At 40.3% G+C, this 576,716-nt stretch overlaps 30 protein-coding genes across 32 annotated transcripts; 6 read left to right on the top strand and 24 right to left on the bottom strand.

Annotated features, from left to right (window-relative positions):
• Positions 1-84,333: 84,333 nt before the first annotated feature.
• LOC121439467 lies at positions 84,334-85,008 on the bottom strand (the record flags this gene model as incomplete). Its single annotated transcript, XM_041639963.1, has 1 exon — positions 84,334-85,008. A coding segment is annotated over one exon (675 nt), but the record flags the coding sequence as incomplete, so codon positions are not given.
• Positions 85,009-116,390: 31,382 nt separating this feature from the next.
• On the bottom strand, positions 116,391-118,332 carry LOC121439466. Its single transcript, XM_041639962.1, has 2 exons — positions 118,304-118,332; positions 116,391-117,063 (listed from the first exon to the last, which is right to left on the bottom strand). The coding sequence occupies exons 1-2, from the start codon at positions 118,330-118,332 to the stop codon at positions 116,391-116,393; spliced, it is 702 nt and encodes a 233-aa protein (XP_041495896.1).
• Positions 118,333-133,011: 14,679 nt separating this feature from the next.
• LOC121439465 lies at positions 133,012-134,953 on the bottom strand. Its single transcript, XM_041639961.1, has 2 exons — positions 134,925-134,953; positions 133,012-133,684 (listed from the first exon to the last, which is right to left on the bottom strand). Exons 1-2 carry the CDS (start codon positions 134,951-134,953, stop codon positions 133,012-133,014), a joined length of 702 nt encoding a protein of 233 aa, XP_041495895.1.
• A 1,310-nt stretch (positions 134,954-136,263) lies between these two features.
• Positions 136,264-136,725, bottom strand: LOC121439391 (transcription factor BTF3-like). Its single transcript, XM_041639897.1, has one exon. It carries the CDS (start codon positions 136,723-136,725, stop codon positions 136,264-136,266), a length of 462 nt encoding a protein of 153 aa, XP_041495831.1.
• A 23,284-nt stretch (positions 136,726-160,009) lies between these two features.
• LOC121439396 (transcription factor BTF3-like) lies at positions 160,010-160,471 on the bottom strand. Its single transcript, XM_041639901.1, has one exon. The coding sequence runs from the start codon at positions 160,469-160,471 to the stop codon at positions 160,010-160,012; it is 462 nt and encodes a 153-aa protein (XP_041495835.1).
• A 4,605-nt stretch (positions 160,472-165,076) lies between these two features.
• LOC121439464 lies at positions 165,077-165,751 on the bottom strand (the record flags this gene model as incomplete). The annotated part of the gene is made up of 1 exon (XM_041639960.1): positions 165,077-165,751. A coding segment is annotated over one exon (675 nt), but the record flags the coding sequence as incomplete, so codon positions are not given.
• A 2,577-nt stretch (positions 165,752-168,328) lies between these two features.
• On the bottom strand, positions 168,329-168,790 carry LOC121439397 (transcription factor BTF3-like). Its single transcript, XM_041639902.1, has one exon. It carries the CDS (start codon positions 168,788-168,790, stop codon positions 168,329-168,331), a length of 462 nt encoding a protein of 153 aa, XP_041495836.1.
• A 4,617-nt stretch (positions 168,791-173,407) lies between these two features.
• LOC121439463 lies at positions 173,408-174,082 on the bottom strand (the record flags this gene model as incomplete). Its single annotated transcript, XM_041639959.1, has 1 exon — positions 173,408-174,082. A coding segment is annotated over one exon (675 nt), but the record flags the coding sequence as incomplete, so codon positions are not given.
• A 2,577-nt stretch (positions 174,083-176,659) lies between these two features.
• On the bottom strand, positions 176,660-177,121 carry LOC121439398 (transcription factor BTF3-like). Its single transcript, XM_041639904.1, has one exon. It carries the CDS (start codon positions 177,119-177,121, stop codon positions 176,660-176,662), a length of 462 nt encoding a protein of 153 aa, XP_041495838.1.
• A 4,613-nt stretch (positions 177,122-181,734) lies between these two features.
• On the bottom strand, positions 181,735-183,676 carry LOC121439462. The gene is made up of 2 exons (XM_041639957.1): positions 183,648-183,676; positions 181,735-182,407 (listed from the first exon to the last, which is right to left on the bottom strand). The coding sequence occupies exons 1-2, from the start codon at positions 183,674-183,676 to the stop codon at positions 181,735-181,737; spliced, it is 702 nt and encodes a 233-aa protein (XP_041495891.1).
• Positions 183,677-184,986: 1,310 nt separating this feature from the next.
• Positions 184,987-185,448, bottom strand: LOC121439390 (transcription factor BTF3-like). Its single transcript, XM_041639896.1, has one exon. The coding sequence runs from the start codon at positions 185,446-185,448 to the stop codon at positions 184,987-184,989; it is 462 nt and encodes a 153-aa protein (XP_041495830.1).
• A 4,616-nt stretch (positions 185,449-190,064) lies between these two features.
• Positions 190,065-192,006, bottom strand: LOC121439461. The gene is made up of 2 exons (XM_041639956.1): positions 191,978-192,006; positions 190,065-190,737 (listed from the first exon to the last, which is right to left on the bottom strand). Exons 1-2 carry the CDS (start codon positions 192,004-192,006, stop codon positions 190,065-190,067), a joined length of 702 nt encoding a protein of 233 aa, XP_041495890.1.
• Positions 192,007-193,316: 1,310 nt separating this feature from the next.
• On the bottom strand, positions 193,317-193,778 carry LOC121439387 (transcription factor BTF3-like). Its single transcript, XM_041639893.1, has one exon. The coding sequence runs from the start codon at positions 193,776-193,778 to the stop codon at positions 193,317-193,319; it is 462 nt and encodes a 153-aa protein (XP_041495827.1).
• A 4,617-nt stretch (positions 193,779-198,395) lies between these two features.
• LOC121439460 lies at positions 198,396-200,337 on the bottom strand. Its single transcript, XM_041639955.1, has 2 exons — positions 200,309-200,337; positions 198,396-199,068 (listed from the first exon to the last, which is right to left on the bottom strand). The coding sequence occupies exons 1-2, from the start codon at positions 200,335-200,337 to the stop codon at positions 198,396-198,398; spliced, it is 702 nt and encodes a 233-aa protein (XP_041495889.1).
• Positions 200,338-201,647: 1,310 nt separating this feature from the next.
• On the bottom strand, positions 201,648-202,109 carry LOC121439392 (transcription factor BTF3-like). The gene has a single exon (XM_041639898.1). The coding sequence runs from the start codon at positions 202,107-202,109 to the stop codon at positions 201,648-201,650; it is 462 nt and encodes a 153-aa protein (XP_041495832.1).
• A 4,603-nt stretch (positions 202,110-206,712) lies between these two features.
• Positions 206,713-208,654, bottom strand: LOC121439458. The gene is made up of 2 exons (XM_041639954.1): positions 208,626-208,654; positions 206,713-207,385 (listed from the first exon to the last, which is right to left on the bottom strand). Exons 1-2 carry the CDS (start codon positions 208,652-208,654, stop codon positions 206,713-206,715), a joined length of 702 nt encoding a protein of 233 aa, XP_041495888.1.
• Positions 208,655-209,964: 1,310 nt separating this feature from the next.
• On the bottom strand, positions 209,965-210,426 carry LOC121439393 (transcription factor BTF3-like). Its single transcript, XM_041639899.1, has one exon. The coding sequence runs from the start codon at positions 210,424-210,426 to the stop codon at positions 209,965-209,967; it is 462 nt and encodes a 153-aa protein (XP_041495833.1).
• A 4,603-nt stretch (positions 210,427-215,029) lies between these two features.
• LOC121439457 lies at positions 215,030-216,971 on the bottom strand. The gene is made up of 2 exons (XM_041639953.1): positions 216,943-216,971; positions 215,030-215,702 (listed from the first exon to the last, which is right to left on the bottom strand). Exons 1-2 carry the CDS (start codon positions 216,969-216,971, stop codon positions 215,030-215,032), a joined length of 702 nt encoding a protein of 233 aa, XP_041495887.1.
• A 1,310-nt stretch (positions 216,972-218,281) lies between these two features.
• On the bottom strand, positions 218,282-218,743 carry LOC121439395 (transcription factor BTF3-like). Its single transcript, XM_041639900.1, has one exon. It carries the CDS (start codon positions 218,741-218,743, stop codon positions 218,282-218,284), a length of 462 nt encoding a protein of 153 aa, XP_041495834.1.
• Positions 218,744-223,346: 4,603 nt separating this feature from the next.
• Positions 223,347-225,288, bottom strand: LOC121439456. Its single transcript, XM_041639952.1, has 2 exons — positions 225,260-225,288; positions 223,347-224,019 (listed from the first exon to the last, which is right to left on the bottom strand). The coding sequence occupies exons 1-2, from the start codon at positions 225,286-225,288 to the stop codon at positions 223,347-223,349; spliced, it is 702 nt and encodes a 233-aa protein (XP_041495886.1).
• Positions 225,289-226,598: 1,310 nt separating this feature from the next.
• On the bottom strand, positions 226,599-227,060 carry LOC121439528 (transcription factor BTF3-like). The gene has a single exon (XM_041640036.1). The coding sequence runs from the start codon at positions 227,058-227,060 to the stop codon at positions 226,599-226,601; it is 462 nt and encodes a 153-aa protein (XP_041495970.1).
• A 4,617-nt stretch (positions 227,061-231,677) lies between these two features.
• LOC121439455 lies at positions 231,678-233,604 on the bottom strand. The gene is made up of 2 exons (XM_041639951.1): positions 233,576-233,604; positions 231,678-232,350 (listed from the first exon to the last, which is right to left on the bottom strand). The coding sequence occupies exons 1-2, from the start codon at positions 233,602-233,604 to the stop codon at positions 231,678-231,680; spliced, it is 702 nt and encodes a 233-aa protein (XP_041495885.1).
• A 1,310-nt stretch (positions 233,605-234,914) lies between these two features.
• On the bottom strand, positions 234,915-235,376 carry LOC121439518 (transcription factor BTF3-like). Its single transcript, XM_041640029.1, has one exon. It carries the CDS (start codon positions 235,374-235,376, stop codon positions 234,915-234,917), a length of 462 nt encoding a protein of 153 aa, XP_041495963.1.
• A 4,602-nt stretch (positions 235,377-239,978) lies between these two features.
• LOC121439454 lies at positions 239,979-241,905 on the bottom strand. Its single transcript, XM_041639950.1, has 2 exons — positions 241,877-241,905; positions 239,979-240,651 (listed from the first exon to the last, which is right to left on the bottom strand). The coding sequence occupies exons 1-2, from the start codon at positions 241,903-241,905 to the stop codon at positions 239,979-239,981; spliced, it is 702 nt and encodes a 233-aa protein (XP_041495884.1).
• Positions 241,906-245,205: 3,300 nt separating this feature from the next.
• Positions 245,206-245,667, top strand: LOC121439514 (transcription factor BTF3-like). Of its 2 annotated transcripts, XM_041640025.1 has the most exons (2): positions 245,206-245,575; positions 245,636-245,667. In XM_041640025.1, exons 1-2 carry the CDS (start codon positions 245,206-245,208, stop codon positions 245,665-245,667), a joined length of 402 nt encoding a protein of 133 aa, XP_041495959.1. The 2 variants fall into 2 exon arrangements, with proteins under 2 accessions (XP_041495959.1, XP_041495958.1); XM_041640024.1 differs by having other exon boundaries at positions 245,206-245,667.
• A 1,310-nt stretch (positions 245,668-246,977) lies between these two features.
• LOC121439453 lies at positions 246,978-248,919 on the top strand. Its single transcript, XM_041639949.1, has 2 exons — positions 246,978-247,006; positions 248,247-248,919. The coding sequence occupies exons 1-2, from the start codon at positions 246,978-246,980 to the stop codon at positions 248,917-248,919; spliced, it is 702 nt and encodes a 233-aa protein (XP_041495883.1).
• Positions 248,920-253,522: 4,603 nt separating this feature from the next.
• On the top strand, positions 253,523-253,984 carry LOC121439513 (transcription factor BTF3-like). 2 transcript variants are annotated; one of them, XM_041640022.1, is made up of 2 exons: positions 253,523-253,892; positions 253,953-253,984. In XM_041640022.1, exons 1-2 carry the CDS (start codon positions 253,523-253,525, stop codon positions 253,982-253,984), a joined length of 402 nt encoding a protein of 133 aa, XP_041495956.1. The 2 variants fall into 2 exon arrangements, with proteins under 2 accessions (XP_041495956.1, XP_041495955.1); XM_041640021.1 differs by having other exon boundaries at positions 253,523-253,984.
• Positions 253,985-261,821: 7,837 nt separating this feature from the next.
• On the top strand, positions 261,822-262,283 carry LOC121439531 (transcription factor BTF3-like). The gene has a single exon (XM_041640037.1). The coding sequence runs from the start codon at positions 261,822-261,824 to the stop codon at positions 262,281-262,283; it is 462 nt and encodes a 153-aa protein (XP_041495971.1).
• A 1,310-nt stretch (positions 262,284-263,593) lies between these two features.
• LOC121439452 lies at positions 263,594-265,535 on the top strand. The gene is made up of 2 exons (XM_041639948.1): positions 263,594-263,622; positions 264,863-265,535. The coding sequence occupies exons 1-2, from the start codon at positions 263,594-263,596 to the stop codon at positions 265,533-265,535; spliced, it is 702 nt and encodes a 233-aa protein (XP_041495882.1).
• Positions 265,536-310,371: 44,836 nt separating this feature from the next.
• Frmpd4 (FERM and PDZ domain containing 4) lies at positions 310,372-561,411 on the top strand. The gene is given in 18 exon segments (XM_041639946.1): positions 310,372-310,439; positions 311,051-311,167; positions 424,744-424,904; positions 429,554-429,656; positions 509,734-509,779; positions 518,721-518,825; positions 522,622-522,729; positions 526,791-526,931; positions 528,979-529,098; positions 535,975-536,111; positions 540,691-540,817; positions 543,894-543,983; positions 544,543-544,725; positions 548,484-548,622; positions 555,680-556,738; positions 557,153-558,442; positions 560,017-560,228; positions 560,230-561,411. Coding segments are annotated over 18 exon segments (5,316 nt in total). The 3' UTR covers positions 561,340-561,411.
• Positions 561,412-576,716: the final 15,305 nt, after the last annotated feature.

Genomic DNA, 576,716 nt, shown 5'->3' with positions numbered 1-576,716 from the left:
CCTCCTCTTAGGCAGGCAGACGTTTATTTTTGTCCACTCACTGACACCAGCCTTGCAGTCTATTCTGTGCCTCCCCGATTTCATGTCTTTTATTCCCCACAGATTGAGAAGCCAGATAAGCATGCTTGTTAGGAGCATGAATTAAATAGCAGGACTTTGATTCATCTACTGCTGCTACCCATTCTTGTAAATGAAAGTGGAAATCTCCCTTTTAGGCCATATTTTATTTAACTTGATTTATCATTTCTCCAAAGAAGTGCTTTCTCTGGAAGTCCTGAAGGGAAAAGAAACCTTGTAAGGATATAACAAGACAGCTTCTACGAAATAATCTTTCGTAGCGGAGTCTGTTGTCTTCTAAACTGAGGCAATAACAGCTTTTAGAATGATAAATTGGTGCTAGAGATAAGATTTCTTCTGAAATCGGTGTCTTGTAAATTCTATTGCTAAATGAAACTGGTTGATTCTGTCCCAAATTGGCAAGTAGATGTATTTCTCTTGAGGGGCTACAATTTGGGTGATCTCAAGTTCGTTTTATATAATAGCTGTGATAGTTAATCTCAGCTATCAACTTGATGAGATCGAGAATCACCTGGGAGACGGGTCTCTGGACATGCCTATAGGGAATTATCTTGGTTTCATTAATTGATGCGGGAAGACCTGGCTTAATTGTGGGCAGAGGATTTTGGATTGTAGAGAAGGCAAGCCAAGCAGCAACATGCATTCATGCCCATTTCCTAATTGGGAAAGAGTTATGGCCAGCTGCTTCAAGCTCCTGCTGCCTTGACCTTCCCACCGTGATGGACTATGTAGCAGTTTGAATGAAAATGGCTCCCCAAAGGCTCATATATTCAAATGTTCAATGTAGTAGAAAATTTAGAAGAGCCATTGTACCTGGCATTTACTCCAGAGTGGTGGCAGCCGGGCAGCGCATAGTCAGACATGGTGCTGGAGAGATAACTGAGAGTTCTACATCTGGATCAGCAAGCAACGGGGGGGGGGGGGAGGGGGGCTGGGCTTAGATTGAGCATTTGAAACTGCTAAGCACATCCCTAGTGACGTACTTCCTCAATAAAGCCACACCCACTCCAACAAGACCTCATCTCCTAATCCCTCTCAAGTAGTGCCACTCCTAAAGGAGTAATCATCAAATTTCTGAGCCTACAGCGGCCATTCCTGTTCAAAAGACCACACATAGTTTGGATTTGGGTTCTGGATGTTTGCAGAGCTGCCCAGAAATGCAACTGTTTTAGTTAGGGTTTTATGGCTATAAAGAGACATCATGAGCATGGCAAATCTTAGAAAGGAAGCTGTTTAATTGGGGCTGGCTTACAATTTCCAAGGTTTAGTCCATTATCATCATAGCAAGATGCATGACAGAGGGGAGGCAGACATGGTGCTGGAGAAGGAGCTGGGAATTCTAAATCCAGGTCAGCACGCAGCAGAAAGTGAACTGGCTTGAGCTTCTGAGACTCACCGCCAGTGACACTCTTCCTCCAACAAAGCCCCACCTACTCCTACAAAGACACATGTTATAATAGTACCACACCCTATGAACCAAGTATTCAAACACATGAATGTATGGGGGCCATTCCTATTCAAACCACCGCAGCAACCAAATAAGAATCCTGGGGTGTCAGACTCTAAGTGCCACTCTGTCTCAGGAATGGAGCCAGTGTACCTATGGGTAGCTTCAAATAAGGCTTCCTCAGTGAGGAGAGAATCAACACCCACAAATTGTCCTCTGTGTCCACACGTGCTGTGGTATACACACACACACACACACAAACACACACTCACATACACACACACACACACACACAATGTTAAAAACGCACATACCTGGAGAGCTTGGGGGAACGGGACAGTTGGGATGGAGGCAGGGTGGATATGGGAGTAGGGAAGTATATATCTTAATTAAGGGAGCCATTTTAGGGTTGGTGAGAGACTTGACTTTAGAGGTGTTCCCAGGTGTCCATGCAGATGCCCCCAGCTAGATCCTTGGGCAGCTGAGGAGAGGGAGCCTGAAATGGCCCTATCCTATAGCCATACTGATGAATATCCTGCATATCACCAAAGAAACTTCATCTGGCAATGGATGAAGCTAGAGACAGAGACCCACATTGGAACACTGGACTGAGCTCCTAAGGTCCAAATGAAGAGCAGAAAGAGGGAGTACATGAGCAAGGAAGTTAGGACCGTGAGGGGTGCGCCCACCCACTGAGACGGTGGGGCTGATCTAATGGGAGCTCACCAAGGCCAGCTGGATGATGGAGCATGTGATCAAACTGGACTCCCTGAACGTGGCTGACAAGGAGGGCTGACTGAGAAGCCAAGGACAATGGTACTGGGTTTTGATCCCACTGCATGTAATGACTTTGTGGGAGTCAAGTCTGTTTGGATGCTCACCTTCCTAGTCCTGGATGGAGCAGGGGAGGACCTTGGACTTCCCACAGGGCAGGGAATCCCGACTGCTCTTTGGACTGGAGAGGGAGGGGAAGGGGGATGGGGGAGTGGAAGGGAAATGGGAGGAGGGGAGGAGGTGGAAATTTTTAATTAAATAATAAAAATAAATGTGGATTGTGGTGGCAGTTACACAATCTGGTTTAAATATAATATTTAATTAAAAACACACATCACTTTATATATTTATTTCTTCATGGGAAGATTTTTAAAAATCTCTTTTTTTCCAAAGGTGTTTTTTTTTTACATTTGTTTACTTATGAAGAGAACGGGTGTGTGCATGTGTACCACTGCTCATGTGTAGAGGAGGTGGTTCTTTCCTTCTATTTTTACATAAGTCCCAAGGATTAAATTCAGATTGCCAGGCTTGAGGGGAAATATCTTTATTCACTGAGCAATCTTGTCAACCTTAAAATCTCTTTTAGAAATGAAGAAATGTTTATAATTACCTGGAAGCCTACAAGCCTCTCCAGCAGGTAGGCTAACTCAGATCTTCGCACCTTCCTCCACTCCTCCAAATCCTGTGCCCCAGTCTTATCTCATCTGCGCAGTCAAACATCTGTTGCAGACTCCCCTACAGGGAAATGAGAAGCTGAGACAGGAGAATCGCCAGAGGCTAGAGGGCCAGCTAGCTTGGCACAAGCAGGAACAAAGGGATCCTGTGTCAAATCATGTGGAAGAGGACACTCAAATATTGTCCTGTGAGCTCCAAATGAGCACACTGGAAAACATGGACTTGTCCCCACAATTGAACAAGTATACACACAAGCAAGCACACACACACACACACACACACACACACACACACACGGTATTATAAGTGCATATGGTGGCACATACCTGAAATACTAGCACTAGCTCTAACACGGAAAAAGCATATGGGCACATGTGGAAATATGGATGATATATATGTGTGCATGCAATTTGATAATGTATTTTTCTAGCACTTATTCATTCATAAGAAGATAGCATCCTAAAGAAGCTTGCTTCTTCCCCAGTTGATTCTGGGTAGAGTGAAATATTACATTTTTCTTTCTTATCATCCTCCAAACAGATAATGCATAATTTGACAAAGTATGGGAGAATACTAATTCTCCACAAGAAATTTGAAAACTTTCTATCATATACTGGGTATTCAAGTACTGACTAGACACTGTCTCCCATGATTTCTGTGTGCTCTGTGGCCTAGATTTTAATGTGTATCTTGTATTCTGTCGCTTGTAATTTATATCCCTTTGGGAAGGTAGATATTGGCTCTAAGTATATTATTAGCATGACTTGAAAGCATCTGTTTTGTAAACATCCCATCAATTTTGCTTCCAAGGTATGTTTATTGTCATGTTGGAAGATGCCAGAAGAGACCAGGAAAGAGGGAATAAGTATGTTACAGCTTTCTAATACTCTGACTGGTGTTAATTGAAAATGAAAGAATTATTATTCCCCTTGTCATTTTGATGTATCTCTGAAGCTTTGTAAACAGATTTTCTTTTAAGCTTCAGAGACTACAAGCTACACGCTATTCCACCTCAGCTACAATAATTGATTAGCCACATCGTCCATTCTAACAGCTCGCAGATAGGGAGAAATATAATAGATTAGAGTTGCAGTCTTCTAAACTGAACTTTAGTCTGTCGAGTTTCAGTTTGGGACAAAAGAATTGAGTGTCTAAGTTTCTCTTTGACACAAAATTTGCCAGTGTGACACATTTTGAGAGAGAGAGAGGGAGGGACAGAGACAGACAGACAATGGAAGGGAGAGGAAGAGAGATGAGGAAGGGACGAGGGAGGAAGGGAGAGAGGAGTATTTTACTCTGCAAAGCTGTGGTACTTGTGTTTGGCTACACACAAAAACTGGTTCTTTTACTCAGATAATTAGGAGACTGAACTATGACCTCTTTTTATTTTATTTCTATTTTTGAGGCAGGGTCTCATGTAGTGAAAGCTGGTCTTGAATTTCCACCATAGCTGAAGGTGACTTTGAACTCCTAATCCTCCTACCCCACTTCTTGAGAGCTAAGATTGCAGATGTGTATGACTATGGTCAGATCGTATACAGTGCTGGGGTTGAACCTAGTGTTTTGTGCATACTAGGCAAGAACTCTGAGCCACACGCTTAGCCCTCGAGGCTTTCTTATTTTTAGAAAATACGTTATTTCAGAGTCAAAAATATATGTATATATGAAAGAAAACATTTTTCTCAGGTAATTGAGAAGCTTGCCATTTTCCTGATTTATGCTTTCATTTATAAAAATATGTTAGGATCTCATAAGTCTCAGCATGTGTGTTTATGTGTAATCATAGCATTTTACAGAAAATTCCCATTCATGCTTATACTTCAAAATACCAAGATGAAAAATATGATTTTAATGCATCAAAATTCCATTATGACCTGTCTGCCTAAAGTTGTAAGGAAAGAAATTGTTACCTATGTTTATAAAATCCAAAGAGCCACTTTATAAATTTGGGGAAATGTGGACCTGTTAATTTCTGAGTTCTTTAAATGTTTATGTTTCTTATCACTGTGGTTCTACTGAGTATCATTTCTCAATCTCTCTGAGGAGTACTCATAACCTTTGTTAATGAATTGATGGTGTTAGAAGCCTAGCTCAACTAGGATGTACCTCAGCAAGAGAATGCTTGCCTGGAATGGATGGGGCCCTGAGTTTTATTCTCAGTACTACAGAAAGCATGGGAGGGAGAGGAAAAAGATGGACTGGCCTTGGTCAGTGACAGCTTAGTATGTGCACTGAGGGATGGAAGTTGTAATGTGGAAAGGGATGCTGGAAATCATATGATCCTTTCATGTTCAAGCCAAAGCTGAGTTCTATCGCTTAGGGTTTTACCTTTAAAACAACAGGCACAACATCTTAGAAGTAGGCAATGCAAGGTTCAGGTAAGTATAAGACTGGAAATCTGAGACCAGGCAAATTGGAGGAACCATTTTAACAATGGCTTTCTGAAGCTGAATGTGGCAGCATATACCTGTAAACTCAGCGCTTGGGAGAGACTGAGGCATACTGATCACTTGATTTTAAGAGCAACGTGATCTACATAGTGAGTTCTAGGCCAGCCAGGGCTACACAGTGAGATCCTGTCAAACAAACAAATAGACAAGCAAACACCTATTTGAACATTCTCACATTGTTCTCCTATTCCATATCAAGAACTTAAGCCCTCATTCTAGAAAAGGGACTGAAGATTGGAGAATAGAGAACCTCTGCATGTCATAGGAAGGCTTGTTAGGGTTAGATGCAAGGGAGCCATAGAGCTAGCAATATTTTAGAGGCATGTTGACGGAGGGTACTTGTTCATTCCGGCTTGAAATAATTACACAGAAAGTATATCATTTAAATCACTGCTTGGCCAATTACCTAAGTTTATTGCTAGCTAGCTCTTATATCATAAATTAATGCATTTCTATTATTTTATATTTTACCACGAGGTTTATGGCCTACTGGCAAGGTTCTGGCTGGCAGTTCGCATCTTTCTCTTCTAGAGGCTTCAGGGATTCTCCCCAACTCTGCCTACTCTCTCTCTATATCTTTTCCAGCCTGGATATATTCTGTTAAGCCATTGGCCAAAAGCAGTTTCGTTATTCATTAACCAATAAAAACAACACAACTGCGGAAGCAGTTCCCACACTAGAGGAGGACCATCTATGAAGTCCCACAGTAACCTACTGTAAGTAAGCCAGCTTTCAGGAGGCAGTACAGGAGGAGAAGCCAGGAAGTGTGGGGCCTGAGAAATTCCTAGGAGTGTGAGTTCCTGAAACAGATAGGTAGGCTGTTAAGGATACAGTTTGCCTTCCTTCTGTCAAGGATGCTCTTTGCCTTTCCTCATGACATCTTAGACCTGGGTATGATCCATGCTATGACAGGCTACAGAAACATAGTGTGAAATCTCAGTTTTTTGTTATTATATTATACCTCTTTAGTAGAAGGTAAATAGTCATAGTCATGGCTGTGGAAATAGCTCAGTTGTTAAGTTCTTGCCTTGCAGGGATAAAGAAATGAATTAGGGCTCCAGAGCCTGGCAGGGAGTGAAGGGTGGGGAAATGGTAGTGTCTGTGATGCCCAGCTTGGGAAGGCAGAGGCAGGCAAATTCCTGGGGCTTGTTGAAAAGCCAGCCAGCTGTCCTGCAATATTTCAGGCCACAGAGGGACTCTGTCTCAAAATCAAAAGCAAAGCAAAACAAAAAAGGGTGGGTAGTGCCCAATGAAACACACCCAAAGTTGCCACTTTTTTATGGCCCATGTTGTTTGATTCCAGTCGCTGCTTGCAGCAAGGTGAAGATTTTTGGTTCTTTGATTTCCTCAGTGAATTTTACAGTTTTGGGTTTTGTGATGAGGGCTATGATCCTATGGGAGAAATTCTTCTTTGCTCTTTATACAAAAAAATTTGTCAAGGACAGGAAAAACAATTTGTAAAATACAACAGCTCTTTGTGAAAGCAATGACATGCAAAACACATGTCCTAAAAACGAGTTATTCATAGAGGCCCATTAGATCACAGCCCCGTATTAGTCAGCCAGTGATTTAGAAAACGGGCTGCCTTTCATTCTGTTCCGAGAGCTCGCTGGTGAATGTGCAGCTCGCTTTTGTAATAATCTAGCAAAGACTATCTGGCAGGATGTGGCTTTGCTAACAAAAGGATGTGCAGGTTTCCACATGCATCTCTTCCTCGCAGATGCATCTCCTCATTTGGAATTATTTCTGGTCAATGGTGTATTGTCTCCAGAAATAGTTCCGGCTTGGGAAACCTCTTTCCTCAGCTTCTATGCAGAACAGCTCATCAGCCCTTTTCTGAGTGGCACATGGCAAACTCTACCAGAGGTGCTGAGCAGGGGTCTTCAGTGGCAGCAAGGGCAGCTGTGACAGATCACCTCCCTCTTTAGGGCCAAGCAGGAACTGTTGGCAAGCTGTTTGCATATGAAAATCCCTATCAGCATCAAAGGTTTAGGATGCATTTCTGTTACCCAGGGTAGTACACATAGCATACCATGGAAACATCCTTTTTAAATTTTATATTGTTTATTGTTTCAGTTATTATCTCATGTAACCTAGGTTGGCCTTTAACTAGACGTGTACCTGAAGATGACCTTGAATTTCTGATCTGCCTGCATCCACCTCCCAAGTGCTGGGATTACAGGTGTATTATCCTATCTAATTTATGTCATACTGGGAATCAAACCTAGGTCTTCTTGCATGCTAAACAAGCACTTAACCAACTAACTATCTCGATCATTATATATAATTTTTATACTGACTTCTTAATCAATATATATATATATATAGCTATCTGCTGGGATTCTCCCAGAGAAACTGAACGAATGAGATATCTGTGGGTATATTTGAGTGAAGGCAGATTTATTTCACAGATGTGGCTCACATGATTGGGGTGTTAGGTTGCAAACCCCCTAGATTCCACTTCTCTCCCATAAATCCAGCCAGGTCTCTCTGTAGCCTCTCTGCAGGCAGAGAGCTGATAAGCAGCACGTGCTTTCTCCCTCTGTGTTTGAAATGTGTAGTATAGGCTGGGAGGCCAGAAGCTCAGGCAGGGTTTTTATGGTAAAGTCTTGAGGCAAAATTTGCTCATCAGGCTTGTCTGGTGCCTCACATCTGTAATCCCAGTCCTTAGGGAGTAGAAGCATGAGGATCACAAGTTCAAGGTCATCCCTAACTACCTAAGGAGCCAGAGGCCAGTCGTTGCTTCATCAAACCTTCTTTTTACAATACTTTGTTTCTGGAAAACTTCACTTCCTGTTCTTATAATAGGCCTCTTGGATGAGGCCCATTCAATTCTGCAAAGCCTTGTGAGCTTTTTTATGTATTAATTGACTTTACTGAAATACAATTTACATAAACACATTCAGCCACTTAATGCTACAATTTGGACACAGAATGCTTCTTTTACCCTCAAACTACTCTGACCTCTTTGGAAAAATTTGGTAGTGCCAGGAAAGCTGAGCCTGCTCAAAGGGTAGGCACATCTATAAAATATCAATCTCTACATGATGGTTGACCCGTACTCTAGAAAAATTTCTACACAAATTGAATGTAGCATATAGGTTAGTTTACATTAGTAGGTCATTTAGAGCCAATATCTTATAGTAAATGACAGGCTCTTTGTCGGTGCACATGGCGGCAGCATTTGTGGTGGTTGTTGCGGAATATATGATCACACTGTGAACCCTGAGTTTGTGTTTGCATTAATTAAATAAAATCAACCTTGGGTCAGGAGGCAGAGCTAGCAACTAGTAATCATAGAGAGCCAGAGGGAGTCTGGAAAATGCACAGAGAGATGCACAGGAAGTATTGGGAAGGACATTGATCTTGGTGGTCTCTTTTGGTTTGGAGCAATGGGAAAGATGGTCAGCTAGTTGCTCCTCAGTCTCTCTGAGAGAGCAGGTTTTCACCGCAGCCTCTGACTCCCCAGTCTTCCTCAGTCTCTCTGAGAGAGCAGGTTTTCACCCCAGCCTCTGACTCCCCAGTCTTTATTGATAAATAGAACAATAGAGATTTACTTAAAAATAACATTTTGTGGCAGGAGCATGAGGCAGATCTACTTTCTGAGAAGCTGGCTAGGAACTGCAAAACCAACCGCAGTTATTGGCTGACACAGGAGGAGATTTAGGTGCAGTTGCTGTGCTGGTAGAAAAATAGCATCAGATAGTGGTGGTGATGGTGTGTGTGTGTCTATATGTGAATTTATGTGTTTATGTGTTTGAGTATGTACACATACGTATACCTGTGTGGGGCAACCAAAAGTCAACACCGAGTGCTTTCCTGTCACTCTCTACCTTATTTTGGGGGATGGGGTCTCTCACTGAACCTAGCATTCACCAATTGGCTGGACTTGTAGGTTCTCCAGCCCCAGGTATCCTCCTATTTCTGCCTCCCATTGTGATGATAGGCATATGCTTCAATGCCCAAGCTTCTAAACTGGGGGGGGAGGGGCTGAGGATTAGCACTCTGGTACTCATGTTAGCACAGAAAATATTTATTAATAGAACTCTTAAAGTTCTGCTTTTCAAATAAATAGAAATGCTTTGCATACTGCAAATCTTAGGGCTACTTTGAGGTAAGCGATGTCTAGCAAAGGCACAAAGTTGTTGATTTATTTCTGTAAAAGTAATAATGAGTGGAGTACTTTTTCTTACTTCTGACAAGAATGAAAACTGTTAATATTGAGTTTCTGGGTGTAACAGAGCTTTTTCTGATGTGCTCAGTTTTGTGGCTAGGGTCCTAAAAGTTGTGCCAAGCCTCTGACTTTCAGATTCTTTTCTCTGGAATTTGAAAGAATAAAATTTACAATTCAAGGGTGAATTTTAGAGAGAAGTTTGCTATAGAGTTATAGGTAGGTGGTTAAGAGGGAGATACAGCAAGAACCTCCAGAATGCCTGTGTAGTAGGGGGGGTCCCAAGAAATAGGGTACTTTTAAACTGATAGTCTACTGGGGTAAGGTATGAGGAGAGATATCAGCTCATTTAGTGGAAGGGGTCACAAAGAAACAAGAACCCGAATTCTTCTGGAATTCCTGCTCCAGCAAAGACATTCTTGGAGCTGCTGCTTTGGAGTCCTTACTCTAACAGATCATATATATATATATATATATATATATATATATATATATATATATATAGAGAGAGAGAGAGAGAGAGAGAGAGACATGAATTTGAAAGAGAGCATGGGAGGGTTTGAAGGCAGAAAATGGAAGAAATGTTGTAATTATAATGTCAAAAATAAAATAATTAAATAATATTTCTCCTTTAAGAAAATTACCAAGAGCTCAAGACTACATATGTTGATACCAGTTTCCTGAATCAGAGCTGAGTTCATTGTCTCATGATTTCAAAGAATGATGACAGCAGACATAAAAGAAGGGCAACAAAATTTATTGAGAAGTAAAGAACCGGCTCCCTATAGCCAGAAGTGATCTTTAAAATGAGTTGTCTAATTAAGGGCCTCATTGAATAAATGGGACCTCCTGAGACTGAGAAGCTTCTGTAAAGCAAAGGACACTGTCACTAAGACAAAAAGGCAACCCACTCACTGGGAGAAGATCTTCACCAACCCCGCAATTGACAAAGGTCTGATCTCCAAAATATATAAAGAACTCAAGAAACTAGACCGTAAAAGGCTAATCAACCAAATTATAAAATGGGGCACTGAGCTGAATAGAGAATTCTCAACAGAAGAAGTTCAAATGGCCAAAAGACACTTAAGGTCATGCTCAACTTCCTTAGCGATCAGGGAAATGCAAATCAAGACAACTTTAAGATACCATCTTACACCTGTCAGAATGGCTAAAATCAAAAACACCAATGATAGCCTTTGCTGGAAAGGTTGTGGAGAAAGGGGCACACTCATCCATTGCTGGTGGGAATGCAAACTTGTGCAACCACTTTGGAAAGCAGTGTGGTGGTTTCTCAGGAAATTCAGGATCAACCTACCCCTGGACCCAGCAATACCACTCTTGGGAATATACCCAAGAGAGGCCCTATCATACAACAAAAGTATATGCTCTACTATGTTCATAGCAGCATTGTTTGTAATAGCCAGAACCTGGAAACAACCTAGATGCCTTTCAATGGAAGAATGGATGAAGAAAGTATGGAATATATACATATTAGAATATTACTCAGCAGTAAAAAACAAGGACTTCTTGAATTTTGCATACAAATGGATGGAAATAGAAAACACTATCCGGAGTGAGGTAAGCCAGACCCAAAAAGAGGAACATGGAATGTACTCACTCATATTTGGTTTCTAGCCATAAATAATGGACATTGAGCTTATAATTCGCGATCCTAGAGAAGCTAAATAAGAAGGTGAATCTAAAGACAAACATATAGGCATCCTCCTGAATATTAACCTTCATCAGGCGATGCAAGGAGACAGAGACAGAGACCCACATTGGAGAACCGGACAGAAATCTCAAGGTCCAAATCAGGAGCAGAAGGAGAGAGAGTACGAGCAAGGAACTCAGGACCACGAGGGGTACACCCACACACTGAGACAATGGGGATGTTCTATCGGGAACCCACTAAGGCCAGCTGGCCTGGGTCTGAAAAAGCATGGGATAAAACAGGACTTGCTGGACATAGCGGACAATGAGGACTGCTGAGAACTCAAGAACAATGGCAATGGGTTTTTGATCCTACTGCACGTGCTGGCTTTGGGGGAGCCTAGGCTATTTGGATGCTCACCTTACTAGACCTGGATGGAAGTGGGTGGTCCTTGGACTTCCCACAGGTCAGGGAACCCTGATTGCTCTTCGAGCTGATGAGGGAGGGGGACTTGATCAGGGGAGGGGGAGGGAAATGGGAGGCCGTGGCTGGGAGGAGGCAGAAATCTTTAATAAATAAATAAATAAAACAAAAAAACAAAAAAAAAATGAGTTGTCTATGCGGCCATTAAGATGGCTCAGGAGATAAAGGTGCCTTATTGTCTAGCCTGAGTTCAATCCTTGGGATCCACATGACGGAAGGAAAGAATTGACTCCCACAAATTGTCCTTTGACTGCCACAATGTATGTGTGTCCCCCTCAAAAACACACACTTACAAACACATGCATAAATTCAATAAAAAGTTTTAAGAATTAAGAAAATAAGTTGTCAAGTAGCAGTCTGGATTTGAAGTTCTTTTTTATACTGCACTGATGTCAGCTGGACATCTATTTGGGATGAAGCAGGTTGGTTAATTTGAACATATGTGGGGAATTCTGACTGGTTGATGGGTGAGGTGAAAATTCAGGCTCCAAGAAGTCTTCCAGCAGGGAAAAAGCCTACCCAAAAGTTCCAAGTGAAAGGAAGAACCAACCAGGAAGGAAGAATAAAGGCTGGTGGCTAGCCCACATCTGGATGAGTCAGGACTCTTTGGATTTTGACCCACTGTTTAGATGTGATACTGTAACATTCCTAGAGCTATTTGTCAGTTCCACCAGGACATTAGGCATTTTGTTTTTCTTGAACCTACAACTCTGACTAACTGCCTAAAAAGGGGGTGCTGCCTTGCTTCTAATTCCTATCAGGGTGATTCAGTCTGAAAAGACCAAATTAAGCAAATCTGTAACAGGAGAGCAGGGCCCTTTGTTCATCCCGGCCGGCTAGCTCACACCCAAAATAATCACACAGAAACTATATTCATTTAAACACTGCCTAGCCCATTATCTCTAGCCTCTTATTGGCTAATTCTCACATCTTGATTTAACCCATTTTTAATAATCTGTGTTCACCACGAGGTCATGGCTTACCGGGAAAGATTCTAACTTGTGTCCATCTCAGGCAGAAGACTCATGGTGTCTCGACTCTGCCCTTCTTCCTCCTAGCATTCAGTTCTGTCTACTCCGAGGGAATCGGCAGGAACCAGAGATCTTGGCGGGGCCAGGTTTGAGTCTGGGACCTCAGAGAGAGGAGGCCTGAGCCAGGCCCTCTGTGGGTCCTGGCATTGGTCTGGGACATCAAAGGGAATAGGCAGGAACCTGGAACTTCTGTGGGTCTGTGCGTGAGTCTGGGACCTCTGAGGGTGTAAGCAGGTCCTCTGTGGGTTGGGGTGCACCTGAGTCTGGGACCTCCAAGGCAGTAGAAACCTTTCCATGTCCAATTCCAACCAAGGGACTTCTGTAGGAGGGAATCCAGACCAGGATTTATAGACACAGGTCAAAGCCAGTAACCTAGGCCAAAGTTGCCCTGAGGCAAGGAACTCCACCTTGAGCAACAAATTCCACAGGAGTGGGACTGAACTACCCACCTAGGACTGAGAGAGCCTGAGGAAACAAGCTTTACTGGGAGCAGAAGCCAGGAACAAATCCAATCCTGGGAGCCAACCCAGTCCCAGAACACTGGCGGATCAGGATTGAGCCAGTGACCATATCCAGAGTCAGTGATCTCCACCAGAACAGGTCCAACTACAAGCTAGGGACTTCTGCAGGAGGGGATCCAGACCAGGATTTACAGAAACAGATCAAAGCCAGCAACCGAGGCCAAAGTAGGCCTGAAACAGCAAACTCCAAGGGAGTGGAGCAAAACACAGGAGCGCAGAGCTATCTCCAGGAACACAGTGTAACCAACGAGGTAACTAGAACTGTGACACTACCTGTACCATGAGGAACAACCATCTGAGCTTTGGATTCACTGGCACCTAGAAGATTATTCAACAGAATCTCAGACAGCCCCACCACAACTATTAGAGGAAAAGATGAGTAAAAAAGGTAAGATCACACACTACACCACAAAGAGCAACACAACACCAGAAAAACCTAAAGACCATACAACAGCAAGACCTGAACAACCAAATCTGGATGAACCAGAAGAAAATGACCTAAAAAATAACTTCAAGAGGAGGTTTGAAATCCTTAAAGATGAAATGAAAAATTCCCTTAAAGAAATTGAGGAAAAGAGAAACAAAAAAATTGGAAGACATCAGGAAATCACTTAAAGAAAATCAAGAAAAAGAAATCAAACATATAAAAGAAACTATTCAGGACTTGAAAAGGGAAATAGAAACAATAAAGAAAACATAAACTGAGGGAATCATAGATACAGAAATCATGAGAAAAAGATAAGGAATCACAAATGCAAGCATGAACGGCAGAAAACAAGAGATGGAAGAGAGACTCTCAAATGCTGAAGATACAATAGAGGAAATAGACTCATCAGTTAAAGAAAACATTAAATCTAACAAAAGCTTAACCCAAAATATTAAGGAAATATGGGACACCATGAAAAGGCCAAATCTTAGAATAATAGGTATAGAAGAAGGAGAAGTTCAACTCAAAGGCACAGAAAATTTATTTAACAAACTCAAAGAAGAAAACTTTCCCAACCTAAAGAAAGATTTGTCTATGAAGATACAAGACGCTAATAGAACACTAAATAGACTGGATCCAAAAATAGTCCTCTTGCCACATAATAATCAAAACACTAAGCATACAGAGTAAAGAAAGAATATTACGAGCTGCAAAGGAAAAAGGCCAAGTAACATATAAAGGTAGACCTATCAGAATTACACCTGACTTCTCATTGGACACAATGAAAGCCAGAAGGTCGTGGTCAAGCATTATGCAGACATTAAGAGAATGGATAAGGAAAATATGGTACATTTACACTATGGAGTACTACACAGCAGAAAAAAATAACGACATCTTGAATTTTGCAGAAAAATGGATGGTACTAGAAAACATTATTTTGAGTGAGGTAATCCAGACACAGAAAGACAATTATCATATGTACTCACTCATAGGTGGTTTTTAAACATAAAACAAAGAAAACCAGCCTACAAACCACAATCTTAGAGAATTTAGACAACATGAGAACACTAAGAGAGACTTACATAGATCTAATCTACATGGGAAATAGAAAAAGGCAAAAGATCTCCTGAGTAAATTGGGAGCATGCGGACCTTGGGACAGGGGTGTGAAGAGGCAGCGAAAGGAGCAGAGAAAAATTAAAAGCTCAATAAAAATCAGTAAAACAATAAATCATCTTCTGTTATCCTCTTATTCCTCTCCAACTAAACTTCAGGTTCTTCCCAAAATGCTCCTCTTGCTTTCATGCCCCCACTGCATTTATGCGGGGGAGGATTATTTACTTGAGCCTGGGCATCTTGCCAGTGGCTACACTATTGGGGTTTGGCAGTGATAATTTGTCTTATCAGGCAAATAGGAGGACCTTTCTTACAATGATTCCCACCTCTATCTTATTAGGATTTTGCATGTGTGAATTCATTCTTGGTGATCATTTTCACAGTACCTAGTGCTGGATAATTTCCAAGACTTGTTTTAAATTAAATTAAATTAAATTAAAGGTTGGAATGCTAGCCAAAAGAACAGCCAGACTTTTTCATTCTGTCTCTGTTCAAGCTTGTTCTCCCCTTGCATCTACCCCCGCCCCAGAGTTCCTCAAGTTTCTCTTTTTATTGTGAAATCACAAAATCATCCTTAAAAAAGAAATGTCTCTAAAAATAACTACCACTCTGTGGGATTGCTAGAGACAGGAGGGCTCTGTCCTGAATGCCTTTATCTGCACTTACTCTCTAGGGATATCACTCATGCCCAAAGTTTCATCTCCTGTCTACATGCTGATGACTTGTAAATTTGTGATTCCCATACAGACTTTTCACCAGCCTGGCAGCTCAAATTTGTAATATGAGATTGCTATTTGATTATTTAAGGGATTTTCAAACTTAATATACCTAAAAGAAAATTATCAGAATTTTGCTTTAAACTTCTTCTAGCAAAGGTTTCTTTAGTCAAGAAAACAGTATCTACAGTCACCTGGTCGCTGAGGCAAATGTCCAGACATTATCCCTAATTACATTTTCCCATCCTGTGATGTGGTTAATAATGATTGCCAACTTGACTGAATCTAGAATCACCTATGAGACAAACTCTGGGCATGTTTGTGAGTATGCTGGTTAGTTTTAATGGTGTCACACAGCCTAGATTCAACTGGGATGAGAGTCTTAATGAGTAGTTATGAAAACCAGGTTGGCCTGTAGGCTTATCTTTTTTTTGGGTGGAGGTGTCTTGATTGTAACAGATGTAGGAAGACCCAGCGCTTTGTGAACAGCACCATTTCCTAAGCAGGGGTTCTGAACAGTATATATACCTGAGAGCAAACAACCAAGAATCCATGCATTATTCTCTCTCGGCTCTTGACTCTGAATGTGATGCTTTAAGTTTCTGCCTTAATTTCCTTACAATAATAGGATGTAATCTGGAATTGTAAACTAAATAAACTCTAAGTTGCTTTTGCTGGTATATTTTACCAGAACAACAGAAATGAAATTAGAATAGCAAGGAAGCTCCACTTTAAATGTGGGCAGCACCATCTCATGTCCTGGTGTACTGAACTGAATAAAAGGAAGAAAACAAGCTGAGCACCAACACTCATTTCATTCTGCTTCCTAACTGCGGATGCAGTGTGATCAGCTGCCTCAAGCTTTTGCTGTGCTGGATGAAATCTCTGTGATGATGGACTGTCCCTTCAATATTTGGGCCCAAATAGGCTTCCCACACTTAAGTTGCTTTTATTGGTTATTTAGTCACAGCAATGAGAAAAATAATATTCCTCCTCTGTTGTTTTCCTGTTACTATGATAAGACACTATGATCAAGGGAACTTATAAAAGGAAGGGTATATTTAAACTTGTAGTTCCAAAGGGATATAAGTCCATGATGGCAGAGTGGAGAGATGGAAACTGGATCAGAAAGCTAAGGGCTCACATTTTCAAACTGTAAGCCCAGTAGAAAGACTAGAAATGGAGTTAGTCCTTACACTCTCAAAGCTTGCCCCAGTGTTATACTTTCTTCAGTGAGGCCATATCCCTTAAGCCTTCTCAAACAGTACCATCAACTAGGGACCAATGATTCCAATGCGTGAGACTGTGGGGGACACTTCATTCAAACCACTACACCTTCCAATCTAGGAAATCTTCCATTAAGTCCTGTCTCTATTTCTTTAGCAACATACTCTAATCTGTTTCCATTTTAGCTCCAATTAACAACACTCTGGCCCTATCTACTAGCAAGTGTCACCTGAACTATTGAAATTCAATCCTGGCTTGTTTTCCTCCTTCTGTTAGCTTTGTGAGGGCTTGTTGGAAGAGGTGTGTCACAGGGGTGGACTTTGAGGTTTCTAAACCTCAAGCCAAGCCCAACGACTCACTTTCTTCCATTTGCCTGCTGATCTAAATATAGAACACTCAGCTAACTCTCCAGCACAGTGTTTGCCTGTGTGTTGTTATCCTTCCCTTTATGATGATAATGGACCAAACCCCTGAACCTGTAAATCACCAAATCAAATGTTTTCCTTTATAAGAATTGCCATGGTCATGGTGTCTCTTTGCAGCAATAGAAACCCTAACTAAGACAAGTAGAATTTCCAAAACAGAGTAATTTATAATCAAATTAAGTTAATCAGATCATAGTTCTGGAAATTAAGTCCAAGATCAAGGAGGCAGCACCTGACAAGGGCTTTTCTTCATGCATTGATTTATGGTGTAATGACAATAAGCGAGTGAGAGAGACTAAACAATTGAAGTCTCGAGGAACTTTATGATTAATATTAATGCATTCATGAAGGTGAAGCTCTCACGATCTAAAACACTTTCCATTAGACTTTGCCTGCAAACATTGTCACACCAGACATTAAGTTTCCAAGATAAGCTTAAAGGGTACACATTCAAGTCATAGCACTCCAACAATCTGTTTTCTAGTTCCTTGCTAATTTAATATGACAGGACTGTGAATTTCCTAGATAGCAAGGCTATAAAAAGACCACAGAGCCTACTTGAGTTTCTAGGATTAGAGCAGGAAGAGGTCACTCTCTTTACAAGCCGGACAACTTAAAAATTTTACCTTCGACATTTGGAGAAAGGTCCAGACTTCCCTTAGAAGACTCAAGAATCACATTTCATTGAGCTGAGGTGTGAGACCACTATCCTCAGAAATCATTAGTGTGTTGGCTAAAAAGATAGCTTATGTGTCCCTTCAGGATTGTGTACAAGAATCTGATAGGGGTGAAAGAGTCGCATGTAAAAGAATTTGACCCGTTAAAATAACTGATCAGTTCAAAATGAGTGTGCATGTGTATGTGCGTGTATGTGTATGGGGGGGTGTTGCATGTAGCTTTGGCTGGCCCTGAACCTGTTGTGTAGATTAGGATTGTATTGAACTAATAATATTGCCTTCTCCTCCCAGAGTGCTGAGATTACAAATGTGCATGCACCACTATGCTCAGTTTTCTGCCGGGCTGGGAAACTAGAACTTGGTGTACATTGGGCAGATGCTACATTCTGAGAGTTCAAACTGTATATTTGACTTGCTGATTAAAATTTATCATTTTCACTTGAAGTGTTATGAACTCAATCAACAATATAAGGACATTTAGTGACTCTTAAGTTTAACAACAATTTGCTAATTCAATGTCTTAAATTTGTAAATACTACTTAAATACTTGAGGAAGATTTATTACATAATTGAAACCTATAAAAAAAAGAAATAGAATCTATTAAATTTTTTGAATGATGTTTAGTATACCAGAGAGTCTAATCAACTACACTGGTGATGGGAACAAATATTAATTAAAGATCCCTCAAGAGTGATTATAAAAATTTTGTGGAATTATAAATACAATATGATCAGTGATTTGAATTTAGAAGCTTTCAAAGAACTAATTTCAGAGTAGTAAGTTTTTATGAAATTTTACTTTTTAAATAGTGAAAGTAAAGTCGATTTTTTATTTTTTGGTTTTTTGAGACAGAGTTTCTCTGTGTAACAGCCCTAGCTGTCCTGGAACTAGCTGTTGTAGGCCAGGCTGGCCTCGAACTCACAAAGATCCACCTGTCCTGCCTCCCGAGTGCTGGGATTAAAGGTGTGTGCCACCACTGCCCGGCTGGGGAAGTCGATTTTTTAAAGTGTAAAAACTGATAACAAAAGAGACAGAAAGTACCCAGTGACATTTAATATCAAGTCTTATTGTTTTTGAACATTCAGGAGCTGCCCCCAAAGATAATTAGACTCTCTGTACAGCATAATTAAGTGGCAGGACAATAACTACATCAGTCAGGAAATCCAATCTCTCAAATTCAGTTACAGTTTCAATCATCAAATATTCAAACTTCAGAGAGTGCATGATCAAGTGTCCTGCTACCCTCCCTGCCCTTCTTCATCACCTCTTTCTCCCCTCTAGTGATCTGCTGTCTAGTATCACAGTCTATAGGGTAAGTTACTAAAGTAACTAAACTAAAGGCAGGGGAAAAGAAGGTGGAGTCAGGCAGCCACCATGTAGCTGCTGAAGGAGAAAGATGCCACTGGAAACTTTTCAGTAAGCCACAGCCTTGTAGTGATACACAGATTAATAGAAATGGGTTAATTTAAGATATAAGAGCTAGCTAGGAATACACCAAACAGTGTTGCAATTTCTGTGTGATAATTCAGGTCTGGGCAGCCAGGAAACAAATGAGCAGTCTCCACTTACAGAGTGGAAAGGTACGAAGGGGTCAAGAAAATGAGAAGGCTGAAGAAAGAGAATCAACAAAAAACAAATTTTGTTTGAAAGTGCCACAATTAAACCTAATCTTGTATATGCTAATTTTCAAATATTATCGTATCAAGAAATATAGTCATGTCTGCTGTGATAATGTACACTTTTAATCCCAGCAGTTGAGACACAAGAGTATGTAGATTACTGTGAGTTCAAAGTCAGACCTGTCTACAAAGCAATTCCAAGACACCTAGGACTAAATAGTGAGACTCTGTCTCAAAGAATGAAACAAATTTTAAAAGGGGAAAAATGTTTCCACTATAATCCCTGTACTCAGGAAACAGGAGAATTTATGCAGATTTTAGGCTAATATAATGAGTATAACATAACATTGTATTAGACCAACTAGGACTATATACCAAGATCTTATTTCAAGACAATCAACAACAGCAACAAAAAAAAAACAAGAAAAAGGAAGAGAGAGGGAAAAAGAAAGGAAGAAAAAAGAAAGAAAGAAAGAAAGAAAGAAAGAAAGAATGGAAGAAAGTAAAAAAGAAGAAGAGAGAAATAAAAATTTTGTGTGCTTTTGGGGAAGACCATTAAAACACTCAGTCCTAAGTAGGTTGTCTACATCAAATCTCTCCCCTCACCACTCAGAGAACCCTGTGGAAAAGGTGGAAAGAGTGAAAGAGTAGATGGAGAATATCAGGAGAACAAAGCCTTCTAAACACAGCAGGACTGATATGCATAGGAGCTCATATGGACTATGGCAACATGCATAGGCTAGGTGGGAGACCCAGCATTGAGAAGAGAAGAAGACACATCCTCCCATCCCTAACCCAGAATAAGGTATTTCTAATTGACAACTGTTTGCAAAAAAATTAATTTTTTCTAATAAAGCCTCACTGGGGAAACCAAACACACTTAAGGACGGACCCCATGCCCAGCTGTAGATGGTCAACAGGAAATGAACTCAACGGTATTTTGGGAAGATTTTTGTCTTACACTGCTTTGTCTGGACATTTTTTACCCTTACAGGTCCTTTATTTATGTATTATGGGTTCTAAAATTATGTTTCTATAGTATTTGTGTGTGCAAATGTGTGTATCTGCCTCTGTATGTGTTTTTTATGCAATTTCATTTGCTGTTTTTTTTTTCTATTTATCGGTTTGTTTTGTCCTACTCCGGTTTTGTGGTATTTGTTTGTCTTGTTTTGTTTTTAGATGCTTGTGTGTTTTCTAATGAGAGAGAAAGAAAGGGGGGTAGACTTGGGTGGGTGGGGAGGATCTGGGAGGAGTTGGAGGAGGGGAGACTGATCAGAATATATTGTATGAAAAAAATCTATTTTCAGTTTAAAAAAGAAGTAATTTTCTAATGGAGACATGCTTGTAATTCTTGTCCCTTATCTCTGATGAATGACCTTCTCTTCCCAACTTATCATTATTAGTGTGTGTGTGATGAGTGTGCAGGCCAAGCGTACCACGGTGCAAGTGTTGAGGTCAGAGAACAGCTTGCAGGAAGCGCTTCTCCTTTTCTACAATTTCTTGGGCCCCAGGGCTCAAACTTTTGTTGCCAGACTTATGCAGGCAAATGATGAGAAATGGGACCTACAAAATGATCAGGCAGACTTAGGGTGGAGACCCAGAGAGTAGCGCTTCTAGACATGTTCAGTTTGGGGGCCAGGAACATTAAAAGGGAGCTCTGGTTTCTTAACTCCTATACCTTCAGTGTTAAAATATAACAGTCTTCAAGAAAGAGGCAGATAGAAATGTGGGGACAAGTGTTCCTAAAGTCAAATTTTATCATTTGGCTTTTTTTTTCTGAGACTGTTGCAGCCAGCTCAGAAGGCCTATTCCTGGATTCCTTGGCAGTTGTCAAAGTGGAAAAGGTTTGTGCTGCTACCGGTTTCTCTAAAGTGGCATGCTTGTCTTTGCCTCTTCTCTCTAGCCTTACATGATGGTTTAAAAAACTGTCCACAAGTTCTGATACTGTTCAAAAACACCGATCATGTTTCTCTCTGTGAGTGTAGGCCATACCGCATGTGGCAGTTTGAATGTAATTGCCCCCCTCCCAAAAAAAATTCATAAGGGAATGGCCCTATTGGGGGGTGTGGCTTTCTTGAAGTAGGTATGACCTTCCTGGAGGAAGGGTGTCACTGTGGAGGCAGGCTTTGAGGTCTCATATATGCTCAAGCTACACCCAGTATCTAAGACCACTTCCTGTTGCCTGCATATCAAGATGTAAAACTCTCAGCTACTTCTTCAGCACCGTGTCTGCCTGCATACTGCATGTTGCACCACAATGATAATGGACTAAATATCTGAAATTGTAAGCCACTCCAATTAAATGTGTTCCTTGGTAAAAGTTGCCATGATCATGGTGTCTCTTAAGGCCAATATGAATGCCTTGATTCTAATAAGTACATTATGTAGAAGTAATGATACACTGCTTCTGAGACTGTCTCACAAAGATCTTGTGGCTGCCTCCTTGCTTACCCTCAGATGGCTCACTTTGGAAGAAGGCAGATACCATATTCTATGGGCAGCCAGGAAAAAGGTCCAGGTAGCAATGAATCCTGGCCTTCTATCAATAGCCAGCATCATGTTGTCAGCCACATAATTATTCTTGGTAGCACAGCTGGCCACAGTCGAGCAACTAATGACGGTTGCCCAGAAAAATCTCCTGAGATCCTGGGCTAGCCTCACTCCGTCAAGCAGCTTCCAGTTTGTAGCTCACTAGACCTATAAAATAATGTTTCAACTGCTAACTTTCAAGGATATTTGGATTTTTTTTTAGACAGGGCTTTCTATATATCCCTGACTGTCCTGAAACTCACTAGGTAGACCAGGCTGGTTTAAAATTCAGAGAGCTGCCTCTCTTGCTTCCAAAGTGCTGGGATTAAAGGTTTGCACCACCATGCCTAGACTTCAAGGATATTTATATTAATAGGTACCTAATAAATCTTTCTTGGTTGAATCCACGTTGTGCATTTTTACAAACCAACTAACAATAGTGTCCCAAGAATATGTTTGGATTTTTATTATCCCCTTTGTGCTTCAAAGCAAAAAAAAAAATCCAGTCCTTCAAGGACATCAGGACCTACAAAGACAGGGCTGCACACAGGGTGGAAAAATAACAGCCTATCAGTACAAGGCACCTTGACTGAAGCCTCATTTGCCTATTCTTTGTCTCTCTGAGACCATTCACCCAGCCAATGTGTCTGTGAGTCCGGTCAGGAAGTCACTAATTACCCCATTGTGCAGGTCACATATCAATTATTCTTATGAAGCAGAACCTTCCCCTTCCCCCCACCCCATCCTTTCTGCAGAAATGGTGTCTAGCAGGATTTAAGACACTGTCTTCAGGGTCATCATGCTAGACTGCCTATCAGTGGGATTAACAGGGCTTTTGCCTGAAGGACAATTTGACCAATGCCTTTCTTTTGAACATACTCCTTCCTCTCCAAATTTAACACTTTGAACATCTCAAATTTTCAGTGTTTTAGATTAATCATTGTAAATCCTGTATTTCCTTTTGCTGTCAAAACTTTACACAATGAAGCATATTGTTGAAAATTTGACTCTCTAGAAAGGAATTTTTATCCTTTTAGGACTAGTTTTTCGAATGTTATTATTATTATTTTACATCCTGATTATAGCTTCTCCTCCCTCCTCTCCTCCTAGTCCCTCCCTCCCCTCCCCTCTGCTCCCTCATCCACTATCCTTACAGTTTCCTACATCTCCCCTTTGTCTAACCCCCATTCACTCCTCATTTATTTCTATTCAGAAAAGGGCAGGCCTCCCATGGATATCAACAGAACATGGCATATCAAGTTGCAGTAATACTAGGCACCTGCCCTCATATAAAGGCTAGGCAAGGCAACCCAGTATGTGGAATAGGGTCCCAAAGGGTAGCAAAAGAGTCAGAGATAGCCTCTACTCCTGCTGTTAGGAGTCTCACAAGAAGACCAAGCTTCATATATATTACAACTGTAACATACATGTTACAACTGTAACATATATGAAGAGGGCCTAGATTAGTCCCACGCAGCCTCCCTGGTTGTTGGTTCAGTCTCTGTGAGCCCATATCAGCCCGGCTTAGTTGATTCTGTGGGATTTCTTGTGGAGTTCTTAACTCTTCTTGCTCCTATAATCCTTCCCCCACCCTCTTCCTCATGGTTCCCTTTTATGACTAGTTTTAACATACTATACCTATTCTACATTGTCCTTCTGAAAGTTCTTAAAGACACAAGGTCCTTCTGATAAATCCATTTGGGCATGGAGAAGGCACATCCTTCTGCTCTGTGGCCTATTAATAGCCTAGACAGAAAATCAACCTAGAGAACTGTTAAAGATTGTGATAAGGATGCTGAAGTATATCTCTCTACAATTGATGGCTTCTGGTAGGGGTGTAGGTGGTGAAGGACTCAGTTTTCTTTAAGGAACTGGCCACTGGAGTTTGACCATGCTCCACTCCAGGGATTATATGGGCAACACAATTTCTTCTTCTTCTTCTTCTTCTTCTTCTTCTTCTTCTTCTTCTTCTTCTTCTTCTTCTTCTCCTTCTCCTTCTCCTTCTCCTTCTTTTCTTCTTCTTTCTTCTCTCCTCTTTCCTCTTCCTCCTTCATCTTCCTCCTCTTGCTTATCTTTGTCTTCATCTTCATCTTCTTTGTTTTCTTCTTTTGGGGAATCACAAGGGTTGGGGTGGATCTGGGAGGACTGAGAAGTGTGATATGGGTTCATGATGTGAAATTCCCAAATAATCAATAAAATCATTATGTTGGGGAAAAAAGAGAAATACGATTTGATACATTATATTCTAACTCTAAAATTTAAATTGGTAGGGAGCTGAATGACTCAGCATTTTGTCTCACAGTCTTGAGGACTGGAGTTTGGATTCTCAGAAACCCATGTAAATGCTGGGTGGGTGTGGTGACACATCTGTAATGCCAACCCTAGAAAGAGGAGGGGTCGAACCTGCCTCAATTTAATGTGCCAGGCTTTGTTGACTCCCCATGGGAGATCTTACCCTTTGGGAGGAGAGGATGGGGGTTGGGCTGGGAGGGAAGGCAAGAAGGGGTGGGAGAAATCTTGGAAGGGAATACTGTGGTTGGAACATAAAATGAATAATAAATAAATGCATTTAGGAAGGCCTGCATGTACCGGCATTTATCAGCTCATTGTCCAGGGAAAGGCTAAGGGCCACTCCTCTGGATACCATCCACAAGGAAAGCACTTCAGTATCTGTTACAAGGAAAGCATGGTGCCGGTCATTCTGCAGTTTAGCTCTGCATATGCTACAGTTGCTTCATTTTTTTTTTTTGGACTCGTTTTCTAGACTACAGCGTTGCTTTGACACCTTGGCTAAAATACTATAGAACCTTCAAAATCCTGGATCCTCTTTCTCTCTCACCCATGAATCTAGTAAAATTGTCTCAGGGTGCTTTCAGGACACCAGAATTTTGAAAAGCACCCTCTTGCTGATTTTCAACGTGATATCAAGATTGAACACTAGTAAACAGATCATTGCTAAGCATCTTGCCAGATCTGTTCTTGTTTTGAATACTTGTGATTTGAGTTGACACAAACCATGCTATTAACATATTTTTCAATCACAGGGAGAAATAATTCTTAAGCGGCACAATTGACACTTGACACAGATGGATCATTATTCTTGAGTTCTTTGAAGTCATTTACTGAAAGGAACCCTTGGATTGGGAGGGTTAAAATTGTAATGCTTAACTTTTTCTTTAAGTTAGGAGGACAGGAAGGGTAACAGAACAATGAGAAGGGTAAGTCCTCTGACAGCTAGTTTTATGGATCATATATGAATATAGACATCTCACTACATTTTTCTGAAACTTGACATTGACTACAATTTTTTCATAGCTGCCTTTCTAATGGCCTGATTGTCTTGATGCTGTACCGTATAACATCATTTTAAAATGTGATTCCCTTGATAATATGATTGAGAAGTAACTGTCTGTGTAACTAGCCTTTCTGGAAGCAATAATGAAATGATGCTCTGATGTGGTTTGTTTCTTCACAAATATCTAGTTCAAGATGTTTAAATTCACATTTCAACAAAAGGTGCTTGGGGTAAGGCGATCTTTGATGTGGGAGTGTCATCTGTCTATCTGTTGCTTTCATTGGATACTAAAGAAACTGCCTTGGCCTTTAATAGGACAGAAAATTAGGTAGGCGGAGTAAACAGAACAATGCTGGGAAAAAGAAGCTGAGTCAGGCAGTCGCCATGATTCTCCCACCTGACACAGATGCAGGTTAAGATCTTTCCTGGTAAGCCACACCTCATGGTGTTACATAGATCATTAAATATGGATTAAAACAAGATGTGAGAATTAGCTAATAAGAGACTGGAAATAATGGGCCAGTCAGTGTTTAAAAGAATACAGTTTCCATGTAATTATTTTGGGGCATAAGCTAGCCATGCGGGCAGCCAGGCCCCAAAACATAGCCTGCTGCTCTTACTACAGACCTTTTGTTGTCTTCCCAGTAGAATGTGGTGAAAGTGCTCATTAGGGTTAGATTACAAAAGTATTATCTGTGGGGGTGGAGAGGTTGCTTGGCTGTTAAGGGCACTTGCTAGCCTTGCAGATGACCTGGCTTCTGTTCCTATCCACATAGTAGCTCACAACTCTCTGTAACTCCAAATCTAAAGTATCTAACACCTTCTTTTGGTCTCTACATCATCCATGTGGTGCACAGACATCCATACAGGCAAAATCTCCATACAGAGAAAACAAAAATAAATAACTTTTTAAAAGTTATTATTAAGTATTCATTTTCTTTCTGAGTTACCCTACAACTATCTCAGCAAAGCAGACTAGAGAAGCCAGAAGGGCAAGAAATTGAATATGGCCTCTTGGCAGCTGCCAGTCAGGACCTCAGTCACAGAGTCTTTGAAAAAGTAGAAATTGCTAATGATTGCTGCCTGAACGTGGAAGTGGATCATTCCTCATAAGCCGCCAAATGACACTTACCTTTGATCTCAGTCTCCTATGTAACTAATATATACAAGCAGAACGAGATAGCGGCTACAAAGAGCAGATAAAGAAAATGGCTGGAGGAAGTGTTGGTGATGCTCCCTTTGAGACTCCAAGCTCAGTGTAACTGAGGCCATTCTTATTTCCAGCGTGGCTCATCCACACAAAGATTTATCACAAGCATCTTTTTGCTTTGATCTCTTATGGGATGGAGGAGACCCTAGGAGGAAATTCTAGTTGCCTAATGATTCTGGAGAAATGGTTTGCCACAACAGTCTAGCTTTATTCCTCTGAGTGTGAATGAATGCTCATTCAGATATGTCTCTAACTAGGGGAGTGAGACTTCTGGGAAAGCAAGACGAGACGAAAGTAAATCGATACAAGTTTTCTATGTGTTAATCTATGCTGAGCACTTGACTGATGTGTCAGTCATAAATGAAAGGCCACTATAAATTTCCCATTTCATGGAGGAGGAAGCAGCCTCATTCAGTGAAGGCACTTGTTGGTCTCCTAAGTTACGTTTTCTGAGACACAATTCTACTCCATGACTCATTGTTGTGCTATGGATGGGTTATTATTCCCACTTACAACTCTTAGTGCCAAGTATAAAACTTTATCCCCCAACACACACCAAGTAAGTTTGGCAAAATCATTTGTCATTGTCATCATCATCATTATTATTTCCACAGAAAGACCAGTAAGTGATGCAGAATGGTTTTTTTGGCTCCTGTCTTGGTTGCAAATAGGTTTCATTTCTGTTGCCAATGGTAATTGATTGGTAGTGGTTTCTGGAACTGAATATTAAAAAGAAGGATAAGGCCAAACCTAGGCTTAGTTTGGAAAAGGTTGTGATTAAAAAGAGCTTAGTCTGGAATAGAGTAAGTTGACTATGTTCCCTGTTGTTTTCACTAATAAATGTTCATTCTGTTATAGCCAGGTTCCTGTGTGAGACAATCAGCTCATTCTACCTTAATCTGGAACATTCCTGAAAACTGACACATACCCTTCCAACCTCAGGCAAGCCGCAAATGTTGGTTATTCTATACAAGGGCAGCTGGGAGCAGGTAGACTATTATCACTTTGATACTCAAATGTCATCACAAAGCAGCAGAAGCAGCAGTAGCAGCAGCAGCAGCTGCCACCGCTGCTGCCACCGCCCTGAAAGCCTCTTTAAAATGTAGAATCCCTGACCATGCCTTAGATCTACTGAATTGAAAGCTTCCCTACCCACAAGATGCCCAGGTGATTGATTTGCCCATATCAAAGCTGGAGAAGCTGCTGGAGAAGCAAGTTGGATCAGTAGCTCCCAACTCTTTCTGAGTTGGAGTATCCATGATTGATTAATAGTTCACATGTGACATGATCCTACAGATACACCTCAAAACTGTGCAGAGGTCTTTAGGTGAAGGCGTGTCTTGCCTCCCTTCCTTTCTTGCTGTAAAAATCATATTAAGGAATTATGGGAGTTAGCTCGGCATGTAAAGTGTGTGTGATAGAAGAAGGCAGACTTGAGTTCAATCCCTGGAATCCATGTAGAAAGCCAGGAGTGATAACACCCACTTACAAGCCCAGTTCTGGTGTGACTGAGACAAGATTGCAGAGAACGGCCAGTCATTCTAGACTATTTGGTAAGCCCCAGGCCAGCGGCAGACTCTAGCGCATAAAATGAGGTGGCTGGCGCATGGGAAATGGCAGCGAAGTCTCCCCTCTGACTTCCACATGCATACACACATATTACACTGGGGACGCAGCCCCGCCGCCCCTATTACTACAGTTGGCGCCCCACGTGATGGACTAAACCCACTTAAAAAACCTGAGAATGCTTAAAAATAAGGGAGAGAGAGTTTAACACAGATTTTTGCTGTTTGTTGGTGGCGTGCTGTAGAGAGATTTCCTGATTCGGCAACAGTAGCAGAAAAAACGCTGTGTCATTTTAAAGCGCGACTTCCTGGGGCTGTGAAGCCATTGCGATCTCTGTCTGGCTCCTGCGGGAGACAGAGCTTTTGAATGGAGCATTTGGAGTAAAGTGCTACGATTTGTTTGATTGCAACTAGACTCGCTGTGTTCTCGGGTCTGCTCTGCTTGTTAGAGGCAAGCATGCGCTTTCTTCTAAGAGAAGCTTCCTGACTCAGCTTTAGCTGCAAAGCCTGCAGCTCATTAAGAGGTCCTGCCACGAAACACTTAAACAGTGTTGACGAAAAGCTGAATGCATGCTTTTCGGTTTTCAGCCATAGCAGGAAAAAAGCTGTGCAGTTTAAAAATGCCGGCTTTCTGGGCCATCCTGCCAGGGCAAACTCTGACTGTTTGAGGCAGGAGAGCCGGCTACCGAGAGAGGACTTGAGTGTTGTCTGTTGTAGCTCACTTGCTGGCAGGGACCTTGAAATGCCATACAGTTGTTGCAGTAAACATGGCTACAGCCTGTATATCCGCCATGAGGCTGGAAAGCTAAGGAAGGGACTGGATCTAGCTGGCAAAGCCACGCCTTTAGTCCTACTGAGATTGCTTGGTAAATTAAAGATTCATGTGGTCAGAAAAAGAGAGATATACAGTAAAGAGAGATTCAAAGACAGAGAAAATTTCTGAATGGTTTAAAGTGTGTTAAAAATATATGCAGACTAAAAGTTGAAGTTCTTAAAGTAAAAAAACAAAAAAAGGAAGAGAGTTGTTGTGTGTGGTAGCACACGCCTTTAATCCCAGTGCCTAGAAGGCAGAGACAAACAGATCTCTGTGAGTTGAAGGTGTAGTAGCTTACACCTTTAATCCCAATGCCTGGGAGGCAGAGACAGGCAGATCTGTGAGAGTTCAAAGACAGCCTGGTCTACAGAGTTACTTCAGGTCAAAGATACAGAGAACCTGTCTCAAAAAGCAAAGAGTTAAAAGTAAAAATAAACTAAATAGAGGTTAAAACAAAGCTGCACAAAGATGGAAAATACACAGAGAATTTTGATACTGTATGCTATTATGCTCTCTTTGAATTGTTTGAATGCTGAGGAAGGAGCAACAGCTGCTAAAAGATATTTACTTATAAATGCTGCTAAACTAATCCAACATAGATATTTTGAATTTGGATCTAAGGATATGATACTTTGGAAAGGAGTTTCTTATTTTGTTTTCACAGAGGATGAGACACTGTTCATTTCTTCTATTCCGATTTGGTATGATGGACCACGCCCTCCTGAAGGGTTGCAGTGAACATCTTCAGAAAATTGCTTCGCTCAACTGCCAACTGAGATGAAACTAGCACACAGGTTATATCATGAAAGACCTAATTAACGACACCCCCATTCAGCAGGAAGCAGTTTGGAGAGAAATAACTGCGCCCATATTCCCAAAAAATGTTTATAAATGTTCTTTTACATTTTAAGGGGGATATGTTATAGATATGAATAATTTACATTAGTATAGATTTTGCTTTATTGATAGAGATTTAAGGTCAATTTTGTTATATATATAAGTGTTTCTGATTTTGATTAAGGTATTGTGATTGTGTAGTTCATTTAAATATGTACTGTATAATTAAGAAATATAGGTTGTTAATGGATAATCATCAATAATAGTAAAGCTTGTAGTCATGTTAGTTAGATTTTTTAGATATATAGAGATATATTTTAGATAGACATTCTTCATGTCTTTCAAAGATTACAGAATAGGACATTTAATGTTTTAATAACTGAGGACTTTTCATGACAATGAGACACTCTGCTTCTGGCAGCACCAATGTACTTCAAGAGGAAGATGGGCATCGAAGAGACACCTTATGGAGTTTGATAGGCATTTGGGCAAGAAACTGCTCTTGCCTGGACTATTGCATAAACTGGACACAGAGAACCCGTAGAGAGAGGACTACTGAACTTGCCTAAGGTGAGATGATCTTTCGGGGTTCCTGATTCATGAAAGAGTCTCGACAGTTCTTCTCTCGGGAGCAGACACCTGAGAGAGACGCCATGCCCTGCTCCCGGGATGAAGCTCCGACCCAGGATGGACATAGGCTAGAATCTTCCCGGTAAGCACACCTTGGGGTGCTACACACAGATGATTAGAAATGGGCTAAATTAATATGTGAGAATTAGCCTAGAAGAGAATGGGCCAAGCAGTGTTTAAAAGAATACAGTGTCCGTGTAATTATTTCGGGGCATAAGCTAAGCTAGCTGGGTGGGCGGCTGGGGTGCTGGGGACGCAGCCCCACCACCCCTATTACTACACCCCCCCCACAAACATGAATTGCACGACAGCCAGAGGAAGAAGAGTGAGACTAATCAATAACCTCGAATCTGCTCTCATATTTGTCAACTTGAAGCATCTGAGGCTTTGGCATCTCAGTTGCTTTCCTCATGGTAGTAAAGAAGGATGCTATGAAGAGATCTTCTGGGAAAAGAAACTCTAGCTCCCGCCATACGTATCTTTCTTGCTACATGTTTACCTTCTGCTCATGGGCCCAGTGAGAATCTATCCTGGGTTGCATTAAGTCAATGTTCTGCTTCGAGATGCTGTGCAGGGGATAGGTGGTGGGGAATAGGATCTATAGACAAGCCTCAAAGACCTCTCTAGGTGCTCTAAACTTTGAGCATCAGGCTCACCAAAAGAGTTTGTAAGAAAACAGATTCAAGATCCCACTCCCATGGTTCTCTATTCTGTAGGTAGGAGGTGTGACACAAATATTTGCAAGTTCTCATTTGATCTATGCTGCTCTGCGAATGGCCAGCAACAGTCCAGCAACAGCATCTCCTGGTGATTGCTAAAAATGTTGACCTTCAAAGATTTTTAGGCCTGTCACAGCCTGCATTCAAACATGATGCTATGTGATAGGAAATGCATTGTGGGTATGTAGCTCACAAGCTGTGAGAAACATGAGTTAGACACACAGGAGACGTTTGTTTATTTTATAGGGTTTCTTGTAGCCCAGGCTGTTCTGGAACTCACTGTGGAGCCAACGATAATGTTGAATCTTTATCCTCCTGCTTCCACCTCCCAAGAACTGTGATTGTGCTACCATGCCCCACCATACAGAGTTCTGGGGACTGAATTCAGGTTTGCTCCATGCTAGGCAAGCGTTCTATGAACTGAGTCAAAACGCCATCGCTGAGACATTTTTTTTTTTGTAATTTGTTGGAATAGATGGCTACCTTTAAAGCTAGCTTCCCCCCTGGCCTTCTGCTTTGTCCCTCATTGTGCCTGCCAGTCCTCGGCCTTTGCTTTGCTTTCCCACTTGCTCTTGACCACACATCTGTACACCCCAAAGGAAAATTCTACTAAGCTGTACTTTGGAATATTGTTTTCTTTTGTGTGTGTGACAGGGCTTCTTGTAGAGCCTTGACCCTATTTTTAAGACAAGGTCTTGCTATGTAGCCTTCATTGGCCTAAAAACTCTCTATGTAGACCAGAGTGGCCTCCAAACTCACAGAAATCCACCTGCTTCTTCTTCACTGGTGCTAGGATTAAGCGTGTGTGCCACCACACCAGGCCCTGAACTTGTTTTAAAAATTATTTGTATATTTATTTGTGTGTGTGTGTGTGTATACATGACATGCATGTGTTTGCTCACACTCAGCACCGTTGCAGGGGGGCTGTAGGTATGTAACTAAATGGCGGGAGCAGCGAGCGATTGTGATGTGCCCTGCCAGACAGGTTTGAGGACTGTTTGACAATAACTGGGTCAGTATGGCACCTAAGGGTTCTTAGGCTAAGGAGGATCTGAAAATGTTCAAGAAAGAAAAAAAAACCCATCAGGAATGCTAGGAATGCAGGAGAACTTCACCTGCTAAGCCAGCACTGAGAGGCTGAAATTTAGAAACTCTTTCTTCTGTTTGTCCATCTGTCACCAGTCTTTTTTTCATCTGATGGCGAAAATAATATCGAATGATGAAAGAGTTGGAAAATAGAATGCAGCACTTGTTCACCAATAGACTATGCTAGATATAACTTTCATTGTTTATTTGTTTGTTTATTTTGTTGGTGTCGGCAGTAATGTGATCGGTGTGTATGTGTAGACCATCCTGTGATTTTCATGTCCCGGTGTCCTGAGAACTGGAATGTCAGGGATGCGCTTCCACATTCATCTCTATCTACGGTTTGGCTTTTATTTTTTTTCCCATCTGTGCTCCTTAAAGATGGCAATGGCCTAGTCCTCAAAAGCTGGGAAAGTTTCATGAAAATGTGAAAATTAAGATTGTAGTTGGAACGAAGCCTTTTTACCCACGGGCTTCATCTGAGGGAGACCATGCTGGACTACCAGGGTGTGGAATGCTAATGGCATGGCACAATACCTGGCAAAAGAAACTTAAGCATTTGTTTTCAGTGGCAATTTGAGGGCAAAGTCCATCATTGTTGGGGGAGGGGAAGGCACGGTGGCAGGAGCTTGAGGCAGCAGGTCACATGACATCCACAGTCGGGAGATAAATGTCAGTGCTCAGCTCACTTTCCTCTTTTTATTCAGTCTGGGACTCCAGCCCGTGGGACGGTGACAGCCACAATCAGGGTGTGTCTTTCCACCTCATATTAACTGAACTTAGAAAATCTCTTAAAACCATACCCAGAGATTTGTCTACTGAGTGATTTGGAATTCTGTCAAGTTAGTTATCACACTGGTAAACTCAATGTATACAGAAGGGTCCTTAAAAATGGAAAGGGGTGGGGAGCAAGAAACGGAAAGGGAAAAGATGACTATAGAGGGAGGTCAGTTTAGAAGTCCGCCGGAAGTTGTTGGAGGAAAGGGCCAACAACCAAGGAGTGGGGGCTCCCCCTAGAGGATGAAAAGAGCATCGAAAGTCATTTTAGGGCCTCCAAAAGTGTTCCTTGGTTTGAGCCCAATGAGACCAGAGTTGTAAGATAATACATTTCTGTTATTGAAGAAGTTAAGTTTGTAGTAATTTGTTATAACATACCTTATACCGTTTTTTATGTTCATGTAGTTTTCACTGTTATTTTTAAAAAATTATTTGGCCACATAGGATTGTATTAATCTATGGAGTTGAAGTTCTGGCTTTGCCTTAATTATACCTTTTAAGTGTGTGCATATCTTTCTACCTTTTATTTTTATATACATTTGATTATTTCCAGAGACAATGTAACAGAACCGAAATTTGGGCTTTGAGTTTCATTCATTTCTTTTTCTATATTCATTGTAAGGAAGAATGTTCAGGCCTCCCAGAATGTGACTTGATGTATGACATAAGGTGAGAATGTACTTTTTAAAAACTTAGTTTCTTCATCAACAGCATATGCTAAATGACCTTCCGCATCTTTTCTGTTTCTTTCCTTATTAAATATTCAGTTTTGTTCAAAAACAAGCTCATTTTCCCAGCCATCGATTCTCTTCCATTAATTGATTTTTGTTTGTTCTTGAACCAGTAAGTCATTTTTGAATTCCTGCAATATGATACATATACATATATATATATACACATATATATGATCTAGTTTTTTCTCTAATTATATTTTTGTTAAAATTTTAAAATTGATTCTTCTCATCTACATTTTAAAAATATTCCTTTCCGCTCCCAGGAAAATTCCATTGAGAGTGCCCAGTACTGAATGTCCTGACAAATACTTGGGAAACCCTTAGCTTGGCACATGAAAGCTCTCGATCATAGGATCCTATTTTTTTTCTATTCCAGTTTGTGATAACCCTCACTATAGTTTTAGGGTACATATTGGCTGCTTTCCATATGAACAATATTCTTTTTTAATAAATATTTTTCTTATTTCTTTAATCCATAATTCTTAATTCGTACAATGTATTTTAATTGCGTTCATCCCCAACTCCTCCTTTTAACTCCTTCCCCTATCCACCTCTACCTCCCTACCCACCAAGGTTCGATTCTACTGTAGGCATGGGCATGCATCCACTGGTCAGCTTACTATATTCCGTTTTATGCATTTTGTTCATTCTTTTCCCAGTCCAGACTGTACCATTACATTTATTTGTCTTTCAAGCTTTTTAGAATGAATTTTTGTTGTTTCTCACTGCCACGTGGCCTTGAATTCCTCACCTTCCCTGAGGGCCACTTTCGTGCTTAAGGTAGAGTCATCTGTAACTTCCTTGCAGAGTTGTCAACTGGACAATGGTTAATTTAAAGGAAGAATCTAGCAAGAGCCCCTCCACTTAGCATAAAAAAACAATGAATGCCACTGTCCATCTCATTACTATATTATTCTACACTCATTAAGCCATAAACTCTTTCAAAGTAAAGCTATGTTATTCTTGATATATGTTCTATTAAGCCTAGGGTATAATAGTGCTCAAGTCCAGGGTGCAGCAGTGTTACGTTCATTTGAATATGAGGTCTTTTATTTATTCTTTGAGAGTTTCATACATGCATATGGTGTATTTTCATCATATTCATTCCCTACTCAACCCCAGCTCCTCCAGTGTCCTCCCCCAACACATCTCCCTCCTAACTTCATGCTCTCTCTTCCTTTTCCTTTTCTTTTTTAAATAACCAACTGAGTCCAATTAGTGCTGGTTGGGTATAGGGCATCCACTGGAGCATGGTCAACCTATGAAGTGACTGCATCCTTAGAGAAAATGGACTTGTGCTTGAACCCTCAGCACACATACAAAAAAATGGAGTGATCCCGAGAAAATTAGCATGACATGGACCCTGCACGAGGATGACATGCAAATTCCATATTTAGACATAAATTCTAGATGACAAACATTCCATATTTATTTTTAAAAAGAAAAAAAAGAAAAGAAAACTGGCTCTTCCTTCCTTAGCAGCCATTAACAGTCTAGCTCCTCAGCTGGGTGGGGGAGGCTCATATCATGCTCATTTTTGAAATAAACAAATGAGGAAATACAACATCATATTTAAAAATGTGGACATTAAACAGTGGAGTGAAGACTTTGATACCTACTTCCTTGCCCCCACATTATGACTCCGGAGTGAAATCTCCAACGCTGTCCACACAGTGCCTTTGCTCTCCCTTTCTTATTCATGCCTGGCCCCTCCTTCCAGAAGAGCCCACAACCTCCTCCCATGAACATCCTCACATCCCTCTCAAACTGCAGATGTTGATTTGGCCCAAGCTCTAGACAGACCCAAGAACCAGGAGTCAATATCCCTAGAAATACGGTTGACAGTGATGGGTGAGTGTTATTGGCTAAATGCCCTAGCCTTCTCAACTGCTAAGGGGAACCTAGAGCTTTGATCAGTGAGTATGGATGAATGGGATCAAGGTCTCAATCCATCTGACATGTGTTACGTGGAGAATTCCAGAGATGGTATTTAGAACCTTCTAACAACTGAATTGAATGATTTAGTGTCTTTTGTTCTAATTATTTTAAGAAGATTTTTTTATATGTCCTTTTGTCAACTGGCACATAAAACATTTTTATTATGGGATACCATGTGGTGTGTTGATATATGTACTGTGTTATGTTAAGTTCATGGTAAGCATATTCACCGCCTAAAGCATCCATGATTTCTTTGTAATACTCAAAATCCTTTCTTGTAGTTTTTTTAAGTATATAGCAAAAAATAAAACTAAAAAATAAAGAGAAGAAAAACCCAGACTTATTATCAGTATATATTCACGCTGCTGTGGTATAGAATATACTATAATTGGGCTGGGAGTGCAGCTTTGCTTAACTATCTGCCTAGTGTACATGAGGCTCTGGATTTGTTTCCCAACAGAGGAAACAAACCAATAATGGAAGAACCGAAACACCAGAGCATCTCGCTCCCATCTAACTTCAACTTAGTACCTATTAACCAGACACTTCCCTTCCATGTCTTCCTCATTCTTCCCAGCCGCTGGTAAGGACCACTCTATTCTCAACTTCTAGTAGACTGACTGTATTACATTCTCTATACGAGTGAGATAATTTTGCATTTATACTTCTGTGTCTGGCTTATTTCCCTTAGCAGAATGAACCTTGGTTCCATCCATGCTGTTGTAGATGGTTGCATTTTTGTCATTTTTTTTTGTGGTTGTATGGTGTTCTCTTGATCTATTCTTCAGTTGGTGGACACTAGGTTGTTTCCACTTCTTGCCTAGTGTGAACAGAGCTGTAAAAATTATGGGGGTAGGGGCGGGAGAGATGGCTCAGAGGTTAAGAGCATTGCGTGCACTTCCAAAGGTCCTGAGTTCATTTCCCAGCAACCACATGGTGGCTCACAACCATCTGTAATGGGGTCTGGTGCCCTCTTCTGGCCTGCAGGCATACACACAGACAGAATATTGTATACATAATAAATAAATAAATAAGTAAATAAATAAATATTTAAAAAAGAAAGATTATATTAAAAAAATTATGGGGGTACAGATGTGTCTTCCGAGTACAAATTTCGTTTTTACGTGTCTTCCTTCCTCTCTCTTTCCCTTACAATTTCCTCCTCTCTTGAGAAAGGATCTCAGTCTGGAGCCCAGACCAGCCACCTGCAATTCATTGTGTAGCCCATGCTGACGTCTACTTGTGGTAATGAAGAAGGCTTCAGCCTTTCAAGTACTAAGAGTACATGTGTAGCCTCCATATGGAGCTTGGTAGTTTCACGCTTAGGTTTTGCTTTGTGCTCCAAAAGTTTCATAGTGTTGTCCATAACGGCCAGAGTTACATTGCCACTGCCGTGAGCATGAGTCCCTTTTGTCTACTTCTATGGGCATATTTATTTATTTTATTTTAATGGTGTTTTGCCTGATTGTATGCCTGTAGACCATGGGTGCGATGGTGTCCGTGGAGGCCAAAGGAGGAATTGGAGTTAATGATGGCTGTGAGCCACCATGTGAGTGCTGGATATTTAATCTGGGTCCTCTGGAGGAGCTGCCATGGCTCTGAAGCCCCGAGTCAAGTCTCCAGCACTGTATGACTGTTTCACGTGTCTTTTTTCTGCTACTTGACATTTGCTATATTGACAAAGTCTTATTGGAGGTGAATTCGATCCTTTTTAAAGATTTGTCTTTATGTATATGTAAATATGTCCGTGTGACTGAATGTCACATGAGTACAGATGCCATCCCTTGTAGGCCAGAAGTTATCATGGAGTTTCAGTTATAGTGATTGTGAATGGCTGGAGGCAGATGCTGGGAACTTAATTTGGTCCATTTGGAAGATCAGCAAGTGTTCTTGCACACTGAACCATCTCTCCAGCCCTGAGGACATTTAAAAAAAACGTTTTCAAATTTTATTAAATGAATTCAAGTACTTTTACAACGCTTTACTAGAGGTTGGCTCACAACTGAGCTGTCATTTCTGGTGAGGAGGAAACTGTGGCTTCAGGTACATTGCTTATGTTTGGCCATATACCACCACAAATGCTCCAATGTCTTCAGGGACCAAAAGTTCAGCATGGGGACACCTGACCAAACGTTCTTAGAAAAATTTAAGTTTTCATGGAGGGCCCTTCTTAACATCAGTCCCAAGTTCAGTATTGCCACCATTGGCGTACAGCAGAATCACCTCAGAGCTGCCCCGCTATGGCTCCTGCACTCACAGCTCTGGGGGCTTCAGCCGAAGCACCTGGCTCAGGGCAGCTGCGTGGTATCCATTGATGTGTCAGGTCCCCATGTGCGCAGTGACCGTGGTCATGCTTGCTAGTGCCTCCCGGTTCCACAATCTCTCTCTCTCTCTCTCTCTCTCTCTCTCTCTCTCTCGTTTTTTTTTTTTTTTTTTTTTTTTTATCACAAACGACTGGGCCAGCTTCAGCCCTCTGCTTCTTCCAGTCAGGGGCCATGGAGCCATCCTGAAGGTGGCCGAGGAAATGTGGAGATTGGGCATTGGTGCGATACGATGGAGACACAACCCCTAAGGGACAAATCAGCTGCCCAGAACCACAGCTCTCAAGTACCAGGACAATTTTTTTAAAAAAAAAAACTGTTTTTCCCCCACTAGGACTACTATGGCTGTGGCTCAGTTGGTAGAATGCTTGTCTAGAACGCACAAAGGCCTGGGTTCCATCCCTTGCACGATGCAAAACCAGGTATGGAGATACACACCTGTAAATCCAGCACTCATGAGGTAGAGGGGGTGTGCTGATTTGAATAAGTGTTTCCTCCTACATTCACACTTTTGAATAATTGGCCACCAGTTAGGGTGAGAAGATGAGAAGTTAAAGAATCTTCTCAGCTACATAATAAGTTTGAGGCCAGCCTCAAACAATAAATAAATAATAACTAATGAACTCACTAAAAAAATAAGTAGGCTCTTCTCAGCAGGAGATTGAAAAACTATTATATAGGAATAGTTGACAACTCCTAGGCCTTGTACAATTTGCCTGGTTTTCTATGCATTTGATTGGAGCACAGCTATGTTCATTTGTGTCACTACTGGCTGATCTTTATGGTGACAGAAATGAGTTGGGTGACAGAGACTGGCTACCCTGCAATGGTGAAGGTATGTACAGGGAAGCTTTCTAAGGACAAAGATTGTCCAGACATGATCTATTCTGTCTCCCTAGGTCCCCAGCTGGATTGAGCTGAAATAACCCTTAGTGTTAATTTGTTCTGTGACAAACTTTCCCCTGCCTTCTGTTTCTTCCCTCTTGCTCTCACTTCTTGTCAGAGTTCCCAGGTTTTTGACAGATCAAAGACCTGTGCTCGCATTCTTGACCCAAGATTGGTTTCCACCTCACACCCTTGTCTGCCCTGGTCCTGGTCCTACCACTCACTACATGGGTCAGCAAGTCAATTCTACTGTTAGCCCTCGTCCTTCCCTCTCTTTTCTGAGGCCTTATGTGAAAGTTCCACTTTATGAGTGTGAATTTTTCTGAGTCATCTCTTCTCTTGCTAAATACTACCTCACACACAAAAGAAAACCCATCTTGCATCTTGCTTTACATTTGATCATTCAAAACAACAACAACAACAACAACAACAAAACACCAAAAACCAACTGACCAAACAAATAGCTTGTGGGAAGCTGTATCCAGCCCCGATGTAGCTAAGCACCCGAGTCTGAGCCAGCTGTTTTTCAGCTGTCTTTTGTCCTTTACAGATTCACCTGTCATGGCTAGGTCATTGCCCGTCTCAACCTTATTGCCGCTGCTTCCATTTCTTTCTTTCTATCCTTTCCTAATTACTTGGGTCACTTCAGACTTTAATTCTGTTTCTAAAATATAACACAGCTGTAATTAGGCCATATGTTAATTAGCAGGATGACACCTTGTGCCTTGTCACTCGTGATGGATGTGGACCATCCCAGAAAGTGCCTCAGACAGGGGAGCTCAGAGGGAAAAGGAAACCTATAGTGGCTGGGAGTGACTCTTTGCACAGCAGAATTTGCTTTAGAGATCAAGAGAAAATGGTTGTATGCAAGCGGACGAAAGGATGGGGTCATACCAAGAAAAAGAGCTAAAGTTGACCTCTTTTCCACTCCAGGAAGGAGCTGGAAGAGAGAAGGCAAGCCCGAATCTGAGGATCCACTAGGGATGGCAGAATCTCTTGAAGGATCAGAGTCGGTGGTCAGGGCTGAGGTCAAGGTCCCGAAGAAAAGCACAGGGAAGGTAAGTGTGAGGCATGCCCTTATGCCCTTATTTCCTAGCCTTGAAATTTGAAAGAGGCCAAGCATACATCCAAACATTGCCCTCTGCCTCTCTGAACACTGGGAGTACCCTCCAGGGACTCTGAAAGACAGGGGTTCTGGTAGCTTGGGCTGTTAGCATGCCACCATCATGTTCACTCCCCTCCCACTTCCTGTTAACAAAAATGTATTTTTTGATATTCTTGGTACCCGACAGTTGAGCAGAAGATCAGGTTGACCATGACTGTTTCTCACTTCAGATTTTGTCACCTGTGTCACTGAAGAGAGAGTTTTTCAGGAAACTACTTTACTAGGGGAATTTATGATTAGGTGGGATGACACTAACCTCTCTCCTACTTTTTATCTGCCCATAATGTGAGAGAAAAGTGTTCAATCATCACCACACTAATGGCCAAAATGGACTAGACAGTCATTTCAAATTCGGAGTTACGGAAAGGGGCACTGCACGTAGACACTCTTAAAGTATACCTGAGCTCGCGCTCGTAATAGGTATTGGTGCACTACTGCTGCTAAGGTGTACTGAGTTCCTGCTATAGCATAGACACTTATTGGCTTTCTTCTTGTCTGCCTAACAATTTTTTTTAGGAAAATACTATCACTTCCATTTAACTAGAAGCTTACAGACGTGGGATCACACACAAAGACTATACTGCTAACCGAAAGAACACTTAAATGTGTCTTTCTGAATTCCTTTTCTTTTGATGAGATTGGTGATGATTTGGGTGTTGAGGGTTGAATCTGGATCTTTGCACATGCTAAGTATATTCTCCACCTCTGAAAATATATCTACAGTCCTTTTGCTTTTACTTTTTTATTTCCCTTGTTTTTAATACAGGGTCTCATATATCCATGTCTATCTTTGACCTAACTATAAACTCAGGGCTGTCCTGAACCTTCCTCTCCTCCTGCCTTTGCAAGTACAGGAGCGTACCACCACACCCAATTTATGTGGTGTTAGCGAATGAACCCGGATTTCCTGCGTGCTAGGCAAGCATTCCACCAACCGAGCAACATCACTAGCTCATTTGATCTTTTTTGAGACAGGGTCTCGTTACGTAACACTGAATGATCAGGAACTCACAATCCTCCTACCCCTGTTTCGAAATGCTAAGGAACAAACCTATCACATGTCTCCTGAGTCCTTTTCTTTCCTTTAATATTTATTATTATTTTCTATGTATGAGTGCTCTGTCTGTGTGCATGTATGTGCACGTCATACATGCCCGGTATTCTCAAAAGCCAGAAGAAGGATTGGATTCCCTGGCACTGGAGTTATGGACAATTGTGAGCTACTACACGGCTACTAAGAACAGGATCCGGAGTCTCTGTGAGAGCAGTCAGGTGCTCTTAATCACTAAGCCATCTCTCCAGACTTCAGTTCCTTTTCTTTCAACCTCGAAGCGTGTATGCAACAACTACTAAAGGGTCTGCTATTGTCTAGGGCAGGGCAAGACAATACCTGGACAAATGAATGTGACTGTTGCTGATGCAACTTAATTTACAGATACTGAAGGCCAGATTGATTACAATTTCTATGAGTCGTGAATTATTTGCTTCCCACCAATTATTTAGCAATTGTGAAATCATTCTGCTAATAGGGCATATCTAAACAGATGACAGCTTGTGTTTGACCCACAGGCTTTAGTTTGTTGCTACCAGCACTGTCTCAAACGGCCTTTATTACAGAAATTTAGTAAAACTGTGAGTTGAAGGCAACTGTGATACAGGTTTTACCCAAGGGAGCCATGACATCTGTGGGAAAGTTGCTGTCCAAGAATCAGCATGAGACCAGAGTTCTCATGCTTGGGCTACTATCACAGGTCAGAGTAAATGAGCAAATTTAGTCTTATACTATGAACTTTTTGGTCTTGGTGCTATCCTCGCTTCCCAGATGAAGTTTCTAACAGTTCAACTATTGTTTAATTCAAATCATTATAACATTTCCATGATACAGCTTCCGTAAAACTGAAATGTAAATCTAAGATGCTCACTGGGGGCTAGGGAGATGGTTTGCTCTCTGTGGTGCTTGCCCTGCACGCATGGAAACGTGAGTTCTTATCCTCAGCATCCTGAAATTCCCATGCTGGGGAAGTGGAAGCAAGTTGTCCTAGTTGGGGTTGCTATTGCCGTGCTAAAACCCCATGACCAAAAGCAACGTCGGGAGGAAAAGGTTTATTTCACCCACAGTTCTATTTAACAGTTCACCATGAAAAGCAGTGAGGGCAGAAACTCAACCAAGGGAAGAAACTGGAGGCAGGAGCTGAGGCAGAGGCTATGGACAGTGCTGCTTACTGCCTTGCTCTTCATGGCTTGCTCAGCCTGCTTTCCTATAGAACCCAAGACCACCAGAGAGAAATAGAGCTAATTGCATGGTATTATCTGTCATAGGCTAGAGACTGATTTATGGATTATGGTGACTGGTTTATGGATAATGCGAAGAGTTGAATTGTGACAGTTAAAGTTTGAAACATCTAATATACCTAAGTATAGGAATGTGAAATTGGGCAAGAAGACTAGACTACAGAATACAGTTTAGGACTCATGAGAATATACTCTGAATATTTGTATGCCACGAGTTGAATAAAATCTTTTAGGCCAAGATTTCCTAATTTTAGCATTATTGCCATTTGGGAAGGTATAATTCTTTATTGTGGAGAATGCAATTTAGAGTATTTAGCAGTGATCTTGATCTCTACCCACGAGAAACCAGTATTGTCTTCCTCTAATTGTAATGACCAAACAGGTCTCCCAATATTGTCAGGTTTTCCCTGCAGTGAAATTACCCTCTGTTGAAAAGAAAATCACTCTTTTAGGAGAAAGACCAAAGAAGGCCTTCAATGATTCCAACACAGGAAGTCAGAAAGAGAAGAAAGTGGGGAGAAACTGAAGAGATGAGGGCAAAACGAAAGAGTGCCTTATAGACTAATGCTGAAGGTTTAGATCAGTCTTGGTTTGATATTTGCTGAAAGGGAAATAAGGAGACAAGACAAGAATCAATGCCTCAACATTCAGGACTGTGCCCCACTGAACGCTCACATGTTTCCTTTGTGGAGTCTCCAGTGGTGACCAAGGGGAGGGGCACATGAAGAGCTACTCAAATATAAGGTCCTTTCTAGCTGCATGGGACCTCCAGGTGGTGCGTTGGACAGAGTTTTTCCTAGTAGGGAGTGATGTTTAAAATAAAGAGGTTAAAAATAACATTTAGAAATCAAAGATAGAGACCTTGATGTCTTTCTGATTTTATTTTTAGAAATACTCCTCAGAGGATAAAACGGTTACAGTCTGGGTGTAGGAGGGAAAAAAAAAACGAGAACGGAAATAGAGTGGCAGTTTTGAGGACCAGCAGACAGAACTGAGTCTTTGCCAACTAGGAGTTGCAACATAGACCCTTACTAGTTTATTTTTGTTGTTGTTGTTGTTGGGTTTTATTAATCTACTCATTAACTTCTCTATTAATAAACAACTGGCTTTACTTAATACTTACACTTTAAAAGCATAGTGAGAGGCTAGAGAGATGGTGCTACAGTGGGTATGAACACTTGCTAATCTCAAGGAAAATCCAGGTTTGGTGGCGAGCATTCAGCTCACAACTGTCTGTAACTCCAGTACCTGGGGATCCAACACCCTCTTCTGGCCTCACTGAGCAGGAAAAGAAACCTCACATACATAATATAAAAATAAATAAATTTTTAAAAATTAGATGTTGTGGATTATCTTTATATACTTTCAAATTGAAGAGTTAAGGTTTGATAAACACCCAACATTAAGATTTAAAAAATGTAATCCTTCATATTGAAATTATTATTACTAGACCAGTATACCCCTTAGTCTCATACATAGTAATAAACGAGCAGATGAAGAGGAAGTGTGTGCTGTGTCCTCTTTATTTAAGCCTTCTGGTCCCCAAGCGAAGATAATAAACTTACTTCGACAGCTTTTCACGTGGAGATGCCCTTGTTGTAGCAGTTACTTCTCTCATTGCTCTACCCAATATGTGACAAAAGCAGCTTAAAGAAGGAAGTATCTATTTTTGACTTACAGTTTGAGAGGAAACAGTTCATCTTGGCAGGGAAGGCATAGCAGCAGGAGCCTGAAGCAGATGGTCACATTGCCTCTGTAGTGAGCTCATCTGGATTTTTCTTCTCCCCAAATTTTATTCAGTTTGGGACACTAACTCATGGAGTGGGGCAGTCTGTACTTAGGGTTGGTCTCACCCTTCAGCTAAGCCTCACTGAAATTACCCTCACAGACATATCTAAAGCTGTGGCTCATAAAGACCATGGGTATTTGTGTGTGTGTGTGTGTGTGTGTGTGTGTGTGTGTGTGTGTGGTCTTCTATGTACATGTTGGTGTGCTATGCATGAATGTGTGTTGGCAAGAATTTGATTTAGGGAGTGTTTCTCAGTCTTTACCTTACTTTTTGGGGCAGGGTCTCCAACTGAACCTGAAACTCACCAATTAGGCTCTACTAGATAGCAAGCAATCCACAGGGATCCTCCTGTCTTTCCTTACACCCCTATCCCTGCCCAGTCTTAGGACTACAATTGAACACCACCATGTTGGACAGGTACATGGGTGCTGGGGATCTGAACTCACATTCTTATTCTTGCAATAAACACGTTACCACTGATCTATCTCCCCATTACCATTAGGCAGTTCTTAATCCAATAGAGTTGATAATTGAAATGAATATAACACTAGTGGTGTCTAGTGTATAGCTGGAATTCCATAAATGCTTAAAACAGATTACTTTTCTGGGATGATTGTTACACAAGTCTAAGCAAGTAGTGGAACACGAGGGGCCTGCTTGTTGGGGTTTCTGTCCTGCCCAGTACCCACCAGCCAGTAAGCCCCAAAGAAAATCACATAGAGATTTCCATAAGATTATAAACTGATTGGACCATTAGCTCAGTTTTCTTATTAGCTCACCATTATTCTTATCTATGTGAGCCATGTGGCTTGGTACCTTTCAGCCGGGGAGGTTACATCTTGCTTCTCTGTGGTCTGGGCTGGAATGGGAGGAATGGGCTTCCTCCTTCCTAGCATTCTCCTGTTCTTATTGCCCGCCTCTACTTCCTATCTGGCTGACCTGCCTAAACTTCCTGCCTGGCCAATCAGCGTTTTATTAAAATACATGATTGACAGAATACAGACAATTCTCCCACACCAAAGTAGGAAAAAATTCACAGGACTATATCCTGTATCCCATGCCCCACCCCACAAAACATGCAGAAAAAGTGAAATCCAAGCAGATTATTATTTGAATTAGCATTATTGTATCAACACAGTAGTTATAAAAAATGTTCTCACTGGGCAGCTAGGTAAGGACTACTCAGAATTGTTATTGTCTCAGTTCTTCTGAGGAACTATTTTTGTTTTATTTTAAGGTAGGGTCTCATGAATCCTAGGCTTTCTTGGTACATACTAACTATGAAGTTGATGAACTTGAAGTTCTGATCCTCTTGCCTTTACCTCCTGAATGCATGTGCCATCATACCAATTTTATGTGCCACTGGAAATCAAACCCAGGATATTCTACATGCTCGGGCAACACTCTCCCAACTGAATTATATCCTCAACATTGTAAAGAAATATTTTGAGTAAAATGTACAATCATGGTTGTATAATCATTATATTTGGTGTTGTAGTAAACTTCGTCTTCATTTTTATCTAATTAGACAGCTATATCATAATATCTAACCATAATCACAGGTTTGATTTATAAGTAACATAGAGAATCTTTTCTATTTATGTTTAAGCTAATACAATAGGTTATAATCCAGATCATGAACCAGAGTCACTCTTTTTTTATTTATTAAAATTTTTTATTAAAAATTTCTGCCTCCTCCCCGCCTCACTTTTCCCTCCCCCTCCCCCCGCTCCCCATGCCCCACTCCCCACCCCCTCCCTCTCCAGTCCAAAGAGCAGTCAGGGTTCCCTGCCAGGTGGGCAGTCCAAGGTCCTCCCCCCTCCATCCAGGTCTAGAAAGTGAGTATCCAAACCGGCTAGGCTCCCACAAAGCCAGTACATGCAGTAGGATCAAAACTCAGTGCCATTGTCCTTGGCTTCTCAGCAGCCCTTATTGTCTATCATATTCAGAGAGTCCAGTTTTATCCCATGCATTTTCAGTTCCAGTCCATCTGGCCTTGGTGTTCTCCCAATAGATCAGCCCCACTGTCTCAGTGGGTGGGTGCCCCCCTCACGGTCTTGACTTCCTTGCTCATGTTCTCCCTCCTTCTGTCCCTCATTTGGACCTTGGGAGCTCAGTCCATTGCTCCTATGTGGGTCAGAGTCACTCTTAATAAAAATATAGTCAAGAGTGCCTTGCCGTGCGGTGGTGGTGCTTGCTTTTAATCCCAGACCTGAGGAGGCAGAGGCAGGCGGCTATCTGTGAGTTCAAGGCCAGCCTGGTCTACAAGAGCTAGTTCCAGGACAGGCTCCAAAGCTACTAACCCTGTCTCTAAAAACCAAAAAAAAAGAGTGCCTTGAGAGATGGCTCAGTGGTTAAGAGCACTTATGGGTCTTGCAGAGGACCATGGTTCGGTTTCCAGCAACCATATGGTGGCTCATAGTCATTTGTAACTTCAGTTCCAGGAGATACGACGTCCTCTTCTGACCTCTATGGGCACAAGACATGTACATAATACATGCACAATGCATGTATACAACTACATGCAGATGAATACATAACATATTTTAAACCTTTAAAAAATCTAGTCATGAAGTCTAATGGTAGTTGAAAGTTTGACACTAAATAGGACTACCATTTACTCTTGGGCTTTAAATAACTGGAGTAGTCCAGAACTCAACTAAATTTGCCAAAGATTGTGATTTTCACAGAACCCATCTTTAAATTCCTGGAGAAGTAGAACTCGGAAGTGGTTTGTCTGTCTACGTTTTTTAAGGTGAGAATTTCTACTTCAGCAGACTTTGGGTAGGGCAAGCTGCCTCGATCTTGCTGATATGCCTAAGATGTGGTCTATTTATATTACAAAACATATGCAGAGCCTGGCAAGCCCCTCTGAGAATGAGCTCATCAGCTCTTCCCTAAAGTGGGAGATTGGAGGGGGGCGTGGAGACACTAGGGCCTTTCACAGCCATTATGCCTCTTGGTGCTGATTAAAAAGGAAGGCTAAACAAAAATCTATGATTTCTGACAGGAAGGATAAATAATGAATACCTGCCAAGGAGAACTCAATGTTCTTTTTGGTTTTCTTCACAGGCCGTCAAAGTCGACTTGAGTACTTTTAATGGATTTTTCCCTTTTTGTGTATTGTGCAATTTCTAAGTACAGGGTATTTCAGCTCTGTCTTGCTGATGAGTCTCCTTCAAAGTGCGATGAGCTTTATTTTAGAGCTTTATTCAAATCAAATAGTGTTTGTAGTGTTATTTATCCAGTGTTAAGTAATTAGATGTATCTGTAAGGAAAGAGACAATAGCAGTTGCTGACCTCAGAAACCTCCTAGACAAAGCAAAAAGGGACAGGAAATAGAATTGTATTTCCAAATGCCAAGTACCTGGAGAGAGGCATAAACACAGCTCAGAGAAATATGTAGAGGTGAAGGAGGAGTGCCATTAACTATTTAGGACAGAACAACTTTTGTAAGAGGAGATATTCTTGGCAGGTATTGAGCTCGCCACAAAAATTTTAAATTCATATGCTTTCATTAGATGTGGTGGCTCACACATGTCACCCCAACACTCTGGAGGCTGAAACAGGAGCAGAGTCTTGCAAGTTTGAGGGACAGTTAGGCTACAAAGTGAGTTTCAAGCCAGCCTGTGCTACACAAAACTTGCTTTTTTATTTATAGGGAAACTAGGTGTGTAAGTGTGTGTGTATGTGTGTCCTCAATCATATTAAGGAGCCTATGTCTTGTTGGATACTCATTGCCACATGATTTTAGTGCATCTGTAGAAAGTGTGTGTGTATGTGTGTCCTCAATCATATTAAGGAGCCTATGTCTTGTTGGATACTCATTGCCACATGATTTTAGTGCATCTGTAGAAGGTCTAATGAGTGTTTGATTTTAATCTTAAAAGATTATTATTATTATTATTATTATTATTATTATTATTATTATTGTTACTCTTAGACAGGGTCTGACATAGCCCAGATTGACCTTTAACTTTCTTTTTTTTTTGCTTTTTTTTAAAATTGATTTTTATTGAGCTCTACATTTTTCTCTGCTTCCCTCCCTGCCTCTCCCCTTCCCTCTCCCAAGGTCCCCATGCTCCCAATTTACTCAGGAGATCTTAGCTTTTTCTATGTCCCATGTAAATTGGGTTTATGTATGACCTCTAACTTTCTAAGTAACTGAGGATGACCTTGAATTTTTTTACCCCTGTCTCTACCTTCCAACTGCGATTACAGGCTTTCTCTATTGTTCCCACCCCATTTGGTGCTGGGTATTGAGCCCAGCGTTTTGTACAAGCTAGACAAACACTCACCTATCGAGCTACATATTACATCTTTAATGAAGAATTGATTTTAACTTATGCTCACAAATGAGTGAGATAAACATCTGTTACTAGAATAATACCCTTGTGTTTTCTGTACCTTTTAGGGAACCAGAAACTTATGACTTGTGACAAATGTTTTCTTCTATTCTATGCCATGAGTAATGTAGTAGCAAATTTTAAACTTGATTGAGTAATGTCAGTATAGCAACAGATACATTGACCCTCAATCACTTAGAGCTTGTAGTCAACTGCAGGTAGCAAAAGCCCAGCCTTGAAGTATAACTTTATTTAGTTTACAGTGGGTAGTTCAGAATTGTCAGTGTGCTTACATGAGTGGGCACTTCTGCTCCTTTTGGTTCTGTTTTTTTTTTTTTTTGTCACCATTTGGGTCTGAGCTAATTCTGTCTGTTCTCAAAGTTCTTGTTAGAGTACTGGTCATCATATTTGCCCTCTCTCCCTCCCTCCCCACCTCTCTGTCCTTCCCTCCCTTCCTTCCTTCCTCCCTCCCTCCCTTCCTTCCTTCCTTCCTTCTTTCTTTCCTTTTTGAGAGATGGAGTCCTATAGTAAAGCTTGTCTTGAACTCACTATATAGTTGGAGATTAACTTCTGATACCCCTGACTCTACCCGATGAATGCTGAGAAACCTGATTACAAGTTCTCATCACCATGGCCAGTATGATGGTTAATATTGGCTATCAGTTTGACAGGATCTTGAGTCACCTAGTAGATCAACCTCTGGGTATGTCTGTGAAGGGGTTTCTAGATTAGGTTAACTGAGATGGGAAGACTCACCATAAATGTGGGTGGCTCCATCCCGTAGGCAGGGGTCCTGTACTGAATATAAAGAAGAAAGTGATCCAAAGACTAGCTTCTTGACTGTGGATGCAAGGTGACCAGCTGCCTCAAGCTCCTGCCATCATGCCTTTTCCCCCTCCTCAGCATGCTGGACTGTACCTTTAAACTGTGAGCCAAGCAAGCTAGATCCTTTCCTTAAGCTGCTTCTGTCAGATATTTTGTCACAGTAATGAAACAAGTAACTGATGTACTTGACTTAATGTGATGCTGACAATGGAGCCCCAGGCTTCATATGTGCTAGGCAAGCACTGTTCCAACAGAACTTTATCTCCAGCCCTGACCATCATATTTTCATTCCAGATGTGAAGAAGGGGAAAAGCAAAGGGAAAGAAACTTGTTTACTGTGCTACCCACCCTCCAACTGCCTTCCTGAAAGTCCTCTTCTTTGGTGTGCACACTTGGTGTGTGTGTGTGTGTGTGTGTGTGTGTGTGTGTGCGTGCATTAGAGAGAGAGAGAGAGAGAGAGATTTGAAGGAAGCATTGCTTGTTGTCCCAGCTTCCTGGCTAGCTTAGACCTGAAATAATCACACAGAAACTGTATTAAGTCACTGCTTGGCCCATTAGCTCTAACTTCTTATTGATTAACTCTTACGTATTAATTTAATCCATTTCTATTAATCTGCATATCACCATGAGGTCGTGGCCTACCAGCAAAGTTTCAACACATCTGTTTCCAGCAGCGGCTCCATGGGGTCTGTATGACTCTGCCTCCTTTCTCCTAGCATTCAGTTTTGTTTTTCCCACCTACCTAAGTTCTGCCCTATCAACAGGCCAAGGCAGTTTTTTTATTCATTAAACAATAAAAGCAGCACATAGACAGAAGAACCACCCCCCCCCACACACACAGAGAGAAAGAGAGAGAGAGAGAGAGAGAGAGAGAGAGAGAGAGGAGAGACTTGAGACAGGGTCTTACTGGGTATCCCTCCTGGCTGGCCTGAAACTTACTATATAGACCAGGCTGGTCTCATATATGTTGTGATCTTCTTCTCTTTCTCTATGTAATACCTGGATTACATGTTTGTAACACCATTCCTGGCTCCCTTCTGAGACTTTTACTAACATCTCAGTGGCCAATAGTATCCCAAGTGCTCCCACTTGTGAGAGAGACATGACATTTTATTTGGAACTTAGAATCTCATGTTTAAATTTTACAGAAAAGAGAAGACAGCTATTTGATAGAAATCTAGTAGTCTCTGTAACATTGGGGTATCAATGAGAATTTGATGAAACTTTAGCACCTACCTAATTCCATATTTTTTTATGTTTGAGAAAGAGGAACTACTGTTTGTTAAAGATAATACCAAAATCTTGACTATTTACTGTTAAACAGAATCCTGTATCAGACAAAGTAGAGGTACACTATATTGCTAAATATGAATTGATTCATTGACAAGGCAGTAGAAACTTTAATATATTCAGAAGTGAATAGGTCATATGAGTGGTGCTGGCTGGGGACAAGAGTACTGGCACAATGACAAGTATGTACTCTTTCAAAGTGGACAAGTGGAGGCTAGAAAGATGGGTCAGTGGTTAAGACACATATTGTTCTTCAGAGGGCCCCAATTTTGATTCCAGCATCCAGAGCAGGCATTGCAAGCTACAATTGTTTATAATATCTTTTCCAGGAGGCTGCAGTGTCTCTGTCCTTCAGCCATATGGACAACTGCATTCATGGGCTCGTTCCCACTCCAAAGCACACACACGCACATGCACGCACACACTCGCACACACACATACTTTAAAATAAGAAAAAAACCTTTAAAAAGTGGGCTGGCGGGTGGCTAACTGAAAGGAAAAAAGGTTTTCCTGTACAGTTGCTAGCCCACTGTTATAAGCCACAAAAATTTCAGGCAATGAGAAGACTGTGTCTTTATTCCATATAGAATAGTCCAACCATTCTTATCATATCATATTGCAGATAAGAAGAAAAACATCCCATTGTTTTTTAAAACATAATTAATAAAATAAGTCACACAATATGTGACTATTTATCTTTATTTTATTTAAAAAACTGTAGGGCTGGGCATGGTGGGGCACACCTTTAATATTACCTCTTGGGAAGGAGAAGTAGGAGAATCTCTGTGAGTCCAAGACCAACCTGATCTACATAGTGAGTTCAATGACAGTTAGGACTAGATAGAGAGACCCTGTCTCAAAAAAGCAAACAATAACAAGAGAACATTTGGGCTGTTGATGTAGCTTGCCTGCTTGCCTAGTATGTTTCAAATTGCACCAGTGTGGTAAAATAGACACAGAGACACATAAATACACATACATACATGGATATATATATTCAACACTCAGGTGATGGAGACAAGAAGATCAAAAGTTCAAGGTCATCCTGGGCTATAGGATGGAGACCAACCTGGATTACATGGAACCCTGTCTCAAAAAGAAGCAAAGGTTTTAAGATTAGCCTATATAAAATACATAATAATTTTATTCTTTTTTATAACCTGATTAATACTTCCTTATGTTATTACATTTTATTTTCTTTATTCTTTCATACCCTGGAACTTTTGTCAACAATACTCTTACACACATCTCCTCACAAGGCTTTGTGTAAACATGTTTTACTTTCATGAAATATATATCCAGGAGTAGAACTGTTAGATTCTCTGAGAACTCTCTTTAGATTTCTGAGGAGCAGGGCCAATGTTTCCCAAAGTCAGCAAACTACTTTCCATTTCTATCAATAGGGCCTGAAGACTGTGACTTTACCAGTCTTGTTATTATTGCTAGACTATTTACAGTGCTTGGAATTAGGCCTATGTCTGTGCTTATTCTAGACTGGTATTCTACCAATGAGCTATGTCTCCAACCCCTTTTTTTTTCTTTTGATTTTAGGTTAGTGGCTGTAAAGTAGTATTTCATTGGGTTTCACTATTTGTTGGCCATTTGCATATAAATTTTTGAGAGCTTGGGATGCTTTTTTTTATTGTTGAGTTGTTTATGTACTTAAAAGTTTCTCTCTTCTTATACATTTATTTATTTATTTATTTATTTGTATGTGTGTGGGGTGCATTGTGAAAATCAAAGGACAAATTTCAGAGGTCAGTTCAACCCTTCTACCATGTAGTTCCACAGGAATTAAAATTAGGTCATCAGAGGTTGGGAATTTACTAGATTGGTAGACCACTTGCCTGCCTCCGCTCCAAAAGAAAAAGAAAAAAATGACAAAATTACAAACTCTGGTCATTAGCTATAAAAACAAGTACTTTTACCCACTGAGCCACCTCAGTTGCCCATGTTGTATGTTTAATTTTTTTATGTATCTTGAAGCATATGATTGCCATTTTTGCAGTTCACAAATGTTTAAAATTGGCAAGGAATATAGTTCCCACTAACATACAAACACCCAGCTTCCTTCTGCCTTCCTCCCTTAGGAGAGGACTGAGTTTGTAGTGTGAGGTAGCTTCATCTCCAAGTCCTGCATCTTTGGTGTTCTCTCCAATTTGTCCATCTTCCTCTCTTTCATCCGGCACAGTCTGTAGAGGAAATGTGAAAACCCACATGCCCACCTCATCTCTTGCTTCATGCCCTCCACTGTAAACTGTTAGATCAAAAGACAGTGTACGAATGGCTTGGTGGTGCACTCCTGTAAATCCAGTACTCAGGAAGCAAAGGGAGGTAAATCTGTGTGATTTCAAGGCCAGCCTAGTCCACAAAGTTAGCTCCAGGCCAGTCAGAAAGCTCAAAGAAAGACTCTGATTCAAAAACAAAACAAAACAACAACAAAGATCATAGGGAGGCTGGAGAGAGGCTCAGTAGTTGAGAGCACTGGCTACCCTCTATGTTCCATTCCCCAGTACTCACACAGTGGCTACAACCTGGAACTTGGGTTCCAGTGTGGCTTAGTGTTCTACTACTGGAAAAAGACAAGCCTAGTCAACTTGACCCAAAATTAGCTACTATAAAAGGCTTGCTTTAGTTTCTCTTTTAAGTATAAAAACATATAACATTCAATATGAAACACATTTAATAGTGAAAGGAGACACTGGGTGGATCAGATGTATGGGGTTCTTTAGAGATTAAATGTGGCTGAATAACAATCTAGTACATAATGCTTATGTGCCATAGTACCTAGCTGGCAAAGGTATACGGGCTATTGTTGGGCTATTGTAGAACTCCCAAATTCCTAAATCTTGGCTTTTGGGGAAGCTCAAGAGGAACATAGAAGTCATCTTGAGAACCTTTTCTCATCAAAATAGAGAGTTTTGGAGTGAAGAAATGGTTTAACAGTTAAAAGCACTAGCAGTTTTTCTAGAGGGTAAGGGTTCAATTCCTAGAACACACATGGTAGTCTGCAAGCATGTGTAACCCCAGTTCTAGGGGATCTGATACCCTCTCTTGCCTCTGCAGACACCATGAACAAACATGGTTACAGACATACATGCAGGCAACACATACACACATGAAGGCGTAAGTCACAAACAATGATAGGGTGGTATTTATTTAAAGGGGAAAAAACTTACAGATCACCATCCCAGGCAACAGCCCTCTGCGCAACCAGGAAGGGAGTCTAGTCGCCTGCGGAGCAGGAAGTGAAGAGAGAGAGGAGAGGGAAGTGGTCGCTTTTTTAAAGGGAGAGAGACCACGCCCCAATGGGCTGGTACCTCAGCAGCTATAGGCTGGAGGAGTGGGAGGACCTCCCGCAACACACACACACACACACACACACACACACACACACAAACCATTTAAAAATATAGCTAGTTTTGAAATATTCATGTCCTGCTTATAAGTCTTTTTTAATAAAAACAAATAATGAATATTCCCTTAGATGATTTAATTGTTTTATTTTATTTTATTTTATTTCTGACAAAACCTCACTATGTAGCCCTGGCTGGAATGCACTATACAAACCAAGCAGGCCTTGAAATCATAGTGATCCCCCTGCCTCTGTCTCCTAAGTGCTGGGATTAAAGGTATGGACAACTATGTTCTGATCTTATATTCTGTTTTCCCTGTAATGATTTCTAGTCTCTCCAGAAAGTTGAGTGACTGAACATTCTGGAGCAAAGGTAAATCATAGAGAAACTGAAAGAGTAAAACACAATTAAAATGTTGAGGAAGCAAAATCTTGAGGCTGGAGTATAGTATGAGGCCACTTGTTCATTTCCAGGCCACTCAGACTCCCAAATAATCATGCAGAAACTATGTTATTTGCAATATTGTTTGGCCAATAGCTTAAGCATTTTTCTAACTTGCTCTTATATCCTAGACTAACCCATCTCCATTAATCTGTGAATCACCACGAGGTCGTAGCCTACCAGCAAAGTTTTGGTACTCTCCAGAGGAGGCATCTGTCCCAGGTGGCAGCCATATGGCTTCTCTCTGACTCTGCCTTTTTCCTCCCAGCATTCAGTTTAGTTTTCCCCATCTTGCTCTATTCTGCCCTAACACAGGCCAAAGTAGCTTCTTTGTTAATTAACAAATAAAAGCAACACATATACAGAAGGACTTCCCACACCACTGGAGAGCTGGCTCAGCAGTTAAGAGCATATTCCAGCCTTGCAAAGGACCTGAGTTTTGTTTCTAGCACCCACACCAGACAGGTCACAACTGCCTATAACTCCAGTTCCAAAGAGATATGATGCCTCTGGCCTCCTGAGGCATCTGTACTCATATGTGCTCGCCCACACACAGACACAGGTGCATACACATGATGAAAAATAAAATATGTTCTTAAAACATAAAAAATCTTATTAGAGGTGAACATTATTAAAAATAAAGAGAAAGTAACTGAATTTAAAAATTTGTGTTAAATCATACCAAATAAATCTGTAACATTTTTCATGTTTTATGACCCTGATTGAAAAAAATCTGAGACAAGTTTAATTCTCTGTTCTGTTGTTGTGACAAAGGCCAAGAGAAACAATTTGAAAAGGAGGAATAATGGGTCAGATGTGGTGGTTCATGCCTGTAATCCCAGCCCTCAGCACAGAAGCAGGAGGATAAAGCAGGGTAGATCACAGTAAATTTGAGGTCAGCCTAGCCTACATGCTGAGTTTCAATACTGTAACATCCTTTCTATTGAGCTACCAACCAGCTCCCAAATTATGACATGGAGACTTCTTATTAGTTATGAATTCTCGGCCTCATCTTGTGCTTATCCTACTAGTTCTTATTATTTATATTAATCTCTTTCTCTTTATCTATGTTTTGCCTCTGGGCTTTTTACCTTTATTTCCTTCTGTATATCTTACTTCCACTGCTTCTCATGTCTGTTTGTCTGGTGGCTGCCTGGCTTCTGACCCTGCATATGTCCCTTTCTTCCTCCCTTATTTTCCTCTCCCTCCTTCTCTCCCTCCCCCTCTCTGTCACTTGCCTAGATTTCTCCTTCTACTTATTCTTTCTACCTGCCATCCCCACCTATTCCTCTCCTGCCTAGATATTGGGCCTTTAAGCTTTTTGTTAGACCAATCAGTTGCAAAGTGAAACAAACGCAACACATCCTTGCATAATTAAACAAATGCAGCTAAACAAATGTAACAATATTTATGTCATTAACAAAGGCAACATAAAAATGTAACACACCTTTACATAGTTAAAGCAATATTCCACAGCATAAACAAATGTAACACATCATTACCTAGTTAAAGAAATATTCCACAACACAGGAATATTCCACAGTATGGACAAATGTAATACATCTTTACCTAGTTAAAGTAGTACTCTACAACACAGGACAACCAGGGCTCCAAACTATACCATGTCCTTCCTTCCTTTATTTATTTATATTTATTTATTTTGGTTTCTCGAGACAGGGTTTCTCTGTATATCAGTTCTAGCTCTCCCGGAACTAGCTCTTGTAGACCAGGCTGGGCTCAAACTCACAGAGATCCACCTGTCCCTCTGCCTTCTGAGTGCTGGGGTTAAAGGCATGACTACCACCACAAACTGCCAACGTAGGTAGAACTGTCTTTGAAATTTCCTGCTTCATGGAAAAGCCTGCTGGATACTATGGGCCTCTAGGCTGAAGTTGGATGTCCCAGTGGTACAGAAGAACTCTGGGTGACTGTCCAGGCCACGAGAAGTCTCTTTTAATCCTAGAATTTTGGCAGTTGCTTACAATGCACTTCTCATTTACTTAAGTAATATTATATTCTTCTGGAGTCTTTGATGGAGTTGACGAATAAATAGTTATTATTTTCTTTAGTTATGATAAAAGATAAAGTAGATATAAATATTGTAATGGTAATTCTTGCTTGATGCCTGTTTTGTTGTATGTAATTTTACTATGCTAAAGTTAAATCCTTCCTTTTTATTTAAACAGAAAAGGGGAAATGGTATGGGAGGTCCTTCTGTATTTGTGTTGCTTTTATTGGTTAATGAATAAAGAAACTGACTTGGCCTCTTGATAGGGCAGAGTACAACTAGGCAGGAAAAACTTTACTGAATGCTGGGGAAAAGAAGGTAGAGTCAGGGAAAAGCCATGTAGCCCTGCCAGAGACAGATGCTGAAACATTACCCAGTAAGCCACAGCGTCATGGCAATACACAGATTAATGGAAATGGGTTAATTTAAGGTATGAGTTAGCCAGAAATACTCTTAAGCTATTGGACAAATAGTATTGCAAATAATATGTTTTCTGTGTAATTACTTTGGGTCTGAGTGGCCGAGAACGAACAAGCAACCTCCTACTACATGTGAGAGCACACAGGTGTGCACACCCACAAATAAAATATAGAATCCCATTTTTTAAAAAAGGAAGGGTTTATTTCATGTCACAGTTCTAAAGGGTTCAGTCTGTTGCCAGGCTGTTCTATTTTTATGGGTCTGCAGTGAAGTAAGGCACCATAGTGGAAGGAGTGAGTGGCCAAGAAGTAAAAAAGTAAGCCAGTGAAGAGCTGGGACAAACTATGCCTCCAAGAGCACAGCCACATGACCTGTTGTCTCAAACTGGACCCCATACCTTAAAGAATCTGCAGATTCCCAAAATGGTACTCCCAGCTGGCCAGCTAGCCTTCTACTTGTTTGAGCCTGTGGAAGACATTTTTATACTGATATCCTCGCAGTTATAGAATCAGGCTAATTGGGACTGGGAGAGATGGGGTGAGGGAAAATAATTAATTACTCCTCCTTCCCCTTACAAAATGGAGGGCAAGAGACATTGCCTATTTCAGGCAGAACACAAAATAGATCAGCAGAATTGTTCTTAGAATGCTGAGGAATACTGGTAGTAGAAGGCTAGATTGACTAAGATCTTGGGCTGGAAAAATGAGCAGAATATATGCCTGAGTATACGTGGCCCTGGAATAAAAATCAGATGATAATTTTGTTAAATTTGAAGGTCAAAAATATCTTTCCATTTTTTCAACTTGAGAAGACATAAATTAGGACAAGATTTGCAATGGCCAAATGTCTACCTTTAATATTTTAACTTAAACTTTAGTGAGAGCACATGGTATGTAAACTGCACTGTTACACAAACTGCTTGGTTTTGCTCTTATATTTCATGCTGCCACTTGTTTCAAATGACACACATACATTTTGACATTCAGTTCTCCTAAAACTGCTGCAAAACATGGTGCCATATTCCCTTCCTTGATGGCAGTGCCCTTTGAATCTAAGTACAATGGCAACATTAGAAGTTGGACCTTGATTCTCATCTTCCTATTCCCAGTGAGGAGCATCACAATATAAGTGCTTATATGCTTATTATATTTATTTGTCAGATGGGTTGTGCTATGGTGTATGTGTGGCACTCCCAGCACTACTTGCAAACTTCTGTGAATCTGTCAAGTTGTTACTGATACCTGCCTCGTTTCTTCCAGTCTCCACAACTCTAACTAGGCCTTCAGGTTTAGTGGTGGGACTCTGTTGAACAGACAACAGACTTAACTAAAGATACCTTTGTCTTTTTCATTACTATGGTTCTAGCTAATAGGAAGGAGCTATGGAGACACAGATGGTTCAATGAGGGTATATGTTTCAGATGAAGTTATTTAAGCAGGCTTTGAAGTAGCTAATGAAAGCGACAGTGGGTGTATTTTCTTTGAAGTGCAGATAACCTTTCAGTGATTGCTCTGCAGAGAAATAATCAATCCATTAGTTGACCCTTAAAATCCCTTCCTGACCTAAGAACCAGTGGTTTTCAGATACCCAATGGAGTCGAGAAATCAGGAATAGCAGGGCGATAAGGAACTTTAAGAAGTCATTTGCTTTGCTTCCTGACAAAGAAATACCTTTTCTACCACCTTATTGAAAAGGAACATTGCCAGAGTCTTTTTATTATTGTTGTTGTTAAGAAAGTTTGCTTTTGGAGACATTTTAGGTTTCTAGCAATAGTGGGTGGAAAGTGCAGAATTCCCTTACACCCGTGACCCATACACTCAGGCCTCGCTTCCTCCACAGTCAACACTCCATGCTTGAGTGGTTCAGTCATCATAATAAGTGAACCTACATTGACACATCATTATCTCCCAGGGTCCATAATTTAAAGTAGGGTTTCACTCTTGCTGCTGTATACTCCATGGATTTTAAACAAATGGATAATGACATATATCCACCATTATAGAATAGTTTTGTTACAGAATAGTTCAATGCCTTAAAAATCCTATGAGCTCTGCCTGTTCATCCCTTATTCCTCATTATTACCTAGCAATCAGTAGTACTTTTACGGTCTTCATATTTTTGCCTATTTTCAGAATGTCGAATAGAATCATACAGTATGCAGCCTTTGCAAGTAGGCTTCTTAGATTGGATAACACCCATATCAAGATATCTCACTTCTTTTTAGTGTTAGGTAATATTTTCTTGTCTGGATAAACTGCAGTGTCTTTTCTATTCACCAGCTGAAGGATATATTGATTGATTACAATTTTTGGCAACTACGAATAAAGCATTCTGAGAAATACACATGTGCATGTTTCTTTTTGGACATAAGTTGTCTTGTTTTGGTTCTTTATTTTATTTTTTGATTAGGTCTCATGCACTCCAGGCTGATCCTGAACTCATTGTGTAGCTAGGGATGACTCTTGCCTCCATGCCTTTAGCCCCCCACCCCCACCCCAGTGCTGGGATTATAGGAATGTACTGTCACTTCTGCTATGAGGGTTTGAATGAGAAATTCTCTACCCATAGGTTCCAATTTTTAACACTTAGTTCCCAGTTGGTAGCACTGTTTGAGGCAGGTTGTGCATCCTTGCTGGAGGAAGTCTTTTGAGAGCATATAGTCTTGCCCCACTTCCAGTTTGCCTTTTAGGCTTGGTACTTCTGGTTGAGAATGTGAGCTCTCAGCTGCCTGCCCTAGCCATCATGTTTTCTGCTTGCTGCCATGTGTCCACACTATGATGGATTCTTATCCCTCTGGAGCCATAAGTCACCAAAACTTCTTCCATATGTTGCTTTTGGTCACAGCGTTTTATTACAACAGGGGGAAAGTAACTAACACAGGTCCCTCCATGCTGTTTAGAGGTGTGAACCCAGAACGTTGTGCATATTAAGCAAGTATTCTAGCAACTGAGCTACAGACTCGGTCCAGGAAAAAGTTGTCAGTTCTTTTGAGTAAATAAAAGAGAGCATTATTGCTAGATCATATCGTGGGAAGATGTTTGATTTGGTTAGAAGCTGCCAAACTGTCTCTCAAAATGTACATCTTGCATTTCCTTTAGCAATGAAGGAAAGGGATTTGTGTTTTACATCTTTGTCATCACTTGTTTTGTTTCTGCTCTTTGGATACTGGCCATTCCTAGATTCTTTTCAAGTGATCAAACTCTGATAATTCATCATGTCAGCAATTCAGTGCATATTTCATGGCTGAGGAAAAGAGGACCTTATAGGGAATTAAGGGATAAGGAGTAATAGACGCTCCTCTACTCAGATGCAGAGTTCTGTCTGGCTCTGAGCGCACACTTTCCTGTCAGCCCATGGAATTCTCATTTCCTCTAGTCCAGTACCAACCTCCCTTATAGGTAGGCTGGGGGCTTATTATTATTATTTTTTTTACTAGAAATCGTGGTTGCCTTTCCTGGGTTCTCAGTCTTGTAGATAAAATTGTTTTAAAATGGACTCAAAAGGAAGCTTGAAGATTGTTTTATTAGATTTTGACAGAAAAACAATAAGGCAGACAAACTTATATGCTGGTAGCTGCTGGGAGGAGGTGATAGAAAAGAGAAAGTCTTGTTTTTTCAGATAGAATCCCAGAAAGCAGTCAGGCTCATTGACGAAGGTCTGCAAGCAGCGATGTAGGGCTGGGGGTCTTCAGAGAGAGGAAGAATGCCCAGTGTGTTAGAGCAAGCAAGCTTAGAATTTTGGTCAATATCAAAACAAAGAAAGAGGAGAAAGAAAAGTTCCAGTTTTTCAGTTAGAATTCAAAAAAGAAGGCAAGGCTTAGTGGTAAAGGTCTGTAAGCAACAGAGGGACTTCTGGAGTCTCCACATACCGATCTCATTAAGGAGCTAGTTAGCCCTTCCATCTCATGTGTTTTGGCCTATCAGTTTCCCTGAGGGTTGGTTTACAGGCTAGGTGTATTAATATGCACATTATAGCCTGTATTAGTCGGAGCAGGGGTGAAGGTAGGGGAACAGGGACAGCTGGTGACACTAGAGCACTGGTTCTCAACTTTTGGGTCTCAACCCCTTTGAAGACATAGGGTGAAGCTTCCTTCTTTCATATCCTTTATATAGACTGCCAACAGAAGGTGTATCTTCCCACTTCAAAAGATCCAAATTAAAAGTAAAATTTCCTGGAGACAGAGAGATGATTCGGGGATTAAGAGCACTGACTGGCTGTTCTTTCAGGGCACCTGGTTTCAATTCCCAGCACCTACTTGGCAGCTCACAACTGTCTGTAACTCCAGTTCCATGGGACCCGACACCCTCATACAGATATACATGCAGGTGAAACACCAATTCACATAAATAATGTTAAAAAGAGATCAACAAAGCGAACCTTCCCACTTCAAATAATCTAAAAAAAATTTCCCTCCTGGGTGTGCCCAGCTTCTTGGGTTCTAATAAACTCCAGATGTAGTCAAGTTCACAACCAAGAATAGCCATCATATAGTTCCAGTTGGATCTTCTCTTAAGAAAGCAGACAGTAGATGGTTGGAAAGTGGACTCAGAACTTAAATCACTTGATGCTCTTGTAGAGGACTTGGGTTTGGTTCTCTGCACCCACGGGGTAGCTCATAATTGTTTTGAACATTATTTCTGGGAGATTTGACAACCTCTTCTCACATCTCTGGGTACCAGGCATGTTTGAGTTGGACATGCATATGTAAAGGCAAAAACACTCATACACATAAAACAAAACCAAATAAATATTTTAAAAAAACAATAAAGAGAGGGGCAAAAAGGTGTCTAGAAAACTGTCATTTGCCAAAAAGAAATGATTTTCCCTTTGGGGCCTCCACAAAGACTCCTTTTATATACTTTAAAATTTTTGAAAAGTTATTTTTTTGTGAATGGAAGTTTTGCCTACATGTCCCGTGTAGCACACTAATGCCTGGTCCCTGAGGAGGGCAGAAGAAAATGGAGGAAGCTCTGAAACTGGAGTTACAGATGAATGTGAGCCAACATAAGAGTGCTGGAAATTGAGTCTGAGTCCTGTGGAGGAGCAGTCAGTGCTTGTAAACACTGAGCTGTCCCTAAACATCTTCATATGGTACTTTAAGTTGTGAGGAGGGGCACTTGTGATACTTCTCTTTATTGAAATTGGTGTTACCATGTGTGCTAGTTTGAACGTAATTGGCCCCCATAAACTCATAGGGAGTGGCACTGTTAGGAGGTGTGGCTTTGTTAGAGTATGTCTGGCCTTGTTGGAGGAAGTGTGTCACTGTAGGGGTGAACTTTGAGGTCTCGTAGATGCTCAAATTATGCCCAGTGAGTCAGACTACTTCCTGTGGCCTGAGGGTCAATGCAGAACTCTCAGCTTCTCCAGCACCATGTCTGCCTACCATGATGTCTACCTACCATGGTCAGCTTCTCCAGCAACATGTGGCACCATGATGATAAGGGACCAAACTTCTGAAAATGTAAGTGAGCCACCACATTTAAATGTTTTCATTTCTAAGAGTCGCTGTGTCTCTTTATAGCAATAGGAACACTAATGAAGACACCACAGAAGCTTGAGGTGGGGGTCTAAGAATGATCACAAAGGGAATGTTCCATCCTTAATGGCCTCCAAGACTGTCTAGCTACCTATCCTTGTGACTGAGTTCTGGTCAATAGAAATACAAACCGGGAAACCTCACTGTAGGTCTGAGACACTCAAGGTTCTATGTGCTTCTTCCTTTTCCTGTTTCACCTTGGAGCACCCTGTAGTCTACATGAAGCCTCACTACCCTCACCTGCCTCCTTTTTATATGTTTTTAGATTTCTAAATTTTTGTATTATTTATTTTATATGTATGGGTGTTAGAAAAAGGCGATGGAGAGGGTGAGGAGGGGAAATAGCAAAATAGCCCTTTAATAATGAGCTAATAAGAGAGAAACTTGTAGCTGTAGGGGGCTATGGATGGGGCTTGAGGTGGGAGAGCATTATGAGAGAAAATAAATCATTTTAGTGGCAACATGACAGGGCCTTAGAAGAAAAGAGAGATGTCCCTTTAAAACACAGAGAGGGGCCTTATTAAGGGGAATAGTTTGAAATAAGAGTAAACCATGTAACCATGGTGCAAAAGAAAATAATCTGACTTTTTGTTTGGTTTTGGTTTTTCGAGACAGGGTTTCTTTGTAGCTTTGGTTCCTGTCCTAAAACTAGCTCTTGTAGACCAGGCTGGCCTCGAACTCACAGAGATCTGCCTGCCTTTGCCTCCTGAGTGCTGGGATTAAAGGTGTGCGCCACCACCACATGGCTTAATCTGACTTTTTAATTAAAGTTTTGTGACTGGTATGAGATTTTGAACCATATGATTTAATTCCACATAGCATGCATGACAAAAGCCAGGTACTGGCTAGGACTGAATGTTTGGCCTCTGCACACCATGGCTTCTTAATTCAGATAAATAGATGGATAGATAGATAGATAGATAGATAGATAGATAGATAGATAGAGACGCACACACAGAGTATAAGTGCTTGAGCTACAAGATTGGGGGGGGTGTCCTGATTTCTTTAGACTGTGAGATCTGGCCTTTTAAATCTAGGAACATATTAAAGGGACAGGTTCATGATCTAACAAGTTGAATTCCAGGATGACAGCGTGTAATGGAAAGAGGTCAGAGTAGGCAGGCAGTCAAAGTAGTCCATGCCCACAGAAGGGTACTGAGATGAGCTCAAGTCAAAGCTCCAGGGATAGTTGGATAGTCCTTTGATTGTGGTTTCTTGATGCACATAAAAGCTAACAGATATATTGGTGGGGGGCAATGACATCACAATGTTAAGTGTCCCTCACTAGTTTTGGTGTCCAGTGAGAGTCAAATTCTTACTTTGGTAGGGCATTTTCAATAAATTCTTGAGCCTGGTTTACCATCATATGATTTTAATACACCCATTGTACCCCCACAGTTTCAACTCACCCCGCTTAATGTTTCCAGGACTAAGTCATGTATCAGTCTGTGCTAAATGGTGGTGCCTGACAGATGGTGTGGTTTGTGTGTCCACTGAGAGGTTGCAGTCATCTTCCCTCAAAAGGAAGTCAAAATCTGCTTTAAAATGAAGTCTCCTAGGACAGTGCACAGCCAGACAAACCAGTGTTTTACACAGTCCAGAGTAAAGTAGAGTATAGCCTGGCCATGACCTTTGGTCTCATTCTCATGTAGTTCAGGTTGGTCTGGAACACCTACTAAAGCAGAGGCTAGTGTGTCAGCACATCTGGTTTCTGTTTCATAGGTTCATGTATAATTGGCTTTAGTTCCTCATTTATGAACAGCCTGAAAAACACTGCTTTATACAATATGGAATAACCTAGAATGTGGCATAGTCGGATCTCAACAGGTTGTAGTACTGCTTTCTCCCCTGTGTATGATGTGATTGTCTCATTGCCACCTTGGAGTAGAGATTACCTTGATCTCACAGCCAGGGCACTGAAATACACAAAATAACATGGAGATAGCTAGGTCTATGGCAATGCCAATGGAGCTATTAACTGTCTCTAGAAGGAAAACAGTGTGGGTTTTAGGATACGTCCCTTGGGTCATGACCATTATTCCCTCCTGCTTCCTTCTCCCATCCTGATGATCTTGAGAAATGCTAGTCTATAGGAAGTAGAGAGACAATTAAAAATAGGACTCTATTGTGCAACTTTATGAGGTTGCCATTCATGCTGGGGATGGCATAGGCCTTTTGTCACTCAGCTATTGTGGGATCTCTTTAATTCCTGTAACTAACCCCTTACTCCAGTTCCTGTAATTAAACCCAATCAAGTCATTGGTTTGCCAAGCTAGACTTGGTGGAATCTTTGCTTTATTTGCCCTATCTGTGATGAGGAAATGTTTAGTTTCCATACTCAATGGAAGTTAACATAACTTCATGTAAGGAAGCCCATATTTGTTTTAGAAGGATCTGATTGATACATTTTTCTCTTAAGTGAACTTAATGAGCAGAATGAAAATGATCTAATATTTATTTGGTCGGTTTTTGTTTTCTAGATCTGTGGAAATATATTTCTCTTCTTTTATTGGGTAGATTTTCAGGTAATTGAAAATAGAAAACTATCATTTTTTTTCCCAAATTGCTTTGGACTTAGGCCATATATAGGTTGATGGTAAGAAAATAGAGCAATGGAAGGATACAAATTTTATTATACAAAATTATGGATAATATTGTGCACTTATCCTAAGAGGAATGAACTTATTTAACTGACCGCAAGCCATGCATACAGTATATGATTAGATCTATAAATCCATCTGCTTTTTATACAACTTTTAGTTTTCTTGCTCTGCTTTCACTTGGGGTTGAATCTTGGCAAAGCCTTAGTCTGACAGCAGTTTTTAAAATACAGCATGTGTGAAAAGGAGAAAAGGAGCTGCCATGTTTCTCAATTACAAGAGAACAGGGCAGAGAACAGCTCTGTTATCTTCCTTTTCTTTCCATGAGCCTGGAATGTCAACAGGGGTAGGGTTGGAAGAATACACACCTTTTGGTTAAAAAATAAATAAACCTTGCTCAAGATAGCAAAATGAGAGAATTAACCAGTGACCTCCCAGAAATCAAAGAGGCTGTTATAATTTAAAGATAGTCCCAGAAGGCCTCTTTTCACCATGGTATTCCCCGCAATGTCTGTTGTCTTTGAAATACAACAGCCAAAGTTGTATTTCTTTCAAATTTCAGAGGGGCTGTGTGAGCCTGTTCTGCCATCTGCTTTGGACGCCACTTAATCTTTATCCCTCTAGGACTTTCCCTCTGTCTTGTTTCACATTTTTATGTATCAAGCAGTCAGACAGCACCAAGACACCAGGACCAAAGGGCCAACTCGCTGGAGCCGACAGAGCTGAGATCCAGGAGGGAGCTTAAGGACTGGGAAAAGCGAAGTGTCCTAGTCAAGTCCAGCTAGCCTATGTGGAAGTAGCAAATGAATCCTGGCATCTGTGGTTGTGGTGGTGGAGGTGTGTGGTGCTGGTAAAGAGACAGTCTCTGAGAGCTTGAAAACTAGGCATCCAGCACTGCGCATGTGTAGAGGGGTCTGCAGTGATGGAACTGGACTGGTTACTTTTGTATCGTTGTGACAGAAAACCTGAGAAAAACAGCTTAAAGATAGAAGGGCTTCTTTCACCTTAAAAGTTTGGGGATGTAGTCCAACCTAACTGATTCTATTACACTTGCATTCAGTCAGCCCAGAAAGACAAGACAAATGCTTCTCTCTCCCTCTCTCTCAGTTTTGCTCCCTTCTTCCCCTCTTCTCCCTCCTTCTCATTCCTTCCCCCTCCTTATTTATTCATGCAGTGATCTCAGTTCATAGGATGTTGGCTCCCATATTTAGGATGGTGGTGTTCCCCTTGTTAGTTACACCTTTCCAAATATCCCAGTCCCATCCCACCCTCCACACATAGACACTCCCAGAGGCATGTCTTCCAGGTGTTTCAATATAGCTAGATTGGAAAGATCATCACAGGCGAGTGTGTGGTAAAGGTGCTGTAGGGTCAGGTGGCCTCGGGTCTGAGAAGCCGGGTTTGATGACAGGTTCAACCAGATCATTGCTTATTCCTGTGTGTGCTGCACCTCTGTCTTCTCGGTCTTCCCTCCTCTTCTTTCCTCTCAGCCATTTCCCTTTACCTCAATTAAGTAGTTATATAATTATTTAATTAATCATATAACTAACTAATTATTATTAATCCTCTTCTCTGTAACTTCTGCTGTCTTCCAATTGTTGGATTGGGGAAAAAAGTGTTACACAGAGCGGGCCCAATACAGTTAGCTTAAAAAAAAAAGACCCCTTTTCCATATTGGTGTTTGCTGCATCTCTGAGGTTGTTTCTGAACTAACCTCTAAATGGTAGGTGGTTTGTCTACCTGGGGTACTATACCTTTGCTTGCTTTCAGGGAGCAAAACTACGGGGAATTGTGCTTGGTCATTGTGCCTGCTTGGCAGAAGCCACAAGGCTCTGGACTCCCAATCTCAAGTAGGAGTCAGTGGAAGAAAGAGTCTACACACATAGCTTAAGAGGCAGATGTGGGTAAGTGAACATGGCTTCCTCTAGGCTCCTCTTAGTGTGCTTTCTTCTAGGTGACTGTTGTCATAAGCAATGACCCTGGATACAGTTGCTAGCCACTGTATGTGTGGGTGGTACTAGACATGAGAGAAAATGATAAATGAAACGTAGGAGTTAAGTAACAGAGATGTATAAGGAGGAAACAAACTAACCTAGTTTCTCCATGCTGGTGAAATCATAAGATAAGCATAGGTCTTCAGAGCTGTGGGTTTGAGACTGTAAGCACTGTGCTGCAAAGTTTCTGCTTTTTCTTCTTAACGTCCATTATTGCTGTACTTCCCTACCAAAGGGATTACACATGAAAGAAGCCAAAACTTCTATTCTGTTCTCAAATAATTCTTACTAGGTTTGGAAATATAAATGAGGTATATGTTCACAGTTCAAAAAAATGCATTGTAAAAAGCAAAAATCAACACGGCTTTTCTTTTTCTTTTTTAAAGATTTATTTATTTATTGTGCATACAGTATTCTTCCTACATGCATGCCTAAAGGCCAGAAGAGGGCACCAGATCTCATTACAGATGGTTGTAAGCCACCATGTGGTTGCTGGGAATTGAACTCAGGACCTTTAGACGAGCAGGTGGTGCTCTTAACCACTGAGCCATCTCTTCAACCCCCTCGACACGACTTTTCTTCAAGATTTTCCCCCATTCTGTTCTCCAGTATGAATTGCTTGCCTAGTTTCTTATCTTTCCCTCACTCCCTAATACTAGGAATTAACCAATAAAACGATATGAGCTCAGCATTACCTAAACTTAATCCTTAATTATTTTCCTTATGGTCTTACTATGCAGAGACTAAACATAACTGTGGTCATGGAGAACTACAATTTGCCTTTCTAGCTATGACTTTTATTTTAGTTTGCACTTAAACTATTGCAGTATGTTTCCTCTATTTTTTATTATTGTTGTTGTTATTGTTTTTATTATGTGTGTGAGAGATGTGCGATGTGTAAGGAGGAAGTGCATTGTGAATATGAAAACCAGAGGACTACTTGATAGAGTCTGTTTTTTGCTCCTCTGCTATTTCCTGGGTCAAATGGTGAGCTCAGGTCATTGGGCTTTCGTTTTACCTGTGCACTACTTGCCCACCATCTGCTGAGCATGCTCTCCTCACGTTTCTTTCTCAGTTTTGGAAAAGCATTGCTGATCAGCTTGTTGAGTTAGGAGTCACAAATAATTATGCCATTGGACTTTCAGGAAAAAAATGATTTTAGAATGTACTTGGATAGATGTTTTTGGAAGCTGATATTTTATAGTTCTGCTCCCGTTAATTGGAAAGTCTTGTTTTCCCAAGGATGTAGGAAAAGGAGAGCGCAACAAGAAAAGATTTTCACAGCAGCCCACACCGAGTAATTAATGAGTTGAAAAGCCATCAAGCTGGAGAGAAGAAAGTAGTTCAGGCTTAACAACTTTGTTCCAATGAATCTAAATCCGAGAAGTTCTGTTGAGATGAAATCATCACGAATGTAGCACAGTGCTGGCGAATTGGCTCAGCAGGGAAAAGTGCTTGCCACCAAATCTGATGACCTGAGTTTGTTCTCCAGGACTCAAACAGTAGAATAAGAGGATTGATGCCTGAAAATTGTTCTCTGACCTCCATATGTACACCATGGCATACATAAACACACACACACACTAAATAAAAAATAAATATAATTTTATAAATTTAAAGGACTCTAGCACATATTCTTGACCTGTATTCCAAGGTTTTCTTCATACCATGGAAAATAGAACCCCCTTCTTTAACACACACATGAAAAATTAGAAGGAAATATGAGACACAGGCAAAGGTGCTATGGAGATATTTAGATATGCTTTGTGCTGAAGAAAGGAGTTATGGAGTTTTCTTATAAGAGATTGGGCTTCTCTGGGTAGCCCTGGCTGTCTGGCACTCACTCTGTAGATCACGCTCGCCTCGAACGCAGAGATCCAATTGCCTTTGCCGCTGCCTCCCAAGTGCTGGCCTCATATACTTCCCACAGCTGTAAATTTGCTATTCAGAAATGTCAGACCCATAAAGGGCTGGAGAGATGGCTCAGTGTTTAAAAGCATTTGCCGCTCTTGTAGAGGATCTGGTTCGATTCTCAGCTCCCACCGTTGCGGCTCACAACAATCTGCAACTCCCGTTTCAGGGGATCTGACATCTTCTTATAACCTTCAGAGCACCACGGATGCATGTAGTTTACATACATACATGTAGGCATATATACACAAAATAAATAAATCTAAAAGGAATTTCAAGAATGTCATATACATATACTGATAAAATACAAAGAAAAACATTTAATTAGGGCTGACTTATAGATTCAGAGGTTAAAGCATATAACTGAGGCTTGCTTACAGTTTCAGATGATTATTGTTATGATGTCGGGAAGCATGGTGGCATGCAGACAGACATCTTGATGCTGGGGAAGTTGAGAGTTCTACATCTGACACTGGGCCTGGACTGATTATTTGAAAACACAAAGCCCACCCCCAGTGCAAAGTCATACCCACTTTAACAAGGTCACACCTCCTCATGGTATGGCCTATAGAGGTCAAGTACCACCATTCTCTAATGACCAAGCTCTCAAATATATGAGCCTATAGGGGTCATTGCTAGCACCACATTCCACTCTTAGGCCCCCATAAGCTTATCATATAAAGCAAAAATACATTCAGTTCAACTTCAAAAGTTGCCATCCGTAGTCTAACATACTTTAAAATCCAAAGTTCAAAATCTCTTCTGAGACTCATGGCAATTTCTCTTTCTTTCTTTCTTTCTTTCTTTCTTTCTTTCCTTCCTTCATTCCTTCCTTCCTTTCTGTTTGTTTTTCAAGACAGGATTTCTCTATCAATAGATCTGGCTGTCCTGGAACTCACTCTGTAGACCAGGCTGGCCACAAACTTACAGAGATCCACCTGTCTCTGCCTCCCAAGTGCTGGGATTAAAGGCCTGTGTTACTACCACCTGGCCTTCATGGCAGTATCTTAACTGAAATCCCCTGTAAAATGAAGCTCAAAACGCAGATCACATATTTCCAACACTCAATGGCACAGAATATACATTACCATTCCAAAAGGAAGGAAAGAGAGTATAGCGAGGAAGTACTGGTCCAAAGCAAGACCAAAAAGCAGCTGGGCCAACTCCAAACTCTGCATCTCCATGTCTGATGTCAGAATTCTTCAGATCTCCAATTTCTTCCAGGTTTGTTGACTGCAACATACATCTTTTGTTTTGGCTGGTTCCCCTCCCTGTTAGCAACTCTCCTTGGCAGGTATCCTTTCCATGGCTCTGGCATCTCCAACATCTTGGGGTCTTGGGGAAAATCCAGGCTTCACCTTCACAGCTTCACATAATGGCTTATCTGGACCTCCATATGGGGACACATCTGACACATCCCTGACATCAGTGGCTTTTCTTAGTCATGGAAGGAGATTCCATATCCCCTTTCTTTTTTTTATTTTTTTTTCTTCCCTCCCATATCCCCTTTCTTATATCCTGGATGCTAAAGTCAAAATCACATGGCTGAAGCTGCCATGATCTGCTACTTGTTAGGGCTGCAACACGGCCCCCTCTTTAAATTACATCTTCATCGTTTTCGGTTTTAGATGGTACATGCTCATACTTTTCTTTAATTCCCTTTTACAAGTTGGAAGCTTTTCTGAATAAGGTCTTGTCCTGAGGTTACCACTCCTTTATCCCATTTAGTGTCAGGCTTTTCTTTAATCTGTTTATTTCTTTGAGCACAAGACTTAGCTCTATTATACTTTCTGTTACTTCTTTTCTTTTTAAACTATACATTTTGCATTTTTCCTTCCTTAACCTGCTCCTTTTCATTACAGATCTACATAAGAGTAATCACTAATAAGCAAGCAATACTAGGTATCTTGAAATCTCCCCTATCAATGCTGTTAATCCAAAACTCTCCAGTTTAGCCTCAGGCAGAGTTTTTGGACAGGAGCAGAAAACATACACATTCTTCACCAAAATAACACAAGAATAGTCCCTAACACATTTGCTAATATTCTTCTCCTCTGAAACCTCTTGAGCTGGTTTGCCACAATCTGCATTGCTCTCAGCATGACTGTCTTCAATTCTCCTACTAGTATTGTTCATTAAGTCCTGCTTAAAATGTTCAACCACTTTCTTAATCTGAAGTCCCAAAGTCCACATCCTATGAACAAGCAGCATGGCCAGGTCTATCACAGCAATGCCCCACTTCCTGGCAATCAACTTCTGTCTTAGTCAGTGTTCTTTTCCTGTGAAGAGTTATGATGATCATTGGCAACTCTTATAAAGGAAAGTATTGAAGACAAACATCATAGTACTGGAGAAGTTGAGAGTTCTACATCCCCATCTGAAAGTAGCAGGAAGAGAAGGACACTGAGACTAGATTGAGCTTTTGAAACTCCAAAGCCCATCTCCAATAACACATTTCCTCCAGCAAGGCTTTATCCACTCCATCAAGGCCACACCTCCTAACTCCTGTCAATTAACACCACTTCCTAATGACTAAGCATTCAAATATTGAGCCTATGGGGGCCATTTCTTTTAAACCACCACAGTATGTGTGCTTTTTTAAAAAAGATAATGGCCCCCATAGGGAGTGGCACTCTTAGTGTGATCTCCTTGTGTAGTAGATGTGGCCTTGTTGGAGGAAGTGTGTCACTGTGAGGGTGGGCTTTGAGGACTCATATGTGTTTTAGTCATGCCCAGTTGTCGCACACCATGGCCCAGGTCTGCGCTCTATGCGCTAGACCCCAGTTTGTGAGCTTCAGGCAAGGGGCTGGAAGTTGAGAACACAGACGCAGAGACAGACTGACACACAGACCTTTTTAACACTGATACCAAAGCCCCCTTTATTAGCACCATGTAGGGTTAAATACACTGCAGTCAGTGGCCAACAGGTGAAAACCCCATCCTCTGATCCTCTAAGCTAGGCACAGCTTCTAGTAACTTTAATTAGAAGGTTCTAGGAGGGAAGAGCAGCTGCAGGCCAGGACTCATTAATACCAATATCCAGCTGAAGGCCAAGACTCATTAGTCCCAACACCCAGTGACACGGTTGCTTCTGCTGTCTGTGGATCGAGATGTAGAACTCCCAGTTCCTTCTCTAGCACTAGCCCTCACCAAGATTTGCTATTTCTTTCTCATTGTACACTGTTCTCAGTAGTGGTATCTCATTGTTGTTTATTGGTATGTCCTGTAATTCTTTCTAATTGTTAAATGATTATTAAATGTCTCACCTATTTGTATTAGTCAAGATTCTCTTGAGTAACAGATATTAGAGAATATATATATATATATATATATATACATATATATATATATATATATATATATATATATAGAGAGAGAGAGAGAGAGAGAGAGAGAATTTATTAGAATGATTTGCTGAGGTCTGGATAATCCAACAACTGGCTGTGAACAGCAAGTGTCTCAGTCCACAAAGCTGGATGTAACAGCTGGTCTTCAGTAGACACTGGAATCTGGAAGAAGTACGCTCTAATGCCACTGAAGGAATGAACTTGCTATCAAAGTAAGAACAAGCAGGCAAAGAGCAAAGTCTTGTTTTGTCCATATCTTTATATAGGCTTCTATCAGAAGGCATGGCTCAGATTAGAGGTGTGTGTCTTCCCACCTCAAGATCCAGATTAAAGATGTATCTTCCTCTTTCAAAGATCCGAATTAGAAGTGGATTGATCTACTTCAAGTTGAGCAAAAAATCCTCCCATTTTTTTTTTGGTGTGTGTGTATGTGTGTGGTTTTTCTATTTTATTTTAAATTTATTTTTGTTGAGCTCTACATTTTTCTCTGATCCTCTCCCTTCCTCTCCCCTCCTCTTCAACCCTCTCCCAAGGTCCCCATGCTCCCAATGTTGTGGTTTTCAAGACAGGGTTTTTCTGTATAAGAGCCCTGGCTGTCCTGGAACTAGTTCTTTAGACCAGGCTGGCCTTGAACTCTCAGAGATCCACCTGTCTCTGCCTCCCAAGTGCTAAAATTAAAGGTGTGCACCACCACTGCCCGGCACTTTTTCTTTTTTTGTGCCTTCCATTTTTAGATTTTAGTTAATTCCAGATATGGTGAAGTTGAGAACTAAAACTTCCACCCTATCACTAAAAAAATTTGGTAGTTTTTTTCTTACTGAATTTTAACAGTTGTTTCTATCTTCACATATATTATTTTTAGTATTTTATTCTAGTCTGTGGTTTATCTTTTAAATTTCTTTTTCTCTTCTTTCAGAGACAGAGTTTCTCTGTTTAACAGTCCTGGCTGTCCTGGAACTTACTTTGTAGACCAGGCTGGCCCCGAACTCACAGAGATCTGTCTGCCTCTGCCTTCTAATTGCTGTGGTTAAAAGTGTTGGCTACCATCACCTAGTTCTTTTAATTTTCTTAATCACTTCTATTGAAGTAAAAAATTAATTTTAATAAAATTCAGACTTCTAAAACTGAAGTCATGAAGAATTTTTTTCTATTTTGTTCTAGTATTAACCCTTCCATTATAGTCTAAGGTAAATTATAAATTAATTTTCATATGCAGTATGAAGTAAGCATTTAACTAGTGTCTTTTCCTTTTGCAAGTGTTTTTCTACTTGTCCCAGAACCATGTAGTGGAAAAGCTGTTCATTTTCTCACTGAATCATTGTGGTACTTTTGTTGAAAGTAAATTGACCATAAATGAAAGGATTTATTCCTGGCCTCTCATTGATCTCACATTGTTGAATTTCTGTAGCTTTACAGTAAATATTGTAAACCCTCCAATGTTTGCTGGAAAGTACTTTTAGGGACCTCTTCCATGTCTTTTGCATTTATGTACAAATTTTAAAATCAATTTATCAATTTGTGCAAATTATTCTGCTTGGATTTTTGTAGAGTTTATGATGAATTATTATATAGATCAGTTTGGAAGAGAAATTCCACTTTAAAAGCACTGAGCCTTTTACACTTTATGATTATGGAATGTTCCTTATTTTGTAGATTTCTGCCCCACTCCCCATTTTTCTCAGCAATATTTTATTAGTTTTCAATATATAAGATACTAGACTTTTTTGTTAAATTTATTCTTGAACAATATATTCTTTTAGGTGATATAGGAGATAGATTTTTAATTTTAAGTTTCAATTTGTTAAGTGTTAATAGACAGTATAACAAGGTATTATTTTTTAATATATAGTAAAACAAGAGCATGCTGCCTGTCACTATGAACTCAATACATAGGAATGGGAGTTGATCTTCAAATTTCAATTTAGTAAGAGAGCCAGCAATCTCAGAAGATAACATCCTAATGTTCTGTCTTACATTTTCAGCCAGCAGATAAAATAAGAAGTGGAAAATAAGACACTCTGGTTAGGTGGTCATGTTTCTAGGTTTATGGGGCATGGGCACACATGCCAACATTGTTGAGGCTCGGCTTTCTCCCAAGTCACCGTTTGGATTACATCTACGGTAAAGATGAACTGTGACCAAAAAGCAAATAGCAGTGTGTATATGCTGGTTTATTTACAACATGTGCATACAGACTTCTTTCAACAACAGGAGGTACAAACGTGTATTAGCTAACGGGTCTCACTGTTGTGACAAATAGGTGACAAAATCCACTAAAGGAGGGAAGGGTTGATTTTGGCTCACAGTTGGCACACACAGTCCATCATGGCAGAGAGGTAAGAGCAGGAGACAGCAGGTTCCATTGCAGCAGCAGTCAGGAAGCAGAGGGTGAAGGATGCTGGTCCTCAGCTCCCTTTCTCCTTTTGATTCCATCCCAGCCCATGGCATAGTGCTGCCCACATCCAGGGTGCTTCTTCCCACCCCAGTCAATGTAGTCTATAATTTCCCTTAAAGAAATGCCCAGATATTTGTTTCCATAGTTGGTTCTAATTCTTATTAAATTGACAATCAAGGCCAACTCCCACAGGCCCCAACTCATTGCTTTCATCCCCTTCACTAGTGATGACAGAATGTAGAAAGTTGATGGAGAAGGGAAAGAAGTTGAAAAACAAGAATTCCAGAACAATTAGCATTTTCTGGGAAGACTGGAGATAATGAATTGATAACACTCCCTTCATAGGTAGATATTTATATTAGAATAGTAACAAGCCAGCCTTAAGGCTTTAATGCATATGGCCTCATCTTCTCCAGGATATTCTCTTAGAGTTCCAAAAAAGACTGCTGGTTTTGTTTACCATGAAGATACCCTAGCTTGTTGCATCGCTCTGACCTTACATTTAGTGTATGAACGATAACCCTTTCAGGAAACCCACACCCATTCTCTCAGGTAGGTCTTATTTCCAGAGAGCCTCTCTTTATCTCAGCTGTCAAACTTAAAAGCCATACTAAAATAGGCTTTAAAAACTCCAACACTGCTCTGAACTTTCTAGTCCTGAAGTTTATTTTTCCTGTTTTAAAGTCAAGGATCTTGTTTTAGCTGTGTCATGGTTCCTAAAAGATTTACGGTGCTAGGGGTGGGGGTGACAGCATACAGCATCTTTGCTACTGACAGTAATTCAGTTGATTTTTCTAAATTGATCTTTATCTTATGTTGAATTAACAAGGGTTGAAAAATACCATGCTAACTACAAGATAGATCAATTATATTTTTCTTTATTATAAGAAAACTCATGAAACAGAAACGAGAAGTCCAAGCTCAGCTGTGTAGAGCCGAAACCACAGAGAGAGCAAACTCTGGGCTGCCTGGCATTTTTCTCCATGTACTCAAAAGGTTGCGTCCTAACCTGGTCTCATCTCTTAAAGATCATTGGCTAACAAAGATTTCCCATCAATCTTATGTTTTGCAAAATTTGCTAAACTTATTTACTAGTTCTAATAGTTTGCGGTGTGTATAATTATGTGTGCGTGTGTGGTGTGTTTGTGTGTGTGTGCTGTGTATGCATCTGTGTATTCCTATATGTGTGCCCATCTAGGTGCATGCAGAGGATAGAGGATATCTTCCACTATTGCTCATCTTATTTTGTGAGCTGATCTCTTACTTAAATTTAAACTTGACATTTTAGCTAGGCTGACTGGCCAGTGAGCTACTGGAATCCACCTGTCTCCACTTCCCAATTTACAATTTACAGTGCCCAGATATGTGAGATGTGAGTGCTAAGATTTGAACTCAGATCCTCTTGCTTGCACACAAAGCAATCTTAGCCACTAAGTTGTCTCCATAGCCTCTCACCTTTACTTATATAAGAAAATTGTTACAGTCAATTATTTGTTTGTTTGTGTGTGTATGTGTGTATATATATGTATATATGTGTATATATATGTATATATATGTGTATATATATATATATATGTGTATATATATATATATATATATATATATATATATATATATGAGAGAGAGAGAGAGAGAGAGAGAGAGAGAGAGAGAACGCATGGGTTTTCAGGATGACCTTGAAACTAAGTGTATAGTTAAAAATGTCTTTTAGGCCAGCTGGCCTAGGTCTGAAAAAGCATGGGATAAATCCGGACTAGCTGAACATAGCGGACAATGAGGAATACTGAGAATTCAAGAACAATCGCAGTGGGTTTTTGATCCTACTGCACGTACTGGCTTTGTGGGAGCCTAGGCAGTTTGGATGCTCACCTTACGAGACCTGGATAGAGGTGGGCAGTCCTTGGGCTTCCCACAGGTCAGGGAACCCTGATTGCTCTTCGAGCAGATGAGGGAGGGGGACTTGTTCGGGGGAGGGGGAGGGAAATGGGAAGCAGTTGCGGGGACGAGGCAGAAATCCTTAATAAATAAATAAATTTAAAAAAATAAAAAAAATGTCTTTTAGGGCTGGAGAGATGGCTCAGAGGTTAAGAGCACTGCCTGCTCATCTACAGGTCCTGAGTTCTAATCCCAGCAACCACATGGTAGCTCACAACCATCTGTAATGAGATCTGGTCAGTTGTCCTCATCAACTTAGACCATGAAACCAAATATGGACAAGTTCAGCAGTACCACCATATACGGGCTGCCCATGCATGGATTCAGCATTGACAGGGCATAAATTCATTTTTTTTCAAATTACATTCCTGGTTTTGGTGCAGGACAATTGTCTATATTCTGTCAATTATGTTTCAAATAAATGCTGATTGACCAGTAGCCAGGTAGGAAGTATAGGCAGGACAACTAGACAGGAAGTAGAGGTGGGTCAAGGAGAACCGGAGAATTCTGGGAAGGAGGAAGCCCATTCCTCTGCAGTCGTGCCCCAACCACAGAAGAAGGAAGATGTGATTGCCCCACGGAAAAAGGTACTGAGCCATGTGGATAACATATACTAGAATAATGGGCTAATATAAGTTACAAAGTTAATAAAAAGCCTGAGCTAATGGGTCAATCAGTTTATCATTAATGTAGACCTCTGTGAGATTTCTTTGGGACTAAATGGCTGGTAGGAGGACAGAAAACAGGCAGGATCGAAACCTCCGACAGCATGGTTTATCTGATGCTGACCATTGAACTCAGGGCTTCCAGAATGGCAGACAAACAGTTCACCAACTGAGCTATCATGCCAACCCCCACCTTTTTAGTTTTCAGTTTCAAATTGATCATTTTGGAATAGACTCTTAAGATACAAGGAGTGTTTTCCAGGATAATAGAAATAAATGGAAGAAGTATGCTAGAGCTGTAGAATTCCTCCATTCCTACACAACAGAAAGCCTTTCCCCCAAATGTGGTGTTTTTACCTTTCATGTTCTAGAAAGCAGATAATTAGGGTTGCTTTGTTTGGCAATTTTCTCCCTTGCCTGTTTAAAGAAAATCATCCTTTGGGTGGGGTGGCCAGGCATGTGCCTCACAGCACAGATGTAGACACAAGAGGACAACTCATGGGAGTTGGTTTTCATCGAGCTTGAACTAAAGTCATCAGGCTTGGTGGCAAGTGTCTTTACCCACTGAGACATCTACCTTGCCCAGGAATGTCTACTGCCTTAACAATAAAACAGCCCCAGGCTGGTGGTGTGTGATGTGAATCCCAGCACTTAAGAGTCAGAGGCAAGGGTTATCTCTGTCAGTTCAAGACAAGCCTGGCCTATATAGTGAGCTCTAGGACAGCCAGAGCTATATACAGAGACACTATTTTAAAAGAAAAAAATAAAGCACTGAAGTTCAAAGAAGGAATCATGGAACTGCCCCCCCCATACAATGTAGGTGTTTGCTTTTTGAATTATCTGTATGATCCTGCTTCTCTCTCTCCAGTTAAATTAACTGATTTCCCGTAAGGTTGACCTGAAAGACATCTCATAGCTCCCCCTTACTTGTCCCCACCCCCATTTTGGCTGCTATTGCCACTTCACAGGCACTTTTTTCTTCTCTTCCCCATTTGGGTCATTCTCTCTGAAGTTATCTTTGTGTAAACTGCTGATTTAACAGCTCCATGATATGGTTAAGGGGAAGGTTTTTTATTATAGATGTGAAAGAGGGAATGGACTGGAGGAGTCTGGAAGAGTCTAGAACAGTGAGAAAAAGAGGTAGACTGAACATGGCTAGCAGACTAGACATGACCAGGGCCATCTCAAAGAGAGGGGAGAATAACAGCAGATCGAGAATATATATATATATATATATATATATATATATATATATATATATTCTTCCCATTACTGGTTACCCCTGTCCTTCCTTGTGAGCTTTGTTCAACTGTCACTTTTACCAACTTTACTCAACTTTTCATCACGGGCTGCAAATTCTCAAGCATGGTGGTTGGCCCAGAGAAGCTGAAGTATTGTGCTAGCTGCCTTTGTTTTGTTTGTTTCTGTCAATTTGACACAAGCTAGCATTATTTGTGAGGAAGAATGGCAAAACATGAAAATGCCTTCACCAGATTGCCTGTAGGGAAGTTTGTAGGTCATTTTATTAATTTCTGATTGATGTGGGTGGTCCCAGACTACTGAAGGTGGTGCTACCCCAGGGGAGGTACAAAGTAGTAAAAAGCACCCCTCCATGGCCTCTGTATCAGCTCCTGCCTCCAGGTTCCTGCCCTGTTTCAGTTCCTGCCCGGACTTCCTTTAGAAATATAGAAATGTAAGCCAAATAAACCTTTTCCTCCCCAAGTCACTTTTGGTCATGGCATTTATCACAGCATCAAGACAAGTATCCCTGAGGGTTCTTGGGACAGTATCCCCAATTCATGATACGTTTGCTACAATGGTTGTACTAGATGAAGTGAAGAAGAGATTTAATAAAGAATAATTTTTTCAGATATTGTTTCCCCCAAATTGTTTACTGTGTTTCCTGGTTATCTTGGTCCAAACACATTAATTGCATATAGTCACAATTTTGGGGAGGAGCCATCACCTTTGTGAGTGATGCCCAAGCTTAGTAGCAGCTTGCTAGAGGAATTTCTGTGAGATGTTGGCCTTAAGTTTAGCTGCTTCCAGGGTGCATCTGTGCTATGTGATGACTAAGGTGACATTTGCAGTCCTGATTTATCCCATGCCAAGAAGAATGGTACTGCTGAAAAAATTTCTATTGGTTCTCATCAACACTGCCTTCGCCTGGATAGCCTGTTTTTCTAGGCAATGAAGTTGCCAACTTAGAGCCAGTTGGCACCTGTTTCCCTATTAGTGTCATGTGCTTCTCCCTCTGGGTGTCAGCTCCTCTGGCACAGGGCCCTGTGCCAATCACACTTTAATGATATTTGAAGGGAACGAATTGTCTTGAGGAAAAATGTTTCCGCCTTGGAAGCAATTTATGAAGTTCTTGAAACCCGATTTATAAATGAACTCAGGAATGAGACAAAAGTTTTCAAAGCCAGTTTGGATTTTTCTTACCTGAAACTAGGCCTAGATGGTTGCTTCACTGCTGAAATCGATGTGTGGTGTGTTTTAAGGGCTTTCTGGAAGAGCCAAATTCTGTCTTATGGCGGGATATAAAGCTTGCTTACTTTTCATTTACCACTGACTTTTCTTTTATTGAAAAGTTGACAAGATTTTTCTGTTCACCTAAGAATAGAATTGATTTTGCAACTCGCTTTTGAGTGTAGCCTCTTAAATTTAGTTGAAATTTGCTTGTGAAGCATTTGAATAAATGGGCTGAGCTGAGCGGCAGTGAGGCACGCCTTGAATCCCAGCGCTCCAGAGGCAGAGGCTGATTAGTAGAGCCCCAACCATAAAGAAGTAAATATCCAAGTAAATAAATAGATAGCTAGATAAACAAATGTGCTGGAGAGATGGCTCAGTGGTTAAGAGCATGCACTACTCTTGCAGGATCCAAGTTCAATTCCCAGCACACAGATTAATCACAACTGCCTGTGTCTCCAGCCCCCACCATTTCCAGAATATAAAAATAAATCCTACCTAAAAATAAAAATGTTACTGTCTGTAATGGGACTCAAATAACTTAAAGGCATTTTGTATGAGTCTTTATTTATATCTAATACAGTGGTCAAGGGTGACCAAGAGTCAAATAAATGCTCTCATAAGAAGTTCCCCCTAAGATCTGAGATAAGTGATATCTGAGAAACAGCAAAAAGAGAGCCAGAAAGTTATTATTAGGACTTAATGTTTAAATCCCTCTAAAAATAGTCATTTATTGGGTCAGTTTGCTGTGTCAGCTAATTATACTGTGTAACATTCTCTGTGACTTCAGCACTGACGAGGTCTCTTCCCCCGTCTATTTTTCTTTTCTTTTTTTTCTGGAATGTTACATTCTTTATTATTTTGGATTTGATAGTTCATGTTAATCTCATGAAAAAAAAATCAGTACAAAGACAAAGATAAACAAATCAGAAGTAAGTGTTTACTTCTAGTTCCTAGTCTATAGTGTGCTCCAGGCCTGGGTCTGGTCTGGGTTTGCTATGGCAATAAACTTGTTACTGGAATGGGCATCCCTTGATTCTTTATTGACACAGAGAACATTTTAGCAAGACACACCAACTCAGCAAGCAGAAGTTATTAGGGTAAAGCATAGGAGAATCTATACCCAGGACTGGAGAGATGGCTCAGTGGTTAAGAACACTTACTACTTTTGCAGAGGATCTGGCTTTTGTTCCCAACATCCACATGGCAGCTCACAACCATCTTTTCCATTCAGTTCTAAAGGATCCTGAAGAGCTGCATTACACAAACGCATACAGCCAGGCAAACACTAATACACTTAAACCTAATGTATACATCCTATCTGCATTTGAAGATTTCACTGACCTGCCAAGCTCGCAATCACAGTGTACTAATAATACCTGCTTCACGCCCCGCCGATGGGCTCCATAAATACCCAAAACAGACTTTCTAAGGTAAAGAGCAGTTGTCCGGAGGGAACAGCAGCTGCTACCTTCTGGAGGCACTGGGACCATGCTCCCATCCCCCTAAACCTCAGCCACCAATGACTCAGCAGAGTGGTGATGCCAAGGTGTAACTTACCAGGAGACAGACTCTCCTGGTTTACCTTTGATTCGAGAGCTTTTCGGGACAGCCCTTAGACAGAAAGGTAATCTGGGATGCCGCCACCTAAGGGAAAGTGGCCTTTTCAGCTCACTTAGTCTTGTCTACTCCATCTTTACTTAATTTTACACAGATAGTTCTTTCATTATTTAAAAGAGTCCCTGCACATTTACTCTCATTATGATGTTTGTGTCTTAGTGGACCAGGACTCAGCAAGCAGTTTTAATGAGTGAGTTCCTTCTTTTTCTCGCGGTATGAGCAAATTTCTGAGAAGCAGCAGCTTAAGAGAGCAAGGGCTTTATTGTGGCTCCCCTTGTGAAGGCACAGTTGATGGTGGCAGCACGAATTCCCGGCAGTGGGATCCTGGGGCTGGTCGCTTTGCTTTTGCAGTCATGAAGCAGCTTGAAATGAATGCGCATGCTCGGCTTGCTTTATCTTTTTAAAAATCTATTCCATCTGCTCCTGATTTGGACCTGATGGAATAGATTTTCAAAAAGAGAAAGCAAGGTCCAAATCAGGAGCAGAAGGAAAGAGAGCACAGGCAAGGAACTCAGGACAGCGAGGGGTGCACCCCCACACTGAGACAATGGGGATGTTCTATCGAGAACTCACCAAGGCCAGCTGGACCGGGTCTGAAAAAGCCTGGGATAAAACCGGACTCGCTGAACATAGCAGACAATGAGGACTGCTGAGAAGTCAAGAACAATGGCAATGGGTTTTGATCCTACTGCACGTACTGGCTTTGTGGGAGCCTAGGCTGTTTGGATGCTCACCTTACTAGACCTGGAAGGAGGTGGGAGGTCCTTGGACTCCCCACCGGGCAGGGGACCCTGACTGCTCTTTGGGTTTATGAGAGAGAAGGATTTGGGGGAGGGGGAGGGGGAGGGAAATGGGAGGCGGTGGCGGGGAGGAGACAGATATCTTTAATAAATAAACAAACAAACAAGCAAACAAACAAACATGCCCAGTTAATCATTTTCTAAATATTTTGTCTTTTTCATGTGTAGAATATTTTCACCTACTATATTCCTATGCTCATATTTATCATATATTTTCAAGTACCATTATAAACACGTTCTTCCTGTTGCTTTTGAAGCAATAGGCCCTTAAGTCCACAGAACATAACATATTGTTTCATTGGCACAAGCTGCTTAATCTCTTCTGATCAATTGACATATGTTGTTATTTGATTATTGCTTTAATTATTAAACCTGAACTATAATGAAATAAAGGATTAAAAAGAAGAGTAAGATATGGTCAAAAGCAACAGGGAATTCCAATGTATAATATACTCATCCACAGTCAGGACTTGAGGATTGCAGATTATTCTGGTAGGCCTGGCTTTAATGGGATTAAGCAGGGAATCCATATAGTAGCAGAGATGCAGGAAATAGGTCTTTGTGGTTAGACATTGCCCTGGTGAATAAAGATATGTAAATCTAACAAGGAAAAACAGAAACCCTAGGCCTTCTGTGTACGTATGTGTGTGTGTGTGTTTGTTTGTGTGTGTGTGTGTGTGTATGTGTGTGAGTTACAGCCATGTAGATTGGTCTTCTTGTGGGACTCCTAACAATGGCAACAGGGGCTATCTCTGATGCTGTTGCCTACTTTGGGGACCCTTTCTGCCTACCAGATTACCTCATCCAGCCTAAATAAAACAGGAGATGCCTAGTCTCACTGCAACTTGATATTCCGTGATTGACTGAAATCCATGGGAGGCCCACCCTTTTCTGAAGAGAAACAGAGGAGGAAGAGTGGATGGAGTTCAAGGCATGATGGAGCGGAATGGGTTACCTCATAGATTGCTGGGAATTTCCATTTTCCTAGGTTTATAGCTCAACCCAGAGATGTCCCAGAAGCCAGTTGTCTCTCTCAGTACTCTCTCCCCATTTTCCCTTCACCTGATCCATCCTGTTCTCATTCCTTGCCCCCATCTAGACCCCTCTCCCATCCATCAGTGATGTCTATTCTATTACCCTTTCACAGTGAGATTCTCAAGCCCCATCATGACCCCTTGTTAATTAGCTTCTCTCTGAGCCTGTGATTGTAGCATGGTTATCCTCTCTGGGCCTGTGATTGCATCATGGTTACCTTACAGCTAATATTCACTTATATGTGAGTACATACAATAATTGTCTTTCTGGGGGGCTGGAGAGATGGCTCAGTGCTTAAGAGCATTGTCTGCTCTTCCAAAGGTCCTGAGTTCGATTCCCAGCAACCACATGGTGGCTCACAACCATCTGTAATGGGGTCTGGTGCCCTCTTCTGGCCTGCAGGCATACACACAGATGGAGTACTGTATACATAATAAATATTTAAAAAAAATAATTGTTTTTCTGGGTCTGGGTTACCTCACTCAGGATGACCTTTTCTAGTTCTACCCATTTGCAAGCAAATTTCTTTTACTTTATAAAATGGTCTACATTCTATGGATGCCAAGCATGGGATATCCTTATGTGAAGTGGGGGTATATTTGAAGTTAGTGAGATTGCCCAGTGGCTATGTAAGCTTGCCACCAAGCTTAATGTGGGTTTGAACCCAGTGTTTCTGAAGGTAAAAACAAGAAAAACAACTCGGACAAGCAGCCCTATGATCTTTACACCATATTTTCTATCAGAGCACATAGGGAATGCTCGGCAATTTGTGATACTCACAAACAGAAAGATATGCATGACTGTCCAGTGTACAGCATAGTCTTCCTACTACATGACAAGGGAACACACTATCTGCAGAGCTATCACTATGAAGTCCAGCTCTGCCTTCAGGAGACCTGAGTTTCAGAGTGTCTCCAGACAGAATTGTGTTTACTTTTCTGTTTATGTGTCAGCTTCCTTACAAACCTTCTTTCACTTGATATTTATCCTGTGATAAATATCTTTGCAACATGCATTTCACCATTACTTTTCCCTGCTACTGCCTGTCGGAAATACCTGAACGCATGATCATGGCCTTCAGAGATTAGGATACAAAAATACCCAAAGAAAGAGACAGGTTAGACAGAGGAGGAAGTCATTTAGACAGACCAAGAAAATAAAGGTGATGCTTTATTTAGAACTAGTTGAGAACTACAAGAGTTTTTAAATGAGTAGGAACTTTCTTCTAGGAATCTTCTGACAGATGTTGCAAATGTAGTTCTCACTTCATATCTCTTGATCTGCCACTATGGAAGCACACTTGGCCTTCACCTGATTCTTTAGTTTCAAAGAGTTTTTCTCAAAGAGAAAGAAGGTAACACCAAAGAGTGACATGGTGGCAATCAGTACTCCTATTGGGAACACAACAGTATAGTGTTTGCTTATTAAGGCTTCTTTTTTAACTGGAAAGTCAGGTGGAAAGTCAAGAGTGGTTTGGCCACAATGATCTACAAAGTGGTTCCAGCTCACAGAAACAAATGTGAAGATGCTGCTAACACACAAAACTAAGGCAGCAACCTTGTAGCAAAATAACTGCATCTCAATAAATGGGTCTTTCATGCAGCCAATATTAATGGCGATTGCACTGAAAATCAGAACTACAGGCTTCATCGTAACAGCCCACATTATCAGTGTTTGTGCATACTGAAATTCAGGTGAAATGGTCCAAGTGGAACTGATAGGGGTGTGCACCAGAATCTTGGTTACAGTGCCTGAAGCATTAAATTCTTGAGGGTAGCAAGCTTCCCAAAGTCCAAAAGACACGAATTGCACAAGCTTGTCATTGAATTCCCAGAGGCGCCAGGATTGGCTGCTTGCGATGACAATCTCAAACACCAAGGCCGATAGGCTGCAGAGGAGGCCACTGAACTTGAAGAGGCACTCCTTCACATTGGCAAGTCTAAAGATGAAATTGAACAGGTATATAGTCAAGTCAGGAACACAAGGGACAGTGGAAAACAAAATGAGTTATGGTTTACAGAGCAATAAGTTCTCATACCTGGTCCTTGCTGTCACAAAAAGTTGTATTTAAGTAATATACCTATGGCCAAAGTTCCCTCTATATGAGGTTTTGATTAGCAATTTCACTATATCTATCAAATGCTGAAATGTGCAAATTTGTTAACTAAACATGTTAATGCTTGGAATTAATACTCAATAATTTACAACACATGTTAAATGATGTTTAATTAAGCAGTATTTACAATACATAAATAAGATAAATAGCTTAAATGAGAGGTATAAGCAGAAGAATGCACAAATATCTATAAATTATGGTAGTGAATTTACACAAATTTAATTCACCTATATTGTCTGCTATATTTCTACATGTGTATGCTAGTGTATGTGTTATCGGAAAACATATTGGAAAACCTGAATTATTATTATGTGACCAAAATTAAAATCTGTATGTGAAACATGAGCCCTCATGAATATTTCAATCATTTCCCATGACTTACTCAAACATACACATTAGAAAATTACCTTCATTTCATTGCTGAATATGAAGTATCCCAACTGTCTTGTGTGAGAAACTATCTTCTCCAGCACCAAATTAATACTATACATTTACTGTATGCTCCAACTTATTTAGATCACTTATTGGTTCATAAGTAGGGTTAATGGATGTGGGGTTAATGTTCATGAATAACTATGCCCTGAAGGATGTCACTGTGTTCTTGAGCATAAATAAAGTTCAGGCATGTACATGATAACATTGCCACCTCCAATGCAGAAGGTTTGAGTACTCCTTGCCACAAAAATTTCTCTACCAGCTTCCCACTATTCCACATTCTCTGTGGAATGTACTTCCTAACAGGGTGAAGGCAGTAGCTCTACTAAATTGGGAAGTCATATCAGCAAGGTGACTTTAAAATCTAGTATGAATTGAGTAACACCCTACCCATGCCCTCTTCCTTGTTAAGGCAGATCTGAGCCTTTTGATGTCAGAATCAGTGAGTTTTGAAGCACAACCAGAATCAGGGTGGAAAATTCTCTTGTGTAAGACAAATGAGCTAGCATGGCAAGATTTAGTTTTGCCCATGTCTGTAACCCATGGAGGAGGTGCTTATGCTTCATAAAGATCCAATCTGAAACCTTCCATGAAGCTCATCTTAAGCTTTTACCTTTGTTTATCCAGGAGGAAGAGATCCATTTGAGAAATGTCTAGATCATAAATATCTTCCAAATAGCAGGAAATGTTGGACAGACACGAAGTCGCACAAGAGTTGAATCACCTTCAGTAAAAGAAGTTCTGTTAGGCAGATATTTCAGCTCAGAATGGTGTCTCACCATCAACCCCTGGTTCACACAAACCAACCCCTTCCTCTGCTTTGCTTAGTTGAAGCCTCATTTATACTCTTCAGGGATATTAGCCCATCTGATAGTCCTGACCCTCCAATGAGATTCACGCAATCATTACCCCATTAAATAAACAGAAAAAACCACAGAAAGTCTAATTCACATACTCAGTTTCAGGAAACTACAAATGTATAAAGCTCAATACAGACTACAGAGCCTTCACAGCTACACAGGGATTCCCAGTACTTATATTCAGTAGGATTTACTGACATAGACATGATATCAACAAAGAGTTGAATCTTAGGTCATTGACTTCTTTGACCTTCTATGTCTCCTGAAATTGAAAGCTTTTAACAGAAACCATGTAGAAAACATAAAATACTTGCCTCTCTTCCCTTCTATGAAGGCCAAATGCTAGTGACTGCCCAGTATGAGAGTGACTTTAAAAATTCTTGTTTCCGTAGCTACCAGAGATGAATGTCACATTATGAGCAAAGAACCAGAGTCAAGACATATAGTCTTAAAGGGCCAGAGTGGTTAATGTCCCTCTCATATGTACAAACCTTTAGAGATATAATTAATCTATTAAGGATTTAAATTAATCTAGAATTAATTTGAAAAAATTCTCATAAAATAAATTTATCATGATTTCTCCCTTCATCAACGTTTTCTACTCCCTTTGTTTCCCACATCTCTACCTGCCCACTTGTTCAGTCTTTGCTTTCTCTATCTCTGAAAAAAATCTTAATACAAGAAAGACGAAAATACTAAATGAACACATGGCATAAGGTTTGCATTGGCCAGCTACTGCTAGTTATGAAGCCTACACTGGAATGTATTGAGTATTCCCAGTTATATTCCATTGAACAAAACTGATTTTCTTTTTATTTTTTTCTAGGCAAAGAATTTTATTAACCCTTTTCCAAACTTTATCCCCAGGCTTCTTCAGCGTAATTCGCTGCAAAGACTGAATTGTGTTTAAGCAAAAACTGAAAAGAGCTGCAGTGTCCAAGGGGCTTGGGCTTAAAAATATTAGCGATCTAGATTTGATCAGATCCATAAACAAAAGACCCTTTAAAAGCAGCCATGATGTAAAATAGCAGCTCCTGTAACTTCTGCAAGTGTCAGTTCTTCAGAAGTCGCCTCCGTTCAGTTTGCCTCATTCTAAGACGCCTCATCAAAATTCTCCACCAGATCTGGGACTTCATCATCATCATCATCCTCTCCAGTAGCAAGGGGTGCTTCTCCATCCACAGATTGTTTGGGCAGAGCTTCAGCCAGTCTCCTTGAACTAGTCAGACTGTCTGCCCCAAGCTGGTTTAGAATGCTGGGAAGCATTTCTGTCAGTTGCTTTGTCTCAACGTGGCCTGTAACGGTGAAGGTGTTTGCTACCAGAGACGCCTGAACTTTAGGGTTGTTAAAATGGATCACTGTTCCTTGGTTTGTGAACATGTTCACCTCTTCAATACCAGAGAACTTCTTTAAGGAGAACTGCAGTTTTTTATCATCTGCTGTGGCTGTTCTGTGAACCACCTTCTTCTTTCTGCGAGCAGTTCCTTTCCCACCAATGCACACTTGTGCCTGCAGCTTGGCCAGTTTTTCCTGGTTCATGATGGTTTCTTTCATCTTGTCGGAGTGGAAATGGGTTCGTGCGGGGGACTAGGGTTTGTGCTCAGGGGGTCTCGGGCGGACCAGCTGAGGTAATGCGCACACATGCGGGGACGCAGGGTGGCAGCTCTGATCTTCTTTCTCCAGCAAGTATCAATTGCAAATATCTTCTTGGTTAGTGGAGATTTTTTGTGTCTGCTACACAGTTAATAATACTGGCATATGGTCTGGTTTGAATGGGTATGGGTCTTGTTTGTCCTTTCAAAGTCTCCTTCAGTTCTCATGTGGTATCCGTCTTTTGTCCCGAGGCAATCATGTGTTAGATTCCTGCAAACAAGGCGTCAAACTGAAGTGTAGAGATGGATCAGATGAATTTGGATTTGATGAAATCTGATGTAGTACTTGCATGACTACTGGTTGGGTTAGAAGTGTGGTTTTGAGGCTGTGAAGTGTTATTCTTGGAAAATTCCCATGCAAAGCCAATGTACAGTTGGCTAGTCCAGAGATAGCAGAGGATAAGTTGAGTGTCATGAGGAAAACTGATGACTGATTCTGCATTCAGGTCTAGGGCTTTGTATTTGTTGATAAAGGAGGTGTATATGGAATAGGGGCACTCACAAGGCAAGGCAGTTACATAATTGTGTGATCAGAAGTGGGACTGGGGACATGGGGATAACTCTGACAGCTGAGGTTTTGCTGTAGGAAAATGGCTAAACAATGTGTGTATTGAGAAGTAGGTATCATATCAAGGCAGCGGAGCAAGATCTGTTCTTATGGTACATGGCAGAGAGAGCCAGTGAATGAACTTGTGTTACCAGAGCAAAGCCAAGGAGTATGGAAATGGCACAGAGCAGAAGAGGTTATGGGGAAAATCATCATGGAAATTAGTGCTTAATCTGTGTTCCCACAGATAGGACTTGGGACTATGAAGAGGACAAGAACATGAGTTTATGTCTTATGGATCCATCAGGGAAAGCTGGTATAGAAACTATATGATGAGAACTACTATTAAGAGCATTAGGATTAAACAGAAGATTCACGAAGTCATTGCTTTTTACTGCTGAGTAGTACTCTAATACGTATATATTCCATACACTCTTCATCCATTCTTCCATTGAAGGGCATCTAGGTTGTTTCCAGGTTCTGGCTATTACAAACAATGCTGCTATGAATATAGTTGAGCATATACGTTTGTTGTATGATAGGGCATCTCTTGGGTATATTCCCAAGAGTGGTATTGCTGGGTCCAGGGGTAGGTTGATCCCGAATTTCCTGAGAAACCGCCACACTGCTTTCCAAAGTGGTTGCACAAGTTTGCATTCCCATCAGCAATGGATGAGTGTGCCCCTTTCTCCACAACCTCTTCAGCTAAGGCTATCATTGGTGTTTTTGATTTTAGCCATTCTGACAGGTGTAAGATGGTATCTTAAAGTTGCCTTAATTTGCATTTCCCTGATCACTAAAGAAGTTGAGCATGACCTTAAGTGTCTTTTGGCCATTTGAACTTCTTCTGTTGAGAATTCTCTGTTCAGCTCAGTGCCCCATTTTATAATTGGGTTGATTAGCCTTTTACAGTCTAGTTTCTTGAGTTCTTTATATATTTTGGAGATCAGACCTTTGTCAGTTGCGGGGTTGGTGAAGATCTTCTCCCAGTCAGTGGGTTACCTTTTTGTCTTAGTGACAGTGTCCATTGCTTTACAGAAGCTTCTCAGTCTCTGGAGGTCCCATTTATTCAATGATGCCCTTAATGTCTATGCTGCTGGGGTTATATGTCGGAAGCGGTCTCCTGATGTACTCACTCATAATTGGTTTCTAGCCATAAATAAAGGACATTGAGCCTATAATTCGTGATCCTAGAGAAGCTAAATAAGAAGGTGAACCCAAAGAAAAACATATAGTCATCCTCCTGTATATTAACATTCATCAGGCGATGAAAGGAGACAGAGACAGAGTTCCACATTGGAGCACCGGACTGAAATCCCAAGGTCCAAATCAGGAGCAGAAGGAGAAGAGAGCACAGGCGAGGAACTCACGACAGCGAGGGGTGCACCCCCACACTGAGACAATGGGGATGTTCTATCGAGAACTCACCAAGGCCAGCTGGACCGGGTCTGAAAAAGCCTGGGATAAAACCGGACTCGCTGAACATAGCAGACAATGAGGACTGCTGAGAAGTCAAGAACAATGGCAATGGGTTTTGATCCTACTGCACGTACTGGCTTTGTGGGAGCCTAGGCTGTTTGGATGCTCACCTTACTAGACCTGGAAGGAGGTGGGAGGTCCTTGGACTCCCCACCGGGCAGGGGACCCTGACTGCTCTTTGGGTTTATGAGAGAGAAGGATTTGGGGGAGGGGGAGGGGGAGGGAAATGGGAGGCGGTGGCGGGGAGGAGACAGATATCTTTAATAAATAAACAAACAAACAAGCAAACAAACAAACATGCCCAGTTAATCATTTTCTAAATATTTTGTCTTTTTCATGTGTAGAATATTTTCACCTACTATATTCCTATGCTCATATTTATCTTTTATTTTCAAGTACCATTATAAACACGTTCTTCCTGTTGCTTTTGAAGCAATAGGCCCTTAAGTCCACAGAACATAACATACTGTTTCATTGGCACAAGCTGCTTAACCTCTTCTGATCATTTGACATATGTTGTTATTTGATTATTGCTTTAATTATTAAACCTGAACTATAATGAAATAAAGGATTAAAAAGAAGAGTAAGATATGGTCAAAAGCAACAGGGAATTCCAATGTATAATATACTCATCCACAGTCAGGACTTGAGGATTGCAGATTATTCTGGTAGGCCTGGCTTTAATGGGATTAAGCAGGGAATCCATATAGTAGCAGAGATGCAGGAAATAGGTCTTTGTGGTTAGACATTGCCCTGGTGAATAAAGATATGTAAATCTAACAAGGAAAAACAGAAACCCTAGGCCTTCTGTGTACGTATGTGTGTGTGTGTGTGTGTTTGTGTGTGTGTGTGTGTGTGTGTGTGTATGTGTGTGAGTTACAGCCATGTAGATTGGTCTTCTTGTGGGACTCCTAACAATGGCAACAGGGGCTATCTCTGATGCTGTTGCCTACTTTGGGGACCCTTTCTGCCTACCAGATTACCTCATTCAGCCTAAATAAAACAGGAGATGCCTCGTCTCACTGCAACTTGATATTCCGTGATTGACTGAAATCCATGGGAGGCCCACCCTTTTCTGAAGAGAAACAGAGGAGGAAGAGTGGATGGAGTTCAAGGCATGATGGAGCGGAATGGGTTACCTCATAGATTGCTGGGAATTTCCATTTTCCTAGGTTTATAGCTCAACCCAGAGATGTCCCAGAAGCCAGTTGTCTCTCTCAGTACTCTCTCCCCATTTTCCCTTCACCTGATCCATCCTGTTCTCATTCCTTGCCCCCGTCTAGACCCCTCTCCCATCCATCAGTGATGTCTATTCTATTACCCTTTCACAGTGAGATTCTCAAGCCCCATCATGACCCCTTGTTAATTAGCTTCTCTCTGAGCCTGTGATTGTAGCATGGTTATCCTCTCTGGGCCTGTGATTGCATCATGGTTACCTTACAGCTAATATTCACTTATATGTGAGTACATACAATAATTGTCTTTCTGGGGGGCTGGAGAGATGGCTCAGTGCTTAAGAGCATTGTCTGCTCTTCCAAAGGTCCTGAGTTCGATTCCCAGCAACCACATGGTGGCTCACAACCATCTGTAATGGGGTCTGGTGCCCTCTTCTGGCCTGCAGGCATACACACAGATGGAGTACTGTATACATAATAAATATTTAAAAAAAATAATTGTTTTTCTGGGTCTGGGTTACCTCACTCAGGATGACCTTTTCTAGTTCTACCCATTTGCAAGCAAATTTCTTTTACTTTATAAAATGGTCTACATTCTATGGATGCCAAGCATGGGATATCCTTATGTGAAGTGGGGGTATATTTGAAGTTAGTGAGATTGCCCAGTGGCTATGTAAGCTTGCCACCAAGCTTAATGTGGGTTTGAACCCAGTGTTTCTGAAGGTAAAAACAAGAAAAACAACTCGGACAAGCAGCCCTATGATCTTTACACCATATTTTCTATCAGAGCACATAGGGAATGCTCGGCAATTTGTGATACTCACAAACAGAAAGATATGCATGACTGTCCAGTGTACAGCATAGTCTTCCTACTACATGACAAGGGAACACACTATCTGCAGAGCTATCACTATGAAGTCCAGCTCTGCCTTCAGGAGACCTGAGTTTCAGAGTGTCTCCAGACAGAATTGTGTTTACTTTTCTGTTTATGTGTCAGCTTCCTTACAAACCTTCTTTCACTTGATATTTATCCTGTGATAAATATCTTTGCAACATGCATTTCACCATTACTTTTCCCTGCTACTGCCTGTCGGAAATACCTGAACGCATGATCATGGCCTTCAGAGATTAGGATACAAAAATACCCAAAGAAAGAGACAGGTTAGACAGAGGAGGAAGTCATTTAGACAGACCAAGAAAATAAAGGTGATGCTTTATTTAGAACTAGTTGAGAACTACAAGAGTTTTTAAATGAGTAGGAACTTTCTTCTAGGAATCTTCTGACAGATGTTGCAAATGTAGTTCTCACTTCATATCTCTTGATCTGCCACTATGGAAGCACACTTGGCCTTCACCTGATTCTTTAGTTTCAAAGAGTTTTTCTCAAAGAGAAAGAAGGTAACACCAAAGAGTGACATGGTGGCAATCAGTACTCCTATTGGGAACACAACAGTATAGTGTTTGCTTATTAAGGCTTCTTTTTTAACTGGAAAGTCAGGTGGAAAGTCAAGAGTGGTTTGGCCACAATGATCTACAAAGTGGTTCCAGCTCACAGAAACAAATGTGAAGATGCTGCTAACACACAAAACTAAGGCAGCAACCTTGTAGCAAAATAACTGCATCTCGGGGGCGAGTTTCTGGCCCACGGTGCCAGCCTGGGACGGGGATCTCGTGGGTTTCTTGGCCCCCTGTCCTGCTTGGGCTCTCTGCTGCCTCTTTCTTCCTGGCCCACCCAGCTTCCGTCCAGACCCCTCCCCACTTCGCCCCCACTGCCCTCTTTTGGCGCATAGCATCGCCCAGTGCAGCCTATCTGGGCGCTGGGTCCGAGTACCCGGGGCTCCCGGGCGGGCAGCAGTTCCTTTGTTTCTGTGGCCTGCCTGCACCAAGCGGGGTAGGCGCTTTGTCTGCGGGCTGACCAACCAGCACGGAGGCCTGATCTTTCGGCGCCAGGAGACCCAGCATTGGGGTGAGTTTCTGGCCCAAGGCGCCAGCCTGGGACGGGGAGCTCGGGGGTTTCTTGGCCCCCTGTCCTGCTTGGGCTCTCTGCTGCCTCTTTCTTCCTGGCCCACCCAGCTTCTGTCCAGACCCCTCCCCACTTCGCCCCCACTGCCCTCTTTTGGCGCATAGCATCGCCCAGCGCAGCCTATCTGGGCGCTGGGTCCGAGTAGCCGGGGCTCCGGGGGGGCAGCAGTTCCTTTGTTTCTGTGGCCTGCCTGCACCAAGCGGGGTAGGCGCTTTGTCTGCGGGCTGCCCAACCAGCACGGAGGCCTGATCTTTCGGCGCCAGGAGACCCAGCATTGGGGTGAGTTTCTGGCCCACGGCGCCAGCCTGGGACGGGGAGCTCGGGGGTTTCTTGGCCCCCTGTCCTGCTTGGGCTCTCTGCAGGGCCTCTACTCCCCGGGTGCTGCCTCTTTCTTCCTGGCCCACCCAGCTTCCGTCCAGAGCCCTCCCCACTTCGCCCCCACTGCCCTCTTTTGGCGCGTGGCATCGCCCAGCCCAGCCTATCTGGGCGCTGAGTCCGAGTAGCCGGGGCTCCCGGGGGGCAGCAGTTCCTTTGTTTCTGTGGCCTGCCTGCACCAAGCGGGGTAGGCGCTTTGTCTGCGAGCTGCCCAACCAGCACGGAGGCCTGATCTTTCGGCGCCAGGAGACCCAGCATTGGGGAGACCCAGCATTGGGAGAGCCAACATTGGGGAGAGACAGCGTTTGGTAGGCAAGGAGACCTAATCCGGTAAAAGAAGATCCATAGGGAGCATTTGGAAGAAGAGATGGGCCGACGTCAAGGCAAGAATTCGCCCAACAAGCTGAAAAGCAACATGAAGCTACCAGAAACAAGCGACCTCACAACGGGAGGACAAGAACCCCTTAATCAAGAGGAAGGAGAAAAGATTGACTTCATGAAAGTGATTGACACCCTTAAACAGCATGTAAAAAACGCCCTTATAGAAATGGATGAGAAATATAACAGAAAGTTTGAAGAATTGAATAAATCAGTGAATGATACCCTAGAAAACCAAGGAAAAACAATCAAACAGATAATGGAAACAGTTCAAGACCTGAAAACTGAAATGGAGGCAAAGAAGAAAACACAAACAGAGGGCCGTCTGGACATGGAAAATCTAGGTAAACGAATAGAGACTACAGAAACAAGCATAACCAGCAGAATACAAGAGATAGAAGAAAGACTCTCGGATTCTGAAGATACCATAGAGAAAATAAACACACTGATCAAAGAAAACAGCAAGTCCAACAAACTCTCATCACAAAACATTCAGGAAATATGGGACACAATAAAAAGACCAAACCTAAGAATAATAGGAGTAGAAGAAGGAGAAGAAGGGCAGCTCAATGGTCCAGAAAATATATTTAATAAAATTATAGAAGAAAACTTTCCCAACCTAAGGAAAGATTTTCCTATGAAGGTGCAAGAAGCATACAGAACACCGAATAGGCTGGATCAAAAAAAAACATCCCCTCGCCATATAATTATCAAAACACATAGCATACAAAATAAGGAAAGAATATTAAGAGCTGCAAAGGAAAAAGGCCAAATTACTTATAAAGGTAAACCTATCAGACTTACACCTGACTTCTCCATGGAAACCATGAAAGCCAGAAGGTCCTGGTTAGATGTACTGCAGAAACTGAGAGACCATGGGTGCAAGCCCAGATTACTATACCCAGCCAAGCTTTCATTCACTATAAATGGAGAAAATAAAATTTTCCAGGATAAAAACAAATTTAAACAATACGCAGCCACAAATCCAGCCTTACAGAAAGTAATTGAAGGAAAATCACTAACCAAGGAGTCCAACAATGACCACAATACCTCAGACATCTAGAGACCCTTCACCAACACAAAACAAAGAAGGGAAACTCACAAACTCTACGACTAAAAAAACAAATGACCGGAGTTAACAACCACTGGTCATTAATATCACTTAATGTCAATGGACTCAACTCACCTATAAAAAGGCACAGGCTAAGAGATTGGATAAGAAAACAGGATCCAACATTCTGCTGTTTACAAGAAACACACCTCAACCACAAAGACAGGCACCTACTCAGAGTAAAGGGCTGGGAAAAGGCCTATCAAGCAAATGGTCCTAAGAAACAGGCATGTGTGGCCATACTAATCTCTAACAAAATTGACTTTAAACTTAAATCAATCAGAAGAGATGGAGAGGGGCATTTTATACTCATAACAGGAACAGTTCATCAGGATGAAGTCTCAATCCTGAACATCTATGCCCCTAATATAAAAGCACCCACGTACATAAAAGAAACATTGCTAAAATTCAAGGCAGCCATCAAACCGCACACACTAATAGTAGGAGACTTCAACACTCCTCTCTCACCAATGGACAGGTCAATCAGACAGGAACCTAACAGAGAAATAAGAGAATTAGTGGAGGTAATGAATCAAATGGACTTAACAGACATCTATAGAACATTCCATCCAAATAGGAAAGAATATACCTTCTTCTCTGCAGCTCATGGAACCTTCTCGAAAATCGACCACATAGTCGGTAACAAAGCAAACATCCACAGTTACAAAAAAATATTAGTAACCACCTGTGTCTTATCAGATCACCATGGATTAAAGTTAGAATTCAACAATAATGCTACCCCCAGAAAGCATACAAAGTCATGGAAACTGAACAGTCAACTATTGAACCATAGCTGGATTAAGGAAGAAATAAAGAAAGAAATTAAAGTCTTCCTGGAATTCAATGAAAATAAAGAAACAACATACTCAAACTTATGGGACACTATGAAAGCAGTCCTAAGAGGAAAGTTCATAGCACTAAGTGCCCACTTAAAGAAAACAGAGAAAGCTCACATTGGAGACTTAACAGCCCACCTGAAAGCTCTAGAAAAAAAAGAAGCAGACTCACCTAGGAGGAGTAGAAGACTGGAAATAATCAAAATGAGGGCTGAAATCAACAAAATAGAAACACAGAAAACAATACAAAAAATCAATGAAACAAAAAGCTGGTTCCTGGAGAAAATCAACAAGATTGACAAACCACTATCCAAGCTAATCAAACGGCAGAGAGAGAATTTGCAAATTAATAAGATCAGAAATGAAAAGGGGGACATAACCACAGACACAGAGGAAATTCAGAGAATCATTAGATCTTACTACAAAAGCCTATATGCCACAAAATTGGAAAATGTAAAGGAAATGGATACTTTTTTGATAAATATCATATACCAAAGTTAAATCAGGACCTGGTGAACAATCTAAATAGACCTGTTAGTTGCGAAGAATTAGAAGAGGTTATCAAAAACCTCCCTACCAAAAAAAGCCCAGGACCAGATGGTTTCAATGCGGAATTCTACCAGATCTTCCAAGAAGATCTAATACCTATACTCCTTAATGTATTCCACAAGATAGAAACAGAAGGGTCATTACCAAACTCCTTTTATGAAGCCACAATTACTCTGATACCAAAACCACTCAAAGACTCAACCAGGAAAGAGAACTACAGGCCAATCTCACTCATGAATATCGACGCAAAAATCCTCAACAAAATACTGGCAAATCGAATCCAAGAACACATCCGAAAAATTATCCATTATGATCAAGTAGGCTTCATTCCTGAGATGCAGGGCTGGTTCAACATACGAAAATCTATCAATGTAATCCAGCATATAAATAAACTGAAAGAAAAAAACCATATGATCATTTCATTAGATGCTGAAAAAGCATTTGACAAAATTCAACATCCATTTATGTTAAAAGTCTTGGAGAGATTAGGGATACAAGGGTCATACCTAAATATAATAAAAGCTATATACAGCAAGCCGACAGCTAACATCAAATTAAACGGAGAGAAACTCAAAGCCATCCCACTTAACTCAGGAACACGACAAGGCTGTCCACTCTCCCCATACCTCTTCAATATAGTGCTTGAAGTTCTAGCAATAGCAATAAGACAACATAATGGAATCAAGGGGATTCGAATTGGAAAGGAAGAAGTTAAACTTTCGTTATTTGCAAATGATATGATAGTGTACATAAGCGACCCCAAAAACTCCACCAAAGAACTCCTACAGCTGATAAACAGCTTTAGTAATGTGGCAGGATACAAGATCAACTCCAAAAAATCAGTCGCCCTCTTATACACAAAGGATATGGAAGCAGAGAGGGAAATCAGAGAAGCTTCACCATTCACAATAGCCAAAAACAGCATAAAATATCTTGGGGTACATCTAACCAAGGAAGTGAAAGATCTATTTGACAAGAACTTTAAGGCATTGAAGAAAGAAATTGAAGAGGATACCAAAAAATGGATGGACCTCCCTTGCTCTTGGATTGGGAGGATCAACATAGTAAAAATGGCAATTCTACCAAAGGCTATTTATAGATTCAATGCAATCCCCATCAAGATCCCATCAAAATTCTTCACAGATCTGGAGAGGACAATAATCAACTTTATATGGAAAAACAAAAAACCCAGGATAGCCAAAACAATCCTATACAATAAAGGATCTTCTGGAGGCATTACCATCCCTGACTTCAAACTCTATTACAGAGCTACAGTAATGAAAACAGTGTGGTACTGGCATAAAAACAGAGAAGTCGACCAATGGAATCGTATAGAAGACCCGAATTTTATCCCACAAACCTATGAACACCTGATTTTCGATAAAGGAGCTAAAAGTATAAAATGGAAGAAAGAAAGCATCTTCAACAAATGGTGCTGGCACAACTGGATGTCATCTTGTAGAAGAATGAAAATAGACCCTTATCTATCACCGTGCACAAAACTCAAGTCCAAATGGATTAAAGACCTCAATATCAGCACGAACACACTGAACCTGATAGAAGAGAAAGTGGGAAGTACCCTACAGGAGCTGGGCACAGGAGATCGCTTCCTATGTATAACCCCAGAAGCACAGACATTAAGGGCAACATTGAATAAATGGGACCTACTTAAACTGAGAAGCTTCTGTAAAGCAAAGGACATAGTCAATAAGACACAAAGGCAACCTACTGATTGGGAGAAGATCTTCACCAACCCCACAACAGACAAAGGTCTGATCTCCAAAATATATAGAGAACTCAAGAAACTAGACTTTAAAATGCTAATTAACCCAATTAAAAAATGGGGCACTGAACTGAACAGAGAATTCTCAGCAGAGGAAGTTCAAATGGCCAAAAGACACTTAAAGTCGTGCTCAACTTCCTTAGCAATCAGGGAAATGCAAATCAAAACAACTTTGAGATATCATCTTACACCTGTCAGAATGGCTAAAGTCAAAAACACCAAGGATAACCTTTGCTGGAGAGGCTGTGGAGGAACGGGTACCCTCATCCATTGCTGGTGGGAATGCCATCTTGTGCAACCACTGTGGAAGTCAGTGTTTCGGTTTCTCAGGAAATTCGGGATCAACTTACCCCTGGACCCAGCAATACCACTCCTGGGAATATACCCAAGAGATGCTCTATCATATGACAAAAGCATTTGTTCAACTATGTTCATAGCAGTATTATTTGTAATAGCCAGAACCTGGAAACAACCTAGATGCCCTTCAATGGAAGAATGGATGAAGAAAGTATGGAATATATACACGCTAGAGTACTACGCTGCGGTAAAAAACAATGACTTCTCGAATTTTGCAGGCAAATGGATGGAAATAGAAAACACTATCCTGAGTGAGGTGTCCCAGACCCAAAAAGATGAACATGGGATGTACTCGCTCATAATTGGTTTCTAGCCATAAATTAGGGCCACGGAGTCTACAATAGGTGAACCTAAAGAAGCTAAGTAAGAAGGTGAACCCAAGGAAAAACATATAGTTATCCTCTTGGCTAAGGGAAGTAGACCCAATTGCCGGGGAGAAAATTAGGATTTTGGGGGTGGGGTGGGATGGGGGTAAGGGGAGATGGGGAGAGAAAAGGTAGAAGGGAAGGAGGGGGGACTTGGGGAAACAGGAGAATTGGGATAAAGGAAAGGTGGATAGGGGAGCACGGAACCACAATTCTTAGTTAAGGGAACCACTTTAGGGTGAGCAAGAGATTTGACCCTAGAGGGGCTCCCAAGTGCCCAACATGAGGTTCCCAGTTAGTTCCTTGGGTAGCTGAGGACTGGGAACCTGAAATGACCCTATTCGAGAGCAATACTGACGAATATCTTGCATATCATCATAGAACCTTCATCTGGTGATGGATGGAGACAGAGACAGAGACCCACACTGGAGCACTGGACTGAGCTCCCAAGGTCCCAATGAGGAGCAGAAGGAGGGAGAACATGAGCAAAGAAGTCGGGACCACGAGGCGTGCACCCACCCACTGAGACAGTGGAGCTGATCTACTGGGAGCTCACCAAGGCCAGCTGGACTGTGACTGAAAAAGCATGGGATAAAGCCAGACTCTCTGAACATGGCGAACAATGAGGGCTGATGAGACGCCAAGGACAATGGCACGGGGTTTTGATCCTACTTAATGTGCTGGCTTTGTGGAAGCCTAGCCAGTTTGGATGTTCACCTTCCTAGATATGGACGGAGGGGGGAGGACCTAGGACTTGCCACAGGGCAGGGAACCTGGACTGCTCTGTGGACTGGAGAGGGAGGGGGAGAGGAGTGGGGGGAGGGGTAGAAGGTGGGAGGAGGGGGAGAAGGGTGGGAGGAGGGGGAGGGAGATGGGAGGCTGGGAGGAGGTGGAAACTTGTTTTTTGTTTATGTTTTTTTTCTTCTTTTCTTAATAAAAAAATTATTAAAAAAAAAATAACTGCATCTCAATAAATGGGTCTTTCATGCAGCCAATATTAATGGCGATTGCACTGAAAATCAGAACTACAGGCTTCATCGTAACAGCCCACATTATCAGTGTTTGTGCATACTGAAATTCAGGTGAAATGGTCCAAGTGGAACTGATAGGGGTGTGCACCAGAATCTTGGTTACAGTGCCTGAAGCATTAAATTCTTGAGGGTAGCAAGCTTCCCAAAGTCCAAAAGACACGAATTGCACAAGCTTGTCATTGAATTCCCAGAGGCGCCAGGATTGGCTGCTTGCGATGACAATCTCAAACACCAAGGCCGATAGGCTGCAGAGGAGGCCACTGAACTTGAAGAGGCACTCCTTCACATTGGCAAGTCTAAAGATGAAATTGAACAGGTATATAGTCAAGTCAGGAACACAAGGGACAGTGGAAAACAAAATGAGTTATGGTTTACAGAGCAATAAGTTCTCATACCTGGTCCTTGCTGTCACAAAAAGTTGTATTTAAGTAATATACCTATGGCCAAAGTTCCCTCTATATGAGGTTTTGATTAGCAATTTCACTATATCTATCAAATGCTGAAATGTGCAAATTTGTTAACTAAACATGTTAATGCTTGGAATTAATACTCAATAATTTACAACACATGTTAAATGATGTTTAATTAAGCAGTATTTACAATACATAAATAAGATAAATAGCTTAAATGAGAGGTATAAGCAGAAGAATGCACAAATATCTATAAATTATGGTAGTGAATTTACACAAATTTAATTCACCTATATTGTCTGCTATATTTCTACATGTGTATGCTAGTGTATGTGTTATCGGAAAACATATTGGAAAACCTGAATTATTATTATGTGACCAAAATTAAAATCTGTATGTGAAACATGAGCCCTCATGAATATTTCAATCATTTCCCATGACTTACTCAAACATACACATTAGAAAATTACCTTCATTTCATTGCTGAATATGAAGTATCCCAACTGTCTTGTGTGAGAAACTATCTTCTCCAGCACCAAATTAATACTATACATTTACTGTATGCTCCAACTTATTTAGATCACTTATTGGTTCATAAGTAGGGTTAATGGATGTGGGGTTAATGTTCATGAATAACTATGCCCCGAAGGATGTCACTGTGTTCTTGAGCATAAATAAAGTTCAGGCATGTACATGATAACATTGCCACCTCCAATGCAGAAGGTCTAAGTGCACTACAAACTGTACCTCCTTGCCACAAAAATTTCTCTACCAGCTTCCCACTATTCCACATTCTCTGTGGAATGTACTTCCTAACAGGGTGAAGGCAGTAGCTCTACTAAATTGGGAAGTCATAACAGCAAGGTGACTTTAAAATCTAGTATGAATTGAGTAACACCCTACCCATGCCCTCTTCCTTGTTAAGGCAGATCTGAGCCTTTTGATGTCAGAATCAGTGAGTTTTGAAGCACAACCAGAATCAGGGTGGAAAATTCTCTTGTGTAAGACAAATGAGCTAGCATGGCAAGATTTAGTTTTGCCCATGTCTGTAACCCATGGAGGAGGTGCTTATGCTTCATAAAGATCCAATCTGAAACCTTCCATGAAGCTCATCTTAAGCTTTTACCTTTGTTTATCCAGGAGGAAGAGATCCATTTGAGAAATGTCTAGATCATAAATATCTTCCAAATAGCAGGAAATGTTGGACAGACACGAAGTCGCACAAGAGTTGAATCACCTTCAGTAAAAGAAGTTCTGTTAGGCAGATATTTCAGCTCAGAATGGTGTCTCACCATCAACCCCTGGTTCACACAAACCAACCCCTTCCTCTGCTTTGCTTAGTTGAAGCCTCATTTATACTCTTCAGGGATATTAGCCCATCTGATAGTCCTGACCCTCCAATGAGATTCACGCAATCATTACCCCATTAAATAAACAGAAAAAACCACAGAAAGTCTAATTCACATACTCAGTTTCAGGAAACTACAAATGTATAAAGCTCAATACAGGCTACAGAGCCTTCACAGCTACACAGGGATTCCCAGTACTTATATTCAGTAGGATTTACTGACATAGACATGATATCAACAAAGAGTTGAATCTTAGGTCATTGACTTCTTTGACCTTCTATGTCTCCTGAAATTGAAAGCTTTTAACAGAAACCATGTAGAAAACATAAAATACTTGCCTCTCTTCCCTTCTATGAAGGCCAAATGCTAGTGACTGCCCAGTATGAGAGTGACTTTAAAAATTCTTGTTTCCGTAGCTACCAGAGATGAATGTCACATTATGAGCAAAGAACCAGAGTCAAGACATATAGTCTTAAAGGGCCAGAGTGGTTAATGTCCCTCTCATATGTACAAACCTTTAGAGATATAATTAATCTATTAAGGATTTAAATTAATCTAGAATTAATTTGAAAAAATTCTCATAAAATAAATTTATCATGATTTCTCCCTTCATCAACGTTTTCTACTCCCTTTGTTTCCCACATCTCTACCTGCCCACTTGTTCAGTCTTTGCTTTCTCTATCTCTGAAAAAAATCTTAATACAAGAAAGACGAAAATACTAAATGAACACATGGCATAAGGTTTGCATTGGCCAGCTACTGCTAGTTATGAAGCCTACACTGGAATGTATTGAGTATTCCCAGTTATATTCCATTGAACAAAACTGATTTTCTTTTTATTTTTTTCTAGGCAAAGAATTTTATTAACCCTTTTCCAAACTTTATCCCCAGGCTTCTTCAGCGTAATTCGCTGCAAAGACTGAATTGTGTTTAAGCAAAAACTGAAAAGAGCTGCAGTGTCCAAGGGGCTTGGGCTTAAAAATATTAGCGATCTAGATTTGATCAGATCCATAAACAAAAGACCCTTTAAAAGCAGCCATGATGTAAAATAGCAGCTCCTGTAACTTCTGCAAGTGTCAGTTCTTCAGAAGTCACCTCCGTTCAGTTTGCCTCATTCTAAGACGCCTCATCAAAATTCTCCACCAGATCTGGGACTTCATCATCATCATCATCCTCTCCAGTAGCAAGGGGTGCTTCTCCATCCACAGATTGTTTGGGCAGAGCTTCAGCCAGTCTCCTTGAACTAGTCAGACTGTCTGCCCCAAGCTGGTTTAGAATGCTGGGAAGCATTTCTGTCAGTTGCTTTGTCTCAACGTGGCCTGTAAGGGTGAAGGTGTTTGCTACCAGAGACGCCTGAACTTCAGGGTTGTTAAAATGGATCACTGTTCCTTGGTTTGTGAACATGTTCACCTCTTCAATACCAGAGAACTTCTTTAAGGAGAACTGCAGTTTTTTATCATCTGCTGTGGCTGTTCTGTGAACCACCTTCTTCTTTCTGCGAGCAGTTCCTTTCCCACCAATGCACACTTGTGCCTGCAGCTTGGCCAGTTTTTCCTGGTTCATGATGGTTTCTTTCATCTTGTCGGAGTGGAAATGGGTTCGTGCGGGGGACTAGGGTTTGCGCTCAGGGGGTCTCGGGCGGACCAGCTGAGGTAATGCGCACACATGCGGGGACGCAGGGTGGCAGCTCTGATCTTCTTTCTCCAGCAAGTATCAATTGCAAATATCTTCTTGGTTAGTGGAGATTTTTTGTGTCTGCTACACAGTTAATAATACTGGCATATGGTCTGGTTTGAATGGGTATGGGTCTTGTTTGTCCTTTCAAAGTCTCCTTCAGTTCTCATGTGGTATCCGTCTTTTGTCCCGAGGCAATCATGTGTTAGATTCCTGCAAACAGGGCGTCGAACTGAAGTGTAGAGATGGATCAGATGAATTTGGATTTGATGAAATCTGATGTAGTACTTGCATGACTACTGGTTGGGTTAGAAGTGTGGTTTTGAGGCTGTGAAGTGTTATTCTTGGAAAATTCCCATGCAAAGCCAATGTACAGTTGGCTAGTCCAGAGATAGCAGAGGATAAGTTGAGTGTCATGAGGAAAACTGATGACTGATTCTGCATTCAGGTCTAGGGCTTTGTATTTGTTGATAAAGGAGGTGTATATGGAATAGGGGCACTCACAAGGCAAGGCAGTTACATAATTGTGTGATCAGAAGTGGGACTGGGGACATGGGGATAACTCTGACAGCTGAGGTTTTGCAGTAGGAAAATGGCTAAACAATGTGTGTATTGAGAAGTAGGTATCATATCAAGGCAGTGGAGCAAGATCTGTTCTTATGGTACATGGCAGAGAGAGCCAGTGAATGAACTTGTGTTACCAGAGCAAAGCCAAGGAGTATGGAAATGGCACAGAGCAGAAGAGGTTATGGGGAAAATCATCATGGAAATTAGTGCTTAATCTGTGTTCCCACAGATAGGACTTGGGACTATGAAGAGGACAAGAACATGAGTTTATGTCTTATGGATCCATCAGGGAAAGCTGGTATAGAAACTATATGATGAGAACTACTATTAAGAGCATTAGGATTAAACAGAAGATTCACGAAGTCATTGCTTTTTACTGCTGAGTAGTACTCTAATACGTATATATTCCATACACTCTTCATCCATTCTTCCATTGAAGGGCATCTAGGTTGTTTCCAGGTTCTGGCTATTACAAACAATGCTGCTATGAATATAGTTGAGCATATACGTTTGTTGTATGATAGGGCATCTCTTGGGTATATTCCCAAGAGTGATATTGCTGGGTCCAGGGGTAGGTTGATCCCGAATTTCCTGAGAAACCGCCACACTGCTTTCCAAAGTGGTTGCACAAGTTTGCATTCCCATCAGCAATGGATGAGTGTGCCCCTTTCTCCACAACCTCTTCAGCTAAGGCTATCATTGGTGTTTTTGATTTTAGCCATTCTGACAGGTGTAAGATGGTATCTTAAAGTTGTCTTAATTTGCATTTCCCTGATCACTAAAGAAGTTGAGCATGACCTTAAGTGTCTTTTGGCCATTTGAACTTCTTCTGTTGAGAATTCTCTGTTCAGCTCAGTGCCCCATTTTATAATTGGGTTGATTAGCCTTTTACAGTCTAGTTTCTTGAGTTCTTTATATATTTTGGAGATCAGACCTTTGTCAGTTGCGGGGTTGGTGAAGATCTTCTCCCAGTCAGTGGGTTACCTTTTTGTCTTAGTGACAGTGTCCATTGCTTTACAGAAGCTTCTCAGTCTCTGGAGGTCCCATTTATTCAATGATGCCCTTAATGTCTATGCTGCTGGGGTTATATGTCGGAAGCGGTCTCCTGATGTACTCACTCATAATTGGTTTCTAGCCATAAATAAAGGACATTGAGCCTATAATTCGTGATCCTAGAGAAGCTAAATAAGAAGGTGAACCCAAAGAAAAACATATAGTCATCCTCCTGTATATTAACATTCATCAGGCGATGAAAGGAGACAGAGACAGAGTTCCACATTGGAGCACCAGACTGAAATCCCAAGGTCCAAATCAGGAGCAGAAGGAGAAGAGAGCACAGGCGAGGAACTCACGACAGCGAGGGGTGCACCCACACACTGAGACAATGGGGATGTTCTATCGAGAACTCACCAAGGCCAGCTGGACCGGGTCTGAAAAAGCCTGGGATAAAACCGGACTAGCTGAACATAGCAGACAATGAGGACTGCTGAGAAGTCAAGAACAATGGCAATGGGTTTTGATCCTACTGCACGTACTGGCTTTGTGGGAGCCTAGGCTGTTTGGATGCTCACCTTACTAGACCTGGAAGGAGGTGGGAGGTCCTTGGACTCCCCACCGGGCAGGGGACCCTGACTGCTCTTTGGGTTTATGAGAGAGAAGGATTTGGGGGAGGGGGAGGGGGAGGGAAATGGGAGGCGGTGGCGGGGAGGAGACAGATATCTTTAATAAATAAACAAACAAACAAGCAAACAAACAAACATGCCCAGTTAATCATTTTCTAAATATTTTGTCTTTTTCATGTGTAGAATATTTTCACCTACTATATTCCTATGCTCATATTTATCATTTATTTTCAAGTACCATTATAAACACGTTCTTCCTGTTGCTTTTGAAGCAATAGGCCCTTAAGTCCACAGAACATAACATACTGTTTCATTGGCACAAGCTGCTTAACCTCTTCTGATCATTTGACATATGTTGTTATTTGATTATTGCTTTAATTATTAAACCTGAACTATAATGAAATAAAGGATTAAAAAGAAGAGTAAGATATGGTCAAAAGCAACAGGGAATTCCAATGTATAATATACTCATCCACAGTCAGGACTTGAGGATTGCAGATTATTCTGGTAGGCCTGGCTTTAATGGGATTAAGCAGGGAATCCATATAGTAGCAGAGATGCAGGAAATAGGTCTTTGTGGTTAGACATTGCCCTGGTGAATAAAGATGTGTAAATCTAACAAGGAAAAACAGAAACCCTAGGCCTTCTGTGTACGTATGTGTGTGTGTGTGTTTGTGTGTGTGTGTGTGTGTATGTGTGTGAGTTACAGCCATGTAGATTGGTCTTCTTGTGGGACTCCTAACAATGGCAACAGGGGCTATCTCTGATGCTGTTGCCTACTTTGGGGACCCTTTCTGCCTACCAGATTACCTCATCCAGCCTAAATAAAACAGGAGATGCCTCGTCTCACTGCAACTTGATATTCCGTGATTGACTGAAATCCATGGGAGGCCCACCCTTTTCTGAAGAGAAACAGAGGAGGAAGAGTGGATGGAGTTCAAGGCATGATGGAGCGGAATGGGTTACCTCATAGATTGCTGGGAATTTCCATTTTCCTAGGTTTATAGCTCAACCCAGAGATGTCCCAGAAGCCAGTTGTCTCTCTCAGTACTCTCTCCCCATTTTCCCTTCACCTGATCCATCCTGTTCTCATTCCTTGCCCCCGTCTAGACCCCTCTCCCATCCATCAGTGATGTCTATTCTATTACCCTTTCACAGTGAGATTCTCAAGCCCCATCATGACCCCTTGTTAATTAGCTTCTCTCTGAGCCTGTGATTGTAGCATGGTTATCCTCTCTGGGCCTGTGATTGCATCATGGTTACCTTACAGCTAATATTCACTTATATGTGAGTACATACAATAATTGTCTTTCTGGGGGGCTGGAGAGATGGCTCAGTGCTTAAGAGCATTGTCTGCTCTTCCAAAGGTCCTGAGTTCGATTCCCAGCAACCACATGGTGGCTCACAACCATCTGTAATGGGGTCTGGTGCCCTCTTCTGGCCTGCAGGCATACACACAGATGGAGTACTGTATACATAATAAATATTTAAAAAAAATAATTGTTTTTCTGGGTCTGGGTTACCTCACTCAGGATGACCTTTTCTAGTTCTACCCATTTGCAAGCAAATTTCTTTTACTTTATAAAATGGTCTACATTCTATGGATGCCAAGCATGGGATATCCTTATGTGAAGTGGGGGTATATTTGAAGTTAGTGAGATTGCCCAGTGGCTATGTAAGCTTGCCACCAAGCTTAATGTGGGTTTGAACCCAGTGTTTCTGAAGGTAAAAACAAGAAAAACAACTCGGACAAGCAGCCCTATGATCTTTACACCATATTTTCTATCAGAGCACATAGGGAATGCTCGGCAATTTGTGATACTCACAAACAGAAAGATATGCATGACTGTCCAGTGTACAGCATAGTCTTCCTACTACATGACAAGGGAACACACTATCTGCAGAGCTATCACTATGAAGTCCAGCTCTGCCTTCAGGAGACCTGAGTTTCAGAGTGTCTCCAGACAGAATTGTGTTTACTTTTCTGTTTATGTGTCAGCTTCCTTACAAACCTTCTTTCACTTGATATTTATCCTGTGATAAATATCTTTGCAACATGCATTTCACCATTACTTTTCCCTGCTACTGCCTGTCGGAAATACCTGAACGCATGATCATGGCCTTCAGAGATTAGGATACAAAAATACCCAAAGAAAGAGACAGGTTAGACAGAGGAGGAAGTCATTTAGACAGACCAAGAAAATAAAGGTGATGCTTTATTTAGAACTAGTTGAGAACTACAAGAGTTTTTAAATGAGTAGGAACTTTCTTCTAGGAATCTTCTGACAGATGTTGCAAATGTAGTTCTCACTTCATATCTCTTGATCTGCCACTATGGAAGCACACTTGGCCTTCACCTGATTCTTTAGTTTCAAAGAGTTTTTCTCAAAGAGAAAGAAGGTAACACCAAAGAGTGACATGGTGGCAATCAGTACTCCTATTGGGAACACAACAGTATAGTGTTTGCTTATTAAGGCTTCTTTTTTAACTGGAAAGGCAGGTGGAAAGTCAAGAGTGGTTTGGCCACAATGATCTACAAAGTGGTTCCAGCTCACAGAAACAAATGTGAAGATGCTGCTAACACACAAAACTAAGGCAGCAACCTTGTAGCAAAATAACTGCATCTCAATAAATGGGTCTTTCATGCAGCCAATATTAATGGCGATTGCACTGAAAATCAGAACTACAGGCTTCATCGTAACAGCCCACATTATCAGTGTTTGTGCATACTGAAATTCAGGTGAAATGGTCCAAGTGGAACTGATAGGGGTGTGCACCAGAATCTTGGTTACAGTGCCTGAAGCATTAAATTCTTGAGGGTAGCAAGCTTCCCAAAGTCCAAAAGACACGAATTGCACAAGCTTGTCATTGAATTCCCAGAGGCGCCAGGATTGGCTGCTTGCGATGACAATCTCAAACACCAAGGCCGATAGGCTGCAGAGGAGGCCACTGAACTTGAAGAGGCACTCCTTCACATTGGCAAGTCTAAAGATGAAATTGAACAGGTATATAGTCAAGTCAGGAACACAAGGGACAGTGGAAAACAAAATGAGTTATGGTTTACAGAGCAATAAGTTCTCATACCTGGTCCTTGCTGTCACAAAAAGTTGTATTTAAGTAATATACCTATGGCCAAAGTTCCCTCTATATGAGGTTTTGATTAGCAATTTCACTATATCTATCAAATGCTGAAATGTGCAAATTTGTTAACTAAACATGTTAATGCTTGGAATTAATACTCAATAATTTACAACACATGTTAAATGATGTTTAATTAAGCAGTATTTACAATACATAAATAAGATAAATAGCTTAAATGAGAGGTATAAGCAGAAGAATGCACAAATATCTATAAATTATGGTAGTGAATTTACACAAATTTAATTCACCTATATTGTCTGCTATATTTCTACATGTGTATGCTAGTGTATGTGTTATCGGAAAACATATTGGAAAACCTGAATTATTATTATGTGACCAAAATTAAAATCTGTATGTGAAACATGAGCCCTCATGAATATTTCAATCATTTCCCATGACTTACTCAAACATACACATTAGAAAATTACCTTCATTTCATTGCTGAATATGAAGTATCCCAACTGTCTTGTGTGAGAAACTATCTTCTCCAGCACCAAATTAATACTATACATTTACTGTATGCACCAACTTATTTAGATCACTTATTGGTTCATAAGTAGGGTTAATGGATGTGGGGTTAATGGTCATGAATAACTATGCCCTGAAGGATGTCACTGTGTTCTTGAGCATAAATAAAGTTCAGGCATGTACATGATAACATTGCCACCTCCAATGCAGAAGGTCTGAGTGCACTACAAACTGTACCTCCTTGCCACAAAAATTTCTCTACCAGCTTCCCACTATTCCACATTCTCTGTGGAATGTACTTCCTAACAGGGTGAAGGCAGTAGCTCTACTAAATTGGGAAGTCATATCAGCAAGGTGACTTTAAAATCTAGTATGAATTGAGTAACACCCTACCCATGCCCTCTTCCTTGTTAAGGCAGATCTGAGCCTTTTGATGTCAGAATCAGTGAGTTTTGAAGCACAACCAGAATCAGGGTGGAAAATTCTCTTGTGTAAGACAAATGAGCTAGCATGGAAAGATTTAGTTTTGCCCATGTCTGAAACCCATGGAGGAGGTGCTTATGCTTCATAAAGATCCAATCTGAAACCTTCCATGAAGCTCATCTTAAGCTTTTACCTTTGTTTATCCAGGAGGAAGAGATCCATTTGAGAAATGTCTAGATCATAAATATCTTCCAAATAGCAGGAAATGTTGGACAGACACGAAGTCGCACAAGAGTTGAATCACCTTCAGTAAAAGAAGTTCTGTTAGGCAGATATTTCAGCTCAGAATGGTGTCTCACCATCAACCCCTGGTTCACACAAACCAACCCCTTCCTCTGCTTTGCTTAGTTGAAGCCTCATTTATACTCTTCAGGGATATTAGCCCATCTGATAGTCCTGACCCTCCAATGAGATTCACGCAATCATTACCCCATTAAATAAACAGAAAAAACCACAGAAAGTCTAATTCACATACTCAGTTTCAGGAAACTACAAATGTATAAAGCTCAATACAGGCTACAGAGCCTTCACAGCTACACAGGGATTCCCAGTACTTATATTCAGTAGGATTTACTGACATAGACATGATATCAACAAAGAGTTGAATCTTAGGTCATTGACTTCTTTGACCTTCTATGTCTCCTGAAATTGAAAGCTTTTAACAGAAACCATGTAGAAAACATAAAATACTTGCCTCTCTTCCCTTCTATGAAGGCCAAATGCTAGTGACTGCCCAGTATGAGAGTGACTTTAAAAATTCTTGTTTCCGTAGCTACCAGAGATGAATGTCACATTATGAGCAAAGAACCAGAGTCAAGACATATAGTCTTAAAGGGCCAGAGTGGTTAATGTCCCTCTCATATGTACAAACCTTTAGAGATATAATTAATCTATTAAGGATTTAAATTAATCTAGAATTAATTTGAAAAAATTCTCATAAAATAAATTTATCATGATTTCTCCCTTCATCAACGTTTTCTACTCCCTTTGTTTCCCACATCTCTACCTGCCCACTTGTTCAGTCTTTGCTTTCTCTATCTCTGAAAAAAATCTTAATACAAGAAAGACGAAAATACTAAATGAACACATGGCATAAGGTTTGCATTGGCCAGCTACTGCTAGTTATGAAGCCTACACTGGAATGTATTGAGTATTCCCAGTTATATTCCATTGAACAAAACTGATTTTCTTTTTATTTTTTTCTAGGCAAAGAATTTTATTAACCCTTTTCCAAACTTTATCCCCAGGCTTCTTCAGCGTAATTCGCTGCAAAGACTGAATTGTGTTTAAGCAAAAACTGAAAAGAGCTGCAGTGTCCAAGGGGCTTGGGCTTAAAAATATTAGCGATCTAGATTTGATCAGATCCATAAACAAAAGACCCTTTAAAAGCAGCCATGATGTAAAATAGCAGCTCCTGTAACTTCTGCAAGTGTCAGTTCTTCAGAAGTCGCCTCCGTTCAGTTTGCCTCATTCTAAGACGCCTCATCAAAATTCTCCACCAGATCTGGGACTTCATCATCATCATCATCCTCTCCAGTAGCAAGGGGTGCTTCTCCATCCACAGATTGTTTGGGCAGAGCTTCAGCCAGTCTCCTTGAACTAGTCAGACTGTCTGCCCCAAGCTGGTTTAGAATGCTGGGAAGCATTTCTGTCAGTTGCTTTGTCTCAACGTGGCCTGTAACGGTGAAGGTGTTTGCTACCAGAGACGCCTGAACTTCAGGGTTGTTAAAATGGATCACTGTTCCTTGGTTTGTGAACATGTTCACCTCTTCAATACCAGAGAACTTCTTTAAGGAGAACTGCAGTTTTTTATCATCTGCTGTGGCTGTTCTGTGAACCACCTTCTTCTTTCTGCGAGCAGTTCCTTTCCCACCAATGCACACTTGTGCCTGCAGCTTGGCCAGTTTTTCCTGGTTCATGATGGTTTCTTTCATCTTGTCGGAGTGGAAATGGGTTCGTGCGGGGGACTAGGGTTTGCGCTCAGGGGGTCTCGGGCGGACCAGCTGAGGTAATGCGCACACATGCGGGGACACAGGGTGGCAGCTCTGATCTTCTTTCTCCAGCAAGTATCAATTGCAAATATCTTCTTGGTTAGTGGAGATTTTTTGTGTCTGCTACACAGTTAATAATACTGGCATATGGTCTGGTTTGAATGGGTATGGGTCTTGTTTGTCCTTTCAAAGTCTCCTTCAGTTCTCATGTGGTATCCGTCTTTTGTCCCGAGGCAATCATGTGTTAGATTCCTGCAAACAGGGCGTCGAACTGAAGTGTAGAGATGGATCAGATGAATTTGGATTTGATGAAATCTGATGTAGTACTTGCATGACTACTGGTTGGGTTAGAAGTGTGGTTTTGAGGCTGTGAAGTGTTATTCTTGGAAAATTCCCATGCAAAGCCAATGTACAGTTGGCTAGTCCAGAGATAGCAGAGGATAAGTTGAGTGTCATGAGGAAAACTGATGACTGATTCTGCATTCAGGTCTAGGGCTTTGTATTTGTTGATAAAGGAGGTGTATATGGAATAGGGGCACTCACAAGGCAAGGCAGTTACATAATTGTGTGATCAGAAGTGGGACTGGGGACATGGGGATAACTCTGACAGCTGAGGTTTTGCAGTAGGAAAATGGCTAAACAATGTGTGTATTGAGAAGTAGGTATCATATCAAGGCAGCGGAGCAAGATCTGTTCTTATGGTACATGGCAGAGAGAGCCAGTGAATGAACTTGTGTTACCAGAGCAAAGCCAAGGAGTATGGAAATGGCACAGAGCAGAAGAGGTTATGGGGAAAATCATCATGGAAATTAGTGCTTAATCTGTGTTCCCACAGATAGGACTTGGGACTATGAAGAGGACAAGAACATGAGTTTATGTCTTATGGATCCATCAGGGAAAGCTGGTATAGAAACTATATGATGAGAACTACTATTAAGAGCATTAGGATTAAACAGAAGATTCACGAAGTCATTGCTTTTTACTGCTGAGTAGTACTCTAATACGTATATATTCCATACACTCTTCATCCATTCTTCCATTGAAGGGCATCTAGGTTGTTTCCAGGTTCTGGCTATTACAAACAATGCTGCTATGAATATAGTTGAGCATATACGTTTGTTGTATGATAGGGCATCTCTTGGGTATATTCCCAAGAGTGGTATTGCTGGGTCCAGGGGTAGGTTGATCCCGAATTTCCTGAGAAACCGCCACACTGCTTTCCAAAGTGGTTGCACAAGTTTGCATTCCCATCAGCAATGGATGAGTGTGCCCCTTTCTCCACAACCTCTTCAGCTAAGGCTATCATTGGTGTTTTTGATTTTAGCCATTCTGACAGGTGTAAGATGGTATCTTAAAGTTGTCTTAATTTGCATTTCCCTGATCACTAAAGAAGTTGAGCATGACCTTAAGTGTCTTTTGGCCATTTGAACTTCTTCTGTTGAGAATTCTCTGTTCAGCTCAGTGCCCCATTTTATAATTGGGTTGATTAGCCTTTTACAGTCTAGTTTCTTGAGTTCTTTATATATTTTGGAGATCAGACCTTTGTCAGTTGCGGGGTTGGTGAAGATCTTCTCCCAGTCAGTGGGTTACCTTTTTGTCTTAGTGACAGTGTCCATTGCTTTACAGAAGCTTCTCAGTCTCTGGAGGTCCCATTTATTCAATGATGCCCTTAATGTCTATGCTGCTGGGGTTATATGTCGGAAGCGGTCTCCTGATGTACTCACACATAATTGGTTTCTAGCCATAAATAAAGGACAGTGAGCCTATAATTCGTGATCCTAGAGAAGCTAAATAAGAAGGTGAACCCAAAGAAATACATATAGTCATCCTCCTGTATATTAACATTCATCAGGCGATGAAAGGAGACAGAGACAGAGTTCCACATTGGAGCACCGGACTGAAATCCCAAGGTCCAAATCAGGAGCAGAAGGAGAAGAGAGCACAGGCGAGGAACTCACGACAGCGAGGGGTGCACCCCCACACTGAGACAATGGGGATGTTCTATCGAGAACTCACCAAGGCCAGCTGGACCGGGTCTGAAAAAGCCTGGGATAAAACCGGACTCGCTGAACATAGCAGACAATGAGGACTGCTGAGAAGTCAAGAACAATGGCAATGGGTTTTGATCCTACTGCACGTACTGGCTTTGTGGGAGCCTAGGCTGTTTGGATGCTCACCTTACTAGACCTGGAAGGAGGTGGGAGGTCCTTGGACTCCCCACCGGGCAGGGGACCCTGACTGCTCTTTGGGTTTATGAGAGAGAAGGATTTGGGGGAGGGGGAGGGGGAGGGAAATGGGAGGCGGTGGCGGGGAGGAGACAGATATCTTTAATAAATAAACAAACAAACAAGCAAACAAACAAACATGCCCAGTTAATCATTTTCTAAATATTTTGTCTTTTTCATGTGTAGAATATTTTCACCTACTATATTCCTATGCTCATATTTATCATTTATTTTCAAGTACCATTATAAACACGTTCTTCCTGTTGCTTTTGAAGCAATAGGCCCTTAAGTCCACAGAACATAACATACTGTTTCATTGGCACAAGCTGCTTAACCTCTTCTGATCATTTGACATATGTTGTTATTTGATTATTGCTTTAATTATTAAACCTGAACTATAATGAAATAAAGGATTAAAAAGAAGAGTAAGATATGGTCAAAAGCAACAGGGAATTCCAATGTATAATATACTCATCCACAGTCAGGACTTGAGGATTGCAGATTATTCTGGTAGGCCTGGCTTTAATGGGATTAAGCAGGGAATCCATATAGTAGCAGAGATGCAGGAAATAGGTCTTTGTGGTTAGACATTGCCCTGGTGAATAAAGATATGTAAATCTAACAAGGAAAAACAGAAACCCTAGGCCTTCTGTGTACGTATGTGTGTGTGTGTGTTTGTGTGTGTGTGTGTGTGTGTGTGTATGTGTGTGAGTTACAGCCATGTAGATTGGTCTTCTTGTGGGACTCCTAACAATGGCAACAGGGGCTATCTCTGATGCTGTTGCCTACTTTGGGGACCCTTTCTGCCTACCAGATTACCTCATTCAGCCTAAATAAAACAGGAGATGCCTCGTCTCACTGCAACTTGATATTCCGTGATTGACTGAAATCCATGGGAGGCCCACCCTTTTCTGAAGAGAAACAGAGGAGGAAGAGTGGATGGAGTTCAAGGCATGATGGAGCGGAATGGGTTACCTCATAGATTGCTGGGAATTTCCATTTTCCTAGGTTTATAGCTCAACCCAGAGATGTCCCAGAAGCCAGTTGTCTCTCTCAGTACTCTCTCCCCATTTTCCCTTCACCTGATCCATCCTGTTCTCATTCCTTGCCCCCGTCTAGACCCCTCTCCCATCCATCAGTGATGTCTATTCTATTACCCTTTCACAGTGAGATTCTCAAGCCCCATCATGATCCCTTGTTAATTAGCTTCTCTCTGAGCCTGTGATTGTAGCATGGTTATCCTCTCTGGGCCTGTGATTGCATCATGGTTACCTTACAGCTAATATTCACTTATATGTGAGTACATACAATAATTGTCTTTCTGGGGGGCTGGAGAGATGGCTCAGTGCTTAAGAGCATTGTCTGCTCTTCCAAAGGTCCTGAGTTCGATTCCCAGCAACCACATGGTGGCTCACAACCATCTGTAATGGGGTCTGGTGCCCTCTTCTGGCCTGCAGGCATACACACAGATGGAGTACTGTATACATAATAAATATTTAAAAAAAATAATTGTTTTTCTGGGTCTGGGTTACCTCACTCAGGATGACCTTTTCTAGTTCTACCCATTTGCAAGCAAATTTCTTTTACTTTATAAAATGGTCTACATTCTATGGATGCCAAGCATGGGATATCCTTATGTGAAGTGGGGGTATATTTGAAGTTAGTGAGATTGCCCAGTGGCTATGTAAGCTTGCCACCAAGCTTAATGTGGGTTTGAACCCAGTGTTTCTGAAGGTAAAAACAAGAAAAACAACTCGGACAAGCAGCCCTATGATCTTTACACCATATTTTCTATCAGAGCACATAGGGAATGCTCGGCAATTTGTGATACTCACAAACAGAAAGATATGCATGACTGTCCAGTGTACAGCATAGTCTTCCTACTACATGACAAGGGAACACACTATCTGCAGAGCTATCACTATGAAGTCCAGCTCTGCCTTCAGGAGACCTGAGTTTCAGAGTGTCTCCAGACAGAATTGTGTTTACTTTTCTGTTTATGTGTCAGCTTCCTTACAAACCTTCTTTCACTTGATATTTATCCTGTGATAAATATCTTTGCAACATGCATTTCACCATTACTTTTCCCTGCTACTGCCTGTCGGAAATACCTGAACGCATGATCATGGCCTTCAGAGATTAGGATACAAAAATACCCAAAGAAAGAGACAGGTTAGACAGAGGAGGAAGTCATTTAGACAGACCAAGAAAATAAAGGTGATGCTTTATTTAGAACTAGTTGAGAACTACAAGAGTTTTTAAATGAGTAGGAACTTTCTTCTAGGAATCTTCTGACAGATGTTGCAAATGTAGTTCTCACTTCATATCTCTTGATCTGCCACTATGGAAGCACACTTGGCCTTCACCTGATTCTTTAGTTTCAAAGAGTTTATCTCAAAGAGAAAGAAGGTAACACCAAAGAGTGACATGGTGGCAATCAGTACTCCTATTGGGAACACAACAGTATAGTGTTTGCTTATTAAGGCTTCTTTTTTAACTGGAAAGTCAGGTGGAAAGTCAAGAGTGGTTTGGCCATAATGATCTACAAAGTGGTTCCAGCTCACAGAAACAAATGTGAAGATGCTGCTAACACACAAAACTAAGGCAGCAACCTTGTAGCAAAATAACTGCATCTCAATAAATGGGTCTTTCATGCAGCCAATATTAATGGCGATTGCACTGAAAATCAGAACTACAGGCTTCATCGTAACAGCCCACATTATCAGTGTTTGTGCATACTGAAATTCAGGTGAAATGGTCCAAGTGGAACTGATAGGGGTGTGCACCAGAATCTTGGTTACAGTGCCTGAAGCATTAAATTCTTGAGGGTAGCAAGCTTCCCAAAGTCCAAAAGACACGAATTGCACAAGCTTGTCATTGAATTCCCAGAGGCGCCAGGATTGGCTGCTTGCGATGACAATCTCAAACACCAAGGCCGATAGGCTGCAGAGGAGGCCACTGAACTTGAAGAGGCACTCCTTCACATTGGCAAGTCTAAAGATGAAATTGAACAGGTATATAGTCAAGTCAGGAACACAAGGGACAGTGGAAAACAAAATGAGTTATGGTTTACAGAGCAATAAGTTCTCATACCTGGTCCTTGCTGTCACAAAAAGTTGTATTTAAGTAATATACCTATGGCCAAAGTTCCCTCTATATGAGGTTTTGATTAGCAATTTCACTATATCTATCAAATGCTGAAATGTGCAAATTTGTTAACTAAACATGTTAATGCTTGGAATTAATACTCAATAATTTACAACACATGTTAAATGATGTTTAATTAAGCAGTATTTACAATACATAAATAAGATAAATAGCTTAAATGAGAGGTATAAGCAGAAGAATGCACAAATATCTATAAATTATGGTAGTGAATTTACACAAATTTAATTCACCTATATTGTCTGCTATATTTCTACATGTGTATGCTAGTGTATGTGTTATCGGAAAACATATTGGAAAACCTGAATTATTATTATGTGACCAAAATTAAAATCTGTATGTGAAACATGAGCCCTCATGAATATTTCAATCATTTCCCATGACTTACTCAAACATACACATTAGAAAATTACCTTCATTTCATTGCTGAATATGAAGTATCCCAACTGTCTTGTGTGAGAAACTATCTTCTCCAGCACCAAATTAATACTATACATTTACTGTATGCACCAACTTATTTAGATCACTTATTGGTTCATAAGTAGGGTTAATGGATGTGGGGTTAATGGTCATGAATAACTATGCCCTGAAGGATATCACTGTGTTCTTGAGCATAAATAAAGTTCAGGCATGTACATGATAACATTGCCACCTCCAATGCAGAAGGTCTGAGTGCACTACAAACTGTACCTCCTTGCCACAAAAATTTCTCTACCAGCTTCCCACTATTCCACATTCTCTGTGGAATGTACTTCCTAACAGGGTGAAGGCAGTAGCTCTACTAAATTGGGAAGTCATATCAGCAAGGTGACTTTAAAATCTAGTATGAATTGAGTAACACCCTACCCATGCCCTCTTCCTTGTTAAGGCAGATCTGAGCCTTTTGATGTCAGAATCAGTGAGTTTTGAAGCACAACCAGAATCAGGGTGGAAAATTCTCTTGTGTAAGACAAATGAGCTAGCATGGAAAGATTTAGTTTTGCCCATGTCTGAAACCCATGGAGGAGGTGCTTATGCTTCATAAAGATCCAATCTGAAACCTTCCATGAAGCTCATCTTAAGCTTTTACCTTTGTTTATCCAGGAGGAAGAGATCCATTTGAGAAATGTCTAGATCATAAATATCTTCCAAATAGCAGGAAATGTTGGACAGACACGAAGTCGCACAAGAGTTGAATCACCTTCAGTAAAAGAAGTTCTGTTAGGCAGATATTTCAGCTCAGAATGGTGTCTCACCATCAACCCCTGGTTCACACAAACCAACCCCTTCCTCTGCTTTGCTTAGTTGAAGCCTCATTTATACTCTTCAGGGATATTAGCCCATCTGATAGTCCTGACCCTCCAATGAGATTCACGCAATCATTACCCCATTAAATAAACAGAAAAAACCACAGAAAGTCTAATTCACATACTCAGTTTCAGGAAACTACAAATGTATAAAGCTCAATACAGGCTACAGAGCCTTCACAGCTACACAGGGATTCCCAGTACTTATATTCAGTAGGATTTACTGACATAGACATGATATCAACAAAGAGTTGAATCTTAGGTCATTGACTTCTTTGACCTTCTATGTCTCCTGAAATTGAAAGCTTTTAACAGAAACCATGTAGAAAACATAAAATACTTGCCTCTCTTCCCTTCTATGAAGGCCAAATGCTAGTGACTGCCCAGTATGAGAGTGACTTTAAAAATTCTTGTTTCTGTAGCTACCAGAGATGAATGTCACATTATGAGCAAAGAACCAGAGTCAAGACATATAGTCTTAAAGGGCCAGAGTGGTTAATGTCCCTCTCATATGTACAAACCTTTAGAGATATAATTAATCTATTAAGGATTTAAATTAATCTAGAATTAATTTGAAAAAATTCTCATAAAATAAATTTATCATGATTTCTCCCTTCATCAACGTTTTCTACTCCCTTTGTTTCCCACATCTCTACCTGCCCACTTGTTCAGTCTTTGCTTTCTCTATCTCTGAAAAAAATCTTAATACAAGAAAGACGAAAATACTAAATGAACACATGGCATAAGGTTTGCATTGGCCAGCTACTGCTAGTTATGAAGCCTACACTGGAATGTATTGAGTATTCCCAGTTATATTCCATTGAACAAAACTGATTTTCTTTTTATTTTTTTCTAGGCAAAGAATTTTATTAACCCTTTTCCAAACTTTATCCCCAGGCTTCTTCAGCGTAATTCGCTGCAAAGACTGAATTGTGTTTAAGCAAAAACTGAAAAGAGCTGCAGTGTCCAAGGGGCTTGGGCTTAAAAATATTAGCGATCTAGATTTGATCAGATCCATAAACAAAAGACCCTTTAAAAGCAGCCATGATGTAAAATAGCAGCTCCTGTAACTTCTGCAAGTGTCAGTTCTTCAGAAGTCGCCTCCGTTCAGTTTGCCTCATTCTAAGACGCCTCATCAAAATTCTCCACCAGATCTGGGACTTCATCATCATCATCATCCTCTCCAGTAGCAAGGGGTGCTTCTCCATCCACAGATTGTTTGGGCAGAGCTTCAGCCAGTCTCCTTGAACTAGTCAGACTGTCTGCCCCAAGCTGGTTTAGAATGCTGGGAAGCATTTCTGTCAGTTGCTTTGTCTCAACGTGGCCTGTAACGGTGAAGGTGTTTGCTACCAGAGACGCCTGAACTTTAGGGTTGTTAAAATGGATCACTGTTCCTTGGTTTGTGAACATGTTCACCTCTTCAATACCAGAGAACTTCTTTAAGGAGAACTGCAGTTTTTTATCATCTGCTGTGGCTGTTCTGTGAACCACCTTCTTCTTTCTGCGAGCAGTTCCTTTCCCACCAATGCACACTTGTGCCTGCAGCTTGGCCAGTTTTTCCTGGTTCATGATGGTTTCTTTCATCTTGTCGGAGTGGAAATGGGTTCGTGCGGGGGACTAGGGTTTGCGCTCAGGGGGTCTCGGGCGGACCAGCTGAGGTAATGCGCACACATGCGGGGACACAGGGTGGCAGCTCTGATCTTCTTTCTCCAGCAAGTATCAATTGCAAATATCTTCTTGGTTAGTGGAGATTTTTTGTGTCTGCTACACAGTTAATAATACTGGCATATGGTCTGGTTTGAATGGGTATGGGTCTTGTTTGTCCTTTCAAAGTCTCCTTCAGTTCTCATGTGGTATCCGTCTTTTGTCCCGAGGCAATCATGTGTTAGATTCCTGCAAACAGGGCGTCGAACTGAAGTGTAGAGATGGATCAGATGAATTTGGATTTGATGAAATCTGATGTAGTACTTGCATGACTACTGGTTGGGTTAGAAGTGTGGTTTTGAGGCTGTGAAGTGTTATTCTTGGAAAATTCCCATGCAAAGCCAATGTACAGTTGGCTAGTCCAGAGATAGCAGAGGATAAGTTGAGTGTCATGAGGAAAACTGATGACTGATTCTGCATTCAGGTCTAGGGCTTTGTATTTGTTGATAAAGGAGGTGTATATGGAATAGGGGCACTCACAAGGCAAGGCAGTTACATAATTGTGTGATCAGAAGTGGGACTGGGGACATGGGGATAACTCTGACAGCTGAGGTTTTGCAGTAGGAAAATGGCTAAACAATGTGTGTATTGAGAAGTAGGTATCATATCAAGGCAGCGGAGCAAGATCTGTTCTTATGGTACATGGCAGAGAGAGCCAGTGAATGAACTTGTGTTACCAGAGCAAAGCCAAGGAGTATGGAAATGGCACAGAGCAGAAGAGGTTATGGGGAAAATCATCATGGAAATTAGTGCTTAATCTGTGTTCCCACAGATAGGACTTGGGACTATGAAGAGGACAAGAACATGAGTTTATGTCTTATGGATCCATCAGGGAAAGCTGGTATAGAAACTATATGATGAGAACTACTATTAAGAGCATTAGGATTAAACAGAAGATTCACGAAGTCATTGCTTTTTACTGCTGAGTAGTACTCTAATACGTATATATTCCATACACTCTTCATCCATTCTTCCATTGAAGGGCATCTAGGTTGTTTCCAGGTTCTGGCTATTACAAACAATGCTGCTATGAATATAGTTGAGCATATACGTTTGTTGTATGATAGGGCATCTCTTGGGTATATTCCCAAGAGTGGTATTGCTGGGTCCAGGGGTAGGTTGATCCCGAATTTCCTGAGAAACCGCCACACTGCTTTCCAAAGTGGTTGCACAAGTTTGCATTCCCATCAGCAATGGATGAGTGTGCCCCTTTCTCCACAACCTCTTCAGCTAAGGCTATCATTGGTGTTTTTGATTTTAGCCATTCTGACAGGTGTAAGATGGTATCTTAGAGTTGTCTTGATTTGCATTTCCCTGATCACTAAAGAAGTTGAGCATGACCTTAAGTGTCTTTTGGCCATTTGAACTTCTTCTGTTGAGAATTCTCTGTTCAGCTCAGTGCCCCATTTTATAATTGGGTTGATTAGCCTTTTACAGTCTAGTTTCTTGAGTTCTTTATATATTTTGGAGATCAGACCTTTGTCAGTTGCGGGGTTGGTGAAGATCTTCTCCCAGTCAGTGGGTTACCTTTTTGTCTTAGTGACAGTGTCCATTGCTTTACAGAAGCTTCTCAGTCTCTGGAGGTCCCATTTATTCAATGATGCCCTTAATGTCTATGCTGCTGGGGTTATATGTCGGAAGCGGTCTCCTGATGTACTCACTCATAATTGGTTTCTAGCCATAAATAAAGGACAGTGAGCCTATAATTCGTGATCCTAGAGAAGCTAAATAAGAAGGTGAACCCAAAGAAAAACATATAGTCATCCTCCTGTATATTAACATTCATCAGGCGATGAAAGGAGACAGAGACAGAGTTCCACATTGGAGCACCGGACTGAAATCCCAAGGTCCAAATCAGGAGCAGAAGGAGAAGAGAGCACAGGCGAGGAACTCACGACAGCGAGGGGTGCACCCCCACACTGAGACAATGGGGATGTTCTATCGAGAACTCACCAAGGCCAGCTGGACCGGGTCTGAAAAAGCCTGGGATAAAACCGGACTCGCTGAACATAGCAGACAATGAGGACTGCTGAGAAGTCAAGAACAATGGCAATGGGTTTTGATCCTACTGCACGTACTGGCTTTGTGGGAGCCTAGGCTGTTTGGATGCTCACCTTACTAGACCTGGAAGGAGGTGGGAGGTCCTTGGACTCCCCACCGGGCAGGGGACCCTGACTGCTCTTTGGGTTTATGAGAGAGAAGGATTTGGGGGAGGGGGAGGGGGAGGGAAATGGGAGGCGGTGGCGGGGAGGAGACAGATATCTTTAATAAATAAACAAACAAACAAGCAAACAAACAAACATGCCCAGTTAATCATTTTCTAAATATTTTGTCTTTTTCATGTGTAGAATATTTTCACCTACTATATTCCTATGCTCATATTTATCATTTATTTTCAAGTACCATTATAAACACGTTCTTCCTGTTGCTTTTGAAGCAATAGGCCCTTAAGTCCACAGAACATAACATACTGTTTCATTGGCACAAGCTGCTTAACCTCTTCTGATCATTTGACATATGTTGTTATTTGATTATTGCTTTAATTATTAAACCTGAACTATAATGAAATAAAGGATTAAAAAGAAGAGTAAGATATGGTCAAAAGCAACAGGGAATTCCAATGTATAATATACTCATCCACAGTCAGGACTTGAGGATTGCAGATTATTCTGGTAGGCCTGGCTTTAATGGGATTAAGCAGGGAATCCATATAGTAGCAGAGATGCAGGAAATAGGTCTTTGTGGTTAGACATTGCCCTGGTGAATAAAGATATGTAAATCTAACAAGGAAAAACAGAAACCCTAGGCCTTCTGTGTACGTATGTGTGTGTGTGTGTTTGTGTGTGTGTGTGTGTGTGTGTGTGTGTGTATGTGTGTGAGTTACAGCCATGTAGATTGGTCTTCTTGTGGGACTCCTAACAATGGCAACAGGGGCTATCTCTGATGCTGTTGCCTACTTTGGGGACCCTTTCTGCCTACCAGATTACCTCATCCAGCCTAAATAAAACAGGAGATGCCTAGTCTCACTGCAACTTGATATTCCGTGATTGACTGAAATCCATGGGAGGCCCACCCTTTTCTGAAGAGAAACAGAGGAGGAAGAGTGGATGGAGTTCAAGGCATGATGGAGCGAAATGGGTTACCTCATAGATTGCTGGGAATTTCCATTTTCCGAGGTTTATAGCTCAACCCAGAGATGTCCCAGAAGCCAGTTGTCTCTCTCAGTACTCTCTCCCCATTTTCCCTTCACCTGATCCATCCTGTTCTCATTCCTTGCCCCCGTCTAGACCCCTCTCCCATCCATCAGTGATGTCTATTCTATTACCCTTTCACAGTGAGATTCTCAAGCCCCATCATGACCCCTTGTTAATTAGCTTCTCTCTGAGCCTGTGATTGTAGCATGGTTATCCTCTCTGGGCCTGTGATTGCATCATGGTTACCTTACAGCTAATATTCACTTATATGTGAGTACATACAATAATTGTCTTTCTGGGGGGCTGGAGAGATGGCTCAGTGCTTAAGAGCATTGTCTGCTCTTCCAAAGGTCCTGAGTTCGATTCCCAGCAACCACATGGTGGCTCACAACCATCTGTAATGGGGTCTGGTGCCCTCTTCTGGCCTGCAGGCATACACACAGATGGAGTACTGTATACATAATAAATATTTAAAAAAAATAATTGTTTTTCTGGGTCTGGGTTACCTCACTCAGGATGACCTTTTCTAGTTCTACCCATTTGCAAGCAAATTTCTTTTACTTTATAAAATGGTCTACATTCTATGGATGCCAAGCATGGGATATCCTTATGTGAAGTGGGGGTATATTTGAAGTTAGTGAGATTGCCCAGTGGCTATGTAAGCTTGCCACCAAGCTTAATGTGGGTTTGAACCCAGTGTTTCTGAAGGTAAAAACAAGAAAAACAACTCGGACAAGCAGCCCTATGATCTTTACACCATATTTTCTATCAGAGCACATAGGGAATGCTCGGCAATTTGTGATACTCACAAACAGAAAGATATGCATGACTGTCCAGTGTACAGCATAGTCTTCCTACTACATGACAAGGGAACACACTATCTGCAGAGCTATCACTATGAAGTCCAGCTCTGCCTTCAGGAGACCTGAGTTTCAGAGTGTCTCCAGACAGAATTGTGTTTATGTGTCAGCTTCCTTACAAACCTTCTTTCACTTGATATTTATCCTGTGATAAATATCTTTGCAACATGCATTTCACCATTACTTTTCCCTGCTACTGCCTGTCGGAAATACCTGAACGCATGATCATGGCCTTCAGAGATTAGGATACAAAAATACCCAAAGAAAGAGACAGGTTAGACAGAGGAGGAAGTCATTTAGACAGACCAAGAAAATAAAGGTGATGCTTTATTTAGAACTAGTTGAGAACTACAAGAGTTTTTAAATGAGTAGGAACTTTCTTCTAGGAATCTTCTGACAGATGTTGCAAATGTAGTTCTCACTTCATATCTCTTGATCTGCCACTATGGAAGCACACTTGGCCTTCACCTGATTCTTTAGTTTCAAAGAGTTTATCTCAAAGAGAAAGAAGGTAACACCAAAGAGTGACATGGTGGCAATCAGTACTCCTATTGGGAACACAACAGTATAGTGTTTGCTTATTAAGGCTTCTTTTTTAACTGGAAAGGCAGGTGGAAAGTCAAGAGTGGTTTGGCCACAATGATCTACAAAGTGGTTCCAGCTCACAGAAACAAATGTGAAGATGCTGCTAACACACAAAACTAAGGCAGCAACCTTGTAGCAAAATAACTGCATCTCAATAAATGGGTCTTTCATGCAGCCAATATTAATGGCGATTGCACTGAAAATCAGAACTACAGGCTTCATCGTAACAGCCCACATTATCAGTGTTTGTGCATACTGAAATTCAGGTGAAATGGTCCAAGTGGAACTGATAGGGGTGTGCACCAGAATCTTGGTTACAGTGCCTGAAGCATTAAATTCTTGAGGGTAGCAAGCTTCCCAAAGTCCAAAAGACACGAATTGCACAAGCTTGTCATTGAATACCCAGAGGCGCCAGGATTGGCTGCTTGCGATGACAATCTCAAACACCAAGGCCGATAGGCTGCAGAGGAGGCCACTGAACTTGAAGAGGCACTCCTTCACATTGGCAAGTCTAAAGATGAAATTGAACAGGTATATAGTCAAGTCAGGAACACAAGGGACAGTGGAAAACAAAATGAGTTATGGTTTACAGAGCAATAAGTTCTCATACCTGGTCCTTGCTGTCACAAAAAGTTGTATTTAAGTAATATACCTATGGCCAAAGTTCCCTCTATATGAGGTTTTGATTAGCAATTTCACTATATCTATCAAATGCTGAAATGTGCAAATTTGTTAACTAAACATGTTAATGCTTGGAATTAATACTCAATAATTTACAACACATGTTAAATGATGTTTAATTAAGCAGTATTTACAATACATAAATAAGATAAATAGCTTAAATGAGAGGTATAAGCAGAAGAATGCACAAATATCTATAAATTATGGTAGTGAATTTACACAAATTTAATTCACCTATATTGTCTGCTATATTTCTACATGTGCATGCTAGTGTATGTGTTATCGGAAAACATATTGGAAAACCTGAATTATTATTATGTGACCAAAATTAAAATCTGTATGTGAAACATGAGCCCTCATGAATATTTCAATCATTTCCCATGACTTACTCAAACATACACATTAGAAAATTACCTTCATTTCATTGCTGAATATGAAGTATCCCAACTGTCTTGTGTGAGAAACTATCTTCTCCAGCACCAAATTAATACTATACATTTACTGTATGCTCCAACTTATTTAGATCACTTATTGGTTCATAAGTAGGGTTAATGGATGTGGGGTTAATGTTCATGAATAACTATGCCCTGAAGGATGTCACTGTGTTCTTGAGCATAAATAAAGTTCAGGCATGTACATGATAACATTGCCACCTCCAATGCAGAAGGTTTGAGTACTCCTTGCCACAAAAATTTCTCTACCAGCTTCCCACTATTCCACATTCTCTGTGGAATGTACTTCCTAACAGGGTGAAGACAGTAGCTCTACTAAATTGGGAAGTCATATCAGCAAGGTGACTTTAAAATCTAGTATGAATTGAGTAACACCCTACCCATGCCCTCTTCCTTGTTAAGGCAGATCTGAGCCTTTTGATGTCAGAATCAGTGAGTTTTGAAGCACAACCAGAATCAGGGTGGAAAATTCTCTTGTGTAAGACAAATGAGCTAGCATGGAAAGATTTAGTTTTGCCCATGTCTGAAACCCATGGAGGAGGTGCTTATGCTTCATAAAGATCCAATCTGAAACCTTCCATGAAGCTCATCTTAAGCTTTTACCTTTGTTTATCCAGGAGGAAGAGATCCATTTGAGAAATGTCTAGATCATAAATATCTTCCAAATAGCAGGAAATGTTGGACAGACACGAAGTCGCACAAGAGTTGAATCACCTTCAGTAAAAGAAGTTCTGTTAGGCAGATATTTCAGCTCAGAATGGTGTCTCACCATCAACCCCTGGTTCACACAAACCAACCCCTTCCTCTGCTTTGCTTAGTTGAAGCCTCATTTATACTCTTCAGGGATATTAGCCCATCTGATAGTCCTGACCCTCCAATGAGATTCACGCAATCATTACCCCATTAAATAAACAGAAAAAACCACAGAAAGTCTAATTCACATACTCAGTTTCAGGAAACTACAAATGTATAAAGCTCAATACAGGCTACAGAGCCTTCACAGCTACACAGGGATTCCCAGTACTTATATTCAGTAGGATTTACTGACATAGACATGATATCAACAAAGAGTTGAATCTTAGGTCATTGACTTCTTTGACCTTCTATGTCTCCTGAAATTGAAAGCTTTTAACAGAAACCATGTAGAAAACATAAAATACTTGCCTCTCTTCCCTTCTATGAAGGCCAAATGCTAGTGACTGCCCAGTATGAGAGTGACTTTAAAAATTCTTGTTTCCGTAGCTACCAGAGATGAATGTCACATTATGAGCAAAGAACCAGAGTCAAGACATATAGTCTTAAAGGGCCAGAGTGGTTAATGTCCCTCTCATATGTACAAACCTTTAGAGATATAATTAATCGATTAAGGATTTAAATTAATCTAGAATTAATTTGAAAAAATTCTCATAAAATAAATTTATCATGATTTCTCCCTTCATCAACGTTTTCTACTCCCTTTGTTTCCCACATCTCTACCTGCCCACTTGTTCAGTCTTTGCTTTCTCTATCTCTGAAAAAAATCTTAATACAAGAAAGACGAAAATACTAAATGAACACATGGCATAAGGTTTGCATTGGCCAGCTACTGCTAGTTATGAAGCCTACACTGGAATGTATTGAGTATTCCCAGTTATATTCCATTGAACAAAACTGATTTTCTTTTTATTTTTTTCTAGGCAAAGAATTTTATTAACCCTTTTCCAAACTTTATCCCCAGGCTTCTTCAGCGTAATTCGCTGCAAAGACTGAATTGTGTTTAAGCAAAAACTGAAAAGAGCTGCAGTGTCCAAGGGGCTTGGGCTTAAAAATATTAGCGATCTAGATTTGATCAGATCCATAAACAAAAGACCCTTTAAAAGCAGCCATGATGTAAAATAGCAGCTCCTGTAACTTCTGCAAGTGTCAGTTCTTCAGAAGTCGCCTCCGTTCAGTTTGCCTCATTCTAAGACGCCTCATCAAAATTCTCCACCAGATCTGGGACTTCATCATCATCATCATCCTCTCCAGTAGCAAGGGGTGCTTCTCCATCCACAGATTGTTTGGGCAGAGCTTCAGCCAGTCTCCTTGAACTAGTCAGACTGTCTGCCCCAAGCTGGTTTAGAATGCTGGGAAGCATTTCTGTCAGTTGCTTTGTCTCAACGTGGCCTGTAACGGTGAAGGTGTTTGCTACCAGAGACGCCTGAACTTTAGGGTTGTTAAAATGGATCACTGTTCCTTGGTTTGTGAACATGTTCACCTCTTCAATACCAGAGAACTTCTTTAAGGAGAACTGCAGTTTTTTATCATCTGCTGTGGCTGTTCTGTGAACCACCTTCTTCTTTCTGCGAGCAGTTCCTTTCCCACCAATGCACACTTGTGCCTGCAGCTTGGCCAGTTTTTCCTGGTTCATGATGGTTTCTTTCATCTTGTCGGAGTGGAAATGGGTTCGTGCGGGGGACTAGGGTTTGCGCTCAGGGGGTCTCGGGCGGACCAGCTGAGGTAATGCGCACACATGCGGGGACACAGGGTGGCAGCTCTGATCTTCTTTCTCCAGCAAGTATCAATTGCAAATATCTTCTTGGTTAGTGGAGATTTTTTGTGTCTGCTACACAGTTAATAATACTGGCATATGGTCTGGTTTGAATGGGTATGGGTCTTGTTTGTCCTTTCAAAGTCTCCTTCAGTTCTCATGTGGTATCCGTCTTTTGTCCCGAGGCAATCATGTGTTAGATTCCTGCAAACAGGGCGTCGAACTGAAGTGTAGAGATGGATCAGATGAATTTGGATTTGATGAAATCTGATGTAGTACTTGCATGACTACTGGTTGGGTTAGAAGTGTGGTTTTGAGGCTGTGAAGTGTTATTCTTGGAAAATTCCCATGCAAAGCCAATGTACAGTTGGCTAGTCCAGAGATAGCAGAGGATAAGTTGAGTGTCATGAGGAAAACTGATGACTGATTCTGCATTCAGGTCTAGGGCTTTGTATTTGTTGATAAAGGAGGTGTATATGGAATAGGGGCACTCACAAGGCAAGGCAGTTACATAATTGTGTGATCAGAAGTGGGACTGGGGACATGGGGATAACTCTGACAGCTGAGGTTTTGCAGTAGGAAAATGGCTAAACAATGTGTGTATTGAGAAGTAGGTATCATATCAAGGCAGCGGAGCAAGATCTGTTCTTATGGTACATGGCAGAGAGAGCCAGTGAATGAACTTGTGTTACCAGAGCAAAGCCAAGGAGTATGGAAATGGCACAGAGCAGAAGAGGTTATGGGGAAAATCATCATGGAAATTAGTGCTTAATCTGTGTTCCCACAGATAGGACTTGGGACTATGAAGAGGACAAGAACATGAGTTTATGTCTTATGGATCCATCAGGGAAAGCTGGTATAGAAACTATATGATGAGAACTACTATTAAGAGCATTAGGATTAAACAGAAGATTCACGAAGTCATTGCTTTTTACTGCTGAGTAGTACTCTAATACGTATATATTCCATACACTCTTCATCCATTCTTCCATTGAAGGGCATCTAGGTTGTTTCCAGGTTCTGGCTATTACAAACAATGCTGCTATGAATATAGTTGAGCATATACGTTTGTTGTATGATAGGGCATCTCTTGGGTATATTCCCAAGAGTGGTATTGCTGGGTCCAGGGGTAGGTTGATCCCGAATTTCCTGAGAAACCGCCACACTGCTTTCCAAAGTGGTTGCACAAGTTTGCATTCCCATCAGCAATGGATGAGTGTGCCCCTTTCTCCACAACCTCTTCAGCTAAGGCTATCATTGGTGTTTTTGATTTTAGCCATTCTGACAGGTGTAAGATGGTATCTTAGAGTTGTCTTGATTTGCATTTCCCTGATCACTAAAGAAGTTGAGCATGACCTTAAGTGTCTTTTGGCCATTTGAACTTCTTCTGTTGAGAATTCTCTGTTCAGCTCAGTGCCCCATTTTATAATTGGGTTGATTAGCCTTTTACAGTCTAGTTTCTTGAGTTCTTTATATATTTTGGAGATCAGACCTTTGTCAGTTGCGGGGTTGGTGAAGATCTTCTCCCAGTCAGTGGGTTACCTTTTTGTCTTAGTGACAGTGTCCATTGCTTTACAGAAGCTTCTCAGTCTCTGGAGGTCCCATTTATTCAATGATGCCCTTAATGTCTATGCTGCTGGGGTTATATGTCGGAAGCGGTCTCCTGATGTACTCACTCATAATTGGTTTCTAGCCATAAATAAAGGACAGTGAGCCTATAATTCGTGATCCTAGAGAAGCTAAATAAGAAGGTGAACCCAAAGAAAAACATATAGTCATCCTCCTGTATATTAACATTCATCAGGCGATGAAAGGAGACAGAGACAGAGTTCCACATTGGAGCACCGGACTGAAATCCCAAGGTCCAAATCAGGAGCAGAAGGAGAAGAGAGCACAGGCGAGGAACTCACGACAGCGAGGGGTGCACCCACACACTGAGACAATGGGGATGTTCTATCGAGAACTCACCAAGGCCAGCTGGACCGGGTCTGAAAAAGCCTGGGATAAAACCGGACTCGCTGAACATAGCAGACAATGAGGACTGCTGAGAAGTCAAGAACAATGGCAATGGGTTTTGATCCTACTGCACGTACTGGCTTTGTGGGAGCCTAGGCTGTTTGGATGCTCACCTTACTAGACCTGGAAGGAGGTGGGAGGTCCTTGGACTCCCCACCGGGCAGGGGACCCTGACTGCTCTTTGGGTTTATGAGAGAGAAGGATTTGGGGGAGGGGGAGGGGGAGGGAAATGGGAGGCGGTGGCGGGGAGGAGACAGATATCTTTAATAAATAAACAAACAAACAAGCAAACAAACAAACATGCCCAGTTAATCATTTTCTAAATATTTTGTCTTTTTCATGTGTAGAATATTTTCACCTACTATATTCCTATGCTCATATTTATCATTTATTTTCAAGTACCATTATAAACACGTTCTTCCTGTTGCTTTTGAAGCAATAGGCCCTTAAGTCCACAGAACATAACATACTGTTTCATTGGCACAAGCTGCTTAACCTCTTCTGATCATTTGACATATGTTGTTATTTGATTATTGCTTTAATTATTAAACCTGAACTATAATGAAATAAAGGATTAAAAAGAAGAGTAAGATATGGTCAAAAGCAACAGGGAATTCCAATGTATAATATACTCATCCACAGTCAGGACTTGAGGATTGCAGATTATTCTGGTAGGCCTGGCTTTAATGGGATTAAGCAGGGAATCCATATAGTAGCAGAGATGCAGGAAATAGGTCTTTGTGGTTAGACATTGCCCTGGTGAATAAAGATATGTAAATCTAACAAGGAAAAACAGAAACCCTAGGCCTTCTGTGTACGTATGTGTGTGTGTGTGTTTGTGTGTGTGTGTGTGTGTGTGTGTGTGTGTGTATGTGTGTGAGTTACAGCCATGTAGATTGGTCTTCTTGTGGGACTCCTAACAATGGCAACAGGGGCTATCTCTGATGCTGTTGCCTACTTTGGGGACCCTTTCTGCCTACCAGATTACCTCATCCAGCCTAAATAAAACAGGAGATGCCTAGTCTCACTGCAACTTGATATTCCGTGATTGACTGAAATCCATGGGAGGCCCACCCTTTTCTGAAGAGAAACAGAGGAGGAAGAGTGGATGGAGTTCAAGGCATGATGGAGCGAAATGGGTTACCTCATAGATTGCTGGGAATTTCCATTTTCCGAGGTTTATAGCTCAACCCAGAGATGTCCCAGAAGCCAGTTGTCTCTCTCAGTACTCTCTCCCCATTTTCCCTTCACCTGATCCATCCTGTTCTCATTCCTTGCCCCCGTCTAGACCCCTCTCCCATCCATCAGTGATGTCTATTCTATTACCCTTTCACAGTGAGATTCTCAAGCCCCATCATGACCCCTTGTTAATTAGCTTCTCTCTGAGCCTGTGATTGTAGCATGGTTATCCTCTCTGGGCCTGTGATTGCATCATGGTTACCTTACAGCTAATATTCACTTATATGTGAGTACATACAATAATTGTCTTTCTGGGGGGCTGGAGAGATGGCTCAGTGCTTAAGAGCATTGTCTGCTCTTCCAAAGGTCCTGAGTTCGATTCCCAGCAACCACATGGTGGCTCACAACCATCTGTAATGGGGTCTGGTGCCCTCTTCTGGCCTGCAGGCATACACACAGATGGAGTACTGTATACATAATAAATATTTAAAAAAAATAATTGTTTTTCTGGGTCTGGGTTACCTCACTCAGGATGACCTTTTCTAGTTCTACCCATTTGCAAGCAAATTTCTTTTACTTTATAAAATGGTCTACATTCTATGGATGCCAAGCATGGGATATCCTTATGTGAAGTGGGGGTATATTTGAAGTTAGTGAGATTGCCCAGTGGCTATGTAAGCTTGCCACCAAGCTTAATGTGGGTTTGAACCCAGTGTTTCTGAAGGTAAAAACAAGAAAAACAACTCGGACAAGCAGCCCTATGATCTTTACACCATATTTTCTATCAGAGCACATAGGGAATGCTCGGCAATTTGTGATACTCACAAACAGAAAGATATGCATGACTGTCCAGTGTACAGCATAGTCTTCCTACTACATGACAAGGGAACACACTATCTGCAGAGCTATCACTATGAAGTCCAGCTCTGCCTTCAGGAGACCTGAGTTTCAGAGTGTCTCCAGACAGAATTGTGTTTACTTTTCTGTTTATGTGTCAGCTTCCTTACAAACCTTCTTTCACTTGATATTTATCCTGTGATAAATATCTTTGCAACATGCATTTCACCATTACTTTTCCCTGCTACTGCCTGTCGGAAATACCTGAACGCATGATCATGGCCTTCAGAGATTAGGATACAAAAATACCCAAAGAAAGAGACAGGTTAGACAGAGGAGGAAGTCATTTAGACAGACCAAGAAAATAAAGGTGATGCTTTATTTAGAACTAGTTGAGAACTACAAGAGTTTTTAAATGAGTAGGAACTTTCTTCTAGGAATCTTCTGACAGATGTTGCAAATGTAGTTCTCACTTCATATCTCTTGATCTGCCACTATGGAAGCACACTTGGCCTTCACCTGATTCTTTAGTTTCAAAGAGTTTATCTCAAAGAGAAAGAAGGTAACACCAAAGAGTGACATGGTGGCAATCAGTACTCCTATTGGGAACACAACAGTATAGTGTTTGCTTATTAAGGCTTCTTTTTTAACTGGAAAGGCAGGTGGAAAGTCAAGAGTGGTTTGGCCACAATGATCTACAAAGTGGTTCCAGCTCACAGAAACAAATGTGAAGATGCTGCTAACACACAAAACTAAGGCAGCAACCTTGTAGCAAAATAACTGCATCTCAATAAATGGGTCTTTCATGCAGCCAATATTAATGGCGATTGCACTGAAAATCAGAACTACAGGCTTCATCGTAACAGCCCACATTATCAGTGTTTGTGCATACTGAAATTCAGGTGAAATGGTCCAAGTGGAACTGATAGGGGTGTGCACCAGAATCTTGGTTACAGTGCCTGAAGCATTAAATTCTTGAGGGTAGCAAGCTTCCCAAAGTCCAAAAGACACGAATTGCACAAGCTTGTCATTGAATTCCCAGAGGCGCCAGGATTGGCTGCTTGCGATGACAATCTCAAACACCAAGGCCGATAGGCTGCAGAGGAGGCCACTGAACTTGAAGAGGCACTCCTTCACATTGGCAAGTCTAAAGATGAAATTGAACAGGTATATAGTCAAGTCAGGAACACAAGGGACAGTGGAAAACAAAATGAGTTATGGTTTACAGAGCAATAAGTTCTCATACCTGGTCCTTGCTGTCACAAAAAGTTGTATTTAAGTAATATACCTATGGCCAAAGTTCCCTCTATATGAGGTTTTGATTAGCAATTTCACTATATCTATCAAATGCTGAAATGTGCAAATTTGTTAACTAAACATGTTAATGCTTGGAATTAATACTCAATAATTTACAACACATGTTAAATGATGTTTAATTAAGCAGTATTTACAATACATAAATAAGATAAATAGCTTAAATGAGAGGTATAAGCAGAAGAATGCACAAATATCTATAAATTATGGTAGTGAATTTACACAAATTTAATTCACCTATATTGTCTGCTATATTTCTACATGTGTATGCTAGTGTATGTGTTATCGGAAAACATATTGGAAAACCTGAATTATTATTATGTGACCAAAATTAAAATCTGTATGTGAAACATGAGCCCTCATGAATATTTCAATCATTTCCCATGACTTACTCAAACATACACATTAGAAAATTACCTTCATTTCATTGCTGAATATGAAGTATCCCAACTGTCTTGTGTGAGAAACTATCTTCTCCAGCACCAAATTAATACTATACATTTACTGTATGCTCCAACTTATTTAGATCACTTATTGGTTCATAAGTAGGGTTAATGGATGTGGGGTTAATGTTCATGAATAACTATGCCCTGAAGGATGTCACTGTGTTCTTGAGCATAAATAAAGTTCAGGCATGTACATGATAACATTGCCACCTCCAATGCAGAAGGTTTGAGTGCACTACAAACTGTACCTCCTTGCCACAAAAATTTCTCTACCAGCTTCCCACTATTCCACATTCTCTGTGGAATGTACTTCCTAACAGGGTGAAGGCAGTAGCTCTACTAAATTGGGAAGTCATATCAGCAAGGTGACTTTAAAATCTAGTATGAATTGAGTAACACCCTACCCATGCCCTCTTCCTTGTTAAGGCAGATCTGAGCCTTTTGATGTCAGAATCAGTGAGTTTTGAAGCACAACCAGAATCAGGGTGGAAAATTCTCTTGTGTAAGACAAATGAGCTAGCATGGCAAGATTTAGTTTTGCCCATGTCTGAAACCCATGGAGGAGGTGCTTATGCTTCATAAAGATCCAATCTGAAACCTTCCATGAAGCTCATCTTAAGCTTTTACCTTTGTTTATCCAGGAGGAAGAGATCCATTTGAGAAATGTCTAGATCATAAATATCTTCCAAATAGCAGGAAATGTTGGACAGACACGAAGTCGCACAAGAGTTGAATCACCTTCAGTAAAAGAAGTTCTGTTAGGCAGATATTTCAGCTCAGAATGGTGTCTCACCATCAACCCCTGGTTCACACAAACCAACCCCTTCCTCTGCTTTGCTTAGTTGAAGCCTCATTTATACTCTTCAGGGATATTAGCCCATCTGATAGTCCTGACCCTCCAATGAGATTCACGCAATCATTACCCCATTAAATAAACAGAAAAAACCACAGAAAGTCTAATTCACATACTCAGTTTCAGGAAACTACAAATGTATAAAGCTCAATACAGGCTACAGAGCCTTCACAGCTACACAGGGATTCCCAGTACTTATATTCAGTAGGATTTACTGACATAGACATGATATCAACAAAGAGTTGAATCTTAGGTCATTGACTTCTTTGACCTTCTATGTCTCCTGAAATTGAAAGCTTTTAACAGAAACCATGTAGAAAACATAAAATACTTGCCTCTCTTCCCTTCTATGAAGGCCAAATGCTAGTGACTGCCCAGTATGAGAGTGACTTTAAAAATTCTTGTTTCCGTAGCTACCAGAGATGAATGTCACATTATGAGCAAAGAACCAGAGTCAAGACATATAGTCTTAAAGGGCCAGAGTGGTTAATGTCCCTCTCATATGTACAAACCTTTAGAGATATAATTAATCTATTAAGGATTTAAATTAATCTAGAATTAATTTGAAAAAATTCTCATAAAATAAATTTATCATGATTTCTCCCTTCATCAACGTTTTCTACTCCCTTTGTTTCCCACATCTCTACCTGCCCACTTGTTCAGTCTTTGCTTTCTCTATCTCTGAAAAAAATCTTAATACAAGAAAGACGAAAATACTAAATGAACACATGGCATAAGGTTTGCATTGGCCAGCTACTGCTAGTTATGAAGCCTACACTGGAATGTATTGAGTATTCCCAGTTATATTCCATTGAACAAAACTGATTTTCTTTTTATTTTTTTCTAGGCAAAGAATTTTATTAACCCTTTTCCAAACTTTATCCCCAGGCTTCTTCAGCGTAATTCGCTGCAAAGACTGAATTGTGTTTAAGCAAAAACTGAAAAGAGCTGCAGTGTCCAAGGGGCTTGGGCTTAAAAATATTAGCGATCTAGATTTGATCAGATCCATAAACAAAAGACCCTTTAAAAGCAGCCATGATGTAAAATAGCAGCTCCTGTAACTTCTGCAAGTGTCAGTTCTTCAGAAGTCGCCTCCGTTCAGTTTGCCTCATTCTAAGACGCCTCATCAAAATTCTCCACCAGATCTGGGACTTCATCATCATCATCATCCTCTCCAGTAGCAAGGGGTGCTTCTCCATCCACAGATTGTTTGGGCAGAGCTTCAGCCAGTCTCCTTGAACTAGTCAGACTGTCTGCCCCAAGCTGGTTTAGAATGCTGGGAAGCATTTCTGTCAGTTGCTTTGTCTCAACGTGGCCTGTAACGGTGAAGGTGTTTGCTACCAGAGACGCCTGAACTTTAGGGTTGTTAAAATGGATCACTGTTCCTTGGTTTGTGAACATGTTCACCTCTTCAATACCAGAGAACTTCTTTAAGGAGAACTGCAGTTTTTTATCATCTGCTGTGGCTGTTCTGTGAACCACCTTCTTCTTTCTGCGAGCAGTTCCTTTCCCACCAATGCACACTTGTGCCTGCAGCTTGGCCAGTTTTTCCTGGTTCATGATGGTTTCTTTCATCTTGTCGGAGTGGAAATGGGTTCGTGCGGGGGACTAGGGTTTGCGCTCAGGGGGTCTCGGGCGGACCAGCTGAGGTAATGCGCACACATGCGGGGACACAGGGTGGCAGCTCTGATCTTCTTTCTCCAGCAAGTATCAATTGCAAATATCTTCTTGGTTAGTGGAGATTTTTTGTGTCTGCTACACAGTTAATAATACTGGCATATGGTCTGGTTTGAATGGGTATGGGTCTTGTTTGTCCTTTCAAAGTCTCCTTCAGTTCTCATGTGGTATCCGTCTTTTGTCCCGAGGCAATCATGTGTTAGATTCCTGCAAACAGGGCGTCGAACTGAAGTGTAGAGATGGATCAGATGAATTTGGATTTGATGAAATCTGATGTAGTACTTGCATGACTACTGGTTGGGTTAGAAGTGTGGTTTTGAGGCTGTGAAGTGTTATTCTTGGAAAATTCCCATGCAAAGCCAATGTACAGTTGGCTAGTCCAGAGATAGCAGAGGATAAGTTGAGTGTCATGAGGAAAACTGATGACTGATTCTGCATTCAGGTCTAGGGCTTTGTATTTGTTGATAAAGGAGGTGTATATGGAATAGGGGCACTCACAAGGCAAGGCAGTTACATAATTGTGTGATCAGAAGTGGGAATGGGGACATGGGGATAACTCTGACAGCTGAGGTTTTGCAGTAGGAAAATGGCTAAACAATGTGTGTATTGAGAAGTAGGTATCATATCAAGGCAGCGGAGCAAGATCTGTTCTTATGGTACATGGCAGAGAGAGCCAGTGAATGAACTTGTGTTACCAGAGCAAAGCCAAGGAGTATGGAAATGGCACAGAGCAGAAGAGGTTATGGGGAAAATCATCATGGAAATTAGTGCTTAATCTGTGTTCCCACAGATAGGACTTGGGACTATGAAGAGGACAAGAACATGAGTTTATGTCTTATGGATCCATCAGGGAAAGCTGGTATAGAAACTATATGATGAGAACTACTATTAAGAGCATTAGGATTAAACAGAAGATTCACGAAGTCATTGCTTTTTACTGCTGAGTAGTACTCTAATACGTATATATTCCATACACTCTTCATCCATTCTTCCATTGAAGGGCATCTAGGTTGTTTCCAGGTTCTGGCTATTACAAACAATGCTGCTATGAATATAGTTGAGCATATACGTTTGTTGTATGATAGGGCATCTCTTGGGTATATTCCCAAGAGTGGTATTGCTGGGTCCAGGGGTAGGTTGATCCCGAATTTCCTGAGAAACCGCCACACTGCTTTCCAAAGTGGTTGCACAAGTTTGCATTCCCATCAGCAATGGATGAGTGTGCCCCTTTCTCCACAACCTCTTCAGCTAAGGCTATCATTGGTGTTTTTGATTTTAGCCATTCTGACAGGTGTAAGATGGTATCTTAGAGTTGTCTTGATTTGCATTTCCCTGATCACTAAAGAAGTTGAGCATGACCTTAAGTGTCTTTTGGCCATTTGAACTTCTTCTGTTGAGAATTCTCTGTTCAGCTCAGTGCCCCATTTTATAATTGGGTTGATTAGCCTTTTACAGTCTAGTTTCTTGAGTTCTTTATATATTTTGGAGATCAGACCTTTGTCAGTTGCGGGGTTGGTGAAGATCTTCTCCCAGTCAGTGGGTTACCGTTTTGTCTTAGTGACAGTGTCCATTGCTTTACAGAAGCTTCTCAGTCTCTGGAGGTCCCATTTATTCAATGATGCCCTTAATGTCTATGCTGCTGGGGTTATATGTCGGAAGCGGTCTCCTGATGTACTCACTCATAATTGGTTTCTAGCCATAAATAAAGGACAGTGAGCCTATAATTCGTGATCCTAGAGAAGCTAAATAAGAAGGTGAACCCAAAGAAAAACATATAGTCATCCTCCTGTATATTAACATTCATCAGGCGATGAAAGGAGACAGAGACAGAGTTCCACATTGGAGCACCGGACTGAAATCCCAAGGTCCAAATCAGGAGCAGAAGGAGAAGAGAGCACAGGCGAGGAACTCACGACAGCGAGGGGTGCACCCACACACTGAGACAATGGGGATGTTCTATCGAGAACTCACCAAGGCCAGCTGGACCGGGTCTGAAAAAGCCTGGGATAAAACCGGACTCGCTGAACATAGCAGACAATGAGGACTGCTGAGAAGTCAAGAACAATGGCAATGGGTTTTGATCCTACTGCACGTACTGGCTTTGTGGGAGCCTAGGCTGTTTGGATGCTCACCTTACTAGACCTGGAAGGAGGTGGGAGGTCCTTGGACTCCCCACCGGGCAGGGGACCCTGACTGCTCTTTGGGTTTATGAGAGAGAAGGATTTGGGGGAGGGGGAGGGGGAGGGAAATGGGAGGCGGTGGCGGGGAGGAGACAGATATCTTTAATAAATAAACAAACAAACAAGCAAACAAACAAACATGCCCAGTTAATCATTTTCTAAATATTTTGTCTTTTTCATGTGTAGAATATTTTCACCTACTATATTCCTATGCTCATATTTATCATTTATTTTCAAGTACCATTATAAACACGTTCTTCCTGTTGCTTTTGAAGCAATAGGCCCTTAAGTCCACAGAACATAACATACTGTTTCATTGGCACAAGCTGCTTAACCTCTTCTGATCATTTGACATATGTTGTTATTTGATTATTGCTTTAATTATTAAACCTGAACTATAATGAAATAAAGGATTAAAAAGAAGAGTAAGATATGGTCAAAAGCAACAGGGAATTCCAATGTATAATATACTCATCCACAGTCAGGACTTGAGGATTGCAGATTATTCTGGTAGGCCTGGCTTTAATGGGATTAAGCAGGGAATCCATATAGTAGCAGAGATGCAGGAAATAGGTCTTTGTGGTTAGACATTGCCCTGGTGAATAAAGATATGTAAATCTAACAAGGAAAAACAGAAACCCTAGGCCTTCTGTGTACGTATGTGTGTGTGTGTGTTTGTGTGTGTGTGTGTGTGTGTGTGTGTGTGTATGTGTGTGAGTTACAGCCATGTAGATTGGTCTTCTTGTGGGACTCCTAACAATGGCAACAGGGGCTATCTCTGATGCTGTTGCCTACTTTGGGGACCCTTTCTGCCTACCAGATTACCTCATCCAGCCTAAATAAAACAGGAGATGCCTAGTCTCACTGCAACTTGATATTCCGTGATTGACTGAAATCCATGGGAGGCCCACCCTTTTCTGAAGAGAAACAGAGGAGGAAGAGTGGATGGAGTTCAAGGCATGATGGAGCGAAATGGGTTACCTCATAGATTGCTGGGAATTTCCATTTTCCGAGGTTTATAGCTCAACCCAGAGATGTCCCAGAAGCCAGTTGTCTCTCTCAGTACTCTCTCCCCATTTTCCCTTCACCTGATCCATCCTGTTCTCATTCCTTGCCCCCGTCTAGACCCCTCTCCCATCCATCAGTGATGTCTATTCTATTACCCTTTCACAGTGAGATTCTCAAGCCCCATCATGACCCCTTGTTAATTAGCTTCTCTCTGAGCCTGTGATTGTAGCATGGTTATCCTCTCTGGGCCTGTGATTGCATCATGGTTACCTTACAGCTAATATTCACTTATATGTGAGTACATACAATAATTGTCTTTCTGGGGGGCTGGAGAGATGGCTCAGTGCTTAAGAGCATTGTCTGCTCTTCCAAAGGTCCTGAGTTCGATTCCCAGCAACCACATGGTGGCTCACAACCATCTGTAATGGGGTCTGGTGCCCTCTTCTGGCCTGCAGGCATACACACAGATGGAGTACTGTATACATAATAAATATTTAAAAAAAATAATTGTTTTTCTGGGTCTGGGTTACCTCACTCAGGATGACCTTTTCTAGTTCTACCCATTTGCAAGCAAATTTCTTTTACTTTATAAAATGGTCTACATTCTATGGATGCCAAGCATGGGATATCCTTATGTGAAGTGGGGGTATATTTGAAGTTAGTGAGATTGCCCAGTGGCTATGTAAGCTTGCCACCAAGCTTAATGTGGGTTTGAACCCAGTGTTTCTGAAGGTAAAAACAAGAAAAACAACTCGGACAAGCAGCCCTATGATCTTTACACCATATTTTCTATCAGAGCACATAGGGAATGCTCGGCAATTTGTGATACTCACAAACAGAAAGATATGCATGACTGTCCAGTGTACAGCATAGTCTTCCTACTACATGACAAGGGAACACACTATCTGCAGAGCTATCACTATGAAGTCCAGCTCTGCCTTCAGGAGACCTGAGTTTCAGAGTGTCTCCAGACAGAATTGTGTTTATGTGTCAGCTTCCTTACAAACCTTCTTTCACTTGATATTTATCCTGTGATAAATATCTTTGCAACATGCATTTCACCATTACTTTTCCCTGCTACTGCCTGTCGGAAATACCTGAACGCATGATCATGGCCTTCAGAGATTAGGATACAAAAATACCCAAAGAAAGAGACAGGTTAGACAGAGGAGGAAGTCATTTAGACAGACCAAGAAAATAAAGGTGATGCTTTATTTAGAACTAGTTGAGAACTACAAGAGTTTTTAAATGAGTAGGAACTTTCTTCTAGGAATCTTCTGACAGATGTTGCAAATGTAGTTCTCACTTCATATCTCTTGATCTGCCACTATGGAAGCACACTTGGCCTTCACCTGATTCTTTAGTTTCAAAGAGTTTTTCTCAAAGAGAAAGAAGGTAACACCAAAGAGTGACATGGTGGCAATCAGTACTCCTATTGGGAACACAACAGTATAGTGTTTGCTTATTAAGGCTTCTTTTTTAACTGGAAAGGCAGGTGGAAAGTCAAGAGTGGTTTGGCCACAATGATCTACAAAGTGGTTCCAGCTCACAGAAACAAATGTGAAGATGCTGCTAACACACAAAACTAAGGCAGCAACCTTGTAGCAAAATAACTGCATCTCAATAAATGGGTCTTTCATGCAGCCAATATTAATGGCGATTGCACTGAAAATCAGAACTACAGGCTTCATCGTAACAGCCCACATTATCAGTGTTTGTGCATACTGAAATTCAGGTGAAATGGTCCAAGTGGAACTGATAGGGGTGTGCACCAGAATCTTGGTTACAGTGCCTGAAGCATTAAATTCTTGAGGGTAGCAAGCTTCCCAAAGTCCAAAAGACACGAATTGCACAAGCTTGTCATTGAATACCCAGAGGCGCCAGGATTGGCTGCTTGCGATGACAATCTCAAACACCAAGGCCGATAGGCTGCAGAGGAGGCCACTGAACTTGAAGAGGCACTCCTTCACATTGGCAAGTCTAAAGATGAAATTGAACAGGTATATAGTCAAGTCAGGAACACAAGGGACAGTGGAAAACAAAATGAGTTATGGTTTACAGAGCAATAAGTTCTCATACCTGGTCCTTGCTGTCACAAAAAGTTGTATTTAAGTAATATACCTATGGCCAAAGTTCCCTCTATATGAGGTTTTGATTAGCAATTTCACTATATCTATCAAATGCTGAAATGTGCAAATTTGTTAACTAAACATGTTAATGCTTGGAATTAATACTCAATAATTTACAACACATGTTAAATGATGTTTAATTAAGCAGTATTTACAATACATAAATAAGATAAATAGCTTAAATGAGAGGTATAAGCAGAAGAATGCACAAATATCTATAAATTATGGTAGTGAATTTACACAAATTTAATTCACCTATATTGTCTGCTATATTTCTACATGTGCATGCTAGTGTATGTGTTATCGGAAAACATATTGGAAAACCTGAATTATTATTATGTGACCAAAATTAAAATCTGTATGTGAAACATGAGCCCTCATGAATATTTCAATCATTTCCCATGACTTACTCAAACATACACATTAGAAAATTACCTTCATTTCATTGCTGAATATGAAGTATCCCAACTGTCTTGTGTGAGAAACTATCTTCTCCAGCACCAAATTAATACTATACATTTACTGTATGCTCCAACTTATTTAGATCACTTATTGGTTCATAAGTAGGGTTAATGGATGTGGGGTTAATGTTCATGAATAACTATGCCCTGAAGGATGTCACTGTGTTCTTGAGCATAAATAAAGTTCAGGCATGTACATGATAACATTGCCACCTCCAATGCAGAAGGTTTGAGTACTCCTTGCCACAAAAATTTCTCTACCAGCTTCCCACTATTCCACATTCTCTGTGGAATGTACTTCCTAACAGGGTGAAGACAGTAGCTCTACTAAATTGGGAAGTCATATCAGCAAGGTGACTTTAAAATCTAGTATGAATTGAGTAACACCCTACCCATGCCCTCTTCCTTGTTAAGGCAGATCTGAGCCTTTTGATGTCAGAATCAGTGAGTTTTGAAGCACAACCAGAATCAGGGTGGAAAATTCTCTTGTGTAAGACAAATGAGCTAGCATGGAAAGATTTAGTTTTGCCCATGTCTGAAACCCATGGAGGAGGTGCTTATGCTTCATAAAGATCCAATCTGAAACCTTCCATGAAGCTCATCTTAAGCTTTTACCTTTGTTTATCCAGGAGGAAGAGATCCATTTGAGAAATGTCTAGATCATAAATATCTTCCAAATAGCAGGAAATGTTGGACAGACACGAAGTCGCACAAGAGTTGAATCACCTTCAGTAAAAGAAGTTCTGTTAGGCAGATATTTCAGCTCAGAATGGTGTCTCACCATCAACCCCTGGTTCACACAAACCAACCCCTTCCTCTGCTTTGCTTAGTTGAAGCCTCATTTATACTCTTCAGGGATATTAGCCCATCTGATAGTCCTGACCCTCCAATGAGATTCACGCAATCATTACCCCATTAAATAAACAGAAAAAACCACAGAAAGTCTAATTCACATACTCAGTTTCAGGAAACTACAAATGTATAAAGCTCAATACAGGCTACAGAGCCTTCACAGCTACACAGGGATTCCCAGTACTTATATTCAGTAGGATTTACTGACATAGACATGATATCAACAAAGAGTTGAATCTTAGGTCATTGACTTCTTTGACCTTCTATGTCTCCTGAAATTGAAAGCTTTTAACAGAAACCATGTAGAAAACATAAAATACTTGCCTCTCTTCCCTTCTATGAAGGCCAAATGCTAGTGACTGCCCAGTATGAGAGTGACTTTAAAAATTCTTGTTTCCGTAGCTACCAGAGATGAATGTCACATTATGAGCAAAGAACCAGAGTCAAGACATATAGTCTTAAAGGGCCAGAGTGGTTAATGTCCCTCTCATATGTACAAACCTTTAGAGATATAATTAATCTATTAAGGATTTAAATTAATCTAGAATTAATTTGAAAAAATTCTCATAAAATAAATTTATCATGATTTCTCCCTTCATCAACGTTTTCTACTCCCTTTGTTTCCCACATCTCTACCTGCCCACTTGTTCAGTCTTTGCTTTCTCTATCTCTGAAAAAAATCTTAATACAAGAAAGACGAAAATACTAAATGAACACATGGCATAAGGTTTGCATTGGCCAGCTACTGCTAGTTATGAAGCCTACACTGGAATGTATTGAGTATTCCCAGTTATATTCCATTGAACAAAACTGATTTTCTTTTTATTTTTTTCTAGGCAAAGAATTTTATTAACCCTTTTCCAAACTTTATCCCCAGGCTTCTTCAGCGTAATTCGCTGCAAAGACTGAATTGTGTTTAAGCAAAAACTGAAAAGAGCTGCAGTGTCCAAGGGGCTTGGGCTTAAAAATATTAGCGATCTAGATTTGATCAGATCCATAAACAAAAGACCCTTTAAAAGCAGCCATGATGTAAAATAGCAGCTCCTGTAACTTCTGCAAGTGTCAGTTCTTCAGAAGTCGCCTCCGTTCAGTTTGCCTCATTCTAAGACGCCTCATCAAAATTCTCCACCAGATCTGGGACTTCATCATCATCATCATCCTCTCCAGTAGCAAGGGGTGCTTCTCCATCCACAGATTGTTTGGGCAGAGCTTCAGCCAGTCTCCTTGAACTAGTCAGACTGTCTGCCCCAAGCTGGTTTAGAATGCTGGGAAGCATTTCTGTCAGTTGCTTTGTCTCAACGTGGCCTGTAACGGTGAAGGTGTTTGCTACCAGAGACGCCTGAACTTTAGGGTTGTTAAAATGGATCACTGTTCCTTGGTTTGTGAACATGTTCACCTCTTCAATACCAGAGAACTTCTTTAAGGAGAACTGCAGTTTTTTATCATCTGCTGTGGCTGTTCTGTGAACCACCTTCTTCTTTCTGCGAGCAGTTCCTTTCCCACCAATGCACACTTGTGCCTGCAGCTTGGCCAGTTTTTCCTGGTTCATGATGGTTTCTTTCATCTTGTCGGAGTGGAAATGGGTTCGTGCGGGGGACTAGGGTTTGCGCTCAGGGGGTCTCGGGCGGACCAGCTGAGGTAATGCGCACACATGCGGGGACGCAGGGTGGCAGCTCTGATCTTCTTTCTCCAGCAAGTATCAATTGCAAATATCTTCTTGGTTAGTGGAGATTTTTTGTGTCTGCTACACAGTTAATAATACTGGCATATGGTCTGGTTTGAATGGGTATGGGTCTTGTTTGTCCTTTCAAAGTCTCCTTCAGTTCTCATGTGGTATCCGTCTTTTGTCCCGAGGCAATCATGTGTTAGATTCCTGCAAACAGGGCGTCAAACTGAAGTGTAGAGATGGATCAGATGAATTTGGATTTGATGAAATCTGATGTAGTACTTGCATGACTACTGGTTGTGTTAGAAGTGTGGTTTTGAGGCTGTGAAGTGTTATTCTTGGAAAATTCCCATGCAAAGCCAATGTACAGTTGGCTAGTCCAGAGATAGCAGAGGATAAGTTGAGTGTCATGAGGAAAACTGATGACTGATTCTGCATTCAGGTCTAGGGCTTTGTATTTGTTGATAAAGGAGGTGTATATGGAATAGGGGCACTCACAAGGCAAGGCAGTTACATAATTGTGTGATCAGAAGTGGGACTGGGGACATGGGGATAACTCTGACTGCTGAGGTTTTGCTGTAGGAAAATGGCTAAACAATGTGTGTATTGAGAAGTAGGTATCATATCAAGGCAGCGGAGCAAGATCTGTTCTTATGGTACATGGCAGAGAGAGCCAGTGAATGAACTTGTGTTACCAGAGCAAAGCCAAGGAGTATGGAAATGGCACAGAGCAGAAGAGGTTATGGGGAAAATCATCATGGAAATTAGTGCTTAATCTGTGTTCCCACAGATAGGACTTGGGACTATGAAGAGGACAAGAACATGAGTTTATGTCTTATGGATCCATCAGGGAAAGCTGGTATAGAAACTATATGATGAGAACTACTATTAAGAGCATTAGGATTAAACAGAAGATTCACGAAGTCATTGCTTTTTACTGCTGAGTAGTACTCTAATACGTATATATTCCATACACTCTTCATCCATTCTTCCATTGAAGGGCATCTAGGTTGTTTCCAGGTTCTGGCTATTACAAACAATGCTGCTATGAATATAGTTGAGCATATACGTTTGTTGTATGATAGGGCATCTCTTGGGTATATTCCCAAGAGTGGTATTGCTGGGTCCAGGGGTAGGTTGATCCCGAATTTCCTGAGAAACCGCCACACTGCTTTCCAAAGTGGTTGCACAAGTTTGCATTCCCATCAGCAATGGATGAGTGTGCCCCTTTCTCCACAACCTCTTCAGCTAAGGCTATCATTGGTGTTTTTGATTTTAGCCATTCTGACAGGTGTAAGATGGTATCTTAAAGTTGCCTTAATTTGCATTTCCCTGATCACTAAAGAAGTTGAGCATGACCTTAAGTGTCTTTTGGCCATTTGAACTTCTTCTGTTGAGAATTCTCTGTTCAGCTCAGTGCCCCATTTTATAATTGGGTTGATTAGCCTTTTACAGTCTAGTTTCTTGAGTTCTTTATATATTTTGGAGATCAGACCTTTGTCAGTTGCGGGGTTGGTGAAGATCTTCTCCCAGTCAGTGGGTTACCTTTTTGTCTTAGTGACAGTGTCCATTGCTTTACAGAAGCTTCTCAGTCTCTGGAGGTCCCATTTATTCAATGATGCCCTTAATGTCTATGCTGCTGGGGTTATATGTCGGAAGCGGTCTCCTGATGTACTCACTCATAATTGGTTTCTAGCCATAAATAAAGGACAGTGAGCCTATAATTCGTGATCCTAGAGAAGCTAAATAAGAAGGTGAACCCAAAGAAAAACATATAGTCATCCTCCTGTATATTAACATTCATCAGGCGATGAAAGGAGACAGAGACAGAGTTCCACATTGGAGCACCGGACTGAAATCCCAAGGTCCAAATCAGGAGCAGAAGGAGAAGAGAGCACAGGCGAGGAACTCACGACAGCGAGGGGTGCACCCCCACACTGAGACAATGGGGATGTTCTATCGAGAACTCACCAAGGCCAGCTGGACCGGGTCTGAAAAAGCCTGGGATAAAACCGGACTCGCTGAACATAGCAGACAATGAGGACTGCTGAGAAGTCAAGAACAATGGCAATGGGTTTTGATCCTACTGCACGTACTGGCTTTGTGGGAGCCTAGGCTGTTTGGATGCTCACCTTACTAGACCTGGAAGGAGGTGGGAGGTCCTTGGACTCCCCACCGGGCAGGGGACCCTGACTGCTCTTTGGGTTTATGAGAGAGAAGGATTTGGGGGAGGGGGAGGGGGAGGGAAATGGGAGGCGGTGGCGGGGAGGAGACAGATATCTTTAATAAATAAACAAACAAACAAGCAAACAAACAAACATGCCCAGTTAATCATTTTCTAAATATTTTGTCTTTTTCATGTGTAGAATATTTTCACCTACTATATTCCTATGCTCATATTTATCTTTTATTTTCAAGTACCATTATAAACACGTTCTTCCTGTTGCTTTTGAAGCAATAGGCCCTTAAGTCCACAGAACATAACATACTGTTTCATTGGCACAAGCTGCTTAACCTCTTCTGATCATTTGACATATGTTGTTATTTGATTATTGCTTTAATTATTAAACCTGAACTATAATGAAATAAAGGATTAAAAAGAAGAGTAAGATATGGTCAAAAGCAACAGGGAATTCCAATGTATAATATACTCATCCACAGTCAGGACTTGAGGATTGCAGATTATTCTGGTAGGCCTGGCTTTAATGGGATTAAGCAGGGAATCCATATAGTAGCAGAGATGCAGGAAATAGGTCTTTGTGGTTAGACATTGCCCTGGTGAATAAAGATATGTAAATCTAACAAGGAAAAACAGAAACCCTAGGCCTTCTGTGTACGTATGTGTGTGTGTGTGTGTGTTTGTGTGTGTGTGTGTGTGTGTGTGTGTGTGTGTATGTGTGTGAGTTACAGCCATGTAGATTGGTCTTCTTGTGGGACTCCTAACAATGGCAACAGGGGCTATCTCTGATGCTGTTGCCTACTTTGGGGACCCTTTCTGCCTACCAGATTACCTCATTCAGCCTAAATAAAACAGGAGATGCCTCGTCTCACTGCAACTTGATATTCCGTGATTGACTGAAATCCATGGGAGGCCCACCCTTTTCTGAAGAGAAACAGAGGAGGAAGAGTGGATGGAGTTCAAGGCATGATGGAGCGGAATGGGTTACCTCATAGATTGCTGGGAATTTCCATTTTCCTAGGTTTATAGCTCAACCCAGAGATGTCCCAGAAGCCAGTTGTCTCTCTCAGTACTCTCTCCCCATTTTCCCTTCACCTGATCCATCCTGTTCTCATTCCTTGCCCCCGTCTAGACCCCTCTCCCATCCATCAGTGATGTCTATTCTATTACCCTTTCACAGTGAGATTCTCAAGCCCCATCATGACCCCTTGTTAATTAGCTTCTCTCTGAGCCTGTGATTGTAGCATGGTTATCCTCTCTGGGCCTGTGATTGCATCATGGTTACCTTACAGCTAATATTCACTTATATGTGAGTACATACAATAATTGTCTTTCTGGGGGGCTGGAGAGATGGCTCAGTGCTTAAGAGCATTGTCTGCTCTTCCAAAGGTCCTGAGTTCGATTCCCAGCAACCACATGGTGGCTCACAACCATCTGTAATGGGGTCTGGTGCCCTCTTCTGGCCTGCAGGCATACACACAGATGGAGTACTGTATACATAATAAATATTTAAAAAAAATAATTGTTTTTCTGGGTCTGGGTTACCTCACTCAGGATGACCTTTTCTAGTTCTACCCATTTGCAAGCAAATTTCTTTTACTTTATAAAATGGTCTACATTCTATGGATGCCAAGCATGGGATATCCTTATGTGAAGTGGGGGTATATTTGAAGTTAGTGAGATTGCCCAGTGGCTATGTAAGCTTGCCACCAAGCTTAATGTGGGTTTGAACCCAGTGTTTCTGAAGGTAAAAACAAGAAAAACAACTCGGACAAGCAGCCCTATGATCTTTACACCATATTTTCTATCAGAGCACATAGGGAATGCTCGGCAATTTGTGATACTCACAAACAGAAAGATATGCATGACTGTCCAGTGTACAGCATAGTCTTCCTACTACATGACAAGGGAACACACTATCTGCAGAGCTATCACTATGAAGTCCAGCTCTGCCTTCAGGAGACCTGAGTTTCAGAGTGTCTCCAGACAGAATTGTGTTTACTTTTCTGTTTATGTGTCAGCTTCCTTACAAACCTTCTTTCACTTGATATTTATCCTGTGATAAATATCTTTGCAACATGCATTTCACCATTACTTTTCCCTGCTACTGCCTGTCGGAAATACCTGAACGCATGATCATGGCCTTCAGAGATTAGGATACAAAAATACCCAAAGAAAGAGACAGGTTAGACAGAGGAGGAAGTCATTTAGACAGACCAAGAAAATAAAGGTGATGCTTTATTTAGAACTAGTTGAGAACTACAAGAGTTTTTAAATGAGTAGGAACTTTCTTCTAGGAATCTTCTGACAGATGTTGCAAATGTAGTTCTCACTTCATATCTCTTGATCTGCCACTATGGAAGCACACTTGGCCTTCACCTGATTCTTTAGTTTCAAAGAGTTTTTCTCAAAGAGAAAGAAGGTAACACCAAAGAGTGACATGGTGGCAATCAGTACTCCTATTGGGAACACAACAGTATAGTGTTTGCTTATTAAGGCTTCTTTTTTAACTGGAAAGTCAGGTGGAAAGTCAAGAGTGGTTTGGCCACAATGATCTACAAAGTGGTTCCAGCTCACAGAAACAAATGTGAAGATGCTGCTAACACACAAAACTAAGGCAGCAACCTTGTAGCAAAATAACTGCATCTCGGTGGCGAGTTTCTGGCCCACGGTGCCAGCCTGGGACGGGGATCTCGTGGGTTTCTTGGCCCCCTGTCCTGCTTGGGCTCTCTGCTGCCTCTTTCTTCCTGGCCCACCCAGCTTCCGTCCAGACCCCTCCCCACTTCGCCCCCACTGCCCTCTTTTGGCGCATAGCATCGCCCAGTGCAGCCTATCTGGGCGCTGGGTCCGAGTACCCGGGGCTCCCGGGCGGGCAGCAGTTCCTTTGTTTCTGTGGCCTGCCTGCACCAAGCGGGGTAGGCGCTTTGTCTGCGGGCTGACCAACCAGCACGGAGGCCTGATCTTTCGGCGCCAGGAGACCCAGCATTGGGGTGAGTTTCTGGCCCAAGGCGCCAGCCTGGGACGGGGAGCTCGGGGGTTTCTTGGCCCCCTGTCCTGCTTGGGCTCTTTGCTGCCTCTTTCTTCCTGGCCCACCCAGCTTCTGTCCAGACCCCTCCCCACTTCGCCCCCACTGCCCTCTTTTGGCGCATAGCATCGCCCAGCGCAGCCTATCTGGGCGCTGGGTCCGAGTAGCCGGGGCTCCCGGGGGGCAGCAGTTCCTTTGTTTCTGTGGCCTGCCTGCACCAAGCGGGGTAGGCGCTTTGTCTGCGGGCTGCCCAACCAGCACGGAGGCCTGATCTTTCGGCGCCAGGAGACCCAGCATTGGGGTGAGTTTCTGGCCCACGGCGCCAGCCTGGGACGGGGAGCTCGGGGGTTTCTTGGCCCCCTGTCCTGCTTGGGCTCTCTGCAGGGCCTCTACTCCCCGGGTGCTGCCTCTTTCTTCCTGGCCCACCCAGCTTCCGTCCAGAGCCCTCCCCACTTCGCCCCCACTGCCCTCTTTTGGCGCGTGGCATCGCCCAGCCCAGCCTATCTGGGCGCTGAGTCCGAGTAGCCGGGGCTCCCGGGGGGCAGCAGTTCCTTTGTTTCTGTGGCCTGCCTGCACCAAGCGGGGTAGGCGCTTTGTCTGCGAGCTGCCCAACCAGCACGGAGGCCTGATCTTTCGGCGCCAGGAGACCCAGCATTGGGGAGACCCAGCATTGGGAGAGCCAACATTGGGGAGAGACAGCGTTTGGTAGGCAAGGAGACCTAATCCGGTAAAAGAAGATCCATAGGGAGCATTTGGAAGAAGAGATGGGCCGACGTCAAGGCAAGAATTCGCCCAACAAGCTGAAAAGCAACATGAAGCTACCAGAAACAAGCGACCTCACAACGGGAGGACAAGAACCCCTTAATCAAGAGGAAGGAGAAAAGATTGACTTCATGAAAGTGATTGACACCCTTAAACAGCATGTAAAAAACGCCCTTATAGAAATGGATGAGAAATATAACAGAAAGTTTGAAGAATTGAATAAATCAGTGAATGATACCCTAGAAAACCAAGGAAAAACAATCAAACAGATAATGGAAACAGTTCAAGACCTGAAAACTGAAATGGAGGCAAAGAAGAAAACACAAACAGAGGGCCGTCTGGACATGGAAAATCTAGGTAAACGAATAGAGACTACAGAAACAAGCATAACCAGCAGAATACAAGAGATAGAAGAAAGACTCTCGGATTCTGAAGATACCATAGAGAAAATAAACACACTGATCAAAGAAAACAGCAAGTCCAACAAACTCTCATCACAAAACATTCAGGAAATATGGGACACAATAAAAAGACCAAACCTAAGAATAATAGGAGTAGAAGAAGGAGAAGAAGGGCAGCTCAATGGTCCAGAAAATATATTTAATAAAATTATAGAAGAAAACTTTCCCAACCTAAGGAAAGATTTTCCTATGAAGGTGCAAGAAGCATACAGAACACCGAATAGGCTGGATCAAAAAAAAACATCCCCTCGCCATATAATTATCAAAACACATAGCATACAAAATAAGGAAAGAATATTAAGAGCTGCAAAGGAAAAAGGCCAAATTACTTATAAAGGTAAACCTATCAGACTTACACCTGACTTCTCCATGGAAACCATGAAAGCCAGAAGGTCCTGGTTAGATGTACTGCAGAAACTGAGAGACCATGGGTGCAAGCCCAGATTACTATACCCAGCCAAGCTTTCATTCACTATAAATGGAGAAAATAAAATTTTCCAGGATAAAAACAAATTTAAACAATACGCAGCCACAAATCCAGCCTTACAGAAAGTAATTGAAGGAAAATCACTAACCAAGGAGTCCAACAATGACCACAATACCTCAGACATCTAGAGACCCTTCACCAACACAAAACAAAGAAGGGAAACTCACAAACTCTACGACTAAAAAAACAAATGACCGGAGTTAACAACCACTGGTCATTAATATCACTTAATGTCAATGGACTCAACTCACCTATAAAAAGGCACAGGCTAAGAGATTGGATAAGAAAACAGGATCCAACATTCTGCTGTTTACAAGAAACACACCTCAACCACAAAGACAGGCACCTACTCAGAGTAAAGGGCTGGGAAAAGGCCTATCAAGCAAATGGTCCTAAGAAACAGGCATGTGTGGCCATACTAATCTCTAACAAAATTGACTTTAAACTTAAATCAATCAGAAGAGATGGAGAGGGGCATTTTATACTCATAACAGGAACAGTTCATCAGGATGAAGTCTCAATCCTGAACATCTATGCCCCTAATATAAAAGCACCCACGTACATAAAAGAAACATTGCTAAAATTCAAGGCAGCCATCAAACCGCACACACTAATAGTAGGAGACTTCAACACTCCTCTCTCACCAATGGACAGGTCAATCAGACAGGAACCTAACAGAGAAATAAGAGAATTAGTGGAGGTAATGAATCAAATGGACTTAACAGACATCTATAGAACATTCCATCCAAATAGGAAAGAATATACCTTCTTCTCTGCAGCTCATGGAACCTTCTCGAAAATCGACCACATAGTCGGTAACAAAGCAAACATCCACAGTTACAAAAAAATATTAGTAACCACCTGTGTCTTATCAGATCACCATGGATTAAAGTTAGAATTCAACAATAATGCTACCCCCAGAAAGCATACAAAGTCATGGAAACTGAACAGTCAACTATTGAACCATAGCTGGATTAAGGAAGAAATAAAGAAAGAAATTAAAGTCTTCCTGGAATTCAATGAAAATAAAGAAACAACATACTCAAACTTATGGGACACTATGAAAGCAGTCCTAAGAGGAAAGTTCATAGCACTAAGTGCCCACTTAAAGAAAACAGAGAAAGCTCACATTGGAGACTTAACAGCCCACCTGAAAGCTCTAGAAAAAAAAGAAGCAGACTCACCTAGGAGGAGTAGAAGACTGGAAATAATCAAAATGAGGGCTGAAATCAACAAAATAGAAACACAGAAAACAATACAAAAAATCAATGAAACAAAAAGCTGGTTCCTGGAGAAAATCAACAAGATTGACAAACCACTATCCAAGCTAATCAAACGGCAGAGAGAGAATTTGCAAATTAATAAGATCAGAAATGAAAAGGGGGACATAACCACAGACACAGAGGAAATTCAGAGAATCATTAGATCTTACTACAAAAGCCTATATGCCACAAAATTGGAAAATGTAAAGGAAATGGATACTTTTTTGATAAATATCATATACCAAAGTTAAATCAGGACCTGGTGAACAATCTAAATAGACCTGTTAGTTGCGAAGAATTAGAAGAGGTTATCAAAAACCTCCCTACCAAAAAAAGCCCAGGACCAGATGGTTTCAATGCGGAATTCTACCAGATCTTCCAAGAAGATCTAATACCTATACTCCTTAATGTATTCCACAAGATAGAAACAGAAGGGTCATTACCAAACTCCTTTTATGAAGCCACAATTACTCTGATACCAAAACCACTCAAAGACTCAACCAGGAAAGAGAACTACAGGCCAATCTCACTCATGAATATCGACGCAAAAATCCTCAACAAAATACTGGCAAATCGAATCCAAGAACACATCCGAAAAATTATCCATTATGATCAAGTAGGCTTCATTCCTGAGATGCAGGGCTGGTTCAACATACGAAAATCTATCAATGTAATCCAGCATATAAATAAACTGAAAGAAAAAAACCATATGATCATTTCATTAGATGCTGAAAAAGCATTTGACAAAATTCAACATCCATTTATGTTAAAAGTCTTGGAGAGATTAGGGATACAAGGGTCATACCTAAATATAATAAAAGCTATATACAGCAAGCCGACAGCTAACATCAAATTAAACGGAGAGAAACTCAAAGCCATCCCACTTAACTCAGGAACACGACAAGGCTGTCCACTCTCCCCATACCTCTTCAATATAGTGCTTGAAGTTCTAGCAATAGCAATAAGACAACATAATGGAATCAAGGGGATTCGAATTGGAAAGGAAGAAGTTAAACTTTCGTTATTTGCAGATGATATGATAGTGTACATAAGCGACCCCAAAAACTCCACCAAAGAACTCCTACAGCTGATAAACAGCTTTAGTAATGTGGCAGGATACAAGATCAACTCCAAAAAATCAGTCGCCCTCTTATACACAAAGGATATGGAAGCAGAGAGGGAAATCAGAGAAGCTTCACCATTCACAATAGCCAAAAACAGCATAAAATATCTTGGGGTACATCTAACCAAGGAAGTGAAAGATCTATTTGACAAGAACTTTAAGGCATTGAAGAAAGAAATTGAAGAGGATACCAAAAAATGGATGGACCTCCCTTGCTCTTGGATTGGGAGGATCAACATAGTAAAAATGGCAATTCTACCAAAGGCTATTTATAGATTCAATGCAATCCCCATCAAGATCCCATCAAAATTCTTCACAGATCTGGAGAGGACAATAATCAACTTTATATGGAAAAACAAAAAACCCAGGATAGCCAAAACAATCCTATACAATAAAGGATCTTCTGGAGGCATTACCATCCCTGACTTCAAACTCTATTACAGAGCTACAGTAATGAAAACAGTGTGGTACTGGCATAAAAACAGAGAAGTCGACCAATGGAATCGTATAGAAGACCCGAATTTTATCCCACAAACCTATGAACACCCGATTTTCGATAAAGGAGCTAAAAGTATAAAATGGAAGAAAGAAAGCATCTTCAACAAATGGTGCTGGCACAACTGGATGTCATCTTGTAGAAGAATGAAAATAGACCCTTATCTATCACCGTGCACAAAACTCAAGTCCAAATGGATTAAAGACCTCAATATCAGCACGAACACACTGAACCTGATAGAAGAGAAAGTGGGAAGTACCCTACAGGAGCTGGGCACAGGAGATCGCTTCCTATGTATAACCCCAGAAGCACAGACATTAAGGGCAACATTGAATAAATGGGACCTACTTAAACTGAGAAGCTTCTGTAAAGCAAAGGACATAGTCAATAAGACACAAAGGCAACCTACTGATTGGGAGAAGATCTTCACCAACCCCACAACAGACAAAGGTCTGATCTCCAAAATATATAGAGAACTCAAGAAACTAGACTTTAAAATGCTAATTAACCCAATTAAAAAATGGGGCACTGAACTGAACAGAGAATTCTCAGCAGAGGAAGTTCAAATGGCCAAAAGACACTTAAAGTCGTGCTCAACTTCCTTAGCAATCAGGGAAATGCAAATCAAAACAACTTTGAGATATCATCTTACACCTGTCAGAATGGCTAAAGTCAAAAACACCAAGGATAACCTTTGCTGGAGAGGCTGTGGAGGAACGGGTACCCTCATCCATTGCTGGTGGGAATGCCATCTTGTGCAACCACTGTGGAAGTCAGTGTTTCGGTTTCTCAGGAAATTCGGGATCAACTTACCCCTGGACCCAGCAATACCACTCCTGGGAATATACCCAAGAGATGCTCTATCATATGACAAAAGCATTTGTTCAACTATGTTCATAGCAGTATTATTTGTAATAGCCAGAACCTGGAAACAACCTAGATGCCCTTCAATGGAAGAATGGATGAAGAAAGTATGGAATATATACACGCTAGAGTACTACGCTGCGGTAAAAAACAATGACTTCTCGAATTTTGCAGGCAAATGGATGGAAATAGAAAACACTATCCTGAGTGAGGTGTCCCAGACCCAAAAAGATGAACATGGGATGTACTCGCTCATAATTGGTTTCTAGCCATAAATTAGGGCCACGGAGTCTACAATAGGTGAACCTAAAGAAGCTAAGTAAGAAGGTGAACCCAAGGAAAAACATATAGTTATCCTCTTGGCTAAGGGAAGTAGACCCAATTGCCGGGGAGAAAATTAGGATTTTGGGGGTGGGGTGGGATGGGGGTAAGGGGAGATGGGGAGAGAAAAGGTAGAAGGGAAGGAGGGGGGACTTGGGGAAACAGGAGAATTGGGATAAAGGAAAGGTGGATAGGGGAGCACGGAACCACAATTCTTAGTTAAGGGAACCACTTTAGGGTGAGCAAGAGATTTGACCCTAGAGGGGCTCCCAAGTGCCCAACATGAGGTTCCCAGTTAGTTCCTTGGGTAGCTGAGGACTGGGAACCTGAAATGACCCTATTCGAGAGCAATACTGACGAATATCTTGCATATCATCATAGAACCTTCATCTGGTGATGGATGGAGACAGAGACAGAGACCCACACTGGAGCACTGGACTGAGCTCCCAAGGTCCCAATGAGGAGCAGAAGGAGGGAGAACATGAGCAAAGAAGTCGGGACCACGAGGCGTGCACCCACCCACTGAGACAGTGGAGCTGATCTACTGGGAGCTCACCAAGGCCAGCTGGACTGTGACTGAAAAAGCATGGGATAAAGCCAGACTCTCTGAACATGGCGAACAATGAGGGCTGATGAGACGCCAAGGACAATGGCACGGGGTTTTGATCCTACTTAATGTGCTGGCTTTGTGGAAGCCTAGCCAGTTTGGATGTTCACCTTCCTAGATATGGACGGAGGGGGGAGGACCTAGGACTTGCCACAGGGCAGGGAACCTGGACTGCTCTGTGGACTGGAGAGGGAGGGGGAGAGGAGTGGGGGGAGGGGTAGAAGGTGGGAGGAGGGGGAGAAGGGTGGGAGGAGGGGGAGGGAGATGGGAGGCTGGGAGGAGGTGGAAACTTGTTTTTTGTTTATGTTTTTTTTCTTCTTTTCTTAATAAAAAAATTATTAAAAAAAAAATAACTGCATCTCAATAAATGGGTCTTTCATGCAGCCAATATTAATGGCGATTGCACTGAAAATCAGAACTACAGGCTTCATCGTAACAGCCCACATTATCAGTGTTTGTGCATACTGAAATTCAGGTGAAATGGTCCAAGTGGAACTGATAGGGGTGTGCACCAGAATCTTGGTTACAGTGCCTGAAGCATTAAATTCTTGAGGGTAGCAAGCTTCCCAAAGTCCAAAAGACACGAATTGCACAAGCTTGTCATTGAATTCCCAGAGGCGCCAGGATTGGCTGCTTGCGATGACAATCTCAAACACCAAGGCCGATAGGCTGCAGAGGAGGCCACTGAACTTGAAGAGGCACTCCTTCACATTGGCAAGTCTAAAGATGAAATTGAACAGGTATATAGTCAAGTCAGGAACACAAGGGACAGTGGAAAACAAAATGAGTTATGGTTTACAGAGCAATAAGTTCTCATACCTGGTCCTTGCTGTCACAAAAAGTTGTATTTAAGTAATATACCTATGGCCAAAGTTCCCTCTATATGAGGTTTTGATTAGCAATTTCACTATATCTATCAAATGCTGAAATGTGCAAATTTGTTAACTAAACATGTTAATGCTTGGAATTAATACTCAATAATTTACAACACATGTTAAATGATGTTTAATTAAGCAGTATTTACAATACATAAATAAGATAAATAGCTTAAATGAGAGGTATAAGCAGAAGAATGCACAAATATCTATAAATTATGGTAGTGAATTTACACAAATTTAATTCACCTATATTGTCTGCTATATTTCTACATGTGTATGCTAGTGTATGTGTTATCGGAAAACATATTGGAAAACCTGAATTATTATTATGTGACCAAAATTAAAATCTGTATGTGAAACATGAGCCCTCATGAATATTTCAATCATTTCCCATGACTTACTCAAACATACACATTAGAAAATTACCTTCATTTCATTGCTGAATATGAAGTATCCCAACTGTCTTGTGTGAGAAACTATCTTCTCCAGCACCAAATTAATACTATACATTTACTGTATGCACCAACTTATTTAGATCACTTATTGGTTCATAAGTAGGGTTAATGGATGTGGGGTTAATGTTCATGAATAACTATGCCCTGAAGGATGTCACTGTGTTCTTGAGCATAAATAAAGTTCAGGCATGTACATGATAACATTGCCACCTCCAATGCAGAAGGTTTGAGTGCACTACAAACTGTACCTCCTTGCCACAAAAATTTCTCTACCAGCTTCCCACTATTCCACATTCTCTGTGGAATGTACTTCCTAACAGGGTGAAGGCAGTAGCTCTACTAAATTGGGAAGTCATATCAGCAAGGTGACTTTAAAATCTAGTATGAATTGAGTAACACCCTACCCATGCCCTCTTCCTTGTTAAGGCAGATCTGAGCCTTTTGATGTCAGAATCAGTGAGTTTTGAAGCACAACCAGAATCAGGGTGGAAAATTCTCTTGTGTAAGACAAATGAGCTAGCATGGCAAGATTTAGTTTTGCCCATGTCTGAAACCCATGGAGGAGGTGCTTATGCTTCATAAAGATCCAATCTGAAACCTTCCATGAAGCTCATCTTAAGCTTTTACCTTTGTTTATCCAGGAGGAAGAGATCCATTTGAGAAATGTCTAGATCATAAATATCTTCCAAATAGCAGGAAATGTTGGACAGACACGAAGTCGCACAAGAGTTGAATCACCTTCAGTAAAAGAAGTTCTGTTAGGCAGATATTTCAGCTCAGAATGGTGTCTCACCATCAACCCCTGGTTCACACAAACCAACCCCTTCCTCTGCTTTGCTTAGTTGAAGCCTCATTTATACTCTTCAGGGATATTAGCCCATCTGATAGTCCTGACCCTCCAATGAGATTCACGCAATCATTACCCCATTAAATAAACAGAAAAAACCACAGAAAGTCTAATTCACATACTCAGTTTCAGGAAACTACAAATGTATAAAGCTCAATACAGGCTACAGAGCCTTCACAGCTACACAGGGATTCCCAGTACTTATATTCAGTAGGATTTACTGACATAGACATGATATCAACAAAGAGTTGAATCTTAGGTCATTGACTTCTTTGACCTTCTATGTCTCCTGAAATTGAAAGCTTTTAACAGAAACCATGTAGAAAACATAAAATACTTGCCTCTCTTCCCTTCTATGAAGGCCAAATGCTAGTGACTGCCCAGTATGAGAGTGACTTTAAAAATTCTTGTTTCCGTAGCTACCAGAGATGAATGTCACATTATGAGCAAAGAACCAGAGTCAAGACATATAGTCTTAAAGGGCCAGAGTGGTTAATGTCCCTCTCATATGTACAAACCTTTAGAGATATAATTAATCTATTAAGGATTTAAATTAATCTAGAATTAATTTGAAAAAATTCTCATAAAATAAATTTATCATGATTTCTCCCTTCATCAACGTTTTCTACTCCCTTTGTTTCCCACATCTCTACCTGCCCACTTGTTCAGTCTTTGCTTTCTCTATCTCTGAAAAAAATCTTAATACAAGAAAGACGAAAATACTAAATGAACACATGGCATAAGGTTTGCATTGGCCAGCTACTGCTAGTTATGAAGCCTACACTGGAATGTATTGAGTATTCCCAGTTATATTCCATTGAACAAAACTGATTTTCTTTTTATTTTTTTCTAGGCAAAGAATTTTATTAACCCTTTTCCAAACTTTATCCCCAGGCTTCTTCAGCGTAATTCGCTGCAAAGACTGAATTGTGTTTAAGCAAAAACTGAAAAGAGCTGCAGTGTCCAAGGGGCTTGGGCTTAAAAATATTAGCGATCTAGATTTGATCAGATCCATAAACAAAAGACCCTTTAAAAGCAGCCATGATGTAAAATAGCAGCTCCTGTAACTTCTGCAAGTGTCAGTTCTTCAGAAGTCGCCTCCGTTCAGTTTGCCTCATTCTAAGACGCCTCATCAAAATTCTCCACCAGATCTGGGACTTCATCATCATCATCATCCTCTCCAGTAGCAAGGGGTGCTTCTCCATCCACAGATTGTTTGGGCAGAGCTTCAGCCAGTCTCCTTGAACTAGTCAGACTGTCTGCCCCAAGCTGGTTTAGAATGCTGGGAAGCATTTCTGTCAGTTGCTTTGTCTCAACGTGGCCTGTAACGGTGAAGGTGTTTGCTACCAGAGACGCCTGAACTTTAGGGTTGTTAAAATGGATCACTGTTCCTTGGTTTGTGAACATGTTCACCTCTTCAATACCAGAGAACTTCTTTAAGGAGAACTGCAGTTTTTTATCATCTGCTGTGGCTGTTCTGTGAACCACCTTCTTCTTTCTGCGAGCAGTTCCTTTCCCACCAATGCACACTTGTGCCTGCAGCTTGGCCAGTTTTTCCTGGTTCATGATGGTTTCTTTCATCTTGTCGGAGTGGAAATGGGTTCGTGCGGGGGACTAGGGTTTGCGCTCAGGGGGTCTCGGGCGGACCAGCTGAGGTAATGCGCACACATGCGGGGACGCAGGGTGGCAGCTCTGATCTTCTTTCTCCAGCAAGTATCAATTGCAAATATCTTCTTGGTTAGTGGAGATTTTTTGTGTCTGCTACACAGTTAATAATACTGGCATATGGTCTGGTTTGAATGGGTATGGGTCTTGTTTGTCCTTTCAAAGTCTCCTTCAGTTCTCATGTGGTATCCGTCTTTTGTCCCGAGGCAATCATGTGTTAGATTCCTGCAAACAGGGCGTCAAACTGAAGTGTAGAGATGGATCAGATGAATTTGGATTTGATGAAATCTGATGTAGTACTTGCATGACTACTGGTTGTGTTAGAAGTGTGGTTTTGAGGCTGTGAAGTGTTATTCTTGGAAAATTCCCATGCAAAGCCAATGTACAGTTGGCTAGTCCAGAGATAGCAGAGGATAAGTTGAGTGTCATGAGGAAAACTGATGACTGATTCTGCATTCAGGTCTAGGGCTTTGTATTTGTTGATAAAGGAGGTGTATATGGAATAGGGGCACTCACAAGGCAAGGCAGTTACATAATTGTGTGATCAGAAGTGGGACTGGGGACATGGGGATAACTCTGACAGCTGAGGTTTTGCTGTAGGAAAATGGCTAAACAATGTGTGTATTGAGAAGTAGGTATCATATCAAGGCAGCGGAGCAAGATCTGTTCTTATGGTACATGGCAGAGAGAGCCAGTGAATGAACTTGTGTTACCAGAGCAAAGCCAAGGAGTATGGAAATGGCACAGAGCAGAAGAGGTTATGGGGAAAATCATCATGGAAATTAGTGCTTAATCTGTGTTCCCACAGATAGGACTTGGGACTATGAAGAGGACAAGAACATGAGTTTATGTCTTATGGATCCATCAGGGAAAGCTGGTATAGAAACTATATGATGAGAACTACTATTAAGAGCATTAGGATTAAACAGAAGATTCACGAAGTCATTGCTTTTTACTGCTGAGTAGTACTCTAATACGTATATATTCCATACACTCTTCATCCATTCTTCCATTGAAGGGCATCTAGGTTGTTTCCAGGTTCTGGCTATTACAAACAATGCTGCTATGAATATAGTTGAGCATATACGTTTGTTGTATGATAGGGCATCTCTTGGGTATATTCCCAAGAGTGGTATTGCTGGGTCCAGGGGTAGGTTGATCCCGAATTTCCTGAGAAACCGCCACACTGCTTTCCAAAGTGGTTGCACAAGTTTGCATTCCCATCAGCAATGGATGAGTGTGCCCCTTTCTCCACAACCTCTTCAGCTAAGGCTATCATTGGTGTTTTTGATTTTAGCCATTCTGACAGGTGTAAGATGGTATCTTAAAGTTGCCTTAATTTGCATTTCCCTGATCACTAAAGAAGTTGAGCATGACCTTAAGTGTCTTTTGGCCATTTGAACTTCTTCTGTTGAGAATTCTCTGTTCAGCTCAGTGCCCCATTTTATAATTGGGTTGATTAGCCTTTTACAGTCTAGTTTCTTGAGTTCTTTATATATTTTGGAGATCAGACCTTTGTCAGTTGCGGGGTTGGTGAAGATCTTCTCCCAGTCAGTGGGTTACCTTTTTGTCTTAGTGACAGTGTCCATTGCTTTACAGAAGCTTCTCAGTCTCTGGAGGTCCCATTTATTCAATGATGCCCTTAATGTCTATGCTGCTGGGGTTATATGTCGGAAGCGGTCTCCTGATGTACTCACTCATAATTGGTTTCTAGCCATAAATAAAGGACAGTGAGCCTATAATTCGTGATCCTAGAGAAGCTAAATAAGAAGGTGAACCCAAAGAAAAACATATAGTCATCCTCCTGTATATTAACATTCATCAGGCGATGAAAGGAGACAGAGACAGAGTTCCACATTGGAGCACCGGACTGAAATCCCAAGGTCCAAATCAGGAGCAGAAGGAGAAGAGAGCACAGGCGAGGAACTCACGACAGCGAGGGGTGCACCCCCACACTGAGACAATGGGGATGTTCTATCGAGAACTCACCAAGGCCAGCTGGACCGGGTCTGAAAAAGCCTGGGATAAAACCGGACTCGCTGAACATAGCAGACAATGAGGACTGCTGAGAAGTCAAGAACAATGGCAATGGGTTTTGATCCTACTGCACGTACTGGCTTTGTGGGAGCCTAGGCTGTTTGGATGCTCACCTTACTAGACCTGGAAGGAGGTGGGAGGTCCTTGGACTCCCCACCGGGCAGGGGACCCTGACTGCTCTTTGGGTTTATGAGAGAGAAGGATTTGGGGGAGGGGGAGGGGGAGGGAAATGGGAGGCGGTGGCGGGGAGGAGACAGATATCTTTAATAAATAAACAAACAAACAAGCAAACAAACAAACATGCCCAGTTAATCATTTTCTAAATATTTTGTCTTTTTCATGTGTAGAATATTTTCACCTACTATATTCCTATGCTCATATTTATCTTTTATTTTCAAGTACCATTATAAACACGTTCTTCCTGTTGCTTTTGAAGCAATAGGCCCTTAAGTCCACAGAACATAACATACTGTTTCATTGGCACAAGCTGCTTAACCTCTTCTGATCATTTGACATATGTTGTTATTTGATTATTGCTTTAATTATTAAACCTGAACTATAATGAAATAAAGGATTAAAAAGAAGAGTAAGATATGGTCAAAAGCAACAGGGAATTCCAATGTATAATATACTCATCCACAGTCAGGACTTGAGGATTGCAGATTATTCTGGTAGGCCTGGCTTTAATGGGATTAAGCAGGGAATCCATATAGTAGCAGAGATGCAGGAAATAGGTCTTTGTGGTTAGACATTGCCCTGGTGAATAAAGATATGTAAATCTAACAAGGAAAAACAGAAACCCTAGGCCTTCTGTGTACATATGTGTGTGTGTGTTTGTTTGTGTGTGTGTGTGTGTGTGTGTGTATGTGTGTGAGTTACAGCCATGTAGATTGGTCTTCTTGTGGGACTCCTAACAATGGCAACAGGGGCTATCTCTGATGCTGTTGCCTACTTTGGGGACCCTTTCTGCCTACCAGATTACCTCATTCAGCCTAAATAAAACAGGAGATGCCTCGTCTCACTGCAACTTGATATTCCGTGATTGACTGAAATCCATGGGAGGCCCACCCTTTTCTGAAGAGAAACAGAGGAGGAAGAGTGGATGGAGTTCAAGGCATGATGGAGCGGAATGGGTTACCTCATAGATTGCTGGGAATTTCCATTTTCCTAGGTTTATAGCTCAACCCAGAGATGTCCCAGAAGCCAGTTGTCTCTCTCAGTACTCTCTCCCCATTTTCCCTTCACCTGATCCATCCTGTTCTCATTCCTTGCCCCCGTCTAGACCCCTCTCCCATCCATCAGTGATGTCTATTCTATTACCCTTTCACAGTGAGATTCTCAAGCCCCATCATGACCCCTTGTTAATTAGCTTCTCTCTGAGCCTGTGATTGTAGCATGGTTATCCTCTCTGGGCCTGTGATTGCATCATGGTTACCTTACAGCTAATATTCACTTATATGTGAGTACATACAATAATTGTCTTTCTGGGGGGCTGGAGAGATGGCTCAGTGCTTAAGAGCATTGTCTGCTCTTCCAAAGGTCCTGAGTTCGATTCCCAGCAACCACATGGTGGCTCACAACCATCTGTAATGGGGTCTGGTGCCCTCTTCTGGCCTGCAGGCATACACACAGATGGAGTACTGTATACATAATAAATATTTAAAAAAAATAATTGTTTTTCTGGGTCTGGGTTACCTCACTCAGGATGACCTTTTCTAGTTCTACCCATTTGCAAGCAAATTTCTTTTACTTTATAAAATGGTCTACATTCTATGGATGCCAAGCATGGGATATCCTTATGTGAAGTGGGGGTATATTTGAAGTTAGTGAGATTGCCCAGTGGCTATGTAAGCTTGCCACCAAGCTTAATGTGGGTTTGAACCCAGTGTTTCTGAAGGTAAAAACAAGAAAAACAACTCGGACAAGCAGCCCTATGATCTTTACACCATATTTTCTATCAGAGCACATAGGGAATGCTCGGCAATTTGTGATACTCACAAACAGAAAGATATGCATGACTGTCCAGTGTACAGCATAGTCTTCCTACTACATGACAAGGGAACACACTATCTGCAGAGCTATCACTATGAAGTCCAGCTCTGCCTTCAGGAGACCTGAGTTTCAGAGTGTCTCCAGACAGAATTGTGTTTACTTTTCTGTTTATGTGTCAGCTTCCTTACAAACCTTCTTTCACTTGATATTTATCCTGTGATAAATATCTTTGCAACATGCATTTCACCATTACTTTTCCCTGCTACTGCCTGTCGGAAATACCTGAACGCATGATCATGGCCTTCAGAGATTAGGATACAAAAATACCCAAAGAAAGAGACAGGTTAGACAGAGGAGGAAGTCATTTAGACAGACCAAGAAAATAAAGGTGATGCTTTATTTAGAACTAGTTGAGAACTACAAGAGTTTTTAAATGAGTAGGAACTTTCTTCTAGGAATCTTCTGACAGATGTTGCAAATGTAGTTCTCACTTCATATCTCTTGATCTGCCACTATGGAAGCACACTTGGCCTTCACCTGATTCTTTAGTTTCAAAGAGTTTTTCTCAAAGAGAAAGAAGGTAACACCAAAGAGTGACATGGTGGCAATCAGTACTCCTATTGGGAACACAACAGTATAGTGTTTGCTTATTAAGGCTTCTTTTTTAACTGGAAAGTCAGGTGGAAAGTCAAGAGTGGTTTGGCCACAATGATCTACAAAGTGGTTCCAGCTCACAGAAACAAATGTGAAGATGCTGCTAACACACAAAACTAAGGCAGCAACCTTGTAGCAAAATAACTGCATCTCAATAAATGGGTCTTTCATGCAGCCAATATTAATGGCGATTGCACTGAAAATCAGAACTACAGGCTTCATCGTAACAGCCCACATTATCAGTGTTTGTGCATACTGAAATTCAGGTGAAATGGTCCAAGTGGAACTGATAGGGGTGTGCACCAGAATCTTGGTTACAGTGCCTGAAGCATTAAATTCTTGAGGGTAGCAAGCTTCCCAAAGTCCAAAAGACACGAATTGCACAAGCTTGTCATTGAATTCCCAGAGGCGCCAGGATTGGCTGCTTGCGATGACAATCTCAAACACCAAGGCCGATAGGCTGCAGAGGAGGCCACTGAACTTGAAGAGGCACTCCTTCACATTGGCAAGTCTAAAGATGAAATTGAACAGGTATATAGTCAAGTCAGGAACACAAGGGACAGTGGAAAACAAAATGAGTTATGGTTTACAGAGCAATAAGTTCTCATACCTGGTCCTTGCTGTCACAAAAAGTTGTATTTAAGTAATATACCTATGGCCAAAGTTCCCTCTATATGAGGTTTTGATTAGCAATTTCACTATATCTATCAAATGCTGAAATGTGCAAATTTGTTAACTAAACATGTTAATGCTTGGAATTAATACTCAATAATTTACAACACATGTTAAATGATGTTTAATTAAGCAGTATTTACAATACATAAATAAGATAAATAGCTTAAATGAGAGGTATAAGCAGAAGAATGCACAAATATCTATAAATTATGGTAGTGAATTTACACAAATTTAATTCACCTATATTGTCTGCTATATTTCTACATGTGTATGCTAGTGTATGTGTTATCGGAAAACATATTGGAAAACCTGAATTATTATTATGTGACCAAAATTAAAATCTGTATGTGAAACATGAGCCCTCATGAATATTTCAATCATTTCCCATGACTTACTCAAACATACACATTAGAAAATTACCTTCATTTCATTGCTGAATATGAAGTATCCCAACTGTCTTGTGTGAGAAACTATCTTCTCCAGCACCAAATTAATACTATACATTTACTGTATGCTCCAACTTATTTAGATCACTTATTGGTTCATAAGTAGGGTTAATGGATGTGGGGTTAATGTTCATGAATAACTATGCCCTGAAGGATGTCACTGTGTTCTTGAGCATAAATAAAGTTCAGGCATGTACATGATAACATTGCCACCTCCAATGCAGAAGGTTTGAGTGCACTACAAACTGTACCTCCTTGCCACAAAAATTTCTCTACCAGCTTCCCACTATTCCACATTCTCTGTGGAATGTACTTCCTAACAGGGTGAAGGCAGTAGCTCTACTAAATTGGGAAGTCATATCAGCAAGGTGACTTTAAAATCTAGTATGAATTGAGTAACACCCTACCCATGCCCTCTTCCTTGTTAAGGCAGATCTGAGCCTTTTGATGTCAGAATCAGTGAGTTTTGAAGCACAACCAGAATCAGGGTGGAAAATTCTCTTGTGTAAGACAAATGAGCTAGCATGGCAAGATTTAGTTTTGCCCATGTCTGAAACCCATGGAGGAGGTGCTTATGCTTCATAAAGATCCAATCTGAAACCTTCCATGAAGCTCATCTTAAGCTTTTACCTTTGTTTATCCAGGAGGAAGAGATCCATTTGAGAAATGTCTAGATCATAAATATCTTCCAAATAGCAGGAAATGTTGGACAGACACGAAGTCGCACAAGAGTTGAATCACCTTCAGTAAAAGAAGTTCTGTTAGGCAGATATTTCAGCTCAGAATGGTGTCTCACCATCAACCCCTGGTTCACACAAACCAACCCCTTCCTCTGCTTTGCTTAGTTGAAGCCTCATTTATACTCTTCAGGGATATTAGCCCATCTGATAGTCCTGACCCTCCAATGAGATTCACGCAATCATTACCCCATTAAATAAACAGAAAAAACCACAGAAAGTCTAATTCACATACTCAGTTTCAGGAAACTACAAATGTATAAAGCTCAATACAGGCTACAGAGCCTTCACAGCTACACAGGGATTCCCAGTACTTATATTCAGTAGGATTTACTGACATAGACATGATATCAACAAAGAGTTGAATCTTAGGTCATTGACTTCTTTGACCTTCTATGTCTCCTGAAATTGAAAGCTTTTAACAGAAACCATGTAGAAAACATAAAATACTTGCCTCTCTTCCCTTCTATGAAGGCCAAATGCTAGTGACTGCCCAGTATGAGAGTGACTTTAAAAATTCTTGTTTCCGTAGCTACCAGAGATGAATGTCACATTATGAGCAAAGAACCAGAGTCAAGACATATAGTCTTAAAGGGCCAGAGTGGTTAATGTCCCTCTCATATGTACAAACCTTTAGAGATATAATTAATCTATTAAGGATTTAAATTAATCTAGAATTAATTTGAAAAAATTCTCATAAAATAAATTTATCATGATTTCTCCCTTCATCAACGTTTTCTACTCCCTTTGTTTCCCACATCTCTACCTGCCCACTTGTTCAGTCTTTGCTTTCTCTATCTCTGAAAAAAATCTTAATACAAGAAAGACGAAAATACTAAATGAACACATGGCATAAGGTTTGCATTGGCCAGCTACTGCTAGTTATGAAGCCTACACTGGAATGTATTGAGTATTCCCAGTTATATTCCATTGAACAAAACTGATTTTCTTTTTATTTTTTTCTAGGCAAAGAATTTTATTAACCCTTTTCCAAACTTTATCCCCAGGCTTCTTCAGCGTAATTCGCTGCAAAGACTGAATTGTGTTTAAGCAAAAACTGAAAAGAGCTGCAGTGTCCAAGGGGCTTGGGCTTAAAAATATTAGCGATCTAGATTTGATCAGATCCATAAACAAAAGACCCTTTAAAAGCAGCCATGATGTAAAATAGCAGCTCCTGTAACTTCTGCAAGTGTCAGTTCTTCAGAAGTCGCCTCCGTTCAGTTTGCCTCATTCTAAGACGCCTCATCAAAATTCTCCACCAGATCTGGGACTTCATCATCATCATCATCCTCTCCAGTAGCAAGGGGTGCTTCTCCATCCACAGATTGTTTGGGCAGAGCTTCAGCCAGTCTCCTTGAACTAGTCAGACTGTCTGCCCCAAGCTGGTTTAGAATGCTGGGAAGCATTTCTGTCAGTTGCTTTGTCTCAATGTGGCCTGTAACGGTGAAGGTGTTTGCTACCAGAGACGCCTGAACTTTAGGGTTGTTAAAATGGATCACTGTTCCTTGGTTTGTGAACATGTTCACCTCTTCAATACCAGAGAACTTCTTTAAGGAGAACTGCAGTTTTTTATCATCTGCTGTGGCTGTTCTGTGAACCACCTTCTTCTTTCTGCGAGCAGTTCCTTTCCCACCAATGCACACTTGTGCCTGCAGCTTGGCCAGTTTTTCCTGGTTCATGATGGTTTCTTTCATCTTGTCGGAGTGGAAATGGGTTCGTGCGGGGGACTAGGGTTTGCGCTCAGGGGGTCTCGGGTGGACCAGCTGAGGTAATGCGCACACATGCGGGGACGCAGGGTGGCAGCTCTGATCTTCTTTCTCCAGCAAGTATCAATTGCAAATATCTTCTTGGTTAGTGGAGATTTTTTGTGTCTGCTACACAGTTAATAATACTGGCATATGGTCTGGTTTGAATGGGTATGGGTCTTGTTTGTCCTTTCAAAGTCTCCTTCAGTTCTCATGTGGTATCCGTCTTTTGTCCCGAGGCAATCATGTGTTAGATTCCTGCAAACAGGGCGTCGAACTGAAGTGTAGAGATGGATCAGATGAATTTGGATTTGATGAAATCTGATGTAGTACTTGCATGACTACTGGTTGGGTTAGAAGTGTGGTTTTGAGGCTGTGAAGTGTTATTCTTGGAAAATTCCCATGCAAAGCCAATGTACAGTTGGCTAGTCCAGAGATAGCAGAGGATAAGTTGAGTGTCATGAGGAAAACTGATGACTGATTCTGCATTCAGGTCTAGGGCTTTGTATTTGTTGATAAAGGAGGTGTATATGGAATAGGGGCACTCACAAGGCAAGGCAGTTACATAATTGTGTGATCAGAAGTGGGACTGGGGACATGGGGATAACTCTGACAGCTGAGGTTTTGCAGTAGGAAAATGGCTAAACAATGTGTGTATTGAGAAGTAGGTATCATATCAAGGCAGCGGAGCAAGATCTGTTCTTATGGTACATGGCAGAAAGAGCCAGTGAATGAACTTGTGTTACCAGAGCAAAGCCAAGGAGTATGGAAATGGCACAGAGCAGAAGAGGTTATGGGGAAAATCATCATGGAAATTAGTGCTTAATCTGTGTTCCCACAGATAGGACTTGGGACTATGAAGAGGACAAGAACATGAGTTTATGTCTTATGGATCCATCAGGGAAAGCTGGTATAGAAACTATATGATGAGAACTACTATTAAGAGCATTAGGATTAAACAGAAGATTCACGAAGTCATTGCTTTTTACTGCTGAGTAGTACTCTAATACGTATATATTCCATACACTCTTCATCCATTCTTCCATTGAAGGGCATCTAGGTTGTTTCCAGGTTCTGGCTATTACAAACAATGCTGCTATGAATATAGTTGAGCATATACGTTTGTTGTATGATAGGGCATCTCTTGGGTATATTCCCAAGAGTGGTATTGCTGGGTCCAGGGGTAGGTTGATCCCGAATTTCCTGAGAAACCGCCACACTGCTTTCCAAAGTGGTTGCACAAGTTTGCATTCCCATCAGCAATGGATGAGTGTGCCCCTTTCTCCACAACCTCTTCAGCTAAGGCTATCATTGGTGTTTTTGATTTTAGCCATTCTGACAGGTGTAAGATGGTATCTTAAAGTTGTCTTAATTTGCATTTCCCTGATCACTAAAGAAGTTGAGCATGACCTTAAGTGTCTTTTGGCCATTTGAACTTCTTCTGTTGAGAATTCTCTGTTCAGCTCAGTGCCCCATTTTATAATTGGGTTGATTAGCCTTTTACAGTCTAGTTTCTTGAGTTCTTTATATATTTTGGAGATCAGACCTTTGTCAGTTGCGGGGTTGGTGAAGATCTTCTCCCAGTCAGTGGGTTACCTTTTTGTCTTAGTGACAGTGTCCATTGCTTTACAGAAGCTTCTCAGTCTCTGGAGGTCCCATTTATTCAATGATGCCCTTAATGTCTATGCTGCTGGGGTTATATGTCGGAAGCGGTCTCCTGATGTACTCACACATAATTGGTTTCTAGCCATAAATAAAGGACAGTGAGCCTATAATTCGTGATCCTAGAGAAGCTAAATAAGAAGGTGAACCCAAAGAAAAACATATAGTCATCCTCCTGTATATTAACATTCATCAGGCGATGAAAGGAGACAGAGACAGAGTTCCACATTGGAGCACCGGACTGAAATCCCAAGGTCCAAATCAGGAGCAGAAGGAGAAGAGAGCACAGGCGAGGAACTCACGACAGCGAGGGGTGCACCCCCACACTGAGACAATGGGGATGTTCTATCGAGAACTCACCAAGGCCAGCTGGACCGGGTCTGAAAAAGCCTGGGATAAAACCGGACTCGCTGAACATAGCAGACAATGAGGACTGCTGAGAAGTCAAGAACAATGGCAATGGGTTTTGATCCTACTGCACGTACTGGCTTTGTGGGAGCCTAGGCTGTTTGGATGCTCACCTTACTAGACCTGGAAGGAGGTGGGAGGTCCTTGGACTCCCCACCGGGCAGGGGACCCTGACTGCTCTTTGGGTTTATGAGAGAGAAGGATTTGGGGGAGGGGGAGGGGGAGGGAAATGGGAGGCGGTGGCGGGGAGGAGACAGATATCTTTAATAAATAAACAAACAAACAAGCAAACAAACAAACATGCCCAGTTAATCATTTTCTAAATATTTTGTCTTTTTCATGTGTAGAATATTTTCACCTACTATATTCCTATGCTCATATTTATCTTTTATTTTCAAGTACCATTATAAACACGTTCTTCCTGTTGCTTTTGAAGCAATAGGCCCTTAAGTCCACAGAACATAACATACTGTTTCATTGGCACAAGCTGCTTAACCTCTTCTGATCATTTGACATATGTTGTTATTTGATTATTGCTTTAATTATTAAACCTGAACTATAATGAAATAAAGGATTAAAAAGAAGAGTAAGATATGGTCAAAAGCAACAGGGAATTCCAATGTATAATATACTCATCCACAGTCAGGACTTGAGGATTGCAGATTATTCTGGTAGGCCTGGCTTTAATGGGATTAAGCAGGGAATCCATATAGTAGCAGAGATGCAGGAAATAGGTCTTTGTGGTTAGACATTGCCCTGGTGAATAAAGATATGTAAATCTAACAAGGAAAAACAGAAACCCTAGGCCTTCTGTGTACGTATGTGTGTGTGTGTGTTTGTTTGTGTGTGTGTGTGTGTGTGTGTGTGTGTGTGTGTATGTGTGTGAGTTACAGCCATGTAGATTGGTCTTCTTGTGGGACTCCTAACAATGGCAACAGGGGCTATCTCTGATGCTGTTGCCTACTTTGGGGACCCTTTCTGCCTACCAGATTACCTCATTCAGCCTAAATAAAACAGGAGATGCCTCGTCTCACTGCAACTTGATATTCCGTGATTGACTGAAATCCATGGGAGGCCCACCCTTTTCTGAAGAGAAACAGAGGAGGAAGAGTGGATGGAGTTCAAGGCATGATGGAGCGGAATGGGTTACCTCATAGATTGCTGGGAATTTCCATTTTCCTAGGTTTATAGCTCAACCCAGAGATGTCCCAGAAGCCAGTTGTCTCTCTCAGTACTCTCTCCCCATTTTCCCTTCACCTGATCCATCCTGTTCTCATTCCTTGCCCCCATCTAGACCCCTCTCCCATCCATCAGTGATGTCTATTCTATTACCCTTTCACAGTGAGATTCTCAAGCCCCATCATGACCCCTTGTTAATTAGCTTCTCTCTGAGCCTGTGATTGTAGCATGGTTATCCTCTCTGGGCCTGTGATTGCATCATGGTTACCTTACAGCTAATATTCACTTATATGTGAGTACATACAATAATTGTCTTTCTGGGGGGCTGGAGAGATGGCTCAGTGCTTAAGAGCATTGTCTGCTCTTCCAAAGGTCCTGAGTTCGATTCCCAGCAACCACATGGTGGCTCACAACCATCTGTAATGGGGTCTGGTGCCCTCTTCTGGCCTGCAGGCATACACACAGATGGAGTACTGTATACATAATAAATATTTAAAAAAAATAATTGTTTTTCTGGGTCTGGGTTACCTCACTCAGGATGACCTTTTCTAGTTCTACCCATTTGCAAGCAAATTTCTTTTACTTTATAAAATGGTCTACATTCTATGGATGCCAAGCATGGGATATCCTTATGTGAAGTGGGGGTATATTTGAAGTTAGTGAGATTGCCCAGTGGCTATGTAAGCTTGCCACCAAGCTTAATGTGGGTTTGAACCCAGTGTTTCTGAAGGTAAAAACAAGAAAAACAACTCGGACAAGCAGCCCTATGATCTTTACACCATATTTTCTATCAGAGCACATAGGGAATGCTCGGCAATTTGTGATACTCACAAACAGAAAGATATGCATGACTGTCCAGTGTACAGCATAGTCTTCCTACTACATGACAAGGGAACACACTATCTGCAGAGCTATCACTATGAAGTCCAGCTCTGCCTTCAGGAGACCTGAGTTTCAGAGTGTCTCCAGACAGAATTGTGTTTACTTTTCTGTTTATGTGTCAGCTTCCTTACAAACCTTCTTTCACTTGATATTTATCCTGTGATAAATATCTTTGCAACATGCATTTCACCATTACTTTTCCCTGCTACTGCCTGTCGGAAATACCTGAACGCATGATCATGGCCTTCAGAGATTAGGATACAAAAATACCCAAAGAAAGAGACAGGTTAGACAGAGGAGGAAGTCATTTAGACAGACCAAGAAAATAAAGGTGATGCTTTATTTAGAACTAGTTGAGAACTACAAGAGTTTTTAAATGAGTAGGAACTTTCTTCTAGGAATCTTCTGACAGATGTTGCAAATGTAGTTCTCACTTCATATCTCTTGATCTGCCACTATGGAAGCACACTTGGCCTTCACCTGATTCTTTAGTTTCAAAGAGTTTTTCTCAAAGAGAAAGAAGGTAACACCAAAGAGTGACATGGTGGCAATCAGTACTCCTATTGGGAACACAACAGTATAGTGTTTGCTTATTAAGGCTTCTTTTTTAACTGGAAAGTCAGGTGGAAAGTCAAGAGTGGTTTGGCCACAATGATCTACAAAGTGGTTCCAGCTCACAGAAACAAATGTGAAGATGCTGCTAACACACAAAACTAAGGCAGCAACCTTGTAGCAAAATAACTGCATCTCAATAAATGGGTCTTTCATGCAGCCAATATTAATGGCGATTGCACTGAAAATCAGAACTACAGGCTTCATCGTAACAGCCCACATTATCAGTGTTTGTGCATACTGAAATTCAGGTGAAATGGTCCAAGTGGAACTGATAGGGGTGTGCACCAGAATCTTGGTTACAGTGCCTGAAGCATTAAATTCTTGAGGGTAGCAAGCTTCCCAAAGTCCAAAAGACACGAATTGCACAAGCTTGTCATTGAATTCCCAGAGGCGCCAGGATTGGCTGCTTGCGATGACAATCTCAAACACCAAGGCCGATAGGCTGCAGAGGAGGCCACTGAACTTGAAGAGGCACTCCTTCACATTGGCAAGTCTAAAGATGAAATTGAACAGGTATATAGTCAAGTCAGGAACACAAGGGACAGTGGAAAACAAAATGAGTTATGGTTTACAGAGCAATAAGTTCTCATACCTGGTCCTTGCTGTCACAAAAAGTTGTATTTAAGTAATATACCTATGGCCAAAGTTCCCTCTATATGAGGTTTTGATTAGCAATTTCACTATATCTATCAAATGCTGAAATGTGCAAATTTGTTAACTAAACATGTTAATGCTTGGAATTAATACTCAATAATTTACAACACATGTTAAATGATGTTTAATTAAGCAGTATTTACAATACATAAATAAGATAAATAGCTTAAATGAGAGGTATAAGCAGAAGAATGCACAAATATCTATAAATTATGGTAGTGAATTTACACAAATTTAATTCACCTATATTGTCTGCTATATTTCTACATGTGTATGCTAGTGTATGTGTTATCGGAAAACATATTGGAAAACCTGAATTATTATTATGTGACCAAAATTAAAATCTGTATGTGAAACATGAGCCCTCATGAATATTTCAATCATTTCCCATGACTTACTCAAACATACACATTAGAAAATTACCTTCATTTCATTGCTGAATATGAAGTATCCCAACTGTCTTGTGTGAGAAACTATCTTCTCCAGCACCAAATTAATACTATACATTTACTGTATGCACCAACTTATTTAGATCACTTATTGGTTCATAAGTAGGGTTAATGGATGTGGGGCTAATGGTCATGAATAACTATGCCCTGAAGGATGTCACTGTGTTCTTGAGCATAAATAAAGTTCAGGCATGTACATGATAACATTGCCACCTCCAATGCAGAAGGTCTGAGTGCACTACAAACTGTACCTCCTTGCCACAAAAATTTCTCTACCAGCTTCCCACTATTCCACATTCTCTGTGGAATGTACTTCCTAACAGAGTGAAGGCAGTAGCTCTACTAAATTGGGAAGTCATATCAGCAAGGTGACTTTAAAATCTAGTATGAATTGAGTAACACCCTACCCATGCCCTCTTCCTTGTTAAGGCAGATCTGAGCCTTTTGATGTCAGAATCAGTGAGTTTTGAAGCACAACCAGAATCAGGGTGGAAAATTCTCTTGTGTAAGACAAATGAGCTAGCATGGCAAGATTTAGTTTTGCCCATGTCTGAAACCCATGGAGGAGGTGCTTATGCTTCATAAAGATCCAATCTGAAACCTTCCATGAAGCTCATCTTAAGCTTTTACCTTTGTTTATCCAGGAGGAAGAGATCCATTTGAGAAATGTCTAGATCATAAATATCTTCCAAATAGCAGGAAATGTTGGACAGACACGAAGTCGCACAAGAGTTGAATCACCTTCAGTAAAAGAAGTTCTGTTAGGCAGATATTTCAGCTCAGAATGGTGTCTCACCATCAACCCCTGGTTCACACAAACCAACCCCTTCCTCTGCTTTGCTTAGTTGAAGCCTCATTTATACTCTTCAGGGATATTAGCCCATCTGATAGTCCTGACCCTCCAATGAGATTCACGCAATCATTACCCCATTAAATAAACAGAAAAAACCACAGAAAGTCTAATTCACATACTCAGTTTCAGGAAACTACAAATGTATAAAGCTCAATACAGGCTACAGAGCCTTCACAGCTACACAGGGATTCCCAGTACTTATATTCAGTAGGATTTACTGACATAGACATGATATCAACAAAGAGTTGAATCTTAGGTCATTGACTTCTTTGACCTTCTATGTCTCCTGAAATTGAAAGCTTTTAACAGAAACCATGTAGAAAACATAAAATACTTGCCTCTCTTCCCTTCTATGAAGGCCAAATGCTAGTGACTGCCCAGTATGAGAGTGACTTTAAAAATTCTTGTTTCCGTAGCTACCAGAGATGAATGTCACATTATGAGCAAAGAACCAGAGTCAAGACATATAGTCTTAAAGGGCCAGAGTGGTTAATGTCCCTCTCATATGTACAAACCTTTAGAGATATAATTAATCTATTAAGGATTTAAATTAATCTAGAATTAATTTGAAAAAATTCTCATAAAATAAATTTATCATGATTTCTCCCTTCATCAACGTTTTCTACTCCCTTTGTTTCCCACATCTCTACCTGCCCACTTGTTCAGTCTTTGCTTTCTCTATCTCTGAAAAAAATCTTAATACAAGAAAGACGAAAATACTAAATGAACACATGGCATAAGGTTTGCATTGGCCAGCTACTGCTAGTTATGAAGCCTACACTGGAATGTATTGAGTATTCCCAGTTATATTCCATTGAACAAAACTGATTTTCTTTTTATTTTTTTCTAGGCAAAGAATTTTATTAACCCTTTTCCAAACTTTATCCCCAGGCTTCTTCAGCGTAATTCGCTGCAAAGACTGAATTGTGTTTAAGCAAAAACTGAAAAGAGCTGCAGTGTCCAAGGGGCTTGGGCTTAAAAATATTAGCGATCTAGATTTGATCAGATCCATAAACAAAAGACCCTTTAAAAGCAGCCATGATGTAAAATAGCAGCTCCTGTAACTTCTGCAAGTGTCAGTTCTTCAGAAGTCGCCTCCGTTCAGTTTGCCTCATTCTAAGACGCCTCATCAAAATTCTCCACCAGATCTGGGACTTCATCATCATCATCATCCTCTCCAGTAGCAAGGGGTGCTTCTCCATCCACAGATTGTTTGGGCAGAGCTTCAGCCAGTCTCCTTGAACTAGTCAGACTGTCTGCCCCAAGCTGGTTTAGAATGCTGGGAAGCATTTCTGTCAGTTGCTTTGTCTCAATGTGGCCTGTAACGGTGAAGGTGTTTGCTACCAGAGACGCCTGAACTTTAGGGTTGTTAAAATGGATCACTGTTCCTTGGTTTGTGAACATGTTCACCTCTTCAATACCAGAGAACTTCTTTAAGGAGAACTGCAGTTTTTTATCATCTGCTGTGGCTGTTCTGTGAACCACCTTCTTCTTTCTGCGAGCAGTTCCTTTCCCACCAATGCACACTTGTGCCTGCAGCTTGGCCAGTTTTTCCTGGTTCATGATGGTTTCTTTCATCTTGTCGGAGTGGAAATGGGTTCGTGCGGGGGACTAGGGTTTGCGCTCAGGGGGTCTCGGGTGGACCAGCTGAGGTAATGCGCACACATGCGGGGACGCAGGGTGGCAGCTCTGATCTTCTTTCTCCAGCAAGTATCAATTGCAAATATCTTCTTGGTTAGTGGAGATTTTTTGTGTCTGCTACACAGTTAATAATACTGGCATATGGTCTGGTTTGAATGGGTATGGGTCTTGTTTGTCCTTTCAAAGTCTCCTTCAGTTCTCATGTGGTATCCGTCTTTTGTCCCGAGGCAATCATGTGTTAGATTCCTGCAAACAGGGCGTCGAACTGAAGTGTAGAGATGGATCAGATGAATTTGGATTTGATGAAATCTGATGTAGTACTTGCATGACTACTGGTTGGGTTAGAAGTGTGGTTTTGAGGCTGTGAAGTGTTATTCTTGGAAAATTCCCATGCAAAGCCAATGTACAGTTGGCTAGTCCAGAGATAGCAGAGGATAAGTTGAGTGTCATGAGGAAAACTGATGACTGATTCTGCATTCAGGTCTAGGGCTTTGTATTTGTTGATAAAGGAGGTGTATATGGAATAGGGGCACTCACAAGGCAAGGCAGTTACATAATTGTGTGATCAGAAGTGGGACTGGGGACATGGGGATAACTCTGACAGCTGAGGTTTTGCAGTAGGAAAATGGCTAAACAATGTGTGTATTGAGAAGTAGGTATCATATCAAGGCAGCGGAGCAAGATCTGTTCTTATGGTACATGGCAGAAAGAGCCAGTGAATGAACTTGTGTTACCAGAGCAAAGCCAAGGAGTATGGAAATGGCACAGAGCAGAAGAGGTTATGGGGAAAATCATCATGGAAATTAGTGCTTAATCTGTGTTCCCACAGATAGGACTTGGGACTATGAAGAGGACAAGAACATGAGTTTATGTCTTATGGATCCATCAGGGAAAGCTGGTATAGAAACTATATGATGAGAACTACTATTAAGAGCATTAGGATTAAACAGAAGATTCACGAAGTCATTGCTTTTTACTGCTGAGTAGTACTCTAATACGTATATATTCCATACACTCTTCATCCATTCTTCCATTGAAGGGCATCTAGGTTGTTTCCAGGTTCTGGCTATTACAAACAATGCTGCTATGAATATAGTTGAGCATATACGTTTGTTGTATGATAGGGCATCTCTTGGGTATATTCCCAAGAGTGGTATTGCTGGGTCCAGGGGTAGGTTGATCCCGAATTTCCTGAGAAACCGCCACACTGCTTTCCAAAGTGGTTGCACAAGTTTGCATTCCCATCAGCAATGGATGAGTGTGCCCCTTTCTCCACAACCTCTTCAGCTAAGGCTATCATTGGTGTTTTTGATTTTAGCCATTCTGACAGGTGTAAGATGGTATCTTAAAGTTGTCTTAATTTGCATTTCCCTGATCACTAAAGAAGTTGAGCATGACCTTAAGTGTCTTTTGGCCATTTGAACTTCTTCTGTTGAGAATTCTCTGTTCAGCTCAGTGCCCCATTTTATAATTGGGTTGATTAGCCTTTTACAGTCTAGTTTCTTGAGTTCTTTATATATTTTGGAGATCAGACCTTTGTCAGTTGCGGGGTTGGTGAAGATCTTCTCCCAGTCAGTGGGTTACCTTTTTGTCTTAGTGACAGTGTCCATTGCTTTACAGAAGCTTCTCAGTCTCTGGAGGTCCCATTTATTCAATGATGCCCTTAATGTCTATGCTGCTGGGGTTATATGTCGGAAGCGGTCTCCTGATGTACTCACACATAATTGGTTTCTAGCCATAAATAAAGGACAGTGAGCCTATAATTCGTGATCCTAGAGAAGCTAAATAAGAAGGTGAACCCAAAGAAAAACATATAGTCATCCTCCTGTATATTAACATTCATCAGGCGATGAAAGGAGACAGAGACAGAGTTCCACATTGGAGCACCGGACTGAAATCCCAAGGTCCAAATCAGGAGCAGAAGGAGAAGAGAGCACAGGCGAGGAACTCACGACAGCGAGGGGTGCACCCCCACACTGAGACAATGGGGATGTTCTATCGAGAACTCACCAAGGCCAGCTGGACCGGGTCTGAAAAAGCCTGGGATAAAACCGGACTCGCTGAACATAGCAGACAATGAGGACTGCTGAGAAGTCAAGAACAATGGCAATGGGTTTTGATCCTACTGCACGTACTGGCTTTGTGGGAGCCTAGGCTGTTTGGATGCTCACCTTACTAGACCTGGAAGGAGGTGGGAGGTCCTTGGACTCCCCACCGGGCAGGGGACCCTGACTGCTCTTTGGGTTTATGAGAGAGAAGGATTTGGGGGAGGGGGAGGGGGAGGGAAATGGGAGGCGGTGGCGGGGAGGAGACAGATATCTTTAATAAATAAACAAACAAACAAGCAAACAAACAAACATGCCCAGTTAATCATTTTCTAAATATTTTGTCTTTTTCATGTGTAGAATATTTTCACCTACTATATTCCTATGCTCATATTTATCTTTTATTTTCAAGTACCATTATAAACACGTTCTTCCTGTTGCTTTTGAAGCAATAGGCCCTTAAGTCCACAGAACATAACATACTGTTTCATTGGCACAAGCTGCTTAACCTCTTCTGATCATTTGACATATGTTGTTATTTGATTATTGCTTTAATTATTAAACCTGAACTATAATGAAATAAAGGATTAAAAAGAAGAGTAAGATATGGTCAAAAGCAACAGGGAATTCCAATGTATAATATACTCATCCACAGTCAGGACTTGAGGATTGCAGATTATTCTGGTAGGCCTGGCTTTAATGGGATTAAGCAGGGAATCCATATAGTAGCAGAGATGCAGGAAATAGGTCTTTGTGGTTAGACATTGCCCTGGTGAATAAAGATATGTAAATCTAACAAGGAAAAACAGAAACCCTAGGCCTTCTGTGTACGTATGTGTGTGTGTGTGTTTGTTTGTGTGTGTGTGTGTGTGTGTGTGTGTGTGTATGTGTGTGAGTTACAGCCATGTAGATTGGTCTTCTTGTGGGACTCCTAACAATGGCAACAGGGGCTATCTCTGATGCTGTTGCCTACTTTGGGGACCCTTTCTGCCTACCAGATTACCTCATTCAGCCTAAATAAAACAGGAGATGCCTCGTCTCACTGCAACTTGATATTCCGTGATTGACTGAAATCCATGGGAGGCCCACCCTTTTCTGAAGAGAAACAGAGGAGGAAGAGTGGATGGAGTTCAAGGCATGATGGAGCGGAATGGGTTACCTCATAGATTGCTGGGAATTTCCATTTTCCTAGGTTTATAGCTCAACCCAGAGATGTCCCAGAAGCCAGTTGTCTCTCTCAGTACTCTCTCCCCATTTTCCCTTCACCTGATCCATCCTGTTCTCATTCCTTGCCCCCATCTAGACCCCTCTCCCATCCATCAGTGATGTCTATTCTATTACCCTTTCACAGTGAGATTCTCAAGCCCCATCATGACCCCTTGTTAATTAGCTTCTCTCTGAGCCTGTGATTGTAGCATGGTTATCCTCTCTGGGCCTGTGATTGCATCATGGTTACCTTACAGCTAATATTCACTTATATGTGAGTACATACAATAATTGTCTTTCTGGGGGGCTGGAGAGATGGCTCAGTGCTTAAGAGCATTGTCTGCTCTTCCAAAGGTCCTGAGTTCGATTCCCAGCAACCACATGGTGGCTCACAACCATCTATAATGGGGTCTGGTGCCCTCTTCTGGCCTGCAGGCATACACACAGATGGAGTACTGTATACATAATAAATATTTAAAAAAAATAATTGTTTTTCTGGGTCTGGGTTACCTCACTCAGGATGACCTTTTCTAGTTCTACCCATTTGCAAGCAAATTTCTTTTACTTTATAAAATGGTCTACATTCTATGGATGCCAAGCATGGGATATCCTTATGTGAAGTGGGGGTATATTTGAAGTTAGTGAGATTGCCCAGTGGCTATGTAAGCTTGCCACCAAGCTTAATGTGGGTTTGAACCCAGTGTTTCTGAAGGTAAAAACAAGAAAAACAACTCGGACAAGCAGCCCTATGATCTTTACACCATATTTTCTATCAGAGCACATAGGGAATGCTCGGCAATTTGTGATACTCACAAACAGAAAGATATGCATGACTGTCCAGTGTACAGCATAGTCTTCCTACTACATGACAAGGGAACACACTATCTGCAGAGCTATCACTATGAAGTCCAGCTCTGCCTTCAGGAGACCTGAGTTTCAGAGTGTCTCCAGACAGAATTGTGTTTACTTTTCTGTTTATGTGTCAGCTTCCTTACAAACCTTCTTTCACTTGATATTTATCCTGTGATAAATATCTTTGCAACATGCATTTCACCATTACTTTTCCCTGCTACTGCCTGTCGGAAATACCTGAACGCATGATCATGGCCTTCAGAGATTAGGATACAAAAATACCCAAAGAAAGAGACAGGTTAGACAGAGGAGGAAGTCATTTAGACAGACCAAGAAAATAAAGGTGATGCTTTATTTAGAACTAGTTGAGAACTACAAGAGTTTTTAAATGAGTAGGAACTTTCTTCTAGGAATCTTCTGACAGATGTTGCAAATGTAGTTCTCACTTCATATCTCTTGATCTGCCACTATGGAAGCACACTTGGCCTTCACCTGATTCTTTAGTTTCAAAGAGTTTATCTCAAAGAGAAAGAAGGTAACACCAAAGAGTGACATGGTGGCAATCAGTACTCCTATTGGGAACACAACAGTATAGTGTTTGCTTATTAAGGCTTCTTTTTTAACTGGAAAGTCAGGTGGAAAGTCAAGAGTGGTTTGGCCACAATGATCTACAAAGTGGTTCCAGCTCACAGAAACAAATGTGAAGATGCTGCTAACACACAAAACTAAGGCAGCAACCTTGTAGCAAAATAACTGCATCTCAATAAATGGGTCTTTCATGCAGCCAATATTAATGGCGATTGCACTGAAAATCAGAACTACAGGCTTCATCGTAACAGCCCACATTATCAGTGTTTGTGCATACTGAAATTCAGGTGAAATGGTCCAAGTGGAACTGATAGGGGTGTGCACCAGAATCTTGGTTACAGTGCCTGAAGCATTAAATTCTTGAGGGTAGCAAGCTTCCCAAAGTCCAAAAGACACGAATTGCACAAGCTTGTCATTGAATTCCCAGAGGCGCCAGGATTGGCTGCTTGCGATGACAATCTCAAACACCAAGGCCGATAGGCTGCAGAGGAGGCCACTGAACTTGAAGAGGCACTCCTTCACATTGGCAAGTCTAAAGATGAAATTGAACAGGTATATAGTCAAGTCAGGAACACAAGGGACAGTGGAAAACAAAATGAGTTATGGTTTACAGAGCAATAAGTTCTCATACCTGGTCCTTGCTGTCACAAAAAGTTGTATTTAAGTAATATACCTATGGCCAAAGTTCCCTCTATATGAGGTTTTGATTAGCAATTTCACTATATCTATCAAATGCTGAAATGTGCAAATTTGTTAACTAAACATGTTAATGCTTGGAATTAATACTCAATAATTTACAACACATGTTAAATGATGTTTAATTAAGCAGTATTTACAATACATAAATAAGATAAATAGCTTAAATGAGAGGTATAAGCAGAAGAATGCACAAATATCTATAAATTATGGTAGTGAATTTACACAAATTTAATTCACCTATATTGTCTGCTATATTTCTACATGTGTATGCTAGTGTATGTGTTATCGGAAAACATATTGGAAAACCTGAATTATTATTATGTGACCAAAATTAAAATCTGTATGTGAAACATGAGCCCTCATGAATATTTCAATCATTTCCCATGACTTACTCAAACATACACATTAGAAAATTACCTTCATTTCATTGCTGAATATGAAGTATCCCAACTGTCTTGTGTGAGAAACTATCTTCTCCAGCACCAAATTAATACTATACATTTACTGTATGCACCAACTTATTTAGATCACTTATTGGTTCATAAGTAGGGTTAATGGATGTGGGGTTAATGTTCATGAATAACTATGCCCTGAAGGATGTCACTGTGTTCTTGAGCATAAATAAAGTTCAGGCATGTACATGATAACATTGCCACCTCCAATGCAGAAGGTTTGAGTGCACTACAAACTGTACCTCCTTGCCACAAAAATTTCTCTACCAGCTTCCCACTATTCCACATTCTCTGTGGAATGTACTTCCTAACAGGGTGAAGGCAGTAGCTCTACTAAATTGGGAAGTCATATCAGCAAGGTGACTTTAAAATCTAGTATGAATTGAGTAACACCCTACCCATGCCCTCTTCCTTGTTAAGGCAGATCTGAGCCTTTTGATGTCAGAATCAGTGAGTTTTGAAGCACAACCAGAATCAGGGTGGAAAATTCTCTTGTGTAAGACAAATGAGCTAGCATGGCAAGATTTAGTTTTGCCCATGTCTGAAACCCATGGAGGAGGTGCTTATGCTTCATAAAGATCCAATCTGAAACCTTCCATGAAGCTCATCTTAAGCTTTTACCTTTGTTTATCCAGGAGGAAGAGATCCATTTGAGAAATGTCTAGATCATAAATATCTTCCAAATAGCAGGAAATGTTGGACAGACACGAAGTCGCACAAGAGTTGAATCACCTTCAGTAAAAGAAGTTCTGTTAGGCAGATATTTCAGCTCAGAATGGTGTCTCACCATCAACCCCTGGTTCACACAAACCAACCCCTTCCTCTGCTTTGCTTAGTTGAAGCCTCATTTATACTCTTCAGGGATATTAGCCCATCTGATAGTCCTGACCCTCCAATGAGATTCACGCAATCATTACCCCATTAAATAAACAGAAAAAACCACAGAAAGTCTAATTCACATACTCAGTTTCAGGAAACTACAAATGTATAAAGCTCAATACAGGCTACAGAGCCTTCACAGCTACACAGGGATTCCCAGTACTTATATTCAGTAGGATTTACTGACATAGACATGATATCAACAAAGAGTTGAATCTTAGGTCATTGACTTCTTTGACCTTCTATGTCTCCTGAAATTGAAAGCTTTTAACAGAAACCATGTAGAAAACATAAAATACTTGCCTCTCTTCCCTTCTATGAAGGCCAAATGCTAGTGACTGCCCAGTATGAGAGTGACTTTAAAAATTCTTGTTTCCGTAGCTACCAGAGATGAATGTCACATTATGAGCAAAGAACCAGAGTCAAGACATATAGTCTTAAAGGGCCAGAGTGGTTAATGTCCCTCTCATATGTACAAACCTTTAGAGATATAATTAATCGATTAAGGATTTAAATTAATCTAGAATTAATTTGAAAAAATTCTCATAAAATAAATTTATCATGATTTCTCCCTTCATCAACGTTTTCTACTCCCTTTGTTTCCCACATCTCTACCTGCCCACTTGTTCAGTCTTTGCTTTCTCTATCTCTGAAAAAAATCTTAATACAAGAAAGACGAAAATACTAAATGAACACATGGCATAAGGTTTGCATTGGCCAGCTACTGCTAGTTATGAAGCCTACACTGGAATGTATTGAGTATTCCCAGTTATATTCCATTGAACAAAACTGATTTTCTTTTTATTTTTTTCTAGGCAAAGAATTTTATTAACCCTTTTCCAAACTTTATCCCCAGGCTTCTTCAGCGTAATTCGCTGCAAAGACTGAATTGTGTTTAAGCAAAAACTGAAAAGAGCTGCAGTGTCCAAGGGGCTTGGGCTTAAAAATATTAGCGATCTAGATTTGATCAGATCCATAAACAAAAGACCCTTTAAAAGCAGCCATGATGTAAAATAGCAGCTCCTGTAACTTCTGCAAGTGTCAGTTCTTCAGAAGTCGCCTCCGTTCAGTTTGCCTCATTCTAAGACGCCTCATCAAAATTCTCCACCAGATCTGGGACTTCATCATCATCATCATCCTCTCCAGTAGCAAGGGGTGCTTCTCCATCCACAGATTGTTTGGGCAGAGCTTCAGCCAGTCTCCTTGAACTAGTCAGACTGTCTGCCCCAAGCTGGTTTAGAATGCTGGGAAGCATTTCTGTCAGTTGCTTTGTCTCAACGTGGCCTGTAACGGTGAAGGTGTTTGCTACCAGAGACGCCTGAACTTTAGGGTTGTTAAAATGGATCACTGTTCCTTGGTTTGTGAACATGTTCACCTCTTCAATACCAGAGAACTTCTTTAAGGAGAACTGCAGTTTTTTATCATCTGCTGTGGCTGTTCTGTGAACCACCTTCTTCTTTCTGCGAGCAGTTCCTTTCCCACCAATGCACACTTGTGCCTGCAGCTTGGCCAGTTTTTCCTGGTTCATGATGGTTTCTTTCATCTTGTCGGAGTGGAAATGGGTTCGTGCGGGGGACTAGGGTTTGCGCTCAGGGGGTCTCGGGCGGACCAGCTGAGGTAATGCGCACACATGCGGGGACGCAGGGTGGCAGCTCTGATCTTCTTTCTCCAGCAAGTATCAATTGCAAATATCTTCTTGGTTAGTGGAGATTTTTTGTGTCTGCTACACAGTTAATAATACTGGCATATGGTCTGGTTTGAATGGGTATGGGTCTTGTTTGTCCTTTCAAAGTCTCCTTCAGTTCTCATGTGGTATCCGTCTTTTGTCCCGAGGCAATCATGTGTTAGATTCCTGCAAACAGGGCGTCGAACTGAAGTGTAGAGATGGATCAGATGAATTTGGATTTGATGAAATCTGATGTAGTACTTGCATGACTACTGGTTGGGTTAGAAGTGTGGTTTTGAGGCTGTGAAGTGTTATTCTTGGAAAATTCCCATGCAAAGCCAATGTACAGTTGGCTAGTCCAGAGAGAGCAGAGGATAAGTTGAGTGTCATGAGGAAAACTGATGACTGATTCTGCATTCAGGTCTAGGGCTTTGTATTTGTTGATAAAGGAGGTGTATATGGAATAGGGGCACTCACAAGGCAAGGCAGTTACATAATTGTGTGATCAGAAGTGGGACTGGGGACATGGGGATAACTCTGACAGCTGAGGTTTTGCAGTAGGAAAATGGCTAAACAATGTGTGTATTGAGAAGTAGGTATCATATCAAGGCAGCGGAGCAAGATCTGTTCTTATGGTACATGGCAGAAAGAGCCAGTGAATGAACTTGTGTTACCAGAGCAAAGCCAAGGAGTATGGAAATGGCACAGAGCAGAAGAGGTTATGGGGAAAATCATCATGGAAATTAGTGCTTAATCTGTGTTCCCACAGATAGGACTTGGGACTATGAAGAGGACAAGAACATGAGTTTATGTCTTATGGATCCATCAGGGAAAGCTGGTATAGAAACTATATGATGAGAACTACTATTAAGAGCATTAGGATTAAACAGAAGATTCACGAAGTCATTGCTTTTTACTGCTGAGTAGTACTCTAATACGTATATATTCCATACACTCTTCATCCATTCTTCCATTGAAGGGCATCTAGGTTGTTTCCAGGTTCTGGCTATTACAAACAATGCTGCTATGAATATAGTTGAGCATATACGTTTGTTGTATGATAGGGCATCTCTTGGGTATATTCCCAAGAGTGGTATTGCTGGGTCCAGGGGTAGGTTGATCCCGAATTTCCTGAGAAACCGCCACACTGCTTTCCAAAGTGGTTGCACAAGTTTGCATTCCCATCAGCAATGGATGAGTGTGCCCCTTTCTCCACAACCTCTTCAGCTAAGGCTATCATTGGTGTTTTTGATTTTAGCCATTCTGACAGGTGTAAGATGGTATCTTAAAGTTGTCTTAATTTGCATTTCCCTGATCACTAAAGAAGTTGAGCATGACCTTAAGTGTCTTTTGGCCATTTGAACTTCTTCTGTTGAGAATTCTCTGTTCAGCTCAGTGCCCCATTTTATAATTGGGTTGATTAGCCTTTTACAGTCTAGTTTCTTGAGTTCTTTATATATTTTGGAGATCAGACCTTTGTCAGTTGCGGGGTTGGTGAAGATCTTCTCCCAGTCAGTGGGTTACCTTTTTGTCTTAGTGACAGTGTCCATTGCTTTACAGAAGCTTCTCAGTCTCTGGAGGTCCCATTTATTCAATGATGCCCTTAATGTCTATGCTGCTGGGGTTATATGTCGGAAGCGGTCTCCTGATGTACTCACACATAATTGGTTTCTAGCCATAAATAAAGGACAGTGAGCCTATAATTCGTGATCCTAGAGAAGCTAAATAAGAAGGTGAACCCAAAGAAAAACATATAGTCATCCTCCTGTATATTAACATTCATCAGGCGATGAAAGGAGACAGAGACAGAGTTCCACATTGGAGCACCGGACTGAAATCCCAAGGTCCAAATCAGGAGCAGAAGGAGAAGAGAGCACAGGCGAGGAACTCACGACAGCGAGGGGTGCACCCCCACACTGAGACAATGGGGATGTTCTATCGAGAACTCACCAAGGCCAGCTGGACCGGGTCTGAAAAAGCCTGGGATAAAACCGGACTCGCTGAACATAGCAGACAATGAGGACTGCTGAGAAGTCAAGAACAATGGCAATGGGTTTTGATCCTACTGCACGTACTGGCTTTGTGGGAGCCTAGGCTGTTTGGATGCTCACCTTACTAGACCTGGAAGGAGGTGGGAGGTCCTTGGACTCCCCACCGGGCAGGGGACCCTGACTGCTCTTTGGGTTTATGAGAGAGAAGGATTTGGGGGAGGGGGAGGGGGAGGGAAATGGGAGGCGGTGGCGGGGAGGAGACAGATATCTTTAATAAATAAACAAACAAACAAGCAAACAAACAAACATGCCCAGTTAATCATTTTCTAAATATTTTGTCTTTTTCATGTGTAGAATATTTTCACCTACTATATTCCTATGCTCATATTTATCTTTTATTTTCAAGTACCATTATAAACACGTTCTTCCTGTTGCTTTTGAAGCAATAGGCTCTTAAGTCCACAGAACATAACATACTGTTTCATTGGCACAAGCTGCTTAACCTCTTCTGATCATTTGACATATGTTGTTATTTGATTATTGCTTTAATTATTAAACCTGAACTATAATGAAATAAAGGATTAAAAAGAAGAGTAAGATATGGTCAAAAGCAACAGGGAATTCCAATGTATAATATACTCATCCACAGTCAGGACTTGAGGATTGCAGATTATTCTGGTAGGCCTGGCTTTAATGGGATTAAGCAGGGAATCCATATAGTAGCAGAGATGCAGGAAATAGGTCTTTGTGGTTAGACATTGCCCTGGTGAATAAAGATATGTAAATCTAACAAGGAAAAACAGAAACCCTAGGCCTTCTGTGTACGTATGTGTGTGTGTGTGTTTGTTTGTGTGTGTGTGTGTGTGTGTGTGTGTGTGTGTATGTGTGTGAGTTACAGCCATGTAGATTGGTCTTCTTGTGGGACTCCTAACAATGGCAACAGGGGCTATCTCTGATGCTGTTGCCTACTTTGGGGACCCTTTCTGCCTACCAGATTACCTCATTCAGCCTAAATAAAACAGGAGATGCCTCGTCTCACTGCAACTTGATATTCCGTGATTGACTGAAATCCATGGGAGGCCCACCCTTTTCTGAAGAGAAACAGAGGAGGAAGAGTGGATGGAGTTCAAGGCATGATGGAGCGGAATGGGTTACCTCATAGATTGCTGGGAATTTCCATTTTCCTAGGTTTATAGCTCAACCCAGAGATGTCCCAGAAGCCAGTTGTCTCTCTCAGTACTCTCTCCCCATTTTCCCTTCACCTGATCCATCCTGTTCTCATTCCTTGCCCCCATCTAGACCCCTCTCCCATCCATCAGTGATGTCTATTCTATTACCCTTTCACAGTGAGATTCTCAAGCCCCATCATGACCCCTTGTTAATTAGCTTCTCTCTGAGCCTGTGATTGTAGCATGGTTATCCTCTCTGGGCCTGTGATTGCATCATGGTTACCTTACAGCTAATATTCACTTATATGTGAGTACATACAATAATTGTCTTTCTGGGGGGCTGGAGAGATGGCTCAGTGCTTAAGAGCATTGTCTGCTCTTCCAAAGGTCCTGAGTTCGATTCCCAGCAACCACATGGTGGCTCACAACCATCTGTAATGGGGTCTGGTGCCCTCTTCTGGCCTGCAGGCATACACACAGATGGAGTACTGTATACATAATAAATATTTAAAAAAAAATAATTGTTTTTCTGGGTCTGGGTTACCTCACTCAGGATGACCTTTTCTAGTTCTACCCATTTGCAAGCAAATTTCTTTTACTTTATAAAATGGTCTACATTCTATGGATGCCAAGCATGGGATATCCTTATGTGAAGTGGGGGTATATTTGAAGTTAGTGAGATTGCCCAGTGGCTATGTAAGCTTGCCACCAAGCTTAATGTGGGTTTGAACCCAGTGTTTCTGAAGGTAAAAACAAGAAAAACAACTCGGACAAGCAGCCCTATGATCTTTACACCATATTTTCTATCAGAGCACATAGGGAATGCTCGGCAATTTGTGATACTCACAAACAGAAAGATATGCATGACTGTCCAGTGTACAGCATAGTCTTCCTACTACATGACAAGGGAACACACTATCTGCAGAGCTATCACTATGAAGTCCAGCTCTGCCTTCAGGAGACCTGAGTTTCAGAGTGTCTCCAGACAGAATTGTGTTTACTTTTCTGTTTATGTGTCAGCTTCCTTACAAACCTTCTTTCACTTGATATTTATCCTGTGATAAATATCTTTGCAACATGCATTTCACCATTACTTTTCCCTGCTACTGCCTGTCGGAAATACCTGAACGCATGATCATGGCCTTCAGAGATTAGGATACAAAAATACCCAAAGAAAGAGACAGGTTAGACAGAGGAGGAAGTCATTTAGACAGACCAAGAAAATAAAGGTGATGCTTTATTTAGAACTAGTTGAGAACTACAAGAGTTTTTAAATGAGTAGGAACTTTCTTCTAGGAATCTTCTGACAGATGTTGCAAATGTAGTTCTCACTTCATATCTCTTGATCTGCCACTATGGAAGCACACTTGGCCTTCACCTGATTCTTTAGTTTCAAAGAGTTTATCTCAAAGAGAAAGAAGGTAACACCAAAGAGTGACATGGTGGCAATCAGTACTCCTATTGGGAACACAACAGTATAGTGTTTGCTTATTAAGGCTTCTTTTTTAACTGGAAAGTCAGGTGGAAAGTCAAGAGTGGTTTGGCCACAATGATCTACAAAGTGGTTCCAGCTCACAGAAACAAATGTGAAGATGCTGCTAACACACAAAACTAAGGCAGCAACCTTGTAGCAAAATAACTGCATCTCAATAAATGGGTCTTTCATGCAGCCAATATTAATGGCGATTGCACTGAAAATCAGAACTACAGGCTTCATCGTAACAGCCCACATTATCAGTGTTTGTGCATACTGAAATTCAGGTGAAATGGTCCAAGTGGAACTGATAGGGGTGTGCACCAGAATCTTGGTTACAGTGCCTGAAGCATTAAATTCTTGAGGGTAGCAAGCTTCCCAAAGTCCAAAAGACACGAATTGCACAAGCTTGTCATTGAATTCCCAGAGGCGCCAGGATTGGCTGCTTGCGATGACAATCTCAAACACCAAGGCCGATAGGCTGCAGAGGAGGCCACTGAACTTGAAGAGGCACTCCTTCACATTGGCAAGTCTAAAGATGAAATTGAACAGGTATATAGTCAAGTCAGGAACACAAGGGACAGTGGAAAACAAAATGAGTTATGGTTTACAGAGCAATAAGTTCTCATACCTGGTCCTTGCTGTCACAAAAAGTTGTATTTAAGTAATATACCTATGGCCAAAGTTCCCTCTATATGAGGTTTTGATTAGCAATTTCACTATATCTATCAAATGCTGAAATGTGCAAATTTGTTAACTAAACATGTTAATGCTTGGAATTAATACTCAATAATTTACAACACATGTTAAATGATGTTTAATTAAGCAGTATTTACAATACATAAATAAGATAAATAGCTTAAATGAGAGGTATAAGCAGAAGAATGCACAAATATCTATAAATTATGGTAGTGAATTTACACAAATTTAATTCACCTATATTGTCTGCTATATTTCTACATGTGTATGCTAGTGTATGTGTTATCGGAAAACATATTGGAAAACCTGAATTATTATTATGTGACCAAAATTAAAATCTGTATGTGAAACATGAGCCCTCATGAATATTTCAATCATTTCCCATGACTTACTCAAACATACACATTAGAAAATTACCTTCATTTCATTGCTGAATATGAAGTATCCCAACTGTCTTGTGTGAGAAACTATCTTCTCCAGCACCAAATTAATACTATACATTTACTGTATGCACCAACTTATTTAGATCACTTATTGGTTCATAAGTAGGGTTAATGGATGTGGGGTTAATGTTCATGAATAACTATGCCCTGAAGGATGTCACTGTGTTCTTGAGCATAAATAAAGTTCAGGCATGTACATGATAACATTGCCACCTCCAATGCAGAAGGTTTGAGTGCACTACAAACTGTACCTCCTTGCCACAAAAATTTCTCTACCAGCTTCCCACTATTCCACATTCTCTGTGGAATGTACTTCCTAACAGGGTGAAGGCAGTAGCTCTACTAAATTGGGAAGTCATATCAGCAAGGTGACTTTAAAATCTAGTATGAATTGAGTAACACCCTACCCATGCCCTCTTCCTTGTTAAGGCAGATCTGAGCCTTTTGATGTCAGAATCAGTGAGTTTTGAAGCACAACCAGAATCAGGGTGGAAAATTCTCTTGTGTAAGACAAATGAGCTAGCATGGCAAGATTTAGTTTTGCCCATGTCTGAAACCCATGGAGGAGGTGCTTATGCTTCATAAAGATCCAATCTGAAACCTTCCATGAAGCTCATCTTAAGCTTTTACCTTTGTTTATCCAGGAGGAAGAGATCCATTTGAGAAATGTCTAGATCATAAATATCTTCCAAATAGCAGGAAATGTTGGACAGACACGAAGTCGCACAAGAGTTGAATCACCTTCAGTAAAAGAAGTTCTGTTAGGCAGATATTTCAGCTCAGAATGGTGTCTCACCATCAACCCCTGGTTCACACAAACCAACCCCTTCCTCTGCTTTGCTTAGTTGAAGCCTCATTTATACTCTTCAGGGATATTAGCCCATCTGATAGTCCTGACCCTCCAATGAGATTCACGCAATCATTACCCCATTAAATAAACAGAAAAAACCACAGAAAGTCTAATTCACATACTCAGTTTCAGGAAACTACAAATGTATAAAGCTCAATACAGGCTACAGAGCCTTCACAGCTACACAGGGATTCCCAGTACTTATATTCAGTAGGATTTACTGACATAGACATGATATCAACAAAGAGTTGAATCTTAGGTCATTGACTTCTTTGACCTTCTATGTCTCCTGAAATTGAAAGCTTTTAACAGAAACCATGTAGAAAACATAAAATACTTGCCTCTCTTCCCTTCTATGAAGGCCAAATGCTAGTGACTGCCCAGTATGAGAGTGACTTTAAAAATTCTTGTTTCCGTAGCTACCAGAGATGAATGTCACATTATGAGCAAAGAACCAGAGTCAAGACATATAGTCTTAAAGGGCCAGAGTGGTTAATGTCCCTCTCATATGTACAAACCTTTAGAGATATAATTAATCTATTAAGGATTTAAATTAATCTAGAATTAATTTGAAAAAATTCTCATAAAATAAATTTATCATGATTTCTCCCTTCATCAACGTTTTCTACTCCCTTTGTTTCCCACATCTCTACCTGCCCACTTGTTCAGTCTTTGCTTTCTCTATCTCTGAAAAAAATCTTAATACAAGAAAGACGAAAATACTAAATGAACACATGGCATAAGGTTTGCATTGGCCAGCTACTGCTAGTTATGAAGCCTACACTGGAATGTATTGAGTATTCCCAGTTATATTCCATTGAACAAAACTGATTTTCTTTTTATTTTTTTCTAGGCAAAGAATTTTATTAACCCTTTTCCAAACTTTATCCCCAGGCTTCTTCAGCGTAATTCGCTGCAAAGACTGAATTGTGTTTAAGCAAAAACTGAAAAGAGCTGCAGTGTCCAAGGGGCTTGGGCTTAAAAATATTAGCGATCTAGATTTGATCAGATCCATAAACAAAAGACCCTTTAAAAGCAGCCATGATGTAAAATAGCAGCTCCTGTAACTTCTGCAAGTGTCAGTTCTTCAGAAGTCGCCTCCGTTCAGTTTGCCTCATTCTAAGACGCCTCATCAAAATTCTCCACCAGATCTGGGACTTCATCATCATCATCATCCTCTCCAGTAGCAAGGGGTGCTTCTCCATCCACAGATTGTTTGGGCAGAGCTTCAGCCAGTCTCCTTGAACTAGTCAGACTGTCTGCCCCAAGCTGGTTTAGAATGCTGGGAAGCATTTCTGTCAGTTGCTTTGTCTCAACGTGGCCTGTAACGGTGAAGGTGTTTGCTACCAGAGACGCCTGAACTTTAGGGTTGTTAAAATGGATCACTGTTCCTTGGTTTGTGAACATGTTCACCTCTTCAATACCAGAGAACTTCTTTAAGGAGAACTGCAGTTTTTTATCATCTGCTGTGGCTGTTCTGTGAACCACCTTCTTCTTTCTGCGAGCAGTTCCTTTCCCACCAATGCACACTTGTGCCTGCAGCTTGGCCAGTTTTTCCTGGTTCATGATGGTTTCTTTCATCTTGTCGGAGTGGAAATGGGTTCGTGCGGGGGACTAGGGTTTGCGCTCAGGGGGTCTCGGGCGGACCAGCTGAGGTAATGCGCACACATGCGGGGACGCAGGGTGGCAGCTCTGATCTTCTTTCTCCAGCAAGTATCAATTGCAAATATCTTCTTGGTTAGTGGAGATTTTTTGTGTCTGCTACACAGTTAATAATACTGGCATATGGTCTGGTTTGAATGGGTATGGGTCTTGTTTGTCCTTTCAAAGTCTCCTTCAGTTCTCATGTGGTATCCGTCTTTTGTCCCGAGGCAATCATGTGTTAGATTCCTGCAAACAGGGCGTCGAACTGAAGTGTAGAGATGGATCAGATGAATTTGGATTTGATGAAATCTGATGTAGTACCTGCATGACTACTGGTTGGGTTAGAAGTGTGGTTTTGAGGCTGTGAAGTGTTATTCTTGGAAAATTCCCATGCAAAGCCAATGTACAGTTGGCTAGTCCAGAGAGAGCAGAGGATAAGTTGAGTGTCATGAGGAAAACTGATGACTGATTCTGCATTCAGGTCTAGGGCTTTGTATTTGTTGATAAAGGAGGTGTATATGGAATAGGGGCACTCACAAGGCAAGGCAGTTACATAATTGTGTGATCAGAAGTGGGACTGGGGACATGGGGATAACTCTGACAGCTGAGGTTTTGCAGTAGGAAAATGGCTAAACAATGTGTGTATTGAGAAGTAGGTATCATATCAAGGCAGCGGAGCAAGATCTGTTCTTATGGTACATGGCAGAAAGAGCCAGTGAATGAACTTGTGTTACCAGAGCAAAGCCAAGGAGTATGGAAATGGCACAGAGCAGAAGAGGTTATGGGGAAAATCATCATGGAAATTAGTGCTTAATCTGTGTTCCCACAGATAGGACTTGGGACTATGAAGAGGACAAGAACATGAGTTTATGTCTTATGGATCCATCAGGGAAAGCTGGTATAGAAACTATATGATGAGAACTACTATTAAGAGCATTAGGATTAAACAGAAGATTCACGAAGTCATTGCTTTTTACTGCTGAGTAGTACTCTAATACGTATATATTCCATACACTCTTCATCCATTCTTCCATTGAAGGGCATCTAGGTTGTTTCCAGGTTCTGGCTATTACAAACAATGCTGCTATGAATATAGTTGAGCATATACGTTTGTTGTATGATAGGGCATCTCTTGGGTATATTCCCAAGAGTGGTATTGCTGGGTCCAGGGGTAGGTTGATCCCGAATTTCCTGAGAAACCGCCACACTGCTTTCCAAAGTGGTTGCACAAGTTTGCATTCCCATCAGCAATGGATGAGTGTGCCCCTTTCTCCACAACCTCTTCAGCTAAGGCTATCATTGGTGTTTTTGATTTTAGCCATTCTGACAGGTGTAAGATGGTATCTTAAAGTTGTCTTAATTTGCATTTCCCTGATCACTAAAGAAGTTGAGCATGACCTTAAGTGTCTTTTGGCCATTTGAACTTCTTCTGTTGAGAATTCTCTGTTCAGCTCAGTGCCCCATTTTATAATTGGGTTGATTAGCCTTTTACAGTCTAGTTTCTTGAGTTCTTTATATATTTTGGAGATCAGACCTTTGTCAGTTGCGGGGTTGGTGAAGATCTTCTCCCAGTCAGTGGGTTACCTTTTTGTCTTAGTGACAGTGTCCATTGCTTTACAGAAGCTTCTCAGTCTCTGGAGGTCCCATTTATTCAATGATGCCCTTAATGTCTATGCTGCTGGGGTTATATGTCGGAAGCGGTCTCCTGATGTACTCACACATAATTGGTTTCTAGCCATAAATAAAGGACAGTGAGCCTATAATTCGTGATCCTAGAGAAGCTAAATAAGAAGGTGAACCCAAAGAAAAACATATAGTCATCCTCCTGTATATTAACATTCATCAGGCGATGAAAGGAGACAGAGACAGAGTTCCACATTGGAGCACCGGACTGAAATCCCAAGGTCCAAATCAGGAGCAGAAGGAGAAGAGAGCACAGGCGAGGAACTCACGACAGCGAGGGGTGCACCCCCACACTGAGACAATGGGGATGTTCTATCGAGAACTCACCAAGGCCAGCTGGACCGGGTCTGAAAAAGCCTGGGATAAAACCGGACTCGCTGAACATAGCAGACAATGAGGACTGCTGAGAAGTCAAGAACAATGGCAATGGGTTTTGATCCTACTGCACGTACTGGCTTTGTGGGAGCCTAGGCTGTTTGGATGCTCACCTTACTAGACCTGGAAGGAGGTGGGAGGTCCTTGGACTCCCCACCGGGCAGGGGACCCTGACTGCTCTTTGGGTTTATGAGAGAGAAGGATTTGGGGGAGGGGGAGGGGGAGGGAAATGGGAGGCGGTGGCGGGGAGGAGACAGATATCTTTAATAAATAAACAAACAAACAAGCAAACAAACAAACATGCCCAGTTAATCATTTTCTAAATATTTTGTCTTTTTCATGTGTAGAATATTTTCACCTACTATATTCCTATGCTCATATTTATCATTTATTTTCAAGTACCATTATAAACACGTTCTTCCTGTTGCTTTTGAAGCAATAGGCCCTTAAGTCCACAGAACATAACATACTGTTTCATTGGCACAAGCTGCTTAACCTCTTCTGATCATTTGACATACGTTGTTATTTGATTATTGCTTTAATTATTAAACCTGAACTATAATGAAATAAAGGATTAAAAAGAAGAGTAAGATATGGTCAAAAGCAACAGGGAATTCCAATGTATAATATACTCATCCACAGTCAGGACTTGAGGATTGCAGATTATTCTGGTAGGCCTGGCTTTAATGGGATTAAGCAGGGAATCCATATAATAGCAGAGATGCAGGAAATAGGTCTTTGTGGTTAGACATTGCCCTGGTGAATAAAGATATGTAAATCTAACAAGGAAAAACAGAAACCCTAGGCCTTCTGTGTACGTATGTGTGTGTGTGTGTGTTTGTGTGTGTGTGTGTGTGTGTGTGTGTGTGTGTGTGTGTGTGTGTGAGTTACAGCCATGTAGATTGGTCTTCTTGTGGGACTCCTAACAATGGCAACAGGGGCTATCTCTGATGCTGTTGCCTACTTTGGGGACCCTTTCTGCCTACCAGATTACCTCATTCAGCCTAAATAAAACAGGAGATGCCTCGTCTCACTGCAACTTGATATTCCGTGATTGACTGAAATCCATGGGAGGCCCACCCTTTTCTGAAGAGAAACAGAGGAGGAAGAGTGGATGGAGTTCAAGGCATGATGGAGGGAAATGGGTTACCTCATAGATTGCTGGGAATTTCCATTTTCCTAGGTTTATAGCTCAACCCAGAGATGTCCCAGAAGCCAGTTGTCTCTCTCAGTACTCTCTCCCCATTTTCCCTTCACCTGATCCATCCTGTTCTCATTCCTTGCCCCCATCTAGACCCCTCTCCCATCCATCAGTGATGTCTATTCTATTACCCTTTCACAGTGAGATTCTCAAGCCCCATCATGACCCCTTGTTAATTAGCTTCTCTCTGAGCCTGTGATTGTAGCATGGTTATCCTCTCTGGGCCTGTGATTGCATCATGGTTACCTTACAGCTAATATTCACTTATATGTGAGTACATACAATAATTGTCTTTCTGGGGGGCTGGAGAGATGGCTCAGTGCTTAAGAGCATTGTCTGCTCTTCCAAAGGTCCTGAGTTCGATTCCCAGCAACCACATGGTGGCTCACAACCATCTGTAATGGGGTCTGGTGCCCTCTTCTGGCCTGCAGGCATACACACAGATGGAGTACTGTATACATAATAAATATTTAAAAAAAATAATTGTTTTTCTGGGTCTGGGTTACCTCACTCAGGATGACCTTTTCTAGTTCTACCCATTTGCAAGCAAATTTCTTTTACTTTATAAAATGGTCTACATTCTATGGATGCCAAGCATGGGATATCCTTATGTGAAGTGGGGGTATATTTGAAGTTAGTGAGATTGCCCAGTGGCTATGTAAGCTTGCCACCAAGCTTAATGTGGGTTTGAACCCAGTGTTTCTGAAGGTAAAAACAAGAAAAACAACTCGGACAAGCAGCCCTATGATCTTTACACCATATTTTCTATCAGAGCACATAGGGAATGCTCGGCAATTTGTGATACTCACAAACAGAAAGATATGCATGACTGTCCAGTGTACAGCATAGTCTTCCTACTACATGACAAGGGAACACACTATCTGCAGAGCTATCACTATGAAGTCCAGCTCTGCCTTCAGGAGACCTGAGTTTCAGAGTGTCTCCAGACAGAATTGTGTTTACTTTTCTGTTTATGTGTCAGCTTCCTTACAAACCTTCTTTCACTTGATATTTATCCTGTGATAAATATCTTTGCAACATGCATTTCACCATTACTTTTCCCTGCTACTGCCTGTCGGAAATACCTGAACGCATGATCATGGCCTTCAGAGATTAGGATACAAAAATACCCAAAGAAAGAGACAGGTTAGACAGAGGAGGAAGTCATTTAGACAGACCAAGAAAATAAAGGTGATGCTTTATTTAGAACTAGTTGAGAACTACAAGAGTTTTTAAATGAGTAGGAACTTTCTTCTAGGAATCTTCTGACAGATGTTGCAAATGTAGTTCTCACTTCATATCTCTTGATCTGCCACTATGGAAGCACACTTGGCCTTCACCTGATTCTTTAGTTTCAAAGAGTTTATCTCAAAGAGAAAGAAGGTAACACCAAAGAGTGACATGGTGGCAATCAGTACTCCTATTGGGAACACAACAGTATAGTGTTTGCTTATTAAGGCTTCTTTTTTAACTGGAAAGTCAGGTGGAAAGTCAAGAGTGGTTTGGCCATAATGATCTACAAAGTGGTTCCAGCTCACAGAAACAAATGTGAAGATGCTGCTAACACACAAAACTAAGGCAGCAACCTTGTAGCAAAATAACTGCATCTCAATAAATGGGTCTTTCATGCAGCCAATATTAATGGCGATTGCACTGAAAATCAGAACTACAGGCTTCATCGTAACAGCCCACATTATCAGTGTTTGTGCATACTGAAATTCAGGTGAAATGGTCCAAGTGGAACTGATAGGGGTGTGCACCAGAATCTTGGTTACAGTGCCTGAAGCATTAAATTCTTGAGGGTAGCAAGCTTCCCAAAGTCCAAAAGACACGAATTGCACAAGCTTGTCATTGAATTCCCAGAGGCGCCAGGATTGGCTGCTTGCGATGACAATCTCAAACACCAAGGCCGATAGGCTGCAGAGGAGGCCACTGAACTTGAAGAGGCACTCCTTCACATTGGCAAGTCTAAAGATGAAATTGAACAGGTATATAGTCAAGTCAGGAACACAAGGGACAGTGGAAAACAAAATGAGTTATGGTTTACAGAGCAATAAGTTCTCATACCTGGTCCTTGCTGTCACAAAAAGTTGTATTTAAGTAATATACCTATGGCCAAAGTTCCCTCTATATGAGGTTTTGATTAGCAATTTCACTATATCTATCAAATGCTGAAATGTGCAAATTTGTTAACTAAACATGTTAATGCTTGGAATTAATACTCAATAATTTACAACACATGTTAAATGATGTTTAATTAAGCAGTATTTACAATACATAAATAAGATAAATAGCTTAAATGAGAGGTATAAGCAGAAGAATGCACAAATATCTATAAATTATGGTAGTGAATTTACACAAATTTAATTCACCTATATTGTCTGCTATATTTCTACATGTGTATGCTAGTGTATGTGTTATCGGAAAACATATTGGAAAACCTGAATTATTATTATGTGACCAAAATTAAAATCTGTATGTGAAACATGAGCCCTCATGAATATTTCAATCATTTCCCATGACTTACTCAAACATACACATTAGAAAATTACCTTCATTTCATTGCTGAATATGAAGTATCCCAACTGTCTTGTGTGAGAAACTATCTTCTCCAGCACCAAATTAATACTATACATTTACTGTATGCACCAACTTATTTAGATCACTTATTGGTTCATAAGTAGGGTTAATGGATGTGGGGCTAATGGTCATGAATAACTATGCCCTGAAGGATGTCACTGTGTTCTTGAGCATAAATAAAGTTCAGGCATGTACATGATAACATTGCCACCTCCAATGCAGAAGGTCTGAGTGCACTACAAACTGTACCTCCTTGCCACAAAAATTTCTCTACCAGCTTCCCACTATTCCACATTCTCTGTGGAATGTACTTCCTAACAGGGTGAAGGCAGTAGCTCTACTAAATTGGGAAGTCATATCAGCAAGGTGACTTTAAAATCTAGTATGAATTGAGTAACACCCTACCCATGCCCTCTTCCTTGTTAAGGCAGATCTGAGCCTTTTGATGTCAGAATCAGTGAGTTTTGAAGCACAACCAGAATCAGGGTGGAAAATTCTCTTGTGTAAGACAAATGAGCTAGCATGGCAAGATTTAGTTTTGCCCATGTCTGAAACCCATGGAGGAGGTGCTTATGCTTCATAAAGATCCAATCTGAAACCTTCCATGAAGCTCATCTTAAGCTTTTACCTTTGTTTATCCAGGAGGAAGAGATCCATTTGAGAAATGTCTAGATCATAAATATCTTCCAAATAGCAGGAAATGTTGGACAGACACGAAGTCGCACAAGAGTTGAATCACCTTCAGTAAAAGAAGTTCTGTTAGGCAGATATTTCAGCTCAGAATGGTGTCTCACCATCAACCCCTGGTTCACACAAACCAACCCCTTCCTCTGCTTTGCTTAGTTGAAGCCTCATTTATACTCTTCAGGGATATTAGCCCATCTGATAGTCCTGACCCTCCAATGAGATTCACGCAATCATTACCCCATTAAATAAACAGAAAAAACCACAGAAAGTCTAATTCACATACTCAGTTTCAGGAAACTACAAATGTATAAAGCTCAATACAGGCTACAGAGCCTTCACAGCTACACAGGGATTCCCAGTACTTATATTCAGTAGGATTTACTGACATAGACATGATATCAACAAAGAGTTGAATCTTAGGTCATTGACTTCTTTGACCTTCTATGTCTCCTGAAATTGAAAGCTTTTAACAGAAACCATGTAGAAAACATAAAATACTTGCCTCTCTTCCCTTCTATGAAGGCCAAATGCTAGTGACTGCCCAGTATGAGAGTGACTTTAAAAATTCTTGTTTCCGTAGCTACCAGAGATGAATGTCACATTATGAGCAAAGAACCAGAGTCAAGACATATAGTCTTAAAGGGCCAGAGTGGTTAATGTCCCTCTCATATGTACAAACCTTTAGAGATATAATTAATCTATTAAGGATTTAAATTAATCTAGAATTAATTTGAAAAAATTCTCATAAAATAAATTTATCATGATTTCTCCCTTCATCAACGTTTTCTACTCCCTTTGTTTCCCACATCTCTACCTGCCCACTTGTTCAGTCTTTGCTTTCTCTATCTCTGAAAAAAATCTTAATACAAGAAAGACGAAAATACTAAATGAACACATGGCATAAGGTTTGCATTGGCCAGCTACTGCTAGTTATGAAGCCTACACTGGAATGTATTGAGTATTCCCAGTTATATTCCATTGAACAAAACTGATTTTCTTTTTATTTTTTTCTAGGCAAAGAATTTTATTAACCCTTTTCCAAACTTTATCCCCAGGCTTCTTCAGCGTAATTCGCTGCAAAGACTGAATTGTGTTTAAGCAAAAACTGAAAAGAGCTGCAGTGTCCAAGGGGCTTGGGCTTAAAAATATTAGCGATCTAGATTTGATCAGATCCATAAACAAAAGACCTTTTAAAAGCAGCCATGATGTAAAATAGCAGCTCCTGTAACTTCTGCAAGTGTCAGTTCTTCAGAAGTCGCCTCCGTTCAGTTTGCCTCATTCTAAGACGCCTCATCAAAATTCTCCACCAGATCTGGGACTTCATCATCATCATCATCCTCTCCAGTAGCAAGGGGTGCTTCTCCATCCACAGATTGTTTGGGCAGAACTTCAGCCAGTCTCCTTGAACTAGTCAGACTGTCTGCCCCAAGCTGGTTTAGAATGCTGGGAAGCATTTCTGTCAGTTGCTTTGTCTCAACGTGGCCTGTAACGGTGAAGGTGTTTGCTACCAGAGACGCCTGAACTTTAGGGTTGTTAAAATGGATCACTGTTCCTTGGTTTGTGAACATGTTCACCTCTTCAATACCAGAGAACTTCTTTAAGGAGAACTGCAGTTTTTTATCATCTGCTGTGGCTGTTCTGTGAACCACCTTCTTCTTTCTGCGAGCAGTTCCTTTCCCACCAATGCACACTTGTGCCTGCAGCTTGGCCAGTTTTTCCTGGTTCATGATGGTTTCTTTCATCTTGTCGGAGTGGAAATGGGTTCGTGCGGGGGACTAGGGTTTGCGCTCAGGGGGTCTCGGGCGGACCAGCTGAGGTAATGCGCACACATGCGGGGACGCAGGGTGGCAGCTCTGATCTTCTTTCTCCAGCAAGTATCAATTGCAAATATCTTCTTGGTTAGTGGAGATTTTTTGTGTCTGCTACACAGTTAATAATACTGGCATATGGTCTGGTTTGAATGGGTATGGGTCTTGTTTGTCCTTTCAAAGTCTCCTTCAGTTCTCATGTGGTATCCGTCTTTTGTCCCGAGGCAATCATGTGTTAGATTCCTGCAAACAGGGCGTCGAACTGAAGTGTAGAGATGGATCAGATGAATTTGGATTTGATGAAATCTGATGTAGTACTTGCATGACTACTGGTTGGGTTAGAAGTGTGGTTTTGAGGCTGTGAAGTGTTATTCTTGGAAAATTCCCATGCAAAGCCAATGTACAGTTGGCTAGTCCAGAGAGAGCAGAGGATAAGTTGAGTGTCATGAGGAAAACTGATGACTGATTCTGCATTCAGGTCTAGGGCTTTGTATTTGTTGATAAAGGAGGTGTATATGGAATAGGGGCACTCACAAGGCAAGGCAGTTACATAATTGTGTGATCAGAAGTGGGACTGGGGACATGGGGATAACTCTGACAGCTGAGGTTTTGCAGTAGGAAAATGGCTAAACAATGTGTGTATTGAGAAGTAGGTATCATATCAAGGCAGCGGAGCAAGATCTGTTCTTATGGTACATGGCAGAAAGAGCCAGTGAATGAACTTGTGTTACCAGAGCAAAGCCAAGGAGTATGGAAATGGCACAGAGCAGAAGAGGTTATGGGGAAAATCATCATGGAAATTAGTGCTTAATCTGTGTTCCCACAGATAGGACTTGGGACTATGAAGAGGACAAGAACATGAGTTTATGTCTTATGGATCCATCAGGGAAAGCTGGTATAGAAACTATATGATGAGAACTACTATTAAGAGCATTAGGATTAAACAGAAGATTCACGAAGTCATTGCTTTTTACTGCTGAGTAGTACTCTAATACGTATATATTCCATACACTCTTCATCCATTCTTCCATTGAAGGGCATCTAGGTTGTTTCCAGGTTCTGGCTATTACAAAGAATGCTGCTATGAATATAGTTGAGCATATACGTTTGTTGTATGATAGGGCATCTCTTGGGTATATTCCCAAGAGTGGTATTGCTGGGTCCAGGGGTAGGTTGATCCCGAATTTCCTGAGAAACCGCCACACTGCTTTCCAAAGTGGTTGCACAAGTTTGCATTCCCATCAGCAATGGATGAGTGTGCCCCTTTCTCCACAACCTCTTCAGGTAAGGCTATCATTGGTGTTTTTGATTTTAGCCATTCTGACAGGTGTAAGATGGTATCTTAAAGTTGCCTTAATTTGCATTTCCCTGATCACTAAAGAAGTTGAGCATGACCTTAAGTGTCTTTTGGCCATTTGAACTTCTTCTGTTGAGAATTCTCTGTTCAGCTCAGTGCCCCATTTTATAATTGGGTTGATTAGCCTTTTACAGTCTAGTTTCTTGAGTTCTTTATATATTTTGGAGATCAGACCTTTGTCAGTTGCGGGGTTGGTGAAGATCTTCTCCCAGTCAGTGGGTTACCTTTTTGTCTTAGTGACAGTGTCCATTGCTTTACAGAAGCTTCTCAGTCTCTGGAGGTCCCATTTATTCAATGATGCCCTTAATGTCTATGCTGCTGGGGTTATATGTCGGAAGCGGTCTCCTGATGTACTCACTCATAATTGGTTTCTAGCCATAAATAAAGGACATTGAGCCTATAATTCGTGATCCTAGAGAAGCTAAATAAGAAGGTGAACCCAAAGAAAAACATATAGTCATCCTCCTGTATATTAACATTCATCAGGCGATGAAAGGAGACAGAGACAGAGTTCCACATTGGAGCACCGGACTGAAATCCCAAGGTCCAAATCAGGAGCAGAAGGAGAAGAGAGCACAGGCGAGGAACTCACGACAGCGAGGGGTGCACCCCCACACTGAGACAATGGGGATGTTCTATCGAGAACTCACCAAGGCCAGCTGGACCGGGTCTGAAAAAGCCTGGGATAAAACCGGACTCGCTGAACATAGCAGACAATGAGGACTGCTGAGAAGTCAAGAACAATGGCAATGGGTTTTGATCCTACTGCACGTACTGGCTTTGTGGGAGCCTAGGCTGTTTGGATGCTCACCTTACTAGACCTGGAAGGAGGTGGGAGGTCCTTGGACTCCCCACCGGGCAGGGGACCCTGACTGCTCTTTGGGTTTATGAGAGAGAAGGATTTGGGGGAGGGGGAGGGGGAGGGAAATGGGAGGCGGTGGCGGGGAGGAGACAGATATCTTTAATAAATAAACAAACAAACAAGCAAACAAACAAACATGCCCAGTTAATCATTTTCTAAATATTTTGTCTTTTTCATGTGTAGAATATTTTCACCTACTATATTCCTATGCTCATATTTATCATTTATTTTCAAGTACCATTATAAACACGTTCTTCCTGTTGCTTTTGAAGCAATAGGCCCTTAAGTCCACAGAACATAACATACTGTTTCATTGGCACAAGCTGCTTAACCTCTTCTGATCATTTGACCTATGTTGTTATTTGATTATTGCTTTAATTATTAAACCTGAACTATAATGAAATAAAGGATTAAAAAGAAGAGTAAGATATGGTCAAAAGCAACAGGGAATTCCAATGTATAATATACTCATCCACAGTCAGGACTTGAGGATTGCAGATTATTCTGGTAGGCCTGGCTTTAATGGGATTAAGCAGGGAATCCATATAATAGCAGAGATGCAGGAAATAGGTCTTTGTGGTTAGACATTGCCCTGGTGAATAAAGATATGTAAATCTAACAAGGAAAAACAGAAACCCTAGGCCTTCTGTGTACGTATGTGTGTGTGTGTGTGTTTGTGTGTGTGTGTGTGTGTGTGTATGTGTGTGAGTTACAGCCATGTAGATTGGTCTTCTTGTGGGACTCCTAACAATGGCAACAGGGGCTATCTCTGATGCTGTTGCCTACTTTGGGGACCCTTTCTGCCTACCAGATTACCTCATCCAGCCTAAATAAAACAGGAGATGCCTAGTCTCACTGCAACTTGATATTCCGTGATTGACTGAAATCCATGGGAGGCCCACCCTTTTCTGAAGAGAAACAGAGGAGGAAGGGTGGATGGAGTTCAAGGCATGATGGAGGGAAATGGGTTACCTCATAGATTGCTGGGAATTTCCATTTTCCTAGGTTTATAGCTCAACCCAGAGATGTCCCAGAAGCCAGTTGTCTCTCTCAGTACTCTCTCCCCATTTTCCCTTCACCTGATCCATCCTGTTCTCATTCCTTGCCCCCATCTAGACCCCTCTCCCATCCATCAGTGATGTCTATTCTATTACCCTTTCACAGTGAGATTCTCAAGCCCCATCATGACCCCTTGTTAATTAGCTTCTCTCTGAGCCTGTGATTGTAGCATGGTTATCCTCTCTGGGCCTGTGATTGCATCATGGTTACCTTACAGCTAATATTCACTTATATGTGAGTACATACAATAATTGTCTTTCTGGGGGGCTGGAGAGATGGCTCAGTGCTTAAGAGCATTGTCTGCTCTTCCAAAGGTCCTGAGTTCGATTCCCAGCAACCACATGGTGGCTCACAACCATCTGTAATGGGGTCTGGTGCCCTCTTCTGGCCTGCAGGCATACACACAGATGGAGTACTGTATACATAATAAATATTTAAAAAAAATAATTGTTTTTCTGGGTCTGGGTTACCTCACTCAGGATGACCTTTTCTAGTTCTACCCATTTGCAAGCAAATTTCTTTTACTTTATAAAATGGTCTACATTCTATGGATGCCAAGCATGGGATATCCTTATGTGAAGTGGGGGTATATTTGAAGTTAGTGAGATTGCCCAGTGGCTATGTAAGCTTGCCACCAAGCTTAATGTGGGTTTGAACCCAGTGTTTCTGAAGGTAAAAACAAGAAAAACAACTCGGACAAGCAGCCCTATGATCTTTACACCATATTTTCTATCAGAGCACATAGGGAATGCTCGGCAATTTGTGATACTCACAAACAGAAAGATATGCATGACTGTCCAGTGTACAGCATAGTCTTCCTACTACATGACAAGGGAACACACTATCTGCAGAGCTATCACTATGAAGTCCAGCTCTGCCTTCAGGAGACCTGAGTTTCAGAGTGTCTCCAGACAGAATTGTGTTTACTTTTCTGTTTATGTGTCAGCTTCCTTACAAACCTTCTTTCACTTGATATTTATCCTGTGATAAATATCTTTGCAACATGCATTTCACCATTACTTTTCCCTGCTACTGCCTGTCGGAAATACCTGAACGCATGATCATGGCCTTCAGAGATTAGGATACAAAAATACCCAAAGAAAGAGACAGGTTAGACAGAGGAGGAAGTCATTTAGACAGACCAAGAAAATAAAGGTGATGCTTTATTTAGAACTAGTTGAGAACTACAAGAGTTTTTAAATGAGTAGGAACTTTCTTCTAGGAATCTTCTGACAGATGTTGCAAATGTAGTTCTCACTTCATATCTCTTGATCTGCCACTATGGAAGCACACTTGGCCTTCACCTGATTCTTTAGTTTCAAAGAGTTTATCTCAAAGAGAAAGAAGGTAACACCAAAGAGTGACATGGTGGCAATCAGTACTCCTATTGGGAACACAACAGTATAGTGTTTGCTTATTAAGGCTTCTTTTTTAACTGGAAAGTCAGGTGGAAAGTCAAGAGTGGTTTGGCCATAATGATCTACAAAGTGGTTCCAGCTCACAGAAACAAATGTGAAGATGCTGCTAACACACAAAACTAAGGCAGCAACCTTGTAGCAAAATAACTGCATCTCAATAAATGGGTCTTTCATGCAGCCAATATTAATGGCGATTGCACTGAAAATCAGAACTACAGGCTTCATCGTAACAGCCCACATTATCAGTGTTTGTGCATACTGAAATTCAGGTGAAATGGTCCAAGTGGAACTGATAGGGGTGTGCACCAGAATCTTGGTTACAGTGCCTGAAGCATTAAATTCTTGAGGGTAGCAAGCTTCCCAAAGTCCAAAAGACACGAATTGCACAAGCTTGTCATTGAATTCCCAGAGGCGCCAGGATTGGCTGCTTGCGATGACAATCTCAAACACCAAGGCCGATAGGCTGCAGAGGAGGCCACTGAACTTGAAGAGGCACTCCTTCACATTGGCAAGTCTAAAGATGAAATTGAACAGGTATATAGTCAAGTCAGGAACACAAGGGACAGTGGAAAACAAAATGAGTTATGGTTTACAGAGCAATAAGTTCTCATACCTGGTCCTTGCTGTCACAAAAAGTTGTATTTAAGTAATATACCTATGGCCAAAGTTCCCTCTATATGAGGTTTTGATTAGCAATTTCACTATATCTATCAAATGCTGAAATGTGCAAATTTGTTAACTAAACATGTTAATGCTTGGAATTAATACTCAATAATTTACAACACATGTTAAATGATGTTTAATTAAGCAGTATTTACAATACATAAATAAGATAAATAGCTTAAATGAGAGGTATAAGCAGAAGAATGCACAAATATCTATAAATTATGGTAGTGAATTTACACAAATTTAATTCACCTATATTGTCTGCTATATTTCTACATGTGTATGCTAGTGTATGTGTTATCGGAAAACATATTGGAAAACCTGAATTATTATTATGTGACCAAAATTAAAATCTGTATGTGAAACATGAGCCCTCATGAATATTTCAATCATTTCCCATGACTTACTCAAACATACACATTAGAAAATTACCTTCATTTCATTGCTGAATATGAAGTATCCCAACTGTCTTGTGTGAGAAACTATCTTCTCCAGCACCAAATTAATACTATACATTTACTGTATGCACCAACTTATTTAGATCACTTATTGGTTCATAAGTAGGGTTAATGGATGTGGGGCTAATGGTCATGAATAACTATGCCCTGAAGGATGTCACTGTGTTCTTGAGCATAAATAAAGTTCAGGCATGTACATGATAACATTGCCACCTCCAATGCAGAAGGTCTGAGTGCACTACAAACTGTACCTCCTTGCCACAAAAATTTCTCTACCAGCTTCCCACTATTCCACATTCTCTGTGGAATGTACTTCCTAACAGGGTGAAGGCAGTAGCTCTACTAAATTGGGAAGTCATATCAGCAAGGTGACTTTAAAATCTAGTATGAATTGAGTAACACCCTACCCATGCCCTCTTCCTTGTTAAGGCAGATCTGAGCCTTTTGATGTCAGAATCAGTGAGTTTTGAAGCACAACCAGAATCAGGGTGGAAAATTCTCTTGTGTAAGACAAATGAGCTAGCATGGCAAGATTTAGTTTTGCCCATGTCTGAAACCCATGGAGGAGGTGCTTATGCTTCATAAAGATCCAATCTGAAACCTTCCATGAAGCTCATCTTAAGCTTTTACCTTTGTTTATCCAGGAGGAAGAGATCCATTTGAGAAATGTCTAGATCATAAATATCTTCCAAATAGCAGGAAATGTTGGACAGACACGAAGTCGCACAAGAGTTGAATCACCTTCAGTAAAAGAAGTTCTGTTAGGCAGATATTTCAGCTCAGAATGGTGTCTCACCATCAACCCCTGGTTCACACAAACCAACCCCTTCCTCTGCTTTGCTTAGTTGAAGCCTCATTTATACTCTTCAGGGATATTAGCCCATCTGATAGTCCTGACCCTCCAATGAGATTCACGCAATCATTACCCCATTAAATAAACAGAAAAAACCACAGAAAGTCTAATTCACATACTCAGTTTCAGGAAACTACAAATGTATAAAGCTCAATACAGGCTACAGAGCCTTCACAGCTACACAGGGATTCCCAGTACTTATATTCAGTAGGATTTACTGACATAGACATGATATCAACAAAGAGTTGAATCTTAGGTCATTGACTTCTTTGACCTTCTATGTCTCCTGAAATTGAAAGCTTTTAACAGAAACCATGTAGAAAACATAAAATACTTGCCTCTCTTCCCTTCTATGAAGGCCAAATGCTAGTGACTGCCCAGTATGAGAGTGACTTTAAAAATTCTTGTTTCCGTAGCTACCAGAGATGAATGTCACATTATGAGCAAAGAACCAGAGTCAAGACATATAGTCTTAAAGGGCCAGAGTGGTTAATGTCCCTCTCATATGTACAAACCTTTAGAGATATAATTAATCTATTAAGGATTTAAATTAATCTAGAATTAATTTGAAAAAATTCTCATAAAATAAATTTATCATGATTTCTCCCTTCATCAACGTTTTCTACTCCCTTTGTTTCCCACATCTCTACCTGCCCACTTGTTCAGTCTTTGCTTTCTCTATCTCTGAAAAAAATCTTAATACAAGAAAGACGAAAATACTAAATGAACACATGGCATAAGGTTTGCATTGGCCAGCTACTGCTAGTTATGAAGCCTACACTGGAATGTATTGAGTATTCCCAGTTATATTCCATTGAACAAAACTGATTTTCTTTTTATTTTTTTCTAGGCAAAGAATTTTATTAACCCTTTTCCAAACTTTATCCCCAGGCTTCTTCAGCGTAATTCGCTGCAAAGACTGAATTGTGTTTAAGCAAAAACTGAAAAGAGCTGCAGTGTCCAAGGGGCTTGGGCTTAAAAATATTAGCGATCTAGATTTGATCAGATCCATAAACAAAAGACCTTTTAAAAGCAGCCATGATGTAAAATAGCAGCTCCTGTAACTTCTGCAAGTGTCAGTTCTTCAGAAGTCGCCTCCGTTCAGTTTGCCTCATTCTAAGACGCCTCATCAAAATTCTCCACCAGATCTGGGACTTCATCATCATCATCATCCTCTCCAGTAGCAAGGGGTGCTTCTCCATCCACAGATTGTTTGGGCAGAACTTCAGCCAGTCTCCTTGAACTAGTCAGACTGTCTGCCCCAAGCTGGTTTAGAATGCTGGGAAGCATTTCTGTCAGTTGCTTTGTCTCAACGTGGCCTGTAACGGTGAAGGTGTTTGCTACCAGAGACGCCTGAACTTTAGGGTTGTTAAAATGGATCACTGTTCCTTGGTTTGTGAACATGTTCACCTCTTCAATACCAGAGAACTTCTTTAAGGAGAACTGCAGTTTTTTATCATCTGCTGTGGCTGTTCTGTGAACCACCTTCTTCTTTCTGCGAGCAGTTCCTTTCCCACCAATGCACACTTGTGCCTGCAGCTTGGCCAGTTTTTCCTGGTTCATGATGGTTTCTTTCATCTTGTCGGAGTGGAAATGGGTTCGTGCGGGGGACTAGGGTTTGCGCTCAGGGGGTCTCGGGCGGACCAGCTGAGGTAATGCGCACACATGCGGGGACGCAGGGTGGCAGCTCTGATCTTCTTTCTCCAGCAAGTATCAATTGCAAATATCTTCTTGGTTAGTGGAGATTTTTTGTGTCTGCTACACAGTTAATAATACTGGCATATGGTCTGGTTTGAATGGGTATGGGTCTTGTTTGTCCTTTCAAAGTCTCCTTCAGTTCTCATGTGGTATCCGTCTTTTGTCCCGAGGCAATCATGTGTTAGATTCCTGCAAACAGGGCGTCGAACTGAAGTGTAGAGATGGATCAGATGAATTTGGATTTGATGAAATCTGATGTAGTACTTGCATGACTACTGGTTGGGTTAGAAGTGTGGTTTTGAGGCTGTGAAGTGTTATTCTTGGAAAATTCCCATGCAAAGCCAATGTACAGTTGGCTAGTCCAGAGATAGCAGAGGATAAGTTGAGTGTCATGAGGAAAACTGATGACTGATTCTGCATTCAGGTCTAGGGCTTTGTATTTGTTGATAAAGGAGGTGTATATGGAATAGGGGCACTCACAAGGCAAGGCAGTTACATAATTGTGTGATCAGAAGTGGGACTGGGGACATGGGGATAACTCTGACAGCTGAGGTTTTGCAGTAGGAAAATGGCTAAACAATGTGTGTATTGAGAAGTAGGTATCATATCAAGGCAGTGGAGCAAGATCTGTTCTTATGGTACATGGCAGAGAGAGCCAGTGAATGAACTTGTGTTACCAGAGCAAAGCCAAGGAGTATGGAAATGGCACAGAGCAGAAGAGGTTATGGGGAAAATCATCATGGAAATTAGTGCTTAATCTGTGTTCCCACAGATAGGACTTGGGACTATGAAGAGGACAAGAACATGAGTTTATGTCTTATGGATCCATCAGGGAAAGCTGGTATAGAAACTATATGATGAGAACTACTATTAAGAGCATTAGGATTAAACAGAAGATTCACGAAGTCATTGCTTTTTACTGCTGAGTAGTACTCTAATACGTATATATTCCATACACTCTTCATCCATTCTTCCATTGAAGGGCATCTAGGTTGTTTCCAGGTTCTGGCTATTACAAACAATGCTGCTATGAATATAGTTGAGCATATACGTTTGTTGTATGATAGGGCATCTCTTGGGTATATTCCCAAGAGTGGTATTGCTGGGTCCAGGGGTAGGTTGATCCCGAATTTCCTGAGAAACCGCCACACTGCTTTCCAAAGTGGTTGCACAAGTTTGCATTCCCATCAGCAATGGATGAGTGTGCCCCTTTCTCCACAACCTCTTCAGGTAAGGCTATCATTGGTGTTTTTGATTTTAGCCATTCTGACAGGTGTAAGATGGTATCTTAAAGTTGTCTTAATTTGCATTTCCCTGATCACTAAAGAAGTTGAGCATGACCTTAAGTGTCTTTTGGCCATTTGAACTTCTTCTGTTGAGAATTCTCTGTTCAGCTCAGTGCCCCATTTTATAATTGGGTTGATTAGCCTTTTACAGTCTAGTTTCTTGAGTTCTTTATATATTTTGGAGATCAGACCTTTGTCAGTTGCGGGGTTGGTGAAGATCTTCTCCCAGTCAGTGGGTTACCTTTTGGTCTTAGTGACAGTGTCCATTGCTTTACAGAAGCTTCTCAGTCTCTGGAGGTCCCATTTATTCAATGATGCCCTTAATGTCTATGCTGCTGGGGTTATATGTCGGAAGCGGTCTCCTGATGTACTCACTCATAATTGGTTTCTAGCCATAAATAAAGGACATTGAGCCTATAATTCGTGATCCTAGAGAAGCTAAATAAGAAGGTGAACCCAAAGAAAAACATATAGTCATCCTCCTGTATATTAACATTCATCAGGCGATGAAAGGAGACAGAGACAGAGTTCCACATTGGAGCACCGGACTGAAATCCCAAGGTCCAAATCAGGAGCAGAAGGAGAAGAGAGCACAGGCGAGGAACTCACGACAGCGAGGGGTGCACCCCCACACTGAGACAATGGGGATGTTCTATCGAGAACTCACCAAGGCCAGCTGGACCGGGTCTGAAAAAGCCTGGGATAAAACCGGACTCGCTGAACATAGCAGACAATGAGGACTGCTGAGAAGTCAAGAACAATGGCAATGGGTTTTGATCCTACTGCACGTACTGGCTTTGTGGGAGCCTAGGCTGTTTGGATGCTCACCTTACTAGACCTGGAAGGAGGTGGGAGGTCCTTGGACTCCCCACCGGGCAGGGGACCCTGACTGCTCTTTGGGTTTATGAGAGAGAAGGATTTGGGGGAGGGGGAGGGGGAGGGAAATGGGAGGCGGTGGCGGGGAGGAGACAGATATCTTTAATAAATAAACAAACAAACAAGCAAACAAACAAACATGCCCAGTTAATCATTTTCTAAATATTTTGTCTTTTTCATGTGTAGAATATTTTCACCTACTATATTCCTATGCTCATATTTATCATTTATTTTCAAGTACCATTATAAACACGTTCTTCCTGTTGCTTTTGAAGCAATAGGCCCTTAAGTCCACAGAACATAACATACTGTTTCATTGGCACAAGCTGCTTAACCTCTTCTGATCATTTGACATATGTTGTTATTTGATTATTGCTTTAATTATTAAACCTGAACTATAATGAAATAAAGGATTAAAAAGAAGAGTAAGATATGGTCAAAAGCAACAGGGAATTCCAATGTATAATATACTCATCCACAGTCAGGACTTGAGGATTGCAGATTATTCTGGTAGGCCTGGCTTTAATGGGATTAAGCAGGGAATCCATATAATAGCAGAGATGCAGGAAATAGGTCTTTGTGGTTAGACATTGCCCTGGTGAATAAAGATATGTAAATCTAACAAGGAAAAACAGAAACCCTAGGCCTTCTGTGTACGTATGTGTGTGTGTGTGTGTGTTTGTGTGTGTGTGTGTGTGTGTATGTGTGTGAGTTACAGCCATGTAGATTGGTCTTCTTGTGGGACTCCTAACAATGGCAACAGGGGCTATCTCTGATGCTGTTGCCTACTTTGGGGACCCTTTCTGCCTACCAGATTACCTCATCCAGCCTAAATAAAACAGGAGATGCCTAGTCTCACTGCAACTTGATATTCCGTGATTGACTGAAATCCATGGGAGGCCCACCCTTTTCTGAAGAGAAACAGAGGAGGAAGGGTGGATGGAGTTCAAGGCATGATGGAGGGAAATGGGTTACCTCATAGATTGCTGGGAATTTCCATTTTCCTAGGTTTATAGCTCAACCCAGAGATGTCCCAGAAGCCAGTTGTCTCTCTCAGTACTCTCTCCCCATTTTCCCTTCACCTGATCCATCCTGTTCTCATTCCTTGCCCCCATCTAGACCCCTCTCCCATCCATCAGTGATGTCTATTCTATTACCCTTTCACAGTGAGATTCTCAAGCCCCATCATGACCCCTTGTTAATTAGCTTCTCTCTGAGCCTGTGATTGTAGCATGGTTATCCTCTCTGGGCCTGTGATTGCATCATGGTTACCTTACAGCTAATATTCACTTATATGTGAGTACATACAATAATTGTCTTTCTGGGGGGCTGGAGAGATGGCTCAGTGCTTAAGAGCATTGTCTGCTCTTCCAAAGGTCCTGAGTTCGATTCCCAGCAACCACATGGTGGCTCACAACCATCTGTAATGGGGTCTGGTGCCCTCTTCTGGCCTGCAGGCATACACACAGATGGAGTACTGTATATATAATAAATATTTTAAAAAAATAATTGTTTTTCTGGGTCTGGGTTACCTCACTCAGGATGACCTTTTCTAGTTCTACCCATTTGCAAGCAAATTTCTTTTACTTTATAAAATGGTCTACATTCTATGGATGCCAAGCATGGGATATCCTTATGTGAAGTGGGGGTATATTTGAAGTTAGTGAGATTGCCCAGTGGCTATGTAAGCTTGCCACCAAGCTTAATGTGGGTTTGAACCCAGTGTTTCTGAAGGTAAAAACAAGAAAAACAACTCGGACAAGCAGCCCTATGATCTTTACACCATATTTTCTATCAGAGCACATAGGGAATGCTCGGCAATTTGTGATACTCACAAACAGAAAGATATGCATGACTGTCCAGTGTACAGCATAGTCTTCCTACTACATGACAAGGGAACACACTATCTGCAGAGCTATCACTATGAAGTCCAGCTCTGCCTTCAGGAGACCTGAGTTTCAGAGTGTCTCCAGACAGAATTGTGTTTACTTTTCTGTTTATGTGTCAGCTTCCTTACAAACCTTCTTTCACTTGATATTTATCCTGTGATAAATATCTTTGCAACATGCATTTCACCATTACTTTTCCCTGCTACTGCCTGTCGGAAATACCTGAACGCATGATCATGGCCTTCAGAGATTAGGATACAAAAATACCCAAAGAAAGAGACAGGTTAGACAGAGGAGGAAGTCATTTAGACAGACCAAGAAAATAAAGGTGATGCTTTATTTAGAACTAGTTGAGAACTACAAGAGTTTTTAAATGAGTAGGAACTTTCTTCTAGGAATCTTCTGACAGATGTTGCAAATGTAGTTCTCACTTCATATCTCTTGATCTGCCACTATGGAAGCACACTTGGCCTTCACCTGATTCTTTAGTTTCAAAGAGTTTATCTCAAAGAGAAAGAAGGTAACACCAAAGAGTGACATGGTGGCAATCAGTACTCCTATTGGGAACACAACAGTATAGTGTTTGCTTATTAAGGCTTCTTTTTTAACTGGAAAGTCAGGTGGAAAGTCAAGAGTGGTTTGGCCATAATGATCTACAAAGTGGTTCCAGCTCACAGAAACAAATGTGAAGATGCTGCTAACACACAAAACTAAGGCAGCAACCTTGTAGCAAAATAACTGCATCTCAATAAATGGGTCTTTCATGCAGCCAATATTAATGGCGATTGCACTGAAAATCAGAACTACAGGCTTCATCGTAACAGCCCACATTATCAGTGTTTGTGCATACTGAAATTCAGGTGAAATGGTCCAAGTGGAACTGATAGGGGTGTGCACCAGAATCTTGGTTACAGTGCCTGAAGCATTAAATTCTTGAGGGTAGCAAGCTTCCCAAAGTCCAAAAGACACGAATTGCACAAGCTTGTCATTGAATTCCCAGAGGCGCCAGGATTGGCTGCTTGCGATGACAATCTCAAACACCAAGGCCGATAGGCTGCAGAGGAGGCCACTGAACTTGAAGAGGCACTCCTTCACATTGGCAAGTCTAAAGATGAAATTGAACAGGTATATAGTCAAGTCAGGAACACAAGGGACAGTGGAAAACAAAATGAGTTATGGTTTACAGAGCAATAAGTTCTCATACCTGGTCCTTGCTGTCACAAAAAGTTGTATTTAAGTAATATACCTATGGCCAAAGTTCCCTCTATATGAGGTTTTGATTAGCAATTTCACTATATCTATCAAATGCTGAAATGTGCAAATTTGTTAACTAAACATGTTAATGCTTGGAATTAATACTCAATAATTTACAACACATGTTAAATGATGTTTAATTAAGCAGTATTTACAATACATAAATAAGATAAATAGCTTAAATGAGAGGTATAAGCAGAAGAATGCACAAATATCTATAAATTATGGTAGTGAATTTACACAAATTTAATTCACCTATATTGTCTGCTATATTTCTACATGTGTATGCTAGTGTATGTGTTATCGGAAAACATATTGGAAAACCTGAATTATTATTATGTGACCAAAATTAAAATCTGTATGTGAAACATGAGCCCTCATGAATATTTCAATCATTTCCCATGACTTACTCAAACATACACATTAGAAAATTACCTTCATTTCATTGCTGAATATGAAGTATCCCAACTGTCTTGTGTGAGAAACTATCTTCTCCAGCACCAAATTAATACTATACATTTACTGTATGCACCAACTTATTTAGATCACTTATTGGTTCATAAGTAGGGTTAATGGATGTGGGGCTAATGGTCATGAATAACTATGCCCTGAAGGATGTCACTGTGTTCTTGAGCATAAATAAAGTTCAGGCATGTACATGATAACATTGCCACCTCCAATGCAGAAGGTCTGAGTGCACTACAAACTGTACCTCCTTGCCACAAAAATTTCTCTACCAGCTTCCCACTATTCCACATTCTCTGTGGAATGTACTTCCTAACAGGGTGAAGGCAGTAGCTCTACTAAATTGGGAAGTCATATCAGCAAGGTGACTTTAAAATCTAGTATGAATTGAGTAACACCCTACCCATGCCCTCTTCCTTGTTAAGGCAGATCTGAGCCTTTTGATGTCAGAATCAGTGAGTTTTGAAGCACAACCAGAATCAGGGTGGAAAATTCTCTTGTGTAAGACAAATGAGCTAGCATGGCAAGATTTAGTTTTGCCCATGTCTGAAACCCATGGAGGAGGTGCTTATGCTTCATAAAGATCCAATCTGAAACCTTCCATGAAGCTCATCTTAAGCTTTTACCTTTGTTTATCCAGGAGGAAGAGATCCATTTGAGAAATGTCTAGATCATAAATATCTTCCAAATAGCAGGAAATGTTGGACAGACACGAAGTCGCACAAGAGTTGAATCACCTTCAGTAAAAGAAGTTCTGTTAGGCAGATATTTCAGCTCAGAATGGTGTCTCACCATCAACCCCTGGTTCACACAAACCAACCCCTTCCTCTGCTTTGCTTAGTTGAAGCCTCATTTATACTCTTCAGGGATATTAGCCCATCTGATAGTCCTGACCCTCCAATGAGATTCACGCAATCATTACCCCATTAAATAAACAGAAAAAACCACAGAAAGTCTAATTCACATACTCAGTTTCAGGAAACTACAAATGTATAAAGCTCAATACAGGCTACAGAGCCTTCACAGCTACACAGGGATTCCCAGTACTTATATTCAGTAGGATTTACTGACATAGACATGATATCAACAAAGAGTTGAATCTTAGGTCATTGACTTCTTTGACCTTCTATGTCTCCTGAAATTGAAAGCTTTTAACAGAAACCATGTAGAAAACATAAAATACTTGCCTCTCTTCCCTTCTATGAAGGCCAAATGCTAGTGACTGCCCAGTATGAGAGTGACTTTAAAAATTCTTGTTTCCGTAGCTACCAGAGATGAATGTCACATTATGAGCAAAGAACCAGAGTCAAGACATATAGTCTTAAAGGGCCAGAGTGGTTAATGTCCCTCTCATATGTACAAACCTTTAGAGATATAATTAATCTATTAAGGATTTAAATTAATCTAGAATTAATTTGAAAAAATTCTCATAAAATAAATTTATCATGATTTCTCCCTTCATCAACGTTTTCTACTCCCTTTGTTTCCCACATCTCTACCTGCCCACTTGTTCAGTCTTTGCTTTCTCTATCTCTGAAAAAAATCTTAATACAAGAAAGACGAAAATACTAAATGAACACATGGCATAAGGTTTGCATTGGCCAGCTACTGCTAGTTATGAAGCCTACACTGGAATGTATTGAGTATTCCCAGTTATATTCCATTGAACAAAACTGATTTTCTTTTTATTTTTTTCTAGGCAAAGAATTTTATTAACCCTTTTCCAAACTTTATCCCCAGGCTTCTTCAGCGTAATTCGCTGCAAAGACTGAATTGTGTTTAAGCAAAAACTGAAAAGAGCTGCAGTGTCCAAGGGGCTTGGGCTTAAAAATATTAGCGATCTAGATTTGATCAGATCCATAAACAAAAGACCTTTTAAAAGCAGCCATGATGTAAAATAGCAGCTCCTGTAACTTCTGCAAGTGTCAGTTCTTCAGAAGTCGCCTCCGTTCAGTTTGCCTCATTCTAAGACGCCTCATCAAAATTCTCCACCAGATCTGGGACTTCATCATCATCATCATCCTCTCCAGTAGCAAGGGGTGCTTCTCCATCCACAGATTGTTTGGGCAGAACTTCAGCCAGTCTCCTTGAACTAGTCAGACTGTCTGCCCCAAGCTGGTTTAGAATGCTGGGAAGCATTTCTGTCAGTTGCTTTGTCTCAACGTGGCCTGTAACGGTGAAGGTGTTTGCTACCAGAGACGCCTGAACTTTAGGGTTGTTAAAATGGATCACTGTTCCTTGGTTTGTGAACATGTTCACCTCTTCAATACCAGAGAACTTCTTTAAGGAGAACTGCAGTTTTTTATCATCTGCTGTGGCTGTTCTGTGAACCACCTTCTTCTTTCTGCGAGCAGTTCCTTTCCCACCAATGCACACTTGTGCCTGCAGCTTGGCCAGTTTTTCCTGGTTCATGATGGTTTCTTTCATCTTGTCGGAGTGGAAATGGGTTCGTGCGGGGGACTAGGGTTTGCGCTCAGGGGGTCTCGGGTGGACCAGCTGAGGTAATGCGCACACATGCGGGGACGCAGGGTGGCAGCTCTGATCTTCTTTCTCCAGCAAGTATCAATTGCAAATATCTTCTTGGTTAGTGGAGATTTTTTGTGTCTGCTACACAGTTAATAATACTGGCATATGGTCTGGTTTGAATGGGTATGGGTCTTGTTTGTCCTTTCAAAGTCTCCTTCAGTTCTCATGTGGTATCCGTCTTTTGTCCCGAGGCAATCATGTGTTAGATTCCTGCAAACAGGGCGTCGAACTGAAGTGTAGAGATGGATCAGATGAATTTGGATTTGATGAAATCTGATGTAGTACTTGCATGACTACTGGTTGGGTTAGAAGTGTGGTTTTGAGGCTGTGAAGTGTTATTCTTGGAAAATTCCCATGCAAAGCCAATGTACAGTTGGCTAGTCCAGAGATAGCAGAGGATAAGTTGAGTGTCATGAGGAAAACTGATGACTGATTCTGCATTCAGGTCTAGGGCTTTGTATTTGTTGATAAAGGAGGTGTATATGGAATAGGGGCACTCACAAGGCAAGGCAGTTACATAATTGTGTGATCAGAAGTGGGACTGGGGACATGGGGATAACTCTGACAGCTGAGGTTTTGCAGTAGGAAAATGGCTAAACAATGTGTGTATTGAGAAGTAGGTATCATATCAAGGCAGCGGAGCAAGATCTGTTCTTATGGTACATGGCAGAGAGAGCCAGTGAATGAACTTGTGTTACCAGAGCAAAGCCAAGGAGTATGGAAATGGCACAGAGCAGAAGAGGTTATGGGGAAAATCATCATGGAAATTAGTGCTTAATCTGTGTTCCCACAGATAGGACTTGGGACTATGAAGAGGACAAGAACATGAGTTTATGTCTTATGGATCCATCAGGGAAAGCTGGTATAGAAACTATATGATGAGAACTACTATTAAGAGCATTAGGATTAAACAGAAGATTCACGAAGTCATTGCTTTTTACTGCTGAGTAGTACTCTAATACGTATATATTCCATACACTCTTCATCCATTCTTCCATTGAAGGGCATCTAGGTTGTTTCCAGGTTCTGGCTATTACAAAGAATGCTGCTATGAATATAGTTGAGCATATACGTTTGTTGTATGATAGGGCATCTCTTGGGTATATTCCCAAGAGTGGTATTGCTGGGTCCAGGGGTAGGTTGATCCCGAATTTCCTGAGAAACCGCCACACTGCTTTCCAAAGTGGTTGCACAAGTTTGCATTCCCATCAGCAATGGATGAGTGTGCCCCTTTCTCCACAACCTCTTCAGGTAAGGCTATCATTGGTGTTTTTGATTTTAGCCATTCTGACAGGTGTAAGATGGTATCTTAAAGTTGCCTTAATTTGCATTTCCCTGATCACTAAAGAAGTTGAGCATGACCTTAAGTGTCTTTTGGCCATTTGAACTTCTTCTGTTGAGAATTCTCTGTTCAGCTCAGTGCCCCATTTTATAATTGGGTTGATTAGCCTTTTACAGTCTAGTTTCTTGAGTTCTTTATATATTTTGGAGATCAGACCTTTGTCAGTTGCGGGGTTGGTGAAGATCTTCTCCCAGTCAGTGGGTTACCTTTTTGTCTTAGTGACAGTGTCCATTGCTTTACAGAAGCTTCTCAGTCTCTGGAGGTCCCATTTATTCAATGATGCCCTTAATGTCTATGCTGCTGGGGTTATATGTCGGAAGCGGTCTCCTGATGTACTCACTCATAATTGGTTTCTAGCCATAAATAAAGGACATTGAGCCTATAATTCGTGATCCTAGAGAAGCTAAATAAGAAGGTGAACCCAAAGAAAAACATATAGTCATCCTCCTGTATATTAACATTCATCAGGCGATGAAAGGAGACAGAGACAGAGTTCCACATTGGAGCACCGGACTGAAATCCCAAGGTCCAAATCAGGAGCAGAAGGAGAAGAGAGCACAGGCGAGGAACTCACGACAGCGAGGGGTGCACCCACACACTGAGACAATGGGGATGTTCTATCGAGAACTCACCAAGGCCAGCTGGACCGGGTCTGAAAAAGCCTGGGATAAAACCGGACTCGCTGAACATAGCAGACAATGAGGACTGCTGAGAAGTCAAGAACAATGGCAATGGGTTTTGATCCTACTGCACGTACTGGCTTTGTGGGAGCCTAGGCTGTTTGGATGCTCACCTTACTAGACCTGGAAGGAGGTGGGAGGTCCTTGGACTCCCCACCGGGCAGGGGACCCTGACTGCTCTTTGGGTTTATGAGAGAGAAGGATTTGGGGGAGGGGGAGGGGGAGGGAAATGGGAGGCGGTGGCGGGGAGGAGACAGATATCTTTAATAAATAAACAAACAAACAAGCAAACAAACAAACATGCCCAGTTAATCATTTTCTAAATATTTTGTCTTTTTCATGTGTAGAATATTTTCACCTACTATATTCCTATGCTCATATTTATCATTTATTTTCAAGTACCATTATAAACACGTTCTTCCTGTTGCTTTTGAAGCAATAGGCCCTTAAGTCCACAGAACATAACATACTGTTTCATTGGCACAAGCTGCTTAACCTCTTCTGATCATTTGACATATGTTGTTATTTGATTATTGCTTTAATTATTAAACCTGAACTATAATGAAATAAAGGATTAAAAAGAAGAGTAAGATATGGTCAAAAGCAACAGGGAATTCCAATGTATAATATACTCATCCACAGTCAGGACTTGAGGATTGCAGATTATTCTGGTAGGCCTGGCTTTAATGGGATTAAGCAGGGAATCCATATAATAGCAGAGATGCAGGAAATAGGTCTTTGTGGTTAGACATTGCCCTGGTGAATAAAGATATGTAAATCTAACAAGGAAAAACAGAAACCCTAGGCCTTCTGTGTACGTATGTGTGTGTGTGTGTGTGTTTGTGTGTGTGTGTGTGTGTGTATGTGTGTGAGTTACAGCCATGTAGATTGGTCTTCTTGTGGGACTCCTAACAATGGCAACAGGGGCTATCTCTGATGCTGTTGCCTACTTTGGGGACCCTTTCTGCCTACCAGATTACCTCATCCAGCCTAAATAAAACAGGAGATGCCTAGTCTCACTGCAACTTGATATTCCGTGATTGACTGAAATCCATGGGAGGCCCACCCTTTTCTGAAGAGAAACAGAGGAGGAAGGGTGGATGGAGTTCAAGGCATGATGGAGGGAAATGGGTTACCTCATAGATTGCTGGGAATTTCCATTTTCCTAGGTTTATAGCTCAACCCAGAGATGTCCCAGAAGCCAGTTGTCTCTCTCAGTACTCTCTCCCCATTTTCCCTTCACCTGATCCATCCTGTTCTCATTCCTTGCCCCCATCTAGACCCCTCTCCCATCCATCAGTGATGTCTATTCTATTACCCTTTCACAGTGAGATTCTCAAGCCCCATCATGACCCCTTGTTAATTAGCTTCTCTCTGAGCCTGTGATTGTAGCATGGTTATCCTCTCTGGGCCTGTGATTGCATCATGGTTACCTTACAGCTAATATTCACTTATATGTGAGTACATACAATAATTGTCTTTCTGGGGGGCTGGAGAGATGGCTCAGTGCTTAAGAGCATTGTCTGCTCTTCCAAAGGTCCTGAGTTCGATTCCCAGCAACCACATGGTGGCTCACAACCATCTGTAATGGGGTCTGGTGCCCTCTTCTGGCCTGCAGGCATACACACAGATGGAGTACTGTATACATAATAAATATTTAAAAAAAATAATTGTTTTTCTGGGTCTGGGTTACCTCACTCAGGATGACCTTTTCTAGTTCTACCCATTTGCAAGCAAATTTCTTTTACTTTATAAAATGGTCTACATTCTATGGATGCCAAGCATGGGATATCCTTATGTGAAGTGGGGGTATATTTGAAGTTAGTGAGATTGCCCAGTGGCTATGTAAGCTTGCCACCAAGCTTAATATGGGTTTGAACCCAGTGTTTCTGAAGGTAAAAACAAGAAAAACAACTCGGACAAGCAGCCCTATGATCTTTACACCATATTTTCTATCAGAGCACATAGGGAATGCTTGGCAATTTGTGATACTCACAAACAGAAAGATATGCATGACTGTCCAGTGTACAGCATAGTCTTCCTACTACATGACAAGGGAACACACTATCTGCAGAGCTATCACTATGAAGTCCAGCTCTGCCTTCAGGAGACCTGAGTTTCAGAGTGTCTCCAGACAGAATTGTGTTTACTTTTCTGTTTATGTGTCAGCTTCCTTACAAACCTTCTTTCACTTGATATTTATCCTGTGATAAATATCTTTGCAACATGCATTTCACCATTACTTTTCCCTGCTACTGCCTGTCGGAAATACCTGAACGCATGATCATGGCCTTCAGAGATTAGGATACAAAAATACCCAAAGAAAGAGACAGGTTAGACAGAGGAGGAAGTCATTTAGACAGACCAAGAAAATAAAGGTGATGCTTTATTTAGAACTAGTTGAGAACTACAAGAGTTTTTAAATGAGTAGGAACTTTCTTCTAGGAATCTTCTGACAGATGTTGCAAATGTAGTTCTCACTTCATATCTCTTGATCTGCCACTATGGAAGCACACTTGGCCTTCACCTGATTCTTTAGTTTCAAAGAGTTTATCTCAAAGAGAAAGAAGGTAACACCAAAGAGTGACATGGTGGCAATCAGTACTCCTATTGGGAACACAACAGTATAGTGTTTGCTTATTAAGGCTTCTTTTTTAACTGGAAAGTCAGGTGGAAAGTCAAGAGTGGTTTGGCCATAATGATCTACAAAGTGGTTCCAGCTCACAGAAACAAATGTGAAGATGCTGCTAACACACAAAACTAAGGCAGCAACCTTGTAGCAAAATAACTGCATCTCAATAAATGGGTCTTTCATGCAGCCAATATTAATGGCGATTGCACTGAAAATCAGAACTACAGGCTTCATCGTAACAGCCCACATTATCAGTGTTTGTGCATACTGAAATTCAGGTGAAATGGTCCAAGTGGAACTGATAGGGGTGTGCACCAGAATCTTGGTTACAGTGCCTGAAGCATTAAATTCTTGAGGGTAGCAAGCTTCCCAAAGTCCAAAAGACACGAATTGCACAAGCTTGTCATTGAATTCCCAGAGGCGCCAGGATTGGCTGCTTGCGATGACAATCTCAAACACCAAGGCCGATAGGCTGCAGAGGAGGCCACTGAACTTGAAGAGGCACTCCTTCACATTGGCAAGTCTAAAGATGAAATTGAACAGGTATATAGTCAAGTCAGGAACACAAGGGACAGTGGAAAACAAAATGAGTTATGGTTTACAGAGCAATAAGTTCTCATACCTGGTCCTTGCTGTCACAAAAAGTTGTATTTAAGTAATATACCTATGGCCAAAGTTCCCTCTATATGAGGTTTTGATTAGCAATTTCACTATATCTATCAAATGCTGAAATGTGCAAATTTGTTAACTAAACATGTTAATGCTTGGAATTAATACTCAATAATTTACAACACATGTTAAATGATGTTTAATTAAGCAGTATTTACAATACATAAATAAGATAAATAGCTTAAATGAGAGGTATAAGCAGAAGAATGCACAAATATCTATAAATTATGGTAGTGAATTTACACAAATTTAATTCACCTATATTGTCTGCTATATTTCTACATGTGTATGCTAGTGTATGTGTTATCGGAAAACATATTGGAAAACCTGAATTATTATTATGTGACCAAAATTAAAATCTGTATGTGAAACATGAGCCCTCATGAATATTTCAATCATTTCCCATGACTTACTCAAACATACACATTAGAAAATTACCTTCATTTCATTGCTGAATATGAAGTATCCCAACTGTCTTGTGTGAGAAACTATCTTCTCCAGCACCAAATTAATACTATACATTTACTGTATGCACCAACTTATTTAGATCACTTATTGGTTCATAAGTAGGGTTAATGGATGTGGGGCTAATGGTCATGAATAACTATGCCCTGAAGGATGTCACTGTGTTCTTGAGCATAAATAAAGTTCAGGCATGTACATGATAACATTGCCACCTCCAATGCAGAAGGTCTGAGTGCACTACAAACTGTACCTCCTTGCCACAAAAATTTCTCTACCAGCTTCCCACTATTCCACATTCTCTGTGGAATGTACTTCCTAACAGGGTGAAGGCAGTAGCTCTACTAAATTGGGAAGTCATATCAGCAAGGTGACTTTAAAATCTAGTATGAATTGAGTAACACCCTACCCATGCCCTCTTCCTTGTTAAGGCAGATCTGAGCCTTTTGATGTCAGAATCAGTGAGTTTTGAAGCACAACCAGAATCAGGGTGGAAAATTCTCTTGTGTAAGACAAATGAGCTAGCATGGCAAGATTTAGTTTTGCCCATGTCTGAAACCCATGGAGGAGGTGCTTATGCTTCATAAAGATCCAATCTGAAACCTTCCATGAAGCTCATCTTAAGCTTTTACCTTTGTTTATCCAGGAGGAAGAGATCCATTTGAGAAATGTCTAGATCATAAATATCTTCCAAATAGCAGGAAATGTTGGACAGACACGAAGTCGCACAAGAGTTGAATCACCTTCAGTAAAAGAAGTTCTGTTAGGCAGATATTTCAGCTCAGAATGGTGTCTCACCATCAACCCCTGGTTCACACAAACCAACCCCTTCCTCTGCTTTGCTTAGTTGAAGCCTCATTTATACTCTTCAGGGATATTAGCCCATCTGATAGTCCTGACCCTCCAATGAGATTCACGCAATCATTACCCCATTAAATAAACAGAAAAAACCACAGAAAGTCTAATTCACATACTCAGTTTCAGGAAACTACAAATGTATAAAGCTCAATACAGGCTACAGAGCCTTCACAGCTACACAGGGATTCCCAGTACTTATATTCAGTAGGATTTACTGACATAGACATGATATCAACAAAGAGTTGAATCTTAGGTCATTGACTTCTTTGACCTTCTATGTCTCCTGAAATTGAAAGCTTTTAACAGAAACCATGTAGAAAACATAAAATACTTGCCTCTCTTCCCTTCTATGAAGGCCAAATGCTAGTGACTGCCCAGTATGAGAGTGACTTTAAAAATTCTTGTTTCCGTAGCTACCAGAGATGAATGTCACATTATGAGCAAAGAACCAGAGTCAAGACATATAGTCTTAAAGGGCCAGAGTGGTTAATGTCCCTCTCATATGTACAAACCTTTAGAGATATAATTAATCTATTAAGGATTTAAATTAATCTAGAATTAATTTGAAAAAATTCTCATAAAATAAATTTATCATGATTTCTCCCTTCATCAACGTTTTCTACTCCCTTTGTTTCCCACATCTCTACCTGCCCACTTGTTCAGTCTTTGCTTTCTCTATCTCTGAAAAAAATCTTAATACAAGAAAGACGAAAATACTAAATGAACACATGGCATAAGGTTTGCATTGGCCAGCTACTGCTAGTTATGAAGCCTACACTGGAATGTATTGAGTATTCCCAGTTATATTCCATTGAACAAAACTGATTTTCTTTTTATTTTTTTCTAGGCAAAGAATTTTATTAACCCTTTTCCAAACTTTATCCCCAGGCTTCTTCAGCGTAATTCGCTGCAAAGACTGAATTGTGTTTAAGCAAAAACTGAAAAGAGCTGCAGTGTCCAAGGGGCTTGGGCTTAAAAATATTAGCGATCTAGATTTGATCAGATCCATAAACAAAAGACCTTTTAAAAGCAGCCATGATGTAAAATAGCAGCTCCTGTAACTTCTGCAAGTGTCAGTTCTTCAGAAGTCGCCTCCGTTCAGTTTGCCTCATTCTAAGACGCCTCATCAAAATTCTCCACCAGATCTGGGACTTCATCATCATCATCATCCTCTCCAGTAGCAAGGGGTGCTTCTCCATCCACAGATTGTTTGGGCAGAGCTTCAGCCAGTCTCCTTGAACTAGTCAGACTGTCTGCCCCAAGCTGGTTTAGAATGCTGGGAAGCATTTCTGTCAGTTGCTTTGTCTCAACGTGGCCTGTAACGGTGAAGGTGTTTGCTACCAGAGACGCCTGAACTTTAGGGTTGTTAAAATGGATCACTGTTCCTTGGTTTGTGAACATGTTCACCTCTTCAATACCAGAGAACTTCTTTAAGGAGAACTGCAGTTTTTTATCATCTGCTGTGGCTGTTCTGTGAACCACCTTCTTCTTTCTGCGAGCAGTTCCTTTCCCACCAATGCACACTTGTGCCTGCAGCTTGGCCAGTTTTTCCTGGTTCATGATGGTTTCTTTCATCTTGTCGGAGTGGAAATGGGTTCGTGCGGGGGACTAGGGTTTGCGCTCAGGGGGTCTCGGGCGGACCAGCTGAGGTAATGCGCACACATGCGGGGACGCAGGGTGGCAGCTCTGATCTTCTTTCTCCAGCAAGTATCAATGGCAAATATCTTCTTGGTTAGTGGAGATTTTTTGTGTCTGCTACACAGTTAATAATACTGGCATATGGTCTGGTTTGAATGGGTATGGGTCTTGTTTGTCCTTTCAAAGTCTCCTTCAGTTCTCATGTGGTATCCGTCTTTTGTCCCGAGGCAATCATGTGTTAGATTCCTGCAAACAGGGCGTCGAACTGAAGTGTAGAGATGGATCAGATGAATTTGGATTTGATGAAATCTGATGTAGTACTTGCATGACTACTGGTTGGGTTAGAAGTGTGGTTTTGAGGCTGTGAAGTGTTATTCTTGGAAAATTCCCATGCAAAGCCAATGTACAGTTGGCTAGTCCAGAGATAGCAGAGGATAAGTTGAGTGTCATGAGGAAAACTGATGACTGATTCTGCATTCAGGTCTAGGGCTTTGTATTTGTTGATAAAGGAGGTGTATATGGAATAGGGGCACTCACAAGGCAAGGCAGTTACATAATTGTGTGATCAGAAGTGGGACTGGGGACATGGGGATAACTCTGACAGCTGAGGTTTTGCAGTAGGAAAATGGCTAAACAATGTGTGTATTGAGAAGTAGGTATCATATCAAGGCAGCGGAGCAAGATCTGTTCTTATGGTACATGGCAGAGAGAGCCAGTGAATGAACTTGTGTTACCAGAGCAAAGCCAAGGAGTATGGAAATGGCACAGAGCAGAAGAGGTTATGGGGAAAATCATCATGGAAATTAGTGCTTAATCTGTGTTCCCACAGATAGGACTTGGGACTATGAAGAGGACAAGAACATGAGTTTATGTCTTATGGATCCATCAGGGAAAGCTGGTATAGAAACTATATGATGAGAACTACTATTAAGAGCATTAGGATTAAACAGAAGATTCACGAAGTCATTGCTTTTTACTGCTGAGTAGTACTCTAATACGTATATATTCCATACACTCTTCATCCATTCTTCCATTGAAGGGCATCTAGGTTGTTTCCAGGTTCTGGCTATTACAAACAATGCTGCTATGAATATAGTTGAGCATATACGTTTGTTGTATGATAGGGCATCTCTTGGGTATATTCCCAAGAGTGGTATTGCTGGGTCCAGGGGTAGGTTGATCCCGAATTTCCTGAGAAACCGCCACACTGCTTTCCAAAGTGGTTGCACAAGTTTGCATTCCCATCAGCAATGGATGAGTGTGCCCCTTTCTCCACAACCTCTTCAGGTAAGGCTATCATTGGTGTTTTTGATTTTAGCCATTCTGACAGGTGTAAGATGGTATCTTAAAGTTGTCTTAATTTGCATTTCCCTGATCACTAAAGAAGTTGAGCATGACCTTAAGTGTCTTTTGGCCATTTGAACTTCTTCTGTTGAGAATTCTCTGTTCAGCTCAGTGCCCCATTTTATAATTGGGTTGATTAGCCTTTTACAGTCTAGTTTCTTGAGTTCTTTATATATTTTGGAGATCAGACCTTTGTCAGTTGCGGGGTTGGTGAAGATCTTCTCCCAGTCAGTGGGTTACCTTTTTGTCTTAGTGACAGTGTCCATTGCTTTACAGAAGCTTCTCAGTCTCTGGAGGTCCCATTTATTCAATGATGCCCTTAATGTCTATGCTGCTGGGGTTATATGTCGGAAGCGGTCTCCTGATGTACTCACTCATAATTGGTTTCTAGCCATAAATAAAGGACATTGAGCCTATAATTCGTGATCCTAGAGAAGCTAAATAAGAAGGTGAACCCAAAGAAAAACATATAGTCATCCTCCTGTATATTAACATTCATCAGGCGATGAAAGGAGACAGAGACAGAGTTCCACATTGGAGCACCGGACTGAAATCCCAAGGTCCAAATCAGGAGCAGAAGGAGAAGAGAGCACAGGCGAGGAACTCACGACAGCGAGGGGTGCACCCACACACTGAGACAATGGGGATGTTCTATCGAGAACTCACCAAGGCCAGCTGGACCGGGTCTGAAAAAGCCTGGGATAAAACCGGACTCGCTGAACATAGCAGACAATGAGGACTGCTGAGAAGTCAAGAACAATGGCAATGGGTTTTGATCCTACTGCACGTACTGGCTTTGTGGGAGCCTAGGCTGTTTGGATGCTCACCTTACTAGACCTGGAAGGAGGTGGGAGGTCCTTGGACTCCCCACCGGGCAGGGGACCCTGACTGCTCTTTGGGTTTATGAGAGAGAAGGATTTGGGGGAGGGGGAGGGGGAGGGAAATGGGAGGCGGTGGCGGGGAGGAGACAGATATCTTTAATAAATAAACAAACAAACAAGCAAACAAACAAACATGCCCAGTTAATCATTTTCTAAATATTTTGTCTTTTTCATGTGTAGAATATTTTCACCTACTATATTCCTATGCTCATATTTATCTTTTATTTTCAAGTACCATTATAAACACGTTCTTCCTGTTGCTTTTGAAGCAATAGGCCCTTAAGTCCACAGAACATAACATATTGTTTCATTGGCACAAGCTGCTTAACCTCTTCTGATCATTTGACATATGTTGTTATTTGATTATTGCTTTAATTATTAAACCTGAACTATAATGAAATAAAGGATTAAAAAGAAGAGTAAGATATGGTCAAAAGCAACAGGGAATTCCAATGTATAATATACTCATCCACAGTCAGGACTTGAGGATTGCAGATTATTCTGGTAGGCCTGGCTTTAATGGGATTAAGCAGGGAATCCATATAGTAGCAGAGATGCAGGAAATAGGTCTTTGTGGTTAGACATTGCCCTGGTGAATAAAGATATGTAAATCTAACAAGGAAAAACAGAAACCCTAGGCCTTCTGTGTACGTATGTGTGTGTGTGTGTGTGTTTGTGTGTGTGTGTGTGTGTGTGTGTGTGTGTGTGTATGTGTGTGAGTTACAGCCATGTAGATTGGTCTTCTTGTGGGACTCCTAACAATGGCAACAGGGGCTATCTCTGATGCTGTTGCCTACTTTAGGGACCCTTTCTGCCTACCAGATTACCTCATTCAGCCTAAATAAAACAGGAGATGCCTCGTCTCACTGCAACTTGATATTCCGTGATTGACTGAAATCCATGGGAGGCCCACCCTTTTCTGAAGAGAAACAGAGGAGGAAGAGTGGATGGAGTTCAAGGCATGATGGAGCGGAATGGGTTACCTCATAGATTGCTGGGAATTTCCATTTTCCTAGGTTTATAGCTCAACCCAGAGATGTCCCAGAAGCCAGTTGTCTCTCTCAGTACTCTCTCCCCATTTTCCCTTCACCTGATCCATCCTGTTCTCATTCCTTGCCCCCGTCTAGACCCCTCTCCCATCCATCAGTGATGTCTATTCTATTACCCTTTCACAGTGAGATTCTCAAGCCCCATCATGACCCCTTGTTAATTAGCTTCTCTCTGAGCCTGTGATTGTAGCATGGTTATCCTCTCTGGGCCTGTGATTGCATCATGGTTACCTTACAGCTAATATTCACTTATATGTGAGTACATACAATAATTGTCTTTCTGGGGGGCTGGAGAGATGGCTCAGTGCTTAAGAGCATTGTCTGCTCTTCCAAAGGTCCTGAGTTCGATTCCCAGCAACCACATGGTGGCTCACAACCATCTGTAATGGGGTCTGGTGCCCTCTTCTGGCCTGCAGGCATACACACAGATGGAGTACTGTATACATAATAAATATTTAAAAAAAATAATTGTTTTTCTGGGTCTGGGTTACCTCACTCAGGATGACCTTTTCTAGTTCTACCCATTTGCAAGCAAATTTCTTTTACTTTATAAAATGGTCTACATTCTATGGATGCCAAGCATGGGATATCCTTATGTGAAGTGGGGGTATATTTGAAGTTAGTGAGATTGCCCAGTGGCTATGTAAGCTTGCCACCAAGCTTAATGTGGGTTTGAACCCAGTGTTTCTGAAGGTAAAAACAAGAAAAACAACTCGGACAAGCAGCCCTATGATCTTTACACCATATTTTCTATCAGAGCACATAGGGAATGCTCGGCAATTTGTGATACTCACAAACAGAAAGATATGCATGACTGTCCAGTGTACAGCATAGTCTTCCTACTACATGACAAGGGAACACACTATCTGCAGAGCTATCACTATGAAGTCCAGCTCTGCCTTCAGGAGACCTGAGTTTCAGAGTGTCTCCAGACAGAATTGTGTTTACTTTTCTGTTTATGTGTCAGCTTCCTTACAAACCTTCTTTCACTTGATATTTATCCTGTGATAAATATCTTTGCAACATGCATTTCACCATTACTTTTCCCTGCTACTGCCTGTCGGAAATACCTGAACGCATGATCATGGCCTTCAGAGATTAGGATACAAAAATACCCAAAGAAAGAGACAGGTTAGACAGAGGAGGAAGTCATTTAGACAGACCAAGAAAATAAAGGTGATGCTTTATTTAGAACTAGTTGAGAACTACAAGAGTTTTTAAATGAGTAGGAACTTTCTTCTAGGAATCTTCTGACAGATGTTGCAAATGTAGTTCTCATTTCATATCTCTTGATCTGCCACTATGGAAGCACACTTGGCCTTCACCTGATTCTTTAGTTTCAAAGAGTTTATCTCAAAGAGAAAGAAGGTAACACCAAAGAGTGACATGGTGGCAATCAGTACTCCTATTGGGAACACAACAGTATAGTGTTTGCTTATTAAGGCTTCTTTTTTAACTGGAAAGTCAGGTGGAAAGTCAAGAGTGGTTTGGCCATAATGATCTACAAAGTGGTTCCAGCTCACAGAAACAAATGTGAAGATGCTGCTAACACACAAAACTAAGGCAGCAACCTTGTAGCAAAATAACTGCATCTCAATAAATGGGTCTTTCATGCAGCCAATATTAATGGCGATTGCACTGAAAATCAGAACTACAGGCTTCATCGTAACAGCCCACATTATCAGTGTTTGTGCATACTGAAATTCAGGTGAAATGGTCCAAGTGGAACTGATAGGGGTGTGCACCAGAATCTTGGTTACAGTGCCTGAAGCATTAAATTCTTGAGGGTAGCAAGCTTCCCAAAGTCCAAAAGACACGAATTGCACAAGCTTGTCATTGAATACCCAGAGGCGCCAGGATTGGCTGCTTGCGATGACAATCTCAAACACCAAGGCCGATAGGCTGCAGAGGAGGCCACTGAACTTGAAGAGGCACTCCTTCACATTGGCAAGTCTAAAGATGAAATTGAACAGGTATATAGTCAAGTCAGGAACACAAGGGACAGTGGAAAACAAAATGAGTTATGGTTTACAGAGCAATAAGTTCTCATACCTGGTCCTTGCTGTCACAAAAAGTTGTATTTAAGTAATATACCTATGGCCAAAGTTCCCTCTATATGAGGTTTTGATTAGCAATTTCACTATATCTATCAAATGCTGAAATGTGCAAATTTGTTAACTAAACATGTTAATGCTTGGAATTAATACTCAATAATTTACAACACATGTTAAATGATGTTTAATTAAGCAGTATTTACAATACATAAATAAGATCAATAGCTTAAATGAGAGGTATAAGCAGAAGAATGCACAAATATCTATAAATTATGGTAGTGAATTTACACAAATTTAATTCACCTATATTGTCTGCTATATTTCTACATGTGCATGCTAGTGTATGTGTTATCGGAAAACATATTGGAAAACCTGAATTATTATTATGTGACCAAAATTAAAATCTGTATGTGAAACATGAGCCCTCATGAATATTTCAATCATTTCCCATGACTTACTCAAACATACACATTAGAAAATTACCTTCATTTCATTGCTGAATATGAAGTATCCCAACTGTCTTGTGTGAGAAACTATCTTCTCCAGCACCAAATTAATACTATACATTTACTGTATGCTCCAACTTATTTAGATCACTTATTGGTTCATAAGTAGGGTTAATGGATGTGGGGTTAATGTTCATGAATAACTATGCCCTGAAGGATGTCACTGTGTTCTTGAGCATAAATAAAGTTCAGGCATGTACATGATAACATTGCCACCTCCAATGCAGAAGGTTTGAGTACTCCTTGCCACAAAAATTTCTCTACCAGCTTCCCACTATTCCACATTCTCTGTGGAATGTACTTCCTAACAGGGTGAAGACAGTAGCTCTACTAAATTGGGAAGTCATATCAGCAAGGTGACTTTAAAATCTAGTATGAATTGAGTAACACCCTACCCATGCCCTCTTCCTTGTTAAGGCAGATCTGAGCCTTTTGATGTCAGAATCAGTGAGTTTTGAAGCACAACCAGAATCAGGGTGGAAAATTCTCTTGTGTAAGACAAATGAGCTAGCATGGAAAGATTTAGTTTTGCCCATGTCTGAAACCCATGGAGGAGGTGCTTATGCTTCATAAAGATCCAATCTGAAACCTTCCATGAAGCTCATCTTAAGCTTTTACCTTTGTTTATCCAGGAGGAAGAGATCCATTTGAGAAATGTCTAGATCATAAATATCTTCCAAATAGCAGGAAATGTTGGACAGACACGAAGTCGCACAAGAGTTGAATCACCTTCAGTAAAAGAAGTTCTGTTAGGCAGATATTTCAGCTCAGAATGGTGTCTCACCATCAACCCCTGGTTCACACAAACCAACCCCTTCCTCTGCTTTGCTTAGTTGAAGCCTCATTTATACTCTTCAGGGATATTAGCCCATCTGATAGTCCTGACCCTCCAATGAGATTCACGCAATCATTACCCCATTAAATAAACAGAAAAAACCACAGAAAGTCTAATTCACATACTCAGTTTCAGGAAACTACAAATGTATAAAGCTCAATACAGGCTACAGAGCCTTCACAGCTACACAGGGATTCCCAGTACTTATATTCAGTAGGATTTACTGACATAGACATGATATCAACAAAGAGTTGAATCTTAGGTCATTGACTTCTTTGACCTTCTATGTCTCCTGAAATTGAAAGCTTTTAACAGAAACCATGTAGAAAACATAAAATACTTGCCTCTCTTCCCTTCTATGAAGGCCAAATGCTAGTGACTGCCCAGTATGAGAGTGACTTTAAAAATTCTTGTTTCCGTAGCTACCAGAGATGAATGTCACATTATGAGCAAAGAACCAGAGTCAAGACATATAGTCTTAAAGGGCCAGAGTGGTTAATGTCCCTCTCATATGTACAAACCTTTAGAGATATAATTAATCGATTAAGGATTTAAATTAATCTAGAATTAATTTGAAAAAATTCTCATAAAATAAATTTATCATGATTTCTCCCTTCATCAACGTTTTCTACTCCCTTTGTTTCCCACATCTCTACCTGCCCACTTGTTCAGTCTTTGCTTTCTCTATCTCTGAAAAAAATCTTAATACAAGAAAGACGAAAATACTAAATGAACACATGGCATAAGGTTTGCATTGGCCAGCTACTGCTAGTTATGAAGCCTACACTGGAATGTATTGAGTATTCCCAGTTATATTCCATTGAACAAAACTGATTTTCTTTTTATTTTTTTCTAGGCAAAGAATTTTATTAACCCTTTTCCAAACTTTATCCCCAGGCTTCTTCAGCGTAATTCGCTGCAAAGACTGAATTGTGTTTAAGCAAAAACTGAAAAGAGCTGCAGTGTCCAAGGGGCTTGGGCTTAAAAATATTAGCGATCTAGATTTGATCAGATCCATAAACAAAAGACCTTTTAAAAGCAGCCATGATGTAAAATAGCAGCTCCTGTAACTTCTGCAAGTGTCAGTTCTTCAGAAGTCGCCTCCGTTCAGTTTGCCTCATTCTAAGACGCCTCATCAAAATTCTCCACCAGATCTGGGACTTCATCATCATCATCATCCTCTCCAGTAGCAAGGGGTGCTTCTCCATCCACAGATTGTTTGGGCAGAGCTTCAGCCAGTCTCCTTGAACTAGTCAGACTGTCTGCCCCAAGCTGGTTTAGAATGCTGGGAAGCATTTCTGTCAGTTGCTTTGTCTCAACGTGGCCTGTAACGGTGAAGGTGTTTGCTACCAGAGACGCCTGAACTTTAGGGTTGTTAAAATGGATCACTGTTCCTTGGTTTGTGAACATGTTCACCTCTTCAATACCAGAGAACTTCTTTAAGGAGAACTGCAGTTTTTTATCATCTGCTGTGGCTGTTCTGTGAACCACCTTCTTCTTTCTGCGAGCAGTTCCTTTCCCACCAATGCACACTTGTGCCTGCAGCTTGGCCAGTTTTTCCTGGTTCATGATGGTTTCTTTCATCTTGTCGGAGTGGAAATGGGTTCGTGCGGGGGACTAGGGTTTGCGCTCAGGGGGTCTCGGGCGGACCAGCTGAGGTAATGCGCACACATGCGGGGACGCAGGGTGGCAGCTCTGATCTTCTTTCTCCAGCAAGTATCAATTGCAAATATCTTCTTGGTTAGTGGAGATTTTTTGTGTCTGCTACACAGTTAATAATACTGGCATATGGTCTGGTTTGAATGGGTATGGGTCTTGTTTGTCCTTTCAAAGTCTCCTTCAGTTCTCATGTGGTATCCGTCTTTTGTCCCGAGGCAATCATGTGTTAGATTCCTGCAAACAGGGCGTCAAACTGAAGTGTAGAGATGGATCAGATGAATTTGGATTTGATGAAATCTGATGTAGTACTTGCATGACTACTGGTTGGGTTAGAAGTGTGGTTTTGAGGCTGTGAAGTGTTATTCTTGGAAAATTCCCATGCAAAGCCAATGTACAGTTGGCTAGTCCAGAGATAGCAGAGGATAAGTTGAGTGTCATGAGGAAAACTGATGACTGATTCTGCATTCAGGTCTAGGGCTTTGTATTTGTTGATAAAGGAGGTGTATATGGAATAGGGGCACTCACAAGGCAAGGCAGTTACATAATTGTGTGATCAGAAGTGGGACTGGGGACATGGGGATAACTCTGACAGCTGAGGTTTTGCTGTAGGAAAATGGCTAAACAATGTGTGTATTGAGAAGTAGGTATCATATCAAGGCAGCGGAGCAAGATCTGTTCTTATGGTACATGGCAGAGAGAGCCAGTGAATGAACTTGTGTTACCAGAGCAAAGCCAAGGAGTATGGAAATGGCACAGAGCAGAAGAGGTTATGGGGAAAATCATCATGGAAATTAGTGCTTAATCTGTGTTCCCACAGATAGGACTTGGGACTATGAAGAGGACAAGAACATGAGTTTATGTCTTATGGATCCATCAGGGAAAGCTGGTATAGAAACTATATGATGAGAACTACTATTAAGAGCATTAGGATTAAACAGAAGATTCACGAAGTCATTGCTTTTTACTGCTGAGTAGTACTCTAATACGTATATATTCCATACACTCTTCATCCATTCTTCCATTGAAGGGCATCTAGGTTGTTTCCAGGTTCTGGCTATTACAAACAATGCTGCTATGAATATAGTTGAGCATATACGTTTTTTGTATGATAGGGCATCTCTTGGGTATATTCCCAAGAGTGGTATTGCTGGGTCCAGGGGTAGGTTGATCCCGAATTTCCTGAGAAACCGCCACACTGCTTTCCAAAGTGGTTGCACAAGTTTGCATTCCCATCAGCAATGGATGAGTGTGCCCCTTTCTCCACAACCTCTTCAGCTAAGGCTATCATTGGTGTTTTTGATTTTAGCCATTCTGACAGGTGTAAGATGGTATCTTAAAGTTGCCTTAATTTGCATTTCCCTGATCACTAAAGAAGTTGAGCATGACCTTAAGTGTCTTTTGGCCATTTGAACTTATTCTGTTGAGAATTCTCTGTTCAGCTCAGTGCCCCATTTTATAATTGGGTTGATTAGCCTTTTACAGTCTAGTTTCTTGAGTTCTTTATATATTTTGGAGATCAGACCTTTGTCAGTTGCGGGGTTGGTGAAGATCTTCTCCCAGTCAGTGGGTTACCTTTTTGTCTTAGTGACAGTGTCCATTGCTTTACAGAAGCTTCTCAGTCTCTGGAGGTCCCATTTATTCAATGATGCCCTTAATGTCTATGCTGCTGGGGTTATATGTCGGAAGCGGTCTCCTGATGTACTCACTCATAATTGGTTTCTAGCCATAAATAAAGGACATTGAGCCTATAATTCGTGATCCTAGAGAAGCTAAATAAGAAGGTGAACCCAAAGAAAAACATATAGTCATCCTCCTGTATATTAACATTCATCAGGCGATGAAAGGAGACAGAGACAGAGTTCCACATTGGAGCACCGGACTGAAATCCCAAGGTCCAAATCAGGAGCAGAAGGAGAAGAGAGCACAGGCGAGGAACTCACGACAGCGAGGGGTGCACCCACACACTGAGACAATGGGGATGTTCTATCGAGAACTCACCAAGGCCAGCTGGACCGGGTCTGAAAAAGCCTGGGATAAAACCGGACTCGCTGAACATAGCAGACAATGAGGACTGCTGAGAAGTCAAGAACAATGGCAATGGGTTTTGATCCTACTGCACGTACTGGCTTTGTGGGAGCCTAGGCTGTTTGGATGCTCACCTTACTAGACCTGGAAGGAGGTGGGAGGTCCTTGGACTCCCCACCGGGCAGGGGACCCTGACTGCTCTTTGGGTTTATGAGAGAGAAGGATTTGGGGGAGGGGGAGGGGGAGGGAAATGGGAGGCGGTGGCGGGTAGGAGACAGATATCTTTAATAAATAAACAAACAAACAAGCAAACAAACAAACATGCCCAGTTAATCATTTTCTAAATATTTTGTCTTTTTCATGTGTAGAATATTTTCACCTACTATATTCCTATGCTCATATTTATCATTTATTTTCAAGTACCATTATAAACACGTTCTTCCTGTTGCTTTTGAAGCAATAGGCCCTTAAGTCCACAGAACATAACATACTGTTTCATTGGCACAAGCTGCTTAACCTCTTCTGATCATTTGACATATGTTGTTATTTGATTATTGCTTTAATTATTAAACCTGAACTATAATGAAATAAAGGATTAAAAAGAAGAGTAAGATATGGTCAAAAGCAACAGGGAATTCCAATGTATAATATACTCATCCACAGTCAGGACTTGAGGATTGCAGATTATTCTGGTAGGCCTGGCTTTAATGGGATTAAGCAGGGAATCCATATAGTAGCAGAGATGCAGGAAATAGGTCTTTGTGGTTAGACATTGCCCTGGTGAATAAAGATATGTAAATCTAACAAGGAAAAACAGAAACCCTAGGCCTTCTGTGTACGTATGTGTGTGTGTGTGTTTGTGTGTGTGTGTGTGTGTGTGTGTATGTGTGTGAGTTACAGCCATGTAGATTGGTCTTCTTGTGGGACTCCTAACAATGGCAACAGGGGCTATCTCTGATGCTGTTGCCTACTTTGGGGACCCTTTCTGCCTACCAGATTACCTCATTCAGCCTAAATAAAACAGGAGATGCCTCGTCTCACTGCAACTTGATATTCCGTGATTGACTGAAATCCATGGGAGGCCCACCCTTTTCTGAAGAGAAACAGAGGAGGAAGAGTGGATGGAGTTCAAGGCATGATGGAGCGGAATGGGTTACCTCATAGATTGCTGGGAATTTCCATTTTCCTAGGTTTATAGCTCAACCCAGAGATGTCCCAGAAGCCAGTTGTCTCTCTCAGTACTCTCTCCCCATTTTCCCTTCACCTGATCCATCCTGTTCTCATTCCTTGCCCCCGTCTAGACCCCTCTCCCATCCATCAGTGATGTCTATTCTATTACCCTTTCACAGTGAGATTCTCAAGCCCCATCATGACCCCTTGTTAATTAGCTTCTCTCTGAGCCTGTGATTGTAGCATGGTTATCCTCTCTGGGCCTGTGATTGCATCATGGTTACCTTACAGCTAATATTCACTTATATGTGAGTACATACAATAATTGTCTTTCTGGCGGGCTGGAGAGATGGCTCAGTGCTTAAGAGCATTGTCTGCTCTTCCAAAGGTCCTGAGTTCGATTCCCAGCAACCACATGGTGGCTCACAACCATCTGTAATGGGATCTGGTGCCCTCTTCTGGCCTGCAGGCATACACACAGATGGAGTACTGTATACATAATAAATATTTAAAAAAAATAATTGTTTTTCTGGGTCTGGGTTACCTCACTCAGGATGACCTTTTCTAGTTCTACCCATTTGCAAGCAAATTTCTTTTACTTTATAAAATGGTCTACATTCTATGGATGCCAAGCATGGGATATCCTTATGTGAAGTGGGGGTATATTTGAAGTTAGTGAGATTGCCCAGTGGCTATGTAAGCTTGCCACCAAGCTTAATGTGGGTTTGAACCCAGTGTTTCTGAAGGTAAAAACAAGAAAAACAACTCGGACAAGCAGCCCTATGATCTTTACACCATATTTTCTATCAGAGCACATAGGGAATGCTCGGCAATTTGTGATACTCACAAACAGAAAGATATGCATGACTGTCCAGTGTACAGCATAGTCTTCCTACTACATGACAAGGGAACACACTATCTGCAGAGCTATCACTATGAAGTCCAGCTCTGCCTTCAGGAGACCTGAGTTTCAGAGTGTCTCCAGACAGAATTGTGTTTACTTTTCTGTTTATGTGTCAGCTTCCTTACAAACCTTCTTTCACTTTTATTTATCCTGTGATAAATATCTTTGCAACATGCATTTCACCATTACTTTTCCCTGCTACTGCCTGTCGGAAATACCTGAACGCATGATCATGGCCTTCAGAGATTAGGATACAAAAATACCCAAAGAAAGAGACAGGTTAGACAGAGGAGGAAGTCATTTAGACAGACCAAGAAAATAAAGGTGATGCTTTATTTAGAACTAGTTGAGAACTACAAGAGTTTTTAAATGAGTAGGAACTTTCTTCTAGGAATCTTCTGACAGATGTTGCAAATGTAGTTCTCACTTCATATCTCTTGATCTGCCACTATGGAAGCACACTTGGCCTTCACCTGATTCTTTAGTTTCAAAGAGTTTATCTCAAAGAGAAAGAAGGTAACACCAAAGAGTGACATGGTGGCAATCAGTACTCCTATTGGGAACACAACAGTATAGTGTTTGCTTATTAAGGCTTCTTTTTTAACTGGAAAGTCAGGTGGAAAGTCAAGAGTGGTTTGGCCATAATGATCTACAAAGTGGTTCCAGCTCACAGAAACAAATGTGAAGATGCTGCTAACACACAAAACTAAGGCAGCAACCTTGTAGCAAAATAACTGCATCTCAATAAATGGGTCTTTCATGCAGCCAATATTAATGGCGATTGCACTGAAAATCAGAACTACAGGCTTCATCGTAACAGCCCACATTATCAGTGTTTGTGCATACTGAAATTCAGGTGAAATGGTCCAAGTGGAACTGATAGGGGTGTGCACCAGAATCTTGGTTACAGTGCCTGAAGCATTAAATTCTTGAGGGTAGCAAGCTTCCCAAAGTCCAAAAGACACGAATTGCACAAGCTTGTCATTGAATTCCCAGAGGCGCCAGGATTGGCTGCTTGCGATGACAATCTCAAACACCAAGGCCGATAGGCTGCAGAGGAGGCCACTGAACTTGAAGAGGCACTCCTTCACATTGGCAAGTCTAAAGATGAAATTGAACAGGTATATAGTCAAGTCAGGAACACAAGGGACAGTGGAAAACAAAATGAGTTATGGTTTACAGAGCAATAAGTTCTCATACCTGGTCCTTGCTGTCACAAAAAGTTGTATTTAAGTAATATACCTATGGCCAAAGTTCCCTCTATATGAGGTTTTGATTAGCAATTTCACTATATCTATCAAATGCTGAAATGTGCAAATTTGTTAACTAAACATGTTAATGCTTGGAATTAATACTCAATAATTTACAACACATGTTAAATGATGTTTAATTAAGCAGTATTTACAATACATAAATAAGATCAATAGCTTAAATGAGAGGTATAAGCAGAAGAATGCACAAATATCTATAAATTATGGTAGTGAATTTACACAAATTTAATTCACCTATATTGTCTGCTATATTTCTACATGTGTATGCTAGTGTATGTGTTATCGGAAAACATATTGGAAAACCTGAATTATTATTATGTGACCAAAATTAAAATCTGTATGTGAAACATGAGCCCTCATGAATATTTCAATCATTTCCCATGACTTACTCAAACATACACATTAGAAAATTACCTTCATTTCATTGCTGAATATGAAGTATCCCAACTGTCTTGTGTGAGAAACTATCTTCTCCAGCACCAAATTAATACTATACATTTACTGTATGCTCCAACTTATTTAGATCACTTATTGGTTCATAAGTAGGGTTAATGGATGTGGGGTTAATGTTCATGAATAACTATGCCCTGAAGGATGTCACTGTGTTCTTGAGCATAAATAAAGTTCAGGCATGTACATGATAACATTGCCACCTCCAATGCAGAAGGTTTGAGTACTCCTTGCCACAAAAATTTCTCTACCAGCTTCCCACTATTCCACATTCTCTGTGGAATGTACTTCCTAACAGGGTGAAGGCAGTAGCTCTACTAAATTGGGAAGTCATATCAGCAAGGTGACTTTAAAATCTAGTATGAATTGAGTAACACCCTACCCATGCCCTCTTCCTTGTTAAGGCAGATCTGAGCCTTTTGATGTCAGAATCAGTGAGTTTTGAAGCACAACCAGAATCAGGGTGGAAAATTCTCTTGTGTAAGACAAATGAGCTAGCATGGCAAGATTTAGTTTTGCCCATGTCTGAAACCCATGGAGGAGGTGCTTATGCTTCATAAAGATCCAATCTGAAACCTTCCATGAAGCTCATCTTAAGCTTTTACCTTTGTTTATCCAGGAGGAAGAGATCCATTTGAGAAATGTCTAGATCATAAATATCTTCCAAATAGCAGGAAATGTTGGACAGACACGAAGTCGCACAAGAGTTGAATCACCTTCAGTAAAAGAAGTTCTGTTAGGCAGATATTTCAGCTCAGAATGGTGTCTCACCATCAACCCCTGGTTCACACAAACCAACCCCTTCCTCTGCTTTGCTTAGCTGAAGCCTCATTTATACTCTTCAGGGATATTAGCCCATCTGATAGTCCTGACCCTCCAATGAGATTCACGCAATCATTACCCCATTAAATAAACAGAAAAAACCACAGAAAGTCTAATTCACATACTCAGTTTCAGGAAACTACAAATGTATAAAGCTCAATACAGGCTACAGAGCCTTCACAGCTACACAGGGATTCCCAGTACTTATATTCAGTAGGATTTACTGACATAGACATGATATCAACAAAGAGTTGAATCTTAGGTCATTGACTTCTTTGACCTTCTATGTCTCCTGAAATTGAAAGCTTTTAACAGAAACCATGTAGAAAACATAAAATACTTGCCTCTCTTCCGTTCTATGAAGGCCAAATGCTAGTGACTGCCCAGTATGAGAGTGACTTTAAAAATTCTTGTTTCCGTAGCTACCAGAGATAAATGTCACATTATGAGCAAAGAACCAGAGTCAAGACACATAGTCTTAAAGGGCCATATGTCAAATGATCAGAAGAGGTTAAGCAGCTTGTGCCAATGAAACAGTATGTTATGTTCTGTGGACTTAAGGGCCTATTGCTTCAAAAGCAACAGGAAGAACGTGTTTATAATGGTACTTGAAAATAAATGATAAATATGAGCATAGGAATATAGTAGGTGAAAATATTCTACACATGAAAAAGACAAAATATTTAGAAAATCATTAACTGGGCATGTTTGTTTGTTTATTTATTAAAGATATCTGTCTCCTCCCCGCCACCCGCCTCCCATTTCCCTCCCCCTCCCCCTCCCCCAAATCCTTCTCTCTCATAAACCCAAAGAGCAGTCAGGGTCCCCTGCCCGGTGGGGAGTCCAAGGACCTCCCACCTCCTTCCAGGTCTAGTAAGGTGAGCATCCAAACAGCCTAGGCTCCCACAAAGCCAGTACGTGCAGTAGGATCAAAACCCATTGCCATTGTTCTTGACTTCTCAGCAGTCCTCATTGTCTGCTATGTTCAGCGAGTCCGGTTTTATCCCAGGCTTTTTCAGACCCGGTCCAGCTGGCCTTGGTGAGTTCTCGATAGAACATCCCCATTGTCTCAGTGTGGGGGTGCACCCCTCGCTGTCGTGAGTTCCTCGCCTGTGCTCTCTTCTCCTTCTGCTCCTGATTTGGACCTTGGGATTTCAGTCCGGTGCTCCAATGTGGAACTCTGTCTCTGTCTCCTTTCATCGCCTGATGAATGTTAATATACAGGAGGATGACTATATGTTTTTCTTTGGGTTCACCTTCTTATTTAGCTTCTCTAGGATCACGAATTATAGGCTCACTGTCCTTTATTTATGGCTAGAAACCAATTATGAGTGAGTACATCAGGAGACCGCTTCCGACATATAACCCCAGCAGCATAGACATTAAGGGCATCATTGAATAAATGGGACCTCCAGAGACTGAGAAGCTTCTGTAAAGCAATGGACACTGTCACTAAGACAAAACGGTAAACCACTGACTGGGAGAAGATCTTCACCAACCCCGCAACTGACAAAGGTCTGATCTCCAAAATATATAAAGAACTCAAGAAACTAGACTGTAAAAGGCTAATCAACCCAATTATAAAATGGGGCACTGAGCTGAACAGAGAATTCTCAACAGAAGAAGTTCAAATGGCCAAAAGACACTTAAGGTCATGCTCAACTTCTTTAGTGATCAGGGAAATGCAAATCAAGACAACTTTAAGATACCATCTTACACCTGTCAGAATGGCTAAAATCAAAAACACCAATGATAGCCTTAGCTGAAGAGGTTGTGGAGAAAGGGGCACACTCATCCATTGCTGATGGGAATGCAAACTTGTGCAACCACTTTGGAAAGCAGTGTGGCGGTTTCTCAGGAAATTCGGGATCAACCTACCCCTGGACCCAGCAATACCACTCTTGGGAATATACCCAAGAGATGCCCTATCATACAACAAACGTATATGCTCAACTATATTCATAGCAGCATTGTTTGTAATAGCCAGAACCTGGAAACAACCTAGATGCCCTTCAATGGAAGAATGGATGAAGAGTGTATGGAATATATACGTATTAGAGTACTACTCAGCAGTAAAAAGCAATGACTTCGTGAATCTTCTGTTTAATCCTAATGCTCTTAATAGTAGTTCTCATCATATAGTTTCTATACCAGCTTTCCCTGATGGATCCATAAGACATAAACTCATGTTCTTGTCCTCTTCATAGTCCCAAGTCCTATCTGTGGGAACACAGATTAAGCACTAATTTCCATGATGATTTTCCCCATAACCTCTTCTGCTCTGTGCCATTTCCATACTCCTTGGCTTTGCTCTGGTAACACAAGTTCATTCACTGGCTCTCTCTGCCATGTACCATAAGAACAGATCTTGCTCCGCTGCCTTGATATGATACCTACTTCTCAATACACACATTGTTTAGCCATTTTCCTACTGCAAAACCTCAGCTGTCAGAGTTATCCCCATGTCCCCAGTCCCACTTCTGATCACACAATTATGTAACTGCCTTGCCTTGTGAGTGCCCCTATTCCATATACACCTCCTTTATCAACAAATACAAAGCCCTAGACCTGAATGCAGAATCAGTCATCAGTTTTCCTCATGACACTCAACTTATCCTCTGCTATCTCTGGACTAGCCAACTGTACATTGGCTTTGCATGGGAATTTTCCAAGAATAACACTTCACAGCCTCAAAACCACACTTCTAACCCAACCAGTAGTCATGCAAGTACTACATCAGATTTCATCAAATCCAAATTCATCTGATCCATCTCTACACTTCAGTTCGACGCCCTGTTTGCAGGAATCTAACACATGATTGCCTCGGGACAAAAGACGGATACCACATGAGAACTGAAGGAGACTTTGAAAGGACAAACAAGACCCATACCCATTCAAACCAGACCATATGCCAGTATTATTAACTGTGTAGCAGACACAAAAAATCTCCACTAACCAAGAAGATATTTGCAATTGATACTTGCTGGAGAAAGAAGATCAGAGCTGCCACCCTGTGTCCCCGCATGTGTGCGCATTACCTCAGCTGGTCCGCCCGAGACCCCCTGAGCGCAAACCCTAGTCCCCCGCACGAACCCATTTCCACTCCGACAAGATGAAAGAAACCATCATGAACCAGGAAAAACTGGCCAAGCTGCAGGCACAAGTGTGCATTGGTGGGAAAGGAACTGCTCGCAGAAAGAAGAAGGTGGTTCACAGAACAGCCACAGCAGATGATAAAAAACTGCAGTTCTCCTTAAAGAAGTTCTCTGGTATTGAAGAGGTGAACATGTTCACAAACCAAGGAACAGTGATCCATTTTAACAACCCTAAAGTTCAGGCGTCTCTGGTAGCAAACACCTTCACCGTTACAGGCCACGTTGAGACAAAGCAACTGACAGAAATGCTTCCCAGCATTCTAAACCAGCTTGGGGCAGACAGTCTGACTAGTTCAAGGAGACTGGCTGAAGCTCTGCCCAAACAATCTGTGGATGGAGAAGCACCCCTTGCTACTGGAGAGGATGATGATGATGATGAAGTCCCAGATCTGGTGGAGAATTTTGATGAGGCGTCTTAGAATGAGGCAAACTGAACGGAGGCGACTTCTGAAGAACTGACACTTGCAGAAGTTACAGGAGCTGCTATTTTACATCATGGCTGCTTTTAAAGGGTCTTTTGTTTATGGATCTGATCAAATCTAGATCGCTAATATTTTTAAGCCCAAGCCCCTTGGACACTGCAGCTCTTTTCAGTTTTTGCTTAAACACAATTCAGTCTTTGCAGCGAATTACGCTGAAGAAGCCTGGGGATAAAGTTTGGAAAAGGGTTAATAAAATTCTTTGCCTAGAAAAAAATAAAAAGAAAATCAGTTTTGTTCAATGGAATATAACTGGGAATACTCAATACATTCCAGTGTAGGCTTCATAACTAGCAGTAGCTGGCCAATGCAAACCTTATGCCATGTGTTCATTTAGTATTTTCGTCTTTCTTGTATTAAGATTTTTTTCAGAGATAGAGAAAGCAAAGACTGAACAAGTGGGCAGGTAGAGATGTGGGAAACAAAGGGAGTAGAAAACGTTGATGAAGGGAGAAATCATGATAAATTTATTTTATGAGAATTTTTTCAAATTAATTCTAGATTAATTTAAATCCTTAATAGATTAATTATATCTCTAAAGGTTTGTACATATGAGAGGGACATTAACCACTCTGGCCCTTTAAGACTATATGTCTTGACTCTGGTTCTTTGCTCATAATGTGACATTCATCTCTGGTAGCTACGGAAACAAGAATTTTTAAAGTCACTCTCATACTGGGCAGTCACTAGCATTTGGCCTTCATAGAAGGGAAGAGAGGCAAGTATTTTATGTTTTCTACATGGTTTCTGTTAAAAGCTTTCAATTTCAGGAGACATAGAAGGTCAAAGAAGTCAATGACCTAAGATTCAACTCTTTGTTGATATCATGTCTATGTCAGTAAATCCTACTGAATATAAGTACTGGGAATCCCTGTGTAGCTGTGAAGGCTCTGTAGCCTGTATTGAGCTTTATACATTTGTAGTTTCCTGAAACTGAGTATGTGAATTAGACTTTCTGTGGTTTTTTCTGTTTATTTAATGGGGTAATGATTGCGTGAATCTCATTGGAGGGTCAGGACTATCAGATGGGCTAATATCCCTGAAGAGTATAAATGAGGCTTCAACTAAGCAAAGCAGAGGAAGGGGTTGGTTTGTGTGAACCAGGGGTTGATGGTGAGACACCATTCTGAGCTGAAATATCTGCCTAACAGAACTTCTTTTACTGAAGGTGATTCAACTCTTGTGCGACTTCGTGTCTGTCCAACATTTCCTGCTATTTGGAAGATATTTATGATCTAGACATTTCTCAAATGGATCTCTTCCTCCTGGATAAACAAAGGTAAAAGCTTAAGATGAGCTTCATGGAAGGTTTCAGATTGGATCTTTATGAAGCATAAGCACCTCCTCCATGGGTTTCAGACATGGGCAAAACTAAATCTTGCCATGCTAGCTCATTTGTCTTACACAAGAGAATTTTCCACCCTGATTCTGGTTGTGCTTCAAAACTCACTGATTCTGACATCAAAAGGCTCAGATCTGCCTTAACAAGGAAGAGGGCATGGGTAGGGTGTTACTCAATTCATACTAGATTTTAAAGTCACCTTGCTGATATGACTTCCCAATTTAGTAGAGCTACTGCCTTCACCCTGTTAGGAAGTACATTCCACAGAGAATGTGGAATAGTGGGAAGCTGGTAGAGAAATTTTTGTGGCAAGGAGGTACAGTTTGTAGTGCACTCAGACCTTCTGCATTGGAGGTGGCAATGTTATCATGTACATGCCTGAACTTTATTTATGCTCAAGAACACAGTGACATCCTTCAGGGCATAGTTATTCATGACCATTAGCCCCACATCCATTAACCCTACTTATGAACCAATAAGTGATCTAAATAAGTTGGTGCATACAGTAAATGTATAGTATTAATTTGGTGCTGGAGAAGATAGTTTCTCACACAAGACAGTTGGGATACTTCATATTCAGCAATGAAATGAAGGTAATTTTCTAATGTGTATGTTTGAGTAAGTCATGGGAAATGATTGAAATATTCATGAGGGCTCATGTTTCACATACAGATTTTAATTTTGGTCACATAATAATAATTCAGGTTTTCCAATATGTTTTCCGATAACACATACACTAGCATACACATGTAGAAATATAGCAGACAATATAGGTGAATTAAATTTGTGTAAATTCACTACCATAATTTATAGATATTTGTGCATTCTTCTGCTTATACCTCTCATTTAAGCTATTTATCTTATTTATGTATTGTAAATACTGCTTAATTAAACATCATTTAACATGTGTTGTAAATTATTGAGTATTAATTCCAAGCATTAACATGTTTAGTTAACAAATTTGCACATTTCAGCATTTGATAGATATAGTGAAATTGCTAATCAAAACCTCATATAGAGGGAACTTTGGCCATAGGTATATTACTTAAATACAACTTTTTGTGACAGCAAGGACCAGGTATGAGAACTTATTGCTCTGTAAACCATAACTCATTTTGTTTTCCACTGTCCCTTGTGTTCCTGACTTGACTATATACCTGTTCAATTTCATCTTTAGACTTGCCAATGTGAAGGAGTGCCTCTTCAAGTTCAGTGGCCTCCTCTGCAGCCTATCGGCCTTGGTGTTTGAGATTGTCATCGCAAGCAGCCAATCCTGGCGCCTCTGGGAATTCAATGACAAGCTTGTGCAATTCGTGTCTTTTGGACTTTGGGAAGCTTGCTACCCTCAAGAATTTAATGCTTCAGGCACTGTAACCAAGATTCTGGTGCACACCCCTATCAGTTCCACTTGGACCATTTCACCTGAATTTCAGTATGCACAAACACTGATAATGTGGGCTGTTACGATGAAGCCTGTAGTTCTGATTTTCAGTGCAATCGCCATTAATATTGGCTGCATGAAAGACCCATTTATTGAGATGCAGTTATTTTGCTACAAGGTTGCTGCCTTAGTTTTGTGTGTTAGCAGCATCTTCACATTTGTTTCTGTGAGCTGGAACCACTTTGTAGATCATTATGGCCAAACCACTCTTGACTTTCCACCTGACTTTCCAGTTAAAAAAGAAGCCTTAATAAGCAAACACTATACTGTTGTGTTCCCAATAGGAGTACTGATTGCCACCATGTCACTCTTTGGTGTTACCTTCTTTCTCTTTGAGATAAACTCTTTGAAACTAAAGAATCAGGTGAAGGCCAAGTGTGCTTCCATAGTGGCAGATCAAGAGATATGAAGTGAGAACTACATTTGCAACATCTGTCAGAAGATTCCTAGAAGAAAGTTCCTACTCATTTAAAAACTCTTGTAGTTCTCAACTAGTTCTAAATAAAGCATCACCTTTATTTTCTTGGTCTGTCTAAATGACTTCCTCCTCTGTCTAACCTGTCTCTTTCTTTGGGTATTTTTGTATCCTAATCTCTGAAGGCCATGATCATGCGTTCAGGTATTTCCGACAGGCAGTAGCAGGGAAAAGTAATGGTGAAATGCATGTTGCAAAGATATTTATCACAGGATAAATATCAAGTGAAAGAAGGTTTGTAAGGAAGCTGACACATAAACAGAAAAGTAAACACAATTCTGTCTGGAGACACTCTGAAACTCAGGTCTCCTGAAGGCAGAGCTGGACTTCATAGTGATAGCTCTGCAGATAGTGTGTTCCCTTGTCATGTAGTAGGAAGACTATGCTGTACACTGGACAGTCATGCATATCTTTCTGTTTGTGAGTATCACAAATTGCCGAGCATTCCCTATGTGCTCTGATAGAAAATATGGTGTAAAGATCATAGGGCTGCTTGTCCGAGTTGTTTTTCTTGTTTTTACCTTCAGAAACACTGGGTTCAAACCCACATTAAGCTTGGTGGCAAGCTTACATAGCCACTGGGCAATCTCACTAACTTCAAATATACCCCCACTTCACATAAGGATATCCCATGCTTGGCATCCATAGAATGTAGACCATTTTATAAAGTAAAAGAAATTTGCTTGCAAATGGGTAGAACTAGAAAAGGTCATCCTGAGTGAGGTAACCCAGACCCAGAAAAACAATTATTTTTTTTAAATATTTATTATGTATACAGTACTCCATCTGTGTGTATGCCTGCAGGCCAGAAGAGGGCACCAGACCCCATTACAGATGGTTGTGAGCCACCATGTGGTTGCTGGGAATCGAACTCAGGACCTTTGGAAGAGCAGACAATGCTCTTAAGCACTGAGCCATCTCTCCAGCCCCCCAGAAAGACAATTATTGTATGTACTCACATATAAGTGAATATTAGCTGTAAGGTAACCATGATGCAATCACAGGCCCAGAGAGGATAACCATGCTACAATCACAGGCTCAGAGAGAAGCTAATTAACAAGGGATCATGATGGGGCTTGAGAATCTCACTGTGAAAGGGTAATAGAATAGACATCACTGATGGATGGGAGAGGGGTCTAGACGGGGGCAAGGAATGAGAACAGGATGGATCAGGTGAAGGGAAAATGGGGAGAGAGTACTGAGAGAGACAACTGGCTTCTGGGACATCTCTGGGTTGAGCTATAAACCTAGGAAAATGGAAATTCCCAGCAATCTATGAGGTAACCCATTCCGCTCCATCATGCCTTGAACTCCATCCACTCTTCCTCCTCTGTTTCTCTTCAGAAAAGGGTGGGCCTCCCATGGATTTCAGTCAATCACGGAATATCAAGTTGCAGTGAGACGAGGCATCTCCTGTTTTATTTAGGCTGAATGAGGTAATCTGGTAGGCAGAAAGGGTCCCCAAAGTAGGCAACAGCATCAGAGATAGCCCCTGTTGCCATTGTTAGGAGTCCCACAAGAAGACCAATCTACATGGCTGTAACTCACACACATACACACACACACACACACACACACAAACACACACACACACATACGTACACAGAAGGCCTAGGGTTTCTGTTTTTCCTTGTTAGATTTACATATCTTTATTCACCAGGGCAATGTCTAACCACAAAGACCTATTTCCTGCATCTCTGCTACTATATGGATTCCCTGCTTAATCCCATTAAAGCCAGGCCTACCAGAATAATCTGCAATCCTCAAGTCCTGACTGTGGATGAGTATATTATACATTGGAATTCCCTGTTGCTTTTGACCATATCTTACTCTTCTTTTTAATCCTTTATTTCATTATAGTTCAGGTTTAATAATTAAAGCAATAATCAAATAACAACATATGTCAAATGATCAGAAGAGGTTAAGCAGCTTGTGCCAATGAAACAGTATGTTATGTTCTGTGGACTTAAGGGCCTATTGCTTCAAAAGCAACAGGAAGAACGTGTTTATAATGGTACTTGAAAATAAATGATAAATATGAGCATAGGAATATAGTAGGTGAAAATATTCTACACATGAAAAAGACAAAATATTTAGAAAATGATTAACTGGGCATGTTTGTTTGTTTGCTTGTTTGTTTGTTTATTTATTAAAGATATCTGTCTCCTCCCCGCCACCGCCTCCCATTTCCCTCCCCCTCCCCCTCCCCCAAATCCTTCTCTCTCATAAACCCAAAGAGCAGTCAGGGTCCCCTGCCCGGTGGGGAGTCCAAGGACCTCCCACCTCCTTCCAGGTCTAGTAAGGTGAGCATCCAAACAGCCTAGGCTCCCACAAAGCCAGTACGTGCAGTAGGATCAAAACCCATTGCCATTGTTCTTGACTTCTCAGCAGTCCTCATTGTCTGCTATGTTCAGCGAGTCCGGTTTTATCCCAGGCTTTTTCAGACCCGGTCCAGCTGGCCTTGGTGAGTTCTCGATAGAACATCCCCATTGTCTCAGTGTGGGGGTGCACCCCTCGCTGTCGTGAGTTCCTCGCCTGTGCTCTCTTCTCCTTCTGCTCCTGATTTGGACCTTGGGATTTCAGTCCGGTGCTCCAATGTGGAACTCTGTCTCTGTCTCCTTTCATCGCCTGATGAATGTTAATATACAGGAGGATGACTATATGTATTTCTTTGGGTTCACCTTCTTATTTAGCTTCTCTAGGATCACGAATTATAGGCTCACTGTCCTTTATTTATGGCTAGAAACCAATTATGTGTGAGTACATCAGGAGACCGCTTCCGACATATAACCCCAGCAGCATAGACATTAAGGGCATCATTGAATAAATGGGACCTCCAGAGACTGAGAAGCTTCTGTAAAGCAATGGACACTGTCACTAAGACAAAAAGGTAACCCACTGACTGGGAGAAGATCTTCACCAACCCCGCAACTGACAAAGGTCTGATCTCCAAAATATATAAAGAACTCAAGAAACTAGACTGTAAAAGGCTAATCAACCCAATTATAAAATGGGGCACTGAGCTGAACAGAGAATTCTCAACAGAAGAAGTTCAAATGGCCAAAAGACACTTAAGGTCATGCTCAACTTCTTTAGTGATCAGGGAAATGCAAATTAAGACAACTTTAAGATACCATCTTACACCTGTCAGAATGGCTAAAATCAAAAACACCAATGATAGCCTTAGCTGAAGAGGTTGTGGAGAAAGGGGCACACTCATCCATTGCTGATGGGAATGCAAACTTGTGCAACCACTTTGGAAAGCAGTGTGGCGGTTTCTCAGGAAATTCGGGATCAACCTACCCCTGGACCCAGCAATACCACTCTTGGGAATATACCCAAGAGATGCCCTATCATACAACAAACGTATATGCTCAACTATATTCATAGCAGCATTGTTTGTAATAGCCAGAACCTGGAAACAACCTAGATGCCCTTCAATGGAAGAATGGATGAAGAGTGTATGGAATATATACGTATTAGAGTACTACTCAGCAGTAAAAAGCAATGACTTCGTGAATCTTCTGTTTAATCCTAATGCTCTTAATAGTAGTTCTCATCATATAGTTTCTATACCAGCTTTCCCTGATGGATCCATAAGACATAAACTCATGTTCTTGTCCTCTTCATAGTCCCAAGTCCTATCTGTGGGAACACAGATTAAGCACTAATTTCCATGATGATTTTCCCCATAACCTCTTCTGCTCTGTGCCATTTCCATACTCCTTGGCTTTGCTCTGGTAACACAAGTTCATTCACTGGCTCTCTCTGCCATGTACCATAAGAACAGATCTTGCTCCGCTGCCTTGATATGATACCTACTTCTCAATACACACATTGTTTAGCCATTTTCCTACTGCAAAACCTCAGCTGTCAGAGTTATCCCCATGTCCCCAGTCCCACTTCTGATCACACAATTATGTAACTGCCTTGCCTTGTGAGTGCCCCTATTCCATATACACCTCCTTTATCAACAAATACAAAGCCCTAGACCTGAATGCAGAATCAGTCATCAGTTTTCCTCATGACACTCAACTTATCCTCTGCTATCTCTGGACTAGCCAACTGTACATTGGCTTTGCATGGGAATTTTCCAAGAATAACACTTCACAGCCTCAAAACCACACTTCTAACCCAACCAGTAGTCATGCAAGTACTACATCAGATTTCATCAAATCCAAATTCATCTGATCCATCTCTACACTTCAGTTCGACGCCCTGTTTGCAGGAATCTAACACATGATTGCCTCGGGACAAAAGACGGATACCACATGAGAACTGAAGGAGACTTTGAAAGGACAAACAAGACCCATACCCATTCAAACCAGACCATATGCCAGTATTATTAACTGTGTAGCAGACACAAAAAATCTCCACTAACCAAGAAGATATTTGCAATTGATACTTGCTGGAGAAAGAAGATCAGAGCTGCCACCCTGTGTCCCCGCATGTGTGCGCATTACCTCAGCTGGTCCGCCCGAGACCCCCTGAGCGCAAACCCTAGTCCCCCGCAGGAACCCATTTCCACTCCGACAAGATGAAAGAAACCATCATGAACCAGGAAAAACTGGCCAAGCTGCAGGCACAAGTGTGCATTGGTGGGAAAGGAACTGCTCGCAGAAAGAAGAAGGTGGTTCACAGAACAGCCACAGCAGATGATAAAAAACTGCAGTTCTCCTTAAAGAAGTTCTCTGGTATTGAAGAGGTGAACATGTTCACAAACCAAGGAACAGTGATCCATTTTAACAACCCTAAAGTTCAGGCGTCTCTGGTAGCAAACACCTTCACCGTTACAGGCCACGTTGAGACAAAGCAACTGACAGAAATGCTTCCCAGCATTCTAAACCAGCTTGGGGCAGACAGTCTGACTAGTTCAAGGAGACTGGCTGAAGCTCTGCCCAAACAATCTGTGGATGGAGAAGCACCCCTTGCTACTGGAGAGGATGATGATGATGATGAAGTCCCAGATCTGGTGGAGAATTTTGATGAGGCGTCTTAGAATGAGGCAAACTGAACGGAGGCGACTTCTGAAGAACTGACACTTGCAGAAGTTACAGGAGCTGCTATTTTACATCATGGCTGCTTTTAAAGGGTCTTTTGTTTATGGATCTGATCAAATCTAGATCGCTAATATTTTTAAGCCCAAGCCCCTTGGACACTGCAGCTCTTTTCAGTTTTTGCTTAAACACAATTCAGTCTTTGCAGCGAATTACGCTGAAGAAGCCTGGGGATAAAGTTTGGAAAAGGGTTAATAAAATTCTTTGCCTAGAAAAAAATAAAAAGAAAATCAGTTTTGTTCAATGGAATATAACTGGGAATACTCAATACATTCCAGTGTAGGCTTCATAACTAGCAGTAGCTGGCCAATGCAAACCTTATGCCATGTGTTCATTTAGTATTTTCGTCTTTCTTGTATTAAGATTTTTTTCAGAGATAGAGAAAGCAAAGACTGAACAAGTGGGCAGGTAGAGATGTGGGAAACAAAGGGAGTAGAAAACGTTGATGAAGGGAGAAATCATGATAAATTTATTTTATGAGAATTTTTTCAAATTAATTCTAGATTAATTTAAATCCTTAATAGATTAATTATATCTCTAAAGGTTTGTACATATGAGAGGGACATTAACCACTCTGGCCCTTTAAGACTATATGTCTTGACTCTGGTTCTTTGCTCATAATGTGACATTCATCTCTGGTAGCTACGGAAACAAGAATTTTTAAAGTCACTCTCATACTGGGCAGTCACTAGCATTTGGCCTTCATAGAAGGGAAGAGAGGCAAGTATTTTATGTTTTCTACATGGTTTCTGTTAAAAGCTTTCAATTTCAGGAGACATAGAAGGTCAAAGAAGTCAATGACCTAAGATTCAACTCTTTGTTGATATCATGTCTATGTCAGTAAATCCTACTGAATATAAGTACTGGGAATCCCTGTGTAGCTGTGAAGGCTCTGTAGCCTGTATTGAGCTTTATACATTTGTAGTTTCCTGAAACTGAGTATGTGAATTAGACTTTCTGTGGTTTTTTCTGTTTATTTAATGGGGTAATGATTGCGTGAATCTCATTGGAGGGTCAGGACTATCAGATGGGCTAATATCCCTGAAGAGTATAAATGAGGCTTCAACTAAGCAAAGCAGAGGAAGGGGTTGGTTTGTGTGAACCAGGGGTTGATGGTGAGACACCATTCTGAGCTGAAATATCTGCCTAACAGAACTTCTTTTACTGAAGGTGATTCAACTCTTGTGCGACTTCGTGTCTGTCCAACATTTCCTGCTATTTGGAAGATATTTATGATCTAGACATTTCTCAAATGGATCTCTTCCTCCTGGATAAACAAAGGTAAAAGCTTAAGATGAGCTTCATGGAAGGTTTCAGATTGGATCTTTATGAAGCATAAGCACCTCCTCCATGGGTTTCAGACATGGGCAAAACTAAATCTTGCCATGCTAGCTCATTTGTCTTACACAAGAGAATTTTCCACCCTGATTCTGGTTGTGCTTCAAAACTCACTGATTCTGACATCAAAAGGCTCAGATCTGCCTTAACAAGGAAGAGGGCATGGGTAGGGTGTTACTCAATTCATACTAGATTTTAAAGTCACCTTGCTGATATGACTTCCCAATTTAGTAGAGCTACTGCCTTCACCCTGTTAGGAAGTACATTCCACAGAGAATGTGGAATAGTGGGAAGCTGGTAGAGAAATTTTTGTGGCAAGGAGGTACAGTTTGTAGTGCACTCAGACCTTCTGCATTGGAGGTGGCAATGTTATCATGTACATGCCTGAACTTTATTTATGCTCAAGAACACAGTGACATCCTTCAGGGCATAGTTATTCATGAACATTAACCCCACATCCATTAACCCTACTTATGAACCAATAAGTGATCTAAATAAGTTGGTGCATACAGTAAATGTATAGTATTAATTTGGTGCTGGAGAAGATAGTTTCTCACACAAGACAGTTGGGATACTTCATATTCAGCAATGAAATGAAGGTAATTTTCTAATGTGTATGTTTGAGTAAGTCATGGGAAATGATTGAAATATTCATGAGGGCTCATGTTTCACATACAGATTTTAATTTTGGTCACATAATAATAATTCAGGTTTTCCAATATGTTTTCCGATAACACATACACTAGCATACACATGTAGAAATATAGCAGACAATATAGGTGAATTAAATTTGTGTAAATTCACTACCATAATTTATAGATATTTGTGCATTCTTCTGCTTATACCTCTCATTTAAGCTATTTATCTTATTTATGTATTGTAAATACTGCTTAATTAAACATCATTTAACATGTGTTGTAAATTATTGAGTATTAATTCCAAGCATTAACATGTTTAGTTAACAAATTTGCACATTTCAGCATTTGATAGATATAGTGAAATTGCTAATCAAAACCTCATATAGAGGGAACTTTGGCCATAGGTATATTACTTAAATACAACTTTTTGTGACAGCAAGGACCAGGTATGAGAACTTATTGCTCTGTAAACCATAACTCATTTTGTTTTCCACTGTCCCTTGTGTTCCTGACTTGACTATATACCTGTTCAATTTCATCTTTAGACTTGCCAATGTGAAGGAGTGCCTCTTCAAGTTCAGTGGCCTCCTCTGCAGCCTATCGGCCTTGGTGTTTGAGATTGTCATCGCAAGCAGCCAATCCTGGCGCCTCTGGGAATTCAATGACAAGCTTGTGCAATTCGTGTCTTTTGGACTTTGGGAAGCTTGCTACCCTCAAGAATTTAATGCTTCAGGCACTGTAACCAAGATTCTGGTGCACACCCCTATCAGTTCCACTTGGACCATTTCACCTGAATTTCAGTATGCACAAACACTGATAATGTGGGCTGTTACGATGAAGCCTGTAGTTCTGATTTTCAGTGCAATCGCCATTAATATTGGCTGCATGAAAGACCCATTTATTGAGATGCAGTTATTTTGCTACAAGGTTGCTGCCTTAGTTTTGTGTGTTAGCAGCATCTTCACATTTGTTTCTGTGAGCTGGAACCACTTTGTAGATCATTGTGGCCAAACCACTCTTGACTTTCCACCTGCCTTTCCAGTTAAAAAAGAAGCCTTAATAAGCAAACACTATACTGTTGTGTTCCCAATAGGAGTACTGATTGCCACCATGTCACTCTTTGGTGTTACCTTCTTTCTCTTTGAGAAAAACTCTTTGAAACTAAAGAATCAGGTGAAGGCCAAGTGTGCTTCCATAGTGGCAGATCAAGAGATATGAAGTGAGAACTACATTTGCAACATCTGTCAGAAGATTCCTAGAAGAAAGTTCCTACTCATTTAAAAACTCTTGTAGTTCTCAACTAGTTCTAAATAAAGCATCACCTTTATTTTCTTGGTCTGTCTAAATGACTTCCTCCTCTGTCTAACCTGTCTCTTTCTTTGGGTATTTTTGTATCCTAATCTCTGAAGGCCATGATCATGCGTTCAGGTATTTCCGACAGGCAGTAGCAGGGAAAAGTAATGGTGAAATGCATGTTGCAAAGATATTTATCACAGGATAAATATCAAGTGAAAGAAGGTTTGTAAGGAAGCTGACACATAAACACAATTCTGTCTGGAGACACTCTGAAACTCAGGTCTCCTGAAGGCAGAGCTGGACTTCATAGTGATAGCTCTGCAGATAGTGTGTTCCCTTGTCATGTAGTAGGAAGACTATGCTGTACACTGGACAGTCATGCATATCTTTCTGTTTGTGAGTATCACAAATTGCCGAGCATTCCCTATGTGCTCTGATAGAAAATATGGTGTAAAGATCATAGGGCTGCTTGTCCGAGTTGTTTTTCTTGTTTTTACCTTCAGAAACACTGGGTTCAAACCCACATTAAGCTTGGTGGCAAGCTTACATAGCCACTGGGCAATCTCACTAACTTCAAATATACCCCCACTTCACATAAGGATATCCCATGCTTGGCATCCATAGAATGTAGACCATTTTATAAAGTAAAAGAAATTTGCTTGCAAATGGGTAGAACTAGAAAAGGTCATCCTGAGTGAGGTAACCCAGACCCAGAAAAACAATTATTTTTTTTAAATATTTATTATGTATACAGTACTCCATCTGTGTGTATGCCTGCAGGCCAGAAGAGGGCACCAGACCCCATTACAGATGGTTGTGAGCCACCATGTGGTTGCTGGGAATCGAACTCAGGACCTTTGGAAGAGCAGACAATGCTCTTAAGCACTGAGCCATCTCTCCAGCCCCCCAGAAAGACAATTATTGTATGTACTCACATATAAGTGAATATTAGCTGTAAGGTAACCATGATGCAATCACAGGCCCAGAGAGGATAACCATGCTACAATCACAGGCTCAGAGAGAAGCTAATTAACAAGGGGTCATGATGGGGCTTGAGAATCTCACTGTGAAAGGGTAATAGAATAGACATCACTGATGGATGGGAGAGGGGTCTAGACGGGGGCAAGGAATGAGAACAGGATGGATCAGGTGAAGGGAAAGTGGGGAGAGAGTACTGAGAGAGACAACTGGCTTCTGGGACATCTCTGGGTTGAGCTATAAACCTAGGAAAATGGAAATTCCCAGCAATCTATGAGGTAACCCATTCCGCTCCATCATGCCTTGAACTCCATCCACTCTTCCTCCTCTGTTTCTCTTCAGAAAAGGGTGGGCCTCCCATGGATTTCAGTCAATCACGGAATATCAAGTTGCAGTGAGACGAGGCATCTCCTGTTTTATTTAGGCTGGATGAGGTAATCTGGTAGGCAGAAAGGGTCCCCAAAGTAGGCAACAGCATCAGAGATAGCCCCTGTTGCCATTGTTAGGAGTCCCACAAGAAGACCAATCTACATGGCTGTAACTCACACACATACACACACACACACACACAAACACACACACACACATACGTACACAGAAGGCCTAGGGTTTCTGTTTTTCCTTGTTAGATTTACATATCTTTATTCACCAGGGCAATGTCTAACCACAAAGACCTATTTCCTGCATCTCTGCTACTATATGGATTCCCTGCTTAATCCCATTAAAGCCAGGCCTACCAGAATAATCTGCAATCCTCAAGTCCTGACTGTGGATGAGTATATTATACATTGGAATTCCCTGTTGCTTTTGACCATATCTTACTCTTCTTTTTAATCCTTTATTTCATTATAGTTCAGGTTTAATAATTAAAGCAATAATCAAATAACAACATATGTCAAATGATCAGAAGAGGTTAAGCAGCTTGTGCCAATGAAACAGTATGTTATGTTCTGTGGACTTAAGGGCCTATTGCTTCAAAAGCAACAGGAAGAACGTGTTTATAATGGTACTTGAAAATAAATGATAAATATGAGCATAGGAATATAGTAGGTGAAAATATTCTACACATGAAAAAGACAAAATATTTAGAAAATGATTAACTGGGCATGTTTGTTTGTTTGCTTGTTTGTTTGTTTATTTATTAAAGATATCTGTCTCCTCCCCGCCACCGCCTCCCATTTCCCTCCCCCTCCCCCTCCCCCAAATCCTTCTCTCTCATAAACCCAAAGAGCAGTCAGGGTCCCCTGCCCGGTGGGGAGTCCAAGGACCTCCCACCTCCTTCCAGGTCTAGTAAGGTGAGCATCCAAACAGCCTAGGCTCCCACAAAGCCAGTACGTGCAGTAGGATCAAAACCCATTGCCATTGTTCTTGACTTCTCAGCAGTCCTCATTGTCTGCTATGTTCAGCTAGTCCGGTTTTATCCCAGGCTTTTTCAGACCCGGTCCAGCTGGCCTTGGTGAGTTCTCGATAGAACATCCCCATTGTCTCAGTGTGTGGGTGCACCCCTCGCTGTCGTGAGTTCCTCGCCTGTGCTCTCTTCTCCTTCTGCTCCTGATTTGGACCTTGGGATTTCAGTCCGGTGCTCCAATGTGGAACTCTGTCTCTGTCTCCTTTCATCGCCTGATGAATGTTAATATACAGGAGGATGACTATATGTTTTTCTTTGGGTTCACCTTCTTATTTAGCTTCTCTAGGATCACGAATTATAGGCTCAATGTCCTTTATTTATGGCTAGAAACCAATTATGAGTGAGTACATCAGGAGACCGCTTCCGACATATAACCCCAGCAGCATAGACATTAAGGGCATCATTGAATAAATGGGACCTCCAGAGACTGAGAAGCTTCTGTAAAGCAATGGACACTGTCACTAAGACCAAAAGGTAACCCACTGACTGGGAGAAGATCTTCACCAACCCCGCAACTGACAAAGGTCTGATCTCCAAAATATATAAAGAACTCAAGAAACTAGACTGTAAAAGGCTAATCAACCCAATTATAAAATGGGGCACTGAGCTGAACAGAGAATTCTCAACAGAAGAAGTTCAAATGGCCAAAAGACACTTAAGGTCATGCTCAACTTCTTTAGTGATCAGGGAAATGCAAATTAAGACAACTTTAAGATACCATCTTACACCTGTCAGAATGGCTAAAATCAAAAACACCAATGATAGCCTTACCTGAAGAGGTTGTGGAGAAAGGGGCACACTCATCCATTGCTGATGGGAATGCAAACTTGTGCAACCACTTTGGAAAGCAGTGTGGCGGTTTCTCAGGAAATTCGGGATCAACCTACCCCTGGACCCAGCAATATCACTCTTGGGAATATACCCAAGAGATGCCCTATCATACAACAAACGTATATGCTCAACTATATTCATAGCAGCATTGTTTGTAATAGCCAGAACCTGGAAACAACCTAGATGCCCTTCAATGGAAGAATGGATGAAGAGTGTATGGAATATATACGTATTAGAGTACTACTCAGCAGTAAAAAGCAATGACTTCGTGAATCTTCTGTTTAATCCTAATGCTCTTAATAGTAGTTCTCATCATATAGTTTCTATACCAGCTTTCCCTGATGGATCCATAAGACATAAACTCATGTTCTTCTCCTCTTCATAGTCCCAAGTCCTATCTGTGGGAACACAGATTAAGCACTAATTTCCATGATGATTTTCCCCATAACCTCTTCTGCTCTGTGCCATTTCCATACTCCTTGGCTTTGCTCTGGTAACACAAGTTCATTCACTGGCTCTCTCTGCCATGTACCATAAGAACAGATCTTGCTCCACTGCCTTGATATGATACCTACTTCTCAATACACACATTGTTTAGCCATTTTCCTACTGCAAAACCTCAGCTGTCAGAGTTATCCCCATGTCCCCAGTCCCACTTCTGATCACACAATTATGTAACTGCCTTGCCTTGTGAGTGCCCCTATTCCATATACACCTCCTTTATCAACAAATACAAAGCCCTAGACCTGAATGCAGAATCAGTCATCAGTTTTCCTCATGACACTCAACTTATCCTCTGCTATCTCTGGACTAGCCAACTGTACATTGGCTTTGCATGGGAATTTTCCAAGAATAACACTTCACAGCCTCAAAACCACACTTCTAACCCAACCAGTAGTCATGCAAGTACTACATCAGATTTCATCAAATCCAAATTCATCTGATCCATCTCTACACTTCAGTTTGACGCCCTGTTTGCAGGAATCTAACACATGATTGCCTCGGGACAAAAGACGGATACCACATGAGAACTGAAGGAGACTTTGAAAGGACAAACAAGACCCATACCCATTCAAACCAGACCATATGCCAGTATTATTAACTGTGTAGCAGACACAAAAAATCTCCACTAACCAAGAAGATATTTGCAATTGATACTTGCTGGAGAAAGAAGATCAGAGCTGCCACCCTGCGTCCCCGCATGTGTGCGCATTACCTCAGCTGGTCCGCCCGAGACCCCCTGAGCGCAAACCCTAGTCCCCCGCAGGAACCCATTTCCACTCCGACAAGATGAAAGAAACCATCATGAACCAGGAAAAACTGGCCAAGCTGCAGGCACAAGTGTGCATTGGTGGGAAAGGAACTGCTCGCAGAAAGAAGAAGGTGGTTCACAGAACAGCCACAGCAGATGATAAAAAACTGCAGTTCTCCTTAAAGAAGTTCTCTGGTATTGAAGAGGTGAACATGTTCACAAACCAAGGAACAGTGATCCATTTTAACAACCCTGAAGTTCAGGCGTCTCTGGTAGCAAACACCTTCACCGTTACAGGCCACGTTGAGACAAAGCAACTGACAGAAATGCTTCCCAGCATTCTAAACCAGCTTGGGGCAGACAGTCTGACTAGTTCAAGGAGACTGGCTGAAGCTCTGCCCAAACAATCTGTGGATGGAGAAGCACCCCTTGCTACTGGAGAGGATGATGATGATGATGAAGTCCCAGATCTGGTGGAGAATTTTGATGAGGCGTCTTAGAATGAGGCAAACTGAACGGAGGCGACTTCTGAAGAACTGACACTTGCAGAAGTTACAGGAGCTGCTATTTTACATCATGGCTGCTTTTAAAGGGTCTTTTGTTTATGGATCTGATCAAATCTAGATCGCTAATATTTTTAAGCCCAAGCCCCTTGGACACTGCAGCTCTTTTCAGTTTTTGCTTAAACACAATTCAGTCTTTGCAGCGAATTACGCTGAAGAAGCCTGGGGATAAAGTTTGGAAAAGGGTTAATAAAATTCTTTGCCTAGAAAAAAATAAAAAGAAAATCAGTTTTGTTCAATGGAATATAACTGGGAATACTCAATACATTCCAGTGTAGGCTTCATAACTAGCAGTAGCTGGCCAATGCAAACCTTATGCCATGTGTTCATTTAGTATTTTCGTCTTTCTTGTATTAAGATTTTTTTCAGAGATAGAGAAAGCAAAGACTGAACAAGTGGGCAGGTAGAGATGTGGGAAACAAAGGGAGTAGAAAACGTTGATGAAGGGAGAAATCATGATAAATTTATTTTATGAGAATTTTTTCAAATTAATTCTAGATTAATTTAAATCCTTAATAGATTAATTATATCTCTAAAGGTTTGTACATATGAGAGGGACATTAACCACTCTGGCCCTTTAAGACTATATGTCTTGACTCTGGTTCTTTGCTCATAATGTGACATTCATCTCTGGTAGCTATGGAAACAAGAATTTTTAAAGTCACTCTCATACTGGGCAGTCACTAGCATTTGGCCTTCATAGAAGGGAAGAGAGGCAAGTATTTTATGTTTTCTACATGGTTTCTGTTAAAAGCTTTCAATTTCAGGAGACATAGAAGGTCAAAGAAGTCAATGACCTAAGATTCAACTCTTTGTTGATATCATGTCTATGTCAGTAAATCCTACTGAATATAAGTACTGGGAATCCCTGTGTAGCTGTGAAGGCTCTGTAGCCTGTATTGAGCTTTATACATTTGTAGTTTCCTGAAACTGAGTATGTGAATTAGACTTTCTGTGGTTTTTTCTGTTTATTTAATGGGGTAATGATTGCGTGAATCTCATTGGAGGGTCAGGACTATCAGATGGGCTAATATCCCTGAAGAGTATAAATGAGGCTTCAACTAAGCAAAGCAGAGGAAGGGGTTGGTTTGTGTGAACCAGGGGTTGATGGTGAGACACCATTCTGAGCTGAAATATCTGCCTAACAGAACTTCTTTTACTGAAGGTGATTCAACTCTTGTGCGACTTCGTGTCTGTCCAACATTTCCTGCTATTTGGAAGATATTTATGATCTTGACATTTCTCAAATGGATCTCTTCCTCCTGGATAAACAAAGGTAAAAGCTTAAGATGAGCTTCATGGAAGGTTTCAGATTGGATCTTTATGAAGCATAAGCACCTCCTCCATGGGTTTCAGACATGGGCAAAACTAAATCTTTCCATGCTAGCTCATTTGTCTTACACAAGAGAATTTTCCACCCTGATTCTGGTTGTGCTTCAAAACTCACTGATTCTGACATCAAAAGGCTCAGATCTGCCTTAACAAGGAAGAGGGCATGGGTAGGGTGTTACTCAATTCATACTAGATTTTAAAGTCACCTTGCTGATATGACTTCCCAATTTAGTAGAGCTACTGCCTTCACCCTGTTAGGAAGTACATTCCACAGAGAATGTGGAATAGTGGGAAGCTGGTAGAGAAATTTTTGTGGCAAGGAGGTACAGTTTGTAGTGCACTCAAACCTTCTGCATTGGAGGTGGCAATGTTATCATGTACATGCCTGAACTTTATTTATGCTCAAGAACACAGTGACATCCTTCAGGGCATAGTTATTCATGACCATTAACCCCACATCCATTAACCCTACTTATGAACCAATAAGTGATCTAAATAAGTTGGTGCATACAGTAAATGTATAGTATTAATTTGGTGCTGGAGAAGATAGTTTCTCACACAAGACAGTTGGGATACTTCATATTCAGCAATGAAATGAAGGTAATTTTCTAATGTGTATGTTTGAGTAAGTCATGGGAAATGATTGAAATATTCATGAGGGCTCATGTTTCACATACAGATTTTAATTTTGGTCACATAATAATAATTCAGGTTTTCCAATATGTTTTCCGATAACACATACACTAGCATACACATGTAGAAATATAGCAGACAATATAGGTGAATTAAATTTGTGTAAATTCACTACCATAATTTATAGATATTTGTGCATTCTTCTGCTTATACCTCTCATTTAAGCTATTTATCTTATTTATGTATTGTAAATACTGCTTAATTAAACATCATTTAACATGTGTTGTAAATTATTGAGTATTAATTCCAAGCATTAACATGTTTAGTTAACAAATTTGCACATTTCAGCATTTGATAGATATAGTGAAATTGCTAATCAAAACCTCATATAGAGGGAACTTTGGCCATAGGTATATTACTTAAATACAACTTTTTGTGACAGCAAGGACCAGGTATGAGAACTTATTGCTCTGTAAACCATAACTCATTTTGTTTTCCACTGTCCCTTGTGTTCCTGACTTGACTATATACCTGTTCAATTTCATCTTTAGACTTGCCAATGTGAAGGAGTGCCTCTTCAAGTTCAGTGGCCTCCTCTGCAGCCTATCGGCCTTGGTGTTTGAGATTGTCATCGCAAGCAGCCAATCCTGGCGCCTCTGGGAATTCAATGACAAGCTTGTGCAATTCGTGTCTTTTGGACTTTGGGAAGCTTGCTACCCTCAAGAATTTAATGCTTCAGGCACTGTAACCAAGATTCTGGTGCACACCCCTATCAGTTCCACTTGGACCATTTCACCTGAATTTCAGTATGCACAAACACTGATAATGTGGGCTGTTACGATGAAGCCTGTAGTTCTGATTTTCAGTGCAATCGCCATTAATATTGGCTGCATGAAAGACCCATTTATTGAGATGCAGTTATTTTGCTACAAGGTTGCTGCCTTAGTTTTGTGTGTTAGCAGCATCTTCACATTTGTTTCTGTGAGCTGGAACCACTTTGTAGATCATTGTGGCCAAACCACTCTTGACTTTCCACCTGACTTTCCAGTTAAAAAAGAAGCCTTAATAAGCAAACACTATACTGTTGTGTTCCCAATAGGAGTACTGATTGCCACCATGTCACTCTTTGGTGTTACCTTCTTTCTCTTTGAGATAAACTCTTTGAAACTAAAGAATCAGGTGAAGGCCAAGTGTGCTTCCATAGTGGCAGATCAAGAGATATGAAGTGAGAACTACATTTGCAACATCTGTCAGAAGATTCCTAGAAGAAAGTTCCTACTCATTTAAAAACTCTTGTAGTTCTCAACTAGTTCTAAATAAAGCATCACCTTTATTTTCTTGGTCTGTCTAAATGACTTCCTCCTCTGTCTAACCTGTCTCTTTCTTTGGGTATTTTTGTATCCTAATCTCTGAAGGCCATGATCATGCGTTCAGGTATTTCCGACAGGCAGTAGCAGGGAAAAGTAATGATGAAATGCATGTTGCAAAGATATTTATCACAGGATAAATATCAAGTGAAAGAAGGTTTGTAAGGAAGCTGACACATAAACAGAAAAGTAAACACAATTCTGTCTGGAGACACTCTGAAACTCAGGTCTCCTGAAGGCAGAGCTGGACTTCATAGTGATAGCTCTGCAGATAGTGTGTTCCCTTGTCATGTAGTAGGAAGACTATGCTGTACACTGGACAGTCATGCATATCTTTCTGTTTGTGAGTATCACAAATTGCCGAGCATTCCCTATGTGCTCTGATAGAAAATATGGTGTAAAGATCATAGGGCTGCTTGTCCGAGTTGTTTTTCTTGTTTTTACCTTCAGAAACACTGGGTTCAAACCCACATTAAGCTTGGTGGCAAGCTTACATAGCCACTGGGCAATCTCACTAACTTCAAATATACCCCCACTTCACATAAGGATATCCCATGCTTGGCATCCATAGAATGTAGACCATTTTATAAAGTAAAAGAAATTTGCTTGCAAATGGGTAGAACTAGAAAAGGTCATCCTGAGTGAGGTAACCCAGACCCAGAAAAACAATTATTTTTTTTAAATATTTATTATGTATACAGTACTCCATCTGTGTGTATGCCTGCAGGCCAGAAGAGGGCACCAGACCCCATTACAGATGGTTGTGAGCCACCATGTGGTTGCTGGGAATCGAACTCAGGACCTTTGGAAGAGCAGACAATGCTCTTAAGCACTGAGCCATCTCTCCAGCCCCCCAGAAAGACAATTATTGTATGTACTCACATATAAGTGAATATTAGCTGTAAGGTAACCATGATGCAATCACAGGCCCAGAGAGGATAACCATGCTACAATCACAGGCTCAGAGAGAAGCTAATTAACAAGGGGTCATGATGGGGCTTGAGAATCTCACTGTGAAAGGGTAATAGAATAGACATCACTGATGGATGGGAGAGGGGTCTAGACGGGGGCAAGGAATGAGAACAGGATGGATCAGGTGAAGGGAAAATGGGGAGAGAGTACTGAGAGAGACAACTGGCTTCTGGGACATCTCTGGGTTGAGCTATAAACCTAGGAAAATGGAAATTCCCAGCAATCTATGAGGTAACCCATTCCGCTCCATCATGCCTTGAACTCCATCCACTCTTCCTCCTCTGTTTCTCTTCAGAAAAGGGTGGGCCTCCCATGGATTTCAGTCAATCACGGAATATCAAGTTGCAGTGAGACGAGGCATCTCCTGTTTTATTTAGGCTGAATGAGGTAATCTGGTAGGCAGAAAGGGTCCCTAAAGTAGGCAACAGCATCAGAGATAGCCCCTGTTGCCATTGTTAGGAGTCCCACAAGAAGACCAATCTACATGGCTGTAACTCACACACATACACACACACACACACACACACACACACACACACAAACACACACACACACACACATACGTACACAGAAGGCCTAGGGTTTCTGTTTTTCCTTGTTAGATTTACATATCTTTATTCACCAGGGCAATGTCTAACCACAAAGACCTATTTCCTGCATCTCTGCTATTATATGGATTCCCTGCTTAATCCCATTAAAGCCAGGCCTACCAGAATAATCTGCAATCCTCAAGCCCTGACTGTGGATGAGTATATTATACATTGGAATTCCCTGTTGCTTTTGACCATATCTTACTCTTCTTTTTAATCCTTTATTTCATTATAGTTCAGGTTTAATAATTAAAGCAATAATCAAATAACAACATATGTCAAATGATCAGAAGAGGTTAAGCAGCTTGTGCCAATGAAACAGTATGTTATGTTCTGTGGACTTAAGAGCCTATTGCTTCAAAAGCAACAGGAAGAACGTGTTTATAATGGTACTTGAAAATAAATGATAAATATGAGCATAGGAATATAGTAGGTGAAAATATTCTACACATGAAAAAGACAAAATATTTAGAAAATGATTAACTGGGCATGTTTGTTTGTTTGCTTGTTTGTTTGTTTATTTATTAAAGATATCTGTCTCCTCCCCGCCACCGCCTCCGATTTCCCTCCCCCTCCCCCTCCCCCAAATCCTTCTCTCTCATAAACCCAAAGAGCAGTCAGGGTCCCCTGCCCGGTGGGGAGTCCAAGGACCTCCCACCTCCTTCCAGGTCTAGTAAGGTGAGCATCCAAACAGCCTAGGCTCCCACAAAGCCAGTACGTGCAGTAGGATCAAAACCCATTGCCATTGTTCTTGACTTCTCAGCAGTCCTCATTGTCTGCTATGTTCAGCGAGTCCGGTTTTATCCCAGGCTTTTTCAGACCCGGTCCAGCTGGCCTTGGTGAGTTCTCGATAGAACATCCCCATTGTCTCAGTGTGTGGGTGCACCCCTCGCTGTCGTGAGTTCCTCGCCTGTGCTCTCTTCTCCTTCTGCTCCTGATTTGGACCTTGGGATTTCAGTCCGGTGCTCCAATGTGGAACTCTGTCTCTGTCTCCTTTCATCGCCTGATGAATGTTAATATACAGGAGGATGACTATATGTTTTTCTTTGGGTTCACCTTCTTATTTAGCTTCTCTAGGATCACGAATTATAGGCTCAATGTCCTTTATTTATGGCTAGAAACCAATTATGAGTGAGTACATCAGGAGACCGCTTCCGACATATAACCCCAGCAGCATAGACATTAAGGGCATCATTGAATAAATGGGACCTCCAGAGACTGAGAAGCTTCTGTAAAGCAATGGACACTGTCACTAAGACAAAAAGGTAACCCACTGACTGGGAGAAGATCTTCACCAACCCCGCAACTGACAAAGGTCTGATCTCCAAAATATATAAAGAACTCAAGAAACTAGACTGTAAAAGGCTAATCAACCCAATTATAAAATGGGGCACTGAGCTGAACAGAGAATTCTCAACAGAAGAAGTTCAAATGGCCAAAAGACACTTAAGGTCATGCTCAACTTCTTTAGTGATCAGGGAAATGCAAATTAAGACAACTTTAAGATACCATCTTACACCTGTCAGAATGGCTAAAATCAAAAACACCAATGATAGCCTTAGCTGAAGAGGTTGTGGAGAAAGGGGCACACTCATCCATTGCTGATGGGAATGCAAACTTGTGCAACCACTTTGGAAAGCAGTGTGGCGGTTTCTCAGGAAATTCGGGATCAACCTACCCCTGGACCCAGCAATACCACTCTTGGGAATATACCCAAGAGATGCTCTATCAAATGACAAAAGCATTTGTTCAACTATGTTCATAGCAGTATTATTTGTAATAGCCAGAACCTGGAAACAACCTAGATGCCCTTCAACGGAAGAATGGATGAAGAAAGTATGGAATATATACATATTAGGGTATTACTCAGCAGTAAAAAACAAGGACTTCTTGAATTTTGCATACAAATGGATGGAAATAGAAAACACTATCCTGAGTGAGGTAAGCCAGACCCAAAAAGAGGAACATGGGATGTACTCACTCATATTTGGTTTCTAGCCATAAATAAAGGACATTGAGCCTATAATTCATGTTCCTAGAGAAGCTAAATAAGGTGAATCCAAAGACAAACACATAGGCATCCTCAGGAATATTAACCTTCATCAGGCGATGAAAGGAGACAGAGACAGAGACCCATCTAATTTCTTACTGTCTGTTTTTTCCTAGTGCCTAGAATATTACTTTAAACTTACTACTCCTCAATAAGCAAAGATATATTTGATGACACATTGTCAGATAACACCCAATAGTGTTTGCAGGATTGCTAAAGAACCTCTAAGTCTTTAATAGTTTGTTTTTGTTTTTCTATCAGATGCATTTTCTAACTGTTTAGTTGTACAGAAAGTGGAAAAGAATTGTCAGAAGATGAAGAAATGGTGTCAAGGTGGCAAATCTTTCTAAACTTTCGACATATACATACATATAAGTATGTGTGTATACATATATACATGTGTATGCATGTATATATACTCACAGGACATTAACATGGAAGTCATTCATTTGAATGCCTAGTATCTTTCTTTGTATTTGTCTCTAAATTTTACACCTCTTTATTCTGTCATTTCTTAGTTTGGGTTGCAACAGTTTTTATTTCAAATTCTAAATTACTTGTATCTTCTACTATTGGTTTATACTGGTGTGTGTGTGTGTGTGTACTCTAGTTACTTTCTTATTTTCTATGTCTGTACAGGTTCTCAGCATTGGCATACTAAGCAATGCCCTGTCTCACAAGTCATATTCTTCTGTCATTCTGAGCACGTTTTCCTCTCCTGCTTTTATGATTGGCAATTTTGTGCCTTTTCTATTTCTTTGCCCACTACACTTCTATCACCCTCCAGTAACTATACCAAAAGGCAATTCGACAGGCTGCAAGAATATTTATTAATTACGTAATTCTCAGTAGAGTATTCTTTCTTCTGTTGCATCTCTTTGGCTCTCACTATAGGGATTTGATGTCAATCACAGCCAGCACCCAAATTTCAAAAAAAAAAATACTAACAAAACCTGCTGTACTTAAAAAAGAATGATCAACAAGGAAAGGATAGGTTTGGATATAGATCAATTGCCATGTATTACATTGCTATTTAATATAATTATTTTTATCTAAACATTCATATTATTTTTCCTATCTTTTGATCATTTGAAACGTTCATACTTTTATAATATCTACCCCATTTCCCCAACTTGTCCTAGATCTACCTCCATTTCCTGCCCACCCAACTTTGTATCTTTTTTAAAGAAAACTCAAGTGTAATTTGAGTTGCCCATATACTCTGGGATATGTGGCCTTCAGTGCTTCGTGGTCAACCTATCAGGGCTCACATCTTTAGAAAGAATGGTTCTCCCTATCTCAGCAGCTATTAGTTGCCAAATGCCACCTAAGGATTTTGTCTAGCATGAGCTTGTGTGGCTCTTATGCATACTATCACAAGTGCTGTAACTTTGTATGTACAACTGCTTTGCTCTGCCAAAAAACAAAACTAAAAACAACAAAAAAACCACACACATTTCCTTTATAGTTATCCTCCAGCCCCAGTTTTTACAGACTTTCCATTCCTTCTTTCACAGTGACCTGTGACTTTTGAGAGGAGAGGGTACTATATAAGTGTCCTATTTGTGGCCGAGGATTACACGCACAGTCTCTTAGTCTTTGCAACTTGACTAGCTATGGGTGTCTATGTTAATAGCCCTCTATTGCAATATGGAGCGTCTCTGACAAGGCCTGGGGAATGCACTAATCTATGGATATAACAGAAAACCATTATGAGTGGTTTTAGTGGTATGCCCATTTAGCAATATAATGGTTTGTTTGTCCCGTAAAGCTTCTGACCCATTTAGTCACAAGTTCTTGGCCCTGACAGCAGCGATTACATTGTGTTCTTGTATACACATGCATTCATACCATCATATGAAGGTCAGAGGACTACTGAAGGAAGTTGGTTTTGTATTTCTACCATGTAAAACCAAGGATGGAAGTCTGGATTGGTGCCTTGACCCACTGAGCCATCTCAGCTAGCCATAGAATGACATTTGATTAATATCTGGAACAAATTCCTGATGACAAATCCTGTCTTGGCATCTTTTTTTAACAACTAGAACAGGAGAACAAGCAAAAGTTACTAAGAAACTTTATAAAAATCCACAGGAAACAGCTCCTATTACCAGCCAATGCCAATTTCCTAACATGGCAGAGGTCAGCACTGTCAGGACACTGAACTCTTACCACCCTCTGTTCCTTCAGCCATTACCATTTCCTTGGGGTTTGTATTTTAAATAATTATGCCCCTGCTTCCCAAATTAAAATTTGAACATCTCACAAATTGAATATCAGTTAAAAGCAAGCTTATTTTAATATTAATATTAATCTTACACCGAAAACCTGTCATAACTTTTAGGTCCACTCATAAATGTTGAAGCAGTCCTATGACTCAACACCATTAAATCACTTGTAAATTACCACTGATGAGGCTAAAATTACTAGTTCTAAAAACACACTGCTGTGCGGGCTTCCTGTAGCTCCTTGAATTACCACCTCCAATCTGCCTTCCACGTTGCCCTGGCTGTCTTGTCAGACATGATAAAGGCTTGATGGCCACTGTCGGGGACCTCCGCATGGCAAGGCTGCCCTTCAAGCTCAGCAAGGATGTAATTATCTCTACTTTTGGTTTTCACTACAAAAGGTACAGTAGAACATCCAAACTATGTAATTATATAATGTGACTGTCATCACTCCAAAAGAAAAAATTGGCCCCTCTCTTTTCATTGTTGTCTTAAAGGTAAGTAGTACAGAAATTTACGAATGGTTGCTGAGTGTGTAGAGGTTTTGATGCCCTTTTTCAGATCGTGCGCTTATCTCATTTTGTTCTTTCAAAATGTCCTCCGGTGAATAGAACAAATTAACCAAGTAAAGGAGAAAATTAGCCTTGACAACTGTCCAAACAATAAGATATTGTACTCCTTAAAAAAAGAGATCCACTTTCAAAGCAATGTAGCTATTAGAGGTCTGTGGTAATGAAAGGACAAAGAAGTTGCTTTATTCTCTGCAAATTTTCCTTGTTTTGTGTGTTTATCTTCGAAGTTAATAATTTAACTAAGATATTTGTTTAATGAAAAGAAAAGCAGCAAATTATTTCCTCGTTATTATAAATATTTGTTTGCTTTTGATGGTGGGAGAGAAAGGGAGACAATAGGAGCAACTGTTAAAAAATATTCCCCAGAATAAATTGAGAGATGTTGATGTTAAAGACCATACAGTGTACTCTGGGATTTGGACTATCTAGTAGGCAGCATTCAGTCCAGTATCCTCTTGCTCATGTGGTTATTCAAGGCCAAACATCAAGCGCTTTATGTAGCAGAAGAAAGCGAATGCAGATTGTAACTCTTAAAGCTCAGGCTAATGGCATCTGAAAATCTAGTTACATGAGATTTTGATGTCTGATTTGAAATAATTAATGATCCACATGGATTCCATTTTTATTTATTTATTTTTAATCACACAGTGAACCTCTGAACTTAAATGTTCCACAGCTCCTCAGACTGATATAGGAATATACCAAACCAATAAATTGGTATTCAAATTGTGTTCAGTTTGCAGCTGGGAAAATGAACCTAGGCCTGGAGAAATGGCACAATAGATAAAACGCTCTTTCAGAGAACCAGGTTTTGATTTCTATATGTTAGCTCACAGTACCTATTGCAGGGAATCCAATGCCCTCTTCTGACTTCTGTGGACACAAAAGCCTGTGATGCACATATTTACATGCAAGGCAAAACACTCGTGCACATAAAATAAAAAATGAAAGAATAAAAATTACAAACATAAAAGAAGGGCATAGTCATGGGTTGTATAGTCTATTGGATGCTAATAGACTGCCATAAGCTGTTTTGGATGATCAAGACTATTTTCAACAATGTACTTTTATTATGAGAAGGGATGGGCAAACCAACAAATACAGACATTTCAGTAATATATTCTAAAAGAGGAATTTAGGCCTGAGATTTGCTGGAGATTCTTATTACTCACTCCAAGTTCATTGGTCCAATATTATAGGCCTACGCTCCCCCAACTAAGACAGCAAGGCTTATCAAAATAAAAGAATGCTTAAGATTTGTAATTAGGAAACCAGGTTTTTAAATCTTTCTCTATTAGACCAACCTTCATCTTCATCTTTTTTTTTTTTTGTGAACTCTCCCTATCCTTCCAGTCTCACAGAGGTGATGAAAGGCCTTGAAGGGATATTGAGGAAGTAAAACAACTTACAGCACCTCAGACATTACACACACTGTCTTGTTATTTAATTAACAGTTCTGACAAGGTCAGGAAAATTAGAATGCAATCTGGAATTAAGTTAATGGAAATATATCACAGATATTGCTCTGATGGATAGATCCTCCATGGCAAAGTGGGTTAAAGTGTATATAGGAACTATTTTTATTATCATTACAATTTTGCAACCTAAAATTGTTCCAAAATAAAGGTGTTTTTTAAACACTGCATACATATACACATATTAATCTTCTCCAATGAGTAGACTGAATTAGCCTTCGAATGTCTAGAAATGTCTTGCAATCCTTCTTCCTATGCTAAACATGTTTGGAAGAACCTCAACTAGGGATATGGTAAGTAGTTAAACTTGGATATACAAAATAAATTACCTACTTGTAGTTTCACTAATGATGTTCTTGTCTCTGTGCAGTATAAAATGAAAGGCTAATTGTAGAGGACCCTACTGCCCAGCATGTGAAATTCTGCCATTAGTTCCATTAAGTCTTTGTTGCTTTTTCGAAGATAAAACATTTCCTTGGTGCCAAACAGGGCTTTTGGCTTCTCTGATAATTTTCTTTCAGCGCCTTCTGCTTGGACTAGAGGAGTGATTGTTGATACTCCAGATATACAGTGATTGCTATTATAGGATACAATGTCAATTGAGTGTTGGTATACAATATAAAATGAGTATTGGTCAAGGACATTACTGGACCAACTCCAGTTATGAAATGTCTTGCATCTAGGTGCCCAGGTTCAGTGTTAATGCATTAATGATAAATGTTTCGTTTGGAGAAAAGGACAAGAATTCAGTCATTTCATTTTTATCCCTCCATAAAGTAGGTATACCTTGAAACATGCTAATAACTTACATGTGTCTATGATTTTTTATTTAAAAAGGGCCATAAAACAGTAGAATGAGAGCCAGGCGGTGGCGGCGCACGCCTTTAATCCCAGCACTCTGGAGGCAGAAGCAGGCAGATCTCTGTGAGTTCGAGGCCAGGCTGGTCTACAAGAGCTAGTTCCAGGACAGGCTCCAAAGTCACAGAGAACCTGTCTCAAAAAACCAAAACAGAAAACGAAACAGTAGAATGCTAGATTGATAATATTGAGATATAGTAATAGAAATAGAAATAATCATAGTAGTTGCCAAGCACATAGTAAACATCATGCTAGTATAACTGCTCAAGTCATATGTCTTCATTCAGTGGTGTTGAAATTAACTCTCCTTGATAAGAGTGAACTGACAAATCATGAGTAACATTAAGTTGACTGTGATGTGAATATTTACACTATGGAAATCAACAAAGGTTAAAAATAGGGCTATCGTTTTGAGTCCTTTTATCTGCATACCACTGACTGTTGTTTCATCTGCTTCCTACTTCCTTTTACACAAGGAAAAATCAACTCAGAAAAGAAGCATTACAGATTTTTCTTTCTTGATCTTGAATTAAGAAACCTAAATTATCTTAAATAAGAGTTACTCTTTTTGTATAAAATTACTGGAAGAAAATCAAAAGGTAGATGAAAGATGAAAATAATTAGTGATAATCATAAGCAATGCTTGATTTTCTGCATATATATGCATATGTTTCCCTTATACTTTGGGGTTTTAAGAAATGTTCCAAGTGTGTAGTCTTAATGATTATAAGAAATTGGCCCCTTCCCAGCTTATATCTCCACATTATGAGTCAGGATTAGAAACTGCCATCCATCAGATTCCCATCAGGATATTTCTGATGTTGAAAAATTTTTACCCTTTTGGGACTTTCTAGACGTTTGACTTCACTGAAGGAGTCTCTGAACTATAGTAATTTTTCAGAGCTTCAGAAATAAAGTTCATAGCCACCCTGAGACAGTAATCCATCTAAACTGCATAGTTTGTCAGTCAATAAACTCTTTTACTATTGGCAACCCTACCTGGGCTAATTTTGTACCTGTTTTGTTGTTGTTGTGTTTGACAAAATAGACATGCACTTTTTATTCCCAGGTTTTAAAGGAAATGCTTGCATAATCTCTAAGAACATTTAATTTTCTTCTGGAGGACTATGGGAAAACCAGAATGAATGAAGATGGGAAGTTGGCACCTTTTAGAGAAGAATGGCCCAATTAATTAGACTACCATCCAACTCACCATAGTTTCTGGTCCTTGTCATTCTTATTTCTTTTAGGTCATGAAGAGTAGCACCGTGACAGAAGCATTTGGCAATGGGAGAGAGGCACTTTGTTACGCATTGAATTTTCTCTCATGTAATCCTTATAGGTACTGGATTGCTGCAGCTAGCCTTCTCACGTCGCTACTCACTTCATTATCACTAGGTGAATAACGATGGCACAAAGGACTTAGATAACTTGGCGAAATGATGCTTAACTACTGAACTTGGATCCAACATCCACAAGAATGTTCTTAACCACTGTCCTGTCGTTCCCTTCTGCAGATGATGAGACATCAGAAAATTGTGATGGATGCTTGTGAACATCAAAGAGTTCTCCAAAATCCAGTGATTTCTGAGTACAGTCAGGGTATATTTCACAGCTGCCTCTCCACATTGCTGCACCACCACTGTCTCTCTTAATCCTTGGAGCAAACCTGGAAGACAGGGGAGCCTGTTCTTCAAAGAAATTGAAATGTTCAGGGCAGTTATCAGAGCAAGCTGGGAAGTGCTTCTTTTAGAAGGGGTTACTCTCAGGCTTGGGTAGTAGCTGCTACCTGGAGCCTTGACTCTCAATGTTTCCATAGATGACGTGGTATTTAGTTCCTACTTCTCTATGAGTATGAATTGTGTGAAGTGCAAGTAGCGTTTTGTTTCTGAGGGTTTCTCAGTTCTCAGTCTTTGGGATATATTAATTCAAAGATTTAGACAAAGCTACTCAGGTCAGCTGCTGGAGCTATGGAAGAGCAGCACTGTAGTATTCTGTTTCTAGAACAGCTGTAGATTGCTCATACTTTAGGTAGAGCTCAGGCTCCACGTGGACTCTAGTTTTGTGTTACACCTGGGAAGGCTATCACACTGATTCTTTACCACAACCCAGCAAGCTAAGAATGATATATGTGAGGCTAGAAAAGGCGGAATAACCTGTATAAGTTAGTCCTACAAAATGGCAATGGTGACCACTACATGGCTCAGTGGTTAAATGCGTTTGCCATATACACTTGCTGACTTGAGTTTGATTTTCAGGATCCCACAGTGGAAAAAGAGAATTCATTTAATTTAAAAAAATAAATAGAATAATGTACAGGGTGAATTTCAAACTTGGCCCATGTATGTCCTAAGCTTGTGCACTTAACCCTTATTCATATTAACAACCCACAGCCTGTAGCACTTGTTATTGGCTTAGTGTGTGTGTGTGATATTGGTTTTTGATCTTTTGCGAAAGGATCTCATTGTGTAGACCAGGCTAGATCCTCCTATCTCTGTCTTCGTGAAGCTAGGATAGCAAGCATATACCACTATGCCAAGCTTATGGCTGTTCCTCTAAAAGAAGAGTATTATTGGCTAGGCCCAAGCTAGTGATTTTTTTCCAACTCTAACACTAATGGAAGGAGGCAGAAATTTACTCATGGGGAAATTATGCATACATTCAGTGAATGAGAAATGAAGTTCAAGGCTGAAAATACAGGTTGGTTGGTATAGTGCTTACCTATATTGCTCAAAACCCTAAGTTAAATCCTCAACACCACACAGAGCCAGGAGTTACCTGGATATACTTGTAATCCCTGTACTCTGGAAGTAGAGGTAGAAAGATCAGAAGCTTAAGGTCTTCCTTGACTCCCTAGCAACTATGAGATGAGCCTGAAAAAATAAATGCAGAGTTCAAGCCACTACACATGTTTTATAGATAATAAGTCAATTTTGAGTTTTATAAATGAACAAAGGAATGGAATACAAAGAAGAAACATAAGAAATAATAGAAAAAAATCCTAAACTGTATTACTCCACTGACCATCAAATATGAATCAGGTGTTTGCTTCCCTAGAGAAAATAAGAATGGAACAGATAACATTCATTTTTTAAAATTATTTTTTAATGAAAAATGAACACCAAGCCTTTTGAGAATTTAAGGTCTGGACTGCAGTAGAGCTACTCATATGTGATCATAGGATTAGCAAACTCATTATACCTTTTTTATATAGCTATAAATATATAATGTCCTTAAAGGTAATCATCAAATGTCTCTCAATGTCCTTAAAGAGATTCATCAAACATTTGCTTGTTTTCCATGTCCCCACCTTTCAATAAACTTAAGCAGACAAAGACATATTCTTTTGAAGTGATCTTAACCCAGTACAATGTCCCATCTGGGATTCAATGAGTAAAATATTTTTATTTGAGTCCTCTTTTATTAGAAAATTAGATTGCTATTAAGGCCAAATAATTTTCAGTTTTATTTGTTATTTGTGTGGGGACCTATGCATGGCAGCTCACATGTATGACGGTCAGAGGACAACTTCCAGGAGTTGGTTCTTTCATTATCCGTGTCAAAGATGGGTCCAGGTCATCAGACGAGTGCAGTTAGCTATTTTATTTCGCCAGTCATTTCACTGGTCCTGTTAAGGCCGTGTCTGGCAATCTTTTATGGAAAAGCAGTGGTTTATTTTTCCCCTCTATCATGTTAATATTGTAAGGAGAAAGTAAGGACAAACTCCAAAGTGTAGTCACATCATGGGAATACACAGAGGAGGAATTCTCTCTGGAGATGCGCTAAGTTGTGGAAGACAAAAGAAGATTGTGGAAAACTACTCAGCATTCCCTCGTCCTATGTATAGCTGTCCTCATTGTCCCTAATCAATCGATTCTGAAAAATGTGTGTAGACCATCTCTTCCCACAGTATTCTAGAGAGACTGAAAAGTCTGTCAGAATGGCGTGTAGCTTCAGTCAGAACAAGGACTGCTTTAGCAATACTAAGGAGCCTGCCAGGACTCTTCCCTCCGCCTGGAGCCCCTCCTGGTAGATATACTACTTTATGGCATATTTGTCTTAAGCAAATCAGAGTTCAAAGCTTACACAATTTATTCTCATCCTAAAATGAACCCAGGTTCTGAAGTTGCTGCTTTATCTTCATTTTCATCTTCTTGTAAGCATCTATTTCCACAAGGGTGCTAGAGCCTGCCTTCCATTGGGTGGCATTTCATTATGCCAGCTTCTTTCAGTACTTCTGATAGCAAATACTGAGTGTATGTCTCTACCTGGATATGTACTATTTTCTCTGGTAAAAAGTGGTTGATGGTAGTTGTAGTTTATTTGAATAGTAGAGTAAGGAATCAGGAGTCAGAGAATGGAAGAAGTAAGGAAAGACAGGAATACAAAACACCAGCAAAAGGAGATCCTGTAGGGTATAAGTGTAGGGGGTCTGAGTCTCAAGACCATGAGGGAATTGCTGTGAAATCACTTAGGAAAGAAAGGCACTATGAGCCAAACCTGGCCAGTTCTTCATATAGTTGTATTACACACAACACCCATTTGTTTAGGTTGCAGTGGTTCCCATCATTCCTAGTGTTGCAACCCTTCAATATAGTTTCTCATGTTGTGGTGACCCCCAACCACAACCTTATTTTCATTGCTACTTCATAACTGTGATGTTGCTACTGATATGTACATACTGGCTATGCAGGACCCCTGATAGATGACCCACAAAGGGGTCACGACCCACAGACTGAGAAGCAGTAGTTTAGGGTGTGGCTAGGTCTGCTTTGAACTACTGTGAGTAGTTGTGCCTGAGACGCGGGACCTAAAATATGTATAAGCAAAGTGAAAGATGCGTGACCTAGGAGCAATGGCAATGGCTCAGTGAGTAAAGTACTTTACCAAGGATAAAAACCTGAGTTTGAATATCGGCTCTCATGGAAAAGCCAAATGCAACGGTGCATATCCATAACTGCAGTGGTTATGGAGGTAATAAAGATGGATGGCTCCCATGAACTTGTGGGTCTTCTAGCCTAGACAAAAGAGGAAAATCCAAGTTCAGTGACAGAGCCTGTCTCAAAAAATAAGATGAAGGGGGCTAGAGGCAACTATCAGATGTCAACCTCTGGCCTTCATGTATAAGCCTGAGTGGTCGTATGCATCCCCAAATACAAACAACACCCACAGACACAGACCCACTGACACAGACAGACAGACAGACAGGCGCACACACATACCCCTGGCCTATGCCTCCATGTGTTAGCTAAGCCCTGGAATTGAACTTTCATCAAACTTGCCCTTTTAAAGATGACAGCTGTAGGATTTATTCAGTGGCTCCATGCCATAGGTCAAGCACATTTGAATTAGCACCCAGACTGCACTTATGTAACTTGAAAGGAGCCTCTCAGACCGAAAAGTTCATTGCCTTGCAGGCTCGGCCCCTTGAAGTGGAACTGCCAATGGATATAGCCATTGTTTATTATTGCTATAGCCATAGTGTGCAGACCTGTTTCCACTGGGGCATTAAAGGAGCTTCTGCAGGACCAGTAGCCTGTGAGAACTTCTCACCCACCAGCGTGTGTTTTCTTCAGTCCAACAAGAAAGCACTGCTATTTTCCCTTTACTACTAACTGGAATGTTCTGGCTCTCCCAGGCATCTATTACAGCACATTTTGAAACTGTGTGTGGACACGTATATGTCCGTGTGAGTACACATCTACCCACTAGGGGGTTTTCCTTGGGCTTCATTTCTAAAACTAAATTTCACAGATGATTTGATGAAGTAGGAAAAACAACGTATGAGCTACTAAGGGGCAGTGCTGTTGGGACCTGATTATAACCAAAGTCTCCTAGATAATTGTTATGTACATGATAGCAAGGGCAAATAAGCTATATAGAACTTAATATTTCCCGCAAGGGCAATTTGCCACTTAATGTTGCTTTAGGTGCCCATTATCAGTAATTATGTATACAACTGGAGCTATTTCCATAATCCAATTAAGAGACCCATTCAAAGGGGAGTGTGTAAGCATGGCAGGTAGACTAGGTGCTATATATCATAGCACATGGGAGCTAGAGACAGAAGGGCATGGATAAGACAGGCAATATAATCGAGCCCAAATGAAGAGAGAAACACATATTAAGAAATGAACCTCCATACTCTAAAATTCCTCAAATGATTGTATAGGACTATTGATCTATTTGCCATATTCTCCTCCATGCATATTAACCACTAAGTAAGTATATTAACTTTTCCCTGATCTGAGAGTATTTTGAATCCATATGATAACATGTCTTTTGTTTGATTGTCTCTGAAAAACAGAAGGGATTATCTGAAAAAAAATCCAGAGTTATAAAGATACTGTCATGTGAATGAATCTTATGTTGTCCATATCCTCTCTTGTGTGGTGCAGGAATGATACACTGATTATCTCATTGTCAACATCTTCACGAAGGTATGGCAGAACAGTCATTACTTTGGGGGCAATGACAGAATCATATTCGGGGAAGACCCTCCCTCTTGGAATTGCTGATTGAGAAGGATGTAATAGGGGTTCATGATAATCTCACTCTCTGGGTTGTCATGCTCAGGAATGCTTAGTTAACAGTTTGGAAACACTAGGGCAAAATGTAATTATGACAAAAAAAGAAGTTAAGCTAGATATTATCATTAAACAATGGAGAGTGGAAACCTGCCACAACCATAAACCAAATCCTCTAAAGCTGAGGCTTTAAAAACATTCATGTTCCATTGCCCTCTGCATGTCGAAACAAATGCTCTGTTGGATTTGAAATGAGGTTTTATAAGTTCAATTGAATCATATTTGATGATCAACTTTTAATATTTGAAAACTCAGGTTTTAATAAGCATTGACTAGGCAAGGTTGTACGCTTTAAAATTAAATGAAAGAATGGAACTAACAGTCAAGGCCATGTGCCTAGAACACACAACCATCACAGGCTGTTATTATAGATAACAGGTCAAGCAAAGGGAACAATAGCTTCTAGTATTGAAATTATTCTTCTCGATGTAAGCTGTCCCATCTGTTTGGAGGTACAAAAAGGATTCAGAGAGTCTGTTAGATTAGAACCCAGGTTTCCTGGCCTTGGCAGATCCATCAACTTCCCTGTATTTTATGTCCATATTTTTTTCTTGAAACAGGCCAGTGAACATTCTGAATATTCTTCCTGAAAGATTTTGGTCATTTCTCAAACACTTTGATGTTAGCTTCTCTATGGGACTGTTTGTTTATTTCTTTTAAAGATGTATTTATTTTATTTGCTGTATATGAATATTCTGCCTGTTTATATGTGTATGCTCTCTCTTTGTTATTGAAAGAAATGTTTTAGTGGAAGAAGGTGAGTGTTAGTATTCAGAAAATAACTGAAATTCATTATATGCATGTATAAAACTACTAAAGAACACATTGCAACATTTATAAAGAGAAAAGAATAAAAGCCAAGATGTGTATACTTGGGCAAAGCCATAATTTTACCACTTTAAGCACAGTTTCAAGACCAAAGTAGGACTAACAATTAGCCTAGTTACTTTAAAGTAATATTTCCCGTAAAAAGCATTGGTGAGTTTTCAGCATAAAGAGGTGGGTATGCAACTGTTTATCTGAGAACAAGCCTTTCTGGTTCAGTCTCAGGAGCACTTGGGAGAGTCCACTGTTGCTTTTGGTCCCCCATATAATACCCATAATGCAAAATGCCAAGTAAAGGCTGAGGCTCATATTTGGATGCCAGGTGATTGAGAGCTTCCTTTTCCTCCCCAGATGTGTCCATGGGCTTTGTTCCTTCCTAGGTTTTGGTTTTGGTCTTCATCTCTCCCTAAAGCATTTTCACCCCGCCCAAACCCTCAGTCCGCTGCCTGATCTTACTCATTTGTGATCTGTGATACCACACTGATTTCCTTAGGACTCTTTAAGACTCAGAAAGAGCATCTATTTTGAATGCCTGCTGTCTTAAATCACAGAGGAAAGTAACAACCTTTCAGTGGGGGGTATGGAAAATATACACCTCTGCACAGCCCAAAGACCATGCTTAAGGCAGTGTGCATGGATGCCCAGTGATTTGAAAAGCTTCTTTCTCCTTCCCAAGGGGATAGCAATGGAAGAACTGGCCAAAGTTAAGCAAGCAAATAACTCAAGCAATGTATTGGGGAAGATGGAATCAGTTTAAGGAGCACAAGACTCAGGCCTCAGTTGGACCGTGAATAAAATTACTATGGCAGGAGGCTTATAATGAACATGCCGTTAATTGGTACTCAGAGCTACAGAGGGAGACCGTGGTTCAAAGAGTTAAATGGATGAATGAATGAATAAATAAATAAATAAATAAGCATTTTTTAAAAACAACGTTGATGTATTTGAACTTACTTATTTTGGCAGAGTTCTACTTAGCTCCGCCTTCTTTCTGTTTCTGAATACAGATGTGTATCAGTTTCTAAATAGTGAGTGTATGATATGTATGTGTATGTGTATGTGCCTTCCTACAGAAATGTTTACCCCAACTTCCAAAGTTCACTAATAGTGTGTCATATAACAAAAAGAGTTGGCCACTATACTAGAAACCTTCCAGGATTGTCAATGCTCTTTTGGTTTACTTATATTTAATTTAAATGTATATATTTATTACGTTTATAATTTATATGTACATAAAACTATATATTTATATATAATTTAATTTAACACCTACCTATATTTAATTCAAAATAATAGTGTGTAGTCTATTTTTTTTCAGAAAGCTGTCTCCTCTTCCACGTTGGTGTAAACATTGAAGGAGCAAGAATACAGTTTTGTCTCACACTTCCTCCTCTGTCATTGTATTAGAACTTTTTGTGTTCTGCCACAGCACTTTTTAAGAAAATCCCAGCAGCTTTCCTTTGTAATTTGAAGAGTATATTAGCCCTCAAGCTGAAAAGCTCAATGACTGAACTGATAGTACATTGATAAAATCTAGAATTAGGTGCTGTCTTTTTAGGAAATGGTGTTCTCTGAAGACTGTTCTTCGTCTAGTACCAGAAGACCACTCCAACTGATGTTTTAACCGAGTGTCCCTGTTGGACCAGGCTTAGTGCTGTGAAATTGTCAAAACATGGTGGCTTTATTCTCACCATGATGAATAGCTAGCCCTCAGTGCAAACATTCCCAGTCCAGCATATCAAAATAGATTAAGATAAAAGTATAGTTGATGAGCCATAGGGGAAAATTACCCTCTTTCCTTTTAAGCAATGAGAAGTGCTTTCTAAGACTCAGCCAAGGGATATAGCACTTCTAGCTTTTAATTAAAATGACACTTCACTTATTATCATGCAACATTAAGTTAATTTGTTCCAGATTCATGCAAACAAGGAGGAAGGAAAGCACATATGCTTTCTATAGAAAATCTTTTCTGTGGGTTATGTCTCCTAGAGGGAATTGATGGTAGGGTGGGTGAAGGGTTTAAACTGATCTTGCTCTCCTACTACAGCTTTTACATCTCTCTATGAAATGGCTTGTTTGGGGCTGAGTGGAGAGCAGTAGATGAGAGACAGACATCTGAAATATAACACATGAAGACATGAATTGGTGAATTCATAAGAATGAGAAGAATTCCTGAATTTTCATGGTTTATTGAGAAATTCTGCTACTAGTGTTATCCCACTGGCCATGCTTGCCTTTGGAAATGTGTATATATTTCATCTCAGATTACTGAACAAATCAGAGGAGGATTTACCTAACTTTATTTTCAGCAAACATGCATAATTTGGGGGCGGGGTCAGGAATAAACAAATGGTTTTAGACCCAGCTAAATATACTTGAAATAATATCAAAGAGCTATAACACACTGTGCCTCTATGAAGAAGGTATTTTTTTTTAACAGAACACAAAAGAAACATCATGCATGAGCAGACAAGCCTATGGGCATAATTACGTAAATGCAGAATAACACAGGACAATATAGGACGGTGTCACCAAGTGCAGGTCACTACTGTTAATGACTGCCATGAAGGCAAGATTCAGCCTAGCAATCAAAGGTATGCCATGTCTCTATTGCCAAGTCCTATGTGTAGAACTGGGGTGGTAGCTAAGCTGTGTAAATGTGTGCGTGTACATGTATGTGTAGGTGCTCATGTGAAGGCCAGTATGAACATTCCCTTCGATCATGCTCCATCTTGGTTTCTTTTTCTCCCCACCTTTACACTTCATTTTTTAAAACTTTATAAAATATCCTTATCGATATATATATATAGTGATGAGAACTCTTGATGAATCTGAAGATCACAAATTTGAGAAGAATGGCTAGCCACAAAGATCTTCCTGTCTCTTGTTGTAAATTGGAGTGGCGGGGCTGCGTCCCCAGCACCCGGCCGCCCACATGGCTAGCTTTACCCGAAATAATTACACGGAAACTGTATTCTTTTAAACACCGCTTGGCCCATTATATCTAGCCTTTTCTCGGCTAACTCTCGCACCTGGACTAGCCCATTTCTAATATTCTGTGTAGCCCACGAGCTGGCTTACCAGGAATGATCTTAGCCTGCGTTTGCCTGGAGTGGGAGAACCATGGCAACTCCCTGACTCAGCTTCTTTCTCCTAGCCTTCCATTCTGTTCACTCCACCCACCTATGTCTTAACCCATCAGGGCCAAGCAGTTTCTTTATTGCTCAACCAATGAAATCAACAGATTGATATATGACACTCCCACATCAGTCTCTGCCTCATCAGAGCTGGTATTATAGCAATGCAGTTCTATATAATGCAGTTTAATACAGATCCTTATGTTTTGATGACCCCCCAATTATAAAATTGATGTCATTGCTACTTCATAACAGTAATTTTGCTACTGTTATGAATCGTAATTTTTTCCAATAGTCTTAGGCAACTTATATGAAAGGGTTGTTCTACCCCAAAGGGGTCATAACCCACTGGTTTAGAATTTATTCTAAGGTGCTCACAGGTAAAACAAGCCTGAAGAGACTGAAGCTGGGAGAAAGTAGTATGGGAAGGGAGTGACTTTAGCATGGAAAAGAATTTGAAAGCAGGTGAAAGGTCAGGTATGGCGGCCACCTGAAAGTAGGAAGACAATTGAAAATCGGAGATGAAACAGACTGCAGTTGCTTTATTTTGTTTTGTTTTCTGTTTTTGCACCCTGTCAACACTGGGAAGTAGCAGATTTAAAGCACTATTTAGAGGAGGAAATTAGGTTAAAGTTAAAGATGATGTCCAGAAGGTAGTGTTAGGAGCAGTGAAGTCCCAGGTGCTGGGTATACTCTGATGAGTATGTATCCGCTCATAGTTCTTTTAAGGTGCAAAATGTGGCTGTACTTATCCTTGCATATCTCTCCTGGGAAAAAAGTCCTTCCTTTGTAGAATGGAGGGGAAACTGATGAGCTAATGTCTGCAGAGCAATTTCATCTCCTTAGGTGAGGCCCCCTGCAACTGCACATTTTGATCATTATGACTATTTGTGCCTCTATGAAACACTGCCAAAGAGAACAAGGGAGCCTGCCAGAAAAAGAAATTCTCCAAGGGTGAGAGATAAAAAAGAAATGGGACGAAAGGGTGAGGCTGAAAAGAAATAGGTAAAAAGTAATTACCAGAAAGAAATTAGAACAATTATATAAACAGATTGGCTTCAAGGACACATGGCCAAATCTTCAAGCAAGGCTGGCAGTGGGTGAGAAGAAAAACACAACAGAAACCTTTGAGATTTGGAGTGTTGCATTCTCTAGGGGTGATTAGAGAGGTTCCAAAACGGAACCTTTGGGCAGGCTACATAAAGGGAAAGATAAGATACGAAAAAAATAAAGAAAGAAAAGGGGAGAAAGAGGAGGAAGAATACAGACAGGAGAAGGCAGAAGGGAGAGGTATGTCTTGACAATGTTGCTTAGATGGTAAAGTGCCTGCCTAGCATGCACAGCATCCTGGGTTCCATCTCAAGCACCCCATAAACCATGCAGGATGGCACATGATGTAATTGCAGGACTTGGAAGATAGAGGCAAGAGAATCAGAAGTTCAAGGCCATTTTTAGTCACATACCAAGTTCAAGGCCAGCTTGGGATATATTAAAAGCAGTCTCAGGAAAGAGCAAAGAGTGGGAAAGAAAAATAAAGGCATGCAAAGAGGAAAGTCAACTTTCCAGGTTTTGGATTTTTGGCTCTTTCCTTTCTCAGACGAGATTTTCTTTTCAGCTATATTAGTCATTGAGAAATCACATAGAATATAGATAATTTGTGCCTATTGTAGTTTTTACTAAAGAAATGGGATTCCAGGAAGCACTGCTCCTTTCTTTTTCACCCATTCTCTGGATGAAGCATCTCTCAATTGACTTCTTTTTAAAACTAAAACAACGTTGGTTTGGATGGGATAGTCTTGTGCATCATGATGGATGACTGGCATTTTTTTCCATACATAAACAAGGCAAATGGGCTTAATGATTTCAGGCATCCATGTCAGAAACACTTATCAGAGCAGTGACACTGATATGAACTGGCAGCACATAATGCTAACTCCTGCGATGTATAAGATTATTTTTAATAATAAGAATAAAGGCGTAAGCAAACATGGGGGTCTCAGAATTCACAGAATGGCTGATTTCAAACTCAAGACCCCATGAAAGAGATAAGGTAATAGTATCCAAGGACTTTGGAGCCTGTCTCTTTTGTTTGCTTCTTAATACCTGAAGGAGGAAGTTGACAGGGAGGATGTGTCCCTTAGAGACAGCATATTGGCTGGTGTGGCCTGTGAGGAATTTACGCACAGGATTGAGGTAGCTCTTTTACTGTCAGGGTTCAAAGAGGCATCTTTCACCACAGCACCTTCTCTCTATATGCCCCTGCTGTACCCCTCTTGTAATAAGAATGCCACCATGTCCTTTGCTTCTCCTGCATTAGCATCACCCCATAAAACTCCCTTCTCTAGAGATCTGAGATAGCATCCCGAAGCCCATTTGTTAGAAGCTTGTTCCCCAGCTAGATACTATTAGGTGGTGGACTCTTGAAGAAATGAATACCGAGGCTGGGTGGGGCACATGCTCACAATTCTAGTAATTAGTGTGGCAAAGAAAGAGATCTTTTTCACAAATTTGGGATCAGTCTGATCTATACAAGAAACATAAGGCCAGCCAAGGCTACAAAGTTAAACCTTGCTTTACAAAAGAAAAAGAAAAAAAAAGAGAAAGAGAAGTGAGAGGTTTGGCTGTAGCTTAACTGGTGAAGCACGTGCCTCACACACAGGGAGCTCTGGCTTCATGAACCAAGTTTGAAGGTTCACACAAGTAATTCCAGCATTTAGTGAGTAAAGTGAAGATTATCAGATGTTCAAGGTCCTCTTCAGCTATGTAGGGAGTTGAAGACAGCCTGAGACACATGAGAAACTGTTTCTGAAAGCAATTTAAAAAATAAATAAAAGAAGCAGGGACTAGTGAACTGAAGGTAGGTTAGTTGGGATGTGTCCTCACAGAGGCCACTGGGACTCCTGGATATTACTTATCCTTTCATTTATCTCTCTGGCTATGAGGTGAGTGATTTTATTTTACCATATACTCCCACTCCTTAATGTCATCACATGCCCAACAAAACGAAGACCCTAACAACGGACTAGAAGCATCAAACTTGCAAGCCCAAATGACCAGCTTTTCTTCATATGATGATTATTTCAGGAATCTGTTATAGTATCATAGAGCTGACTAATACTTGCAAGCAAGAATTTTGGCCTTCCTGTTGTTCAGATTCATTAATGATGACTTCATAGGATCCAGAGAAAGATGTGAAAAGAAGTGCACGTTTGTCTAAAAAGATGAAAACCTGATTATCAAGAAGAGCCTCATTTGACTACTTGTGTTGACTATTTGGAGTCAGTGAAACTGCAAATTTTGCCAGACATAAACATGTCTTATCTCCACACTAATTGTGGCCTAGCATACTGTGATCCTGGTCTCCAGATTCCCAATGGATTTTTTAATTTTATTTAGCTGACCGATGCAAATGTCCAGTATGCATCAGTTGTAGCTATAATCCTGAACAAAATATAAAGTTACCTGCTTCAGGAAGTCAAGAGAGCCCAGAAAAATCGACAAGTTCTCCTGGCAAATTAACAATAAGGGAAGGATGGCATTGTAAAGAAATCTATGAAAGGGGTACCTAATCCTATGCCATGCTTGCAGAGTAGCTCAGTCTAATGAAAGCCTAATAAGAGCTACAAATTAAATAAGTTGTCTGATACTCTAGTATCTCTCTTCATCTTCTGAGACAGAATGTCATGATGCAGCCCAGGCTGGAGCCAGCTCTGTCTTTCCACTTCAACCTTCCAAGTGATGGGGTACAGGCTTGGCCTTCCACATCCAACTCTCTATTGTCGCATTTGAAACCCCAAATAAACTGGCGGCATTCACCTTTACTATATTTTGCTCAATCAAAAAATAGTATCAGTTCAACATGTAAATGTATTACTAAGACCTTTGTATCTCTTTCCTATTTATGACTTGAAATTTTAATTTGTATTTCAGTTATGGCTCATCTGGATTCAGACCCTCAGCATTTCCAGTGTTCAGAATAACCACATGTGAAAAGTGGCTACTTTATTGAATAAGGGGAGTTGCTAAGAAAGGTTCACCAAGGATGAATTTAAGTCAGAATGCTAAGCAGTTAGCCTGGCGAATAAATAGAAATGGCTTCAAAGGGCCAGGCAGCTCATACCCTGAAAGGCTACAGAAGACAATCTCAGAAAAGAAATGCATGCAGCTCTTTGTGGATGCCCTTGGACTAAAAAGTAGCCATTGATAAGGTAGAGAAGTTAAGATGATGAGTAAGTTGGATGTGGTAACGAAAAATTCTGTGGTAAATCTTCAGCTTTGGGGACCCAGGAGAAGGCTCAGGCAGTAGCAAAGGACTTGCAAACAAGCCTGAAGAATAGAGTTTGGATCCCAGCACACTTACATAAAATCTAAAAGGGGGGCACATAGAAAACTATAGGTGACCACACAGAATATTATAGGTACCCTCAGATAAGATTATAGGTGACCACACATCTATGATTTCAGCACTAGGTAGGACCCTTAGGGTTTGCTAAGGAGCCAGTCTAGCCAACTCTCAAAAAATGAGTTTAATGTGAAACCCTGTCTCAAAAGTTAAAGTAGAGAAACAGTTGAGGAGGATCCCCAATTCTGACCTGGCTTCCAACCGTGCATTTGCACACACGTTCTTATTCAGACTCCCACTGACACACAAACACACTTATCCATAGAAGATATAAGCCCTTGTTGCTTCTGAGATGCTTGTGATAAATCGAAGCCTGATGTGGCATAAAAAAATATTGCAGGCATCCACAGACCCCCAACTTGGGCTTTACTTGAGCATAGAACTTTCAGGAAGGAGATGACAGTTTAATCAGCCTTTGAGAGGATGGATAGCCAGTGTCATTTACCCTGCAGGGGGTGTAGGTTACACAGAAGAACAGACATAGCGGAGTTAATTATTGGAACCATCAAAAGTTTATGAGTACCAATTTCGCCTGCATGTATCATTCACACCTCATTATCTTCTATAAACAATTAGGCTTTTGCTATGCCAGAATGGCATGTTGATATAAGATATAGACCTTTTCATTAGAATATTTGTATTCTCATCCTTCATAGAATCAAGGTCTGTTTTATGTGGCTTAGGAGAATTTTATGGATTGTAAGCTACTGAAAATGATTATTCATGAAATGCATAATTTTCACTGTAAGCCGTGCCTAAGGCTTACAGTGATGTCATGTAAACTCAATTTAAGCACAACACTTATGAGTCTTCTTTATCCAAATTATTAAAACATTATCTAAATTTGGATGTAAAACTGTAATATAAAGCCTGAGTGTGGTTGAAATCTACATTTTATATTTTTTTAGTGGAGGAAAAGAGATGTAAGAAAACCTTATAATTGTAAGGTTTTTATTGTATATTAGTTTCAAGAAAAAAATACCTTATGAGAATCAAAATTACAGTGTTGTAAGCCAGGTCTGGTGGCTTATGCCACAATTCCAGCAATTGGGAAACTGAGACAGAAGAATTGCTGTGTGTTTGAAGCCAGCTTCGGCTACAGAGTGAGTTCCTGGCCAGTTTTAGCTATAGAATGTGACCCTCCTTCAGACAAACCAACAAAGAACAAAATGTTACAAACGTCTTGAAAATGGAGCGCTGGTAGAAGGATGAACTATGAATACAATGCTGAGAATTAGAGCACATGGTAGATGGACATAATTAGGAAGATACCTGACTTAGCCCCCTCATCAAAGGCAATGGGATAAATACATTTTTTACTTCCCTCTTAAAATGTGTAAATACACAGGAAGACATTTTAAATTTAAGGTAAAGAACCACGTAATTGTTTTCAAAATGCAATTGTACCTTTTTTTTTCATGCTGTGTCCTTGGAGTCCAGCTAAGACTGTAAATACCAGACGAGCGAGGTTGCTGAAGTAGGAGCAACCTTCTTCATGTATGTATGTTTACATGCAACCTGTAAAGCAGCAATACCAGTGGCTGTGCCTTTGGGTCATCCACGTTGTGAATGGGTGCTAATGTGCTCTTTATCTCTCCTAGACTTAGAAGTAAAGATCCACTAAAAATTGATATAGCTAGTATCAACTACTTTATGGTTGCAGTTCACCATGGTGCCTCTTGTAAAAGCTCTTCCAACCAAAACGACTGTTAGAAACACTTATTTTGCTGCCAAAAAGACCATGTTTTTCAGTAATTTAGTTTCAAGAATAATCATGTCGTTGCTTATGGCTCTCAGAAATTTCCCTGCCATGAATATCAAGGATTCACCTGTGCCCTAGAAAAACCCCAGAGTTTGTTTAGTTACATTCAGAGTATTGATTGGTCTCTAAGTTTAAGGAAACACCACTGTTGGTGATAATGTAACTTTTGTTTTTATTTTTGTTTTTGTTTTGGTATATATCTCTCTGCACTCTCTCATCAAATGGCTGAGCTATTTTTATTTGGCTATAATATGTAATTAATGAATTTGAGTAGCTAGAAAGAAGGTTCAAGCAGTAAATATTTTAGGCTTTGGAAATCATATGTCTTCTGTTAATAGATACAACTCCTGCTATTAAAAAAAACACAAAAGCAGATTTAAATAATACTTAGATGAACAAGTGTAACAACTAATGTTCCAATAAAAACTTTGTTTACAAAGCAAAGAAAACTAGCCTACAAGTCACAATCCCAGAGAACGTAGATAACAATAAGGACCTTAAGAGATACATACATAGATCTAATCTACATGGGAAGTAGAAAGTAGAAAAAGGCAAGATCTCCTGAGTAAATCAGAAGCATGGGGACTTTGGGAGAGGGTTGAAGGGAAGGGGAGCAGAGAAAAAAATGTAGGGCTCAATAAAAATCAATAAAAAATAAATATATAAAAATTAAAAAAAAATACTGAAACCAAGTCTGTGTGCTATAGTTGGCTGAGCACTAGGGCACAGACTAGATGGGACAAGTAGCACTACTGTGTGACAAAGAGTACCCAAATTGGTACTTACTGGGTATGGTCCTGAATGGGTCTATATTTTTAAATGAAGTTTGTTTTCAACGAGTTTTGGTTGAGGTGCATTCTAAGATGCCCTAGGTACACAAGTCGTCGTTTTAGATAAGAATAAAGTGGAGCAGTCAAGAAAAGCTCCACAAAACTTTGAATGTGCTACGGGAGAGAATTAAAACCAAACACTAGGATTAAGGACAAACCAGTTCTTGGGTGTGGGGGGGGGATGGAGTTCTGGATGTTGACAAAGCTTCATAGATAAACATTGATAAGGATTCCACCGAGAGAAGGAACATGGATTATAGACTGTTGTGCACGATCTTGGCTACTGTCGGGAGGGGGAAGTGAATTAGAACTCCAATGAATGATGACCAAGATTCTTCTACATTAGAAGCTGAGATAATCATGGACTTATTTTGTCCCATTTTGCCTGCTTAAGCTAGTTCCCAAGGACTCTTCTTCTTTGACCAGGGACTCCTAATGTCAGTATCAGGAAAGAAGCGGGTGCCGAGTTCTACTCTGGCAAACCTCTGCCAAGCCACCTTCATGGGCCTTACCTGTCAGCCATTGTATATCTGAAAACCTCAAATTGAAACCTCCAGCAACCAGGTTTATATTCTGCTTCAGTCTCATATTAGACTGGTTACTCAGGTACGGACCTTGGGCCAGTATTATCAATGTGACCTGACAGCTCATTAAAAACCAAGTCCCAAAAATCCCCATAGGCCTGCTGGATCAGAAACTACTGTGTGTGACCCTCTATGTTATGAAAGACATTCAGGCACTTTTCTAATAAATGTGTCAGCTAGTTGCTAAAGTCTGTTTCCTGGAAGCATTCACAGCCAGAGATATATTATTATTGTCAGATGGAGGAGGAGATTTTTAGAATGTGTCTAATAAAAACTTCTGTATGTCACATATTGTTACAACAGAGTTCTTTCCTTGCAGTTTGTAAATAAATGTCTTCCTTGCCGTGGAACTCATTACTCCATGATGTAGAGCTATGGGAAGCATATTGCTTTCCCTGGTGTACTCACCTCATTTTGTCTCTATGAAACACCTTAGGAAAAGCACATGATGGTTTGGATTGGCCATGATTCACAAAATAATTATGTTGGAACATATAAGATGATGGGGCTTGTGGCCATTTCTTGAGTTAAGGCAAGGGGAGTCTAGATATTTCCTTGGGTCTTTCCTTGTGTACAGTGATCATATGCCTACAGGTGGAACAGATGGAAGGAAAAAAATTATGAATGAACTCTAAATGGAAGTCACCGAAGATGGATGAAAAGTAAGGAAGTCTAACATGCTTGCTAATAGCATCATTTATCTTGCCTAGTTTTTATTGTAATTGTCATGAGAGAAATGATTGTTATCAGAATTGTTGTGGAAATATGAGGTCAGAATGGGGAACTATGGAAGTAACTTTTCTCCCTTTAAATCATGGGCCTTCCTTGTTGCCTCCCGAATTTGCTAAAGACATAGAACATAATTTGGGTTTCTCTTTGCAGGTATGATGCTTCTATTTTCAGTGCATATGCAACCCCATTTCTTCTCTCTGCCTAGTGGCAGATGGTTCACTCTTTGAGGGAAAGAGCTTAACACATATCTACTTGGTACAATTCCTCCTCATCAAATGTTGCCCGAGGAAAGGGTTCAAATGAATGGAGCAAAAGTAAATACAACGGTGTGGGAACTGTGTGCAAACTGGCTACCAGAACCACAGAAGCATTCTCAATAGTCATATAATATCTTTTCTTACAAGTGTAGGGGAGACTATAAAGAACCCTTAGTGGACTTGATGATATGTTTTAAAGATTTATTTATTTTGGGTTTTACATGTATGAGTGTTTGCTTCCAAGTATACAAGCATACCTCATTATACTTTGTTCCCAACAAAATAAAAGAGTATGCCATCCACTGAGACTAGAGTTATAGATGGTTGCGAGCTACAATAGGACTTCTGGGAACTGAACCCAGGTCCTCTGCAAGAATAGGAAGTACTCTTAACCTCAGAGCCATTTCTCCAGCCTTCCATAGGTTTCAAAAAAAAACAAGACATAGAACATGATTTTGTGTGGGTGTGGACTGGGTGGTAGATCTGGGAGGAGATGGGAGAAGAAATGGCAAGGATGATCATAATAAAATGTACGAAATTTGAAAAGAACTAGTACAAATATTCCAGAAAGAAAAGCCTCGAGGGATAGATAACTATTTCAAGTGCATATATTTGTACCCCATATGAGGCCTTTTCTGCTTGCTATTCCTTCCACATTTTCATGACCTTGGAAATGTGCAGACATCGAGGGCTTGAGTGAAATGCTGTGTTTTCCCCTTGACATTTAGACTGACAGCATTGAAAATCATTTTCATCTCCACATTTAGTAGTAAGCCCACATTTATGCCTTTATATTAAGTGTTTCAGAAAATTTGGAACACCATGGGCTGCATGTTGATTCAGGATTGAGGGAGAGAGAGAAAGTCATGTCCGTAGAGCACTAAAGGCACGCGTCTCTTTATTAGTCATTCTAAATGAAATTCAATGGAGCACTTCCAGAATGAGATAACACCAAAGCATACTAGCTTTATATGTTTAGGTTGCATTAACTTTAAGCTATGACAACATTACCAACATGCATACACACTGGGAGGAGAAGCAGGTCGTCCATTTGGCAGCAGCACCTTCAGGCATGCCTAAATCTGCTGTCACTCTCTGTCTTGCCTTGCTAAGAAAACCCACAGACTTACGATAAGCATCTGCTTTTTAGGATTATAATCTACTGTAGAGAAAGCATCCCCAGCAAACATTGAGAGAGCAGGCCATACACTACTTGTGCTGGAGATGTAAACAAAGAAGTTTTTTTTTTTGCTAGCTGATTGTAATTTAACTAAATACAAAAAAAGCAACAATAATAATAGAAAGTATTCTATATCACACCCCTTAGTCGTGAACGCCTCTTATCTCATTTGAAAACTTTTACACAGTAGCCTGTCCTTCTGTTACGCTAGGTTCAGGGACTCTTGATGTGAATTTTGGAAAGCAGCCACTACTGTGCATTTTTTTTGCCATTACAGTTTGGGACTGTGTATCAGTTGCACATTTGAAACACCATCCATCCGCATCAGAGGCCTATCTATAAGAGATAACTTGTCTCAGGGATTTAAAATGTCCCATAAATATTCAGGTACATGATGCACTCAATGAAAAACAGTCCATCTCTGGCTCAAATACTACAGCAAACAAAAACTTTACTCATTTCCCCTGAGTGGCGAACTGTTATCCTGATGATAAAAAAAGTTTTCCCCCACAGAATCTATGCATTTGAACCTTTTCCAATCCTGTTAAAGATTATAGCTTTTGAGAAAAAAGCCCATTGTCGTGATGAAGGTGGAAATTTTAGAGCTGAAAGCACATCAAGAGTCATGGACACTGCTCTCTCACTCCCTCAAGGAGGAAACCAAACCTGGAAAGCATAAATGGCTTTTCAGAGGTTGGTTGCTACAGGTTGATTACCGAATGTCAATTTTTTTGTGCTAATAAAATTGTATTGAAAAGTGCCTTGGATGCTAGTTAGACCCGGAATTTAGCCTCCAGTTTCTAGACCAGGGTTCTCTCATCATTATCCATTTTTACTTTTAGTTCACAAAAAGTATCTGCATAATTCAGTGCCTTTTCTCACTCTATCCTTTCTTCTTTTTAATAAGCCTATCTTTTATTTTTGTTTGTAGTTGGTGCAGGATAATTTTTTGACTCTGTGTGTGTGTGTGTGCAAGCATGCGCACATTGTGTATGTATATGCATTTGTGTGTGGTGGGATTTCACTTGTTCATGTATACATAAGGGAGGGGATCAGAGGTCAATTCCAGGTATCTTTGGTTGCTTCTTCATCTATTTTTTATATTATCGTTTTATTTTTGAGATATGGTCTCTTAGCATATCTGTTTTTGAGATATGGTCTCTTAGCATGTCTGTTTCAGCTAGATAGGCTAGTCAGTGAGGCCCCAGGAGCTTCCTGTTCCCTAGCATCTTCTCCATCCCTCTGGTTCACAGGAACATACCAGTAACTATGCTCACCTTTTACATAAGTGCTGCAAATTCAAACTCTCCAGCTCCTTATATTTTCTCCTGCCCAGAAAGCAATGAAATGAACTTGTTGCTGCCTCCTAAACAAAAATGCTTTGAGGTTGGCAAGATTGTTCCATGGGTAAAGTGCTTGCCACCAAACTTGATGACAGCAGTTCAATGCCAAGAATACACACGATGCAAAGAGAAAACTGTCTCCCACAAATCGTCTTCTACACTCCATGTGCATGCTCCATCCTCCTTAAAAATACATATAGCTTTTCTAACAATATCTTAAAATATGCTTGAAATTTAGGATTCTGAAAACCAAGAAGCAAGGCCAACAAGATAAACTGAACTATAGTCTAAACAATGTCTGTGTTAAACGTCAAAATCTAAAAAAAGCCAATATATTAATACGTGCATATCTTTGACAAAGTGAAAATATTATGTTCATCTATGTCAAAAAATGTCTGCATTTTCTACATACCCATTCAAAATGGAATGACTTGCATTGTATTAAGTTCTGTGAGTTGCAGTATTAGGTTTTGAGCCTTCTATTAGTAAGTGAAACATTAAATATGAATGCCCTCGAGATAACAAGCGTTTGTAAGTATTTTAATGACACATTTAAGAATTAGACTAGGCCATTTGGTATCTTCAACCAATGCTGTGTGCCAAGGATCCTGCAATCACTGTCCAGGTCTGTGACATGATGAATTTGGTGGGCTCTGGGAGCATATTCAAGTTCCATATTCAGCTAAATACAAGACTAGATCCTCTAGGACAGGAGAAAATCTACCTCATAATTGGAATGGGTTAAAAGTTGTCTGTGTGAGATCATTCAAGAACTGGAAGACTTCCCTGTCTTCTCATTGTTACTGTATCAAACTACTGATAAGTTTCTTTAAAATTTAAATATAATACTTTTCTTAATTCATTGAGAATTTCAACACATGTATACAATTTACCTTAACCATATTTCCCCTCCTCTCTTTGCCCTAACTATGCCCAGAACTATACCTAACCCCTCTCCCAATTTCACATCTATTTATTTATCCATCTATCTGTCTGTCTGTCTTGTATGTCTAAATAACCCATCAAGTCCTATTACTGCTGCCCATATGTTTATGGGTTTGGGAACATCAATTGGAACATGGACTGTCTATCTACCACGGGTCACACCCCTAAAGAAAGGTAACTTTCCACCCTTTAGCAACCATCAACTCTCAATATCTCCTCAGGTTTGGGTGGGGCTTATGACCCCTCCCTACTAATGCTGGATATTTTAACTGGATTGGTCGTGTCCAGGTCATATGCAGGCAATCACAGCTGCCACGAGTTCATGAGTGCAGGGTCCCTGTCATATCCAGAAGATACTATTTCCCTGACTTCTCCCTTACCTCTGGCTCTTAAATTCTCTTCCACCTCCTCTTTTGTGGTAATCCTTGAGCATCTGGGGAAAGGAACACTCAACAGCCATATTTTTTTCTCTGAATATTGACCATTTGTGAGTTTTTGCACAATCTCTGCCTAGTACACAAAAATGCTTCAGAGGAGTTTTGATTAGGTCCAAGGTTAACAGATCAGAGCTGAGACAGGTGAGCCACAATCTCTGCCTTCCTCAGCAATAATATAAGTTCCATGAAGACAAGTACTCTATGTGTCACAGTTCTACCTTGCATAATGACGGTCACCAATGTCAAATGATTGAATGAATGAGTATAGTATCTTAAAGATAAGAGGGACTTTGGAGTAAAAAGAGATCCTAGAGAACATTCTAGCCAATATTGAGCCCACATTCAAGGAATGGAATATGATAGTGTTGCTATGGCATACATAAACCTCACCAAAGAACCTGGAAATGTTCAATCTTCAGCCGAGGCTTGGAGATGACAAGAAAAGTAGCTCGATGTGGAGGACTGGCCTCCCCAACACTTTTGTTTCTATTTGGAATATTCTCTTAACTCAAATTGGTCACTCTTCTCTTGCGTCATCAGCCAAACCAAATTCATCTAAAAAGAGATTTATTTCTCACCACAGATCTTTTCTGAAAGAAAGAAAGAAAGAAAGAAAGAAAGAAAGAAAGGAGGGATAGATTGGTGCTTGGTATTGACTAGCCTTGCCTGTACTACTTTGGGTCCTAGGTTCATCAAGACAGCTGTGAGGGACCTTGTAGTCAGAAGAGACTGTTCCTCAAAACTAAACCTCTTCTTCTGGTGCCTATAGTATGTTGCTACTGTTCTTGCTTCTCTGTCCTGATGTGTTTCCAGAAGCACCAAGTTGATGTGGATGCTTTCTGATTTCTGCTTGATCTACTTTGTCATTCTAAAATCTTGGATACTTCTTTTTGGGATTAGTTATTTTCCCATTGTTGTGATAAAACACTCTGACCAAAGCAACTTAAAGAAAGAAGGGTGTACTTTAGCTCACAGTTCCAGTGTTTAGTACATCATGATGGAGAAGGCATGGTGGCAGCAACGTGAGCCTGCAGGTCACATTACATTACAGTCAGGAAGCCAAGGAAGAAGAATACACTGGTCCCATTAGCTTTCTCCTTTTTAGTAACTATGGAACCCAAACCTAGAGAATGGTGCCACCAACTCTTAAGATGTCTCTTCCCAACTAAATTAACTTAATCAATGTGATTCCTCATAGGCACGCTCAGGGGTTCCTTTGTGGATACTGTCAAGCTCACAATCAATGTTAATTATCATGTGTTCCATATCTAAATGATGGTGAACTGTTAGTTCATCTTTACATCTTGAATAATTCTGGGTGTTATCTGTAGGGTCCATTTCTACCATTTGTATCATCCACAATTAATATGTGCTTTGCATAAACATTCTAATGACTTGCACATTAGCTCCATTAACAAACAGTAGATGCTTGACAATTAGCTTTGGCAGACACAGTGTGCTTCAGTACGTATTTTTAAATAACTATGGTTTACAAATCTTCATCATCATTTCATGGTTTGTAAACTGTCATCATCATTACTGGTATTTGAAGGATAAAACCACATTTCCACTTTATAAAGTATTAGGATTATAATAGCTTTGCACTTTTAAAAATCATTAAAGGAAGAGATTAGGCATATAAATGCAAAGCATCAAACTTGACTTGATGTTGATTCAAACAAGTCCTTCAAAAGAATGCTATTAGAGTAATGGGAAGATTTGAACACAATCTATATATACATTCAACAATCTCCATCTGTGATCTCTCTCCTAGCAAAGATGTAGATGTCATTTTTTGACAAAAAAAGTTAAAATTTAAGGGTTTCCTATACTTGAAAGTCACCCCTCCAAAAGTGATGTTAAATTTCCCATTGATGTCTAATTTAAAATGTTTTATTTTATGTGTATGGATGTTTTACCTGCATATATACATATATATATATATATATATATATATATATATATATATATATATGTGTGTGTGTGTGTGTGTGTGTGTGTGTGTGTGTGTGTGTGTGTGTGTTTACTACATTCATTTCTGGTACACACAGAGACCAGAGGGGACATCAGAGCCTTTGGGACTGGGATTACAGATGGTTATGAGGTGCTAAATGAAAGCCAGGGGTTTAACACAGGTCCTCTGAAAGAGTGCTCTTGACTCCTGAGCCACCTCTCTAGCCCTTCATCTCTGCCCGATTTTGTATCCCTTTATGAACCTTTAATTAAACTCTATAAACTTATGTGTCAGATTAACAAATCTGGCATTATCAGGACAGTGTGAACTCCAATGATATAAAGCTAAAGCTGTTGGATCTTCACCATTGAGGAAATTACAATTGAATAAATTATATTGTTCTGCTTTGCTTATCTGTTGCACTGATAAAATACTGACCAAACCAACATGGAAGATAAAAGGGTTTATTTCATCTTCCACATCACCAGTCTATAACTGAGTAAAATCAGAGCAGACACTCAAATAAGAGCAGATTCAGTAACCATGGAGGAATGCTGCTTAGTGACTTGCTCCCCATGGCTTGCTCAACTTGGTTTCTTATACTAACCAGGCAGGACCACTTGTTAAGGGGTGGCATTTCCCACAGAAGGACAGGTCTTCTCACATAAATCAATAATCAAGAAAATGTCCCACAGAAACGCTCATAGGCTGATCTGAGAGGGAAATTTCTTTAACTAACATTCTTTTCTCCCAGGTGACTCTAATTTGTTTTGTGGCCAGTTAACAAAACCTAACCACCATAGACATAGTAGACACAAAAGAACTCATTCTAACTGAAGTTGTTACAATGACCATATTAACAATCAGATACTTAGCATTGCTACGTGTAGTCTGTGGACATGTTTTTTTTTCTTGATGTTACTCTCCAGGACTTGAATACACAGCATTCAGTAATTATATAAAACAGAAGCTTCCCTTCTAATTGCCATCATGAATACCAAAAGTGCTTGATGTGGGAGTATCATATATCAATCTGTTGATTTCTTTGGTTAAGTAATAAAGAAACTGCTAGGCCCATTTGATAGGCCCACCCTTAGGTGGGTGGAGTAAACAGAACAGATTGCTGGGAGGAAGAGGAAGTGAGCTCAGACTCCACAGCTCTCCTCTCGGGAACAGACGCCTCAGAGAGACGCCGTGCTCTTAGCTCCCAGGCAGACGCACACGATGAAGCTTCGACCCAGGATGGACATAGGCTAGAATCTTCCCAGTAAGCGCACCTAGGGGCACTACACAGATCATTAGAAATGGGCTAAATTAATATGTGAGAATTAGCCTAGAAGAGGCTAGATAGAAATGGGCCAAGCAGTGATTAAATGAATACAGTTTGTGTGTTGTTATTTCGGGCATAAGCTAGTCAGGCAGCTGGGGTGCTGAGGACGCAGCCCCGCCACCCTTATTACTACAAGTGCTCATGAGTACCAAGGTCATCATGGGAGGACAAGACTATTCCGAAGCTGTTCTCTGCTCATTGGAGTCTTCCATAAGGCTTTGGGAAGGAGCATCAATTTTGAACAATTAGGGAATGAGATAGGGAGGGGGCATAGGTGAACAAGGCATTCAAGTAAAAGAAAATGGTGTGAACAAAAACTGGAAACCATGCATGTAGAAAGTGGGTGTGCAGAGAATGATAGGGTATTCTGTTTATATAGCTTCATAAAAACTCAGTAGGATGATAGGGACGTTCTGGGTGAGACAACTGCAGAGACTCATTTCCTGAATCACCAGTTCTGATTTTCCTTCTCTAGTTTGTTTTCTGATTCCTGTGTGTTTGTGTATATAGGCACATCCACATGTACATGTATATGCTTGTGAGTATGTGGGTGTGTGCACTTGTGCAAATTCATTTAGAGAATAGAGCCAGAGCATGATGTCAGGAGTCTTCTTCTGTTGCTCTCTACCTTCTTTTTTTTTTTTTTTTGGTTCTTCGAGACAGGGTTTCTCTGTGGCTTTGGAGCCTGTCCTGGAACTAGCTCTGTAGACCAGGCTGGTCTCGAACTCACAGAGATCCGCCTGCCTCTGCCTCCCGAGTGCTGGGATTAAAGGCGTGCGCCACCATCGCCCGGCTCCTTCTTTTCTTTAGTCAAGTGTTGGAGGGAGGTCCCTGGTTTATCCTGGCTGACCAGAACCAAAAGAACCACATAGAAACTATATTAAGTAAAGTGCTGCTTGGTCCATTAGCTCTAGCTTCTTATCCCATTTCTATTAATTTGTATATCACCATGTGGCAGTGGCTTACTGGTAAAGATTCGACATGCCTGACTCTGGCAGCTCCATGGCGTCTCTCTCTCCACCTTCCTTCTCCCAGCATTCAGTCCAGTTTTCCCCACCTTCCTACGTTCTGCCATATCAACAGGGCAAGGCAGTTTTTTTATTCATTGACCAATAAAAGCAACACATAGACAGAATGACCTCCCACACCAGTCAAGATCTCTGACAGAACAGAAGCTTGCCATTTGGGCTATGCTAGCTTTTTTGTCCAGTCCTGAAGTAATAGGGAAATTCATGCCTGGATTTTTACGTAGTTCCTAGCGATTCAAACTCAGGTCCCAATGCTTGCAGAGCGCATGCTGTTACACACAGAGACATTTCCCTAGTCCATATCTTTATGCATTATTTTCCAGCACTCAGAAATACATGTAGTATAAGCTAGTCACTCAATGTTACATGTGTTAGCATATCCATGACAAAGTAATGATAGCAATTGCATTTGATGACCTAATTTACAGTGGTCCTTACCACACCACAACTTGATGCCATTGCTTTCAGAGAAGAAAATTAATTATTGCCAAGGATAATTTGTGTAGTTCAGGCCATTCTCAAGATTACTATATAGTCAAGAATGACCTTGAACTTCCAAACTTCCTGTTGCTATGATTTACGTTCAAGCACTTCCACACCCTGTTTATGCAATACTGGGAACTGAACCTAGGCCTTCCTGCATGCTAGGTCATACTGTATTTACTGAGCTACATAGCCAGACTTAATAATTAACTGTTAGGGGAGGGTAGTACTGGGATTGAATCTGGTATCTTTTACATGTAGGTGGGGGACTAATAATTAAATTATTAGCATGTCCTTTTAAGCTGTTGTGACAAGGAAAAAGCAGTAACCTATGAATGTACCTGACACAGTTCCAGCAAGGTAACAACTTATAAACCTGGTATTCTCACCCTACCTGCTCTTATTGTCCAGAAGACAAAACCTATAGTTTTACAGCATATGATTTTATGACTGCAACACTGTAGAACTTGTGTTTCTTTGTTGATTCTATTCACATTCCAGCACTACTCAGAACCACAGTGTCAAAGACAACCATGTCCACTCCCTCTACAGAGTGACTAGACACCTTAGTGTATCTTCTAGGCATCACATGTTTACTTGGGGTGGGAGGGGTACAACTACAAGCTCAGGAAAAGATGTAGACCATATTCTAGCAAATAGAACTTAAGACTTGATCTGTCTGCTATTCTCATATTTTGCTCTTTTAGCAATGAAACCTGATTATCCTGGTCTCTTGTACAATTTAAGGCAACGTATAATCATTCTTCTAGATTCTGAAGAATCCAGTCATCTAAAACATAAAAGTGTACTTTGCCAAAGTCTAATTCAAGATAGGACTCTATCAGACTTGAATAATGACTCCCGTGTATAATATCCAAGTACTCTAGACACCTACCCTCAGTCGCATCAGATTTCCTGGGCCTGACCCAGTCAGTGTTCATATACTAAAGCTTAATACTAAGCATGATGGCTCACATCTGTAATTTAAGCATTCAGGAGGCTGAGGCAGCAGGGTCACCAATAGTAAGTTCAAGGCCAGTCTGGGCTAAAGGGAAAGACCCTATCTAAAACCAAATGAGTCTTAGGTTTGCTTGCATCTCCTTTTGAAAGGCGAACAAGTTAGCCTGATTTTTTTTTCTCCTACCTGACTAGAAGACATAGCCCACCCAACAGGGTGAAAGAAGTCTGATCTGAAAGTCATCTCACAAGTGGTTTGATTGTGTAGACTGGAAAATCATATAATGGAGCATATGAAACTAATCAGGAAAAATGTTTAATGTCATTGTCAGACTATACATTCAAATGTCATTGTACCATAGTTAAGATCCTGAGTCATAATAAGTTTCTTCTTAACTAAAGTGACTTTGTGATGAGTATTCTTGGCATGATGTGCTATTGTAAGGCTTGACATTAGTATTTAAAGCTGTGTTTTACTCAATTGTACTTCCATGTCCTCCTTGTCACCACATAAGTGACATCTTTTAAATGGTTCGTGGGATGCCTCTGTCTGGATGGCTTTGATGTTCTAGTCACCTGTATAGCATAAGTTTCCTCTAGTGCACCTGCTGAAGCCTACCCATAAAGGGTCATAGGAAAGAAAGCTGCTACCTACTCTGTAAAATCAAAATGCCTTAGTGTTACACTGAAAGCTGCATAAGAAGACAGTAATGTTTGGAAGTAGAGGACAATATAGTCAAATTCAGACCACGTCAGTGTGGATAGTGTGATAAATAACATCTAACAGACCTGTTAGTTATGTCCTTACACATGATGGGAATAACATACTATAGGACAAGCCTCCTTAGGGGTCATGCTAAGGATCCTTCTCCAACCACAGTAGAGTACTCTATGCTAGGCACAAAAGGATCATGGATGTCATCAAAACTTTAAGTTTTTCACTGGGCCAAGCTCCTGGAGTCCAGTTGAAGAAAAAGAAAAGGGATTATATGAACAAAGGGGCCAAGACCATGATGAGAAAACCCATGGAGACAGTTGACCCAAGCTAGTGGGAGCTCACTAACTCTGGACTGACAGGTGGGGAACCCATGTAGGAGCAAAGTAGGCCCTCTGAATGTGGGTGACAGTCCTATAACTTGGGCAGTCAGTGGACCCACTGGCAATGGGACAAGAATTTAACCCTAGTGCGTGAACTGGCTTTTTGGAGTCCATTCACTATGGAGGGATACGTTGCTCAGTCTGGATATACATAGGAGGGCTTGGTCCTGCCTCAAATAGATGTGCCAGATTTTGTTGACTCCCCATGGGAAGCCTTATGATTTCTGAGGAGTGGATGGGAGGTTGGGTAGGGAGAAGGTGGGAGGAGTGGGAGGGGGGAGGGAGAAAAACTTTGGTTGAAAAAAAAATCCTTTTAAATAAAAAATAATTTAAAAAACCTTGGAGCTTTAAAAACCTATCTAGGCCCATCTTCCTATGATAATTTTCCTCTCCCCTTGTCATTTTCCTTTACGTTACACCTTTTGCATGTGAGTTTAGAAGCAAGCATGAATACCAGTTGCTTCTAATGAAAACTGATGTTGAAGGATATTTGGAGGCATTTGGTGCATTTGGATATTATAATCCAATGTCATTTGAATTATCCAATAGTAGTGTGGGAAGTCCTTCTGCATATGTGTTACTTTTATTGGTTAATGAATAAAGCTGTTTAGGCCAGTGGCTCAGCAGAATAGAGCTAGGCAGAAAAACTAAACTAAATGCTGGGAGAAAGAAGGCAGAGTCAGTGAGACACCATGTAGCTGCCAGAGGAGAAAGATGCAAGCCACTAGTTGGAACCTTGCTGGTAGGCCACAAATCTCGTGGTAAAATATAAAAAATAGAAACTGGTTAATTTAAGATGTAAGAGCTAGCTAAAAATACACTTAATCTATTGGCCAAACACCATTGCAAATAATATAGTTTCTGTTTGATTATTTCATAGTCTGGGCAGCCGGAAACGAACTAGCAGCCTACCCCAACACTGGAGAGACATAAATAAGCATCTATTCACCCTACATGAGACACAAACAGAACAGCAAAGAAGTGATCCAACCCAAATATAACTTGGTGCAGCAGTGAGAGTATTGGGCTTACTTACTGGAGTTCAGATGACTCAAACGTAGCTCCAGCACCAAAAAGCCTACCCCAGGATAGGTGATGATTCAGAAATGCTACATCCCTAGAGCCCCATACATAATTTGTATGCAACTTATCAATCAGAGTGTTTCCCTTCTCTGGCAATTTTTTCTGCTTATGGAACCTCAGGGATTCTATTGGAAATCTGGGAAGTTGTAAGAACTCCCTGAGATTTACCAGTTTTCTTTACTTCTTGGACCTTGTAAGTTTCATCTACTTTCTGAGTCTTAGTGATCTTCTCCCCTCCCTTCAGGAGGGAAGGTTCTAATTTGAGAACATAGCTAACCTTGGCAGTAAAACAAATGAGGAAATGCTTTCCATTTTATGAGTATGTATGCAGCACTGCATAAGCTTGGGTTCACCCGCAAATAATTTCTGTGAGTTTGGAGTAGTAAGAATAATCAGATTCTCGGTCAATGTTTACTTTGTTGTGTTTTCTAGTGTCTCTCTATGTCAAGGCTGAATAATCAAATAGATACGCCTTTGGTTTTCTCATATTTGAAATAGGCACAATAATTCACTTTTCTGCACGGTCACAAAGACTGCAGATTAATGTTGGCTGCCTGTCTTATATGATTATTACTGAATATATAAGGAAGTTCATGAGTTTTAGTCATCCTTAACTGTTTGAGTCTAAGTCCTTTAGACCTTAGAGTAGGAAGCTGCAGGGGTCAGTCTTGAGCATTCTTCTAACTCAGTATTTAATATCAGCAGCCATTTTGTTTAGAATGGTTCCAGTTGGACTCTTACCTACTGTCCCTGTTTCTGTGCCCAGAACAGTATATGTAAAATATGGTGTCTGCCAGACATCTAGTTTCCCAGGAAAGTATGTAGTCTCATACACATGTTCATATCACCCAGGAGACTGAGACAACAACACTGCAGGAATTGTACTACACATTGTAGTTGAGAGTCACTGTATGGGTGCTAACAAGCTAATGTAGGTCCTCTCCAAATGCCCTTGGCACCCTATTCATCTCTACAGCCCTAGGGAAGCCTGGCTTAGCAGCATTCTGAACCTCTTGCCACTAGAATTAAGAAAGACATAACAACCTTTCCCTACCTGTGACCACTGCAAATGTCCAGAGACACTACTAAATTGCTTTGGAGATAAACATCACCCTAGTGTGAGAAATACAGTAGAGGATATAGTGTTTTCCCAGCTGAAGAAACAAGGGAGAGTTAGATTTGCCAGAGGGTCATTTGTATAATAAGAGACTGGATTTCCATCTACCTGACTCAATTCTTTGGAACCTAATTTCAGAGCCCTTCAGGCCCTCCTTCCCATGATCATGAACTGCTGAGCTATTCCATGGAAACCTCGGATAGCCTGGGCTGCTTGCTGGTGGTTTCTAAGAGCTCACTACTCTTATAATAAACTGGCCATGGAGATTTAGTCCAGCACTTAGTAATAGACACACAGCAGGACAGCATCGGTTACTTCAAGTAGTCATCTTAACATAAATAGTTCTGCAACTTTGCCTGACCCATTCATACATAGATGTTCTCTTTTCAAAAAAAAAAGAAAGAAAGAAAGAAAGAAAGAAAGAAAGAAAGAAAAAGTATCAAGATCGTTTTGTTCATGGATAGTTTCTGTCTGTTGCAAACAATGGACGGGTGAAGCTCAAAGTTGCAAACCAGTTCAGTCCATCTAGGGGAGGTGCTGGAATGATTTAAATAGCCCTGACAATGTAGGTCACTATTTTTAAGGCTGAGGTAAGTGTTTGAAAGTGGTTTGCAGAGCCATGATCTCAGATTGGACTTGCAGAACATTAGAATTGCAAGGAGTCTTATGGCTTTGCCTGGGAAAAAAAGAAGCTAGACCTCTCTACCAGATCACAGAATTTCTGGTTTTAAAAAAAAATTCTGTCATTCCTTCTGTCTTGGCAGTAGTTGAGCTCCTCAACTTCTAAGTGTATGGGAAATGGTCACTGCTTGTTTCAGCCTCTTCTTGCCAGACTGGAAAGGGAAATTGATTGAGTCTTTGATTCTTTTTCCACTCTAAGTCCTATATTGTTTTCACTAGACTCTGTACCATGCTATACTATTTACTCCACGGAGTTAATAATCTCACACTAACACGAATCATCTTACAGAGGAGAGGAACAAGGTTTGAGGAGGATAGGCATGTCAAGAGATTTGTTCAAGGTTATGGACAATAAATGGAAAAGAGCCTGTTTGTAACCTGGCAATTCTTAACCCCGAGTGGATGTCAGTATTGTGTTACCTGAGATCTAGATCTGCTTAAAAGATCTCTATGGAAATTTCTAATTTAATAGAGTGTCCTTCAAATGGCGATGCCAGGCTCCAAATGATGTCAGTGGAACCAGCCAACATACTATCATCAGTAACATTGGTAGAAGTTCTACAGAACTGCTAGGGTCCTGCTTAGGAGGGTCTTTAGACTCCAAAGTAATGGTCAGGATGAATCTTGAGGTTGAGACATCCTTTGGTAGGAAAAGTAAGACTTCCTTCAAAGAGAAGAATGGCCCCAGCTCCTGGGATTGTGCCTAAGATATCAGAGTAAGTGCATTCTGAAACTGTCAGGGGAAGATGGTTATGAGTCCCTCCTAGGCACCCCCATGGACCATCAGTGCCCCAGATGAAAATTTCTGTGCAGAACACTGTCAGTTTTGCCCAGTGTTGCCAGAGCTGCCTGGCCTCTTCTAAGGAACTGAGCGTGATTTCTGCATTTCTTAAAGCAAAACAGCCACCATTTTTCTTGCATGTTGACCCACTCTGCTGTCCCACAAAGGCTACCTCTTCACAGTCTTTATCGAGGCAGGCATGATTGCTCATGCCTGCAGTCTCAGCACTTAGAAAGATGAGACAGGAGAATTGCTGTGAGTTCCAAATCGGCTTAGGTCACAGAGCAAATTCCAAGACAGCCTGGAATATGGAATGAGATCCTGTTTTACAACACACAAAACAAAATACACTGGTTAAAAAAGACTGCGCTAGCAGTGAGAGAGTGGGTCACTTGGGAATAGTGCTGAGACTGGTGAACCCTCTGTGGGAACAGAGGAGTAAGGAGGGCTTTAGAACCTTTTTCCGCCTAGCAGAGCGGATTCACCACCTCCAAAGGCCATAGAATCTATCGAAGCAGGTCTCTTACCCATCGCACTGCAGAGGATCCCCTCCCTAGTTCTGCCATGTTGTTGATTTTTCTCAAGACATTCCTGGATAGATGCTTTACAAGTGTTCTTGCTTGTTCTTCTTGTACTTTTGATTTGCTGGGTTCTACTGAAGCTTTTGTGACCCACATATTTTAAGTCAACTCATGAGCAGGAAGACGTAGCTGTGTCTGATCTTAATTAGTCCATCATTTGGTTTCCTGCCCCTTCACATGTTTATCATGATGTATGCTGCTTCTGTTCTGGTAGTAGTTTCTGGTCTAGCAGTGGTTTCGGGTCAGGCAGTGGTTTCTGGTGCTGGCATTTCATTTTCGGCCAAGACTTTATTTGAAAACATCTTGCTGAATGGTTGTTTGCTACACTCTGGACATACTACCCAGGACAGAATGTGGTATATAATAAAATTCAGCAAATAAAATAGAATCCAAGCTTCCTGCAGCTCCTCATTAGAGTGCCATGTTTGACATTTCAATTGTATTAGGGAGCCTGTGCCTTTCCTTGGGTGATTAGTATTTCATGTTGTGTGTGTGGAAAGCAGCCAGGGAAGAAACCAAGGGGGGAAAAGCCATCCTGTACATGTCCCTCAGAAGAAAGGGCTTCACAGGAGCACAGTATATAATTTAGGATTCCAAGAGAAATCACAGCATTCCGTATATATGCTTCCTTCCAAAGTTAAGAATATTCTTTGTGTCACTTCTAAGTCGATTCCAGTTTGGTGGAAAAGTTTTAAACAACCAAATAGACTACATTCACACAAGCCTCTAAGAGCTTGTTTTCTTGGTCCCATCTTAGAGAGCTTTCTAAAGGTGTTCCCTGCTGGCATAAGGGGAAACTGCTGGGGGGATTTTTTGTTTGTTTGTTTGTTTGTTTGTTATAAAACCTCAGGGTTGCAGACTCCTGTGTTCTCTCACCTGGGAGAAATTGCAGTTTTTTATTTTCTTCAAAACCACCAGAGGAAATTGCCACTGCTGACATTTGCATAAGCCAGGGAAACAAAAGAGGTGGCCATGGATTTCCTTTTAATAGTCAATGAGCAAGAAATGGTCCTACCGTGGCATTTTAAATTTACCACTCCTATTAATTTTGTGAACACTTTTAATCCACTCTCTTTATTGGAGGAGGTAGCAAGACTGAAAGGAAGTTAAGGAAAAGCCATGGAAAGGGGTTTAAATTATGCAAATCTTCCTCTCCTGTGGAGGAGTTACAGGAAACGGGCTTGCATCTCTTGACACAGATTGAGTCACTGGTTGGACAGATGCGGTGACAGAGCAAGGGCTTAAGGAGAGGTATTGCTTCGGATATTGACACAAGAGGGGCAACCGGCTGCATGAAAGCCACCACGGAAGGCTTCACAAGTTGCTTTCCCATGCAAGACGTCCAAGCAAGGGAGGCAGATGACAATGGGAACCCAGGCCCTGCCTGCACTCACCCTCTAGGCTGCCCTTCATTTATCACACCAGAGAAAGAGCTTCCTACTTGGTGGAAAGGACTCCCTGGTGGCTGCTGCTGCAACTGAGAGCCCCTGCAATCAGCGTCACTACTTTCCCCTGCTCACTTTGGTTGGTGACAACCTGGCACTTGGAACCACTGCGGGATCTTAGAGCCTGGCTATATCAAATGAGCTACTTCTGTTTCATCTAAGGAGCTACATGTGTGTGACAAGGGATGTGGACTAAGGCTAAAATGGCATTCCTTGCTTCCTGCCAGTACCATGGGTAAGGACTGAACAAGCAGTGGACATTTGTGGGAAGGCAGGGATGAAGAGTTCAAACAAGCGTTTGGTGCTCACTTCAGAAACTAGCTAATGGTCTCCAGTTCTGGACAGGGACTATGCAATGCTGACTGTCACAATGGCTTGTCATAGGAACGATGGGCTGTTCCTTTGGCTTTGAGAAGACAGATAAGAGAAACATAGAAACACTCTCCGGTCTTTCCCTGTACTGACAGACAAATTGACTTTGGTGCCTTAGAAAGCAGAAAAGATAATGTGTGAAGTTTTGTTGCATGTTAACAGTGAGGGTTTGTCTAATGTTCTATGACTGACTTTGTTTGGCATGTGGTTACGATAAGCATACATTTTATATTTTGGTCATAGGAATCCAGGAAACTTCAGCTTGCTTTTTTTCATAAAAGCATAAAACATTCATTTATCTTCATGTGTGTTTCTTTATATAACAATGTGCAATCTAAGTATGTGTGTGAAATGCCTAAATATCTGGCATACCTAGTACGCCTCTTATGGTCAGAATTGCAAAGAACATTGAATCAAAGCTTCCTACAACAAAGTTATTTAATTTTACTAACCATTGGTTTTCCATCCATGTAGTATATGAGCATACTTCTCTCGTGTGGATTCTATAGAAAATAAGTGCTCTAATGCATACAAGATGCCTAGCATGCTCTCTGTTGCAAAGATGTTCTTTGCAGTTGTTCTGTGACCAGTTATGCACACAGCTCACAATTCAGAGGAATAAGACATGAATCCTTGTGCAGTGATCTAAAAAGTATGTTCAAGAGTCAGAGGTGATGATACTCTCTTTGTTTCCAGCCACAGGACCAAGTCTTCGGGCTGGCCGCCTCCCTCAGGAACCTGGGCCTTGAACCAGGTGCCACCCTATGGATGGGAGATGATGACAAACCGAGATGGCCGTGACTACTTCATCAAGTAGGTTAAAAAGACACCAAAGACTTTTGACAATCCTTTTCTAGTTTTGTTTCTTTAAAAAAGATTTTATTTATTCTTTGACAATTGTATACATGCATAAATGTTTTTTGATCATATTGACCCTTTATTTCCTTCTCTTATGCCCCTCTCTCTGGAACCTTCTCCCCAGCATATCCTCTCCTTTCTTTTTCTTTCTTTTTCTGTTTCTAATAACTTGCTTAGTTTAATTAGGGTTGCCTACATGTGCATGCATGTGGGGTTATTGGCTGGAGAACTGGATCGTTGGTAGCTCGCTCCATAGCATGCCAATTCTTGCTCACAGCAGAAGTGGGCACTATTAAATACTAGGTCAGTTGCATCCATTGTCTGAAACTAAAGAGTGATGTGGAACTTTGCTCTTTCAAACATTTTCAAGGAAGGAAAAAGAATGTTACTGAGTCACCTCCTAAAATAATTATGATTTTTCATAACACCTCTTACTAAAAAATTCTGTTTTCATATTGGTTTAGATTACACATTTTTGTGAGAGTCTTATTTTGTTTGTGTTAAGTGAATATATGTCACAGAATTTCTTACTTAAGACATTTTGGATGTATTAGGATGTATTATTTAGTAATGTCCATGATTATATACTTCTTTATTTCTTATCCATTTCCATGACTTTTGTATCACCCTCGTCTCCATTTGCTTCCTGTTGTTGCATTAACCTACTCTGCCAGCAAACAACTTGGAAGAAGAAAGAGTTTATTTAGCTTATACTTCCAGGTCAGAGTATATCACTGAGGGGATGCAGGGCAAAACTCACGCAGGGACCCGGGAAATAGGGAGTGAGGCAAACACCATGGAGGAAAGCTACTTACTGCATTGTTCTCCATGTCTGGCTTAGCATATTCTCTTACACAGCCCAGGTCCACCTTTGAGACATGGCACCACCCATAGTTATCCGGGTACTCCCACATCAACCATCAATCAGGAAAATGCCCCTGTAGAGTTGCCTGCAGGACTGTCTGTGGACAGTAATTCTCAGTTGTCATTTGAATCCCTCAGATGACTCCAATTTATGTCAAGTTGATAAAAGTAAGCAGCACAAGCCTTCAAAGACATTTTCTAAGCAGGGCATTGCCACTCTAAGATGGTGACTGCCTAAGAACAAAGAAAAGTCAGTGTCACAAGATATAAAAGTACAGGAGAAGATTGAACTGTTTGAGTAATGGTTTCCAAGTACCTTTAAGTTCCTACTTGTATTCATTCTCCTGGTTAAATCAAAGCTAGAAGTTGGATATGGTCACTGGTAAGACACATTTGATCCAGTAATAAGTATTTGACTCTGCTGCTTTTATCTCCCAATAATATTTGGTCTCTTTTCCTGTCCCTATACATTTTCTTATTCTAGAAACCCTATCTAAGTGAAATTATATAACTTTTGTTCTATTGTATCTGGTTGGTTTAATTTTACATAAAGTTTTCAAGATCCTATCCTATCCATATTACAATATGTGTTAGAATTTATTTTTTTTAATGCTGGATAATATTCCACTGAATGTATACACCACATTTATTAATTCATCTGTCACAGGATACTTAATGATGGTTCTGTGAACATGGTTTAATAGATTCTCTTTTGAAGGGATATATGGTATAGTTTAATGTTGTATTTGTTCTACATGTACAAGTCCCTAGATTGCCTAGATGAACACACATGTGTGCACTCATACACACACGCACACACACACACACGTTTTCATCCTGTTTTTACTTATTTGGAATCTAGACCTGGAGTTGGAATGGCAGAACCATATGAAATTGATTAATCCAAGTTAGATTCTATGCTACACCCTTTAAGATCCTACTATAAGTGGTTAGCAGAGTAGCTGTCTTTATTTAGATGTTTGCAGGTTGGTGAGAAGAGCATTTACATGGTGTGTGCGAGAGTCTTTTTCTCCAACACTACTGAAATAGTGTTAAAAAATTAGTAAAATAGATTTGGGATCAGGAAGCACAGTTGGCCAGAGTCCAGTTATAATTGAGTAGTGATTTGAGAGGAAGGAAAAAATTATTTTTCCTACCACAGGCTATTTCCTTTTTTTTCAGCCAAGCTGCATATGTATTGATTAGCAAATATAAGATTATATGGGGAGTGGGGATCGTTTTTATAAATGTGTCTTTCTAGATTGTTTAAGTCTTTTCTACTCATTACTCAAGCCCACACTCAAGTGAAGATTGCTGGGAAGCCAGCAGGTTGAAAACTCACAGGATTTTTGTGGGTGCTTTTCTAGTCTGTAGCCCACAGCTAATGCAGGAACTACCTCTTGAGGGCACCTTTTGAAGACTGTACTCATGCTCATGGAAAAGGAAGCATGAGTATGGCCTTTGGAATCCAGTCTTGGAACAATCAAATGGCAGAAACAAAGACCAGTAGTTTGGCTCACACCCTGGATTCTAAACTGTTGGTTTTGCACAGTTTTTCCACGTTTTTTTTCTCCTGATAAGACAATGTATGTTGTTATAAAATATGCTATCTGTTTTCCAACATGGCTACAGATGCGCTCAGTTGTTTCAGTTAAAGTGATCCAGATATTTGTAGTCAAAACTGGAAAAAAAATGAGGCAAAGAAATGTACTTTTAAGGTATGAATTGAAACTTTATAAAAGTATATTTTGGGCTTTTCTGATTAATGCCTAGTTTTCTTTCTTCCTGCTTGGCTTTTATGGGCATTGACACATATCCAAGATACTCTTTCAAAAAGTAGTAACTCAAACTGTGTTTTGCTTGTGAGGGCATCCAGGAACACTGGCTAGTTCTACCTCAAGAATTGCCATTTGTTCCCATCTAGATGGGATGGTCATGTGTCAATTTAAACTTTCTGCTGCTCTGGTGTTAGCTGTCAAACTAGAAGAGACAAGTGGTTACTCAAAGAATTCGCTCAGATTGCTGCTGCTGGGTTTGAAAACGCAAACCACCAGCATCATTTTGCCAAAGTTGTGTCATTTTTTTAAAAAGTACACTTCTATAGTCCTCTCAGAGAATGTGTAAGATGTCTAGAAAGTGCTTGTTCCTTCTCTGTCACTCATAAGTCTGACAAATAACGAGAGTCCCTCTACCTACCGAGTTTTGGCCTTTTGAGAGAGATGTTGCAATTATTAGTTTCTGGGGAGCCCATGTTTGCATTTCAGAGTATTTTTGTATTCATTAGTATTCTTAGTTAAAAGGACAACTGGGAAACTGATCTATGGTTAGTAATTAGCCCCTTTGTGTTTAATTTTTCACTTGTTTACATACCTTTTGAAGGAGATTATGGTTTCTTATTTTCTTAGGATGCAAATAGTATCAGCATCAGACAGTTGCCTTGGATGGAAGTTCAACTTTCACTGAGCAATGGACCAAATGATAGGAGGAATCAGGCTGTTGTATTCAAAGTTTCAGTCTGATAACCATATAATAAAAATTCTATCATTATAATCTTTGCAATACATGGCCTAAGATACTTCAAATTTTATTGAAGTTTCATTTACATGTATAATTCCCCCTTATATAGGGTAGGGATGATACACTATTTTCTTTTTTTTTTTTTTTTGGATTTTCGAGACAAGGTTTCTCTGTAGTTTTTTGGTTCTTATCCTAGAACTAGCAGTTATAGACCAGGCTGGCCTCAAACTCACAGATATCCGCCTGCCTCTGCCTCCCCAGTGCTGGGATTAAAGGTGTGCGCCACCACCGCCTGGCTAGACTATTTTCTATAGGAGTTATTGATCCACAGGGTTAAAAATGGAGAAGGGGTGGAGAGATAGCTCAGTAGTTGAAGGCACTTGGCATTCTACCAAAGGACATGGATTTTTATTCTTAGCACCCAAATGGTGGCCCACAATCTTCAATAACTCCATTACCAAAGGATCCAGCACTCTCTTCTGGCCTCTGTGGGCACAAGGCATGTGCATAATATATAGACACACATGCAAACACACACCAAGACACATAAAGTAGAACTGAAAGAAAATGAAGGATGCTGACACACATAGGCCAATGTACACTTGCATGACATCTCATAGTTTGGAAACTAGTAATTTTTAACCTTGCTAGCCTATTAGAATAGCTTAAGAAGCAATAAGATCCTGATGCCTGGGTCTGGGGGTAAAGACGTTTCAGATGCGCCCGGGGGACTCCATGGAATAACTACGGTGGCTGCACTGAAGCAGTTCTCTGCACCTGATTCTTTCCTTTGACTTCAGCACAGTAACACTATTACCATCTGCCTGCTGATAAAACACAGACTAATCCAGTGGCATGTCCAAAGTCACATACATTTTCTGAATTAGAATTCATTTTCAACTATGCCAGAACCCTGTTAAGACAGTGGAGCTGATCTATTGGGAGCTCACCAAGGCCAGCTGGACTGTGACTGAAAAAGCAGGGGATAAAACTGGACTCTCTGAACATGGCGAACAATGAGGGCTGATGAGACACCAAGGACAATGGCAGGGGGTTTTGATCCTACGTAATGTGCTGGCATTGTGGGAGCCTAGCCAGTTTGGATGTTCACCTTCCTAGATATGGACGGAGGGGGGAGGACCTAGGACTTACCACAGGGCAGGGAAATCTGACTGATCTTTGGGCTGGAGAGGGAGGGGGAGAGGAGTGGTGGGAGGGGGAGAAGGGTGGGAGGAGGGGGCGTAGGGTGGGAGGAGGGGGAGGGAAATGGGAGGCTAGGAGGAGGTGGAAACTTGTTTTTTTTTTCTTTTCTCAATAAAAAAAAGTTAAAAAAAAGAAAGGACTACTTTCATCGTGATACTTAGAAACATCTGAATTACAGATTTATCTATTTATTTTTTTGGCCATGCCAATGGTGCAGTCTATGCTTTCTTGCGTGCAAACGTGTAACTGCTGAGATGTACCACTAACCTGAAGTTCAGTGTTTGGGGAACAGAGAATGTTTTCAAAGAAATATGACAAGCTGGGCACTGTGGTTCATGCCTATCATTCCAACACTTGGCAAGTGATGGCAAAAGGCCTGTATTGTCCCCCCAAAACACAAATGAAGGAAATGATACAATCCAAAATAAAAGTTTTTCAATACGTATTATTACAAACTAGGAAAGAAAGCAGAGCTGAGGATGGAGCAGAGGCAGCTAAAAAGATAGAAACGGCAAGGAAAAGAAAGGGACTTAGGAGAATGTACCATGGTGAGAACTGGCGAAGAGAAGGAAAGGCGAATAGAATGAGCAATGAACAGGAAGAAAGCAAGGTAGCTGAAATTATCACTATTCAAGCAGCACTGTGATCTGTAGATTTAAGTGTAGATATAAATGGGTACTGATACCTATATAGCTGTGGATATAGATATGGATACAGATATAGGTGCAGATATAGATGCGTACAGATAGAATATAGATATTGGTTTATATTTAAAATACAGATAGAGATTGTACATAGTCAGTGACCGGAAACCACAAAGCATGTTGTAAAGTTGCATGATCTGATGCAAAGAAAGCAGGAAGCTCATGGGAAGCTGGGGAATAGGTTAAGATTGTGAGGAGCCTTGGGCAGGTAAAACCTATTTTATTCTCTCCAGGCAAAGGCTTCCATACTGATCACTAGGCATACAGGTGCACATGGACACGGGCACACATGAAGACCAGCACATAGGCTGTATGCAGGTAGACATACAGGCCTATAGACAGACAGAGAGAAGCAAGCTGTCCAAGGCAAAAACAGTCAAATAGCAATAACGATATAACATATTACATCCCTGTTTACTTTTCCAGTGCCTTGAACATTTTCTGTCAGCCATTTTGTGCTGACTCATGGCCCTGGATGTCTAGTATCCGTCATCTTTTAGCTGACTTATACTGGGTATCTATAGTGATGCCATGCTGTCTAAATATACATTGGCTCTTATAGCCTTCTGTTTCCAAGATGTATTCACCTGGGTGAGTTTCTGTTTATGGTACTGCTTTGAAATAATTACATATTTATAAAACTTTGAAATAATTACATATTTATAGAATCTCTTTTTCCTCTCAAAGTATTTTAGTTCGGATAAAACCAAACAATTTATTCTAAACAGCATACTACTAACGTTAAGAATATTCTTCCAAGACATAAGATTTTATGTAATTGACAACCAGTCTTCTGAGGAAGTCAATGCCAACACAAACTCTTTTTCTCACTTGCCCAATAACTTAAGGGTCTCTGGAATTGTAATGGCATAGCTTATCATTATCCAAACTCATGCTCGCACCCATACCATTAGACTCTAAGGACTCAGTTCTTGGAGTCAAATTGGTACTAAACTCCCTATATCTTAAGACTTTGACTCCCTCTCTGACGGCACCCTAAGTCTGGTAATGTGCTCTCAGCTCATCTTCCCTCCATCTGTATAAAACCACTCTTCCTTCGGAAACTTTCCTTGGTTATACTTAGTATTATTTATTAAGCACCAATAACTGCCGAAATTGCCTAGATATGTAAGACACATTGCTGCTTCAAAGAACCCCAGTGTTAAGTGGAAATACAGAGGATAGTAATAGATCTGGCTTTAGCAGCAATGGAGGCCCCCAGGAGGGATGCATGTAGGATTTTTGATGGGAGTGACAGAATTGAAAGCTGTTGCCAAGGCCTTCATCCTCCTGAGAGTCCAACCATCATTTTCAATAGAACCATGAATACTTTAGCTTCTGTACAGATTCTTAAGTTTCATGGAAAATGGGAGTACCATATGTTTTTTCCTTTTAGTTCCTAATGGAGTAAGAACAAGCTCATGTGACTGTAAGGTGGGCAAGCTTAATGTATGGGAGAGTCATAAATGTTTCGCTTTCATTTGGGTATAAAGGGAAAAATATTAAAACATAGCCAAAATAAACAGGAGCCAGCTGGCAAGATAAAGAACCGCGAGTCAATTTGAAGCTGTCAGTTGAGATAGAGGTTGTCAAAGAGACGAAAAAATTGTTTCTAAGCTATATGGTATGCAGGCTGGTTTTGTAAGTTCAAATTTGAGAGACTTTTCCCCCTGGACTCTGACTTTCTAACCACATCACCCTGTATGTGTGGGGGGAAAGAGTGTCTCTCTGTATGTGTATTGGGTAAGACACACCATTCTATTATTCTACCAGCAATTCCCATGGTGGGCAATTAAACAGAACTACTGTCTCCTTAATGCGATAAAATTCAATACTGAATCCTGAATAGTGGAGTTAGTAATGAGCTGGGGAACCGTCCACTTTGTTCTCCAGTTTGGACTCGGCCTAACTTGGAAAGTGTTGAACCATCCCTCTCTGCCAATCTCATATCTTTCCACTGGTCAACGGGAAATGCATTTTCAGCTCATCTCTCTCCAGGAGAGAATTATCCAAATAAGTGCCAGTAGCTTGTATCTTCTCGCTGCTTTCTTATCGATCCCAGCAGAACACAGCCAACTCAAGGCGATAGGATTTGGTCATCACAGATATCAGAGACAGAGACCTCACCTCATGCACCTGTGAAAGCCCCTAGCCTTCCCTCTAGAACTTACCTGATCCAATTCAAATATCCCAATGAGAGAAGTAATTGATTGTCTGAGGACACTATTTGATAGTTGTAAGGCTATTCATTCATTTATTTATTTATTTATTAAAGATTTCTGCCTCCTCCCTGCCACTGCCTCCCATTTCCCTTCCCCTCCCCCAATCAAGTCCCCCTCCCTCATCAGCCCGAAGAGCAATCAGGGTTCCCTGCCATGTGGGAAGTCCAAGGACCACCCACCTCCATCCAGGTCTAGTAAAGTGAGCATCCAAACTGCCTAGGCTCCCACAAAGCCCTATTCTTACAACAATTTTCTTCCGAAGTTTTATAAGACTCTGACTTATTTTGTAGTTGGAGATCTTTCCCTGTTACTCTGTGATAAATTCCTTAAATTTTTCTCTGTTTAAAAGTTATTGTCAAATGATAAGAGTTATTGTGGTCATGTTGCATTGTGCTAGAGTATATTATAGCTTAATACAGATATTAATTTCCTGCATTAAGCCTACATGTTTCACACCCAACAAAGGCCAAATGAATTTGATTAGATTAGACATGTTGTTACCCTCAGTTTCTAGCAATATAGTTCTAGTGGTCTCAGCAGAATTTTAAGTCATATCCATGAAGGGAATTATCAAAGTTGTGGGACTGAGGAGACAGCTTAGGCAATAGGCTAAGTGCTTGCCTTGCAAGCATGGTGACCTGAACTTGATCCCCAGAATCCAAGTAAAAACTCAGCCAGGTATGGGTGTGTCAGTATATGCTTGTAATCCTATTTCTGGGCAGGCAGACCATTTCAGCCAAACTGTGAGCTCCATGTTCCATTAGAGTGCCTGTTTCCAAAACAAGATGGCGAGTCATGGCGGAGGAGGTCAGTCACTAACTTCTGGCCTCCACAGGCATACATATACACATTCATGCCCATATGCATACACACACACACACACACACACACACACAAACACACACATACATACATAGAGAGTGTGAGAGATAGACACAGAGAGAAAGAGAGAGAGAGAGAGAGAGAGAGAGAGAGAGAGAGAGAGAGAAGATATTTGTTTATGGTATCTGAGTGTTAATGTGTAAAGATTTAAAATACCAAAAAAAGAGGAAATAACAATCTGTTGTAGGTGAGGCACTACACTGAATTTGTTAAATTTCTTCCTTTTTTTCTTTCTTCCTTCCTTCCTTCTTTGCTTCCTTTCCTCCTCTTCTCTCTCTCTCTTTCTTGATGAAGAATTATGAAATAGAATACAAACTATACACAGTGAGTTCTGCAGACACAGTCAATTATTACCTCATGGCAAGAACAAATGGCATTCTGTTCAACAAATTCCTGAGGATTTCCAGCATCTAGTCATGGGGAAGGAGGCATACTGTAATTTTGGAACGGTGGGAACAAAGTCAACGTGGTGGTGTCATTACATGAAATGAAAGGTGATTTTGTTCCTTCAGTGCACATGCTTCCGGGGCTGCTATTAAGGCTGCTGATTCCCTTCCTTGGAGCAGATTTGTTTTCTTCTGAAATCTGACAAAGCACCTATCTGCTGAGTTAATAATTGCTGCTCCCAGCTGGAAGGTAGGATTTCTAAGCCGATGGTAGGGCTTTAACAGGGAGGCTCAGGACGGACACTATCATTCCAGATCTAACTTGGCATCGAGGCCAGAAGTTCAACCTAAGTAGACTTTTCCTGTACCCAGCTGGTTTCCTTTTTGTCTTGAAACTTCGCTGGTATAGTTGCTGTGGCCTTCACCATCACATGACATTTTAATTACCCAAAGTTCCTGGGGCCACTTGACCACAGCAGAGTTGGGGCACACATGTTTAGCCCAAGCTGTAAGAAGCAGGTTAGTTCCATGCCTGGGGTCACCTCTTTCATCACCTAAGCTGACTGTAGCCCTAGGGGGCTACATAAGGTGACTCACCAAGTCCATTTGGCTGATGAACCTGTGAAAAGTAAGAAGCACCTGGGCAACCAGGTTTCTGTCACAGCCTGTAATTGAAATCCTAGCTTGGGGCTGCCAGCTGCCCTTGGTTCTTTTGACTCACCTTTGAGCCCTTTCTGACTGAACTGAAGCAGGTCTTGCAGAGAGAAATTTTCATGCCACTGCCTATGTCTGGCTCACATGCAGAAACTCCAGCCTGTGCCAATTTCCAAGTGGGTGTTCCTGGCAAGTGGGCTAGCTGCACTTGAGAATCACCTTTGTGGCAGGTGCTTTGCCATTATTCTTTGCCCTCTTTCATAAAAGGAGATCGAGAGCAAGTGACAGAGGAGGGTAGTGACACAGCACCTTATTGCTTTTCTCCAAAGAACGGGAGGCTTCAGTCCCTGTCAAGCCTTTATCTATCCTGAATCTCCTCTCAAAGCCTAGATAAAGCCTTGTTTTCAATGGCCAGTTTCTTAAAATAAACGGGTCAGAAACACCAGTGTGTTTTATGCCATTGGGCACTCTGACCAGTCCAAGTCAAGAGTTTTGTGCCCTCCAATTTCATGGAGCGGGCCATTCACTCTCTGTTCCCAGAGCACACAGTCTGGGCAGAGAAAGCTCACATTGAAACAACTGGGAGGGCCCTCTAAGAGGGGTGATGACGGGTGGCAGTGAACATAAAAATCAGAGGCTGCATAATCTGGGAGAACCACTTCTGAGTGAAAAACCCGCATACAGGTGCTAGGAAAAGGACCTTGGTGTCAGGCTCTTCCTTTTGAGCCTGGGACCTTTCTGAGACCATGTAATTGTTTGTCTGTTTTAGAATTTGCTATTTAACACCATTGTGTAAAAGAATAAACATTTTGCTTTTTAACGTTAATTTTCCTTGGCATCCTTATGCTGTATGGTACATTTTCCACAGGTACATATGTGCGAGCAGTTAACTCATTTGTGCAGTCGGTGGGATTGCGTTGGCATGTTACAGCACTCATGTGTGCATGCCTTTCATTGTAACTAGAGTGTTGGAGATGCTGCAAAGCAGACACTTTGACTGTCGACTGTCCGTGTTTTGTTTTTCATTTGTTTTAGTCGTATTATTTTAATTTTTCTTATCTTTTCATTTCTTTGTGTGTGTGTGTCTGTGTGTGTGAGGGTGCACATGCATGTGTGTTCCTGTGTGTGTAGAACAGAGGATGACCTTGGGTTTTATGAGACAGCATGTCTCACTGGCCTCAAACTCGTCCACCTTAGGGTAGGCTATAATCCAAGCACCTGGGAGTTGGGGGATAGTCAGTATGCATCACCACAGCTGGCTTTTGTTTAACATGACTTCTGAGGATTGAACTCTGGTCCTCAGGCTTGGAAAGCAAGCCCTTAATTTACTTACTAAGCCATCTCCTCACATCTGTTTTTGTCTTATTTGTGTTTTCAAGACAAGTTTTCACTGTGGAGCTAAGACTGGCTTTGACCATGTGACTTTTGTGCCCTGAGTTTTCTGTTTGCTGGGATTGGAAGCAAGCAATGCTGTATCCAACTTTGTTTTTCGTTCTTGATATGAGCACATTCTCCTAATGTTCCTTCACTTTGACTTTGCTTGTTAGTGAGGAAGATCTAGAAGGAAAAAAAAATTCTGAGTTGCTCTGTCTTTCATTTTCCTTCTCTGTTCAGTGTAGTAGTTTGTAAATACAACGACATGTAGGACTAAGAAAGAATCTGACAGAATTCCTAGCATGTCTATGTTTTTTAGAAGGCCACATATTAAAAATTAATTGGCCTTCAGTCCTTATCTGCAACCTCAAGTCATGATTATTACAAAATTCATATTGCATATGTCCATCTCAATAAAGACCCGGCAAAGAAAAACATCTGCTGAGTTGTTAACTCAGTCTTTATGTCCTGTCAAGGATATATTGTCTTCCTCTGCCCGTCCCCCTGAATTCTGTTGTCCAAGTCAGTGAACTACTTATATCAATAGTGATATAGCAGGTATTTTAGGATCTGAAAGTCATCTGTTGTGGCAGATGTACCTTAGTGTGTTTCTGTTGCTATAGTGTTAAAAGTGGTTCCAAGAAATATGTAAGCAAACAGGTGTTGGTGCATACTAATAAAACTTTATTGATAAAAACAGAATGGGGTTCATATTAGACCCATGACCTGCAGTAACTTTCTGATTCCTGCTGTAGAACATGCTGCACTTGAGTCCGTTCCCCAATTTTTAATTCACCAACTGATAAATCTTCAAAAATCTCATCTGAAGTGGGGGGGCACCACATGCTTTGTATGTGAAAGGAATTAAAGCAGCGGTGGCTAGGAAAGTTATTTTTGCTGCTTGTGCACAAAGCTAAAAATGGACCACTTGTCTTCTGTCAGTTCCTACATGGAACATCTCTGACCTATCTCCAAAGAGTGTTCTAGGAATATTAACGCAGTTCACCACAGATCTGAAACGTTTAATATGCAACCGCCCTACTTCTCCCCTCTTGCTTCTGGTGGGTGCTCAGATGGAGGAGATCTGTTGATCACAGGGTTCACAGCTGCCCCCCACCTCCAATCAGCACCTTCATAGGAGGGTGCTGGAGGGGATGGGAAATGATAGCAGTGGGGTTGCCCAGTTACAATGGCATGCCGAAGTCAAGTGCAAATAATTATTAGGGAGATGAAAATTACATAGCAACTTCCTCTTACTAATGGTCTACAGAGAAACAGCACCATTGTGTTTTCCAAAAGTTAATTGTCGATGGTGTTTGAAAAAAAAAATCTGCTTATTACCCTCCTGGAATTCTATGAAACTGCAGTACAAAGGTTCCCAGATCACTTTGGGTGATGTTCTGTTCCACGCTGTTCTCCCAGTTTCCAGGACGCCTTCTCCTTCTTTTGTTCCAAGCTCATGGGAAGTTCCTTTTCAAGTTTCTTTAGCTGGTTCTTTTTAGTTCAACATTTCATTTCCAACATTAGCAAGTCGAAATTTCTCCTTAAATGCCACAAAAAAATGGTAAAGAATCCCTGGCTATAAATATGTGAATAAGTATTTGATTTCTGTCCAAAACTTACCAGAGAATTACTGTTCACCTGTAGGAGCTAAAGGAGACGCAGGATGATTACCTTGCACTTCCTAGAATACTCTTTGGGCAGTGAAAGTAGCCAAAAGCTTTTGTTGTACAGACATTGATATGGATGCATGTATAAGCATGTGACTAGATGGCTGGAGCAATAGGACTATTTCTGGAACATTAGTCAAAAATCAGCGAGTGATTTAGGTTTAGAGAAAATTAGCAATCTCCTTACCTTACACATACAGATGCTTCACTACCACAATTTAGGCATTTACGTAAAGCATACATTCTATAATAAGACACCAAGAGTTCATTAAAGCCTCATTACTGGTTCACAAATTAGGGTGGCTATTTACCCCCTTTTCAAAACTCAGGATGTAATGAAAGTATCTTTCTCCGACAAGTATGATTGCAGTGGGTTCAAACAAGTGGCGTCAAATAATAAGGTACTAAAATTAAAATGAAACCACTGGTGCTAGGGTCCCAGCTCCTCTCCAGCAAAAAAGTAAATGGAGAGAATTAGTAATCTATCTTAATGTACTTTTGGTGTGCTGAAGAACTTTGGTGACTTATGTTTAAATGCCCAAAATTAAAATAACTTCTGGTGCCTCTTCTGGTGTATATATGTTAACAGAACATTGTGTGCATAATAAATAAATCTTTAAAAAATAACTATATTAATGGGTGTATATAGTATATAAGGATTAATTTACAACTTCTATAATGTAAATTCATAGAAGTAGAGATTTATAGGAGTACAGTTATCACTTGAACACAGAATCTGATAACTTAAGGATAATCTACATAATCATTTTGGTAATCACAAAGACCAAACCAATCACTATGGCCATAGGCATATAGAAGCTTCTAATTAGCCTAAGCCAAAAGTGCCCACCTTTCAAGTATGTGTAGCATCAATCCTGCCCAACCCACTTGAAAGTGAAGGAGTGGGACTAAGAGTCAACTAATTTCAAGAAAAATAACCAGATAGTAAATATTTGAGACTTTGGAAGCCATTTGATCTTGTTTACAATGATTTAGCTTTTTTATCTAATGAAAGAAGTCACAGATATGAAATAAATGACTGGGCACAGTTGTATTCAAACGAAGCTTTATGGACACGGAAATTTGAACTTTATTTCATTTTCATTCATTGTAAGGGTCTATTTTCTTTGAATCATTGAATTTTTAAAAAATACAAAACCAAACAAAACAGACTACAACCCAAAAGAGCTTGGATTCAATCTCCCATATGGGTGTTGCTTGATGAGAACAATCATCTATTTATGCCAGATAGGTCATCAACACAGACCAAAGAAATGATTATGTCCAAGTCAAACTTGGTGGACTAGTGTGTGTAATCAGGATCACTAACAAGAGCATGAATGGTGGGTTACATAAGAATCATGGTCAACTTATGGCCAGCCCAACCATGGAAGACAAATCTCTCTCTTCCTAGCAGTTGTTAACCACTTTGTATACCCTTGGTTTGGGACAACGTCTCACATCTTCTGTGCTGACTGATTACTTCCCCATAAGACTTTTGTACACCACCTAAGTCTATCTTCCCTCCACGAGGGAACGCTAATGAACCCAATCTTGTGAAGGTCTCCTAGGCCTGCCCACAGTCACGACTGCTCTGGTGTCAAGATGGTAACAGCTGTGACATGCCTGGAGGACAGTGTGCTCCTCTGTGTTGGTCTCAAACAAAATCATTATTAGCTCACAGGTGGCTGGTAAGATTTTGGCCCATGGGTTGTAATTTGCATATCCTGTTCTAGATAAGCTCTCCAAATGCCTTCTAGCTCAGTAATTATTTTCTTTCATAATTTTTCCTGGGTCACCTTCATTCCTGGTTTTCTCATCACCCCTAGTGAGATGACCCTGAACTGACCTGTTTGCTCAAAATCCTTAACCTTCCTTGCAACAGAGTATTGGGAAGTCATAAAAATCTCTTTTCTTTACATTTGTACATCAAATTGATAAAATATCTTGTTTGCCACAAGGCTTTTTGGAAATATGGGATAGAATCCTGTTAAGTATTAAATATAATGATTCCCCCTCATACCATTATTAGAAATTAAAGATATGACTTCAACTCTGCTGGCATGACTTATAGAGTTAAGTTCAAGCTCTGTCATGTTGCTAAGCAATTCTTCTATTTATATTCACCTTTATCAGTATCTTTTTGCTAGCTCAAATATTTAGTAGTCTAGAACTGTCTTAGAATGATATATTTCTTAAAGGCCTTATTTTTCAGCCATTGGACAGAGTGCCATTATGTAAATGATTGAGTTATTTGAAATGTGGACTTAAAGATCTTCAGGATCAGAGGCTGACCCTGAGGAAAGAAAAGGCAGATAGAGCTAAATAGTAAGGAGCAACCAGGGGATAGGCAATGAAGCTTACAAATCCCTGTAAAGAACCAGTTTGACTGGATGTCTGCAAGCAGATAAAAAGAAAACAGCTTGGAAAAAGTAAAATTCACAGGGTTATTGGCGAGCAGTGATCTGTCGTGAAATGAAAAGAAGAAATTGCAAAGTGATCTGCTCAAATGAGTTTTGGCAGTTTTTGAATTTTTGTCCAGATATCTTTAGCACTTTTAATCCCACCATTTCAGTTCCTTATGGCTAACTGGACAATCCACAAAATAGGAAACTCACAAGTTCAGATAATTTTTGTTACAGATGATTGTTATAATTATTATGGCATGGTAGTTTGAATGTAATTTATTTCTATAATCTCTTAGAGAGTAGCACTATTAGGAGGTGTGGCTTTGTTGGAGTAGATATGGCCTTGTTGGAGGAAATGTGTCACTATGAGGACAGGCTTTTGAGGTCTCCTTTGCTATAGCTGTGCTCAGTGTCAGTTCAGTTACGGTTGCTTTCAGGTCAAGGAGTAAAATTTTCAGCTCCTTTTCTAGCATCAAGTCTGCCTGCATGTTGGCATGTCCCACCATAATAATAATAATGGACTAAATTTCTAAATTGTAAGCTACCCAAGGAAATGTTTTCCTTTATAAGAGTTGCCATGCTCATGGTGTCTCTTCAGAGCCGTAGAAACCCTAACTAAAACAAAAGTTGATATGAGGGACTGGGGTATTGCTGTGATAGACCTGACCATGCTTTTGTTTGAAGGAATATGGACATTGGGATTGTGGATTAGAAAAGCAGTTGAAGGCTTTAAGTGCTGCTTAATGGGCCACACTAGTAGGAACATGGAAGACAGTGGTGCTGAGTGTGATTTGATCGACTGTGGGGGTTTGCTCAAAAGGTTTTAATATGTGGCCTAGAGATCATTCTTGAGATATTTTGGTGAAGAATAGGGCTATTTTTGCCCTTGTCTGAAGAGTTTTTCTGAGTCTAAAGATTTGAATCAATGCCATTGGCAGAAAAATCTCAAAACAGCCTACTAGAAGCATTGTCAGATGATTATTAGTGTTAACTCTATTGAAGATTTATAATGAAATGGAGCCAGCTGAGAAAGAAAAAAAAATGCAAAACGTAAATTTTGAAGAGAAAAAGAACACCAGGAATAGGAATCAAGTTAAGTCCTATGTTTGAGAAGATAAACAGATTAAGAAATGGAATAAAGGGAGTGGTGACCTCAGGGAAAGATTTCACCCAGCTAAATTTCCAACTTGTGAAAAGTAATTTAAAAAAAAAAAGCTTAGAGACAGGTGTGGCTGTGTACCCTTTTAACCCCAGCACTGGGAAGACATGGGCTGGCAGATTTCTGAGTTTGAGTGTGATCTGTAGAGCAAGTTCCAGAACAGTCAAGCTTAGGCACTGAAAGAAACCAGCAAAGACAGAAAGTAGGTAAAGATGGAATTGAATGTGGGGGCAGAACTTCTATTGAGAAACAGCCAATCAAATTTCCCTATTCTTTTAAAATCAGGTCTTTCGTTTTCTTAATTACAAGTTATAAGAATGCCTTGTATATTTTAGATCAAATTTGTTTCTCATTTCCTAAAAGATTTTACAGTTTGCAGCCCCTCACTCTTGGAGTGCTACAGGAGAGGCAATTTGAAGTTGAAGGCCCTTGCCAATGTATACTTGCAGGAGCACCACTGACTAACAATCCCCACAAGCATACAGATACCTAACCAGCTGCCTCCCATGACTTAGTTCCCTCTGTGTGACCAATTCATCAATGCATAGTCTCGTGTGTTACTGTCCCAGAAGTAAAAACTGAGTACAGTTTGACATTAGCTGTCATCTGCCCTGAATTTCAATTTTCAGCTCCTTCAATAGTAACATTTGCTCCTGGAATCTGGAGCAGCCCGAGTGAGTGGTACAGCTCACATTGACACCCTCCCCTTTGGGATTATTCTTAATCCATGCCTAGTTTTGCCACTTTAGCTACCAAGTGCCCCTTGGGCTAAGCACCATCATTAGCAGTTGATAAGATTCAGAATCTATGAACTCCATGGAGTCCATTTTTGAAGGACCAGGAAATATTCTCAGCATCACATTCACTCATCTCCTGTCTCCTCTGAGATACCCTTTCTTTCCTTTGAGGCCAGCCTGCATAATGCAGCCTCTCCATCTTCCTGGAAAAATAGTAGCCATCTGGTGGTCCAACATTGAAAGTGCCTTTGGCAGCATCAAGGAAATCACAATTAATGGGAGACCTAATGTTTCCAGGAGAGACAGTGATACCAGGAAGATTTTTAATTGCCACTAGGAGTTCTGTGAGAAAACAATCTGATTTTTTATTTCTAAGTCAAAACCATGCCTCATGGTTTCAGATGGTGTCATTTTCTACATCTGTGTACATTTTGTCAAATGGAGCCACTCACAGGTGGGACTTGGGAAATTCTCCATCTATTATAACATACCTTCTAGGAGTTCCAGGAGTCCTGGACCTAGAATTAGAAGTCATAAAAGAAAGAGAGTATGCTGTCGTTTGACAGTATGTCATCCATCCAGCCAGTTTCATGAGTTTGAAATGCTGAGATCAAAATTTGAAATGTGGAAAAAAATAAATTAAGCAATCCCGTAAGAAAATCAGGACCCAGTTGTTTGTTTTGTCTTTGAAATTGTTAAGTTGTAGTTGGTATGGCTTGAAAGACAAATAATGGTTGGGTAATTTTGGCAGCCCCACCTTCCCCGCACTGTTTTACGAAAGCTGTGCCTACCTGTTCAGTTGCTGAAAAATACCAAGGAGGAGTTCTCACCTACAGTACTCCATGGAGGTGTTTATGTACAATTGCCTGGTCTTTATCTTCATTTTGTCCACATTACTTTCCATTTCTGTTGATTTTTACAAATACTGCTTCTGTTATTGTAAAATTCTGTTAATGTAAGTGATCTTTATTAATCCTGTGTGTGTGACAGAGAGAGAGAAAAGCGCTCAGTCTTCACATGCCCTTAAACTTGGGTGTTTGTGGGGGGTATGGGGGAGAAATGGGAGTGGAAGGCATGTGCATGTGCAGATACCTATGTACATATTTCAACACATGACAATACTAATGATCAACCTTGTGTGTTATTCTTCTAAATGCATGCACATTGATTTTTGAGATGGGATCTGTCACGGGCTTGAAAGTAATGGATTCAGCTAAACATGGTAGCCAGCAAGCTCCAGACACATCTCCCTAGCTCCTCAGCATTGGGATGATTAATGTGTGTCACCATGCCTGGCTTTTGAAAACATGGGTTCTAAGGATATAGCTCAGGTCCTTAAGCTTCCACGGCAAGCGTTTTATCCATGGAACTACCACTCCAGTCCTTTGCTTTGTATTTATGAAAATTCTTCCATTCAAAATAAATGCCTTTTATCTATTTCTAATAGTTACATGGCGATAGACATAAAAAAGTATAACGTGTTCTTGGTCGATATACTGGTTAAAAATACAGTATAGGTAAGCTCTAACTGTGGCTCCAACCACAGTCATGCATATGCTGTTTTTATGTGTTGTATTCTACTAGTAAAAGGCCCTTGCAGAGCTGACATGGTGTCACTGGATTTTTTTCTCTCTCTCAAATCTTACACAGGGTTTTTAAAATTCTCATTCTAAAGCTGAAGAAATGGTTTGGGCTTGATGCGGGAAATGAAATTTTCTCATATTCAATAGTCCCTGGCATTTCCAAACCTTTTTGTTATGACCCATCAACCAACAAATGACAAGAAATTTATTAGCTAATGATTATGTGCCATGTTTTGTGGTACATACCATGAGAAGTGGGAGAAAGTCCCAGTGTTGCCCTCATTTCAAGAGTTTGCAATTCACTGCAGTGAGTTCAAATTTGCTATTTAATTCATTCATTCTTTCATTTGTCAAAATAGGTTTACTAATTATCTGTTACATCCCATGCAGAGAGTCCAGTTGGTATAAAATAACATAACAAGAATATTTAGCAGCTGTGCAGCAGGAGAGGAAATCTAGGATGAAGACCCCAGGAGAAAGTAGCTGCCAAAATTAAGATATCTCTTCTTCCTTATTGTTTTCTGCCCTCTGGTAACTTCTTCCACTCCTGATGTGATTATAAATCCTCTGCGGCCTGACCCAGCAAGCACTGGGCTACCCTCAGGAGAAAACAGTTGAGAAACAGGCTGAGAAGAAAAATAGTAGTCTTGCTCCGCACAAGACGACTCTTGGAAGCTTCGTCACCCTTTGCGCTAACGGCATAGCATGTACAGCAACCACACACTGGCTGTAATAAGCATCAAAAGTCCTTAAGTAAACCACTAGAAAAAGACTCTTTTTCTTCCTCTTGTTTAGCCTGGTATTTAAGAACACTCGGGACTACCTTACGTCACTCATTTATTGACCTGTCTATGCTTGTTCTCCCAATGTATTATTTATCTATTGTGGAATAACTAGTTACAGCACCATTTTGTACTTGATATGGTTTACATATGAAACATCCCCTCTAGTTCTTATTGTTAAATTGTTCTTTCCAGTACAACATTAAGAGCTGATAGGCTTTTAGAAAATGTTTGAACCATATTGTAGTTTCCTTTCCTATTGCTGTGATCAAATAATTTAACAAAAGCAATTTAAGGGAGAAAGATTGTTGTTGCTTTTTTTTTTTGAGCTCACAGTCCAAAGTACAGTTCATCAAGAAGGGAAGTCAAGGAAGCAGTAGCTCAAAGCAGCTACTGACAGTTCAGGATCCCAGTTAGGAAATGATGTTATAGACACTGGGAAGGTCTTCCCATCTCGATTCATACAATCACTATAATCCCCCACAGACAAACCTACAGACCTGTCTCCCAAGTGAATTTAGATACTGTCATATTTGACAAAACTAACCATTGCGGGCCAAGAGGGTTTCAACCTCATCAAAATGGATTCATTTTGATGAATGAATCCCCTTACAGATTCATAATATGATGACAAAATTGGGATGTAGTAGAAAATTTCAGAGTTGGAGAACAGTTGAAAAGAGCAGGTCATTTAGGGAAAATCCTTGAAAGTTAGGCTTCTTCTTTATTCTGTTTTTCTGCTTATTGTCTTCCATGAACTAAACAAATTCTAGTCCACATTTTCCCAGGGTCGTGGCATTCTCACTCAGCCCAGTCAAAAAACAGTTCATGCAGGAGGCTTTGGACTGGAACTTGTGGAATTATGAGTCAAAAAAACCTTTCCCTTTTCTCACTCTTTTTAGTAGCAATTTTGCATGATCTTTGTTTTAGGTGACTGTTTCATTGCTGCAAGTTCAGAAAGACTTATAGCTCCAAGAATTCGTTCATCATGGCAAGAAATCATAGAGATAGGAGTTTGCAGCACTTGGTCACACTATAGCCACAGTCAGGAAGTGGAGCGTGACGAATGCTGGGACTCAGCTCACCTTTTCCTTTTTTTCCTATCCAAGCCCCCAGGCCACAGAATGGTGCCACTCATATTTAAAGTAGGTCTTCCAACTTGAGTTAACCCAACCAAAACCATACCTCAAACATGACCAGATACATGTTTTCACTCTGGTTCTAAATATCATCAAGTTTACAATCAACATTTGTAGAAGGAGCAGTGGGCTGAGTTCCTGCCACCCTGCTCCTGGCCACCTGGCTAGCTTATACACCGAAATAAAAACACGGAAATTATATTCTTTTAAACACTGCTTGGCCCATTAGCTCTAGTCTCTTACTGGTTAACTCTCATATCTTGCTTTAACCCATATCTAATAATCTATGTAGCACCACGAGGTGGTATCTTACCAGGAAGATTCTAGTGTACGTTCATCTTGGGCTGGAGCTTCATCGCATCTGGCTCCATGGCATCTGACCTCACTTCCTTCTACCCAGCATCCTGTTCTGTTTACTCCGCCTACCTAATTTTCTGTCCTATCAAAGGACCAAGGCAGTTTCTTTATTAAACAATGAAAATAATAATAGACAGATGACCTTTCCACATCAAACATTGACTACCACAAGATGAAAACATACCTTCTGTTATGTTTTAAAACAATGGGTATTTGTTATTTCAGAATTCCTATGGATCAGGGATTTGAATGTGGCAGATTCCTCTAGCCCAGGCTTTCTCTAAAGGGTACAATCAAATGATTGAGAGGAATGGTGTTGTAGGAGGCCACTTGTTTGTTCCTGGCTGCTCAGTATGGAAATAATCACACAGAAGCTGTATTAATTGCAGCACTGCTTGGCCTATTAGCTTATGCACATTTTTAGCTCACTCTTATCTCTTGAATTAACCCATTTTTATTATTTTATATTTTACCATGAGGCTCATGGCCTACCAGAAAGGTTCCAATTAGCAGCTTTTGCTTTTCCCCTCTGGTGGCTACATGGCTTCTCCTTGACTCCACCTTCTTTCTCCCAGCATTTAGTCTAGTTTTTCCCACCTAACTCTACTCTGTCCTGTCAGGCCATGCCAGTTTCTTTATTCATTAACCAATAAAAGCAACACACAGACAGAAGGACTTCCTACATCTGGAAGGAGTATTTGAAAATTGACCCTTGTGAAATAGTCACTTTGTAGTTGCGGCTGTAGTCTAGACTTGTTTCACTGGAGAGGGCCCTATTCCGTGTTAGCAGTTCTTCTGAGGCATCCCTTAAATTCTTTCTCAAGCTAGCCTTTCTAGCATCCCTGCTTATTTCGTGAAAATATTCGACCTAAAAGACTAGACAGAGTGGCAGACAGAAATCATCATTTTTGCAACCTAATCACGGAATGTTATCTCTTCACTGCTGCCATATTCCATTAGGTAAAAGCAACTTAAAGGACATGATATTATACAAGGCAGTGGATAATAGGAGACAAGGATCACTGCAGGCCTTTTGAATACGTGTTTTGTTTAGCAAACATTTATCAATCATACAACACATTAGTCACGAGGGTGTAGCTATGATTAATAACTGGCCCTTGTTCTCAGAGTGATTGCTTTCAGTACATTTGGGATTGTAGACATAGCAATGTGTGGGCTCTGGTGTTAAAGTTTGGAGAGGGGTTGAGATTTGGTATTTTACAGAGGTTGTCAGGCAATGTTTATATTGCTGAATCAAGGATACTTTGGATTATAAGGATCTTGACATATTATTCAGTACCAATGATAACAATATCAGCATTAGCTGATAACACTGATATTAATGGCAGTCTGTCAGCCGTCTTCCAAACTCAGATTCCATTTATCTCCTGTCCTTGCTCATGGTTCCCTGCATGATTTTTTATTGTTTGCTCCTTCTCTGATACTTCTAACTCCTCCATCTTAAGGAAAATATTCAACAGTAGCTGCTTCACGTTCCTGTCTTTGCCCTCATCCAAATCCCTGATGAAGGTGTTAAATCTGACCTTCTCATTACTCCCTGTGACTTTCCTTCCCCATTTATTGCCTTAATACTTTGTTTACAGTCCTCAGGTTTAGTTCTTGGTCTCTTAGTCCTTAAAGTTTTATCAAAAATTCACAATCAATTAAGGTTCAGGGGTCAAGGATCACATCTATTGTTTGAAAAAGAATTTGTGATCTGAGAATATGTGAAGTTTGGGAGGTCAGCCAATTGTCAGGAAAAACAAATGAGAAAATCTGTCAGTATGGGTCCCTAGGGAATGTTGTTAGCTGTACACAAGGCAGCTTAAGTCCCATTCCTCCCAGTAAGCAATTGCGTGACCTTGAAGAAATGACTTTCTCTACCTGAGCCAGTGTTTTTCAGTTGTAAAACAGCACATTAAATTTAGGGAACCTTTGTGGTCTCTTAAAATTTATGTCATAAAGACCAACTAACTTAGCCTCACACCTTCATTATGTTTAAGCTTAACAAGAAGGCCCTACCATGATTTACTCAGATAGCTAAGATGCTTGTGGACATAATTCAAAGACTATGAGCTTCAGTGGGGTGGTTTCATTTATATCCTTTGTGATCTTTGACAGTTAGTGAGAAATTTCTTCAATCAGGACTGAAAACAACACAGTAAGGTAATATTAGCTGTCCCTGTAACATAGTCACTAATAGAAATGGCATGCCCATGCATATAATGTCACATTCTGGATTGGGAAGATGTATCAGTTCTGGTTTGTAAGACTAACCTTTAGTGGCTGACCATCTCTTCTGCCTTGGAAATGCATCATTATTTTCTCTACTGCTTCAAAGTTTTGAAACTCATATGACTCTCCTATATTTTCTCATTATATGTGCTAACAATGGAGGACACTTCTTAACTATAGCACAGTGTCTGTTCTTTAAAGGAGTTTTGCCTCGGGTCACATTTGACAATGTGTGTGGACAATTTTCACTGTCATAATTAGAAAAAGGAGTTGTTCTATTGATGTCTAATCAGAAGAGTGGGTAACACACAACAGCTCTCCCACCCAAGTAGAATTTGCTAGTTCCAAATGTCATTAGTGATAAGATTGAGAGATCTGCAATAGCCTTTATAAAATATTTTGATGTGTATAGTTTAGGTTGATGGATTTCCTTTGTACTAGTCTATGTTTTATTTTTTATTACTTAAAAAATACCAATCCAAATTCCCACTTTATCCTCTCCTCCCAGTCCCCTCCCTCTCCCTCCACAGACCCTCCTCCCACCCCTCCAACCCTAAGGGAGTGCCATGCACCCCACCCTGTGGAAAGTTCAAGGCCCTTCCTACTAAGTCTAGGTTGAGCAAGGTTTACATTCAAAGAGAATAGAATCCCATTAAGCCGGTATATGCAAGTAGAGACACATCCCAGTGTCACTATCACTGGCCCCTCAGACTGTCCCAGCTGTCAACCCCCTTCAGAGGGGCTTGGTTGTTCCCATGCTTTTTCACTCCCAGTCCATTTGGAGTTGGTGAGCTCCCAATAGCTCAAGAAAACTGTCTCAGTGGATTCCTTGCTCATATTCTCACTCCTTCCACTCTTCAACTGGATCTTGGGAGCTCAGTCCAGTGCTCCAATGTGGGTCATTGCCTCTGTTCCCATCTGTTGTTGGATGAAGGTTCTATGGTGATATCTAAGATGATCATCAGTCTGACTACAGGGTAAGGTCAGTTCAGACACCTTCTCCTCTATTGCTTAGGGTCTTAGCTGGGGTCATCCCTGTGGGTTCTTGGGTATTTATCTAGAGCCAGGTTGCTTGCTAATTCCATAATGGCTTCCTCAATCAAGATATCTCTTTCCTTGCTCTCATATCTGTCCTTTCTCCATCTCGACTATCCCATTCCCTCAAGTTCTCCTCAACCCCTCTTCTCCCCTTTCTTCTACCCTCTGCCTCTCTGCTCCCAAATTTTTGTTTGATTCCAATTTGTAGGTAGGTCTATATATGTTTTTCTTTGGGTTCACCTTATTACTTAGTTTCTCTAGGATCCTGAACTACAGGCTCCTTGGCCTTTGTTTATGACTAGTATCCACTTATGAGTGAGTACATACCATATTCATTTTGGGGGATCTGGGTTACCTCACTCAGGATAGTGTTTTCTAATTACATCCATTTGCATGCAAAATTCAATATGCCATTATTTTTTACTGCTGAGTAGGACTCTAATGTGCAAATGTGCCACACTCTTTATTCATGCTTCAATTGAGGGCATCTAGGTTGTTTCCAGGTTCTGGCTATTACAAATAATGCTGCTATGAACATAGTTTAACAAATGCTCTTTTAGTATGATTTAGTATGATTGGGCATCTTTTGGATATATTCCCAAGAGTGGAATTGCTGGATCCTGAGGTAGGTTGATTCCCAGTTTTCTGAGAAACCACTGCACTGATTTGCAAAATGGTTGCACAAGTTTGCATTTCCACCAGCAATGGATGAGTGTTCCCCTTGCTCCAAAACCTCTCTAGCATAAGCTATCATTAGTGTTTTTGATCTTAGCCATTCTGACAGTGTAAGATGGTATCTCAAAGTTGTTTTGATTTGCATTTCCCTGATAGCTAAGGAAGAAGAATAGGTCCTTAAGTATCTTTTGGCCATTTGAAATTCTTCTGATGAGAATTCTCTGTTTAGTTCAGTGCACATGTTTATAAACTTTATACCCTGAGGTGGTCTGTGATCTAGCTAAACTACCAAAGGCACAAACATGTTACAAACCACCCAAATAAGTAGTGAATAAATGAGATCTAGTCCCAGGCCACACATCTGTGCTTTGGGAAACAGTTGTAATAGAAATATTTACTTAGGAAGGAATCACTCAAGGCTAGTCCACCTTATATGATTCTTGTCTTTGGCTAGCCTGGACTTTTTGCTTTTCCATTTAAAGTTATATACCACAAGAACATGTGTTCAACTATGTTCATAGCAGCAGTGTTTGTCATAGCCAGAACCTGGAAACAACCTAAATGCCTCTAGACCAAAGAATGGATAAAGAAGATGTGATACATTTACACAATGGTGGAAAACATAATGACATCTTGAAATTTGTGGGCAAATAGATTGATATAGTAACCATCATTTTGAGTGAGGTATCCCAGATCCAGAAAGACAAATATCATATGTGCTCACTCATAAGTGACTAATAGACATAAAGCAAAGAAAAGTCAGCCTACAATTCACAATCTCAGAGAACATAAACAACAATGGAGACCCACCCTAAGAGTGACATATGTGGATCTAATCTACAAGGGAAATAGAAATAGACAAGCTCTGAGTAAACTGTGAGCATAGGGACCATGGGAGAGGGTAGAAGGGGAGTGGAAAGGAAAAGAGGAGAGTAGAGGAAAAAATATAAAGCTCAATAAAAACAATTAAAAAAGATTCTTGTCATTTTTTTATTTCTATTTTAATAAGTCTGTGTATATAGCTTAATGTTGTTGCTTTGGTAACATAAGTATCAACAAATACATTAAAATCACAAATTCTAAATTTAGGTGTCTTCATTTGCTCATTCATTCATTTGAAGCAGGGTCTCCTGTATTCTAGACTGACCTGAAATTGACTACGTAGACAAGAATGGCCTTGAACTTTTGATCCTTCCAAATTCACAACAGAAGATCTGGGATTACAGGCATGTGCCACCACATCTATCAATATGTGGTACAGGAGAAGGAGCCCAGGGTTTTATGTTGTCTAAACAAACATTCTACCAAATGACCTGCTTCAAGAGTTCTCTCTGGGCTTTGAGTTCAGTTTTTAAGTAGATTTCGGCCTATTTTAGAAATTTGTAGTAAAGGGATTTAAAAATATTTAACCTAATTTATACCTTCATAATCTAAATACCCTCAAAAATTTAAAACATTTTAATCAAGTATATTTTTATATTCTTTCTACTTAGTGCTTAAGTAATATAAAGTTCTTATCTAAAATAATTAACAAAACTTTCCCAAGTTCTAAATAATCTCAGAAGATAATAAATTAAGTTTAAAATATAAAACAATGGCAAATTTTAAAAATATTCTCCCATGCCTACAGATTAAATTCGAACTTAAAATGAAAAGGGTGAAACAGTCAATCATTTAGATACTTTACCTGGAAGTCACAAGCTATCATTTAAATAAGCCATAGTTTTCTTAATTATCCAAGCACAGACAACTTCAAGTTTGTGCAGTCCCCTTAATGAAAAGAATGTTAATTCAACAGAATTAGTCTCTGTTCTCATGGCTGAAGGGCCTCAAAGAAGTGAAGTGTATTCTTGGTTACTAAGATGACTTTCCAATAGGCATTTCAAGTAGGGGTTGACGCTTGAAAAGTAGACATCTTTCCAAAGGGATTCATCTCATACAAACTGTCATTTTGTTTCATGACATCTCCCTGTGTTGGAGATATTGAATGGTTGACATTTATGGCCAAAAACTCACCCGTTCTTAAGAAACTTAATGAGTTATAAGTAAGTCCATAGCCTTCCAGGGGTACTTACCCAAATTCAGAGATGTGTATTGAATGTAACACTTAATCCTTTTTTACATCCAAAACACCAATAGACCTAGGAACTGAATTTTGCATATCTTTACATCTGCCTTAATGTCCTTTCTTTTTAATGTTAATACATTGTGTGCACATATATGTTGGGTGTTGGATGTTTTCCTCATTACTTCTCCATTATATGTTTTGAAACAGAAGTCTCTCAGTGGGCCTAGAGCTCAATAGTTGCCTAGACAGGCTGGCTCTGTGTTCCTCCTCCTGCTCCCTGTGCCAAGGTACCAGATGTGCTCCACTACCATACCCAACTTTTATGTGGGTGCTGGGTATCTGAACTCAAGTCCTCATGACAACATCACATGTACTTTACTGACAGAACCATCTCCCCAAGCTCTCTTTGAAGATCTAACATTTTAAAATACTGTTTTGTTTATATTCTCAGGACCAGTTGTGTTTGTGAATATTTATATATAATCCAATTGAACTCGTTGCTGTCTTGCCTGTCACCCCAATTTGTCAGCATATTGGATTGTTGGATTTTGTTCATTCTAAAGATATGCTCCATGGCTGTGTCAAACCCAGCCATTCCCTGTGGAGCCACAGCTGAATAAGTGCTTTTCTCATTTCTGTCTGCCATCAGGACCAAAAGATACATCAAAGTCTCCCTGGATGGGATGTGGCCTGTGGCAATTGAAGTGAACCAAGTACAAAAAGGGAAAACTCCACAGGTTTCCAAAATTAATTCTGATGGACATGACTCCTTGGAAATTTGGTAGCACATGCTGCCAAACAAAGGGTAAAAGAATGTTAATGAGCCAAGGACTAACTTAAAGCTACAGCTTCTCAAATTTCAGATGATTGAGAAAGGAGCACGTGATTAACTCTTGGTTGTCAATTTGACAGGATTTAAATTACTATGGAAACAATTCTCTTGGCATGTTAATGAGAAGGTTTAGGTTGATTGTGGAGGAATGACCACCTCTAACTGAAAAGGGCCCCATACCATGGGCTGATCTCTTCCTCTGAATAAAAAGAACAAAGTTAGCTGAGCATCTGTAGCCCTTGTTCTCTGCTTCCTGACTGTGGCTCTTACCAGCTACCTCATGCTTGCACGGCCATGTCTTCCCTGCTGCAAGGGAGCACATCCCTTTAGACTGAGAGTCCAAATAACCCCTGTCTTCCTGAAGTCACTTTTGCTAACTCTTTTGTCACACCGATGAAAAAAATAATGAATACAGAGGGAGATAATGACGCCTTTTGGTAAACAGCAAGAAGGAAGGTAGGAAAGGGATATGACAGGCAGCACTGTTTCTACACTTCAAGGTGTGTGCCAATCCTTCAATAAAGCATTCTTTCCAGTTAGAAGCTTCACGACTTAGGATGCATTTGAAAAGCTGAGCACCAGTTCCAATCAGTCATGTATCTAGTAACAGAAGCGAGAACTCCCTCATTATCAATGAGCCACTTGATTCGGCTTTGTTGTGTAACCATTAATAGCTTTGCTAAAAACCGCTGCTAAGAACAGCAGAAAAATAGCATCTGGCAAACAGTGCCCTTTCAAAGCGTCATTTTGAGTATGGTTTCAACGTGTCAGTGAATGAGCTGTCCAAGTTTTGACACATCATTTTCTAATGAATTTTAGTTTTGCAATAGTCATCATTTGGTGAAAGATATTGAGCCCCCAATTGTGAGAACATTATTTCTTGACAACTGCCTTTATTCTTGTTCTTTTAGTCATCCAGGGGTAGCTCAATAGTCTCTCTTCTGACCACAGCATTCTCTAATTATTAGTTTAGAAGCTAGAAATTGGAACACAGAACTCAGTTTTCTATAGAAATAATGTGAAAAGTGGTTACCAAATTCCAGAACATTTCACAAAAGGTATTTTGTCTGCATACAATTTAGCCATAGCTGGAACTACAAAAGGCCCTTTTTATATGAATAAATTATGATGTTTTATGCACTATTGCTTTGCCCCAGGAGCAGAAGTAGTGAAAGAGTCTACCCAGAAAAACTCAGGAAGTTTGATAGAGTGACTCTTTGCCTACTGGTGACTCCTTCCTCTATGCCATTCAAACCATGATGGCATAGACATGGATATATAATGACATTATCAATGCCATGAAAAAAATAGTGTTTATTAAATATTAACATGGCCTTTGCTAATCTCGTCAAAAAATCCTGCAAACGGGTGTTGTCATTCCACAGTTGAGGGACCAAGACACAGAAATGTCAAAGAACTTGCCTGAAGTTACATAGCTAGGAAACAATGTAATCAAATCAAGCGGGTTGGTTCCAATGCCATGTTTATTGTTATTATAGTGCTGGATCAGCAATTCACAGTCTACTGCCTGGAATCATATGGCTGAGAGCTAAGAATGATTTTGCCATTTATGAAGGATTGAAAGTCAAGAAGAAGAATATTTTATGACAAATATACAATGATATAATGTGTCTATAAACAAAATCAAGTTAAAACATAGCCAAGGTGTATTAATACACACAATTCCTATAGGTACTTTTATCCCAGAAATATTATGACAAAATATTTGTGATATAATGGTAGAAGATTGCAAAATGTATATAGGAATATGATTTCACTAACCTATACAAAATATTTAAACAGAAAAGAGTACTGGGAACATGCCCAAAACAATTAATTATGAGCTGTAGTTAAAGGAATGGTTTGGAGAAAAATAATCCCTATTTTTGACCTTATCTACAAAGATCAGGCATAACTTTTACAATAGCAGTAGTTTTAAAAATTTATTAATTAAATCTCTAGATGTGGTCTCTCTCTCTCTCTCTCTCTCTCTCTCTCTCTCTCTCTCTCTCCTACACGCACACACACACACACACACACACACACACACACACACTCACACACATGATCCCAGCACTTATAAGGCTGGGACAGGAGAAATAGAAGTCTAAGGCCAGATTTGGTCATATAGCAAGTCTCAATCAAACACAAAATGTCACAAGATAGATTAATTTCTTAAAGAATATAACATGTAGTACATTTGTCCTACAGTAATTGGACCTAAGGGGTTATTGCTAACAAGAAAAAGGAAGATATGAAACTTGAAGGAAAGTGGGCTTGGGCGAAGTTGGGAGAGTTGTAGGGAGGTATTAGGTCGTTATCTAAGCATTGTAGGAAAGGGGTGAAATGAATTTAAATGTGTGTTATGATCCTTGAAAGGGTTCTTTTGTTATTTGGTTCTTATGTTCTTTTACAAGTGTGGAAATCTGTTCTACCCATTTCTTCATTTGTTTAATTTTTGAGACTATGTATTTCACTATGCATTCCTGGTGTCCTGGAACTCTCTATATGGGCTAAGCTGACCTCACATTCATAGAGATGTTCCCCATATCCTCTTCATTGTGCTAAAATAAAACAAATAAACAACAATGCGAAACACCCTTATGCCTTTTATTAATTGCAAGATTATAGCTTTATGATTTCTAAATTCTGAGGATTAGAAAAATTAAGATTCCTGAAGTTACACGGCTGCATACAATGCAACCTAACATAATCCCTAGTTCTTTTAAAGTGTTGATTCTTAACTGCCTGATATTGTGTTAACATGAAGCCATCGAGTAGTCTCTAGGGGTTATCATTAAAGAATGTCACTGCGTCTCAGCATCTGATGTTTACATCTGCTTCAGTTGTATGGGAGTGTCCTAAATGAAGATTAATCAACTTAAAACTGGTACTGAGTATTTCATGGCAAACATGGCAGTAAACCACTGAAGGTGCAATAGACAGTATCTTGAGTAATTGGGTCTGGCAGTGAGTACAGGTATTAATCACGACAGGTAGGCATGATTCGAGAAAGTCACTGCCTGTAGATGACCCTGTATTGGGAGGCAAAATCTAGGCTAAAGAAGAAAACATATGTTCATGATAGCTGATGGAATTTGTTCCTTTACCATGAGCTTTACAGAGGTGGTTTAGTACCTTGGCCAGAAGTACAGCTTTCTGAATGCTCTTGGCTCACTCAGATGCCCAGGTTAATGGGGTCTCTCTCACCTCAACCAAAGAAAAGTTGCCTTTGGACTACAAACTCCAGTGCTCCAGTTGTGGCTTCTGGTTCCAGTTTTACTGGTTAATAAGAATTAATTTGGATCTCTCTCTCTCTCTCTCTCTCTCTCTCTCTCTCTGTCTCTCTCTCTCTCTCTCTCTCTCTGTCTCTCTCTCTCTCTCTCCCCTTCTACCCTCCCTCCTTCCCTCTCTCCAAGTATATGCTAACAACCTACACTACTCTTTACAAGTTCTTGAGAGGAAATGTGATTTGTTTTCCAAGTCAGATACACAACATGTGCACAAATACTATTTCTGAACTGATATTGACTGTTCTAATTTCCCCTAAAATTAGATTATTCAAATGAAAGATTATCTTAATTTATGTTCTATAGCTGAATTTAATGTGCCTCTCCTTGATTAGTTCTCAAAAGAAGTTGTTATGCTGTATAAGGGTCCTTTACTCCAAAACCTCAGAGTGTGTCTTCATAGATGGTCATAATTTTCTTCTGTAAATTTGCCAATTGCTACATCTGTTTCAGAACATGAAAGCTCTAAATCACAGCTACAAACAAGGTTTAATGGGTTTCATGCTGCTGTTGTTGGCATTATCCAGGTGCCAATACCATCTCCCAAACTGTGTGTACCAAGCACTAATCTAAAACAAAACTCTGGGAAAGGAAATGGTGTCAAAGAAAACACTACCTTATTTTATACCCTTTTTCTGGAGACTTGCCATCCTCATAATTATTATATGTAAAATAGAATGGAAAAAATAAAATATTAAAAGAATTTTTAAAAAGGCTTTGACTGGTATATATTAGTACAGAAGTTTGGTTTAGCATGTACTGGGTTTGAACTCCAGTAGTATAATAAATATAAATATAAAATAAAATAAAATAAGAAATTAAAAAGGGAAAATTGTTCATGTGCTCACATTTGTTTTGAAGAAGACACAACAAAATCTTTCCTCCATTAGAGTATCTGTTCTTCATAGTTCCCTAATATACCATCTGTATATAAAATATTTTTAGACGTAGTCAGGGTATGACAATATTATTGTGGAGACTAATGTATCTGTAGTGAGATTTATATATCCTAACCTAAAAATCTATGACTCCTTAGCATTTGATTTTAAATGTGTGACAGGATTCATTTTAGATAGAAGCAGGAGAAATAATATATTTCTTAAATGGACACTTTAGGACTGAGAAACTACTTTTCTAACTGGGGAGTAATTATGTATAATTACACATTGGAAAATGGCAGAGATAGAGGTTTGGACACGTGGAATTTTTAACCATATTTAAATTATTTAAAATTGACAATAGGTTCTATTAATATTCTAGAGTTCTGTTTGGGCATGGAAATTAACTAAGTCAAAGTGAAAAAAAAGAGAACAAAATGCAGTAGGACGGCAGAATTTTAATGACTTTAAAGATGTTAGCATCTTTTTGAAGAATAAGACTCTTATGAACAACAACATTAAGCATTATAGCTGCTATTTTTCATGAGAAAAAGTGGAATGATTTATTTTTGATTCACTGAGATGGACTGCTATTGAATATTTCAGAATAGCATGGCAGTTACAAGAAATATTGTACAGTGTTTGTAACTTCAATTCTTAAAGCACTTTTCTAACTTATTTATTTAAAAGTATTCATTTTCTGAGCCAAATCATGTAGCACGAATCTGTTCTCTTTATGTACACTAGTTTTTTTTTCTTTTAGATCTTGGATGTAAAAGATTGATTTAATAATACTCCACAATTCATAGAACATTATGATCTTTTATCCTTATAAAGCTTCCTTTTAGCAAATAGGTTCATGTTTGGATCTATGTTCAGATACCTGTATTTATTCAGTTGTAGACTATATGTTATATCTACATGAATGTGTGTTTATTATAGTCCCTTTTATATCATGTATGAATATACAAATATATAGTATATATTATAAATGCATATTTAAGTGAATATATATTCACATTGTATATATCTTATTTTTGTCTCTCCTGGAAAACCCATTTCCTGAATATTTCATACATTTGTAAAATATATAGAGAGATACATATATAAATATGTATATATGTGTGTATGTGTATCCTTGCAAAATATATGTTGCTTTGTAGTCATGTTTTCTTTTATGTTTTTGAGAGGTATTTTAAAATGTTTTCAATAGATACTTTTGTTGTATATGGTATTTTGGTAGATAAAGGCATTTTCATATAAGCATATATTATATGATGACTATATTCCCTATTTATTGTAGATTTATTTTATGTGTATGAATATTTATTCTGCATGTATGTATTTGTGACACTGCATTCCTGGTGCCCACAGAGGTCAGTAGAGGATATAAGATACCCTGGAACTGGGAGTTACAGAGTTTCAAAGTACCATGTCGGTGCTAGGGATCAGATTCCAGTCTGTAAGAACAGCAAGTGCTCTTAACCACTAAGCCATCTCTTTAGCCCCTGAGTATGTTTTCTTAGCTTAGCACATAAATAATAGATTAGCATTTCTTAGTTTCTCACCTAGTATTAGAACTTTATAATTGTTTTTGTTTGGTTTTTCGAGACAGGGTTTCTTTGTAGCTTTGGAGCCTGTCCTGGAACTAGCTCTAGTAAACCAGGCTGGCCTCGAACTCGCAGAGATCCGCCTGCCTCTGCCTCCCGAGTGTGGAACTTTATAAGTTAAAAACTTAGAAGCATAATTCAAGTATGAAATAAGAGAGGAGTACAATTAAACTGTATGTACCAATTCTGCAACTATAGCAGTTACGAGTTCTTGGCCAAACTTTATTTCATCTGTGCCCTCCACCACCTGTCCCTCCTAGACTACTTGAAGGGAAGCTCAAGACATTTTCTGACTTTAATGGATATTTAAATATATGTGTCTTAAATAGCTCATGACATTATAGCCATCATAGCCAAGAAAGATAGTGATCCCTTAATATGTTGTGGAGTCTTCTCATATACCTGAATAAATTACAAAAACCAGGAGTCATACACAGCCTCTGGTTCATATGTGTCCCAAATCTCTTCTGACCTCTCAACCTTGACTTACTTCCCAACTATGAATTGACAACAATGTTTGTTGTATATGTTTACCTATATTATGAATTTTATTTATTGTGTGCCCATGGTATTATTGAATTTATTCCTATTTTTATTGCTTACATTAGCATACAAAGATGGATTTCAGTATGACACTTTCATATATCTATCTCTCTATCCTTTGAATTGCAAGAGGGAAATGAGGCATGAATAAGAAGATACTACTTAGTCTGTGTTTTCAAGGATTTGGTATTAGTTTGGTTTTAGTCTTTTGTTTGATCTTGTTTGTGAGGTAGCGGTAGTGAGTGTTTCCTATTTAGAGGTATATGACACCTCTGTGTGAATAATGTTAGCAGCCATTGATGATCCTTGCATTGAACTTTAATTTACTAGGTGGTAGAAAAGGATGCTGTTTTATTCTATCCACCTATCTCCATTTACTACCTGTGGCATCTCCTTATGGAAAAACTTTCTCTCCTCAAGTATTTGTTACCCTGATTACAGTTTGTATGAAAGAGAAAATAAGAATATGATTTTCTGGAGAGTGAGGGGGAAGAAGGGAGGGAAAAGAGAGGAGGAGGAAGAAGCGGGGAGGGGAGGATTCAAAATAAATGCCTTTGACTTCTAGTCTATGCACCAATTGTCAAAATAATGAGATGATGCCCTAATATTCCCCAAGGTTTACAGCAATGGTTTTGTGTTTCCTTGTGAAATTTCTTTCCTGTTTATTTACTTCCTGTCCTATAGATCAACCACCTCTCCAGTAAGTCCTGATGGCTTTTAATAGAAAATGGTGTCTCAGTCAAATACTAGGAGCTAGCAATTACTAATTACTAATTATTGTCAGATAAATGTTATTTGCGATCTTTCCCACTAATAGTTAGAAAGCCAGTATTCTTTTTAAATAAGAAAATGTATCATGGTTCCATGTCTAATTTGACCCAGGAGCTCAAATTTTAGAAAACCTCATTGCTCTGACATCTGGATCTCCTTTCTCAGAATATGTCAAACAGGAGCAGTCCAAGGGTTTCCTGCCAGCATCCCACGTATCCTACACAATCACAAAATGATAATACCCTTGGCTGGAGAGAGGGCTCAGTGTTTAAAAGTACTTTGCCAGAGCACTGACTGCTTTTCCAAGAGACCTGTGTTCAGTAATCAGCACCCACATGGCAGCGCACAACCATCTGTAACTCCAGTTCCAGAGGATCTGGTGCCCTCCTCTGATCTCTGCAGGCACCAGACATGCAGATGGAACACAGAAATACATGCAGAAAAAAACAATCAAATAGAAGTAAATTTAAAATTAACCAAAAATCATAAACCATACTGGCAATGGTTAAACACCTTTTGTACATCTTTTGTCATTCAAATCTGTTCCAGTGATGTTTAATTACATTGCTATACTTTAAATTTAGTTTAAATATTCCCTTTTTACACTTCTATCATTCTCTCAATTTCAATCTATTTTCCTAACTTTGATCTTTATGAATGAATCTTTTTAAATCTTTCATTTTTTCCTCTTCATCTGTAACTACTCAGAATATCTCCCCACAAGTACAAAATGTAATTTATTTTGTCCCTTGGTTTTATTACTGTTGTTAACTCGCTATTTTTAAATAGAGAGACAGAAATGGTGTGGGAGAATGGTCTGTATTCTGTCAATTATATTTTAAATAAATGCTAATTGGCCAGTAGCCAGGCAGGAAGTATAGGCGGGACAACCAGATAGAAAGTAGAGGCGGGTCAATGAGAACAAGAGAATTCTGGGAAGAGGATAGCTTGGTCTGCAGTCATGACCCATCCACAGAAGAAGTAAGATGTGACTGCCTTGCTGAATAAGGTACCTAGCCACGTGGCTAGCATAGACAAGAATAATGGGCTAAAATAAGTTAAAGGTGGTACATACCTGTAATCCCAGAGACAGAGGCAGGCAGACCCCTGTGAGTTCAAGGTGTGGTGGCACATGCTTTTAATCCCAACACTTGGAGACAGAGGCAGGCAGATCTCTGTGAGTTCAAGGTGTGGTGGCACATACCTTTAATCCCAGAACTTGGGAGGCAGAGGCAGGTGGATCTTTGTGAGTTCAAGGACAGCCTGGTATATGGAGAGAGTTCCAGGACAGCCAAAGATATACAGAGAACCTGTCTCAAAAAGCCAAAAATTAAAAGTAAAAATAAAAGAAATAGAGGTTAAAATAAAGCCACGTGAAAATGAAAAATACACAGAGAGTCTGCATATTGTATGTTATTATGCTCTTTGTGAATTGCTTAAATGCTCAGGAAGTAGCAACAGCTGCTAAAAGATATTTGTTTATAAATGCTGGTGAATTAATCCAAGATAGGTATTTTGAAAATACCTTGACTTTAAAATTGAAATCAAAGGGTATGTTACTTTGGAGAAGAGGTTTTGCTTTTGTTTCCACAGAAAATGAGAAGCTATGAATTCATTCTGAGTTCAGAAAAATCAGATTTGATTAAGAAAGACCATCTGAGAAATCTCCAGTAAGAACAGATGGCCAGATGTCTGAGTTCTACATCCAGAACAGATTCCAGATGCTGACCGAGATGATCAAGCCTCACAGGATATTCCAGTCAGGACTTGATCATAATTATAAATTTTCTTTAGGTCCCCATAAGATTATCAGTTCCCCCAACCAGCAGGAAGTAGCCTGGAAAACAACACCCACATTCCCAAAAAATGGACTATGGATATTTTCCTTTGTTTAAAAAAAAGAGAGGGAGGGAAGAGGTGTGGGAGAATATTCTGTATTCTGTTAATTATATTTTAAATAAATGCTAATTGACCAGAAGCCAGGCAGGAAGTATAGGCAGGACAACCAGACAGAATGTAGAAGTGGATCAATGAGAACAGGAGAATTCTGGGAAGAGGAAATCTTGGTCTGCAGGCATGACCCATCCACAGAAGAAGTAAGATGTGATTGCCTCACTGAATAAGGTACCTAGTCACATTGCAAGCATAGACAAGAATTATGGGCTAATATAAGTTAAAAGAGTTAAGAAGCCTAAAAAAAAAACGAGTTAAGAAGCCTGAGCTAATGGGCCAATCAGTTTATAACTGATGTAGTCCTCTGTGTGATTTCTTTGGGACTTAACGACTGTGGAAACCAGGCAGGACAGAAGCCCCAACAACACAGACAGACAGATAAACGATAGATAGATAGATAGATAGATAGATAGATAGATAGATAGATAGATAGATAGATACATACATACATACATAGATATAAACATACACATATATACTCATACATATATAGATATATATTGCTGTCTGTAAATAAACAACAGTATACCTAATACATCTTACATTTTCCACTTTCATCACTCCCCAATGAGTCCTCATTCTCTTATGCACCTATAGGTACAAGTGGACTTTTAAGTTGTTTTTAGTTTCATGCTACTTCACACTGTCACACACCGTGCTGAATCCATGAGATCCATCTGTGTTCCAATATGAAATCTGGTCCATCACTCCAAACTGCAAGAGCATATGTCATATACCATTTTGCTTCTATTCTAAAGCCCTCTCTGTGGGGCCCTGACTCTATTTCACTTACCCTGTCCACCATGTCCTTAGATCTCCCCATCCTATCTACACTTATGACTGCCCCTGTGCACACAGACCTCGTTCTGCTGCATGACATGAGCACCAGGTCTATGACATCTGAAGACTCATTTAAGCACATTACCTTGTCTCGAGGATTTGGATGCCTCCACCAGAACTCATGCTGCCATTTAATCTTGAGCCTGAAGAGATGGCTCGGTGGTTAAATGTACTTGCTGCTGTTGCAGAGGACCAGCTTTCAGTTACTAGCACCAACATGGCAGTTCACAATCCATCTTTAACTTCAGTTCCAGGGAATTCAACACCCTCTTCTGTCTCAATGGGCACCAGCCACACATGTAGTGTACATGCATGCAGAAAAAACACACACAGACACACACACACATACACACACACACACACAATAAACAAATCTTCAAAACAAAGAAAATGTAGTCTCTCTGGTGAAGTATTGAGAGGTGATGCCAAGTTTAGAGAGTGAGCTCAGGGGTAGAGGGTTTGCCTAGCATTTAAAGACCGTGGATTTGATCTCTGTGAGAGAGAAAAAGAGAGAGGGTGAGATGGAGACAGACAGAGATGAGCCTGTTATAAGGTGTTTGTGTCATGAAGGTTCAGTCATCATGAGTGGGAAATTCATCGACAAATTAATGCATTAGTGGATCAACAAGCTATCAAGGATATATGTTTGGTATAAAACTCAGCTGTCTCCAGCTAGCTCTGTCTCCCCATGAGATGCCCTCCACCATGCAGTAGAACAGCACAAGGCCCTCACTGCATGCTATATTGACAGTTGAGCCATCTTCATAGATTCCTAGAACTCTGAGATGAAAAAGAGAAAAGACAAATCCTATTTTCTCCATAAATACCTAATTTGTGAGATTCATTTATACAACAGAAAATGGACTAATGCCCTGCCCTTCCTCTTAAAGGAGCACTTCAAGAGGAATATCCATCTAATCTCTATGTCAAATCAGCTATGCATGCTGCAGTGTAGACTAAGCATACCCCAAACCCTGGGGTGACCTCCACACAGTGCACAACTGAATGTGTAAATGAATGTATATGTAAATGGTTTGCTTCTCAGAAATTCACAGTTTATTTCATGAAGAGTGTGATATGTGATAGCTCCATTTTCCTCTCTGCTGACCACAGAAAGTTGACAGCCTAGTTTCACCTACTAACTTATCACTCTCTCTTATCAGATACAGAAAATTGTATCTTGGTAATTTCTCTTAATTTTATCATTTATGACATCAACAGTTTGAAGGACGATGAAAAGCAAGCAAGTCATTCTAGCTACACAAAGTGCAAGCCTAGGTGTAGCATACCTATTTTGCACCCCTGTTCTATATCTTACTTTAGAAGGCCATTCACAAATGTTCCCATGGTATTCCTCTGATGTTATTCTATTTCAAAGGATGTTTAGAAACATCATGCCCTTTCACAAATGCTCTGACTCACAATTTCTAGTTTTCTGTAAAATACATTTCTGTACAATAACAACTTTTTAAGGTGACTCTCAGAAAAAGTGGCTTGACCTATGAAGGTAATGGTGGCAGGAGTTTTATGTCAAAAAAACAATTGAGCCCTGAATCGGAGAGACCCGCTTCAGAATTTCTGAATCTTAAAGTGCAGAAGAAAAGAGATTTCTCATTTCTCTATTGTTAATGTATGCTTGAGTCTGTATAGTTATAAATCAAAATACCCATCAAGAGACATAAAAGTATTTTTCAAGTCAGGCTGGGTGGCTATTGACCGTAATCACAGCACTACAGTGACTAAAGGAGGAAGACAGCTATGAGTTTGAGACCAGTCCAGGATACACAATGAGTTCTCGGGCGCAGTGAGATGCAATATAGGACCCTGTTTAAAAACAAATAAGGAGTAGCAGATTTTAAAGTTTAGCATATAGTTATCTCTGATTTATGAATGCGTTGTGTGTGATGTTGTAGCTATGGCTTAGTGGATAAGATCATATACTGCTTTCTAAGAGGATTCAAGCTTGGCTCCCAGTACCCATAATTAGGCAGGTCACAATGAACTACCTATAACTCCAGCCCCAGGGGATTTCATGCTTATGGCCTCTACATGTAATACATTTAAATGCACACACATCCAAATAGACACAACACACACACAGTATGTATACACACACACACATGAGTTAAAATAAAAATCTTCAAAAGTAATGCTTTGTTAGAAAGAAATATGTCTATATGTGTGGTACAGGCTTATAGTTATAATCAAAGTTTTCATGAATGGGTTGAATTATAATGTATGTTTCTGCTCAAAAATATAATCTAGAAAATTCTGTGTGTTTGGTATAATTCTTTTTCCATATACAAATATAATTTATCATGCAGCTTCATTGTCACATTAGGTATTGTGTGAATGAAGTCTTTCACTGTTTCCAGAGTTAATACTCAAGGCCTGGGTTACTGCTGCATTCAGAAGCTTCTGCAATACAGTCCATGCGGGCATAGGCCAATGGGGGATTTCCAAAGGTTACACATTCCAAGGCTGTCAAGGGGGTTCTGTTTTTAGAAATGGAAGCCCTGACCTACCAGTGAATCATGGAGTCACTTCAGTACGTCACCATCAACATTTTCAAGTGTAATTGATATCAATGAGAAAGTAAAAGTTCCTGACATCTGGCATAGCTCTTGTTTTTAAAACTTTTCTTTTTTTCTCAATAGAAACACATGGACTTGTGTATGCACACTAGATCAAAATGTAAATGCATTTCTTTTTGTGAGAGGTACTCTAAAATGTCACAAGGGATGGTCTCTAAATCGCAGTCCAGGCCACTTGCTCATTAGTAATTCTACACTCCGTGGATCCCTTTCTCTTCTTTTGGTGCCAAAGCCCATACCCAGAACATCCTATTTCTTATTATTATGACTTTTCCTCATCGTGCCCTAAAATCACGACTCTTCTTTTTTCCTTGATTTTTAAAATGAAAACTCTCAAACCCAGAATCTTGTAATATTTTCTTCCTTCCTGTGAGCCTACACTCCTGCTCCTCAACTTTAGATAATAAATATGGTGAGTCTTAGGGTTTTACATGAAGGTCTTGTCTTTGGTTCTTTATTACTTTGTTAGTTCACAGAACTTAAACATTATTTGTCCCAGATTTTTCATTTATATTTGCATTTATCGTGTTATGACTGTTAGGAGGCTTTATCACCATTGTACGTATATTTTAGCCTGGGTTTATAGAATACGTACCATTTATTTCTATAAATTTGAAACACAATCTTTCTATGTCCTCCAAACTTGCCTAAAATTTATTTTATAACTGAGGCTGGCTTAGAAAACTGAATAATCTTCCTACTCCTGCCTCAAAAAAATGAAAATAAAAGAAAATCCACCCCAAATATCAGTAGAATGGCTATTTCTAGAAAGTTCTCTAGTTCTATCCCATGAGTCATTCCATCTCTCTGGACACTGACTGATTTTACTTGCTCCTTTGCATTTCTACAAGTCGTGATAACATCATGAACTAGAGTTTATATCTGCTTGACTTGGAAAGAGAGGCAAACAAATAATTAATAATTGTATGATCTCTGTGGACATGATGTTGCAACACTGAGAGAACTCATTTAATTTTGACAACATTCTTCTACTTTACAAAAGGAGATAACAGATTCAGAAATATGAAGCAGCCAGAGGCCTAAAGCTAGGATGTGGCAAAAACATGATTTGGTAGGACCACTGAATATTTCAAAATCAAAGTCTCCTTGCCAAAATGCCCCATTCACAGAGATGAAGAACAGGCCCAACCTTCAACATTCTTCCCCAACGTCACCAGCTAAACCATTCATGTGTGATAATAACAGCTATTTCTTGTAATCCCTTCACGGTTGCAACGAACCTATACTTACTTTGTTTGATCATCACAAGGTTGATTGCTCATGCAAAATTGCCTTACAATTTCCCTCCCAAAAGCTGAGGTTCTGGTATCTGCAAGGGGGAAAGAATAGGTTTATGTCTAACAAGTCATTGATAAAAGAACATGAAAGCAAAAGAAAATGGCCTCTAGACCTTTAGATGGCCAAAGCTGTCTTCCTGTCAGCAGTATAATAGCAATGCATATTATCTGTCTCTGAAACAATAAGGTTACAATAAAAAACAGACATTTGGTGCTTTTTGATTCAAGCCACATCTCTAGGAAGTGATCTGGCTTGAAAATATAAGCTCTATTTGTTAATAATGTCTGCCTCAGCAAGATGAATGTCAACCTTTTTCAAAAGCTATTTTGCTTTCAATAGGAGATAGCAGAGGGAGAACACACAGAATTGTTTTGTTTTGTTTTTCATGAATATAAGAATCAGAGGCAAGAGAAGATTCTTCAGAGATAATCAGAGGTTATTGCTAAACGAATTTTTCCAAGAAAAAAAGGCTTAAAAAACGAAGCTGTAAGAAGGGACAACTTAAGTTCAGGTCATGGTATTATATTATAGGAGTTCTTCTTTAATTTTATACAGATGCCCAACTTTGACTTAGGAGGAGTCAATCTAGGGGCTGACTTTCAAATTTAAACCCATTTAAACTTACCTATCCATTGACCAAAATAATTACTGGTCCCAAAATGTGATTTCTCTACTATTCCAAATTGAAGCCAAGAAATGTTATGTTAGCTGGCTTACTCAGAAACAAATATGCCTAGGACTAGGAAGATGGCTTTTTAGGTAAAAGTACTTGCTATTAAAGCATGGGACCTGGATCAAATGCCCAGCACTCATATTAAAAGCCAAACATTATCAATGTGTGTAATCCTAGCACTGCAGGGGAGTTGAGCAGTGCTAGAAGAATCACTAAAGCTTTCTGGTTGCCAGCATAGCTCCTGATTCAGAGAGAGGCCCTGTTTCAGGGTTGTAGAGAATGATAGAGGAGAAATCTGACATTATCTTCTGACCACTGCATGCAAGCGTGTAGGCAAACACTCATGCATATACATAGGTCCACATATATTACATACACATTCGCCATACTCACAGACTGACACACACAGAGAAATGATGCTCTTAAGAAATAAATACATCTTCGTGTGCATCACTAATACATTTGGAACAACACAATTTCAAGAGAAACATGGTGCCAGCAGAAAGAATTAACTTTTAGAAAGAGTTGGTAAAATGGAAAGTGTTAACAAAAATGTGGAAGTTTTGAAAAAGCACCAAAGATGTTTGTAATTAGGGCGTGAGTTTTACTTGTGTTCAAATCATCATATAAACTTCTATTTGGGAAAAAAAAGACTCTACCTTCCTTAAGTGAAAATTTAGTTACAGAAAATTATACAGCATGGAGGACTTTTGCTTGGTTGAACAATGATTATACATTGAAAATCTGAGGAAGAAAACGTTGGTGTCTTCAAATTAGATTTTATTCTGTGAAGAATAAAAATGTCTACTCTTTTCAACAGACCCTCCCTGTTTTTAGTTTTCAGTCCCGGAAACCCAAGATTTTGTTCAGATAGAAAAAAAGAGAGTGTTCTTGCAAATGCTGTGCAATTACAGAGTACATTCAAACATCATTTGTTGCGTTTGGAAAATGACAGAATCCATTTAGCAGCAATTCAAGACACATTTTTCTAAAGTCACATACACACAGACAAAAGAAACCCTCCCTGGTTTTATTCTCATTGTAAAATATCACACAGTATACATGTAGATTTGAAGTTATTAATATCTCATAATTAATATTTTTCCTTCATTCAAAATGTGCTTTATATATACTTTTATTTTTTGTTTATCCTAAGGTTTCCAAAAATGGGTACAAAAATACTCTAGACATTTACAAAAGTAAACAACCAAGATGGGATTGATGAAGTAGGACAGAATGCAGAAACAAAGGATGCAAGGGACCAAAAATCACCTGAATGATCTTAAAAGGGCTTTAGGTTAGAATTTATAGTACTCTCATCTCAAAATAATGACTATTAATTTTAAGAAATTTGAATGCTGCATATTTTATTTATAATCCAAAAAGATCAAAGACAGAAAAGACTGGGAAATGATAAAAAAGGAGAAATGGAAAGGAAGGGAAGCAGAGGGGAGGAAAGAAGGAAAAAGAAAGGGGTGGGCAGGATATAAACTCAACTAGGAATGTAATTTGACAATAATGTCCATGACTTAGCATATAGATGGCTATAGGTTCCATTCCTGGCACCAAAAGCAATGAATAAATAAGCAAAAGAAAAGCAGTGATAACTTTTGGAAAATTGTACTGTCCTCTGGGAGACTAATATCAAATTTTAGTGTTGGAAAAGACAGTTTTGTTCAATTAAAATTTTAAAAAATAATTTCCAATGATTCCCATTAAATCTTGTGCCTTTATAGATGTGCCTGAACATGTGACAGGATAATCATTGTGTATGTAGTTCTGCCAGCACACAGCATCAAAGATAACACTTTGCTGGTATTTCTAATACTACCACTAATTTCTCAGTAAACTGGAAATTGAGAATATCTTTACTATTTAGGGACAATGAGAGAAATTTTTGGGTTCTAATACCTAAAATTCTCCTGGGATATGCTTTGCTAACAGTGTGTGAAGAACTGATAAATTTTAGTACATTTACTTATAATAAAATATAAATGTGCATACATGCAATCCTATGTACATCTTGGATGTGTATTTCCTAGAAACCCTCTTTAGTTTCAAGAAAAAATAAAATACAAACTTCATAAATATTTTATTTTGTCTCAAGGAACTTGAGGCCTCTGATAATGATATCTATTTTAAACACACTTCCCTGTAATTTTCCTTCAAAGTACTAAATGAGCAATCAATTCATGTGATTTTTTTTAAACTCAACATATACAGGAATCTGAACAACTGTTCTATGAAAGGTTATATTCTGGGTCATTTAAAAGATTTTTAAAAGGAATCTTTGAGCCAGCATGTTGGAGGCTGATGCAAAAGGATTGCTGCTATTTTAAGGCCAGCCTAGGGCAAATAACAAAATTGTATTGAGAAAAACAAATAAGTAAATAAAAAACTAGTTGTCATAGCCATAATTTAGCAATATAAATGTTTATGTGTTGCATATAAAATATAAAATATTGACAAGCTATTAGGTGTTTGAAGAAAAAAACCATTGAAGTATGTACTATTTATCTTTTATATGCATGCCACTTCTTTTTTCTTTCTTTTATTAATGGCATATTGGTATTTAGGGTCATCTTTTTTCCTGTTTCCTTTTGTTCTCTTTTATTCTTTTCTTGTACATCACTTCCTGACCATAGTGTCTCCTCTCTCTACTCTTGCCAGTCTTTCCCCTGCCAGCACCTTTCTCTCACAGATCTACTTTACTTTTCTTTGTTTTCCTTCCAAAAAAAAAAGAGCAGGCCTCCCAGGGATATCAACTGAACCCTGCATAACACATTACAATAAAACCATTCACAAGTCCTCATATCAAGGCTGGATAAGGCAACCTAGTTGGAGGAAAAGGGTCCTAAAAACAGACAAAAGAGTCAGAGCTACCCCACTCCCACTGTTAGGAGTTCCACAGGAAAACCAAGCTAAACATAACATATATGCAGAGGACCTGGGTCAGACCCATACAGTTACATTAATGTCACCTCAGTCCCTGCGATGCTCTATGAGCCCTGCTTAGTTGATTTTGTAGGCTGTGTACTTATAGAGTCCTTGACCCCTCTGGCTCCTATAATCATTTCACCACCTTTCCTGTGGGGTTGTGCAAACAGAGACTACTTTTTCATTCCTGCCTCCCAGACTCAAATAATCACACAGAAACTATACTAATTATAACACTGTTTGACCCATTAGCTCAGGGTTCTTCTTAGCTAAATTAATCTTAAATTAATCCAAATCTAGTCATCTGTGCATCACTACTTGGCATTACCAGTAAGGCTCCAGTGTCTTTCTCCTTTGGCGACTACATAGTGTCTCCCTGAATCTGCCATCTTTCCTCCTCTATCTATGTTTTGGTTTCCCATCTTGCTATGTTCTGCCCTGCCATAGGCCAAAGAGGCATCTTTATTAACCAAAGACAATTAAACATATTCACAGCATACAGAGAGTAATCCTGTGTCATCTTCCTTTTTCTTTAGACAGAAAAAGGAAGATTTTAACTTTAATATAAAACTACATAAAACAAAACAGTTATCAATCAAGAATTATAGTTACAACATCGGTCTATTTGTATGAGGCAAAAATTAAAGAAAATATTCTATAATCTGTCTTATTTTGTGAGTCTAAAGTTTTATATCTAATTTATCATCTATTATAACTAAGGAAAACTATTAACTATAACTACCTGTCTTCCACTCCACCAAAAACTCCAGAAGGACATAATAATACCTAAGTAAACAAGAAGTGCAATGTAAGCAACTTCCAAAGCTCTAGTACTGACAGAGATATCTCACTGCCTGGAAAGTCATCCAAAGTCTTTCTATACCACTGGGGCATCCATCTTCAGCATACTGGCCCATTGTATCCAGCGGACTTTTCCATGAAGCAGGAAATTTCAAAGACAGTTCCACCTATATTGGCAGTTTCACAGCCATTGTCCTCTATACCCTGCTGAATGTCTGGCAGACTCATTCATGAAGCAGGAACCTCAAAGTACTGTCTCACCTTTAGGCAAGTTCGGCAGTTATTTCTGTGGGTTCTCAATGTCCAGTATAAACAACATATCCTCAAGAAGTCCAGGCAAGTGCAGTTTATTGCCCAAATTGCTAGCTTCATCATATTCAAGGCAAATTCCACAACGAGTTTCTTCCATACCTCTCTGAAATAATTGGTACTGCCAGAAGCAGAAATGTCTCACTATGGAGAAAAGTCCCAGTTCTTAAAACATTCTAAATTCCATATTCTGTAGGTCTTTGAAGTATTGAAAATTATCTAGCTGAAATATACCTCTGTATATGTAGAAAACCTAATATAACTTAGAGTTTCATTATTATAGATGACTATTAATCTGCATTTCTTTTTTTATTTTTTTATTGAGAAAAGGAGAGAAAAAAAACAAGTTTCCAACTCCTCCCAGCCTCCCATTTCCCTCCCCCTCCTCCCACCCTTCTCCCCCTCCTCCCACCCTTCTCCCCCTCCTCCCACCCTTCTCCCCCTCCCCCCACTCCTTTCCCTCTCCCTCTCCAGTCCAAAGAGCAGTCAGGGTTTTCTGCCCTGTGGTAAGTCCTAGGTTCTCCCCTCTCCGTCCATATCTAGGAAGGTGAACATTCAAACTGGGTAGGCTCCCACCAAGCCAGCACATTAAGCAGGATCAAAACCCCGTGCCATTGTCCTTGGCTTCTCATCAGCCCTCATTGTTTGCCATGTTCAGAGAGTCCAGTTTTATCCCATGCTTTTTCAGTCACAGTCCAGCTGGCCTTGGTGAGCTCCCAATAGATCAGCTCCACTGTCTCAGTGGGTGGGTGCACCCTTCGTGGTCCCGACTTCTTTGCTCATGTTCTCCCTCCTTTTGCTCCTCATTGGGACCTTGGGAGCTCAGTCCAGTGCTCCAGTGTGGGTCTCTGTCTCTATCTCCATCCATCACCAGATGAAGGTTCTATGGTGATATGCGAGATATTTGTCAGTATTAATATAGGATAGGGTCATTTCAGGTTCCCTATCCTCAGCTGCCCAAGGAACTAACTGGGGACATTGCCTTGGGCTCCTGGGAGCCACTCTAGGTTCAAGTCTCTTGCCAACCCTAAGGTGGCTCCCTTAACTAAGAATTGTGGTTCCATGCTCCCCTGTCCACCCTTCCTTTATCCCAATCCTCCTGTTTCCCCAAGGCCCCCCCTCCTTCCCTTCTAACTTTTCTCTCCCCATCTCCCCTTACCCACATCCCACCCCACCCCCAAGATTCCAATTTTCTCCCCGGTAATTTTGTCTACTTCCCTTAGCCAAGAGGATAACTATATGTTTTTCCTTGGGTTCACCTTCTTACTTAGCTTCTTTAGATTCACCTATTGTAGACTCCGTGACCCTTATTTATGGCTAGAAACCAATTATGAGTGAGTACAGCCCATGTTCATCTTTTTGGGTCTGGGATACCTCACTCAGGATAGTGTTTTCTATTTCCATCCATTTGCATGCAAAATTCGAGAAGTCATTGTTTTTTACCGCAGCGTAGTACTCTAATGTGCATTTCTTAATTATACATTACATTTTTATTTTTATTTTGGTTTTTTGTTTGTTTCTGTGTTTTTGTTTTCTTGAGACAGGGTTTCTCTGTAGCTTTGGAGCCTGTCCTGTAACTAGCTCTTGTAGGCCAGGCTGGCCTAGTACTCACAGAGATCTGCTTGCCTCTGCCTCCTGAGTGCTGGGATTAAAAGTGTGGGCCACAACTGCCCAGCATTACATTACATTTTGAAATGAACTGCACAAACACAATACCTTAAGCAAAAGTAGAAATAAATATATACAGTGTAACATAATTGACCTTAAATTTGTATCAGTAGACCAGGGCAAAGCATTCATTGTATCTCCTGTACTTTTTTAAAAAATTGACTGTGACCATTAATCATTTACAACCAACCCTTTTAAAATGAAAATAAATATTTATAAACAATCATTTTGGGAACTTGGGCATTGTTTCCTCTAAACTGCTTCCTGCTATTTGCTGGGCAAAGTAATTTTAGGGTTCATGTAGATCTTTCAGGGGATTCTTGTTTCCTCAAACTACATTAGCCTGAAAGGAATCCACAAGTTTTCATCTTCTGTGGAAACAAAAGCAGAATCTCTTTTCCAAAGTAATGTATCCTTAGACTCAAATTTTGATGTCAAGATACCTTTGAAATATATATTTTTGTTTAGTTAAGCAGTCTGTACAATGAAATGTCTTTCTGTAGTTAGCTCATTCACAGTCAAAAACTTCAAAGAAAACACAATAATATATATATAGTCCAGATTTTTTGTGTATTTTTCATCTTTATGAGGCCTTTTTTCTCTGTTTTTAATATTTATTTTATTATCTTTACTCCTTTTAATCTATGACTGTCTGTACTCTTCTTCTGTCTATCTCTTAAGGCCATGTACGTTTATCCAACACTGTTAACACACTGAGAGGTCTTTTTTCATTTGAATCTGTCTTATTGTATATCTGTAATCATTTTTTTATCACTGTTGTAAACTGTTAAGCAGGCATGGCTAAGACAAAGCATCTGCCTTGGCTGTTGGTTCCACCCTGCTTGCCTTTCCAACACAGGAGAGGATATTTACTGCCAGATCTGGGAGTCATGTTCACCCCAACTCTCAGAAGCAGTGGTCCCGTGCTGCCAGCAAGTAACTTGTAGCATGTTGCCCACAAATCCCATTCAGGTGCTCAGCCTCCTGAAAGATCCAGAGTTTTTCATGCTCCCAGCACAAATGAGCAAGCTATCTCTCATAGAATCCAAGCAATTTTTGTTGCTAATGCTAAATAAGGAAGTCATCTCTTAAAGGAGCTGCATCTCTGCTCACCAATAGCAAACAGAGCCTATCTGAAAAAAAATGCAGCCACCAAGAAGCTGCTCTTGGCTTATGTTCTTCTGGGTCCAAAAGTTTCCTTTTTGGTTTCTTAAGGTTTTTTCTAACTTATGTGGATCCATGCCCCAGACAGTGGACTCCATTTGTAAACAGAGACTGCTCTTTTGTTCCTGGCTGCCCAGACCCAAATAATCATACAGAAATATATTGATTATAGTACTGTTTGGCCTATTAGCTCAGGCTTCTTATTAACTAACTCTTACATCTTAAATTAACCTATTTCTATTAATCTGTGTATCACCACAAGGTTATGGATTACCAGTAAGGTTTTAGCATCTTTCTCCTTTGCCAGCTACATGGTATCTCCCACCTTCTTTCCTCCTCTATCTCTTTTTGGATTACTTACCTTGCTATATTCTTCCCTGCATATGCCAAAGTAGCTTCTTATTAACCAAGGGCAATAAAATATTCACAGCATTCAGAGGAGAATCCCACATCAGAGTGGCCTTGGCTCAGCCTAGTGTTTGACTGTGGGTATCTGCATCTGCTTCCATCATTTGCTGGATGACGCCTCTCTGATAACCACTAAGCTAGACACTGATTTATGAGTATAACACAATATTATTAGTAATAATTTTATTGAAATTGCTTTCCCAGTTGTATTAGGTTTTATCCTAGGTCTCTGGGCTGTCCTCTGGTTCTTGGCCCTCCAGGTAGTGTCATTTGTGGGTTCCCTGTCATGGCATGGGCCTCAGTTTCAATCAGTCATTGGTTGACCACTCCTACAAGTTCTACCCAACCATTACTCCATATCTTATAAGCAGCACAAATTGTAGGTCAAAGGTTTTCTAGCTGGGTGGGCATGTCCCTGTCCCACTTCTGGAAGCCTTTCCTGGTTATATAAGATGGCTGGTGCTGGTTCCGTATCCCCCATTATTACGTGCTTTGGCTAGGGTCACTCTCATAGATACCAGGGAATTTCCACTGCACTAGATTTCTATATCACCCCCATAATACACCCTTAATTCCAGTCACATTCCAGAACTCTCTCCTTTCATCCCATTCCTGCCTTATTCCCCTTGTACCCATCCCCACCAGTCCCCAATCTACCCATGAAATCTATTCTATTTCCCTTTCCCAGGGAGATTCATAAGTCCCCAATTGAACCCACCTTATTACTTAGATTCTCTGTGTCTGTGGATTATAGCATGGACATCCTTTAAGTAACTGCAAATGTCTACTAACTACTGCTATAGGCTTGTTATTTAGGATTCTTTATATAGGTTGTTATTTAGGACTTTCTGATAGAAAGTGACTCAATCCATTTATACACAAAGCAGTCTTGCCAGCTCATAATTTGGAGTAGAGCTGCATCCACACAAGGATCAACAATGGCATCCAGAGTTGGGGACTTCTTTTCCATGCCCTCTTTTTGTCTCTGAGCTAGCTCTATTTTCAAGTAGACCCTCTTGGCCATTAATGTAATACCTTTCTTTACTCATTAACTCATCACTATGATGAAATACTTTGAAGAAGCAACTTCAGGGAAAAATTTATTTGGGGCTTATAATTAAGGGGCCATAGACTGTCTTTGAGGGGAAGGAGTAGCAAGAAGAGTTTGCTTATATCTGAGCAGATCAGGAAATAGAGTAAGGAGAATAGCAAAACCTGGCTTCTTTTTCTGTTACTCCTTAAACACAGCGAGAGCCTTTAGCTATTGGCTGTGTGTTGTTGGAGGTTACTCATTCATTCTTGGCTGCTCAGACCATGAATAATCACTCAGAAACTATATTATTTGCAATACTACTTGGCTAATTGTTTTTTTTTTCTGGCTATCATTTTATTCCTTAGATCATAACAGGAAAAGAAGAAGGTCAGATCCTTCTTTAAGGACAAGATAGGAGCAAGTGAGGACTGTGGCTCCAAACCAATCCGAAGCTCCATGATCTGGTGTTTCTATGTGGTGTTTTTCTCCAAGTTTTGTGCAACAGTCTCTGTTGTGTGATGCTATTTCTCATCCAAGACAGGGAACCAACGGCAGGCCAAAGTCATCATACCATTGAAGTCCAACTTGTTGGTGAACTAATGAGTTTACCGGGGTGGCTTACAGGAGTATGGGTGAGGGGTTCCTTACAGGCCCACAAATGACTCAAAGGCAGCCATATCTCTGGAAGCCCACTCCATATTTCTAGCTAGCTCTTACATCATAAATTAATTGATTTCTGTCATATATTTTACCATGACGCTCATGGCCTACCAGCAAGGGTCCAGCTGTCAGCTAGTGTCTTTCCTCTCTAGTGGCTACATGGCTTCTCCCTGACTCCATCTACTTTCTCTCAGTAGTTTAGTTTTCCCATTTAGCTCTATTCTGCCCCATCACAGTCCAAAGCAGCTTCTTTATTCATTAATCAATAAAAGAAACATATAGACAGAAGGACTTCCCACACCATTTCCCCCTTTCTTTTCAAATAAAAAAGGAAGGTTTTAACTTTAACAAAGTAAAATTACATATAACAATACAGGTATCAAGCAAGAATTACACTTACAATATTTAGTCCAGTTACATTTGGCAAATTCAGAGGCAGGCGGATCTCTGTGAGTTCGAGGCCAGCCTGGTTTACAAGAGCTAGTTCCAGGACAGGAACCAAAAGCTACAGAGAAACTCTGTCTCGAAAAATCCCCCCCCCAAAAAAAAACGAAAAGAAAAATACTCTATCATCCATTCTATCTTTGTGAGTCTAAAATTTTATATCTAATCTGTTTTTTATAATCATAACTATCTTTCTTAAACTCCATCAAATATGCCAGAAGAATATAATGTTACCTAAGAAAATAAGAAGTGCATTGTAAGCAACTTCCAAAACTCTAGAATTGACAGAAACATCTCACTTCCTGGACTGCTACCCAAAGTTCTTTTGTAGCACTGGGACATCCAATATTAAGCCTACAGGCCCATGGTATCCAGCAAACTTTTCAATGAAGCAGAAAATTTGAAAATTTGTTCTGCCTTATAATGGCAAAGTCCATCAGTTGCTTTCTTCTGTGTTCTGTAGAATGTCTGGCAGACTCTTTCATGAAGAAGGAATCCCAGAGTTTTACCTTTAGGCAAGTTCAGCTATCATTTTTCTGTGGGTCCTGCATGTCCAGTTCATACATCATAACATCAAGCAGTCCAGGAAAGAGCAGTTTCTTGCCCAAATGGCTAACAAACTCTATAAGGAGCCTCTTTGATGCCCATAATCCTCTTTAAGTAGATTAGTCCTAAGAGAAACAGATATGTCTCATTGTAATGAAAAGTCCTAAGTTTTTAAAACATTTTAAATGTCATATTCTGTAGGTATTTGAAAGTATTGAAGATTGTCTATATAACAGAAATATATCTCCTTATATCTAGAAAATCTAACTAACATGACTACAAGTTTGACTATTATAGATGTCTATTAACCTGTATTTTTAAATTATACATTATATTTTTAAACAAGCTGTACAAATGCAGTACCTCCTTAATCAGGAGCATATATATATATATATATATATATATATATATATATATATATATGAAAACATGATCTTAAATTTGTATTAATAGACCAAGATCCATACCAATGCAAAATATTCACCTCTATATCATATCCCCCCTTCAATGTAAATGAACATTTATAAACAATCATTAAAGAAATTTGTGCATAGTTCTCTCCAAACTGCATCCTGCTTTTGTTGGGTGAAGTAATTTTGGAGGTTTATGGAAACCTTTCAGGAGTCTTGCTCCATCAAACCATATTAGACTAATAGGAATCCACAGGTTCTCATCCTCTGTAAAAATAAAAGCAGAACCTCTTTTCCAAAGCAACATATCCTTAGATTCAAATTTTGATGTCAAGATACCTTTAAAATACATATGTTGGTTTAGCTTAGCAGTCTGTACAACGAAATGTCTCTCTGTACTTAGCTCAGTCACAGTCAAAAATTCAAAGAAAATACAAAAATATACATAAACCAGATGTTCTGTATATATTCCATCTTTATGTGGCTTATTTTTCTTATTCTATTACATTTTCTACAATGATGTTGGGTTCCCCTCTCTATGTTGTAAGTACCATTGGTTAATAAAGAAGCTGTCTTGGGCCTGTGCAGGAAAGAATAGAGCTAGGTGGGGAAAACTGGTGTAGAAGTTCCTTCTGTTTGTGTATTGCTTTCATTGGTTAATGAATAAAGAAATTGCCTTGGCCTAGCTGATAGGACAGAACTTAGGTACGAGGAGCAAGACAGAACTGAATGCTGGGAGGAAGAAACGTGGAGGAGAGAGCCGCCATGGAGCCACCAGAGTCAGACATGCTGAATCTTTCCCAGTAAGCTACTACCACATGGTGATATACAGATTAATAGAAATTGATTAAATCAAGATGTGAGAGCCAATAAGAGGCTAGAACTAATGAGTCAAGCGGTGATTTAATTAATACAATTTCTGTGTGGTTATTTCGGGGCTAAGCTAGCTGGGCAGCCGGAATGAACAAACAGGCCCTCCTACAACAGAAAACAAAACTGAAGGCTGGGAGAAAGAAGGTGGAGTCAGTGAGAAGACATGTAGCCCTGTCGGAGACAGATGCTGAATGGAAACTTGCTGGTAACCCACAGCCACATGGTGATACACAGATTCCTAGCAATGGGTTAAATTAAGATGTAAGATAGCCAATAAGAAGATAGAGATTAATAGAAATGGATTAACCAAAGATATAAGAGCTAGCTAGCAATATGTGTAAGTGATTGGCCAAGCAGTGATTTAAATAATAAAGTTTCTTTGTGATTATTTTGGGATTCTGGGTGGTTGGAAAACAAACAAGCAGCCTCACCCAACACTACAAGTTTGGTATTTACTTTATAGTCTTTACTCCTTTAACCTATGACTGTCTGTACTCTTATATTATAACTGTCTATACTGTTTTTCCTTTCTCTCTCAAGCATACATACATTTATCCAACACTGTGACCCATTTAGAGGTCTTTTTCATCTGAATCCATCTTTATTGCATATCTGTAATCCTTTTTTGACAAGGATCACTTCTTAAAATGCTAAGCAGCATTGCTAGGACTAAGGCTGCTCTGCCTTTTGACTTCACCCAGTCCAACATGGCAGAGGTCTGTTCACCACCTCTGCAAACCATGCTCACAGTCCCATTTTCAAGCACACATCAGGTCAATGTTGCCATTGAGCAAGATTTAGTACTCTGCTCACAATCCTCATTTAAATGCTTTACAGCCAGATCTCCCAAAAGAGTCAGAGCCATTTGTGCTGGCTAACCAGAAAGCTGCCATTTTTTAAAAAGTTGTGCAGTTTTTACTGCATATCCCTTGAAAGCAGAGCCTATCTGAGAAAAAAAATGTTGTTACCAAGAAGCTGCACTTGGCTTCCATTTTTGTGGGTCTAGAAGCTTTTTTTAAGCTTTCTTAGACTTTATGTGGAAATTCTTACCCCTTACTCATGCACCAATCTGTTGTAACTCTATTCTGTCCTATCGCAGGCCAAAGCATGTTCTTTATTCATTAACCAATAAAAGCAACATATAGACAAAAGGACTTCCCACATCAACTGTGTTTTTCCCCATTCAAGGAAAGATTAACACTATCAACCAATCCTTTCTAGAGACACTCTTAAGGTTATGTGTCCTCACTAATATCCAGTACATTTCTACAAGTTTACATTCAAAATTGTCATCATAACTCCCTCCAGTTTCAGAATCATGCCTTATAAGCTTTGGAACTAATAGTAAGAATGTTTCTCTTTCTCAATAGTCTTACCACAAGTGGATGTCTAACAGTCATCTAGATTGCTCTGTGTGCCCTTCTTGAACCATTTGCTGCGGCTGGAAGGAAGGTCAACTTCTGGGTGTGTACCCTGTGAAATCACACAGGATCCTGTACTTAAAAAGGTCCTGTGATTATTTAATTCACTGTTATCAATATGTTTAAATTGTTAAGAACTTTTGAACCAACCTTCCTCTATTTTTGTTTTCAGTGCATTCCAAAAATGATTTGTCCAAGATTAGTGAGATATAGTTACTAACAGCTATGAATTCATTACAAGAGCAAATTTGTTGATTTGCTCCACTTTTTGTACATGCAATATAGGTGGGAAGAGTTGCATGGCTCCTTAAAAGGTAGCTGAGAGTGATAAAATCACTAGATGTTTGTTACATAAAAATCCTTGCTAAGCTAAAAATGTGTCTTAGTGGCCAAGTGTGTTCCTAGTACACACAAAACCCAGGGTTTAATCCCCAGCACAGCATTAAAAATATCGGAAACACCTTATTGCTACTATCCCTTTTGAAGTGGGGAGTTCTGATCATGGTGGTGCTGAGGCAAACCAGCAATCTTTACCACTGCGTGACCAGATTAGCAATATGTCCTACTAAAACATACTGGCTTTAGCAGTGTCCTTGGAGAAGCAATCCCCCAGCCAAGTCAGACACCATGCTAGTCTGAGAACATTGCTGAAAGAGGAATGTCTTAAGATATCCTAAGGCATAATAAGAGTCCATGCTTAATTTTATAAGGTTCCTGGGGTAATGGACTATCTGATTATTTTGGTGAATTTGAAGTCAGAGTACTTGTGGATGCCCCTACTTAATTACTATTGTGAACAGATTTGAAGTTGCAATGGGCAGAGAAAGTTGGGCATGAAGATTTGTCTTTACCCCAGAGAGTCTGTTCTCAGTGGGAGGTAAGAATTTTCATCCTATGGACAAAATATTTCTATTTTTATACAAAAGAACAAATTAAAATATCATATATCATCAGATAAATAGTATATTATTTGGCATTAAAATTGAATAGGTAGAGTGGAACCTATCAGGAAAATAATATCTTTAGAGTCCTTAGTGGGTCTAGGGATGTAGCTCAGTTTGTACATGATACAAGATTGTCTAGCATGCATGAGGTCCTGGATTCAATCCCCAGCATTGCCTGAACTTAGCATGATGGTGCTTATCTGTAATTCCAGTACTGTGGAGGCAGGAAGACCAGAAACTCAAAGTTATTGGGTTTATAATGAGTTCAAAGCCAGCAGATTGAGATGTAGGTGATCATGTCTCAAACAAATATTACTGCCACCCTTCCCCAATAGGGACAGTTATAACTTCATCACCAAAATTATCAGGGTCATGCACTATACACTATAACCATTTTGATTCCAGGTTAAGGTAAAGAACACTATTCTAGGTTCAGAAGAGCTGAGGATGTAACTCAGGGATAGAACACTTGCCTGGCATGTGGAAGGGATTGGTTCCATCCCTGACACTGCACATTTTATTTCAGTAGAATAAAGGAACAGAAAAACTCTCTAATAGTCCTCCAATTCTATTATCATGAAATGTTAAGTAGCCATCAAGTCAAAGAGTGGGTAAACACCAGTTAACAGAAAACTAGGGATCGTTGTGTCACTAACAGACTTCCAACAACCCAGAGCTATGGATCCCTCTCTCACACTCAAATATTAAATCTCACCTATGACCATGTCAGTGTTCCATGTAAGTAAATATTAATAATAGCCCAAAGGCTTACATCTTTATTATACAATTAGAATGTGATATGCACCATTTTATGATTTAAAACTGTCTCCTAATTAGTGAACCTGTATGTGAAAACAGAGGTAGTTGATTTTTCTTCAGAGAAATTTGAAATGAAGGCATCTTCTTTCTATAATTCAAGCATTCTATATTGCCTCTTCCCTCTTACTGTCTTACAATGAGGGATAGAATCTCCTAGATATTTACCACTGTGCCATCCTATAAATGTACCTATATTGCCACCTCTTAATGCTGATCCCAGCAAGTATCTCATTGGTGGCTTCATTTCCTTCATCCAAACAATTATAAAGACATTAGCACTCTACCTGGCCTACCTACCTCAAGAGACTTATTTCTGGTGATCTCTGAGGAACTCTGTGTGAAACAATTTTAGCTCCTTTGGAGGAGAAAATTAGCGAAAAACAAACACGTACAAAGTGTTATGATTAGTTCTTTCATTCTCCTGAAATGGTGTAAGTGGGTAAAGGAAACAGAATATCACACAGAAAATTGACTTAAAAACTCATATAAACACACCATCCTTGATGTGCCCTCACATATGGCGAATCTGAGTGCAGGACCATTCACAGCTAGTTTGCTCACAATCTACCCTGAAGGTTGTCTGGACAGAAAAAAACCTTAGTCTCTTGCCTGTGTTCACACATGAATGTCAAAGGCAGTTTCCCTGAGTAAAAGCTTGGAGTGTTTCTAAACAGGAGCGATTTTCATAAGATTTTAATAGCAGTTAAAGTATGCATGCAGATCAATTAGAAGAGTTACCTGGCCAAAACAGCACACATGGCTGAACCACTGCATACTCACGGAAGCACAGCTTGGCTTTCTTGGAGGCTGGCTCTTGTTCTGCTTTTGAATCGGTCTGTGAAGGTCCTGTGATGTCATCACACACAATTATGTCTCAACACACAACACACACAGACACACGTCTGAGGTAGAGACAGTGTTTATCACAGAACTTTTCCCAGTCCCTCAATTCTCTTTGGGGTAACAGACCACAAGTCCATATAGAGAGGAACCCTGGAACCTTGAGACCTTAAGTTACATGGGACAACTGGCACATCTGTCTTTCCAGAATCCAATTATCTTCTCTTGACAAGACTGGCATGGCAATTCTACTGAATCATTAAGAAATCCTTTCTGGGAAAAGAGGTATAAGTCTTGATGTTGTACTACAGGGGTGTGACTCATTCATCTTTTAATCTTGTTACCAGAGTTGTTTTATGAAAAAGTCTTGACCATGCAGAAACCTTAAATTGTCAATGGGACATAATTTTTGACACTACATTAGTTTCTCACTAAAACCCCAGGGAATTTGGGTTTCTCCTCAGTGATTGGTACGGGTACTGTATCCTTGAATGGCTTGGGTCCTTGAATCCTGACTTGGGGCAACAAGGGAATGAAGAAAGGACAGACACTAAAAAAATGACAGACACACAGACAGGAAATCTGGGATCAGATAGACTGTGCTCTCAGATGAAGAAGCCACAGCATCCTGGAAACACAGTGTATTTACTATATACATTGAACAGGGAGGCTGGGCCCATACAGCTGAATAAGGAGTGGTTATACCCACAGAAAAATAAGGAGAACAGGCTAATGTATAAGGAGTTGGGTTTATTATGGGTAGCTGAACAAAGATGCAGGTTTAGCTAATTTCAGCAGGGGCAGTTTCTGTTTTGGAATGATCTTCAGGCTATAAATATCCAGTGGTAGAAATCTATGGTGAACATTTTCCATATACACTATGAACATACAAACACAGACCAGAAAAAAGGTTTTGTCATCCCTCTGAGCCACACCTAGGGAAGAGGCTTTGACACTCCCATGAGGGCTGAGGCATTGATCCTTGACACAATACATATTCATTTAGGGCTTTGGGAACTACTTTCTCAGTATTTCTAAGCCCAGGGAGTCCTGACCACTAGGTTAAGAACCATCGTTATAAGGTACATTATTTACAGTTATGTTTAGCATGGCCAAGAACTACATTGGTAATAACAGCATGTCTGCCAGGTGACTGCTGGATGGTACTTCCTATGTATTCAGGCTTCTGTAACAAATGCAAGAGACTGAAGTTTTAATAATAAATGTCAAGCACTGGGGTGTGGCTCAGACATACAGCATTTTACGATCAAGACCATGGATTCAACCCCTGGCACTGCAGAAAAGGAAAGAAAAGAGGATGAACATTTCCTTTTCCCAGATGTGGAGACTGAAAAGTCCTAGGTTAGGGTGTTAGCATGTATGGGGATATTGAAGACCTGCCTCTGTGTTTGGAGATGACCATATTCTCCTTAGTCTTCTCATGGAAGGAATTCACAACTCAAGGAACTCTCACACATTTGTTTTGTTTGGGTAGTTTGTCAGTTGGCATCTGCTGCTGAGACAAGGTCTCACTGTGTAGCCTAAGCTCATCTGAGTGTTGGGATTATAGAAAACGAGCTATTAAACCCAGCCCCAATGCCTATTCCTAAACAATACTAATCCCATTCTTATAACATAATTAACCCCTTGAGGGTTTTACCTTCAAATTCCATCCCAATGGGAATTAGGTTTCAGCCTTTGAATTTTGGTTGATAGTAACATTTAGCTCCTAATCTCTCTATGAGATTTACTTTCCAGATCTGAGATTGGTGTGCTGCTTTAAACATTTACAGATTATTTGGATGATTGTTTTCAAACTCTGGTTTAGATTTCTATTTTATCCTAAAATAATTTCCCATGATGAAACAAGTTTACAGGGTTGGTTCCATCTGGAAAAGGAATTCTTCAACCATGTGCTATTCCTTGAAGACTGCTTCATTGGGAAGATTGACACTCCATAAGTATAACATGTTTAATTCTAATAATGGTCACTTATTAAGTACACTAAGGGAGTCTTATACCAATAAATCACTATAATTGAAATCAGTAAGTGTGATCAACTTTTAGTTGAGGGCACATGGTTCCTATTACATTGAAGGGTTCCAGTGTTTCTCAACCTTCCTAATGCTGCAAACTTTTAATACAATTATTCATGGTGTCATGAATCCCAACCCACAAATTTATCTCATTACTGCTTTATAACTAATTTTGCTACTGTGATGAATTATAGTGTAAGTATCTGATATGCAGAATATCTGATCTTTGATCCCTGTGGAGGCCATGACTCATATGTTGAGAACCACTGGTTTATGCCATTCTGTAATAAAAGTAAAGAGTACCCTTTGGAGAAGTAGCTGATTGTGGAGCTGTAAGAAGGAAAAGAAAAAGAAAATAGCTACTAGTACTTTGTAGTAGTAGAAACTAAGGAAACAGCCAGACATTATGGCACACATCTTTAATCCCAACCCACATAAAATGGAGGCAGGAAGACTGCATTCTCAAGGCTATCCTCATCCACAGAGTTATATCAAGGCCAGCCTGAATTACACAGGGATTCTGTTTCAAAGATAGGAATAGAAGAAAGGAATGAAAACAGGTTAGACAATGTGTCAACGGGACATAGAAGTCAAGCTCAACAAGTTCCCAATAACAAACCTGGCATGCTTGAGTAGCAAAGCATTGGCATAATCATGGTTTATCACCTAATTGTAAAAATGAAAAATCACAAGTCCATGCTAACATAAGTAAGCAATTTAACAAATTCATTTGAAGAGTTGCAAAGATGGCTCAATGGTTAAAAGCATTTACTTTATTATCCTGAATAGGTTTTAGGGACTGAAACTTCATACTGCATAATTAAGTAATCTGTATAGGTATGAACTGTATGGGTAATATCTTAAGAAAAATAGAAGCAGATGTGCAGTATAAGGACAATAACCTCAAATTTGTATCAATATACAAAAATCCTTCAAACAAGAATAGAAACATATATATTTCAAAAATAACTTTAAATTTGTATCATTATACAAAAATCCATGCCAATGTTGAAATTAATAGTTATCTTTTTATCCTATATTCCCCTAAATATAACAAACATCCATAACTCACCAAATAACCAAAGACTAATTATACCCCCAGGTCTTGGGAATGTGGACGTCATTTTCTCCAAACTGCTTCCTGTTGTCTGTGGACAAAGTATCCTTAGGGACCTTGAGAAAATCTGAGATAATGGCCAAGTCCTGAAAGACCACTTATCACCTCTCAAGGTTCAGGAGGTCTCCCTTGATTAAAGCTAAACCTAGAATGAATCCACAGCCTCTTATTTCCTGTGGAAACAAAAGCAAACCTGTTTCTCCAAAGTAGTGCATCTTTTAATCTTACAAATATATTTTTGACTTCTGCCTTAAAGTTAATGCATTTTTAAGTATTAGGTCGGTGTGTTTTATCAACCTCTCTTTCAGTCTTGTGTCTCCCAGCAGCTGTCTGTTGGCCACCAGCTGTCACAAAATTCAAAATCAACACAATAATGTATAAGACCCCCACCCCTATGTATTTCCTATCTTTTCATGGCTTTTGTCTTTTATATTATTTTTACTATCTCTTTAAAGACTTTGTTTTAATTTTAAAACTATTATTAATTTCTGTAACTGCCTATACCCATTTTCCTTCTTTCTTAACCTATGTACATTGTAAAACATACTGGAATCTGTTTAGAGGTTTTTCCATCAGGACCTCTTTTGGTGTGATTCTTTTAGTCTTTTTTGGTCTGTATGAGCAAAAGCTAAACCTACCACACAGCATGCTGTGCAGCTTAGAGATCCCTCTATACTGCTGTGGGCATCCTCAATGCTGTGCTTATGTCTACATGGCACGATGCCTCTGTACCACGACCTGCAGAAAAGACACAACTAGGAAGCTGGTTTTGGCTTAGTTTATGTATTCTAGAATACTTTTTTAAAGTTTTCTCAGGCCCTATGAAAATTCAAGAGCCTCATGCTGGTATGTCATTTGTAAATGGAGGTTTTTCATCCCACCCATTCACACTGCCACTTTAAAAATAACCGTTCAGAGGCTTAATATTAATTATGAATATTTTGCCAATGGTTCAGGTGTATTACTAGCTAGCTCTTACATTTAAAATTAATTTAAGTATTGCCACATGACTGTGGCATTACCGGTCTGTTGGTATCTTGTCCCTTGGGCAGTTGGATGGCATCTCTCAGACTCTCCCTTTCTCCTGTGTCTCTGCTGGGATTTCCTGCCTGCCTCTATCCTGCCTTGCTATAGGCCAAAGCCACTTTATTTATGAACCAATGAGAATAACACACAATCACTACATACAGAAAGACATCCCACAGCATTCCGTCATAATTGGCTAAAATATAGATTATTCTACCATATGATTCATAGAAATGGAATGGGGGCAGAAGAACCACCTTTCTCATGGAATCTAGAAGAAATTTTAAAAGATGAGTGTAAAAATAAGTTGTCTCAAATGCTTAAAAATTGAAGGCAATGAAAATGCCTAGGAAAGTATTTATTGCAAGCCATTACTTCACCTTCCCAGTGTTCTCTGGGTTGAGGAACTACTGACTTTCTGGGCAACACCTTTGAGGAATATTTGGACACCAGTTAGAAATCTGCCTAAAAGAGTGTGTCCAACAGACTCAAAGGGTATTTTATACAAATTTTACCTGTGACTTGAGGATAGCAAATAGAAATATGTTATTTCTGACATGTCATTTCAGTAAGATCTTCCCACAGACGTATGCAACCTATAACACACTTTCCTCTTTTCCTAGTTTGAAGAGAAAACACAGTTTCTTCTTTCCACCCCATTTTCCTACCTTGGCTAGTTTCTATCATGCACAACTACACTCTGAACTGTTGGTGATTTCCATCAGCTGAGTTGTTAAAAAAAGTGACAGCTGCAAACCTCCTGTCTGGGTTTTCCGAAAGGAGAGGAAATCTATCTCTGCTCCCTTGGCCTCTGAGGCCAAGTGATTGGCATAACACTTCTGCTCCAAGAGCCTCCAGCTGCTGGTTGTCCCTGAGCAATTTGAATCCAAAATAAGAGTGTAATACAATGTGAAATGGGGTGCTGGGAAGATGGCTCAGTCTAATCTGCTTGACATGCAAGCATGTGGACATGAATTCAAATCCCAGAACCTGTGTGGAAATGCTGGGTGTGGCAGCCAGCATCTGAAATCCCAGGGCTGAGGAGATGGGAATCAGCAAATCCCCAGGGCTTATTGCTCAGGCAGCCTACCCTATACAGTGAGAACCAGGCTATTGAGAGACAGTGTCTTAAAAACACAAAGGTAGATGCCACCTGAGGAATGACTCTCACGGTTATTCTCTGCCCTCCACATGCTCACACATGAATGAACCCCCACGTGCACATATGCACCTGTGTGCATGCACACACATGTACACACAAAACTCAAGAGAAACAGCCCCGTCGCTTTGTGATGTTTCTGTGGTATAGAACTGTTTGTGCAGCAAAAATAAAAAGTGAAAAATTCTAGCTCCCCATCCATTCATATATTTCTTTGGCATTATAAGATGGATATTTGGAGAAACTGCAGATATCTGCACACAAAGATCCATTTTGAAAGGCTGCCTTATTGTAATGAAATTTGCTTCTATATAGGCAATCTCCATTCTGAAGTACAAATTCAGCTTTTTCAGCAGGGCTCTTCTACGTGGTGTCCTTCCTTTTGCCTTGGGGGTCTTTCCACAAGGAGAGGTTGCTGTCTGGCTCCCAGTACACAGAGATATGACCAAGGATGAGTGATACCTGAGAGGCTTTGCTTAATCACAATATGAACCTGGATGACTGAGGATCTTTTCCCTTACTTCCCATATCTTATGGTACCTCTTTCTCCCCACAAACTCACACACCCCCACCTCTTTGTTTAACTCTGTTACAGTTCAGCCACCTTGACCCTCATGACCTTCTTTGAGTGTCATACCAGAAGTGTGACAATCCCATGGGATTTAGCTCCTTGTCAGTTCATACATCCTTTCCCCTCTTAATCTGTCCAATGTCAATTTCTTTCATAAACTTCAGAGAGAATGAGCTCTGTTTTCAGGTAAAATTACCCTACATGGCTGTGAATTCTTAATCACTTTAGGAGGTACAATTAAAATAACAAACCTGTAGACCTTTCAGGGAAGAGATTACTACCTCATGGAGGAAAATAGCTATATCACAAATTTTGGTCATTGCTGAGCCAGCACAACAATCTACAGTGGAAAAGGTGAAGAGGATAGTAGACATTCTGTGTAAACAAGCCAAGAACTTTTAAGAAAAAACAGCAGAAATAGTCAGTGACATTTTTTAAGCATTCCCTGTGCTTGGGTCCGTGACCTGGAGTCCTATTAAGTAGCTGATGGGTTCTTTTTTTGTGTGTTTATTTTGAACCAGCCTAGGCTTTAAGCATGAAGAGTCTTAGTTTTCAAGAACTACATATTAGTTTTCAAGAACGACTGTTCTTCAAACAACTAAATTGTGTGTATTTAAATGATTACCAACATTTCCAGAAAACTAGACTTTTCTTTAAATCATGTAAGCAAAAGGTCCAATGAGAGCCATAATATGAATCAGCCTTTTGTTTGCCCCTCGAAGGCTGCCAGGACTCAGCGTCTTTAGTAAAATATCCTTCAGTCTATACACATTTCTTTTTTATTTGGCAAGAAAATATTAGTGGTGGGTAAAGGTTCACATAATCACTTTAGTGTATAGCAAACAGAATGAGAAAAGCAGAAAGGTATTGCATATTATCAATAATGCCTTGCCTTTGGAAGTCTTTTGAATCCTATCAGGAGCCTATCAGCCGAAACACCTATTTCTATGAATGCTAATTGTTTCACATGTTAAATAGATCAAGATGCAAGGAATTTAAAACACCAACTGAGAAAATATCTAAACTATTAATGACTTGGAAAAAAAGGCAAAATTTCTTGCTTTGTTTAATTAAATCTTGAGATAGTTTCTGGAGTTTAGTTTCTGGGTGCTGAGGATTTAAAAAATGGCTCTAACCCCTGCCAGAAAGCGCCTTGCTATGGGGCTACAATGCTAGCTCTAATTCTTTTGTAATCTTTTATAGAATTCCATTGTGATATCGAGTGATCTTTATCTGATAGATAAGTGTGAATGCTACGTCTAATATATATTTCATATCAATTTTCTTATAAAGAAACACTGGGAATGGTATTCCCATATGTCGAATGATGGACTTGGAGTTGCAGGACTGAAGCAGTCATTATTTTCCATTTTATGGTCTTCCATAAGTATTTGAAATTTTAAATTTTCTCTAAAAGCATGCTGTACTTCCATAAACTTGGCTGTGACTATAGGTTTTAGTGAAAAGTATAGAATGACTTGATTCCTAATCTATGAGTCAGACTCTTCAGTATGGGTTGTCCACAAGGAACAACATTTAGTCAAGAAAGCTAGTTACACTAATACAAGGCTGTAATTAGTATTATAATGCCTTTACACAGTAAGTCAATAAACCCAGAATTAAAACTTTTTCTTTTGATAATTAGAAAATAAGATGGTCTCCTTTCTTCCTCATTATTCTGGTTATTATTTTTTGGGGGGCGATTTTTCGAGACAGGGTTTCTCCGTAGCTTTTAGGTTACAAAATGACAATGGTTTTGTTTATCAATGGCCAAACATTTTTTTTAACTTTCTACTAAAAGTCTGCAAGCAGTATTAGAAACTTGAAAATGGAATTTTCAAAGCAATACTAATTTCCTGTTTGTTACTTCTTTTAAAGTTCTTGTTTATTGAATAAAATGTAGTTTATGCAGATTTTTGTTTCTCTTAGTCTAGTGACTTTGACATATTGCTTAAATGTAAATTTTAAAGATAAAATGCTTGTACCTCAAGTACTAACACAACATATATTAATCAATAGCTCTGCCTGGTATTGCATTAAACACAGAGTAGCTATTTTTTTTAGTTGCTCTTCCTGTGTCTGTGATAAAATATCCACAACAAAAGCAACTTCAGGAAGAAATAGTTTATCTTGGCTCATGGTTCAAGGGTACAGCCCCATCATGGCAGCAAAGCCAAGGGAGATGGAGCTGGAACCATATGTTCACCATATCCACAGGCAGGACCAGAAAGAGGTGAGCACATGCTAGAGCTCAGGTCACGTTCTCCATTTTCTGAATCCAGCGTCCTCCACCTGTGGGATGATCCTGCTCACAATGAAGATTGGTCTTACAGTGTCAATTAGCATAATCAAAATTAGCTTCCACATTTATGTCCAAGGCTCAGCTTGCAGGTCATCAAGACACTCTCTCCTTTTCACTGTTAGCTGATAGCAATCATGTTGGAAGCAACAAGTCATGCTGTACTTTTCACTAACAACCTAGATCTCATCACGCTGACAATTAGCATCAAGCATCCCAGTGCTTAGTAAACACTCCTTTAAAACACATCCCAGAACCAAGGAAAATCATGATTTACTTGTAGATATGAGATGAATTTTTATTGAAGAGTTTGCTTAGTCCATTAATGAATTAACTGCTCTAACGGTGTGACCAGTCTAAAAAGGAGACTCCAGATAACAGATGGCAATATTGATAAGAATATGCAAATGAAGACAAAATTAGCTTCCTCTAGCATGAAAATGGGGAGTTTGTTGAATCTCACAGAACAAGGCAGAATTTGCACAGCTATAGACAAGAATGATTTTGCTTGGCTATTAATTTTCCACAACTTGCAAAATATGGCCCATAGCCTCAAAATCCAAAGTGCGATATGCTCCGAGCATTGCAGTTTTCCACTGAAAATGATGATTTCCTCTTGACCTATTTTTGATTGACAGAAGTATTTTTCAGGGTTTTTGCCAGACAATATCCTGTTTTCCTGGTTTGGAGGGCACTGTGACCAGGCAAGACAGTAACTGCCCTCCGGTCTGCTCTGTGGTCAAACAATAGAGGAGCAACTTGCTACCTCTGATCTCCAGCCTTGTGTTACCTGATGAGCCTGGTGAATTGTCTTTTGTGGGGAGAGGAGCAGATGACAGCTAATATAAGAATATCCAATCATGACCTTCCTATGAATGGGGATACAAATTCAGGAACTTCCTGAATGTTGACTGTGAATCAAGCAACTTGTTGAGATTTTATACACTGATGAAACATATGAGCCTCATAAGCCTATCAAATGTGCAAACAAAGTCAAAAACTTTGCCCAATTTCACAACAGGTTATACATTGTTACTTAGTCGAATTCTGTTTGATTCCAAAATATTTGTTCTTTCCTCTTAAGGGTATATATTTACAAAAATTGTGCATCTGAATGGATTTGATAAAAAGGAAATAAAAAATACTCTTTAATGCTTGAGAGGGGGAATATTTCAGAAGATGAAACAAATAGAATTAGTCAAATTTTGTATATCGTCCATCTTGCCTAAAACCAGGTAATGTATGGAGTACCTACTTTGTGTTGGGACTTTTCTGATCATAGGTCCATTAATTTACAGCCATGCTGAAAGAGGTGTGAAGGAACTTTCCACTGTCAGACTATGGAATTAGAATCCAGGTTGTTTTAGTCTAAACCCTGTTGCTTTTCCCTGAATGATTGTCTTTCTGGTCAATCTTAATGTCATACCTACAAATGGCTAAATGTTCTCAAATAGGTAAGAATCCCTACTTCAGAGCAGTAAAGATATTTTGAGCAGAAAAGTGCTTGAGGACCTGAGTTCAACCCGGCACTCATATTGAAAAGTAAGTCAAGTGTAGAGATGTATGCTTATAATCCCAGAGCTGGGGAGGCAAAGATAGGCAGATTCTTGGGGATTGCTGGCCAGCCAGCCTTGCCTGCTTGGAAAGATCCAAGTCACTAAGATACATGAGGTCACCCCTTATACACACACACACACACACACACACACACACACACACACACACACGAGAGACAGAGAGACTGAGTAGAGAGAGAGAAACAGAGATAGAGACATAGACACATCGAAGGAGAATTCCACCTTCTATTATTGTAAAATAATCTTCTCCATTACATTTCTTGATCTAAATCTACTAACTCTCCTCGAGTTCTGTGGTTCTTTTTTCTCTTCTAGCCTCCTTAACCTCAAATCAGAAAAGTCTTACCAAAGACTTCCGAAGTGGGGCTAGCGATGGATCTTAGTTTGTAGCTTGCATGATACCCTGGTTTCCATCTCCAGCACCAGATAAATGAAGTACAGTGACACAGGTCGGTACTCCCAGCACTTGGGAAGAAGAGGCAGGAGGATTAGGAGATCAAAGGCAATGTCAGTCACATAGTGAAGTAGCAGCCAGGTGCGGTTGCATGAGACCCTATTTCAAACAACAACAAGACTTGAACTGCAGAATATACCATAAAATGTGGAAATTTAGATATCCTTCAGCCATTGTCTATGTACTCTGTTTATACTCTCTCCAATAACAGATTAACATTGACTAAGAGGTTAGCGGGGGGGGGGGCTAAGACTATTACATTTTTATCCCAACCTTTAGTGAAAACACTTGGCCAAGAGAATTGACTCAAATTGTAGCCTAAGTCATCTAAGTTACTTTGTTCTCCTTTCCTCTGCCCACTAATGCAACATTCAGTTGGTTTACAATACCCTGGACCAGACAACAGCAACTCCCTGAGAACTTAGCTACCTTTCAGCATATTTTTTCCTAGTACCTCATGACAAAATGCAACAGTACTGTAGACACCATAAATGCAAATAAATGTTATTTTTAGGGATCTATAAACTATCTATCTATCTATCTATCTATCTATCTATCTATCTATCTAATATACATATAATATATATCCAAACATCTGGGTCAAGATTCTCTATCCAGACATAAATCCTGACATTATCATATTGAACTGCTGACCTCTTTTCTCCCACAAGGAACAATTAATTCTCCAGCCAAACATGCCTAAGATGTAATTCAATGAAAGCTAACGATCACAAGAAAACAATAACTCACATGTGAAATGTGCTGTGGTCTTTGCAGATAGATATTGCTATGGCAGCAGTTTTTGCAAAGGGGGGGTTGAATATTGGTACAATAAATGAAGTTGATCAGTGAGTAATGTTTTCTGCAACTGGGTATTTATATAGCCTCTGACATGTGTGGTTTCATTAGAGTTAAACAAAGAGTGAAATTTCTCTTCTCTTGTCTTGCCCAATCCCCCTGCTCTTGCCAAGCATTGCAGGCTTTTTATCTTGACTAACCCTGCCACAGTCATTGGAGATTACAGCTCAGAACAGTAATTCTGCCCCATAATTGTAGATGATAAATTTTAATTCCGTTCTGTAATTGGCAATGAACAGGGCATATTCTGACTTGTCTGAAAGACTCAAACAGAGGACTGGCCTCCTCTCTTTTCCACTTCTAGTGAAATCTTCTTGATTTATCCAGTTCTGAATAATCATGTCTTTATTGCAGCAATATAACCTTTTGGAGGGATTTGGGAGATTTCACAGGGGGCTTTCCTAATTACAGTTATTCACTTGATTGAAAATCTCCTACCTCTTACCTCTTCATCCCAGAATATTCACAACTTAGATCTGCCCAAGTGGCTCATGCTGTTTAGTCAGTATTGAATATTGCCATAAAATAATAATGTTTTTTATTTCTTTCCAACCAAAGGAGTACATTTCCAATCTGAAGAAACTAACAAGACAAAAACAGTAAGAGTCATGGGTTTTCTGGTATCATACAAGATTCTGATGGGATTTGCCTTGTAAATTATGCACCAAGACAATTGCTCCAAACTGATGACAAGAAATGACCCTGGAAATGTTTCCCAGTGAGGATCCTGGGCTGGAGGTAGAGTGGTAAAAACTCACCAATGGTGGAGGAGGCTCTAGGTCCTATCCCCAGCACTGGGAATTAAGAGAGAGACTATATTCTCCAAATGCCACTTTTATATAGTGATAATGCTGGATCCCACCCTCCGAGAATTCCAGAAGTAACAGACATCTTCTTTGACTTAGATTTTCTTTTATAAACTGTTAAAACTTAGAGCGCTTCTGTTTTCAAGAAAAAAGAAATACACTTTCTTATGCTTGTAATTCACTAGGTCACTCTTTTTATCCTTTGAAACTCAGAGCTTTTAGTGAATAACCTTCTTAAGGTAATCACATTTCCATGCAAAAAAATTCTTAAAATGCTTGAGTAAAGAAGTGATTAAGAATGCATGATAAATACCGCCTTCAGAAAGAGAAATCCTGGCATTTCTGAGATAGCTATTTTAAAGTCAAGATAAAGTCATTTAAAAAATGTTCTGTCTCTGTCTTTGTCTCTGTCTCTCCTCCCTCACTCTGTGTGTGTGTGTGTGTGTGTTTGTGCGCACGCGTGCATGTGTGCATGCATGGGTGTGCATATGGGGGTCAGTGGACAATGTCAAATTCCATTCCTTAAGTGCTGTCCACTTTTTCTTTGAGATATTGTTACTCACTGGCTAATTTGCCAAGTCTAAGTGGCCAGCAAGTCCCAGCAATCTCTTCAAGTCCTTAATACTGGGATTGTATTTTTTTTAATTCAGGTCCTCATGCTTATGCAGCAAGAGCTTTACTGACTTAACCATCGTCCTAACCCAGTATAAACTTGTGTGTTATGATACAGCTACTCTAATTTGTCCCTCTTGACAATTGAGGCCAAATGTTGTTGTTGTTGTTGTTATTATTATTATTCATTTATTGTATGAGGCTGTCCGCTGCATTATAGGTTGTTTCTATTCCCTATCCACTAAAAGAACCTCCATGCTTACTCATGGCAATTTGAATCGCCACCAGATAGTGCCACATGTGCCCGCAAAGACATGATTGTTACATTGAAAGCACTGCTTTGGAGCTTCCAGTGAGTTGCTTCTACATGTTCTACATGAAATGCAATGGGTCCAAAGTTTGTCTCCCTTCTATTGGTATCTGATATTTGAGGTTGAGCTGAATAAAGCATTTGAAGTTAGCCTTAGCCAGACTAAGGAGTGTTCACTGGGCACAGCGATCAAGTGCTGTTGCTTTGCCTCTGACAACATAATAGTATTCTGCTTGTTCAACTCGTTTAAAAAGATGGAAAGGGAGAACTTGACTTTTATTTTTGGTTCACTGATTAACAACCTTAAAAAACAGCAAATCTCTTCTACTTTGAAAACTCTCCTAATAAAATGGAGGGGGGGGTAAAAAGTACTTCACTCATAGGTAGATAGAGGACTAGGATAAAAGGGTTTGACCAGCCTGCGGCAGCCTGCCTGTCTTTGCCTCTTCTCATTTCAAAGATTAACTTCATTTACAGGAAGTAAAACCCATCCTGAGGCAAGTCAAATTGTTCTTTGTAAGACAGCTGTTCTCTTAATTCAGCCCATGTGTGTAGTTGCTAGAATCTGTAAGGTGTTATTTAACTGGAGTCTATGGACTACTGAGCTACGTACTACATCTGTGCTTCTCGGAGTACAATCAAAGCACTCCTGGGCTTCCTCAGTACCCATGCAGGGGCCCACTATCAAAACGATTGTCCCCAGAATCCTCAGATGTTACTTGTTCTCTGTAGTCTGGCTCTGTCGTAAGTGTACAATGACATTTCCTGGCTGTGTGGTATCAAGAGAGACCGAATAGCAAAGGCCACAGGTGATGAGGAAAGTAATGCCCATCCCTGCCCTTACCTTGGAAAACTTTTTCTTTATGCAAATGCCAAGAATGTCTAACCATCGCCCCCATTTTGTTTGTGTAGATTTTAAAAAATTAGCCAACTATAAACAACTGTGAGGCTGTAGCCAGTCATGGATAAAGACACACAACCCTTGTGTCAGGTTAAAAGCCATTTATCAAAGGATACTATCTACACCACATCCCCAGCATCTAAGGTTCAGGGAACGTTATGGAAGGGGGTGCAGATAAAAGAAGAGCTCGAAAACCAGGATACCTCTTACAAGTTAGTGTCATCTGTATATCACAGGGAGCTGTACCCAGGAAATTACAACAACATGGTCACCTGAATAATGAGTGGCACTACCAAGTGCCATGCCATGCCAAGGTTAATGGGGGAAACCTCATAGGGCTCCACCGTTAGCTTAAGAGTAACATGCAATTAATGGTTGCTGGGGGTGGGAGAATCAGTATTCTCCAGGCATGAGCACCCTAATACTTTAATAGGTTATCCCATTCCAAGTGGTCAGCATTAAACACACACACACACACACACACAAACTCTCTCTCTCTCTCTCTCTCTCTCACACACACACACACACACACACACACAAACACTTTCTCTCTCTCACACACACATGCAAATAACACTAAAAGAACTCAGCAGCATGCTGTACTTATTATATATGTGGGTGGCTGGGGATATGTGTGGTGTGTGTGTGTATGTGTGTGTGTGTGAGAGACAATAATAATTAGAGATGAAGTTGGAGGAAGTGGGAAAGAGAAGGGGCATAGTATGTGATGTCAATTATGCAAATGCAGTATTCATGTATGAAAATGTCAAGTAGTAATAATAATTAAATATCTTGAAAACATTTTCTTTGACCTTTCACTCTTATTTGCTGTTTCTTACCACCTGCCTTCAAGCCCGACCCCTAACCTGCCATATTTTTCTAGGTTCCTTAGCTTCCGGGTCTTGTATACTCATGCCTTTTCCCCATCCCTTATTTCCCCATGAGCATTTGCCTAGGCCTTCATTCTCTTCTGAGTTACTCTCTGGCTTGTCCTGGGTATAAATAGCTCACTCTTCCTCCTCTAACCCAGCGCCTCAACTTTAGCCTAACTTTTCAGCTTTGGGCCCCCATAGCCTCCTATCCCTTTATGTACTATCTCCTTCATCATTTTCATCTGAAAAATGCCATACAGATCACCCTCTAGAAACAGCAACTCCCTATTGTAAAAGCCCTTTGCTATTTGTTTATGCATGTGCCGTGTGCTTACTGTTTTAGTAAAATAGCAAATTTATGCATAAGGGCTACTCTCTTATCCAAGAGTGTGGCCTTCTCTTGGGAAGACACTTGCTTCTGGTGATTTCTTTCAGAATGCCACATTCTTTAGTTTGAATGTCCTCTCCCCCAATTCATTTGTGGAAACGTCAGTAAATTTTATGTTGATTTTTGGAGATGGGAGCCTTGGAAGCTAATAAGGGTTAGAAGTCATAAAGGTGAGGCCTTTGTGATAACATTAGTAGCTTTATAAGGGAAGACACTGGGACTGAAATTCTCCTTTTCTCTTACCATGTGAGAGTTTTCTGCTGTGTTATAACATGGGAAGAGAGACTTTAGCATATGCTAGCCCCTTGATCTTGGATTTCCCAAGCTGCAGAACTGAGAACTAAACAAACACCTGTTCTTCACAAATTACCTACTTAAAGATATTCTGTCACAGTATTCACAAACAAATAGTAAGAGCCTCTAACATAAGGCTGCAATGAATACATATCTGATAATGAGAGCCCGAGTGCCCTCTGTTCCCTGTAACTAGTAAACATGACTGTCACCTCTATACAAGGCTTTTTCTTTCTATGTGATGCAAGGATAATGAGTAAGACATGATTTGTTTTCCCCAAGAGGCTCAAATTCAGTAGGTGTCTTCAGACAGGTCTGTGAACTTATAAGTTAACAGGAATCAGATGTTTAATGTGACAGCCATCACAGAGTTCAGGCATCCCTGCTCCCTCAAAGACCTCTGGCCATCCCAAGTGACAGGCATAGCTCATTAAACTTACCTCAGAGTCAATACCCACGCCTACACAGTTCCTTAGTGCGGACAGAATAGTGACTGAAAAACTGGTTGAATTCTCCAGATTCAATGATCTCTGTTTCTTTTTGGTTTCTACACAATGTGATAAAGATGATTTATGAGGTTTTAATGCCATCTGTAGCAGTGAGTTGCCATGGGGGTATAGACAGAGTCTCATTGCGACACCCAGGGTACCACCCAGCAGGCCTTTGTGAGCAATAGCATTCAGTCTATCTTGCCATCACCATCAGTCAGCCTCCTGCAAGCCCGACAAAGGATTTGGTTTTCTTGTTTGAATGCCCACAAAAGAGCGCCTGCAGGTCCTGTGGTGATGGAATAGACTGACAGATTGCTTGTTTCACGGATGTAGCCTGCAGGCCTGGAGCAGGTGAGGACGTGCTGTGGTATACACAGAAATTCTTCTGGACAGAAAGACCCAGTCATTTCTCAGGTATCCACATTAATTGGAGTTCTGTTCAGAGCAAGGCAAAAAAGCAAGCAAGCTACTTTGCTATGATTAAGTAGAAGTTGGCTTTGAACCTCATTTTCTTATTTTAGCTTCACTTTAAAAACAACAAAAAAGATTATCTCATTTTTCCATTATATAGTTTTAGCTTCTTTGTCAAAAATCATGTGTTCATAGGTGTATGAATTAATATCAAGATCTTCAATTCAATTCCATTGACCTACCTGTCTTTTTTTGTGCCAAGACCAAGCTGTTTTTATTATTATAGGTCTATAGTAGAGCTTGAAGTCATGGATGGTGATGCCTCTGGAAGTTGCTTTATTGTACAGGATTGATTTAACTATCCTGGGTTTCTTTTGTTTCTCCATATGAAGTTGAGTATTGTTTTTTCAAAGTCTTTTTTGGTAAGATTGCCATTTTTTTTCTATATTGACCCTACCTATCCAAGAGCATGGGAGATCTTTCCATTTCCTTATCTCTTAACCTGGAAACAATCTAGATGCCCCTCAACCAAAACATAGATGAAGAAAATGTAGTACATTTATACAATGGAGTACTACTCAATGGTTAAGAAAAAACAATAACATTGCAAAATTTGCAGGCAAATAGATGGAACTACAAAAAAAACAGCTTGAGTGAGGTAACCAAGACACAGAAAGGCAAACGTGGTATGTACTCTCTCATAAGTGGAAATGAGACACAAAGCAAAGGGTAACCAGTCTACAGTCCACAACATCAGAGAAGATAGGAAACAAGGAGAACCCTAAGAGGTTATGTACATGGATTCCCCTCCCCTGGGAAGGGGAAATAGACAAGATCTCCTTAGTAAATTGACAGCATGGGGGGAGGACGGAGGATGGTAGGGAAGTGGAGAGAGGGGAAGGGAAGAAGGGAAGTGAGGAGAGAGAAGAACACAAGGGATCAGGAAGGTCAAGTTGGGTGAAGGACAGAGAGGGAGAGCAAGAGATACCTTGAAACAGGGAGCCATTATGGGGCTAGCAAGAAACCAGGCACTAGGGAAATTCCCAGGAATCCAAAAGGATGACACCAGCTAAGCATCAAGGCAATAGTGGAGAGGGTGCCTTCTTTCTACTTTTCTCCTCTAATCATATTGATGACTTCCTTAATTATCATAGACCCTTCATCCAGTAACTGATGGAAGCAGATGCAGAGATCCACAGCTAAGCACTGGACCAAACTCTTGGAGCCCACTCATAGGAAGGGAAGAACAATATTATAAGCAAAGGGACCAAGACCATGATGGGGAAACCCACAGAAACAGCTGACCCAAGCAAGCTTGAGCTCACTGACTCTGAGTGACAGCTGGGGAACCTGCATAAGACTGAACTAAGCTCTCTGAATGTGGGTGACAACTGTGTGGCTTGGGCAGTTTGTGGGGCCACTAGCAGTGGAACCAGGATTTATCTCTGGCCCATGAACTGGCTCTTTTTTGAGCCCATTCCCTGTTGAGTAATACCTTGCTCCACATAGATACAAGGGGTAGGGGCTTGGTCCTGTCTCAAGTGATGTAACGGACTTTATTGACTTTCCATGGGGGCCTCACCCTCTCTGAGGAGTGGATGGTGTAGGGAGAAGGTACAGGGAGCTGGAGGACAGGATGGAGAAAGAACTGAATTTGGTATGTAAAATAAGATTGTTTTTAAAAGAAAAAAATGCTTACCCAACTTTCAGCTAAAACTTTGATTTTTTATTAGAAAAGAACATTTAACTGAGGTTTGAATGTGGCTCTGAGTGGAAGGTAAGTTCTTTAGCTGTGAATACAAAGAGTTTTAGTTTCCAGAAATCACAAGGTTTAACTTCTGCCATGCAGCAAATGCTGCTTAGGTCCTTACCAGGTCCTTACCACATACTTAACCAGAAGGCCAACTCCACATGGACATGCATACCAAGTTGGGTGTGTATAAAGAGATTGCTTTGTATTCATTCTCCAATGCTGCTGCAAAAAGTTAACTTAAAGTCAATGATGTGAAACAATCTCAATTTATTATTTCATGGTTCTGGGGTCATAAGTCTGAAATACATCATACAGGGCTAAAATTAAATTGTTGCCCCAGCTGGCTCTTTTTTGAAGGCAATAGTTCCCAACCTGTGGATCATGGCCCCTCTGGGAAACCTCTGTTCCAAAAGTATTTACATTACAATTCATAAGAGTAACAAAATTATAATGACAAAGTAGCAATGAAAATATTTTTATGGTTGGGGGTCACCACAACACGAGGAAATGTATTAAAGGATTTCAGCATTACGAAGGTTGAGAACCACTGATTTATAGGAAACCATTCTTTTTGGTCCTCTCCAGCTCATAGAAGTTGCTCACATTCTTAGGCTTGTGGTACTCTTCCATTTTCTAGGCTAGCAATGGCAACATATACTGTAAGTATGAACTTTATTTATAAAAGAGCATTTGTGCTTTCTTTATAAAAGGGCAAGATTCATTTACAATTAGTATTGCCCATCTGGGGAATGACAACACTATCCCCAATTAAGAATAATGCACGCATACACACACACACACACACACACAGACAGACTCATGCATGCAAATATATGCATATGTCTTTAAGGGTTATACACGGACACATGTATGATGAAAGAACATCAAGTGATAGGACATGTGCTTAGTATGTGATCTGTTTGAGGTTCAATTCCCATATTCCTATGCCACAGCCCAATTAAGTGTTATTGACAATGGGGAGTAGCTTTTTAAGGAAATACGTATTCTGGGCTTTCATCCAAGAGCCAGGAAAGTCAGAGTAGTTGAAGATGGCAGGAGAGAAAAAGTAAGAGAAAAGAAACTGCTTAAAGAGCATTAAGCCAAAAGGAAGTAAGTTAAATAGCCATTGAGAATATGTCATCCAAAGTATAGAAATCCTGTGAACCAACCCTCACTCTAACATACAAAACTTGACACAAGTAATAAGTAAAAAAAAAATAGAGCTATTTTGATAAGTATGATAGTGCTGTCTTTAAAAAGGCTAACAGAAGTGCTCAGAACATATTTTCCTTTTCTGCCTTTTTTCAACAACCTTCAGACCACCCTTCCAATTTTATGATAATACAACAATTATCTCAGACTTCTCAGGCTTGTTACAAGGCAACGGAGTAGTGTGTAGCCCCCAAGAGCATCATGGTTTTCTTAATTGGATGAGACAGTAACTGGTCTCATGAGGATGCATTTCAAAACCATCTACTGAAAAAATTCATACTGGATTCTTTGGACAAGTTCAGCTTCAGGGGCAGCCCCATTCTGACCTTGATCCTGAATCCTTGTGGATACCCAGTAGAAGTCATATTCAGCAACCCTGAATCAGGAACTAGCCTGGCCATGCTCTGTTCAACCTGGCAATGGCTGTTTAACTGGGTATCTTCATTGTTATATAACAATGCTTTTGATATTTTATTTTTAAAATTTTATGGATCTTTGTAGAGAAAACCCAGTTTTGGATGCAGCAAAAGCAAATTATTGAATTGCTGCCTTCTCTAAGTTCTTGCTGGAGAGAAAAATTGGATCTGATTTCCTTCATGAATGCTTCATTCCAGCCCAAAGATAGTCCCAATCAACAAAAGAAAACTCCAAATGCTTTCTTGTTCCAGCTTCCAGGAAAGACAGATGAGGTTAGAAGCAGAGATGTTGGCACGAGGGACTAGATGTCTTTGGAAAAGACAATAAGACCCTGTTCCCTTAGGAGAGCAGCTGTTAGATGGGTAAAGCATTCAAATTACAGATTTGTCTAAAAGTAAAAATGTATATCTACTTCCAGTGTGACCATGAAAACCTACCAGCCTGCTCTTTGTACATAAAATAACTCTAACTTCTGGGTGTGTTAAAAGATACTTTCCAACACCTTACACCAGGCACTCGCAAATGAACCAGGTCACACGCAGGAGAGGAAGATGGCCATAGCTTTACCATTGGCTTTGAATCTAAAGGTATGAAAGTCACAGCTGGCTCCATATCATGCAGCTGAAACTCCACATAAAGAGCCTATACTATTTTTGCCTAAGGACCGAGGGGCCAGAGTTTGGCCTGATGAGTCATAGCAGCAGGTGAAAAGGGAGGCATCCAGAAAGGAGAAAGCAAAGAAGGATACCTCATTCACTCAAACGCTATTCCAGTTTGGGTCCTGAGTCACACTCATGGAAGCCTCGAGAAGCAATCTAGCAAGGATGTGATAACTGAAATGAAATGCTGGAAGCCACTGTTTACAATGTGAACTCTGCAGACAGGAAAGACTGTCCGGCCCTGAAGGGGCACTTAGCAGAGACTGAGGTCACACTGCACAGTTGTCTCCGTCTGGAGGGACAAAGTACTGAAATAAAGTGGTGCCTTTTTACCTCTCTATGTTCCTTTCCCTTTCTCCTAAATGGCTTGAGCTGCCTAGGCACACAGGCAAAGCTGTTTCTGGCTGATAGTACTAGCTGTCCAGAGTGAGGGTTCCAGAATGCACGACAGAGGGGCATGGTGAAAGATCCCTGGAAATAGGGACACATTATACTAAGAACATGAACCATTTTCAGCCTGATTCTCACTCTAATTTTCTGGTACCCACCACCATATCTTGCTTTTCTGCTGGACTTAACTTGCTCTTTTGCTGAACTTGCCTTTCTTCCTTCCATTATACCTCCAGATTTTCAGATGCTTGGAAGCTTCAGTACCCAATGGTCCTTTTATTCCTTTGACTCCTAATTATGATCTTACTCTTGGGTTCTCATCCCTCCTCCTGTCCTTGGAAAAAGAGCTTCATTCCAAAGGTTTGCATTTTGATCACTGAGGTCCCTTTTAGGGCTTTGATTCTTTGATTCTATAACTTAATACATTCTAAAGGTGCCTTAAATTATAAAAACATCCAATCAGCCTTCACTGAACTTTAAATTCTGTTCTCTGAACTCCATGTATGTCTTCCAAAAATTGGAAATGATAATATAATAAGGAGACTATCTCTAAATCTAGGTCACGGTGATTATGAATAATATGTGTGTAGTGTCTAGAACATCAAAGACTCTCAAAATAGTTGGTCAATGTATTAATGCAACTTTGTATTTCAAGAAAAGTCTTGCCTGTTAGAGATACTCAAGAAATATTCACTGCATTATGGAAGGAGAAACTAAAAGCCAGATGCTAGTGGTGACAAAGCCAGAACTTGTCACACTGTATACCGTGACTTTTCTATTCCTCTGTATTACCAGAGGCAATACTTGATTAAATAGTGGCAAACTAGTCTTGTTTAGATGCTAAAAGACCTAAAAGCCAACGAAGAAGTCATGCCCAAATAGTTAGGACTTCTGTCACCAAACTGGTTCCAACACAGTCACCTTGCAGTTTCAACTAGTCACAAAACTTATTCTTTGCTGTCACTTACCAAAGTATGGACCCAATTCCATTGTAATCTGGTGGTGCTTGTTTCTTCACTCCCAGAAGTGTGAGAGCTGAAAGCTGACCCAGCAACAGGGAATTTCCTTGGAATAATACAGAGTTCATTCCACCAAAAACCGGCCTGAAATGTAGAAGACTCTTTCCCTATACCACATGTGGCACTAACACCTTTATTCTTTTGTTTGAGATGGGGGTCTCTCGATGTAGTCCTGGCTATCCTGGAACTAACTATGTAGAACAACCTGGTCTCCAACTCAGAGAGATCCTCCTGCCTCTGCCTCTCAGGTACCAGAATGAAAAGAATGTATCACCACACTGAGCCCAATGGTGCATTGCTCTCAGGTTTCTTTATATTCTTCCCCTGCCTTCCTCTTTCCAACCCCTGTCTGGGAAAAGGTCCTGTGAAAAAAAAAGGCTCAGCAAGTTGAATGCTTTTTTTTTTACTTCCTGAAAGACCTTTCATTTCTTTTAAATGTTATTCCATCTCCTAGGAACTTTCCCATAGAACTTAGGAGGGAGATGTAGGAAAAGGAGGGAAGACATATTTGGAAGGAGATATTTCAATTTATTTTTAATTGTGTTGTCATAGATGTATCTTAAAACTTAACATTAGTGACATTTAGTATATTCTAATGTTTTTATGTGTCACCACTAAATATCTCCTGAACACTTTTAATGCCCCCAATGAAACTGCTACAGATTTAGTACTACTGGCTATTACATGTACATGGAATCACACAATAGGTGGCCTTTTAGAACTGACTCCCCTCACTTAGTACCTCCTTGGAGCACTTAACACCTAGACCAACATGACCATTGTAGTCCCCAATAGTGACAAAAGCCTTGGACCTGGTCTGCTAGCCTGCCTTAGTCTGCTTCTGCACTGGCATGATCTTCAGAACCTCATCTTTTAGGGATGCTCCCAGAAAAAGAATCAATAATCTCGAACTCCTTAATGGGCAGGGAGAACAGGTAGATCTCCTGTAGGGGACTTGATTTTCATGTCCTTAACCAGGCAGCCAGACGTGGTGAAGGGAATCCACTCCTTGTCTTCATCTTTACCTCCAAGAGCCCCACAACCTCTGCCTTGGCCACTGCCTCGACCACGGCTGCTAAGACTACTGCGGAATCCTTTTGGGAAGCTGCCACGGCCTCCTAATCCTGCACCCCCGGGTCCTCTGGGCCCTCCAGCTTCACCGGCATCATCTGCCATTTGGTGTTTTCCAGAAGAAGAAGCAGTTAATGTTTTTTAAAAGAACTTCTTAGCTGGTAGATTAAATGATGATATATTGAAGTTCAGTGGAGGGTAAAAGACTTAGGTAGTTCAGATGATAGAAGAATCTTCATGAAGCACAAAGTACCAGGTCCCAGGATGTCTTTCCTTCAGGGAATGTAAAACGAGTCTTCTGAGTGACCTGTACCAGCACAACCCACAGTGCTATTAATGACAAGTGGATATAGTCTTTGCCTGTGAATATCTGAAGTGAAAACCAGTACTCCATTCTGATGTTCCAACTCCATGGGAAACTGAGGCAAGAGGCTTGTAAGATGGAGGCTTCCTTGGGCTACAGTATGCTGCAAAAGAGAAAGACAATTAAAAGAGAGCTGGGCCTATATTACAATGGTAAAACACATATACAGCATACAAGAGATCCTGGTTTCAATCCCCTGATCACACAAACAGGAAAAAAAAGAGTAAAAGAAAAATAGAAAGGAAGGGAAGAAGGAAAGGAGGGAGAAAACCAAAGCATTTTTCTGCTCACTACATAAATCAATAGTGATAACATCACTGACAAAGATCCAAGAAGTATTTACAAAATGCTAGGTAAATGAACCTAGCCACAGATAACACAAGCTTTCACAGCAATCCTCACATTCCACTTTGTTTTCTTTCCCACTAAGAGCAATCCAGATGATCTTCTGCAATACATACAAGCCCATAAATTTTCAATTCACTGTATTCATTTTGCAATGAAATAGCCCACTCCACAGCTAGTGTCAATTTACTCAAAATAACAGTAGTTTAGCAGTATACCTCAAATGCTTTATAATTTAATTTTTTTCTGCCTGTTTCAAATGTGCATATGTATAGTTATGTTTATACATATACATACATATGCTTGGAGGTCGGAAGATAAGTCTGGGAGCTAGTTCTTGCCTCCCACACTTTTACAATATTTTATTTAAAAGCTTTTTTTTTCATTTTACACACCAACCACAGTTTTTCCTCCCTCCCCTCCTTTTGCTCCCCTCTCCTAGCTCTCCCCCAGCCAACCAACCCATCCACTCCTCAGAAGGTATAAGGCCTTCCATGGGAAGTTAACAAAGTCTTGCATATCAAGTTGAGGCCAGACCAACCCCCCCCCATATCCATTGTATCCAGGCTGAATAAGGTATCCCTCCACAGGAAATGGGCTCTGAAAAGCCAGTTCGTACACTGGGGATAAATTCTGGTCCCACTGTCAGTGGACCCACAGACTGCCCAAGCCATAGAACTGTCACCCACATTCAGAGGGCCTATTTTGGTCCTATGCAGATTTCCCAGCTATCAGTCCAGAGTCAGTGAGCTCCCTCAAGCTCAGATCAACTGTTTCTGTGGGTTTTCTCATCATGGTCTTGACTCCTTTGCTTATAATCTTGTACTAGAAGACTGTTTGTTTCTTTCTTGGCTGCCCAGACCCAAATAATTATACAGAATCTATATTAATTACAATACTCTTTGGCCAATGACTCTAGTGTATTCATAGCTAGCTCTTACATCTTAAATTAACCAATTTCTATCAATCTGTGTATTACCATGAGGCTATGGCCTACTGGGAAGGTTCCCATGGTTCCAATGTGTCCTTCTCCTTCAATAGCTACATGATGTCTCCCTGACTCTACCCACTCTCTCTTTTTATCTTTGTTCAGATTTTCTGCCTGGCTTCACTCTGCTAAGTCACTGGCCAAAATAGATTTATTCATCAACCAATAAAGCAACACATACAGAAGGATATCCCATATCACCTATCCTTTCTTGTCTAATTAAAAAGAAAGACTTTAACTTTAAAATAGTAAAATTACATATATAAAACAGTTATCACGAAATAATTATAGTTACAATATTTCTTTGTGAGTCTAAAGTTTTATATTTAATTTATCTTTTATTATAACTAATGAAAACTGTAAATATAGCCATTTGTCTTCATTTACATCAAAGACTCCAGAAGGATATAATATTATCTAAGTAATCATGAAGTGCATTGTAAGCAACTTCCAAAGCTCTAAATTTGAGAGAGACATCTCGCTGCCTGGAGAGTCATCCAAAGTTCTTCTGTAATATTGGGACATCCATCTTTAGCCTATAGGCCCATAGTATCTGGCAAACTTTTTCATGAAGCAGAAAATCTAAAAGGCTGTTTTGCCTATATTGGCAGTTTGTCAGTTATTTTCTTCTGTATCCTGCAGAATGTCTGGCAGTTTCTTCTGTGAAGCAGTAACTCTGAAGGACCATTCCATCTTTAAGACTATTTAGCAGTCACTTTCTGTGGGTCCTTCAAGTTAAGTTTATACAGCATATCATCAAGCAGTCCAGGCAAGAGCAGTTTCTTGCCCAAATGGCTACACTTGGCACATTTAAGGCAAATTCCATAATGAGTTTCTTCCATTTCCAAAAACCTCTCTAAAGTAAGTGGTGCTACCAAAAGCAGATATGTCTCACTGTTGAGAAAAGTCTAAGTTCCTAAAACAGTTTAAATGTCATATTCTGTAGGCATTTGAAAAGGTTGAAAAATACCTATTGTTTGAAATTTATCTTTGTACATTTAGAAAATCTAACTAACATGACTGCAAGTTTGAATATTATAAATGACTATATATTAATCTGTAATTTTAATTGTACATTACATTATTAAATGAGCTGCAAAAACATAATACCTTAAACAGGAGGAGAAATACATATACAGAGTGTTACAAATTGACCTTAAATTTGTATCAATAGACCAAAGTCCATACCCATGTATTCATTTCAATAGCATATCCCTCTTTAAGCAAAAACAAACATTAATAAACATTCATTTTGGAAATTTGAGCATAGTTTTCTCCAAACTTCTTCCTGCTGTTTGTTAGGTGAAGTATTTTTAGGGTTCACAGAGACCTCAAGGGGTCTTGTTCCATCATACCACATTAGCCTGGAAGGAATCCACAGGTTCCCACCCTCTGTGGAAACAAAAACAGAACATCTTTTCCAAAGTATCATATGCTTACACTCAAATTTCGAAGTCAAGATACTTTTAAAATATATATGTTGGTTTAACTTAGCAGCTCCCAGAAGAAAATGTCTCTCTGTAGTCAAAACATTCAAAGAAAACAATAATATACCTAATAGACTCTCTGAGTATTTTCCATCTTTACATGACTTTTTAAAATTACTTTTACTCCTTTAATCTATGTCTGCCTATACTCCTTTATATTACTTTTACTGTCTCTTTAAAGACTCTGTTTTATTTTTTTAAAACTATTTGCCTCTTTTTATAACTGTCTATACTATTTTTTCTCTCTCTCCCAAGCCATCATACTTTTAAAACATGCTGTGACCCATTCAGAGGTTTTTTCTGTCTTAATCTGTCTTTACTGCATATCTGTAACCATTTTCTTACCAAAAGCTCCTTTCTTTTTATATGATAGCAGGCATGGCTAGAACCAACTCTGTGACCCTGTCTGTTGGCTCTGCCCTGTCCAACATGGCAGAGGTATGTTCCCTACCTCTGTGAGCCATGCTCACCATCTCAGCTCCAAGGATGCAGTGGGTCTATGTCACTAGTAAGCAACTAGTAGCACTGCTCACAAACCCCATTTAATTGTAGGACCTCCCAAAAGAGCCAGACCAGTTCTTGCTGCCAGGAACCAGGAAGCCAGGTCTTAAAGAAACCATGTAATTTTTGCTGCTAGCACTGAGTCAGAAAGACTTCTCTTTAAAGAGCTGTGCTTCTGCTTGCTACCATCAAACAGAGTCTATCTGAAAAATAAATGTGGCTACCAAGAAGCTGTGCTTAACTCTAGTCTTTTGTGTCTATAATTCCTTCCCAAGCTTCTTCAGTTTTTATGTGGATGTAGTTGCCCCAAGTTAGAGCACCATTTTGTAGTAGGAGAGTGCTCGTTCATTTCCTGGCTGCCCAGACCAAAATCATAACCAAGAAACTATATTAATTACAACACTGTTTGGTCAACAGCCCAAGAATAATTCTTGCTAGCTCTTACATCTTAAATTAACCCATTTCTTTCAATCTGTGTATCACCACAATGCTATGGCCTACTAGTAAAGTTCCTAATGTTCCAGCATGTCCTTCTCCTTTGGCAGTTACATGGTGTCTCCCTGACTCTGCCCACTGTCTCTCTATCTCTGTTTGGATTTCCCACCTTGCTTCACTCTGCTAAGTCATTGGCCAAAACAGCTTTATTCAACAACCAAGATAGCAACATATATACAGCAGGACATCCCACATCATGATCCCTCTTCCCTCTCTTCAACTGGACTCAAGGAGCTTGGCCCAGTGCATAGCTGTGGATCTCTGCTTTTGCTTCCGTCAGTTGCTAGATGAAGGTTCTATGATGACAGTTAGGGTAGTCACCAATCTGATTATAGGGCAAGGCCAGTTCAAGTACCCTCTTCACTATTGCTAAGAGTCTTTTGTTTTCTTCTTTTTTTATTGATTTTTATTGAGCTCTACATTTTTCTCTGCTCACCTCCCTGCCTCTCCCCTCCCCTTCAACCCTCTTCCAATGCTCTCATGTTCCTAATTTACTCAGGAGATCTTGTCTTTTTCTAATTCCCATGTAGATTTTGTATCTCTCTCTTAGGGTACTCATTGTTGTCTAGGTTCTCTGGAATTGTAATTTGTGGGTTGGTTTTCTTTGCTTGATGTTTAAAAGCCACTTATGAATGAGTACGTGTGATAATTGTCTTTCTGTATCTAGATTATCTCACTCAAAATGAGGTTTTCTAGCTCCATCCATTTGCCTGCAAAATTCAAGATGTCGTTATTTTTTCTGCTGTGTAGTACTCCAGGGAATTTAGGTTGTTTCCAGTTTCTGGGTATGATAAACAATGCTGCTATCCTTGTGGCACAATTGAGTTTCCTTTGATATATACCCAAAAGTGGTATTACTGGGTCTTGAGGAAGGTTGTTTCCTAATTTCTGAGAAATCACCACACTGACACCCAAAGGGGCTGCACCAGCTTGCATTCCCAGCAGGAATTCAGGAGTGTTCCCTTTACCCCACAACCTCTCCAGCATAAGTTGTCATCAGTGTTTTTGATCTTGGCCATTCTTTCAGGTGTAAGATGGAATCTCAGAGTTGTTTTCCTAGGAGTCTTAGCTATGATCATCCTTGTGAATTTCTGGGGTTTTCCCTAGCACCAGGTTTCTCCTTAACCCTATAATGGCTTCCTATATTAAGATATTTTTTTCTTACTCTCCCTCTGCGTCCCACCTCCAACTCAGTCATCCTGTTTGGCAGGCCCTCTCTTATTTATGCTTCTGTGCTGCATATTATAAGCTACCTAGCTCACAAGCTGCCAGGTGATTCTCCTGCCTTCTTCTCTTACTTCACCCTGGGATTAGAGATGTGTACTTCCATATCTAGCATTTAACAAGGGTCCTAGGAATCTGAACTCAGGTTGTCATGCTTGTATAGTGAGCACTTCTACCCACCAAACCACCTCCATGGTCTCTATGTACATGCATTTTAAAAGAGAGCAATATAGTATTAACACATCCTGCCAACAGTATTTATTCTCCTAAGAATTATCTAAGAATATTTGAGATTCATCATTCATCTTTTACAAAATTAAAGGGTTTCTAAGTCAATATCTTCTAAATATTTGGGTGAAACCAATTGAAATAATTTGGATTACTTTCTGAGTGATACCAGATTGATTTCATAATATACTATTTTAGCAACACAAATATTTGGGTATGTTTGATTCTTAGTACCTTAAAAAGTTCCAACTAGTTTTAAATTATCCTATTACCTAACTTGATTTTTTTAGACTAAAACTGTGAATATTCAAAAAATAGAGATGCTCTCATGTATTTCCCCAAAGACCAAGCCATTGTTTATTTAGTCATTTCTCAACAAATTCTCAGGAATTCAAGGAAAATCCTGTGGGGAGAGAAAGTGCTTGTAGGTGTAAACTCTTAGGGTTTTTAATATATCTCAAATTAAATAGTGAAGGTGTTATATTCTGTTTAGCAATAATAGTCTCACAGAGAAAGGGTTTATCTTTTTCATGTAACATAGGTACAGTGGAAATGATTAACACTTTTTTAATTACTTCCAACACCCAACATTCCATGCCTGCAGGAGAGAACCAATTTTTCTCAACCTACCTAATGCTGTGACCATTTAGTACAGTTCCCCATATTGTAGTGACCCCCAAACCATAAAGTTATTTCATTGCTTCTTCAAAACTGTAGTTTTGCTACTGCTATGAATAGTGATGTAAATTTGCTATATTTAGGGTATCTGATCTGTGACCCCTGAGAAAGGGTTGTTTGACACCCCCCCAAAGGGTTGCAATCTACAGGTTGAGAACCAGTGTCTTGAATGTTGTTGAATCCCTATTTTCAGATACTTTTCATATATTCTCTGTATGCTGATGCATGCCTGTGGAACATGAGTTTTGACCTTTCTACGCCTAATTTGCTTCTTAATTGTGCATGATTTTATAATACCCATAAAATAAAACTTATCGGCATAACATTGCAAGACAGCCCTTTTCAGGAATGAAGAGTAAGATTTATTTCCAGGTGTTTCTACTGAACATTTTCTTCTTAATTCCTTTTGCCCTCTACCCACGTTTCAGGGTGATGATTAATGGTGTTCAATGCTCCCTAGCAAGAATTCATCAGCTAATTCCTTCCACCAACTGAATCCATGCTTCTCAGGTCTTAACTTGAAGTAGAACAAAAGTCTGGTTTGCATAATTATCCCATGAAACTATTGATAATCAAATAACACAGTGTGCCCATGCCTAAGTATGCTGCTGCATATGAGTGCTCAGCTTGTATCTGGCATTGAGATATAAAGAACCTATTTATTTTGTAAGAGTTCAAGCCATCCTGAGGATCTTTTTCTCCAATTTCAGGGGAAAAGGCAATTTCTTGAAATGAACAATAAATGGAGCCTTTAATATGCTCACCTCTTCACAAGCTTGGAAAAGTGCTAATTATCAGCATTACGTTTAGACTTTTGCCTTAAAATAATTTCAGAAGCTTTTAGAGCGGCCTTTCCCTTACCTGTTGAAAAAGACCCATGGTTTTTCGTGCAATTCTGAAGCCCCAAATGAGCCTTACAAGTGTTTTTTAGCACTGATTCATGATCTTGATTTATAGTCTTCCCATTTCTTCTAGTTAGATAAGAGAAGTTGACTTGCCCAACTTGAAATGGATCTAAAATTTACCCATGTGGGGCAGAACATCTTTGTAACAACCCATGAAACATTGTTAAATTGAATTTAGAAAATGAACTAAGTTTGACTGAATTGCAGTTGTCTAGCTACAGATTAATGTGAAGCCTTTTAATCCTAGTGCTAAGCTGCCTACTACTTTACCCAGGATCGGTATATTTCAAAGCTTCAGTTGTTTACTGTAGGGGCATGGTTAAACAGCAGTATCTTAAAATGCACCCTGCTTTATCATACAATGGTCAATTGTGCAGTGACTCCAGAGCTGTGTTTCCAGATTTCCTGAGGGTAAGTATGTGAGTTTCCTGTTGCCCTAGAAATTCCAGCTTCAAAAATACCAAAAAGGAAAAAAAAAATGAGTCATGAAATTTTCTTGTTGGGAATAGGGAGCATATCTGCTGGATTGAGTAAGGTACATGAAAGCACACACTAGAGAATGATTATGATCCAAACATATTATGTACATGTATGAAAGTGTTGTTGAAGTCTATTATTATGGATATTTATTATATCATAATACAATCTTTAAAAATGCATACATACACACATATTTTAAAGAATATTTAAAATATTTCTACCCGAATGCCAGTCTCACTGAATCTGAATTACCAGGAGGTGGACTTAGAAACTGTATGCTGAATGGACAATTTTCTAGTGTTGTTAGCTTTGAGTTGATCTAGGCACACTCTCTATTGTCTAACTAGTTGTGAATCAAGGTCAAATTTGAAGCCATAAAAGTAGATCTAAGCCTCCTGAGTGCTGGAATTATTGACATTCACTCGCACAGTTAGCTTAAGTTTTCTGGATTTTATTCTCCCTACCATATCCGGGAATTCTAATTTATCATGTTGTACCAATAATCATATTCCTAAAGCTTAAAGGCAAGTTTAATTTTCTCCATGGAACCTCAGCAAAGCACAGCCTCCTTTGACCATTATCCAGCTGGGTTATAGTCAACTGAAAACAGCCAGTCTCCCTAACCCGAGCAGTCTTCATGGTCACTAGCTCTCCTACTTGGGCAACAAACACACAACCATTAGTACACATCATGTCATCTGCCAGTGTACAACGAGGGGCTAAAGTTACTTAGTGCTCTTCACTTTATTTCATTGTCAATTAGCGTATTAAGTAGCAGATTTCCTTATGACATTTTCATATATTCTTAGTTGGAATTGACCTTCCTCAATGAACCTTCCAGCTATCTGCCTATCCATCCGTCCATCCATCCATTCATCCATCCATCCATCCATCTACAATTATACCCATCTATCCCCACTTTCATGTTCAAATTACAAGTATTCCATGACCCAGCACTACCACTCCTGGGCATATAGACCCAAAGGACTCTGTATCCTATCACAGAGATTCCTATGTGTTCACGTTTATTGCTACTCTATTCACAAACCAAGGAAATAGATTCAGCCTAGAAGCACATCAACAGATGAATGGATAATGAAAATGTGGTACATATAGCACAGTGGAATTTTTATTCAGTTGTATAGGAAGAACAAAATTATGAAACATGAAAATGGATGGAACTGGAAAATACTACATGGATCAAATGACAAAATGCCACATTTTCATTCTCCTCCCTCCCTCCCTCCCTCCCTCCTTCCCTACTTCCCTCTCTTCTTCCCTTCCTCATATATATATATATATATATATGAACTTCTAATGCATATATATGTGTAGTTATGAGGGAAAGAATGTGGGTAGATGCCAGAAAACTAGAAAAAAAACAGCAAAAAGAGATGGAAAGAGACAAGAGTGGAAATGAAATAGAAAATACATGAGACTGGCATGGGAGTACAGACCTTTAATGCCATCACTTTGGAGGGAGAGGCAGGGGAATCTCTATGAATTTGAGGCTAGGCAGGTCTACATAATGAATTCCAGGATAGCCAGAGGTACATAGGGAGACCCCCAGGTGCTGCTTTTAAAGGTGTGGACCACCATTCCAGGCTCATATATTTTCTATTTTCTTGCAAAACTTGTGTGTGTGAGTGTGTGTGTATAGTATTATATATATAATGACTTTCATTTTTTCCATCTTCTTTGTATTTTAAAAATAAAATAAAATGGTAATGTCCTAAGGGATGAATTAAAAGTAAAATATCTGCATAATTCATGATATTCAAATAACATAGAAAAAGTTACACTGCAGTCAATCAAGCAACCAGCAATAGTTCCCCCCCCCAAAAAAAACCCAGTAAATTAACCACTGATTAGTGCCAAATTGTCAAGTGTTCATGTTTGGAGATGGTTTTGATTTTTGTGTAAAATTCTACGTTGAATGTAACTTTTCAAATTTCCCGTGAAGACCCTCATTCCAGAGAAGTGATGTCCCATGCCACAGAGAGAGGAATGCTATGCAGAAGTCAAAAGGAGTCTGCTGAGTAAGCTACTCAGTTTTCCCAGGTGCTCCATCATCATTTGGTCCAAAGCTTTTATGTACTTACATGTCTACATGGTAGTCCATTACTTCCTACAACATGAGCATGGGAATAGAACACTCTCCTTGAGTCTTTAGGGTCTTTTCTGAAGATCCATGTGTCACAATACAACTTTCATGAATTAAATCCATATGCTTTTCTCTCATCCCCTTGCCTTTGTTTGTTCAAGTGTTGGCAGTTTTTCATGTGAAGAGATAAGGAAAAGATGACCTTACTCCTCCCCAGTGCGCTTCTGTACTCGACAATTACTGTATAATTTAGAATAACAGATTGTGGATTTTTTCCTTTTCGACTTCTTTGAGAACAACATATTCTGATTCTAGTAATGCTACTCTGTAAAATGACAATATGCCCTTACCCTTTCCTTTCCTGGTTATTGTTTTCTATAACTTGTCTTTAGTAATACAAAGATTGAAAATATTTGCTATCATGCTATAATTTCACCAAGTCTTTTGTGCCTTACCTCTAAGTTGCTAAAATGCTCACTGGATAGTGTTTTAGTACTGAAGAAGCGTTATTTGTTGTGTGGTGCAGTTTAAGATGGCTGGTTTTATTTTCACTAATGTAAAAAGGATTTTTGTTTGTTTGCTTGTTTTCTAATAGTCTTTGATTTTCATTCCCTCCACATAATCTGTCTGAAATATGCTGTCCTTTTCAGGTGTGGAGTCTAATCTTTGGAAGCATCGTCTATCCCTTGCCCTACAGTCCTCCATTCTTCCTGCTATAAGCTGAGTTGATGACTTCCTGGGTCAACACTGCCATCCAATGACCCTGCTTTTTTCTCCTCTATGAGATCCTTTGTTTCCTTGATCCCATGGTCTCTTCATTTTTCTGGAGTGTATCCTTCAATAATCCACTTCAAAGAGATGCGTCAGGAGTAAGCCTTCCAAATCAATATATATCTAGCAATGTCGATTCTGCCTTTACTTCCCAGGATTATAGGTTAAAAACGAATGCCCTGTAGAAGTTGTTTTGTTTGCTTGTATGCTTTCTTTTTTAAGCTCTTGAGACAATGTTTATGCCATGAAGTCCAAGCTGGCCTCAAACTCAGTCTTTCCCAACTCAGCCCTCTGGAATGCTGTGATTACAGGCATTAACCTCTTCATCTGTCTTCCTAGCAGCTTCTAGGCAAGCTGCACTATATTTGGACATCTGGGGCCTGTAGTCATATAATGCTGGGATTCTATCTTCTTTGTTCTTGATGATCTTGATGGTGTATCATATATGTATCACATATATCACATATAAAGATACACACACACACATACATATTTCATCACTAATAAACATCTTACAGTGTACATCCTAAGTTGCATGTCTCTATCCAGGAGTTAAGAATGAGTTTTCAGAGAGACGTGTTACATAGACATTTAAATTGTTAAAGCCGCCTATAGCTCTTTTTTTTTGCTTTTTATTTTATTTTTTTAAATTTATTTATTTATTAAGGATTTCTGCCTCCTCCCCACAACCGCTTCCCATTTCCCTCCCCCTCCCCGATCAAGTCCCCCTCCCTCATCTGCTCGAAGAGCAATCAGGGTTCCCTGACCTGTGGGAAGCCCAAGGACTGCCCACCTCTATCCAGGTCTCCTAAGGTGAGCATCCAAACTGCCTAGGCTCCCACAAAGCCAGTACGTGCAGTAGGATCAAAAACCCATTGCCATTGTTCTTGAGTTCTCAGTAGTCCTCATTTTTCGCTATGTTCATCTAGTCCGGATTTATCCCATGCTTTTTCAGACCTAGGCCAGCTGGCCTTGGTGAGTTCCCAATAGAACATCCCCATTGTCTCAGTGTGTGGGTGCACCCCTCGTGGTCCTGAGTTCCTTGCTCGTGCTCCGTCTCCTTCTGCTCCTGATTTGGACCTTGAGATTTCTGTCCGGTGCTACTATGTGGGTCTCTGTCTCTGTCTCCTTTCATCACCTGATGAAGGTTAATATTCATGAGGATGCCTATGTGTTTTGCTTTTGGATTCACCTTCTTATTTAGCTTCTCTAGGAACATGAATTATAAGCTCAATGTCCTTTATTTATGGCTAGAAACCAAATATGAGTGAGTACATCCCATCTTCCTCTTTTTGGGTCTGGCTTACCTCACTCAGGATATTGTTTTCTATTTCAATCCATTTGTATGCAAAATTCAAGAAGTCTTTGTTTTTTACTGCTGAGTAATACTCTAATATGTATATATTCCGTACTTTCTTCATCCATTCTTCCGTTGAAGGGCATCTAGGTTGTTTCCAGGTTCTGGCTATTACAAACAATGCTGCCATGAACATAGTTGAGCATATACTTTTGTTGTATGATAGGGCCTCTCTTGGGTATATTCCCAAGAGTGGTATTGCTGGATCCAGGGGTAGGTTGATCCCGAATTTCCTGAGAAACCGAAACACTGCTTTCCAGAGTGGTTGCACAAGTTTGCATTCCCACCAGCAATGGGTGAGTGTACCCCTTTCTCCACAACCTCTCCAGCAAAGGCTATCATTGGTGTTTTTGATTTTAGCCATTCTGACAGGTGTAAGATGGTATCTTAAAGTTGTCTTGATTTGCATTTCCCTGATCGCTAAGGAAGTTGAGCATGACCTTAAGTGTCTTTTGGCCATTTGAAGTTCTAAACACAAGCAACATCAACTTTTATGTCTACTTCTGGGGAGTGAGGAAGGTGAGGAAGTTACATATCAGTATTCTTACTTTATATGTATAGACAATGAGTATCTTTCAGAATGCTATTGGCCACTTGCATTATTTTCCTCTCTGTTCCTTTTAACATCCTTAGCCATGTGTTGTTGTTTTTTTTTATCAGATTGCCCTCTTTTGTATGAATTTCACAAGATCTTGATTGTTGATCCATTGCTGATTGTTATCTTAGAACTATGTTACAGTTTTGCTATTTAAAATTGTTACTAGGTCGATCATATTTGGCTTTTCCTTCATGGCTTCTGAGTTCTAGATTATTCTTGATATGCCCTTTCTACCCCAAGTCTATAGGCCTAGTCATCAATAATTTTTCTAGTTGTTTCATGCCTTAATTGTTCTATATCGAATATTTCACATCATATGTGGAATATATAACTTATATATAACTTGATATATATATATATATATCTTATTCAGCTAAGCATACTTTGTCATTTTATTTTACCTTATTCTATTCTTTCCGTGCTAGAAATGAAACCGAGGCTGTCAAGTATGCTACACAAAGACTCTGCCATATACCTCCAGTATGCTTATTCCCATTTTGAAAAACAACTTATTCCATCTCTTCATTTGAATTATTTGTATGCTTTGCTTCTAGATATTTTCTTTCTTCCTCTCTTTTAAAAATATTTATTATTTATTTTGATTATATGTCTGTGTGTGTGTGTGTGTGTGTGTGTGTGCAACTATGTTTGAGCTTATATACATGACTGTAGAGATTGCAGAGCCCAGAAAAGCGTGTTGTATCCCCAGGAGCTGTAGTTACAGATAATTGTGAGCTGCCCAATATGAGTACAGGGAATCAACTTGGATTCTCTGGAAGAGCAGTTCATGCTCTTAACTGATGAACTATCTTCACAAGCCTTGTTTTGAGACCAAATTTTGTGTAACACAGGCTGCCCTGAACTCACTATGATAATGACAATGACCTTGAACTCCTGATCCTCCTGACCCCACCTCCCAAGCAATAGGATTACAGTTATGTGTCATTATGCTCAGTTTATGCAGTACTGGCAATCAGACTCAGAGTTTCCTGCACACTAGACAATCTCTATGCCAACTAAACTATGTCCCCTAGCCTGCTTCTGAACCACATTTCTTCCACTGTAGCGTTTATCAGTTTCCTTGAAAGAATGTCATGTTGCATCATGTAATCTTTTCTGGGGACGACTTTCACTGTCGTGTAAAGCTGTCCAGTATCCAGTTCTGTTACTATGTTCCCCAGTGCTTTCTACTGGGAATGACAACACGGTTGCTAACCACTCTATAGGTTCATTTTGAAGATGAAATGGTTATTCATATAAGTATAAATGACAGAAGCTCTTGTTGAGCTCAGTAACTGTTTATATAGAAGCTGTTGTATTAAACCAATGATTCCTTTCTTCAGTATCTATCTCAGTGTATGGTTGAGCAAATATGACATGATGATGAGATGATGATGATGATGGTGCTTATCATTCTATGGAGACTGAACCTAGAATCTCACACATGCTAAGCTGTGCCCCAGCCTCGGTAAATATAAATGGCCTATGAAAATGAAAATCATTGTATGGAGGAGTGACAGGAATATAATTGAAACATCTTTGTTAAAAAGCAAAGAGGTAGAGATTATAAATATAGCTCAGTGGTAGAGCACTTGCCTAAAATACAGAGCCCCTGGGTCCCATGAATTACATCTGCAGAACAAGAGAGATAGGAGTGAAGATAGATGGAGTAAAATCTTTTACCATTTTTATTTTTGGCCTTTAATTTGCTTCTCCCATGGATTATATAGCCCAGAAAATAAGAGTTATAGTAATAAAAGTTGAAAGTAGTTTTCAGCCCTTAAATTGAATTAAATGAGTACTATTGTGACAAGCTAATTAGACATCCATAAAATTGCTAAATATATGTCACTGAAAATGCCTATGTTCCATATTTTGTTAAACATCAATTATGCACATAAGAAATCTGCATCGAGTAAAATGGATACTGGTGACACATGTTAATTATTCTGCAAAATAATTGAGTGCTTTAAATTTTTCAATATGCTATTAAGCATTCATGGCCTCTGAAAGTTTGAACTATTTTGAGCGTATCCAAATGAATCTAACAATAAAAAATGAAGTAAATGTTTCCTTAAAGGTCTCTTAGTAAATCAAAACACAAATTGTTATACTCAAGAGTCCATTAAAAAAAAAACACAGCCACATTGGTGTGGATTCCAGGATATTCAGGAAAAAATGTCTCAAGCCTCAGCCCTAGTCTGTGAAAAAGTAGGCATAGCAAAGTAAATTTAGACAATGGAGAGCTGTCTTCTTTGTCTGTGCATCTTCAGCTCTGCGAAGAGCAGCGTAGGAACTGTGAAAAATGTGCCTTTAATCTCCAATCTATATGCTTTCCAACGGGCTTGATGCATGCTAATGTAGTAGCAAACGTGAATTCATCAAGTTGTTTATCATAAGTAATTGCTGTTGCCTTCCTGTAAAGACTTCTTGATGTTAACTCACATTCTCCAGAAAGTTCTCAGGAAATGAAGACGATACAACAAATGCCAGCACTCTAGCCTGCTATACAGTGAGAATAACTGAAAATTGCAATATATATGGACGCTAATCATCTGTTTCACCTGCTGAGTTCTTTACCTGGATGTTTCCCACTAGACTAGTATTTTTCAAAATGTACTCTGCACAGAAACTTCTAGAATTCCTATTAAAAACAATGATTCGGGGCGGGGAACTGGAAAAAAAATGGCTCAGTGGTTAAGAGATGTAATTGCTCTTGCAGAGTACTTGGATTCCCTCACAACTAATAGCAACCACCTGCAACTCCAGTTCCAGGGAATTTGACCCTCCTCTCTGGCCTTCAAGAGTACTGCATCCAGATGATGTATAAACATACATTCAGACAAAACACCCATATACATAAAAACAAGTAAATTTGTATACTTTTTAGAATCATGATTGTTTGAGAGTGTTGAATTGAGTAATAAAGAATTTAAGTATGCCTTAGGCTATTGATAAACAGTAGGAAATGAAATATTTCATAATGAATAGCTTGAAGGCAAAAGTATTATGGAAAATAGCATATTGTTGAACTTGAGCTATTGCAATATTTTTATTTTGAAATGAAGCTTGATGGTGGGAAATTTATTACAGTGAAAAATCCCAGCCCATCTATTTTCCGGGATTATTCTAGAGCATACATTGCTCCCTACTGAAACAAAGAACATCCCTGATGAAGTGAGACTAGAATCATCAAATCTTCTGGCTTCTTTTTTATTGTTTTTATTGAGCTATATATTTTTCTCCACTCCCCTCCCTTCCTCCTCTCCCCTTCTACCCTCTCCCATGATCCTCACCGTCCCAATTTACTCAGCAGAATTTGTCCTTTTCTACTTTCCCTGTAGATTAGATCTATGTAAGTCTCTATTAAGGTTCTCTTTGTTGTCTAAGTTCTCTGGGATTGGAAATTGTAGGCTAGTTTTCTTTGATTTATGTCTAAAAGCCACCTATAAGTGAATACATATTATGTTTGTATTTCTGGGTCTGGTTTACCTCATTCAATATGACATTTTCGGGATTCATCTATTTGCCCACAAATTTCAAGATGTCATTATTTTTTGCAGCTATGTAGTACTCCATTGTGTAAATGTGCCACATCTTCTTTATCCCATTCTTTGGTTGAGGGACATCTAGGTTGTTTTCAGGTTCTGGCTATGACAAATAATGCTGCTATAAACATAGTTGAGCACATGTCCTTGTGGTATGATAGAACATCCTTTCGGTATATACCCCAAAGTGGTTTGCTGAGTCTTGAGGTAAATTGATTCCCAATTTTCTGAGAACTCATCATACTGATTTTCTAAGTTCCTGTAGCAGTTTGCACTCCTACCAGCAAAGAGGAAGTGTTCCCTTTACTCCACATCCTCTCCAGCATAATTTGTCATTTAGTGTTTTTGATATTGGCCATTCTTACAGGTATAAGATGGAATCTCAGAGTTGTTTTGATTTGAATTTCTTTGATGACTAAGGATGTTGAACATTTCTCAAGTGTTTTTCAGCCATTTTAAATTTATCTGTTGTGAGTTCTCTGTTTAGGTCTGTAACCCACTTTTTATTGGATTGTTTATTCTTTTGATGACCAATTTCTTGAGTTCTTTGTATATTTTGGAGATCAGTCCTCTGTCTGATGTGGGGTTAGTGACGATATTTTCCCATTCTGTAGGATGCCATTTTGTCTTGTTGACCATGCCCTTTGCTTTACAGAAGCTTCTCACTTTCAGGACGTTCCATTTATTAACTGTTTCTCTCAGTGCCTGTGCTACTGGGGTTTCATTTAGGAAGTGGTCTCCTGTGCCAATGCATTTAAGTGTAGTTCCCACTTTCTCTTCTATGAGGGTCAGTGTGGTTGGTTTTATCTTTTGGTTTCTTTTCACACATTTTCCCCTTGATCACCAGCACCTCAAGCTCGTATATATTTTTTGCTTTGTTTTTACCTTGCTTTAGTATCTTAGTTGGAGTTTCTATTGCTATTGTTTCTAAGAAACATCATGACCATGGCGAACCTTATGAAGAAAAACATTTATTTCAGGTGGCTTACATTTTCATATGTTTAGTTCATTATCATTATGGTGTGACAAGTTGGCATGCAGCCAGACATGGTACTGGAGAAGTAGTCGAGTGTTCTACATCTTGACTTGTAGGCAACAGGAAGTGATCTGAAATCCTGGGTGTGGTTTGAGCATATATGAGACCTCCAAGCCTGCTTCCATAGTGACATACTTCTTCCAACAAGACTACACCTAGTCTAACAAAGCCATACCTCCTAACATTGCCACTCTCTGGTGGGGGGACATTTTCTTTCAAGCAAACCACCACATTTTTTGATGTTGATGTTGTTTGGTTTGTCTTCTGTGTATGTATGTGCATGAATGTGTGTGTGTGTGTGCATGTATGCACAGGCATGCATGTACGTGCGCACTTGTGCATAATCACTCCCTGGAAATCCATGGCCTGCCTTATACATGCTAAGAAAGTATCTTCATCACTGACCTGTACCTACAGCCTTTGGAGTATGTTCATGAAAACACTGCCAGTCAAGTGTCATGAAAGGAAATTGGCCAATAATTTTGTTCTCAAGCTTAAGAATACAAGCTTGGACTTACTTATAGCTTTCTAACGTGGTTGTGTTGGTTTATCCTCCAGGAATAGTGAAGTGGGAAGTGTTCTACAGCTTCCCCTAGAATACAGTTTATATTGATACTTGAATAAATAACATACTTTATATTGAATATCACTAAACAGAACACAGAAGCCTCTATTGTTGTCTCTGTTACTTTTTTTTAATGTGACAATGGAACTTTCAGAAGCAAAAGATGAAAGACTTGAGGAGAATGATCTATTGTTTTGCTCATGTTTAATGAAGCATCGATAGACATGTAGAAGTAAAACTGGCTTTGGGGGAGCCCAGGCAGTTCGGATGCTCACCTTACTAGACCTGGATAGAGGTGGGCGGTCCTTGGACTTCCCACAGGTCAGGGAACCCTGATTGCTCTTCGAGCAGATGAGGGAGGGGGACTTGATCAGGGGAGGGGGAGGTAAATGGGAGGCGGTTGCGGGGAGGAGGCAGAAATCCTTAATAAATAAATAAATTTAAAAAAAACAACAAACAAAAAAAAAGTAAAACTGAGTAAAGCAGTGTGATCAAATGCAAAGGATGGCCGGGCGGTGGTGGCGCATGCCTTTAATCCCAGCACTAAAAAGGCAGAGGCAGGCAGATCTCTGTGAGTTCAAGGCTAGCCTGGTCTACAAAAGCTAATTCCAAGTCAGGCTCCAAAGCTACAGAGAAAACCTGTCTCAAAAAAAAAAAAAACAAAAAAATAGAAAAAAAAAGGATGATGTGAAAAAAACAGGCAAGACACGTGTGCTCCAACTCTTTGTAGTCTTTCTGTATGGCATTCCTTATACCAGGATTAGGGTAGACTCCTTTTGGAACAAGGTTCCTATGACCTACTGTCAGACTAGATAGCTCAGAGAGTTTCTCTAGTGTTTTTCTTGTATTTACTTTTACATTATGTGTATGAGCAGTTTGCCTGGATGCATGTTACATACACCACGTGAGTACAGGAGTCTACGGAGATCAGAGCAGGCATTGGATATGTCTGTAACACCACAGTTGTACAGCACCATGGGAATTCTGGGAACCAAACCCTGATCCTCTGCAAGAGCAACAAGTGCTCTCAAACATGGGATTATTGCTCCAGCCCCTCAGAATTCCGTTATGGCCACCTGTTACACAGGAAGGTTACGAAAGTTTAGTGTAGTTATGCTTAGGTTTTGTGGCTACCTTTAGAGAAGATGAGTTCCGGTTTCTATGACATAAGTGTAGATGAGGGGAGAGGGGAGAAGAAAGGAAAAGGAGGACAGAAGGACACTATGATTTTGAAAACCTCCCAATGCCCTTCATTTCAATCTATGCTACATGCTGAAACACCACACACTGGGGTATCCCAGCATATCTGAATTTGAAGGTATAAGATAAGGTCAAGGGCTAACATCTCCATTCACTGTCTCAATGAACCCAAAGACATGACTTTATTATTATTACCTTCTGCACACTAACTTGTCATTAACATAAAAGTCATCTCTTAAACACAATGAACTGAACTCAACTGGTGTAATTGATTACCAGCCTAGCTGTAGGGATTTTGCAGCTTTAGGAAAACTGACAACCATTTTGCCCTTTTAGATCCTACAATTAGATTCACAAATGACAGTCAATAAGCATGTCCCAGGCTCCAAATTTGTCGTCTATAACGATGGCAAAAATCTCTCTGAGTGAATGAACTAGCTGTTGATAAAAGACTAATTGCCGAAATGGTTTGCAGTAGTGATATTGGCAATTGGAATTGAGCCTGTTAAGGATAAATTTGATTACAAGTTAATGGAACCTATTCTGGGCATTAATTTATAGAAACCCTAATAGATCCCTGATTTACTGCATCTCAGTTTCTAAAGCTGGAAGCATGTGTGAAAAAAAATGGGTCAGTCTAGGTTCTGCATAAATGCCATGATCCTTTGAACTGTGATCCTAAAATTGATTAATCCTAAAAATCATCAGATTGTAAACAATTCCTAACATGTACATTTGAGTTAATAATAAAGAATTCTATTAGCCTTGCTTTCTGAAATACTTCACCTTTTATCTCCTATAATGTGGAGAAACATTCAGGATTTTTAAATTGATATTTCTTTATGCACTGGATGCTAGTCAAGTGGTAGTTTTTCAGTCCCTGGGATTTCTAGGGATGCTGTGTTCTTGCTTACACAAATAAACACTGAAGATCCTAGACAGCGTTCTAACATCACCCTAGTTTTCCACACTAAGCTCATTGCTATGCTACCGCTCTCCCTCCTAGTCTCTATCCTGGCCAGTACCCAGCAAGGCATAATTTTCTAAACACCGCTTCTATTATCCTTCTATGACTGTTTTTTGTTATTCCCTTGTATCGAGATGAAATTCTTTCCTTCTCCACCTGGTAGTTCCCATTGTCCTTCTTCAGGCTTTTCCTGGCCCTGTTTGTTGCCTTGTCCCCTATGGATCAAACCACCTTCTCTAAGACCTGCTTCCCTATCACCCTCCTATCCTTGGATAGTGATATCTCTGGCTTCCTCTACTGAGCTGGAATTGAAGGCAGTGAATGAACACTGAAAGTCACTATATTCACAGAAGCAGAAAATAGTAAGTTAATACTCATTAGACTTTCCTGAAGGATGCAGCTGTAGCTCAGTAGTGTAGTAGGAAACTTGGCTCTAGTCATAACATTGTAAAATATTGGAGGAGAGAAAGAGGAGAAGATGGGCTTCTCTGGGTAAGGAGATGAATGTATGACTAGACGATAAACAGCCTGCAGAGAGTTCTCTCAAGTCCCTTTGCTAACCATCCAATCCCCCTGGCATGCTTTTCTGCCTGCAGATATTCTTTCCTCAGTCTTTGACAATGTTTTGTTCTTGCCTCTAGTATACTATGGAAGTCTCAGTCTCACATGTTAAAACAGTCCTTTCCCTCCTCCACAATTTTTGTTGATATAGCTTTTTTCTCTCTAAACCACAATCTGGCTGTGATTGTGCCTACCTGGAATCCCAATACTCAGAAGGCTAAGACAGAAGGACAACAAGTTTGAGGCTAATTGCAAGCATTTTTTTTTCCAAACAGCATTATTATGTCATAAAATTCATGGTGTAGTCTTATGTTTAGTCTGTTTTTATTGCCTCTGTCCTTTTACAAGAGCGAGGCTGTCATGTTTGTGAAGTTTCATAAAGTTCAAATTAGTAAGGATTTTAGGCATCAAAGACTACAACCACTCAACTCTATCAGTGTAGCATGAAAGCAGCTGAATTGCACAAATAAGTGCACGTAGCTGTATTCCAATAAATCTTTATTTCAACGTCAGATTTGGCCTGTGGACTTTCACTTACTTACTGGCCCTTGTAGTAATATAAATTTATTCGTCTGTCTGAATCACAGCCGTATGTTAGGTACCAGGCACCAAGAAAGTTTTATTAAACAATTGTTGAATAAATGGTAGATAAATTTGATTCACTATAACTAATCTGAACATAATTTGAAAAGCCGGTTTCTACCAAGTCAAGTGAAAATGGTAGATCAAAATCTTCCAATAAGAATATCAGCTCTTCTAAAATGTGAGGCCCATCATGTCTGAAATGTAGTGATGTTATCACTCTTGTAAAGCGCACTGTAAGTCTATTCAGTTTGCTGTGTACGTCATACTGCTGTTAAAGGTAAAAGTTTATTGAGAAAAGTTTGATAGAGAGACAAAGAAATGTCTACCTTGAGGTAAACCGGAGTCTCTTTCCTTTGAATGAGCTAAATTGATGTGAATTTCATAGTGACCAATGTAAAAACACAATGGACTGAAGAGACAGCTCAGAGGGTAATGTGTTGATAATGCGAACATGATGACCTAAATTTAGATGCTGGGCACACAGGTGTTAACTTGGATGTAGTGTTACACAACTGTAGGTCTAACAGGGCTGGGGGTTGTGGGGTGTGGAGGTGGAGGAACCTAATACAACACTCATGAGTCATCCTTAATCAATGAATTTTAGGCCTAAGAGAAAGCCTGTCTCAACAAAAGAAGGTGGAAAGTGGTAGAAGGCACAGCAACATTAACTTCTGGCTTCCACATGGACAGACATGACATGGACAGGCAAATGCGGACATTAATACACACAATATAAACAATAATAAACAATAATTAAGGCCTATATATGGAAATGCTCCACGTTTAGAGGGATGCGTATTTGGTATAGATGTGGGGATTTTGTTTGTTGTTTGTTTTCATGACTGGTTTTGTGTATACAAATATGGTTGACTTAAGTTAGTTGAATAATTGCTGTCGGTGCTACTTTCTATGGAAAAGTATTTACTGCTATTGGATGAGAATTAGGAAAGAAACTGAAGTTATAAGCCTGAGCAAGGAAACTGCCCTTTGGGTGACATCAGGTAGCAGAGCTGGCTCATAGGGATCGAAGTTGTTTCATGGAAGAGAGAGACATGGTGAATGGCTCAGAGTCTTGACAAGAAAAAAAAACAGGCGTTAACATCAATAAGAAAGCCAATAAGTCACACTGAGGTACCAAAAGCTAATGCAGCTGAGATCTGTGAGCAACACGAAGCCTCAAGGAGCAATGAAAGGAAATGGTTGAAGCAACTGCATTGAAGTCAGGTCAGCAAAGAGAGATCAGCCCCTAATCTTTCTGTCCTTCCACCCAGTTTTCTTGCTTGAGCCTCGTGATTTTGGACCCAATAGAAAACCAGGTAAATCCCGATTTACTTTAGTATTAACTTCAACAGTAGAGAGACAGAGAAGGATTTGGGCATGTGTCTTGAATAGTGGGTGAAATTAACTTCACAGGCATAGGAACTACAACAAAGGAAACACAAACAAAAGATAATAAAATCAGACAGTAAGAAAACTTTAGATCCAGGAAGAGTGAATTCTCTAAGTGATGACTAGAAATAATTATTTTAATATGGGAAAGGGCTAAGAGGGCATATCTTTTTGTTAGCTTTACTTAGTTACCTATTTATTTATTTTTGAAAAGGTCTCACTCTGTACATCAGAGCAATCCTACTGCTTTAGCCTCCCAAGTACTGAGATTACAGGCACATGCCTAGCTAAGGAATTAAAATAATTTCAAACAGATATTATCTCAAAACTTTGATTCTGGGATTTCTTATCAGCTGTTTTTCACTTCCTCCAGAAGCATTTAGTTATCAAAATAGGGCCTTAATCAGTTAATCACTTAAAAAAAGCCTTCTGTGAAGATTATAAAAAGGGGACATTTATAAAAATACAGACAACTCTCTAAAATATCTCTGATCAAAATTGATGCATGTCTCTGCATCACATGTTTCTCTACTTTGTATTTGCTTGAACCATCATATCTTAAGTATAAAATGACTATGTAATTTTTGAAGAACACATGTGTACCATAGGAAACAAAACAATCTGGCATGGGAAGGATAACAATATAACATATATATTGTATATATTAATATAACAAACACAATATAACAATCTGCCCTAAAATGTAGCTAGAACTCAGTTTGCTAGATCTAAAGTGATGATTTTAATTGGTTTGAGAAAGGCTTTATTCCTTATTACCAAGTTTCAAGGTTTTGCTTAGGAAACTCTTTCTTATTATCAAATCTTTTGTTCAATATTTTCCTATGGGTTAAAAAAAAGATAATCAATCAGGAAGAAAAAGTCTGCCTAGCCATGCAGCATTTCATGCTCTGTGAGCAACAGATGTTGACACTTCAGAAATGCTTGGGATGATTGGAATTTTAACCCCCAAAGGACTCAGTCTGTTGGAGCCCAGAGCAAAGAGTGTGTATAAGAACCATCAGTCTGTCTGTTCCTTAGTGACTCAAACCTGGGGCCATTCTATCTCATTTTACTTGCTGGAGTAAGATTAGATTAGCCATGGAAATGCATCATTTCCCATCAGATTCTACCCTCATTTTTTAAGTTCCCAAAAATGCCACTGAATTGTAATGTGAAAACTGGGCTTTTGAAGAGCTGTAGTGAGCTTTGTAAGATAGATGAGTCTGCCCACTACTGAATATGTAAGCCACCCTCAGGACTTGCACCATACGCCAGAAACTCTCGGAAGCATACAAAACAAAATCTTCTAATTCACTTTCATACCTTTATTGAGTATATACAACTACAGATATATAATAATTTAAAATTTTAGTTACTCTCTTATGTATTTATTTTTTATTATTTTCTAAGTGCCTGCCTGCATGTATGTCTGTATGCCATGTGCATGCCTGGTAGTAGATCCTACAGAACTGGAGTTAGAAATGTTTGTGAGCTACCCTGTACATGTTTAGAGTTGAACCAGGGTCCTTTAAAGAGCAGCAAATACTCTTAACTACTTAGCCATCTCTCCAGCCCACTTGTATTCATAGTAAGTAATGCCAGGAATGTATTGAGGATTCTAAAGCATCTTTAAAATATATTGAAATGAGATGCTTTTAAAAAGATGAAATAAGCTTAGGGTGGTGGAACAGGCCTATAGTGTCAACACCAGACAGAGGCTGGGATGGAGAGATCTTAAGTTCAAGGCCAACCTGGGCTTCATAGCAAGACTCGGCCTCTAAATAAACCAAAGAAACAAGAACAACAAAACAAGGTAAAATGAAAGTGAGATAGACATTTTTTCCTCACTTAAAATCATTTTTGGTATCAATTATTCAGTGTCTTAAATGACAGGCAAAGTGCCTGGAGATGATGTTTCTAAATCTCTTGTTTCATCACTTCACTGCCTAAATTTTGGGGGCTCTTGTGAGTGTAGCTTCATTCTTTCCCTGAGCTGAGCCAAACCACTGGGGAAAGAATAGGAGTCACAGAAAACGATGAAAAGGCAAGTGGACAAAGGGAGGTGCTGGGCTTCTCGCTTGGTGCTTGGTTTTTCTTCTCGTCTCTGCAAAGGAGTTTATTGGAATTTGGCTGGAAACTTCTTTGAAACCCATCAACTGTTCTCACAAACCATATGGAAAAGGCTGCCTTTTCCTATATTTAACAAATGATTTCACAATCCACTGAAATGCTTCACTTGGAAGATTTTTAAGCAGGTTAGAAAAATCCGTTTCTAAGCTTTCAAAGACTGCAACTTCTATCTGTACATATTTGCATAATTTTCAATAAAACAATTAGACAACTGTTACATCCAAACATCTGTTTCCCTGCATGCTTATCACAATCCAAGTTTGTTTGAAAGAAAAATACTTTCTTACTCATTATTAAAGCATCTCCATTATTCTGAGAAGAGCCCTCTGTAAAGTTTCCTATTGGCTGGTAGCCAACAACCTCTATTGGAGGACAATAAATTTCCATAGCCATTCTACTGGTTAGTTCCAAAAGCAACTACATTGTTGGCATGTGAAAACACTTAGGTTTCTCTGTTACCATAAGTTTCACTGAATTCTTTCAGGAGTGGCCACCTCTAAGTTTACCCTGGAAGCTTCACTTTGTTGTGGTCAATGCTGCTGCAGCAGAGCTACATTATTTTTGTACGTGGGGGGGGGTATTGTAACATGCATGTGTGTGTAGGAGCCAGAGATCAACCTTGGGTGTTGATTCTCAAATGCTGTCCATCTTCTTAAATAAAGCAAGGTCATTCACTGACCTGGACCTCAACACACAGACTAAGCCCCAGCAGTCTTCTTGAAACTGCTTCCTCAGCACCAGGACCACAAGGCGGAGCCATTATCTACAGCGGATATTTTTGGAAGATTTTATTTTTAATTTTAAGTGTGTGTGTGTGTGTGTGTGTGTGTGTGTGTGTGTGCAGTTCCTACAGAGGCCAGAAGAGGGTGTTGGATCCTCTCGAGTTAGAGGTAGAGGTAGTTGTCAGTCACCTAATGTAAGTGCTGAGAATCAAACTTAGGTCTTACATAGAAAAGCAATAAGGACGCTGAACTGTTAGGCAGTCTTTTGACTCCCATTGAACAGTTTTTGATGTACAGTCTTGGGATCCAAGGTCACCATGTTTGCACAGAATTTTATCTTTCCAACTCCTTTGACTGCATTTTTTCTCTGTATTTTTGCTAGTATCATACTGTTCTAAGAATTGCCTTTTTATAATAGACTACACAGAAATTTTTCTCACTCAGTGTTCTTTTATAATACCATTTAAAATTTAGAATTCATTTTGTTGAATTTCTTAAAAAGGGCTGTTCGCATCTCCTTATTGGGCAGCATTAAATCTGTAATTTATTTTGGAATGAACTGAACTTTTCATATTTAGCCTACCCTATTGCAGAGAAGCCCTGCTTATTCCAAAGCCTTCTGAAATTCTCCAACAAAAGTCTTTTATTTGTGATTTTAAGGTTAATCATGCTGGATTCTCTGGGCTTTCAAGAACTATGTAAGTTTCTAAGCTTGATGAAACAGCTTCGAATCTTTAAGTGCTCCTGACACATTTTGGGAATTGATTGACAGTGGTCTGTGGAATTGATTAGTGAAAGTTAAATTCTTGTGAGCCCACGAGATACATGCTCATGCAGGCAAAAAGCAGGAGACACAGAGTTATGTGCAGTGACAATCCATTGTGTGCAGTTATTTCTGTTAAAAAAAACATTTAACTCATGTCCAACAGAAGGATTCCCTTTGGCTCCCTTGATCCCCAAGGACTGAGACTTGCTCAGAACAAGTAGCTGAGTATGAAAACATGTACATGGTAAGAGACATGGATCCCAAGGACATGGAAACAGAACTGTACCAGTAGCTGTGCCCTTTGGCTTCTGGAAAACCAGCTGCCAGTGTTAGCTCTGGATGCAGGCAGATTTGGGTTGCTCAATAGCAGGAATTCCTGAACTCCCTAACATTGCATCCCTTCAGAGTATGGTCACTTAGTCATTTTTCTTCTGATCTGTGACATCTCCTTACCTTCATATGCTCTGTCTCTCATTTCTAATCTGCTACATATACATGTCATCATTGCATTGAACTCCTATGGGCTGTCCATTTGGATATGATCATGTCAAATATTCAAAATGTCTGAGGATCTCATGAAGAGCAGAAATTCCATTAGACCTCAATGTCTTCCTTTCCCTTTGCCCACTCCTGCGATAATCTGTGTGGTCCCTTGAGTTTTACTGATTCTGCCATTTCATTACACTCAGCCTGTGGGTCATGCTGCATTCCTAGGTAAAGCATCAAACTTCTCATGCTTCCACCGCTTCACTAGATTCTTCAACCTTAACTTCTTCCACCAAGTCATTCATACCTTCAGGGGAAAAAGGTCAGGGAAGAGTGGTCTGTAGTCCGCTTTTCTTTTGAGCCCCAGTAAAAGCATCTTCTCCAAATCTGAAACTGAAATAAATGTATGTATCTTCTGTTTCCGACCTGGTCAAGCAAAATCTCAATGAGGAAAAAGAGCAAACAAAATGCTTTTGGTATATTATTTTGCCACAGTATTGCTGTAATGTTGACATGATGGAGAGCTTGTCATATAGTCTCCTCTACATCGTAATTTTTCTATTGTAATCTATCGACTTTAACAATGCATACTTTGCTGACTTTGTCCCTTCCAGGTTGATTTTTTTTTTTCGGGGTTGGAGAGTCTGGTTTGATTAGCTTAGAACTTTTAGTGAAAGCTTCCATTTTAAGATAGACTACCTAAAGCCTGTCAGGGCTATTGGAAGTTCCCACCAAATACACTGCAGGGATAGTCAGGAAATAGGTTCCTTTTACAGGTGTCTGCGGTTACTGCCAACTACTATATATTTGTGAATGATGAAAGGAATGGGTCCATAGAGATACTCCCTTTGAAAGGCAGTACTTCAGAGATTTTTTTAATGCTATTGAAAGCACTGACTATAAGGTTCTGTGAATGAGTTTCTGATGCATAACAAACACCTTCCAAGTACAGTGCCATGACACACAATCACCATTTATTATCCCTCATTCACATGACTAATCTAGCCGATGGGCTAGGCAGCTCTGCTACCCTTGGCTTCTCAATGAAGCCTGGACACTGATTTGTTTTTCATGTGTACATTCTGGAGACCAGGCGGAAGAGACAGAAGCTCACTTTAGCTCTTTTCAGTATGGGGACAGAACAGCAAATGCACCTGCACAAATACACAAAGGATTTGTGTTTGTCAGATCTAGATTCATCCATGTAGCATTTTGGGGGCAAAGGGATATTAAAGTCAAGGGATAGCAAAATTGCACTGATTGTAATGGAAGGCAGTGGGAAGAATGGTGGTATCTGGTGGGCAAGGCACATCCTGCTGAGTGAAGAACGATGAAGTTGCTCTCCTACACAGACAGTGCTGCTAGGACAGAGATGCTGTTGACTGGTGCTCTCCCGAAGTCTCCACTGGACTTTCTTGGTACTAAAGTGACCTTATTCGGCTAAACACAGACACAGATGCTTATTTATATCCATTTTGGTTCAAGTTTTAACCTCCCAGGTGACCAATCTGCTCTCACGTGCCTGGTTAGACACCTTGATATTCACACCAAAGGTGATGTTTCTAAATTTGGTTCTCCCTTCTAGAATCTTCCCTCTCAGCACATTTTCAACAAAAAGATTTTGCTGACGCAAATGGGTTTATCAAGTCCAGGAAAAGACTACAGGTTTTCTTCCAGTCAATGCAATTTTTTATGATTCTTCTATTGTTGCTGAGGAGCAAAAGTTCCTAGAATTCAAGAAAACTCCTTTCCTTTTGTCATGGGAAATCAAGTAGCCAGATTCCCACAGTCCCTTTAGAAATGAAATCCCCAAGAAAGAGCAAGATTCTTTAGTTAATCCTGATAAGCCCATTTTCCACCTCAATTATTAGCCTTTCTTTTCAGGTCATAGATTCCTGACTTATCTATACCCGTTTACTGGAGGACGTTGGCACAGGAATGAAGGTTTATGTAGCACATCGCTTGCATTCTTCTAGTCTCAGCATTAGAATTTACTGAAGCATGTTCAAGGGGTGAAACGATGTGGCTTTTTAGCTACTTATAAAAACTCTCCACCATCCTCACAAAAAAAAAAATCTTGCAAGTTCAGATTTCCCCAATTTTTCCTTGCTACAAAGATCAGATTAACATTTTATGGAATGGGGATATTTTAGTGCAGATATGTCTACTGAAAAAGAGAAAGTGATAACTTTTAGATTGTTAAAATCTAAAAATGTAACCTGATGAGTAAGAAAATGGTAATTCTATCAGATCTTCCTCAAGGTACAAGCAAAATAAGAGGATCAAAAATCTTTAATAAATACCAAAAGCTAAAACTAGCAGTGAACAGAAACTGTGCATGTGACTGAGTCTGTAAACTGTTTGGGTGGGAAGCAGCGGTAAAGCATGAGACAATGCTGATGCAGGGAAAAGCAGTATCTAAGAAACAGAGGCTCTCTCCTGCCTCAGCTCTCATTCAGAACAGAAACGAACACTTCTCTTGACTCGGCTCAGCCCCCATCCTTGTAGTTCATGGTTCTTAGTGACCAAGAAACACAGACAAGGAATGTTTACCGTTTTCTGATTATCTTCTTTTATTCTTCTGTGTCCTTGGTCTAGTATTGCCTTGGGTATCTCAAGTCCTACTTGTATCCATTTTGTCATTACAGTTGATCTAAATTGTTTAATTGAAAGCCTTGGAGTTTGCCTGAGATTGATGAGGCATTTCACTCAGAGAGTTGGGTTACAAATATTTGAAATGGTAGGTCAGCATCTTAGTTAGAGTTTTTATTATTATTGCTATGATAAAATAACATGACCAAAATCAACTTGGGGAGGAAAGGGTTTATTTCATCTTACACTGCCAGGTCACACTCCATCACTGAGAAAAGCTAAAGCAAGAACTCAAGCAGGCCATAAATCTGGAGACAGAAACTGATAGAGAGGTCATGCAGGAGTTCTGCTTCCTGGTTTGCTCTTCATGGCTTATATAGACTGATTTCCATAGCATCCAGGACCACTGGCCAAAGGATGACACTGCCCACCATGAGATGAACCCCGCACACACCAATCAAGACAATACACCACAGAATTGCCCACAGACCAATCTTGTAGGGGCATTTTCTCAGTTAAGGTTCTCTCTTCCAAAACAACCCTCACTTTTATCAAGTTGTGATAAAACTAGCCAGCACAATTGTTTTTCAGATTTCCCCATGGAATGCTTTCATCACACACATGAGAAATTTATTCCCTTCTGTTTATTAATCTTCAGAACGGTAAAAATAAAAGCTAGTGTGTTGCAAGCACTTACTATATGCCCAACATTTTGTAAGTGCTTTTCATGTCTTGTTTGCTCTGCACAGCTCTTTATTGAGATTGTTGGAATCACTGTCATCAGCTTCCGAATGATGCATGAAGGAAGGAAGCAGGTCATACTGCTAGGACTCTGTGGAATTAGAACCCAGAGCCAAGTCATCCGGCTCCAAATTCTTACTACAGACAACCATGCTGGTTTTCATGTCCACCCTAGACTTAAATACCTGTTTCCTAAGCAAACTGGAAGAAGACATGTCTCCAATAATGAAGATGCATTAGGACATGCATGGTCCATTCACATGGAGAAAAGGTCTGTGCAGGAGAAAGGGTCCAGAGTAGGAGGCTGACCATAGATCTGTCAGAATGGCTTTCAACATTAATAAAAGTCCCACAATTTCTGCCATATCTATCACTCTCCCCCAAGTATGAGCCATTATGATCTGTCAAAAGGGATGGGATACCATGGGCCATGAGTTCTCTTTTTTCATGTACTTTCCTTTATGTTGTCAACACAATAGCTGAATACACTGCTAACATTCAAACTTTCCATTGACTTCATGGTTTAATTGAACCGTGAACCTATGCAATCTCTGTAGGATCACTACCATCATCACTTTACTTACCCATTACTGCTCCAAATCCCCACTCTATCTTTCATTGGACTCTACAAGTTGCTAGGCATGTTCTGTTCTCTGGAGGCACATTGTACTTCCAGGTGTTGAACTTCAACATCCCTGTGTCCTGAGTACAGCTCACCCAGATGTTGGCCTGACCCCTGGTAGAACATTTTGCGGCATCCTCACTCAGCAGCTGTCTTAGAATTAACCATAACCTAATATGAACATTTTATTTTCGTCTGCTTTCGTTCCTTTTGTATTCCCAGACTAGAGAACCCAGTGGGTATTTGATAAATTGACTAAATGAATAAATGAGTGTATTATGAGGTTGTCTTGAAGGATTTAGCAAACTAACATATGGAAAGCATTTAGAATAAACAATGCTTAGTATGAAATTGATGTTTAATAGCTGTCATGTTATTAAATTATAACAATGTAAGAGTTATTGAATGGATGATGTATTGAGCCTTTATGGTTACGTTATTGTTATTCCTAGAAAAAAGCTAATCAAGCCACAGATGTTTAAAATATTCCAATTTAATTGCCAAAGGCTACTACAAAAGAAGCTAGCCAAATCATATGTTTCTTCTTTTCCTGTTGTCTAGGGCACACGCACACTGTCAAGGCCCCTTTCCTGTGTTCAGCTGTTTTCCTGTCATTGCTTTTGCAAAGAGACTCTGAAGAGGGCCAGACAGCTTCCATCCCAGAAAGGTCTTTAAGAGTTAAATCATGAAGCAGATGGCTTTATTTTTTTCTTAATATTTATTTATTATGTATACAATATTCTGTCTGTGTGTCTGCCTGCAGGCCAGAGGAGGGCACCAGACCCCACTACAGATGGTTGTGAGCCACCATGTGGTTGCTGGGAACTGAACTCAGGACCTTTGGAAGAGCAGGCAATGCTCTTAACCTCTGAGCTATCTCTCCAGCCCCAGCATATGGCTTTAATACAAAGCATATGACACATTTATCCATTCTGTTTGTCCTAGTGTTCCACATCTCAAGCAATTACATTCTGTTTAAAGGGGATTTTAAAATCGTGTTTTACTAGCACAGATATATATATATTTAAAGGACAGATCCCAGAGGTTTTGTGTTGATCTTCCCTAACTCCTAGTAATTGTACTGAAGAACAGCATGCATCCTCCTTCCCTATCTGTCTTTCTTATATTTGGACTGCATATAGAACATCAGCATCCAAAGTACTTAAAAAGATATTCTTTTACTCATTAAAGAAAGATATTTTAAGGTGAATTAAGGGCTGGAGAGATGACTCAGTGGATAAAGGTACCTGTTGCCAAGCATGTTGACCTGAGTTCTATCCTTAGGACCTGTATGACAGGTGGAGAGAACCGACTCTTGCAAATTGTTTTCTGACCGTCACATGTACATCACGGTACAGCCACATATGCATGCGTACATACAGAATAATTAAATAACTGTCAAATAAAATCAAGGTGAATTAAGCCCATGTCAGTCATTTAAGTCATCTGAGCTAGCATTTCTTAAAGGAGATTGCTATTGTTCAGCAAACAGCTCTTTCTTAAAAGAAAGCTGCCTTGGTCAATTGCTGTGCAGAAGACTTCAGTAAGAGTTGTGGGAGCTAGTCGTTTACCAGATTCTCTGGCCTTTTGGCCAGGGAGCCTTGAGCGATGATATACTTCGTGATGTCGATCTTAATTTGCTTCTTGACAAAGGTGATGTCAATGACTGCTCTATCCCCTTATTCTGTGAGAAGACTTTGAGCCAAAAGCACTGTAAGGGTTTTTGTTTTGTTTTTAGTTTATTCTTGTTGTTCATTTGTTTGGTTGTTTTTGACAGGGTTTTTCTGTGTGGCCCTGTCTGTCCTGAAACTCAACTCTGTAGACCAGGTTAGCCTCAAACCCAGAGATCTGCCTGTCTCTCCCTCCTGAGTGCTGGGATTAAAAGTGTGTGCCACCACCACCTGGCTGTATTTTTATTTTTTAAGTGTTATTGGTTATACATTTCATACAAATGGTTTCATACATTTATACCACGAATCTTGGGCCTTCTCATCTCCTATGCCCCCTCTCTCATTCCCCTCCTTTTTCTGCTGGAGCCAGTTTTTTCTTAAGTTCCCCTTGGACTTTCATGTCTTCTTTCTGCAGGATCACTGAGTTTAGTTAGAATTTCTTGCCCACATGTGGGTGGAAGGCTATTTTTGGAACAAAGGCAATTTAGTAGGGGTTACACCACTGAAGAGAATTATACATCTCAAATGTTATAGAATATTCAATTTTGAATTGTTACTATAACTTCATAAATGGAGGTGTTAATGAGAAAATTCATTTAAATCATTCACATCTTTTTCCTTAAAGTAAATGCCAAAAGCCAAATTAGCAGTTTCTTTTGAGTGGAGAATGTATTTGGTAGCAGGATAGCCCATCACCACCAACATCATCCATATTATTTTAATTTTTCTAGGTTCAAGTGCCCTATATACTACCTGCCAACAAAAATGTTCGTTACTTTATGAGACTGTAGGTCAGCATTTCAGCTATAACTTGATAATGTTTTAAAAAGAAGTAACTTTCCCCCTGCTTATTAGTTCAATTTATTGTTGAGCCTGCTGTGGATCAGGCACAGTTCTAGGTTCTTTAGTAAATCAGTGACTATAATTAAGTTCAGAAGACTAGGGCTATAATTCAATGATGGTACCTTTATCTGGCATACATGAGGCCCTGATTTCACCCCCCTCCCGCTCTATGCACACAGCAAGGAAGTATTTTGTCCTTAAAGACTGTACATTTTGTTGTGGAGAGCAAAGCAATAAAATTATTGTAAGCATAAATGCTTTTTGTAGTATATTTATAGGTAAGTAGTGTCATGGTGGAGGGGAAAAAAAGGTAAGGAGGCTTGATGAAGTGTGGACCTAGAAAAACCATATTAAAATAGTATTGTAAGGTAGTCTTTTATAAGATGGTGATATGTGAACAGAAGTTTGACAGAGGCAGAGGTGAGGCCTGCAGATATTCGCAGGACAAACATTCCACATCGAATGAATAGTCAATGCAACACCCTAACGTGGATATTACAGAGTTCCCAAGGGACATTACATAGGTCATAAAAGATGACATTGAGTTCTAGATATTTCCTACTGTCTGCCAGAGATAAGTTTCCAACAAAGAAGCATGTGATTTCGAGGCCAATGCTTAATCCCCACATTGATACCTTCTTCTCTTTCCTATGTTTTCTACAGTCACATGACACAGGCAATCCCATTTGATGACCCTCGGTTTGCCGGCTGCCAAATCATCCCTCCAGCTCCACGGAAGGTGGAGATGAGGAGAGACCCTGTGCTGGGCTTTGGCTTCGTGGCAGGGAGTGAGAAACCTGTGGTTGTTCGCTCAGTGACACCAGGTAAGTGTCCACACCAAGTCTGATCTTCCTGCCGCAGCTGGCCGCAGTGGCTTCAGTGTGGTTCTGTGGGTGCTCGAGCTGTGAATAGAATACCAAGCAATACTTTCCAATACCCAGAGAGAGTGCCAACAAAAGGCAGAGATGTGTCATCAAAATGGGCTTGATTTTTAATGTGTGTGTGTGTGTGTGTGTGTGTGTGTGTGTGTGTGTGTGTTGGGGGAGTTTTGGAGACAGAATTTGCTATGTTGGCCTATCTGCTTGGCACTCTGTCTGCAACCCAGCCTAACCTGTAGCTCATGGCACTCTTCCTGCCTCTGCCACACAAATCTGGGATTACAGGCCTGCATCCCATGCCTGATTTCAAAGGAGATTTTAGACTGCCCAATGCATCCTATCCCTTGGGCTAGGGAAAGCAGTCATGAATCATTGGTAGCCGTGGCACCATTTCTGAGTGTAGAGCTACGCGTAATGACAGGCAGGCACCACAGTGCATGTAACTGTCTGCTGGAAAACACAGTGCGGTTTCAAGTTACAGTATTATTTAGTCATGGGACAGTTTTATAAGATTTTATAAGTATACACACCCTTTCCTTCTCACTAGAGGCAGGCAGTTTTCCGGCTCCATTGCTGTTGGTATGGACCAAGTAAATGACTTTGGCCAGTGACACATTGGCCAATGTGATCAAAGCAGTAGGGGGCATGGATATAGTTGTACTATGTCATTGCCATAAGAAGGAATGCTTTCCTAGAGAGGCTGCTACTCCTTCAGTCTCAACTCGGGGATAAACTCCTGGGGAAGCTCAGTCGAAGCCAGTTTGTAATTTGAAACTCACCTCAGCCAGGCCTGAATCATCCTAACGATCCACAAATGGGAGAAGAAACAGTTATTGGAATGGTCTGTTACACAACAGATGCTGACTAATAGTACATGTCACATCTCTTAAATTCTATAATACGACAATAGACTATCTCCATTGCCCAGATGAGGATATACAGCTGTCCCACTATCAACACAGCCTTGACTTTTCCTGAAACAATCACTATCACCTTTGGTTATTTATTTATTAGGTACATATATGAATTTACTGTAATGAATATGGACCTGTTTTCAGACAAAAGACACTTATCTTTGTCATTGCTCTGAACATTTTGAGAATCAGTACCAGAACGCAGTAGTAACATCCTACACATAATAAGATGATTCTGGTGGCTAGGGAAACGGTTTTGTGGAATAAAGTATATGCCGCACAAGCAAAAGGAACTGAGCTCAGATCCCCAATAGCCATTTAAAAGTTTGTGTGCAAGGCAAAGCATGGTGGCACACACAGTAACTCTAGGCCTAGGCTAGGAGTGGAGTGGACCCCAAGGGCTTATTGGCCAGTTAGAAGACATCCAGGCTCAGTGAATGACCGTGTCTCAAAGACTCAGGTAGGCAATGACGGAAGAAAACATTAGGCATAAATCAACTCCTGGCTTCCATGTGTTTACAAACACATACACATGTACACATACCTATAATACACATACAGGCACAATATACTTTAACACAAAACTTAGAAATATCATTTAGGAAAGACCACAGATTCTGACATAATGTTACCCAAATTTGAGTTCTGTCTCTGGCCCTTATTAGGCTTTCTGATATCCGTGTTCAGCCCTTGCTTTATGAGTTGGATACAGCTTCTCTGTGTTATCCATGTTATGGAGATTTTCATAGCATCTAACTTAGTAAGCTGGGGGAGGTACATAGAGATGTTTTCATAGCTTCTGGATTATTATTATTGAATTCTCAAGTGTGTGGCCTTTTAGTCAGGCAACGGTAAGAAACGGAAGTTGACTAGTGAGGTGATATAGATTTTTTTAAGTTAATTAAATTTTTAATTTTCCATTATTTTGGCATAATCTGCCTGAGGCAAGCACCATGAATACAACTGAGCACTTTATACTGGAGATTAAAAGATTATTTTCACTCCAAGCTGGCCCAGCACACAGCTTCTGCCTTGGTCTTCAGAACTTTGTAATCCATTAGAGGGGAATCCTATTTTAGGACTCTGTGAATACTGTCTGAAATCATTGAGGATTGTACTCTCCAAGTATTACTGCTTCTTATGTTCTATAAAATCGATCCATGTACACAGGAACACACACACACACACATACACACACACTTACACACACACACACATACACATAGGGAGCATTATATAAAAGAAAACTAAGAGAATTTCTGAACTCATGCTGCTAGAAACCAGCATTCCCATAGACCAGACAGAATTCTGGCTGCACAGAAGCAGACATCGTAAGCATCAGAAACTTCCCACTTCTCCCTTTCTGTGCCCTGAACTCTCCTCAGCTTCAGAGATGCTATAACATGTAATGGCAAACATTTTTGAGGAGTGTAAAAAGGAAGTGAAAACAGGTCAAAGGGCCCTTCTTCTGGTTATTTTTGTAAGTGAAGATGTTGGTCAAATAAACTCTCATGAAAGTGACTCTGCTCGAGTCCCAGTGATTTCAGTGATGTGACCAGATTTTCTATAGGACACAAACCAGTCATCGGAGCAAAGGACATAAAGCACTTCTCTGAAGAAGACAATTATTTCATAGTTTGGAAGGATTTTTGTGTTGCCTCTTCTAGAATCCTTGATTCAAGTTGATTAATCAAGAATGTTCCCATTTGATCTAAAAGCATAAGAAGCCATGACACTACTACCAGAACTTGAGGGGCTAATTTAGGAGGAAAACTGTAAATTCAGGGCCAGTCTGAGCTACATAGTGAGTGTCAGGCTAGTTTGGGCTATGGAGCAATACCTGGTCTCATCAAACAAGCAGATAAAACTGTTAGGTGAAACTTAAGACTGCGTCCTATTGGTTGAGAGTGGTGTTCTCTCGCAAACAGTTCATATCCATCCTTCAAACCGTTTCTCTGAAATTGATTCTGTGTTTCACCAGCATTTGACTTGTAACATTGCTTGACTGAATAGGTGTGACTGTTTGCACATAGTCTGAATTCCTTATTTGCAAACACTGACGCTCAATTCTCAGATACCCAAAATGAATGTTTTCTATCACTTACATGGGTGCTTGTTCCAGTTCCCTATTCTCTCACTCCCATGAAAACACATTGTTGGTACAGATCAAGTAGCTATATGCCAAGTGTCTCAGTAGCTGGAGAATAGCCAAACGACTTTTAATTTCTCGTTCTCATCAGGAAACATTCATTTTAATTGTTAAACAAAGGAGTAGCAAGCTTATTAGAAAGATAATATTTGAACAGCACATATCACCCAGTGCTATGTCCCTGGAAACATGATGAAAATGATACAGCACGAGACAGCACGATGCCAGCGTTTTGGAGGTAACGCGGTTGTACAAGTGAAAATAATTCAAAGAGTTGAATAATCTGGGTTCATTGCTTGAGTTTTCAAAACAGTTGTGCTTTGTGAGAACAAGTTCAAAAGAGAGGTGAGCCACTCTGAACTTCGATGTCAAATGTCAACAACAGACAATGCCACTAACCATGATGAGACAGGAACTGTGAGCATAGACACAAACATTCAATATGCTTAAAGTCACAAATTTGACCAACCACACCCTCTGCTATCTGGCATAGGGACAAATTCATTTTCAAAATCTTAATCACAACTAGGTCTGCTTTTTTCATATATTTTATTTTATTTGTTAGTGTGTGTGTGTGTGTGTTTGTCTGCATGTCTGTCTGTATACTACCTGTGTGCCTGGTGCCCTTGGAGGAGGCCAGAAGAGCGCACTGGATCCCCTGGAACTGAGATTACAGACAGCTGCGAGCTTTCTCATGGCCATGGAAATTGAAACAGGGTTCCCTGAAGAGAAGCCAGTGCTCTGAACCACTGAGCCATCTCCCCAGACCCATGAGTCCTTCATTTAACCTCATAAGCACATCATTTTGATGTTTATGATGAAACTACTCCCACATCCAGTGAGCATCAAATCTACAGAGGTCCCCATTTCATTTAACCTGTCCCAAGAGTATTTAACACACAGCCAAGTTCAATAAGAAGTCTTTTCTAACACTCTATGGTTGAGTGTGCTTTCTCCATTCTTGAAATTAACAAATGCATGCAATTTTGTTCAAATCCAACTGTACCTGGTTTGTTAGAAGTGTGTATGTGAAGACATATCTTGGCTCCCATCCCATCCCACCAATGGTGGTTGGAAAAATGGCTCAAAAGTTAAGAGCACTTGCTACTGTTGCAGAAGTCCCAGGTTTGATCCCCAGCACCCTCACAACTGTTCATGGCTGTCTATAACTCTAGGGGCATCAGATTCCTTTTTTCTGGCACTTGATGGTACTGTACACATATAGTGTACATGCATATGTGCAAACAAAATACCCACACAAACAAAATAAAGAACGGGAATATATGTGGGAAGCACTGGTGGTAGTATCAGTCTTGCTGTTGAAGTTTTAGAGAACAGAAGACGCTCAAGTCCACTCCTAGAGTCAGGGTGCAACCTGGTCCTCATATATTCTCATAGAACACCCTGGTGTTAGTGAGTTTTGCCTTTACTGAAAGCATCATCTGCTCATAATGAGCCACGGAGGGAGAAGGAATTTCAGATGAGTGGCCACGGGAATTCTCATTTGTGTGTTTGCTCTTGTCTGTCTCCAGGCAGCCCCTCAGAAGGCAAACTGATCCCAGGAGATCAGATTGTAATGATTAATGATGAACCAGTCAGCGCCGCACCAAGAGAGCGGGTCATCGACCTGGTCAGGTAGGTGACATGCTCATTCACCTGTGCCTCATTATGCCTTTTTTTTTCAAAGACTGATGCATAGGTTTTATGCCTTATCTGGCAGAGAAAGAACTTCCTATGGGCCAATGAAGGGCAGAATCCTGAGCCTACATGTTCATGTTATAGATAATTCAGTGATGCTAACCTCTGGTGAAAGAAAGAGAGAAAGAAAGAAAGAAAAAAAGAAAGAAAGGAAGGAAGGAAGGAAGGGAAATAAAGCTTCAAACCTTTAATGATTCCTATTTACATTACAATAGTCAAAGACTGCATTTCATTTCTTTCCAGAATTACTAACACATCGATTTTTCCGTAATCAGGGAGATTAAAATGCAAGTGCTAAATAAAGCATAAAGTGATGAATAGTTTTATATACATAATTCCACGGATAGACAAAGTTCACTGATTTTCTTCATACTTGCCTGAGTGATTCATTTTGAAATCATCAACTGAAACAAAAGTATAAATAGGTCAAAGCCAAGATGTAAAGAAATATGATATTTTATTATTTTAGTTTTATTGCAGACAAAGATTATTATGTTTATTATGTGACATTTTTAATTGGGCACCAGAAACCACATTTTATATGACCTTCCAAATACTAGTCAAGAATCTGCTTTAAAGTCCACTAAGTTGCTAAAGCTATCACAACACTTTAAACCAAAGAAAAGATCTTCCAACATGCATGCTCATTCAGAAAAAAAAAAACCTCTACATTTAAGAAGAGTATTATGTGTTTTGAAAAATTTTGGAAGAAACTTTTTGATCTCGAATTTTGTTTCTGCTTCACAATGAAGGCATGGATGGTTAAGTGACCTTGGAAGAATTTGGAAATGGGTAATAAGACAGAGAAATAGAAAAGTGGAGGTGGTCATTTTAGAGTGACCAACTCTCCCAGTCTTAGCGTGAGCAAAAAAAAAGTCCACATGCTAAGAAAATTCTGACAGTTCCCAAACACTTGGTTTTTGCCATGATCTGGATGTTTATGCCCTCCGCAGATCCAAATTAATATTTTGCAGCCTAATATCTATTGTAATACATTTATTGGAAAAGCACAACTTTCACCTCAAAGGGGTAACAGTTTATTCTGGAGCCAAATTGACACATATCACTCGGTCATGGCCCAGGAACACAGATTTTACATCACCTTAAATTCCATGCTCCATTGTGGAAGTACTTTCATGAAGTTTTTGTGCCAATAGAACAAAGAAAGTCATAAATCAAGGCAAGTACATTGATGGAAACATCAGAGACGCAGTAATAACACAATGGGGAAACCTCTGTTAGTGGCCTCAGATACTATCTGATGACTCTCTTAGCTTCCGGTTGATAGAAGCTAGTGCTCTATTAAGTTAGTACATTCCAAAGATTTTTATCTGTTAGTTACAAAACGTTAGGTCTGACACAGAGATAGACAAGAAATAGCTATTTAGTAGGTTAAAGATAGACTAAGATAAATTGTTATTTGGCTCTAGATCTGCAATTTCCCAACCTTTCCACAGCTATTAATGTTCTAATCAGCCAATCAGCCTTGCAGAAAGTCCACTTGCTGGGGAAGAGTGGTGGGGGGCTTCTTTGTAGGAACTTTCCTTCACATATACCGTTATGAAAGTTTGTCAGGTTGCTTCTGCCATATGAGAATGCCAAAAGGTGCTATATTTAAGGATGAAGCCTTTACCAAATTATAAATATGCTGTTACCTTCGTTCTAGACTTCAGGAGCTACAGACCCATAAGCAACAAAGTTCTATTATTTATAATTTACATTGTCTAAAATATTGTTTATAGTAGCCTCAACAGACTAAATCATTCCTCATGAGTCTGGGACAAATATAATGACAGCCTTCAACCAGATGGCTAGTTCATACCTGTACTCAGAAAGTATCCGGATCTCCAAAGAACATTCTTCCATGGGGACAAACACTGAAATGTAGGTCACATTCACCTGTATCAGGAACCTGCCCTGAGAATGAATGGTTCAGATCTTTCTGTGGACCAGAAAGGCAGAACTACGGAAATGCTATTTTTAGAACCTCTGGGTTGAGGCCATTTCAGATCACTTATATCTTGGGATGTGTGTGGTGGGTGTCAGAGGGGACATGTCTCATCCAGCTGAGCGTTCTATCAGCTTGTGTCCTGGGGGGCTATCTTGATGTCTAATGGCAGAAGTCCCATTTTGTTTTCCTCTGGGTACATACCTGTGTGATTAGTCCTATTGATTCTTGTGCTTGTGGAAGGGTAGAAGAAATAATATATCTCTGCCTGGATTGCTGGCTGCAGGATAAAGATGGAGAAAAAGCTGTTTAAAAGTGTGATCACTTTCTAGCAATCTTACCTGGGGCATTTAGAAACATTTCTTTTTACCCCCCCCCCCCGAAAGTTGTTTGCTTTCCTCCTCGTTTAATGCACTGTCCAGGTAAAATAACATAACTATAAACTTTACTTGACTTTATATGTAAAAGAATAAATGGACTTCACCAACCCCACAACAGACAAAGGTCTGATCTCCAAAATATATAAAGAACTCAAGAAACTAGACTTTAAAATGCTAATTAACCCAATTAAAAAATGGGGCACTGAACTGAACAGAGAATTCTCAGCAGAGGAAGTTCAAATGGCCAAAAGACACTTAAAGTCGTGCTCAACTTCCTTAGCAATCAGGGAAATGCAAATCAAAACAACTTTGAGATATCATCTTACACCTGTCAGAATGGCTAAAGTCAAAAACACCAAGGATAACCTTTGCTGGAGAGGCTGTGGAGGAACGGGTACCCTCATCCATTGCTGGTGGGAATGCCATCTTGTGCAACCACTGTGGAAGTCAGTGTTTCGGTTTCTCAGGAAATTCGGGATCAACTTACCCCTGGACCCAGCAATACCACTCCTGGGAATATACCCAAGAGGTGCTCTATCATATGACAAAGGCATTTGTTCAACTATGTTCATAGCAGTATTATTTGTAATAGCCAGAACCTGGAAACAACCTAGATGCCCTTCAATGGAAGAATGGATGAAGAAAGTATGGAATATATACACGCTAGAGTACTACGCTGCGGTAAAAAACAATGACTTCTCGAATTTTGCAGGCAAATGGATGGAAATAGAAAACACTATCCTGAGTGAGGTGTCCCAGACCCAAAAAGATGAACATGGGATGTACTCGCTCATAATTGGTTTCTAGCCATAAATTAGGGCCACGGAGTCTACAATAGGTGATCCTAAAGAAGCTAAGTAAGAAGGTGAACCCAAGGAAAAACATATAGTTATCCTCTTGGCTAAGGTAAGTAGACCCAATTGCCGGGGAGAAAATTAGGATCTTGGGGGTGGGGTGGGATGGGGGTAAGGGGAGATGGGGAGAGAAAAGGTATAAGGGAAGGAGGGGCGATTTGGGGAATCAGGAGAATTGGGATAAAGGAAAGGTGGATAGGGGAGCACGGAACCACAATTCTTAGTTAAGGGAACCACTTTAGGGTGAGCAAGAGATTTGACCCTAGAGGGGCTCCCAAGTGCCCAACATGAGGTTCCCAGTTAGTTCCTTGGGTAGCTGAGGATTGGGAACCTGAAATGACCCTATCCGAGAGCAATACTGACGAATATCTTGCATATCATCATAGAACCTTCATCTGGTGATGGATGGAGACAGAGACAGAGACCCACACTGGAGCACTGGACTGAGCTCCCAAGGTCCCAATGAGGAGCAGAAGGAGGGAGAACATGAGCAAAGAAGTCGGGACCACGAGGCGTGCACCCACCCACTGAGACAGTGGAGCTGATCTACTGGGAGCTCACCAAGGCCAACTGGACTGTGACCGAAAAAGCATGGGATAAAACCAGACTCTCTGAACATGGCGAACAATGAGGGCTGATGAGACGCCAAGGACAATGGCACGGGGTTTTGATCCTACTTAATGTGCTGGCTTTGTGGAAGCCTAGCCAGTTTGGATGTTCACCTTCCTAGATATGGACGGAGGGGGGAGGACCTAGGACTTACCACAGGGCAGGGAACCTGGACTGCTCTGTGGACTGGAGAGGGAGGGGGAGAGGAGTGGGGGGAGGGGTAGAAGGGTGGGAGGAGGGGGAGGGAAATGGGAGGCTGGGAGGAGGTGGAAACTTGTTTTTTGTTTATGTTTTTTTTTTGTTCTTTTCTTAATAAAAAAATTATTAAAAAAAAAAGAATAAATGGACCAATTAAAAAGACAAGATGGCAGGCAATGGCTCCAAGTCCAAATTCGGGCTCCTTCATAATTTCACAAAACCTGTGAGATAGCAGTGTGCTTTTTTTTCCTTCAAAATGAAACATTTTATGATGTTGGAATAAAGAAAAGTGAAGAATGCTTTATGGCACATGGAAATCATATGAAATTCAAATTTCTGAGTCTGTAAATATAGTTTTACTGTAAAAGCGGCCACACTCGTTCATTTCCATATTATCTAAGGATGCTTTCTCCCTGGCTGAGATGAGCGGGCATCATGTGGCACAGCAAGTCTAAAGTGCTTTCGATCAGACCTTCCACAGAAAATATTGTCTACTCTTATAGCATAACCTGATTGGATTTCATTTCTTTGGTTAAGCTAATTTAGACTGAAGCCCTAAATAACATACAAAGACATTTTTCCATAATGCAGTTGTAATTTCTCTCACACGTTTGATAAGGAGATGGTGTTTTCAGTACACTGAACTGAGAACCATGTGTGCCTTCCATGTCTACTTGAGGAGAAAACACAAACTCACAGAAGACAAGCAAATACCAGATAGCATCACAGCTGTTCTGTTCTTTACCATTTTTTTTTTCATAAAAACTGAGGAAGTAGAGGCAGAGACGTTGAGCAGGTGGATGGAAGTTATCAGAGTCCATTTTCCCTCCTCTTTGGAACTTATGGGTTTCCCATTCACTTAAATCTCATTTGATAATGTAGTGCATGTATTCATTTGCAGGTATGCCATGGATATGTGAGAGAGAAGCTATTATAATGTGGAAGGGCGTTTGACCTGAACTACAAGTTCCATGAGAGAAAAAAAAAATACCTTAGTCCCTGTGCAATGCTTGGCTCGTGATCTGTGTTTGACAGTGTATTTGATGGGTTTTTTTTAAAAGCACCCTTTGAAAATTACAGACTTATGTGGTTCCCCCCAGGTTCTTCAACTCAAAATTCTGCAAATATTTGAATAGCAGCTATTGAATACATGCCCATTAAACAATTTTCACTCATTTATGAAGTATTTGAAAGCCATGCTTGTGATCTATATAATACAGAGATCCAGGTAATGGTAATTCAGGGATCAATGAAATAAACCTGAGCCTATTAGTGTACTTGCAGTCTAGAGTACTATGAGTAATGATTTCAATTAAAGTTGTTAATTAAGACAGACAAGCCCCAACATTGAACACATCAAAGAAAGATCATTTGAAAGGAATTCTTCTAGTGGCTAAAAAGCCAGGGAATCTGAATAAAATTGAAACAGTAAAAATGTGATCCTAAAAATGCTGCCTTTTAATCATCAGACGATAAATTTATCTTTATAGAAGTATTGGGAAACTTTATTTTAGCAAAATAATTCAAGTATGATGACACAGTGCCATCTTATATCTGAAAACTCATTAAACCAAAAATTTGAAATAGTGGATTTTCCAATAATGAAAGTGTTCATGCATTACAAAACTTTCCTGTGCCTTGCTGTAAGTTTAGTCATCCGTCTGCCATAATGTGTACTGACCTAAAAGTTTAGCTCTTAAAAAATAATCCCCTTTTTACTGGTCTCCTCAGCCAGTATGTGGTTTAATGTCTGTATCTTACACAAGATAAATTCCCCTTCTGTTTAATAAAATATCCCATTTTCTTAGCCACTAAGGAAATTCAGAAAAACACTCATCATTTTAATAACACTATAAAATTCTCTCCTTAAATATTGGCATCTATTTGCTTGTCTAAGTGGTTTAGTCCTGTTTCTTTATCCCCACCCCCCATTGCAGTAGTTACTTATGGATTTTTTTTTTTTTTTGGTTTTCAGATAGATTCTTCTCTTTGTGGATTATTTTCATTATCATTTGGCTACACTATTATAGACATTTATTATTTTTTCCTAAGAAAATGAACGAGTTTCTTGGAGACTAATTTACTGCTATAGTAACCACATTTCTTTTTTTTCATGCCATCTCAAGAAGTGCTATAATTGCTGCACTGAAATTAGATGAGTGCCATTCGTTTTATAGTTTTCTAAGCTGTTAACAGTAACTTATACTTTATAGTCACCGAGGAGACAAATCGTTGAGGAATCTATGCCCTCTACAAGTTACCATATCCCTCCTTAAAGAAGTGGTACCCAAAGGTCATTTTCTTTGACTCTTCACAAATAAAAACAACTTTAAAACATCTCCTACATTTTTTAAACAGTACATTCTGTAATTGTTCATAGAAGTGTTGTGACTCAGGCCTCATTCTCCCAAAGAAGGCCAAGCCAATTATGTTTGTTGGACTTCAACAGTTATTGAGCGCTGACTATGTACACCATGTAAAACACTGAACATGTAGAGATACAGAAGACATGATCCTTGCCCTCCTGGTAGAGACTTCAAATTGGTTGGATTGTATATGTACCTGCAAGAGGGTAGAAAAGATTCATGGAGATGATAAAAGGTCAGGTTCAAGAATGGAGTTCTGGGGGTAAAGAGTAGCCGTCAACACTGAGTAAAAGGGAAGATTCGTGCATGGATAAATGGTTGTAAAAATCACTTCCCTTTGTTCCTGAAAACCTCAAACCTTTCAATTAATACTTCTTTTTCCAACCTGCAGATACAGACAAATTTATCACCCAGGAGGCTGTCCTGAGGCACAACCTCAAAAGTTGCCCCTTCAAGGCAGTGTTGGAAAACTACTCTCTTATCTCAGACCTCATCACTAGTCTTTTGGGATTAAAGATCCATTTTAGAGGCTGAAAATGGCATAGAATTCTCCCTCCAGCCAGGAAAATCTACACAAAATTTCTTCATCTATTACAATATATCATGACCCTGGACTTCAATCCCAGTTTTAAAACCTAGGCATCGGACTTGGAAAATCCTTTCCCTCTTCCTTCCCCATCTGGAATACCAGAAGGTAGCACCGAAAAGCCAAACACAGAGCAACTCAGTTCTCTAACACAGCTGTAGAACAGGAGAAATTCCAGTCTCAGAATAAGACAAAAGGCTGAATAGGGTACATATCTTTGCTTGTACCAGCCTCTGTAAAAAGGAAGCCAACTATTCCTTCGTCAGCTTATTTCATTTGTTATGTTTACTATTCCTACTGGTGTATAGACATGACCATTTAGCTACAGAAGGCGACTTGGGTCTCTGAGACATTCACTATTTCTAAACTATTGCCCTGGGATTGAAAATAAATCCCAAATGCAATAGGGTTAATTTAGTAAGAAAAGTAATTGTAATGAAAGGAATAATAATGATATTTCCCTAGCCAGGACTTAGTGAAGTGGCTGGATAAGAGGTCTTGTGGTTTTCCATCTGAAGTCATCATCCCCAACCTGAAGTACTTTTATGGGAACTTCGGGATACAGATAGGGTTTATAAAACTATAGTAGAGCTCAGGATTGAAGAGGAAGATTTTTTTAAAAAAAAATAGATGTACTCATGCCTATATAGTTAGATATCATAAATCTGGAAATGCATATGTTCTATGGACTTTGCTAGAGTTCTGTCTGTTTGAGCTTGGTCCTTCCATTCACACCATTTTTCAGGGTACTTGGTAGTTATGTCTATACATGCCTTGGATCCCAGCCCTGCTGACCTCAGTCCCAGATGACAATTCTGAGATAATCCCTGACTTATTTTTATCCTATTTTAACCAATCCCCAAATTAAGCTCTGCCTGCACAGGGACGATCAAGTGTAGACAAAAGAATGCATATCATGAGAGGTAAACCTGATAAACTGTGTCCCCATGAATTCTCTTGACACTCCTAACTATGCTCCAGGAGCAGCTCTACTTACCCAGTGGCCTCATAAATAACATGTCCTTCTATGTCTCCAGAAGCTAACTTGAGGATCTCAGTCTGAGCTGAGAGTTAAAAAGTAATCCTCTGATTCAATCTCAGCCTCTCTCAGAATAGTTTGGGTCCTTTCTTTTCATCTGAGGATCTGTCCAGTGACCTTGTAAGAACCATCCCACGAACCTAGTAGGATACCTTATACAGGGCCTATCATGTGAAAATTCAGCTATGAATGACCCTTTTTAAATGTCAGCCCAACTGATCAAGATCCTGGAGACAATAAATTCAATCTGGGTCTAGATGGGACCCCAACTGTCCAAAGACCCTAAGAACAGGACTGCTGTGGATCACACTGAAGATCCTGAAGCAGCCAAATGGTATGGTTTTGGGGCCACTGTCATCTTAGAGGAAATCCAGCTAGCCTGCAGAACCAACAAGAAAAGGATTTACTTACCGAAGATGATCTAAAAATTAGATGTATTTGCTCATTCAAATGCACAGACACCAACTCAAGGCTATAAGAATCATAAAGAATCAGGCAAACATTCACCATCAAAGAAAACTAATGAAGCTCTCCATAGCAACCCCTCAGGAAATGGAATTCTATGGACTGCATGAAAATAAATTCAAAATAGTCATCTTGCAGGATCTTAATGAGATGCAAGCAATCATAAACAAACAACTAAACGACACCGGGAAAATGATCCAAGAACAAAATTGGAAGTTTAATATACAAATATTTTATCAAAAAGCATGAAACAAGTGAGCATGGCAGCACACACCTGTAACCCCAGAATTTAAGAGGTGGGTACGGGAGTACCAGGAATTCTAAACAAGCCTCAGTTTTATATTAGGTTTGAGGCCAATCAGGGATACATTAGACCCTGACTTAAAAAGAAAAACAAGGAATGACACACTGAAACAGAAATTTTGGGGTGGGAGGCAACATAATAACACAGCTATGCAGAAGAACAAGCAAACTTGAAAACATGTTATTTCAAATTAGCCAGTTGCCGGGCGGTGGTGGCGCACGCCTTTAATCCCAGCACTCGGGAGGCAGAGGCAGGCGGATCTCTATGAGTTCGAGACCAGCCTGGTCTACAAGAGCTAGTTCCAGGACAGGCTCCAAAACCACAGAGAAACCCTGTCTCGAAAAACCAAAAAAAAAAAAAATCAAATTAGCCAGTTAAGAGAACAATAAGAAAAGGAAAGTGGGTAAAGGAAGCATATGGAACCTATAACATATCATAAATTCAACCCAGATGATAAAAAATATTTAGTTGATAAAGTATTTAGTGAATGTGAATATTTCCAAATCTTTGGAAGGACATAGACATTTCTGCTGCTCACAGAATGCCAAGCAAGGTCACCCCAAGAAGCCCACTCTGAGATACACAGAGTCAGAATACCAAAGTACAAATGCAAAGAAGTCTGAAAGCCAAAGGACAAGAATAGTTGGTGATATCCAAGGGAATATCAATGGTCGCACTAGTAAGTTGGTCGTTAGGCACCTTGCAGGCCCATAGGGAATGGACACTGTATTGTGCGTGCTAAAAGAAAAACTGTCAACCAGGAATACTATACCCATCAAAGCTCTTCTTCAAAAAAGCTATTCGTAGATAAACAAAAGCTAAGGAAGGGAGTTCCTTCCCTCCAGACCTGTCTTAAGGCTTTACATAAAAGGATTCTCAGTTAAACTTCATGAAAATATGTGAAAGTAGAAACTGTACAAGTAAAGATAAAAAAAACCTAATTAAATTCTCATTTAAAATACACTGTGATGATTGTGTGTAAATAGCTTTTAACTATAAAATTTAAAATACAAAAAAATAGCTAATCAAAATTAACAGCATTAAGCTATGCATGGTAGCACATGCCTTTAATCCCAGCAAGTATATCCATAATAATTTGCTAATGGATTACATAACAAAAGAAAAAGTTTGATATAAGTAGCAGAAAATTGTGCGTACTGAGAAAAGTAAATGTTTGGAAATTTTCTATGAGGTTGAAGTCAAGTATCTGTTTGAAATAAACTATTATAATTGTAAAATATGTTTTGCAAACCTTATGACAACAGCAGAAGAAAAGCTTCTAGCAGACATAGAAAGGATAAATGAATAGAAATAAAACCACACTATCGAAAAGTATCAATAAATTTGAGAAGTCATTGTTTTTTACCGCAGCATAGTACTCTAATGTGTAGATATTCCATACTTTCTTCATCCATTCTTCCATTGAAGGGTATCTAGGTTGTTTCCAGGTTCTGGCTATTACAAATAATACTGCTATGAACATAGTTGAACAAATCCTTTTGTCATATGATAGGGCATCTCATGGGTATATTCCCAGGAGTGGTATTGCTGGGTCCAGGGGTAAGTTGATCCCGAATTTCCTGAGAAACCGAAACACCGATTTCCAAAGTGGTTGCACAAGATTGCATTCCCACCAGCAATGGATGAGGGTTCCCCTTCCTCCACAGCCTCTCCAGCAAAGGCTATCATTGGAGTTTTTTATTTTAGCCATTCTGACAGGTATAAGATGATATCTCAAAGTTGTTTTGATTTGCATTTCCCTGATTGCTAAGGAGGTTGAGCATGACCTCTGAGCATGGCGAACAATGAGGGCTGATGAGAAGCCAAGGACAATGTCAAGGGGTTTTGAACCTACGTAATGTGCTGGCCTTGTGGGAGCCCAGCCAGTTTGATGTTCACCTTCCTAGAAATGGACGGAGGGGGGAGGACCTTGGACTTACCACAGGGCAGGGAACCCTGACTGCTCTTTGGGCTGGAGAGGGAGGGGGAGAGGAGTGGGGGGAGGGGGAGAAGGGTGGGAGGAGGGGGAGAAGGGTGGGAGGAGGGGGAGAAGGGTGGGAGGAGGGGGAGGGAAATGGGAGGCTGGGAGGGGGAGGAAATTTGTTTTTTTTCTCCTTTTCTCAATAAAAAAAAAGTTAAAAAAATAAAATAAAAAAAAGTATCAATAAGTCAAAAGCAATGTCAGAAACAGGAAGAAAGGAACAAAGGAACAATGAAAGAGTCTGAAACCAGTGAACAGACTAGCAATAAGTCCTTGCCAATCAGTGATTAGTATACTAGTGTACATGCAAACAGTTTCCGTTCTCCAGTCAAAAGACAGGGTGGTTAAGAAAACATGATCTACCAAGATTCTATCTACAAATAAAGTCATATCAGTTCCTTATCCACAGGCTGAGCTGAAAAGTGAAGGGATGGGAAAAAAATGTGTGTGTGTGTGTTTATGCATCAAATAAATCTTAGTGAAGTGAGGAAAAGAGTCAATGATGAATTATTGACTATTACTTCAGTTCATGTGAGACCAAAACATTATTCTATTGACTGTTTAGGTTGAGCAATAATATGAATGCACCATCTGTCTTTGTTAGGGTTAGTGTTGCTGGGATGAAACACCATGACCAAAAGCAACTTGGGGGTGTGTAAAAGATTCCTAGTTCATCACCGAAGTAAGTTAAGACAGAAACTCAAACAGGGCAGGATCATGGAAGCAGGAACTGATGCAGGCACCATGTAGGAATGTTTCTTACTGGCTTGCCCACAATGGCTTTTTTCAGTCAGATTTCTTATAAAGTCCAGGAACAAAAGTCCAAGAATGGAACTGTTCACAGTGGGCTGAGTCCTCCCCAATCAGCATCTAATTAAGAAAATGCCTTACAGGCATTTTCCACTCTACCACTCTGACTCCTGACAATGGGAGTGGAAGATGTCTCTGATTCTTTTGCCTGTTCTCGGGACCCTTTTACTCCCACTGAGTTGCCTCATTCAACCTTAATATGAGGATCTTTGCCTAGTCTTGTAATTTGTTAAGCCATGTTTGGTTGATATCCCTGGGAGGCCTGTTCTTTCTGGAAGGAGATGGGAGAAGTGGATCTAAAGGAAAGGGGAGGTGGGGGGAGAACTGGGATGAGTAGAGGGAGAGGAAGTTGTGGCCAGGATGTATTGTATGAGAAAAGAACAGATTTGAAAGAGAAGAAGAAAAGAAAATGTCTTTCAACTAGATCTTACGGAGGCTCCCTCCTCTCAGATGACTTCAGTTTGTGTCAAGTTGTGTCTAGCTAGCACACTGTCTCCTGTGTCCAAATTTTGTTTTAAGAATAGGAAGGTTAGTCTAATAATTCTAATAAGAATGCTTAAAAGGAGAACTTTTAAAGGTTAGTCTAAAAATTCTAATAAGAATGCTTAAAAGGAAAAACACATACATGCCTACCATAAAACAGTGGACCAAATCACCTTGACTTTTAAAAGTCACAACTGTGTATAATTTTTAAGGATGGCTTTTTGACATATCAGAAAGAAAAGAAAAACATTGATACCATTGCATGTTGAGAATCAACATCCTTATTTTGTGATAAACCTTCTAAGCATATACCTCACTTTTATTGAGACTAGCTAATTTCAATATGTTAAATACTTTCATATATTAGCACATTCAGCGTTCACAAATGGCGTATGGGTCTGCAGGTTAACGGTAATCTGCAGATGGGATAACGGAAGCACAGAATGATGCAAGGCCTGCACAATACTCCAAAAAAGGTAACTTGTGGCTTCCAATTTAATCTGCTCTTAGATGAAGGCTTTCCAAAATTTCACCATACACATTCCTAACAGCTGCTATGTGAGCAAAGTCTATTGTGATTACATGAAAATGGGGGACCCTAAAGCTGGGCAAAGTCCTTGTCTGGTGGTCAGAGCAAGAAGAGAAGGTACGGTGGTAATGGAGGGATCCAGTGCACACTGTTAGGTTCTGGTATTCTAAAGAAGGCCAATCATGCTAAACCCTCCTTACATGGTAGACCAACCAAACAACAGAGCTATGATTGGCCTCTATAACCTAGTTTTATCTCATAAGACACATAAAAGCACTCTATGTGGGGCTAATGATACAGGGAGCCTGCCTCCAATTTTAGGTTCACTAAGCACAGAAAGTGCTCAGGAGGATTGTCTGGTTGCAGTCAATGGGAGATTGGCAAGACTATTAAAGTAGGGTGCCTTTAGAAGGGATCCATCTAAAGATCAGCTCTCAGCATGTCTCCCTTTTTATCAGTTTTTCCCGAAGAATATAATGGAAAGTCAAATTGCATTGTGTTCTAGGAGCACTGTATCCACAGAATACATTAAGAAGGTCACCTTCCTGCCTAATTTCAACTGGTCTGAGGTGCATTATGGTTTTGCTTAGTGAAATAACAAAGCAAAGAACTCTACCGAGCAACCTTCCCATAAAATATGTATGGTGCTGTATGATAGAATAAGGTCTTATTAGAGTAAGAGCAGCAAGCACTTTCAGGAAAAACACAAAAGAAACAGCCTCATGCTATGCTGACATTACAAATCGTGGTTTCTCCTAATCCATGCTTGCAGTATACATGTTTTCTGAAAATTGCAAATTACAGAGCCTAAGAAGAAGGGGGTCGGTATGTCCAGAAAATGCATAGTTTGAGAAAACATTCTGATAAGAACTAAGGAGGAAAAGGAACCTGAGTTCATAGTTCATAAATGCTATAACAACCCATAATGGTGAAAATCAGGATGCAAATGGCTTCAGCTAGATTATTTTAATATCCTTAGATTTTGTTAATGACCATCTCCCACTCACTCATCAAAGCCCTCTATTATTATGAGAGCTTTTGAGCAACTCATGTGTATAAAATGAATGTTTAGGTTTGAAGAACCAGAACTAATTTAAATCAGGGCATATTTTCAATGATCTCGTATACTCGCCAAGACTGGCTGTCATAACATTTTACTTGTATTAAGCAAAAATGATAGAAGATAATTATTATTTTGTCATCGCTGGGAACTATGTAAGTTTATAACTCACTGCATGCCCTTTCTCTAAGTAGCTGAAAAGAAGACAAAATATAAATAAATACATAAAATACTTTTCTCATTGCTGTGCACACAACAAAAGCAACTTAATGAAGAAAGAGTTTATTTTGGCCTGAATACTTAAGACATAGCTCATCATGGTCATGATGGTCTGGTGGTGGAATATGCTCCAGCTTTGATGATAGAAACTGGACGTCGCTTGTCCCATTGCAGCCGCAGAGAGATGAAGTCTAGTGCTCATCCAGCCTTTTCCTTCCTATTCAGTCTTGGAACCCAACCCATAGGATTGTGCAACCCACATACAGGGCATGACTTTCCCCCTCAGTTAAACTTTTCTGGAAAAGTCCTCATAAACACTCCAAAAGATGAACCTCCTAGGTGACTGTAAATCCTATTAAGATTACCCGTCTTGATTAATAAACCTCTGGCGAGAGTATACATTTTTTTTCTATGGTTAGTAAAATGAAAAAAAAAGTTTATTTTCCTTTAAAAAAATAAATTTAAAAAATAAAAATGATTTGACAATATATATATATATGTATATGTATATATATATATATATATATATATATATATATATATATATTGAAGATGCCACAGATAAGCAAATAGAGCTTCTTTCCAACAGCTGCTTAGCAGAAGTTCTCAGGAACTCAAAAGTGGAAGCTCATTTTACACGTTGCACAATGGGTGGAACTGTTGAGCAAGACTCACAGCCTTACAGTCTGATGCTAGTATTAAAGTGTGTTTCCTATACACAATCCATAATAATTCATCATTTTCTTCATATCCACATTCCTGTGCCTACTCAGTTCATTCTGTTTTCTTCGGTGCTGAGCTGAGATTTATAATGATCTATTCCTTGGAGTTAGTTATCCATCCTCCAGAATTTCCCAAGATATCTTTGTGCCTAGTCAATCTGTCTTTAGTCACTCACAGAAGAAAGGGGCCATGATGCCCATCCCTTAATTGTTGCTTTTAATTCTTTCTCAGTCACGTTTCTGTCATCCCAGATATAGCCACCATTCCTGAGCCAAACTGAGACATATAATCACCTCTGGAGCTAATTTCCTCCAGGACCTACTGATCTTAGAGATCTGACTAGGAAAGAAGGTTCTTTAATTCCTCAAGGTTATCTGGGGATTCCTAATTAGTTCTTTCTCTGGAATTGGCTTCTGAGAAGATGAGGAGCATGCCTATCCTTTCATAGGCCCCAAGAAGTCTGTGCCTTTGTGCTTGCCCTAGAGATGCCCAATTTCCCCAGGTTAGATTAGTCCTTTTGTAGGGATCAGCCTTCTTTATTCTGCTTCATTGGATCTCCTTCCCAAAATTATCCCAAGTTTCTCAAACCCAGATAGTCCTTTACTTCCCTCTGTAAGTACTTGGTCCACAAACAGTAAATACTGTATGATCTAGCTGACCAAATGGGCAAAAAAAAATATAAGTACCAAGCAGAGTTGTTTTTTTTTCAAAAAATAATGAGATCGAGAGGGGAACTATAGGAAGTATTTCAAAATACCATCCTACTAACCTAATAATGCAATCTGGTACTGTACCAGCCAGGCTTCCCTAGACTCCATGAGTTCCTAGACCTGGGAACTCATTAGTTGTTCAGTTACTAAGCCTGGGTGCGACAGCAGCAATAATCTGCTGCTGAAGGCCTGAAGGAGTTTCGGAGGGTTTCTGGTTTGCAATGCATATTAGAAGCCAAAGTAAGCTGAGTTCTTATATAAGTAAATGAACATGGCAGCAACAGAGTACATGAACTGTCTGGGGAGAAGGATCACAAGTAGGCAAAGTCAAAACTTCTTTACTTCCATCTTTTTTTTTTTTGTCTTCTGGCAGTAGCCTATGTTTAGACTCTGTTTCCCCACCAGTAACCTGATCAAGAAAATCCTTCACAAGTGTTCTCTGTGCTTTGTCTTTCTGCTGAGTCCAGATCCAGTTTAGGCTGATAACCAAGAGTAACTAGCACTGTTATAGAAATGACAACGCTCTGAACTTGCATCTTATGCCTACGTGCTGACTCTCTGTGACCTTGGACAAAGAACTTGATTTTTATAGTTTCTGATTTTCTTGCCTATAACGTAACAATATAGCTTACAGAATTATTGCACAAATTAGCTAAAGCACATTGAAGAAAGTTCTAGGCAGATTATGATCATGTGATCAGCACTTAACCAATCAGGACTGTTGATGTCCTCATCAGAGTTCTCATCAGCTTCATCACTATTGCTAGTGCTTTTAAGCAAATTGCTTAAATTTTGGATCTTAGTCCCTTCATCTGTAAATGTGCCCATAATTTCTAAGCCTTTGTCTAAGGATCAAATGGGAGGGCACTTTGTGACTTGTAATCAGTTAAGTCATTGCGGGAGAGGCTGCCATTACTGCTCTTGAAATTGAAGGATAGGGGCAAGTGAGCACAAGCCTGAACATCCAATCAAACCAAAGAAAATAACCTGCCAGAAATCTAGCCTTTTAGGATAAAGATAACTTCAGTAATGATTAAAAGTCTCTGGGACACAGGCACCCAGGACTCACGACTGTGGTATTGGAACCCAGTGCTTGGCAGTTAAGCATGACTGTGGGAACAAAATAGGGTAGGGAGATAGATAAAGCAGTGTGGTAACACGGTGACCAGGAGAAGAGTTACTTCAGTGTTCTGCTATACAGATACAAGAATCCCAGCATCTCCTGTGCAGGGATGAAGAATCGGTTTAGAACAAACTAAATCAAAGCCGAACAAATCTTTTCTCTGTAAAGGACCAGATGGGAAAGGTTTTAGCCTCTGCAAGCTTTATGATCGTGTCTCTATCTTCATTCTGCTATTGGGGCACAACAATGCAGCTGGAAATGATATATAGCAAATATTTGTTGCCAGATTGAAATAAAATTTTAGTTAGCAAATCAAAGGTAACCCAGAGAGATAGTTCAGTTGGTAAAGTGTCAGCCTTGCAAGTATAAAGGCCTCAGTTCTGTCCCTAGAACCCATGAGAAAACCTGACGTGATGGTATGTGCCTGTAATTACAGCCCTGGAAAGGCAGAGACAGGCAAATCTCTGGAGCTTGCTGGCCAGTCAGTCTAGCCTAACTGATAAATATCAGGTCAGTAAATCTATCTCAAAAAAAAAAAAAAAACTGGTCAGCACCTGAAAAAAGACACCTTAGATAGGTATTTCTCTTACTTACACATGTAAACACACACAGAGAGAGAACATATTCATCTGCGAACACACAAACACCACACATATGCAGACATGAAAGATTTTTAACACAGACGCACATACAGTGTATACATCTGCATATACACAAATGCCACACATATAAAAACATGATCTTTGTTAATGAACATACACACAAACACACAACATGTTGTGCACAAACACAATACATATGTAGACATAATAGAGGTTTTTTTAATTTCTTATCAACAGCTGGGCTTGGGTTTGGATTGTACTAGTTTTTCAAAATTCTTGGTTTGATTCATTAAGTCATTTATTCGTGCTCTTTCAGATGTTTAAATATAGTCACTTGGAGTCAGAAACTTCCCTCTGAGGACTATTTTCAATATGTCCCAGGGATTTTTCATTTGCATTTAGTTCCAGGAATAATTTGATTTTTTTTATTTCGTCTTTGATCCTTTCATCATTCGTAGTAAGTTGTTTAATTTCTATGAGTTTATATACCTACTCGAGTTTTGTTTGCTGTCATTTTAGGTTTTATTGTCATTTTAGGATACATACGATTATTTCAGTTGTTCTGTGTTTGTGAGCTTGTTTTGTACCTCAACATGTGGTCTATTTTAGAGAAGCTTCTATGCCTTTGTGGTAGTTGGTATGTAATTGGCCCCCATAAGCTGATAGGAAGTGGCACTATTACTATTAGGGCATGTGACTTTGTTAGAATAGGTATGGTCTTGTTAGAGTAAGTTTGGCATAGTGGGGATGGGCTTTAAGGTCTCATATATGCCCAAGCCACATCCAGTACTTCAGTCCACGTCCTATATGATGCTCTGCTACTTCTCCAGCACCATGTTTGCCTACAAACAGCCATGTCTCACCATGATGATAATGGACTGAACCTCTGAACTGTGAGTCACCCCAATAAAATGTTTTCCTTTATAAGAGTTGCCATAGTCATGATGTCTCTTCACAGGAATAGAAACCCTAACTAAGACAAAGTTATTAAGTAGAATGCATATTCTTTGCTATTTAGGTGGACTATCTTGTAGATATCTGTTAGTTGTAACATGTCATTTCATTCTAAGGTCTCCATGTTTATGTTTTTGTCTAGATGACCTATCAATTGGAGGAAATATAGTGTTAAAATTACCTAGTATTTGTAGGGGGTTTGTGTTCATCTTTAATGCCATCAGTAGGATTTCTATAAAATGTGATTCACTAGAGGTTGGTGTAGCTGTGTTTTATATTGTGATATTTTCTTGATTAGTTGATCCCTTGATTAGAATGAAGTGATTTTCCTTCTTTGTATCTACTTATTAATTTTAAAGTACAATTATATTTTTTTCACATATTACAATGGCACTGTCTTCTGGCTTCTTGATCACATATGTGTGGGATACTTTTTTACCATGTTTTCTCTTTGAGGTGATACCTTTCTTTAAAGCTAAAATGAGTTTCTTGTAGACAACAGATAGATTTATTTTGTTTCTCAAAACATTTTGCTAGCCTTTGTCTTTTGATTGCAGTATTGAGGCCATTGACATTTAGAGTTAGTTATTATTGAAAGGTGTGTAGATTGAAGTTATTTTGATGTTCTTTGCTGGTTTGTGTTCTTAGTTATACTTTGTATTTCCTTAAATTACAGCTGCATTTGTTTTCTTTCTAGAGTCTCTCGGCTGTGCTTATTCCTGTCTTTACTTCAAAGAATTGATTCCAGTATTCTGTTTAGCATTCATATGTTGAATATGAATTTTTGTAGGCTGTCAACAAGGAACTCAAAAACAAATAGTCAAGAAAACAAATGACCCAATTAAAAAAATGGGCTATGGATCTAAACAACAAGTTCTCAATAGAAGAAACAGCAAATAGCCAATAAACACCTCAAAAAGTACCCATAGTCCGTAGCAATTATCGTCCTTAGAAAATATAAATTAGGACAATTTTTAGATTCACCTCTCCCCAGTCAGAATGGCTAAGATCACCAAAACAATTAACAACAAATGTTAGAGGAGGTGAGGGGAAATAGAAACCCTCATTCACTGTTGCTGGGAATGCAAATTGGTGTAGACACTCTAAAAATTGGTGTGAAGAATCCTCAAAACACTAAAAATAAATATACCATATGATTCCTTGCCTCATGCCCAAAGGACTTGACACCCTACCCCACAGATACTTGCTCAGCCATGTTTATTGTCACCCTATTCACAATAAACATGGAATGAAAACAACCTAAATGTCATTCGTTGGTGAATGGATAATGGACATGCAGTACATGTAGACAGTGGAATTCTGTTTGGTTTTAAATAAAAATGAAATACTGAAATTTACAGGTAAATGGGTGGTCCTAGAAAAGATTATATTGACAGAGGTAACTCAGGCCAAGAAAGACAAACACAAAATGTTCACTCTCATTTGTGATTTCTCACTCCAGATCTTCAGATATGCTTATACAACACAGAGTAACCACAGAAACCAGGAAAGTATACAGGGATCATCCGTGAGCAGGGAGGCTTGGAAGGGAAATGGCTGGATAAAGGTGATATGAAGTGAAAAGTGGAGTAATGGCGAGGGGCTCCCACTGCAGGGGTGTGAGGAATGTCAGTACAGAAGGAGAAGGAGGGAAACATCATTTTGAATGGTTGGCTAGGTTAGTCCAAGTAACTCCCAAAACAATATTGACTAGTGATATAGTCGCTATTTAAGGTAAGTCCCTGTTGCTAAAGACACCACACACTTAGGACACATGATCAGATGATTCAAGCTGGATCAGACCTGAAAGACTGCCTACATTCTAGCTTCCATGATACCAAAAGAAACTGTGCAAGGTTTCAAGGGAATGAAGCAGTTAGTAGTCCTTCCCAACTGCAACACCTATGAACCACAATTGTGACCATTATGGCATGATATCCATAAAGCTGTTGGGCACAGTGCAAAGATCAATAGGTCATGGAGAGTTCAGGTCAATTGGATGCATTTGTATTACAGCTCCTGTATACATGGCTCAGGGAACATGATGGAAGAAAGGGTAAAAAGAATATAAGAGCCATAGTATGAGGAAGTTTGCTATAAAAACAGTCTCTCCTAGAAAGAGCTGATAAACAAGGCCCATAACAAGGCCATTTTCAATGGCCTTTAGCTGGGCCTGGTTGGGCATACCAGGAATCCCATCACCCAGGGTGCAGAGGCAGGTGATCTCTATAAATTGAAGGCCAACAACAAAAATGGATTCGGAAGGTTATATTTATAGAGTTGTGCAGACATAGAAGTATGTATTCTAGAAAACATTATTTTGAGTGAGGTAACCGTGACACAGAATGACAATTATCACATGTACTCACTCATAGGTGGTTTTTCAACATCCACACTGAGGCTTAATATTAATTACAAACTGGCCAATTTTACATCTTAAATTAACCCATTTCTAATAATCTATGTAGTGCCATGTGGCTGTGGTGTTACCTCACATCTTGCTTCTCCAGTAGCTACTGGCATCTCCCTCAACTCTGCCTTCTTTCTCTTTGTATTCAGTTTGGCTTTCCCACCTAGCTGTATTCTTCCCTGCCATAGGCCAAAGCAACTTCTTTTTTATCAATGGTAATAAAACATCTTCACAGCATACCGAGGGGTATCCCGCATCAGGGCTGGATGTGGAAATGACTGATGGGGGTACCTAAGAAGGGCTGGAGGGAGGCAAGGGAAAGGAAAATGATAACCTTCTATTTGAGTTCAAATTTTACCCAAAAATTCAAAATTAAATGAACACAACAATATAAAAACTAAAAAGAGATGAAAGAGCCAAATTTAGTGCTCAGATCTTCCAGAAACCCAAGCTGAAGAATAGAAGGTACAGACGAAAAAAATAAATAAATAAAGTGGAGATGTTGTGTTTGAAATCAGGATAAAGACAAAGCAGCTATTACCTAAAATCTTTTTGTAGAACGTAGTCAAATGGGCAAGACAGTCATCAAACAGGCAGAAAAACAACACAGATTTTTGTGTTGGTTTCCCTGGTTGTTACAGGGAAATATCTTTACCCATTGAGAGGTAAATACACTGTCATTATATGCCGTGCTACACCTGTTATTATTTGCAAGCGTGTCTGTCTTTGTCACTGGTTTATGTAATTCTTGCTGACAAGAACCAGTATGGGGGCAGTATTAGAGCTGTAAACCTCAAACTGGATGACTGCTCAGTTATAGCTAAAAAGCATAGAGAACGGAATGGCTGTGACAGGTTCTCCTGGTAGAAAGATATCTTTCCTTCAAAAAGACACATACAGGACCATGATCCAGACCCTGTCCACCTTGTAGCTCAGCTACTGTCAACACAAAACTTCCAGTTAGTCCTTGCCAATTGGCAGAGAAGAAAGAATACAAAAACATGTGGAAGGAGTTTATGGAAGGAGTGGAAAAGACTTTTTCTGCCTTTCCATTGGCAAGAAACCAGCCATACTCCACCTGCTCAGGAAGCTCCATGGAGCCCAGCTAACTGCCCCCTGAGTTCAGAGACCAGGTTTTCCAAGCCCATAGCTATGCTCTACTCGGATCCTATTTTAATCTTTTATATTGGTCTTGGTGTCTACTCTGGTGCTCAGCTCTGAATTGGAAAGAATGAGATGTTTGCAGAAAGAACACCCCCAACTCAATTTAAAACCACTCACCTTTAAAAAGATCACTGCAATTTATCTTGGAAATCAAATCAAATTTAATTGATCCACATTTCAGCCATTGTACCCCAAAGCAGGCCCATTGCAAGTTTCAGGATGTGGGCTTCATTGATTTTATCCTTGACATAACATATGTTCCAAAGTTCTCCATCACTTCATCAGTGCCGTTCACTGGACGTTCTCCATCTGCCTCACTTTTTACTATCTTCATTGTTCTCAATTTCTTCATGTCACCATAGGCTCCATTCATTAAATGAAGTGTTTGGTAGTTTTTGAAATCATCATTCTTAAATTCAGCTGTTCCTGTGCTGGCTGTCCTAATTCTGTGTCAAATCAGAAACACAGGATAAGCAGAATCCCATGGATTTCTACTGAAGTCTAATTTTTCATTAAATTCAATTCCTAGGAGGCAGGAACATTCCTTGCCCTTTCTGTGAGGACTTTTAGGGGTTTATATTTATGCCGTAATATGTATCATTTACATCAGTACGCAGTTAAGCATTTTCTCCTCTACTAACTGAATCACTATCTAAGCTGTAGAATTTCCCTTCATCCACTTTTTGTCATTATGCAGAGATACCATTATGCTCAGGAGATATTTGCCTCTAGGCGAGAGAAGGTTCCAGTTCTATACTAGGAATTCTCTGAGCAACTTTTTTCAACTACATATAATATACCTTCAGAGTCTCATGCTCCCAACAGCTGGAAAGAGACATTACAGGCATTTATGTGAAACCATTATCTTTTTTGTTTTTAAAGTTTTTTTTTGTTTTTTTGTTTTTATTTATTATTTACTTATAAATGTTTCATTCTGTATATGCACTGGACACAGGATTCTGTTTCCTTCAATGCCTCCCTCCCCCTCATTTCCCACACCATAATTCCTTTTTTGTTTCATTGGACACTTTCCCTTCTACATTCATGTCAAATATTCACATATGATTTTATGTACATACATAGTATTTAGGAATCTCAACTGAGAGAAAACATGTATTTGTCCCTCTGAAACTGGCTTAATGTGCCTAAGAGGATGATCTCCAGTTGCATTCATTTTCCTCAAAAGATATGACTTTATTCTTTATGGCTGAAAAATTAAAAAGTGGTTGTGTGTACAATCACATTTTCTTTTTCCATTCTGTTGTTGCAGAGGTTGCTTCCATGATGTAGCTATTGTGCTATTGTGAGTGGTGCTGCGATAACCACTAATGTGCAAATATCTATGTAATATGTCAATTTAGAGTCCTTCGGATAAATACCCAGGAGTTTAAAGCTGAGTCATATGGAACACTTCGTTGAATTTTATTTTTTTCGAGAGGCTTCCATGCTGACCTCCATACTGGCTGGAAAAATCTACTGCTAGCAGCAATGTATAAAGATGCCTCTTTCTCCACATCCTCACCAGCATTTGTTCTGATTTTATTTTATGACTACCATTCTGTTTGGGGTGAGATAAAATATTAGTGTGGATTTAATTTTAACTTCTCTGATTGATAGGTAGGGAAAGACATTTTTTTATAATTTGTTGATCATTTGTATTTTATCTTTTGGGAAACACCTGTTCACTTCAGCCTTGTACTTGATTGGGTTGTTTGATTTCCTGACGTTTAGCTCATTTTTTTGTATATCCTAGTTATTAATTCTCTGGTATCATTCTTTTTTGTACACATCTGTCCTTCCATGGAAAACATTTGAAAGTCTGGGACCCTTTTCACTAAATCTTGGTGGTGCTCTCCACTAATAGAGTATACCCTCACCCCATTGAGAACTACTTCAGATGAGTGTTATTAAAACTTTTATTTTTTAACTTTTTTACTTTTAAAATAATCTTATTTTACATACCAATCCCAGTTCCCTCTCCCTCCACCCCTCCCACTACCCCCACCTTCTTCCCACCCCCATCTATTCCTCAGAGAAGGTGAGGTCTCCCTTGGGGAGTCTACCAAGTCTGACACATAATTTAAGGCAGGACCAATGCCCTCCCCACTATATCTAGACTGAACAAGGTATCCCTCCATAGGAAATGGGCTACAAAGAGTCAGTTCATGCACTAGGGATAAATACCGGTTCCACTGTTAGTGGTCCCATAAACTTCCCAAGTCACAGAACCTGTCAACCACATTCAGAGGGCCTAGTTCGGTCTTAGGCTGGTTCCCCAGCTGTCAGTCCCAGGTCAGGGAGCTCCCACTAGCTCGAGTCAGCTGTTTCTGTGGGTATCCCAAGCATGGTCTCGGCTCCTTTGCTTATAATATCACTCCTCCCTCTCTATGACTGGACTCCAGGAGCTCAGCCCACTGCTTAGCTGTGGATCGCTGAATCTGCTTCCATCAGCTATTGGATAAAGAGTCTGTGATGACAATTAAGGTAGTCATCAATCTGATTACAAGGGAAGGGCAGTTAAAAAATACCCTCACCATTATTGCTTAGATTCTTTGCTGGAGTCATATTTGTGGTTTCCTGGGAGATTCCCTAGTGCCTGGTTTCTCACTAACCTCACATTGGCTCCCTTTTTCAAGGCATCTCTTTCCTTGCTCTTCTTTTCTGTCTTATCCAACTTGATCTTCCTGATCCCTCATGTTCGCATCCCAGATCTCCTTCTCCCCTCCCTACTCTCCTACCACCCTCCTACCCTCCCCACCCCACAATTCCCATTTGTACTTTAAACATACTGTGATTGATATCAGAAGTATCTCACCTAAAAGTAGGTAGTTCTCTAGTGGGTAGAAATGTTCCAAGATAAAGCATATTCAAGAGATATTTGATAATTAGGCAAGTTCTATCCCTGTGCCCAAGCAATGGAACAGAGAGCAAGAGCTGGCAATGACCAAGATCTGATCTTTTCCAACTGGGAACTGAGATGGTATGATAGCATGTTTATAAACTAAATGGGAAGAAGAGAATTTTAGTTATAATGAGACCTGTATCATGTATTAGCTTCTATAGCTGCAAAATCAGGCACAACATTGTTCTGTGAATAAGTAAGATGTGCAGAGGATTTTTTGTGGTTTCAAGCTAGTTCTTTGGTAGCTTGTTTTATTGTGTGTAAACAAATACTGAAAGAAGCATTTGAACTGAATTTGGGAATGAGAAGTAGAAAGGGGAGAAGGCAGAGCATGGAAAGAAGTAACCATCATTTATTAAGTTATCCTCTGGGCAATGTAGACCAGGTCTTTGCACATCTCTGTGAGTGGAAATAATTGGTCTCCCTTACAGTTGAGGGAACAGACTTAGACAAGTGATGTAAAGACCTCTATACTCTACTGATATGTTCTGGAATTTTTTTCAAGGACACTTGGGCAATGTGGATAAGCTCATGAAGTAAATCCTGTATCCATACATATGCCATTTGGGGTATGAATTTTTGTATAGAGGGATAACAAATGGTAGAGTATGGGAAAGAACTGGGCTGCATCTCCAGAGGTAGTTCAAAAAGAGAGGCTCTTTTGTTGGAAACAGCCTGAATTAAATTTCAGTGAGGGCACCAGGGTGAAGTGATTGGTTGGGATGAGCCACTAGACAGCTGATTCTGAATGTGAGAGCAGGTAACATCTCCCGAGAACTTCAAATGACCTAGTCATGGGAGGAAAGCTCCCCAAATAGGACTCAGTCCAATGAAAACTAAAGCATGAAAACTGGGAGGTTTCTCATAGGTTAAAGTACTTACCATATAAGCATGGAGATCAGAACTTGGATGCTCAAAAGTCCACTTAAAGTGCTAAGTGCATGTGCTAGCTCATCTGCAATCCCAGCCTCGGAAGACAAAAACAGGATCCTCAAAGCAAGTACTAGCAGTATTGGTGAACTCTGAGTTTGATTCAGAGAGCTTGCTTCAATCAATAAGAAATGGAAAGTGATTCCTGACATCAACCTCATGCCTGCACATGCATGCTCACCTTTGTGCCTATATGCCCATATACATGAGCCCATATGCACACAAACATGCATTCTCTCTCTCTCTCTCTCTCTCTCTCTCTCTCTCTCTCTCTCTCTCATACACACACACACACACACACACACAATTAAGAAATAATGTTTGGAATTAATGGAATATGAAGTAAATATTCTATAAATATTACATGGTTTTTCTCTAGTCTTAGATAAAATGCAGAACATGGAGAAAATGAAGTCTTCCATTAGTGATTCTATTGTACTCTAAATCCTTTCTGATTCCATGTACAACAATAGGTGATCATGTCTATCAAATGGCTCGTATTCAAGATATAACTTCATTTGTATTTCAACATTTTTACTTATCAGCCATCTGCATATTTTAAATCTGTCCTTTTCAAGTGCACCAAGTAATATACCACCATATTGCACATACTTAAAAGCAGTTAATAAGCCATTTGATAGCAACATAAAAGATAATTCCTATGCTCATTTCCTTCATGCAGTGATACATGAGACAGAAACATACCAAAAATTGTGCATCTTGACATTTGATAGAAGCAATTGTGATATATAATTATTCCCACTGAGATTTCACTTTAATAACATTACCTTTGCCTTTTATATCTTATATCTTTCATTTTTACTTCATATTGCTACAGTCTGGTCTTATTTCAAACTTAAATCAGCTTAAGGGGCAGATTTGTTGCCACATATTTGTCAAATGCTGAAGGATCCATAAGATAAACATCTTGTTATTCTTCATCCATAGAAGAAATTACCAATGTTAAAAGCTATCTTTCCCTTGTAGCGCCTTGCTGCTGTTCTATTTATATTTTTATGAACAGAACATCCCCCATCTCTATGTCTAATAGATGGGATTGCTTTTTGGGCTGAGCACTCTTGGATTTTTTACAAGAAGCATGTCAAAGCTAAATTTTCATCACACGCTCTGAAACTCTAACCCGGGGTGTTTTCATTTATATTTAATGTTAAATCAAGGATATTAGAAGTGGAACAGATTGTTCTCCATTGAGTACAATCAACAGTATCAGCTCACTTTGAATTCCAGAAATAACATTTGGAATGTTCTTTCTAGTGAAGCACTTCAGGGTATCTGGGTAGCTTGGTTCTTGGTATTTAAAAACTGAATCACCTAACATGGTAACAAAGGAAAGCTCTCTTGGGTCTATAATAAAACACAATTTAGGGAACACTTCTAAAAGTGCAGGTTTTTTTTTTTTAGAGAACATGTTTCTGATCCCCTTTAATTTCCTGCCTGTATTATGTTTCTTCAGCACAATGATCTACAAGTTTCCATTATTTGACAAAACAACACAATATTGGAGAGGTCCTTAAAAGTAGCCTTTCCCTATAATTTCCTCCACAAGGCCCCTCTCTTTGGGTTCTCAAATGTACAGTGTTTCCTAAAGTAGTCCAGCTGCGATTAGTAAGAGCCTGTAAATCTAAAGTGAAGGAAACACGATTAAAGGCGCCTTAAGCCATGAAGGCCATTTATTGACTGGCAACGCAAAAAGATGAAAGGCAGAGATGGCCAGGCTTATGGAAGTTGACTGCTGAGACTTGACTTGGTGACAAACTTTTCATTTTCCATCTCTTCCTATGTTTGTCTCACCCCCCCCCCCCCCCGCATCCCCATGCAATCTCTCTCTAAGTCGTGTTGTGATTATACACAAATTCGGGGATTGTGTTCTACCAACTTCACATTTCTCAATTAATCCACTAGATCAATTCTTCAGAGCATTTATTGGTCCAATATGGTGATTTTTACATTCAAATAAATTAGGGTCATTCTGGTGTGGAATATCTTAGAAGGGTTTAATGGAGTTCTCCAAAGAAATGGAAGCAACAAAGCAGGCATGTTTGACCACAGAGGTAGACAATTCCATGGCAGGCCATCTGCTGGGTACCAAGTCATTAAAGTCTGTAGCGTAACACAGTTCAATAAGCTAGAAGCTGTAGCATCAAGCTAAGAGTAAAAGCCTAAGAGACACAGAAGGCTGCCAGTACCAGTCTGGAGTGCAAAGGTCACCCGCTCCAGATCCTTCATGGGAGCCTTTCCTCTTCCTTCTATACTTCCATCCTGCTGCATGGTGCCCATGTTGCTCTGTTCAATAATAACACGCCATTCTTCTCTGGAAATACCCACAAATAATCTCAGAAGTAACACTTGGAATTTCTAAATCCAGTGAAGTTGGTACCGAAAATTAACCACAGGTATTTTGTGCTTGTCACTGGGAAGAGGGGTCCAGGACAGCCCTGCCATGGTTGTCATCACCTATGTATGTGTGGGGAAGGTTGCTCTATCTATTGGGATCTCACCAAGGCCAGCTGGCCTAGGTCTGAAAAAGCATGGGATAAATCCAGACTAGCTGAACATAGCGGACAATGAGGAATACTGAGAACTCAAGAACAATTGCAGTGGGTTTTTGATCCTACTGCACGTACTGGCTTTGTGGGAGCCTAGGCAGTTTGAATGCTCACCTTAGGAGACCTGGATAGAGGTGGGCAGTCCTTGGGCTTCCCACAGGTCAGGGAACCCTGATTGCTCTTCGAGCAGATGAGGGGGGGGGGGGGGACTTGATCGGGGGAGGGGGAGGGAAATGGGAAGCGGTTGTGGGGACGAGGCAGAAATTCTTAATAAATAAATAAAAAAAAAAAAAAAAAAAAAAAAAAAAAAAAAAAAAAAGAATGGAGAGGAAACATTTGTCACTGCTCTTGATCTTTAGTGGCTGCAGGTTTTTCTAGAAACATTTATTATCGATAACTGTGAAAAGAATCGTAAGTGAAGGAAATAGTATGGTCAACCTATATTCTCATCACTAAGCTCAAAAGTTCTTGCTAATGAAGCATCATCAACCTTAGGTAACACTGTAAAAATCTCTAGATGTCACATCACTCCTTTTGTAGTAATTTGCTTTATATCTCAAAGAGGACCTAAGCCCTCTCTATAAGACACCCCCACAACATTACAATCATGCCTTACAAATGAAGGTCTCCTTAACAAGAATCAATATCTAGTCAGTCAAATCCCTTCCTTGGTCTCAGAAAATAATTTCTTAGTTTATGTGAGTCCAGATCGACATAAAGTCATGATTGTTGCTAAATCTTTTTAAAAATTGTTTTAATTTGTGGTTTCAGTTTTCATTTCTTTTATTTTTCAAAACATTTTTGTATTTTTATAGGTTATTATCCTAGTTACTGTTCTATTGCTGTGAAGCAACACCATGGCCACTGAAACTCTTATAAAAGAAAGCACTTAATTGGGGCTTCCTTACAGTTTCGGAGGTTTCGTCCATTATTGTCATGGTAGGGAGCATGGGAACATGCAGGTAGAAGTGGTGCTGGGCCTCTAATGGGCTTTTAAAACTTCAAAGCCCACTCCAGTGACATACTTCCTCCAATAAAGCCATACCTCTTAATCCCTCTAATCTTCTGAAATAGTGCTGCTCCCTAGTGACTGCATTCAAATATATGAGTGTATGGGGGCCATTTTTATTCAAACCACCATAGTTATTTATCTCATAGACAGTCTCAGAGCCTGAATACTGTTGATTGCATCTCTGAGGGTCATTTCACATTAGTCTTGCGAGAGACTGATAAACTTCTGTATGGAGTGGGTTGTGGTACTAGGTGTCAATAGCTGAGCCATAAACATCTTTTGATACTCCTTGATAGGATCCATTCATTTGTTAATGATTGCATGCCAAAGGGGAGTGTTCGGATTCTATCATTTCTTCTGCTAATATTAGCTGAATGACTCTATCAAGAGGAACTATATGCATACGTGGAGGAACAATTCCAGTGAAAAACAACAAAAAAAGTGTTTGACTGGGACTTTATTTGCCACTTTTCAAAACAATGTACCAAAAAAAGAACCATAAAAAGGTGTTTTAAAGCAAAGTGCCTTACCCTCTCTTAGAATTAGAGGGGGTCTAGTGAGAGGGTGTGTGGAGGGAATAGGAGGAGGGAAAAAATTGGGAATTTGGACTGGTATTCTTTTTTTAAATCTAGTAAAAAAATAACATTAAAAAGGGGTGTTTTAAAGGAAAAACAGCATTATAATAAAATACAGAGTGTTTAAGTATATGGGATACATTCAAGACCATTGATATTTTCTGTGTTGAGGCTCAATTTGCCCACTTTCAGTAAGTAAGAGCCTTTTCAAACTGGCTGTTTTCCTTTCAAAATAATCCCAGTAGTTTTTGTTAGTATAACAACGATCAACTTAAATGTTTGTTGCTTCATGTCTGAAATCAGTAAATTCCCCAAGGACCCATTATTCCCATTAGTAGAAAGTACTGTTCAGTGATCTGAATGCCATTATGATCATTGATAAGGGAAGAACTAAAAAGCAATGTGAATGCTGTTGAATACACCATGAGCTCACTGACACAGATGTACTCAATTCCAAGTCAGAACTAAAGATTTCCCGATGGCTGAAGATGGTTCAGCCATTGAGAGTGAGGATCTGGGAGGAGTTGGAAAATGGGAAACCATGGTCATGATCAGAATGAATTGAATGAAATTTATTTTTTAAAGAGGGGGGAGAGAATGAATGAGCACTTTTATCTGTTTCCCACTACACATAGGGTGGTTTACAATCACCCATTAACTCCGTATCCGAGATACCCAAAATCTTCTTCTGGATTCCAGTCACCTGCACTCAACTTAACACACACACACATACACACACATACACACACACACACACACACACACACAGAGAGAGAGAGAGAGAGAGAGAGAGAGAGAGAGAGAGAGAGAGAGAGAGAGATGCACACATGTGTTCACACTCAATTAAAAATAAAAATAAATCTTTTTTTAATTGATTTTTATTGAGCTCTACATTTTCCTCTGCTCCCCTCCCTGCCTCTCCCCTCCCCCCTCCTGCCCTCCCACAAGATCCCCATGCTCCCAATTTACTCAGGAGATCTTGTCTTTTTCTACTTCCCATGAAGATTAGATCTATGTAAGTCTCTCTTAGTGTCCACATTGTTGTCTAAGTTCTCTGGGATTGTGGTTTCTAGGCTGGCATTCTTTGCTTTATGTTTAAAAAACACTTATGATTGAGTACATGTGATAATTGTCTTTCTGGGTCTGGGTAACCTCACTTAAAATAATGTCTTCTAGCTCCACCCATTTTCCTGCAAAATTCAGGATGCCGTTATTTTTTTCTGCTGTGTAGTACTCCATTGTGTAAATGTACCACATTTTTCTTATCCATTCTTCGGTCGAGGGGCATTTAGGTTGTTTCCAGGTTCTGGCTATGACAAACAAAGCTTCTATGAACATAGTTGAGCACATGTCCTTGTGGAATGATTGAGCATCCTTTGGATATATATACAAAAGTGATATTACTGGGTCTTGAGGAAGCTTGTTTCCTAATTTTCTGAGAAATCACCACACTGACATCCAAAGGGGTTGTACCAGCTTGCATTCTCACCAGCAATGCAGAAGTGTTCCCTTTACCCACAACCTCTCCAGCATAAGTTGTTATCAGTGTTTTTGATTTTGTTCATTCTTACAGGTGTAAGTTGGAATCTCAGACTTGTTTTGATTTGCATTTCTCTGATGACTAAGGATGTTGAACATTTCCTTAAGTGTCTTTCAGTCATTTTAGATTCCTCTGTTGAGAATTCTCTGTTTGGGTCTGTACTTCATTTTTTATTGGATTATGTGGGGGTTTTTTGGTGACCAATTTCTTATGTTCTTTGTATATTTTGGAGATCAGACCTCTGTCTGATGTGGGGTTAGTGAAGCTCTTTTCCCATTCTGTAGGCTGTCGTTTTGTCTTGTTGACCGTGTCCTTTGCTTTACAGAAGCTTTTCAGTTTCAGGAGGTCCCATTTATTAAATGTTTCTCTCAATGTCTGTGTTGTTGGGATTATATTTAGGAAGTGGTTCCCTGTGCTAATGCATTCAAGTGTACTTCCCACTTTCTCTTCTATAAGGTTCAGTGTGGCCAGCTTTATGTTGAGGGCTTTGATCCATTTGGACTTGAGTTTTGTGCACGGTGATAGATTTGGGTTTATTTTCATTCTTCTACATGTTGATATCCAGTTATGCCAGCACCACTTGTTAAATATCCTTTCTTTTTTTCATTTGATATTTTTTGCTTCTTTGTCAAAAATTAGGTATTCAAAGATGTGTGGATTGATATCCGGGTCTTCTGTTTGGTTCCATTGGTCCTCCTGTCTGTTCTCATACCAATACCAAGCCATTTTCAATACTGTAGCTCTGTAGTAGAGTTTGAAGTCAGGAATTGTGATGCCTCCAGAAGTTCTTTTATTGTCCTGGATTGTTTTGGCTACCCTGGTTTTGTTGCTTTTCCATCTCTTGGGTAGGCAGATTTAACATAGTAAAAATGACTATCTTACCAAAAGCAATCTGCAGATTAAATGCAATGCCCATCAAAATCCCAGGAAAATTCATCATAAAACTCGAAAAAAATAAAATCTTGAGGAAAAAAAAAAAGATTTTGTAGAACTTCACCTATCTTAAATCTTACTTCTGCCCATACCCTAGAATGACCTTGAACTTCAAATTCTTCTGCCTTTACTTCCAAGTGCAATTTTAAGTGCTGCTGAGTGTGGAATCCAGACCTCATGAAGCTAAGCAAGTACTCTGATAACTCAGATCCATCCCAGCCCTATCTTAAATTTTTCTTGCCTTGTCTTCTAACAGTAAATCCCAGTTCTCATTGACAGCACCATTATTGTTGGATTGTAGCGTATGTCACACATCCACAGCAGCCTCTGAGCAACAACAATACCACAAATAGTGCAACTACAGAACACATTAAAAATGTTTTTATTAGTCAAGGCTGATAACTTGGGCCTGTAATCCCAGCACTTAGGAAGCAGAGGTAGGAGAATCATAGTCACTCAGTCTGAGCCCAGCCTGGGCTATATAGAGTTCTAGGCCAACCAAAGCCACTTAGCAAGACTCTGTCTCAAAACAAACCAACCAAAACAAATGAAAACAGTAATCAGACTGGCAGGTGTCTCTTTGGTTAAAGCACTTGCTGCCCAAATCTGTGGACTATAAGGTTCAGATCTCTAGAGCTCATGGAAATGGCAGACGTTGCGTGTGGCTGCTCATCTGCAATGGCAACCCCCAAAGGCAGAGACAGAATTGCTGCAACAAGCTGGGTAATGAAACTAGCCAGAGCAGCAAGCCCTACTTGCTCATAAGAGACCCCACCTCAGTGATTAAGGTGAATAAATCATTAGAGAAGTGTCCCAACACCAAGCCTGAGCCTACACACACATACAAAGACATATACATGTGTATTCAGACATACATATATACGTAGGCATTCCCACACATGTGAACACACATCTATAGATGGACACCACACACATATATGCCTGAAAGGAAAAGGAAAGGACCAAACAGTTCATTAATTTTTTAAATAGTGGATCAGTTTGTCTTGGTGGGACATGCTTCACAGATATCATGTGACTGTTGCATAGTCACTGGGGAGAGCTCCATTTTATGTCGCTCTGCCAATAACTGGATTAAGGGATCTAATTATTTTGTCTTACATGTAGTTCCCAGGGACAGCTTTTTAATTTAATTTTGTTTCTAAAATTATGTGTAACTATAACCATTCCACCAGCTGGATATGGAAGTTCTTCATTTCATTTGGAATGCAATCTTTGGGAATTGCTTTTTAGATTTTAATTGAACCTTTAGATAGTGTATAATATTTACCTGACTCCTAAGTCCACTCTCTAACATACATATTCAGAGAAACACAAATCATTTCCTTGTTCTTGTTCTCCTTTCTTCACTATATGTCTCACTTATTTTAAAATTTAATTTTACAATGAAATCTTCCATTGTGGATTTTTGTTTGTTTTAAGTTGCTAGTGATTAAACTCAGGACTTTGTGCATGCTAGCCATGGAATCTACCACTGAGCTGTACCTCAGCTCCATCTCTCCTTGTTAAATATGAGTATGCAATCTAACCCCTCTCCATTCTTAGAAACAGTGGTATACCAGAAAAGTGTTTATTCATGATGTTTTCTGAAGAAGCATATTCTTAACACCCACTGCATTATGTCTTCACACACACACACACACACACACATGCACATACACAGGGGTGTGAATAGGTGTGTTTGTGTGTATACAAGTGTAACTTCTAAAAATTTCAAAGATTCATATTTTCATTTATGTGGTTATCAGACAAATACATTTATATAATAGTTAAGTCCCCTACCCTATCTATATCTTTTCTCCCAAGTGATTACTTGTTTCCTACTATACATTATGGAAATTAGCAGAATAACCTTTTATTAGCTCTTATCCCTCCCTCTCTTCCTGAACAGTTGAGTAGAAGCAGGTTTTTTTTATTCCCAGTTGATATATATATATATATATATATATATATATATATGCAAGCAGCTTCCCACTCTATGCTTTCCAAACTTTTTGCTTCCTCCCATGTATGGATTGTATTCACATCTGTGAGAATCACACTGATGCAGTTGTCTCCTGTCTCCCATATAGTGTTAGTCATGGTTGTGTAGGCAAATGTGTGCCTGAGTCTCCCCACTCTGGTTCAGCAGCTGCTCTGCTGGTTATCGTGTGTATCTGCAGCTTGCACTCTGGTTGATTGCCATCATGAGAATTGCCTACTTCTTCCAAGGACCTGTGAACAGGCCCAGCAGCTTTGTGGTTCATAAGACACCACAAGACCCTCTCCTTCCCCCCATTTCCTTCCACACAGACAGTGTTTGTAGTTTCTCTCCATCAGCTCGTAGGGATATCTTGGGAGCTCCTGTGGCAGGTGTTATTATTCCTGGATTTTTGTCTTTGCTATCTTAGTAATCCCTTATCTTTTCAGGGACAAATCCAGCGAGCCAACCTATTTTTCCATACTTCCATAATCCTAGAATGGCTATATTTTTTTTATCAAAAAAGTGTACCTTGAAGAATAAGTGCTAAATATTTCTTATGATCATTTAAAACTTTAATTAGCAATGAGCAGAGAAATCTAAGCAAATGGTAATTCTCAAAATCTTAGTGAGAATAAGTTAATCATCGACTATGGAAGCATAAAATGTAGCTGATCTAACAGAGATAGTCCCCCACCCCCCAAAAGTAAGTAGCAACCCACTTGTTAGGATGCACATGTAATGGCTGTGTACATTTTAATTGTCAGGAATTTTACAATTGTGAACATCAGACAAAACCTATCCTATTTTTTTAATTGAATTTATGCAAAGTGAAGCTTCTGTAAAGTAGCCTGGGAATGATTTCCTGTATTTGTAGCCTCTGCCACTATTATTTTTCAGTGAATGAGGGCTTCCATAATTAATAGACTTGAGTAGAGAACGTGGTTCACCTGCTCAAAATAGTAAATTCACCCACAGTGTCTTTGTTAACTTTCACCTGGGATTGAGGAACTCCAAGAAGTGGTGCTTTTTCTTACAGTTAAGCTTCCAGTTAATAGCAGGGCCCAGATCTCAAGATCTCCCAGAGGAGAATGAACTGGAAACTATTGTGACTCTACCCATTGCTATTCAAGAAGAAAACAAGGCTTTCCATCTGTTAAAACTTGCAAGCTGCCCAGTCTTGTGACGCCTTGACACAATGTTGTCATTTACGAAGTTTACACTCCATAATTGTGCAAATGAGTTACAAAAAAAAACCTCACAAATCATAACATCTTAAGTCAGCTTATGGTTTTTTGTTGGCCTGCATTCATAGCTTCCCTAGGCTACATTCAGCCTGTGGGCAAAAGGTTCAATACCCTTGGGAGAAGGGGTAAGAAGACATTTGCAAGACTTATATATTCTAAACATTAGAACTCATTAAATTTTTTCTTCTAACTTTTATAAGCTATTAATTCAGAGAGGCACTAGGGTGTTATCTGCCCACCTCTAGATTGAAAAAGAAACATAGAATCAAGGCTATTCTAGGCATCTGTCAAGCTGTAATTACCTCTTTGCTCAGAGAAATCTTTATGTAAGCCTAATGCAGATTGGCGTTTCTTTGGTTTAGAAGAACAGTCCCAGTCATGCCTTGAATAGAATTATCCTTATTAGTGATGCTTATTTCAATATATTTTGATACAGAGAAGATGTTCCCAGTATGGCCCTGACATGGGAGGTTACACTTTTAACTCAGTCATTTCTTTCTCTTTTATTGATTTTTATTGTTATTTACTTCTTCCTCTTTTCTTTCTGGTTAAGAATTATTGAAGAGCATTAAGACTTTCCAAGCTTAGGTTTAAATAAATTTATAAAAAATACATATAAGGTAATGTATATTTTCCAGAAAAATTTACCTAAAGTGTAGAGGTGGGAGAAAAATGAGAGTTTCTGAGAGTGTCAGCTTTCAATCATTAAACACGAGTTCAGTGCCTTAAGTTCTGGCGTGAACTTCCAGAAGCTCACTCCAAGATCAGAAGTGTATAAGTAGTCCAGTAGGAAGACTTCATAAGAAACTGAATTAGGAAGGTAAGAAGAAGGACTTGGTGGGGGACAAAGATGTGCTATGAGTCTGCAGGAGAATTCTAGATACATTGGGTGCTATCTAAGAGTAGTTCCATCAGGGATAGTGTTTTCTAGGATGTTCCCTGGTTAAAGACCTGCCTGTAGGTTCACCATACACCTACCACAAACTCAGCGATATGAGAAAATTTCTTGAAAAGAGCCGAAGCTAGATGCTGGGTGCTGGGAGTAAGAGAACCCTAGGTCAGCATATGTGCCATCTTTCTACTGCCCTGTGGTACTTTCTACTTCCATGAAGTCTATTCCCTCTCTTTCTATTGTGAGCTTCTATAGGCTCCAAAGATTCAAATGAAAAAAAAATGTCCAGTTCTAGTTCATTTTCTAGAAATGTACCAAACCTAAACATGGAGATGACCTATACTTAGGTCTAAAGTTTCTGTCTAGGCAAAGATTCCACTTTCACTGACTAAAATTTCTTGAGAAACTATTTTGGATGAAATTAAGTAGAAAGCGGAGCGGCGGCGGCCAGACGCGGCGGAGCAACACCGCATACAGGAAGAGGCTTTTGGGTACCAGCGCAGAGGCAGACCCAAGCGGCGGGAACAGGCGTGCAATAAGGAGAGCAGATCGCCCTACTACAATCGAATCAAAGAGGTAGGCCTTTGGTTGGCCAGGTCACTGGCACAAGGGGAGCCTGGTCCTGTCCTGAAGATCCTTCAGAGGGGTGAGAGGGTTCTTGGCCTGCAGCAGGAACCACGAAAGAGAGTGAGGGCATTTTGTAAGCGGAGCCCTTGGCCAGCAGGGAAACCTGATCCGGTTTTTAAAGGACCCATTGGATAGGATCAATAGGAGGAGATGGGCAGGCGCCAAGGCAAGAATTCTCCCAATAATCCGAAAAACAACATGAAAACATCAGAACCCAATGATCTTACAACAGAAGTATTTGAACAACCTAACACAGAAGAAATGGAAAAAATCGACTTTATGAAGATAATAGAGTCCCTTAAACAACATGTAAAAAATGCCCTTATAGAAATGGATGAGAAGTATAACAAAAAGTTTGAAGAAATGAGTAAATACGTACATGATACCCTGGGAAACCAAGAAAAAACCATCAAACAGGTAGTGGAAACAGTTCAAGAATTGAAAACTGAAATGAAGGCAAAGAAGAAAATACAAACTGAGGACCAGCTGGATATGGAAAATCTAGGCCAACGAGCAGAGTCTACAGAAACAAGCATAATCAATAGAATACAAGAGCTAGAAGAAAGACTCTCAGATGCTGAGGACACCATAGAGAAAATAAACGAACAGATCAAAGAAAACAGCAAAGCCAACAAATTCTCAACACAAAACATTCAGGAACTATGGGACACAATAAGAAAACCAAACCTAAGACTAATAGGAATAGAAGAAGGAGAAGAGTCACAGCTCAAAGGCCCAGAAAATATTTTCAACAAAATTATGGAAGAAAACTTTCCCAACTTAAAGAAAGATATTCACTTAAATATTCAAGAAGCATACAGAACACCAAACAGACTGGATCAAAGAAAAACATCTCCTCGCCATATAATAATCAAAACACAAAATATACAGGTTAAAGAAAAAATATTAAGAGCTGCAAAAGAAAAAGGGCAAGTAACTTATAAAGGTAAACCGATCAGACTTACACCTGACTTCTCGATGGAAACTATGAAAGCCAGAAGGTCCTGGATAGAGGTTCTGCAGAAGCTAAGAGACCATGGATGCAAACCCAAACTACTATACCCAGCCAAGCTATCATTCATTATCAATGGAGAAAACAAAACATTCCAGGATAAGAACAAATTTAAACAATACGTAGCCACAAATCCAGCCCTACAGAAAGTAATAGAAGGAAAATCGCAACCCAAGGAATCCAACACTGCCAACACTGCCTACAATAACCCAGGCATCTAATGACCCTTCACGAGCACATCTCAAAGAAGGGAGACAATCTCTACTACCAAAAGCAATAAGAATAACCGGAGTAAACAACCACTGGTCATTAATATCACTTAATATTAATGGGCTCAATTCACCTATAAAAAGGCACAGGCTAAAAGATTGGATACGAAAACAGGATCCAACATTCTGCTGTTTGCAAGAAACACATCTCAACCACAAAGACAGGCACCTACTCAGAGTAAAGGGTTGGGAAAAGGTGTTTCAAGCAAATGGTCCTAAGAAAAAAGCAGGTGTGGCCATACTAATTTCTAACAAAACTGACTTCAAACTAAAATCAATCAGAAGAGACCGAGACGGTCACTTTATACTCATAACAGGAACAATTCATCAGGAGGAGGTCTCAATCCTGAATATATACGCCCCCAATATAAAAGCACCTACTTATGTAAAAGAAATATTACTAGAACTCAAGGCAGACATCAAACCACACACACTAGTAGTAGGAGACTTCAACACACCTCTCTCTCCAAGGGACAGGTCAATCAGACAGAAACCTAATAGAGAATTAAGAGAATTATTGGAGGTAATGAAGCAAATGGACTTAACAGACATCTATAGAACATTCCACCCAAATAGGAAAGAATATACCTTCTTCTCTGCAGCTCATGGAACCTTCTCAAAAATTGACCACATACTCGGAAACAAAGGAAACCTCCACAGATACAAAAAAATATCAGTGTCCACCTGTGTCTTATCAGATCATCACGGATTAAAATTAGAAGGCAACAACCACGCTGCCCCCAAAAAACCGACAAACTCATGGAAACTGAACAGTCAACTACTGAACCACACCTGGGTCAAGGAAGAAATCAAGAAAGAAATTAAAGTCTTCCTTGAATTTAATGAAAATAAAGGGACAACATACTCAAACCTATGGGACACAATGAAAGCAGTGCTAAGAGGAAAGTTCATAGCACTAAGTGCCCACTTAAAGAAAACGGAGAATGCATACATTGGGGACTTAACAACACACCTGAAAGCTCTAGAAAAAAAAGAAGCAGACGCGCCCAGGAGAAGTAGAAGACTGGAAATAATAAAACTGAGGGCTGAAATCAACAAAATAGAAACACAGAAAACAGTCCAAAGAATCAATGAAACAAAAAGCTGGTTCTTGGAGAAAATCAACAAGATCGACAAACCCCTATCCAAACTAATTAAACGACAGAGAGAGAACACGCAAATAAATAAGATCAGAAATGAAAAGGGGGACATAACCACAGACACAGAGGAAATTCAGAGAATCATTAGATCTCACTACAAAAGCCTGTATGCCACAAAACTGGAAAATACAAAAGAAATGGACATTTTTTTAAATAAGTACCACATACCAAAGCTAAACCAAGACCAGGTGAATGATCTAAATAGACCGGTTTCTCGCGAAGAATTAGAAATGGTTATCAAAAATCTCCCTTCGAAAAAAAGCCCAGGACCAGATGGTTTCAATGCAGAATTCTACCAGAACTTCCAAGAAGAACTAATACCTATACTCCTTAATGTATTTCACAATATAGAATCAGAAGAGTCATTGCCAAATTCCTTTTATGAAGCTACAGTTACCCTGATACCAAAACCACAAAAAGACCCAACCAAGAAAGAGAATTACAGACCGATCTCACTCATGAACATCGACGCAAAAATTTTCAATAAAATACTGGCAAACCGAATCCAAGAACACATAAGAAAAATTATCCATTATGATCAAGTAGGCTTCATCCCAGAGATGCAGGGCTGGTTCAACATACGCAAATCTATCAATGTAATCCACCATATAAATAAACTGAAAGAAAAAAACCATATGATCATTTCACTAGATGCTGAAAAAGCATTCGACAAAATTCAACACCCCTTTATGATAAAGGTCTTGGAGAGAATAGGGATACAAGGGTCCTACCTAAATATAATAAAAGCTATTTACAGCAAGCCAACAGCTAACATTAAATTAAACGGAGAAAAACTCAAAGCCATCCCACTAAAATCAGGAACACGACAAGGATGTCCACTCTCTCCATACCTCTTCAATATAGTGCTTGAAATTCTAGCAATAGCAATAAGACAACATAAGGAGATCAAGGGGATTCGTATTGGAAAGGAAGAAGTTAAGCTTTCGTTATTTGCAGATGATATGATAGTGTACATAAGCGACCCCAAAAATTCTACCAAAGAACTCCTACAGCTGATAAACAGCTTTAGTAATGTGGCAGGATAAAAGATCAACTCCAAAAAATCAGTTGCCTTCCTATACACTAAGGATAAGGAAGCAGAGAGGGAAATCAGAGAAGCATCACCTTTCACGATAGCCACAAATAGCATAAAATACCTTGGGGTAACCCTGACCAAGGAAGTGAAAGATCTACTTGACAAGAACTATAAGTCTTTGAAGAAAGAAATTGAAGAAGACACCAGAAAATGGAAAGACCTCCCTTGCTCTTGGATTGGGAGGATCAACATAGTAAAAATGGCAATTCTACCAAAAGCAATCTATAGATTCAATGCAATCCCCATCAAAATCCCATCAAAATTCTTCACAGATCTGGAGAAGACAATAATCAACTTTATATGGAAAAACAAAAAACCCAGGATAGCCAAAACAATCTTATACAATAAAGGATTGTCTGGAGGCATTACCATCCCTGACTTCAAACTCTATTACAGAGCTACAGTATTGAAAACAGCTTGGTATTGGCATAAAAACAGAGAAGTCGACCAATGGAATCGAATAGAAGACCCTGACATTAACCCACAAACCTATGAACACCTGATCTTCGATAAAGGAGCTAAAAGTATACAATGGAAAAAAGAGAGCATCTTCAACAAATGGTGCTGGCAAAACTGGATGTCAATCTGTAGAAGAATGAAAATAGATCCATATCTATCACCATGCACGAAACTCAAATCCAAATGGATTAAAGACCTCAATATCAGTCCGAACACACTGAACCTGATAGAAGAGAAAGTGGGAAGTACTCTACAGCACATGGGCACAGGAGACCACTTCCTATGTATAACCCCAGCAGCACAGACACTAAGGGCATCATTGAATAAATGGGACTCCCTGAGGCTGAGAAGCTTCTGTAAAGCAAAGGACACTGTCACTAAGACAAAAAGACAACCCACTGACTGGGAGAAGATCTTCACCAACCCTGCTACTGACAAAGGTTTGATCTCCAAAATATATAAAGAACTCAAGAAACTAGACCGTAAAAGGCTAATCAACCCAATTATAAAGTGGGGCACTGATCTGAACAGAGAATTCTCAACAGAAGAACTTCAAATGGCCAAAAGACACTTAAGGTCATGCTCAACTTCCTTAGCGATCAGGGAAATGCAAATCAAGACAACTTTAAGATACCACCTTACACCTGTCAGAATGGCGAAAATAAAAAACACCAATGATAGCCTTTGCTGGAGAGGTTGTGGAGAAAGGGGTACACTCACCCATTGCTGGTGGGAATGCAAACTTGTGCAACCACTCTGGAAAGCAGTGTTTCGGTTTCTCAGGAAATTCGGGATCAACCTACCCCTGGATCCAGCAATACCACTCTTGGGAATATACCCAAGAGAGGCCCTATCATACAACAAAAGTATATGCTCAACTATGTTCATGGCAGCATTGTTTGTAATAGCCAGAACCTGGAAACAACCTAGATGCCCTTCAACGGAAGAATGGATGAAGAAAGTATGGAATATATACATATTAGAGTATTACTCAGCAGTAAAAAACAAGGACTTCTTGAATTTTGCATACAAATGGATGGAAATAGAAAACACTATCCTGAGTGAGGTAAGCCAGACCCAAAAAGAGGAACATGGGATGTACTCACTCATATTTGGTTTCTAGCCATAAATAAAGGACATTGAGCTTATAATTCATGTTCCTAGAGAAGCTAAATAAGAAGGTGAATCCAAAGACAAACACATAGGCATCCTCAGGAATATTAACCTTCATCAGGCGATGAAAGGAGACAGAGACAGAGACCCACACGGGAGCACCGGACAGAAATCTCAAGGTCCAAATCAGGAGCAGAAGGAGACGGAGCACGAGCAAGGAACTCAGGACCACGAGGGGTGCACCCACACACTAAGACAATGGGGATGTTCTATTGGGATCTCACCAAGGCCAGCTGGCCTAGGTCTGAAAAAACATGGGATAAATCCGGACTAGCTGAACATAGCGGACAATGAGGAATACTGAGAATTCAAGAACAATTGCAGTGGGTTTTTGATCCTACTGCACGTACTGGCTTTGTGGGAGCCTAGGCAGTTTGGATGCTCACCTTACGAGACCTGGATAGAGGTGGGCAGTCCTTGGGCTTCCCACAGGTCAGGGAACCCTGATTGCTCTTCGAGCAGATGAGGGAGGGGGAATTGATCGGGGGAGGGGGAGGGAAATGGGAAGCGGTTGTGGGGACGAGGCAGAAATCCTTAATAAATAAATAAATTTAAAAAAAAAAAAGGAAAAAAAAAGGAAAAAAAAAAAGAAATTAAGTAGAAAAAAAGATAATTGCCGTCAAATGTCTGCTCTTCTGATCTTTAACTCAAATTATAAATATGCAAACAGAAAAGCCTGAGAGTTCTGACAGGGGTGAGAGATCACCAGCCACTCAAATAGCAATTAAAAGAATGGATGGTGCTGGTAAGAAATTACCCTATCCATTATTACTATATCTATGCAGAAGAGAATCAAGAACAAGGAAAGCGTCCGAGTCTCAGGCATTTCTCTGGGTATTTGGTGTATTTAAACATCATAGCATTCCTTTAAGGCAAAAATGTTTATCCACAACTGTAGTAGGACCTGCAGGCCTCTTCCCACAGCCCGGCTCTGGCTGCCTGGTTAGCTTATGCCCCGAAATAACAACACACAAATTGTATTCATTTAAACACTGCCTGGCTTATTAGCTCTAGCTTCTTATTGGCTAATTCTTACATCTTGATTACCCATTTCTATTAATGTGTGTAGTACCCAAAGGTGTACTTGCTGGGAAGATTCTAGCCTACGTCCATCCTGGGTCGGAGCTTCATCACATCTGCCCCAGAGAGGAAAGTTATAGAGTCTGAGCTCACTTCCTCTTCCTCCCAGCATTTTGTTCTGTTTACCCCACCTACCTAATTTTCTGTCCTATCAGAGCCAAGGCAGTTTATTTAACCAATGACCTTCCTCCATCACACCACTTCATGATGGGGACATGTACTGGAGAGTATATCACTAGGTGATTTTTTTTCATTGGGTGAACATTATAGGGTATAACTAAACAAAATAAATTATGATATCAATAGGCAAGGCAATCACAACCATTGTATATACAGTCCATCTTGCTTGGGGTGTTGTATTTTTTGTCATTGTTGTTATTTGTTTTTGTTTTGTTTGTTTGCTTTTCTAGACAAGGTTTCTCTGTATAACAGCCTTGACTGTCCTGGAACTCACAGAAATTCCCCTGCCTCTGCCTCATGAATACTGGAATTAAAGGTGTGCGCCATTGCACCCAGCTCCAGCCCTTTTGTTGTTGTTGTTTTCATTTTTATGCAGTCCATCTTTGATTGAAACATTATTACTTGGCATAAAATTGCACTGTTAATATTTATTTTACAAGTGAGGAGATTAAGGCTCAAAGAGATGAAATGTATTCATTTGATAACTATTACACAATCGCTGTGTTGCAGGCACAGGGTGGGTGCTGTTTATGTGAAATAACAAACAAAATGGATCTGGTTTATTCTTTTCATGATGGTATGACCTAGTGTAGAAAATATATTTTTTTAAAAAAAAAGTGAAACAAAACACTTAAGTAATTATATATTGTGATATTTCTCATGGAAATAAAGACTAGAATACCAGAGAAGATAATATTGGTACAGGAGTAAGAGCTTCAAAGAAGTCTTCAATGAGGATATGATGTTTAAGTTGTGGCCTAGAGTTTAAATGAGAAAAGTCAAGCAGGCCAAGAATGAAGGAAGGAAATGAGGTTGACTGACTTTCAGGAAAGTGAAGGACGAGCTGCATGGAGGTCCTTGATCTCCAAATGAAAACATGGTGTGGAAAGGTGAGAAATGATGACCCATGAAGTGAGAGGGGGTAATTGAGAATATAAGTTGGCAAATGAGCAACAGTCAGATAACCATGTTTATAAATCAACTTTTCTTGAAACACAACCACAGTTCCACATTCAAGTATTGTCATTGGTTATCTCTACTCTATGATTATATAGTGCAAGAAATGTAACACACTATCTGGCCCACAACACCTAAAATATTTACTGTCTCCTTACAGAAAAGGAGTGTTGACCCCTTGTCTAGACCATGACAAGAAGCCTGGAATTTAATCCAGGCAAGAGAGGAGTCAAAAGAGTTTTAGGCAATAGAATTGAGAAAGGCAACTCAAATCAGCAAGATGTCTCAGCAGGTACAGGCTCTTGTTGCTAGCCTGACCACATGGTAGAAAGAGAGAACTGGCTCCTATAAGTTGGCCTCTAGCCTTCAAACAAGTGCTACTATATTCACATGCCCTTTCCCAATAAATAAAGTACAATTCTGAAATAAGGAAATAAATGAATAAATAATAAATAATGAAATAAAAAAATAATATCATTCTAGATATAGTATGTGGAAAATGGAAACCCGGGGTGAAGCAAGAAGCCATTAAAACTTCTTAAAAGAGTCTTGATGAGACTGGCTTAGAACAGTGTTTTTGGTGCAAAGAAAATCTGGGCATTGCTGTTAGTACTTTGCTTTGTACACGGAAGTATAGACTGAGAGATATAAAGAAATAGAATGAAGCCCTTGACCTTCTAGCTTGGACACTGGATATGTAATAATGCTGGACTCTGAGATGAGCCCATTAGAGTATATGAAAATCCTGAGAGTTTTATGCATACACATATGTATTATATATACACAAAAGTTAATTTTTGGCTTTATTTTCAACATTACAAGTGTCTAAGATCACTAATGAAAATCTTCCAAATGTAAAGTATATGTACCTTGGCATGAACTGTTCAGCAGACAACTTTGGGACATACTGTGTTGTACAGAGACTGCTTGTTTGTTTTCCGGCCACCCAGACTCCTGAAATAATCATACAGAAAACTATATTATTTAAATCACTGCTTGGCCAATAGCTTAAGCATATTGCTAGCTAGCTCTTACATTTAGAATTAACACATTTCCATTATTTTATATTTTACCACATGGCTTACCAGCAAGGTTTCAGTTGTGTCTTTCCCCTCTGGCGGCTCTATGGCATCTCCTATATTCCTCTCTCTCTCTCTCTCTCTCTCTCTATATATATATATATATATATATATATATATATATTCCAGCCTGGTTACACTCTGTTAAGCTATTTGCTGAAAGAAGTGTCTTTATTCATTAACCTATAAAAGTAACACATAGATAGAATGACTTGCCACACAATTTCCCCTCTTTTGTTTAAATAAAAAGATGGTCTTAACTTTAACATAGTAAAATTACATATAACAAAACAGGTATCAAGCAAGAATTACAGTTACAATATTTATATCTACTTTATCTTTTATCATAACTAAGGAAAACTGTAACTATATTTATTCTTCAACTCCATCAAAGACTGCAGAAGGATATAATATTACCTAAGTAAACAGGAATTGCATTATAAGCAACTTCCAAAACTCTGGAATTGACAGAGACATCTCGCTGCCTGGACAGTCACCTAAAGTTCTTCTGTAACACTGTGGGGATCCATCTTCAGCCTACAGGCCCATAGTATCTGGCAGAGTTTCTCATGAAGCAGGAAATTTCAAAGACAGTTCCACCTATGTTGGCAGTTTGTTAGTCACTTTCTTCTGTGTCCTACAGAATGTCTTGCAGACTCTTTTATAAAGCATAAAACCTGAAGGACTGTCTTGCCTTCTTAGGCAACTTCAGCAGTCATTTTTCTGTGGGTCCTGCATGTCTAGTTCATGCAGCATAACATCAAGCAGTCCAGGCAAGAGCAGTTTCTTGCCCAAATGGATAACAAACTCCATAAGGAGCCTCTCTGATGCCCATCTTCCTCTTGATGGAAGATTGGTGCTTCCAGGAGTGGATGTGTCTCATTGTCATGAAAAGTCCTAAGATCTTAAAATATTTTTAAATGTATGGTCCTGCACATAGGTATGGGGCTCTTGTTGTCATCATAGCATTTAGTTTGTTAATGGTAGCCTGGAGAACCAAACACTAATATTTCTCAGGTTCCATGTTATATCATAAGATTCCAGTACTGTGAATAGTGTGGGCAATAGTTTCTCTGAGGATGCTAAGCCCTAACAAGGTCTCCTACATCAAGTCAACTGATCTAAGCTAAGAGGACAGACAGAAGCTTCACTGGGTGTCTGCTCTACTCCACCCAAGGTGAACAGAATCTCCATCCCCAATTTTTATTATCAATTTTCCCATTTTGAACTTCCTTGTGGCATTTTCATATATAGTTTCAATTGAATTGTTCCTCTCTCCCATTTCCTTACTCCCTTCCTCATCTGTAATTTGACTGCCAATATTTGACTTTTCACTTATCACCACACATGTTCTGTTATCTTTCCCACTTCCTCCTTTAAGTCTTTACCCTACCTTATCATACACCCCATTCTAGTTTGCTGACATTAATCCACAAAAATACATACATAAAAAATTTAGAAGTTAGGAGTTGCATATGAAAATTCATACATCTCTTAAGTAATGTGCCCAGCTATTTTGACTGAGGTTTTCTGTCCCACCAGGTCTCACAACCATTTAGCCCCAAAGAAATCACACAGAGGTCGACATTAGTTATAAACTGATTGGCCCATTAGCTCAGGCTTCTAATTAACTAATTCTTATAACTTACATTAGCCCATAATTCTTGTCTGAGTTAGCCACATGGCTTGGTACTTTTTGTGATGATGCAGTCACATCTTATTTCCTCTGAGGCTGGGTCACAACTGCAGGATAAGCTTTCCTCTTCCCAGAATTCTCCTGTTCTCGTTGCCCCACCTCTACTTCCCGCCTAGTTGTCCCACCTATACTTCCTGCCTGGCTTCCAGCCAATCAGCATTTTATTAAAATACAATTGACAAGGGTACAAACCATTGTCCCACAGTACAGCCCTGGTTTAAGTTTGATACAGTGTAAAAGTCTGAATAGCTACTCGTGTGGAATCATTTCTGGGGACTTATATGGAAAGTCCTGGGTTTTTTTTTTTTAAAAAAAAACACAACAGATTGTCATGGAGATATAACATGTAAATGGCTAGTTATTAATTATGCACAGTAACTACCTGTTCTACTCAGATTTCCACTAGCAGTTTGATAGACATGGAGTTTTGTTTGGGTGGAGTTGTTTGAGGTTTGTTTCCCTCACCATCTATCCTGAGGATTGAATCTGAGACTCCCAAACTCTAAGGATAAATTTATAATGTATCATATAAGTCCTAAAGGAACTGTTATGATCTCATCTGAGCAAATGAAAATTTTAAAAGAATCTCTAATGTGCATCTTATTATCACACCTCACAACACTTTTAAATGTTGATAGTGCAGGCAGCAGATACAAAAAAGCAGAGCTTTACAGTTTTATCCAAATAGAATTCACATAGTAATATTCTTCTACTTACTGTATATCACTGTGAAATAGTCCTTCATATTATGATTCATTTAGACTTTATTTTTTTTTAATTTTTGCTGCCTTTTTATTTATTTTTAGATTTACTTATTTATTTTCTTAGGTTTTAGTATTTTTTGATTTTGAGACAGGGCACCCTCACTGCCTGATACATATAGTAGAACATTCTACTCAGCCTAGTCAGATCTTGAATTGGATTCAGCCTTCCTTGCTCAGCCTCCCAAGTGCTGAGGATACAGGTTGTCCCTCCAGGTCAATGCTTACATTATTCTTTATGTAAAATAAATTATATCACATATCAGATAATATTTAGTAGCTTCAATTGGTCTTTTTTAAAAAAAATCTTTTCTTCTTGCCTCATATTGAGTACATTTTCCTCTTTTACTGCTTTAAGGATTGATTCTTGCTTGGGTGCTGACAAACTCCAGAAAAAATTTTTTTAAGGTGTGAAAATTAGCAGCTGGTTTTCAAAGGGTTATTGTTTGTGCTTGGAGCAGCATCCTTTGTAATCCACTCTAGTTCTGGATCTAAGCTTCCACTTAAAATTCCATTTAGAAGCAAGAATGAAAACTACAACAGCACTAAAACTGGACGATACAGCCTCAACTGTCTATGTCATAGAGCCTTGAAAGTGGAAAGAGCAAGAGACAGCAAGACTGCCGAAAGCGATGTGTTATTATCTTAAGGGATGTGTCAAGGAACAGAGCAAGCTGTGCTCTTGGGTTCTGTAGGGAGGAAGCTCTTTTTCCACTTGTGTTTGTTTACTTGTTTTATCTTTTTTCTTTAGCCCCAGTGGGTAACTATTGTGGAGAAGTAATCTTCCTGTGATTCTTTCATGTAGTACATGGATAGCTTTGGGGAGTGAAACCCTTTCATTTTTCACATAGCCAGCCCCAATGCAAACTACAAACTCTCTACATATAAAATGGGAAGTTCTCAGTTTGTGTAGCTCAAGTTCATGTTCAAAGCAGATTTCCCAACAGAGCAGAAAACAGGATTTCTCTTTGCCTTTCTGTGGATAAAGTACAGCCATTGACCAATTTATAAGGAATTTTCCTAGGGTGAGACAAAACAGAGAGGCACACTTTAGAAATATAGTAGTAATTCCACCACCATCCTTCCCTCAGTGAAAATTCTATAGTGATTTACTGCAAAGCTTTTAAGAAGGATCAGGGCATTGCTAGCATTTCTGCAATTTTGAGGTTTATTTCAGAATAGTCATGTTTGAACTATGCATCCATTCTTCCTTAACCTGAATTTCACCTTCTGATAAGATAATCCAGTCTGTACTATGAAAGTTTATATAAATATCTGCATGTTATCATCTTTTAATTGAAGCTTCTTTGAGGCCATTATTTTTACCCATGCCAACATTTAAAATAGTACTTCCATTTTGATGCTTCACTTCCCCCATGTATATGAACGTTTCCAACTAGGATGAGATTTTCCCAACTCTACCTGTATGGCTAGTATTCAAGCACAAGACCAATCCTAGCAGAGCTCTACATCATTCCAATTTCTTGATGTAGACCATTAACCCTAAGAAACACCGGAAACCCGCACTACTTCTACATGCAAAATGCAGGGCCACTAAGTCCAAAAAATAGAACCATTGCACTTAATTCCGTTTGTGCCTCTTACCTGTCCAGTCTTAAACAACACTCCTAATGGGAGCCTTTTGGACACAGATTTCTTTTGTAATAAGGAAAGAAGGGCAGAGTAAAGAGAAGCCATGGAGTCTCCACCAGAGACAGACATGCTGAAACTTTGCTGGTAGGCCACGACATCGTGGTGATGCACAGATTAATGGAAATTGGTTAAATTAAGATAAGTGTTAAACAATAAGACACTATATCTAATGCGCCAAGGAGTGATTTAATTAATACAGTTTCTGTGTGGTTATTTTGGGTCTGAGCTGCCAGAAGGCCAGAAAACAAACAAGCAGCCTTCTTTCAACAGATTTCCCTGGACACCAGGATCTCTGTGACACCAGGTCCTTCCTTACTGTGACTTGGTAGTCTCCCTGTAGCTACCTCTGTGTTAATTTTGATTCCCCCACCAAGCCAACTCTGAGGAAAGCATTTCTTTGTATACAGTTAATTCCAATTGTACCCACAAGAAATGCAAATCAGAGGGTGAGGAATAGAGAAAAAGAGATGAAAAGGCTAGCAAAGTTCATAGTAACAGAAACAGCGTGATACCGACACAAAACAGCCATGCACACTAACGGAACAGCAGAGAAAATCTAAACATGAGTACATGGTACAACAACCATCTGCTATTTGACAATGATGCCAAAATCATCCACTGGATGAAGGAAAGCATTTTCAACAAATGCTGCTGGAAAAACTCAGTATCCACATGTAGAAGTATGAAATTGATATTGTATCTATAGTGCTGCATAAAGTGGAAATTAAGACAAGCAGTTGACAAGTGAGACCTCATAAAACTAACAAATTTCTATACAACGGAGGAAACAATCAATTGAGTGAATAAGTCCAAAGAGGGAGAAAGAATCACTATCACAGTTATACATCCAGTAGAAGATTGATATCCGGGATATATAAAGAACTAAATAAACAAAAATCAAGAAAACAAATAATCCAATTAAAAAGTGGGCTATGAATGTGAACACAGAGTTTTCAAAGGCAGAAAGAAAAATAGCTAAAGAATATCTCAAAACATGTTCACATCCATAACAGTTACAAATATGTATTAAAGCTATTTGGAGTTTTCATCTCAGTCAGGGTGGCAAGAAGATCAAGAAGACAACTGACAAAAAATAGTAGTCAGAATTCAGAGGAAAGGGAACCCTCGTTTACTGTTGGGTGTTGAGACCGGTGCAGCCACTATGAAAGTCACTGTGCGGAGGTCTCAAAATGCTGAAAATAGATCTGCATATGATCCAGTTATGCCATTCCTTGGCATACATCCAACTGGCTAACCTTAAAAACAAGCACATATGGGCAAAACTAAATGGACTCATTAGGGTGTGTGTGTCTGTGTATGTGTGTAGAAAACAATAATAATTTTGGAAAAAGAGGTTATAAATATGAGAGGGAGTTGGAGAGTGCTGAGAAATGGGTGGAAATGGTGGAAATGCTATACTCGTGTACTAACTTCTCTAAGAAATGGAGAAAAGGAGGAAAAAGAAAAAGATAGCAAAATAGAACTCACTATGTAGAACAGGCTAGACTCAAACTCAGAGATCAGCATACCTCTGTCTCATGAGTGCTGTGATTAAAAGCATGCACTACCATGCTTAGCCTAGATGGTAAGTTATAAAACCATTTACCATTGTGGGAAAATGCAACATCATCATCTGGAGTAGAACTTTTTTTTTTTTAATTTCAGTTGAATACCTTAGTTATACAACTGAGAATCAACTTGATTGGAGTAATTATACTTTGAATCCTGTCTAGTTTTTCTCTGGGAGGTAATTCCCTGGCCCTTCTGCTGAAGCATACATGACTAGGGTAGACTTTAGCAGAGTGATCTTACAGGCCAGTAGAAGTGGGAAAGGAACCCTAGTTGTCTGCCATAGCTCTGAATATTTTCCACTGTTCATTTCAATAGAATCTCTATTCTGTTGAAAATGAACAAACCTTACCATTTCATCTCTGCTGTTTTCTGAGATCTGCTCTTTTCTTACCTTATCCTGCCATTCTATTGGCTTCTCATTATTAATTCATAGGCCATTATTCTTTCCGAGCTCTTCAAACTTTGTGCCTGTTCATTACTTATGTTCTCTAACAGAACCACCACAGATTCTTCATATGTAAAGATATTCCCTAGATGCATTTAAGAGCTGGCACCTTCTGAGCTCTCTTCCATATGCTGGGTTAATCTCAACATTTAAATGTTCAATGGGTAAATGCCATCTCAGTTTCTCCATCTCCTTCACTCTCCCTTCTTTCAGCGTTCTATTTTTAACAAGAACTCCTATCTCCACACCTTGAACTTTTTTGACACTTACAAAGAATTGCTTCTAATGTCACAAACTCCTGGTTCCTGAACTGCCTCTCCCTGAGCCCTTTTCTCCACGCTCACTGACCCTTCCTTTGGCCTTTCTCTTGGTCTCCCTATTTACCACTCAACTCAGAGACTTAACATATCAGGTTAATGCCCTGTCTTCAGAAACAACATTCATATTAATCCCATAGATCACTGTGATCAGCATCATGCTGACTTGACTGCAATCCTCACTCCATGCCATCCTGTAGGATGGTGGTAACCATGTTGACACCACCCCTGACTACACCGTGTTATCGCCAGTCTTATTATTATTCCCACATAACTAGTTGGTTTTTGTTTTTGTTTTATAATTCTTAGGTGTCCCAACATCCAGCTCCCAAATAAATACATGGAGACTTATTCTTACTTATGAATGCCCAGCCTTAGCTTGACTTGTTTCTAGCCAGTTTTTATTAAATTATCCCATCTACCTTTTGCCTCTGGGCTTTACCTTTCTCGATTCCATATACCTATCTTTACTTCTTACTCTGTGGCTAGTTGTGTGGCTGAGTGGCTTCCTCCTCCCTCTCCTTTCTCTCTGTCCTCCCCTCTGCTCCTCTCCCCTCCCCTCCTCTCCCCTCTCCTTTCTCCCCTCCCCTCCCCCTCTCCTTCCCTTCTCTCCCCTCCCCTCCACTCCCCTCCCCTCCCCTTCTCCTTCCCTTCCCTTCCCTTCCCTCCCCTCCCCTCCTCTCCTCTCTTCTCCTCTCCTCTTCTCTCAAGCCTAGATTTCTCCTCCTATTTATTCTTTCTGTCTGGCAGTCCTGCTTATCCCTCTCCTGTATAACTATTGGCTATTCAGCTCTTTATTAGACCAACCAGGTGTTTTAGACAGGCAAAATAACACAACTTCACAGAGTTAAACAAACTAAACATAGAATTAAATATATCTTTGTATCAATAAACAAATATTGCACAGCATAAGTGAATGTAACACATTTTAAATATTCTGCAACATTCTCACTCCATGTAATTCCTTTCATTTCTTTGCCTATCTTTTAAGCTCCTCCTGTAAGTTCAACTACTTTGAAAACTCTTCCTAGAGTATAACTTTTCTCATGTATATCCTGAGAATGGTTAGTGCCTTCTTCCCTCGAGTTCCATGTACCTATGCATGCCTCCACATTTCACCTTCATTGTCTTCATCTGTTTACCTATCAAGCTAAACTACGAGCTGCTTGAAGACAGAGAACCTGTCATGTTCTTCACATCCTAGCTTAAGACCATTGAAAACCATTATTCTTGTGTCTAGCTTCCTTCTGAACAGATGAATGAGCTTCTGAATTCTACTACTGATGACAGGCATTGTAGGGCATTTTTTGCTGTGTGACGCCCACCAAAGCCCATGTATTACTCACCCAGTTGACATTTCACCTGCTATACCATATGCAGGCTTGGATTCAGAACTATTTTGGTGCATGGGTAAGATTCTCATACTTTGTAGGAACTCTTTCCCAAAGAGCAATGCTTACCAGAATTAAATACAAGATCTTCCTCAATTCTTCCCTGATTTAACTGCAAATATGTCTCTCAGGTGCCAGTCCCACCCATCTTGAATCCAAATTATATTTGAAAGCAGATTTTTCCTTTACTGGACCCTATATATGTCTGTGTGATGCCCCATCTTTATTACTCCAAGAAACTACTTTCCTTGGCAAGTTCTAAACCATCGATCAAAAACCAGCTCAAAGGCTGCCCTTTTAAGGTGTTCTGTTAATTCCTTTTCTATATCCCATAAGTTGTACTTGGTTCTTTTGCCTTTTGCTTTCAGGATATCTGTAGTAACTCTGTCCTGTAGCTCTCAAATCCAACCTGCTAGGTGAAGTGAACAACTTGTCTACGCCTCTGTTGAATGAATTCCAAATTGAAGAGGTGATTGGTGCCCTTCAGCAGCACTGCAGAGATTGAAAGAATCCTGTTTTTGAACTTGTAAAACAATAATTCTGCATGTAGCTCTAATACAAAGTGCTTACAAAGCAATCAATAAAAGCAAAATCCCGGTATGTGACTACTTTCAATATTGAAGATGACTTCATTGTGGATAGAGGGAAAGAACATTGGTGTTCCTGGCCTGGTTTAGACTCCTTCCATTACCTCAAATGATTTGTTGCACCTTGAACATCATGTATAATCTCTTTGAAGAATATCTATTTCCTCACAGGTGAAGTAGAAATAACAAAGTCATTTAACAGAATTATTGTAAAGACTAGAAACAATGAGGGCCAAGCAGCTTCACTCAGGTTGGCTTAGTCATGAAGAATATTAAGTGGAAGCTGGCATAGCTCTGATAGCAGGACCCCAAATAGTTCCCAACACTCCTATAGGAGCCTGCAAGACTAAGACTCACACCCTAGGAGGGAGACAATATTATGTGACTTGACAATGCCTGAGAAAAAGTGACTGTCAGACCCGTGAGACAGAATTCTATCCTTAGAGGTGATACTGCTGACCCGGACAAGTGTCAAGATCTTACTTTAGAATCCTGTTTTGCAACTCAGTGCACCCCAGGGTTCTCTGAGTCATGGCTGGGAACGGTCTAGAGCGTCATCTCAGCTTCTTCAGAAGTTATTCTGGGAACCTCAAGGATGGCGGGTTCAGAAAGAAGCTCCAAGAATGTGTATCACACATGGGAGGAGGGAGAAGAGCCATTCCTTATGTGGTAATAGGATGAGCCAACTCTATCAATTGGCTAGACTTTCCTCTGGGTCTGCTGACATGCTGATTGTGGAGATCCAGGAGCAAGAGTTAGTGATAATTACTAATAATGAACAATGACAGTGGGCACAAGCATTTATAATGTCCTCCCTGAGGACTGTGTATGATGCCCTGCCCATATTCCTCCCTCCTTAAAGCTTTCATATTGGACCCAGATCCTTCTGAAGCATTGATCTGTGATTATATCATGGTGGCGAGGCCCCTGCTATTGAAGAAGGAATGAAGAAATTTGACAAATGGGGTTTCTTTTTTATTCATGGCATCTAAGGTTAAAAACATTTTAAACTCTAGAGCCTCTGATAGTCAACTCTTATTTGAAGTATTAATAATAATTTCCCAATATATAGATGAGGACATGAAAATACTTCATGAGCGTGAGGTATTTTCCACACTACATGGCTTACAGTAGACATGAGATAAATGGCTGCTTATAAAAGAATATGCTCTGAGAATAACTTTGGCTATCCTCACATGGATTCTGAACACCTCTCAATGTTTTTATAATGAAGCTTTGTACATAGTAGTTGTAATGGTTACTGTGCAGTTGATAATATCTAAGATCACGTAGGTGCCATGCCTTCAAACACACCCGTGAAGGATTCTCTAGATTAGGGTAGCCTCTTGGCATGCCTCTGTGGTGTTGTTTAGATTAGGTTAACTGAGATGGAAATGCCTGCCTGCCTTAACTATTGCCAACACCGTTCCATGAGCTGGAGTCCTGGACTGAGAGAAAGTGAGCTAACACTATCACTTTTCTCTCTCCCATTCTTAACTACGGATTACTACATCCAGCTGCCTCAAGCTCTTCCTGCCGTAACTTCCCTGCTCTGATAAAGTGTATCCTCAAACTATGAACCCAAATAAACCCTTCCTTAGGCTGCTATTCTCAGGTATTAATACAGTATTGTATTGTGGCAAAAATGGTCCAAGAAACTTGTTCTCTCTTTTCCCATTTTTTTCTCTCTGCTCTAAGAAGAAGAATAAGAAGATGGGGTAATCTTGGAAGTGTCAGAATGAGTGATTTCTGGATAGTGTTCTGAAGAGTATTTGAAAAAAAAACACTTAGCCAAATACTCTAGATGAATGGCCATCTTACTCCATTTTCTATTATTGTAACAAAGTGTCTGAGAGTGTGCAGAGTGTGCGCTTGAAAAGAAAGAAGAAGTTGATCTCTAGTTCTAATGGGTGGAAGTACCAAACACCACTGCCTTAATATCTTGGCAAGGGGTGACCAAGGCATGGAGTAGCCTAAGTTTCTACCACCTTTCTCTGATAAGATGGTATGAATCTGTTTATGAAACACCTATGACATAATTACCAATTAACTTCTGTGAGATACGCCCACCTCATCATCACAGTGCTAGACATCCCACTTCCAGCACCATGACACTTGAAAGAAAACTATATCAAATCATAGGAACAAGTTTATACAAATTTCTTTTTTAAGATACTTGTTTACTTAGTGTGTGTGTGTGTGTATGTGTGTGTGTGTGTGTGCGTGCGCGTGTGTGTGTGCAAGAGGCAGTGAAAATTAGAAGGCAGCTTCAGATCCCCCCAGAACCGGAGTTACATGTGATTGGGAGCCACTTTCTTGGTGCTGGGACCCAAACCCACATCCTCTGCTAGAGTAATAAGTGCTTTGAATCACTGAGCCATCTCTCCGGACCCTTGCTTATATTTCTTGACTACTATAGGACACTCAGCAACTGGAAGGGTTTCTAGAAGATGCAAATGTATGTAGTTTAAAATATTTTCCAATTTATCTGTCTTCAGGATGAGAACCAAGGCAGCCAAATGGTACAAGAGAATATTCAGAGATTTTTCCAGGCATCTGGGGGAGCCTCTTTTCCATCAACTGAGTCCTAATTACTTTCCTAGAATGGCAACCCGGAATGGGCAAGAAATGGCTTAAGCTACATAGTGTGTCCATATAGTCTCAAACAGTCTGATGGAGAGTGGGAACTTGTTAAATCCTTGAGGAATGAACTTTAATAATTTTTAAAGTGTAGGTAGATAAAAGGAAGTAATTGCACAACTACAGGGAAGGCCTGCTAATGGAACGGAAGATAAAGGAGTATTTAAAACCATAATAAACTTGGAAATCATCACAGAATTTTGTAAAATATGTTATTGTTTGAGAATTTCATACATGCATATAAAAGTGCTTTAATCAAACCTACCATCCCTCTCTTCCCTGCCATTTCTCCTCCATCCTTCCCCATGATTCCCTCCCAGTTTTATATACTCCTTTTTTAAACTCACTGAATCCACCAAGTGCTGCCTGTATGTGCATATGTGTTGAACCATGTCCTGGAACATGGGTAACCTTTCAGAAGCTGCAACCCTGGAGAACATGGACTCTTGTTATAATGCCTTAAGAACATCATTTCAGTTGTTTCTAAACAGACTGGAGGAAAACAAGACAGGCACTCCATTTCTTCCTAAAAGTTGTTTTTCCAAGAATAGTTCCTGGATGAATTAATTTCAAAAATAATGCGGTTGTCACAGAAACCATAAGCTTCTTGTCTCGTCTCACTTAGATTCTTATTTATAGAATCAAAGTAGGAATTGGATGTCTGTCATCAAAAATTGCAAAAAAAAATGATGTTCAACCTAAATTTCTCAATATTCAGTTCAAAACACACACAGTCCTTTGCACACTTTCTTTTACTGAGCCTGAAAGCATCAGCACCTACCCTGGAAACTAATTTACACTTGGCTCAGTAAAACATTTTCTGTGCATGTTGAAATTACAGGACATGATGATGATCATGATGGCTATAGTCATACTACCAAGAAAGGGACCCTCTTTGCAGTACAGACTCTAGATACTTGCTGGACCAGAGTGACTGAAGAAAACATTTTCCCCATCATTCTACCTCCTTCTAAGCAGTGTGTCTGAGTAGCAGGGGTTTGGTGAAATAGATGAAGTTTACTGCAGCAAAGGCACTCGCTGAGAAGTACTTCAAACACACTATTCCTACTTCCTTGAAACATTTTCTCTCCTCCCTCAATTCTCGCTCTTATCCACATCCACCCACAAAGACTTTTTCTTTCTGGCACTCTTCAAGGAAAAATAATGAGAAGAAAAAAAGGACTGGAATTTATGTAATACCTTCCTTCTGAGACACTAAAAGCAGTTCACCCATCTATAATTTGTTCTCATAACAGTCCCCTGAGCAGGCCTGTTATTATTATTAACCTCCTCATTATTATTATTTCCATTTTACGGTCACGTGTCTTGCTGCTGAGTCTTTTAGCTAACACTTCATTTCTTGGATGATATTAGCCCCTTATTCTAAGTCCAAAAAACAGACTTCTATCTCCACCTCCCATTTGTGACTGTGCCACATATTCTATTATAATTTCTGGACCTCTGCTTAATTTTATCATTTAAAAATGCATTAAATCCCTGTGTTGTGAGAGCCTGCAGGATTGCGGCATGAGAGCCAAAAGGAACACTGAGAGAGAACAGAATCACAGAAACATCTTCCAAGCTCAAAAGGAAATGGAAAGGAACTGTCAAGGCTAATTGGTTTGAATTGCATAAGCATATATTTTTTAATGACTTTGTATATCAACTTTGCAGGTTACATTATCAGTCTCTTTTGAATCTCTACTAGTTCAGCCTCCAAATTTATGTTGGCTCACACATTTTCATATCTCAAAAATATTTCCTACATTCTGAATTCCTGTCATCATTTTATATACAAGGTCTCCCCATGGGAATGTCCTGACTTGACAAGAGCCACTTGCCAATGATCTCTTCTAATTGCCTTAACAGTTACTTCTTCCTTTGGACCACTACCAAATTTTATTTTTGACATAGACAGATTTCATTCAACAGGACAGATGTTAAATCTTACAACTCCTGTGCCTGCCTTCCTTCTTCGTATTCGGTGACATTCTCTTTATATACCAGCTGCCCCATTCGATGACGGCTGTATCAGTCAGCTATCTTCTTCTAACAGATAATGACAAGATTGTAATGACTTCCTGTATATTTATTTTTCTGTGTCTCTGTGTGTGTGTGTGGTTAAATTTTCTACTCTAGTTATTTTTAAAGCATATAACTGGCAACATTAATTAAATTAACAATATTATATAATTATTATCACTTCTAAAATTTCTGTCACCTCTAACAGCAACTGTATACTCATTAAGTGATAATACTCCATTCCCTCCTTTGCAGGGACCTAGTAACCTACTGTCTTACGTTTTGTCTCTATGAATCTGCCCGTTCCAAAGGTTTCAAGCGATATCACAATCCCAGTAAGTGAAGGGGGAGTCTGTCTAAAAGGCCACAGGGATATCCATGGATTGGCCACTTACTTGTGAATCTATCTCAGAACAGTTACATTGGACACTACTTGAAAATCTTCAGTGTAGCCTAAGATTTCTCTTCTTCTAGATTGAAAATCAAATCAAATCTGTTTGGTTTATGCGATTTGTTTTCAAACCACATAGCAAAGTAATGTTGGAGCCAAGAGGAGTGTGGACGTTCTTAAGTCCTTGTTCATACTGTGTTGAGCTCTGTAAACTTTCAGTGGCCTTACTGGTCTATGATAATCTCTTCTGTTTACTGTATCCTCCTGTCTGCATCTTCAATTTGCCCTCGCTTCAGCTATATACCATAGTTGGATGCACTCACTGTTCTCAAGTATGATTAACCCCAAGTGAGGAACTCAGATATATTACTGAAAAGAGGCTTCATAACACAAAAGTAGAAGAGATTGATGAACAGGAAACAGGATGATATATATGAATGAGAAATATATATATACAACTATCCATTTATATGCATGTGCATACAAATATATACAACTTCCACGACTCGGAAGTATATTCTTGTTCTAGATTGGTTTCTGTTGCTGTGATAAATACCATTACCAAAAGCGTCTTGGGGAGGAAAGGGTTTGTTTCAATTACTGATTATAATCCTTCTTCAAGGTAAGCCAGGGCAGAATATCAAGGCCAGGACCTGGAGACGGGAACTGACCATGGAGAAACACTTCTCATTGATTTGCTTTCCATGGTTTACTCAGCTTGGTTTCTTATCCCACCTGGGGCCACATGCCCAGAGATGGCAACTTTCACAACAAGTTAGGCCCTCTTTGATTAGTTAGCAATTAAGAAAATACCACATAGACATGCCCACTGGCTAATCTTCTAGAGGCACTTCCTTGGTTGTAACTCGCTCTCCCCAGGTATGCCTGGGTTTGTGTCTAGTTGACAGCTGAAGCCAGCTACGACAATTATATTAGACGGCCATGAACTACAAGTCAATACTCTCACTCACATAGTAGGTGTAGAGATGTGGGGAAAATCCTTAGCATCTCTGAATTCAGTGTCGTCTAGGTGGAATGAGGCTAATGCTAGTTTTGTAGGATGTTCTAAGTGTGAATGTAGAGGAATCACAGAATCTTCTGTTAAACATCATTAACACTCATCATGTTGGGGTTATTAGTACCGCTTTCAAAGTGCCACCATGCTATTTTCTAAGTATTGTTCTTCTAGAAGACCCATCCCTGAATTCAGTATAATAACTGAATCATTAATGTGTGTCTTGTGGAGTCTGAAAATCATGGGTCCATGGGTCCTTCTGCATTACCCGACTGTAAACTGAAGTTCTCAAATCAATTTATCTGCACCTAAGCTTTCTAGTCTCCAACTGAGGCTTACAGCGCCTGGAAACTGACCCACTAGGAGTCCTAAGCAATGTGAATAATGCATAGTCTCCTAAGGAGTGCTTCTTACAAATATTTCAAGTTTCTCTCAGTTTTGTACCTACTCAGACATAGGGGAATATATTTGGTGGAAAGTGAGACATCAGTACTTAAAATCTTTAGAAATCATCCTGTAGTTTTTCAAAACACAGCCTGTCTTAACTTTAGGGAGAAATTATTTAAGGTTTTCCACCAAGAGAATGGGCTTTTGTGAGGATTATGTCAGGAGGATTATTCAGGGCAATTTCTTATCTTTGAACAAGTGAACACATCTGTCTTCCCTCCCTCCCTTCCTCCATTCCTCCCTCCATCACATCACTCTTTTCTTCCTTTCTTTCTTTCCTCCCTCATTTCATTTCATCTTTAAGACAAGGTGTCATTCTGTAGTTCAAACTAGACTTGCACACACGACACTCTTCTTTCCTCATCCCCTTGAGAATTGCGATTACAGGCATGGTTTCCCTATATTTGTGGCAATCCTCCTTCCTCAGATTTCTGAGTGGTAGGATCACAGACATGAGTCTTATAGGCCAAGCTTTTGGGTACCACTTCTGTGTCTCTGTGCATTATAGTAATGTGTTGCTAACTGCTCACACACATGCATGTGCGCACACACACACACGCCTCTTCTCAAATAAGGGAAAAAGCATGCTAACCTATGGGGATAGGAACATCTTGTTATTTTCAGGGACACTTTTTCTAGAAGATCATCTATAGTAGCCTTCTGCAATGGTGGAATATGGTAGCCTCCAGCTACATAGGGAAATTGGACACCCCAAATGTAATTCATGTAACAGATGACCTGGAATTTATTGTAATGTGGGACACACTTCTGTATGCTGTGAATATATTTCATTACCATTAGTTAATAAAGAAACTGCTTTGGCCTATGGCAGGGCAAAATATAGGTAGGCAGGAAATCCAAACAGGTACAGAGAAAAAGAAGAAGTAGTCAGGAGACACCAGCAGCCAACAGGGAAGCAAGATGTGAGGTGAGGAGCCATGAGCCTCTAGGTAAAATATATAAAAATAAAAAATGGGCTAATTTAAGTTGTAAGAGCTAGTTAATAATAAGCTTGAGCTACTAGGCCAAGCAGTTTTTATTAATATTAAACCTCAGAGTGGTTATTTGGGAACTGGTGTGCAGAAGAGAAACCTCTAGTTCCATTATTGTTTTATTTTATAGATTTTAGTTGCTATAGATCCTGAAGCATCTCTGATTCTTCTAGAAAATGTTATTTGAAATTTTGATATTCAACTATTGAAATAACTCCTCAAGATCATTGGAGCCAAGATAGGAAGCCTTTGCATTAGAAATGTGTCGCAGAATCTCTTAGATTATTTTCTTATTGCTGTGATCAAATACTTCAACCAAGGCTACCTAAGGGAAAGGGGAATTGCTTTTGTTCAGAATTCCAGGTTATATCCGTCATAGTGGATAAGGCACAGCAGCAGGAGCTTGTAGGACTGACTAGTCATGATGTGTCCACAGTTAAGAATCAGGGAGAGACAAAGATGAATGCTGTTGATCAGCTCCATTTCTCCTTTTATTCTGTTCAGGATCCTAGCCCATGAATACGGCTACCTACTTCGAGGATGGGTTTTTCTCCATCAATTAACCTAATCTACAACCTTCCATACATGCCCAGAGGCTCCTTTGTTAGGTTACTCTAGATCCCGTCAAGCTGAAAATAAATGTAAAGTATCACAGCATCCCCCAAATGAATGACAGTGTGGAAATCACTCTTCCCAAGTCTGCATGGAGAGCATGGGCTGTTAATCCACCTGCACACTGGGGCTTGGAGATCACAGTAATTTTTATATAGTTTTTGCTATTTACCTTGAGTGTGTTGCATAGGATACACACACTCATTTTCAGCACCTCTGGGTCAGCTGACAAAGCTTCAAATACTTTACATAAGTTACAGACATTCTTCTCCAGCCTCTTCTTTATGGAACATAAATTGACCATTTATTCAACATGATGCTGTTCAGTAATAGTAGCATTTATCTCCACATGTACTCAGAGATAAGTGTTTAGATGACAGCCTGTATTGATGGACTACAATGCATTCTAATAGCCAGTGGAATCAATGGGGCTCCATAAGATGCTAAGCAGCCTAGAAGAGTAATGTAAAGAAGGTTATTAGAGTCCACACAATTAGATATACACAAGCCACAGAATTGGGAAGAAATAATATAGCCAAATGAAACAGGGTCATACTCAAATCCTTCAGCATATTTATTTCAATATTAGGTATGTGTGATGTGGAAATCTATATGCACATTTACCCAAACACGCATATGAGATAGTTATGAGCATGCAGCACTACACCCCAGATTGAGAGATACTCATATGCCAGTGGCTGACAGAGTACATCAATTGTGATACCTTTCTGTAATAGCTACTACATCAGTGTGCACGACATGTAAGTGAATCTCAGAATCAGTCCTGTGGGAAAGCAAGAAGAAAAATATTTTATACTTCATGGTAACATTTATGTGACATTTCAAATGAAATTACATTATTGCCTGGTTTTAGAAATCAGATTATTATACTCAGTTACTTTTGCAAAAGGCATAGGGAATTCTGGAGTACTGATAATATTTTGTTGTTTTTTTCTAACTGAATTCTCTTGTAATTAACTATTGTCACATAACAAATCACCTTTAAAAACTAGCATTTTTAAACAATAATTCTTTATTAATTCATGTTCTCTGTAGATCAGGAAATTGGGTACTGTTTACCTGGGCACCTATGACTCAAGTTCCCTTACATAACCATAATCCAGGAAGTGTCTGAGGCTATAGTTTCACCTGAGGACCAACTGATAAAGGGTAGGGTTCCACTTTGACTCAGGTATTCAGAGGGTTCACTTTAGATGGGCATTTATTTCTCACAGATTGACAGACCCCAGTTCCTTAATGACTATCATCCAGGGCCTCCCTTATTCCTCAGAAAAAGTCCAAACATCACAAGAACAGATAGCTGTAAACCATCTTGATGTCTGCCTATCAAGTGGACATTCCTCTTATAGACATTTAATACATTGTACTCTTCAGACTTGTATAGGTTTCTATGTCCATATTTAGCCTTAAAAGTTTAATTGATTAAATAAGTAGTTACCATGCCCTCTGGATCTTAGAGCCTGTCTTCATATAGATTGTATCTCCCTAGAAGATCTTAAATGAACTTTGGTCTCAGGAAACAAAGTCCCTTCTTCCAACCCATCCTCTCCTAGATAGGGAAGCTGCAGGGTTGACACTTCTTCGTTCCCTCTGCTTTCTACTTTATTATAGTGTAAGCTGTAGTTACCATCACTCAGAAAGTCTATGATTATTGAAGGTTTCTTTACAGTTAGATAGGCAAGGGAATAAGTGTTCCTCACATTGAAGAACAGAAAAGCAACCCTGTGTGATAGAATCAAAACCTGAGTTTAACTGGGTGTTATGTACAGATCACGAAATCCCCCCAAAAACCAACTAGGAGACTGAGTCCTGTATGTAAAAGCAAAGAGCCTTTATTCTTATGCAAGTTTGCAGACTCAGACTTTTCGTTGTATCCAACGTTTCAGAGTGATCGGAGAGTCCCGAGCTCAGTTACGGTTGGGTTTTTATAGTAGTATAGGTGGAAGTGAGGGATTTCTAAGGTTCAGGACCCATGATTTCCTGACATTCCTTACAGTTAGTCTCTAATGGAAATATTAATAACTGAACAAGAGAAACAAATGCATAATATATAGAATGTGTTCTGCTTTAAAAATGGCTGGTTACATCCCTCTTTTTCAAATAAGGCATACAATTTGCTAAGTTTTTTTGACAGTGGGTATCCTCCTAGAAGTCTGCATTTATTAGCATATTATTCTATTTACATGAGCATGTTCATGTTTAATGTATCCTCGACTTCTGAAATAAGTTGCATCCTATCTTTCTCTTTTCCACATTATCTTAAGTGTTATTCATTACATGTAGTTCACGGCATCACCACTTACCTCCAGTTTCACTTGCCATAGTTCCACTCACCTGTGCTCAGCTCAGTCTCAAAATATTAAATTGAACATTACAAAAATTAAAATTCAAAATTTCTCTTGTTCACTCTTCTGCATAATTTGATGAAATCTTCCACTGCCCTGCTCACATCCCTTGAGAGATATATTCATCTCTTTGACCTACATAGCTACACAATATGAGACACCTATCTAGTAGGCATAGGTAGTTGTGTTAGTTACTTTCCAACTGTTATAAAACACCACGAGAAAGCAACTCATACAAGAAAGAGTTTATTTGTGCTTACTGTTACAGAGGAACAAGAGTCTATCATGGAGGAAGCATGTCAGCGAGTAGAGAACATGGAGACATGAAATTGTGAGCTTATATCTTAAACAGCAGCAAGCACCAAGTAGAAAGAGCAAACTTGAAGTGCTGAGAGGTTTTTCATTTCAAAGACTGACAAAGTGATGTTCTTCCTCCAATAGGTAGAACTACACCACTTAAAGCTTTTCAAATAAATAATACCACTAAATGGAGAGAGAGTTCTCATTAAAATCACAACAGTGTCTGTCTTGATTATCAGAGCCATTGTCAAGGTTACATGGAGTTCACATTCAGGAAGTACAAAGTTCTGTTTTACTCACAGTTTTGAGCATCCACTGGGAAATTGAAACATCTGTCAAGAATAAGGGAAGAAAGTGGGATGTGGTGGCACATGCCTTTAATCCCAGCACTTGGGAGGCAGAGGCAGGCAGATCTCAATGAGTTTGAGGCCAGCCTGGTCTATAAAGCAAGACTGGCTTTATAGCAGTATGGCTAAGACTGTTACAGAGAGAAACACTTTCTCAAAAAACCAAAAATTATAAAAAAGAAAATAATACAATAAGAGAAAACGTTTCAGATATCTGGGCGATGGTGGCGCACGCCTTTAATCCCAGCACTTGGGAGGCAGAGGCAGGCGGATCTCTGTGTGTTCGAGACCAGCCTGATCTACAGAGCTAGTTCCAGGACAGGCTCCAAAGCCACGGTGAAACCCTGTCTCGGGGAAAAAAAAAGTGCATATTCTGTTACTTATTTGTAATTGAATGTCTTTCTTTTCTAGAAGGTTAAATGTGTCAAGTTAGACATTTCATTGTCTATTTTCATTCATGATATTGCTCAAAGACTTTCCATTATTGTTATTGGTATATTGTGCTACATAGAATACTTTGTGGTGGGCGTTTTCCTGTAAATATTTAATGGTACGTGTATGTGTCTGTTTGTATGGGTATACATGCATACATGTTTGTATACTTTTTTTCCATGGGTGTGGATGTCAGAGGACAAACTCTGGTGTCTTTCCTCAGGTACCCCAGTCACTGTCCACCCTATATTTTGTAGAACAGGGTCTTTCACTGGCCTGAAACTCTCCAAGTAAGCTAAGCTGATTGTCCAACAAACCCTAGGGAGCTTTCTGTTTCCCTCTCTCAACACCATGATTCTAAGTGCCCAATATCATGCTGAAATGTTCTTGTGCATGGGCTCTGGGGATTGAACTCAGGCCCTCATGCTTGCGAAGCATGATCTTCCCACTTCCATTCTCAGCATTTGAAGATGTTTTTCAGCATTCCTGGCTTATGTATTAGCCCCTTGTTTAGTTGAAACAGCCAGAGGTGTCTCCAGACTTTTCTAAATGCCCTTGTTGAGAATCAGTGATGTTTCTCAAAAGCTTGGTCTAAGGTAGGTATTCAGGAAATATTTATTAAAGGGATGATTCAAGTGAGAGCCATTTAGTATCATACATGTGTAGCACCTCAGCAGATCCTTCTCTCTATTAAATCTTCAATGTAAGTGCCATTTTACTCTGTTAATTAAATTAATTCAAATGTAAAAGACAGCACTCATTCATAAATTTAATGAACAAAGCAATCACATCAAGCCAAAAACAGACCGCATGTAAACAAAGCCCTCTTAGCAGCAGCCTCTAAATTCCAAGTGTCAGATCCTAAAATTTATTACAAGATTATAAAAAAAATCAATAAAATAAAGTGTTTGAAATGATTTCATTAAAATGTTAATTTTGATAATCATTATACCAGTTATCTGAATTTTAACGTTAATACCCTAATGTGCTTCACAAAGAAAATCACAGCCTAAACAGAAAATATCTTCAATTAAAATGTGAAATAGAGGATAAAGTGTTGCCTTAGAGGTTAAGAATTCCTAGTGCTCTTGCAGAGGACACAGGTTCAAGTCCCAAAAATCACACAATGGCTTACAACCATCTGTAACTCCAGTTCCAGCAGATCAGACAGCCTCTTCTGATCTCCACCAAGCATGCATGAGGTGTGCATACATACATGCAGGCAAAACACTCGTTTAAAAAGAAATCTTTAAAAATGTGACGTCCGTGCAAACAAATCTGGTTTCCCTTGTGCTTCTATCAAGTCACTGATTGTATGTGAGCTGTTTAGATTGAACTTGAAAGTTGCAATGGACTTTAATCCTTTCTGTTTATAATTCAGATCTATATTCCACGGTGCAATTCCACTAGTGCTCTCCAAATTATTCTTTGAGGACAGCTTTTGGCCAAGATGTTAATGGAGTCCTGTCCTCTCTCCTAATTTTATTAGTTTTCTTCTTCTTCGACACCAATCTCCAAAAGTCCGTAATGAATGTTACAGTTGTGTTAACCCTGTCCCTGGCAATAAGGACATTACATTCCTCACAGCGACATGTTTGCCTAAGATGGTTTGGTTTTTCTGTTCGTTTGTTTGGTTTGTGTTTTGTTTGTTGTAGTGTAGGTCATAATGACAACATACTGGGGAGTCATTTTCTTGGATATTTTTCCTTGTTTGATCATAGAAATACGTGCCATTTCAAATCCATTTCGCCCCTTTGGTTGTCTATTGTTTTAAATATATACCCTTCACATTCTTTGGGGGGAAATGATTGTTCTGGTTATCTGTGACTGTCTAGCAAACACACATAATGGTTTAATAAAGCCATCTATTACTCTCCTGGCTTCATAAAGTGGCTCTTCTCATCCAGATGGTTCTCAGTGGGCTGCCTCAAGTGCGGCTGCAGTTAAATGTCAGCTGTGGTAGGCCTATGGAAAGGCCTGATTGGCCAGGCGTCCACAACTATTTCTGATCTTGGAGATCTGACATAGCTAGGACTGGCTAGGCACCTCTCTCTCTCTCTCTCTCTCTCTCTCTCTCTCTCTCTCTGTCTCTCTCTCTCTCCCACACTGTTTTACATGGCTAACTTCTTTAAAGCATGAAGATCACAGGGTTGTTGGTCTATGCACATGGCAGCTGGCTTCTTCCAAACTGAGCATTCGAAGGTACCCATGTGGATGATACAAGGCTTCTCAACGTCTTCCAAATAAGACCTGGAAGTTTTTTGCTATGACTGCAGGACTAGCTAAGAGTCAAGAGATAGAGACCACAGGAAGGTATGAATACCAGAGATGACTAAGGCTCATCTTTACAGCCTCTGTGTTGCTAATGGAAAAAGATAAATAGGGCAATCATCGAGTATTGGGAGAACATACTGCTTCATAAGATGCTTTGTTAAATCCTCCCGGCTTCTTCCATTGATAACTAAACTGGTGCTCTTTTGTATTGGCAATGTGACTTCTCACTCAAGAGTGAAGGTGATAATGGGAGAGACATTGTCAGAAAAAATCAGAAAATGCAAGACAATTCTATTGTACAAGAGGAGTCTTTTTAAGTTTTATTTTATTAATTTATGTAGATGAGTGTTTGGCCTATAGCATGAACTATGTACCACATGAGTGCTAAATGAATGCTGAGGCTTGATGAAGGCGCTGGATGCCGGGGATGGGGGTTACAGATGGTAATGAGCCATCATGTGGGTCCTGAGACTCAAACCTGGGCCATCTGAGAGAACGACAAATGAGCACAAGTGAACCCTTAAATCCAGCTTCTGTCTGCCTTTATTACTAATACGGATAAGGTGGCTTCATTCTTGCATAATTTCTTCCATAGCAACCCTACAAGGTAACTGAGAATGACGAATAACCCCATTCTTCTCCTTGGATGGTATCACTGTAATGGCAGACTTTTGACTTCTGCAGCAATAAGTAGAGATTAAATGGTTCATCTAGTCCAAGATAGAGTACAGCCTCAACTGACTGACCTTTGCTGAAAGCTCACTCATATTCTGGACATCTCCAGTCTCTCCGAGAAATGACTTCAGTACCCGTTAGGAACTGATTCCGTGGATAATTAAAATCTCTACTCAGACTGTTGCGGAGATCAACGGGATGGAGCACTAGAACCAAGTTGAGTTCTGTGCTGACTTTTCTGAGAGTGGCCGGTGACAACAGTACTTCCTCCAGCTTTGTCAGTGACTGATTAGGCTGATACTGCCCTATGATTGGGTATTTGGTCAATAGCTTCTTCTTGTTTATTTCCCATGTCTGAGTTGGAATAGAGAAAATAGAATCAAAGCAATAGGTTCTATTGCAAAACACCCCAGGACCAAAGAAAGCCCCTCCTCAGCCAGGTCACGGGAGAAATCCTGGTGGTTGGTTATTGTTGCCATCAACAGTGGCTGCCCACAAGCTGGGAGGGCAAGAGCTGGCATGCACTAGCTTGCAGGAAAGAATAATTTTTTTAATCCCCTTTAAGAACTCTGAAGTATGAGAAGAAGAATGCTATGTGTATACATGCTTAGCTTAGAAGGGCAAGATCAAATCTCTCTTGCTGTGTCTCACCACATTGCCTTCCAAATAACAACACTACAGAACAGTCTCTTGAGTTATTTTTAAATGTCATTTTATAATTTACAGAATCCCTTTCTTCTGCACTCCTAAATTACCTCTTTATTTGCCTTTTAAAACTTAACCTTCCAGCCTCCCCAGATTGAGTACTTCTCCTTTTAAGGTGGAAAGTCCAGTTGTTTACTTGTCTGAATTTAATTGTTTTAAAGAAAGACATTTAAATTTTCATAAACAATGTCCTTCTGCCGCTGATTTCTTTTGTTTGAGTTTTATTTCCATTCATTTTCACAATCTCTGAGGAAATCTAGGTGCAGTTAAATTCATAACAGTTTCTAAGTTGGATCAAGGGATCTAATTAGTTGGTGGAGAAGGTGCACATGCTCATATGATTAAATGGTGAAGACCTAAAATAGTCGAACTATAAAATGGGAATGGCAGCTAAAGAAAGGTACCAAACTATGTTGCACTAAGGAATTGAGAGTATCAGCTTAGCTTCATCGTTCAGAGGGAATTTAGGGGTAGTGATATAGTTCAGTAGTAGAGCACCCGCCTAGCATGCCCTAGGTTTGGATTTTAGTCCGCAGTGCTAGTGGGGCTAGGTCAGAAAGACTTGGTTCTTGTTGTTGCGGAATGAGTACTGGTTTTTTAATTTTTATTGATTTTATTGAACTATACATTTTTCTCTGCATCCCTCCCTTCTTCTCCCCTCCCCTTCTACCTTCTCACATTGTCCCCATGCTCCCAATTTACTCAGGAGATCTTGTCTTTTTCTACTCAGACCCCAAAAGACAAATATCATATGTACTCACTCATAAGTGGCTTTTAGACATAAAGCAAAGAAAAACAACCTACAATATTCACAATCCCAGAGAACCTATACAACAATGAGACCCTAAGAGAGACATGCATGGATCTGATGTACATGGGAAGTAGAAGAAGATCAGAAAGATTTAACACAGAAAAATTGTACCTCATTAAAATGCAAGGTTCTCCTTCCCCTTGTTTGCTTACATCTGTAGAATGATGTCCAATGAAACTGAGCAAGCATATGATTGTGCTCGGTGTCCAAAGCAGGTTCAAGGGACCCTCCATCAAGAAAGGCTGACACAAGGCTTCTGTGAAAGAAATGAAAACATAGGACCTGAGAGTAAATTTGGAAAAGGTAATCTAGGAGTGTTAGACTTAATTTTCCCCTGTCAGTCAACACTATGATTTAAAAAGTCAAATGATTTGTTTTCTCATTTTTAGAACTTTATATATAAGCACCATATCTACATCACTTTCACCCCTCCCTAGCCCATTAATCCCCTCCCGTGTGTCCTACATTCATAGTCTTTTGTTTAATTGTTATTATTTTATACACACACACACACACACACGCACACTTATATTCAATCTCAGCTCAGTTAGTGTTGTCAGTATGTCCACATGTCCAGAGCTAACCACTTGATGCATCCTATGCAGGAGTTTGTTCCCCACTGCAACCAGTTCACCCTTTCTCAGCAGCTATTGGTCCATGGAGCTCTTCATCTAGGGCTTGGACTATGTGGAATCTCCCCTGCCCACATTGACAGGCCAACATTTTAACAAATGCTGATGTAAAAAAAAATATTGGCTCTGAACTTAAAATTACTTCTCAAAAGTAGAAATTTTACTTGGAATTTATTATGAAATACTTCTCTAAATTTGCTTCTGCCTAGATGTTTAAAAGCCTCAAGTTATTTTAGGCCTTCCTAAAAAGAGGTTATCTTCTTGCTTGAATGTTTGCTCTTCTATTCCTGATTCTATCTTTCTGCTAAAGCAATTTTAAAGTGCCTTACATTTTGCCCTAGGATTGTATGATTGGGAATACTAAGGAACACAAAATAGTATGAAGTTCATTTTCCTTCCTGGCAGGTTCTAATTAAATAATGCCTAGATGAGAGGAAACACAAGAGAAGCATATCTCCTATCTTAATGACAAATATCATTTTAGAATACTTTGCTTCAATTTAGATAACTTCTTGCCCTAATTTGTAAAATTGAAAATCAATCTAAGTTATGTTTTAGGCAAATTATAGAACATTACAACAAGCAAGACAATTTTAAACAACAATGAACACAGTTTTTAATGTTTCCTATTGTCAGATTTACAAGGTATAAAGATCAATACTTCTTCTAGTAGTTGGCAGGAAAATAAACCCATATATGGGGAAGCCATGAATAGAAACCACTTTTGAGACACTTAAGTTTGGTGGTTAGGGTTGCCAACTTGCCAGAATCTAGAACCATCTGAGAGAAGGGTCTTTGGGCCTGCCTATGAGCATCAACTTGATTGTATTAATTCAAGTGAAAAGACTTAACCAATGTGGGTAGCACCATTCCATGGCCGGAATCCTGGACCAAATAACTGGAGGGAAAAAAAAACAGAGTATTAACATGCTTCATTGCTCTCTGCTTTCCTACTGTGATGCCATGTGACCAGTCACTTCCAGCTTCTGTCTGCTATTTTCTCTTCCCTGCCACAATGGACTGGGTCTGTGCACTTGAGGTGTGAGGCATAATAAATTCTTGTTCCCCTCGGCATGATAATTTGAATGGGATGTCCCCCTGAGTTATCTGTACTTGAAGACTTAGTCCCTGATTGCACTGTTTCAGCAGTTTGGGACTTCCTGGAGAAAGTATGTCATTGAAGACTCATGCCGTTTGAACTTTACTCTCTTTGTTTCCTACTTGTGGTTCTAGATGTGAGGTAGCCATGCCTGCCCCTTGCTGCCATGTCCCCCTGTCATTATGAGCACTTTGACCAACTTTGGTTTTGCTTTGTTTTTTGAGACAGGGTTTCTCTATGCATCATTGACTGTACTGGAACTCACTCTATAGACCAGTCTGACTTGAAACTCACAAAGATCTGCCTGCCTCTGCCTCCAGAGTGCTGAAATTAAAGACATGCGTCCCCCACTGCCCGGCTGGCATTAGGAACTCTATCCCTCTGGAACTGTAAACACAAATAAACTTTTTCTTTTATAAGTTGCCCTTGTCATGACATTTTGTCACAGAAACCAGAAAACTCACTTGGTCACAGTTCCCCTTTATCAGTGTGACAGGCAGAATGCAAGACTAGCTAAGGTCCTTGCCTCTTTGTATTTGTAACTTCGTGTATCCCCCCCCCCTTTTTTTTGCATGACTGGGGTCCTTGTTTCTAACCAACAGGATATGGTAAAGGTCAAGTCACTTCCACAATTATGTTATATAAAATTGTAGCTGTCATGCCAATTGGCTCTCTTTTGCTGGCTTTGATGAAGCAAATGCCCTGTTGAATTGATGTCTCAATCTCTTAAAATGTGAAGTAGCTTCCACAATAGGATCTTACCATGTAGTTTGCATGGGCAATCAAAAGAAATAACAGTAGCCTGTCTTGTTATGGGCGTCCCTGGGGCTTCCTTTACCAATACTCGGAGAGGTAACCTGTACCTGGTCCTGGCACTAAGATTTTCATTTAATAATCTACGTCTTCTGGGAGCAGCATTGTTTGTCCATATGTGATACCTCTGTTTAAATTCCCCTAAAGAAGCACAAACTAGTGGGCAGTCATAAAGCTTCATAAAACCTTTCTCTGGGTATACTCCTTCCTCTTCTCATTCCTCCCATCTTAACTTAATTCTTTAACTTCCAGTATTTTGGGGGTCTGTTTTTTCCTGTCCCATGTGTTTCTACTATCATTTTTATTCTATTTACTTGGTTTACAAGATCACAGGTTGCCCTCAGCTTCTTCATGCTTACTTCATTTTGGTCCACACTTCTGTCCCGTCATTCTCTCATCACCACTATCTGACTGAACCGTCTTCCTCCAGTATTCCCCCTCTCTAGGTCTGTTCCACGTATATTCTACTACCTCTTCTCCCTAAATACATTCTCTATACAAATGGCCCAATTCTAGGTTCCTCACTTCGATTTATCTGCCAATTTCAACACACAAAACATAAGATTTGGCTGGGCAGTGGTGGCACACACCATTAATCCCAGCACTCAGGAGGCAGAGGCAGGTGGATCTCTGTGAGTTCGAGGCCAGCCTGGTCTACAAGAGCTAGTTCCAGGACAGGCTCCAAAGCTACAGAGAAACCTTGTCTCGAAAAAAACAAAACAAAACATAAGATCATAAGATTTGAAGAAAGAAAATTTGTGAGAAATATGTAGTGTTTGTCCTCAGGGTGCTAGATGACCTCAGTCAGTATAATTTCTTTATAGTTCCATATATTTACCTGAAAATTTAATTACTTTTTCTTACAGTTGAGTAATATTCCATTTTGTTTCTGAATCACATTTTCGTTGACCACTCATCAGCCTATGGACATCTAGGTTGTTTCATCTCCTAGCTATTGTGAATAGAGCAGCAGCAAACATGGATGTGCAAAGTGCCTCAGTAGTAAGATAGAAAGGCGTTTGGGCTATGCCCAGGAGTACCATAGCTGGCTTATATTGTAGTTCTACTTCTCATTGTTTTGGAGAAACTTCAATACACGTTCCAGAGGTGCTACACTGATTTACACTCCCACCAGCAGTGTGTTAAGACACCCACTCTCACCATATTTATGACAGCATGTGTTGTCATTTAGATTATGTGTTAATTGGGGTGAAATGGACTCTTGAAGCAGTTTTGATCTGTGCTTCCCTGATAGCTAAGAAAACAGACCACTTTTAAAACTGTTTACGGGCCATCTGCATTTCTCCTTTTGAAAACTTTCTTTTTACACCTACCACCTGGTTTTAATTAGGATGCTTGTTTTCTTGATGTTTAATATTTTTAGCGTCTAGAATATTATACGTACCCTCTGTCAGATGTACAGCTGGAAAATATTTGCTCCCATTCTGCTTGCTACACCAACCCCCTATTAAAAATTCCCTTCGCTGTGTGTGCAGACGCTTTTTTAGTATGAGATCTGCTTTGTCGGTTGTTGGTCTTATTTTCTGTGCTGTTGGAGTCCTATTTCGAAAGTTCTTACCTGTGCCTGTAAGTCAACATGTGCTCACTGCTTTTTCCCCAAGCATTTTGGAACTATCGGGTCTTATGTTGAGGCCTGTGGTCCACTTCTGTTTAGGTTTTCTCTAGGGTGAGAGGTAAGGTTCTAGCTTCATTTTTTTCTGCATGGTAAATTCCATCTTTCCCATAACCACTTGTGAGTATCAGAAGCTCAGACACCTTGATTTAGCAAAGGAAAATCTTTTTATGATAAAATAAATATATAAAATAAAATAGAATCTAATACATCAGAATGGGACAAAATAAGCAAAAAAAAAAAGAAGGAAAAGAGCAACAAACAAGACACAAGAAACAGAAATCCACTTGTTTACCCACTCAGGAATCCCATAAAAACACTAAAGTGGAAGCTATAATATGTATACAAAGGACCTACATGGTAAAAAGAGAAAAAATAAATAAACGATAATAAGATTATTTTTGAAAAGCAAAAATGGAAAAGCCCTGAAATAACATTATGAGACACGGAACCACCAAAGTGCCATTGAGGTCATTTTCTGTTGTTTACCAGTAGCTGGGCATGCGGCCTACCTTTAAGAGTAGTTTGTTTCTCCAGTGAGACTCCTGTGAAGACAGAAACTAAATTTTCATTTGTAAGTTGTTATCAGTTGGAGATAGCTTCCGGGTCAGGACTGGGGGCATGTGTCCATCTCTACATTCAGCTCTAGGACCCCATCTGATGCAGACCCCTGAAGGCCCTGCGCATGCTGCTTTGGGTTCTGTGTCTTTATATGTAGCATAGGAAACTCTTGATCTGACATCTGCCCTTCAGAGATAGAGACAGTAAATTTGTATCTTAAGTTACTAACTTTATCCTTTATGTTACAATACCAGAAGACAGCTAATAGAGTAGTTTTTGCTTAGTGAGTCCATTTTCTCTGAGCAACTACTGCACCAGATCTGTGAAGGGGCAGCTCCACTGACTTGAGGGAATCAAGAAAACCAGTGACACTGAGCGTTGTTTAAAAGTAAAGGAACTCTTATCTCAAATGTTATGGTATCTCCCACTTTCATCCCTTCCACTACATCCATTGTCTCATGAGCTACACTGATCTTTTAAAACATTTTTTTCCAGACAGGGTTTCTCTGTGTAATAGCCCTAGCTGTCCTGGAACTCTCTCTCTCTCTCTCTGTAGACCAGGCTGGCCTCGAACTCACAGAGGTCCACCTGCCTCGGCTTCCTGAGTGCTGGGGTTAAAGACACACACCACCACCGCCTGGCTTTCAAAACATTTTTGAGGGAGGGCATGCATGTGTGCATGCTGAAGTGCGTGTGTGATGGTCAGTGGACAGCCTTGGTGACCTGAGTCTTGTCTCTTCCTGTGTTGAACCAGGGTCCCTCTTTTTGTTTCCACTGCTACACTGTGTGTATTCCATACTAGCAATCACGCCAAATGTTGAACCACTGTTTCTAACTCCCATCGGTGTATGGGATCACGGATTTTCTTCACTGCATCTGACTTTGGTATGTGAGTTCCAGCATTGAACTCCTGCCTCCATATGAGTGCAACACATGTCTTTATCTATTTAGCCATCTCTCCAGCACCCTGCACTCTGATCTTCAGCATTGAATCATATATTCATGTTTTTTATTACTCCTTCTTGGCTTGGAGTTCTACCTGCCTTAAGTCAATTTCTTGAAGTCAAAGAAAATCATCTATCTATTCAAGACCACATAATTAAAGATAATTTTTGGTGGGGATGTGGCAAACAGATTTCACAGGGTGCAATCACAAGGCAAAAGTGTTTTTCTATCATTGTCCATTGATAACAGCTCCACATCTTTAATTATAGCCTCAATAAAACCTTAAGATGGTCTCCAAAATGCTTTCAACAGGTTCAGAAATATCCTCTAGTCATTAGTTCATTTGTAATCACAACAATTTGCACAGTGTAATTAAAGTGTTCATTTGTGATATAGTTAAACTCCCTACTCCACGAAAGTTCTCTTTTGTCACCTTTCAAGGACTTGGAAAGCTGCAGAGCATCAGGGAACATAAACAATATTTTCTTTGTCTTTCTAGCATTCTTTTCTAGCTGTGGACACATTGGAATTGTAATAATTCTGGCCAGTGTGATGAAATCAAAGAAAGTTCTCCCTTAACTGTTACCGGTAAAAGTCAGCACTGATTTCCTCTATCCATTGCCAAGAACCATCCCTGACTCTCTTGTGCGGGTGCTTTGGCGGATGCCTAGATGAGTTCTCTGTTGAGAGGCTGCAATCGTAGCCTCCTTGGGTCAGAATGAACTCTGTTGCTATGCTTCCACACATTGCTGCTAAGTCCTTTTCACCCTTAGAACCAGTTACTTACTAGGAAACCCTCATAAAATGGTCCGATCCCACATTTCCACCGTACCTTCTATTAATTTCCCCAGGAACCACCTCAGTTGGAAGGGCGGACATTTCACAAATGTAGCTTCTGCCCTCTGGGTGTCTGCTGCTTTGACTCTCTCTCCCTGTTGCCTATTTGGGGTTTGGAGGAAGATATGATATAGACCTCAAAGTGAGTTGAGAGTTAATATTACAAATTCTGGTTTCCAATGTCTCCTGTTAACACCTCACAGCACCCTCCCTTCACCCGTGGCGATGACTGGTGTATATTGGCATGGGGCCCCACTAAAGCTGTCTAAATCTATTTTAGCATCCTATAACACATGAACACATATGGCTTTGATTGTCTTTTTCTTTCTAAGAATGGGTTAAGAATCCTAAGGGATCTGAAACAGAATGGAGTTCATTCTTCCTGTCTGGCAGGTGATGATTAACTACTTACAAATGAGAGAAAACAGAGGCAAAAGCTCTTCCCTAGAATGGTGATAGATATCACACTGAGAATTTTTACATCAATTATTTTATTTCTAATGGAGCAGTGAACAAGCAGCCCTCATAAAAGACAGAGTCAAGATTGTTCAGGGATTCAGGCCATCTCTATCCTGTACTCTGGTACCCTGCCCCCTAGTTCTTCTTAGTCTCCACATCTCCTCATTCTAATGTTGGAGAAAGGAAATCTGATTGACTCATTTCAACATTCTCATATGATCACCTGGTCCCAGAGGATGAGTCCTCAGGATCCGCTGCCTACTACTGAAGTCTCTGGGAACAAATTTGGGCAAAATAGGGCATGTTGAGTAGATACGTTTGACTTGGCTGCCACACTCTGGAGTTCCAACATATTATATTTTAAATGAATGTATTTGGTTCTTAATAGACTATAAATTTAAAACTAAGTAGAATAGCATTCTGTAGTTGGTTGCTTTCTTCCCCTATTAGGTTCTTTGAAGAACCTGCTACCCAGATGCCAAATAAATACATACACACAAAGACTTATTATTACTTATGAATTCCCGGCCTTAGCTTGGCTTGTTTCTAGCCAGATTTTTTTAACTTAAATTATTCCATCTACATTTTGCCTCTGGGATTTTATCTTTTTCTGTTTCTGTATACATTTACTTCTTACTGGCTATCAGCTGTGAGGCTGGCCCCAAGTGTCCTCCTCCTCCTCCTCTTGCTCCTCTATCTCTTTTCCCAGATTTCTCCTCCTATTTCTTCTCTCTGCCTGCCAGACCTGCCTATCCTTTCTCCTGCCTGGCTATTGTCCATTCAGCTCTTTCTTAGACCAGTTAGGTGTTTTCCACAGACGAAGTAGCACAGCTTCACAGAGGTAAACAAATGGAAGATAAAGAATACAACACATCTTTGCATCATTAAACAAATGTGCCACAGCAAGAGTCAATGAAACACTTTTAAAAATATATTCTACAACAGCATTCCACTGGTTTGTTTTGTTTATATATTAGAATAGAAGAACGATTTTCGAAGCTATGTGCATATGTACAGTTTTAACTTGCAATAGTTTGATGATTTCATGCATGCCTATAACATGTTTTGGTCGAACATGTTTTCCCTTCCCAACTTCAGGTGCTCTTTACTTTTTCAGTACTAAGAATCTACTTAGTCCTTAGTGCATAGTGTAGTGCCATCTATCGCAGTATGAGTAGCCTCCTGGGGGTGACATCCTGGAGGAAAACTGACTCTCTATCCACCTGCCAGCCATCGACTGCCAATAGCTCCTCAGGTAGGGGTGGGACTTCATGAGCACCTCGATCATCCAGACTAGGATTTTGTTCAGCTTAATCTTGTACAGGTCTTGCTCATGCAGTCACAACTACTAGGAGCTCACGTGTGCAAAACCTTCTTTTGTCAGAAGACACCATTTCACTGCGGTCACCAGTCACCTCTGGCTCTTACAATCTTTCTTCCTTCTCTTCTGCAATGAATCCAGAGACTTTGGGGGGGGGGGGGTTGGGGGGGATATTCAGAGCTGAGCATTCCCCAGATTCTTCTTCTCTGCACACTGACCAATTGTGGGTCTCTGAATTAATTACCATCTACTGTGAAAAGAAGCTTCTCTAATAAGGGTTGAGAGATGCAGTGATCTATGGGGATTATTTCATTATTTGTGTGCATGCATATATGCGTGTTGTTTATATGTGTGTGGGTGCTCTTGTGTGTAAAACATATGAATATGTTGTACGTGTGTGTGCGTGTGTGTGTGTGTGTGTGTGTGTGTGGTTACTGAGCATTGAATTTAGGTCCTCTTGATTATAGAATCAACACTTTATTTGACTAAGCTGCCTACTTGGCCCTATATTGCGTTTCATCTGTAGAACATGTATTTTTGGACAAGAAGTGAAAACTAAGTTGCAGCACTTTTCTTCTCTTTGCATTGCTTCCTGCCTATTTGTTTTTTAGCTGCTATCCCCTGAAATGGACACTCCACATACTTCCAACATGTCAGCCCCACCTGTTCTGTTCCAAGCATGTCAGCCCCACATGTTCTGTTTTAGAGAGCATTGTTATCTACACTTCCTTAAGAGAAAGAGGCAGGATTCTTTGAGAAATAAAATCAGGATGTACTGGCTAGGTAATAGGGTTTTTTTGTATTTTTAAATACTGAACTAACCACCACATAATCCTTTCTCATACCCACTGAAACCTTCATTATATATCGTGACTCTGCATACTGCAGTTTTGGGGTAATCTGCCAGCCTGGAAACTGAGAAATTGTGGGGGTGGTCTCGCCAATAGCATTGTGCAATCCACCTGTCAGTATCACCATCATCCTTAGTGTCCTGCTTCTTCCTTGAGTTGCAGATCTAGATAGAGTCCCTCCTAATCCCGACAAGCCCTCACTTTGCCATCTTACTTCGGCTCAAGGGACGCACACTCCTCCAGGAGTCAGTAGATCACAGTCTGACCATACAGAGGGAGTATGCTGACCCACAAAAGTGAAAGAAATGGCATTTGCAGTGGTTTCTCCAAGGCAACAGAATTCACCTTACTCATTTGACCAAAAATCACAAAACAAGTAACCCGTTGAAGCCTAAAGTAAAAATAGCTCTTTCCTCTTCAGCAAAACAGCGAATGGTTTTTACTTACGATTTAAAAGGAACAAAGAAAGAGGGAAGAGAATATTCTAAGCCATAATATGATTTTTCCTCAAGGGTTTTGGTTACTTGGAGGAAATTAAATAAACCATTCTAGTCCATTGTTCTGCTCTAGCTGTGAAGTGCTCCCTACTGTGAACACTATTTCCCAATTGTTGCCTGTCAGAAATACTTAGCAGCTCTGGTCCTGGGTATTGCATGCATTGGGTTGCACAGTGTGGGGGACAATGTTACCAGTGTTACCGTTTGAAAATAAACAACTTCCAAACGACACTTCTCTTCCATGATGTTTTCCCTGAGAACACATTTCATGCATTGATAGAATGTTTCAAGATCTCTCCCCTTAAAGAAAGCACCAGAAATTTTCCAGCAGCAGAGGAAAGTAGGCTATATGAAAATCAGAAAGGGAGAATCAATTTTGAGAGCCAAGAACAGTCTAGAGGCTGACTGAGTTTGGTGCTTTTGAAATCATTCTTCCCTTTACCGGGTCTGATTCAGACGCCCGGTTGTTTGGTCATGCAAATCAAATGGCCGATAGAATCTGCTTATGAATCTGCCGATGGGATGGTTTGCTGCAGTCAGAAAACACTTGATGGGGGGTTGCTCTGTGGTCTGAAGCCCTCTTCTGAGCTGTTTCATTCTCTCTGCCCTGGAAGCCCAAGGAATATTTGTCAACACGCTACACACATTTCTTCTCAAAAGCAAGCAGTCTCTGTTTGAGTCTGTGCTTTGTGCGCTGTGTAAATCTGTTTGTTTTTCTTCTCTCTTTCAGAAGCTGCAAAGAATCGATCCTGCTCACTGTCATCCAGCCTTACCCTGTAAGTGTTCTGTGAGCAAAAGTGCCACTCCATGTCCTTGAGCTTCTGGTCTCCTCAACCCACTCCAGGAAAGCCACCAGGATGAATAACAGTGGAGACAAGCAGCATGTGTTCACAATGCGAGCTTAAAATTCTTGATCATTTCTATTGTGTTCTGTGTTGCCAAAACCATTCATTGGCGTGGAAACTACCGCGCTTCCCTAAATATCGTCAAAGACAATCAGCTATGCAGGCCTGGGAGCACTCCACATCTGCAACTAATACAAAACCCGAGACTTTCTTGTTTGCCAGCTTCCAAGTCACAAGTCTCATGGGAATATCTAATTACAGGAAGTTGTGTGAAAGTTTTATTCTTGTCCCCAACTAATTATTTTGGTAGAGAACTGGCAAATTAAGCCTGATTCAAAGGAGGCAGGTGAGGGACACCGCTGTCAGAATTTGAGTTCAGATACCTTGGTTAGGAGGGAGGAACTGATTATAATCACGCTCTTTTCATTTCCTGTGCTTTCTGCTTTGTTTGTTTGTTTGTTTGCGACTCAGTTGCGCACGGCTAAGGCTGCTCTAAACTTTTGAAGCGGCCAAAGGATGACCTTGAACTTCTGATCCTGCTGTCTCCTTCTCTAAGGCTGTGCTTACAGCCATTCCTCGCTACTCCCAGTTAATAAAGCATTGAAAATTGAACCCATGGCCTTGCATGGGCTCGGCAAACACTCTACCAACTGAGCTATACCATCAAACCCAAATTTTAGGATTTTTGAAACCAATTCTATGATGGTATAACCTTCGTGGTGTGCAGTTCACTCACTTTTCACATGTGAGGCAAAGGTCTTTGCAAAGCACAGGGCAGTGCACGTTCACCACCGCAGTCCAGTTTCAGAGTATTCCACCACTCTTCTCCAATCTTGGATTCCCATTTCCAGTTACTCCCTGTGGCCACCATCCACCCCAGGCAACGGCTCATTTATCTCTTTCTACAGGCTTGTTGGCATTTACTTGTAAATGTCATACATTCAAATGATACCAAGGAAAATGCCTTTATGGCCAGCCACCTTGTTGGGCCTTTATATAGACAGGGAGAGAATCTAACCAGCATAGCTTCCGTGTTTTCTCCTCACAGAATAATATGTGTATTCTAAGGGAAGTGCGATGTTGGTTGCTGTTCTTACTCCCATCTCCCAAATTGGCATTCTTTTACCTGAATTTTCTCTTTACTTTGCAACCTCTTAAAAACACATGATCAGAACCCTTATAACTCCAGGCTAATTTCTTTTCTTGCCTTGTGTGCTATTGTTTTAGCCCATGCGAAAAAGAGAAAGGCAAACTCAAAGGAGGCATTTGGCATTCAAGTTCAAACGGAACCTAATAGGTTAGGGTAAGGGTTTAGGGACTGGCTCTTCTGTCCAGCTGAGTATTCATGACTTGGTACAGAAGTATTCCTTACTGCCATTGAAGCCAGATTTGATAATCTCAATTGTTCTCCAGAGTCCAGGGACTTCTTTTCTACATTGACACCGAGAGTTTATCCATTCAGGAGAGAATGCCACACACACTTCTTGGCAGTAGCCACTCTTCTACTCCGTTCTTCTCGTAGCCAGTTATTGCAGAGGAATCCTCACCCTGACCTACCCTTCCTTCCTGAGATGCCGGCCAGGCTTTCCAATACTCCTATTCCCTCTGATCAGTCCAATCTTCCAGTCTTTCATTCTTCTGCCCTGATCTAAATGCTGCCAGAGGGTTTCATGGTCTGACACTGCTGACATTTGGGCTGGAGAGTTTCCTGTTTTGGGGTGGGGCCTGCATAAAAGGGGATGCTTGGGAACAACCCTAACATCTGCTCAACAGATTCGAATTGCACCCTTTCACCCAAGTTATGACAAGCAAAAATATCTGCAGATTTTGCTAAGTGTCTCTTCAAAATAAAATTGTTCTCAGCAGAGATCCACTGTACTGCTTTAACGCCCATCCTAACTGTTCCAGTATGACTTTTCCCTCCTCTGAACCATGGATGTGCATATTCTAAAGCTACTGAAATAGGTACACTGGATAGACAGAGAAGAGCAGATGGCAGAAGAGACTGTAATGATTTTACTTGTATCTTTATATTGAGATTTTTTTCCCTTCTAGTTTGCTTCTTTTAAAAAAATTTAATCTTGGTATAAGCTATATTCTCAACACTTGTGAGGCTGGGATAACAAGGTTGATGCAAATTTGAGGTCAGCATGGGCTATAACAGTGAGTTTTAGGTCAACCTGGCCTACATAGTGAGACCCTGTATCAAAACAAAATAAACAAACAAGCGAAAATCAGGGTTTAAATCGTTATAAACAAGATAGGTTAAAAATGACAACCCAGGCAAACAAGAGAAGATCTGTAGATTCTGCTTCTGTCTGAGAAAAATCTGTGAATTTTCAAGGCTATTAGAGCACTTACATTTCTTTTGGAACTGGCTCGCAAAAAATTCTGAAGATGTTTGCTTCCTGTTGAGCTCCAATGCAGTGTGTTCCATGCACCTGAGAAGCTGAGCCTTTTGCTGGACACCCTGCTGCTGCAGTTTCCTGGGTGAGCACATGGTTTCTCAGCATCAGCCACATCCCCTGCTAATAAAGCATGGCAGTCAAACTCCCAGATGGCCGATATTCATGAAGCAAGCTGGGTGTGCTAAGGAATCCACTCCTGGAGGGCATATTTTTGCGTTCTTCATGATGATGGTCAGTCAGAACATTCACAAAAGGGGGCACAAAGAAACGAACAGGAAAACGGTTAGGTCCTAAAGAGACCTAGTCACTATGTATCAAGAGGAGGGTCACATGAAAGGGAACACCAAGGGAGTGGGTTCAACCTAGTAGAAGAGGAACAGAGAGACAGAAAGAGGACCTGTGGACAAGTACATTTATTGAGGGTGAGAGGAGAACACACACAGAAGTTGAGGAGAGATGGGTCTGATTGAATGTGCCTTTGATTGTAGCACCTGGGAGGGCAACCCAGGAAAATGAAAAGTTCAAGGTCAGTCTAGACAGTTCTTAGCAAGATCCAGTCAAAGAATAAGGAGTAGGGAAGAGAGGAGGAAGAAGAGAAAAAAAACTTGTAAGATGGTTGCATTAGGATTTTTAAACATCAATAGATCAAAATCAGGGGTGGATATGAAGGTGAATTTGTGGTAGGACCACCTCTTCACACTAGTGAAGTGTACCCACTTGCCTAGATTGGGTGCTCAGAGCCTGTTTGCTGGGGTGCTGACACTTCAGGAAAACAAAAGCTTTAAATTGTAGTTTGTGATCGCAAGAGCTGGCAGATAAATACACTACCTGTCTCTGTCCTTTGAACAAGGTAACTCTGGAGAATACGGTCAGCCTTGCTTCCCAGAGATTCTCAGTAGGAATAAGTTCCAGTTGCCTGTAGTGGTACTTCGTTAACAATGAAAACTTCACTGGCGTATTTCCCCTTCCTGTCTGTCTCCTTTTCCCACGTCACCTGCTCATACTTCTTAGAAGCACCTCCCGCAACTAGCTACCAGCTTATGAAACAGTAACTAAGTATCTGCTTGTGAGGATTACAAAACAAATCACTTATTAGCTATAGGTTACTCCCAGGCTACAGGTTCAAAGCCCTATTATGTAGTTACCGAAATCAGTCTTACTTGTGCTCTTTAAACTGTTTTGCTCATTTTTCCTTATTGGTTTTGGTGTGAGTCTGTTTGTGTGTGTATGCAGGTGCTCTAGAATGCCAAAGAAGGCATCAGATCCCCCTGGAACTTGACTAACAAGTCATTGTAAGCTGCTAGATGTGGGCACTGAAAAGTGAACTAGGATCTTCTGCAAAAGCAATAAGTCCTCTTAACCACTAAGCCATTTCTCCAGCCCTTTATTTGTGTGTATTTTTTTCAAGTACTGTTCTGGACATTTCTAAAGGCCTTTGGGGAATATTCACCATCCTATGGCCACCATAGCAATTAGCAAATGTGGAAAATAATGTAGAAACTGATTAGGGACGTGATAGAGTTAAAATCAACTCACAGCAGGAGAATTTCATTCTTCTAAGTGTTAATTGCTTGTCAGTTCTGCCACGTGTTATAAAATGCATCGGATTAGTGCTTATAGCTGCTGATAGCTAATTCGCCAGGATTCTGAGCTTGTACAGGGTATGTGTTTTGACTAACAGAGGGGATTATAAGTTAAAACTGTGTTCATAATTGGTTTGCACTATCCTATCCACCTGACACTCTAGCTAGCAAAGTAAGCAAGGCACCCTGTTGCCAATTCTCTTTAGATAGCCTTCTTGGGGACTTTTTGTGTTCTTAATCATCAAAAAGTCGTTTTAAAGGTTTGAGGTATTTTGATTCCTTTTGTTTTGTTAATGGATGTTTTGCCTGTGTGTCTGTATTGCACATGTGTGCATGCAGTGCTCACGGAGGCCAAAAGAGGGCATCAGATCTTCTGGAACTGGAGTTAGAGATGGTTTTTAGCTGCCATGTGAGTGCTGAGAATTGAACCTATTTTCTCTGGAAGAACAGTTACTGATCTTAAGGGTTGAGCCATCTCTACCGCTCTTAAAAAGCCATTTTAATGACTTCAGAATTCTATTTTGATCATCTCAGATTCCCATGTTAGTCAGTAATACATGGGTTAATATAGTAATGAGAGACTAGCCAGGGTATCCATAGTAAAGTTACAAAGAAAAGAGAAGCATCTCCAGCATGACACATCCTGCTCTCTCTAGTCATTTACTTTATAAACTACATTAGTTACTTTCCATAGAACTGTACCTTAGTTCTGTTTCTATTGCTGCCATGAAAACCACAACCAAAGGAAACTTGGGAAGGGAAGTATTTATTTCACCTTATACTTCCACATCACAGTCCATCACTGAGAGAAGTCAGGGCACAAACTCAAACAAGGCAGAAACCTGGAGACAGGAACTGAAACAGAAGCCGTAGATAGATGAACGTTGCTTAGTGATTTCCTCTTTCATGGCCTTTTCAGCCTGCTTTTCTCATACAACCCAGAACCACTAGGGATGACACCACCCACAGTGGGCTGGGCCCTCCCATGTCAGTCATTAATGAGGGAAATAGACCGTGGGCAATCTGGTGGAGACATTGTCTCAATCTAGGCTCCTCTTCCCTGACAACTTAGCTTCTATCAAGTTGACAGAAACCTGATCTGGACAAGGTATCTGTGAGACAAGTTAAAGGATGAAAGGTTGAAATGTTTGGCTCACAGTTGCAGAGGTTGCTGACGGCCCATGGTGAAACAAAGTATCATGACGTGGTAGTGTGTCAGAGGAGGAAACTCTTCACCTCATAGCAAACAGGAAACAGACAGAGAGGAGAGGGCCCAGAAACCAGGTCAAACCTTTGAAAGGCACACACCCAGTGTATTAGATACTGTTGTTGAGATCAAAGCAACTGAAGAAGGGTTTGTCTCGTCTCCCAGTCTGAAAATACAGACCATCATGGTGTCAGGAGCTTGAGACAACTGATCTCATTGTATCCCCAAACAGGAAGTAGAGCAAGGAAAGCCGGTGCCCAACTCACTTTCATCTCTGCTTCCTTGTATTCAGTTCAAGACCACAATTCATGGCAATCATATTCAGGTGGGCCTTTACGCCTTGGTGAACCTAATCTAGGTAATCATTTGCTCAGGCTCTGAGGTTTGTCTCTTAGGTGACTCCAGAGCCTGTCAAATTAACAAGCAATATTAAGCATCATACCCAGTGACCCATTTCCTCCACCTAGCTCCTAAGTTCCTTTCACCTCCTAAAGCAGCACCACTAGTTAGGGACACATGTTCAAGGCATGAACCTATGGGGAAATTTTCATATTCAAACCATAACTTAGACAAATAACTCCAGGTTTTCAATGAACCTGATTAGCATCACTCTATTTCTAAAATCATATCAAATATCCACATCTCAAAAGTCAGCTCTGATATACTTTTTTACTGAAGTAAAGAATTATGTAGAACATTCTAGAAAAATACAGTAAATCGTTAAATAGAATACCCAGAATGCAATAGAGAAGTCAAATTTGAGAATATGGTTGCATGAGTTGAACATTTTATTGCCAAATAATGCTAGAGCAATCATGCGTTCTTTGTGACATCTCAGCCTATGACTCAGGTCTGCTCTGGTATCTTCATTACAGATACTTCACTTGTGCTAAACTCATTGAGTCAATGTAAACACTGCCACTCAGAATCGTTAAGGGAGAATAATGTTTTCCTTCAGCTAAAAAATGGCACATCAAAAGCAAATGAACTCACCACTGTATGATTTGCTCGTTAATCATCACTCCACTTGGCCTATAATTACACAGACACTATGAGAACATACATTGTCACATCGCTCCAGCATCCCAGTGTGACTTCTAAAACGCACACAGAGCTTACCAAACACAGGCATCTTTTGAGGAGCACTCATTCAGAGTCCTTTTGGAGGATTTTAAAAAAAAAGAGAGAGAGAGAGAGAACATCCATTCTCTTTTAAATGGCTTATGTAAGTGTCTGAATTGAAGCTTCATCATCATCCATCTGACAAGTCTTCTAAGATACTGCTCACAATTCAGATAGCTTCAGAAAGCTGTGCAGGGGAGTGTTGGAAATAACATCACCTAGCATAGTTCTGCAAACCCGTAATTCCAGTGCCAGGAAGGGTGAGTCAGAAGGATTATAAGCCAAGGTTACCCTGAACTACTTTTCCAATTCCAAGCCCCAGGAATTTATAACCAAACCCTGTCTCAAAAATAAACAAAAAATAGTATTCTCCTAATATTAAGACAAAAATCTCTGCCCCCGAACATTTATATTAGTCATTGGATATTCCTAACAATGGTTTCATATTATGATATGCATAAAAATTATGCATATGTTATGTATTTATGTGCATAACATAAAGTGTGCCATTTTTTTAATTTATGTATTTATTAAGGATTTCTGCCTCCTCCCCGCAACCGCTTCCCATTTCCCTCCCCCTCCCCCGATCAAGTCCCCCTCCCTCATCTGCTCGAAGAGCAATCAGGGTTCCCTGACCTGTGGGAAGTCCAAGGACCACCCACCTCCATCCAGGTCTAGTAAGGTGAGCATCCAAACTGCCTAGGCTCCCCCAAAGCCAGTATGTGCAGTAGGATCAAAAACCCACTGCGATTGTTCTTGAGTTCTCAGTAGTCCTCATTGTCTGCTATGTTTAGCTAGTCCGGATTTATCCCATGCTTTTTCAGACACTGAGACAAAGGTCTTTTTCTCTCCTGCTTCAGCACCAGGATTCCAGGAAATGTTCAAGGATCATCCATTGACTTATTTATTTATTTCTGTCTTGACTTCTTTTCTTTGAAATTTCCCTGGAAGTCTTCTCAACAAATGGACAATGGTTTTCAGATGTTACTGGGCCCCGGATGCATGCCTAGGATCACACAGGACCTCCAGGAGGACTTTGTCTTTGCAGATTGTATCTGCAAAGACAAAGTGTGCCATTTTAACTGTGCAGTTCAGTGATATTAAGTACAGCTGTGATGCATTAAGCATCACTATTATCTCATTGTAAAACCTTCTCATCACTCATAGGGAAAATCCCGTATCTATTAAACATTTATTCCTCCTTTTCCTTCTGCCCCTGTTCCAACATTTCTGACTTTTTTTCCATTCTGGCTGTTTCACGTAAATATAATTATACTATATTTGATCTTTTCTGTCTGATTTTATTTATACCATGTTTTCAAGACTATAGCATCAATCAATATTCTCTTGTATGGACATACCACATATTATATACCATTTCAACATGTTGGGGTTTCTTTATTTAATCAATTTCCAGAATATGCGCATTTGGCAAGGTTGGGAGTCCTTTAAATTCTTTGTTGTTTTTGTTTAAAAAGAGAAGTATGGGTTATGATCATTAGTTTGGGGGCCACGAAATTAACATTATATCCATCATATTAAGCCTTTATGTAGATTCAAGGGTCAGTTACTAGAATGTGTTGTGCAAAAGCCTCAATGCCTGGAGAATAAGGAGTGTGGTCATCAATCTGTATGGTAGGCAATAGTCAATATTTGACCATTTTAGTTTATGAACCAGAAATCATCTGATTTTCTGCTAAATTCAATAGAGAATGAAGGTTGTTTTCGTTTTGTTTTGTTTGTTTGTTTTCTGAGACAGGGTTTCTCTGTGTAACAGCTCTGACTGTCCTGGATCTAACTCTGTAGACAAGACTGGCCTTGAACTCACAGAAATCTGCCTGCCTCTGCCTCCTGAGTGCTGGGATTAAAGGCTGTCTGACTTGTTTTTGTTTTTTAACTAGTGATGCTATCAATAGATGGGAGTTCAACTGTCTTTAAGCTTCGCTAAAATTACATAAGGATTATTTTCAGATGGATTGACTTGAGCAAGGCCAGGCAGCAAGGACTCCCCTTTGTCCCGGCACCCTTTTAAACAATGTTCCTATTGCTCTTATGGATTCTAAGAAGGCTCTGTGCCATTCAGTCCTCAATTCCGAGAAAAACAGGGAAGAATCACAAAATACAAAGCACTTGTAAGATAAGGCAGACCTTGTAAGTCAGAGTCTCCTCCCACTCTGCCCATTAAGATCCAAGATCACAGATACCAGTAGGAGACTGAAAGTCAGGCCTTCAGTAGAGACCTGAAGCAAAGAGTTTTAAGGCACTTCCCACTTCTGAATTGTGTTCAGAGCTCTGCATTCAGACAAAGTTTAAAATCCTTGGAATTGTACTTAGTAAGAACATGGATCTGGACACTAAATCAAGATTATTAATTTGCAGTCATGACAATGTTTCAATCACACCCAAAATTTGCAGTTTGTCCTTGAATCATGCATGCACTGATTTAGCAACAATGTTGTGTATACCTTTGAGGATAAAGATGAAAAAACTAATGTCACAAAGTTTGTGTTAGCATGCCACTAATCAGATAAAAATCTTTCCATTTCCTCTAGTCTCCCAAATCAGCATTTATTAGTGCTGCAAAGAAGGCAAGATTGAAATCCAACCCCGTCAAAGTGCGCTTTTCTGAAGAGGTCATCATCAATGGCCAAGTGTCGGTAAGTTCACAACTATCTGTGTGGCTATGCAGAGAACCACTGAGGCAGAGACTCTGTACTCTAGTGAAGCCAATAATGTTAGTAGAATGCTCATTCTGGGCCTGGTTCTTGTTTTTCATGGGGGTGTCAAATCTTAACTGCAAAGGACTTGACTCACCACTGAAGTATGAATAATAAAAACTCAAAGACAGAAATTGGGATTCACCCTGCAGGTCAGAAAAGCAAAGCACCTAGCCACTGGCTCTTACCTCAACCTCAGTTCAAACTGGCAATTCTGCCTCCTGGAATCTCAGAATGAGACTGAGCCTGAGAACTGTCTTCTCCTGTTTTATAATCCTCTCTAGGTTTGGGATTAAAGGCATGCACCGCCCAGATTCTATGGCAAACTAGTGTGGCTACTGGGATTAAAATTGTGTGTCACCACTGCCTGGTCTATAAGGCTAACCGGGGGGGGGGGGCTGTTTTACACTCTGATCTTCAGGCAAGCTTTATTTATTTATTAAAATGAAATGTCACTACAGCCACCACCTCACTGTCATCAGAGCTAACACAACCAGTGATTCTGGTGATACTGGATGTCTTAGAGTCTCACTACTTTGGTCTGGGAGCACTAAGGTTGCCTTATTTATATTATGTAAAATAAGCGTCCTTTGAAATTTCCACTACATTGTGCCAATTAACTGCTTCCACAGAATAGCCTTTTATGTATTTTGTGAAAAGATTTATGTCTTCCTTGAGTTGCATGGTGTGTGTATGTATGAAAGTCATTGAAAGAACAGATTTTGTATATAGAGCAACAACTGAAGAATGATCCCCCAGGTCAATACAAATAGGTCTTCATGAAAAGAATGGCTTCATAATCTTCTACGTGGATAATGCCGACATCAAGAGGATACTTCATTTTCTACACTTTCTGAAGACAGGAGAAGGGTTCTATTTCATTTTCATTTTTGTTTTAGGTTTTAGGAAGGTTTTCCCAAGGGTACTACTAGTTTGGGGGCCTTGGAAATTTCAAATTTTTATTGTTGATAGTTGTTGGCTGCTTTTGATGTTGTGTAAATGAATCCCAAAGGATAGACCGTCATTTGGGATCAGTTTGCTGTGGATCACACACTCTTTCCTGAAGTTAGCCCTGGATCTGTATTGGAAACTGTGGACATGTGTCTACAAGCTTTGAGCAAGGCACTTGTGAGTCTTCTTATCACCAGTTCTACCTAAGGCTGTCCAACTTGGAGAGCAGCAAATTGAAATACATGATAATTCTCTTTCAGCTATGATAAATTACCAAGGCTAAACCACTTAATGGGGGAAGGATCCTCACAGTTGCAAAGATTCATCCCCTGTGGTGAGGCAGAATATCACAGCAGCAAGAGATTGTAGCGGAGGCTACTCAGCTCAAAACATCCAGGAAGTCGAGACAAATTGAGCTAGAGATAGATAAGGAGAGGAAATAAAGACAGGTAAAATAAGAAGGAGAGAAGGAAAATCTATGCACAAAGAGGGTCTGAGACTTCCTTCCCTGTTATTGCATCTGGGCTCAACCTATTTAATGACATCCCCTTTATTCAGGCAGGTCTTCTCTGTCAATCATCTTTGAAAAGTCCTCCCCGAGACATGCTTTACTAATCTCCTAGTTGGTGATCAATCAAAACTAATTGATAAAAAATTAAGGATCGTGGCTGGTCAATCTGGCAAACTGTTGGGCCATTTTGGGTGAAAGGTCTGAGGCTGTGGTTGTTATCCTGGGCACAGTTTATACTGCCCTGTAAACTTGATGTGCTCTGCTCGCTGCAATGGATCTCCCTTAATCTAGGCACACTGTTACCACGTGTCACCAACACAGAACTCTGTCCCAGTGGAGGAGCAGAAGATTCCAGGCATAGAAAAAAAATAAGTGCATCACATCAAAAATTCATAAGAAACTTACCTTTCCACACCAGGGCTTCTCAGCATGTGACTGGGCATCTAATGAGAAAATAATGTTCTAGAAGCTTCTGTGACAGTGTCATTTCAACCCCATTTATAACAGGGCTCCTGCGAGGCAGCTGGAATGTGAGGGCATTGTTGCAGGGCCAGTGGTCTCCTGCAGCCTCTGCTGCCTTGTCACGATTCTATAGAGGTAGGCCCTTCAGTTGCATATCTAACCCGAGGTTCATGAAAACTCATCCTTTCTAATCTGCTCTTTTCAGTCACAAGGTGCCTAGTCTTCTGATTTAAAACTAGGCTTACTCAGTGAAGCAGGCAGCAAGAAGGTCACAGCAGAAAGTCATGGCAATAGAAATGAGAAGACATTCAGAGAAAGAAATGAACAGGGAAAACCAAGGGACCAGTTAATGACTTCTACAGGGATCGAGTCTGCTCAGACTGTAAAACACCTAGAAACATCTGTGCATCTGGTCTTCATTTCCTCCATCTGGAAGCCAAAGGACATATGGCTTTGCTATTTCTGAGTCCTCCCCAACCCCCCCCCCATGACTCTGTGACACCAAATACATGTGTATAACCCAGTGTCCTCCAAGGACGCATTAATCTTACAGGAAGACATCTCCTTTTCTCCTTAATCTCTCTCATTGTTTCGCATGATTTCCAATTAAAGAAGGATCCGAAGGAATGCGTTTCTCAGGTTCACTCTTGGTCATATTTCAAATTGGCATGCCGTTTGAGTTATTTCTAGAGTATATTATGAGCTGTTCATTATCGCTTAGACTTAGCACTTCACTTCTTTTTTTGTGGCACTGGGAATGAAATGCAGAGCCCTCCTACATGCCAGGTTTGCTCGTTAGTTTTCGTCAACTTGGTATCAACCAGAGTCACCTGGGATGAGGGAAAGTTAGTTGAGGAACTGTCTGCATCAGGTTGGCCTGTGGGCCTGTTTCCAGAGTGTTCTTGGATTGCTAATTGGTGGAGGAGGGCCCAGGGCACTGTGAGCGGTGCCATCCCTAGGCAGGTAGTCATGAGTTGCATAAGAAAGGCAACTGAAGGGCAGCCTGGAACAAAACGAGTAAGCAGTATTCCTCGATGATCTCTGCTTCGATCCCTGCCTCCCGGTCCTACCTTGAATTCCTGCCCTAGCTTCCTCCAATGATGAGCTGTAGCTTGTGAGCTATAATAAATCCTCTGCTCTCCGAGTGGTTTTTAGTCACAGTGTGCTATCACAGCAACAAAAAAGCTAACTAGGACATCGGGCAAGTGCTAGACCACAGAGCTGAAAGCCTTGACCCTGTGTTTTTCTCTTTTAGAACACTAGCTCACCTCTTACGTTTCCCTTTTGAGTTGAAAAACATTCCTAAATGGGTTACAAAGAGTTTCAAAAAATAACTTTACCCTTGAGCTCCTTCAGGCTTGTGACTGATTTGCATGACAGCCACCAGAGACCAGCAGTCTCCTGTCACACAGCGCCATTGATGGTCTTCATTTTGTTCATTTAATCCTGATCCACAAGTCAGGACTTGTGCTCACAAACACAGATGGTTGACTACAAAGGAATTATGCCTGTAATAATGTTTTCCATTGGGAGTCTTGCTTTGTAAAAAACTGCATCTGATTTTTCTGAAAGGCAAAATGTCTTTTGTTAGATTGTTCTGAGTTATTTGTAGCTGGAAAACAATATTACTATGAACACCGCAGTTCAGATACCACCAAAGGGATACCTAATTGGTCTTTGAGCATTTGGTTACTTATCCTTTATTTTATTGTGATAAGAATAAACAATAGACATATGTCGCTGGTGCCCAGAGTAAAATTCTAATTTGACTGACCTTCACATCTACCATTCCTCTTTTCTGTTGTTAAACAGGAAACTGTTAAAGACAATTCACTTCTCTTTATGCCAAATGTTTTGAAAGTCTATTTGGAAAATGGGCAGACCAAATCCTTTCGCTTTGACTGCAGCACCTCCATCAAGGTAAGATGACATTCGAACCTCTGGGCCTGTACTCAATATGTGAGATCAAACCAAGACAGAGTGCAGAAAAAGAAAAGGCTCTGAGCTTTTTGTCACTATTGGTGCTGCAAACACTATAACATGCTGTCTATGAAGAAACACCAGGGCTAGTGATTTTAATGCAACTCCAGATTAATTAAAATAGCATGACTGTCACCAAGAAGGTTTGGCACCCTACCCAAAGCCAACAGGATTTCCCAGCAATTTCAGCCACCAAGAAGATTAGGATGTTAACTATTGATTAAACATCTGTCACTTTTGATGTCCAGCAAAATCAATGGGTATAATAATTTAAAGATAACATTTACTTTTGATTGCTTTAACCAATTGCTGGAGAATGCTACATAACAAGTTGGACCTGAGTTTACTTCTCAGGAGGAGGTTAAAGGAAGAGCCACCAAGCAGTCTCATGATTTCTGAGCCACGGGTGAGTTTTACATAATAGGTTTCGTAGCAAAGCATATGGGTCTCCCCCCATGCTTTTTTCCTAGAAAAGAAAAGTGCACATTCTCCTCTTTTTCTTATTGTACAAAAGTATGTTCAGAAATTGATTGCTCCCTAATGTCTCATCAGCCTAAAATAGACTTTCTTCAAATGGCACAGTCAGAAAGACTTTATGGAGGTAAAAATGTACCTAGCGATGATCTGTACCATAATCTAGCAAGAGACTATCAAGTCTGTGTTTAAAATGTCTATCAATAGTCAACCATTAATTCTCTGCGTTTGAAAGGCCTCAGAGTAGATCTCACCTGTGCAAACGGTTCTACAAAGCCTACTTGCTGTGCCTTCTTATTTTCATAATACCAGCAAGCAGCTGGAGTTAAATTGCCTTAAATACATGGTGATTCAGTAGGCAGTAGAAGGCACAATATTAGTAGAGGGTGTAGGAACACTAAGTCATCCTTAATTGCCCCAGATGAAATACTAGTTCCTTCATCTAAGACTGCTACTTTGAAATGGTGGATGGCTGATAAAATATTTTTCCTTCTTTTCCTACTCAATACCAACATAGTTGATCTAATAATCAATCACCTAAAAGGAGAATCAGAAAATTCTTTCTGTAAAGAATTTGGGCTTTGGGGTCATCTGTTGTCTGTGGGGATTTTTGGATTATTTGTTGCACGAGGAAAACAGCCACAGGGAGGAGGTATTGGAAGGACCTCAGGATCGCCTTTTAGGATCTTCTTGAAGAACACTGAGAACTCGACCATTGGTCCTCTCACATTCTAGTTCATTATAGAAGTGGGTAAGAAGCTGGATTCAACAAGGGACATTAGCCCATAGGACAGCTTCCAGAGTCTCCTTCCTATGGACAGCTACAGGCAGTGTTATAGTCTCCCAGAAATAATGTAACAATATACACAGAGTATTATTAAGAAAACTTCCCTTTGTCTTGGTGTTCAGAATTTTTTTTATTAGAGGTTGGTCACATAGACACAACTGCATGGCTGGACTTAGGAATTCGCCCCTCTAGAGGTCAAGTTGATATTGCATGACACAAGACTTGTGGACTACTGTTTAGCAAAGACTGTATGCTGTAGTCCAATCCTTTAGAGACAGAATAATGACTCCTGCCCAACAGACCACTGAAGAGCAAAAAGGTCCTTTCCTGCGAGTGACACAGCAGAGCCACACCTTGCTTTAGGTAGTGCTAATTCATTCCTGCATACACTTTGCATGAGCAAGTGAGGATGCCCAGTTGGACCCATGGGCTGTTGTTTGCAGACCCTAGAACGCATGCACAGAAATACATGACTATGAATCTCTCTGGCCTTTTGGGCTCATTCTTTGTTCTCAACTGTTCAGCTCCTTGCTGTTATACCTTCTAGCTCACTTGACGCATGATAAGACTTGAGTACATTTCTTACCAGAAACCAGTCTAAACCGAAGGACAGTTCTGCTGTTATTCCTTTTAACTTCCTTATCACAGCAACCCACACTAGTCTGAGTTTTATTTCCTGGTGGATTACAGGTGACAATGAAGAGACCAGGCGCAGTGTAAAGAGTTCCCATCAAATTCAAGCTATCTTATCTTGTACCTAACAGCCCTATTAGCACGACAGTCACTGGTTGGTGGGCATAAAATGGAAAGAGCAGCTCAGTGATGAAAGGAAGTTGACAACTGCTGAATACATTTTGCCAGAACTCTCCTTACAGAGTTAGATAATAGGGCACAATTTCCATGCCCCCCACTGGTTTACAAAAAATGTCACATAGAGTTCACACAGCCTTCCAAAACCTGGGTTGTGTTTCTCTTTCCTGGATTTTGTGCAAATATATATATATATATATATATATATATATATATATATCAGGAAATATTTTAGATCACATTCAACACAATCAAGGAATTTGGGTTGAACAGTTATTCTTTGGGGGTATGTATGTGTAGGTAGGGTTGGCTTTTGTGGATTTTGTCTTAATAAAGCCTGAAGAAATGGCAAAGGAACATAAAGTAGACTCAAATAGCAAAACAGTCCATCAAAAACCAACTTTATAGATGGGAAGGGTTTTTTTTTCCTTAGCAACCAATTATTGCAGTTTTGGAATAGATGACTCTGTTGTGACTGTCCTGGGCATTGCTAAAACAGCATCCCACTCTCTACCTACCCAATCCCATGACAATTCCAACCCTGCTGTGACAACCTAAGGATGTCTCCCCAAAATGTCCAAATGTTGTTCCAGGACACCGTTTCCTCCCATTAAGAAGACTTGTTCTACAAGACTTTGGTATTTGACTAAAAATTACCCTAAAGAGTGATAATTTGCTAGTCTCGAATCTATGAGCCAATGAAAGGCTGAGCAGACTAGCTGCGCCTTGCAGTTACAGTCTTTCCTTGTTTACTCAACACATTCTGACTCTAAATGTTTAATCCTATGAAGTATTACAGACATAGCTTGCTCATTTCACCTTCCCCAGGGATGTAAAATAAACTGCTATGGCAGGGCTCTCTGTGCAAATGGTGTTATAATAAATGCTTTGTAAGTATGAACTCGTTTGATTCCCATATCAATCCCAAGGCAGGCATTATTTTCACTTCCAGTTTACAGGTAGGGAAACTGAGATACTGAGAGGTTGAATAACTTCTCAGTGCTGGGACGTTTTTAAGCATGAGGACTGGAATTAGAGCCCAGACATTCTCAGAAGCTTCATTACTACCATGGTGCTCTTTCAGAACAACAGGCGCAGGCCGACATACTATCTGGGAACAGGACAAAAATGATGGATATTTCAGGCCTCACAGGTTCAACTCTGTTCATGAAGTGTATGGACAATAAAGCAACCGTGACAATAAAGAGATGGGTTGACTGAGTCCCGATAAAACTTTATTTATCAAAATGGTTGGCGGGCTAGATTTGACATGCAGGCCATACTTACCAGGTCCCTGATATAGAACACTTTCAGTGTTGGTTTAACTGTGTCCTCACTGAGAAAAAGGGAGACGTAGACTAGACCTCTATCTGTTAAACAAAAAAACCTTTCTAATCTAAACCCTTTCGCAGGGACTGCTGAGATGGCTCAGCAGTTAAGAGCACTGGCTGCTCTTCTAGAGGATTCAGCTTTGATTCCTGTGATGATAGCTCACAACTGCCCGTAACTCTAATTCCAGGCCTTCTTCTAGCCTCCCTGGGCACCAAACATGCGATGCTACACACAGCACACATGCAGGAAGAACACCCAAACACATTTTGAAAGAAAGAAAGAAAGGAAGAAGAAAGGAAGGAAGGAAGGAAGGAAAAGAAACTTATATGATCACCAAGCTCCTTTTCCAGCTTACCTCTCAGTATTGAACTCCACAGGAAGTTTGGGTGGTGCTGGAAGTTAGAAAGGGCCAAGAAAAAGAGTCTCGATTCTGTGCTTTTCACTCTTAATGCTATTTGATTTCAGTACCATTTGACGGTATTTCATTACGGAATGTAAAGCCTACATTGATGTAACACTTTCTGGTCACGATAGTCTCTAAAAACTAAAAAGGACAGTGTTGATTTTGATCTCTCCCTGTCACTGTTTGCTCTGTAAGGATGTCATCTTAACCCTGCAAGAGAAGCTGTCTATCAAAGGCATTGAACACTTCTCCCTCATGCTGGAGCAGAGGACCGAAGGGGCTGGAACCAAGCTGCTGTTGCTTCATGAGCAGGAGACGCTCACCCAGATCTGTGGAGTAACCCCAAGAATGATAATGCCGATGGGAGCAGAGCCTGTGGTACCTCCGAAGGCCCTTTCTCCAGCGTCTCTATTCCCCGGGTCCTCTCTGAAGGAAGCACCACCTTTAGCATGTCTCAGACACCTCAAGGAGACATCCTCCTTTTATTGCCAATCTGTCATAGACTTTCAGTAGTTCTCCAGATTTGTCATTCAGAGGTTAGGCAGATACTGGAATGTAGCTCTGCAGAGTGACATTTTATGTTTCTGCAGTGGTTTCCCTGCTTGTTTTGATCATTAAAAGCAAAACTGTTCACAAATGTATGTAAATGAAGACAGAGTCATCTATGTAGTCCTCTGCTCTGGGTGCATACTCGTGACTATTTTTGGGAGCCTACAATCACTGCCCCAGTCATGCCCACTATAAATATGGGATCTACTGATGTGTCCCAATTCCTGGTTCCAAAGGTGACACCCCATCTGTTCTCTGGGGAGACAAGCTGAGTGCTTACAGCTGCATCAAACATAACACCTTCACTTGTCTCAACTTGAAACAAGCTGAGCATCTTGCTCAAGTGTCTAAGTATCCACTCTTGCATAGGAAAGTTCAATGAAGAGATAACTCTAGAAAGAGGAGGTGGGGGGACATGATCAGCTGAAGCAGCCAGATACCACCAAGGGATGAAATGACAGGAAGCATTGCCCTGCTAAAGTGCTTCTTATTTGGTGCATAATTAAAAGCTAATATCTGTAATGGGTTGGAGGGATGTCTCAGCAGTTAAGAACATGTACTGTTCTTCTTGAAAACCTGAGTTCAATTCCCAGAACCCACATCAGGTGGCTCACAGTGGCCTAGAACATCAGCTCCAGATCTAACACCTCCGGCTTCTTTGGGTACCTGCGGCTCACATAATTAAAACTGAAAATAATTCTTTAAATAAAATCAACACCTCACATTTTGCACATCAATTCCCTCAAGTAGCCCTATTTTGACAGAATCCCAACAGGATGTGACAGACTGGGAAAGTTGCAAGGCATGTTGATTGCCACTTCTGTATCTAATTTGACCTATGATCAAGTTTAAATCTACATAGCCATATTTAAAATCACTTGCAAAATAAACCACAACAAAGCTTATTTTATGCAGTGTCATAGGCGAACCATCACTTCTATTCAGAACCTCTCAAATGAAAGCTCATTGTGTATCCAAGTTCCTCTGGAAATAGAACCTTAGCCAAACACTTGAATGTGCGGAAGTTCCCTGAGAGATTATGATCAATACTGGGAGAGGGGTGGAAAATAGGAATTGGGCAAATTGGGAACCAACAGAAATTTCTCAGCAAGCCAGTTTCCAGCATGGGACTAGAGCCGTATCTGATTAGAAAGCTCAGAGTGGTAGCATCAAACACATGCGTGTCAGTGGTACCTCACCTGGGGTAAGGTTGGCATTGGTAGCAGGCTATGCCTGATGACTCCTCAAATTCCCTGACCCATCCAATGGTCCCAGGCGCATAGAATAAATAGCCTTCAGTTTGTGACTGTAAGTGAGAGTGATGTGGGCAGCGTACCCATTTCTGAATCTAATGGATGTTCCACAACTTTATCTTTCCCTTACAGTTCTACTACACGGGCCCTATAGGAAAACATTATGGTGATTAAGGTGAACAAAGAATCAAAACTTTTTGTGATGCTACATATCTAGAGCTTAATAAAATGAGCCAAATAGCCTGAAACCAAGCAACTCCATCCTTTTGAACCGTCCAGTACAGTCAGAGCAGGAAAAGAACTGGTGTGATAAAGCTGTGTATATGAGCTCTTGTCATCTTCTCTCCTTTCTCATGATGCTTTCTCTTTCTTTCCCCAGCCTCTCCTTTGAACATTCCCATAACAAGTCCATTATGTACAACCCCTAGCCCCAGAGTCTGCTTCTGGGGACCCCAGCCTTGCACAAAGGCCAAACTGAAGATTTTGTTAATGTAGAAAAAAAGAGGAATGTGATTCTTTGGGTCTCAGTCCTTTCTCAGTGAGCACCTATGAATTCTTAAATGATGTATTTGCTCTTCCAGGTGACACAGAGACCCAGCTCCCATAAAATGAGGTGTCTTTTCTGGATCAGTTTTGTCCCAAAGGATCCCATTGACCTGTTAAGGAGAGATCCGGTTGCCTTTGAATATCTCTATGTTCAGGTAGGTAAATGTTTAGATCATTCTATATAAATGTTGATATGACCATAAATCAACCCCACCATTGTTTTTCTTTCCATCATCCATCCTAAGCACAACAAACCATAAAATAAGTGTGTGATACTCTTTACATGTCTATATTTGGTTTTGAAATAATTTTATTACTCCTATAAAAGTTTCAAGAATCTACACCCTCCATCCCGATTCATCGATCATTGGTATTATCTCATTTGTATTTTAGTTTAATACAGGTACATATTCCTGTTTTCTTTCATCACAGAAATTCACACACAAATGTTTATTCTACAGCACAAGAAAGCTAGTTGCTTGATTACAAGGATATTTTCTTATATAAACTCTGTTCAATAAAAAAATCAAGAAATAGGACACCGATGCATTCCCCTTATCTCATCTTTTATCTACATCCAAATGATGCCTGTTGTACCCCAAATATCCTTTATGCCATCATTTTTTTCAGAATAGAATTCACTGTGGAATCTAATTTTGCATGTAGTTTGGTTGTCAAATTTCTTTGGTGTCCGTAAATCAGGTCTATCCTTTATCCTCCTTTGGTGACTTTTGTGACATTGAATTTAAAAAGTACTAATCAGACATTGCATAGAAATCTTTCCGTTTGGGTTTCTCTAGTATTTTCTCAGGATTAGGTTGAAGTTATGAGTTTGCAAGGAATGGCATGAGTGACTGTGTCCTTCTCAGGGTAGCATACGAGGAGCAACATGTTGCCTGGTTAGCCCCTTAATTGTGAGGCTGACTTTGTCTCTTATGTGGGTGGTGTCCTTGTAAAAATTAACAACTTTTCTTTAGTAATGACTATGAAATTTGTGGCAAGTCATTTTGTGACTTTTATGATCTTATAGTTCATCAAATTGTCACCCACTAATTTTTATTAATAGTATTAATTAGTGATTCTTGCTTGAATCTATTGTTATCAGGATGATTTAAAATGACATGTCTAATCTCATTATGTCTTCTTTGTTGATCAGTTGGCATACTATAAAAGTTTTTCCTTCTCCGTATATTTATTCATTCATTTTGGCACTTAAATTTCTCTGAGATACCACAGTAATGATTAATATTAGGATTAATAATTTTCAGAATTTTAAGATTTATATATATATATATATATATATATATCTTCTCTAGATTGTCTATTTTATATTTTATTATGGGATATAATCCCCCACAAAACAAAACTGCCAGGGATGAGTATCTGGAACAATTTGTCCAAGAGGAAATGTATTGATATAGATATATGTGGGTAAGTTTAGGTGATTCAATATTTAGATGTTCCTATATTTTTGTGAATCCATCCTATCATTCTGACTTAAATTTCCCAATGCAATTGGAGTAAACATTAATAATCTATATTTTGGATCTGGACAGATGGCTCAACAGTTAATAGGACTGGATACTCTTCCAGGGGACCTTAATTTGATTCCCAGCCTCCACGTGGCAGATAACAACCACCTGTAACTCGAGTCCTAAGGGATCTAATGACCTCTACTGGCCACTATGGGCACTGAATGCACATGGTACATAGACAAGCTTATTGGCAAGACACTCATACACATAAAAATAAAAATAAATCTCAAAAAAGAATCTATTCTTTTAATGTGTAGTACATAGAATCACCCAGAGTGTCTGTAAGCATGTTTTTACCTTCACATTCACAAAACCAGGAGAAAAACAAGTCAAAAGACAATACATATTAGGTTAGAGAGATACAAACAAGATAGATGTGGCAAATTACGTCTGTTGGAATCAAGTGGCAATAAGCCCTAGAGATCAGAAAAGAAGCCAGAGAAAAAAAGAAGCAGAATGTACAGATACATTCTAGTACGCAGGATCCTCAGAAAAGACCCTAGTAACTTTCCCCATCTCTGTGGTCTTTGAACAAGACTTTGTTTTTTTAGCTCAAGAAGTCGATTAATGTTCATGAAGATAGCTCTGCTCCTCCAAGATAAGTCCAATCCTGTTCAGAATGTACAACCTTTTATAAAAAATAATTTTAAATGTATATTGCATTTTCCAACCTAAACAGAGAGACTATCATGTTCTGGGTTTTCTCAGTGTTAAATGAGATCATATGCACCCCTGACTTGACAACAATGGCCTCTGTTCCTCCGATAGGCCAGGAAACCTAGCCGATTATGGCTGCATAAAATCAAGAGTTTGATTCTCAGCTTATCGGTTACTGTGCCTTCACCATAATCCAACTGAGCCTCACTCAGAGGCTAGGTCACCTCTGATAAGACCATGTGCTACAATTATTAGCTAGTTAGCAGCAAATGAATAGCTCCAGGTACCTGTTAGTATAAAGCTTTAGACAGTGAAATACAGATACAGGCTGTTCTCTGTAATTACAGTCTCATCTTGAGAACAGGATGGGGCTTTCAAACCATCCGGCTTCTGTTGAAACACCACAAGAAGTCTACTGCCTTTGTAAAAGGGAAAAAACATGGCTGTGCTTGTCTTGGGGAAGGGAGACAAGGAGTACCTCTAAAGCTCATTATGTTTTGTTTAAGGCGTGTCTGCTCAAATTAAATGCACGGAGAGTTTTCTCATTTGAAAGACATCTTTTATAGCAGAGGACTGGCCTCAAAATAAGACAAACTGTCTGGAGAGTTTGCCTGGGGACTGGAAGAAAAAGGCTGATGTTGTTTCTGTTTTCCTGCCTTCCCTTTCATGAGGGTGGTGGTTTATCTACTTCTTAAAGGAATAGGCTGCACGGGAGATGGATAGCCGTATACTATGGGCAATGGAGACTAAAATCAAGTGACTATCATATTATATTTCCCACTCAGAGAATAAGAAATGAACGTGGGTTTTTTTTTTTTGACTTCAGACTCTACTTGAAAATGACTGTATCACAGACTTACACCTTCAGTGTGGTGCGTCTAAAATAACCCATCTGTCTACTAGAAGTCAACAGGTCTCCTGTGTGCCCGTGTTGGGTTTTAAGCTAGTACAAAGACGCAATGAAATTGCCCGGAGAACAGAAGAGGAAACAGAAGTCACACATAGTACTTTAGAAGACCCAAATCAATTCAACTTAGCAGACTCGGTATGAGGACAGTCACCATTGGCCAGATAAAACATAAAGATGCAAATTGGTTTCATAGTGATCATACGTATTCATCTCAGAGTCATTAATAGCCCGTGAGGTCTTTTACAGATTTTAGCATATATATTAGCAGTAAACTCTAATGATCTAGACTGTTCTAATTCATAATGATTATATGCTTGCCGATGTTTGACCTCTTCACTCTCTATTCAGAAAAAAAAAATTGTTTATACCAATTAGTAAGCAGGATACAACCCATAAGCCACCAAATCTTTACAAACATGTTAATATAGTATTGTTTTCCTCTTAAGCATGCATTAATTACAAACGAACTTTTTATAAACATACTATTCACCTGTAAGACTGTATTTTAAGTAATAGATTTAAGAGTAATAAAAGGATGATTAATCTCTTTCACACACACACATACACACGTTCGTGTGTATGTATAATTCATACTGCATACCACCTCTCCAGGGTCATTCTTAACTAATTATATAATAACTAAGCGACTAATTAATTGCCTTGTCAAAAGAGTCATGCAGAAGTCTGTTTAAATGCAAGTGTCTTAGTTAGTGCTGTGATGAAACACCATAACCAAGGCAACTTTTTTCAAATGTTTCTTTCAAAGCATTGAATTGGAGCTTGCTGATATTTTCGGAGAGTTCGTGCTATTATGGTGGCAGGCAGGCAGGCAGGCATTTTGTTAGAGCAGTAGCTGTCAGTTTCTATCTTGATCCACAGCCACAAAGCAGAAAGTGATAACTGAGAAAGTCATGGGCTTTCGCAACTTCAAAGCCCACTCCCAATGAAACACTTACCCCAACACTGCTACACCTCCTAATCCTTCCTAAATGTTTGCAGAGCAAACATTCAATCGTATGAGCCTACAGGGACCATCTTTATTCAAACCACCACAGCAAGGTAAAACAGGAATGAAAAAAAGTGGTTCAGGCCAGCCAGAGGTCTTAGGGAAAGTAACAGTAATGACTCGTGTTTCTATAACATATTCCATTTATGAATTCTCACAGCAACCTTTCAAATTAACTAGCTCTCAAGTTAGTTGATCTTCAGCGCTCAACCAGTTTTTACATAAGAAAACTAACATGTCATGGCTAAAGTAACTGTAGTGGTAGTTGAAATAGCCTACTGTCAAACCTGGGCTTTTTTTTATTTAAGCTTTATACATGCACTCATGTATAGTTGAAATAACATACTGTCAAACCTGGGCATTTTTATCTAAGTTCTACACACACACACACATCTGCTTTGAATCCTTATACAGTAGCTGTTTTCAAAAAACATCATTTGACAAAATAACTTCTCACAAACCAGCTTCTAGGACTGGGACAGTAGCTCGGTCCATTAGAAACATAAACACATGGGTTTCATCTCAAGAGCCCACATTAAGCAAAAGTAAGACATAGAAGAACAAGCTTGTAATCCAGCATCAAGGAAGTAAAGACGGATGAGTAGAGCCCAGAGGGTTGCCAGCCAGCTAGCCTAGCCTGGGAATTTACCTAGCCTTGGTAAATTCCAAGCTAGTGACAGATCCTGTCAAACTATAAATAATAATAAAAAGGTGGATGCCTCTTGGTCTAGCATTCAAAGATGTCCTTTGACCCTAACACACATAAAGCACACATATGCCTGTGCACCCATGCATACATGTATATATACATACACACGGGCACACACCACATTCTGGGCTTCCAGTTCTCTTTGTGGACTGTATGAGACAATCTTACCTAGGCTGTTAACATGTTGGGGCCAAGATCGCCTCAAGCACTTGGGCATGATTGTTAAAATCAAAATTAAAAAAAAAACAAGTTGCAGCTTTAAAGTGTTTTTGAGGGTATGACCCAACCATCCCAGGTCTTGCTGCTTAACAGACCCCCTTCAAACACAAGCTGCTCCAGGAAGTGTGCTCCAGGAAACTATAATGTTTTTCAGGGGAAAAAAGGCGAAAATCCTTTTTAGGGAGGCATTGGGAGGACAGCTGAACTCGTTTAGCAATGAAGCAGTGGACTGAGAAATATGCATCCATCATATGTAGATACAAAACCTATGATGTGGTAAGCATGCAGTGTTTAAATACTACATACAGAAGCCACGTAGTGGTGCGTGGTCCTAACTTCATGAAATCAGTATGAGGTGATTACTAATGTGCCTCCCTTAGAAAGGGAACAGACAAAAAATTGCTGCGAGTGTTTCCCTTTAATGTCTACTTGAGAGAAGGCAAAGAATCCAAGAAGGATGCAGGAAAGAGTATACGTTTTTCTCGAACTAGAACCCAGTTGTCAATATAAAAATCAGTCAGCACACATACTGAATCTTCTTACATACTCTGTATGTTCCTTCCACTCTCCGCTCCCAACTTTGCTCCTAACAAGAGAGAGGAATCCACTACTCGAGTCTAGTATCTGTGGCCATTTTACCATACATACTCAGCCACTTTGGTTAACTGAGATGCAGTCTGGTTATTTTGCTCAGGCTATCCTTGAATTTGTAGTTTACTGTGATGGTTTGAATGAGAACGCTCCCCATAGGCTCCTGTCTTTGAATGCTTGGTCTCCAGTGGGTGGAACTGTTTGGGAGAGTTAGGAAGTGTGACTTTGTTAGAGGAGTGTGACACTGGATGTGGGCTTTGATGTTTCAAAAGTCCTCATTTTTAGTTAGGTCTCTGCCTCACTTTGAATAAGGATGTGAGCTCTCAGCTACTGCTCCAGCACCATCCCTGCCTGCCTGCTGACATGTTCCCTGCCATGATGGTCATGCACTCACCCTCTGAACTGTAAACCCCCAATAAACTCCTCCTTCTGTAATTTGCCTTGTTCGTGACACTTAGAACAGCAATAGAAAAGCTAAGACATTCACATACCGCAGCCTCAGAAGTAGCTGAAACTATAGGGTGTGATACCATACATGGCCTACATTTTGACCCATGCTCTGAAAAAACCGATTCCAAGAGATAACTCCCACATAATCACAGGCTTGAAATGGGAGGGCTGCAGCCATTGAAATGAATAGGTTTTAATAGCTACCCTTAGAGCATGTGCCAATGTCTGTAATAAAGCACAAGCCTCATAATCCTTAAGCAGCTCTAGTGAAGTGTTTCCTATGAGCCCCACTCACGGATGAATAAACTGAGGTCATGGGTTCAAATAAACGGTAAGGTTTCAAATGTGATAGCTATCGTTGGCAAAGCCAGGACTGCAAACCCCAGTTCCACACAAAGCAAGACTAGGAATGACATAAATAAACCTTTAGAAGTGTGCTTACAGCTTCCAAGTACAGTTTAACTGTTTTAGTCCGCACAACACCATGCAATTAGGAAACAGCATCACTCCATTTTAGAGAAAGGAAAACTGAGGCACCACCAAGTTAGAAATCTGCCCAAAGCCACAACTTGTGTGAAATGAATGAAGTTTGGAAGCTTGGATTCCAAGTCCAGCAGCAAAAACCACATTCCTCCACCATGCTTCCAGTGTTCAGCTTCAGCACCTGTGTTTGGCAGTTCCGTCCCCAAATTCTTAATTATTCTTACAAAAAGCTAAATATTTAAATAACAGCTTGTCGGTGACTGTTAAACGTTTTGTGTGGTCGCTGTGTTCGTGCAATTAAAGACTGACTCGACTCCAAGCAGCACGGTGGGAATGTTTCTACATTTAGCCTCAGTACCTTAGAAGTGAAGGTTGAAACACTGGGGAAACGCTTGTCACCTGCTCCTCTAAAGGGGAGCACAAGGCAGCCCATGCGCTGATGAACTGCGCCCTCTGCTGGTCTCTTTGCAGAGTTGTAACGACGTCCTTCAGGAGCGATTTGGACCTGAGCTGAAATACGACATTGCCTTGCGGCTGGCCGCCTTACAAATGTACATCGCCACTGTCACCACCAAACAGACGCAGAAAATCTCCCTCAAATACATTGAGTAAGTGTTCCCACTTGGTGCAGTGAGATGCCGTGGGGTTTCCTTCACTTTTCTGTATCTGTTTGCAAAGTTCATCTTGTTCGTGGCCAAATCTTTGTAAACTAGTGGAAAAATAGATAAAAATTTTGTCTTTTATAATAGGAAAGATGCATTTCTCACTTTACCCACCTTTAGAAAACTACAGGCAAAGTGAAAGCAAGTTCTTTAAAATGATATGTACACCCCAGATTGATGGCTCACTCCTGCCACCCCATCAACTTTAGCAGTAGAGTGTCCGGAGGCAGAAGGCTTACCATGGGTACAAGACCAGTCGAGACCACATAAAACAAGATTTTGTCCCCAAAACACCATAAAGAAACAGCTAGGCCTGATGGTGCAGGCCCATAATTTTAGCTATTCATGAGGCTGAAGCAGGAGAATCCCGAATTCCGGTGCTGCAGACTGAGTGCAAGGCCAACCTGAGCAACTTACTGTGCTCCTCTCTCAGAGTCAGGAAGAAAATCAGTATCAGAACATTTGGTGCCCAGGGTTTACTTCCAAGATAAATGGGTAAACTGAGGTACAAGATTATTAAGTAGCTTGATACTTCTCCAATTCACCATATAGGATTAGGGGTGGGGAAGGGTTAAATCCCAAGCAGGGGAACTACTCTTTGTGTCTGAGTTTGTGTGATAGACGGGATTATTGTGAGAGTCTAGTTAGGCTTGGCTGCCCCTCAAAAATACACCAATTAAAGAGACTTCTATATAACTATAGGAAGAAAAGAAGAAAGAAAATGAATCTCATGTGGTAGAACTGAGAAGAGGAACAAAAAATGGGTATACTGAGCCCCAAGTCTATCTTTAGGGTCCTGACATGAGATTTAGATTTGTGGAGTCTAGGTTTTAATAGCGGGCAAGAGGTATATGTAACTCAGCAGTCTTGATCAAAGTGTGGTCCTGCCCACCATTTAATCTTCATTGTTTGGTCTCTGTTGCATGGTATTCAGATAAAATGTGGGGAGTGTATATATTTCTTCCTAGGAGGCAAGTTCCTCCTCTGGATGGTACCACACTTCAGCCATTGCCTTCTTCCAGTGTGATATTCTTGGAAGAATTCATTTTCTAGTGGCTCCTTTGTCTTAACAGCCTGCTAGAACAAAGAATGGGCACGGTTGTCTCTTTAGAATCCCTCCTCTCCTGCTAGGGTGGTTATAGAATAGTGATTCTTTACCTGTGGGTCACAACCCCTTTGGAGTTCAAACATCCTTTTCACAGGGGTTGCCTTAGGCCATCAGAAAACACAGATCTTTATGTTACGATAGGTAACAGTGCAAATTACAGTTATGAAGTAGGAATGAAATAATTTTGTGGTTGGGGGTTACCGCAACTTGAGAAACTTTATTAAAGGATTGCAGCGTCAGCAAGGTTGAGAACCACTGTTACGGAGGGACATTTTCTGAAGCGTCATCATGGCAGGAGATCAGCTGGGCCTGGTGGCTCACACCAATAATCCTAGCATTGAGGGAGTCTGAGTTAGAATCACAAGTTTGAAGCTATCCCAAGTTACATAATAAGACCATGACAAAAATAATAAAAAAGAGCGAGCTGGAGAAATGACCCAGTGGTTAAGAGTACTTGCTATTCTTGCAGAGGACGTGAGTTTGGTTCCTAGCATCCATCTGATGACTTACAACCATCTGTAACTCCAGTCGCAGCACAAACTGGCACCTTCTTCTGGCCTATGTGGGCACTGTGTGTGCATTTAGTACACATACAAACATACAGGCAAAACATGCATGCACATAAAATAAAAATACATCTCAAAAATATGCCACAATCAGAAAGCATGGTGCCTTGGTATCTATGTAGGAAAAAAAACTGAGAAGTGGCTGGCAAAGATGTCACTCAACAAAGCTGACTCTGTGGGGCACATCTTATTTGTAAACTTTAGATGCCTTCTCTCGTCGAGGATGCCATTTTACCAGCCGCATCCCTCTTTGGCCAAGGAAAATTCGCTTTTCTTAGAAAATAGATGGTTTGTATTGCCTCCAACTGATGAATCTATTTAAGGGTCATCCTGTAAGAGGGAACGCTTAGTCTCCCAGCAAGAGATTCTCTAGCCTACAGCAAACACCAGTTACTTCATCCCAGCAGCTCTTTATGCTAACAAAAAGGCGAACTCACCAGACTGAATCCATATCTCCACACCATGCCAAAAGCTTTGGATTTCTCCCCATCTGCACTCAAAACAAGGACAAATGAAAATAATCCCACTCTCCAAAGGCACTTTCTCAGGGGCTGCCACACTACCCATCCTGAAGCCTTTGCTCAACAGGCTTTAGAGCCTGGGTTGGGGAAGACTAAAGCTCCAATTCCCTGCCCCCAGTGCCACTGTTCGGGCTATTATAAATTTACCTACTGGCAACTAAATGATGAAAAGCCCTCCTATATGGTTCACTCCCTTGAGCGGTCCATTCCTTTTTCCCTGGGGCGTACCTATAATGGCTGTGGTCTGAGAGACTGTTCACAAACAGGTCTCAGCTGGACACAGTCACGTGTTCCTTCTCCTGCTACCTAAAGTGTTTAGGGACAGATAAAACTGGCTGCCATTTGCAAAGGCGCCTATACAACTAGAGAATGTATTCAGACAACTAAAATGCATCTGGGGAGCTGGGGACACAGCTCAGTCACTAACGTGATTGCTGTGTAAACTTAAGGACCAGAATTTGAGCCCCAGAACCCGTGCTTTTAAAAGCTGGCAATGCAGGTGGCATGTGCATGTAATCCCAGCACTGATAAAGCAAAATCAGCAAGCCTAGCCTAGCCAGTGAGGTTTAGGTCAGTGAAAGACCCTATCATCAGAAAACTAGCATACCTTTCTGCCCCTCCAGTCTAGCCACTCTTCCCAAGGAGAACATTGTGCAGCCCAGAACCTCTCAATGATAAGTAGCTCCACTTGAAATCTTGCAGTCTGCAACTGTGTTGGCAACACTCAGTTCGTCTACCAAATATTTGACTGAGAATTGTATTTGGCATTTCCATCATATAGTAATTTGTAATAAATATAATCCTGACTATCAAGGAACTTGTGGTCTGAGTGTAAAGATGAGGTGCAAAGATATATTAGTGGAAGAACACACGTCCAAGAATATCTAGACAGCGCAAATTAGTATTTGCAGAGTAAGTGGAGAGCAGGGACACACAGAGTTGGGTAGACAGAGAAGGGGATAAATCTGGGAAGATAGGAGAGTGGGGATCACTGCGATCAAAACATGTTGTAGAAAACTCCAAAAAAAACCATATTTTAAAAGATACAATGATGTGAAAACTCACTAAGATAACAATATAGGGCTGGGGCACATCACTAGCATAACTACAGCCTTGGGTTCCTGCCCTAGTGACGTGCCCCTCCAATGCATATAAGTGTTTTATATGTGTGCGTATTTTATCTTTTTTATTTTGAATTTTTCTTTTATTCTTATCTATGCAAAACATCCTGACTACAGCCTCCCTTTCCTCCATTCTCCCAGGTAACCCCCTCCATTTCCCTTCTCCCCCAGATCCACTGCTTCTCTGTTTCCCTTCAGAAAAGCGCAGGACTCCCAGAGATATCAACTGAACACACCATAATCAGGTGCAATAAGACTAGGCACAACCCCTCAGATCAAGGCTGGAGAAAACAACCCAATAAGAGAAAAGGGACCCCAAAAGCTGGCAAAAGAGCCAGAGATATCCTGTGCTCTCACTGTTAGGAATCTGACAAGAGCACCAAGCTATTGAGCCGTAACATATATGCAGAGGACCTAGGTCAGACCATGCAGGCTCCATGATTGCCACTTCAGTCTCTGTGAGCCCCTATGAGCTATGTTAGTACATTCTGTGGGCCATGTTCTCCTGGTATCCTCGACCCCTCTGGCTCCTACAATCCTTCCTTGACCTCTTACATGGGGTTCCCAAGCTCCGCCTAATATTTGGGTATGGGAATCCTCATCTGCTCCCATCAGCTTCCAGAGAAAACCTCTCTTATGAAGACTGGTCTAGGCACTGAAGTATGAGAATAGCAGAAGATTGTTAGGAATCATGTCACTGGTTTCTAGGTTTTTGTTTTTGTTGTTTTGTTGGTTGTGGTGGTCAGTCATGTTTTGTTCTACTGTAGGTCTCCTCTGAACCCTAGCACTTCCCCCATATGTGTGTGTGTGTGTATGTGTGTGTGTGACATGTGAGTGTGTGTGTTTTAAAATAAAGACATGTAAATCAATGAAGACAGTAAGGACAAGCTGAGGAAGAAAAAGAAACATATTGGGAAATATCTGGATATAGGATGTATGTATTTAGGAGACTGAAATTGGTTGAACAAAATGACTCTTTAATGTCCATTCTTAGTGTTCTTTCTACAGAGTGAGGAATATATATGTTTCTTTTTAAATGTGAACATGTGTATCAATGATCCAATAAGGTGTTTCCCACATGGAAATGAAAAGTTGCTTCTCGGTCTTACCAAGAGTTCATTTGTTCCGACAAACAGCAGAGTGTCATTTGGCCTTATGGAAGTCATCATCACAAGAATTGGGGAATGAATGATGCGCTTTCTGTTGCAGGAAAGAATGGGGCCTGGAGACATTTCTTCCATCTGCTGTGCTGCAGAGCATGAAAGAGAAGAACATCAAAAAAGCTCTCTCCCACCTTGTCAAAGCAAATCAAAACTTGGTACCACCGGGTAAAAAGGTATCCCAGTTACATCTTAATAGAATCTGGATTTTAAGCAGAGACATTTGCCTTCATTCAAAAAGTCATTTCAAATGAGCCCATAAAGAACACACTTGGCATACCACATTTCCAGAAGAACTTTGTACACTATTTACATATGTCTAAAAAGAACAAAAACTGCTGATCCTTCCAGAAATCTATTCCTTTCTCACAAGTTGGAAACTCCTTATTGTACGGGGCTGGAGGCAAGTAGTGCTCACACGAGACTTTTCCGTCAAGGGATCAAATCACAAGACAATTGTACACTTTTATCCTATAACTGGTTGATGCTCAGACTGACTTAAATGCCCAGCAGGCAGTAAGGAGCCCTGCAGGCCAGTTACTGTAGTAATTAGGGATTCTCTCCAAGGAAGCTGTGGACATTGGGTAAGATATAATGGTGATACTCTTGGCATTGTGAAATATGACGCAGCATCCTTCCTTGATCCATTCTGACCACATGCCAGGGTCACCCCTCCCTTAATTGTCACAAAAAAAAGGTGTCCTAATGATCAAAATCACTACCACCAACATTCCCAGTGACAACCATTAGATTAAATCCTGTAATGGGAAGAGAAAGCAAAGTGATTTCTGTCACTGGTCATGAGTATTAAAATCTTTGTATTCATTTCTGTTTTCATTAAGTGGGAGACACACAAAGTCCATTTAAAAGTATACTGTTGGTCAGGAAAAGAAAGATATGGTTTAGAAGCAATAACACAACAAAAATACCAGTAAGGAGAAGGGTAAGGAGTCATAAATCTCTGAACCTATAAAACAGGGAACGGCCTGAGTATACATTGCAGCTGATATGGGCTATTGATATTTGCCTGACCCCAATGCAATTCACCATTCATGCGGGTAGTCCTTTGCTTTTAGTATCCTATTCTCTGTCATTTTATAAGGTTTCACCTCATAAACATTTTTTCAAACATATGATCAACTTCAGTACACTCTCAGCCACACTCTCCTTCCCAGTTTCAAAGGAAAATGACTCCAATCATCTCACTGTGAGCACCCGACTTCAGAAAAATAGCAAGATACCATGGGTCAAGAGTTTTATGATCCCTAGGGCTGGGAAACTGCTTGGTCGAGAAAGCACTTGCTATGCAAGGGGGAGAACCTGAATTCAATCCCAGAACCCCAGGACAGGTGGTGGTGGTGCATGCCTTTAATCCCAGTACTTGGGAGGCAGAGGCAGGTGGATCTCTGTGAGTTTGAGGCCAGCCTGGTCTACAAGACCTAGTTTCAGGACAGGCTCCAAAGCCACAGAGAAACCCTGTATTGAAAAAACAAAAACAACACCAGTAACAATAACAAAAAAACATCGTTCTATCAATCCCAGAACCCATGTAATGATGGTGCATGTGGTGACAATCCCAGCGCTGGGAAGATGGACATAGGCTCACTGCAACTCACTGCAACAACTCACTTGAATGCACTTGCCAGCCAGTCTATCCTGCTTAAAAGACCTTCAGGCCTATGAGCTACACTCTCCAATAAAATGAGGTGGCTTACTTCTGGGAATTCATGCCTGAGTTTGTCCTCTGTCCTCCATACACACATGCACTCATACACATGCATACCCCTTACATACATGTACACACATATACAAAAACACACCTAGACTTTAGTTTCATGGATTTTGTCCTTATTTACCCAAAATTGATTTCTGTTATCCAATTTTATTTGGTTTATTTTCAAAGCCTCATCTACTGGTCTCATAATAATTTGGCAACCACCAATTTTAGTTAGTTTTATTATTTATCATGTACCAATTTTGTGTGTGTGTGTATGTGTTTTCTATAAAACTATCATTCCCAGTCATGAGTGAGTGGTTTGCTTAAATTGTTTCAGGTTTTGGGCAAGATTTAGAGTGAGGGAACAGTGCAAAATCCCAACCACACAAAGGGCAATCTCTCTCTTTGTAGTTAGCAAGAGTTGGAAAGTCATGCGTGGCTGAAATGGAATTTTAGTCTTTGCTACTTAATGGTGATCATCTCTGCCTTGTTGAAAATTTTACTCTGAGAAACATTCCTTTTGCATTCAATATGAAACAAAGACAGATTCCTAGTCAAATTCCATTTTTTGAAAAAATGATATAAAAGCCTACAATTTTGAAGTCTCTATACAGATCAGTTCTATCTGGGTATTTGTATTTCAACTCAGAGAATTCTTAACAGATCTCTGAGCTGAATTAACACAACAAGGGCTTACACAGCAGGCTCAGACTGGTTCCTAGTGGTTGGAGCTCAGGAAGTTCATTCTCCCTGGAAACTTGAAAGGAGTGGAAGCAACTTGAGAGGGGAAGTGAGCAAGCTTCTTAAAGACTTTGCATAGATTTCAGATACCTCCACAAATCTATGTGCAGGTGTGTCTCTTGTGTCGTTGGCGCATTTACATGCCACATGCCCCATTGCTTTGCCCCTAATCACAGTTGGAAAGTACCCCTTGCCTATTGTAAACTCCCAGTGGGCAGACATTTTCAGGGAGCAATGTCTTACTTTGTTCTCATTTTTGAATGGTGTGTATTGTGTGTTCACACTTATGTACCTACCCCAACACACACACACACACACACACACACACACACACACACACACGTACACACGCACACCTCCAGAAGCAATCAAGTTTGAATCTTGATGTCAAATTGCAGTCTGACACCAGAATACCCAGGATATTCCAATTTACTACCCTTCTTACTGAAGACTCTTTCTCACACCCTATCTCCCCAGCAATAAAAGCATCCTTTGGGGCTGGAGGTGAAATTCAGTTGACAGAAAACACAGAGCCCTGAATTTCACCCCAGTACTGAATAAACTGAGCATGGTGACACACATGAGTAATTCTAACACTCTAGAGTTGAAGACAAGAGGATCAGAAGTTCAAGGTCATCCTCAGCTAAATAGCAAATTGAATGGTAGCCGAGGATACACGAAACCTTGTCTCAAACAAACAAAAAAAAACCATCTTTCTCCTGTGCCTTTGTTTCTATAGTAGAAAGGGCCCCACCCACTGGAATCCACATTTAAGCTTTCTTTTCTCTCCTCAGCTGTCTGCATTGCAAGCCAAGGTTCACTATCTCAAGTTCCTCAGCGACCTGCGACTATATGGAGGTCGTGTGTTCAAGGCAACGTTAGTGGTAATTTCATTTTCTTTCTTTCTTCCTGTTTGCAGTCACAGAGGTCTGCCAAATGTCACAACACAGGCTATCTTCAAGGAGTTGTCCATGATGACAAAAACAAAGAGGCTGGGAATCTTTCCTAGTCTTCAATCCTAACTGACTCCATCACAGACTGAAGATAGCTTGCGAAATATCAAACCAGATAGCTTTGCTGCAGCAATCGTTGGGAAAAGAAAAGCAAAGAAACAGGGAAATCAAAGGACTCTTAAAAATAGTAGTCTTTCAATCACTGGACCGGAAGGGGAAAATATCCACAAGTCTCACTTCTAAAAGCTTCTGACGTTTATAAATTTATTGCAGCATGATAACATTTACTTTCTATGTGATTCATAATTTATCAGCGCTTCCATACACTCAGATCCGCGTCCTCCTAATTGGGTGATTTAGTACAGTGTGACCCAGAAAAACTTTCTAAAGAAAACAATGTGATCTTATGAAAACAGACTCTCAGACTGAGATTTTCAAAGTGCTTCAGAAGTCCAGGCATTGAAATATTCTGTCATTCTCTTTCCCTCAGCAGGCAGAGAAGCGCTCAGAAGTGACTCTTCTGGTTGGCCCCTGCTATGGCATAAGCCATGTCATAAACACCAAAACCAATCTGGTGGCTCTTTTAGCGGACTTCAGCCACGTCAACAGGATTGAAATGTTTACGGAAGAGGAGAGCTTGGTGAGGGTGGAGTTGCACGTGTTAGATGTGAAGGTAGGCTTTCAGATGTTGACCCTTGGTCCTGGCATGAACAGATCATTTCTGATAACATCAATGGCACTCACATGCAGGGAAGAGTTGATGTGTGCAGGGTCTCAAAGATGCCATATTGCAAAGAAGAAAAAAAGAAAAAAGAACAATAAATCTAGAGAACTCCAGTCCAGGGACTCTAGGCCTCATTAAATTGCTGTATGATTTGGGGACAGGTTGATACAGTTCTTAGAGCACAGTTTCCTCATTTATGTACAAAAAGCAAATCATCATCTCTCGGGCCCTTCTGATTATAGAATACTGGTGATCATATAACATCAGGGAAAATGTGTTCCCATTTGACTTCTAGACTAGATTGTTCACATGGGGAATCAGCAAGAGCTCCCCTAGATGTATTAAAATTCTCATTCTCTTTGGTTAAATTGGGATACCCAGCCCTAATGTCACTCCCACTATGGCAGAGTTGGAAAAAAGGATTAAGGGACACTGTGGTGATTATAGAGATTTTCTGCAAAGCACATCAGAATGTTTTAGCATGCTCTGCAGCAGGAGATTACCATGATAGCGAGAACATGGAGGTTCACATGATGCCATGCCCTTAATTCCAAATGACTCCAACTGGCTTCTTAGACAAACACAAGTGTGGCAAGATGCTTGGTAGTTCATGGTCCAAGACGCTGAGAGAAATGGTCACATTGTAGGGAAAATACACAATGGATGGGAACTGGATGTTGTCATTAGTAATAAGAATAGTGTGTCCCAAAGAGAATTGAGTGAGGAGATCGTGGAAATGGTCTCTTTAAACACAATTAGGAAAGTCCACAAGAGCCCAGAATAATGGATAACAAGTATTTATTTGGAAAAATACTTGCAATAAGGGTAGAGAGCTGTGGTCCTCTGCTCTGTCGGTACTAGAAGCTGCAAACAGAATTCCAAACACCATCCAAGAAAGCAAGCAAAAAAGGTCTGCACTTATCAAATCACACATAGTACCTCAGACCATGCCATAATGGGCTGGTTACCAAAAGGCTATTGGTTGAATGAATTCCACAGCACCTGCTCCTTTTATCTAAACAAGAGGGTTCTAAACCTAATACAAAACCATATTCAATAAGAACAACTATCAAGTATTGTCCAGGAGAAAGAAAAGGTGAAAACATATACAAAAATAGAACTACAACCAACATGAACAACATCAAACAGAAAAAGTATACTAAATACCTAGTCTAAAGAGATTAGCAAATAACAAAGATTATTTAAATAATTATCCTAACCTGAGGAGTCTAAGTTTTATACTAAAAATGTCTTAGCTAAGTTAAGAGAGGAAAATAACTATGACCAACTATGGAACAGGCAGCCCATCAAAGACATGAAAAGGAAATTAATAATACCTGAGTAAGCAAGAATTGCAAGCAAGCAACTTCAAAAAGGTGCAAGAAATGACAGAGACAGCTGGCAACCTGAATTATCTCTTATGCAGTGTTGAGGCAACCAACTTAGGTTAAGGCCTTGAATATCCTACAGACCATTTTCAGAAGCAGGTGGGTCTTCTGATATGAGATAGAAACTCTGAATTTTTCTTTTAACAAAATGCTTGGATTTGGAGAAGGAGAGAGCCATAGTATAACAACAATGCCAACTTTGATTTTTCAGTGAGTCAGTCTACCACTATGTTGAAAAGTAAGGAAATATGGATGTTAAGGTAGTAAGATTTTTACCCTGCAAAGAATATTGGTATCATAAGTCAGATGGTTAGCTATCTTTTCTTCCTTAGATGTCTAGATGTCCAAGGTCTCTTGACTTAATGAAGATGGGTATTTTCTATTTTCTCACAAAGACAAGGACAGAACTGTTTTGTTATATATAATGTTACTATGTTAAAATTAAAAAAATCTTTTTAATTAGACAAGAGGGAAGATGATGTGGGATGTCCTTCCATATATGTGTTGCTTTTATTGATTAATGAATAAAGCTCTTTTGGCCAATGGTTTAGCAGAGTAAAACTAGGCGAGAAGTTCAAATAAAGATACAGAGAGAGAGAGAGAGAGAGAGAGAGAGAGAGAGAGAGAGAGTAGGCAGAGCTGAGGAGATGCCATGTAGCCCACAAAGGAGTAACATGCTGCACCAGTAAGCCACAGCCTGTGGCAATACACAGATTAATAGAAATGGGTTAATTTATAGTTATAGCTAACCAGTAAGAAGCCCAAGACATTGGCTAAACAATAAAACTGATAATAAGCCTTAGAATGGTTATTTCATAAGCAACTTCAGGAACAGGCAGCCAGAGAAAAACTAGTCCAGGGGAGCCAGCAGGACAGAAAATACTTCCAGCTACAGGTCTCATCTCTGGACTGACTGATGATGGTGGGATGGCTTAAAGATTAAGCAGGGACTGCAGTTCTGGTGGAAATGACAGTTCATGAATTTTGGATGGCAAGTGTTGTTCCAATAATCAAGGGCACAGTACCTGGCCAGTGTACTACTTCTAAGAGTGAGAAATAGAGACCAGCCACTTTCTTCTCTTGATCTTTTCTGTTCTCTGCTTTCTTCTGTTCCCACATTTCTGTATCCTTTGCTCTTTCTTCCAACAAGAACACATCCTTGCAAGCCAATGAGAAATATTATCCTATCAGCATTTCATTCCATACCCAAGATACATGGCCTCTTACAAGCTCATTGCTTCCAGTTTTAACAGTGCCTCTTCCCAGCTCTCAGCTCTAGTTTACATTTGTGGAAATTTACAACTTCTTTTAGAAACAATCTTTACTCAGCTCTTTGACACTTTCCACACAGTGACAGTCTCAATTCTGACTTGCATTTCATTTTTCTTGAACACTCATTTTCACCAAAGATCTTACATTTTCAAAGAGATTTTCTGAAGTGTGTGTGTGTGTTTGTATGTGTGCACCCATGCACACACACACACACACACACACACACACATACACACACAGAGAGAGAGAGAGGGGGGGGGGGGAGAGGGAGAGAGAGGAGTGGGGACATTGGCTTTCCCAAACTGGAGTTACAGACAGTTGGGAGCCACCAACTAGAAGTGTAGGAGACCAAACACAAGGGCCCCTGAAGAGCAGTCCTAGCTCTCCACCAGAGACATCTCTTCAGCCCCATGAATCTCAAGTTTAATATTCCTGATGTTTTCACATCATAGGCTTAATTCTTGGTAACTAAAATAGCAGCCTTAACTATTACTCTTCAGACGTTTAGCTATTGTAAAAAGAAAACCAATGTTTCATGGAGCTTGGTACTTGGGTTTTTTTTTTTTTGTCTAGAATGAGTTGGAAGGGAATTTTAAGTTAAGTGCATATATTCACAATGAGCATATGTGAACTCTATGTTGTTTCTGTTATGGTCATATTTCCTGCTGCAGAGAACGGGTGCATTCTCATTTGCTCTGCAGAAAATCTTTCCCATTGATTCTAATACCTTTAATCCACTCCTCTCTACTTAAAAGTGTGACTCGGGCTAGGTCGGTCCCCTGTTTCTCTCAGAGCTCTTGTGCTAGATATGTCAACCCCTTTGTGAAGGCAACAGGCTTCAACAATCATGTCTCCTAAAGGTTTTCGCAGTAAGGCAACCTTGTGTTGTCTCTGAGTTTCTCCCCCTCATTTATATTTCTCCAATGCAATGTTTACTCAGTAGCTTCATTTGCTTACAGTTCATAAGCATTTATAAATACTCTGTATTTATATATGGGGAAATACTTTAATAAAAACTACTTTCTTGTGCATTTCTTTGTTTTGCAGCCCATCATACTCCTTATGGAGTCATCAGATGCCATGAACCTGGCCTGTCTGACGGCTGGATACTACCGGCTGCTTGTGGACTCCAGGAGATCAATATTTAACATGGCCAACAAGAAAAATGCAGGCACACAGGACACAGGTATTTTCTTCCTAAATTCATGAATTACTAACCCTCGTACCTAACTATTGAGAACTTCGCCAACAATAGTAATCAGGAACAGAATTCAAAAGTAAAGTCTTATACTTAGGAATACTGGTTCCAAGGGCTGGGGAGATGGGAAGTGTGTTTCATACAAACATGAGGACCTGAGTTCCAATGCTCAAAATTCACATGAAACTAGACATAATATATGTCTGTGTTCCCAGTGCCCCTACAACAAAATAGGAGGCAGAGACAAAAGAATCCCTGAGAGCTTATGGGCCAGCTAGCCTGGATTATACAGCTCAGCAGCAAACAAGAAAGAGACCCTGCCTTAAACACAGTAGAAGGCAAGAACCAACACCTACAGCTGTTCTTTGACCCCCACATGCATACTATGACATATGCATGCCTGCATATACAGACACATATGATCAGAGAGAGAGAGAAATTATGTAGAATGTCTGCCTAGCACATGTGAGACCCTTGTTTCAATCCCCATTACCATGAAGAAAAGAGAAAATTTAGAGTTGCACCTATAAAAAATGTAATATCCAAATATAACATGGAACCTTTAAGAACTGATGGCATTGATAACAATTAAACAACATGCTGATTTACCCATTGCAGTTGGAATGTAACTTGGAAATGACAGGCACTCACTTCAAAGACAGTGGTTTTATTGCTGTGAACTCTTGACAGTCCTTTTCCCATTCTTTCTTTTATTCTTGGTGCTTGTGGGATAGAACCCAGATCCTCACCTCGTCTTCTATATTAGACAGACACTCTGCCATTTAAGCTACTGTCATGGTCCTGTGACTACATTTTTTCTGCCCCACGCTTATTTAGCCAGAACCCTGAGAATTAAGTCCCCTGCTGTAGAGTGTCTCTTCCTTTAAAATCCTAGACTACAGCTTTGACATTTTATAAAGTCACAAATTTACTTATGTGTGTATGCATTTATTTAGGAAGACAAAATGTACAACCCAAGCTAGCCTGGAACTCACCATGTCCCAGGCTAACCTCAAGTCATGGCATTCCTAGCTTTGCCTCCAGAGTGCTGGAATTCTCAGTGTGAGTCACCACACACAGTTTGAACTTGGACGTTCCAGAAGGAATCTCTTCTACCCTGGCACCACCTAGTAGCCATATGATAAGGCAAAAATATCACATAGTTCATGCCAGCCACTTGATAGGACAAAAATTATACCAGAGTAAGGTCAAGGAGGGTCATAGGTGTTAAATTAGCTGTTCCAGTGAGTTTAAGTTGTTATAATTTGTTTCGTGACTTTTTCCACAGTCTTCATCTTCTTCTGACTGAGTAGATGCCCAATAAGTATAGCTAAGAGATGCTACGATGCAAGTCAGAACTGAACAATGAAAACAATTAGAATCAAGGGTCCCACAAATAGGAATTCTGTTTTTAGAAAATTGAGATCTGCCATCTAGACATAGTAGCACACCTGTAATCCAAGTACCCAGAATTTACTCAGTGGAAAATTATTATGAATAACCACAAGTCTGAGGTTAGCCTTAGTTACGTAGAAAATTCCAGGTCAGCTAGAGCTACACAAGAAGACTGTCTCAAAATAATAACAACAGTAGTAGTAGTAGTAGTAGTAGTGGTAGTAGTAGTAGTAGTAGAAGAAGAAGAAGACAAAGAAGAAGAAGATGAAGAAGAAGAAGAAGAAGAAGAAGAAGAAGAAGAAGAAGAAGAAGAAGAAATAAAAGGAATTATAGGCTGATAAGATAGCACTTGTTGCTAAACCTTTCTGAGTTTGATCTCCAGGACCCACATGGTGGAGGGAAAGAACTAACTTTTGTAAGTTGTCCTCTGCCCTGTACATGCTTGCCATAGTGTGCACATGCACACACACACACACACACACACACACACACGTATGTATGTATGTATGTATGTATAAAGAATTCTTGAGAACAAAATCATTTTCGCTATTTCTAAAAGGCAAAAAGAAACATTATTTCATTTTCAAACTGAACCCAAAACATAAGTCTTCACTATAATATATATATATATATATATATATATATATATATATATATATATATATCTGTACATGTAGACTTGTGTAATGTTTATTATGATAGCTGGGAAACACAGAAGGAGTTTTAGCCATGGATAAGGGACAGCCATACCAAAAGAAATAAAGAGAAGAAAGAAAGATACTCTGAGGGCACCTTTAATTTCCAGGCCACTTTAAGTGGTATGGATTTTCAAAATTCTTGAAGTTTGAGTTACCTCAGTCACATAATTCGACTAAAAAAAATTAGCTTGGGAAGTAAGAATTAGAAAAATATCTGTGTGCAATGCTTAAAATGATGTTTAGTGATTCTAATAATAGTCATTGGGGGATGATACAAAAATAATAATGAAAGTCAAAGAAATACAGAGAGGAGAAGCCCTGAGAGATATAAATGAGTGAAAATGAAAGGGCCAAGGATGCAGCTTGTGGTGAAACAATTACCTACCATGCACAGGATTCTGAGTTCCATCCCCTGGGTCACATAACAAAAAAAATTTTAAAGGACAAAATGAAAAGGAAGTGGTAAGTACATACAGAGAGTCTTGTGGTGAACATTTTTACAACCATGTTTTTCATTGAGGGAGATTTACAGCCATTCAACAATGACCTTTGAGATTCCAAAGAACAGTAGGGCAATTTAATGCAATCTTTTCACATCGGAAAACTGGTGTCTGGCTTTTTATTTTCAAATCATAAAGTTTACCCAGAAAATAAATCCTTTTTCCCCCATAAGCTGTTGAAATTCTACAGGTGCAAGAACAAAAGGAAACTGACCACTCTAAAAATGGTTATAGAAGTCTTGCTGCTGTCCAGCTCTTAGTAACACATGATGGGATGTGCAGTTGAAAGTGGGAGGCAAAATGACTTAGTTGTTAAAGGCATTATTACTGGGAGAAAGAATAAAGGTTTAGCCTCTCAGTGATCTTGCTCAACGCTATCGCAAGAATGAAGGTACAGATATGTGCTCTCTACACATTCGTCACTCTAACGGAGTGGCACAGACAAGCCACCGAAAGAACAAAATGTTGAAGCACTAGGCCTAAGGTGAATAATAGCCTGGGTCTTAAGTGTGATAATCAGTTAGCTCTCAGTTTGATCCTGCATCAAGATTGCCTAAGGCTTAAGGCCTTGGACATAAAATAAGTTGTCATCTTGACGTAATCTAGAATAACCTGTTAGGAGAGTATCTTAGTCAATGTTCTACTTCTGCGGAGAGACACCATGACCATGGTAACGCCTTTAAAAACAGCATTAATTGGAGAAGGCTTCCAGTTCAGAAGTTTAGTCCATCGCCAACATGGTGGGAAGCATGGTGTCATTCAGGCAGACATAGTACTGGAGAAATAGCTTGAATGTTCTACATCTGGATCCACAGCCAACAAAAAGAGGAAGATACTGGCTTGAATATTTGAAACCTCAAAGCTTGCCCCAAGTAACATACTTTCTCCAACAAGCAATATCTACTCCAAGGCCACACCTCCTAGTGGCTATCAAGTAGTGAAACTCCCCAATGACTAAGCACTCAAATATATGGGTCTATGGGAGCTGTTCCTTTTCAAACCACCACAAGGAGATCCTATGAGGAGCTGTCTAGCTGGCCTATGGGCATGTCTGGAAAGGATTTTCTGGATTGTGTTAATTGGCATGGGAAAATTGAGTCTACTGTGGATGGTATCATTCCCAGGATTTATGTACTGTACTGTATAAGAATGGAAGAAGTACCAGGAAATGGTGACACACACCTTTAATCCCAGCACTTGGGAAGCAGAAACAGGTGGATCTCTGTGAGTTTGTGACCAGCCTGGTCTACAGAGAGAGTTCCACAATAGGCTGTAAAACTACACAGAGAAACCCTGTCTCAAAAAATAAATAAATAAAATAGAGTGGAAGAAGTATTCTTTGCACTAGCAATGGCAATGCATTCATTGCTCTTTGCTCTTGGCTGTGAAGAGATTGTCATTAGATCCTGTCACCTTGATTTGCCGCTGTCTGTGATGGATTGTAAACTAGAACGAAAACAAACCTTTGCTGCCCTAAGTTACTTCTTGACAGGTGAACTAGGATACTTAGGAGCTGTAATGGGTAGTAGTACCCCTACCCCTGCTTTGGAAATTCCCAGAAGGTCTCCTGAGATAGAGGAAAGATAAAGAGCAAAGTTCGGATATCAGTTACCTTGCTCATTGCTGTGAACAAATCCCTGACACAAACTTTCTTAAGGAAAAGTTTACCTTGGCTAGCAGTTTGAGGCTACTGCCCAACACAGCAGGGAAAGATACTGTCCAACCTAGCAGGGAAGGCATGGGGGCAGGAACCTGAGGCACTTGAGAACACCACATCAACAGTCAGGAGGCCAAGAGTACTGACTGCTAGGTTAGCATTCAGCACTTTGTCATTATTGTTCAGTTTGGTACCCAAGCCCATGGGACACTGTCATCCACATTCAGGTTGTGTCTCCCCTGCACTGTTAACACCTTTTTGTAAACACCTTCAGTAAGCGGGTCTCCCGGAGGCTGGAAAATCAGAAAGTCAACAATGGAGATTAGTCATTACACTTCATGCTTAGTTCAGTGAAGGCTAAGCCACAATTCCCATCCCAGAGTCTTCTAGGTCTCCTGGACCATTCCAAGAAGGTAAATAGTGTACACTGTAGAAAAAAGCCCAAATGGAGCACAGGTATTTTTTCTTATCTCAAGTTGAGATAGGCTTTATTCAATACCTTCTTATAAGAACCTATAAGCTAACATTTTTATCCTATCTTGAAATTTTACCTTTAAACGTTTTCAAAATCCCTGACCCTGCATACATATGCATTTATTAGCATTAGAAAACTCTAAATACGTGTAATTGGTGCTAAGCTTTCTGACCTACTTAGAATAATTATTATTCAAACTCAAGAGTTAGAAAACCAGGACAAATGGGCTGACTCCTGTTCTTATTAATAAAGTTTTATTGAAATGAAGCCATATACATTATATCACTTGCCTGAGGTTCTGACAAGAAATAATTGTAAATGTGATGATGTGGAAAAAGAATCAGAAATTGACTCTTTCATTGTTTGAAGGCCAGAGGTCTAAAATCAAGCTGTAGATTAAAATCAAGGGGTGTAGACATATCTTGGCTTCCTCCAATAGATCTAAGTGAAGATATTTCCTATTCCTTCCTATCACTCATAGCTGCCAGCATTCCTTGAGGTTAGAACAGTGATTCTAGCCACTGCCTGTGTCTTCACATGGCCTTCAGTTCTTCCCTGTGTGGCCCAGATTCTTTTCTTTCTCTTCTGCCTTAAAGCTACTTGCCACTGGATTAAGAAACTGCACAAATTATTCAGGATAATCTCATATCAAGATCCTTAATTAAGTAAATAAAACTATTTTCCAAATATGGCAACACATTCAATAAAGAAACATTTTTCAAGTGGACATGTCTTTCAGAGACTGCCGACTGCCATTCAACCCACACTCCCATGTGTTTACGTATCTTTCATCTCTGGCTACTATTATGTTAAAATTGGTCTCAGAAACATCAAATATTTACTATTTGACCCTCTTTCTAGAAAGTCTTTGCCAAATTCTTGTCTAAATTTATGGCCATGTTACAATGAAGCTCTGCTAATTATTCTGTCTCTTGGCAACAATCAGTCCTGTACACATGTGTGTGTGCACATATACACACATGTACACATACAAACACACTTAAAGTATCATGATCTATTTATTGTTTTTGAAGAAACAGGGTTGACAGTTTGACTGCAAAGTAAGATGCAAATATGACCAGTGTATTATTGCACAACATTATATAATTTGTGAAGAACAAAACACTACTCTAGTAAAACTGACTTTCTTTTCCAAATGTCACTGTCACATACACCTGAGGTCAGTATGCCCCAAATATGGGACTGAGGACATCTGAAAAACAGAGGACAAGATAGTAGGGCTCTGAATTTTCCTCAGAATGTTGCTTCAGGAATCGACACAACAATAGCCACAGAATGACCTACTTTTTGCTCTTGTTAAATATCAGAGTAAATCTCCACATGTAAGTTCCACATTAAAACATCCTTGAAGAGCAAATGACACAATAATATTTAAATTTGTGTTTTGCAATTTTAATTGGTGAGAAACATCAAGGAAATCTTCGCAAGTTCTCATGATGCAAACAAATGTTGAAATGAGCCCAAATATTAAATATGACCAGAAATAGCTGAAAGGAACCCCAGAGAATTACATGGAATTAAAGGCATGCGCCACCACCGCCCAGCCTGTGTTTCATAATTTAATGGCTTGTACTATCACAGTGTTAGTACATCACCCAGCATTCCAAATAGGGCACTACTTGATGTAAGCTCCAGATGTTAGATTCCTTGGTTAGGAGACTCGCCCTTAACCAAATTGACACTGCATAAAATAGAGTTGCTATTTAATAACTAGCATTTTGGAGGAGAGGATGATGTTTTAATTCTACCCTTGTTACTGTTATTGGGCCTCAATAATGTCTATGAACAGAAATATGTAAAATGACTTTTATAGTCTTTAAAGGTAATATTCCTTTAATAATTCCCAGAAATTATTTCATTTATTTTGTGAAGTGATATCTAACATTCTATACTTGGTGAAAGATGATAATGGATTTCCTCTTCCTTGAGTTATGAGAAAGACAAGGATCTCCATAGTTCTCTCACATTTATGAGGAAAATCCATGTCTGGTGGTCTACAACTATACCCCAACAATGGAAAGTGAACCCCAGAGAATTACTGGTGAGTCACCAGTAACTGAATCACCAAGCTCTGGGTTCAGTGAGAGACCCTGACTGGAAAATATAAGATGAAAAATGATAGAGTTAGATAGCAGTCATTTGTTTGGTTTTCATGTGCACACTCATGGCTGAGCATACCCACATATACACATATGTATATACTGCATACCAGAGAGACAGACAGACAGACAGACAGAGCTTCTACCATCCCTAAAACCATACAGCATAATAACCTATCTACCTAATTCTTTCTCTTTAGGAACAGAAAATAAAGGCAAACACAATGTCCTTGGCCCTGATTGGAACTGTATGCCCCAGATGACCACCTTCATTGGCGAAGGGGAACAAGAAGCCCAAATCACATATATAGATTCTAAGCAGAAGACAGTTGAGATGCCAGACAGCACCTTATGTCCCAAAGAGCACCGGCATTTATACATTGACAACTCATACAATTCTGATGAACTTAGCCAACCACTGACTCAGCCAGGAGATGCCCCCTGTGAAGCTGACTACAGAAACCTAGCTCAGCGGTCCCTGCTGACCCTCTCAGGACCAGACACTCTTAAGAAAGCACAGGAATCCCCACGAGGAGCTAAAGTGTCCTTTATTTTTGGAGATCTTGCCCTGGATGATGGCATGAGTCCCCCAACTCTAGGCTATGAAAGACTGTTAGACGAGAATCCAGAAATGCTGGAGAAGCAGAGGAATCTCTACATCAGCAGTGCCAATGACATGAAAAACCTGGACCTCACTCCGGACACAGACAGCATCCAGTTTGTGGCAAATTCTGTATATGCAAACATCGGTGATGTGAAGAACTTTGAAGCCCCTGAAGGGATAGAGGAGCCCCTCTTACATGACATCTGTTACGCAGAAAACACTGATGATGCAGAAGAGGAAGATGAGGTGAGCTGCGAGGAGGACCTTGTGGTGGGTGAGATGAATCAACCAGCCATCCTTGACCTGTCCGGGTCAAGTGATGACATCATTGACCTTACGACCCTGCCTCCTCCAGAAGGCGATGACAATGAGGATGACTTCCTCCTGCGTTCTCTGAACATGGCCATCGCTGCTCCCCCACCTGGCTTTAGAGACAGTTCTGATGAGGAGGACACTCAGAGCCAGGCGACATCCTTCCAAGAGGACAAGGAACAAAGCAGCGGCCTACAGAATGAGGAGATTCCTGTGTCCCTCATTGATGCTGTGCCCACCAGCGCAGAGGGCAAGTGTGAGAAGGGACTGGACCCTGCTGTCGTTTCCACACTAGAAGCCCTAGAAGCTCTCTCCGAAGAACAACAGAAAAGTGACAGTTCAGGTTCTTTCACCATTGTTACATTTATTCACTGATAACCATTGTCATCTCATCCTTTTGAGCCATTTGTCCTTGGAGTCCTGTTCTGTGATGTTTTCCATTTCATACATGTCCCATTCCATAAATATGCTGATCCGTAAATATATCATCATGGGGGTTTTGTGTTAGGTGATTTCCTTTGTTGCTAATTTAAAAATAAATTACGGTGCCCCTCCCCTTCTCTGGAACAACTGTGCAATAAAATCAGAGTCCTTATTGAAAAGGGAAAAACATCTTGCTTTTTTTTTATTTTGTTATTTTGGTCATTGTGGTTGTTTGCTTTCATTTTTTGTAATAATAATGAGTCACATTTTCTTGCATGTCTCTAGGTGCCTCTGCTCCAGCCATTAACTGCTTCTTGTTTTTTATGGCATACAGGTGTAGCCATCTTGCGGGCTTATAGCCCTGAGTCTTCATCAGACTCGGGCAATGAGACTAATTCTTCTGAAATGACAGAGGGTTCTGAGCTAGCCGCAGCCCAGAAGCAGTCGGAAAGTCTCTCCCGCATGTTCTTGGCCACTCACGAAGGCTATCACCCTCTGGCAGAAGAGCAGACAGAGTTCCCCACCTCCAAGGTCCCCTCAGTGGGCTTGCCTCCAAAGTCCTCCCATGGCCTGGCTGCTCGCCCAGCAACCGACCTCCCACCCAAAGTTGTGCCTTCCAAGCAGATTCTTCATACAGACCACATGGAAATGGAGCCAGAAACCATGGAGACCAAGTCGGTCACGGACTATTTTAGCAAACTGCATATGGGGTCAGTGACATATTCCTGTACCAGCAAAAGGAAAAGCAAACTTGCTGAGGGAGAGGGCAAAGCCTCCCTGAGTGGGAATGTGCCAGGAAAAAAGCAGCAAGGAACCAAAATGGCAGAGATGGAGGAGGACACCAAAGGCAAAGTTGGCACTGTGTCTTCGAGAGACAGTCCACACCTCAGCACTTTTAACCTGGAAAGAACTGCCTTTCGCAAGGACAGCCAAAGATGGTATGTGGCCTCTGATAGTGGAGTGGTAGAGAAAAGCGGCGTGGAAGCACCAGCCATGAAAACTTTTCCCAGAGGTCCGGGTCTGGGAAACAGGGAGGCCGAAGGGAAGGATGAGGGTGCTGTGGAAGGAGAGGCTGATGACAGTTCAGGACTTGACCAAGGGGACCGCTTCCTAACAGACATGGCCTGCGTGGCCTCAGCCAAAGACTTAGAAAACCCTGAAGATGCTGATTCGCCCCCTTGTGACCATGCTACTAAGCTTCCTGAGGCTGAAGATAGCGTGGCCCGCCTTTGTGACTACCATTTGGCCAAGCGGATGTCATCCTTGCAGAGTGAGGGCCATTTTTCTCTACAGAGCTCTCAAGGCTCTTCAGTGGACACAGGCTGTGGCCCAGGCAGCAGTAGTAGTACCTGTGCCACTCCTGTGGAATCGCCCCTCTGCCCCTCCATGGCCAAGCACCTGATTCCAGATGCTTCTGGGAAAGGAGGGAGTTATATTTCACCGGATGAGAGAGTCCCTGGCCATCCCAACCATGGAGCCACCTTCAAGGAATTACACCCACAGACAGAAGGAATGTGCCCGCGCATGTCAGTGCCTGCTCTGCACACAGTCATTAATGCCGACCCCCTGTTTGGCACTTTGAGAGATGGATGCCATCGATTGCCCAAGATTAAGGAAACCACAGGTACAGCAATGATGGATTTAGTGTTTTATTTTATGTGCCAGGAACACAGGGAACCTTATTTACAACAAACCTAAAAGTATAGAGTAAAAGGTAGAAAAGAGGCCACAGAGCTGTTAAGAAGCAATCATTGACTCATTGGCAATAAATAGTGACTTCTCAATCTGGAACAATGTGGGAAATAGGGTTTTCTCATAATAATCTTGCTTTGCTCTTACTTTAGGATTTGATGAAGTCATAAATTCTGTTCTGAGTTCTTAGTGTAGAGGTCCCCATATGACTCCCGCCTACAACATAGTATTGCTTAAGGTCACATGGAACTTTCATTTCCTTCTTGCTGAGATAACCCCTTTCTAGTCTTGCTGTTGTGTTGTTTAGGGAAGGATATAGAGCAGACATGAAGGGAGGCTGGAGGTTTGTCAAGATTCTCTGTGTCTCAGCAGAGTCATAGATTCTTCTCTCACCCTTAGGGAACACCTTCCCTAAAGTAATAGTCTCATGTCTTTTATGGACATCAGTGTTGGGAAGAATATAAAGGGTTATGACGAGCCCCTCAAATTAAATCTATATCAAGTAGAATTAATAACACAGACACTTCTTGTGTCCACCCTAACCGACCACCCAGCAGGCTCACCCTCTTCCTGGCCTATTTGGTTGGTCATCAGGTGACCCAAGTAGAAGCTCTTAATGTTTCCTGTTCTGACACTAGTGTTTTACCCATAGTGGCCAGTAAAGGTTACTGAGATCTCATACAGGTTGATTTCTAGTTCTACCTTTAAAATAATATCCTTAAGAGTCTTCAGAAGATTTTCTAGTTCTCCCCCAAACTCACTGTTAGCTTTGGCTGCCTTGGGAAAGTTGACTGTGAATGTTACCCAACTTATTGTCTAGCAGCACGGTCACCTCTAAATCATACAAACAGTGCCCTTTAACCCTCCATGGCTTGCAGAGTACCTTTTCCTCCATTACCTCTTGCTCTTCTTCACATGACCGCTTCTTTTTTCTATGGAAGTTGAGTAACTTGTCTAGTGTCTTGACCTTAAGCGCTATACCAAGCAAATGTCACAACTCATGCTGTCCCTTTAAAACAGGTATAGCTGAATTAATTAGCAAGAATTCAATTTGGACACTTAAAAATGGTAACCTGTGCCACAATTAAGCCAACTCCCTTAAGATGGAACTTAAATATCTCAATCTCAATTTTGTTGGAATAATATATGCAGTGTAATGTTTATTTACTAACTATATGTCTAACCTTTCATAGGTACATACCATGAGCAAGAAAATTCATGAAATGCAATTGTCTCTATACAAATGTTTCAGATTTCTAGACAAGTTCATCTGGGCCAGTAGGTCCAGGAGTAATAGACTTCACTAGTTCTTGCCATATGTTGACATCAGAAGCTGTAATGTGAAGTCAGGGAGGAATCTTTGGGAAGTGGGGTAGCCCTGACACATGGCAGCTCTTTTAAAATGGACCCTTGAAAAATAACAGCTATCGAATAAAGCAGCAGTGAAAATGTTCACCCAGGGAATGCTTAACGACCCTCTCTGTTTTTCTACTACCCCTAGTGTAGCTTTGACAGAGCCTGGGAAGGAGAGACAAGGAGGCATGCCTTCAGCATGGTCTCAACACTCTGAAGCTGATCCCATCCTGCTACCATCAAATATTCACTTGGAATCAAAGGTGCCAAGCCCAAATCAAGACCCTAATGATTTCTCCCAAGCAAACCAGGCATTTGGAGAGGCTGTGAGCTGGTGGCCAGCGGATCTGAGAGGGGGGGAGCCTCAAGACACCCCCCAGCCAGAGGGCACTCAGACAAAGCAGCAGTGTCCTCTCAGGACCCGTAGGTTTGGAGACCTTCCAAGAGAGAACCAAGGGTGCAGTCAGCTTGAAGTATCCAGGTATCACAGAAGCACATGAGGCCAGTTCAGAAAGACGAACAGAACTCCCCCTGGGGAAGAAGCTCACCAAAAGTTTTTCCCAAAGCTTGATGCACTTTATCTCTGAGGGAAAATTTCACAAAAGGTCCCCAGTGTCTCATAAAGACTCAAAGCTGTATAGGACCCTACCCTTGCGGAAGCTGGAGGGCAGCAACTGGAGATGCCGAGGACCCTTCAGCTACTGTTTTCTGAACCAAGGGCAGGATGAAGATGGGGATGAGGAGGAAGAGGAGGAAGAGACCACCCTTCAGGTCTCTTGCCTCTATCGACCACAGATAACTCAAGCCATGCAGGAACCAAGCAAGTCATCTCTGGGTATTGGACTGCAGAAACAAGGAGAACTGTTGAGGGGGCCAATGCTGAAGGTCTGGACAGAAGACTCCAGTGGCCCAGATGACTTGGACTTCAGCAGTCTGGCATTTGATGCCCAAATTGCAAGAATAAATGCCCTAAAGGCTACCACATATGGAATGCCCGATGGGTTCCTTGAAGCCCAGAATGATGCCAATGAGGTGCTCTGCCTTGTCAGGGCAACCAAGGCGAAGAGGGAGGAATCACGCCCTGAAGCATACGACCTTACACTTTCTCAGTATAAGCAACTGTTATCCATTGAGTCCAGACAGTTGGGAAGTGCCTGTAGAAAAATGGCAATGGCCGAGAAAAGCCCGGAAGAGATGCTTTTAGCTATGAGTTCCAGTTTTCAAGTGCTCTGTTGCCTAACAGAAGCTTGTATGCAGTTGGTGAAAGTCGTGAACTCTGAAACACAGCGGCAGGAAATTGTAGCGAAGATTGATGAAGTGGTCATAAATTATATTTGTCTCCTGAAAGCTGCTGAGGCAGCCACTGGCAAGACCACTGGGGATCCTAGTATTGGACTATCGATGCGACATTCAACCACCATGGCCGCTCTTGTAAGCACACTAACACGTTCTCTCAAGATGCTTTTAAATAAATAAATATGAAAGTCACATCATAATCTACCTTTGCAAAGCCATACATGAACTTTTCTTTACTTTCTGTGTACAATGAACAGATGTCTCCTTTCTTCTCTCTGTATATTTTGTTATTTTATATAAAATAGGAGATAGAAGTTACATTGATGAAATGTTGAAATGTCCCAATCAGATGTATTCTGTTTATATTATACATATATTACATGTAAAAGGAATATATGAGAAAATGATGGCATTTGGCTATTTTTCATATAGTCAAAACTCCAGGCATATGATGTGAAATTTTAAATTCTACCATATTAGAGGAAAACAATGAATCCTATTCCCTCTCCTTCCAAGTGGATACTTAGAGACCCTATCATTCATATTTAGAAGTAAAAATCACAAGAAAAAATAGAAAAGAAATCAAAATGTATATAAAATAGTTCTTGTGTTTTAAAAGTTATGATTTTAAGCATTGGAACTAGCAAAAGGATATTTAAAATTCAAGAAGCTATTATGAATTATTAGAAAATATCTATAATAAATTAACTTTTGCTCATAGTGTTTTGTTTTTGGATGCTTTCTTCCAAGAATTCCCACATATTTAATTTTGGTTTATGCTGCAGATGGGCAGGGGGTGGGGCAGATTCCATTGTATCAACATAAATGCTCTTTACAGTATTTCTAGACTTTAAAACTTCCCCAAACAGAAGAACAGAGGAAATAATGGGCAGGATCCTAAGCAGTAGCTAAAGGTATGGCTTATCTAATTGCATAAAATAAACGGAATTAGTAAGGCCAAAATTAAATTGTTTAGTGAAAAAAGAGAGATCTGCTTTGACTCAACGTCAAAATACATAAACCAAAGGCATTCTTTTCTTCCGATTCAACCATGAAGCTTATGACTTCCTTTAGAGAGCACCTAGTAAAATATTCATAGAATTACACAAAACAGAAGACATAATCATCACAAAAAGTACAGACCCGGTATTGTAAATCAGACCACACACCAGCACCTGCGAAGCACATCTTAGCCTTCAGCTCCCAGCCCTCGGCTCTAAGAGCTTCCTGTGGCACCTACCTTATTGGAGCTATGGCTAGACACAAACCATGGAAGGACAGCCTACTACTACTGAGACAAAAGTTCAAATCTAGGATGTTCCAGTAAATCAAGGAGAGATGACTACTCTGATCATTGAAACCATGATTCAAAACGTAGTATTTCTTTTATGAATACTTCATTTGGCTGATAGAAATATGAAATCGGAACAGAAACATGGCAAATTTGGATCATTTCAAGTGAAACTACGGGAATACAAAGGTGTGTTCTCAACTATCATCTCTCTAAAACTATATTTGGATCAAAACAAAAGAAGGCAAACTCTTTGATCATAAGTTAAATTGATATGTACATATGTAGTTCCTGGATCACTCAGTAGTCAAGCTCTCCACATTCTATTTATGTAAATGGCTTCTTAGAATAAGAGTAGTATAGCAAGAACCAATATTTCCCATTTTTCTAGCCTGCCGTGCAGGAGGCCTAGCAAGGTCCACAGCGACTCAGCAAAAGCCACACCACAGATTTATAGATTGTAATCAATGAAAGGAGTTCAGACATGTGTTATTATAAATAATGTTTGATTAAATAATAAAACATTATTTCATTAGGATTCTAAATATTTGGTGTTTTGCTATTGAGAGACTTTAGTGGTGTTTACTGTGGAAAATTGTAGTAAATATTCTGTGTACTATAATACAAACAATAATAGGACGTGTGCTCTGTGTCAGACAATGTGCTAAACACTATCACATGTATTATCTCATTTAATCATCTATATGATCTCTTGGTTTGGACACTATATTAGTTCCTTCTGGTGGCATTATGGTTTAGAAGTTATGAAATGTGGGGCTTGGGATCTGAAACATCTTGATTTAAATTTTGGTCCTGCTATTCGCTAGCACTTTCATCTCCAGAAAGCTATCTTTTTTGCAGTCTCGATTTCCTTATTGTGAAATGGACTTCAGTAATGAGATCTATTTCCATAGGGTTTTCACAAGTTTTAAGTAAAATTGTGTATTGTAAAGTTCTTTCCACAATATCTGATGGAGAATAAGTATTCAATGTTAGATATTATAATTATCATGATTGTTGTGTTACATATATTGCCCAAGATACTATGTGGAGGATGTTTGTTTTCTATGCATATTGTATCCTGACTGTGTGCAGAACACATTATGTGTAGTGCATATACTGAAAAGAAGCTTACAAGGAAATGATGGTCCTTTCTCAAATTGCAAATCTAGCTAGAACAACTTCCTAGTCCATTGTGGTTCTTTGAGAAGCCTCAGGGAAATAGCTCTGGGTCTTTCTAGTCAATCTCATATTTCCTGTGGCTACTCAAGTAAGTTTCTGTTCTCCTAAACAGTCTTTACTATTCAAAAGTCTCAAAAGTCCCCCTTCCTTTCACTAAGCATGGGGCTTCTCCCTGAAGCCCAGGTCCATTAGCATATAGGAAGAACATACTAGAATGATACTTGTGTTTATTTTTATCTAGTTTTTTATGTTTGTGTATGTTTTCTAATGGCTAATAGTACAGTGGTATATGTACATAATTTTAAATAAATAAAGAAATAAATAATCAAACAAATGAGCCTGGTGCATATATGCAAAAATCCAGTCACAGGTAGAGTTACAGTCATTAAAGTCTGAAGAGCATGGAACTGGAGAGCAGAGCTTCCTGGCACTGAAGTTTGTTACCTTTCAGTGTCTAGCCTGTTTTCCCAAGTATATACCCCACCACTTTTATTAGGCAGTCCTTTTAAAAGGTACAAATGTGTGCAAGGTTGCACACAATTATACAAGGAACCAACTGGGGACTCATTGCCCATCACCTCCTGACCAGTTTTGCTTTCTCCATTTCTACTCATCTCCTTCCTCCCTGTATGATTTAGAAGCAAATCCCAGACATCATATTGTTTAATCCATAAATATCTCAGTAAGAATCTTCTGGGAATAAGAAGTTGTAAACACATGCCACTTCTCATATCAGAAATGAACAATTTCTCCACATCATTAAACAAGCGTTAGAGAAATGAATGGTAATGAAAACGAAAATCCTTGACGAACCCGGCAGCCAAAGACATTATCCACAATTGCTGTCTCTTTCCCCCATCACCAGTTTCTATATACATTTCGGGGTCTTCATTCTTCTGAGTCTAACTTTGAACTCAGAAGTGGTCTGAGCACTTGGACCCCAATTCCCTCATACTTATGCAAATGGATTTATCACAAGGCACATAGTTGGCATGAGAGGGAGACATGTCACATGAAAAACAATTGAAGCATTAGTGAGATCCACAATTTATACAGTTTCTTTGGGTGTCAAAGTTAACACAAATGCCACCAACTTTCTGTTCAACAGGAATGAATCCAATGATACAGGCAAATATTTTCCAGAAAAGAGAGGCTGAAAATAAGTTTTGAAACCACCAGGTACAATATCAATACAAGAGTTTGATTCCTTTTGCTAAGAACTCCATCTTTCATGGTAAAGACGCTCCACCCACTTACATTCTGGTTCCACAGACTTCCAACGCAAATTGTCATATACCTTAATGTTATCTCTGAGCCACTTAGAATGTTGCTTTAATCTCTTTTGCCTGAATTTTGCTTGATTTGGAAATGGGGCAATTTGTTCTTTATCACTCACTGGGCTCCTGATAACTGTTTTTTGAAATTGGAAATCTAAGGAGATCAAATCAGCTATGTTCAGTCAATTTCTTATCTAAACACTTAGAAAGTTACATGTATGCCCTTCTGGGTTCCATCCCCAGAAGTGAAGGTAGAGGGGAGGGGAGAGAAAGGAAAGGGAAAAGAAAGAAAGGGGGAAAATGAAGAGACAAGAGATAGACACAGAAGATTATGGTTGTGGGGGATAAAAGCACATAAATATTACTTTGTCTCTAGCCTGATTTTGTTTTTCCTTTGAACATGATCAATTTTTGATGTGTGTGTGTGTGTGTGTGTGTGTCTGTCTGTCTGTCTATGAGACAAGCTTTCAATTTGTCTCTATGGATTTCAATATTCATTTTTTCTCTGATAGTACATAAATTATGAAAAAGAAATTTAGATGTGATGAGCTTAATCCTCCCTCAAAGGCAGATTATAGTAATAGCTACCCGGCTTTAAAATATCAAGGAACAAGAATTCAATTTTTTAAACTGAGGTTATATTTATAGCAACTTAACCATCATCACCAAACTGGGTGTTCTTAGTTATTCCAGTTATCCCTTGGCTACCTATCTCAACTTGAAAATATTTTAAAACTGATTTTTTTGAGAATTTCACACAATATATAACTGAAATACCCACTCCAATTTCTCCTCTTCAATTCCCCCCAGGTCTCCCCAGCACATGCACCCCCATCTTCTTATTCCTCCTCAGTTAGAGGCAGAGCCTCCTAAGTCTCTCCGTCACCGACGCTGGAAGAAGAAATTTAGTTGGCTCACTCTTGTGCAGGTGGCCACAGATGCTGCAAGGGCAAAAGTGGCTTGGCCATGTGATGATTAGAGACCAGCATGTCCTAAGACTCCTGCCCAGGCTCAGGATCTCGTGTTCTTCGCCTGCCACCCCCAGGATATTCTCTGAGCATCTCTGGATGCTCTCTCTGAAGGAGGGTTGAGAAAGATCATTTTGTAATTTCAAAGCCCCACATAGGAAATCCATGGGGAAAATTCTATCTACAAAATGTTGTTGCTGCACAAAATAGTGGAAGAAAACAAAACCTACCCTGCTGGGAAATACACAGATAATTATCCCATGTGGTTTAGAAAATTAACCTGCTACCTTAAGCTGAGATCCTCCTGGTCTTTCCCACCATATTTATAATTACACCTCAATTTTTCTCACATAATCATTTTAGAGCCTTCGATTTTTTTAATTTGCATTCTTCTTGGTTATTCTCATTTCCACCTCACAGCTTGAAGCTAACTTCTGTGCCATATGTGACATATTGTTCACAATATGTGCGTAAAATTCACTATAGCCATAGATTTATGTGGTATTTGTACTTTATTTTCTTATTGTTTGAGAGTTTCATATATGCATATATGTTTTTTATCAAATTCAGTCCATTTCCTCCCTCCCAACCTTTCTCTTACCTTCCTATCACTTTCCTTTCCCATATCTCATTTACTCTGTTTTGAAACCCACAGTGTCTGCTTAGTGCCGCCCTTGTATGAGTGCATGTAGGACTATCTACCGGTGCATGGTAGCCTTAACCCATTCTCTCCCCCAAACCCTTCTCTTATTTCCCTAACACTTTCCTTTCCCACGGAGCCTACTTAGTGCTGTCTTTATGTGAATGAGTGTGGGACTATCTACTAGTGCGTGGAAGCCTTTCAGGGAGTTCATCCCTGAAGAAAACTGACCCCTCCCTCCCCAGCTATCAACTGCCAATAGCTGCTCAACTAGGAGAAGTTCACGAGCCCCCTCCAAATTCATGGGGAGATTTTGCCTACATCGTTCGTTCTTCTGTACATCTTGTGTACATAGTCATAGCCACTGTAATTTCGTCTATGCAGTAGTCTTCTCATAGCCAATAAAGCAGTTTCACAGCAAACACCCACTGATTCTAACTCCTACAATATTTCTGACCCCTCGTTCACTATGATTCTTGAGTTTTGGGGAGGCGGTGTGATATGGCTGTCCAATTTAGAACTGAGCAGTCTATAGTATCTTATTTTCTGAATGCTACAGAAAAAAGCAGCTCCTCTGATGAGCTCATCTATAACAGAAGAACAAATTAATATATACATATATAAATACGAAATAGGAGGTCAGTTTAATACTGTGTCCACTTAGCAGAATGAAGGCATTAGGGTCTCCTTATGGTTTATGACTATATCAATCCATGAGGTTTTAGTCCAAATAATAGTACCTGCCATAATTCTGTGGAGTGGGCCTAAAATCAAATCAGAAAATGGTTGGTTACTTCCATAACACTTTTGCAAGTGGGACTACCCTGCCAGGCCTGTAGTTATTGCCGGTCACAAGGTTCACAACAGGGGAAGACTGATGGTAAGGGGGTAAGACGGAGATCACGAACACTACAGACCTTGGAAAAAGCCCAATGGAAAACTGCTACTACAGAAGCTTCTTACCAGGGATCTTAATTTCCTTGGAAACCTCCAACTAAATGCTATTTCTACTGTTTCCATCTTCACTGGTGTCTGTTATCTATCTATCCTGCCTTCCCATCCATAATCCATGACTATTTTCTGTCTCCTACTTAAAAAAGGCAGGCTGATTCTACTCACTTATTCAACAGCTATAAATAACTTCCTAATGGTGGGCAAATACCGTGTGGGTATAGTGATTAATAAGACTGATAAACCTTCTAGCAAAGACAGAGTGCCTATTCTAGAGTGAGAATGCCTTTATCATTCTCTGCCAAAAGAGGAGTTCAGAAGCAGCATCATTCCAAACAGCCTTTATCTGCAGGCTGTATCTGAATGAGAAAATGGCAGGCTTGACACTTGGTGACCAGAATAAAATACAGTTAGGCAAAAGAAAAAAAATTCTCAAAACTTAAATATACTTTCTATCAATTAATTCCAAATGGCTAAGGACATTAGAAAATTTTGTGAAACTAGTTGGAGTTTTGTTTGTTTAGGTTCTCACGAAGTAAACCAGACTGGCTAGGAACTTGAAACCCTCTTGCCTCACCCACCTGAGTTCTAAGACTATATCTAAGCAACGCCATGCTTGGCTTTCCAGTCTTTTACATTACTTTCCTGCCAGGTACAGGCATATCCTGGAATCACTAGTGAGGCCATTCCTTAGAAGATAAACAAAGAATTGGGGTAGTAAATGTGGTCAACGTACTCAAATATAGTTTAGAAAAATTGTTTTGGTTAAGTCCAACCACTATGGATAATGAATATGTACCAGTTTTAAAAACTCTCAAGAACTCAAGAAATAAGCAAAGAACATGAGAAACTAAAGAACTTAAGCAGGTCTTTCCCATAAAACCTTATCAAGAGTAGTTTGAAAAGTTCTGCGCTTTGACAAATTGCATGCACTTTTCGATGTTTTGATAAGCTGCTAACAGTTTTTGCATTTGTGGTTTGAGGCTTATGAAATACCTCAAAGAGTTCTTTTAATGTGACTTTTTTGTCCCTTCCTCTGAGACAGCTTCATCTTTTTCTCTCAAGTCCTCTCCTTCACTGCATGTCTCTGACTGCACATGGATAGTTCCAAATGAAGACGCTGTCATTCTCGCTGTCAGCTGCGGCTTCAATTACGCCTCCTCCAGCACAGCCACTTTTGGTTTCTTTGTGGCCCTTTCAGCTTTGCTAGCTGGTTTTTTATCCCAGTGTCCCATTTTTCTAAACTGTTCTTGGGTCTGTCTCATCACTCGGGGAACCGAGGGAGGCAGCGCAGTTACAGGCTCTGCTCTGTGCAGGAACTGACCAGCGGGTACTCAGTGAGCAGTTGCTGTCAGTCTTTGAAAGACATGATGTGATTGGGTGCTAACCATCACACAATAATCTATTTACATATTGACTTTTGGATTGAAGAGTTTGCCCCAAAGTGGGTCCTCTAAACAATGACAGATAACATGCCATAATAAGGGAATTCAAACCATGTTGCTAGACACTAGTGATCAGATAAAACATAGCAACTGAAAATCATGTTTATCAAATTATGAATATTGAGGAGTGTCATAGTCTGGCATGTAAAGTATCTAAGCCATCCTTCAAAAATAGTATCCTTCATTATCCAAAAGAATTTTTGTGCAGTAATGGACATTTTTCTAACTGTGATGCTAAAAATGGTAGCAATTAATTCCATGTGACTGCTGGGTTCTTTGAACATGGCTGACCGAGGAACTGATTTTGTAACTTTATATAATTTAAATTAATTTAAGCATAAACTTGTGTTCTTACTTGACATTTTTAGCTACCCATTTCACATAGGAAATGCTGAAAACATTCAATGGTATATTTGATGAAAATTGCATCAGATAAAGATTTTTCTTTCTCTCTTTGGATTCAACATGAGTTCACTTTACCCAAACTCCATTCCTTAGCTCTGTGTATGTCCTAGGTTAAGAAATATCTGGGCTGCTCAATCATACCACAAGGAAAAGTGCACAACTGTGTTCATAGCAGTATTATTTGTCATAGCCAGAACCTGGAAACAACCTAAATGCCCCTCAACTAAAGAACAAAGGAGATGTGGTACACTTACACAATGGAGAATTACACAATGGGAAAAAATAATGACATCTTGAAATTTGTGAGCAAATGGATGGATCTAGAAACATCATATTGAGTGAGGTAACCCAGAAAGACAAATACAATATGTACACACTCATAAGAGGCTTCTAGACATAAAGCAAAGAAAAACCAACCTACGATTCACAATCCCAGAGAGCCTAGACAACAAAGAGGACCCTAAGAGAGACACACATGATATAATCTTCATGGGAAGTAGGAAAAGACAAGATCTCCTGAGTAAATTGGTAGTGTGGGGATCATGGGAAAAGGCCAAAGGGGAGGGGAGGGGAAGGGAGGAAAGCAGAGAAAAATATATGGCTCAATAAAAACAATTTTAAAAAACAAACATCTGGGAAAACTCTAAAAAATAAAACATGTGCATGCACACATACACATACATGTACACACACATACAAACACACTCAAATGTTCTTCATAATGCCTTATGCAGTAATGTATGACTTGCACAAATAACTATTCTTCCCCAAGATCTGAACAGTTACAATAGAATTTTATGTACACCTGAGTTTCAAAATCATTGACAGAAGCAGTAGGGAATGGAAAATACAGATCTAACAGCCAGCACATTTTTTTTTGCCTGAAACACGTCCTTCCTAACATAGTCTGAACCTATATCACTCAAGAGCTCAGAGTCTGAACTTTACTCTGTTTAGGCTTCATCTTTCTACCTATTCTTGGATCCAACTTACATCTTAGGTTCAAAACTACTCCAAAGTTCATGGGATATATGGAATATAGCCCAACATGTTTTTTAGGCATGTGTGGATATGAGGCAGCGTCAAGGTCGGGGAGATATGTACTCATAATTTTGTGGATGCCAATTGAAATATGGTCTTCAGAGGTGCATTATTTCCTGAATGTTTTCTTTCTCCCCTTTGTTCCTCCTGTCACTTATATAAAACATTAACATAGAGGTCAGAAGTCTAGTACTTGCCGAGCTAGTATGTATGAGTCTCTCAGTTAGATTCCCAGTTCCATTCCACAAAACAAAAGCAAAGTAGTGACTTACAATGAAATACGTTTACTGTGGTGAAGTCTCTGTGGATCAGTAATTTGGGCGTAGCTAGTCTCACAAAAGTTCAATCAAGGTTATATCTGGGGAAGAGTCAGTTTTTGAGCTTACACAGGTTATTGGAAAAATATATTTCCTGCAACCATTTTCCTGAAGCCCTGACATTTTGCAGACTGGAAAAACTGAGTCTGCTAGGAGGTCATAGAGGCTACTTGCCATTCTGTAAGATAGATAGATAGATAGATAGATAGATAGATAGATAGATAGATAGATATATCTCCCTAGAGGAGAGAATTCTGACTTAAAGGGGATCCAGTCCCTCTTTTTGTCTGATTATGTCAGGCTAGAGTTAATCTTCCTTTTGGTTTCCCAAAAACTGGGGCTGGAAAGATGGCTCAGCATTTAAGAGCATGTATTACTTAGGGTTTTCTAGAGTAACAGAACTTATAGAAAGAATATATATTTATAAGATTTCCTTGAATTCCTTTTATAGGCTGACTGTGAATAGAATGGCTTATATATGGCTGGCTGTGAACAGAAAGTCCAAGAATCCAGAAGTTGCTCAGTCCACAAGGCTGGACGTCTCAGCTCCTTTCAATGTACACTGCAATTCTGTAGAAGTAAGCTCTAATGACAGTGAAGGAAAGGACTTGCTAGCAAAGTGAAGGCAAGCAGGCGAAAAACAAAAGCTTCCTTCTTCTATGTCCTTTTACAGGCTTCCAGCAGAACATGAGACCTAGATGAAGGGTGTATATCTTCCTAACTCAAAGATCCAGACTAGAGGTAAATCTTCAAATTAAACAACAAAAACTCCACTGCAAGTCTGCCCTCCATTTGGGGGTTTTAGTTGCAAATGTAGTCGAGTAGTTGATAAGCAACAGATGGCTCTGTGGTAGTGCTTTCACAGAGGATGTAAGTTCAGTTCCCAGAACCAACATCAGGGAGCTCAAAAATGCTTATATTTACAGCTCCAGAGGATCCAATGTTGTCTTCTGGTCTCTTTGAACAACCATACTCACTTGTACACACACACACACACACACACACACACACACATACACACACACACACACACACACACAAATAAACAGATTTTCTAAAAAAAATAAACTAACCTATTTGGAAATTTAATTCATCTCTGAACTTTTCCCTTTATTGTGTGCTCTTGGAAGCACATCACACACAGGTCCTGCTCAGATTTCAGGGGAAAGGACGGGACAGGGCAGGAACACTGGGGACATGAACCATCAAGACCACCTTGGCATCTGTTTGCCTCAACCACTGACTCAACTACATCATCTCCTGGTCAGAAGGAATAATGGAGACATTTCTTCTACTGCAGAAATACAGCCCCTGTGTGAGTCATTAAAGGTCACAGGGGATGTCTGTGGTCTTTTTTGTCCTGGCTAGGCCCATTCTCTAGATATATTTCTGTGTTAACATGCCAAGTTGCCCCAGGGATGGAAAGTCCAATCATTATTATGCATTGACCTGTGTGGGTCAGGATTTTATTAGTGCTAACTTTATAGGTAAGCTTCTAGTGACAACATGACTTTTCTCACTGCACTCATTAGAAAGTCAAGTTATAACGTCAGGATCAGCCTAGATGAATTAATTCAACCTGACAGATGAATTATTGAAGATGCGAAACTTTAGTGTAACTACGCCTTTCTCAAGAATGTATAGGGCAGGAAGATGAGGTCAGCTCAGGTCACTCTCTCCTATATTAGTCATCTGGAAACAAAGCCCATGCATTCAAATTCAGTTTTCCCGCAGATTCCATTTGGACCCTCCAGACAAAGTGCCATAAGAGGCTGCTGCTCCCTTTATGTGCCTTCTAGCAAAGATGAATATGAAGTACGACTCATTTCTTTATACACTCCATGCCCATTTATTCCTTTTCTTTGTTTTCCAAAGTCCTATCAAGTTACATTGGGTGGGGAGGTGAGACAAAATCTCACCCTGTATCCCAAGATGGCCTAGAATTCCCTAGGTAGCTCAGGCTGCCAGAAAACTCATAAGACTCTTCCTGCCTCTGCCTTGCAGATTCGAGGATTATAGATGTATGCCACCACACCTAGGAAAGCTATAGTAAACAGACTACTGAATCAGATTTACAGAGAAAGAATACTCCATCTCTATTGCTTCTTGAATTTATTTACAAAGGTATAGTAATCCAGACACTCATATATTTATACCACAGGATGTAAATATGTGTACTATAACACGCCATTCAGTAATCCATGCAGGATCAGAATTGGGTTTCCTGCCTCCATTCTATAACTCCTGATGATCCAGTTGCTAGTCTATTGCCAGTATGGTTATAATGATGTTCATAGTAATAGTGGTCAAAATTATTTGTTTATTATGCCAAATACTGTGTTAAGTGATCTTTGTGCATAATTATTGCATCAAATTCCCAAAACAATCTGTGATAAATTATCTTCCCAACTTTCAAGAAAGAAAATAGAGGCTAGAGACTCTAAGCAATTTACCTCCAAATCATTCATGTCGGTAAGACTTGAGGTTTTTTTTTTATTTTTTTCATTATTATTGGAAAAATTTCCGCCTCCTCCCCATTTCCCATTTCCCTACCCCTCCTCCCACTCATTGCCCCCTCCCCATACTGCTCCCCCCTCCCCACACTCCTCTCCCCTTTCCCCCATTCCTTTCCCCTTCCCTCTCCAGTCCGAAGAGCAGTCAGGGTTCCCTGCCCTGTGGGAAGTCCAAGGTCCTCCCCACTCCATCCAGGTCTAGGAAGGTGAGCATTAAAGCAGGCTAGGCTCCCACAAAGCCAGTACATGCAGTAGAATCAAAACCCAGTGTCATTGTCCTTGGCTTCTCATTAGCCCTCATTGTCTGCCATGTTCAGAGAGTCCTGTTTTATCCCATGTGTTTTCAGTCCCAGTCCAGCTGGCCTTGGTGAGCTCCCAATAGATCAGCCCCACTGTCTCAGTGGGTGGGTGCACCCCTCGCAGTCCTGACTTCCTTGCTCATGTTCTCCCTCCTTCTGCTCCTCATTGGGACCTTGGGAGCTCAGTCCAGTGCTCCAATGTGGGTCTCTGTCTCAATCTCCATTGATCGCCAGATGAAGGTTCTATGGTGATATGCAAGATATTCATCAGTATGGCTATAGGATAGGCCCATTTCAGGTTCCCTCTCCTCAGCTGCCCAAGGAACTAACTGGGGACATCTCCCTGGACACCTGAGAGCCCCTCTTGAGTCAAGTCTCTTGCCAACCCTAAGATGGCTCCCTTAATTAAGATATATACTTTCCTGCTCCCATATCCACCATTCCTTTATCCCAACCATCACGTTCCCCCAAGCTCCCCCCATCCTCCCCTTCTCACTTTTCTCTCCCTATTTCCCCTTACCCCCATCCTACCCCACCCCCAAAAGACTTGGGGTTTGAACTCACCAGGCTCATGAGATTGAGGCAGAACTGCCGAATGTCCAAGGCCAACTGAACTATGTAGTGAGAATCTGTCTAAAGAAAAATTTATCACAGTCCAGCTGGCCTTGGTGAGCTCCCAATAGATCAGCTCCACTGTCTCAGTGGGTGGGTGCATCCCTCATGGTCCCGACTTCTTTGCTCATGTTCTCCCTCCTTCTGCTCCTCATTGGGACCTTGGGAGCTCAGTCCAGTGCTCCAGTGTGGGTCTCTGTCTCTATCTCCATCCATCACCAGATGAAGGTTCTATGATGATATGCAAGATATTCGTCATCATTGCTCTAGGATAGGGTCATTTCAGGTTCCCTATCCTCAGCTGCCCAAGGAACTAACTGGGGACCTCAGCTTGGGCACCTGGGAGCCCCTCTAGGGTCAGGTCTCTTGCCAACCCTAAAGTGGCTCCCTTAACTAAGAATTGTGGTTCCGTGCTCCCCTGTCCAACCTTCCTTTATCCCAATCCTCCTGTTTCCCCAAGGCCCCCCCTCCTTCCCTTCTAACTTTTCTCTCCCCATCTCCCCTTACCCCCATCCCACCCCACCCCCAAGATCCCAATTTTCTCCCCGGCAATTTTGTCTACTTCCCTTAGCCATGAGGATAACTATATGTTTTTCCTTGGGTTCACCTTCTTACTTAGCTTCTTTAGATTCACCTATTGTAGACTCCGTGACCCTTATTTATGGTTAGAAACCAATTATGAGTGAGTACATCCCATGGACTGTGACTGAAAAAGCATGGGATAAAACCGGACTCTCTGAACATGGTGAACAATGAGGGCTGATGAGACGCTAAGGACAATGGCACGGGGTTTTGATCCTACTTAATGTGCTGGCTTTGTGGGAGCCTAGCCAGTTTGGATGTTCACCTTCCTAGAAATGAACGGAGGGGGGAGGACCTAGGACTTTCCACAGGGCAGAAAACCCTGACTGCTCTTTGGACTGGAGAGGGAGGGGGAAAGGAGTGGGGGGAGGGGGAGAAGGGTGGGAGGATGGGGCGTAGGGTGGGAGGAGGGGGAGGGAAATGGGAGGCTGGGAGGAGGTGGAAACTTGTTTTTTTTCTCCTTTTCTCAATAAAAAAAATCAAAAAGAAAAAGAAAAATTTATGACACTTTTCTTTGTAGTTATAAACTGAGTAGCCTGCTTACATGTTTTTACTAAAGAAATCCCAGTATGCAGGTTGTTGTTTTCCGTTAAGTTCCACAAAAGTAGGCCAGCCAGTGAGATGATTCAGTGGACAGCAGTTCCTGTCTCCAAGCTTGATGACCTGAGATTAGTCCTTGGGATCCACATGGTGGAAGGCGAGAACAGATTCCAACAACCTGTCCTTCAATTTCCCACACACATACCGTGGCAAACTCCTCCCCCACACAAAATAAATAACCTCTGCCAAAGAACTCACAACAACAACAACAAAAAAAAAACTATCTTTCACCCCACCATGTAAGATAATCCATAATTCATCTATTTTCTTCCTTTTAGTGTTGCTTGTTTTGGTGGTCCTTGCCTTGGAGCACATAATAAGCACATAAGCACATACTCCAGCCCTACCTGACCCCAGTTACTGTCTTCAGTTTCCTTGTGTGATTCTTCAAAGGTATAGTTAATCCAACTTCATGGCTCGCTGACTTTGGAATTTTTTTTGTCAACTACCCCTGAAAAACAATTAAGTAATTTATTTAGATCACCTTTTACTTTATCTTCTCATCCCCTAACAAGTTATCCATGGGGACATCATTATGGTTTTTTTTCTTTTTTTTTTCTTTTTTTTTATTGAGAAAAGGAGAAAATAAAAAAAACAAGTTTCCACCTCCTCCCAGCCTCCCATTTCCCTCCCCCTCCTCCCACCCTACGCCCCCTCCTCCCACCCTTCTCCCCCTCCCCCCACTCCTTTCCCCCTCCCTCTCCAGTCCAAAGAGCAGTCAGGGTTTTCTGCCCTGTGGTAAGACCTAGGACCTCCCACTTCCGTCCATATCTAGGAAGGTGAACATCCAAACTGGCTGGGCTCCCACAAAGCCATCACATTACGTAGGATCAACCCCCCGTGCCATTGTCCTTTGCGTCTCATCAGCCCTCATTGTTCGCCATGTTCAGAAAGTCCAGTTTTATCCCATGCTTTTTCAGTCACAGTCCAGCTGGTCTTGGTGAGCTCTCAATAGATCAGCTCCACTGTCTCAGTGGGTGGGTGCATCCCTCATGGTCCCGACTTCTTTGCTCATGTTCTCCCTCCTTCTGCTCCTCATTGGGACTTTGGGAGCTCAGTCCAGTGCTCCAGTGTGGGTCTCTGTCTCTATCTCCATCCATCACCAGATGAAGGTCCTATGATGATATGCAAGATATTCGTCAGTATTGCTCAAGGATAGGGTCATTTCAGGTTCCCTATTCTCAACTGCCCAAGGAACTAACTGGGGACCTCAGCTTGGGCACCTGGGAGCCCCTCTAGGGTCAGGTCTCTTGCCAACCCTAAAGTGGTTCCCTTAACTAAGAATTATGGTTCCGTGCTCCCCTGTCCAACCTTCCTTTATCGAGACAGGGTTTCTCTGTGGTTTTGGAGCCTATCCTGGAACTAGCTCTTGTAGACCAGGCTGGTCTCGAACTCACAGAGATCCGCCTGCCTCTGCCTCCCGAATGCTGGGAT

Source organism: Microtus oregoni, unplaced genomic scaffold, assembly GCF_018167655.1.
Source record: "Microtus oregoni isolate MIOR12 unplaced genomic scaffold, Mior012 000061F_ref0000440, whole genome shotgun sequence".
NCBI lineage: Eukaryota > Metazoa > Chordata > Mammalia > Rodentia > Cricetidae > Microtus > Microtus oregoni.
The sequence above is the reverse complement of the archived record's forward strand: the minus strand, read 5'-3'. Positions and strand labels throughout refer to the sequence as shown.

Bases quoted from the DNA above. Each gene is read 5' to 3' on its own strand.
- LOC121439453 (XM_041639949.1), top strand. From the start codon at position 246,978: ATGGATCTCTTCCTCCTGGATAAACAAAG. The intron at 247,007-248,246 runs GTAAAAGCTTAA...TTTCATCTTTAG, and splicing joins TTCCTCCTGGATAAACAAAG to ACTTGCCAATGTGAAGGAGT.
- LOC121439460 (XM_041639955.1), bottom strand. From the start codon at position 200,337: ATGGATCTCTTCCTCCTGGATAAACAAAG. The intron at 199,069-200,308 runs GTAAAAGCTTAA...TTTCATCTTTAG, and splicing joins TTCCTCCTGGATAAACAAAG to ACTTGCCAATGTGAAGGAGT.
- LOC121439531 (XM_041640037.1), top strand. From the start codon at position 261,822: ATGAAAGAAACCATCATGAACCAGGAAAAACTGGCCAAGCTGCAGGCA.
- LOC121439397 (XM_041639902.1), bottom strand. From the start codon at position 168,790: ATGAAAGAAACCATCATGAACCAGGAAAAACTGGCCAAGCTGCAGGCA.
- LOC121439465 (XM_041639961.1), bottom strand. From the start codon at position 134,953: ATGGATCTCTTCCTCCTGGATAAACAAAG. The intron at 133,685-134,924 runs GTAAAAGCTTAA...TTTCATCTTTAG, and splicing joins TTCCTCCTGGATAAACAAAG to ACTTGCCAATGTGAAGGAGT.
- LOC121439390 (XM_041639896.1), bottom strand. From the start codon at position 185,448: ATGAAAGAAACCATCATGAACCAGGAAAAACTGGCCAAGCTGCAGGCA.
- LOC121439452 (XM_041639948.1), top strand. From the start codon at position 263,594: ATGGATCTCTTCCTCCTGGATAAACAAAG. The intron at 263,623-264,862 runs GTAAAAGCTTAA...TTTCATCTTTAG, and splicing joins TTCCTCCTGGATAAACAAAG to ACTTGCCAATGTGAAGGAGT.
- LOC121439513 (XM_041640021.1), top strand. From the start codon at position 253,523: ATGAAAGAAACCATCATGAACCAGGAAAAACTGGCCAAGCTGCAGGCA.
- LOC121439457 (XM_041639953.1), bottom strand. From the start codon at position 216,971: ATGGATCTCTTCCTCCTGGATAAACAAAG. The intron at 215,703-216,942 runs GTAAAAGCTTAA...TTTCATCTTTAG, and splicing joins TTCCTCCTGGATAAACAAAG to ACTTGCCAATGTGAAGGAGT.
- LOC121439458 (XM_041639954.1), bottom strand. From the start codon at position 208,654: ATGGATCTCTTCCTCCTGGATAAACAAAG. The intron at 207,386-208,625 runs GTAAAAGCTTAA...TTTCATCTTTAG, and splicing joins TTCCTCCTGGATAAACAAAG to ACTTGCCAATGTGAAGGAGT.
- LOC121439391 (XM_041639897.1), bottom strand. From the start codon at position 136,725: ATGAAAGAAACCATCATGAACCAGGAAAAACTGGCCAAGCTGCAGGCA.
- LOC121439456 (XM_041639952.1), bottom strand. From the start codon at position 225,288: ATGGATCTCTTCCTCCTGGATAAACAAAG. The intron at 224,020-225,259 runs GTAAAAGCTTAA...TTTCATCTTTAG, and splicing joins TTCCTCCTGGATAAACAAAG to ACTTGCCAATGTGAAGGAGT.
- LOC121439455 (XM_041639951.1), bottom strand. From the start codon at position 233,604: ATGGATCTCTTCCTCCTGGATAAACAAAG. The intron at 232,351-233,575 runs GTAAAAGCTTAA...TTTCATCTTTAG, and splicing joins TTCCTCCTGGATAAACAAAG to ACTTGCCAATGTGAAGGAGT.
- LOC121439466 (XM_041639962.1), bottom strand. From the start codon at position 118,332: ATGGATCTCTTCCTCCTGGATAAACAAAG. The intron at 117,064-118,303 runs GTAAAAGCTTAA...TTTCATCTTTAG, and splicing joins TTCCTCCTGGATAAACAAAG to ACTTGCCAATGTGAAGGAGT.
- LOC121439392 (XM_041639898.1), bottom strand. From the start codon at position 202,109: ATGAAAGAAACCATCATGAACCAGGAAAAACTGGCCAAGCTGCAGGCA.
- LOC121439396 (XM_041639901.1), bottom strand. From the start codon at position 160,471: ATGAAAGAAACCATCATGAACCAGGAAAAACTGGCCAAGCTGCAGGCA.
- LOC121439454 (XM_041639950.1), bottom strand. From the start codon at position 241,905: ATGGATCTCTTCCTCCTGGATAAACAAAG. The intron at 240,652-241,876 runs GTAAAAGCTTAA...TTTCATCTTTAG, and splicing joins TTCCTCCTGGATAAACAAAG to ACTTGCCAATGTGAAGGAGT.
- LOC121439528 (XM_041640036.1), bottom strand. From the start codon at position 227,060: ATGAAAGAAACCATCATGAACCAGGAAAAACTGGCCAAGCTGCAGGCA.
- LOC121439387 (XM_041639893.1), bottom strand. From the start codon at position 193,778: ATGAAAGAAACCATCATGAACCAGGAAAAACTGGCCAAGCTGCAGGCA.
- LOC121439461 (XM_041639956.1), bottom strand. From the start codon at position 192,006: ATGGATCTCTTCCTCCTGGATAAACAAAG. The intron at 190,738-191,977 runs GTAAAAGCTTAA...TTTCATCTTTAG, and splicing joins TTCCTCCTGGATAAACAAAG to ACTTGCCAATGTGAAGGAGT.
- LOC121439462 (XM_041639957.1), bottom strand. From the start codon at position 183,676: ATGGATCTCTTCCTCCTGGATAAACAAAG. The intron at 182,408-183,647 runs GTAAAAGCTTAA...TTTCATCTTTAG, and splicing joins TTCCTCCTGGATAAACAAAG to ACTTGCCAATGTGAAGGAGT.
- LOC121439395 (XM_041639900.1), bottom strand. From the start codon at position 218,743: ATGAAAGAAACCATCATGAACCAGGAAAAACTGGCCAAGCTGCAGGCA.
- LOC121439393 (XM_041639899.1), bottom strand. From the start codon at position 210,426: ATGAAAGAAACCATCATGAACCAGGAAAAACTGGCCAAGCTGCAGGCA.
- LOC121439514 (XM_041640024.1), top strand. From the start codon at position 245,206: ATGAAAGAAACCATCATGAACCAGGAAAAACTGGCCAAGCTGCAGGCA.
- LOC121439398 (XM_041639904.1), bottom strand. From the start codon at position 177,121: ATGAAAGAAACCATCATGAACCAGGAAAAACTGGCCAAGCTGCAGGCA.
- LOC121439518 (XM_041640029.1), bottom strand. From the start codon at position 235,376: ATGAAAGAAACCATCATGAACCAGGAAAAACTGGCCAAGCTGCAGGCA.